Source organism: Dryobates pubescens, chromosome 2, assembly GCF_014839835.1.
Source record: "Dryobates pubescens isolate bDryPub1 chromosome 2, bDryPub1.pri, whole genome shotgun sequence".
Taxonomy (NCBI): domain Eukaryota; kingdom Metazoa; phylum Chordata; class Aves; order Piciformes; family Picidae; genus Dryobates; species Dryobates pubescens.
In genome coordinates, this window is record NC_071613.1 from 48,085,498 (window position 1) to 48,662,213 (window position 576,716).

Genomic DNA, 576,716 nt, shown 5'->3' on the forward strand with positions numbered 1-576,716 from the left:
TATTCACTCCATTCAATCATCATTTGTCCTAAGTAAAAGAAAGGCAAAGACACCTTGTAGTGAAGTATGCTGTAAAAATTAGGAAACTGATTCACTCTTCAGGTGTTTAGTTATCAAGCTGAGATCAGATTCTAATAGGCACTGTACGAGTTGATTTATCTAAATTATATATTATGCACAATTATTCAAATATTCAGACAATTGCAAGATAAATGCAGGAAGCCTAACTTGAGATAGCTGAAACAGTATCAGGTGTTCAGCTCAGTAGTTCTCCTTGGCCTAACAGATAGCAAGACATGGCCAGTCAGATGCATGTGTTACATTGACAGATCATCATAGTGAAGCGTGTCTTTAAAATTCACTGTAGAAAACAGCTCTAGGTAGATAAGGTGCAATAACAAAGTAATCAGGTGTGATATTGACTGATGTTGAAGGGCTTAGACGCATGGACTGTTTTGCCAAATTGAAATAAATGTTTCCTTGTATCTTAGTCCCATTTTCTCATCCTGGCTGATTGTTGCTGCTTTGTTCCTGGAGATGTCAGGCAGCAAGCTCTGCCACACTAGGCAGTCTAGAAAATTTGGGAGGGTGCAGGATCCTAACAGCTGTGCTCAGCTCCCAGGTTTAAAGATCAGAGAGAGAGGAGTGAGTGAGAAGCTGCAGTTCACTGCCAGCAACATGTATGGATGAAGAGGCTTCTGGGTGTTCAAAACCACTGTTTTAAGTTCTTCATGTGAACAATGAATTTTCCCCATGGAAAGCCAGAGGTGGCTCAATGCAGCACAGGGCGGATGATGTGGGCTGAATTATGGCTGATTGCCAGGTGTCTACGCAGCTGCCCTCTCCCCTCCTCAACAGGACCCAAGAACAAACATGAATGACAAGCTTGTGGGTCAAGGTAAGGACAGAAATCATTTACCAGTTACCCTCATGGGCAAAATTTATTCAATTTATTGCTTGGACAATGAGATCACCTCCTCCTGCTCCTCTTTCCCAGCCCTGGGCACTCATGGGGCTGTTTCTCCCATGTTTTTTTCTTGCTCCTCACTGCCCCTGGGCCCTTTCGCTCTTTCCTAATACTTTTTGCAGTGGTGCCACCTGTGCTTTGTGATGAGTTCAGCTGTGCCTTGTGATGGGTTCAGCTGTGCCTCGTGATGGGTTCAGCTGTGCCTTGTGATGGGTTCAGCTGTGTCTTGTGATAGGTCTGTGGCAGAGACAGCTGGAACCGGTTCTGTCTGGCAAGGGGCAGTCCTACCCTCAGCTCACAGAGGTGCAGCAGGATTTCTGAGCTGTGCTCCTGAGTCTGGTGCACTTCTGGAGGATTTTGGTGCTGACGGCTGTGGAGAAGGAGGCCCAGCGGCTGCGCCTCAGCTTCCTGACACCGTGAGGGCCAGGTGGACACCAGAAGCTCCTGCCTCAGACACATGTGTGTGAGTATGAGGGTTTATAGCAGTTCAGAAACTGGCTAAGCTTCTGTTTGTTTATTCTTTCTCCATGAAGAAACACCTTTCACTGTGTCTTCCCATAACCTTGTCCTTCAGTGGCCTTGTAGTCACAACTGCACACCCATGAGATTTTGTGGACAAAGTGTTTTGCCTGTTGCCTCAATGACATGCAATGGTTTTCAAAGACCTGCCAAAATATGGCCTTGAAATCATAATCTTATTAACATAAGCTCCTACTGGTGCTGTTTCATTTTGACCTGCTTATGTGGTCTCTAGAGACATGCTTTCGTGTTGCCTTTGTTTCATCGGGACAGGACAGTGCAGCCTACGTAAGGGCTGACTAAATTCATTTCACCCCTGGCGTTAGTGCAATCCCATCCCACACAGCTGGTGTGCTGTGCTCATCATTGTGATCACATAAATAAGCTCAGAAAAACAAATTACAGTTTTGTTTACTTAGTACATGTCTGCTCTCGTAGGCTGGGGACTCCATTGCTCCCACAGGCCTTGACGTGGTTGTGGTGCTGTGGGGAGGTTGCAGGTACGTGCTTGCTTTGTGAAATAGGAGAGTTCATCCCCAGCACCTATTGTTCTGGTGATGGCAGCATGACTTTGCTTGGCTTGGTCAGGTGTTTGGTGGGCAGCAGGTTGCTGGCAGAGATTTTAAGGAAAGATTTTAAGTTCCAGGCTGAAAGTTGCAGAAAGAGAGATTGCCTCTGGTCTGTATCTGGGTCCAGTCAATAGCACCTCACTGGATTAACCTCCTGCAAGAGGATATAAGAGGAAAGGTGCTCCCTGGATGAGGTATGTCCTCTCTGAGTGGACAATCCAGCCTGAGGATCACAGAGCATAGGAAAATGAATGGCAGATCACTCTCTGCCCTGCAGTGTTGCTCTGCCTGAGTAGATCTCAGTATCCCAAAGCATGCCATTTCTAGCAGCAAGCAATGTGTTTTTGTCTGTTGCTCTCTGATTTGAAATGTAATGTACAAATATGTACAAAATGTTAAAATTCAAACCCTCTTTGTCATCCTTTCTTGTAGGACAGTGCCTTGTCTTTCAAGCCAGGCCTGAATGTAATAGCATTTATAATTTTCATTTGAATGTGTAGACTTTGAAAGCAAACCAGACCAAATGGCTCCAGTTTAAGTAGTCCATGATTTTCTGAGGAAGAGACCTTGGCTTCTTTGTCTGAATACAGAAACTTTTAACTTGAGTAAAAATGCTTGAAGATACAAAGGGGGGAGCTAAAGGACTTTCAAAATAGAGCATTAAACACAAAATAATTTAGCAATAGCATACATCTTTGTGTGGGTTGGGTTGGGTTTGGGTTTTTTTTAAGAAAGAACATGTCCATCACAAAGTGATGCTCTTTCAGGTAGTATTGGCAACACTGCTCTTCTGCATAAGAAAGGAAGTTAATTCAAATGGACACAGTTGCTGTTGCTCCAGAAATTACCTTTCTTGAAAACTAAATAAAACACACAGAACATCACTGCAAAATAAAAATTTCTTGTCTAGAGGTAATTCTCATTTGCAGCCTCACAGCTGAAGAGTTACAGAGACAGCAGACGGTCTTAGCCACCCAGAGACTGCAAGTTTGCATGACAGCCAGGCTGCATTAAGTTGTTGCTTTTCAAAGCTTCTCTCCTGGTCCCCAGTTACCAAAGATAGGCTTAAGCTGCCTAAGCCAGATTCTCATTAGAGAAAAGGGAAAACATTAAGAAGAGTAGTTTAGAGTAGAAAAAGGTTATATATCAGGGAGAAGACAATATCAGGAATTAAAATTCCATTTCCCTGATGGTATGTGGGTTGCTCAAGCTGATAAAGATACTATTTCAGGTTATTTCATCTCTATTTCTGTGTCTGGTCAGGACTTCAAATATCATGTTGACGAGATCTGGATAGTGTCATACTATCTAAGGAGCTCTTGAAGAACACAAGTCAGGAGAAGCAGCAAATTCTTTTGAGTTTGTCTATAGAATAGAATAGACCAGACCAGGTTGGAAAAGACCTTCGAGATCATCAAGTCCAACCCATCAACCAACACCATCTAATCAACTAAACCATGGCACCAAATGCCTCATCCATTCTCCTCCTAAACACCTCCAGTGATGGTGACTCCACCACCTCCCTGGGCAGCACATTCCAATGGCCAATCACTCTTTGTGAAGAACTTCTTCCTAACATCCAGCCTAAACATCCCCATGCACAGCTTGAGACAGTGTCCTCTTGTTCTGGTGCTGGTTGCCTGGGAGAAGAGACCAACCCCCACCTGGCTACAACCTCCCTTCAGGTAGTTGTAGAGAGCAAGAAGGTCTGCTCTGAGCCTCCTCTTCTCCAGGCTAAGCAACCCCAGCTCCCTCAGCCTCTCCTCATAGGGCTTGTGCTCCAGACCTCTCCCCAGCTTTGTTGCCCTTCTCTGGACACGTTCCAGCAACTCAACATCTTTCCTAAACTGAGGGGCCCAGAAATGGACACGGTGGGTGCCTAACAAAAAATCTTTAATAGCTACCACAAAGGGACTGGTAAATTACAACAATCACTATATTTTTTCAAAAATCTATTTTTTGCCTATTTCCACTGTTTTTCTGGTTCATCCTCTTCTTGCTTTCTACTCACCAGAATACAGATCTTGGTAATGTTTGGATAAATATTTGGATAAATTTAGATCTAACAATTTTTTTTGTACCAAAAGTTGTACAGTATTCATGATCACTGGTAACTGACCCTTTATGAGCTTTTATCCATGCAAGAGTGGTGATGTTCTGGATACCTTGGCCCCAGTTGTGCAAACATACAAAGAATGAATTTATAACCTTAGTGAAGCCTCCTTCAAGGACAGATATGAGAGACACTATTTTGGGAAGTACAAGTACATATATATTAAGGGCCGTGAGGATGATCAGAGGGCTGGAGCACCTCTCCTGTGAGGACAGACTGAAGGAGTTGGGGCTGTTCAGTCTGGAGAAGAGAAGGCTCCGAGGTAACCTAGTTGTGGCCTTCCGTATCTGAAGGGGGCCTACAAGAAGGCTGGGGAGGGACTTCTCAGGATATCAGGTAATGCTAGGACTAGGGGGAAAGGAATGAAATGAAGCTGGAGGTGGGGAGATTCAGGCTGGATGTGAGGAGGAAGTTCTTCCCCATGAGAGTGGTGAAGCCCTGGAATGGGTTGTCCAGGGAGGTGGTTGAGGCCCCGTCCCTGGAGGTGTTTAAGCCCAGGCTGGATGAGGCTCTGGCCAGCCTGATCTAGTGTGAGGTGTCCCTGCCCATGGCAGGGGGATTGGAACTAGATGATCCTTGTGGTCCCTTCCAACCCTGACTGATACTATGATACTTATATATATATATTTTTAATACATCACCTTGATATCTATGATGCTGTCCAGTAAAAGAGGCTACAATACCTGTTATGTTCTGATGGGATTCCTCCTCTTCCAGCTCCCATCACAGTGGCTTTTGGTAAGTTTTGGAATCTGTAAATCTCTGACTCTCACAAGTACCTTTACTGTTACTTTAAGACTTAGAAGTATGACTTTTTTTTTAAATTCTAAGATTAATTTTAATTTCTTAATTTTAAAACTTAGGAGTCTTACATGTCTTACTCTTTGCATTGTATTCTGCAAAGGAACTATATTCAATTGACCTCTATAGAATAGTTCCTCCAAGTAAGTGTATGGGCTAAACGAATTGTCAGGCATCAAATAACAAACATAAGCATGCACTTAAACACTGTGGTTTTCATACAAAACACCATTCATTCCCAGACAGTGTGAACAAAGCTTTCCTGTATTTCAAAGATCCCTTACAAATTGTCCTGATGGCCTTAATTATTCAGTACCTCTTATGAGCCTCCAAGAGTGGAACACGAGGAGTGCATTTCCTAGAAATGAAACATTGATGTGTTTTCTGAGCTATTTTAATGCTAATTCTTTCTTGTTCACTTTGTCAGAGCTTGAGCTTTAAACACAACTGTGAAAAGATCAGGCCAAACTGAGAAATGTATTTTGGCCCTAGAGGTGAAATGGTGGAGTGGCATTTAATCAGGGGAAGCCACGCTGTAGCAGGGCGGCTAAGATTTTTCAACTGGTGTGAGTCAGTGAGCTTTTATGCTAACAAAATTGCACAGTAGGCTTTAATTGTGCATAATTATTGCACTGCATGGTGCACAGTACTATATTCTAGGAGTTTGACTGCATTCTGCTAAATTTTTGTATTGAACTCTGGGAAGAAGTTTACCTGATGGCGTTTGATATATGCCTGTTGAATCTGCTTTTGCTTTGGTTTTTTTGTCTTGGGGACGTGAAAACAATCATCATAGAATATTTTTTCTTTTTGTTTCTCCTATTTCCAGATGACTAACTATACTCCATGGGCTACCTATGGGCATCTGCTAAAATTAACTGGAGTCTTATTTCTGATTTCAGCTACAAGAATTTCATAAGGAAGGTCTTTGGCTTTAGGAATGTCACTGTAAATAGTCATAGGCTCACAGAATGTTAAGAGTTGGGAGGTACCTCTCAAGACAGGTTGGACTTGATGATCTCTGAGGTCTTTTCCAACCTTATTGATTCTATGATTCTATCATCAGGATCACCTAGGGCAGGCCACACAGGAATGCATCCAGATGGGTTTTGAAAGTCTCCACAGAGGGAGACTCCACAAGCTCTCTTGGCAGGCTGTTCCAGTTCCCCGTCACCCTCACCATAAAGAAGTGTCTCCTGCTGTTGAGGTGGAACCTCCTCTGTTCTAGCTTGTACCTGTCGTTTCTTATCCTACCACTAGGCACCAGCACCACCAAAAAGAGACCTTTATCTTGACACCCACCCTGCAGATATTTATAGATGTTGATAAGATCCCCTATCAGCCTTCTCTTCTTGAGACTAAACAGCCCCAGGCCCCTCACTCTTTCTTCAGGTTCAAGTCTTGCAATCATTCCTGTAGCTCTCCATTGGACTTTCTCCAGCAGATACAGGGGTTGGGTTTTCTTACTTTTATCTGTGCATTCTTAAGTATCTGAGTGATACTTACTGGACTTTCATCTTGTTACTTCAGTAATCTGTAACTGTTTCAATTTGATTATTTTTCTTTCCTGAGTACTTTCATGTTTGCCGGATCTGGCTAGTGCATCCAGCTAGAACCCAGCCTGTGATTCAGGATCAGGAAAAATTTATTTTCTTCTCTAGAAGTAAGTAAAACTTTTTTATCACTGTGAACCTGTGAGTTGTGAAAATCCATTGTACTTCGTTTTTTCTCTTGCTAAGCTTTCAAGTTGTCAGCAGTGATCTGACTGTTTCCCATCTTTTCACCAATAATGGAACCCAGGCCAGCACTCTGTTGCTGTCATGGATTCAGTATCACAGCTCTCAGTCATTAAAAAGTCTTTATGATGTTTCTGGGAAATGACATTTCTGTGGAAAAATAGCAGTGGGTTCAGGGCTTGGATTTTTGGGGGGGGATGTAAAAATAAAGTCAGATATTATTATAATTACTCTGCCACAAGGTTCTGTAGTTCTCTTTCCCTGCCAGGGATGAAAGTAATGCATAACAAACAGCTGTAGCAGATCTTTTTCCTGTCTGTATTGATGAACTTGCCATTGTTATGATGTAGGTAGCAAACCTTATAATAGTCCTCTCTTGCTAGAATCTTCCAGCATAGAAACTTCTATAGTTGTCCTCAAAACCAAACCCCAGGAGGAGTGAATTTTGATTGCAGCACTGCAAAGCCTTTTTTGTTCTTCTCATTTGTACAGTAAAAATGGAGTAGTAGAAAGAAGCTTCATTTATAAAATCATCTGTTCTATATTATTCCAAGACACTAAAGGATACTGTTGCAGGTGGGGTTAAGCCTGGCAGGGAGTTTTTCCCTCCTTCCAGCCTATTTACCTGTGCTTTTACCTGGTGATCTATACACCTCAAAAGAAACACATGAAAATGTCTCTAATGGCTTTACAGTTCATTCCATAAGAACATATGGATTTGGGAACAATGTGGGATTGCTGGCATCCCACCCTACTCTGACCTGCTGAATTTGCCAGGCAGGTGAGTGTCATCTCTGCCTTTTATCTTTTCTGCCTCACTGCTTATAGCAATGGGAAGTAACTGTATGAACACAAAGTCCTGTCTGATGCCTGGCATCCTACAGTGCACTCAGCCAAGAGTGCAGAGAGAACTGACACCTCTATGGGAGGGTGAGGGGTTAACTGTTGATAGGCACTGTGATAAGAAACATTTAAATATGTTTCAAGACCCTTCTCTTCTTTATAGGCACTAGCTGTTAAGTGGGGTCTGACCCACAGTTAAATAAGGTCATTTTACAGTATGGCAGGTTAAAATGTTTATTAACTTCAAAAGCCATCGCACGACTAGAGATAATCAAGTCTTTGATGATGTGCCATGGAACTGCATCAACTGTGATGCTTCAATCTGTTGTTCTATTTTTTAAGAAAAGGTTGTTCTTAAGAAAAGGGTTGTTAGGGTGGTGGGTTTTTTTTTCCTTTCCCTCCTTCATTTTTCTTTCTTTAGTTTTTAAGGGACAGAAGGAGGAATGAGCAGCCATAAAAAGGAAGAAATTCTTACTGATTATCTTATGCCTTAGAAGGCAATTTGGATGCAGTCCTAGATTTTTACCTCAGCCCTTCTAGTGTACATCTGAAATAATATTAATAACAAATCAGTGTGCTAGGTACGTTCAGCTGCTTGCAAGTGTGCTGCTACTGCACCTGCAGAGAACAGCTTGAGCTTCCTCCTGTGTTTAGCAAGGAATGGCAAGAGGAAAGAGCAGCCTTCATTCTTGGGCTCACCACCCAGATCAGAAAGGTCTGTTTGCCATTTTACTCTTTCATTTTTGTCTTGTTTTCTCTAATGCTAATAATGTTCTTTAGCTCACATCTAGAGTAAATTTATGCTTCAAAATTACAGGAGCAATTAAAAATGTTTTCTCAGTGTATTGCTACTGGACAGATGCCAGGTTCTGATGGGAAGCCAAGGCAGTCTTTCAATGAAGGGCTGAAGCCTAAAACAGAGAAAATTGTAATGGCCTAGCTGCACCAGTTACTCACTTATACTTCTCTAACTGTTCTTAGCCAGTATAATTAAATTAATTAAACATTTGCAGCCTTTCAAAGAGATCTGGGATTATTTTGCAGCTCAGGTAAAGTTGCAGGTGGGTCAGGATAGTGAAAAGGTTTACTATCTTTATTTATTCATATAAAGATATTTATATTTGTGTATTTTGATAATATTCCTAACTATAAACTAGTCCCAGAATGGAAAGACCCATTTATATTTGAAATCTTTTGTGGGAGAGCTTCATTTACAATGTAGAAATAAGACTTTTATTCAGTAGGACCCTCCTTTCAGATTCTTCTTCCAAAGACTTCATTTATAGGTTGCCAGGTAACCAGAAGTCTTTGACTTTTAAATAATGCTTTATACAGTCACAAAAAGTGAGATTTTTCCAGGGCTGAAATGGCAAGAACTATCTGAAATGAACAGTAGTCTTAGCAAATGCTGATGGAGCTGACCACTGATACACACACGCTCAAATGTGGAAGAAGCAATTTGCTAAACTCTTCAGAGGCTGTGTGGATCCAATTTCAAGTACAGACAATGTGTATTTTCCTAGCAGGTTATTAAATTAAGTCTTCATACTCTTACTTAAGGTTTTATTGCTGTTCTATAGGAAAACTGGATGTGTGTTGCCCCCAGTCTCCTTTTGCTTTTCTGTGGAGTTGCCCAGGGTTTCTGCAGTATGGAAGAGAAGGGTAAAATAAATAAGGATAATGACCAGCCAGATGTCCCTAGAGGACAGCAGTAGCTCTTCCCTCCTCTTTCTACTTTATCTTAGAAGTAAGAGCTCCGTGCTGTGGACTACTCAGATTGACTCATGGAGATGAAAAAAAAAAAAAGCAGAACAAACTTAGTCATAAATCTACCAGTTTTTCGGTCATCCACAAAGCTATGGCTCAGTTGTGTAGCTACTTTCCGGATTTCATCCAATATAAGTCAAAGCCAAATGCGTGCTTATTACTGCCCTGTCCTATCTGGCATCAGTGAAAGAATGCAGTTACTTCACTTGTAATTCCATGTGGCTAAAGCATCCCAATCCTGACTGTGGGTAGTGACAGGGGAGACCAAGCTGAGACTCAAGCCTGGGAAACAGGATCTTTATGGATGTCAAATGCTGGTGTGCCCAATGGTGGAACAGACTTTTACAGCAGTTAAAGGGAGTTGTGAGAGAGTAAAGCTAGCCTTAACAGTAAGAAGCTTGTGCAATAGATTTTTAGACTGATGTAGCTGACATTGTGGTGAATCTTGCACAAGAGCAGCTTTTGTTCTGCATCCCTAAAAGTTTTTAAGGCCAGGCTGGACGTGGCTCTGGGCAACCTGATCTAGTGGAAAGTGTCCCTGCCTATGTCAGGGGGGTTAGAACTAGGTGATCCTTGAGGTCCCTTCCAACTCTGACAGTTCTGTGATCTTGCTGCTGTGAGTCCAAGGGACAGTATGCCTGCCTCAGAGTGATTGCCTCTAGTTCTTGCTCACATGTTTAGCAACAGGGCAGGAGTTGCAGCACAGTCTTTTTGTCAAGGAGCTGCTCTGACACCACTATCTTGTTTCATTCAGTTTCCTCACAGTGAGGCAATAAATTTCACTTCTTACTTGACCAGCTTTGAGCTCAAGCTTTCCAATCAAAACCATCTTTTGTTTCCCTTTAAATTCTGGGGTTTGAAAGTTTTCTTTTTCAGTGTATTTTTTACTGTGGAGATACTTCTGAAGTCATTGTGAAATATCTTACTCAAGCCAAATCAATTCTGTTTCCAGAGCTTCAGCACAGCAGCAATGTATTGCAACAACTTAATGAAAAGTTTCTATCAATGTCCGAAGTTCACAGTGATCTGAGAGTGTACAATGATATCTGTAGGATAAGTTATACAGCTCAGCACTGAAACATGACCACAGTACAAAGTATATTGTTTGGAAGTCTGCTGCTGGACATGAAATCCAGCATAGCAATTTTTGCTTCAGAATTTACACTGACAACTTCTTTATCATAAATGACAGACGCTTGCACACCATCCTCTGGCCATTACTGTCCAATATGAGTATTCAGGACCAAAATGCAGCCTGCGCACCATTAAAACATTAAAAACAGACAGAGATTTCCTAGCAGCATGCTTGTGTTAGCTGTTCAAACAAGGTAAAATTGAGAACATTGTTATGTGCTTTGCTACATCTGTCCTTCTGAAATCATAGCATAAAGACTGAATGTTTGTTTCAGCAGAACCCAAAAGTCTTAATTCTTTATTGATGCAGAAGTAAACAACTGTCCTTGTAAGTGCCCTGAACCAAACAGAGAAGGCTCTTTCCACACAGAGTCAGCGCAGTTCTCAGGTGGAGGCTGCCCGTTTGTACCTCAGTATGGGTTTTGATATATGTCAAACTAGGAGCAGATTAGTAACAAAAGAAAACATTTGACACCCATGACCTGCATTCTCTGCATTCCTACCAGAACCCAGTAAAACCCCACAAGAAGCCTACATCAAAGCTAATACATCAGTTTGCTAAAACTGCAAAAGGAAGTGATTCATCTCCTCCAGTTACCGCCTTCCTACTTCTAGTTCAGGAATAGTAAGGAGATGTGGGGGAGCTGGAAAGCTCATAACATCTTTTTTAATTCATAATTCAGTTGGGGTTGGACTCAAACCTGTCAAAGAATTATTGCAGTTGATTGTAGTAGGATTTACTCTGCAGGTAGAGAAAAGAAGAGCTTAGAAACTACATACAGCCATGCGATGCAATGGAATATTCCAGTCAAATCACAGCCAATTTTTTCAGACTCCACCCAAGTGTTAGGTTGTTTCCAGGTAAAGACAGCAAAATCGTTTGTAATTGTTTGTACTCAGCACTGGTGAGGCCACATCCTAAGTACCATGTTCATTTCTGTGCCACCCACTACAAGAGGGACATTGGGGTGCTGGAGAATGTTCAGAACACAGCAATGAGGTTCATTAAGAGCTTGGAACACATGACCTATGAGGAGTGTCTGAGGGAGCTGGGGTTGTTCAGTCTGGGGAAGAGGAAGCTGAGGGGAGACCTCATGGCTCTCTACAACTACCTGAAGGGAGGTTGGAGCGAAGAGTGGGCAGCCTCTTCTCCTTGGTGTCAAGCAACAGGACTAAAGGGAATGGCTTCAGGCTGTGCTGGGGGACGTTCAGGCTACATATTAGGAAATATTTCTTCACTGAAAGGGTTATCAAACATTGGAATGATCTGCTCAGGACAGTGGTAGGGTCACCATCCCTGAAGGTGTTTAAGCAGTGTGTGGGCCTGGTGCTTAGGGACATGGTTTAGTGTTGACCCTTCAGTGCTGAGCCAAGGGTTGGACTGGATGATCTTTGAGGTCTCCTCCAATTGGACGTATTCTGTGATTCTGTAATTCGGAGATGTTCAATGAAGTTTCCTAGTCAGTATCACAGAAGGAGTGAAACAAGTTAAACCAGCAGACTTGGATGTCTTGCTCTCTACAAAACTGAAAAGAGGATTTTTAAAAGGGCATCCCTGGCCTTGTGATGCTTTTTTTAAAGTCATGAAATGTGGGGTAAAATAGCTCATCTAATAACATATTCCAAAAGCATAAAAAATCTTGACATGGGGATGAAACTATAATCTCAGCCTTATGTCAGTCCTGGGCAAAATAATGGAAAAGTTAATAAGGGATTTAAATGATAGAGATTCAAAGGACAGAAGTATAATAAATGTTCATCAGAGCAGTTTTTCTCAAAAAATATAGCTTATGCAGCAAACCTGATTTTGAATGAGATTATAAATGTGTTGATAATGGGGGCTGTGTGGACTTTGATAATATTTTTCCTTATATTCTGATGAAAAGTTTTGCATTCTACAGCTCCAGTGAAAGATGCATTAAAAATTAGTTAATGGATAGATCTCCGAAAGGAGATATTGGCAGTTCTTACAGCACTCTGAAAGTGCTTCAGGGTGGCTGGCTCAGGGAACCTTAAACAAAATGTGGCAGGTCAGCCAAGCAGCTAGGGCTAATCACAGGTTGGAGCCAGGCATCCCTTCTGGGAATCAGAAAAACTTGGATGTATTTCAAACAGCAGCTGAAACTACTGGACATTTTCATCAATGATCCAGCTGCAAGTGCATGAATTAAAGCCTGGGGCCGTGTTGCAGGATGAGGGTAGAGAACCCCAGCTTACTGTATATGATTATATGATAATCTGGGCCCATGCACAAAAAGTGATCAATGCAAAAAGACAAACTACAAAGGACACATCTGTAGAAGAGATAATTTCCTGGAAAACAGCAACTTCAAAGATGTTTTAGGAGACCAAGTGAAATTCAATGCAACTTGCCAAAGTGATGCTGTAGCAGAAGGAGGAAGAAAGAAGCACAAGCTGAGGAACAGCTGATAGGACTAAGAAAGTATCTCCCAGATGTACCATCCTGGTGAGACTAAATGCACTAATGCCTTTTGATGTGAAACCCAAAAAAGATGTAAAAGCTAGGTTTCATGTAAACAACAAACAAATATGACTACAAGGTCAGTGGTAGCACCTTTCTATAAGGAAGAAATCATCAGAAAGATCACAGATAGGTGACAATGTGCAGGTACTGGATAGACTTTAAGTACTTTTTCAAGGGCCATTTAACTTAAAGTCACAGTAAGAACTAGTGTCTGGAGGTGAGAATCAAATGAGTACAAATGAGAAGCTGTACTTGTGTTTTTAAGGAACTGCAAAAAGAAATGGTGGTGCCCTCATCTACTGAGGTTCACAGAATAGTAGAATGTTAGGGGCTGAAAGGGACCTTGAAAGATCTCCTAGTGCAACCCCCCTGCCAGAGCAGGATCACCTGTATCAGATCACACAGGAACTCATCCAGGTGGGTCTTGAATATCTGTTGTGGGCTACCCCACAACTCCCCTGGGCAGCCTGTTCCAGTGTTCTGTCACCCTCATAGTGAAATAATTCTTCCTCCTGTTTCCATGAAACTTCCTATGCCTCAGCTTCCACCCATTGCCCCTTGTCCTGTCATTGGGCATTGCTGAGCAGAGCCTGGCTCCATCCTCTTGGTACTCACCCTTTACATATTTATAAGCATGAATGAGGTCACCCCTTAGGCTCCTCTTCTCCAAGCTAAAGAGACCCAGCTCCCTCAGTCTCTCCTCATAAGGATGATATTCCACTCCCTTAATTTTTGTGGCTCTGCACTGGACTCTGTCAAGCAGTTCCCTGTCCTTCTTGAACTGAAGGGCCCAGAATGGACACAATATTCCAGATGTGGCCTCATCAGGGCAGAGCAGAGAGAGGGGAGAACCTCTCTCAACCTACTAACCACACCCCTTCTAATACACGCCAGAATGGCATTAAGAAGGGTATAGAACTTTTAGCCAAACAAAAGCTAATGTACTCACTGCAGGGGGACTGGGTGATTGTCATGGGATCCAACTGGCCTGTTCACTTCTGATCTTCAGTGTGATGGACCTATGAATGAAAGAGCAGAGCTTCCACTGAAGACAGTTCACTTTTGCCTAGAGAACTACTGCAGCACAGTCCTAGGTTTTTGAAACCTGAACAAAGTTCTTGTTTCTGAATACAAACCCTGCCTTACAGTGCTGCTGTTTGCACACATCACAGAATTCTTGAGCTATTTAATCCTCATTAGTGAAGCATTATTAATCCACAACACTGAAGGACAGGAGGTATAATTTAGGGAAATCCTTATGGGAAGGATCTCATAGGAGATAAAAAGGAATTACAGTGTTTCCATAGGCTGGTAACAAAAATCATGGTGTTCCAATCAATTTTTATTTTTTTCAATGTTGCATTTCAAAAATTCTGCAGAAGAATTTTGGTTTCCTGTGGGGCCTATAGGGCTAGGGAGTAATTTTCATTTTTAACCTGTGTCACATCTAACCTTGGTCTATGGGATTCCTGTCTCTTGTGTTTCACAAGGCTTTCCAGTACTGTAATGTGCTAGAGAATCACTGAACTGTTCAGCTCACTACCTTGGGATTATTTTCTTTTATACTCACTGGCAGTTTAACCTGTCAAAAACAATTATTAAGTAATTTGTAACATGGTAGAGACATAAATGGTCTCAAAAAGCTTATGACTGAAAAAGAGAGTAGTGATTTGCTAGAGCTCCCATATATTTAGAAATTCATAATAACTTATTCCCCAAAGGTTAGAATACACAAAAAATAATCTGGATGGTTAGAACATTTGGAAATTATCCTTCTGGATCTTTCAGAACCTCTCTAGTCAGATAAACATTGCCATCTTGTACAACAGCTACCTCTTTCCTGTGGAGCACATGCAATGTTTCTTGAAAAGAAGGTCTTGCAAAGACAGTGTGCCTTCAGCTGTGGGAACTGATATCAATGGAGATGTCACTCTTGTTCACCTCATGACTGTATTAGACAGGAGAGTTCCTAACAGTAACCCTCAGCTTTGCACTTGAGTAGCAGGGCATTTTCCCCCCACTTATTCTCAGTAATTAAAACCAGAGATGATTCCTTCATCCACCACACAGCGCATCACAGAAGGAGAACTTTGCAGCTACCCTGTTAGGGAGAAAGAGAAATCCCTCTGCATTTGAGCATCACCTCCTACATTTCTGGTAGGCACATAGAGAGGAGCATTTCTCAGGGAGATATCCCAAGCTGCCAGGGAAGGGCATGCTGCAGTTTGAGAAGCTGCATCTGTCATTTCTCACAGCTTAAAAGTAAGAGATGCAATGCCTTGGAAACAGCAGTCTCCATGAGCGATGTCGCAATCTAAGTGGGAATGAAACAATGGTGCTTTACACAGCGCAGTCACAGGAAGGGTAACAGGCATGATACTATATTCCAAAACGTTTCAGTGTGGGAGGCAAATTATCTCGGTCAATAACAGCAAAGTGAGCAAATAAAAGAGCTTGTATTTCCACTTAACAAAAGGGAATGGCTGTTTTGACCACATTTAGTGCTTCTTCAGCTCCTTCTCACTGGATTCATCGTATGGTGGTGTTAGAGGCATAGAGTACGTACATGAAATACTGACATTTATTTTTACTGCAGTACTACATAACCTCCAGAGCTGCTACCTTCATGCTGGGGCTTCCTACAACTCCGGCAGTTAGGCTTGACCTTAGTGTTTGTAGTATGAGGCTTTGCCACTTTAGGACCAAAACAGGAGAGAAACCTCCGCATACAGGAGTCTTTTACTGCAAGTCTGTCGAGCCTGATCTAAAGGGAAGGTAACAATTATTCTCAAGGCTGTCTCTTGATTTGCTCACTTATATTTCCTTTCCTTCACCAAACACTGTGTACATATACCTCACCTAGGAGAGAAGAATGTTCATGAAACTGTGCCATCCTACCTGCTTGAGGTTTTCTGTGTGAAAAAGTGATCTTTGTCTCTGTCTCTCCAAGCATTTCATTTGGAGATGGGTGCTGAAAATTGGAATGTGGTTTCTTTTGCAGCTGCGGAGTCCCTGAATCAATCATTTATTTGGAGACTTCTGTACAAGTCTTATGCAGATTTTGCAAATATGTTTTTAAACTTAACTCACATGTAGACAAAATCCAAGACTGAATCTACAACTTAAAACTACCTACATACAAAATATTTCCTAGGACACCTTCCTGTCCTTAGCTTCCACGTTTCTCTCTCCTTAGACAGTCTTTTCTCCTTGTAGGTAGTACAAAAGTCTGAGGGAAAACTTTGTAGTGTTACAAATTTCAGTTCCTTCTTTCCAGGTAGTATCTGAAGATATTATCTGGAGAGACTACCCTTCTAGCATAGTGTCTCCAGATAAGTTCTATTCCTTATCAAATGTTTATTTAGGAGCAAACCAGGCAAAGTCCATCCTGAAAGAATTATTTCTTTTGGCCTAGAGCCAAGACTTTTATCTATTTGAATGGCTGTCCAGCAAAATTAATGACTCTTGAGCACTCTGTGTTGCTAGCTCTTTTCTGTGCGCAATGATTCTTCCTGATAGCTCTGAAGTCAAAGAGGAGTTAGGGCTGGAAGCTACAATAACAAAGAAAAGTCACCCAACAGTTGGACAATCAAAGTAACATTCACAAAACATGTGGGATACATCAGCTGATATAGATACAAAGATTGGATTTGTCTCACTCCCCTTTACATACTGTCTCCACACTGTAGATATTACAGCTGTTATTTGTGCTAGGAGCCCTTTTTGTCAACAGAGAAACATCAGTTCTCTGGGGGCTGCAGGCATATTTTATACATCTTCTTTAAGATGGTATCAGTCAGGTCTTGGTTCCACTGAGGAAGATCTTCACTGACATCAGGCAATCGTAGGGTGACAGTGTCAGATGTCAGAGTGAGCCTTGTGTCAGCAGGTTGGCACGTATTTTTAGTAGGAATGGTATGCCACAGAACAAAGATAGACACTATTGTCGAGAGGAGAATGAGGGGGAGAGAACTGGAGTTTCAGAAAGCAAAGGGAAAAAAAGTGGTAACTAAAACATTTTCAGATGAACTTTGAGATAATTCATGCTTCAAAAATTATATAATAGCAGTTGGTTTGCTCCAGAGAAAGAAGTTTGTGCTTTTCCAAAACAGAGGAGCTCTGCTTACCTGGCATTGGAAGTTGTAACAATTTATTGATCATATATAAGTACTGATAGGTAGTCCTGTTTGTACTTTGACAACCACTTGGACAGAATATGGTACCTCATAAACACAGGTGAAAACACCATTGAAAAAGCAGTTTGGGATCTCATTTCCTATTTATTTTATGTTCAGTTTCAGGATTTGGATCTGTAGGACAGTGAGCAGCCACTTCCTATGTCCGTGTTTAGTAGGAGAATTTCAGAAGGCAGTTGCACAGATAAAGTAAGCCCAACTGCATACCCAAAGCAAATGAGGAACACATACTGTCCAGGGACTTCATTCACCTAGTATTTTCCCTGAGAACAAGAACTGAAGCCCTGAATTCTGGGGACATTTCAAATCTGATAAATTTTACCATTTTACTTAGAAACCAGATGTGTCCTCCCCTATACCCACAAGCTACTATGTAATGGTAATTGTCCTGCACTACCCATAGGCAGCTGTACCATTGCAGTAACAGGTGAAGCACTCTGCCTTTTTTTACAAGCTATTTAACATCAAATTTGTTGAAGTTCCTGCAAAGGAAGGAACTACATAATGGTAATGTAAAAGTTCCTTAAAATATTCTGAGCCTTCACACCAGGTATGTGCTGCAAATGAGAAAGAACTGGGTGACAAGTGCCCTTGCTGTGGTGACATGCTGCTAGGACTCCAGAAGCAGGTCAAAACACTGTCATTAGCTTGCTTTAGTCTAAACCTCCATCAGCTGGGTTTCAAAGAAAGGCAAAATGATTTTCAGCTGGGCACATGAGTGCATGGTGATGAGATGGCAAGCAAAAGAAGGAAGTAGAGAAATATTGTTTTGCTTCTCCTTGCAAGAGTAAAGCTTACTTTTGCTATTAAGAGACTTTTTTCATGAGACAAAGAGTGAAACACAAACTTTTTTTAGATTCTCCATTGGCTTGTTAGGAAAAGAAAAAAGAGTGTGTATTCTGAACTGCAGTGTTTTGGTACCTGCATGTGGCAGCCATTTCCATAGCTTATTGACTTTGCAGATTCATAACAAAAAGTTATGGAGAATTCAGGTTATGAGATGATGCATTTTTACAGGTGGTCTTTCTGGTTGGTAACTTCAAGCAACATTCAGAGAAAGAAATCTGAAAATCTTTCTAGGGTAGTAGCATAACAGCAGCCAAAAGTATGAATCTCTGTTAAAAGACGAGTTGGAAAACGACACTGCATAGAAGGGTTTTACTTGACAGCTTAAAACTATGGCATAAGAGTTAGTGTGCTCTTAAACGGGAGCTTTGAATTGTGTCTTGAAGCCATTAACAGCTCTTTGGACAAAGCAGTTTTAGTTACAGCAAGAAAAATGAGATTTGATTCAGTGTGCTGGGGATTGTTTCCCGAGGCTCACAGTGTGATTTCTTGAGCCAGATGTTGTGGTTTGGTGCCATTGTGCTTTAGACAAAGGCCAGCCTGGGTGGATATTTCAGGAAATGCATTCAATTCAGTCGATTTGTGATGGCTGAGACCTAGGTCATTTTGGTTTTAAGTTAAAGTTCCTTTGTCAGGCCTGGGATATGAATAAACTCATTTCCCTTGGTGCCTTATTCCCAAAGGATGGAGGAAAAAAAGGGACCACCTCATTTCAGGAGGAGACTTGCTCTACTTGTGTTTCCCAGTCTCTCTAATCATCTTCTTTCCATGTGGGGCCACAGATGCCTGCCTTTTTCTGGCTTCCTAACAGCTACTGCAGTGGCAAGGGACAGAGAGAAACGTGTCTGTCTTTACTCCAAGAATGGAAAATTAACCCTTTCACCTTCTTACCAGACAAAGTGCACTCCCACCTAATCACAGAATCCACAGATCTCCTAGAGCATTAGGGTTACTTCAGACAGTGCTGTAATGGAGTGAAGGCTTTGAACAGCTTTGATGTGATCAGAGAACAGGTAGTGTATTGTTCAGCAATTTCCGATATGACTAAGTACAATAATGATGTGTGTTGGTGCTGAAGATGTGTGTTAATTATTATTAATATAAGTTAAAAGTGCCAGAGCAACTAGTGAACAGCTGTGCAAATGCGTTTCTTGCTCTGTAGTATGCTGCAGCTTATGTGAGGAAGTTAGCTGGAATCTAGCATATCAGTGAGAAGGCTCAGGTGTTGCACAGATTTCCTCTATCACAGATAAACCATTTAGTCTCACTGTCCACAGCTTCTCTTCAAGTTGCTTGCCAATTTGTAAAATGCCCTGGAATAGTGAAGTGCTTTGATCTCTTTATTTAGACAGAATGGTTTGGAGTACTGTGTATCCTGGAAGCATATTTGAAACCCTTCTTTCTATTCTCCAGATAAGCACTCACAATATGATATTCCAAGAGGACACCATTACAGCAGGTATCTCACTGCACACTGTTAAATAAAAGATGGCAGCTTTCCATATGTCACCTTTCTAGAAGTAATCTAATTAGATTTCATTATGGATATGTAGGTTACACAGCACATCCATTGCCCAGATTGCATAACCTGGTCTCTCATGTTGCTGGAAGAAAAGAAGCCACGAAGTTAACAGAACAGTGGTTGTTAGACTATATTGCCCCAAACCAAACTCATAAGGAAATTAAGAAGAAATAAATGTCACAAATTACTTGTACTTATTTATAGTATTAACAACCATCATACTCTTCCAAAAGAAGAGAAATACAATTCAAGACTAACTCACCAGAAGAATACAAAGGAGCCTTAACGGTAAAGAAGAGGCTTGTTAGAGTTCAGAAAACAGAAAGAAACCTTAAGTTGCCTGAATGCAGTCTTTAATTATTTAAACTTTTAATGAAAAATAATTTTAAAAGCCAACAGGAGCTGTCTCACACAAATTGATTTCTTAAAACATTTTAAATCGTTTGGAGGCTTCGCTTTTGCCTGCGTTGTTTCTTCCTTTCATTCCCACAGCACTTTCCCCTCTGCCTGTGCAGAACAGAGTAGCTGCCTTCTGCAGCACAGCAATCTCAATTTTGTTTACCTTGTGTTTCAAAGAGAATTGAACAAGCCCAGGATTCGCTTTCTCTAAATAAATACTGGCAAGACAAAGGTATCACAGCTATTCTAGGGACAAGAGGTTTGTTGAGATGGAGGACAGTAAGGACTAGCAAGAAGAAAAAGTCAGTGTGTTTTTATCTGAAAAAAAACCCAATTTAATCCTTTGCACAGCCTCATTTTCTTTGGTTTGGAGATAGCTCTCCTTTTTTTTCAGTTAAGTTTTAGAGTTTCTCAGCTAAAAGAAGCAAGAAACCAAGTTATTTTCTTTGTTCCTGTCAAGTAGCTTGAACAATTTGAGAACAGAAACCAGTCAGAGCGGTGTGATTAGCGTAGCCAATTAGGGTGGATTTGCATATTCACAACGCGGCTATCGAGAAATAATTCTGCAGAGATAATGCAAGTGTGGTAATGCTGCTCTGCCAATCACAGCACCCTGGCTCCCGTCCTATATGGTAATTGAGAAATAACCACAGAATGATTCTGCAGACTGGGCACCCCAAGCCAATCCACATGCTGGCACTGCACAGCTGGGGAAGAAAGTCCATTTGTGAGGCGGTAGGAATACGATACCCCTGCACGCTGGAAAAGGTTCATCTGCAATCTGCTTACCTAAAATGCTACAACATCTGTCAAATGGGTTTGTCCTTCCAAGACTCATTCCAGCTACAACTTGTGCTAAATGCCACTTCCAGGGCCCCAACCTCATCAGGAGTTTGGGGGACTTGGCTTTTAATGAGATGGCAACTGGCCAAGGACTGAGTGCCTTGCAGCCCATCCCACCCTGCAGCTCAGCCAGCAGTCCATAGGCATGGTGTGCTGGACGCTGTACTACACAAGGTGTAGCAGGTGAGTTTTGTGTAATAGCCTAGGAGATGGATGATAAAGCTCCACTTTCTTCTGTCTCAAAAGACCTTTTACCAGGGTATTATCCAAGGACCATGCATAAAACCAAGCGGCCCCTCAGGAAACCTTGTAGACTGTTGGAGAACAAACTGGGGCAGATGATCACAGCAGCTTTCATACCTCTGAAAGTGAAAAATCACCTTATGTACTGCAGTGACAACAATGCATACTCCACATCAATCTTTTTCTGGTTCTCACCACTTGTCATCTCTTACCAACAACTGCACCACTGCAAGCATTTAGGTAAGCATGACTATGGCTTCAGCAAGTGGTGTGCAGAGCCAACTCCCACTCGCTGCCCAAGTAGTCTGTGATTCCAGGATGATCTGTTTTCTCACCAAGGGGCTGACAAATGATTGGCTGCACTGTGCAGCATCCATGTGGGCTGACTTCAGAAAGCAATGCAGTGATCTCAATCCCTAACACTCTTGACTCTATTCGGTGCTGGGGGCTGAAGCCATGGTGTGCAACTTCAACAGACTGGGTCAGAAGGGACTTCCTGGAGCATTGTCCCAGATACAATTGCACAGGCCACATCCACTTTCCAAACTTCTCAGGGAAAGACAGTACCACAAAAATTAACTCAATGGTACAAGGTATCAAGGAAAACTTAGCAAATACCTTTAAAGTAGACCATTACACAAATCATAAGTTTATAAATTGCTATCGAATTCACTAGGATAAAGACTGTGAGCTCTTAACTTCCATGCCACAGAGTGGGATTAAGCACATTTAGTTGGGGAGAATGTCTCCCTCCAGGAAGATCTACTTTTTTTACAATCATCCATTGTAGTATTTTATACCTATCTCTGGAATACTCACTAGTGGTTTATCTAGTCCAGTAACCTATGTATGATTTTTTTTTTAATGGTCTCAGTCTATGAGTATCCACATTTTTCTTTTCCCTTCCTATCTCCTTTGTGGCACCAGCTCTTTATTAGAAAGTTAATAAACTTAGTGTATGTTCTGAAGATAATATTGAAAACTGCAAAATTCTGTTCTGCATTTTATAATTGGTGTGGAAAAAGGGGGAGATCTAATCCTATTGGGTCTTCTCTCTCTTTTGCTCTCTCCCTTTTCCCCTTTTGATGGTAAGCAGCAAATTTTAATTAGCTTCATTTCCACAATTCAGTCATGCATATGTAATCTTTGTTCACACTTTTATAAAGTAAAATTAAGTGAAAGAAATTGGGTAATAATAGAATGCTTGTCTGAGCAGAACAAATGTGAATTATCAAACATAAGGAAAGATGACTGGGACTACCAGGCTTGAAGTTGTGCAAGGTTTGAGGTGATTTTTCTGAAACAGGGATGCATAAATAATGCATAGAAACAGGTGCTGATTATCCTGTTTGGGGCATCTTTTGTTCAGTATATACTTGGGCTGCTGAGATACAGTGATAGCCTCTGAATGTGAGGAGACTGCTTAATAACAGCTTTCTAATGTTTCTCTTTTATCATGAACTGGAAGTGTCACATGAGCTTGTCTAGTTAATAAAAATCACTTTGTGAACCCAGTGTTCTCAGAGTTGGTATTGGAGGAGATCACTGTACTGGGGCTTCTCTCTTGATTATAGCTGCAAAAGCTGTTCAGCCGTTTATGCATTGTAATTTAAAGGTTTCCTAATCCATATACACACCCTCTAATTAAATGTTTCCAGGGGTTACCTTGGGAGCCTTCAGTGCTATGGTTTGAAACTAAAACTAAAGAGTGCATTAAATTCATCCCCCCTGGGGTGAGATACAGGAGGGGGAAGTACATTTTCATCCCCTGCTACTTTGGATTATTTGAAAGCATGAGCATGATTTGGATTGCTACATTCATTATTTTTCTTATCTAACATGAGATGATGGCAATTTAAAGGGAGAAAACTGATGTGCCCAAATGTAGAGTTCAGCTTATTATTATATAACTTCTGTTTAGACTCTAAAGACTAGACTCTAAAGTTATTTTAGGAAGCTACTAGTTCCATCAGCAGCAACTAAAAAACAGAACCTCATGTTGATGTAAATCAGTTTGTGGCTGCAGAAGCTGTGTAAGAAACTGCTGTGGTACATACTGAGGTCTTCTTTAAGGGAAATGTAAAGCAGCAAAGCATGTTGGCATTAACACATATAGAAGTGAATTCTGAAGCCCGGTTAATGTTAAACTCATGAGCAGATACTTTCCCTTCAGTGCCTGTTCACACATTCAGCCTGACCCCGCCAGCCTAACTAAGTGAACGTCAACACATGAGTAGCTTGCCTTTTTTCTTTCCTTTTTTCCTCCTTTTCCCCCCACCTCCCAGAAACCTGCCTGACTGCCAATGACTAGGGGTAGCCAAGATTCAGGTTAATGGTTAACAGCAGCTATAACCACACAGAAACTCTGACTTCCGCCTTCTGGGGCACAGACCAAAAGCTGCCTTTGCTTGCACAGGAAAGCATTGGAAAGAGTGTAGTTCGCAGTGCAAAGGGCTGGAGAACGTCAGCTTCACTCAGGAGAGAAAGGAGAAGGAAAATCCAAAAGGAGCAAGAGCTGTTTACCATAAAGATAGGTAAGAGCTGAAACACTTTTCCCCTTGGCTTATTGACTTAGTGGCTGCTGCTAATAAAACCCACAGGTGTGGCCGACTGAGACACATTAGCTGTAGCTGACTTCTCTGACCTGTGTGTCTCGGTGAGAGGGCAAAGTGAGAAAGGATCTATTTGCTCTGAATTTGAAGATCAGAGAGGGCAGGAAGGCTCTTCACTCCTCCTCCCCTCAGGGGCTGCTCATGGCAGGACAGACATCTCCTTCAGACTGTTCTCACCTCATTGATCACAGCCACATCCGTGAATTTGAGGTGGCTATTTGGATCAAGATCACTTTGGCCTCACTGTATATCTTCATCTTTGTTGCGGGCATCTTGGGAAACAGTATCACCATCAAGGCCACCAGGATCCTGCAGAAGAAAGGGTACCTGCAGAAGGAGGTCACAGACCACATGGTGAGCCTGGCCTGCTCTGATCTGCTGGTCATCCTGCTGGGCATGCCCGTGGAGTTCTTCAGTGCCATCTGGAGCCCCTTTTCCACCCCTAATGGCAACATGGCTTGCAAGCTCTACTACTTTCTCTTTGAAGCTTGCAGTTATGCCACTGTGCTGCATGTGGCCACTCTCAGCTTTGAAAGGTATGTGGCTATCTGCCACCCCTTCAAGTTCAAGTCTTTCTCTGGACCCCGTACAGTGAAGCTGCTCATTGCCTTTGTCTGGGTGACATCTCTCATAGTGGCTCTGCCTCTTCCTTTTGCCATGGGAACAGAATATCCCCTGGAAACCATCGAGGGATACCAAGGTACAACTGCTTGTGTCAAGCCTACACCCAGGCACCACCTCCCTGACTTGAAGTACAACACAACCATCTGTACCAATCTCTCCTCCAAGTGGTCTGTCTTTCAGGCCAGCGTCTTCAGTGCCTTTGCTGTGTACATCATAGTGCTGGCATCTGTCACTTTCATGTGTCACAGCATGTTGAAAACCCTGACAATCCACAAGGAAGGAACTGTGACAGTGAAAGGTGGACTAAAACTCCAGGAGCAATACCTAAGAAAAAGTGAGAGCTCAGAGGGCAAGAGCTCCAGGAGACAGATCACTTTATTCCTGGGTAAGACACTTGTGCACTTTTCCTTCTCTTCCTTGCCCCTTTATCTCATGAGAAGGAAACCCAGAAGCTTCCATTTTATCTCACTAATTTTGAAACTGATGCAAAAGGAAGAAGAGGGATGCTTTTGGTTGTGATGGTATATTTTAAGAAACCCGACCTCCCTGCATGTTTTTGACTTTCTGGTTTTGTTATTAGAACAGGTGGGAGGAAAGAAGAAGGAGAAACTAATTTTCTGTCTGATATTTATGTTGTTTCATTGTACTGCATGCCTACGTGCTGCAATGTGGGTAACAGGGTGTTGCTGCTTGACCTTTGGGGTAGCACAAGGCAACAGCTGCCTGGATGTAAAGTAGCTCTACTTCCATGCTTTCCAATTAAATTTTATTTATATATAAAAGTACATATTAGTAAAGGTCTTGATGAGGAGGGTCTGACTGTCTTGCTTGTCCCACTCTAAAGGCATGTTCCTGTTATTTAAGGATGCTTCCTAGAGGATATTTATTTAGGCTCAGTAGTTGTGGCAGTGTTGCATTTTAGCCTTAAAAAAGTTGGGCTGGAGGCTTTGCAAGTTGCTGTTGCCCTCTTTGATTATTGTTTTCCCCCTGGTTTTATTTGGAGGCCTATAACCTTGGAATTATGTTTGGTTCTGATATCTGTTGCCGCATTTGTCAGACAAAACCTAATCAAGCTGTCATTTCACCATCTTGGAATCATTCTGAGCTGTGATCCATGCAGTCACCATGTTAGTTGATGCTCTTAGAGGCATCCTTAATCACTCCATTGCAGTATTACTACCAGTTCTTGTTTTGTTGGGCTACTTAATACGATACTGGAAAAATGAACAATCTAGAGTAGGCATGCACAGTAGACATAGTATTTCCTGTGTTGATTTTTGGTGCTCTGCTGGATATTACAGAGGGGAAATAGAAACTTGTAGGTCTTTCTGCTTCTTCAACTTTCAGTGTACTTTATATACACATATATATACATAAAACATATATATTTCTTTTCTTCTTTCCCTGAACGTTCTTTACCTCTTTGTCTAGTCCTGCTTTTTCCATGGTCTATGGCTGGGAGGTGAAGCAGCAGGTAAGGAGCCCAGGCTGCACCCGGCTCCTTCTCTGCTCCACTGGTGTTAGAGTTGGGAACATGTTAGAGACCTGTCATACAGACAAGGCATTTGACTTAAAGGTTTGGAGAAAGGGTGGAGCTGCACACTGTACCAGCAGAGAGAGTGACAAGGGCTTCAGATGGAGATGTGACACTTCAGGCTACACAGAGAGCTTCCTTGTGCCCAGAATGTACATCAACAAAGAAATCATCTCCTGGTGCAAGACGTGTTAGTCTGGGATGAGGGACCACATATCTGGGTGATTAAAAGGGCTCTTGGTATCCATGCTCCATTGAAATAGTGATTCCTGGGCTAGAGGTGTAGCAGCTAATGCTAAATACAGCATGTTGAACAAAGCAGTCAAGAGATAAGGCTCTGCTCTTTAAGTTAAATGCTACTGTGGGATCTTCAAATGTCCATGGATCTCTCTACCCTTAAATTATCATCCACAGCTACATTAAAGTCCAGTCTAAGATCCAAGTCCTGTAGCAAATTCTAGCTAGGTTGAGACGTAAATTGCTGTGGCCTTTTCCCCCCTCCTTGATTATTGTTCTTGCTTGATAATGCTCTAGCATGGAACAGGGCAGGCCTACTGCTGCTTTCAGAAGTGTTAAAAGCTAAATGAAAGTGATTGGCTTGTCCTTTATCTTAAGGGAATTTGCTGCCCATATCTGACGCTTCCTCTGTGCTCTCAGGAGCCAGGAGATATATCCATGGATTTCCCAAAGTTACTTTAGTGGCAAGACTCTTACTACGAGCCTTGCCAATTTACTTGGGTAGGAAAATAAATAAACTGAAGAGGAAGAAACAGTGGCCTTCCTCCCTGAGAACAGCACAAAGCAATTTAATTTGCAGATTTCATAAGAGTGATGCTTTAGGGCAGTTTTTAACCCAGAGGAAATGAACATATAAATTGTTTACAAATCTCTCAATTTAAACATAGTGATTTAGATTTGTTTTTCATTTAGCAGATGGGTCAAATTAAAACAAATACTTGTGCATTCCCAACATATTTCACTTTTAATGTGAAATGTAAATGACAGTATATAGCATGGTGTCTTGGAACATCTAAGGGCGATAAAAACAATTTAGCATTTTCTTCTTCTAGTTGTTAAAAGTGATAAGTTCTATAAAATGGAAATTGCACTCATAAATCTCTTGAGGATGAGAAAAAGCTAAGTAGAAGGAGATACAAGAAGGAACTGGTGCTTTCTTGGTGTCACTCTATCCTGTAACATCAGAGAAAATTCATGAAAATGAATTGTAAATGTTGAAAGACTGCTTGCCATAGGTAAGAATGATGCTTGCAGGATGGGCTCCAGATGGGACACCACCACTGGCATGGTAGAGGAAAAAGGTGACCAGGGGCCAAGCAAAGACAGTGCCACTGTGCTGGGCAGGCTGGGCTCCTGTGGGGAAAAGCTTTTGACCAACAAAGTTGGCAGCAAGGCTTGAAACTTGTGGTTTAAAGCCAAGACAATCAGATTGGGGATATGAAGTCCTTAACGCAGAGATGTCAGTTTCTTCTGTTTCTGGCTACCTTGCTGTGCTCATGATGGAGAGGAGACTGGCCCAGTGGCTGCCATAACAACTCTAAACCTGGTGTTGGGGAGAGGGTGCTTCCAGGGGTTCAAATTTTGGTAGGTTTCCCCCAGTGGAGAAGTGCAAAATTGTCCTAGTGTTTTGGAGATAATAGGTTCTGTTTTTATGAATTAGACTGGGCACTTCTAAAGCAGCTTTGCTTATGCTGGGACACCAAACCTCTCTTCTAACAAAATTATCCATAGTGTATCGCCTGTGACGAGTAGCAGGGAAAAATGCAGTCAAAGTGGCTCAGAGAAGCATTTGTTAATAAAAGTTTCCCTGCCAGCAGCAGAAACTTTATAGCTGTAGCATTTATGAAAAGACTTGGCTAATGGCACGTTGATGAAACACAAGCTTTTAGCAGTATTTAAAACCTCCTAATGCTCGACCCACCCTGACAGGGATTGATTCAGCCTTTGGGGTTACTTGATCTTGTCTTTATTCTGTGGTTTTGTCATCTTCCTTTGGTTGTAGAGGGCAGGGCAATCATCAGAGGGCTTCCTAAATGGTCACATGGTGCTGTTGGGACTGTCTTGCTGCTCCAATAGCTGATCTGAGGCTCCTGCCACTGTAGCAGCGAGATCTTAGGAAGGAATGAGTAAAGAGGCTTATATATACTATATGTATTATAACCATTGCAGCAAGCAAAGCAGGGGAATGTAATGGGATAATCCTGTAAAAGAGACATCCAGCTAGTGCAATAATTACAAATGTTACAAACAGAAGGCACCTTCACAGCTGAAACTATGCTAGTTAAAAATCTTTAGGGAATGTTAATTGGGAAAGGCCACTGGGAAAGGGGAGCAGTATGGGACAAGCCACCATGTAAGCTGCTGGTGGGATGGGTGTTGGTTGTCCCAGATGAAAAATGTATTGCTTCTAAAGTTTCTGTGATGTTTCCCTTGGCGGCTTTGGTTTTGTGCTTCTGTTAAAAGCCTTAATTATTTTGTGTGAAGCAGCTCCAAGCCTACCACAGTAAATACATGGAAATAAAAAAAGTACTTTAGTGTTGCTACATCCTCTGGTTTTCTTGTATACGCTTCCAGTTCGTCCTTTGAAACAATCCACAGCAGAGGGGTCCCACTGCATGGGGCTGCCAGGCACTGTGGGTGATTTGCTGTTTGCCAACCAGCATCTGGGCAGCATTTTTCTGTCTCATGGCCATGATGTAATGACCAGTCACCTCAAGCTCTTCCTCCCAGAAAACAGAGGTATCAGAGTAATCTGGCTGACATGAAAGTGGGTGCATTGAAGCACTGCTGTAACTGCAGCAGCTGGCAAAAGCCAGAGCTGCAGCTGGACCTACCTAAACTGGAAGCCCTGCTGGTACCAGACCCATGTCAAGCAGGGCAGATAATTCTCTCTGTCAGCTCCTTCCCATCATTAGAAAGCTGCAGCTTTTCTGCTTTTGGACCTTCTGATGCAAAATGAATTTTACATACGTGGCTGGACAGCAAATATTCTACAGCATCTTTTAACAGGCAGGGGAGGGAATTGGTTATCATGATCTATGGCAGTGCTCTGATAAAAGCAGTGTGGTTTTATATTTTTCATTGGTCTAACACTTAAGTAGGTAAAGTACACCGAGTGTCAAATTGAAGACAGCAGCAGTGGTGGTTTTTTGTGATGTGGTATGGTACAGTTGGCTTCAGATTTTTATAGAGAAGTAGTAGCTAGAGGCTTTACTGTGACTCCAGTAAGTGCTGTAGAAGCAAAGAGAGACCTTACCACTAAATCCATATAAAATGAGCAAAAGGGCTGAAAAAGCTAGACAGAAAGAGGTCAGTGATCTGACCAAGGCCACAAATTAGAGAGTCATAAATGCATCTGATAAACCTTGTGCTGGTGCCCTGTCTAGTGGGGTGCCTGGCCTCTCTCCTGCCACTTTTTGATGACAAGGGCTACAACGATGCCAGGTTATTGTATAAGAGTTCCAATGAGAGACCTGGAGGTGTTCAGTCTGGAAAAGAGAAGACTGAGAAGAGATCTTAATAATGTTCACAAATATCTGAAGGGTGCATGTCAAGAAGGAACTAGTCTCTTTTCAGGGGTGTTCTGTGACAGGACAAGGGGCACCAGATACAAACTGAAACACAGCAAGTTCCACCTCAACATGAGGAAAAACTTCTGTACTGCAAGGGTGGCAGAGCACTGAAACAGGCTGCCCAGAGAGATCATGGAGTCTCCTTTGGAGACTTTCAAGACCCACCTAGATGGGTTCCTGTGTGACCTGCCCTAAGTGATCCTGCTTTGGCAGGCGAGGTTAGACTTGATGATGTGCAGAGGTCCCTTCCAACCCCTACCTCTCTATGATTCTGTGGTAAATAAAAACTAGATAAAATTCTGAGTGAGAAATGAAAAAGACCTTTCAGAGCTTAAGATGGAGTGCCATTTCCCCCCCATAGACTTGTGCTGGCAGATAATTTTTTTTTGCTCAGAATAAAAGCATTGTCTGTAGAAATAGCCTTTCCAATGATCACTATAGCAATGTGTTTTGTAATATGCTTGGCAATAGGGTTTTCAGGAGGTAGATTATTTCAAGCAGTTGTGAAAAATACATGGCTGTCATCTAGAGATGACTCAGGCACAGTATAACCTGATGGTGGTAGGACTTCAGTTACAGGAAAATTAGATGTTTCTCCCTAGGCTGGAAATTGGCTGGGGTTTTTCCCTTGCTGAAAAAGGTAAAGATTAGGGATAGAACAACAATTGAAAGACTAACCTAACTGATTAGATTCCAGACCACAGCTCTAGCCCATGTTCTTTAAATTCAGCTTCATTGACTCCTCTTGGTTCATTTCTCTAATCGTTCCACTCAGCTGCCTTTCTTCAAAGACTTTGTTGGAGAGGTGCCCAAAGATGAGTACGTTGTATGCTGGATATGATATTCATCTCTGGTGTCTCCATCTATATGTTTCCCTGAGCAGGGCTTCAAATTACAGAAGACAAATAGAAGACTGAATGCACTGAAATGAGTAGCAGAGGGCTGAGCAGGAAACATGAAGCACTTAGAACAGCAGACTGAGGTCTGGTCATTCAACTGAATAGGACACCCACCCTCTGCCACTAGTAAGATTTTTCTTTTAGGTGATGCCTCCTGGAAAAGAGATAACAGCAAAGGATTTACTGTCTGGTGTTCAGTAAAATTTGCTTTCCTCTTCTCTACAGAAGTACTAACCTGGTGTCAAAGGCAAAACTGATCAATGCTGCTGGATGCTGGTAGCACAAAACTCAAGCTCAGCTATTCAAGAGATAACAATAGAAAGGCTGCATTCAGGGAGCATGGCTTCTCAGGGTAATTGTGTACAAATAACCTCCTCTGAAGAGCTGTAGGACTTCTGTTGGTTTAAGAAAGAATATACAGCCACAGTAAAATAGACTCAAGGCAAACTTCCAAAATCCAGGTATCTCCATGTTCAGTTTTCCTGTAGTGCAATTTAAAAATTAACATAAGCAGAAACCAGGAGAGTTTTCCTGCCTATTGTATAGAAAGCAATTTATCTGGCCCTGCTTTTGACTGGACTCATGTCATAGAAGACTGTGCTTTCAGTTTAAGCAGACAGTCTTCCTTTCCCACCATGCCAAGGGATGGCAAAATGGTATATAGGGAAAATGAATGGAAGAATAGGGATTAATTGAGGCCAGCATTCCTGAGGTATTTAAGACCTTTATATTTTTAATGGAAAAATCAATGTGTGATTATACTTTGCATTAGAGTAGTTAAAAATTGCTTCAATGTGAAAAGTCTTCAGCTTTAAAAAAAAAAAAAAAAAAAAAAAGAAGAGAAAGAACCCAACCCATCAAGCACTGTACTCAGAGAACCAGATTCAGCAGTAGTGCAATCCACATAATTCTCTGTATATGATACCCAGGCAGATGTGGTCTTTGTTGACGTGTGACTGCTATCTTTGCTTCTGTGCATGAGAGGACCATGAGGGCTTTACTGCTGTTTAGTGAAAAATGTGGCCACACTTGTATTTACCTTTACATGGAAACTGTCTGTTAGTGAGCCACAGGGGAGGTTCAGACTGGATGCTAGGAAGAAATTCTTCACAGAGAGAGTGATTGCCCATTGGAATGTGCTGCCCGGGGAGGTGGTGGAGTCACCATCACTGGAGGTGTTTAGGAGGAGACTTGATAGGGTGCTTGGTGCCATGGTTTAGTTGATTAGGTAGTGTTAGATGATGGGTCGGAGGTGATGATCTTGAAGGTCTCTTCCAACCTGGTTTATCCTATCCTATCCTATCCTATCCTATCCTATCCTATCCTATCCTATCCTATCCTATCCTATCCGTGTTGGTGTGGGTGTGCTGCTTTGGCCTAGCTGATCCTGTGACACATGCTGCACAAGTATCTTTAAACTTCTTTATGCTCTACCATCTGTGTTGTCCAGAGACTAAGTAGACAACTGAGATTTCTTAAGTACTTCTCCCTTTACTTGCATCTGCCCAAAGTCTTTAAGCCTCATTACAGATCTTTACCAGTGTTGGCCTTAACACTTATTATGAATACCTCTCTCTCTTTCACACAAGGTGTAGATAATAAACCTATTGACCCTTGCATCTTCTGGTGTCCCTAAATATACGCTAAGAGAGGGAAGTAGGGAAGAGCAGCAAACCTTCCTCACTATGGCAGTGTGGGCTAAGAAACAGGCAGGGGACTGCTGTCTTTGGGCTGTGTAATCTCAGCTTCTGAAAAGCACACTGTATCATGACACACCCTCTCTAGGACATGCTTTCTTACAAATAGAGGCCTTGGAAATGGCCTTTTTCTTCTAAGAGGGGATAAGAAAGAAAGGAAGATTTATTCTCCTCAAAGCAGAGAAATGTAGATATTGCTTCAGGTATAAAATCAATTGAGAGTGACATCTTTCAGTTAGGGTACAGAAGCCCTACATTGAGTAACCCTGTCCCATCAACATCAGTCTAGTTCCCTCATTCTTTGGTCAAGAGACTATTGTCTTTAGCTTTAATTTTCCAGTTCCTCTGTTTTCTTGCTATCTTTCCTGAGCCAGATACCATCTCACATGCAGACTGCTCTTGCAACTCCCCGGTTTCAGTAGATAGGACTAATTTGTGACAAGTTCACAGATGATTTATTGAAGTCTTCACCTGTGAAAACTAGATGTGTTATCTATTTCTCTATTGTTTCATATTCCAATTATGCCACATTTCTCAAAATTAAATCTTTTGTTTTCCTAGCTGATGTTTAGACCATTATCTTTAAATAATGATTGCTACTCTGTGAATTTTAATGGAAGAGAACATTAACATCTGAGCATTTATTAGTAATGTGATGCTTTCAATTTTATCCTACTTAAATTCTTGGTTTCCTAAAGGCAATTATTTGTGTTAGAAAGTGAGACCCAACCAGCTGCCAACCAACAGCTTAAAGGTTATTTTCTTCCCTTTCATTGTTTCAAGCAAGTTCCTAATCCTACAATGTCAGTGAAGCCATTCAATGAGATCTGGACAGGCTGGAGAGCTGGGTGCAGGCAAACCTCATGAAGTTCAACAAGGACAGGTGCAGGGTCCTGCATCTGGGAAGGAATAATAACATGTACCAGTACAGGTTAGGGGCTGCCCTGCTGGATAGCAGCTCCTTGGAGAAAGACCTTGGAGTCCTAGTGGACAGCCAGTTCTCCACAGGACAACAATGTGCCCTTGTGGCCAAGAGGGCCAATGGTATACTGGGGTGCATCAAGAAGGGAGTGTCCAGCAGGCATAGGCAGGTTCTTCTACCCCTCTACTCTGCCCTGGTGAGATCACACCTTGAATACTGTGTCCAGTTTTGGGCTCCCCAGTTCAAGAGAGACAGAGACCTGGTGGAGAGAATCCAACAGAGAGCCACAGGGATGATCAGGGAAATTGAGCATCTCCCCTATGAAGAGAGACTGAGATCCCTGGAGCTGTTTAGTCTTGAAAAGACTGAGAGTGTATAAACATCTGAGGGGTGGGTGTCAAGTAGATGGGGCTGATCTCTTCTCAGTGGTGCTCGCTAATAAGACAAGGAACAATGGGTTCAAGCTTGAACATAGAAGGTTTCACCTCAACATGAGGAGAAACTTGTTCATAGTGAGGGCAATGGACCACTGGAACAGGCTGCCCATAGAGGTTGTGGAGACTTTCAAAACCTACCTGGATGCATTCTTGTGTGGACCACCCTATGTGATCCTGCTTTGGCAGGGGGGTTGGACCTGATGATCTCTTGAGGTCCCTTCCAACCTCTAATGTACTGTGATACTGTGAGTGGACAGGTAGTACAGTTAAAAATGTAGTAAGAAGGTGTTTTGAAATTATGTTTTCCACTGAAGATAAACAGTTAAGATTTCAGCTTTGGCACAAGGTGCTGTATTCTTTTTTGAGGGCACTGTAAACATGTTTATACTGCTAGATGTTAACCCTATACTTAAGTGGGGAAAACCCCAATGCTAAAGTGAGGAAAGCAGTTATAATTCTGATCTCTGTTCTGGATGCATGAGTAATATCAAGGACAAAATCTTATGGATTAAATGAGTCTGCCAAGGACCTCTTAACTGTATACTTAGTGACTTACAAGGAAAGGTGAAATTGATAAAGAGGTCTGGTATTGTTATGAGCTAACTTTTCCTCATCTTCCCTTAGGCTGCTTTTAGGTCTCAGGTTGTTGCATTTAATTCTCTCTCAAAAGCACTTACTGTGTGTGTTCTTATGACTTTTTAAAAGAAGGCATTTAAGTTGAAAGTGCAGCTTATGGGGCTAGGGTTGGGGATCTCTCTGACAGCAAGTATATGCTTGATATGGAAACATGTAGAGAGAGTTCTGTGAGCACTCAAAAAACACTTGACATCCACCTGCAAACAGGTGCACATATGAAATAATTACCAGGAAATGAAAATTTATTCATGGCTATAAAGAAACCCAGGCACACAGAGGTGCATTAGAGAAGATAACATTGCTTAGCTATCCATCCTTGTCCTCACTCATGGTAAATGGCTTTCTTTTATCATGTTTTATTAGGTAGTGTCTGCACAGATATTCCAGAAGCTGTTCTGTTCCAATCCCTACCTGTACCCTGCAAAAGAACTCAGGCACAGCCCCTTTCAGAGAGTAGTCAAAATATTTTGTCCCTGTTCATGTAGCATTGCTGCACATAGACCTTGATGTGCTCCTCCATATAATATCAGCAGCTGGTGTTTGTTGAATGCCATGATTGTCTTGTGTAGCTTAAAGAGGGCTCACCTTATGCTCAGTCTTTTGCTTTAGTGGTATATCTCACATAGTGCTGCTGAAGGTGATTTTGATTTGAAGAAATATCAGGAGACTGCCTTGATTGCTCCTTCCCAGAGAAATCCCTGGGGTTCAGCATATGCATACCCCTTCTGTTAAACTGCAAACCCCACAATTATTCTACCACTTTTCCCACAAAGTGCAAAGTTCAAATCGTGGAACTTATTGTCATGGGGCCCAAATGTGAAAGAGGTCTCCAAAAGAGGTTAAATGTAACCTTGAAGGATAGTGCTGTCAAGAACAAGCTATAACCTCGGTATTAGAAAGTCCTGATATTGTTGAGTGCCAAAATGTCGGTATGAATTCTCTATGCTTATTTCTCCTGCTGCAGATGTCTATGTAGGATCATCACAGATAGATATGAATGGATAGATGAGTTCTAGGTCTGTTCCAATAGGCTGCTCTTAATCTGAGATTTTCTGTATGTGCCAAAATAGGCAAGTAATCAGTTTGCCTTTAGCCAGGTACAGGAGCACGAGCTTTTTAAGATGGCAGAACAAAAAGTTTGACTGGAAAAGAAAAAGACAATTAAAATTCTTTCCCTCAAGATTTGGTTCCCTTTTTCCTACATCTCTCTGCTCCCTCAGACACAAACTATTCAAGAAAGAATTGTACCCCTTACCATGCACGGGTTTTGCATCATAGTATCAGTCAGGGTTGGAAGGGAGCACAAGGATTATCTAGTTCCAACCCCCCTGCCATGGGCAGGGACACCCCACACTAGGTCAGGCTGGCCAGAGCCTCATCCAGCCTGGTCTTAAACACCTCCAGGGATGGGGCCTCAACCACCTCCCTGGACAACTCATTCCAGGGCTTCACCACTCTCATGGTGAAGAACTTCCTCCTCACATCCAGCCTGAATCTCCCCACCTCCAGCTTCATTCCATTCCCCCTAGTCCTAGCACTACCTGGTATCCTGAGAAGTCCCTCCCCAGCCTTCTTGTAGCCCCCTTCAGATACTGGAAGGCCACAATGAGGTCACCTCGGAGCTTTCTCTTCTCCGAACTGAACAGCCCAAACTCTTTCAGTCTGTCCTCATAGGAGAGGAACTCCAGCCCTTATCTCTGTGTATGTGTGCCATAAATGTGTCTTGTTTGATAAGTTCTGGCGTTTGTTGATTTTTTTAAATTCCTGTGCCTCACATTCTGTCTTTCCAATAAGCACAATCTTTGAGCTCCCTGAAAACTGAACTTACATTTGTCCATTAAAAGCAACAAGAATGAGCATCCTCAGAACTGAGACCCTTAGTAATGCTGAAGAATATTTATAGGACAGTTCTTCAAACTGCTATAACTGAACCAACAACCAGAATTCAACTTCTAAGGTAACTGAAGACTGCAGTACCTCAGCAATATCATGCACAGAGTTTCAAAGAACCTTTATTGTGGGCACAACTTTAACATGTCAGGTTTTTAACCGCTAGATAAGAACTAACGTGGTACAGTGAAGGACAAACAGAAGTCAAAAGCCAGCACTCTGGTCAAGTTTGCTTTTTGCCCTTCAGACAGTAAAATTGCTAAAAGCCTTCTGACTTTCTGACAAGTTTATTTAATGGATCCTTCTGATCGGTTGAAAGAAAATGCAGGTCTGAAATGGATGGAATGGTTTGTGTCACAGGTGTTCCAAAGAGGGTGTTTAAGTGATATTTTTGTCTGGAAAGCTGAAATACCTAAGTTCTCGTGGCAGTAATGACGACATCAGCTCCTGCCAAGATGTGTAAAAGCATCTGCTGGTGTTTTCAGATGTACACATACCTTTGAAAATCTCGGACAATGATCTTAGGGGAGCAATTCAGCTACTGAAGTATATTGGGTTAAAAGAGGTTTTTCCCTAAACTTGAACTTTTGAAAAAAATGCAATGTCTAACTCCCCATGTAGAGGTTGAAGAAAAGGGCTACTGAGATGACTGGAGAGTGGAGAGACAAACCTTTAACAGAAGCATATGGCTGGCTTTGAGTTATTTGTATGTACACTGGTGTAGTGAGTACCAAGGAATGAGGAAGGTCTGGTTTGTACCCTGGATTGAACATCTTGTAAAACTGATTGTACCCAGAGCCACTCTGCATATAGCTGTTACCCAACGACTCTGATCTCCTTGTGCAATGGGTTAAGTTTAGCAGTCTTGCTTTGCATCTTCAGACACTGCCCAGGGAGCCCACCCTGTTTAAGTTAGGCTTTATGTCAACGAGATCGCAGTTGCCTTTGTTTCATTTGCAGGGCCAAGGACCTTTCCTCCAGCATTCACAAATCTTCCTCTTCAGTTTAAAGACTTGAGTCAGAAAGTTGCAGTACCCTTGATAAAATTTGCAGAGATTTAAGGCCATGCTGAATATGGATTTGTTAATTTGGTCTATTAAAAAAACCCAACCACAAACCAAACGGCTACAGAAGAGCAAAATGAGAGAGTTCTCCTGAAACTGCTGGTCTGGTAGCTATGAGAGGCCATCACCCCGCAACTGGAGAAGTCTCTGAACAAAGCCAGAGCAGAACTGATCTCTCTGTGCCTGTGGAGGTTTGTGAACATGTACCTCTTCTCTCTTTCAGTGCTTCTCTTGTGACCTTTCTTAAAAGTTTTTCCTCACCTAGTGTACTTGGAAGCAGCCTTGAGAGTTCATGGTTAAAAGTTTATGTCTGGAGAGTGAAACTTTCCATGGTCTTGATTCCCTTCCCTTTTCCTATTCCTGCTCATATACACATCTGCTGAATTCTAAAAAGCTTTTTGATAGTGACTTGGAATTCAAATGTTCCCTTTCTATTTGTCTTCTGGTCCAAGCCAACATTTTAATGCATTCTTTTCTATTCTAAAGAGCATATTGACAATTTAGGAAACAATGTCCTGCAGTGCAAACACTCTGCTATTACAAAATATTGCTATGTTCTCTGCATTGATCTAAATGATGGCATTGGCATGAGAACTAATAGGTCTAGAGGGGACATGAATGCATACAGACAGAAATGAGAAAATTTCTCATCATGAGAAGGACGTGTTCAGGGACATCCTTCCACGTGGAGAGCTGCACTAAACAAGATCAGTTTCTTGGGTAGAGAATGTGATCATTTCTGCGAGCCCATGATGTAGTGCAGCAGAGACATGACTCGGGTCATAAAGCCCAAGCCTTTGCTGGGTTGGAAGGAAGAAGTTGTTTATTGCTCTTTGGTGTGACAATGTGTGACTTCATATCCTCCTTTGGGAAGATGCTGCACTTGCAAAGAAGGTCCAGCATCATTATGCAGGATGAACATTTTCTTGGCAAATATCCATGCCAAAAGGAGACTTTCAGAAAGCTGATCTGGTACAGCTTGGTGCAAATGTGAGTCCCCTGCTGTAAGTAAAGAATCCATATCCTATATGTTTTGGTCTCTGAATCAAGATCAAGGTATTTCCTGTGCTGCTCCTCCTCTTTCTGCCACAGATCCACTCTGATAACCCACTTCACAACCTGCATGGCCATCAGTCATCCTGTGCTCAATGACTACCATTCAAAAGCCTGCCTCTGAGTCCCTATCTCCAAGAGAGAATTGCTTTAACCTTATCAAATAGAGGTGAAATATAAAATGACTTAATGTTTATTTGCTGACAGGCAGGAATGTCCTCTAAATTGACTGTCACAGCTCAAATGAAATGCTTTAGAACCAAATCATAACCTCTTGTTGGCTTTCAATGAAACAATGTTAAGTTTGGGGAGTGGGAAGGTTGTTGTGGCCTCCCTGGAGGTATGAATAGCATTTTCATTTTTAAGTTGTATACGAGGAAGTTATATTTGATATTTGCATAATGCAAATAGACAAAATTCTCAAACAGGTAGGGAAGACTTGATTTCATTAACTGGGGATGCAGCCATTCCCATCTCTCACACAAATGGTAAATACCTTTCCTGTAAGTATACTTTAAAGATTCATTTCTTTCTCTAATCAAGTGGTGAAATCCTACCCTCGGGAACCAGAATTGATTTCTGTTCCCTTCAGACTGAATAGCATAGACCTTATTTGGGTTAACATCTGCCATGAAATGTAAGGTTAACCCTTCTGTGTGCTGCGAATCAGCTAAATGTGTTCCTGCTTGCTTTTCCAACGCATTGGAAATGTACACAGTGTAGCTGTCTTGCAAAAGCAGCTGTCAGCTCAGGGAAACTCTGCCTATTGTCAACAAGGATCTATTTCCACTAAAACCCTGACCTTGAAAGCTTGTTTTTAAATTTCCTCCTGGGCCTTGAATGCCATAATTGATTATGGTTATTTTGGTTTTAGTCTTTAGCAATCAAGGTGAAGAGTTACTCCCAAATTTGTTAACATGTCAGGAGGAAGGCTCCTACAGTGCATGGACAGTGTCAAGGAGCCACAGTAGGCTCTCACAGGCCTTTCACAAAGCACTGACATATCTGTGGAAATGGAATGAGACAGAAGTGTTCCTTTCTTTGAGCTGGCACCTGTGCTTTGCTCTTTGTGGGGAACCCCACGAGGCGTGAGAGAGCTGTACCACATTAATGCAATTTAAGAGACATCAGTGGAGAATTAAAGATATCTGATATTGCTCCAGGTAGACTTAGGGGTAGACAATATGCAGTCTTAGACCATGGCCAGGACTCCAGTCCACAGCAGTGCTAAGGTGAATTTTCCCTCCTCTCTTTACTACTGAATTGTTCACGAAGCTTTGTATGCTATTTTATGGTTCATTTTCTTGGTAATAAAGCTCTGCATTTTGCTTCCTCTTTCTCAAATATATCACTTTTCACTTCAGTTGTCTTATATTAGTTGAAACGGATAGCCTGACCCCTTGGCCACCGTGCTTCTCTGAAACATTTCCCAGTGCTTTCATTGAGAGCAGGATGCTCTGCTACATTCTAATGAAAAGCTTCTTTAAAAACAGCAGGGGAAAAACAAAGTGGGGGGGAAGAGGAATTCTTGGTAATTTGGGATGCATAGTTTTTTGGTTTTCTTTGTCTTGGAGCACAAAGTAGCCATTGGGGAAGGCTTCTTTCTTTCCACTGAAAGTGAATTTATGGTCCGCTCTCTACCTTTCCTGCTCTGTAGAAGAAAGGAGGTCAGCTCCCTGAACAGGCCAAGAGTAGCCATTTTCCCTCTTGTAAAAAAGGAAGATTTTAGTCTACAATTGGCACTAATTAGTAAACCCTACCTTGAGTGTATACACATTGTGGTATTTGACCTCTGAAATTCCTGGTGTGGGCATATGCACTGCATAGCAAGCACCGAGCTTGCTCTTCTGTTTCAGTTCCTGCATCAGACGTCATCTGCCTTTCACAAATTAGTTTAAAAGTTCAGCACTGTGGCTCCCAAGAGCTTTTGATCAGTCAGCCTTTACTCTTTCATTTAGTTAAACTTTGCCCTGCTCCCTCAGACCTCTGAGATGCCTGCACTGCTGAGGCATGTAAGACCCAGTAGCTGATATCAGCTCAAAGAAAGGAAACAGTAGACTTGAGAGCTACTCTCTTTCTGCTTTTCTAGGGGTTTGTGTGACACCAAAAAATGAAAGGAAAAAAAGGAGTGTGTTTCTGAGCACAGGGAATGCTGAAACAGTCTTTATTTATACACCCACAGGTGTGTGTGTGTGTACATACATGCATAGGAGTACTGAGTAATTAGGAGTAGCCATTCTCATCAAATCATTTGTGATACCTTGAGACACGTTCCCTATGCTGAACAGCTTCCTCACTCTTCCGAATTAATAGCAGCCCAGAGCCTTCTTGCGACATGTTGCATTTTACAAGTAAAGCAGGCAAAAAGCGTGAAACAATTGCTTCCTCTTGGTGTATCTGGAACTTTTGGGGATTTCTTTTCAGTTTTGGGGTAGTTTTTTGATTTGATGGTTGGTTTGATTTAGTCTTCAAGCAGACTCGGCTCAAGGGGGCCCAGACGCCATCCTGAGCAGCTGTGCTTTGGAAAAAGTCTTGTTCAGAAAAAGCCTGAAGAGCCTAGAGAGTGAGGCAAGTGCCTTGTTTGTCGGGGTGCGCTGCAGATCAAGGCACTGAATTCTGTATGAGCTAGAAGCGTTTTAGAGTTTTGATGACAAAAGTGTTGTTGACTGAACTCTACTGAACTCTGCTTTCAAGTCATTGCAGGTCAGGAATACTTGCCATCCTTACAGCACCATTTTAAAATTCTTTATTCCTTGGAGAAACACTGAGAAAGTCAGGGTCCCTGAGGTCCAAGTCTGCTTTATCTTTTTCCTTCTTTTTCTATTTTAATATATTGATGTTTCTGATCATTTTTGCTGAATGTGGTTTCGAGGAGAAAATTCTGAAGGGTGGGAAAAAAATATCTGTTTAAAGTGAAACATCATGCTTTTGATCCAAGCACTGATGTTCTATAGGAGGAACAGAAACAAAAATCTCATGATAAACCCCTCTGCTTGCCTAAAATAGAAACCCTACAGAGTTAATGAATACAAATGAATGTACATTCACTTCCTTTTTTTGAGGTTACTAAAGCTCATTAACATTAGGTACCACAATTTATTTAAAGCAGTTGAATAATTATTCTGCTTCCTATCCCGTGGACATGCAACTTATTCATTACTGAGGTTTTGGTGGGGTTTTTTGTTGTTGTTTTGTTTTGTTTTTTAAGTGTATCCTTGAAATCACATTGGAGACATGTTTTTATCATCATTGGAGTTTTAAAATCAGTATTTTACAATGAGTAACTCTGGTATACAAGCAAAGAAGAAAAATTGGGCAATGCTATAGAAATTCAATAAACTGTGATGCATTGTCTTACAGGAAGGGACCTGAAATTCTTTGGAGCAAAATAATGTATTGACAAATTGGGGTTACACAAGTAGAATTCAATATTCAGCATAATTAAATTAGGAATTGATAGCTTCAGGAAAACAAAACAGTTTTTCATATAAAATTTTTAATGGGTGAAGTGACTTTGTTTCGTTGTGACACCAGGTGGATCAAGGTACTTTTGCTGAGTTACTTTCCAGGAGGTCATCATAAAATGACTTGTCTGTGTGGGCCTTGCCTGTTATGCTAGTCTAATGAGAATTTATTCTCTGCTTGCTGGTAGAGAATGCCATAGCTTCTGCTGTATTGTTAGTTATGCCAAGCAGGTTAAGTTAGCTCTGCCAAGGTCCATCTTTGCTAAAATTGCATCTTCCCTTCCTTCCAACCATTCATCCTCTGGACTGAGAAAGAAAGAAAGAGAGAAGTGAGCAGATACTGGCTGGAGTGAGAGGTGACCAGGAGCCATGCAGTTGTGGAGATTTTGCGGGCTTGTTCCTGGTTGTCCTTTTGTTAACTTTAAAAGCTGGCTGTTAAACAGAAGTCCCTTTAGCCTAGTTAAAACTTGTTCTCTGTGTTTGCACTGAGATATGGTCAGAGTCGTCTTTGGGTTGGGAGCACATTCATACCTATGGTAGGTAATAGCCTGTAAAGGCATGTGAAATTGTGTGTGAAGGGAAAGAAACACTGAGATTCTTAAACACAGTATTATTGTTTTAAATGTAGTAACACTGCTTTACATTAACTATCACTTCAGTATGGAATTTTTTTTTCAAGATTAATGACTAAATCATAGGCACCTCTAGGCAAAGTAAACGAAACTGAGATGAGCACCATAACAGAGCAGAAAGTTTCAGTATTAGGTCTGCCTTCCCACAGGAATGCATGAGTAGCTCTCGTTAGTATTTGTAAGCTCTGTCTATGTACCCGTAGAGGAACATACACCATTTCAAAGCTGGGGGAAGATAAAAAAGGATCTGCTTTGGAAGTTTCCCTGCCAAAGCACTTGAACCTCGTCTAAGGAGTATTATGGGACAGGAAAAAGTTCTGCAGCTGGTGAACTTTATGGCAAAGTTGCATTTCATCCTCAGACCAGTTGTAAAAAGACAAGTTAAAATAAATCTTGCACATTCTGCAGATGTGCAGACAATTCATGAATAAAATGTTTCTGCAAGCAACCTATTATGGCTATAATAACAAGTTAAAAAAAATTCAAAGCAGCTGGATGCTGATCATTTAGCATCACCAACTTCTGAAAACAATGATGTCTGGTAGCCTAGCCTGAGTTAGCAGAAGCAGTGCTGATTTATACAAATGTAGGTACTTCAGTGACATGCCTTGTCATTTATCTATTACATGGCAGTATTTTGGAGCCCAGTTTGAGACCGGGGGACCACTTTATATGCACTGTTCAGACAAGGAGAAAGAACCTCTATGTCAAAACATACACACTCTACATAGTTAGAGCCAGTAAGAATGGTAAAATGGAAATGTGACACATACAGTTGATCTTCTCTAGCTTTTATTAACACAGCTGTTGCATATTAAGTGCACACACCAAATGTTTTGAAACTAAGTAAGAAATGTTTGTAAGTAAGAAATATTTATTTATTGAAGTGGCCCAGCTACTTGTGAGCACTACAGGCTACATGACAACTATGTAGCATGTTTTAGGTAATTCAGTTTTGCATTGGCTGAAAATGCACATGCAAGAATCTTCATTATAAAAACAATTCTTTCTCTTTGAAGAGCTCATCATTACCAGGAGCTCCAACGTGTTGCATTTTTAAGATATTCATCATAGGTTAGCAGATTAAAGTGAACTGCAGTCAGCTGTCAAGGAGAGATTGAACTGACTAGCAAGAAATGCTGCTAGTAGACTTTCATTGTCAGCCACCTCTGATGCTGGTGTTGGAAGATGAAGAGGATTATTTGCACCAGCTTGTAGCTGCTCGAAGGAAAAACAACTTCTGCGTGTTTGCAGATTAGGCTAGACATAGGCTCTGTTTCTCTGAAGAAAACTCCTTAATGTAACTTGCATTGAGGCTCTGAAATGCAGGCTGTTTGTATTTCTCCCTTGGCAGCATTAGAAAACCTCATCTCTCCCTGATCTGCATTTGAATAGTCTTCATTTTTATCTGTTTTAGATAAGGGACTTCTCTTGCTTTAAATACTTCCTCTCTTTCTCATTTGAGCTTGGAGGTGTTGGGATGCTGGGGGGATTTTTGTTTTGTTTGTTGTGGTTTCCCCCTCCCCCAATCTTGAGCTTGTGCAATAGTCTATTTGCTTTACAGTGTCTCTGTTTTGTCATTGATGAGCAGTTGTATTTCCAAATGGACTGACTACAGCTCTCCTGAGTGAGTCTGTTCTGTCTGATTCTGTCTTGGAGTAACACAGGGACATCCTGCAGGCTTGTTTGTTCACAGTCCTGTGCATTCAGACACATTGGTGTATTAAATGTCTGCTTCATGCATTTGTGATGGCAGGCTTCCTGGGACACGTAGGGTGCAGGCTTAGCATTTCTAATATGCAGCTTCGTGTGCAAAAGAACTATATGGAGTGTAGAAAAATTAACTGAGCAATGAAACTGTACAGTTTAATGCAGGCACACATCACTCTACAGGAATAGACATTTGTATGAGTGATGTGGGTGTCACTTTAATGTACAACTAAAATATTTTGGACTTTTCAAAAGATGTGATGCTAATATTGCAGAATTTTTTAACCCATGATATCAAGACATGAGGAAAGGAAGCTGAAACCTATCCTCCTTTTCCCCTTCTTCCTCTATATCTTCCACCAATATGCCAGTTCTAACAATGAACAAACATGTGGGATCTCTAAATGTGATGAATGTGTGCAATTTACTACTGCCACTTGATCTGAGACCTAACATGAGTAATTAACCAGTTTTTGGAGACTGATCTTCCTTTTCGTCCTCCCTGCAATCCCTTTCTCTTCAGCTGATTGAACAGCAGTCTGTGAGTATGTACCTGCAGATATACAATAAATTGCTTTGGAGTCCTCTCTCCTTGAGTATCTTCCCTGACTTTAATTAGGTATTTTATATGTGGAAAATATGATTATATAGGCTGTGACTTGGCAGAGGGTGATTTCCCCTTAAATGCCCATAAAACAAAAAGTGATTGCAAAGTAGCCACCACTTTATGCCTCAAAGAAAACATCCTTTCTGTAGCTGATAAAATCCTAAAGCCAGGAATGTCCCATGCTCTTAAAATCTATGGTTCCCTCTTACATTATACCCCATAATAGTTTTTTTATGACTCTTGTGCTCTTCCTCAAGAGGGCCTGGCAGTTGCCTGAAAACGAGTGCCAAATCTGATAACCAGAGATACAAGCATAGTCTGACTGAAGAAGAGCTAATACTGTCTGCTCTCTTATTTTGGAGCCTAGCCTAAGAAGACTTTCTAATTCCGTGGTTGGAGAAAGAGTTGGCAGCTTCATAAAGCCATATTATTGTTAAGTTACAGATGAAGATAATCTGAAACACAGGAACTACTAATAACAGAAAGCACTGGACAGAAGAAGATTTTCTATATGGGAAATTGCCCATCCACAGCATACTAAAGATTTTATTCCTTTCATAAGTCAGGATTCTGACTTCAGCTAAAGCTTTTACAACTTCAAAATTTTATCCTACTGTCCAGCTGTCTCTTTGTTTCTTTTGGAGGATCAGTAAAGACTTTTCTTTATAAAACACCCCTTTCCATGCCCTAGCACCATACACTAAAGAATATCCATACAGTTTGCTTACAGTGTGGCCAGGTTTGTTTGTTGTTTAACCTGCTTGCAACTAGGGTTCTAAAACAAAACCTCCTTCGCTATTTTGGAGCAAAGAGCAATTTTTTAAATGCTCAGTAGTAGCAAATTTTCTCTCTCATTCTCCCCTTCTTCCCCCCAAACCAAAAGTAAATAGGATTTCATTTCTTTCCCTCAGCCCCTACCTTAAGTTGTTCTGTCTCAATGGCACCATCACCATGATTTTATTTAAAAGGTCTCATTCTTTACACCTCTGAAGTAAATATGTTTACTAGCAATAACTGCTAAATTTGTAACCCTTACACTCAGGGACTATGCCTTCAGGTCCTCTGGTTTTACTGTAGAAATATTGGACAAGAACTTAAGATCCTGTAGCTGGAAGAAGAACCCTCCTGGATTCTTTTTTGCCCCCCATCTTTTAGAAAGCAGCAGAAATTATTTCAATGATGCACAAAAAGGTTTGTGTTGCAGAAGAGCTGGAAAGAGGGTTTCCCTCCATTTGTATTCATGACAGCTTCTACATACCCAAATATCAGAACCTATTATGAAGGGCTGTATTGTAGTCTAGATAGATTTTATGCTTGTCATAATAGAGATCTATAGGTAAATTTGTCAATGATACATGCACTGTCACGTTGCCATATTTCTTTTAGAAAGTATTCTTAACGATAACTGCCAACTTAAATATCTGTAGTGTGTAAGTCTGAGGATTTTTGGTTGCTTGGTTTTAAGAGGAATGTTTTAAATTACCAGGATTTTTTTCAGTTTGAAGCAAATTTAGAAACACAACATTTAAACCAAAAGTAATTTACTGGGCTAGTTACTTTTTACATCCTCTCTTAATAAGGTGTGCACGGTCCAACAAGCTTCCTTCTGCAACTTCCAGTGCTAGATTTTTCCTTATTCCCTTTCATACGTGACTTGTCTAGCCCATGTTAGCAGCTTATTCTGGAATTAATTTTGACAGGTTGATGAAAAATCAACCTTCTTTGATTCATACTTTGAAGCTAGGGTTTGTTTGAGCTCTAAAGCTGTCTTAAAACTAAAAAAGAAGAATCTTCTGTGTGCTTTTGTGAGAAAATGTCTGAATGAAAGCAGTAACCCTCCATTTCTTCAGTGTTTTAGTTCTCATCCTGTCCTCCCACCTGTGTTTATTAGCTGAAATGGGCCCAAGGGTGAGATGACCATGCAGTTACAGGGAGGGAGAGGGGTAATGGGGGAAAAAGGTCACCCATTTGTTTCAGAACTGAAGCTCAGGGTTTTTTCCTCACCAAACTGGAGCTATTTGGAACAGCAGTTTTGTTGGGGTTTTGGTGGTGGTGTTTTGTTTGTTTGTTTGTTTGGGGGGAGGTGGTCTTTGTTTATTTTCCTTCTCCTCAAAAAGCTTGAAATAAATGTTCCTGGTCTCTTTATCTCAGCACTAAGGAATAAGAGAATAGGAAACCCCTACTGTATTAAGAAGATAAAGCCAAAAGGCATTGTTGTGATAGTTTGGTCTTATCTGCAAAATCAGCACTTGAGGTGTTCCCTGTTCCTATAACCTCATAAATAGCAAACCCATCTGAGGCAGTGGAGAAGGAAGAACTGAGGGCACATCCTGGTTTTGGGGCTCTCCAGGTTGTATCACATCTGCACTGGCACCTCCTACTGATACACATTAATGTCACTTCTCGCATGAACAAGCCCAAAGGCATACACCTGCTGCAACACCAGAAATTAATGCTGTTGTCCTTGTGCTCTAATTTCCTTTCCAAACATAAAAATTATATCAGCCACTGACTGAAAACCAAACTATGTGATGCCAAGAGGGAAAAAGAAGTCTGAGTTAAAAGATGCCCCTCCCTAGTGAAGTCTGGGAGAGTCCTGGGAGTGCTGAGTGTGCTTTGTCACTGGTACTCTGGGTTGGTGACAAGGCCCAGTGACAGCAGGCATACTTGGTGTGTGTGAATGGGTTGGCTCAGACAGTGCATCATGACTTGTTCCTCGGATGGTTGGGGAGCCACCCAAAACGTGTCTCTGTATGAGGTGTGAGACAAAGGACAATGGCTATTCCCCTCACATGATGGTCTCCTAGAGTCAAGAGCCAAACAGTGTGACCTTTCTCCACAGTGATCTGCAAGGGCTTGTTTTCAAACTGGTGCACATTTGTCCGGATGAAACCAAAGCTGATGTATGGGCACTGCATGTTGCACATACAAACAGCCAGTGGGGTACCTAAGCTTTGGCAGTACTGAGCTGGATCTGTCCACACCTATAAGCCTGATGCACTGGAGATAGCTGTTAGATCTTGGCATCTGTTTCTGGGCTTATTCTCCTCTCCCAGTCACTCCCTGTCTTTGCAGGCACCATCATAGCTTCTGGTTTGTGTTGTGAGCACACTCAAAAATCTGCATACTAGCTAATTTTGGAGATGCAGTGCATAGTTTCCTGGCCAAAGGGCTTGTGTTCTGACAGGGAAAAAAAAGTATAAATGTAGTCAGAGGAGCCTATCTGACTCCATTTTGCAGGGATTTTTCATGTTTCTTTTGCCAAGTTGCCCTGCAGGTTAAACTACTACTCTGTTCCTTGTCATTCAGCCCCAAGTACATGGCAATGGCAATCAAGATGAACCCAAATTAGGTCTGTGTTTACAAGGGAGGCAAAATAAAAAGAGCAAACTAGTTTAATTATTCCCCATTCAGATGTAATTCAGTTGCATTGCACTAAGAAAAAAAAAATGCTGCTGGGATGTTATGAGACAATTAGTAAGATAATGGAAAATAGTTAATACCCCTCACATGTGTGAAAGAATGCTCTGCCCTCTCTTTCAGAGTATTCTTGAAAGGGGTTTTCTGAATTGTATTTCCAGGCAAGAATATCCTTTCCCTACAGAAATATAATAAAATCCTGTCACAGTCCAAACTGATTTATGGTATGGTAATCATACAGTTCAAAGAAATCACCTTGGTCCTGAGCCTGCCACAGGGCACAGATCCAGACACTGTGGAGTGAGTACTTGTCCTTTGGGAATAAGGAGTGATAGGTACACTCTCTCACCTGGCAGTTTTGATTGTGCCCTGTTTCCTAGCAGGCACATCTAAATGCATCCTTGGACCTTCCACCGTAGCCATTTGAAACATTTCACCAGTATCTCAGACATCCAAAATGTATTACAAGTACCTTCCTTTATTATGTTCAAGATGGGGGACTTTTTTTCCCTCTTCCAATGTGAAAGAAAAGTTAGAATAGCAAATTTGCCAATAACTTGTCAGTGTGTCTTCCCAGTACTCATCAGCCATAAAAGTGTTTGCCCCTTGGATATGAGCTCTGAGGCTCTGATCTCAGCTCCTTTGTGGTCCCTCTGAGTGACCTTGTTCAAGTGGTACTTTCTCCCTGTGCCTTGGACACTTCTGCACCATAGGGAGAATAATTCTTGTAAACATGTTTTATTTGCTACAGTAGAGTCCAATTATCCTGGATTTTGCCACTGCATGAATTATCAGCTACTAGCACCTATGGGCACGGCAGGGTGAGCTTGAGCACGTGGGGACATTAATGCAGATTTCTCCTCTTCCTGTTTTGAAGTTCTTCCTTGGGGTAAGGAGTTGGAGGTTTTATTCCCTGTATGTTAGTCTCTCAGCTGTGCAATTCCCATTAAAAGTCAACCTCCCTGTGCAACTTGATTGAAAAAAAAAAAACAACCTGTTTAATGTGAGATTAGTTTAGGCTTTTGTACTTGGTTTCCTTGGGACTCTAATGGCAGTCTGAAAAAGAAAATCACCCCTGAGAACGTCTAGCACTTTGGGTTTCACATAAATGTAATCCAATTACCCCAGTCTAGGCCATGCAGAACTATTTGGTCTGAGGTATACATCAATCTAGACAAAGTACAATATACTGAGCTGAAAAGAAGGCAGATTGGGCATATTTCTTAATAGCATAACACAATGAAATTGCCAAAGGAAAGGCATATGCTTCTGTCCTGCATTACGCAGTGCCTGGACTGAGTAATTTGTGGGGGGAGAGGGAATGAAGGGATTTTAGAGGTATCTTCCCTGGAGGACAGTTTTGTAAAGGCATACCATCTGGTGCATTCAAAATGCAAAAAGATTTGTTCTTCAGAAGTCTGAGCCAGGGATAAAAGTCCATCCCTGCCAGGGATGGCTTAGCAGTATCCAGAGAGAGGGATGAGTTTTATCATAAACAGTGAAATTCTCCTTTTCCTCCGCCCTTAACCTCTAATTCAAACATCAAATAGACTGATCTTACTGTAGCTGCTGGTTTCTGTAATGAAAGTTTCTGATGTCCTTGCTTACTGTGAACTGAGCAATGAACTGTTTCATTACTATTTCTGCTTTGCTTCCCGGCACCTTCATTTTACACAGAGGTCAGAGAGGGGTTAAACACAAATGCTGACATTATCCCAAGCAAAGCCTGTACTGGGACTCAAACTGTCTGCACCTCCCTCACATGCTTTCAGCTGCTGTCAGATGACTGCTGTGGTGTAGAAGATTACGGCTGCTCTCAGTATCAGCCTCAATATTGGCACCTCTCAGGCCTGAGCTCTAATGTCTGAGTGTCTTTGCAGAATTAAGCATTTTTGCCCCATGCCTCGCAGGGTAGATTTTGAATTGCCTTTTGACGGAACAATTGGGCATTCAGCTTGCCTTGGAGACACCGCTGGCTCTGGTAATGGAAGGCCTTAGTGTATCACCGTCACAACTAAAGCTCTCTGCAGAGGCTGGAGGCCTGCAGGAGGCAACCACTGGCACATACTTTATCTAAGCACAAGCTATTTGGGGCTTACAGTATGCTTAATGCTCCTATCAGGTGGGCTCAGACTATTCACAAAACAGACTATGAGGTCTAAGTATAAGTTAAGATTTTACAATAAAAGATTGTGCAACCACTGAGTAAGAAGACATTATAGCATTGTGCCTGAATACTGAGGAATGTGATCACAGCCACCACAGCTCCTGGCACAGCTCACGGCTGCAGGGTGAGTTTCTCTCTGGAATTTGGGTCTGAGAGCCATAAGACAGGAATCTTGAAATACTGAGAAATTATGCTAATCTCTAGCTAAGCACTAGATCCACAGTTAATGCTGTGGATATCTGCACCTGCACAAAAGCAGCAAGACAAGCACTGTGGGCAGAGCCTTCTTTTAGCTCAGTGGACCATAACACTCCTGTGATTCCCCAGGTCTCAGGTATGCTGCATATACAGTGATGTGGTCCCCATGGACTACTTTCCCCTAGCTGATGTCTGTCCTGACAATCCTACTCCTTGCTGTCCATGTCCACAGAGCTTCAAACTTGTCTTTATGTTGTTTACTTGAACTTCTCTTTAACATGCAGCAAATCGATGCGCTGATCTGAGCACTAAGATCTGAGCAGTGTTGTCCTTCTCTCGGATGTGGCTTTTTGGTATAATAAGACATAAAAGAAAAGCTCACCTTAATAAATTCCTTTAAATAAAAACATGTCTTACACTGGCTTTTTTCACACTAGTAAAAAAACAAACCCAAACATCTTGTTTGCCAAGCAGAAGTCTATCATCTTCCACAGGTACTTCTGCAAATGAGAAACTTGTCAAAAAGAACTTCTGTTCTATTCCTTTTCATTTCTTCTGCTCTTCCTTCAGATTTGTGGATAGACTTCTGTGTGTCTTTGAAGCTTGATAGCTTTAATCTTATTCTAGACTTCCTTCAATTTGGGCACCTAATGTGTAGTATTTTGGATCTCAGAAGATAGTAACTCACTGCAAAGTTATTGGGCATCTTCAGATGCCCTATAACTAATGGATGCTTCAGCCTTGAGGAAGTAAGCTGAGTCCTGGTGGTGATGCTTTATTTTGTGTTCCTTTTATTTGTTTCTTATTGATGTCTGAAATCCATTTACTGCAATATTATTGAGTTCTGACAACTCCCACATGAAATATATTGTTGTCATTAATTTTGTGATGTTTCCTTGGTTAAGCCCTTGCCTGGGTATAACTACACCATTTAGCATTAGCCACAGCTTCTGCCCTGCTCTTCTTATTCCTGTCAGTTGAAGGAGAGAGTGCACAAGAGCAAAATCTGTTTTCTTACTATGATAACTTACGTGATTGTGCAAATTAATGCAAAATAAACCTATTACAGAGGAGCCATGGTAGGGCTGACTATTATGAATAAATCAAGTTATTTAAACTGGGACTTTTTCCTGGTAACTCTTCTTTTCCTACCTTCTTTGGCTGACCTTTCCCTTGCTTGGAGGATCTTTATGGACCTGACAGAGCTTGAGAGCTGAGGAAAGCTTATTCAAATGTAACTTATATGGCAGGGCTGAACACTACTCTTTGCTTTCCCCATGTATATGTTCCCCTCCACAGCTGCCTCAATTGACAGAGCACCATGTCAGTGAGGCCAAAGGAGCATAGTCACCATCAAACTTGGGAGAATATATTAAAGCCCTATTAAAGGTCAAGCTATAAGCAGTGTTATTCTTCGCCTGCCTATTCCTTTTAAGCTCTTTTGTAGCCATCCATGTTGTAAATATCTCTGACCCAGAAGCATGTTTCAGGTGGAAGCCAGCACAAAACAAAAGAAAGAGTGGCTTAATTTAAAAGTCTTCCTGGGAAAAAATGTGTTGGCCATTGCAGCAAAATGCCAAAGCACCATTGAGTGCTGTAAATACCCTATTAATAAAACATGGTTATTTAGAGTGGTTAGCCCTAATTTGCAATGCTGTGCAAAGAACATGTGAGGACCTTGTGCATTAATGGTGAGATGGTGAAAGGGAGAACTGGGGAGGGGATGTTGCTAGAATAATTACCCTGGACTTCCCACTTTAAAAGGCAGTACTGCTGCTCTTCACCTTCCTTTCATGGCTCCCTTTCCTCCTTAGCACTAAGAAACCCCCCAGAGACTCATTGAGGGCTCAGCTGGAAGGATAAGCTGCTTTTTGCTTTTTGTTCCCTGGGCTCCTTTTGTGTGATGTGGGGCCTTGAGTCACTTCAGCTGTGAGGGTCAGATTTATCACCTGCCTCTGAGGGTGTAACACTTCTAGAAGTCACTGAACTCTTCTTGGCAATGAGCAGGAAAGGTGTATGATGTTGATGTGAGCAAATGCCAAGAGTGTAATGGTACAGCTTTCCTTCTGTCTCATTCCTCTCTGGAAATGCTCGAGACAGGAAAGCCATTTCTTGTGTCAGCAATTGAAGGCATCAAGGTTTTACTTGGCTCTGCTTAAATTGCTGGTCTCACACATATAGTCCACTGCAATTATATGTTGCTCCATGCTTGATTTTATGGTTCTACCCACATAAACTTCTGCTGGAGCTTTTCAGGCATAAGTAAATCTGAAATGTACAGATCATTAGAGGAAGTATTGAACCATTTACTTGTAGAATAGACATAGATTAACTGGGAATGGATCAGTGCTCTTTTATCACATAGCATCAATTTCTTTGGGATGCTATGAAAATTTCTTCAGGATAAAAGAGAAAATATAATTGTTAGCAGTTACAAGGAGATGGGGGACAGCTTGAGACAGTGGGGTGTGAGATGCAGGGCAAAGTTGCATCTCCAGAATACAAGTAAATATTTGTAAGCAGACTTCAGTCCTAGTTTAAGTAAAATTTTGCAAATAAGAAACAAACCAACAAACCACTGAGGGGGTACACAGGGAAAAGATATTGGTACTGAGCTCTGCTTTCTCCCATCACCTGGCTTCTGGTAACTTTCTCTGTGTCACTGAGTCTCTGTGCTCTCCCCTCCTTTCTCCATGCTGCAATGGCAGCAGGGATCGATTCAGAGGGAGAGTCCTATGGCCAGTGTTTATTGAGTGGGTCAGACTAGGAGATTATAGTGCTTCATTCTGCCTTTCAACATGCTTTTATCCAGTTACCCTCTGGACTTTAATTTGAGCTACCATTTGATCAGACCACAAACAAATGATAGAAACCTTCAATGACAGCATGCCAGAGACAATGCTACAAACCCAGAATGAATTGAAAAGATATATTCCAAGAGTGAGATGTGGAACCTTTTTCTAATAGACTTAGACTTGGATATTATTACTGATATACTGGCAAATTCACACATCATTGTAAATTGTCTTGCTGCATCTGTCAACAGGCACCTAAAGCAGTAATAAAGGCAGAATAGCTCCTCATAAATATCCAATACCCTAATTATCAGAGCTTGACTTAACCAATGGCAGGGTAATAAAAAATGAGATTTTTCTGATCTTTTGCCATGAAAAATGTATACCTTATTCTTTGAAGACTGACTGCAGTGTCACAACTTCTGTGGCAAATAGAGCATGAAGCATATTGTCAAAAATATGGTTAGGGAATACGAAGCCACTAAATATTTTATCTTCCTGGCAATGTACTAGGAGAAAAGTATAAACCTTAAATCTATCAGGTTCCCCCTCCCACCTCCCAAACTCTTTTAATAATATAGAAATTCAAGTTCCTGAGAGAAAAGCAACACATCCATTTCCAAGTGTGCTTTGATATAGTGAGTATCATGAATTATGTAGTGTTTGCACTGGGGTTTAAAATGTCATCAGTCTGTATCTCTGAGAATTGGTTAGCAGTTGCATGTTATGAATGTCCATTTTCCCCCCTTTTTACTGGTAAATCAAGATGTGCTCTTTGGTTGGATGAAAACCTCTTCTGACTGGGTGTCCCAGAGGTGGTGGGAGATGGAGGGACAGGAGTGACCTCAGGGAAGGGCAGGTGGTCACATCTGCCATCAGAAAGTGTTGTTCCCCCTGGCAGGGTGAGATCTCTGCGTGCCATCCTTCTCACACAGTTCCTGATAGCTGCTGTGATACTGAACTTCCTTTCTGAAAACCTGGCAGGGCTTTCTGCCTGCTTGGCTGTGGCAGAGCCAGCACTGGCCCAGTGGGACAGATGCCCTGGCTCTGCAGAATGCTGGAATGCAAGTCAGGCAACCCTATCTTATGATATTGGCTTGCAGTGTTCCTCTTGGGTTTGTATTGTGCTCCCCTATGCCCCAAGTTCAGTTTCATTCATGAAATTAACTCTATGGCAAGGAGCAAGCCACATTCTTCTCTGTAACTTGCATCTCTCAAAGAGTAAGTGTGGCTAAATTAGCTTTTCCCTTTCCTTACCACTATTATGAAAATCAGAGCTCTGTGACGTATTGTTTTGTTGGCTTTGTGGCATGGTGCAAGACTTAAGAGACTGTCTTGGATTGCCAGCATGGCTGTTGAATTTGCATAAGCAAGGGGATGATCTGATCTGCCTCATCCCTCATTAGTAACTCTGTATTACCTTGTCCTGACACCTGATTTTGTTATTAATGGGTATGTGTCTCCAGGTGGTATTAGGGAAAGAGTAGGAACCGTGACACTGGTGGAATCAGTCTCCCCCAGGATCCCTCCAGCAAAACAGCTGGATAAAGAGAGTTATACTTTGGAGATGGATGGAGAGGCTTCAGGTATAACAGGATCTATTCCTTTTGTTTTTCTCCTGTGGCTGTTGCTGTGGTTGGGAAAGCATGACCTGCTCAGTGAATTGGGAAAAATCAGTACTAATCCCATGAGCCTCTACTGATCACCTGGATATATGCTGTAGTTCACATTTTAATTTATTAAAACAAAGCACCTTTCCACAGTGTAATTAAGACTTTATTGCCTACATGGCAACATTTGAGCTAGAGATTAGGGACAATCAGGTTGAATGCTTGTGGGCAAGAATTAGAGGGAAGACCGGTAGGGCAGACATCCTGGTTGGAGTCTGTTATAGACCACCCAACCAGGAGGATGATGTCGACGAAGCATTCTATAGACAGCTTAAGGCTGTCTCAAGATCTCCTGACCTTGTCCTTATGGGCGACTTCAACCTGCCTGACATCTGCTGGGATCTCAACACAGCAGAGAGGAGGCAGTCTAGGAGGTTCTTAGACTGCATGGAGGACAGCTTCTTATCCCAGGTACTGCGTGAGCCTACCAGGGGCAAGGCTATGCTTGACCTCCTCTTCACCAACAGGGAAGGGCTGGTGGGTGATGTGGTGGTCGGAGGCTGTTTAGGGGCCAGTGACCATGAAATAATAGAATTTTCAGTATTCAGTCAAGCTAAGAGGGGCAGCAAGAAGACCTCCACTCTGGACTTCCGGAGGGCGGACTTCAGGTTGCTCAAGGAAATAATTCAGAGGGTTCCTTGGGAGAAAGCCCTTAAAAATAAAGGGGTCCAGGAGGGCTGGACCTGCTTCAAGAAAGAGCTGATGAAGGCTCAGGAGCAGGCTGTGCCAATGTGCCGGAAGAGGAGCCGCCGGGGCAGACGGCCAGCCTGGCTGTGTAATGAACTTTTAATTGAACTAAGGGAAAAAAAGAGGGTGTATAATCTGTGGAAGAAAGGTAAGGCAACCCATGGAATGTTTAAAGAGGTTGCTAGGGCATGTAGGAGGAAAATTAGGGAGGCAAAAGCATATTTGGAACTTAAACTGGCCTCTGATGTGAAGGACAACAAAAAGTCCTTCTATAAATATATTAATAGCAAGAGGAAGGGCAGGGACAACCTCCACTCCTTGGTTGACATGGAAGGAAATGTTGTAACACAGGATGAGGAAAAGGCAGAGGTACTTAACACCTTCTTTACCTCAGTTTTTACTAGCTGGAAAGAACGTCTACCAGACAGCTGGCCTGCAGAACTGGCAGAGGGAGCCAAGGAGCTGCATGGTTTCCCTGTGTTCCATGAGCAAGTGATAGGAGCTCTCCTCAGCAGCTTGGACCCCCACAAGTCCATGGGACCAGATGGGATCCATCCTAGGGTGCTGAGAGAGCTGGCAGATGAGCTGGCCAAGCCACTCTCCATTATTTTTCATCAGTCCTGGCTCACTGGAGAGATCCCACATGACTGGAAGCTGGCCAACGTGGTACCCATCCACAAGAAGGGCCGGTTGGATGAGCCAGGGAATTACAGGCCTGTCAGCCTGACCTCAGTGCCAGGAAAGATTATGGAGCAGGTCATCCTGAGTGCAATCACACAACACTTAGAGGATGGCCAAGGGATCAGGCCCAGCCAGCATGGGTTTAGGAAGGGCAGGTCCTGCCTGACCAACCTGATCTCCTTCTATGATCAGGTGACCCGCCTGGTGGATGTGGGGAGGCCTGTGGATGTAGTCTACCTGGACCTCAGCAAGGCCTTTGACACCGTTCCCCATAGCAAACTCCTGGCCAAGCTGTCAGCCCATGGCTTGGATGGGAGCACACTGAGATGGGTTAGGAACTGGCTGGAGGGCCGAGCCCAGAGAGTGGTAGTGAATGGTGCCACATCCAGCTGGCAGCCAGTCACCAGTGGTGTGCCCCAGGGATCAGTACTGGGCCCCTTGCTCTTTAACATCTTTATTGATGATCTGGACGAGGGCATCGAGTCCATCATCAGTAAATTTGCTGATGACACCAAGCTGGGCGCAGGAGTTGATCTGCTGGAGGGTAGAGAGGCTCTGCAGAGGGACCTCGACAGGCTGGGCAGATGGGCAGAGTCCAACGGCATGAGATTTAACACATCCAAGTGCCGGGTTCTGCACATTGGCCACAGCAACCCCATGCAGAGCTACAGGCTGGGGTCAGAGTGGCTGGAGAGCAGTCAGGCTGAGAGGGACCTGGGGGTGCTGGTCGATGGTAGACTGAACATGAGCCTGCAGTGTGCCCAGGCAGCTAAGAGGGCCAATGGCATCCTGGCCTGCATCAGGAACAGTGTGGCCAGCAGGAGCAGGGAGGTCATTCTGCCCCTGTACGCTGCACTGGTTAGGCCGCACCTCGAGTACTGTGTCCAGTTCTGGGCCCCTCAGTTTAGGAAGGATGTTGACTTGCTGGAACGAGTCCAGAGAAGAGCAACAAAGTTGGTGAGGGGTTTGGAACATAAGCCCTACGAGGAGAGGCTGAGGGAGCTGGGGTTGCTTAGCCTGGAGAAGAGGAGACTGAGGGGTGACCTTATTACTCTCTACAACTACCTGAAGGGAGGTTGTAGACAGACGGATGTTGGTCTCTTCTCCCAGGCAAGCAGTACCAGAACAAGAGGACACAGTCTCAGGCTGCGCCAGGGGAGATACAGGCTGGATGTTAGAAAAAAGTTCTATACAGAAAGAGTGATTGCACATTGGAATGGGCTGCCTGGGGAGGTGGTGGAGTCACCATCACTGGAGGTTTTTAGGAGAAGACTTGACGGGGTACTTGGTGCTGTGGGTTAGTTGCTTGGGCGGAGTTGGATTGGTTGATGGGTTGGACGCGATGATCTTGAAGGTCTCTTCCAACCTGGTTTATTCTATGTATTCTATGTATTCTATATGTATTACATACAAACCTTGTTGGTGAATCCTGCTCTTCTGGTGTAGGAATTCAAGTGCTTTGTACAATGCTGCTGGCACAAAAAGGTTGCATTCACGGCACTACACATGCTTCGAAATGAAAAGATTCTGAGCGTATATTAATATTTTGACAACAGGGCTTTTTGGGAGGCTTCATAACAGGGGCTGCTCCTTTTTTGATGACAATAGCTTACAGATGAATGTGCATAAAGCAGAAGAGTCCAATTTTTCACAACCTGGCCAAAAAAAAAAGCTCCTCATAACCCATCACTCATGCTCCAAGCATGTTCACCTCTCTATTTTAAAGCATGAGAATGCATAACAGCCAGGACAGAACTGAGAGTACATCCTTCAGAAAGGATAGTCTATCATCTTGTCTCCAGCTTTATACTCCCCATTGAACAAATCTGCCAACATGACACTGGATACTGATGAGCAATTTGTATGGTTATAAAAATATTGGCAGAATTCCATTGTTTTGCTATTTAATTCTTAATTTACATTTTTAATGTCCTGTGTCCTCATTCATATTACAGGTTTTATTCTTCTGTGTACATCTATAATAGAATGATTTTTTTTTTCCCCCTAAAAAATAATTATGAATACTAAAAAGCTGTTACAATTGCACTGTGTTTGAATTGAGGACTGTACCTGCCTTTTAAGATATGTTTCCTTAGGAAGGGAGTACATTTGCAAAGGACAGGGGAAAACAGAGTTGGTATATGGTGTAGAATAAGTGTATTTTTAAGTGTTGTGCCTGAGCTACAGATTGCTTTACAGAAATCAAACTGGCAAAAAAAAAAAGTAATAAATGATGAGAACTGAAGACTCAACCTCTGAATGGCCTGTCTCAATGTATTTATTAGTCTTCCCTCCCTCCTTCCCTCCTCCTGAACTCTCAGTTTTTGATGAGAAGGATGACATGTTTTTTGCCAGCCAAAGGAAATAAGGGCTTAGCAACAATGTCTTCACTCTTTATATCCAAGCTGTGTTTTTAAATTGCTGTGACCAGTAAAAGGTTTTTACTGGACTAGGATTTGAGCTAGAACTAAACTCCTGGTAATTGGTTTGGTTTTCACCTCCAGAACAACTCACACTCAGCAAGCATCCTAATATGAGTGTATTTTTGCGCTCTATTCACACAATGATTGAGCTCTTAGGGGAGCAATGCCACACGCACTGTCTGAAACGGGCTGAGAAGCAGGAGTGAGCTGCAGCCATCTAGGTCCTGTTTGGCCTGCCTGCCTTGCATGGGGAGCTGGGAGTGAGTAGCCCTGAGCTGCAACAGCTACCACCTCCTGCACAGAAAATACAGAGGCATCCGCTGCTGTAGAGACAAGTGTCTCTGAGCATTTTATTCCGTTAAACAGACCGTCATTCCCAGTGATTAATGACTTCTGGAATGGCAATAGAGTGAAAGCATTGACAGTAGGTTTAAATTATAGTTTAAGGACTCAGAACTCAGAGAAGTAACAGCAAGCAACTTTACTTGACACAGGCTTAGAAACTTGCTGCTGTGAGAAACTAGTGCAAACCCAGGAAGAGAAAATGGATGTGCTCCTGAGAGCAGTGTACATGCAGGAACATCTCAGTGCTCCCATAGCAATGCATGATTCCTGTGTCCTGCAATTGCACTGGGGAAGACTTATTTCCAACGCTTTGCTCCAGCAGGGAGCGTTAAAGTTGCCACTAAACCTGGCAACTCTGGGGCCCTTCATTAGTGCACACTTTTCCCCAGTGAGGACCATGTGTGCATGCCCATGCTGCGAGTGGGTGGCAGCAGAATAGGTTTTTGTTGTCTAATCACAGAGGGACTTGTAGGAAGTAGGAATTAGACTGGAAACAAGGTTTTACATACACATGCAGACCCATGCATTTTTATGAGGCCTCATTAAGTTGTGGTTGAGATAAAAGGGCTATGGGGAATGGGAACCAAGTTGTTCAATGGGAAAAATAGGATATTGATTTGATTTGAGTCATATAATGAACAGCATTGAACCAACCAACTCCTCTTTGGGAAGTGTTTCTGGGATAACTTTTTTTTTTTCTTGATTGTTTAAAGCATGGTTTTTGTTCAGAGAAAATGGAAAATACAAAACTACTTTTAGTGACATTCCCTACTATGCTGCTGGGGAGCTGGAGACCCACAAGGCACAAGTGGAAGAAAGAGAGAGGGTGAGCAGAAGGGGATCATTATGAGAGAAGCCTGTAGCCCTGCAGTCTGGCTCAGCTCTCCCTAAATGCCAGGATTACTTGTTCATGTGTATCCTTCTCCACCCCTTAAAATCTTTTAAAATCTCTGTGTGCAGATCACAGGGTCTGTGGGGCTGTGAGAGTGGTGGGAGCTGGGAAAAGAAGCCTTTGCAGGAGTGAGAGGAGTAGAAGCAAACTGGCCATGAGGTGGGTATCATTTGCCCATGCACTGGTAGGAGACAGATGACACAAAGGGGTGCTTTGGGGCAGGGTTGAAAGGAGGCACAGGTACCCAAACAGGCCCCGGGGCTTTTGCTCTTGTTGCTGCCAAAGTACAATTCCCAGGGCACACTGAGCACTTTCAAGTACTCAAGACAAATGCTTGATGAAGTTTGTACACCGTGGGAAATAAGAGAAATCTGATCGACCGAGTCCTCTTGTTGGCACATCCACTCCAAAGTTAGATTAAGCCTTGCAGTGTAGGAGAGACACACAGATGCCCATTTAAAATGAAATAAAGGCATTCAGGAGAGCTCTATTGTGAACATTGTGACACATTTGTGCAGTCAACAAAGCAACAAAGCACGCTCTCTACATTGATGTATCTCTCACTGAGTTTTCGCGGCAGAAAAATGTCTGTGGAAACCTGTTTGGCCCCTGGATTATTCTGCATTTGAACATAGTCTTTTATGGACACAAAATCTGTGATGAGCCAGTGTGCTCTGCAGGGTTGTTTCTTGAACCTTTTTCTCAAGCACAGGAAAGTTTGGAAGAAAGGGCTGCTGTGTCATTTGGGGGCATTTTGCTGCTAAATGTTGTGTATGTGGGAACTGTAAAGTCTCTTGTTCTGAATGAATATTAAAAGCTGAAGTTTGATTTAGGAGCCCAGGCACACTGGTTTCTTTTACTGCAAGGTATTGATGCAGGGTATTTGCAAACTGGAATAATGCTTGCTCCAGTGAGTAATCCTGCTGGCTACTTAGTCAGAAGGTCTTTGTGGAGCACTAAACATTTTCTAGGATGAAGAGCTTACCAAGCAGCTCTTTGAAAGGAGACTGCTGTCTTTAGATCTGTTTTTAACCTGATGTGTTTACCTAAGAGACATGTTAAAAAAATCAATTAATCTGCTCAGTTTTGAATTCATAAGACTCTGTTGCTTGGATCACTGGAGATCTGTGATATGCATCTTAAAGCCTAGATGCTCATTGCACAGATTTATATTCTTAACTAATCATTTAATGCTTTATTTTCTTTCACAATGAATGCTCATAATACTGCTAAAAATAAATATGTAGGGGGTTTATAGCCAGATTTGGACATCTCATGAATCTACCAGCCTTTCAAATGCATTGGTGGGGAAAGAATTGGGGGATTCTCTAACTCACAAGTAAGAGGAGTTTGCTGTCTTGGTGGTAGTTTATGGTTTAGTTCTACACGTGAAATATGAAAGGCTGAACATGAACCAGCAGTGTGCCCAGGTGGCCAAGAAGGCCAATGGCATCCTGGCCTGGATCAAGTATAATATGGCCAGCAGGAGCAAGGAAGTCATTCTGCCCAGAACTGTGCCCAGTTCTGGGCCCTTCAGTTTAGGAAAGATGTTGAGTTGCTGGAACATGTGCAGAGAAGGGCAACAAAGCTGGGGAGGGGTTTGGAGCACAAGCCCTATGAGGAGAGGCTGAGAGAGTTGGGATTGCTTAGCCTGGAGAGGAGGAGGAGGCTCACGGGAGATCTTCTTGCTGTCTACAACTACCTGAAGGGAGGTTGTAGCCAGTTGGGGGTTGGTCTCTTCTCCCAGGCAACCAGCACCAGAACAAGAGGACACAGTCTCAAGCTGTGCCAGGGGAGGTTTAGGCTGGATGTTAGGAAGTTCTGCACAGAAAGAGCGATTGGCCATTGGAATGGGCTGCCCAGGGAGGTGGTGGAGTCACTGTCACTGGAGGTGTTTAGGAAGAGACTGGATGGAGTGCTTGGTGCCATGGTTTAGTTGATTAGATGGTGTTGGGTGATAGGTTGGAATCGATGATCTCCAAGGTCTTTTTCAACCGGGTTCATTCTATTCTATTCTAAAAGAAAAACATTCCCCAAGAGAAATTACACAAGCCCCAATGACAGCCTCTTCTCAGTGATTTACTGTAGCCATACTTTCTTCAGAAACACTAATAGATAGGGATTTTTTTTTAATTTTTCTTTGGAAGTGTCTCCTGCATTGGCTTTCCTCTCGAAAGCAGTGTCACAGCAGTGCCTGTGAGAACCGCCAGCGAGGCACTGCAGGACACCGCTCTGCAAACCTCCTCGTTTAGAGCCATCCTCGGGACTGCTGGCGGGTCTGGAAGGGGACACTTCCACCCCGGCAGTGTGCCGCCTCTCCCGTCTTTTCCCGGCACAAGAGTTTCTAAACCGTGGAGTAGGTAAGAAAGCACAGCCAGCACCGTGTGTACGGCCCCTGCAAAGGGCGCTAGTGCTGCCGTCACAGTTCCGCCGACCGAGGCCCCGGGCAGGGAGAGGAGGTCAGCCGCAGCGGCAGGAGAGGGCAGCGCTGCTCAGCAATGCTCGGCACCTCTCGGCGCCACACAGTGCACCGCGGTACTTCATCAAACATCTGCTTGGAAGGCGCCCAGGGCGGGAGTGGGATGTTCTGGGACGGGTTCGTATCTGCTGCTTGTGCCTATTCCAGGGAAATATATTGGAAATTACACCCTCGGACAAACGCTCTTTGGCTTCCTTAGCGCCGCATAAGGTGCAATAAACTGCTACTGCAGGGCGTCTGCTGAGCATTTTAGTTTTAATTCAAAAGATGTCTTTAATCTTCCTGTTGCTTTGTGTAAGTTGTAAATTGCGTAACCCTGCAGAAAATTATATGTAAAGTAGATTATGCCTCTCATTTTTATAATGAAAGTGGCTTTGCATGGTAGAAACTGATTCTCACAGTCACTTAATTTTTCATTTACTCTCTGATTTGCATTTCATGTATTAAATACCTTAAAATCTGGACGGATTATTGTAATTTGGATATTCCAAATTTATTTATAAACAAAGTAGCTAAACAGATGCTGTAGACATCAACTACAAATGGCCATAAATACTTGGAGCTGACAGGTAGATGTACAGCCTCGGTGTGCCTGAGGCTTTTCATGTGCATGTGGCTGTACAGAGTAAGAGCTGCTGTGGAGCAGGAGGCGTTCTTGGCGCTACAGCCAGACCACAGCAAATAGCATCCCCACAGCACCTGATGCTGTGAAGCCAGGGCAGGCTTCAGGGAAGGTTAGAAGTCAGATTTTGAAGCAGTGCTGCAGACTGTTATGGGAAGGCTCTGCTGAGAGTGAAGAGGGCACAACAACAGAGGTAGCATCTCAGAAGCTTGAAACTGGCTGTTAACACCAGCTGGTGGTGGCAGTGCTGGTGTAGGCAGTGGCTTGATAATTTTATCTCTTTTTGACTTCTTACTGAGTTTTGCATGTCTCTGCATCCTCAGCACTTACTGCTTTGGAGTTTACCATAGCTCTGATGGGGAAGGGAGGCACAGTCGGTGAACTGAGAGGCAGAGAGCTTTCCTGAGGGGTGAACTTGAGGTAGGGGTGGGAGTGGGAACAGAACAGGAAAGGGAGGAGAAGGAAAATTAACAATCCTGGCAGGACTTTTCCTCTCTCCCTGATGTTCCAGATCCCTGCAGGTGGCAACACATGTTTTGGGTGACACAGATGCTGCACTGGTCAGTACACACTTCCTTCCAGGAGGTTCAGCCTCTCCTCACAGTTGCTTATCAGTTAGCATTGGATTTATGGCATTAATTGAATGTGTGGTTTAAAAGGAGAGTAAAACAATCACCTTCAGGTACTATGCAATGTCATTCAATTGCCAGCTTTGTGTGAATGCAAACTGGGTGTCATGGTGCTGCCCTGCATGTAGTCCATGCTGGGGCTGGCTGCACAGCATCCCTGTAATTTTTCCCTTGCACAGTGTGTTTTCTCACTAGTCCTTCCTGTTACCTGTCCTGTATTGTAACCCCCTCTCCTGTGCCCCATGGTTTACAGTTTCTGCCTCTGAAAAGCAGAGAAAGGAACTGTAGCTGTAAATCTTAAGCAATGGTGAAGTCTTTGTCGGTCTCTGAGTCACAGGGTTCTAAAATGACACCTGAAGAATTTTCCAGAGACCATTCCTGTGGTGGTGATGGACGAGGCTGTATCTGCCTCAAATGGTGGGGGGAGATCCAGCATGTACACTTTTGTCCCAAGAAAATGTTGTTCTAGGAATGGCAAGGAGGAATGGAGGAGCTAGAGAGGAGAGGCTCAGTAGAATGGGAGAGGAAGTGGGGGAAATGAAATAACTAAAGGGGAGAATAGGAGAAGATTTACTATAGCACCTTGGGCACTAGCTTAAGTAATGTGAAGATCTTTAGTAAGTTTCTGAGATTTTAATCCTTAAAAGAATATAAAGTAGTGCATTATTTTCAGTGCCAATGTTGAGTGTGCCTTGAGTGTTTTCTATTAGCGAGTTGGGTTTTTTTAACCCATAAGGCTGAAGCTTTTCTATTAGTGAGTTGGGTTTTTTTTACCCATAAGGTTGAAACTTTTTATTTCCCTCCTTTCCTCCTCCTCCTTCCTTCCTTTTTCTTTCTTTCTAATTTAAGCAGAATTGGTTCAGCTGGTTTTGATTTATGCAAGCATGGGGAAAATTTGTTTTTCCCATATCTTCAGAATAAAATATGTGCACACTCATAAGTCTAAGCTGACTGGAACTAGCGATGTCAAATTAGCTTGTTTATAGCCCTCACTGGGGAGTTCCAAGTTCTGGAGAAAATTGGTTCCATGTTTTTAAGTTCTGAATGCTCTGGATGTCAGCATTTTCATGCACACACATTAGGTGGGGTATGTTTGTGTTTTTTCTCCTTCCCCTAATGTTTTTAACCTGAATCAGCTTCAAGCCTTTAAGGCTGCATTACTAGGAGTCTCTTACATTCTATTCAAGCTGTCTTGCTAAAGCACTTTTGTCACACATGGGTGCAGAAAGTAGCACACTTTCCATCCTTCTAAATAAACATATTTGGGACCCAAAATGCAGTGGGGAATTCTGAATAATGCAAGTCTAGTGTTTCTAATGCAGTGTTGACCACGGGAAATACTTCATTTTCAGAATGACTGGATTTGTTTCAAAGACCTCTATCACAATATTTACAGCATCTGCTGACTGATATGCTCTGTAGAACAGAGGATCAAACAGGTGTACAGTAATCTATAAGTGTTCCAAATGCACTGATGCGTACCACCCTGTTGTGCCTGCATGTTCCTGCAGAAGCCCTGTGAGGACCAGCTTCATACCTCTCTCTGGGGCTGAATTTGTCCCTGTGGTCCGAGTCGTGGCTTTAGCAGCCTGGGCCAGAGTTCAGAGCCTGCTACTTAACTCTGCTTCAAGATTTAGACTCACTGTTAATACAGATCCTGCTTTAGACAAGTATTGGCTTATGGGAATAGAGTGCTAAGAGCCGAGGGCTGAAAATAACAAGCAAATTAACCTAACCTCGAAGTTCTTACCCACCTTTTAGCAGTTCCTGGCCTATCTGCTTAGAAATTGCTTTGCTGAGTGAAGGCTCTGCTTCCTGCCTTGGCTGTACTGCCAGCATTGCAAATGCTGCTGCTCCTCCCAGCCAGGACTGCTTCTCTCCAGACAGGGTGCTGGGCTTCAGGACTCCAACATTTTCAGTGTTAGCATTTTCTTACTTTAGAGTGTACATATTTTATTTTTTCCTCTTCTTTTTAAGACGATCTCAGTCTGCCTTCAAGTGCAAGCAGGTGGTAGTACAAAATTTAACAGGGACACCTATTTGCACAAGATGATTTGCATCTTGGAGCTGTTTTCTCTGGAGAGAAGGAAAGAAAAGGAATTGGTGGCTCTCTGTCTTTCTCACCTCACTGCTTCTCTCTAGCCATTGAGTGGAGCTCCTGATGCCTGCTCTCCCCACAGCCATGCCGGAGAGATGAGGACAGTGGGGAGTATCACTACTGTCACAGGAAAGAAAATGCCAGGCTTGAGACACCTGCTGAAAACCTCTGTAAAAACAAATACAAGTCCCAGGAAGGATGGGGTTTGGAATTTGAGGGGTACAGAGGGCATGCAGTGGGTGCTGTGCAGCACAGAATGTCCCCATCCACACACTTCTATGCCTGCTTTTAAAGCCTTGAGGAAACAGCTTTATGCTGCAGCATTTAACCCAAATGGCTGCATATGCGTGTCAGGAAAGTGATCCAATTTTGTGCTATATTAATGTACCACATCTCTAATGTAAAATCTGAGCATTAAATGTGGCTTGGAAAGACAGTTCTTTAAGTCCTGGTGGATGTATTTGACTTTTGTACATAACAGCAGTTACTGGTAGCCCTTCAGAATAACCTGCTTCTGTGCAAATGTATCCAAAAATCTCTCTCTACCATCGTTAACATTTATCATAGTTAATGAAATCACTTACTTAATCATCTTAACCTTGATGCTACCCTGGATAAAAGACCTGTGATATATCTGTAAAGGAATAACTACACATTTGACACAGTTGATAAGATAGCACTAATTTATTTCAGTCTGATTTATGATGAGTACTGCACAGCATGAAGCACTCCGTGCTGCTCTGTGCATCACTTAGAGTCCATAGGGTAAAGAATTGCTGTACTCACCATCCCAGAAGCTGCGTGTGTGGTGGTGTGATTTCAGTTTCCAAAAAATATGGGTGTGTTTCAGCAATAAAAAGGCAGCTGCAGATGTTTGTGTTATGGCCCTTGTGGTCTTGTGTGCGCAATACCTGCCGTGAGTATTGGCATGATCCCACCACAGGGAGATGCTGAGCCAAGACTGGTCTGAGAATGCATGCAGCAAGGGTGGGAGAAGAGACCGAGGGGCTTCTGGAGGACTGGCTATCAACTGCATCAGAATTACAAAAACCATTTAATCAGGATTTTACACTTTCTTTTCTTTTCAGAGAAGTTGCTTCCAAAAGCTTTCCCCTTCATCCAACAGAATGACTGCTCAGGGCCCAGACTCCCCCAGTAAAGGTGCCCAGATTTAAAAGCTGCCTTTGTAACCGTGTTGGGTGGTCTGACAGTGAAGCAAGATATGCTGTATTATTTTTGGTTCTTCATTTTAATTTAAGATGACTTTTCCAACCATACCTTAATCACGTAGTGCATCTTCAATTTACAGAGAGGTCTGGATCATTAGGATAATTAGAAGCCATTAGGAGTATAGGATGATAACACTAGAAATCAGTACAGATGTTCTATATTTTTCAGGTCTTTATCAAAGGAGGAAATTTAACATATGTCAAGTCCTATCTATGATGACTACTTCATTCCTGTAGTATATAGGAAGCTTGGAGGGATTAATTATGTCTATATTTTTTCCTTCCTCATTTTCCAGTAAAAAAGTGCTTTCTTCTTCAAATCAGTAAAGATACTTTTCTCTTACTCCATTACCCTTTCCCAGAATTTGGACTCAGAGGTATAAAACCAAGAGCTCCTGTTGGTTATTTCTCTCTGAATTCCAACTTGAGTTTTTGTCTCTAGCATTTACTCAGCCTGTGATCATCAATTCTGCATTACATGAACCTGCCTAGCTTGTCATATTTTACTCCAGTAAATGGAAGGGATGGCTCTGTGTAACTGTTCCCATCTGTGATAGCTATGGCACTGAGACTAGACCTTGTATGCCCGGGTTAGGACAACTGTCCCCACAATATCGCCACACTTTCAGTGAGACTTATACCCCTGCTACTGCTGTGGGTAAATCTAGGTCTTAGTGATTGTATGCACCATTTTCAGTGAAATTGTTTATTGCTATTATTTCAGAGAAATGTGGTTGCTTTGTCATGTTGCAACAGAATTTTACAGTGCACTTTTCAGATTTTTGCCGCCTTTCAAATGTATATTTCAAGATTGTTATCCTTTTAGATAGCATCTCTGGGATAGATTTCCAGATGGTTAGACTGGATACCAAAAAGTATTTTAAGCCTCAATGTTAGATTTAGTTCATATCTTTCACTCTCTCTTGCTTGAAAGATGTTTTCAAAATGCAGAGCTCTGGTCCTATATCTGAATGACTGGCACAGAGATTTAATAATCTCTTTTGTCTTTATGGCAGTTCCATCTGTAGCAATTTAAGCATCAGTCTCCAGTGAGTCTGAGTCAAAAACTTTATTTAATATGAGCCAGCTAAATATAATTTCCCATTTCTTTGATCTCCTCTATTTTAATTTGCTTCTTATCAGGCACCTGTAGGGCTAATAGATACAGTTGATGGTTTATGGAAAGATCTCCTTTAAGCTGCATGGATTATTGTTGGTGAGATATTGCTGTGTTCTCATTACAGATGTGTTAGTGTAGGTTAAAGATGTTGTTGCTAACAAACACCCTTCAGCTGTTGTGGGTAAGGGTTTTGCTTCTGAATCTCCTTCCACAAACTTCCATAAAATAAAGGGAAGGGATCTGATTCTCCCTCTCTACTCCACTCTGTTGAGACTGCACCCGGAGTACTGTGTCCAGTTCTGGAGTCCCTGTTACAGGAAGGTTCTGGAGGTGCTGGAACATGTACAGAGAAGGGCCAGAAGGATGATCAGAGGGCTGGAGCACCTCTCCTATGAGGACAGACTGAGGGAGTTGGGGCTTTTCAATCTGGAGAAGAGAAGGCTCTGAGAAGCCCTAATTGTGGCCTTCCAGTATCTGGAGGGGGCCTACAAGAAGGCTGGGGGGGTACTTTTTAGGGTGTTAGGTAGTGATAGGACTAGGGAGAATGGAAAAAAAAGTAGAAATGGGTAGATTCAGATTGGATGTTAGGAAGAAGTTTTTCACCTGGAACAGGTTGCCCAGGGAGGTGGTAGAAGCCCCATCCCTAGAGGTTTTTAAGGCCAGGCTGGATGCGGCTCTGGGCAAACTCATCTAGTGTGAGGAGTCCCTGGCCATGACAGGAGGGGTTGGAACTAGATGATCCTTGAGGTTCCTTCCAACCCTAACAATTCTATGATTCTATGATTAACAACTTCTAAACTAAGTGCCTGGCGGTTAACACTGGGGTTCCTACCTTACGCAACTTAATGTGGTCCTGGGTGGATGTAGAGTAACCAGAGACATGCCAAATCATCCAGATGATTAGAAAGATGTGAACACAGGTGTAACATTTGTCTTTTGCTTTGTGGCAGTAGTTGGAATCGCTGGGTCAGGATCAGACCTCTTAGGTTTCCATGCCTTTTGCCCAGTTGTTCTGCGGGGCAGACTGATGCCCCCAGCCTTATGCTCTGGAGACATTTGTGGTATGTAGTCTCAGCTGTGAACTTGTAGAGAAAGTAATCCTTCTTGAATAGTGTCAAATTCGTGTGTGAGCAAGGCAAGGATGAAAGAAATAGAAAGGAGAGCTGAGTGTGGCCATGGGATGTCCCAGCTGCCTGCACTCACCTGTGTGTCTCCTCAGCCAGGGCCACCTTTCGCAAGCAAATTGCATCCTAAAATGACTTTTGTGCAGGCAGCTGAGGAAGAGAATAACATCTAAGGCTCTGGTTTTTCTTTTGCTGCATCAGTTGTTACTCAGAGTAGCAAGAGGCAAATGGTGCTTCAAAATCCCTTAAGGAAAGCATCTTGGGAACAAGTGTTAAATGCATCAAGGACAAGCCTGGCTCAATTGATGTTTTGTGCTATTGCTTGGACCCACTGGAGATTTAACCTGTTGTTTGCATTTCCCTTTGCCTGAAGATGGGCGTTAAGAATTGATGAGGGCAGCTGAGTTCCTGTGCTCTCCTGACCTGAGGAGACCACCTGAGCACACATTTGTAGAAGAAAAAAGCAGCCAGTCTTTCATGTTGTAGATTTTGGTGCTTCTGTTCAGTAGTCTGATAAGGACCTTGGTGCTTGTGAAGTAGCAATCAGGTGTGCGCATGCACACACAAGGACATTATACTAATTAGAGGCAATTTAAAAACCAAACTCTTTTGCACTATTTAAAACACAATAAACAGCTTTGCTCCCTAAGTGTTAATCATCTCCTGCTGTTCAGGCTCTGAAGCTAAAACCCTCTACTCACTTCAAAACACTCTCTCAGTAACTGAGTGTGACATCGCAAAAAGGATTTTGAGGACTTCAGTCTGGGAAAAAGCAGATGTGTTTAGGAGAATAAAATCAGCAATGTCTTTGGATCTACAAAGAAACTCCAGGCAAGAGAAGGATAAGAAATAAATAAAAAAAGAGACCCTAGTCAGTGGAAGTGCTCTGAAATGAGGCTTCTCAAGTCTCCCTGGATGACGGCCCAGGCATTGTGTGGGTGCCCTCACACCCAGGAGGAGTGCAGAAGAGGAGGGAGAGTATATTTCGAGGAGCCCCAGGCATGTGCACTAGAGGAAGGAGTTAGTAAGGGGATAGCTGTCACTTTTCTCAGAGGCCTGATGTGAGAGCAGTCACATCCTGCTCTAGGGCAGCTGTGTGAAAGCTGTAGACTCCCAGAATGTTCATCATTGTGAGGAAATTAATCCATTACATGTACCCATGGCCCTGCAGAGAGGAGTCATGCAGCTGGGAGTGTGGGGTACTGCCTTGAACCTGCTGTGGGGTGAGATTTGCAGATGAGCTCTAGCCAGGCAGAGGCAGCTGGTCCCTCCCAGTCTGGCGCCTGTCATCTCCCGCTTTCTCAACCACTCCGAAGATCAGATCCTGCCACACCATCACCACTGTGAGATGAAGTGTGCTATTAAGAAATAAAGAAATTGCTACGATCACTGACCCATGCATTTATTATAATTGAGTCCATTAGCCTTAATTTTATAATTTCTAAATTAACTTTGCACATTTACAAATGGCCTTAATTGCTTCGTGGAGGAAGTCGGCTTTAACAAAGCTAAATGCATAAAAACTGTTATCAGTTACATCAGTATCAGTGGGTTCATTTGTAACAGAATGCTGCCAATTTAGATCAAGAAAATTGTTTAGAAGGCGCATTGTTGAAGCATCAAAGTGACTTTTAAGTCTTTCTAGCTAGTAAGAAAAAAAACCAAGCCTCAGCTAGATGTTTCCACATGCAGGTTCCTCCCTGTGGGAATGCCAGCGACGAGCAGTGGGAGCAATCTGGCAGTGCAGGCCTAGAGCCTGACATGGTGGTAGGCCATGCTCAGCATAAGTGCAGAGCCAGCTATCAGTATGCCAAAAGAGTGCTGTCTTGCAGCACTGTAACTAAAACAAGGCACTGGTAGCTATAAACACAGCAAGTTATCTTGGGACAACAGGACATGCACCTGCACCAACAAACCTCGCGTGTCATCAGTAGTTGGACCAATAATCTGTAATAGTGTGATGTGTGGTCACTCATAGGGAACCAATGAGTCCATGCCAACAAGGCACCCTGAGTTTATATAAGTTGTGGAACTTCCCTTGCTACGCACTTCTGCCTGTCCTATCTCGTCTCCTTCCATGCTTTACTTTACTGTCACCTTAGCCTGCACCATAGGCCTGCAATACTGGAACAATAAAGGATCAGTACCCGATCACATTGGTCAGCCATATTGATTCCAATAATCACCTCCGTCGTCGCTAAATCTGACTAAACCTCCCTATATTGAAGCCTTTGTGTGTGCTATAAACCTATTTTAAGCACTATTTTAGTGCTTGATAAAGGTGAGAGTTTGCAAACATAGAATCTGGAATCAGCTCTCTTGACTAAAAATAGCTTCTCTGTATCAATGTCCTTATCTGGAATTTGTCATCATTCTCTGGAAGTTTTAGGCCAATCTATGAAGAAAGTGCAATTTTAATGTTATAATCTTCAATGGGGCTTCCTTTTGGACCTGCTGGAAGGATGTTCAAGTTTCTAGTCCCACAGCCTGGTGGGGAAGCATGTACAGATGGCAGCTATTTAATCTACAGATGCATGTTAGAGGTTCTGGAAATCATGTTCTTAGGGGACAGTGCTGGAGAGTAACCAAATCCCTAATCTTTCTTTATTTGTAGCAAATCTTGTGAATAGAAGAAGGTTCTTTCAGTTCATTAGGAGATGTGAAGTGACAAGTGGTTTCAGAGGGCTTATGTACTCTGCCTACTGGAGACAGCTGTAAGGAAGTAAATGATTAAAAAACCAACAAAACCAAAAACAACAAGAAAAAAACCCACCAACCCAACAAAAACCAAACAGTTGCCTTTCAGCTTGTGTACTTTTTCATTTTATTTTATTCACATAAATGCAAAACCCCCTCCACCCCTCTTAAAGATCTTACTTTCCTCTTAAGTATGATACTGAAATTTGAATTCAGTCCAGCTGGCACATTATCCCAAACTACTGTTGCTGCTGTCCATCGCCTGACATGAATCTTTCCAAGTAATTTTCCTCATTATTGAAAAATGACAAACCCCATTACTGAAATGCCTTTGTGTCAGTGACTGCAAGGTGAATATTTTACTGTTTTCCCTGAAACTTTGGGGTTTGGCCTTCTTCACAGGTAGCATTTCCTGAAGGCAACCAGTTACCATGGCCACAAAGTTGCTGCTGTATTAAACTTCTTTCAGCAAGATGTTAAAGCTGGAATTTTACTTACATAGAATACATAGAATACATAGAATAAACCAGGTTGGAAGAGACCTTCAAGATCATCGCGTCCAACCCATCAACCAATCCAACACCGCCCAAGCAACTAACCCACAGCACCAAGTACCCCGTCAAGTCTTCTCCTAAAAACCTCCAGTGATGGCGACTTCACCACCTCCCCAGGCAGCCCATTCCAATGTGCAATCACTCTTTCTGTATAGAACTTTTTTCTAACATCCAGCCTGAACCTCCCCTGGTGCAGCCTGAGACTGTGTCCTCTCAAAGTAAGGAGATGGTAGCTTTCTCATCTCTATCAGTTTAGGAAAGATGTTGAGATGCTGGAACATGTGCAGAGAAGGGTAACAAAGCTGGTGAGGGGTTTGGAGCACAAGCCCTATGAGGAGAGACTGAGGGAGCTGGGGTTGCTTAGCCTGGAGAAAAGGAGGCTCAGGGGAGACCTTATTGCTCTCTACAGCTACCTGAAGGGAGGTTGTAGCCAGGTGGAGGCTGAGGCTGGTCTCTTCTCCCAGGCAACCAGCACCAGAACAAGAGGACACAGTCTCAAGCTGCACCAGGGGAGGTTTAGGCTGGATGTTAGGAAGAAATTCTTCACAGAAAGAGTGATTTGCCATTGGAATGGGCTGCCCAGGGAAGTGGTGATCTCACTATCACTGGAGGTGTTTAAGAAGAGACTTGATGGGGTGCTTGGTGCCATGGTTTAGTTGATTAGATAGTGTTGGGTGATAGGTTGGACTCAATGATCTCAAAGGTCTTTTTCAACCTGCTCTATTCTATTCTATTCTATCTAGAGGAAGTAAATTTGGAGCAGCAGAAAAACAAGGTCTGGAAAGTGATTTAGTCAAAAGAAAAGATAATTTTATATATTTAGGGTTATTAATATGCATCAGTTGCATCTGTGCAGAGGCTTCAGCAGACAGCTCTGATACAACATGTGATGTTGTAGTATGTTGGATTGTCAGTAGTACACTGCAAGTGACATCAAATTGGGGCAGGCAGGACCAATTTACACATGTTTTCATTTGAAGATATCAAATGTCTCTTTGCAGATATGGATACTTTGAAGCTTGGAAACTGAAGACTTTTAATAAAGAAGGCAGCAACAAGAAATACAGGCAGATTGAATACTTTTCCGCCCTTCTCTCTTCTATTTAAAAATATTAGTGCTTTCCTTTTCTTCTGCACTAGAATGAACTCTCACCACCTTTCTTTCCCTTACTCCATCAGAAGAAAGCATTCCCTACCAGTAATTGGATGGTAAGGTGTCATGGATTGAGCCCACCCACTTCGCAACAAAGTACCATGCAGCCGCTCATTCAATCCTACCCTCCTCCGCAGGGTCGAGACAAAGAACAGGGAAGGTTCACTCACCAATTATGGTCACAGGCAAAAGACAGACATGACTTGGGGAAACAAAATCAATTTAAACTACAAAATCATCACTGCTTCACAAATTGAATCAGAGTAGGACAATAATAAACACAACCACATCTTTAAAACACCTTTCCCTCACCCCTACCCTCAACTCTGCTCCCTGTTCTCTCTCCCCAGCTCAGCAGCACAGGGAAACAGGGAATGAGAATTGCTCAGTCCATCAAGCTTGTTATAGAATCATAGAATTGTTCCATTTGGAAAAGACCTCTAAGATCACTGAATCAAACCATCAATTTAAGACCATCATGGCCATTAAACCATGTCCCATAGTGCCACGTCCACACATTTCTTGAACACCTCCATGGACAGTGACCCCACCACCTCCCTGGGCAACCTATTCCAATGCCTGACCACTCTTTCAGGAAAGAGATATTTTTTTCTTAATCTCCAATCTAAACCTCACCTGGCCTGTAGGAGGAGGACTGTTTTCAGATAGCTTTGGAACAGCTATATTTTGCCCTTGAGTTAGGAATGCACACCTTATCAGTAATTGACAGGAAGAGGGAAATGTAGGGGAAGATTTGCCCTTGCTTGAGTTAGAGAAGGCCATGTTTAATCTTTGACTTAGAAAAGAATGTAAGCATCTTGTAACTGAGGAGAAAGACTTGGCAGAATTTGGTTGGATGTTTTGAAATAATTGTTTTGTTAATTTAACCTACTGTGTGCCTTAATTACACACATGCAGACAGAAAATAACCAGTTAAGATGTGACACATATGCTCTTTAAAATAGTATATAACTTTGCTGTGTAGTGTAATAAATGTCTTCACCTGGTAACATCTTGGCCTGGAAGCTGTGCTTGTAGTGACTCTAGGGTGATCGAACACCTACACCCATATTACTACGCTGGCACAGTTTCAGACCATTGTTTTATCACCTGATGCTAGGGAGAAGAGATTGCTGCCCACCTCACTCCAACCTCCTCCCAGGTAGTTGTAGAGAGCAATGGAGTCACCCCTCAGCCTTTGCTTCTCCAGACTAAACAAACCCAGTTGCCTCTGCCACTGCTTGTTAAGACTTGCTCTCTAGACCTCTCACCAGCTTTGTTGCCCTTCCTGGATATGCTCCAGCAACTTAAATCTTCCTTGCAGCAAGGGGCCCAAAATTGAAGACAATATTCTGCCACTCCTTAGGGGGAAAACTCTTCACAGTCTTCCCCTGCTGATGGCTGCAAGCCTCCCACTGATGGACCACTTCAACAGGGTCACAGCTTCCTTTGGATGCAGCCTCTTGCTCCAGCATGGAGGCTTCCACCAGCCACAGATGAGTTTCTTATCCCCCATTGATGTCTGAGGGCTGCAGGGGCTTAGTCTGCCAACTGACCACAGGCCAAAGGGGAATGGCTCCTCCAGAGTGTCTACCCCTGTTCCTTTCTTACTGACCTAGGTATCAGCATGGGGTTATCTCATGTCCCATTCTTCTCCAAAACAAAAGAACTTGTCCAACAGGTTTTTCCCCCTCTTAAATATGTCACAGCAGTACTGATTGGCTTGACCTTGGCAAAAGGCAGGTCTGACTGGAAGCTGGGTGAGCTTCCAGAAGTTTCTTAAAGGAGCCATGACCATTAGTCCACATCCCTGCTACCAAAGCCCTGCTAGACACAAACTCAGCACAACAGAGTATCGTTCAAGGTAAATGGCAGAGCCATGATTATAACCTAGTCTGATTTTCTGGGTTATTGGCTATTTTGAGGTTGGGTCTCTCTGACTGGATGAGAAATTTTCTCTGTGACTGGATGATCTTTTCCTGGAGAAAGTTTTGTTTGAAAATATGCATATATTTCTGTAACAACTTTGGTTTAATACATATATTTTCTAAAACTGGGAGTGGAGAAAATAAACCCAAGATAGAGAATCCTCTGGAGTTCTGGTCCCAGAGGGACAGAGGTTATTTTCAGAAAATATGGACCTGTTTAATGTGATTTTTTTTATTATTATACTTTGAAAAACCTGTTGTGGTGCTTACTTGATTGGTTATGAATTTGAAATACCTCTGAGAAAAGGGAGGGGGGAAAAACCCCAACCAACCTCAAAGAACCAGTGTATAGGAAACAAATAATACTTCTGATGGTGGTGATTTTAAAGGTATTACCCATGAATTGCAGCATTCAGGTGCCCATGAGCTCTGGTGTGCTTCACATGTGTGGTGCTGCTTTACTAATAACAAGAGCCAGAGAAAAAGTTGAGGAAGTCCAAACAAGTAGCTCACTCTGCTGTCACTGTGCCAATCTTTGACCTTCGTGGCTTCCAGTAAGGTCCCCTTAAGTGCAGAATAGCAAACATTCCCCTGTGTGCAAGGATGAGTCCAAACTCATTAATTCTTTCTGCTCAATTCTTGTACTACAGTGCCTGGCCTGGAGGTTATAACAGTTTTTTTTTTTCTGGGGCCACTGAAGGCCTCTTCAGTTACAAGTACTGGAAGGAGTCTTAGAGTTCATTTAAATTCTGTATGACCCTTTTAACTGGAGCCCTGTCTGACTTCATTTGGCTTGGAGTTTCCTTTATTTTTTTTTAAAGAATGCAATGTTAAAGGCTACAAGTATTAAATGTTTAGAGAAAAGAGAAAGAACAGGATGCAGGGGGTGTCACTAAGGATCTGTAAAATCCAGAAAAACAGTTTCTTCCCTTTTATTTCTCCTCTTATTTGCTTAGAGGTAAAAGAGCATTAAGAGATGAATTAGATGGATTCCTTGAAGTTTTATCAGATTTCATCATTGAGTAAAAAGCAAGTTACAGGAGTCTGGCTCACTGAACAAGGTCTCTGGAGAGCCGTGAAGATGAAGTAAGAATGAATAGAGGTGGTAGTCATGACCTAACTGAAAACTACCTTTATGATTTCCAGGAGATTGCAACGCAGATGCTAATGTTCAGATTGGAGGCTTTAATGGATGATATCTCTTGCATCCTTTGATGTTGATAGCAATCAACATCCTTTTATGTTTAATAATAATGATGAAACAGTAGCCACAAGATGTGACTTGCTGATGAGGCCTGAGCCATAGGGCTATGCCAATCCTCCTCCTCTCAGCTGTCCTGCCCTACATGAATCTCATTTTAGTGATGACTGGCTCCTGCAGAGGCTTGTTAGCTCAGAAGAGCCCATAGGAATGAAAGTTTGGTGTCCTCAGGTAAGGGATGTGAGCTGCAAACTCCACAATTAAATGAGGGAAATTTGTTCTTCAGCCAGTCTAGTGCCACTGCCCTACCATATAGAGAAGAAATACCCTTCTCTTCAGGGGGGCTTGGAAAGAGCTGGCACTATATTTTGTGAGGCACTGGAGATGAGGAGCTTTTTAGAATTCACCTCTTTAGAGGACTTTTTCAAAAGGAAGAACCCTGTCTTGGGTCTCCAAGGGAATGAGTCTATGGATATGACCCCATTGTATTTCAGACTAGGGAGCCACGATAATCCCATGGTGCCCCTTGTGCTCCCACGTCCATGACATGATCCCTCATGCTAGAGTTGGGCACTGAGATTATACTGTGATACTGTGATACATGAGCCTGCAGGGGCTTTGCAGGTGTTGCATGGCACTGCCATTGAGTATTACAGGCTTGAGAGGCCTTCATAATTTTCACCTATCCCAGGTCTCTTTGAATAAGGGTCTGCCAACCATAATTTGGGATTAAAACCACTTGATTCTCACACCAAGAAAACAGGGGCATCCATGACAAGTATGTTCAGTGTAAGCTCATGAATTTTACAGGGCAGAACTGCAGATGAAAGACTTGGCTAGAAGGACTTCCTTCAGGCTTCTTAGCAATGAGTCAAATGTGATCCATGATGAGAAGTTAGGGAAATAAATACTTTTTATGTCAGTGGGGTTTCCACTGGAACAAAAGCTTTTTATGGCAGTGAGCTCTCCTCTGGAACATGGTAGGGACTGTGGGGGACTGAAAGGAAATCCAGTGGAAATAGTGTCAGGATGAACACAGGGACTGTGTGGTTTGGTTGCATGAGGGTATCAGAATAGTCTCCTTATTTATCCCAGCATAATGGAAGTGGGAGATGTGAATTGCTGTCTATAAATACAGCAGAGATGTAAACACCAGGGAGAGAAAGGAGCTAGTTCAGTTAGAGGACAGTGCTGGCACAAGAACAAATTGGTACTAAACTGGCTGTGAATAAATTTCAGATGGAAATTAGGAGCAGCTTTTTAATCAGTAAAAAGGTGAGGCTCTAGAAAAGCCTTTCACTGGGATTTAGGGGGTGAAAACCTAACTAGTTTTCAGATGGATCTTAATCAGTTTATTAAAGGGGTTGTGTGATGTGGTTGTCTCCAATGTTGAGGGACTGGGCCCCTTGAGCTATACGTCCCTTTAGTGACATGTTCCTACTTATTATATTTAGTAATTCTCTCTGAATTGCTGGAGTGCACTGGGGACAGAGAAATGCTGTATTCTTCTGATACAATGTTGTTTTTCAAGAAGCATATCAAACTGTAAATGTGCAGGGATAAGGATTGTGCTGGGCACCTCTTTATTTAACCAAGTTTAAAAGGAAACCTGGGGACTAAATGGCTTTAGTCACTCAGAGGACACTGGCCATATCTCTCCCCACTCCATAACTAATTTCATTTCTGAAACTTGTGCTTCTGAAAAATATTGGCTACTTAGGATTGGAAGTGTTAGAGGATATGTAATATTCAAGGTTACTGTATGATTAAGGACAGCAAGCTGCCATCGCATATACTAGGTGTTAGCACAGCCTTGTCCACAGAAAGACCAGAAACTAATCATTACTGCTTACTACTTGCTGTAGTGGTAAACACTTCAGGCAACTGAGAAAGTAATTTCTTACTTAGAAATTGTGTTACCCTTTTTCTTTTGAAAACCTAGAACCATCACTTTCAGGTCCCTCCCTTCTTTTTGGCTGATTGACAGTTGCAATGGAAAAAGCAGTTGACTGCTAAAAAAGCACCATGGCACTCTTTAGTTTTGTTCTTGGGAGCATGAGTTTTAAAATGAGTCTTGTGAGACTAGTTGAATGTGATTGGCATCTGCCACTGATACACTGAGGAGAGGAAAGACCTCCATTCCCAGCTGGGAGAAAACCAACACCTTGCACAAAGTGATTATTTTTCCTTCATTCATCCTCTCTCAGGTCACAACAGCAGCTAAATATGAGAAAAACAAATCCTGGGTTTTGAGTCTGATTTTTGAAATGCTGAAAAGTACATCAACAGCCTTGCTTTTCCTAGGATAAGAGAACTCAGAAATTAAGCCAAACTATGATGAATGTACTCTAATGCTGAAATTCCAGCAATTACTACTGTGTAAGCATTATAAACAACTAGTCTGAGAGAACAATTTGTTTTGCATTGAACAGAGTGCCCTAGTAGTGATTGTCAGCAGACTCTGATCCTGGTCCCCAAACTCATTTTTATTTTAGAAAAGGTGTAATAAGCAGATCAAAGATTGTGAGAGAAGAAAGAAATCTAAATACAACCACATATAAGCTCAGAAAACATCCTCTGCATGAAGGATGCACAATCATACAATGCAATTTATCTAGGTTTTAAAAGATCTGTGCATTTTATTGGCAGTTGTGTGTCACAAAGCTTTGAGCACTGGGTTCTGCTTCACACTCTGGTGCAGTGGGAAGCACAGTGTGGCACAGAGCTGCTTGTGTTGGCAGGTATAAAAGTGAAGGTCTCGTTCATGCAAGGTGGACTTATTTTGTGTCTCCAGTTGATAAGTGCCTCAAATGTTGAGGCATCACATTTGTGACACGTCTGCCAATTGCCTCTGCAGCACATACAGTGCAGCTGCTCTGCACATGTGGAAAGGTTGCTGTTTTGGGACTGTATCTGCAGTACATTCGTGCTTTGAGCACTATGAATTAGCAGTCCCATCACCAGGAAGAAAAAGGTATTCTGCTGTTGAAGTACCTTGAATTAGTAGGTCTCCTGCAATGACTGGAGATTAGCCCCAGATTTCCCTATGTTATAGTCCTTTTAGCCAAGTTAGTATTTACTGATGTTGGAGTCTGTTTTCCTCCTAGCCAAGGGAGAAGTGTTAGGAGGGAAAATCCTAATTAAATGATGTTTTGCAGAACTTGACATCTGGAGTGCTTTTCCATCTGATACTCTTAGTCTCTGAACTGAATGGCCAACTTCTCCTTCAAATTTAGTTTGTTGCAAATGATATGCAAATAAGGAATGAAATATTTTTTCTTTTCTTTTTCAAATCTCTGTTTTTTCCAAGGGAAGAAAGGAAATGTAGCTTGAGGCATGCTTTGGACTCAGACTGGAAAGTAATCTCTCAAACTGTAAACACTTTTTAAAAACATGAGTGCAACCTATTTCATCCCCTACCAGACCAAATTAATGCATTTTGAGCATTTCTGTTTGGTGATGCCAGTAACACTCTTGGGTCATTCAGTATCTACTCTGTGCCCTTTACAGCAAGTATAAACTGAGCTGTGTAAGAGCCCAGCTGAGGGATTTTGACACAAGAAGTTATTTCTGAAAAACATGATGTTGGACTAATGTACCATGGTGCTTTCTCCTGCAGCAGTGGATTTTCCCTGTCCCCTGTCAGAGGCTTGTTAGGAAAGGACAGTGAGTGGGTTTCAAAGCATTGCTGTAAGAGTGCTGTGGGGCAGTCGCTGCTGCAGGAGAGGATGTAAAGAAGGTACCACAGGGACCACAGTTCCCACCACATGCTCCAGGTGTAAATTCCCAGGTCAGGAGTTCACCCTGGGGAGTAGTGAATAATGGTTGAGGCTTTATTGGAATTTTGATTTTCAGACTGAGAAGGAGCAGGGAGGAACAGAGATTCCACCTGGGCACAGGTCTCTGGAAATGAGTGCTTGAGGATGTTCAGCAAATGTTGTGAAGCTCACTGCCCTTGAAGGGTTGGTATTGCTGCAGTTAAACTCCAGTTCCTTTAAGTTTGTTTGCTCTGTTTTCATTTCAGTGGTAAAGAGCAGCACTGCAGCTTATAGCAGCCCTGGTCATGTAACCAGGTGTCATGCTGTAGGTACACAGAAGAATTTTAAAAAGGAATGTTAGCAACTAAATTCTGCAGAAACTTCTATAGGGATTTGAAAGGTTTCTAGAGTAAGCTCACTTCAGTTTTGCAGATGTTCACAGAGTGAGGAGGCTCCTGGGACATAGCATGAATTACTAATTAAAACCAAGAAGAGTACAAGAAAACTGATGTCTCATCTGCTAGTGGGGAGTCAGTGCTGGGTCAGAACACACTGCAAACTAGGTCCCATCTTGGCATCCCTTCTCTTATTTGGCATAAGGTTGAAGTGGGAGGGAGAAGAGTGAGATGTTCCTCTCAGCAGCCTGGAAAAAAGGTCCCTTGAGCACTTTGGATGGATGCAAACAAAGCAGAGCAACATTTGCCAAGTCTGAAGAAGAAACAAGCACAGTGAGTGCTGCATACTGAGAGCTCAGGTCTGTCCCAGGCGTTCAGTGAGGACAAAGTCCAGGCTGGAGGCAGGACAGAAGGCTGAGCTGTGGGCAGGGAGGTTACCAGCGAGGCAACAGCATCTGAAAAAGATCAGGAAAAGAGGATGTGGTGAAAGCAGGACTTCAATTTTTACTCTAGCTAAACTAGTGACAAGCTGACAGCTGGACATCCAGGGGAATGTCAGGGAGACAGGCTGAGCCTCTTGCTGGGACACGTTGAGACAGGTCTGCAATGGAGAGGCAGATCTAAGTTGTCAGCATGGAAGTGGCAGCTGAATTTATGCTGGCAGCAGAAGGGACACCCAGCACTGATCTGTGTAATCCTACAGGAAGGAGAGTGAGGAATTAATTGTTCCAGTGATTAAATAAAGAAGAATAAAAAAACAACTATCAAAGAGGCTGAGCTACTTGGGGATGTGGAATATTTGCCATTTAGCATGTCTGTGAGGTTGTTAATATTACTTTTGCATTTTAAAACTTCTTTTTTTTCCCCCTGAAAATGCATGCTCCAGATAACCAACAGCCTTACACTTGCTAGAATGATTTAACATCCAAAAGGCATGTCCTAACCTGAAAATCCTCTCTGCAACCAAAAAGTATCGTTTCCCCATCATCATTAAACCCAAAATGGGACTGTTAGAACAGTCAGAACAGAGTGAATGTTTACAACACACTGATTTGTGGGGACCAGCTCTGATGATCGTTTATCTTTGGCTCAGTTGTGTGAGGGTGCCCACATCAAGCTTGGTGCCTGGCTGTGCTCTTGCAGTAGTGGAGATTTTCTTTTCATATAGTGGGAACTAGAGAAGTGGAGAAGAATAACGTGGTTGGTAAAACACTCAGCCGTCACTCTGCTACAAGTAGCGTAGTCAAACATCGAAGCCTACAGATGTATTAACGGGGAGGCAAAGATCAAGGAGTGCTAGCAGAGAAAATCTTGTGGTGGCAGCTGTACACAAGCAGGCAAGCTGCTCCTCTCAAAGCTGTAATCTAGAAATGGGAGAAATGCCCCTGCACTGACAGGAGGTATATTTGTCACCATTCAGTAACGTGACGTGGCTTTTAGCAGTGGCATGTTGTGTTTGCAGCTCTTCAAAATCCTATGCCTTGCCTTAGGTGATCTTTCCCTGCGCCTGTACTCACAGATCCCTGTTGTTTGTCAAGTGGAACAGTGTACAGGAGCTGGTGTGTGCTGAGCTTCTTCATCCTCTAGCTGAGTGCTAAACCCCATGCTTGACTTCCACAACAGCTGTCAGACTCATACACAGTAAAGAACCAATGCACACAACAAGGAGAGGAAGTGCTGTGGTGTCTGTGAGAAGTCCTTCCAGGGCACCAAAATTCCTGGGCAAAGAAGTGGCCAGATGTGCTGAGCCTGTTCACAGGCAGGATTCCTTGCTGAGCTGTGGCTTCCTGATGCTGGGGTTGGAAATTTGCCTCATAAACATCTTGTTGTGCCGCTTTGCTTTGGATTTTTAAAAACTTTTGGAGTGACCTGTGATAGCTGTGTGTTATTGAAGCCAGTTAATGCAGAGGGCTTGCTGGTGAGAAGGAAGCGTGGTGCTTTGCTTTGAAGATGCATGTGTCTGGCAGTAGCCTTGGTGAGTTCACCAGCCATGGCCAATGGGAGGTGAGTGGTGGCAGTGATGTAGTAAGAGATTAAATGGATGCTGCTGTTTTCGGCACTAAGAGGTGCCTTTGGCTTCAGTATCTCAGTGCGCAACAAACCGCAGAGGAAGGGATGCTGAGCTGAGTGCAATCTGTCCTCCAAGCCTCTGCTGGGTAGGAAACTCCATCAAAGGCAAATCAATGGAGACCAAGAGCAGCCAGAGACTGCAAATGAGTTTTAAGGCCAAATCCTTTGACTTTGGGAGCACCATTATCTTTTCAAAGCTATTTCTAAGAAGAAGAATTTCACGGAAACCCAGATGTTTGCATGTGGATCAGTCTGCCAGAGGAAGTCATCAGGAAAGAAAAGACTTGGTCAGCATTTTCCCCTCTGACCCTGTTCTTCTGTCCTGGCATGATTGTTTGGACTGGCTGCACAGTGTTTAAGTCTCCCTTGCCACAAAACCCAGCACAGCTGCCATGTAATCAAACAGAAGTGCAGCAAAAGGTTGCCAGATTACCTTGCAATCGTTCAGTTTATTGGGGAGGGAGCAGAGATTAAAGCAGCTTCTTCAGCGTGGCAAGAATTGTGCATAGAGGAAAGGGACAGAACTGTCATTATTAAGCTAATGTCTGCTTTGCTAGAAGATGGCAGGGCTCTTTCCTATAGCAGTGCCAACTCCTGGTTTTATTTACACTATCTTATTTTTTTATTTTTACCTCTAGTTATGTCCTCTTTTATAAAGACACACATGAGGCTCCCAGCAGCATTAACTCAGGGCCTGTGTTTTTATATTTCCCATATGCAGCTGCAGAGTGCCATGGAAACAATTCCTGGTCCAATTGGAAGACCTTTTTTATTGGTTGAAAAAAAAGGTAAATTTCTCCTGGGTCCTCAGTTATTTTTATTTTAAAGCATTTTGATACGTGGGAGAAATCTTTATAAAAACTAGCAACAGTTGACTTATGGAATGCAGTTTTAATTAAATTGCAGAAACAATATCTGCTACAGGACTAACAAACTATGTTATTAAAGTAATAAAAGTGAAAGAAACAATTTATTGAGGACAAAATAGAGGAAAGTTTGAGCAGAAAGATAGCTAATAAAAGGCAAGTAAGGGTTTGGCAGCCCTCTACAGGGCAGAGTGGAGCTGGCAAAAGTCCAGCTGGAATATGTTCCCTAATTAACTTTAATTCTCCACTTTCAAATTCAGACTGGGTTGCAATATTGTCATTTCTCTGTCATGTGCCTTCCTCCTGCTGAACTCTTCTCCTGAGCAGGAATTTTACACTGAACATTGAAGCGAGTAAATAAATAAATAAATAAACCCAATTGCCACGAACCATTTCAGTTTTCAAGACTACAGGATATGCTTTTAATGCCCCTCTTGGAGCTCGGCGTTCAACTGCAGGAACTTCATTAACACGCTCATTAGAGCTATCTGATTCACTGCCGCAGCCGCTCACTGGGAGCTGTGAGCAGCAGCTGGGACAGCGGATCAGCTTGAGCTAATGCATATGTTAATAACACTAATGCTGTAGCATTTGGTGTTGCTGAAAGAGAAAGACAGTAAAATATCTCTGCTGTCTTCTGCTACACTTAAAAAAAAACCCAACCCAAAACAACAAAAACCCAACCAACCCAATGGAACATAAAATAAAGCTATCTGCTAGGAATGTTTATAGTCGGTATTTATAGATTAGTGCAGTATGTTGGAAAATCAAACACTGCAATGCACACATGAAGACCCATTCAATGAATTATTCAGGAAGATCTATTGTAAAGTGCTCCACTGACAGAGAAAGCAAACTAATGTTTCAGCAAGTTGAACTGAATCCACCACCTCTGACCTGCTGTCAATAGACCTCCGCTAGCATAAACTCAGTTTTCCATCTGCTCTCTGCGCAGTGCTGCTGGTGGCATGAAGGAGGTGTAGCTGCACCTTGGGGTCACGCTGCAGGTCCTGTGAGGTGTCAGACAAATTAACCAGTGGGGAAGTGAGCCAAGTTGCTCTGCTCCAAAACACACCTGTGTAGCTCCATACTTGAGCATTTAAGAAGAATTAGTTCTAGTCCTGTGTACTAGTTGTGCTGAGTGAAATGACCAAAGCAGGCAGAAAAAGTGACCTGTTCCTACTTCACCAGCGTTGTAAAGCTTTCCAGATTTGTGGATGTGAGCCGGCACGTTTGAGATCAGTTTGCTGTGAATTTTCATGATTCCACCATGAAAAGTGAAACTGGGACCTAAGGTGATGGGGTTTTTTTTGCTAGGCTGCTTCACTTGTGTCCTTTTCCTGTGGCCATAGGAGATCAATATGTGAGTCAATGATCAGTGTCTGGTGTCAGAAGAGTTTCTCTGCTCCTGTTTCCCACTCGCTAAAATCATGTAAATGTCACACTAGCAAATTGTGCCTTGGGACAGCATGGGAGAGCTCTGCTGACAGTGAATGCTTATGAAAGGGACAGGATTAACTGTGATGAATGGTTTAAAGGTGAGTTGACTTTTTGATAAAAAGCTCTTGTACATGCTGCCTAATAGTTGCAATTTAATTCTGGTATAAAAGGTGATCTCAGTGCCTCTGGACACTCACGAGGGCTGAGACGCTGTGTAATGTGCACTTTTCAACTCATAAATAAGTGAAACATTAATTTCACATGATCTGCTTGAAGCTAAAATAGGTTTTCACTCCTCTTTGCCTGATTGTAGTATTGCCACCTGATTCTTCTTGTTCACGTGGGATAAATCTCCACTTCTGGCTTTAGTGTGTGCTTGAACTTGCGGATTTGTCATGCTGTTTACTGTGGTTTTGTTTTCCTCCACATAGTCTCTGTTAAATACTGATACATTTTCAATTATTTTTTTAATCTGATAAAGCTTTCAGCTAATTTTATTTGAGCTAATAAGCAATTCACCCTTCCAAACTGTGCTTTCAGATCTTTTATCTGGAATGCCAATCTCCATTGCAGACGCTGCTTTCGGCTCACCCGCTGAGGCTTTGCACACTGCGATGATATACAGCACACTTGAGTGACTCTGTGATTGTAGACTTGAAAAGTATTTGGTCCAGCACTGAGTGGTTTTTATCCCCTCCCTATCTTTGCATTCCACATTTGAATGTATCATCGTGCTGTATTGAGATATATATACATGGTGATACTGCCTTTGTACCCACAAAATCCTTTCTTGCTGTAAACAAAAGATGCCCTTCAAGTTGCAATGTGGTGGCAAAATCCATGATACTCTGTCGAGTTGCAGTGTGTGAGAACTGAAGTGAGAGGGATGTGGAAAGCCTCAGCTCTTCATTTCTAGTAAATTCATGCCTGGTTTGAGCATCATTTTGGTAATAATCCATCAGGAGAAGGCTTAGCCAGCAGCAACTCTGACTGAGTCAACAGCAAACTCCCCAGTGACTGGGATATGCTTTTAACAGTACAGTGTGAATGAGTTGTGTTTAATGAAATTTATGTGGGCTTTCCTATTTACCTTGCAAAGTAAAGTGCTCTGATCATCCTCATCAGCCCTGTGTGGACTCATGCTGTAACTGCAAGCTTCATTTGTGTGCCACACAGGTGGGATGTCTCTCTGACACACAGATCATATTTTCCATTTTGGTTTTTGTGCTCTGCAATTACCAGGTTAAAGTAAGGGCCAGGCCCTCCCGCTGCACCTGGAGTAGTAAGCATATTTATGGCACAGGGGTGTTTGTTGTATGAGTGACCTTTACTGTTTTGAGGAACTGTATGGCAGGTTGGGGTTGCAAAGCCAGGCACAGCCATTCCCATCCATCAGAAAGTCACTGTAGTGCCTGCTGTGAGCCTCGTGCCCCAGCTGCCGAGCTGGCCTTGGCTCTCTGGGGCTTTCCTTATGCCACACACTGCACTGACAGCAGTGCTATTAAAGTCAGCATGATTGTAGCATGTTAGGAATGACCTACTGTTCCTGACACGTATGGGGACCTTGCGTACAAAGGATCATCATGGAGCCAATTTTCACTGTTGAATCAAATCCCTTAAAAACTACTTTCTAATGGAAATGATAATGAAACTTTAATTATAACTGTGCTACTTGGTTCCCTGAGCGTACACATCCCATTAGATGGTTTCTGCTAAGATAGTGACATCTTTCAAGTTCATTTCCAAGCATGTTATATACACACACACACACACACACACATATCTGATGTTTTACCTGTGGCATATTAGAACTGTTGGTATTTTTTCCAGGCTCATCAAAACCTCATTAGCATTAGTTAGAGATGTGACCAGAGAGTGATATATTTCCTTGGGTTACAGACTGAACAGAAATATTTGCATGAACCAGAAACTTGCTTTTTTTAATGAAGTTTCAGATTTAATATCTTTATTGATGATCTGGATGAGGGGATTGAGTCCATCATCAGTAAATTTGCAGACAACACCAAGTTGGGGGCAGATGTTGATCTGTTAGAGGGTAGAAGGGCTCTCCAGAGGGACCTTGACAGGCTGGACTGATGGGCAGAGTCCAACATAATGTCATTTAACAAGTTCAAGTGCTGGGTGCTGCACTTTGGTCACAACAACCCCATGCAGTGCTACAGGCTGGGGTCAGAGCGGCTGGAGAGCAGCCAGGCAGAAAGGGACCTGGGGGTGCTGGTTGACAGCTGGCTGAACATGAGCCAGCAGTGTGCCAAGGTGGCCAAGAAGGCCAATGGCATCCTGGCCTGCATCAGGAATAGTGTGGCCAGTAGAAACAGGGAAGTCATTCTGCCCCTGTACTCAGCACTGGTTAGGCCACACCTTGAGTACTGTGTCCAGTTCTGTGCCCCTCAGTTTAGGAAAGATGTTGACTTGTTGGAACGTGTCCAGAAAGGCTGGTGAGAGGCCTCGACCACAAGCCCTGTGAGAGGCTGAGGGAGCTGGGGTTGTTTAGCCTGCAGAAGAGGAGGCTCGGGGGAGACCTTATTGCTGTCTACAGCTACCTGAAGAGAGGTTGTAGCCAAGTGGGGGTTGGTCTCTTCTCCCAGACAACCAGCACCAGAACAAGAGGACACAGTCTTAAACTACACTAGGGGAAGTTTAGGCTCAAGGTGAGGAGAAAGTTCTTCACAGAAAGAGTGATTGGCCATTGGAATGTGCTGCCCAGGGAGGTGGTGGAGTCACTGTCCCTGGAGGGGTTCAAGAGGGGATCGGATGTGGCACTTGGTGCCATGGTTTAGTAGTCATGAGATCTTCAGTGATAGGTTGGACTTGATGATCTTTGAGGTCTTTTCCAAGCTTATTAATTCTATGAGTCTATGAAAAGAAATTTTCAGTACAGCAGAAGGGTTTGTACAGAGAGAGAGTTGTTTGGGCGGTGTGCAATACAGGTTTTATTCAGGTGATTAAGCATATTGTTCCCATGTGACCTGTAAAGGGAGAATACAGTGTACTCATTCCTCACTTATATCTGTGAGGCAATAACTTTGCAAAAAGGGATATTTAATTTATTTTTTAATTATTTTTTTAACATGAGCTATTCCATTAACTTCAGTTGCAAGATCTGTGGATAGGGCTAACCACGACTGCAATTCAGAAATGTGCAGCTGGAGCAAGACTACATTAACCTGGTTATTAATGAGATTATTTGTAAAGTAGCTACAACCCCCCTGATCCATTTTGCATGGGAAACGTTGGGCAGTTTGTGGGTTAAATGCAGATCTCTGTGTGTGTCTGATAAAACATAATCCAGGATTATTTCAGGTGTTGGAATCAGGCCCTTCCTCCCATGAATGGCTCATTCTTGGCTGAAGTGTCTCTTTGGTGGCTTGGCATATTGACGGGCTGTGCACAAGAGGCAAGAGCTGACAGAGACATAAACAGGTCTTGAAAGGGATTAATCTCTCCAGCCTCAACAGTCAGAAGAGTAACCAACTCATGTAGCAGCAGCAGCAGCAGTAAGTAGCTCTAGACAGGCACCTCTATACGCATTGGCCACAATAACCCCATGCAGCGCTACAGACTGGGGTCAGGGTGGCTGGAGAGTGGCCAGGCAGAAAAGGACCTGGAGGTACTGGTTGATAGTAGGCTGAACATGAGCCAGCAGTGTGCCCAGGTGGCCAAGAAGGCCAGTGGCATCCTGGCCTGTATCAGCAACAGTGTGGCCAGCAGGAGCAGGGAGGGCATTCTGCCCTTGTACACTGCACTGGTTAGGCCACACCTTGAGTCCTGTGTCCAGTTCTGGAGCCCTCAGTTTAGGAAAGATGTTGAGTTGCTGGAATGTGTCCAGAGAAGGGCAACAAAGCTGGGGAGGGGTTTGAAGCACAGCCCTGTGAGGAGACGCTGAGGGAGCTGGGGTTGCTTAGCCTGGAGAAGAGGAGGCTCAGGGGAGACCTTCTTGCTCTCTACGACTACCTGAAGGGAGGTTGTAGCCAGGTGGGAGTTGGTCTCTTCTCCCAGGCAACCAGCACCAGAACAAGAGGACACAGTCTCAAGCTGTGCCAGGGGAGGTTTAGGCTAGATGTTAGGAAGAAGTTCTTCATAGAAAGAGTGACTGGCCGTTGGAATGTGCTGCCCAGGGAGGTGGTGGAGTCACCATCCCTGGAGGTGTTTAAGAGGACATTGGACGTGGCACTTGGTGCCATGGTCTAGTCATGAGGTCTGTGGTGACAGGTTGGACTTGATGATCTTTCAGGTCTTTTCCAACCTTGGTGATACTGTGGTGGAGTCACCATCACTGGAGGTGTTTAGGAAGAGACTGGATGAGGTGCTTGTTGCCATGGTTTAGTTGATTAGATAGTGTTGGGTGATAGGCTGGACTCAGTGATCTCAAAGGTCTTTTTCAACCTGGTTTATTCTATTCTATTCTATTCTATTCTATTCTATTCTATTCTATTCTATTCTATTCTATTCTATTCTATTCTATGCACTGGTGCTGGGCTGCAAGCAAACAGGTTACTAGGGCTCATCTGTCTAGGATGGTGCATGGCAGAGTCCAGGCTTTAAAACCCAAGCCTTTGTCCTTTTCTGTGTGGACTTGAAAAGTATGAAGAAAAACCAAAGAAACAAAAAAGAGTGGTGCAATCTTTCTGGTGCTGCTTTTGCAGCATTACAACACTGGAAAGTTAGGAGAGATTTTTCATTGGTTATTTTTGAAATGGAGAAGCAAAAAGGCAGCTCTGCAGTGCAGGAGAATAGCCCCAGAAAGCAATTACTTTTCTTGTGGGAAGTACAGGATTCCTGGGTACTTCTTAAGTCTGTCCTGCAGGTACAACTGTGCCTTTTAAAGTTTAACCTGCCCTATGAATCCTGCTGGGAACTCTGTTTTCTCTCCTTGGCTTTGTGGCTGTATCTCCAGCTTGTCTGTGTGAGCAATGCCAGATTGCAGAAGAGAAGTTGACATTACAACTCGGAATAAAGCCTTCCCTTTGCGACGCAAGGGGCTTGCTTTTTAGAGATAAGGTTAGCACCTGTGGATTCAGCAGTACCCTTGAGTCAGTGATTATCATATCCCAAATGCAGAACTAGGGGAGTGAGGGTGGTGCTGGTAAAAGGAAAAACTCTGGAGGGATGTGGTGCCTTTGACGTGACAGCACATATCAGCTGTGAGCTGAGGGCCTTATCTGTTATTTAGTGCCTACAGAAACCTCAGAGTTGCTCTGAGTGCTTTCCCTCCACTTTCAATTCAGCTTTGTATTCCAGATACTAATTTATGTAAGCTTCTGGGATCAGGAGAAGCAAAGGAAGATAATTCAGCCCAGATACCTCACTATGGGGTCAGGCTTTTGCTCCTTGCTACTTAGCAGAGACAGAGGACTTAACACATGAGCTATGGGACAAGGTAGATGCAGTGTTTCTGTGTGTTTATTGCCTGTTCTGTGCATACTAACCCCAGCCAATGAACAGTCCAGTCTTTCTGTATTTGGAGGGGAAAAATGAAAGAAAAGAGAGAAAAAGAGAGAGAAAAATCTTGTATATGCTGCTCAGGTGAATATTTTAACATCTGTAATAGCCAACCTGTGTAGATCCAGTTCATCATTTTCCTAATAGGCACTTTCTTTAATGAGCTTATTGGTTCAATGCAAAGTGGCTATGTGAGATTGGTGTAGCAGGCTGCTGCACAGTGGCTGAACAAAAATCATGGCTGTAACTGCTTAAATCCTCTCACTTCACGATGGTGCATCTTCTTGCAGTTTCAGAATCTGTAGTCCACTCCTTGTCCATTGTAATTTGTCCCCTCCCAGCTCTGTGAAGGCTTCTCTCTCCTGAAAAGTGCACAAGGCAGCACTGTGGCCTTGTTCTTCACTGCCCGAGGCCTGGAGGCAAACAGCTGCCTCCCATCAATGCCTCTCATTTGGACAGCAAGCTACTTGTCTATGTACTGTTCTACACAGGTGAAAAACACCTCTGTGCCTGACAGTCTGTGCACAATGGAGTTTATGTCTGCGCTTTCTCAGGAGTATGGGGCTCAATTATCTCCACTGTTCCTCTGTGCACAGGGAGATCTGTGTACCAAGGCCAGGAATTCAGTGAAAAGGAGCAGCTAGGGGCTCACACTAGGATGCAGGAGAAGCCGGGGAGGGAGAAAGCAGGTTTGCACACACCAGGTTCATTCTTGTATTGCTTGTGCAGGACCAAATCAGGAGAGAAATTATATGTAAATGATACCAGGTGGGTTCAGAAAGGAGAGACACACAATCAGTGGACAGGATCAGAAGAGAAGAGGTACAAATTCCCCTGCCTGCGCCCAACTACCCACCGGGGCTGAGTGCGGCACAGCATGTGCCCAGCACAGCATGCACCTAGGGCAGCCTACACCACATACAACATGCTTTAGGAGAACTGGTGACCAGCTCTGTGAGCTTTCAGGCCCTTGAGCCTCCTTGGCCACTGTTTATGGTGATGCCCCTTCACCCATGGAGCAGTGGTCCATTGTGAAGGGGATCTTCTGCAATGCAGGAATTGGTATGGAGCCTGTCCTGTTCTCTGCCACTGCAGAGTTCCCTCTGGGAATAGAGACTGATCCCAAATGGAAGTGCTTTGTGGTTTTCAATGTATTGGAGAATTTGCCATTTTGTATTTTTGGTCCTTGACATGATACTGTTTACTTCATGATCTCTTAATTTCAAGTGAACACACCCTGTGGAGCATCAATTTGCATGGAAATCCTTACAGAGCTGGGGGAAAGCGCTCTTTGGGTCTGCAATTTGCTTTCTAACACAGAAACTTCCTTCAAACATAAATCTGTACTGTTCCAATTGGAAAAAAAATAATACCTTTGACACATTAATTTTGTTTTAAATTAGACTCTAAGGCCCAAGCTTTGGAATTGAGTCAGACCAAGATCTTTAAGGTCTCAGTATCTGATGTTATGAGCCTAAAGCCGTATTACAGATTTACCCTTCCAAGCTTCTCTCCATGTCCCTTCCTGCTCCATATGCAGGCATCAGCAGCCGAAAAGCCTCTGCACCAGCAGCCTCCCTCCTCTTCAGGGAATAGTCTGGAATACAGAAAGTCCCTGCAAATCAAAGTACACATTTTATTATACAACCTCCAAACGGTGATTTAGAAAACAAAGTGAAGTCCAGCTTCTTTCCTGGCTCCCTAAAGCTACTGTGAAGAGAAATACACATTGTCTTCCTAAAATGCCTAATCTTATCTACAGTGTCCCTGTTTTTAATTGCTATGACAATATGGGAATACAGAGAAGAATACCAACCTGTAGGTTAGGGAGCAATCAGAGCAAACCCACCCAGCTTTCCAGGGAGGCTGCAGGAGCTGATTTCAGAAGTGAAACTTTTGAAAGTGAAACTTGATGAACTGGAAGGACAACCAGATTACAATGCAGGCAGGACCAAGGTTTTGAATTAAGAGAAAAGTGTGTATTGGTGCACATGCAGATACAAATAACCAAAGCCTCTTAATTTAAGGGCATGCAGAGGAATATCTTTCTAAGGTACGCTTTTATACGCATTAAACAGGTTTTGGCACTCGTAATAATCACAAAGTCCAAAAAACCGAAGGTAGAAAATTGCCTTTTTCTGGGAAAGAGCACTGTTAATATTGAAATCATTAAAGCAGCCAAACTGTGTGAAGGGCATCTTTATTCCCCTTTGGCACATCATGACTATGCTTCGATCAATGCAAGCTACGTCTCCACGGTTTTCTTTGTCTAAACCAGCTTTGATCAACTCAATTGCACAATTTTCTTCAGGCTGGCTCATAGTTAAGATCTGTGTGCTGGGCTGGTCGCTGGTGACCTGTCCTTATCTACACAACCCTTATGATGAAGAAGTAAGATTTAGAAATGAGATTTTCAGATGAAGAAATTAACATTTAGATCTCAGGGGATTCAGTGAAAGGACACGGTTGTGAATTGCTGCCTGTCACTGGTGCCGCTGGGGTTTATTTGAGCCAGCAGGGTGGGTTACCTGCTCCTTCATGTGACCCCTTTTCAAGAGGAGAGCCATAAACAAAAGACTGATGGTTAAATGGAACTGCCTCCTGTGGTCCTAGGCCGAGCAGGCTGGGTCTAGGTAGGCTTGGAAGCCCAGGGTGGGAGGGGAGTCTTCAGGAGCTGCTGGTTTGGCAGGAGCAGCAGGTCCCAGCAGCATTAGGAAAGTGAACGAGGGGTTTGTAGAGCTGGGGAGAAGAGGAGGATTCAATGGGCAGAGAAAAACACCTGCTTTTAAGAGGTGGGAAGAGAGGTGGTTCATCTGATAAAATGCTTTTATGTTTAATCTCGTGCTTGAACTGGTCACTTCTCTCTCTCATTGCTCTCCCCAGTGGGAGTAGGATTCCCCATGGCCCTTCCCCTCTCAGCTGCCCCAGGCAGAGGAGAGAAGCAGGGGAGGACACGGGAGACGTACAAACCTCCGGCATGCAGGGAGAGTAAATCAGGGTGTTAAACAAAACCTCTGCTCTCAGCTGGCTAATGTTTCAAAGGAAAACATTTCAAACGTTGTGAGAGATTGTGCAGTTAGCTGGTGATGCAATTACATGGCTGTAAGCTGTAGAAACTCTTTCAATGTGGCACATATTAAACCTTTCAGAGGTAGTGCTTTGATTTTTAATTTTACGCTGTTGGCAGGCAATCAGGGTCTTTAATAGTATGGGGGCCAGAGGGAAAATGTTTCAAAACAGCAAGGATCTTATCATAGTGTGCAATTAATGAATAATTATTAAAAACCAGAAATAGCTGGAAGAGCAGGCAAGAGCTGGCAATGCAATTCTCTAGTTTCAGGCCTATAATGAAATCTCAGGAGTGGGAAGTATGATATGCAGCTTCTTGCAATTAAAGCTGGGATTCTTCCCCCCCCCCACCCCCCCAGTTGAAAGATCAGTGATCTTGAAAAAAATGTACCTGTCACTTGGTTTTTGTTTTCACATAATTTAATTGTTGTGGCAAAGCATTTAACAAGCATGGAGAAGTTCTTCTGTAAACTATGGAATCTGGGGCTGCTGATATTTTAAACAGTAATATTTTGATTTGTTTGTTGTTCGTTTGGTTTGGTTTTATTTATAAGATGCTTGAAAATAATTCTGCTAACCATGGCAAGGGGCTGTAGAAAAGCTTTCCTATTGCTCTGAATGCTAAGGATGTCCAGGAAGATATCAGAGCTGAGAAGGAAAGGCTTCCTATGGATGTCCATGTCTGTTAGATGCACTGCCACAGGACAGCGCCTTCTTGGTGATGTTGGAGAAATTTCCTAACACCTCTGCAGTCTTCCTGTTTCCAATCTATTAACAAAAGAGCAAAAACCATACTTGTTGCATTCTTTCATGCAGGCCTTTACAGTTTACTTGCACATTCACCTGTTCCACCTCTTCCCCTGTGTTCAGGCAGGAACTGTCTTTCTGCCTCGAGTTTGGATTGTACCCAGCATGGTACAGCTGTGAGCTCACTGAAAGTAGCTTGTTATCCTTGATACCACTACCAGGGAGCCCTGATTGTACATGTTTGGATGTGAGACACTTGTTCACTTGAGGAGACCTGCAATCAGCAGCCTGGTGCAATGTCTTGGTCCCATCAATTCAAATTTTATGTGAATTAGGGAGCAAGAACCGGTGCTTTAAAGTGGAGCCTTGGTGCTCCAATGACTGCTGACAAGTTGTGCTCAGCTTCAGCATGATGTAAGAGCCCTTTAATCCAAGAACTAGCTCATGGCCTAACCAAGCTAACAACAGATGTTGAACTCCTCCACCAAGGAGGCCTTGAGAAGGAACAGCTATGACCTTCAGATTCAAAACTTTACATTTTATCCTTTTTTTTTTTTTTCCCCCTTCTGAAGTGCAGCTGTGGCTGTGTGTTATCACTGGTCTTCACAGTATCACCAAGGTTGGAAGAGACCTCAAAGATCATCAAGTCCAACCTGTCACCACAGACCTCATGACTAGACCATGGCACCAAGTGCCACGTCCAATCCCCTCTTGAACCCCTCCAGGGATGGTGACTCCACCACCTCCCTGGGCAGCCCATTCCAATGGTGAATGACTCTCAGTGAAGAACTTTCTCCTCACCTCAAGCCTAAATTTCCCCTGGTGCAGTCTTGTTTTTCTAATCAAAAGTGAATTTATGGCTTGCATTTTCAGTTGAAGGGAATAGAACCTTCCATTCTTGGAAATGGAAACAACCAATTTGCCTTTAAAGCTGCATAGCAAATCTAATAATTAAAGATATAACACCCATGTTTTGTCATTGGAATCCATTAGTCTGAGGCACCATGAGAGTGGCTCTGGCATGCAGGCTTGAGGAAGCATTTGCCTGAGCAGCCTCTTCTTTTGAGTGATGAACCACATTTGCCCACTGCTGTTTCATGATATAAGATCTAAACACAGAGAGTGTATTTACAACTATCGGGCATTTCTACATGCAACATTAAGGGAGATATCCCACTAGCTTCAAGATAGAACAAGTTAAATCATGTGTGTGTATTTCTTGGCTGTATTCATGTATTCTTGTATTCATGTCCCTGGTGTTAATCCTGTTGTACTGGTACACAGCAAAAGTGTAAGGCGTTGCGCCCTCCTGTACTGGTACAAGAGCTCTGGTGCATGACTGGTATTGAGAAAAACAGGCTGAACTATTTGGATCTGTATTGAACAGGGGAAGAAACCTCTCTCAGTTCCTTGAAGTGCTTTCTGGCTTGAGCACACTTTTGCACATTTGTTTAGACACTTTGCCACAGAGCATGGCAGCTCTAAAGAACTTCATGAGCTAGAAAGTGCTTCTTGAAACAATTAGATTTCCTAGACACATTACACTGAAACCCAGTTGCATGCTGTTGAGGAAGATGCCAAATTGGCTGGTGCAGGCAAGAAAACCCAGAGTAGATCAGCATAAATGAAGTGTGATGTTTTCCTGAAACTGTTCCTAGGAGACAGAAGTCAGTCTTCACCATTATGCCTGGTTTCTTTGTGCGGTTGTTTTGTTTTCTGGCCTAAGGGGGTTTTATGTCTTTCTTCACTCCCAACTCCCATGCCCCATCTTTGCTCCTGGGTGTTGGTAACATGGCATAAATGTCTGCTGGATTTCAAGAGAAGTTCCTCAACTCCTGCCGTGGCTAGGGAACAGACAATTCCCAAGGAGATGTGAGAGAGGGGAGCCTTGCTGAGCTTCACCAGCCAGCGGAGCAGGGAAGCTGCTACTCTGAATGGACAGCTGCAGACATTAGGAAATGGATCTCTTTTCTTGGCAGGGCTCTTGCTGTCTGTGACCCTATTCCCTAGGAGGGCAGGTTGGTTGCAGTGGTGCTCCAAATAGTATGCCTCTGAAGTGCTATGGTTCAGAACAGGAGCTCTGTGTGCTCCTCTCTGTGCATCACAGTGATTTCAGGGGCAGCTTCACAGTGTTTGGCTGCTGCACTGACCCAGCAGCCCATCATCCTGGGGAAATGTTTTGAGTCTTGCTTCCACTTCTCACCAGGCTGCAAGGGTTGAGGCCATTCCCCTTCCCTGGGGATTTGTCTGAGATCTCAGAGGTACCTGCAGCTCTTGGGCTCCCAGGAAATTTTCTTTATCTCTGGATGTACTTAGTGCTCATGAAAAGCTGGTTGCTGATGTTCAATTGCTCCTCAAACACCTTCTGAAGGCAGGAGCTTTTTTCTTTCTTCTATAAATATCGAGGTTTAGTGTGCACCAAGAGTTTGTTACAGTGTTTTAACTGGCCTCAGTTCCTGTCATTAGCTGATAATCCTGCCAGATCTGCTATAATGCAGTGCCAGCTCAGCAAGCTCCAAGGAGCTCTTGGGTAAAGTGCTCTCCATTTTGAGACCATCGTCGGGAGCTTACAACTTGATTTATCTTCTCTTTCCAGGTGTGGAACTAAAAGTAAACTGTCATTGTAAATCACTAATTCAAGCAGAGTGAGAGAAGAGAGCACAGTCTGCATATTTCAATGCCACTTAATTAGAAAAAAAGAAAAAATCCTTTGTTTCATACAAATGTATAATGCAAATCCTTCCTCTTAGTGCTTCAGATGGGGAAAATGTCCTTCTGAGTCCCACATATCTAGCACTGCTGCTCATCTTGTTACAACACACTTTAAACCTTGCCCCTGGGAGCAGACTGGGGAGTAACTTTCTTTAGAGCTCAATCCAGTGTGTGACTCAATTTGGGAAAGGGTCCCTGCCTACTGCTGGTACATGCACCAGCACTGACACCTTTTAACCCAGCCTTGAGCCTCCTGACCTTACTTAGTAATTAATTAATTTAAAAAGCCTTTTGTGCTTGCTGATTGTGTAACCGTCCTTTAACATCCTAGAAGAAGTTGAGCTGCGTCTTCCCTAAAGGTGCTCTTGTCTGGCTCTTGATTGAAATCAGCTTCCAACTCTAAATTGTGCTTTTGCATGACTAGACCTTCTTCTCTACCAGCCTCTTATTTCCTTGGAAAATAGAATCATTAACTGGATCAGTGGGAATAACATTTTTCTTGTGGCACAACGCTTTGGAAGAATAAGTGATTCTTGATGTGATCACTGCCTTCAACCCTCCTCTCTTACTGTCCCCCCTCCTCTTCTTCCATTACCCTTTACACTCCTGCTGTGCTGCTGGACGACTGCACCTCCAGCATTTGCATCTTGTCCCTCCCTCTGCTCTTCATCTCAGCAGTATAAATTGCTACAGCAACCTCATAATTTTGATCTGCAATCATTTTGCTCCACTAGCTTATGGCAGTGCACAAAACAAACACTCTCTTGCTTTTCTAGACAGGGCTGACTGCTGGGGTACTGATCACAGAGTAAGTTTGGAGCTGAGGAATTTGTGAGGTGCCAGGTGCACCAAAATGTGGATGAAAAATTAAAGCCAGAAGAGAGAACATCCGTTTTAAGAAAACATCCAACTTTTCAGTTCCTGCTTGGTTTGGGTTTTTTTCCTTTCAGCACTTAGTATCATAGTAGTAGTATCAGTCAGGGTTGGAAGGGACCACAAGGATCATCTAGTTCCAACCCCCCTGCCACGGGCAGGGACACCCCACACTAGATCAGGCTGGCCAGAGCCTCATCCAGCCTGGTCTTAAACACCTCCAAGGATGGGGCCTCAACCACCTCCCCGGACAACCCATTCCAGGGCTTCACCACTCTCATGGGGAAGAACTTCCTCCTCACGTCCAGCCTGAATCTCCCCACCTCCAGCTTCATTCCATTCCCCCTAGTCCTATCATTACCTGATATCCTAAGAAGTCCCTCCCCAGCCTTCTTGTAGGCCCCATTCAGATACTGGAAGGCCACAATTAGGTCACCTCGGAGCCTTCTCTTCTCCAGACTGAACAGCCCCAACTCCCTCAGTCTGTTGCCAGTTGCTATTTAAACACAAACTTACAAACCCACTCTCCTGCTAGAAAATGAAATCCCCTGCTTTAGAAAAGTGAGCAAACAAACAATAACACCATCTTTTGATTTATTGGTGTGATATTTTTTTCTCCCCCCTTTCTTTCTTTCAAAGGCAGCCTCCTACAGGCTTTTCTGTTGCGGTTGGAGACATTGAATTGTACACAAGGTTTTCTTGTTCGGATCAATTTGCTAAATTTTCATTTAGTTTCAAAGTGCTTCATTTTGTTGAGGCTTCATTTTGTTCAGGCCAGCAACTTGAGAGGTATCCTGTAGCTTGGAGAGATTGCTTTTGAATTGGTACATTATTCAGTCATGAATTGTTTCTTTAATATATGAGCAGCTGAGTGGGGTTTTTATTACAAATAGGGGTTTGAGAGCGGAGCAGCTACTATTTTGGCCAAATAAAGGACGCAAAATTAAGCACGAGTCCTCATGGTATGCTGCGATGCTCTTCTGCATGGTGTGCATAGGGGTTTTCTTTTAAGTACTTAGCAAAAGCCTCCTGCAGGGCATGGTGAAATGATTGACTGCACACAGAACTTAAAAAATAATACAGAATGTGGTAGAAATATGGCTGCCCTAGCAAGAGCTGAAACCCTTGTCCTGTTATCGGAAGGTACAAGTGAGTAAATTCTGGTCTTTGTGACCAGCGACTAATTAAATGGGGCTTCAACCCACCACAAGCTGCATTCATCTGATCCTACTGCAGTGCTCACAGGAAGAGGATTCCTGCAGTCACTGAGGTGATGAGGTGGTGCAGGGTAGCAGAGCAAGTGCAATCTCAGTGTGATGCACCCACCTTTAAAATATGGGTTTCCTCCGCGTTGTTTCTTGTTGATTACCAGAGGATGCAATTGCTTTTACCTTCCCTGAATTAGTTTCTACACCTGCAGGATTTTCTTATCTACTAAAGTTAACTTGGGTAAATGGAAAACAGTAGGAAAGAAATGTCAGGCTTTTGAAGATGCTGTCTCTGGATTTAGGGGCATGCTGTAGATGGAAGATTCTTGCAGCAAAGCAGGTGACATGATTTGCTCAGTATCTGGTAGCAAATTAGAGGTCCTCGTGTGTATCGGCTGCATTAATAAAGAGATCCAGGAGCCTGTCAGTGCCCCAGAGCAGATCTCCAGGTGGGTTTTGCTGTAACAGGCTTTACTGGTGTAGCCAACACAATTTTCCCTGACTTCAGAGGTGGGAGGGGAGCCTGCTGCTCACAACACACCTGCCCGGGGTTCACTGTAGCACCGAGTTCTGGCCCTGGGCTCTCTGCCTTCAAAGAGATGAGTCTGGTTTTGCTCTGCTGTCTTAGGGGAGAGATGCTTGTCATTTGCTGTGCAACCTAGCAGTTAAAGAAATGTATTGCCATATGAGATGATATAGATTTTTTTGGTTTAATCTCTTTATTTTGAATATTTTAAGAAAAAAAATAGTTCTGTTAGCTCTAGGGAGTTAGAGTTGCACTCAATTAGTAGGTGGAAAACTTGCAAAGCTCAAGAAGAAGGTATCTAAAAATCTCCCTTCCTAAACTGTTTGAGTCAGTAGGTCTGGGCAGGAATATTTGTTTCAAAGTAAGAGGCCATTCTGGAATGAGAAGGGGAAATGGAAGTCTAGTGGCTATAGCTATGTTAATGGGGGCAGAGCAGCTACTTAATTACACAGCAATGTCAGAAGCAATAGGATTATCTATTTCTGTCATGGTATGGGTCAAACTGAAGACCAGCAATTGAACTTAAGGTGCTATATAAATGCATAGGAAAGTTCCCAAATGCTTGTAATTGCCCTCTCTGTTGCTGTGAATACTGATACTCGGTGATCTTCTTTCTCTCCTTCCTAGTCATATATTTATTATATGTGAAAAGGTTATTGTAAGGGTCTTTGTGATATCACCCTGATCCTGTGTGCTCAAAGTTGGAGCCAGCTGCATAAGGCTGGAAAAAGAAATGTGTGGAGTAGGGCCCTTGCTAAAATTCCCTGCATCTTCACCATGCTCCAGAAAACACCATATTTATCACCAGACACCAGGATTTACAGTAAAAATGGCATAACTGAATCAACTGCATTGACCCATCTTGATTCCTCCTCTCTGTTTAAAGGATTTCCTCCAGGAAGCACTGTCTTGTGCCTGTATTTTCTAGGAGAGCAGGAAAGAGCAAGCTGTCGGGTAGCTGGAGCTCTGGCTTAATTAGTTTTCTCAGGTCTGCAGTAATATCTCACAGTTCTTAGTGTTTCTTGGAAAGGTGCTACAAAAGATAGAGTGAGCTGCATGCTCCAATTCCACCTGGAATACTCTAGTTAGCTGTGGATTCACCTCAAGGAAATAAAAAGGAGTTAAAAGGCCAGCAAAAATGTACCCTGTGTGGCTTGGATAAAGACAGGAACATGCACTGTTTTTTCCTGAAGTTGAAAATCATTATAAGGGGGCTTACTTCAAATAAATTGCCTATAACAAAGTGAGCTGACATCTTTGCTAATGCTGAGACACAAGACTGAGACTGCACTTCTAGAGAAGAGGAGGAAATGCTGTGTGATGTTTACTGGGAGCTGTTGCTGTGTGCTGGCTAGCTGAGACAGTTTGGAAGTGCCCAGCAGCTATCTGAGAGTGAAGTGCAAATATCACAGCACAGACACAAGGCTCCCAAACCAAATGGCGCCTCCCTGCTTGGCAAGTCCGTGTTCAGGTGTTCACTTGAATGCCATTTTGCACACCACATTTGCCTTCTCACCTGATATGGGGACTCTGAATCCCAGAGACTTTGAATTAGGCTGCTGCCAAGGTTGTGGTGAGGAGGAGGAGTACCCTTTATCTTGTATTTATATTCCTGGAAAAGGCTTGAAAAAGAAGATTTTGAGATGTTTGCATTCATTATGAGTCTCTGAACAGCTCTGAAATGTAAATAAAAGGAGATTCAGGTATTACCAGTGAAGAGACTTTGCTGCAATGGAGATATTACTGCTCCCTGACTAGCCTTCTTGGATGGAAACTGCAAACAAGCACTGTTTGGTCAGGAAGTATTCTTAATGCAGTTTTGATTGTCTTTACCACTACTCAAGGCTTTGATCCAAGTTATCAAAGGTTGGGCTTAATTTAAAGAATAAAACTAATAGTCACTTTATGTTTCCCTCATTAACATAATAGCCAGGACATGCTTCAAGATGCCAGACTAGAATTTCGTCTCCATTCATCTGTGGTGTTGGAATTGCCACTGTGGCTGTACTGGAGATGACTGTTTTGGAGCATGTCCAAAGAAGGGCCGTGAGGATGATCAGAGAGCTAGAGCTCCTCTCCTCTGGAGACAGACTGAGAGAGTTGGGGATATTCAGTCTGGAGAAGAGGAGGAGGAGATCTCTGAGGAGAGCTTTTTGTAATCTTCCACTATTATGAAGGGGCCTACAAGAAAGCTGGTGAGGGACTTTTTAGGGTGATGGGTAGTGATAGGACTAGGGGGAATGGAACAAAACTAGAAATGGGTAGATTCAGATTGGATGTTAGGAAGAAATGCTTCACCATGAGAGTAGTGAGACACTGGAACAGGTTGCCCAGGGAGGTGGTAGAAGCCTCATCCCTGGAAGTTTTTAAGGACAGACTGGATGGGGCTCTGAGCAGTGCAAGGTGTCTTTGCCCATGGCAGGGGGTTGGAACTGGATGATCTTTGATGTCCCTTCCAAGCCTGACAGTTCTGTGATTGTGTGATTCAGAGATTCCCCCTCTCCCAAGCCTTTCCAGAAGACAAGCTGTTTGCCACGCTAAAATGCCTCATTTTATTTCTCACGCCACTGTTTCCAGGGAAGAAAGTCTGCCTTACTCTCCTGTGGATTATGGTTTTCCTAAAACCTTAAACCAACTTGGTTTTGAAGATGTGTGAAACTTCACTTTTCATTCTGACTCCATTTGTTTATTGTTTTCCATCCAAAAGGAAGAGAAATCTGTTGAGAGCAGAAGGCTCACTGTTGTCAGAATGAGCAGGCTGTCAGTATGTTTAGGGGAATGTGAGAGTCCTTCAGGCAGCCCTTTCACCTGCCTGTGCCAGATTTGTAGTGGATAAACCAAAATATTTGGGCTGTCTAGATGCTTTCCTAGGATTTGCTCCCCTGGAGTAGGTGCTCCCACGTGCTGATACGGAGTGGGACCTGTTTGTACCCACAGATTGATGCAACAGTCCCAGTCCACCTCACTGCCCCCTTACACCACACGGCACCCCTGCCCTGCAACATCCACCTGTCTTTTCTTTGGCAGAAACACACCTTCTGATGGAGAGAGACAGCCTCACCCACACCAAGAAATTCATGGAATACATTATGTTATGATAATGTAGGCAGTAGGAGTTAGCTCCAGAAACTATTTGGGTGGTGTCCCTAACTGTGGTGGCCAGGCTGTAAATCTGAGTGAAGAAATGGGAGGTTGGATCCAGTGCAGCACTCTTAACTCATTTTCCTCCCATCAAGGGAGACTGCAGTACCAGTAGCATATAGGACTGACACAGTCACCTTCCTCAGGGACAGAGGAAAACCATAAATTTGCCTTCAGTCCCAAAGTTCAGCCACTGGGCTGTCAGCCTTTGTGCTGCTGGTGTCACATCTGCCTTGGTGTATTTCTGCTCCTCCGCTCCCTGGCTCCTGCTTTCTGCTGCAGGTTTTGGTGTACAGTTTGGATAACCGCACACAATTTTGATGACAATTTGCTTTGTTTTCTCTTCTCACTTAGGCTGCTGAACACAAACTCCAACTGCATTTGTTTTTTAAGGCAGCTGGCAAGCATAGTTGTGTTACCATTTGTGCATCAATAATTCCATTTCCATTTCACTTGCTACAAAGCAGCAAGTTTTCTTGCTTTGGTACAGAAAGCTGACTTGGCGATCGGCAATACCTCTCTCGTTTAGGAAGACCTTTGCTGATTGCCCCGTGATGATCAGTTCCACACGACCTATAGCTCCAACTTGTCTTTCTGGTGGAGCTCACAATCATCCTGTGTCTGCTGAGCTAATGTATTGTCTTTCTGTATTTGTATTCTGCAGTTGATTGTTCAATGGTTTCTCCTGCTGAATTGCAATGGAGGAGCTGTTTAATGTTGCAACGGCTGATTTTGTAACGTAAGACCACAAAACCCCTCAATTCCAAATTGTGTTTGCTAGTTAGAAGGCAGAATTTAAATGAGAGGTATATGGAAGATGCATTTTTCCCATTGTTTTGCCAGTGCAGACAGAAAGCAAGCCCTCACTCTTTCTAAAGCAGAATCAAAGCAACCATAGGAAGAATTTGTTTTGCAAGACAGCAGCACCGATAAAAACGGAACCTGTTCCCTTCTGCATATTTGTGACCCTATTATTGGTTTTTAAGAACACTTTCTCGGTGCAGAGATAACTGTTTCCAATAAGCATGTCTTTCCTGATAGCTGGAATGTTCACACTGCTGAAAATGAGCAGTTTAAAATACATTTATTTTACCATGGTATGTCTGCCGGTGCTGGCATCCATTTCACACCTATTAATGTATATTACTTTTGTATTTGAACAGTGTTGCCATTCTGAAACGACAAAAAAGGGAGGATCAGTGATTTGAACAAGGAAAGTTATCCCAACTTGTACGCTGTAAGGTTTCTGTAACAGCTTCACAGATTGTGAGTCTACATTTGTCTGATTCTTATTGTGATTCCAAACTTAGAACAACTCCATATTCCTGGATGTTTCCCCCCCACCCTGTAAGTCTCACATACAGTGTGCAGTCCAGCTAAGTGGATATTGTGTGTGATAAAGTCAGTCTTGATACCAAATCATCTTCTTTTTCACCGTGGTGGAATGAAACCAAACTGGAGAAGGGTAATTTGTTGCATTTTAGGAGGTGTTGGACTGGTTGATGGGTTGGATGTGATGATCTTGAAGGTCTCTTCCAACCTGGTTTATTCTATGTATTCTATGTATAACATCTTTCTGTGATAGGACGTACTGCAAACTGTTGCAAAACTGTACTGGTTCACATAAAAGCTAGACTGACTTGTTCTGTTGCATGGGTCAGGACTGCTGACATAAACATGACCACCATGTAAACCTCCTCAAATGACTGGCTAACTCTAATGGATTCCTGTCTTAACTAATGGGCTTAGAAATGCCTTTCCTGGAAGGAGAGGTCCAAATCTTCCACCTGAACATGAGGAGGAACTTCTTTACCCTGAGGGTCACAGAGCACTGGAACAGGCTCCCCAGAAGGGTTGTGTCGTCTCCTTCTCCAGAGACTTTCAAGACCCATCTGGATGCATTCCTGTATGATCTGTGGTAAATTGTATGGTCCTGCTCTGGCAGGGGGGTTGGACTTGATGATCTTCAGAGGTCCCTTCCAACCCCTAACATCCTGTGAGCCTGTGTGAGCCTGACTCTATGAATATTTCTGCATTACTCTTGAGCTTCTTTTCACCAGGTGAGCCCCCATTTAAAACAGCTTTTGTGTTTTTACTGGATAATTGCTGTAGTGAGTGGAAATGAATGAGTCAAAACGAGATGCTGGATTTTGTAGTTTCTGTTTACAAACTGAATGAGATGGGCACCTGAATGGTCAACTGTTGCTTCAAATGCCAGGTTGGCAGCTACTGTAAGGCTCAGGGGAGACCTCATTGCTGTCTACAACTACCTGAAGGGGGTTTGTAGCCATGAGGGAGTTGGTCTCGTCTCTCAAGCAACCAGCAGCAGAACAAGAGGACACAGTCGCAAGCTGCGCCAGGGGAAGTATAGGCTCGAGGTGAGGAGAAAGTTCCTCACTGAGAGAGTTGTTAGCCATTGGACTGTGCTGCCCAGGGAGGTGGTGGAGTCACCATCTCTGGAGGTGTTTAAGAGGGGATTGGACGTGGCACTTGGTGCCATGGTCTAGTCATGAGGTCTGTGGTGACAGGTTGGACTTGATGATCTTTGAGGTCTCTTCCAATCTTGGTGACACTGATACTGATACCACAGAGGACAAGGACTATGACATTCTTCTTTAAGCTTTTATGTTTCACAGCAGCTTTGGCTGTGCAGTGACCAATTTGCTTTGTCCATGTAGTTGAAGTCCCAGAACACCAGGGAGTGTTGGCATAGTGACCTGAAAGGCTAACCTGGCATGGGGGGGCGGGGCTTGCCATGCTGCAGGGGAGCTGCTTCAGCTCTCCACTCTGAAAATGAATTATCCCATTACAGTACCAGAGACTAAACCAGCACTTCTGGCTAACACTGTGCATTTTTAAGACTGCATTATAGCTGATGAGGAGCACTAAGATGAAGTTTAAAATCAGAGGATTGCAGCTGGAGAGCAAAGTAAACTTGTATTTGAAGTATAGTTTGTAACATAATGAACAGAAGAAATGATCATTAAAGGTGGGAGCTTGTGAGGGGAAGATTTTTAAAGGTGTATTTGTTGCTGTGTAACAGTGCCTATAAATGTTACCATCTCCATAATGATTTGCCCACCAAAGGCACTTTATGACTCCCCTCCTCAACTGGACAGGGGAGAGAAAATATAATGAAAGGCTCGAGGGTCAAGGTAAGGACAGGGGGAGATCACTCACCTATTACTGTCATGGGCAAAAGAGACTCAACTTAGGGAAATGAGATTAATTTATTACTGATCTAATCAAAATAGGATAATGAGAAATAAAATGTAAACCTTGAAACACCTCCTCCCCCACCTCTCCCTTCTTCCTGGGCTTAACTTTACTCCTGATTTTCTCTACCTCTGTCCCCTCAGCAGCACAGAGGGGTGGGGGAGTTGTGGTCCGTTCATCATGCATTGTCTCTGCAGCTCCTTCCTCCTCATTGGGAGGACTCCTCATACTCTTCTCACTCCTCCACTTCTTAAATATTTATTTTATCACAGAGGTGCTAGCACCATCACTGCTGGGCTTGGCCAGCAGGAGGGGGGGTTAGGGATGGGGAGAGGTCCATCTGGGTTGCCATCGGCTCTGTTGAACACAGAGGAAGCTTCTAGCAGCTTCTCACAGAAACCACTTACCAAAACCTAGCCACACAAACCCAGTACAAAGTAGGTAAACCCAAATGATTTCCTCTGGTAATGTATGAGTGTGTATGGCTTTCAAAAGGGGATCATGACTTTAATCACTGTTCTGCAAAATGGCTGCTCACGTTCTCTGATGATACTCAGCACTGGTTAGGCCACACCTTGAGTACTGTGTCCAGTTCTAGGCCCCTCGGTTTAGGAAAGATGTTGAGTTGCTGGAACATGTCCAGAGAAGGGCAACGAAGTTGGTGAGGGGTTTAGAGCACAGCCCTGTGAGGAAAGGCTGAGGGAGCTGGGGCTGTTTATCCTGGAGGAGGCTCAGGGGAGACCTTCTTGCTGTCTACAACTACCTGAAGGGAGGTTGTAGCCAGGTGAGGGTTGGTCTCTTCTTCCAGGCAGCCAGCACCAAGCTCAAGCTGCACCAGGGGAGGTTTAGGCTGGATGTTAGGAAGAAATTATTCACAGAGTGATTGGAATACACCGCCCAGGGAGGTGGTGGAGTAACCATCACTGGAGGTGTTTAGGAAGAGACTGGATGGGGTGCTTGGTGCCATGGTTTAGCTGATTAGATAGCATTGGATGATAGGTTGAACGCAATGATCTTGAAGGTCTTTTCCAACCTGGTCTGGTCTATTCTAATTCTATTTCTAATTCTATTTCTATTTCTATTTCTTATTCTATTCTATTCTATTCTATTCTATTCTATTCTATTCTATTCTATTCTACTTCTGTCATGAAACTTTCCTGAGTATTTGTAGCTTTTTTTGGTAGTGTTTGTACCCTGAAATGGCAGTATTTAAAAACATTTGAGAAGCAAAACTTGACCCTGCGAAGGACTGAAAATGACTGTCAGATATTTTAAATTGCTAAGAAGTAGAACTGTTAATACTTGTGTCCTCACTAATTATATTCTGCATATCTACATGTCCCTGACAATGTCAGACTTCTGGTATCACCCTGCCTAATGGCTGAGGGCTGTGAAGTGACAGAGCAAAGCAAACCCAGCTAATTCCTCTGCAGAGCTCTCTGTGCTACTGCTAGTGCATTTGATGGGATCCACAGAAGCTGTTATGTTCTAGTGCTGCAGAGTCAAAAGGTTTTACTGCAGTGCCCTGTAAGTCCCAGCTGGATGGATCAATGATACACAGACTTGAAACTTTGGTTTGGCTCTATCTAAGTCTCTTTGTTATCTTCTCCTTTTTTAACGGGAATGTTTGTATTGCTCAACCCGGTGTGCAGTTTACCAGCTGTAGAGGATGGAAGTGCAACAGAGACTGAAGCATCACCCTGCAAGAAGCAGGTAATCCTCTGAGCAGGTTCCTTTAGTGCTGGTTTCTGTTAGAGATCAAGTTGTTGGCCTCACCTTTTGCCACTGAGTAGCTGATGTGATACTGCTGTGCCATGTCCAGGCTAGAGCAGCTCTTTACTGCCTGTCAGGAAGAACTGCCTGCAGCAGAGCAAAGAGGTCCTGAACTGAGCAAACTATTGGGTGATGCAGGATTTTCAACCTGAGAGAGGAGTTGTTCTGTTGTGTCATTGATTTGACCCAATGACACAACATCAGGCCAAAACCTCAGACAAGCCAATTTGGGCTCAATGATCCCTTGATACCCTTGAGGGTATTTGAAGAGGGGAAAATGTATTGCCCAATCCAAGTGAGAAAACAGAAACTTCAGACTGCTAGTATCTCCTGGGCCTTAGTGATGATTTACTTTAGCATATAGTCCCCTGTGAAGTATCAAAAGCAGCTGCAGGTGATTCTCTGATATGGCAGATCTTTGTGGCAGATATTTGTGTGAAATTTTCCCTATGTGCCTGACAACCCCAGTGATCTATGGAAGCTTTTAATAAGGAAAACAAATAAATTGTCCATGTTGTCACTGCCCCACACTTGAACATGTTGCTGTTTTGAGGAAAGAATGGCTGTATGCAGGAGGAACCATGCATTGCTGTAGCATTTGTGGTTTAGTAAGACCATTAATAGTGTCTTTAGTTGGAAGAATGGCAACTTTATGTGCAACAGAACAGCAACATACTTACTAGAACCTTGCAGGTTTGGTTCATCTGTTGCACCAAGAGGCAGGCTGGTTCTTCGCAGTGCTTTTCACTTTGTGGGACGGCACTGTCCTATCACCCAGCTGTGCTCACTGAGATGTGGCCTCCTTGCACAGCATCATTGAGGCCAGGAGGAGCCCAATGAACACTAGAGGGACCCAGGTCCCTTTGAAGGCTATAGAAACTGCTAGTCCATTTGTTTTGTTTTGCTGGAAACAAGATCAGATGCACACATAGCTGGTTTTCAACTGTCTGTCTCAGGCCCCATGCATAATCCTTCCAGCAGTATTTGTAAAGAGAACCAGTTTGTTCCTGGCTTCTCTTCAGTTTAAACCCATTCTGAGAAGGGCTGTGGTGTGTTTGCCAGAGCCTCTCTCTGCGTGCTTGGAGATTTGCCTGCTTATGCTGGTGACAAAAATGTTGTCTTGCTGTCTCCTTTGTCCTTGTTATCCTGGCAGTATCATTGCAGGCAAGAGCAGGGGCTGGATTTATCTGTTTTGCTTTGCCGGTGGAGCCTTGTGTATGCAATGGATACGTGAGGTGGTTCCACAGCAAAGGCAGCAAGTCACTGGTGTGCAGCGATGAGGAAACTCTGAGGAGGCTGCATGCTCAGCAGCCAGCCCAGATCCAGTGTCAGATCTCAAATGGAGCCTGTGGATCTTCCTGGCAGTTAGAATACCTCTGATGGGGAAACCACTGAGGGGTATACACTGCCCATGTCTTCCTTCTCTTCTCCCTGTAGTTACTGAGTAGGGATAGTTTACTTGTTGCATCCTTGCCTTCCAGAGAGGTATCTCAGTAAGGCAGATCTGTGATTCTGCAAGCTGAGGGTAAAAGGAACAGAGCTGCTGAATAATTAGAGCTTATACAAAATGTACATAGCAATGTACATTGATGTGTTCCAGTGAATATCAGAATTTATTGTCCCTTGAACTAAATATTGACACAGACAAAGCAGTATCAATATTTATCTCTCAGGTTAATACATTTGTATATTCACCTCAGCATATATCAATATGTGCTTATTATTATTATAATGTTTGTCCTTCAGCAGAAGAGCCTTGCATGTGGTTCAGAGAGAAAAGGGAGGTTTGTCTTAACATTCTTTTCTCATTTTGAACTTCATCAGCTGCTTTACCCTGCACATGGGGCACACTGTGGCCCTCATTCAAGCCAAACCCTTAAGAGATGGTTGCGACTCTGCACTGAATACAGGACTGAGCAATTGATTTTTGGGAAATGTGAAGTTAATTGGCATTAGGGAAGGGGCAGCAAAACCTCCTCTTCTGTTTAGTGTGCTTTTTGTAGCAGTTGTAGCCATAAAATTGCTGCTTCACAGCTCACAGAAAGGCAGGTGCACTGCAGAGTGCAGGGCTCAAGTTGGTTCTGAGATCCAGCTGTGAATCACTGCCTGCAGAATGATGCAGTGAACGCTGAGCAGGGGGACACCTACAGATCTGTTAGGAACCTTGTGGTAAGCTTTTCTCACACCAGTGCACGTGTGGTACCCTGCATCTGTGTGCCAGCAGGAATGTTATTTATGGGTACTCTAATACCACAGAGAACACAGAGGCCTCCTACTGGGGCCCACTGCATTTGTTCCAAAAAGCAGCAGTGGGCAGTAGGAGTGTGGCCACTTCACTGGCTCTGAAGGATTATCCTTCTGAGCTGTCCTGTTGCCCTTTTAGCCTAATTCTCGATCTCGGAAAACAAGACAAAAGCTTCCCAGCTAGCAGATGCAGGCATGAAGGCACTGAATGTCATGAGCCTTATTTGGTATCTACAAAGGCCTTTTAGCAGATGATTTATGCTATAGGGACCCTTTTATGTGGAGATATCAATACTGGCAATTAGGCAGAACCATTATAAGGTCCACTGGAGTACTGAAGAAATGCTGCTGCTCCTCTCTGCATCTTGCTTTTAAACCTCCTGTGCTGAAACACAAGGGAGCTGAAGGGGTAGACAATAACCAGACTGGGAGCAGTTAGTCAGAGGTGTGTTCCAGTCTCCCACCCACCGTGCAGCCCTCTGTCCACCAACAGGTAGTTGCTGTTGTTTAGCAACAGAGGGGCGTTTGAATCACGTGTTAATTTGTATAGGTCACTGGCCACCAGATAATCACCTGCAGCTGTTAAAAGCTGAAAGTTTGGATCTGAAACTCCACCTGGCTGCTGACCAGAGGAACTTCTCCAAACTCTTACCTGTGAAGCAGAAACGGTAGGAAAGCCTTGAAGCTGGAGAGATGATGATTCCCCCTTCGAGGTGTTCCAGTCTTCCTCAGTTTAACACCACTGAGGAAGTGCAGTCTGCATTGCTCCTGCTGCTGACAGCTCTGGCTGAGCAGTGCCAACAGCCCTTCAGAAACATCCTGGCTGGTTCCTTCACTGCATCTGCAAGTCAGGCTCGCAGCAATGGAAAGAGCAGCTGTTGGTAAACTGACATTTAAATGACAATTGTCAGCAGACAATAAGCATATGGTAGCTGACTTCTCGCATGCAGGCAACTGCAGCAGCAGAGGCACGGAGCAGATGCAGCTGCTGGAAGACAGCACTGCATTGATCCGCAGTTGGGAAGGTCATCTCAGTGACTGAAGACTGCTTTTTGAGGCTTTTTTCTTAGAAGCTAGAGAGACAAGAAACTGATGTCTTATGTTCCTGTTTCTAATGAAAACCAAGATCTTTTTTGTTCCCCCCATTAAAAAAATGAACATAAATATATGCTAAACCCCCAGCTCTAGAAATTAATACTGGCGCCATTGTTTTCCCCTTCTTCTGGCTTATTAGTTACTGATACTATGATCAGGGAGAAGTTGAGGAGTGAGAAGGTTGGTTTGCTTGTTTTCAAACTCATTGGTAGCAGAATCAAAGAGGGCCCAAGCACTTTCCTCATGCTCAGTACTGCTTTGTGACAATAAGCTTAATAAGGAGGGGTGGTCTCAGTGCTTTGTTCTTTCAGGAACCAATGCTTCCTGATGCATGGAAGTAAGACTTTGTGACTAAGGCGTAGGGCATTAATGTCACATTAGGCCTTTTGAGGATAGCCAGGTTGGCCCAAGCATGCAAATGTGAAATGAATGCTTTATTAAAGAAAAAAAAGAAGGGGGTGGGGTGGTCTCTGAACCAACTGCATCACTGCCTGCACTTGACTCTTAACTCAGTAACCATATGTTTATATTCCACTGACAATTGCCATTTAAATGTCAGTTTACAAGCAGATGTTGAGAACCTGTCTTTGCACCATTAATTAGATTGCAGAAATCAAAGTTTGAGGCTTAATGCTGCTTAGGCTGACTGTGAGGAGCAGCAGGGGCCAACAGATCAGGGTGAGCAGGGTTAGGTGGCATGGGCAAAGGAACATGTACATGAGGTCACCACAGCAGCCTTGGTTAATGGGCTATGGCAGCCAAATAAAGCACGGGGTTGGTATTTCCCTGTGACAGCATTTTGTAGGCAGTGCCAAGTTGTGGGGAATGGCTGGCAGGGGCCAGGACAGAGAGGAAATGTTGGACTATAAAAGGAGGCAGATTTAAGGGCTCAGGTAGCAAGAAGATGACAAGAATCTATTCAACAGAAGAACAAGCAAAATCTGGAAGGGTGGAGAAGGAAGCCCTCTCTACCAGACGTTTCCATCAATTTAAAATCCTTCCCAATAAAGTTCATAATGAATTTAATTCAGTCCCCTATGGCCCAGAGGAATGTTCTAATAAAGCAGCACTGCTGAGGGACAGACGGCTGCCAACTGCCCGTTATGTGCCAGCAATGCATATTTAGATTATTGGCACTTAAATGCTGAGGTTATTTTGCTACACAAATGATCCTTTGTCAGACTCTATGAATTAATAGTGCAAGATCCACTTTTGGGAAGTCACAATAGCGATTCCCAAATTCGAATCCCTGATACATTTGTATGCTTTAAGGAGATTTTGGGCAGGCTAAAATAGTAGTGGAATGGAGCCATTCCTATTTTGGGTAAACTGTTTTGTGGCTGGGTTAGGACTTCGGCTTGTAAAGTGGTTTTTAGCCAAGGAGCTTTTAATGGGTGGTGTTTTTTTTGGTGTTTTTCTGTTTTCCCTGTTACTTTGAAATACCTACATCAATATTAAATGAATTGTAAGCTCTAACAGTTACTTAAAGGTTGAGATGTATTCACTTACACATAGGCTGTTAGATAACACAAGGGCTCCTGGCTTCTGCTGGCATGGTCTAATGCACTTTTGATGATTAAACCGAGTTTCAAATGTGTGTTGGAAATTTCAAGCACCAGTGATGGAGGTCACTGGACCATAGCATTACTTTGTTTATAAACATCATTATTCCATGGAAGATAAATCTCTGCTCTCATCTTGTGTGTCACTTCAGCACAGTAGTCAAGAAAATGGAAGAAAAAAAATAACAGAGCTACTAATTTTTTCACTTTAATAAGAAGCAGTGGAAGGGAAAGCTATATACAAGATAAAGGAGTTGAACTCCTAGCAGGCAGCAGGCTCTAAGGAGAAATGCATCAGTACCGGGTAAGATGCTATTTGGTTTACAGTCAAGCTGACAGAAGATTGTTTAAGCACCTTCTGCACATTATAACAAAACACAAACTTCTACAGCCTGTGTACGAGTTCCAATTGATAGCAGCAGCAATTAAGGCAAAATATTTAGTATGTTAAGATCTGAACATAAAGCTTTGTGCCTCCACCTCAAGTGTGAACGGCTGGGAGAAGTGCTGTGACTTTGTCAGCATGTCTGTTTATGTGGTGCACCACCCTTGAATCAACAAGCATTTTTTTCCAAGTGTAAAACTGAACAATTCCTCATCCTAGAAAGCAACAAAGTTTTACAGACATCTCCTCCCAGCCATCCACACGACTAACCTCACCCCACTGCGCAAGGGCACAAGCAGCTCATTTCTCACTTGCTGTACACACATGAAGTACTTGGTTCCCCAGAAACGTCTAAAGAATATAAGGGGGAATCGGAAGCATTTGGCAGTTTGACCTAAAAATAAAGGTCAGTGGCAAGGAATTTAGCTATGAGCTAAAATCAGACATCTCAGAGCACTGCATGTGAGCTTTAGAACTGAATGCATGCATTGCTTCCTCAGCTTTTCACAGCAGCATTCATCATTTAGCAAACTATTAACCAGCATGATGAAGGATCGTGTTTGTAATTAACAACCAAAAAATTACACTATGGAGCTTATTTTCCCTTGGAAAGAATCACCTGGTAAAATCTAACAAGAATTCTGCAGCCTTGGGTCTGTGGGCTTTAAGCTGCACGGGAGGAAAAGCCAGGAGCAGCAGTAGCATCCTTCTGCTGTCTGTTTTATAAGGCCTGTCACAAGCCACTGCTCAGGGCTCCTTAGTTTCTGTTGGTCTGTGCCAGGACCACTACCCCTGTATCTGTTATGCTGACAGCAGAGGAAAAAAAAGCACTGAAGGGTAGAAAATTTGCAGGACTAATACAAAATTCAGATCAGCTTTTGACAGAGACACAAGAAAAGTGAGGCAAGAAGGCAATGGAAGAGTAGGGCAGCCAAGCAGAGGGGCAGGGGATTGCATAGGAATGGGAATGAGAAGAGCCTGTGCCTGAGGAGTTAGGGGGTGCTTAAGAATGGAAAACAACAAATGTCCTTGTATGGGCATTTACAGGGCTCTTAAACCAGTGCTGCAAGTTCAGGATCCTTCCCCCACCTACCAAAATGATGTTGACATTAAGTGATTACAGAAGCAAATTATCAAACACAACTTTTATTTGGTAGCTCATTATTCAGTGAGATCATAAATTCGTGAAAGTAATTAGAGCTTTCATTAAAAAATGAACTAATTTTAAAAACAACCAGCAGACACTTCATACCTTTTCCCTGTTGGGGATGTGGGGGGTGGTAGAGAGAACTTGGGCATACTCGGTTCAAGCCCTGGCAGTTTCAAAGCTATGACAAATTGTTTTCTTTTCTTCCCCCCCCCTTCCCTGTTACATTCAAGTCTTCCCACTACTGAAGTGGCATTTTCCCGGCTGGAAACACACTATTACAGAGCCTCAGTGATCTGTGGTGCCATCTGATTTAGTCTAGACACGTAAAACTTACTCTCTTGAGAAACGAGGACCTTGGAAGAGGCTACTGAAACAGAAATCTACTGGAAGTGAAACCTGTGCATCACTGGGGATGCTCTCCACTCTTCTGTGCTTCTGTAGCAGGGAAGCCAACCTGCAGCTTCTGCTCCAATCTGTGTTCTTATAAGGAGTGTTTCCTGCAAACATAGAAACAAAGTGGAAACAGTGATCTGGGGGGGTTGTGTTTCAGCATGTGTTTAATGCTCAGGGTTGGGGGGAGCACTACTGAGAATTATCTTATGTACCTGGTATTTCATGCACGATGTCAGGACTTCCAGTGCCTTACATGCACTAGAGAGAGCCCTTCCCCTGCTCCAAGTCCCGTCCAGAGCACAGCCACAGGTTTCTGCAGGGCTGCTCTTCTGAAGATGGTATCAGCACTGAAACCCTAGTGAGCACTGGTCCACAGAGCCAGAATGGTCAGACATCCATCACTTAAGTCACCCCGTTTTTAATGCCATTAGTGATGCAGCAACATGTATTTATATTTACATATAAATACCAAATGGTCAGATACCACATTTTAAAGCATAATTTATAATCTGAAACTGCTTACACTTTCATGATGAGGCTTGGGTTTTGCTCGTTTACATTCATAATTTAATTCCACTGGAATCTGATTTTTAAGAAAACTCAACATATCTTAATTACCATAAAAAGTTCCATACATATTTTACTTAAAAATATCTTCTGTTAAGAGGAAATTTACCAAAAATAACATGAAATATATTATTATGCATACATTTTCTTTTTTTGTAAAGTACAAACAAGAATCTGATCTCTTCTGGGTATTGCCTGATCTAATATGGCTATAGGTTCTATTTATTGTGTTTGTTTTTCAAAGTAAAGGGAAATACATAAATCACAGAACGGTAGGGATTGGAAGGGACCTCTGGAGACAATCTAGTCCAACCCCCTTGCTAAAGTGGGGTCACCCAGAGCAGGTTGCCCAGGATCACTATCTCCAGGTGAGCTTGGAAGCTCTCCAGAGGAGACTCAACATCATCTCTGGGCAGCCTGTTCCAGTGCTCTGGCACACTCACAGTAAAGTTTTTCCTCATGTTCAGATGGTACCTTCTGGGTTTCATTCTCTGCCTACTGCCTCTTGTCTAGCACTGAGCAGCACTGAAAAGAGTCTGACCCTATCCTCTTGCCCCCCACCCTTTAGATATTGATAAGCATTGATAAGATCCCCTCGGTCTTCTCTTCTCCAGGCTAAACAGCCCCAGGTTTACTCAGCCTTTCCTCGTAAGAGGTCCAGTCCCATCATTATCTTTGTAGCCCTGCATTGAGTGTAAGAACACTGACCAAACAAAAAACACATTCTAAGGATACAGAGAGCAGTGAAAGGACACTTTGAAAACTAATAAAAGACAACAGGTACAAAGAAACAACATCCGAGCACTCTGCAGTCTTTTGTCAGAGCATGTGCTGCAGTGACCTTGTAACAGTTATTAAAAACAACAACCAAAAAACAGTACCCACAGAAAAATCTGTCAAGGAAAACACTGAAAAGCTGGTACTATTTCCTAACAAGTAAGTGCAGAATGGATACTAAATATTTTATGTTGGTTTTTTCCCCCCCCATGTATGAACATCTTTCTTCCTCTTTCTGTTCACAGGACTGATTGTTGCAACTCTGGCAATATGCTGGATGCCAAACCAGGTTAGAAGGATCATGGCTGCTGCTAAACCAAAGCAGGACTGGACTATCCCTTACTTCAGGGCGTACATCACTCTTCTTCCCATCGCTGACATCTTCTTCTACCTCAGCTCGGTGGTGAACCCCCTCCTGTACAACATCTCCTCCCAGCAGTTCCGCAGCGTGTTCCTGCAGGTGCTCCGCTGCCACCTGACAATAGAGCATGCCAACAAGGAGAAGTTTCTCAGAGCCAACCTGAGCTCCAGAGCAAGGTCTCTACGCCCACTGCTCTCCTTCTCGGCCAGGCGTAAGTCTTCTACAAGGCGCAATACCAAAGTGTTCTTGAGTACCTTCCAGCATGAGAGCAAGCCTGACTGCAGCCCACAGAAACCAGGTCTTGAACCACCAGCACCCAGCTTGGAAATAGTGTCACTGGAGACTAGCTCAGAGCCCACTCCAGACACACAAAACGGCCTTTGTGAACTTCGAGTATGACTTCATAAGGCAGAGGTAACGATTAGCAACAGACTTGGAAACATGGAAATGAAAATGACTGAGGAACTGACTACATCTTAAAAGGAATAACACAGACAAATTTCTTTCCAGTTGTACAGAGAGAAGGAGTCCTGCATCCTGCTGTTGGGATTTTTTTAGTGCACACTAGAAATTCAACCTGCTAACTGAATTCATTAGCTGCCAAAACTATCAGCCCATCTCTCCCCACAATCTCTGAGCTTCACTTGCTGTTGACAGGGATTTGGGAACAAACAGACAATAACTGCAGTGTCTTTGAAGAAAGGAGGAGCCAGAACAAATTGTGCCAGGGCAAAAAAAATGTGCTTGAAGTTTAGCAATACAAAACCAACAGAGCCAATTTAACGAGCAGAACGGTGGTTATCAGGTGCGCCCTCGGCACCATGCCAGAATTCCCTCTCTTCTTGGGCCGGGGTCCGTTGCAGAGCGGAGTGTTGCAACAGCTGATGCAGACAGAGTTCACCTTCCCCGGAGAACAAAAGGACTGGTACCCAGCAGAAGCTATCAGGCAGGCTGCCGAAGATGCGCAGGATTTACGATACATGATGCCTGTGACACAGAGCAAAGGTTACTTAGTTTAACGGCAAGAGGGGTTTGCTTTACAACATGGCTCATGCTTGAAAACTGTTGCAAACCCAGTTTACATTTCCACAGCAAAGCAGCGTGGGTGATTAAGCCAGACACCTCATCCGTGACATGGCTAACAGCTCTGTGCTGCATGAGCAGCAGTCACTCTGCTTTGGAGTTTTCTTTTATTTGATTCTCATTGGAACCAAAAATATTACAAATTTGATTTACATAATGTATATTAAATGGTGCATTTTATAACCAGATTGTCTTACTTTGGAATAAGCTGTTTGAATAGCTGTAACTGAAATTCAGTTAGTTTGAAGGTGGCTTTTGTTTCTGTTGCTGAACATGTCCAAGTTGTTTCAGGTATCTAAGTAATTACAGTTTCCTGTGCTGTGAATTTGTCTTTTGAGCACTTTTTTCCTCCTTGTTGCTTTGCCACACAGAGACAAGACACAGAACAGTAAAAGGAGAATGACTATCAGCAAAACTTTCAATCCTCCCTGTGCCCCTTTTATGTTTCTTAAAGACAAACCAGAAGCACTTTCCCAGGTAATCTTGGGTTTTGCTGTCTTTGAAGCTTAGTATCCTCAACAACAAAAACTTCCATTTGTACAGAAATGGCTTTTCTGACTGCAAAGTCTTTTAACATGTCATGTAAATTAATCTTGGTTTAATTAATAATCTAATTACGTTTATAATCTTTCAAATTGTTTTTAACCTGAAAAAGACACATTCTGATGTACCCAACTTGTAGTTTTGAAATGGTTTATAAAAGGTTTAGAATACATAGTTGCATTTTCCCGTCACAGTCAAAAATGGTTGTGGCAGTTCCACCTCTTTACAATTTTCCTGCAAGTGATGCAGTTGAAATTGCGTATTGGAAAAACACACACATAACACATAAATGGATAATGGAGGCTAGTTTGTATTGCCTTGTGGTTACTAAAGGAGGTTAATATTTCTAAGGATAATAAAATTACTATTCCTTTGGAATAGGAGATTCTCAAAAGGTTTTTTGTTTGCTTGTTGGTTGTTTTTTGTCTGAAGGGTGTGGTAACAGGATTCCCTTGGGCCATGGAGCCTCTGCATCGTGCAGCACAGTCCCAGAATGTTTGTTAAATACACAGCAATCGAGACTTGTTTATGGAATGGGTGAGGCAGGAATGTGACCTGTAGGTACTGAATTTACAGAACCTGCAGATACTTATTCATGTCCCAGGGACATGGAAAATAAGTACTATGGCACCTACACATTCCAGGCGATGCCTCTGCAGAACCAACTGCCACTGCACTACCAAGTGCTGCGCATAGCAGCAGAGCACTTTGCTTGGGTGATGCTCAGAAAGAAGGATTTCCTGTCTTTGGAGAATTTTAATTAAAGCAATTCTTTTATACTGTCACAACACTGCTGCCATCCTGACAATGCAGGGGTTTCCCAGTTTTGTGTGCTCGCTCTACACATCTAAACTCTGAAATGTGTTTTAAGGCTATCTATCTACTTAAACTTATGAAGAGGAGCCCTCAAGTCAGTGTTAAATCTTCCTCTGTCTCTAGAGAGCTTCAATCAATCAGCACAGCAGGTTGAGCCTCTTCTCAAGAAGGAAGAGGAGCTACAGGCTGTTCTAGCTGCAACAGCAAAGGCACACAGATCAAGAAGCACAATCTTTATTACTATAGCTTGCAAAAAGAAGGGAGCTCTGTCTCTGTTGACAAACCACTGCTGTCAAGCACCCCAACTGTGCTGTCACTTACCAGCTTACAAGACTGAAAGCTCAACTGATATTTCCCACAAAGACCTGGTGCTCTGTACATGTTCCTGTTCAAAGAGCTGCAGGAGACACGACCCCTCCCATAGTTTTGATTAACTTTTTTTCTTTCCCCTTCCCTCTTGAGAAAGGAATCCTGTATTCCATGGAGGCAGGCACAAAAATTATTCTCCTCTCCATTCCTGCATTTCTCCATCACATATTCCTTCCCTGCAGCTACAGATACCCACCAGACTCATCCATTCCTCAGTCTTCCATATGAACAGCAGGGAATCTTGACTTTCCCCTCAAAGCCTCCAAAACCCTTTTGATTTCCTGTTCCCATTGTTTTATAGATCATTTGCTTTTCACTGAAAAGCCCTGTTTGCCATTGGAACTGTTAAGTGATTTATTAGTTTAGGTCCCTAAAATATCATATACTTCACCTGAAGACTAGGAGACTAGACTTGTTCAGTACTGTGATCAGTTAGATGATGCCCTCTGAGGCATGGTTTACACCAGGCAACTCTGAGAGACCTCTCCTGTAAAAAAAGTCAAAATCCTGCAACTTAATTCCACATATTTACAACAGCTCTGTTCTCTAGGATGAATTCCACAGAATAATCCTGAGCTCCTCTTGAAGTCAAAACAGTTATTCCTGTACAGACTGAAAATCCACAACTGGAACCACATTCACACCCAAACAGAGAGAATAATCTAACTAGCAGTAAAATCCCATTGTAAGGCTTCTCCTGTGCTGTTTCTGACTTACAGGCATTTCTGACTCACTCTCCCAAATAATTGCTTATTCCCATTCCCAGGTCTAGTAATCTGAATTGTAACAAGGTTATTTACATAATTCAAAAAGCTGTGACCACTACCAGGCTAAAGACATGCCCTTCACCTCCAAGGTTTTTAATATTTTCAGTAATGATAGATTCTTTTGAGCTTGCAGGTAAGTTCCCATCACACAGTAATTGTGCTCTTAATGACACATCAGGTATGAGCTACACTGATCAGGGTACAAAGGCTGTGCCTCTTCTCTAATACTGCAGTATTCTTAGAGAAAGAAACAGTGAAAACAGGCATAGAAGACTGATAGAAAAAGAATGCTAGCACTACAGGAGGGACTTTTTTTAAACACTAGCCATCACCTTTTTGTTTTTAAATGTATTTTTACCATGAGTGTGAAAAAACAGTGACACTTTAAATAGTGTGAGTTAAAGAAAGGCAGGAAAAGTACTCTTAAGCCTATTGTGATTCCAGCTTAATTGTGGCAGGAAATAAAGTAGGGAAACTGACTTCTATGATTTGATGCCAGGTACACTACTCCAGTTCCTCCAGCACACAGGTCAGTGCACCCTAGTTACTGCAGTTCACCTGCTGAGTTCAGAAAGGCCAGCAGCCACCCATCCATTTGGGATTCTCTCTAGAGGGTTTTCCTCAGACTCCTCTCTTGCAGTGGGTGTATTGTACTGTTGAGCCCATTCTGAACCTATTTCTGAGATCTTCCTGAATCATTTGCCATGAGCAGACTGCAAAGTGGTTATCTGCCTTGTAAGTTCATACCACAGACATAATGGCTAATTACTGGATACTCTTGCTTGAGCAATCAGGTTGGTGCATTCACTAGCACATCACCTAGAAATATAACAGCAAACCTTTCTGGGAGCTTTTCTTCTGCCTCAGACTGTTTTAAGTTGCTGGCTAGGCAATAAGACTACACCCTACTTTTACTGAGTGGCTAAGCTGTTCACCTGCAGTAGTTTACACCAGTGCTCAATCAGTGTATTTACTAATATAAAATTAATATACTTACTGCTTAGTCTCTTGATGGATGAGTATCAAATAATTTTCCTTTATTGTGTGTTCAGCAGCCTCCAACTGCAGTGTGGGTTAGGCCTGTGGGTAGGTACTATAATGTTTCACTCTGAAGTACCTGCTACAAACTAATTAAATACTTTGCCTTCATTCTGACTTCAAGGTTCACGGGGTTGGCTGGGGATGCAGTTCAGACACAAGCACTTTTATGGAGAGGGGAGTACACAAGTCTAGAATATCTGTGTGATAAAGCAGTAGTATTGCACACCCTCTCCTTCCACATACACCTGCTACATTTTTTAAACAAAAACCAGAATAAGCAAGAGAGCAAAAAAAGCTGAGCAACTTTCCCATCATTGCACACTCTGCCCCACACATGGGCTGAAAGTATGACCAATATACTATTTCTGCAGGATTTCTGCCTTACCCCATGCAATGAAGCAATGGTGTAAATCTGAAAGCTTTTCTACAGTTCCTGCTTGTAATGCTGATTGTCTCACCTAGACCCTATGCACATGCCCCCCACAACTGCCAAGCTCAACCCACCATGCCTAGCTGCAGTCTAGTCCTGTGCAGCCACACCTTAGCACTGGTTTGGCCACATTCGGTCTTAACAGCAACAAACAATTCATGCTACAATTAATTCAAATCCAAAGATGAGAATTCTTCCACCTACCCTGTCTGCAAGGCCCTGTACACATTCTCTTGAAACGCAGCCTAATGCGTTTTAGGCCAACCAAAACAAGGTGACATCACTTCTACATCTCACACTGTGGATACCAGAAGAACGAAACTTTTTCTTTTCCTGCTTGAGAAGTATCTTATTAGGCATCTCTAATTCTGCTGCTATAGCAGGTAGAGGCAAAAAAGAGCAACTGTAAGCATTACTCCCCAACTGAAGAGCCACCATAATCCAAGCAGTATGAAATTGTAGTTTGCACCTGTACTCTCAAGACTGTCCTTCAGCAAAATACAGAGAGAATCTCTGAAGCCAAACCAGGCAACTAGAATAGCACCTCTGAGATCAGTGACCTCATTTCTAAAAAAGTCACCTTCCAACTTCATGACCAAACTGCTCTGAAGCTGCTTTCTGCAGTGCCACACCTCAGCAGGAATTCACAGCCTTCTGCTTCACCCCAGAACAGTCTACAGCCTCATGGCCACAAAACTCTTAGCTCTGTCTTCCATGAGGAGATGCCACTTTGCCCAATGCTCACTTTTCCAAGCCAAAGCTTTTGCTACAGTGTTTTGTACATACCAAATGTTGTAGGCATGCACAAGGTCACGTTAGTCTTCTGCAACTCATTCCACTGCACAATCTTCTGCACATACTCTGAGTATGCCTGCTGCATCAAATCTTATGGAGCTTTAGAAAGCAGTCTATGCACTAGTAGGCCCACCAGCAAGACATTCTTGAGCAGTCACAAAACCACCTTTTCAAGACTGGACCAGGAGCTGAGGTCATACACAGAAAAGTTTTAGTATCTCAAGATAAGTAACTCAGAAAGTTAGTAGGCAGATAAGACAAGTTTTGAGGACAGTTTCTCAACTCTTTTAGATTTGGTGCTTAATCTTGCCCATCTCCTCCAAGCAAAGGCAGAAAACTGGCCAACAGTTGACATCTCATACTGTGGCAAACATAACTCATGAGACACCCCGACAGTTGTCCTAGCTCTAGTGTTAGCATGCTTTCATGATATGTATGTGATTTGGTTTAGGTGTTCTCTAATGTTGCTGTTAATAAAATAAAGCCCAAGGAGTGGTTATGAACTGATACTCTCCCTTTGTTTTAATATCCTGAATAGTTTCAGCTATGCTATCCAGCCTTCTAGTCCTGGAGACATTCAGTACCCAGTAGGAGTTCAAAAAGCTCTTTTGTGATACCTACTGAAATCTGAAGTGAGAACAGACACTAGTGCAAGAACACCACCTAAACATTTAATATTCCTTCCTGAGGAGCATAAAATATACATGTAACTATTTCTGGATTTTACTACATTAGTAATGTTCAAGACTGAGTATAGGCTACAGAAAAATAGGTTTCTAAATTATGTTTTGTAGTTCCTATATTAGGTTTTACACCAACCTTTTTCTGGCTTCTGTGGTTTGGCTGTAATAATTGTGTCTTGCTTAGCCAGCTCCTGTTTGCATACATCATGAGGTGACAGACTGCAAAAGGTCCTACAGTGATTTTCTCCATTTTCTGGAAAAAGTGATTATGAGTATTTGATCTAATAAGCTCCTAAATATCTTAGAAGGTAACCAAGTGTTGAAAAGCAATTGTTCTTCTGACATTGTGTTTCCCCAAACCATTGTTTAATCAGATCATGTTTTTATTGGTTTAAAACATTAATTAAGCCTCCCCAATAGAAATCCTTTTATCTATGATTGTAAATGCACTGTTAAAAAAAAAACCAAACCACAGTTTAAGCCAGTCCAAAGTATAACCACATCCAACCATGTCCCATGTCTTTCATTTTACATTTATTTTTCCTGTCCTCCTCTCAACTTTCTCTCTGAAGCTCGAGTGGTTTAAACAATTTGCACCGTGCCAGGAAGTTTATTGTGAAGTTTACTAATTGTCTTATAAACAGCTAATTAAATACTGTAAGCAACCATGATCAGCGTTTTCCAGGTGAAAAATCCGAGGCACTGAAGTTAAGTAACTTGAGGTCTGCCGCAAAGTCGTGTCACACGCCTCCTGATTTTTAATCCTGTGGTTTGGGACTGCGGCTATTTCATCCTGACCCCTCCCTTTCATGCATTCAGTAGACAAGATGAAAGTGTATTCATGCCATTAGGCTCTTACAGAGCATACAGTTCTATAAAAACCCCACAACATACAACACAATACAGCCAAAACCAAAGGCAAGAACAACCAACAACTCCACAAGCCAAAATACCCCCACTCCCCACCAAACCCTACAAGGTTGGTTTATTTTCATCATAATTTTCTATTAACTCTCACTCAGTATCATCACAACCCTTCCATACACTGGGCACTTTTTAAAAGTTCCTCTTTTCCTCAGAAACTAATGTGATAGCCTACTAGGAGGGGTTTTATAATGCAAGATTGGCCTACTCACACTCCTGACCTTAACTGACCTGATATCATGCAGAAATTAAATCATCTCAAAAGAAACCAGGACATCTCTTTGTAAGACATGCCTTCTAATTCTGGTGCTGGAAATATGACTCAAAACTGAATTATCAATAACAAAAATGACAGTACAAAGCAGTCTTTGTCGCTGCTTGCAGCATCACACAGCAGAAACAAGGCATTGAATACATAGACTGAGAAAGTTAAGTACCCTTGCTAGTGGTGGTATTATCAAGTTTGGGGTTTTTTTAGGCCACAGGAGGCTACAAACCAGAGGTCAAATCTGAACTTTCACCTGCATATCTAACTATTTTGTTTTCTACTGTTTATTAATTTCTCTGCTAATATGGACTTACAGTCGGGCACTAAAACATACACGCTTTCAAACAAAGCCAGCTCACAGCCTTCCATCAATCTGTTCTCCCCTGATACAAAGGTATCAAGATCTAAATGGCCTTGGATATCACAATCTAAATATATCTCATCTTACAGCAAGAGAGATGAATTTAGACTTGATTTTCAGAATTCTCTAAGAGCATTTTTCTCAATCCTCATCTGCTGAACCAAACTGGAAAGACACTGTCCTTATGCCTCTGCAAATGTTCAGATGCTGCACCCTTGTAATAACGAAGTCCTTGTGCTGCTTTTGGCTGGATAATTTCCCTCACTGTAGCTGCTGTGGGACTGTGGTTTGGATTTGCGTTGTAAAGTGTTGATAACATAGGGACATTTTCCTCAACACTGAGCAGTACTTACAGAGTCAATGCCTTTTCTGACTCTCACCCCACCCCACCAGTGAGCTGAGGGTGCACAAGAAGTTGGGAGGGGACACAGCTGGGACAGGCGACACCAACAAACCAAAGGGATATTCCATACCATATCATGTCATGCTCAGCATATAAAGCTAGGGAATGAACAAGGAAGGAGCAGACACTCGAAGAGATGTTTTTTTGTCTTCTAAAGTAACTGCAACAGAGCCCTGCTTTCCTGGAGATGGCTGAATATCAGCCTACTGATGGGAACTGGTGAATGAATTCCTTGCTTTGCCTGCACACACAGCTTTTTGTGTCTTTATCTCAACCCACAACTGTTCTCACTTTTAACTCTGCCAATACTCTCCCTCATCACATGGGGCAGAGGAGTGAGTGAGAGGCTGAGTTGCTGGCTGCAGTTAAAACCTTGACAGTCCCATAAATAAATTTACACATGAACAGTTTTGTTGCATCCTATGGCACCCTATCCATGACAATACCCTTGGTTGTCCAGACCACTTTTAACGGAATGGCTCACATGTTTACACTTGCATGCCAGTACCTTTGAAATCCATTTAGCTTTTCTATCTTTAGATGTTTTCATGCTTACAGTTTCACAGAATCATAGAACTGTTAGGGTTGGAAGGGACCTCAAGGATCACCTAGGTTCAACCCCCCTGCCATGGGCAGCCTGCTTGACTTGAGAAGGACCTGCCTGGATTTTGTACCATGTTTTCCACTTTCAAAGACTCATTGGTAATTTGGCAAAATAGGTTGTATCAAGTTTTAACAAAACAAACCAACCAAACAAAACCAGACTACAAAGTGGAAACAAACCCAGGTTGGATTAATTAAAATACACTTGTGAATGTTGTGATAAGCTCCCTGAGAGCTGAAACAAGTGATAGGGTCATAAAGAAGTGTTTAGAAATACAGACTTATTTGTGTGTGAAGTGCAATAGGAAACTGTTAAAGGAGGTTTAAGAGGCACCAGGCTATGGGCACTGTATCATCACAAAATTTATCTGTATACCTTTCATACAAGTTGAAGAAATAAACTAACATAAAAAGCTACTGTCCATGGCCTATGAAAAATGAAATTCACTGAACCAGATACCACAACTTCTTAAAATAATACATCCCTTCACCACTTGGATCTTTGTCATGACTTCGAGGTCATAAACCACTTGAACTAACTCCACTTGCTTTTCTATACTTGAAAGGCCATCAGAACAACAATCTACTACATACTGTCTGTAACTTCTCCCTAGCTGACACTAGTTCAGTTCATTCCAGATGTGGCTGGAAGTTTCCCGAGCAACCCAAAGATTGGAAGGAATTTACTAGTAAGAAAACAGCTTTGGCATCTGGAGAAGCATTTCTTAAGGGAAATGTAACTACAGCTCCAAGTTTTCACCATACAGTAGACAATAACTACGTGTACTGTAAATCTTTTAGTCAGCATGAAAAAATAACTGCATGTTATTATGTTATAACTGGTTATTATGTCTTCATTTCATGGGCTGCCTGGCATCAAAAGACGTGATGTCATAAGTCACGATGGTCACAGGCCATGTTTTAATTTTCACTGATAATCTAGGAGGAAAAAAAACCAACACTATGCTTTAATTAAAAAATAGTAATTAAAAGTCCTTTTGTGTTGTGTTGATATTGCTTTAGCCACAAGTGACGGTGTAGAATAAAAAAGACTAAATCCTCACCGCCAGCTCCGTGGATGTTTCTTAACTATTTCCAAATGGATACTGGGGCTGCAGCTCTTACTGATAAAACTTTAATGCCTACAGTGATTCTGGAGATGTTAAACTTTGTTTGCTGTTTTAATCATTTTTTCAATAAATGTACACCAGAGTGTAATTTCCCCTTGATACAACCATGCAATTAGTATTAGTTCTAATGGAAGCTATACATGAAAACAGAAAAAAAAGTATGTGTTTCTGTAATCCTTAACAGTCATACAGAAAGCAATTTAATCATGGCAGCAACACAGTAAGATTAAAGAAAGTAGCAAAGTCAGGTGAAGAATTTACTGCAGGCCAACTCATCACACAACTTAGGTTTCCTCTGCCTGATAATCAAATGAGAGGGAATGCAATACTGAGAAGAGTTAAATAAACAACTTACGATTGATTCAACAGCGAGATGATGATGTTGTTCATGATGTTTCCATGCACTACTTTTAAGCACACCCTTAAAGCAATTGATTCAGTTACACTGCAGGATTATATTCTATGTAAACACATTAAAAGGACCATTGTAAACCAAACAAGTAAGAGAAGTTTCACATTGCAGATTAATAGAAATAATGAGATTGTTTATGAATTTTCCTTTGCAAGCAAATCAGGAAACACCTTTATATAGACAAGCCACTTTAATCAGTCCTGCTACACCAGCTATTTTTTTTCCCTTGCAAAAGTATGTTCACAACTACACTAGAGCACAAGGGATATTGTTCAAAACATACACATGGGTGTGGGAGACTTCAGAGAAATGTAGGCTTTCTGGACTGTCTCATCCTTCCTATTTTCCTTCTTTCTTATCTATTCACATTGCAAGTTTCATTTTGCCTCAAGAAGGTGTTAGATCAGCCCTTACTCAGATAGTTCTTGCCTTCAGTAAATGGTAACCTCCATTATCAGTATGTTTTATATAGTATGTTTAAAAGTATATATATACACACACACACATTATATATTCATCTACTTATGAGGATGTTTCATCTGATTCCAGCATTCTGTGGGGTTTCTTTGTTCCTACATATACTCTCAAACCAAAGGAGTCCTGACATTTCCAATCAAAGTTCATAGACAGGAAAGAGAGGCAAGTGGGAGAGGAGGATCTGCCATGGGTATTTCCACAAAGTATCTGCAAGTGGAATTATTGTAAGCAAGGACTTTGATCCTCTATCAAACATTACATTTACATGGTTTTTAAACACCTGCTAATTCAGTTGAAAACTGCACTAGAAATTAATCTTTTATGTTAATTTCTGTGGGACAAAAGTTACTTGTTATACTCTTCAGTGTCCCTTTCCTTTCTCAGCATTCTTCCCTCTAAAGAAAGCAAGCACTGGCTTTTATGTTTTTAGGTTTTGCATGGCAGGAAAAGAACTCTCTTAGAATATACATAGAATAAACCAGGTTGGAAGAGACCTTCAAGATCATCGCGTCCAACCCATCAACCAATCCAACACCACCCAAACAACTAACCCACGGCACCAAGCACCCCATCAAGTCTTCTCCTGAAAACCTCCAATGATGGCGACTCCACCACCTCCCCAGGCAGCCCATTCCAATGTGCAATCACTCTTTCTGTATAGAACTTTTTCCTAACATCTAGCCTGAACCTCCCCTGGCGCAGCCTGAGACTGTGTCCTCTTACCCTTCTGTATCTCCCACTGGAATAGAATGTTAACATAACTGCATAAAACTTGTTCTAGCCAAAGTTTTAAACACAACCCTGCTTGAAGTGAAAAAGGACATTTGTCACTTGACAAAGTGTCCAGTTCTGTGCAGTGACAGATCCCCAAAGTGCAACTGAAATATAAACTGCCACTGCAAAGGGCTGTTTGCAGGGGAGACAGAATTATACTAGTTACACATAATCATTTAATCAGGTACATGCTGACATGCTGCTCAACTAATTTTAAATTAGTTGTGCAATGGAGCAAACTTCTGCCTGATACTACAAACAGCTGAGGCAACGTGCCTGCTGATTTACTTCACAATGTTAGTGACCAGTACCGCATCCTTACTACTTTCATCAGAGGCTGTCACACTAACAGCCACTTTTTAAGCTCTCAGTTAGGAACCTTCCCGTCCAATGGTCCTCTTTCACTGGAAGCCTGAAAGCACCAGCCAAGATTGGCTCTCTAAACACTGAAATAATATTCTGAGAGAACACTGTGGCATCTAAAGCAGTAATTGAAGAGGAGTGGTTGGTCTAACTATCTCAGGCATAAGTAACCACAACATAAATGAAACAAACTGCAGAGATTTGTAGTCCTCTGCTGCATTATTTACATAAAGCTTAACGCAGAAATGAAAAGGAACCACAGAGCTGTCATTCCACAGCTCAACAAAACACTAACAAAAAAAAGAAGTCAGAAAAAAAAAAGTCACTGCTACAGGCTGAGGACTGTATTGGAGGCACACCACAGAACGTAAGTCAGCAACCCCCTTGATGGCAAAGCAAATACTCAGATCAATGCATGCTGCAAAGGAAGGGTGGCCACATCGATAGGTTACCGATTCACACCATGAACTTTATCTCAAAATATCGCATTTAACTTTTAAATAAGGGCTTAGGAGAACTTGTAACATTTTGCCCACTGACACTGCTATATTTTATTAAGGACAAAAATGGGTTAGTCTAACAAAAATTAAATTATATTCCTTTGACTGTATCTAGTCAAGAGGAAAAACTCCAATTACAAGATTGTGCTGTCAAATAAATGCAAATTCACATCTTTCATATTCTGGGTTAAAAATTCAAACTCGAGCCTATTATAAATTAAAATCAATATTTGAAACATTTCAGCTTTCGGCGATAAGCAACAACGGAAAGAATCAAGTTAGGAAATACATTGGTGGAAGTGGAATGAATTATTAAATAAAACTTTGGAAAATAAGGCATTTATATTACACACATTTAAATATCAATTAGGAAAAAAAAAGAAACAATAAAGGATGATGAACTGAATCATTTCTGTTTTACAACCAATACTCTCCAGAATTGACTGAGGATAACAGAGAAACTAAGCTTGCAATTTGAATTGCGCTCAATTTGAAATAGCTGGGTTAAAAATGTAAATTTATTCACCAGCTGAAATTTACAGTCTTTAAGCTTAAAGTGAATAAAAACTGCATTTGTAGAAGTCAATGCAATAAAACAAAGCAGTGGTACCTGCTTTGCGCAGCTTGTTAGTTACCTCCTAATGGGGGAATCCAAGGATCTGCTCAGTAAAAAAAACCAACACCACACCTGGAAGTTTAGGAAGTCCTTATTTACTACATTGCAAACCAAGTTCTTCACAGGATTACATTATGTCTATATATGTGTATGTACATAAATATGTCTAAAATCTATTAAAATAGTCCAAATCTGCATGTCAGTGTGCTACTGCCAACTGGCCAGACTGCAGTCTTGCCTGCTGGTCTGGGAAGATGCAAGACTCGTCCCACCCTCCACAAGGAGCACACCCAAGGCTGTCTCCTAGCACACCTGTGGGGTGTGCACACATGCAAACCCATGTACCCTAAAGGCTTGAACTTTAATTTGTGAGGGGCGTACTTGACTGGAAACTCTTTTCTAACAGTCACCTGGAGGGAAGATTACAGGTATATTGCTGGAAGGCTGAGACAGTCTGAGGCTGAACTGAACTGATGTTATGGGTTGAGCTGAATGTGATGATGATATTCCATACAATGCTGTCATCATGCCAGCCTCAAAATCAAAGTGCTGGCTGGAGCAAAATATCATGGGGCTTGAAGCTTAGATTGTAACGTGAGAGGCTTCCTGTTCTGGTTGCTGCTTCCAGTTTCCGCTTTTTGGGGTGTTGGCGTTTTCCACTGGGTAGGCTGAGGATTGAAGGTGGGGAGAGAGGGGAGGTCTCTGGCTGCTGCTTCTGCATTTTGCTGTGCTTTTCTACAAATAGGCTAAAGTCATTGTGCATTGTATCATTTCCAGTAAAACACACTCTCCATCTACCCGGGAGTTGGGGGGTTGTGTTACTTTCCCTCCCAGCTGTGTGGGGACAAGGGGGCTTGCAAGATCGAGCTGTGTTAACCCTTGACAAAATGAAAACACAAAGAAATCCGGGAAGATATTAAAAAAAACACAACCAACCAAAAATCCCAACAAAAACACAAACCAAGTGAACAAACTCCCCCCATCCAAAACCAAACAACTTAAGAATGAAATGCAAACGGGCTTTTTTATCTGTATCTACATACCATGTTTACAGCCCTTCAGATCACCATAGCATCCATTTAAACCTATTAGAAGTACTGTTGAAGCTGTGGTGTGCAGATAGCAAAGCTTTCAAACAGTTATTTAGTGGTACTTGGGACTTCAAAGGCACCTTCTAAGCCCTAACTATCTCCCATCCCCACCACCTTTTCAAAGTAAACTTGAAATAAACATGACAACACTCCAATAAGGTAGAGCTTGGAAGCGACTAACCTACCATTAAACACAGATTTTGTCTCTGCACTGGAGCTTCTCAGTATTTTACAGAAATACAGTCACTGGGGATAGTGTTATCCAGGATGAAAGGAAGTACCAGCAGTTCAGCTACTTTTGATAGGTAACAACAATTGTTACTATTTATCTATGATTCATAAGGTAGTGATCTGAAACTACCACCACAAGCAGCACTAGCTGATTGATAAGCAATTCAAAGACACTGATGAATAGCTTCCTACTGCAAAGAACCAATGTTACTGTTCAAGACGGATGGCTGCACTCATTTGCTAGGTAGAGAGCCTCCTGTTACTGAAGGACTCCCCGAGAAAGGACAGGCTACAACTTGATTTACATTCATAGGGTAACAGACCACTAGATCAGACAACTCCATGCTCTAAAGCACTGCCCTCAGTTACCAGATGTACAGCTCCAGACAGCAGCTTCCCCTTCAGCCAGAGTTCTCAAGACCCAACCTGCCCTCCACTCCTTATGCCCACTGCCTGGTGCAGAGGTCATAGCTACTGGAGCCTGGTGTCTCAGCAGTTGTCTGTAGCAAGGGCAGGATGCTGCATGAACTCCAACTCCCACAAACACATTCCCTGGCCATGCTACCCAGCCCTGAAGACTTATCCTCAAGTAGAAGTCTAAAAAATGAGACAGTTCCTACTCCACTTTGAATGCCTTCCACAATGCTGAATTAAAACGCCCTCAATTTATAACACAGCTTCAAAGACAATAGAGGTGAGATGCCGAACCACAGCTAGCGTCCTCTTGAACACATTTATCTCCAAATATGCTAAATTAATTACAGTAAGAATAACGCCCACTTAGACTTAAAAAGTAAGTATGGCACATATATCCATTTGTGCCATTGTCTCCCTGCCAGACTACTCAAAATGTTCACATCCCTCTCCCTTCTTTACTTGTATTTTCCTCCATGGATGAAAGCAAAGATGACTACACTTCCCTTAAGATGAACCTTCAGAGTATATAAATTACTAGAGTAAATAAAAGAAAGGAGGGAATTACTAATTTAATGCTCTTCCATCTCTGGGGGGAAAAGCCCATGTAATTAACTGTAATGAGATTAAACTAACTTGTTGTTATTAATTTCCCAGTGCTGAGAAACTAACTTTGAGACTGTAAGACTGTGTATTAACAGCTTTATCAACATTTGGCTAGCATCCTTCAGTTTTTACACCAGTTTTAAAGGAAAATGATTAACTTCATTGAGTTGCAAAGTCACTTAGAAGTATAAGTAATTGATTCTGGTCCGCTTAGGTAGAAATGCCATTCCATTTGTAGCTGAAGACTCTAAATGAGTGCAGCCAAAAGCAACAAATGCTACCCAGAATATACAGAAGTATTATAAAATTCTTACCAAAACTTTTTTCCATGACTTCTTTCTGACACATATCTTGAACATTCACTGTACAATTCACAATGAACTCCGGTGCAGAGCAGTCATTATTTAGCTGGAACTCCTCACACTGGTAGCACTGTATTTGCAAACCCAACCCTAGGACAGACAGAATTTTGCTCACAATAATAGCAATTAAAAGAAACCCTAACAATACGCGCCAGAAATCTTTCTTCGCGTTGCTGTTCCTCACTATTCAACAGCTCAGCAGACGTAGGGCTTTGACAATAACGTAAAAGAAACGAGTCGCCCACTCAGCTGAGGCTATGCCTTGAGTGCTTAGCACCTGCCTGAGCAGCGGGCTCCTTTCCGCGGGGACTCCGCTGTTCAGCCGCTCCGGCCCTGCCTCCCCGACGCGGCGCGGAGGAGGCTGCCGCCAGCAGGCGGCGGGCACCGGCACCAACAACGGATGGGCATGGGCATGGGCACGGGCACCGCACCACAGTCTGCCCGGCCCCGGGGCTACCCGCAGCACAGCGGTCTACAACTACCGGCGCTCCAGAGAGAGAGCAACCCAGCTAACAGTTACGCTGCGGCTCTTACCCGTGCCGACGGGTTTACTTAACTACTAATTAATTACAAATTATTTAATTGCAATTTTGTCACGCACAATTACAGCTGCAGAGCATCCTTCACCTCCCTCCTTTATCAGGCAAACGAGGTGCTCCCTAGGAGCCGCTCCTCTCAGTCCTCCGCTGGGCCCCCGCATCGCGGCTATTCACGGACACCAGTCGGAGAGTCCCGGCCCGCGTCTCCCCTCCGCGGACCGAGCCGGCTCCTCGTGGGAAGGGACCGCCAACCCACCGCCCAGGGCAGGAGTGAGCGGCGCTGGTGGTCAGCAGAGAGCACCCTCCGAGTCCGGTGCCGGCCGCTGCGTGCGGAGCGGTTCTCGCCTCGTCCGGAGGCCGGCCAGCTCCGGAGACCACAGGCCGGCACTGCCCCACTGCCGGCGGGGGAGAACTCTCCGACCACTGTCAGGCCGGCAGGCTCCGCTGCCCGGTTCCCGCTGAGCGCTCGGCGCCAGCTCCGTCGAGGGGCTGTGAGGGGACGAAGCGTCCCCGAGGCTGCTGTGGCCAACCCCGGCTCTCATTGGCCTCTCCGGAGAAGCGGCGCGGAGCCCCTTACCTGGAGCCAGGCACAATCCCCAGAAAGTTGCAGCGAGGAGGAAGAGCCGCATCCTCCCGGAGCCGCCACCGCCGGGCTGGCGGGCAGTCGCGAAGGGGCATCAGAAGGAGAGAGGCAGCGAGGGCGCCGTGCACTTGTGCCGCTTCCACGCCGCCTCCGCTGCGGAGAGGCGCCTCGGGAGCAGGCGGCGGAGCCCGCCCGGCTCCCGCCCTGCCCAGCCCCGCGCCGCGCTCCAGCCTCGCCGGAGTTGAGCACTGAGACTGGAAGAAACTGTAGGAGAAGCGAGAGCTGGGGGGCGGCTCCCCCCTCCCTCCCCAGCACCATGTGATGCCGGCGGAGCGGGGCGGGGATCCCCGCCAGCCGCCCCGCACCTTGCCTCACCCAGCGCGCCTCAGCGACAGGGAAAGTTCAGCGAGGGAGAAGACAGCCCCGCACGTAGCTCGTAGCTCTGCCTGCACCGCCGAGTACAACTCGGCACCCAACTCACACAGTCCCTGCCGCGACCCTCTGCCTAGAGGCGGCTCGCGCACCCCTCTGCGTCTGCTCCCCGGGGTCGGCTGCGAGCCACGCGCACCCGTGCCCCTACTGCAGCTCGAGGCAGCTCCCTTTTCCCGCCCGCCCGAAGCCCACAGGTGGCTGCAGGCGCGCAGCTGTGAGGGAGTTACAGGCCCGGCCTCGCTGCGAGGCGTCGCTCTTCTCCTATCAACATCCCGCCAAGCTCACCTTTCCCGGAGGGAAGGCGCAGCCACACATGTGACACCACCCCCCTCGCTTCGACAGAGACTGTCCCTTCCCTTCTGCTCCCTGAAAACGAATCAAGCTGGGGGCGGGGAGCGAACGGGCGGGGTGGCCGTGTACGTGTCGGTGCGGCGATCCCTTGCCTCCTCCGCGAACACTAACAGGGCGGCACCTCGTTACCGGCGGCCGGGGTGGGGCGGAGGCTCCGCAGCCGGTGGTCCCGGAGCTGGTTGCGGCTGCCTCGGCCCGGAGCGCGTGGGCGCCTCGGGGCTGGCGAGGCGGGCTGAGCCGCGGCAGCCGCTGGCGGGGGAAAGCGGGCTGAAGCGGCGCGAGCGGCCGCAGCCCTTCTTGGCTCCCCATGGGAGGCCCGGGGTGAGGGGAGGACAGGGGAGCGAGGCAGGCCGGGTACTGCGGGCAAGTCGCAGGTCCCGGAACAGCTGTTTTTATTGCCCTGATGTAACCCAGGCCGAGGGGCTGTTATCTCGCCTCCCCCCACCGCCCCCCGGACAACCACGTATTTGTCGTTGATCGTTTCACAGGCTGATTTGCAAGAGAAGAGTCTGAATTAAGCTTGAACTGCTGCTTAGTCTCCGTGTCACGATTCCTCCAACCGACTGATGGTGTATGGCAGGCCGGCTGAGTTGCACGCATCCCGACCGTCTCGGGTGTCACACCAACCCCTTCCAAAAAGCCTTCTTCAGACGTGTTTGCAAGAAAGGTTTTATTTACGAAAGAGAGTTCGAAGAAAATGTCTTAAAAGTCGAAAAAGACAATGCAAGTTTACGGCTGAAGTGACTGAAAAGATAACAAATTGCACAAAATATGAACACTGATCGTACGATATTTCAAAAGTTAACAGGCATGTGCTAAAGAAACTGTAGAGTCTAGAAATATCCCAAATATATCTAGTTTACAGATCGCTGTACAAAAAGCAGTTATAAATACTTCACATCTAGAAAAAATACACAGAACCTTTTGAAATAGACTTTACATATAAACAGCCTTTGTAGAAAAAAACCAAAAAACACCCAATACAGGCCACGTTCCCTGCTCCTAGATATGTTTGAACTAGTACTGGCTAGCACCAACATCTTCGTGTCACAAACAGGAGTTGAGTTTCTTTTTTTCAAAACACAATTTCAGTGTTTATGTTCTGATGAAGACCAAATGGGCGCTACAAAAGGTAACACAACAGGGTACATTCATAGTATGACAGGAAATGAGTACAGAGGAGCTGGGAGCAGAGAAGCGATGCTACAGTCACAAGTTGAGGGTGGTTTGTGCAGTTCTCACTCGTACGAGACTCAGTTTGTGTCAGCAGTGAATTGCTTCAACCCTGATCTTTCAAACCATTATGCACAGGATTGATGAAGTCAGCACCAGCAGTATCAGGCCCTTTAATCTATGCATTTTCTTGCCATGTCAAAAGTCAAAACCCTTTTGAAATAAGACACCTGTTGTGAGGCTGTAATAACTGAAATGAACATTTCCCTAGAACAGCGGTATGGAATTGCACTAAAAAGTAAAAACAGGTTTTGCAAAAAAGGGAGTCCAAGAAGGTTTATTACAAACAATTTGGCAGGCTCAGGTTTATGGTAATGCAGTGTTTCTACACACAGTTTTAAGACTAGAACAATTATAAATCTCTTTTAAAAAATCTAACTTTTCTTGTTAATATTAACATCAATTTCTTTAAGTTAGTAATCTGCCATTACAGAGCATAGCACCAATTTAATTTTTATTGCTGTCATTTATCCCTACAAATATATTTTCCCAAGATATTTACAACTGTACACATATTCACAAAAGTGCAAAATTAAGACTTTCTCTTTGTAACCGTTCGCTGTGTTCAGTGATGAGCCTCAAGCGTCATTGATGATTGCTGTCCTGCCTTTCTTATTGCTATGTAGTGAAAAGTCAGCACGCTCTGCTGCCAGTACAGTGGTCTGGAAAGAGGATTTTCAACAACCACCTCTTCTCCCCTCCTGTCCCCCGCTCAGCTTCAGCTCTGTTCCATGGCCATGGACCACTGGAAAGTGTCTCTAGACATCATTGGAGCCTTGGCTGGCACAAGAGGAGAAGCTATCGTATAGAGAATCACTCAAGGATTCTAAATTGTCCACGGTGTGCCTACCCGAGCTATTTAAGGAAGCTCCTTCTTTCTTTCCATTTTCTTCCTTTTGTCCTTCAACCTTATTCAGACAGTTCTTCTCTTTTTCTAGCAAAAGTACATTATTGCTGTTAAATTTATTGAGAGACTCCAGGGAAATTGTAGATAATCTGTTCTGGGAATCTTCTTTTGTTTCTCCAGTTTGCTTCGATTTCTGCAATAAGTGAGGGAAATATTAGGAACACATTTTTTATAAAGTTATCCTACTGTACCCCATTAATTACCATCTTTCCAAAGTTCACAGGGTTAAAGGAAATAGAGTGTTAGGTCCTTAAATGGCTGCTATAATTAAAGAGAGCATTAATGCCCATTTTAGGATAAATCATAACTTCAGTGATTCTGCTGAGATAAGTAGGACTCCATTTACCAAACAGGTAAGTGCTATTAATGTCTGGACTAGTGGATCCTGTATCTGGATGTGTTAAGCATCTCTAGTATCTTCACAGCAATTTACATCTTCTCTTTTACCAATACTTTGCAGGGGAATATTTAAATAGAGGTTTGAGGGGATCAGAGTTTGGAGTCTGTGTGAAAAACTGGTGCATAGACATGTTCAGAGAAGAAAACAGCATTTTCCATACATGGAAATAAATGATGCAAATAAAACTTGCCAGAGAATAACCTCACCTGTAAGCTTATTGATTTCCCCGGACCCAAACTCTCTCTTAACAGACAAGAGAGTAACAAGACAGGAAATTATACTGAACTGGGCCAATCCCAATAGACCAGAATCAATCAGATACTGGCCAGGCCTGTTTGGAGAGGTGTTGTAATTCTGCAGGAACACCGGACAGTGCATTAGCACATTATATTAAAAACGCACAGCAGGATTATACAGGAGTAATTTTAGCCCTTTGTTAGCTACAGGTATTTTCAATCAGAGATCTGACCAAGGAATAGTTAGGGAACTGCATGGGGAGCAGACCTGCCATTCATGCACGGGGCATTTCAAAATCTGTGTAACTAACTCTTTTTACAGATACCATTATCACAGACATATGAGATAACATTCAACACTCAACACTCTCTCAGAGAGGTAAGACACAGGAGTTCTGAGATACGCTGTCAGAGCACAAGCCATTCCTCATTTTTGGTATTACCATCAGATAGCGAAGACTGAACCAGTAAATTACTGTCAATCCAAGACATTAATATTTTGCTTGGGATAGAAAATGAAATTGTATTTTAAGCAGACTGAAAATAGAGCATGGCCAGATGTATGGATGATGTGGGTCATTACACATGCAGTTGTACAGGGTCATTAGATTTTTTTTAAGAATTCAGGGTTTGAGTCAGTCAAATGTTGTTCATGCTGTGCTGCTCATCCTTGGAGATCTTGGGCAAGAGGAAGACAAATTGTTACATAGTTTGATTGCTTGTTTTTATGGCTAGTTAGATAGAAATCGAGATGCCAGTCCAATGACTGTGTATGCTGTGATCCTGTCATGTTTCATAAGCTGACAATGGCCTGGCTTAGCTTCATATTTTAATCAAATGTTTCAAACAAACTTAGGCAAAGCAAAAGGAGATGCTAAAGTCTTAGCAAATGAAAATGTTCTGTTTGGTTCATTAATTAATTTCACTTTAAAAGGTGAAAATATTCAGTTTGGTTCATTAATTAATCTTCAGTCTAAAAGGTTTTAGGGGATGTTCTGTTAGATTCTGATTTTAGATGGCAGTTAAAATGAAGGTCTTCAATATCTGTATTTACAGTGTTATCCGAAAGAGAGGAATATAACCCTTGGTAATGGGAACAAACACAAAATTAGGACCCTTCTATAGAAATTCCACAGTTTCAGCTTAAAATGTTTTTTCCTTTGCCCCCATTTAAAATATTATACACTATTAGCAAAACAGTTGTTTTGCTTTTATGTAGGCCACATGAGAAAATTCACAGACATGGCATCAATAATATACACATTTGCACTTTCTGCTCTCCAGAGGAGCAAACCTAAAATACTTTATTATATGACAAACTAAATGAGTTTTCTTTGTGTATATTTTTCCCACTTCACAGTTTCTCTGCAGATAAATTTAATGTGGCTACTTATCACAGACTTGGGTCTGCCAGAAGACAATATTGGTGTTAGTAAGGTCTGTGGTAAAACTTTTATTGATTCCAGTTTCAACTCTTGGGTAGGAGTGGCAGGGACACCTGGAGTATTTGGTGCACAGAGCAGTCCAGATGAAGAATCGTGGTAGGAGTAGGATCTTAGTTTGAACGACACATTTTAACCACAGGAAGGACTGCAGTGAGCTCAGTGCTATATTCTGCATATATGTAGTATCAATCATTTATTATACCCTACAAGCACAACCTAGGCTACAATCTTTCTTTTATCACACCCTATTTCCTCTTTTAATGTAAGGCTAGCACAGATCAAAAGTATCCTCTACAAATTTTAAGCATAAACATTGCAAACGAATGAAACTGAAGTGAACTGAAGTGAAACCATCAGTGAAACCCACTGACTAAAGACATGTGGAACAGTGAACTGTACATCCACAATACACCAGAAATAAAATAGAAACCTGATTCTGAATGTTGTAGCAAAAATTATTACTGAAATAGGATTCTGAAGTAAATTTTGGCCAATTTTTGGACATGCCGGTCTCCTATTTTAGATGTTTTAATGCCCAGTTACATCCTTTTGTAAAAGCAATCTTTTCCCTTCTTCAGCACATTACTGCAATAGTAAGCAAGTATGGAAAGGAAATGCTCATGGCTGGGGAAAGTAATACTTAAGGTGTTTTCATGTGATGCAGGTATATGCTATGTCTACAACATGGTGTTTCAGGCTAAGCGTTGCTCATTTTATAATCAGGTACGAATATGGGGTCATCTGGATGGCACTTCTGGTAGGAAATATTCTAGACATATACTATGTGCTATCAGATGTACAATACATGTAATATGAGCCTACACCACAATTTTATTAGTACAGCTGCACTTAAGGCTGTTTTCTGTTAAGTAATATATGGAATAAAAGCATATTTGCAGTTAGAAAGTTAAAATACGACAGTCTAGTCCTTGGCATGTAGAAGGAAACTCATTCACAGCCTGAGCTCCATGAACAAAAAATAAAGAAAACTTTAAGCAGAGATATTAATGTAAGAATCTGCATAATCAGTTTCTCTCACAGTAACAAAACTATGTACAGTCCTTGAGAAGTCACTGATCATTTCTTTAAACTTTATGTGCCAGAAAAAATGCTACCCCCCAAGTACTTCAAGAGTGTTTTCCCTTGTCACTATAGATACAATCAAGAAACAATTACCAAACAGTATTTATTTAGAATTGTCCTTAATCAAGTTTCTTATTTTTCATGGCAGTCACAACAGCTGCTAGATATTTTGCAAAAGGCAAAACCAAAGCAACCTATTATTAGAATTTGTTTGATAAATTGTGCGCGTCGTCAGTTTTGGCCACATAGATTTGTTACTGACTTCAGCAATCACAGATATAACAAAGAACAAGGGTTAGCCCAAAGACATTAGCAGTGTGCATTTTAAAGTAATTAATTCATTAATGCATTTGAGAGTCACACTAATGTGCATCAGCAGCTTTTCCTGAAGACAGGATCATTTGGCAGTAGATCAGATGCGTTCTGTATCCATGAGAACTGGGTGAGATTTGGTAGCGTTGTAGAAAGCACCGAACCTCTAAATCACGGGTTCCAGTCAAATCTTTCCTGTAGTAGAAGTGACTCTCTGCATAATGAACAGGTGGTTTTATCACCATAGGGAAAAAGGGGACTTGGTGGGTGATTTTTTTCCAGTGTTGAAAGAAGAGCTAAGATGGGACCAATATTACGTGCTTGCTCTCAGGCGGGGTTCTTCTCAGAAGTAACGCTTAAAGCCATTTCAGCCTGAAGGCGTTGACTTTGCGGCTGACTATTCTGCATCTGTTCTGTGAATAAATAAAGTGCCTGCTGCATTTGGTGTGGTCACTATATGTTTTCCTAAGTACTATCTGAGGAGAAAAGATAAAAACATGTAGTCATAGAGTTTGATCTAAGAAAAAAGAAAAGAAAAAAACAGAGAGAAAAAGGAAAAAAGAAGGCTTAGTCTAGAAAAGGACTGATTTTCACAGTGCCTCTAAAAGCATTGGCCTATCATCTTAAAGCAGATCAAGGGAGAGCTTGTTTTACTTATACTAACTATATTTTGTATAGAAAATCTGCCCTAGGGTATGGGGAGCATTTGTTCTACTCTGTGTAAGTGGACAGCTTCCCATCACTGGAGCTTCTTAGTCAGTATGGGGTGCTTTATGCCACCTGAGAGCAGTGGCTACATGTCAGAAGATGAGAAACTCAATCTGACACAATACAGACATTCATCACAAGTCACATCACTTTGAAATAAACTCATGAGTCATGAATCAGAATAATGTTTCCTTGTTGGCAACATCCTAAAGGGAATAACTAAAACCCATTAGTGATATAATAAAAGCTGGCATGTCACTTCAAGCACAGCAAATTAGGAAAACAAAACTAGCCTGCAGTTACACTGATACATTATAAATAGGTGTTATTTCTACATTAATACATCAAATGGGATTTTTTTTTAAACTTTCAAAATGAGAGGTTACATGTGGGTAGAATGCATTTTCAGTACTGTGTGATCAAGGAGCAGTCACAACTGCAGCTGTTTGGAATGGCACAAAGACTCTGCAGATCTAATAGGAAGGAGCAGGGAAGGATGGGCTGGTTGATAGGTACAAAGGACCCCACAGCTGGCGTGCAGAAAGGAGTGCAACAGCAAGCCCCTTTCTTCTCTATGCTAACATGCAGGAACTATGGTTGTCTGGAGGTCAGGCTATGCTGGTAAGGCATGCCAGAGCCCAGAATTAGCAATGAACCATTCTGTAGGATAAATGTATTTTCCAGCTGTCTAAGTTTAGTTAACCAGCACTTTAAAGGGCTCAGAATCAGTTACACACAAGAATAAAATGAACTTTATTTATGTCTCTCATGCACTGGGCAATTTAGTTTTTAGATTAACACAAAAGCAAGAAGGGCATTGCTTCAAGTGAAGTATAACTGCAAAACACTATTGGGTAAAAACAACTAAATTGCTATGAGAATTAAATATAGATCAACAAAATCAATACTTAATTGTGTAACTCAAGGTTTTTCATTTCAGATCTGATCTCTAATAGGAGATACAAAATATGTTCACTTTTTTTTTCCTTAGTTATTATTTAAAACTTTATTGTGAAAGAAAACAGTTTCCTACATTTTTACAATCTAAAAAATTGTTACTTACTTTGTCTGCATATGTTCAGGGTAAACTTGATCTCGCAATGCCACCGCTTCTTATTTTGAATTAAGAGTTTGACCAATTCAGGTTTCCTCCAGCCCTATCATTGCTTTGCATTTATGACAGAAAGGGTCTAAGTGGGATACGCAGCTGCAGCATTACATGGGTTGCTCATACATAACCTGTTTAGTAGGACATTTAAAATATGTTCACATCTTCTCATAAAATAGGTGTACAGAGATACAGAGCTGTATGCTGATCAGAGATGTACTGGTGTGATCAGAAGCACCTTCTCACTGCATTCAGTGGTGTTTCATGACCTGCTTGCTGTAGAAAGGTGCAATGTGAAAAGGGTTGGTCTTGATCTCCTGGGTAGTAGCTTTCTATTAACTAGCCAGGAGAGAATGCAATGGTAGACTCTGTGGAAAATGAACAACCCCCAGATCTCGTTTAACATCAGGTGGATGTTACCTTGCCAGGTAACACTCTGCAGTGAATATAGTTGTACAGTCACTTTCAGGAAACTACAAAGGTAAAAGCTGTGACTGCATGACCTCTTCTGTACTACAGCTGAGCTAAAAATGTGATGTTTGAACTTCTTTCTCCTTAAAGCATAACCTTAAATAATAAGCTAAGCCTTGTTCTCCCTTGTATACTGTCAGAAGCTTTCATCTATTTTCTGGCATGACAGTAAAATAATTTTTGAAATAATGAACTGCTTTTCTTTTTTCTACTTGAGCAGAAATAGCACAATTATTTTGCTGTAGCAGACAATGAGATTCTCAAAGACACACCCTCAGAGGTTCAACCTAAACAATAAGTGCCAGTTTCATTTCTTGGGGAAAAAAATAGATTTGATATGAAGCATATTTAAGTTCATTAGTCTGTTCAGCAGTGTCTAGGGAAGCCATATATACATAGGTGCATATCTGGCATTATGGGTAATGTAACAAGAAGAACAGAACTAACACTTTTCCGCTGTCTTTAAGAGCGCAACAACCTACAAATCTATTTTAGTATCACAAGAACAGCGTTTCTGATGATCCTAAATTGTAAGTAAATTACCTTAGAGGAAATAAAGCTGATTAGCATGAACTGGATGTGATTCATAACTGCAGACCTGGACAAAACACCTATTACTTAATGAATGGGTGACTGAGGAGCTGAGACCTACAGAGTTTGAATTCTTGCATGGTCCAGGAGATAAAAGCCAGTTTAGTGAATTGAACCTTAGGCTTTCAAAAGCATAATTTTCATAGAAGGATGAGATGACTAGGTACATTCAGCATTTGAGTGCCAAAGATATCATCCTCATAATTTACAAACTATATGATTATTTTAGTGATATGACAAGACCTCTTGACCTGATTAGGTATATACCAACCCTCTTTGGACTTCTGCATAGTTTAATAAGCAAGGGTTTTCAGCTCCCAGTTTCCAGGTTGGGTAAATCAAGCTTTTAGAATAGAATAGAATAGAATAGAATAGAATAGAATAGAATAGAATAGAATAGACCAGGTTGGAAGAGACCTTCGAGATCATCATGTCCAACCTATCTTTTTTACCTTCCATTCAGTTACAAACCGAATGACACAAATGTGGTTGTTTTCTCATAGTGCCTCAGAACGGCCACAGGCTGCATCAGCTGTGCATGGACAAAACTTATTTTAAATAGAATAAAATACAAGTCTAGGTGGCATTACCTTGGAAAATTGTCACATCGTGGGTGCTCAGTCAAGTGTGCTGAAGGGATATATTAAAAAGAAAAGCCATTGAACACCAGTACTTTGCGCAGAAGGTGAAGCAGGGCCTCACTCTCTTTACATTGGTGGAATCACTGATTTTGCTTCTCACAAAGGGAACCTATACACTAAAAGCAATGCTTACTGCAATCAGAAGCTACTCAAAAGGCATTAAGGAAGAAATATCCATAGTAAGAAAGGAAGCCATTACTCAGTTTTTGGAACCTGATAGACTGAAAATGAACAAGACATGCATAGCATACACTTTACTTTTCAGAGATCCTTTTAGCTTAACTTGTAGAGAGAATTAAATGACAAAATTGTTCTGATTTCTAGTGATGGGAAAAAAATCTTAGTGGGAAAAAAAAATCATACTGAAAGATAAGACTGCTGACAAAGTTACTGAACTCAACCATTTGAAGTTCTGTACTATTCCTTGACAGAACTGTGTTGAGGATTGAGTTGCCAGTGATAACCTCCTGAATGCTACTGGAACTATGCAGTCCTAAGTTCCTTCATCATTTCAGTCTTCATGAGACTGTATTAGCCACTCAGCATTTAAGTATACAGAGGTTTGTCCTGCTGAATGGAAGCAGTTGTCCATACCTTGATGAAAGTATGGCTGATTGTTTCAATAAAGGGACTACAAAAAAGGCACTACAATTTTATTCTAGAGTAGAGGTTTGCAGGATTCTGTATTTTTTTTAAACTGAGACACTCACTCAGAACTGAACCAAGAAGGGGAAAAAGTATATTTCAAGAAATACTCTTTATATCTAACCGAAAATGCCCTTCTGAAAGGGAAAGATTCTGTCCCACATTTGATTGTAGCAAGAAACTCCTCTCAAACTCATTAAATGTAGGGTTGTACTCATACAAACTATAATCTCATGGACATTTTCAGTAACAGAGGTAATTTTTCTGTCTGGCTGAACTATTCTCAGACTGCTCTTCCTGAGTATTAGATGTGTTCTTACACATCTTCCACCTTTTGCTTTTTTGAACAAGACTGCTTATTTTGGTAATTGCAAAGACGCCTATCCTCTCACTATCTGGTGATGTCTGAGCTCCTGGTCTGTAACATCTAAGTCAGTCACCCAGCATACTGACGGAAAACAGAATTGCCCTTTGAGACTGTATCACAAATGGTAATTGGTACTAGGTAATGTTTTTCCCCCACTAGTAATCAATCCTCTTTTGCGTACTGGATTGGATTAACTGAGTTAGCTTGTGCCTATCCAAGGTACATCAGCTGACACAAAGGCAAAAAGACAGAAGCAGCAGATAGAGAAGGTGAAATATTACATCGCAGCACCAAGAGCAAATCAGCAGTAAGAAGAAACTATGCAGAAATACTCTCTCAGCTATGAAAACTGGCTTGTTATATGTACTAAGAGGGCTGCACTGTCTGCAGAGGAGTTCAGAGAGTATGAATGCCCTGATGAAGCCACATTTCTGAGTTCCATTGTCCAGCTCTGGACTCAGTTCAAGGGAGACAAGGAACTGCTGGAGAGAGTCCAGTGGAGGGCTGTGAAGATGGTGAGGAGACTGGGGCATCTGCCTTATGAGGAAAGGATGAGAGACTTGGGGCTGTTCAGCCTGGAGAAGGCTGAGAGGGGATCTTATCAATGCTTAAAGACTGTGTGTCAAGAGGATGGGGCCAAGCTCTTTTCAGTGGCACCCAGTGATAGGACAAGGGGCAAGGGGCACAAACTAGAACATTGAAGTTCTATCTGAACATGAGGGAAAACTTCTTTGAGAGTGACACGAGAACTGGAACAGGCTGCCCAAAAAGGTTGTGGAATCTTAAAACCTGCCTGGGTATGTTTCCTGTGCAGCCTGCTCTAGGTGAATCTGCTTTAACAGGGAAGTTGGGCTAGATGATCTCCAGAGGTTGATTCCTACCCCTACCATTCTGTGACTCTGTCCTTACAAGTTTTAAAGATGATTCATAGAGGTCAATTAAACAAAGGAGTGAGCGCCACAGCAAATAGTTTTCTCATACTTAGCCTTTGAGAAGGACAGTTGGGAAGAAATAAATAATCTTTCCAGATCCATCAGTCCATCTCTGCATGACTGCACATGTAGGTGCCTTGGAGGGAGCCTCCATGTTCCTATGCACAGTGCACACATGTCAGAAGGATGCCTTTCCTAAGCTCTCACCAAGCAGAAATAGAAAGGTGATAATTTTCACATTTGGAGCAGTATCTTCTTTATGCTTAAAACCAATCTGGATTAGCATGCTTAAACTTCACCCCAACAAAATAGTTTATTTTAGTAGCCTAAAGTCTTTTACACTCCAGATTTTAGGCAACTCTCTACATGTCAGAGTTTGTTTACCTCTAATGAATCTAACCAAAACCCATTGCCCTTTAAGTGTGCCCGCCTCTAAAAGGATCTGGATACCACCTTCCCTTAGTGAGGGCTGCGGGCTGTGTCCTGGCACTTATGCCACATGTTGCACTGCTAAGTGCTCCTGGAGGCAGCAGAGCAATAGGCTGTAGCCTGGGCTGCCTCCCCAGGAAACCTGTTGCAGCCTAAACAATGTGCATATCTTTTTCTGACCCTTTGCAGAGAGACTACAAATGTTCCTTTGCAATCAGAGAAAACCGGGACAGGACTGATGCAAATACTGATGCTGGTTACATGACTGCTCTTGCCACCTCTTCAGATGACATTACAATCATCACAACTTTTAATACTGATTCAAGCAAAGCAAGAATTGCAGAATGGAAGCCTATGTTTAAGTTCATCTACCACCAAATCCTATGTAACATGCACTTTCTAAATTCATGAAAACAATTTATCAGTGCTGTAGGGCAGAAAACTTGGAGGGAGAGAGGCATGACATGCACCAAAATCTGAGCAATAGTTTCAGATATAGACTGCAGAACTAAATTAAAAGATAAATTCTCTCTTGCAATTTTTAGTTCATTTCAGTACACCAAGTTGTATCAATAAAGAGCCCATTGTATAAGTCAGCTAGAAAATAAATGCTATGAAGGATGTTCCATTTTATGTTGTTTGATTAGTGATTAGTCTTGGTGGTTAAACCACATGGGGACAGTAATCAAGGTTTCTCTGCTGTGGTTCTGTAACAACTGGAAAACAGTGTTGGCTCATGTCCTGTATCATGATGGGATATTAACCTAAAATCTAATTAATCTATGAATGAATTACGGTTCTAGAAACACACTACATTATAATCAATTTTGAGTGAGTTCCTAACAGAAGATAAGATGAAGAAAAAGCTGTAAAATTACCAGAGGTTGATAAATTCTGTTTACTATGACTGATGATTTTTATGGAGGATAATTTTACAATCCATCAAACTTTTGTCAGTTCAAGAATCACACTGCCAAACATATGCAGTAAATTAATTTTTAAATTTACATATTTATTAAAAATCTTATTGAAACCAGCAGGAAGTAAGCTGTGTTTGAATAATAAAATAACTTGTTATTCTAGTGGAAAGAAAACAAAAAACCCCCCAACCAACCTTCTATTAAGATGATTCTATAGCAAGGAAATAATTATAAGCAGCTACATGAATTCATTAACCAAACAACGTATTAAATAGCCATCCCCAAATTAATCAAGAATTAAACAAAAATAGTGGAAGAGAATCAAGTAAAAAATGTTAATTTAAAAGCTAAGAAATTCATGGCTTAGTTTCAGATGTGCTTGAGGACACGTGTATTGAGTCAGGCCCATTGGCAGGAGTTCCCAGATTCCCTGTGAAAGCATGGGGAGACGCAGGTGTGTGCTTGTGTGGCTGCACCACTCAGGGTGCTGAAGAGGAAAGGAATGTGCCCGGTGTGAGGTGCTGATGGCTCAGGAAATCTTTCTGTGACCCAAGCCTATGTTTACTCTTGCAGAACAGTAGTCCACTGTAAGAAGGCATTATGGCTGCACCCTGGGTGTCTCCTGCTGAATGCTAAACAAGAACCATAGAAACATTTGCTGAACAAGGGAAGAAACAGAGACAACAATGGAGCAAGGACCATGGCACATGGTACTATATGGCATAACTTACAAGGAAAGCAAGAAGTACTTCCCCATCATTTATACAAGGAAGGGTGAAGAAGAGTGCCCAAATAGTGAACTGGGAAGCATGGTAAGGCACCTCAGAGACCAGCCAAGCAGAGCTCTTGGCCGTGTATGCTTTCAAGACCTCATTTCAGTGTTACCCATCAGTTATGTTACAAAGATTTTCTGCTTCATCTTTGATGTATTACTTCACTGCAGTGATTCCTGTGCTGTCCATATCCCACAGACAGGTTCCTGGCATCCAAACAGCACTGGAGCTAGGTCTTAGATGCCCTTTGTTTCGTTCCCTAGCCTCACCTCCATAATTGCTGCAGTTTTCTTTGACCACTACCACTGTCAGGATTACTCATTCACACTCTTAAATACTGACTTTGTGTATACAAAACACATCAGCCCTCCTGCCTGCATCCATCTGGAGCACGACTTGTGGAATGATAACAACTGTGCTTCCTGGCTCAGTCTCTCACTTGTCTCATGAGAAAGTGGGGTCAAGGAACAGGCCTCCTCATTTGATTTATGGATTATGGAGCACCATACTCCATATGGAGTATGTTCAAATACTGCAATATGTCTGGTAGCTGAGAGAATCCATGTTGCTTGTGGTGTCCACCACCAGTACCAAGAGAAAGCACTCTGCTTGTGGTGACACCACCAAACACAGACACAGGCTAAGATTAGATTTAATAATGTAACGAGCAGACAAAAATATATGTTGAAAAAATATATGTTAAAAAAGTATAGATTGTAACTAATCTAATGTTTACCAGACAACTCCAAGAAGTAATTCTGGGCTGTGACTCAGTAACTGTGTGGATTAATCCAAAAGGAGATGAAAGTGCTGCCATAAATGCAGATGGCAGATGACATTCCTTTGCCCAGCTCTAAAGGATGATCAAAACCAAGTATTGTAAAAGTTAAACAGAGTAATGCTGGACATGCAGATGGAAATTCCTACAACCAGGATATTTATGACATTTATTCAAATTGTGTCCTCACAAAAAAGCAGTGATGTGTATTTTGATTAATGCACATATCCTCTGGTTGCAATTCAAGGGCAATCTTAGTTAATTTATGGGCTTAGATTTGTTTGTCTTATCTTTTAGACACAACTACATCTGTTTCTGGTCATGAAAAACTCTGTTCTACTTTGTGCTTCAGCCAGGCATACAAAATGCCTCTCACTTGCGTCAGGTAGAAGGTATCAGTGGTTGCAATTTCTCTGTGAGGGCCACAGTCTTGAAACAGAAGGGAGGCAAGGACTGGTGTGCTGGATAACCTTTGCCTTCACTGAATACCAGCAGGGTTCAGGTTATGCAGCTAATAGGATCTAAAAGGCTGGTAAACATTTGTGCTGAGTTCACCTTGGCTATAAAAGCCTGCTCTTAGAATCTGAGGTGTTATTGTGACAAAGCTTTGGAGACTTTTTCAGAGAAAGGAAGCACAGTGAAAATATATATTGGGAACTCCAGTTCTGTGGGTAAGTGTGAGGAGCCAGGACAGACTAGTGTTCCTACAGTGGGCTTCCTGCAGTGACAGAGTAATGCAGTATTTTTTTGTATTGATCTTGCTACAATAAATAAAGAAATGTGTACAGCCACATGAATGGATTTATTGGACAAATGCTTTAGAAGACTTATTGAATTTAGTGATAAAGAAATGTTACTGCAGTATTAACACTGTGTACTGTTGTGAGATACTGTTAATAAAGAACATGTTTCTATGCCTAAAATGCAGATTATAATATTGTTAATGTAATAGACCACTAGGAGGACTAAAATACAACTGGAATTCATGCAGACACACTATAGAGCTAATATGCATTCATTTTTTTGAATGATCAAAGATGATACCAATAGGAAATCTGGATAAAAACACAGACTAGAGCAGTTCCCACACCCTGCTAGTGAATGGATAATTTGAAAGGTGTGGCTGAAAATGAATGGACATTTGATATTTACTGGAATTAAAAAAAAATCTTTAAAGTGTTGATTTCTCATCAGATATTTCAGATTATTCAGGATTCCAATACTTGTAAGAATGGAATAAAAACTTCCTCTGTGTGCAGATGCTGTTAAGAGCCCTGTATGGGCAGCAGGACTGCTAAAGGTGCTACAGGTCTGCTCATGCAAAACTCTGCAGGATCAGGATGTGACTTTGCTTCTGACATTCTGAAAATTCCTCAGCAGAGAGGTGATGTGTTTGTGGTTCACCCTTGTAATGCAAGATCCCATCTTGAATAAGCATGCTTGATGAGAATATTAGCTGATAATGACTATTTGCTTAGCACTGCTATGGGACCTTCAAAGCCCTCAAAGCAGCCTGCCAACAGGACTGGATTAAATTCTAAATGCAGCTGAAGGGTATTATTTATATGCTTTATTTAAAAATGGGGAATTTAATAGCAAGAGAGGTTTAGCAATTTGGACAGCCAGCCAGAACATCATCCTGATCTCCACAGTCCTGCATTCTTAACTGGTAAGCTTTTTCTCACTATTTGAAAATTTAATTTTTCTTTCCAGGCAAAAAACTCTCCATGGAAAGAAAGAAGCCTGTATCGTTCTCACTAGAGAGCATCTGAAATGCTCTTCAACTTACAGGACCTGGCATTTTATCCAGTGTATGCGGTAGTTAATCAAATGTTTTGCACTGACTTCAGTAGACTTTGGATCAGACTCTTGATGCATTAGAGAGATAAATTATTTAACTTACTGAGTTCCCCTAGAAACAAAATATTGAGCTGCAAACAAAGCTAACAAACACCAAATGGGATACCATCTGCTGCAATGAACAGAACATGACCAGTTTCTCCCATGCTTGAGATTCTTCCAAAATACAATCTGAAATAGGTTTGTTAAACTCCCAACTGTCTCACAAAATTGGCTTAGCACAGGTTAGCAAATGCTAATGCCACCAGTAACAGCAAGACAGACTCTGATGTATCAGTTGGAGTTGTCTATGATTTGTTTTTTGTTGGACTGCCCTTTGTAAAAGCTCATGGGGTTTCTGCTATCCAGAGCCTATGGAGTCTGTGGAGAGGTTTTTGTTCATGTCCTGTGTCCTATGGTCTGGGGAGAGAGTAGCTTCTGCCCCTTAGTAAATCTGAATGGTAATTACCTCTATAACATATTCATAAATCTGGAGTCTTCTATTCTTTCACATTCAGACTCCATGCCCTACAACCTTCTGGAGGAACAGGATATGGCGGCAAAAGAAGCTCTCTCTCTCACAGGACTGGCAGGAGATACCTGAAATTCCAACTGCAGAGCATTCTCTACATAGTATTGACGTTTTTGGCTGTGGCAGAGAGCGTGTGGGTTCCCAAACACTTTCACAGGGACAGAAGGACACTGCTGAGCTAAATGCAGTGCATAATGATGCTAGTGGGTGCCATCTACATTAGCCCCCTTTCCATGTGAGAAACCTACTAACTGGGCAAGCAAGTAGTTTTTATGTAACAAAAAGAAAAATCCCCAACGTTATTTGCCTTGCAGAACAAGGTAAGAAGATAAATGTCTTTGTATGTAGATGTCCTACATACCCAGTGTCACCACTGCAAGTGAGGAAACTACCATGAGTAAACAGAATCTCCAGACTATTCAGTCATTAGCAGTTAATCAGAAAGGCTGCAGCTCTCTACACTATGACACTTTTTTAGACAATGACTGCTGCTCCTCGCCTTGCTCTGCTGCCTCTGTTTTGATCACTGTGCTACTAATGGTGTCAAAATACAGATTCCATGTTTTTACAATGGATTTTACTTCTAGAAATGTTATTTTATAGATGTTGAATTCTCTGGTACCCTGGGTTACAGGGGTTCTCAGAATATGAAAAGGAAGGATGATGTTCCAGTAATACTAACAACATTCTGTAAAAATTACACATATTAAACCTTTAGTATTTACCAGTTCAAACACTAATTATATGGAAAATGCAATGAAGAAATGGGTTTAAAAATACAAAGACCTTCATTATGGTATTATGGAGCACCTCTCCTATGAGGACAGACTGAAAGAGTTGGGGCTGTTCAGTCTGGAGAAGAGAAGGCTCTGAGGTGACCTAATTGTGGCCTTCCAGTATCTGAAGGGGGCCTACAAGAAGGCTGGGGAGGGACTTCTCAGGATATCAGGTAGTGCTAGGACTAGGGGGAATGGGATGAAGCCGGAGGTGGGGAGATTCAGGCTGGATGTGAGGAGGAAGTTCTTCACCATGAGAGTGGTGAAGCCCTGGAATGGGTTGTCCAGGGAGGTGGTTGGGGCCCCATCCCTGGAGGTGTTTAAGACCAGGCTGGATGAGGCTCTGGCCAGTCTGATCTAATGTGGGGTGTCCCTGCCTATGGCAGGGGGGTTGGAATTAGATGATCCTTGTGGTCCCTTCCAACCCTGACTGATACTATGATTACCTTAACTGTAATGTTGTAGGACCAGATTAAAAAATACACAGTATTTTGCCTTCCTTTTAACTTAAGGGGAAATGTCTGGTGATGTTCTGTGACACTGCCACAGAGCGTACATACAGAAACAGGATGCTACAGACCAAAATTCTGCCGGACAGAGGTAGAAATCGAAACCAATTTTCAAGCACCTATTTAAAACCTGATTATCACAGGATCCAGTTACATGAATCTGTCAGAGACATCAGCAAAAGCTGCAGATTTCTAGCACTTTTGAAAACTGGGCAGCTGAAGCGTCTAAATACGAATTTAGGCACAGCCATTAGGAAATGAAGCTTGAAAAAAGCTGGCCTGTATTTTAACTTGATTGGGGGCCACAAACAACACTCCCCAGTTAGGCTATGCATGGCAAAATCATTCTTGCAACAGCAATCAGGAAGTGTGTGCTGGCTGCTTAGCTACTTCTGTTCCTTGGTCTCAGGCATTGTCTGAAAAACTCTTACATTCCAAATCTGCTTTGCACCTTAGTCCGTGTGTTACCAACAGTTATCCCACTCCAGTAACTTTTCTGTGGATACAATGTCTTGGTAAAAATTAGATGCTCCTGTTATAAGAAATACCACTGCATGGTTAACATTTTAATTTTCTACTGTTCAGCAATATAATATATTCATATTTAATTCTTCATTCCCACCCACTTCTGCTCTACTCTTCATCCACCCAAATCCATCTGAGGTCTTGTCTCACAGTGTGCTTTGCTGAGCATTCAATAGCCCATAGGATATCTGCATATGTAATAGGATGGCAGAAAAAGCACTTTTAAATGTTTGGCAATGATTCAGACAGTTCTTCAAATAATCACTTGGGGTTTTATTTGCTGAGAATAACACTAGAGTAGTTAAGAGAAGTTCTTAAGGTCTACAGCTTTTTATAGGATGTAAAAGTTTTAGTGACCTCTATTAATGATCAGGCAAAGAATGGAGTAATCCAGAGAAGGCAGCACTAATGGGAGAGGAACTATCAGGATGTGCCTCAGTCACTGAAGGGCAGTTCAGGCTGGGAAGATTCTGCCATGTGCTGTGCAAACTTATATCACTCTTCTTGGCCTTTGTGAAAGATAATTAGACATCTTACAAACCTCCCAAACTTCCCCATGTCACTTATTGCTAGTAAGTCTGCTAAACCCATCATTTGTCTCACCTGCCACACACAAATATTACTGTCCATTAAAATAATATGGGTAGAATAGAATAGAATTAACCAGGTTGGAAGAGACCTTCGAGATCATCGTGTCCAACCTATCATCCAACAATACCCAATCAACTAAACCATGGAACCAAGCATCCTGTCAAGCCTCTCCCTGAACACCCCCAGTGACGGCGACCCCACCACCTCCTCAGGCAGCCCATTCCAATGGGCAATCACTCTCTCTGTGTAAAACTTCCTCCTAACCTCCAGCCTAAACCTCCCCTGACGCAGCTTGAGACTGTGCCCTCTTGCACAAGGTATAGAATTCATATATCAGGGCATGAAAATAAAGTAAGAAATAAAATATTTCACTTTAGGACTTGCTATAGAGTGTTTGAGTTCACCAAAAAAGATAAAAACAATATTATTTAACATTTTCCTTGACGATTTAGACAATTTGTGTGTCGTATTGCACAAAATCCAGTACAATGTCTCATTTGAGTAACAGGTGAATCACTTTGGGGGAGATGAAAACAGCTTGTGAAAAAAACTATAACCACCTGCAAATGATGTTAATATGATTTTTGCTGCTGTTTAACATACATACTCTTTTCAAGGAGTATGTTATTCAGGATGTTATTGCCTGTATATAGATGAAAAGAAAAAGCCTCCTCCTCAGTGTGCTGCCAGAGTTCCTGCTACCATCACCACCGTAACTGGTATTCTGCTCAGAATGGAGCTCTCATGTAAAAGATCAGCCATTTCCTACCCGTCCTTGCATGATGTTTGAGTGCTTTATGCAAAACATATCACTGTTATAGATGGGGGAAGGCAAGTTTCAGCTGGAAAAACAATTCACAAAAATATTACAGCATTATTCATCTCATTTAACTCTGCTAATCAAATGCTCTTCTTGGAGTAAAAATATTTTCCAGCCTCAGAAAACAAACAGCTCACTGAATACCTCTCTGCCCTACTGCTCCTATCTTGATTGAATCAATCCAATGTTTACTGTATCCAATTTATTTTTTAGCCTTTTCTTTTATTACTAATATAATTTCTGCCATTACAACACTTACCCTATCGCACAAGCTTACTAATATTTATCATTTGTTGCTGCTAATGTGCCCTGAATTCCATTTTGATCTACAGTATTATTAAAATAGTCCAATTCAACACAGAGAAAAATGAAACCTAAAGCTTTCTTTCCAAAGATGAAGGACCGAAGAGCTTCCAGTTACAAATGGCAGAAATGTTAGTGCACTTTGGGGCATGCTGCAAATCACAGCAGCTCCACCTGTCAAACCTGTGAAAACCAGCTCAGAACATTTTTCTCTCAGGGAAAGTACTAGCAAATGACACTTTTACTCAATATGTACTTTCGGTTCTTATTCGGCTAAAGGATCTACCTACTTAAATCTGAGAGCCAGGGCCTATTAAATCCTTATGTAATCTTCAGTTCTACAGGAAAATACCCATGATAGTGCTCAGGGTGTATCTGCAAGGCACAGCACAGTGTGATGCAAGGTATCAGTAAGCAAGCTGGGTGAGCTGCGACCAAATGCAATGGGGTCTCATCCACACTCTGCTTACTTCAGCTACTCAGCCCTGCTGAGAGATGGCCTGGAGTAACCAGGCCATAAGGAGCTGTGCTAGCTCTGTGCCCAAGCAGGCTCACTGTAAATTAGCTCTGCACAGTTCTGCATTGCTCTGGGCACTTGTACACAAGCGCTTTTGGACCATTCCTCCAGGGACTACAGCAAACAAGCTGCAGGACTTTTTGTGTCATCTGGGCCAATGTGTAAAGTGGCTGTGCAGCTGAAAAGACAAGGTTCTCACTGTAATTTGAAATTACTTGCTGAGATGGTGGGATATGGGGTTTCTGCTCCAGTGATCAAGTTTTTTCACTGAAAAAAGGCAAAGTTCCTCCCTCCTTACAGTGCCAAAGGGGTTATATTCAGTAAGCACATCACCTGTGGCCACGGGACAGCTCAGCGTGTTGCCTTAAATCAGGCAAGCCCACACATCTGCATCTGGCACTCCACAAACCCCACAGGCACACTTTACTGGGTGCTGTGAGTTATTTGGGGATTTAGTGTTAAATGACATAGGCACTAGAACTGCACCTACATGCCAGTAACGCTTCAAGTCCTTCACTTCCCTCCCATAGCTACAGCTTTTCACTTCCTCCGCGTCTTCTCTCAGACTCACATCCAAACTATTCTCCTGTTAGCCTTGCACACCATGTGTTTTAAATGCCACACAGCCTGCTGTACCATGCCAAAAACTTTCTATCCCCCACCAATATCCAAATATTCTTTTAAAACTCTGTGCTTAAAGATATTTGAATTAAAATGTTGCCGCCTACCCGTTGCCATAAATACACTAACCAAACATAAAATAGAGAGCTGGAGGGCTAGTTGCAACGGGATTTGGTGGCACAGCACTAGCACTACTGAGTCCATTATTGATAGAAGCAGAACTGTATCAGCAGATAACAGCTTCCTCTTCTTTTTTTTTTTTTTTTTTTTGTTTTAGGGTCTATTTTTCCTAAAAATATCCCTTGCATACCATCAAAAAAGTTATTCTTCCTGGTGGACCCTGCCTTCCAAATGTCATTTTGCCTTGCCAAACCCTTTAAAATACTTTTAAAAAGTTATGGAGAATGTTATCATCCTCCTTGCTGAGCCACTCTCCACTGCATGATTTTCCACTAACACTCTCAGCAGCACAAGAAGCCCCAGTTGTTTCACCTAGAAGGCACAGGGAGAGAAATGAGTCTCTATAACTGCAGCTTTTTATTGTTGCCAAGCCAGCTCCTCAGGCTAACTGTAAGAATGTTCTTCCACACTACTCAACGTTTCTTTTAAGTGATACACGTCAAGTGAGACTTTAGTCCCAAGAGACTGCCTGGCAGTCTTAAAATTGCTTGTTTTGCTGTCTCCTCACTTTACTTTTTGGAGGCAACTTTGACGGCGAGATACTAGAAACAGTAAGACCTGATTAGGAATATAAAGCTTGGTAGCAAATCTTAAAATGTGAACTTGCCCTGTGGAAGGGGAAAAAACATGCAGAGATGTGGGATTTATTGATGTCTCGAGACATTCTAGCCTATTTCTAATTTCACATTTCCCCACATGAGTTGAATCAGACTTGAGGCTAGAAGAAATATTTTTAATTCTACACTCCTCCCCTGGGTGGCCCGGCAAAAATCTGTTTTCTTATCAGATCATGCTCCTGTGGTTTTTGTCACTTATGTTGTCAAATACTCCTATAAAACTCCCCTGACAACAGATCTTACATCAACTTGTGTAATTACTCAGACAACCTCTGCTTTGACAGAACAAGTATTGCATCATTCATCTGAGCATCAAACCCCTTTGATTAAATGGAAAGGAAATCTCACAGTCTGAAGCCTGTCAGTGGGTGAATTCTGTTGAGAGAATTTTGACAAATGGAAGTGTGTGTAGCTTACAGACCCCTGTACTTGCCATGCTTATGGAACGGGGTGGTGGCTATTTCAGTGATGCAGTCCATGTCCAGTAAGGCCTATGTGAGAGCTCTGTGACTGCCCACGGTACTGGCAGACAGACACAACCTTGCACAGCAGCACCAGCTCCAGAGACAGAGGTCCAGGGTAGCTCCAAGCACCACACATGAGGTGAGTGAGCTTGGGAGCAGCCTAGCTCCTGCTGGGTCACTTCAGAGATGCTGTGACTGGACTGTACTGTGATCCCAGAGGGTACATCTGTGTGGCTTTATACCACTGTCAGACTTTGGGTTTGGGTCCTAGCCAGTTTGAGTGAGGTGCTCAGAACATGCTCCCTGTCTTTGGGCGAGGTAGTTCACTCTGCTTTCAAAACAGGTGCTCAGTCCCAGATTGATATATGAGTCTTCTGGAAGAGACTACTTTCCCTTTGTAATACTCCCCTTAATGAAACTATTGCTGGAACTTCTGTATACATCCTGTTTTAACATAATGTGAGTCTGAAGAGCTAATACAAAAGCCTAAATACAGTAAACATTATTTTCAGTTTTTGTCACAGGAGGATGAAAAGGATATCTGATTCTGGCCAAATTAGAATGTCTGCTTCTAGGCTAGCATCACCTAATGTTTACATTAACAGACCACCTCTCTAAACATATGCAATATACTAATTCCTTACATGAAAGAAAAGCATTTATCTTAAAACACAGAAGCCAGGTCAGTGAGTCTGCAGACTTATTCCCCATTGAAAAATTGTACATCTTAGGCTCATCAAATTGAGGAAAGGAAATATATCTGATTTTCTTCTCACCTCATCATCTTCTTGTCTTTAGCCTGGCAAAGACAATATCAAAGATGAGGTGAGGTTTCTGTGCTTGATACACAGTAAATTGAATTATACAATCAGCACACAGAAATACATAACCAACTAATCCCGGGATATGATCTAGCCCATCTAGATATTTCCTCCATTGACAAGGGGCCACTTCTATCTTTTATACTTTCTAGTGTAATAATTTGTAAGAGTTGTTTCAAATCCTATATTTGCAGTGACACATAGTTTGTACAAAACAAGCTAAGGCTTAGGTCACCTAAAGCACTTGCTGTTTTCTTTTTGGATGTAACATGAGATAGATGTTGCTGTCTCCAACTTAGAGTGAAACCAGGCAGCTAATTCAAGTATCACCTGGTGCTTCCCTAGATGCAGGAACTCTTGTTATTACGCAAGTAAAAGCAAGGTAATTGTTTAATGCTTACCTGAGGGTGCACTGAGATGAACATTCACTCTCTAAAAGACAAATGGTAGCCACAACAGCAACTTTTTACTAATTCCCCACAGAGGGAAGCCTGGGGCAATGTTCATCTTGCTATCTTTAGTTGAAAATTTGTTACTCAGTGTAGGATGGGCTCCCTTTCTCTGGTCAAGACAAGGAAGCAAGTGATTCTAAAGGTCAGTACCTCCTTTCCACATTAACCTCTTAGAATGCAGCTCTTCCTAATGGCTAATCGAACCCAAATCATTATCTTAGGCTTTTTCACATGTGATGAGCAGAATCCCTCCTTAAGTATGTCAGATCATATATATATATACATATATATACATATATATATGTATATATATACATATATACATATATATACATATACACACACAATGGTTCTCTGTGAGAGCAGAGTGCACACCATCTCCCTGAAACTACTTCAGGGACTTAAACACAGAGTCCCCATTTAAAAGCCTAAGAGCTTCTCTTAGAGCAAATAAGGCACCTTCAGGAAGTGACTCAGATAATGCAAATCAGGCACATAAACTTTGCTGGTACATTCTCCAAGAGCTGCCTAAATAGGTGGGTGAACAGTGCAAAGTGCTCAGTGTGCTGCTAATTCATACTCTAGCTCAAGACTGACTGATCTCTGTAGGAGACAAGACACAAGCAGAAGCAGCTCATGTTTTTCTATTCCCCTTACTCTTGTTTAGTGTAGCCTGCAGAGGTGTCTAGGCTGCTTTAACTATTGCTGTAATTCAGGAATGCTGGAACATCTTCTGCAGTAGCATTTTAATGCTCTGGGATCCTTGAGGACAGCAAGCCTTGTGCAATTACCAAACTTTCTTATTCTTGTTTCTAGTCCCTTCGTGGATATTTCCCCATGCTAATACGCTCCATTAGAAGGCTTGTGAGCACAGTGAGTCAATCATACGGCATTAACTCCCAATCAGCTTACTCAGCTGTAAAAACCCTTGCGTTTATCTGGGAATGCCGCCACATCAGTCCCATTTGTAAGTGCAGCCAAAACAGTGGCAAATTCTCTAATTTTTCCTTTTCCCCTGTTTGCCAGCAAGCTCTAATATCTACTTGAATTACAAGACACGGTGATTTGAGCACTTGATCTCCATCATGAATCATCTGTACAACACATACAGACTCTGCTGTGTTGAATAAGAACATGACTTCACATTGCACACACAAGCCACTTTCGTTAAATGAGCCCCTAGTTAACTGCTTATGTAGTTAACGTTGTAACTGTGCCAGAAATGTCAGATTTCTCATGTATGTCATCACAACTGAGGTAAAACAAGAGGATTTAGAAACCTGTGATGAGTAATCATCCCCTCCATGAAGGATCTTTTCTTTAAAGTGCTCAAGTCATGCCCTGAAATACAAGCTAGCCTTGATGGAGACTCAAATTGGGTAATACATAGGGACAAAAGAAAGCAAGAAGGGCTGTATTACAGAAAAAAAAGTATGTGATGGATGGCTAAGGACAGAGAATAAAACATACTCTTCAAGATGCTTTGAGATTTTAAGGATGATAAATAATAAAATCTTTGACCAATTCAGTTACTTCTGAAAAGGAATAACAAAGACAGTAAAATGGCTTGTGTCAGTTCTCATTTGATCATAAAATAAGTTAATAAACAATGGGCCTGGGTGAGGTAACTCTGTCTTGTTTTCCAAGTTCTTGTAAGAAAAAAAAATACATCATGGAGCTTTTAAAGTCTAAGCAGTAAATTAATTCACATATGAAATATTTTTTTCTTTGCAAAAATATGGTAGCAGTCATGACTTCAACAAACTCTTCAAGGCACAACTGCTAAAATGCAGAGGAGCAGCTTTTTAATGCAGGCCTCACAGAAGGTTCACTGAACTGGTGTATCCCATTGGGTGACTGCAGGGGACTTTGGCTCAGGTGCTGCATGTGTCTTATTAAATCAGAAAAGTTTCTGTTTAATGAAAATTAATTCAATTGATACTTATAAAACTTATAGTTTCTTGTTTTCAAAATCCTACATGAGAAGAATACACCATGGATGTTACTTCAAGTGAAAGTTTTATGTCCATGATTCAATGCATTTTATTCCTTTCTTTGACACTCTGATTTGTTTTTCTTGTCCAAAGTTCTGCAGTGTAGAAAAGGATGACATTATTTCAGAATCTGTTTCCCAGGTCAGAATAAATGTAACATCAAACTGATCTGAGGGCCACAAGAGTTCAACCAGAATGCAGTTTAAGGCTTGGCAGATAAGAAACTGGAACAATGTGTAAAAGCCTTTCTTGAGTCCTCAAACTGCCCATTCAGTGTTCCTTTATCATAGTAATTGCCTTTGGGTTGTTTCCCTTCTGGAACTCCTTCTGTGCAGTAACTTTGGTGATAGAACTTGTTGTGTATATAATTTGGGGGTAATGCTGGTGAACGTGTTTGGGGAGAAGATGACAATTCAAATGACAATAACTCTGGGTTAACAGAGCTTCTTGCCACAATGTCTCATTAGAGCACCCAGTGTGAAACCACTGCTGTACTGTTGCTCTATACTCCAATTTAATTGGGCTGAGGGACTGATACATCACACTGCTCTTTAGGAAAGCAGCACAAACTCATTCTGCCCATCATGACACTTTGTTGTTGGTTTGTTCCCCCCGCCCTGATTTTTTTTGGCCAGGCTTCACGCACACCATTTGGGAAAAAATTCAAAGCACATAGCATTTCCTTTACAAAAGGCCAAATATTCTGCATGAAAACTGCATTTCTTCCCCCACCCTACACAATTTATCTGGGCTTTTTTTAGAGTTGTTTGCCATCAGTGCTGCGATTTCTGGTGTCCCCCTTGTTTTTTTCTGGGTAATGTTCCAGATCACACAGTTCTAATTTAAACAGACTGTGTCTCTTCTTGGGTTAGATAAATTGCAACTCAGAAAAATTTGCCATGCTGGTTCAAACAAGTTCAGGGCAACCTGCTTTTCATGGATACTGCTTCTCATTTGTCATTCTGAAAAGTTTAATACTAATAGGCAAATCTCTGCTGCTTTATTGAGCTTTTGCTGTTCACTGAGAGGCAATGCTGTTTTGAGAGATATTTCAGATGCTCAAAAGGTAATCTCAAAAGCTCCCCATCCTAATGCATGAAGAATGCTAGTGCTGAGTTATACATGTTGCCTCCTAGTTTAATGATGGGTTTTTACAAGGATCCTCAGGCTATTTCAGTGAGTTTTGTTTAAGATTAGTTGCTGACTTGGCACATTTCAGAGATGTCATATACAAGAAATGCATGAGAAGAATGAATTAAAAGTAGATGCAGCTACTTTTCCACTTTCCTGTAGTGGAACCAAATCTAATTGCTCTGTTAATGGCAAAAGACAGCCTTTGGAAAGCAGAAATATTTGTTATATATGTTTTTACATATACACACACACACATACATACATACATAAGTCATCTCATCTGCATAATAAGCTATGAATTCCTAGATGTTCTAGATGAGGAATTGAGTAGATGCTCTAACTATTTTCCTTCATGTATCCTTTTTCATACTGTTCTTGATACCTTTTTTTTTTCCCTTCCCAGCTATGAAGACAAATTCTTTTTATTTGACTCAAATATTTTCAAGTTGAGACATATTTTGAGTACTAGTAAAATATAGTTGTTTGGGAAATGAAGCAGATACATATTTCAGGATTTTTCTTAGGAAGTTTGTGAGTCAATTTAATATTCAGTTAAGTGGGGCTTTCATGCCAGCAGAGTAGGAATAAACAGGGGCACTGCCAGCTTGTCCCACACATTCCTTCTGCACATTTGGCCCCAATTCCTGAAAGTTGTAAGACTCTTAACTTTGGTCACAGTTAATCACCTGTAAGGTTATAACACACAGGGATTTCCCAAAGACAAAAAAACAGCGTCTGGGAAGAGCTAAAAATTCTTTTTTACTTATGAACAACACCAGTATGCTAAAAAAGCATGCATTATTTTCTGCTACCACCTTTGTTTATACTGTAACATATCCAGAAAGTGCTGCGTGCTACATACAGACACAACAGAGCTTGTATTTAAAAAGAAGAGCTGGGAAAAGAGACTGAAAGTGGAGGCAAAATTATTACAATAGATCACGGCTGGCTGGCTTTGTTTTCAAACAAACAGGCTAGAGCAAAGGAGAGAACTGAAAGTGTGAAGGGTGAGAGAAGAAGGCATGAGAAAAGAGGAGGAAAAGAGCAGACTGAGAAGTTGCTTTCCAGGGTTCTTGAGAATGCATGATGTTTGGGTCAACATTTTCAGAGAAAGAAACAGCAAGTGGATTCACATGAAGTAGAGAAAAACTTATCATTAAGATCCACCAAACAGATCAGGACTAATCTTCATCAAAATAACGTTTAAAACCCTCAAATTAGGAGTTATTTCAAGAGAGCAGAAGATAGCTGTTTCACAGCATTCCTTCATTTGACTTTTCAGGAATACTACACTTCAGATGTTTCAGTCATTTACTACATGTTGTGATATACATATTACCTAACTATATGTGAAGAAGCAGCCTTAGAAGATATTTATATAGTTTACTGCTAGCTCCTCTCTAATGGTAGAGTGTTAGCGCTAGCCTGTCTCTACTTGTCAGTTTCGGACATCTAATTCTATGACAGGTGAGCATCAGAATGTAACACTCTTCTAAACATATTTTGATCTTTTCTCTTCTCCAGGTTGTGCTGTTCTATTCAGTTCTGCCTGACTTTTGTAAACAGACAACACACTGAGGAATAAATACAAGATAAATAAAAATAATAATGATGAAAATGATACAGAAATCACAGTAACTCACCCTTGAGCTCTCCTTGCCCTTGCTGTCTTTACTGGAAGCTCCACTCAGCTGCTCAATTAAACTGTAATGTGTTAATTGTTCAGGTCCATCCTCTCCAAAATGGCCATAGAGACTGTGTTGGTATAAATCCAAAATTGACATGGGATTCCCCAGAAATGACTTTCTCTGATTTTGTTTTTCCTGATCAGCTGTAAGTGATGTTAAAAAGAACAGCATTATGGCATGCTTAATTGATGAAATGCACTCTACATAGATTGTAATGTAAGTTGACAACTTTAAAATGTATTTCAGATGGTTTAAGGTATCTGGAATTGAATGCAATATAAACATTAAAATACTAATTGCTAACACTCCAATCAATGCATATACAGGGGTCTCTTCATACTTCATATTCAAGGTGAAGGAGATGGCATGAGACAGTCAGAATTTTCCTTTTTTATTTAATTATAGACAAGATTATTTGGGAGGATCATTTTACTTATTTGCTCTAAGGTTTTCTTCTCTCTCGTGGTAGAAAGAGCATTCCTTTAGCATGTCTTTCAGTTTATCTATATTTGATCATTCCTCCCTTTTCAGGACATTTTCAGCTAGTGAATACAACAGCATAAAAAATACATCAGTAAGGTAAGAAACAGGTCCTACCTATTTGTTATAAATCCTTCTGCAATAGAAGAACATGAGGAATAAAACCTGTTTCCAAAGACCAAGGCTGGAAACACACTCAGAAGGTGAAAATAAAACCAAAGAAATTTTTTCAGCTTTATGAAAATGCACAAGGCAGAGGCTTACATGAACATTAACTTCTTTTCTCACACATCCTGTTACACAAACTTCAACTCTGTGTTATAACACATAGCTTCTGCTTTCAGTGCTTCCAAGAGAATTGCCTCAGGATAAAACTTTCATGAAATGGGGAATCAAAATATTTTCATGGCTGGAATGGAAGAACCTGGAATATTTGGCTTATTCCCTGCTATTCTATTGACCTTCTCCATAACATTGGGCAGTGCAATGAAGTATCATTGACTTTTAATAGCTTTTGCATTGTGCACTCAATTTCTCTGTTCCCTGCTCGTAACTGGAAAATGAACATCACACCAGCATCATAATTGTGCAAGCAGTGAAAGTTCATTAATGTTTTGAGGACTCATCTAATATATGTAATTGTGTATACATACAATAATATTCTCTATGGATTAGTTTGCTGCAGCCCCTGTCTTAGCATCATGAGCTTAGATCACTTGTGGTTATAAAGAAGCTAAGATCTTTGAATGCAAATGTGGTGGGCTGAAGTTCCCCCCCCAACATTAAACATAAAACCACCACAGCAGAGTGGAATAAAATAGGGTTATTAATACCATGTGAGAGCTGCATTTATAGAGAACAGGACAGAAATCCTGACCATAAGAAATGAACACAGCAGAAACAGTTATGCAGTAACACTTTGTAACTTTCTTTTCTATTTGTCTCAGTCACAATTATGAATTTGAGTTCTGTTACCAGCCCAAAAGTTAGGCATAGACACAAAAGTAATGATTTGCTATGTAAAATGGTGACTTCAAGTCATGCCTAGGTATCATTAAACTTGGGAGTATGCTGCCATCAAATGCAAATGTTTACATACAGTAAAATCCTTTCCTTGCAAATTGTGACCTATACAATCAAAAATGCTTATCTACCTCTTTAACAAAACACATCTTCCCTGGTTTAGAACATGATTTGTAAAAAGCAAAATCCATAAGATTAATTGTTTATGTGCTGATTTAAAGGACTCAAAACATTTCATACAGAGTCAAAATATAAACTTACAGAGGTAATGTAAATAAAGGGTCCTACTCTGATCTCTCTGGTGGAATCACAAAAAAATGGATTAGCTCTGAAAATGTCAAATGTTTAAGTCCAACTCCCAGCAGACACTGAAGAGCACAGTATGTCTGTCAACAGGATCTAGCCATCCATGGCATTTTTAATGCATTCATCACTGCGGCATCTACTGTAGGTGCTAATCTCCGCTAGGTCAAGCTCACTGCTGTGTAGAGGGTCAGCACAAATCCTATGAATCACTGAAGTACTGCTTAAGCTCTCAGGGCTTCAGTGGTGCTGAGACCTTGCACTGGCCTTTGCACTCGCCAGAATTTATCTCCTGCAGGGAAGCTGTTGGCAAGGATATGAGCCACGCTCTCCTCCCTCTCCCAGAGGGCACACGTCTGCAATGAAAGGTGGCTTGCTGCACAGCAAGCTGGTGGTCAAAACAAGACAGCAATTTCTTGGGTTATTAAACACAGAGAAAACTATTATCTCAAGAACTTAATGTGTTTTTACCTACTGGAATTCAGTAAATTCCAAATTGCCACCAGTTCTCACAGAAAGGGTTGATATTTCAAAATGGCAATACACAGTGGACAATGGGAGAGGCACCAAAACCAATAGCACTTTGATAGAGAGGCTGGGAAACTATGGCCTTGATCATTGCATATTTCAAGTGGCTAACATGATTAAAAAGAAAAAAAGGGAAGCTGTCTTTATAGTCACCTTTTAAATTTTATAATAATGCAACAGAAGGCTTCTTTTTACTTACACAGCAGGGATGTATGCATAAAAATCTATAAGCTGAGCCCTTGCCAGCAAAAACTGTGGAAGAGAGGAGAAAAAGATCCACACGTAGAACAAAAGGCAAAAATTAATACAAAGTTAATGGAAAATATGAAGTAAAATCTGGAGGTTAGAAAGTGAAAACTAGACAGAAAGTTCAATGAAGGACACTATCTGCTGCTGAGTCAGAGTGGAGATGAGGGATATACATGGTTATGTACGAATTTTCAATTACCTTGTTTGTTGTTCTTTGTAAACTCTACAAAAGTCTCCTCTGCAGTTCTAAAATAATTTGATTCATACTCTGGCTCCAGCTCAGTGTCACTGCTGCTCGCAGAGTAAGTACACACTCTCAGAGCTCTGTCCTGTAATAATAAGGGTAATGTAATTATTCAGGTGATGCATATATATCAAAATAATGCCAAAGATGGAATTAGCAGTGGAACATTTTATGTTCATCACACAGCAAAAATGGACAGTTCAGCTGGAAAAACCTTCTGCATTGCCAGTTCTACTAACCATCCCTCCTTCAAGCAGTAACAATCAGTCTAACATAGGGGGGAAATAATACATTTTGGCCCTAGGAAGCCTGCTGATTTAGTTTGGCAGAAACATTTCAGATTTTACTTCCCCCCCCTTTTCTTCTGTTCCTCACTGTAATACTGTTTCCAAATCTACCAAGTTCATCCACCATGTTCAGCTTTAAAACACCTCAAGTATGTTTAATCCAGCATATTTGTAACATGCAGGGCTGTCAGAAAACAAACGGTTTGCTGCAAGCAGCTCTGGAGACTGTTAGGATGGCTAGTAGACAATTCTTAAGCTTTCTACACCAGTAAGGCCTAAATTATTCCTGAATTCATGTCCCTTGTCCTGCCACTTATATTACAGTACTGGAGAGCCCTTGGTTTCCAGCTAATTCCTATCCCATCTCTTTTCAGTAAGCAACACTAAGGATTTTCTTTTGGGAATAAAGAGGTGAATGTTGACAGCTCTGGAGAGCTTCTAACCATGGAAGACATAAAGGTGTAAACCTTTCAGGAGCAGCAGCCCTGAATAAAACCCACAAAATGAGTATGGAGAAGCTAAGCCTCATACTGCTCAGTTAATGGCATCTACAGGTAAAAATACCACCTGCTACCACACTGACCTCCTGACTGTTAGGCAGACTAATTAGCAGTAACACATGTAATGTGTTAAGATGGTTTTGGGGCTGGAGGTCATTAGTCATCACTGGCTCAAGGTGAAGACCACACTGGTGCCATTGGTACTTGGAAGCCAGCATTATTGCACTGCAGAGGATTCACTACCAGTTTGCCAGTGACACACAAGTACATTTATCTTTCTGTTTCTGCTATGTGCCAGGTAAAAATGTGAGCTATCTCAGTTGGGAAAATCATCGATAAAGCAGACATACAAACAAATTATGCAACAAAATGTTTTTAGCCTCTTGTAGTGAAGGCCTATCAGCTAGTAGTGTCTGACAATTTCCTTGCTTAACACTCTTTTTTTTTTTGATGAAGTTTTTTTCTCTCTTTGCTAACCTGCTGACCCTGCAGTTCTTGTGGGACTTGCCAGCCTGGCATTCCTGAATCTGTAACTTGACAACATCAGCAGGAGCTTTTACACAGGTCTGTGAATTTACCTGTTTGTTCTTTTTGCAGTTCTCATGAAAAGACTGAAGAACAAACAGATCATTGCAGGGATTAACCCAATCCCACACAGAAACATGTAAGAATATTTCCCTTTCACAATACTTTCACAGCACATCTGCTCAAATGCTCATACTACAGAGCCAGCCAGACAAGGAAACCTAGCCCTGAGGGAAAAAAAGAGATCCAAATCTACTGGAAAGCAAACAAACAAGATCAAGTTTCTTACAGAGAGAAACAGGGTAGGAGGTCTCCATTTCCTTGTCTATAAAATGCCTGTGAGGATTGTAATTAAAATATGTTTGTAAACGATGGGGACAAAATACCTTTGGGTGCTGTATTGTAATTATAAATAATGAGATTGCAAATGTAGGGCATGGAAATAGATGTAGCTGCCAGATTGCTAGTTATTCTTCCTGCTGTATTAAAAACACTCAACATTTCTAATTCTGTACACCACGGTATATATCTCATTTGACAGATGACACTAACTTTACCTTTGCTTTAGTAGTTTTCTTGGTTGTCCACTCTGGAAGAACTTTTCTATTTTCCACAATTTCTTCAGTATGCTCTAATGAGGCAGAGGTCACGGAGCTTGGTACTTGTTCCCTTTGCTTTGCAAGGTTAAGTATTCCTGAATTAAGAGAGACATTATTTAAATTGGAGGTCTCATCAGCATCCTTGTGGCAGTGTTTCAATTATAACTCAGTAAAAATGGGGACAAGTCATGACACTTTCATGATGTCAAATAATACCTTACTACTCAAAGGCACAACTTACTAACTTACTGGAATAATTCTAACTACTACAGTGGCAGAATTTGATCCAAAGCTTTTTCCAGTTAACAAAAGAAGAGGAAGGAATAGATTTAAATCCCTCTAATAGTTTTAAAATATATACTCTTTCACATAAGAAACAGAATTCAATAACTACTTTTCTACTTTTAGGCATTCTAGGATCTGCTTTGCTCTTTTATGTTCTTGGAGAAAGAACAGGCTGTTAACATAAATATAATTGCAAGTACCTTTCTAGCAGAAATTCTCAGCTAGCCTTTTTATTTGCTATATATGCACTATGCAAAATCATAACACCAAAGAATATATGTGGTGCATTTGATATAAATTGATTGTAATTTGGATGAGAAAGTGAGAGAGAGTGAAGAATGGAATGAAAATACTCTAGTCAGGAAGGAGTTGACCCCACCATCTGATGTATACTACTTTTTTAACATCTCTTCATGACAATTTAATTAAGATACAAACCTTACAAGGTTGGTGCAGTGAATATTAGCATTAAAAGCAGGACAATCTTACTGCTACTGACTTCTTATGAAGCAACTCAATGCTTGCTGTTTCTGTTCAATTTGTTATAATGACAGTGTTTAATCATGGACTCGACTCTATAGCACACTGCTGAATTGAGGTCACACATGTGCCTGTTCAAGCATGTAGCATATAATCTATAACTAAGATTTTTCTTCTGAATCCTTCTTAGCTGTACCATTAATTAACAGTATTTCTATTAAAAAACCCCAAACAACTAAGCATTAAAATATCTTTTATTTAGCTTTGATCTGAAATGAGTAGAGGAGTCTGCAATGAAGCATACAATGTGTGTTTGCAGTCTATTTTACCATTACAATACTGCACTGTGAATATTGGTAAATCAACTAAGTTCTAAGATGTTTAATTAGAATTCTTCTGTTATGTACCTTCTGAACAGAGAGGCTTCTTTCCTCCTAGGCTCAATTTTAAGTTGGGTCTCTCACTACAAAAAAGGTGTTGGAGTGTGCCCAAAGAAGCATGAAAAAGCTGGTGAAGGGTCTTATAAGGACCACCTGAGGGAAGTGAGATTGTTCAGCCTGGTGAAAAGGAGGCTCAAGGGAGACCTTCTCACTCCACAACTACTTGAAAAGAGGCTGTAGTAAGGTGGGGGTTGTCTCTCAAGTAACACACAGACTAGAGGAAATGGCCTCAAGTTGTATCAGAGAGGTTTAGGCAGACATTTGGAAACATTTCTTCACTGAAAAGGCTGTCAAGTGGTGAAGTCACCATCCCTGGAGGTATTTAGAAGATGTGGTGCTGTGGTGCTTAGGGACATGGTTTAGTGGTGGCCTTGTCAATGCTGCATTAAGGACTGGAATCGATGATCTTAAAAAGTCTCTCCCAACATACAGGATTCTATGACTCTATGATAATTCACATCAGCTCATTAGGAGAACACATATTCAATAGCCTTAAACTAAGCTTAAAACGTTGTATTTAACCATACATGTTAATTATATGGAATATCTCTTACACAGTGATACAGATTTATGCAAGTTAAACACACAACATTTAAAAAGGCAGTAAATGCTTATGCTGACAAAGTGCTAAGAGCTGTAATCCCAATAAATGCATGACACTGCCTCTGGTCACGATAAAACAATACTCCTCTCCATTAAACCAATTACTTTTACTGTAAGCATTTTGTACCGTATCTATCATGCTGACTGTAAATAAAAGCTGTACATAAAGATTTCTAATGCTATTGACATATATATATCAATAACTCAAAAACCTTCATGAATGCCTGTAACTCATCAGTGTGCATTTATACAAAATTGCAGAGATTTCAGTGGGGCTGTTTATTAATAGAAAGGCATCTGTTGGTGCTTTGCTGGATTTCTAGCCCTTTCATTCCTTTGTCAGCATTTGTTTTACGGTTTAAACACACATGCTGAGTGAAAGTAAGGTGTTTTATGTTCGTACATAGAAATGTATTTGTATGATGCAGTGAAGTAATGAGAGTCTTGCTTGAGGTCAAGACCTATATTCATTGGGACAGAATTTATGCACTGAGGCTGAATCAGTCTTCAGTTTAAATCTGGTTTCAAAAGCAAATCTTTATGAATATATCTTTTCAGCGTCACAACATGGCTATGCTTTGTACTTTGCCACAAAGGCTGATGCTGAATATTGGTGAGCATCTGCATTCTTATTCAAGTCAAACTCTGAGCCTGGCATATGTTTTTTCTTCAAGTACTGTTCCTTGAGAAAAGGATTTAAGTGCTTAACACGTTTTATTTCCTCGGATAAGCATTATGTGCAACGAAATTTCCATATGGCTCAGGTCACAAACTTGTTAACCTTATACATTCATAAAAAGAGTATCTTCTGCTTTTCATTTAACATTTCTGTTATCAACTGTCATTATTACAGGACTTCTGCTAATCACAACAGATGCCAGGGCAGAAATAATGTGATTTTCAGTGCAATTGACATTTTACCTGAGGAAGCTGGTTTTGGAAGGCGACTTTGAAAAGGTCGTATACCTTTGGCAGTCATGGCTGGATCGGATGTTGAGTGACTAATTATGCTTTCTACAGACTCCTGGCTCTTCGCTGTTGAAGGCACTTCTCGCTCAAGAGTTTTGGCTTTTACTGAAGGAGCTGAAGGAAGGACTTGCTCAGATGGTGCAAGGACTTCTGTTTCCATGGCTGATTCTTGCTTAGAAGCATGTCGCCCTGTAGAGCGGTTTCCTGAGTCGGGGAGGGGGAAAGTTCCAATCCCACTGTCCAGTGTCCTCATCTGGCAGCAAGACTCTAAGATACAGGAAAACTGTGTGATGGGGTGGAGCTAAAGGTGTTGTTGGTATTACAGACAGTGAAAGGGTCTACGGGTAAAAAGGATATCTTTGAGGAAGGGATTCAAGGAAAGAAGAACATTTTGCATTTTGTGAGTGTGCTGTTACCTGTTGTTTGTATGCTTCCAACTCATCTGTCTAACTGAATACAACAGAAATACTATTTTGGGACGCAATTAGGCTAACAGATGCCATAACACTGAAACTGGCCTGCTTCAGAGTTAGTGTGAAAATGAGTGAGATGGGCTCGTGCTAGAAAGTGATTACAGCTGGAATTTTTACATTATTTAGTTTGAAGACTCACAAAGTTTGGAGAGTATCAATGTCAGGGACCTAGTAGTGTAATATATTTCTTTCTACATAAGCCCGTGCTCCACAAAAGCCTCTGCTTTCTTAACTGTTTCTCTTACAAAAAGTTATTAATCAAAATGTACCATTTATTCTTACAAAAAGCTAAAATCTGGAGCGTTTACCAGAGATACCCACCTCTCAGAGCATCCTGGGAGACTTGGATAGCAACACACGTGCCTTTGTTCACTGTGTTATGCTCTGGTTCTGTATATCTCATTATGGGTAAATGCACACTTTCCAACACAATGTCAGACAGGGATACCTTAAGTAATTGGTTTGAATGTAGTATGGTTACACATAGTGCTCCAGCTTATCCATCCTACTGGAAAGATGCTCTGCTAACCACGGAACAGAGAAAGATGCAAGTGTAGATATGTGCACATTTCTATTCTTGCAACCGGGATGTGACAGCACCACTCCACTCTGTTGTTTTCTATTGATTTCCAGAGATGTCAATTCTGTTTGTACAATGAGGAAACAATTTCAAAGGGACAATGATGGCAAGGTATAAATACCAGGGAGGGAACTTTAGCACTAATGAATGGAAAATGAACATAATTTAGGTTAAACGTCTGGAAACATCCCTTGACAATGACATCTTCAGTCTGTGGCAGACACTCCCAGAGGAAGTAAAGGAATTTCCTTGGCTTTGAACAATTTAAGGCTACACTGGGTAAAAGATATACTGCAGTGAACAATTGTACTTTAGAAGGAGATGCAGAATATGACCCAATATTTCTTTTCCATCTCTATTTTCTGTGTTCCTGAGTATTGATTTTTTTTTTTTTATGATATACCCATCTCTTATTTAAGTCTGTTGTAGTTAGCAGTCCCCTGCCAATTCACTTTCATGACTTTTGCCACTGCAGTGTTTCTAAGACTCTCAGAAATTCAGAAATACTTCTCCTCTATGGGCTTGCCTATTTGCTTTTGAAATAAGAATACTAACATGGTAATTTTCTCTTAAAATCTTAATCTCAATGGACTTTGTTTGATAACATGTAAGAAACCATTTACAGGTAAATGAAATGTCTATTTATATTCCTTGGTTCTCGTGAAAATGAAGATAATTGTATTTGGTTTTGATGAATCAAAGGGAGGTATCCCAGCCACTTAACTCTCTTACTCTAGTTCTCCTTTCCCTAAGATATTATTTATTTTGTTTTGGAATAGTGAAATCCTAGGTAGAAGTGGGTGAACTGTTCCTCTCAGCATATAACAGAGCGCAGAAAAGTAAGTTAAAATGCTAGGTGTCCGCCCTTGCTGTTTTCACTGTAGATAATCAAGCCTAAACAGTGTGTTTGCTGATGGACAGGCAATGTTCCAACTAATGACTAGCACTGACAAGAATCAGTAAATAAAGGAAAATATTGAAGAAGAAAGGACTTCAATTAGTTGCCTCTTGACCAGAAGAAAGATTTGTACAACACTGGTTATGCTGGAGAGGCAGAAGTCTTCAGCAGAGACATGGAGTAAAATGGAAGTACCACAGAAAGAACATGCTGGAAACAAAAATCGGAAGAATTTTCCCTCTATCTGTAGTGTTAATGATGGAAATGATTTTGCAATCCAGTTCCACAGGGACTCTGAATGATTTTATAGCATTGTTTCCTTTCTGAGCATTCTCTAAGAAACTACAAAGTCATTCCCTCCTAATTACAGGAAAATTAAGTAAATCCAAAATGTATACCAAACAGCAAAGCTACATCCTTTGATCAAGATGAATTGGAAGAGGAATACTATTTTATCTCCTAAGGCCATGTTTCTTAGAACTGCGTAAGGATTTGTCTTGTTCATTGTTACCTTGTGTACATCTAGGTCTGGAACATGAAAGCAATGGCATAAAGTCAAGAGACAAAGAAAATACTATCTCCTGCTGTTCCCAAAATAATTGGGAGAGCGATGGAGAAGCACACCAGCAGTGCCACATTTCATTATAAGGAAAAGTAGTTTTAATCGATGGTAGTCTTCCTTCACAGAGGCTTTATCCATGATAATGGAAATGCAGGTGGGAACTTAGTTTGTAAAACAGCTAGTTTTTAATTCTGAACAACCACAAAAGGGCCTGGCTTTCAAATGACTCAAAGCTCAGCAGCTCCTGTTGTGACTCTTAAAAAGATTCTTGAAAAATGCTGTGACTCAGCTCTGTTGAGCAACCCTCAAAACCCCTAGTCCTCAAATACAGAGTACACCACAAATCTTATTTTAATCGATGATAGTCTTCCTTCATAGAGACTTTATCCACAATAATGGAAATACAGGTTTGTAAACCAGCTAATTGTTAATTCTGAGCAGCCACAAAAGGGTCTGGCTTTCAAATGACTCAAAGCTCAGCAGCTCCTGTTGTGACACTTAGAAAGATTCTTGAAAAATGCTGTAACTCAACTACGTTGATCAACCCTCAAAACTCCTAGTCCTAAACCACAGAGTACAACACAAAAATTTTTAATGGATGTTAATTTTTCTATAATAAAATTAAGCAACTGATCCCTAAAACTGTATTATACAAGTAAGAAAGTATCTCTCAGAACAATTTGTATTACTGAAGGAATGAATATACATTATCTTGTGCTGTTTTCAAACTTTTATGAGGTAACTGCAAAATAAAAGAGTATGTTATATATCTCAGTGACAGCTTTCAAGCCGAACTGTTCATGGCCCATCTGATTTCATCAGTTGCACACTGACACTTCAAATGACTGTTATCAGCCGGAGCTGCACAAGACTACAAAATGAAAATATGTAAAAGTTAAATCTCTGATGCTGCAACAGTACTACTCAATGGATGAAAAACGATTCTGCACAACACTGATATCTGAAAAGAGTTATGTATGAGCTTAATTGCCTTTGCTTCCAAATGTTTCCTGGCATAAAAGCCAAAGCTTTTGCCTGATTCTGTTGGGGTGTTTTGGTTGGTTGGTTGGGGCTTTTAGCTCTTTCCTTGCTCATGCACTGATACTAATTTTTACAGTGGACACAGGTAGACTCACCATCTGCTTTTTCACTGAATAAACAGAACAGAATCAAAAACCTGAAATAGCCTCTTCCTTCCCTCCCATCATATCTTACCTTAGAGTAACAATTCTCAAAACTGAAAACAGAAGCAAGGAAGAATTTAGAGAAATTTCATGGAGAACAAGAAACTCCTGACTGCATGGGAATCTTTTGACAACAGGGTTCTGTAAGAGATTGTGGACAATCTGAAGTATACCTTTGTGATGGGTTAAGGCCCATCCTGGAAGCAGGGGGGGAGGGCTTGTAAGAGCATTCCCCTCCCTGCAGGGCAATGTTGAGATGCTGCTCAGGCACTAAATTAAAGGAGTTAACACTGTATAGGAAGTTTTCTGGGAGTTTGCTCAACTCCCTGCTTCTCACTAATTTTCATGTTTAATATTTTCACATGTAAGATGATCAGGCAGTTCATGTCCTACATCAGCTGGACATCTTGGTAACTTGTACAGTGGGCTTTGGCATATTGCAGCATCACTGGTGTCTTACCAGAGCTTACTGGTATCAGTAGACCTCCAAGATCTGTAACATGGAGTCAACATCCAAATTAGATGGAATAAACATTGTGAAAGTATGGACAAGAGAGTAATAGAAAAGGGACATATATTCAGGCTGGTAGGTACCAGGAATTCTAAGAATGAGATCATCACTAGGAAAAATTACAATAGGAGCTCTTTCTGTGTTTTTTTTTTTTTTCCCCATCTTCCTCTAAACTGTAAAAATTAAAGAGTTAGAAGTAAACATAGCCCACTGACAAGAACTGACAACCTAGAATTCATTGAAGTCTTTTAGGACATTCTCCTGACCATAGATATGAGACATTAAACCCAATTATTTGTCAACTTTCTAAAAAATTTCCACTGAAACACACAAAGATACTACAAACTCACCAGCTCTAGTTCAGAAACTACCCTTGGTACAAATCATTGGAGACTGGAAGACAATACCCAGGGACTGCTGACTTTGCTTTTGTGTTTCTTCAGAGGCAATGGTATTGGACACTAAGAGTGAGGGGAGCTCTCAGTCTGAGCTGGTTTATGCTGTTGTATAGCACACTTCTCTGCTCCTCTTTTTATACAATCCATGTGAAAGGAAAATCAATTTGGGCTGAAAAAAGAAAAGAAAACACAGAGCACCTACTATGAAGGGAATTGCCTCCAGCACAACACAGGAAATGTGCGTCCAGCTTCCCTCAGGCTAAGTTCTGCACTGATGGTTGTAAAATAGGGTATTACTCAAGATAAGCAATGGAGTAAAATGTGTCCTACTTTAGACTTGGTATATGTTAGTCTTTTTAATGTTGAACTTCTGTAAACCTATGTTGAGTCCTAGCACATATCCAAGATTTTCCACAAATATTAGACAAAAGAAGACATAAGGTGATGACACACCGCTTTTAAACACAGCTGCTGATACACATTTGTTCAATAATGTGAAAAGATACTTTTACTAAGAGGGATATAATGCCACAGCTTGATGTAAACAAATCTTGAACTGGGTAACTGGAGAGCAAAGCAAAGCAAAGCAAAGCTTCACATTCTAATAGAGACTTTTTATCTTGTAGCTTAAAATTAGTTTCACGGACGCATATTCTCTTCACAAATCATAGACAGTCTTTCTTTACATAGAGACTGCTACAGTTTTAGGAAGTCCATATATTCACTTGCTGGCTTTTTGACCATCCAGTTAAAACAATATGTGGTGGGTGTTTTTTTTATACTGTTTATAAATAATCTATAATAATCTTTATGTAACCCACAACATCCAAAATCTTACCCACAGAGCAAAACTAAATTAAGGCATCAGACAGCAATCTATTAAGCAGGTATTCTGTGCATATACAATGCCAATTGAAAATGGTCAGACAGTGCACTCACTTTGAATTAAACATAACAAAAGGAGATATTTCTGGGTGTTAGCATACAGGGAAGGACCTGCATGCTGTGAGAGAAAATAATCATACGTCCTATCATGCTGTAAGTAAAGTCTGGCCACTCTATTAACTTGTGCCATGCCTGACAGAATTCAGCAGTCTCCCAGTGCTGCTTGAGGGGGTCAAGTTTTCCAGAAGCAGCTCAATAACCTCATCCACTCCCCATCAGGTAGAACCTGCAGTGTAACTACTGAAACATATTGATGGATACCAGATGCAGTTACTGTAAACAGACATTTTCTCTGCTTCAAATGACTGAAATTGATAGTTTCCATTTGGAGGTGGCAAAGTTAGAGAAGTGTGTATGTTACTTAACTTTGATGGACAATCTATCTATCATTAAAAATAAACACCAACAAAGAGGACAACTGTATTTTTCATCAAAAAGATCACAGGTAGTTCTACTTTCATCAGGCCTTCTCTAATGCCAGTAGCACAGGCACATATTTTCTTTCAAAGAAGCATCCCACTCATGAAAAATGTGGAATTCTCCCGTGTGCACACCACTACAGCTTGTTTGAGATCTTCCTCACATAAATTTTCAAGTTTCGGCCTAAAAAACTCTGCATGATTGACATAAATTTTAGCTGAAACCTTTGAGTAACCACCAGAATTTTCCATAGAAAGCAGACATCTTCAGGAAAAAAAATTATCAGTCAAAAATAGCTCTATATCAGGAACAGTTTCACTGGGAAATTTCCAGCAAGCTGTTTTCAGAAGTACAGGCAGTTCTTGAAAGGAGGTTTTGAAGGACATGTAACACAGAACGGGCTTTGTTCAGAGTATTTAGACACTAAAAATAAGAGGGCATAATTCCCATCAGTAAAAGAATACACAAATTCTAACAAATTACCTTTCTTTGCACTAGAAAGTTCAAGACTTTCTACTAAACTGACACAGAAAACCACAGAACACATAGCTGTTCTCTGCTGAAACAGAAAGGGAGAATAATATTTCTAGTATTTTGAAACATGCCAATTTATTAATTAAAACTTTTTTTTTTTTCAGAATAATATTTCAAATCGTAAATAGGTCTCTAAAAATTTGCTTTATCAGTTAATAAACATCTTTAAGCTACATGTGGCATTGGCATGAAGAGCTTAAACTACAGATGGCAAACCAGATCTCTTTATTTGCACATCCTTCTCTTCATCTGCAATGCTAAAGCAACCACAAAAAAAAAGGCAATGTATTTCTGCCAAATCAATGTCAATTTAAAATAGATTATTCCTTCTGGGTTTACACCATAATTTAATCCAATTAGTCAAAGATGAATGCATTATTGTTTTCTATCTAGATCTGAATTATAACCAGTATGCAAACCCAAAACCTCCCAAAGGCTATCCTAGGTAAAACCAGAAAAGACACAAGTTTTCACAGCCCTGATGCTCCCATAGGTACTGTACTGTTGAAATGCAATTATTTCTAATATATAAGGAAAGGTAAAGGGGTGAAGGGCTGTGCAGTGTATTTCCAAATGACGGATCTACAAATGAACTTCATTTGTGGCTGCTTCAGTGTAGGATTTAATTTATGTTTATTTAGAATAATGATAATAATAACATACAAGATAAATACAGACTATACTGACTCACTCCATGTTCCTTCTATTGCTTCTTCCTAATCAAGCAAAACTTACCAATTTCAATATGTCATTTGCCCACTGGTTTGACAGCTGTCTTCAGAGTTTTCCACAACCACAATCCCATTGTTCTGCATTGAAACAGACAATTGCTGCCTCATTTTAATTCCAATCCCACCATAAAATACAATTCTACTAGTAAGTTAAAAGATTAGTTTTAATAATTAGCAAGTACTAATAACTGTGCTCCTACTTGGCAGTTAGCTGTGCATTTTTTCACTTGCTTGTTTTCTTCTTTCAGTAAGTGCTCCCCATCCCCCTCCAGACATGTAGATAGCTTCCTTACACGCTTGGAAGGAATGGTGGAAAGCTACTTGAAACAGGGTTGTTACAAAGAACATAACTTTAAATGAGCTGGGAAAAGACCTTGGCTATTTCTTGGAGTTTTCTATTCCATATCTCTCAGTGCCTATTAAATACAAAGGTCTACATGCAGCTTCCATTTGGAAAAGTCCTACAACTGATGACATCTAGGGTGACCTCTCTGCATTACACTGTTATACTTCCTAAAAAATCTACTCACTGTTCCCAGGACATTAGAAATAGACACAATTTTGGTCCTACTAGAAAAACTAAGACTTAAAATTCATGTGAAGAGCAACTTTCAGCTCTGTGTAAAATGTAATTAGATGCAGTTCAGCTTCATCCTGGCTGTCATTGAGGCTAGCCTCAAAACACTTTGGGCAGCTATCCCTCTTCTTTTTTTGGCTGTATGTCCTCCTCTGGTTTTACCTCTGCATTTGCCAATCAGCCTTACAGATTTGCAACAATCTTTAAGAAATCCTTATAGATGAGTAGTAGGTGAGAAGTCCTCACATCTGATGCAAGGTGTGAATCCAAGGTATGCAACAGGCCTGATGCAGTGCAGAAATGTGGCTTATCCCGGCTCTTTCACTGAGAATGGCCTTCTGTTTCCCTTAGTAGCTTGAAATGTAAAGTTTGGGAGCCAAGAATTGCAAACTTTCTAAGGAACATCGTACTAGGGATTGCTCATTCAAGTACTGGATATGGATGGATATGTCCCTTCATTTGCTGTTTTTTGAGAAGACATATCCCAACTTTCAGGAATTGTACCTATCAGTATAAGAGTCCAAGAAAATACAAATTATTATTTACCTAGGTGTTATCTAAGGGCTGCTTCAGCCATACTTTTTCCTTGTAACCATGGACCTACCTCTTTCTTTATATCTCAGTTCTTCATATTGAAACGTAAGAGCTAATCACATCTCCCCATTACACAGTCATATGAGGATAAATAACCTAGGAGTTTGGCAATCAGATTATAACCAACCTTGAATAATATTCAGTTTGTGCTGAAATTTCAGCTCTGGCTTTTTTGAAGGCTGTTCAGGAATCAATAGCAAGCTTCAAAATACTTGAAAGAAGCATTGAAGTTGTTACTTTTGCTTTAGTTTGGGAATAACTGTAGTAGACTGCAATTACAAAAGAGAAGAGGACACATTTAGCATCTCAGATACATGGGCGGCACTCAGTGCCCAAGGGAGTATTTGCCACCAGCATTTGGCTGTTTCATTGAGGATTTCTGTTTGCTGACTAGTGTGTCTGAAGCATTTAAGGATAATGGGATGGAACCACTGGTTTACCTGCTTTCAAGCTCAAGCAACTCTCTTATAAATTGGAGTTTGGTTTCACTCACACTGAGACAATTTCTTTGGCTTTCTGTTCTCAACAGACAGGGTTAGTGGTAATGCTTTAAGCATAAATTCTGTCTCTGGTAAGCACTGACCAGTGCCTGAGTGCATAGGAAGGTCTGGGTTTTCCAAAGGCACAGGAGAACACACTGTATTTATTTTAGCAACAACACTGGCTTTTGTGTATTAGTACAAAAGGAAAAAAAAAGACTGAAATTAAAGCCACATGAATATTAAATGAAGCTTTAAATAATTTTGTTACTAGTTCTGCCCTGCAGATGGCTTTGCTTAAGGATACTACTAATGAACAGTCAGAAATACACATGCACACCTGAAACAGATTTTATTTCTTAATTAACGAAGCGAAAACTCATTAACAGAGTGAGCAGAGAGAGCTTTGAGTAACTTTGAGGTGAACCATTTCCATTTTGGTACTTGAGTTCAGCTTCTCTAAATCTGCTGAATCACAGTGAAACTAACTGCATGGAAGCAGAAGTAAGAAGTAAGAAAACATCACGATTTAAAGCCAGAAGAATGAACAGCAATTTTTTTTTCTGGAAGCTTTTTTTCTTTCTTTCTTTCTTTTTTTTTTTTGGAGGGTGGGGGGGTGTGTGTATGTGTGCCAGGAGGGTAAGTATACAATGCTCCATGATGCTACAAAAACACCATTAGAATGATCATTTTGAAACAACCTACTGGACTTTGCTTGTTCAAGATAGGAAGTAGGAATGTCATTCATAGTAAATATGTTTTCCTAGCAGTGTCCAAAATTGTCCAAACACTACGAATTTCTCATGTTCATCTAGGATTACAAACAATGCACTCACTGTGTATTATTATTTCTCTATTACACCAGAAAAAAAAAAGTTTTGTTTTTCTGTGATCAGCTATGATGGCTAATTGCATAATCTAATGTCAACAGTTCAGGTCTCTGACTGAAGACATGAGTCAAAGCTCCTCAAATTCAATTAAAAATGCCACAGATGACAACAAAGCAGCCCACCCTGAGAGTGAGAAGCTGGAAAGGCATATGCTGATAGAGCTCAAATACAATTGATAATTCAGGTGAAAATGTATTTTTCAGAAAAATTCCACTAGAAATCACTGCAGAAAAGGAGAAGCAAGTCCACTTAAGCACAGATCAAACATACGTTCCAAGTAACTCTACACATCCTCATTCAAAATGCTTTTCAGTGTGCTCAGGTGTACTTCAGGTATATGAGTTAGGATTAATAGGAAATGCACGACTGAAGCTCCATACACACATCTACAGATGGCCCTAGCTAGAAGCAAAAATCATGTAAAGTAAGAAGAGTTTCAAATAGAGAGACTTGTACTGTAACAGAGAATAGTTGCATGTACTATCCTGTAATAAGTATGATAATCAGGCACAGTCCTGTTTTGAGTGATAAAAATGCATACAGGCAGGCTATAAAGTTGTGTAAATCAACATAGCACCATTAACTTCAGAGTTGAAGAACCTGGCCATCCCATTTAATTGACATTTTAAGCCTGAATGAGACCAGCAGATTCTCAATATCTTGCATGATAATTAGACTGTACCCTATATATAATGTATGAAGAACCAGACTTCTTCTTATTCTAGTGATAAAATTTGGTATTTCTGGATGAATAAATGTAATGACAAAGAGGAAATTAACAGCAAATCATTGTGGTTAATAAGGAAGTGTTGATCCAAAATATTAATTCTCCTCACAGAAGGAAGACAAGCTAGACAGTAGGCTGCAGCAGTGCTGCAGAAGAATTGGCAATTAGACAATTGCTATGTGTACTGTCTTTTAAAGTACAAAGAGATGATTTGTCTTTGCCAGACTGTGAAGAAGGTAAGCTGACATAAATTAGAAGACACTAATAGATGTTAGTTTCTTATTATTCACATTGGCAAGGTTCTCCATCATCTTCATAGAACACAAGTAATGACTAGAAAAATATACAGAAAGTTTTACTCTATTATTATAGGCTCCTTCAGACAGGCACTTCAAAAGTAATCCCTGCAGAAATATCCAAATGCCAAACAAGCATCAAGAACACAGCAGAGCAGACACTATTCATCCCATTTCTAGTGCCCCAAATCTACATAATGCTTTTCCTCTCACAGATCCCTCCATTCTGCACAACAGCCTGGTTCAGCTTCTCACCCATAGGAAAAACACACAATAATAAAATTCCACTGGAAAAATACAGAGCACCAGAGCAGAAGGAGAGGCTATTTAATCATCTTTATGTACCAGTGTGACCTGTTTCTGATGAGCAAGTCCTGGCATGGTAAATGCTGAATGCTGCTCCACACAGCCCTGGAAGGCCACTCAACAGCATGATCCTACCAAATCTTTAGTATCGTGAGCGTTGCAACATAAAAACACAGGACTGCTCAATGTTGTGTAAAGGCTCCCAAAGAAATGTGCATTGGTCATAGACAGATTTAGAACAATATCCTTGAAGATATTAAAAATTCAACCGATGAAGTGCCAGAGACAGAGGACTTCTAACCTATGTGCTTCTAGGGTGCGTTTCTACACACAAAACTGTCAGTTCTTCTTGCAAGGCCTATTGGTTATCAAGGAAGTTCTTCCCTCAGCAATGCCTCATTTTAGCTACTCTGGTTAAGAAAAGTAAGTAAACCACAGGCAAAGGTAGTTTCAATGGTACTGAAGGATAAGAAAATTAAGATCTTGAAGTACAAAAGGGGTAGAACATTGCTTGATAATTACATTAAAATGTAAATGCTCTGAGGATATTAGGTGAAGATGTGAAATGGCATTAACTCTGAAGACCTAACAAATTAATTTAGGTGAGTGAAAGTACAAATGTAAATGGTTTGTACCCAGCTGAGCTCAGTTTTGTTTGTGCACTTTCACACATCTCTCCTGGCTGAAGTACTCTGAGGACGGTGGGCCCAGATAGATAAGGAGGTTGTGAAAGTCTCTCCCATATCTTTCAGGCTCCTTATACCACTGGGTTTTGAAGTTTTTGCTATTTTTTGTTTATTTGCTTTGTGGGGTTATTTTATGAAAAAGTTTGATCCTGATGTTGCTAGATGTGAACAGCTTTTTTAGTATTAAATAATTCATAATTATTTTAGCAATTCAGAACCTACACTTTTAGATTAACATCCAAGCTGGTCAGACATAGCAGGTGAGCATGCTGTTAAATCACATACTACTCTGAAGTCCCATTTCAAAGCTCCAGCCCTGGAATCACTCTTTCTAAAGCAATGTGGTCAGCACCTGCAGATTTAACACCTACCTCTGAGCTTCCACATGCACACAGGGCTTTAGAGAATGGCTTTGGTACTGACGTACAAATCAATGCAGGCATATTTGTACCACTGCTCATGAATAGGGGATTCAACTTGTATCAAAACAAAAGTTTTCTGAGCATGCAGACTCAAAAAACGAACAGACTTAAGCTGGAAACAGCTTCAGTGATAACTGGTTTTGTTTGATGGCTTATACATACAGCAATCTCACATGTAGAGACTTCTAGGTATTCCACAGCTTTACTGGGTGGTGATGGGGAAGATAAAACAAATATTTTTCCTTTATCTGATCATGTGTAAATGAATGATTCAACTGCTCCATCAGTGATAAGATGATTGCTAAATGGTTCTTCTCAACTTCTATCAATGGCCTGATGAAAGAAATTAACACTGACAGTGATAAGGTGTTTTCTCAGGCATTGAGACTTCATGGCAAGGGAGGATTTCTGTTGAGGTCACAATACATGTTATCAGTTGAATATTTTCTTCATTAAAAGCATTAGAGGTGTCCAAGAATTTGCCTGATATTTAAGCAACTTCTGGATTATGCTTTTGTCTTTCCAGTGCTGTTGCTCACCCCTACTGAATGCACAGGCTGTAATATAAATCAATTTGTTCACCATCTTTCCTCCGTCACTTATTCTGTTACAGTTCTCTCGGTAATTCATTACAGGGCCTCACCTAATCCGTCTCCAGATTTGGGGGACTCTGTAATGTAAATGTATTTGCTTGAATATGTCAGGCTTAATGGACATGTTTTAGGAAGATGCATGTCAGACTTTATGTATTTACCACATTAATCAGGCTTGTTTCTTTCACATCTATTTCCATTCCCTGAGAATAAGAAAGCATGAATTCAATAGTGGTTTACTGAGTACACCAGAAGAAACACCCAAACTTTTAGCAGTTTACGTAATGGTTGATAAAACAAAGTCTTTTGTTCAGCAGAGGAGGGTGTCCAGTAGTTTTAATCCTCTTACTGGAACCTTGGTGCCTTGCTTATTAAACAAGCAGATGAACTGCAATAGTTTTCATCAAGTTTTGAAACAGACCATTGGATAACACAATTAAGTGTTTTGAGTCTTTCTGACAGAAAAGTCTGCTTATGATGTGTGGGGTTTTATTATCATATATATAGTTTCATAGTATGGCTACTGGGAGCTGAATAAAACAGTATCAGAATACAAAGATAAGGCTATAATCTTCAGCATTTGATACTTCAATACAAATAATTAGAATGCTGACATATCATTTTAAGGCAAACCCACTTACATCTACGTTATGCATCCTGTGTTTGCTACCAGAACATCCGTAAAATTGCTATCAAGTTACTAGCAACTTATGTATAAAACTTGCTGTGAAGGACATTCCTGGTTTCTACTGAAAATGTAGTTTGATCACTTCTGTTTGCTCCATATAAAAGTTAAAGGGGTGGACTTTAAAAAACAAGGCAACATATAAAATAGTAACAACATTTCCTTTCTGGACCATTAGGCATCTAAGGGATTCAGCCAAATGTTCCCTAAAGAAGGCAAATCTCCAAAAAGTTGCTTAGAAGACAGAGCTTCCCTTTTCTGACCAGACTGCCTTTAAATTAAACTGCAAACCCCTTGTGCAAGGTTGCTCTTGGAAAGCAGGAAAAAATGATGATAAAGCCTGCTATAAGGGAGACGATTATCTAGAACTTTAATGGAATTGAGCACTGGGCTACAGCAGAGCTACAAAAGAATCCCTTGACCTCAGTGTGTGTTTTTATTCTAGCACAAAGCAGCAGTCTACAATGCACTTTCAATGCTGTTTTGCTAGCACAGAAGCCCAACCCTCTATCTAGCTAGAAACTTTTCAAAACCCTTTCAAGGATCTACAGACATCTTCTTTGTATTATAGAAATGTCGGTATCTACAAAGTTCCCATTTATTGTTGGGCAAATCAATTCTGAGTGACTGTCCTGGACCTCTAATGAAAATCTGACAAAAATTAGAACCAAGTCTTTCTTCAAAGTTTCACAAAATCTGACTACCTTTATCTTTATAATCTTCTGAGTCTCTTTTTCACCTAAAATACTCCAAACTAAAAATAGGACTGAATGCCACAGATATTTCATTCCAAGAACTGTGAATCTTTCTACTGTGGGTACCAACCCCAGCCTGCCTCGGGGAATAAACTCCCCATGTGACTCCAATAAGTAGTATCCAGTGCTTCCAGGGGAGCAGATAGTACCAGTTAACACTCAGACATATTTTGGATTGCTACTACCACTTCTTTCACTAGTAAGTATTTGCTCTCTAGAGTACCCACAACACTCAAGCAAACTGCAGGTCTACTCTTATTTATTTGTTTAGTTTTTACCAATGATGTTATTCTGAGGGCAAAACCTACCTCCATTGATGTTCCTGATGTCAAAGCTCAACAAGTTTTGTTATCAGAGACTTAATTTGGCCTTTTAGTTCAACCAGTGGCATATTAAAGATAACATTTGAGAGCAAAAACTTTCCACTTCAAGAAAACACTTCCTTTAGATGAACTAATTATGTTTTAGTGTACTCCCTGAAATTCAGTGCTTTAGATCAGAGGTACTTTGATTAATTTAGGAATCACTAAGCCTTTGCACCTCAAGGTGCCTGTATTTTAGCCATAACAGATGAGTATTATAATCAAGGAAACTGTCTTTGGCATGACTGTTATTGTATACCATAGTACTCTCATGTGAAGTTGTCTGCAAGAATGAATTTTTCAGTAATTAACATTTGTTTGCTTGTGCTGTGGAATTTTGCCTTTTCCCTTGGGGCTGTTTATGAATGAAAACTCTTAATAGGTTATAATTAATACAATCACACTTCTCCAAGAGTGGGTGCTAATTTGAAGCAGTACTTGAAATATGAAGCAATAAACTTTCTCACAAATAATTCTTTCTTCTCCAGATGTCCAATTATTAACTTCTCTATGTAAAGGTGTCCTGTGTTACTGCCTTGTCATTTTTTTTGCTATTGTGACAATGGGGAAATTCAAAAGAAACACTGACACTTTTGCTCCCTTGGGGGAAGTAGAATGCTTTTTCTTTGTAAAATCAAGGTGTGGAGGGGGCAGTATGCTTACACCACAGCAGTACTGTCAGGAGCTTGACATATCATATTACAAGAGGGATATGGACGTGCTGGAATGTGTCCAGAGAAGGACCACAAGGATGATCAGAGGGCTGGAGTACCTCTCCTATGAGGACAGACTGAAAGAGTTGGGGCTGTTCAGTCTGCAGAAGAGAAGGCTCCGAGGTGACCTAATTGTGCCCTTCCAGTATCTGAAGGGGGCCTACAAGAAGGCTGGGGAGGGACTTCTCAGGATTATCAGGTAGTGATAGGACTAGGGGGAATGGAATGAAGCTGGAGGTGGGGAGATTCAGGCTGGACGTGAGGAGGAAGTTCTTCCCCATGAGAGTGGTGAAGCCCTGGAATGGGTTGTCCAGGGAAGTGGTTGAGGCCCTGTCCCTGGAGGTGTTTAAGACCAGGCTGGATGAGGCTCTGGCCAGCCTGATCTAATGTGGGGTGTCCCTGCCCATGGCAGGGGGTTGGAACTAGATGATTCTTGTGGTCCCTTCCAACCCTCACTGATACTATGATTTGTATTCAACAGAAGAATTTTATTTATAGGAATATTTGGAGACCCTGCTGTACTTGTCTGAGCTGGGGAATCTCTCATGGCATGAAGGGAGAATTGACCTTTTTATCATGTCCTTCCTCATACTAGGTTCTTCAGCACTTCCCATTTCATCACCCTATCAAAACCCTACGACTTTACTGCAAAGGGCTTGAAGAAGAAGTTCTGAAGATGTCTGGACCTGTCTGTGAGAAGTGGGAGCACAGGTAACATCTGTGCTGCCAGGGCCACATTTGGCATCCTCACTAACAGTACAGCAGAAGCATCCAAGGTATGACATATTCTTGTTTAAAATATTTTGAAAATGTTTTGAATAAAAGTTTAAATACAGCAGAGCATAATGCAAATGATCACTTCATATGGCAGTGACCATGTGTTCCAGAGACACAGGTATATAAGAAGGGCAATTTTCTGTTACTGTGCATTAAGCATTCTTGCATTGTTTCAATCTAGCAAATCCAAAGAGTCAGCAAAATACTTAAAGTTGTTTAGATTAACAACTGACAATAAATTAAAAACACAGCAACTGACATTTTACACATTTTTAATACACCCAGGAGTATCTCATTATTAGAAAGTGATGAACCAGCATTGTCTTACATGATACCAACCTTGAAGACTGTTCAGCTACATGTATCTGGCTTATTAGCTAACTGGGCAGACCTGAGGTCAGTTTAGGTATTTCACAGTGACAACAACAGCAGTACCTGTTCTTCCTATTACACAGAAAACATCTTACCTGCTTCATCATAGCCTTTCTACATTTTATGAATGTTCTGCTCCATTTTTTTAGCAGTTTAGATAAAAAACAGTAGAATGAACTCATTAAAGTACAGCTACAAAACCACAGTGATCTTTGTTCTCTTAAAACAACTGCTTATGATGGTGAAAAACACAGTAAGAGATGAACTAACAGCCCAGTGAAATTCTTAAGATTTCAAAGATGTTCATGTTCTGGAACACTATGGAACAGTTCCATGAAAAGAACAGACCAAAAGCCACAACCATGACATGAACTGCCGTCTTTGGACTAAGGACCTGGCTCACTATCATGTGCTTGATGGCAGCAAGGCATAGCATTTATAGAGGCAACCTTCCTGCACTATTCCCTTCTGCTTCTGACAACCAGAAGCTTATTAGTTAATGACAAGGACAAAATTGGCTTTCTCACATCTCAGATAATTCTCCTCAGCAACAATTTCTTTATAACCTTCACAAGTTCTTTGTTGTGTATGATTCTGACTAAAAATTGCAAGCTGATGTGGGAAGCGTTCCAAATGAATGTTTCTTAAAGCTGCTGAGAGTTTTGGTCTTGAAAACAATCAGCATTGCTTCTCGCGCTGTGAAAACCTTTGTATCAGAAAAATGCCAGAAGCCCTAGCAAGGAATTTGGTAAAAGAATCTGAACAAGACCTAGGAAAGCTTGCTATCCTCAAAGAGCAATGTGGACATACATTAGGAAAAATAACAAGGTAAGATAAAGCATAGCCTGATGAGAATGGAATAAAACACAGTATGATACTGATTTAAGACTCGCCGTGCAAATGTTAACAAATTTGATTAGACTTCTATTATTTTTATGGTGCCATTGCTACCTCTTGCACATAATGTCTCCCACCATCAAAGTTTCTCAATATTAACACCTAGATCCTCTGAGCAAACTCCTTGAGTTAGTCTAGGTGGTTTCACAAGGCACTAGAGGGCTATCTGTGTTGAGCCTTTAAGAGATGGCACTGTCTAGGGAAAAGAAGATGCTTTTGCAATTGGTATAACTCAGATCACAGAAAGTTCTTTGCACAAATTTCCCAAGGGCAGTGCTGCCTGGTGTAGCTCTACAAACTGTGGACTTGCATAGACCTGGGCCACAGGCCTGCCTGTCATTTTACCCGTGTCATCAGCCCTGAAAAAGGTGAAGAAAAAGGTCTTTTCTTTACAAAAAATGACTTTGGTGCATAGGAAGGCCGTACCCACAGTGATGAACTCTCTTAGCTAACTGAGGGCCTCATGAACCTAAGGCACAACTCCAGTCTGACTTTGTGAAGTTCCATCCAACCTTTTCTATAACTACTATCTCTTGTCAGAGACTCATATTTGGTGCCTGTGGGAGGAGTGAAATATTAACACTCTCGAAAGCCACCTGCATGACATATTGCAGGACCCAATAACAAAGTAATATATCAAAATATATAGCACTTAGGTATGGGCCACAACCACCAACTACACTGATGAACACCAAGGAAGCACTGGTTATTCTTGTTCAGTATCTGGACTAAAAAAATCCAACCCAAACATTTAACATCAATTCAAAGTAAGTTTTGAGAATCTTGAGGCAGACACACAACATTCTGAAGAACCTTAAGTGAACAATTTTTCATAATAGGAAGTTAGTCCTTTATTCACAGAGCTCTTTTCAGGGCTAGTGCCTACCCACTCACTGAATCTCCTCAGAGTCTTACTTTGAACATCAGTCAAAATTCCTGTTATTGAGTTGCTGTAATGGACCCCCATTATAGCTGGGTTCTTAGAGAGGGAAGAGTTTAGGTATTTTTTTGTGCAAGTAAGATGGCTAAATGTGGGACTGAAAAGGATGTACACATCAGTACACATCAGTAAAGCGTGCAAAGCCATTCAAAGAGAAATGTGTTTCAGTGTCATACCTCTGTTCAGACCCGCTTGGTGGGTTCATAGTATTAGTGAAATGTAAGAGCTTCTGGATTGCAAAATCACTTACAGTGTCCTTAAAATTCTGAATCAGATTTTAACTATTGCCACAGTCTCTGCTTGCAAAGGGAACTTGCTAAAGGAGAATCTCATTCCAAGTCAGTTCCTTATACTGGTGACATACTGCTCTAATACAGATCCTAAGTAGAATTCTGTTTTGCCCTCCATTGCCTCTTAGGTATTTTAACATGTTCTGAGGCTAAAAATTAGTACATGCCAATCAAAAAGCAGGGTGGATTGTGCAGGGTGGATGGTCCTACCCTCCTAAAAAGCATAGAGCAAAGGCAACTTTATTTTCAACAACAGTTTCAAGGTCTTCTGAACAGATGCCTGGTTTGTTACTCCTTCTGGAATAACTCCTTCTAGTTTATTACAACAATTATTTTGCTATTCAGAATATTATTCTGAATTTTACTAATTCAAGGCCAGATGACAGTTAAGTGTATCACTATATGCATTCCACTAGCTTTAGAGGCTAAAATGATCTTTCAGAACCAGATTCCAAAGCTTGCATCACACTGATCTGCAATTGGTAATGGTATGTACTGATCTTTTATTATAGTTGGATTAATTTGTCTATCCATTAACATGAATGCTAAAGCTGACATTAGGTGGGCAAACAAAGTAACGAGAATTAAACATTGGTTTGTTTTTTTTTCCCCCAGGAACTGTGACAGCAATAAAATCCAGTGTAAAATATAATTTTGTACCTATCACATGACTCTGACATGTAGTCCTTGTCATGGTGTCCTCCTCTTCTTCTTGCAGGTTTTCTGTGACTACTTTAGCCTGTGCATAGTACAACAAAAGTGAAGAACATCTGTGACTCTGTTTATGTTGTTTCATGGTAACTATAGAATACCTTTACAGAAATAAACCAGAATAAACTTATAGGGCAGCCAAGAGTAGAAGTATACAGTCTGCCTTATTCTATGATTGATATTTGAGAATAACAACCTAATTCACAATCACAATATACAGCAGTCAAAAATTACCCTTGGAAGACACAATTCCTCAAAAAGAAAAGTTTCCTTTCTGCATTAAAATAAAAAAATAAAGAAAAAAAGAATTATGCTCAGCTCTCCTTACCTCTTATTTGTTGCTGCCTAGAAATACCATGTTACACTCTCTATGCTAAAAAACAAGTGAGCTTAATACATGGTGTGGTACCCCTCTAGTTCAGTTTCCAAACACTGGACTTTGGTGGCTTTGTTTCCACTTCTGTTTGAAGGCATTTATTAGGTAAACAGAGAGAAAAATGCTATTTGAAAAAGCAGGGCACTCTAAGGGTCTCTGTGTGTTATCCAAGTGTTTGTTATTCAAATCCCCTAGCCAGTCTATTTTTCAGATGAAGGCGGGTTTTTGCTTTGTTCTTCTGCACTCCTATTTCCCAAGTGTATAGAAAATCTGAGAATTTTCCTAGCACACAGTGAGAACCCCTTCTCATACATGCCATCAGCAGCCATAATTCAGATCCAGGGACATATTTTCCTGCCATGCTGTATAAATCAGTCAGGAATGAAAGGTGATGAGAGTAGGAAAGCCAGCACTGCAGAAAAAAATTACTTTCAACATCTGAGAGATCTTAAATTATTTGTTAATCACTCTCTGGTGTTTTAAACTACTTACAGCACATTTACAATAACATTAAATACGTTCTGTAATCTAAACCAGTAGAATTTATCATCACTTGCATGACATATGCTCCATTATTGCATATTTTCTACCTGCTTGGTTTACACAAGTAGCCCTCTTGACCTCTTGTGACTACGCCTCTGCGAGACATGAAAGGCTCACTCTCCACATTTATAAAGGTGCATTTATAATTTCTTAATCCCAGAGATTTGATTATGGCTCTTTTTTTCTTCTGAAATGATGCTCCTCAGGCAGAGAAAAACTAAGAGGAGAGTATATGATCGTTTGGCATCGAATTATGGGTAGAATAATTTCTCACATTTGCAGACTGCATGGCGGTCTGTGGCTTGCTGCTGCTATGACATTTCACAATATTAGGATAGATCTCTGGGTATTCCCCAAACACACAGACTGCAGGCAGACAGTGCTATACAAAACTTCTGGTGACTTGATTTTGGTGCCACACTTCCACCTCACAAAGAAAAGCCTGTGGCTTTTCTAAATTACACCAGGCTGTAATAAAATCACAAAGATGAAATGAAGCAGTGCAGCACAGAAATGATTGTATCTCACCTTAAGCTCCAGCCAAGGACACAAAAAAGTATTGGAGAATGTGGAATATCCTTGGTGTAGGCTAAAGGATTATGTATTTCTGTTGGCTGGCCTTTAGAGCAAAGTGCTTTTTTGATGAACACTAACGGGAAGTGTATGCCTCTGAAGGTGAATGCACAAGGCTGCCATTGGTGCAACTTTGCTTTTGCCATAAATTCAGTGGCAGTCAAGCAATAACATTCTTTGCATGAACAGAAATCAGAGGTAATTGGTGCATATGTTATGGCATAATAGTGCCCCAAGTCTTCACCTGGCACATCGTAAGAAAAGAGATTTAATAATAAAAAATTCAATAGGCTTTAAAGAAAAAGCTTGTTAGAAAATTAATGTATGGCCAGGATTTAAAGAAGCAATGTATATATGATATGCAGTTTTGAAATGCACACCGAACCCATAAGACTGAATGCACTTCACATTGTTCAAAAAGAAAAAGAAATCTTCTTAGTTTAGGGCTTTTCAAAGGATTTAGGTTGTTTTCTGACAAAGCATTCATTTTGCCTTTTACAAGCAAAGAAAAAAATGCATGACAGCCCATTCTACTACATGAAACTGTTTTCAGTCACAGCTATCTCCTAGTCCTTTGCAATCTCCTTCAAAGTAAGTGGATACCAAAGAATAACTGGAAATGACATTAATAAGATGCATGAGCTTTGAATTTAAAGATTTTCCATTGTTTTTATTGAAGAAGTTTGGAGGCCAAGATGAAATATCACACACTGTGCAATCTTACAGTATGTCTCTTTCACAAGTTAGCATTCAGAACTGGAAGGATGTTTTTAATCTTGTTATTCTAGATGTCCTCAGTCTTTGGGTACTGGATTTAAAAAGGGTTTGGGTTGGGTTTTTTTTAGGAATTAAGTACCACAAAACCCCCACAATATGAAACTTCAAAAAATGAAGCACACAATGTAACTTAATCTTCAAAAACAGTTATAAACCCCTGGCTTTGATTTCCAGCAGCCAAAGTCTATTGTATAGGACAGGTAATGCCTCTTCCCCATGACTAAAATGTTCTTAAAAAATAAATAGTGTAATTAGCATTTCTCCACTATTTATGTATATTAAAGGCAATTTTTATAGTTCTCTGATAAAATGAAGTGTGTTTCTTGTAGATATATTAAAGGCCTGATTATTATTGCTGCATTGAGAAAAGCTTCACAAAATGACCAACAAAAAAAAAGAGAGGCACAGTAAATTACTGAAGCATTAGAAAACAGTAAGTTAGAAACTGTAGAAGCAACATGTAGAGGTTTTTGTATTTCTGTACAGTGAAGATATATCCAAAGCTGTCAGGACAATATTAAATGGAGCATAGTTAAACTGAGTGGCTCTGATAAGGGGCTCTGCTTTGCTATCAAAGTTCTAGATCAGTGGGATTGAATTTCCTGCATATTGCACATTTCCAGACTTTCATTCTCTCTCTTTCCTTTCAGTGACACTACAAGGACAGCCTTAGATATGCTTATAATTTGTGGTTTTATAATGCAGAAGACATCTACATTTTCAGTGAAGAGATGATACCACAAGAGTCAGGAGGAAAAAGTTTTCTAACACATTTATTCTGCATATGTCCCCCTTAAGTTTTTAAAAATGACCTTGCAGATGTTCTAAGGAGAGACATCCGCATTAAAGTGAAAAAACAATTGCCTGAAGTAGAAACCATGTGTGGGATACTTTAACCTTAAGCACTCTAAGCTAAGCTAAGAGACTTTCCAGTTCCCATTATGAAATTTGACATTTCCCATTTTAAAAATTTATTTTACCCTTGAAACACATCCCAAAGAATTTCTGTGTAAGTTTCAGATGAAATAGTTGCCTGTGCTGTACTTCAGTAACTCAGTTTTATCAGAACATCAAAAGTAATAGCTTCAACTTCATGTTCAGTAATATTTTTGGCACAAGTTTTCATAGTATTTTGTGAAAACTGTGTGTTTATTGTCAATAATCATCATCATAATATGGTGAAGGAAGCTATCAGGAATGTGAAAAGAATGCTCATTGAGTTAAAGCATCTGTGTTCTCCTAGTGCTTGGACTTCCAAATATCACAGGACAAGCCCTTGCTGGGCAAGAAACTGCTCACTACATTCTAAGGTTAATTATTTGAAGCTTTACACAGAAGGGCATCCATTCAGTCTGACTTTAGGCCACAATCCCAGACTCTCGATGCAGAAAAGCTAGCCACTCACCTAACCTTTAAAGAACCAGAATCTAGCAGTTAACAGAAATAAACTGATTTTTTTCTGAACTGCAACATTCCTACTCTCTGGGTAAATTAAACTACCAGGTATAGTTAGTAACTTATTGAAGCATAAAACTAACTACAGGACATTAATGGGGATATTTTTGTGGTACAAAGAGAGACATGGGTCAAATGTATGGTTTTGCTTTTGAAAGACTCTCTCTTAAGTGACAAATATTCCCAAATGTGGTCAAATACTTTGCCTTTTCCACATCAGCAGTGCACATTTTAGACTTAATGACTTCTATAATGTTCAACACTGGCATGCAATTTTCAGGGAAATGGGGAAAAAAAGGAGAAGAAAAGAAAATGGTCCTATTATTTCACTCTACTACAGTATGATTATAGCATCGTTCTGCATATATCTCCACTGGAATTGAATTGCCAGCAGAAGCAGTAGGATCTTCATGACTAGCTGTATAATCTGGCCCACAGTCAAGCTACCAACTTTTGTATTAATTCACAATTCTCCAGCTACACACAATCTTTCTGTCATATATAAACAGTTATTATCCTTTTCATCTGTACTGGCAATAAGGAGCACAACCAGAAGTTTAAAAGAACGTAAGAATGTTTTCATGTACTAAGCACTTACCAGGGTCTGATTCTGCATTTCCATATCAGCTTTTGTGTTGCTGTTTTTCTTGTGGTTTCCTGGAGAGCTGATAGAGTTGCCGTGAAGAGAGGAGCCCTGGGAGCTGCCCTTTGACACACTCCTGTAGGAAACATTATTTGATCCACTTTCTGTCTGCCGAGCTGCTTTCTTATCAACTCTGCAGGTAGAGAGTGATTCCTCTGATAAATTACATTGCCCTTCTTCAATCACTCTACTTTTCCATTCCTTTAATGTTTAAAGTAACCTCTCTGTATCTTTCTGTCTCTAGACCTTTGAGTGATAAATGTTTCTAACTAGCCTTGATCAAATCTGTCACTTGCAATGTCAGGCAGTATATCAATTTAGTCTTTCACATATAATGATTTATATTATATTTGGGACTGCTGTGGGGCAAACATGAAAACACAGGACAGCAACTGTCAAGTTGTTCTGTGACCAAAGGTTGTGGGAGCTAGAAATATAATTAATTCTCGTTTCTCTCCAGATTAGCCAAGATCATGCTTAATTCAAGACAGTTAAGGCAAAAAGCAAAGTAATTTATCTACAAATTTCAAAATATCAAAATCACAGATGATGAAACTGGAGCAAGGTAGATTTAGGTATCACAGTATCACTAAGGTTGGAAGAGACCTCAAAGATCATCGAGTCCAACCTGTCACCACAGACCTCATGACTAGACCATGGCACGAAGTGCCACGTCCAATCCCCTCTTGAACACCTCCAGGGATGGTGACTCCACCACCTCCCTGGGCAGCACATTCCAATGACGAACGACTCGCTCAGTGAAGAACTTTCTCCTCACCTTGAGCCTAAGCCTCCCCTGGTGCAGCTTGAGACCGTGTCCCCTTGTTCTGGTTCTGGTTGCCTGGGAGAAGAGATCAACCCCTTCCTGGCTACAACCACCTTTCAGGTAGTTGTAGAGGGCAGTGAGGTCACCCCTGAGCCTCCTCTTCTCCAGGCTAAACAATCCCAGCTCCCTCAGCCTCTCCTCACAGGGCTTGTGCTCAAGGCCTCTCACCAGCCTTGTTGCCCTTCTCTGGACACGTTCAAGTGTCTCAATGTCCTTCTTAAACTGAGGGGCCCGGAACTGGACACAGTACTCAAGGTGTGGCCTAACCAATGCAGAGTACATGGACACAATGACTTCCCTGCTCCTGGTGGCCACACCATTCCTAATGCAAGCCAGGATGCCATTGGCCTTCTTGGCCACCTGGGCACACTGCTGGCTCATGTTTAGGCAGCTGTCAATCAGGTTGGACATAAGGAAGAAGTTCTTTACAATGAGAGTGGTAAATACTGGAACAGGTTGCCCAGGAAAGTGGCTGAGGCCCCATCCCTGAAGACAGTCTATACCAGGCCTGATTTGGCCCTGGGCAGCCTGGTCTAGTTGAAGGTATCTCTAGTTACTGCAGGGAGGTTGGACAAGATGACCTTTGAGGGTCCCTTCCAACCCAATGCAATCTGTGAATCTGTAATTCTGACTAGTTACCAAATGTACGTATGCTGGTTACAATACATGAAGATGGAATACATTAAAACATGTACCTAATTATCCTCTATCTTTGCACACCATCTGCCTAGATTCTTGATTTCTGGAATCATTTGCATTTCTATCAACTTGGATGTAACGTCTCATTCCTTAATTTCAAAGGCTGGTTTCAAAGGTTTTGTTAACAAAGTAACAAGAACAAAATTATCATCTCATTATTAATGTGTTTTCCTGTAGAGATGAGACTCCTGATTATGACTGTGCCTTCTTACTCTAAAAGGAATGTACACTGAACCCAGCATGTGAGCATCTGCAAAGCTATGGTATACAACACACCCCAAACTGTGTTCCAGAGTTTTACCTGTTTAGAAGCTCCTTCATAAAACTGTCCTTGGGCGAGTATGTGGCTGTGGTGGAGCCTCTGATTTTCTCACCAGCCATGTCTTGTGAAGGTTTCAGAATCTTGCTTTCCATGACACCAGCTAAAATGTCACCATTGTCTGCTTTCCTGTTAATTTCGTTTTCTGTTTCACAGTGTTGTTCAGTCTTCTTTTTTTCTTTTCTTCTCTCTAATTTTGCCTGCTTAATTCCAAATCCTGAAACTTTTACATCCTTTTTTTCTACCTTGGTTTTAGGAATGTCAGTTTTCCTGCTATTCAGTGCTGGGAGCTTACTCTTCCGAAAGCCAAACCAGCTAGCTATAGAGGGCCCAGTCTTTTGCTTAGTCTCTGCAGTGGGAGATTTGGTTTGTCCCTGACCCTTTTGCACATTTTCTTGGATGCATAGCATGACTTTCTCCTCTATTGTAGGTTGTAGAGCTGGTGAATTCAAAACATCAGCAACCTTCTCAGAGGCTTCTGATAATTTTAAAGACATTTGCTGTCTTTCTGACTTTGTTGCTTCCAGTTTATGAGGACATTTTATTCCTTCTGAGATTTGAAATGATGACATTTGATTGGAAGATACTGTAGCTGATGCTTCTAACTCCAGTTCTGCTGGCAGGACACTTTTTTTACTTAGAGCTTCATGTTTAAAACTTTCGGTGCTTTTCTCACTCTGGACAGACAGACTGCATGCATGCTTCTGAGAAAATGGCTTATTTCCTTCACACTTTGAAGTGTTGTGAAACAAGTCTACTTTGGAAGATGATCTGAAGGGCAGCTTGCTTGGGCTTCCATGCTGGCTATTGCAGCTACTCATATTTCCAAGCGAACTTTGTCTAGAATAAGAATTTTCTGTGGTTTTAGGAGTAAATGGAAGAGTCTCTGGTGTCACTGCTGATCCAGGAATGGCCTTGATTTGAAGACCTTCCATGGCTGAGTTCTGTCTTGTCAGAGAGTTTCCTCTATCAGAAGTGTTGGTAATAATCTGAGTCCGTACCTTCCCGAGGCCTTCAGTCACAGCGGCGGATGGCTTTTCTCCTGTGTGAACACTAAAACTCTGACTACGAGCTTTTGCTCCATTCATGCCCAGAGCTGGTTTCAAGTGTGACTTGTTGCTAGAAGAAACAGATCTCTTAACTAATTTGTTTTCTAATCCATCTACTCTGTCAGCCACCAAGTTGCAGCTTTCATGTGAATGAGGTGATGCTGCATCCATACTAAGTCCCACAGTAAACTTATTTTTTACTTCAGTATCAGATGTAGTCTCTTTTAATTCAGCATCTGTGGTGCCTCTAGTGGTTACACTTACAGATTCATTTTGCTTGTGCTTGCTTGAACTCACATTACTTTTGGAAGCTGCATTTATACTGTCTTTTTCCTGCTTCCCTGGTACAGTAGAGCTCTTTCGGAGAAGTTGGGGAGATTTGACAAACAATTTCAGTCCTACAGGGAGATGGGTTTTCATTCCTTTCTCATCAGAGTTACGGGCAGCACACGCAGCGTCACTACCACAAGCCTGTGTTGACATCAGGGAACTATTTACCTGAGAGAGTAAAGGCTCACCTGTGCTTGCTGCATGACATGGAGGAGCTGTGGAGAGCGCATTTGGCATCTTTTGTGCCTGATCCACTCCACTGTCACTGGAAATATCTTTTCCCCTAGAATATGTGTTTTGTGAAGAAGATGTTTCCATTGATGGACAACCTACAGAAAAGGACCTGGCTATTTGAAAATCAGTGTTGGAAAATTCACGATTCCTGTGGAGACCCAGCTGATTAGGGCTTTTTGGGCAGACTTGCTTTGTGGAAACTTTGGAAAGTCCTTGGTGTGCACTATGGGGTTGCTGAGATACGCATTTATTTTGCATAATTGCTTCTGCATTTTCCTGAAGGTAAGATAATTCAATTTTGGCCCCAGAAGATACAGTTTTTGCTTGCATTTCCTGACGAGATTGATTATGAAAGCCAGAGTTCACACTTCCTTTTAATGGTGATGATTTCAGTAGATTTTTTGCTATTTCACTGGGACCAGCTCCTCCTAATTTGACTGCTACAGGTGGTGAAGGAGCATAATTAGGCCGAATCAACAGGGATGTTGACCTGCCTGGAGGAAGGGGTGGGGATGGTGATTGGGTATTTACAGTTGCTAAATCACAGTTAAAGTCTCTTGTTGGAGGCTCTCCATAGTCACTGGACTCTACAAGGCGCTGAGGCAACAGTGGTGATGCTGAACTCTTTGGATACTTTGACCCATCACCTCTGCCTGGACGTTTCAAGCCAGGAAGGAGGTGGGCAGGGGGCTTTGGAACCTGGAAGCTGACTTTTGAGTCAAAATTATGAGGTGGACTTTGTGCTTTTTTGAATCTTGAAAGCTTTACAGGTGGCAGAGCAGGTGATTTTTCAAGGGCTGCAGGGCCCACTGATTGAGTTGCAGGTGTCTCCTCATTCTCTGTTATTGCAGTTTTTTGTGGAGAAGATTTACCTCTGCTGGGTATTTTAGTCATGTTTGGCTTTTGAATGATTCCCACATGCACAGTGGAGCTTGAATTGGTCTTATACGATACATCATACACTGGCTTCACTAGTTTTTGTTGTGGAGTATTTTGCAGGGTTGCCCTTCCACAGCGTGAAGATTCACTGCAGGTCGTGGGAACAACTGTATTTTTATTTCCTGTATTATCTTCAGAAGTTTGTTTCTCAGTTTCATTTTCAGGTCTTTCTAACACAGTGTAGTTTCTAGCACTGGTTCCTGTCTGCAAATCAGTTATTCCCTGAGGTAGAAGTTCAGTGTATTCTGAACTGGACCTAGTTTGCAGTTGGTTGATTGAAATTTCATTTCTTGTTACGGTGACAACTCCAGTTTGATGTGAGCTGAATTCAATAGGCTCACCATCCTCAGCATCAAATATTACGGTAATGCACTCCTCAGAAGAGGTCTTCTTAATAACCTTTTGTTGTTTAATGAAAGTACCTGTCTTTGGCCTAATGTCTGAGTGAGCAGATAGCCGTTTTTCCTCCTGAGAATTCTCTGCGACTTTGAGCACATCAGTGGCCTTTGTGTACTTCTCAGTAAAAGGAGATGCTAATAAATCTGATGGACTTTTCTCATCACTGCTTTCTATATGCAGTTCATCCAAGACTTCATTGTCATCAGTATCTGAAAGCTGAAAATTAAGATCCTTCCAGCCTGTATTAACATGGCTTTGATTTAATTGTATCTCAGGCAGCTTTGCTCTGGTGCACGATTTTACTTCTGCCTGAAATCCACTGACAAAACTAGTCAATTTTTCAGGTCTTTCCTTTGAATTAAAATACAAACTTCTTTCTGGCAAATGTTTCCTATCAGGATCCCAGTCAAAGAGACTGTCAGAAATGCTGTGAGTTAATTTGTTAGAGTAGGTTCTGCAGTCTTTGCTTGGTACTTCCTGCAGCAAGAGTAAGGATGAAGAGTCATCGTCTGCATCATCATGTGAATCTGAATCATAAGAGAAAGTTTTGTTATGTTCAATGCACATACTTCCTATTTCCATTGGCTTGCAAAGAGTCTGTTCATTATGGCTGCCACATTTAACTCCTGGGGAATATATTCCCTCATTAGAGTTCATGCAATCTTTGTAACCCCATTTTGATATTACTGAAGGAGATTCAAGTAATATCTTTTGCTTCTGTAATTTTTTCAGCCCTTCTAAGATATGGTTTTCCTTGATACGAGTTGGAGGTAGATCATCTGCAGGACTTGAGAGGTTGCTTGGGAGCGAAGAACCAATGCTTATTCTTTTATCCCAGCACACAGATGACTGTTGAAACAAAATAAAACTCACATATTACTCACAAGTGCTGTTAATAAAAAGTGCTACCATTTTAGGAGTTGCATAGGGCATTTCATTTGATCCATTGCTATTAACAGCAATGTTCTTTTTTAATAAAGGATTTCACAGTGGTGTGAAGGCTGCGCTGCATTTAAAACCTGTAGGAAGAACAATATTAATGGAAGGATTAAGATAAAGAAGAAGAACAATTTGGATTGTGAAAGGCAGAGTAAATGTCAGAATAAATGAGGAAACTGAGCAAATTGGGGTGATAAAGGAATTGTTAAAAAAAATTAAAAGCAGGGAGAGTAAGAGGGAGGGAGACATTGAGGAGAAAACCTTTACTGCATTTACTGATAACTGTTTTAAACACAAAAGAAAAAAGAAAGTAAAAAAAAATATTTCTGAAACAGGCAGCTTTTCAGTTATTCTTATTTCAGATGAGTTTAAGCTACAAACAAAGAAAATGAATATGATTTACCCTTTTGCTGCATGTCTTTCCATCATTCCAAGTGTAGGAGGAACCACTGGAATATTCACTGCAAGCACTTGAGAGGGAGAGCTCACTGCTACTGCAGCTGCTCCGGGGATACAGGCGGCTTGGACCTGTCATATTTAATTGACTCTGGCATTTCAAAGCAGGTATACTGGATTTCACATTCTGCTGGCATTCCTAAAATGTTAGAAGAAATAGAAATATCTTATGAGAAAGATCATTTACTCTTCCCCTGATTAAGAAAGACAAAGAAAATGCAAGTAAGCTACTTAAACCTCCCTGTTATGTCATTAGTGTCTGGTGCATTTAATATAGAGAACCAAATAAAAACCGCTAACGGTTTTATTCGTTGGGGGAAAATCCACAATTCTCCATCTTTGCTTCTTTATTCTTCAAGCAGCATTCTGCTCTTCTTTTGCTAAAGATTATTCTGAGTCTATTTGAATTATGCTTTGTATATAAGCAGCGTGCACCGGTAAGATACAGAAAACAAAGTTATAAGAATACAAGTACATCTTGACAAGTGCATTATAGCCCCACAATGTAACAGATGAGGCTGTACTCCCTGGACAAGGTAAATTAATTTAGTATCCCAACCAGAATGTCCACTGAGAATGGAATCTCTCCATTACAGTCTAATTTTGGTTTCCTATCTAGTTCAAAGCTTTGTCTAAGAAACTCTCTGACGTAGGACAATCCATCTTTGTGTCGCTCGCAGACAGCTGAAGCCTCTTGCTTATGCAATTTATTGACACTTTATGGTTGCCTTTAGTACTTGTGTAGTTATCGCCCCTCTCCAAATGCAATTTCAGCTGACTGTGACTAAGTGCCAGCTTTGAGTAAGAGAGTAATGAAGAGCAGATAGCACTTTAGGTTAAATATTAAACCTCTGCAGGACTATCTAGGATGCCTTTAATTTGTTTTCAAACTAATACTCTTGTGCCTAACAGTGTTAGAGTTTCTTTAATGTTAAGTGCCTGCACCATTCTGTTATGCTATTTTCCACTTTCCTTACAGAATCAGATATCTTTTTAATTACCAGGAACACCAGACAGAGTGACATGACTCTGTTGCATAAAACTTTGTTTGGGATTTCATTAAGACAAGCTCAAATAATATACCCCAAGTTAATTTTGCTGAGATGGAAATTTAACCTTTATATTCAGGAAGACATAAGAAATCCAGCTATTGAACCCACAAAACAATTATCAAAACTGTCTTGGTCGTAGATGCAGTTTCTTCATGCAAATCTCTGGAACAGTGCTCAGTTTGTAGGCACTTTTTTTGTTGTTGGCCTGCTAATTTCTCCCATTTATTCCCCTCTGTCCTCCCATTTATTACTACTAGGGTTGAACCTTTTTTCAGTTAAATGGGAGAGAGCAGAATTTTTACTGCTGAGGAGTTCATCAGTATAGCTGTTCATTGCTCAACTGACATAATAATGTTCTGGTTTTGACAAACCTAACTACAGGGCAAATCATTATTCTCTGTCACAGGCAAAACCTATGAATGGGAAAATCATTTAGAGGTAGCAAGAGCACATTTCACCTCTGGGAGTTATTGGTACATGCTCTCCTAGGAAGTCAAATGGATGCAGGAGGAATAGCCTTTAAATGCACTGGCTCTGGGAAGAATACATCTTTCAACACCAGAGGCAGGCTGATGCCTGTGTTTTTGGCTCTGAAGCAGACTTTCTCACTTTGTTGAGACAAATTACTCTTTATTTCTAACATCGTGGTTCCCATGGGAGACCCTCTCTCATCAGCTTCCTCAGCTATGACACCGTCATTCCCCTGTAAGGTTGACTGTGTAAAGGCTAATGGCAGCATCTGCTTGTTCTGGCTATTTCGCTGCCTTTCAGCTGCGGCATTGGGAAAACATGTCATGTCAAATTTCTGCCCTTTACACTAGGCTGTGTCATAGTTATCATGGTGTTTAAGGGAAGGATGCCTGCAAAATCTTTTCCTATAAGGATCCCTGTAGGAGAAAAGAGGAGATCACAGCACACTAATGAGTACTGCCTTCCCTTCCTGTCATCTTCAGCTAATCTGAGAGCCTTTCCAACCCCTCACTTTGTTTCCTTTGCACCTAAAGAGCAGAGAAAGGCATTTGGTCCTAGAGTTGCAGCAATGGGGAAAATGGAGACATCTAAGCAAAGCAAAAGAACAGCATGTTACACTAGTAATTTTTCTTGTTTGAGAGGTGAGGAAATGTGCAAAACCAGATTCTGAAGCAGGCTATCTATCCAATTCATGGACTGCATTCAGATAACTAAAGAGAGAGCAAACTTTTCTCCTGCAATTTTCCTTTATTCTCTAAATTTTCCAAGGAACTACTCTAAACAGTATGTTTATGATGCACTAAGTATATTTAACTTGTGTCTGAGTCTAATAACTAACACAGGGAAATGTTAATTTTTCTGTAATAATGACTCTTAAGTAATTACTTTTAATTAAAATTAGAGTAAAAAAGGCCTGAATTCAGTATTGTAATTTAAATACATATTTCTCCCTAGAAATAACAGAAAATTGAAAGAATCAGCCTATTAAAGACACAAATTCCTGTATCAGAAAAACCTAACCTAAAGGCTTAATTACATATCATGCAAAGGGTTGTAAGCAGTTTGGTGACTATTTGAAACAAGGCCATTTCATTAAAGTATGTATTACAAAGGAGATTACATTTTTGTTGACACTATGACACTTCAAGATCAAAGGCATGCACAGGTTCAATGTTCTGCTCTTGTCCTCTTTGTTTTCCTCTATCTTTACGTGCCTTTTGTCTTTTAAGCTGCTTTTCTCTTTGACAATGAAACATGAAAGCCACACTGGCTAACGTTTTGCCAAATAAGCACAAAGCTAACCCCATCTGAAAAAAAAATGCAGAGCCCATGAATTTTTAAAAGTTCATACATAATATATCATAAAAGTAGGATGAATAATACGTTGCATTGGCTTTAATAAAAAGCTCCTTGACCATTTCTCAGAGATTCTGAGATGTAATCAATACCCAAAAAGGTATATTGGGGACATTGCTAAGATTTAGGCCTTTTTTGCACAGAGTGACACTATCTGCTTACTATATCAACTGAGGACACAATATTGAATTTCAGAGAACAGAAGGAAGAAGAAGTGTTATTATCTGCCTCAACAGTGTTTCAATTCAGAAATCAGCTTTATGGCTCATCCCTGACTTTAAAGGCAAAAAGGAAGGTTCCGAAGAGGGGTACAAGTACAGCACAAAAAACTCACATGAATCTGAGCATCAGCAGTTCGAGATTGCATCAGGCTTCTGTTTCGTTCTACTTCTGAAAGCAAATCCCCAGATGAGAGGTCTAAGATGCGTGAATGGAGTTTCTGAGGGGGCAGAAAGGAATAAGCAAAGCATAAGCATTTGTCAAATATGTAGCAGATCAGCATTTTTAAAATTCCAAACTCTGCTGTTAAATTTCAAGGGAAATGAAGACCCTGAGGTAAAAGAGGATTTGCTCTAATTTGAAATGCTTCTCTTTGTGCTTACTTTGTCCAAGACTTCCTGTCTGCAGAACAGATCATTCTTCATCCAAAGCCAACTCTACTACTTTTTTTTTTCTAGTCACTGTTTTCCAACTTATCATTACTTCATATCCAACAGTGACAAATAAACACGAGTTCCACCATTATCCACAGAGTCTGACAGGTTTCAGGAAAAAAGCATAAAAATGCACTACAAAATTAACATTTATAAATCAATCAACATGTTAATGTTGTTTTATTTACGAGCTGCTACACCTTGAGTGAATGATTGTAAAAGTGACCCTATTTTAAAGCAGCATTGATCTGCTGAAGGCCTCCTTTGCACGCATTTTCACTCAAAGTCATTAATGTCATCTGTTAGGAACAATTAATGTGAATAGAAAATAATTGCATCAGGGAACTAGGGACTCTGAGGATTTTGTGCATTAATATTCACATGCTGTTCGATTATATACACAGTGGGTTTTTTAGCTTTGCTTGGAAGGATGGCTAAGCTTGTGCCTTTTCCTCCATGTTTACCTGTATTCTAATTACTAAGGCTTTCAGTTTGCATTAAGCCTGATTTGTTTTAATTAGAGTTTCAATAAAATCCATGATTTATGTGAATGCCTTGGCGGATGGCTTCAGAAGAAGAAATACCTGCACTCTTGTCAGTCACCGGACCAACATAACATGTAACAGGCAGTATGGATCTGACTTACAATCCATTGAAATCAATGAAGAAGGATTTTAAAAAACCCAACAAACAAACATAAGGACTTTGAATCATTTTCCCATTAATTCTCCATGCTTGGAGAGAGAGACCACATCTATGCCCCTTTCAGCACTAGGGAGCTCAGCTTGGAGAAACAAATAGTACAGATCCTGCTGGGATGCTTCCCAAGGAGACCCGGGGAAGGATGCAAACCGTGAAGATTTATCAAGGCTGCATGAGTGGCAAACCACCATGTCCATCTAGAAAGCCTGGTCAAAGAGGGGAAAAAGAATTTGTAGCCACAAAACCCCATCCACACTGGCAAGACAGCTCGCGGGGCCCTGAAATGTCAGTCACACAGTATCTTATATCCAGTTATTCCTCAGCCCACTCTCTTGGTACCCACTGCAGAAATGAATCTGTTAGATAACAAAGCAGGAAGCCATTCCTACAGCCTTTGTTATCTGCATGCTGTGCTTTAGGTATCTATTCCAGATAACCTTGCTTTTTAAAAACAAAACAAAGCAACAAATAGTAATTATCAATTTGGGAGTAATTTTGTAAGAGTTGCACATTCACCCAGGTTTCTTCGGGAGGTTATTATCTGTTGCAGACAGATTATGGAAAATATTTTCAGTTTTCAATATGGAAAATATTTGAGATGATCAATATTCTGTACAAACATGCCCAGTATATTGTTGAATAGATTTAAAATGCTACAAGCACTCTGTATCCCTGATACTTCTAATTATTAACTACATCCAGGCTACATGTTTTTTAACATCAGTGATGCCTATTGCCTAGTTATTCATCATGCATCTTTCAAAGTATTACTACTAGAGTTACTGTCAGGTGTTTGTTCGAGACTTAAATTCAAGCTGAACTGCCTTCCAAGACTCACAGCTTTACTGATTTAGTACATGTGTTATTCCTCACAATAATTCCAATGGCACTATTGAACCACCTGAGAACTGCACTGTTTTCAGAATCAGGAGTCACCCATGTTAGGAACAAGTGGTGTATTTGTTCTTTGCAGAGGAATTAACTACTTTCTCCAGTTAAACCAGCCACCTGATTTTTCCTTCCACAGATAATGTAGGGGAAATTACTATAGCCAGATCTGTGCATTAGAGGTCACGACTGAGGACACTCAAGATGGATGATCATTTACAGTTGTACATTTATTTTCTCAGAAAAAAAAATAGTCTAGAAATAGTGCTGTAGTAGTTTTACAGCTGCAAAACTGCCTTCCCATTCTTCCAGCAAGGCATTTTAGATATTTCATTACCTAAATGGCAAAATATATGCATCACAATATGGGAAACTAACTATTCTCAATTAATGTCACCCCACGGAATTTAGCCTGCTGCTATTGTCCACATCAGACAGAAGAGCAGAAATCAGCCAAATTGGAACAGGCAGTAAACAGAAACAATTTTTGGCCAGTGATAAGAAGCCCAGCAGAGCATGCTGTAAATGGCTCAGAGTTACAGGGGTCCCTCCACACTGACTCAATGTCCAGGAGATCTGGGCTGCATATGGGTCATGCTGTGTTTGAATCATCTTGGCCAGGATTAAACACTTTGACTCTATAAAACTCATATAACAAAGGTGAATCAGCAGACTAAAATGATTAACTGTTGTAGTTTGAGCTGGGTGCCCCCCTGGTGCATTCACTTCCTGTGTCCAGAAGTCCAGCCCAGAGGGATGGACACAGGAAATTGTGTATTCCCTACCATAATTCTTTGCACCACTATAAGATCCAGTGCGGAGTCTGGCACTTCCTCTTTCCTTCCCTCTCCGAGACTTGGTAACTGGGGGAGAGATCTCCCGGCCATGGGCCTGATTAGGCCCAAGGCCACAGGGGGATGGGCAGTCTCAGGCCTGGCCAGCTGAGACTAGCCCAGCAGAGGGAGGGGGAAGAAGGAGCCCTGGGGGTTTTGCATGCACCCTCAGGTGGGGATGGGATCTTTCTTTGTCACTGCGCTTTGGGTTTTCTGTAACATTCACTGCTTTCTATTTAAACTTTCATCACTTTTGCAATCCGTTTGCCTGAGTCGTTATTTCTGCCTGTGGTGGGGAGGGGACCTGCCCCAACCCATTACAATTTTTGGCGCACCAACGTGGGGCCAACTGCAGCTCGGATTGCAAAAGATGGAGAGTTTAAATTTAGTTCTGGGCGTCGGTCTGGGTTTGGAAAGTTGGGGCTCAGGTTTTGTGTTACCGGGGCGACTGTGTGAACTCCTGTGGGCTGCAGAAGGATAGCTGGTGCGTAGCTGATGGCATGGAAGCCCCTCCTGTTGCTTGGGAACAGCGAGGGGTGGTTCTTTCTGTGACTTTCTGCCCAGGGTAGCTTAAGAGTGCTCTAGTAGCCTAAGAAGGCGAGACCTGCCTTCTCCTCGTTCTCTGCGGAGCGGCAGGGAGCGGAGGAGGGGCAGCGGCAAGCAGAGCGTGGTCGGCCCGCGGCCGCTGCGGGGAGCGGACACCCGCGGCGAGCGGGCAAGCGACTGCTGGAGGTGACTTGGACTCTGCATCGCGGCGACAGAGACGGCGGGGGCCGAACCGGGCCGCGTTCAAGCGGCGGCGGCGGCACCGCCCGAGCCGGGCTGCGTTCAGGCGGCGGCGGCAGCTGTAAATCTTTCCCTGGTGTTTTCGGACGTGTTCCGAAAATGGCGCCGAGCACCTGGCTCCGCCTCCATGCTTCTTCAGCGGGCTGTGGCGCAGCTCCTCCCTCTTCCGGGGGTGGAGGTTGTGCAGCCGGATGCTGTCCTGCCTCGGTACGCGAGCGCCCAGCCGGGGGGTGCGGAGTGCCTCTGACATGCATCCGTGTAGCTTTGGGCCGCGTGAAAGCGGTTGGCTGCGGCACCCTGGATGGATTGAAAAAGGCAGTCGTGGAGCCGGATTGTTCCGACTGGCCTGCCCCAGGGGTGGAGAATTTGCCGCTGAATAGGAGAGTAAAGGCTTGGCTGAGAAGTTGTGAGGTATTTCCAGGTGACCAGGATGTCCCAAGGAGCCCACAAGGAATTCACACTGCAGGAGAAGGACTGCGTCGCTGGGAGGTTCCATCACATGAGGAAGAACAACTGGAATGGACTGATGCTTGAGCCTGAATGAGAGACTGTTTGAGTGGACGCCCAGATGAAGATATGGACTCTGCCGGACATGTCATCAGAAGTTTTCTGATCTGATGATGTGTTTGGGTGCAAGGATTATGGTATGAAATACAGGGGTGGCATGTTGTAGTTTGAGCTGGGTGCCCCCCTGGTGCATTCACTTCCTGTGTCCAGGAGTCCAGCCCAGGGGGATGGACACAGGAAATTGTGTATTCCCTACCATAATTCTTTGCACCACTGTAAGATCCAGTGCGGAGTCTGGCACTTCCTCTTTCCTTCCCTCTCCGAGACTTGGTAACTGGGGGAGAGATCTCCCGGCCATGGGCCTGATTAGGCCCAAGGCCACAGGGGGATGGGCAGTCTCAGGCCTGGCCAGCTGAGACTAGCCCAGCAGAGGGAGGGGGAAGAAGGAGCCCTGGGGGTTTTGCATGCACCCTCAGGTGGGGATGGGATCTTTCTTTGTCACTGCGCTTTGGGTTTTCTGTAACATTCACTGCTTTCTATTTAAACTTTCATCACTTTTGCAATCCGTTTGCCTGAGTCGTTATTTCTGCCTGTGGTGGGGAGGGGACCTGCCCCAACCCATTACATTAACAAAGGGGGAAAGTGTGTTCTCAAGATGTATAATGTGATTATATTTCTGTATCAAACAAAAGATCATCACGTTGGGAATATTCCTCCCCACACATATGCAAATAAACAGACACACAGCCAGCATAATGACTAGCATTAAACAGCATAACAAAGTTTGAGATCATTAATTAAATATAGTTGCACGGCACTGAAGCAAGTCATCCAATTACAAAAGAAAAATGATAAGAAATTTGATGTTTTTCTTATTCCTTCTCCATTTTCTAATTAAAAAAGTGGGAAAAACTAGTATTTGTTAAAAAACCCCAAACAACCTCATTAATAATCCACTTAAAACCAAGTAAGCAGACGGTCCTATCTGTATATCTTGATTGCGATTTCTTCACAGATACACAAAATGTACTGTGTCCTTTATGGTTATTTTCAGATGACAGTCACATAACCAGATCAGGGACTTACTGCTGCCTTGAAAACTGTACAATATTAAAACCACTGTTGATGTTATCATGATGCGATGCAACAAAAGGTAGACCACAACACACAATGACTTCCACAGAAAAGATCTCAAGCAGTTTAAATGAATATTTGAACATGAAACTGAGGAGTTACAACTATAAATCCAAGCCAACCACCCCATTTCCTGGTGCTCTATATAATGAGAAGGGGAAACTGGGCAATATTTGTACATGGTGGGGAACGTCTGGGCCCCTCTGAATGCAGGAAGCCATCAAGAGCACTGGACTGGAGAACGGAAAACCCGAATAGAATAGAATAGAATAGAATAGAATAGACCAGGTTGGAAGAGACCTTCAAGATCATCGCGTCCAACCCATCAACCAATCCAACCCACCTAAACAACTAACCCATGACACCAAGCACCCCATCAAATATCCTCCTGAAAACCTCCAATGATGGCGACTCCACCACCTCCCTAGGCAGCCCATTCCAATGGGCAATCACTCTCTCTGTGTAGAACTTCTTCCTAACATCCAACCTAAACCTCCCCTGGTGCAGCCTGAGACTGTGTCCTCTAACGTGGAAGTGAATGCAGCATGGGCTGGGCCAAATTGTTTGGAAACTACCCCTTACTGAGTTCTGCAGGGGCAGGTGCAGACTGAAAACAATGTTGATAGCGTCTTAGCTAGACTGGAGCCATGCCTCTACAGAAAGTGGGTGCTCAAAGGCACGGAGGCTAGGGCAGAGCAGAAAGGGCCTCTCTGTGGCTGCTTGTGGCCAGCAGCAGCAAAGCTCCTCTTTCATCTGTGAGACTGATACAGAAAAGGTCGTGCTCTTTGTGGCTCAATGTCAAGATTAACTGTGTAACCCACATAAAAAATAAAAACAGAGTAATTGATAATTTAGGTGGAAGCCTATTATATCAAGTGCAATTGGAAATACAATTATCTGGCAGGTAGATAACCAATCCATCAAAAAGGAGGCCAGTTCCCTCTCCCCCAGCAGCATCCTTATTAAGGCTTTCTAGGAAGATAAAAGAAGGCCGGCATGAGGCAATATTAGAGAGACTCCCTTAACTATTGTGTCCATTGACTGTATCTGTGAAGAATATCTATCAGTTCCCATCTCCCTTTTAAAACATCTAATGGCCTGCAGCATTGCCAGAACAATTGTCAATGAATTATGCCAAAGTGTACACAGCTCTCCAATACTGGATGAGTTAATTGCTATTAAATCAATTGGCTTTGCTTTTCTCACACGAGCCAAAGTTTATCACTCACATGAAAGAAATTCTCCCTCTCTCTAGATTCTAAGGCCTCGTTTTCAACCTGGTGCTTCACGCTAGAGCTATAAATGTTTGTTTGGTGTGTGTGGCTTCATCCCATCTTTGCCATTATCTAGGATATCACAGACCCAAACAGGCTTACTCTGGACTACTCTCCTATATAACCTGACTGTTGTAACTAGACTGGCAGGGAATAAATCTTCTGAAGCCTTCACACCACTCATTTTTAATAACTCTCTTCAAGAAGAAGATTATCCTCAAGTCAGCAATACCACAGCTCCAACTTTTCCTCTGTTGAACTAAATGAGTTACATCTTAGTAACAACCAAAAACATGGAAGAAAGAAGAAAAACAGAAAAGGCAACAGAAGAGTGCTAATGTGATGATCTTTTCATAAGCGTAATAGAGGCTGATGAAAGACAAGAGCTCTTTCTAGGTGACTTTTTTCACAATCAGCTGACCTGTCTCACTTTCCCTGTTCCCTTGTTCATCTCTGTCATAGCCATCAGAAGCAGAGCACAGCTATGAATTAATCACATCAAGTATCAGCTTTAATTTCAAAGGACTTACAGAAACAGTACTCTATACTACATTTCCACTATACCACAGAAGACAGCATACCAAAGAAAGGGAAAAAAAAATCTATTACATATGAAATTTATGTAGTTTTAGTTTATGTAGAAATATAACCTTTCATGAAACTAAATTTTCATTTTAGTCCTTGGAATCATTGCAGAGGGAGTGTTCAGCTGGAGATGGGAGAACATCTCTCACCCAGTCCATCAAAAGTTGGCTAGATTAAGAACACACACTACACAAAGTATGATGTGTGAACTTCTCATACACTAAACACTCTGAAATAAAAGTAAACATTAAGTATAGTTAATGAAAAAAAACAAAACCCCAACACTTCTGAGAATTGAAACAGATTTTGCCTTTAGACAAATCTGAGCTTGTAATACATATACTGTTGACATATAGTAATTCTTCTTTCTAAAGAGAGCAGAACAAGTGGTTGTCATCAGAAAACAGCTAAATATTAGAAAGTGAAAGCTGCAAAAAGATGCTTCCATTTTATTTAATTCTCATAATCACTAACATAGGAAATGTACTTGCAACCGTACACTCTGTTTTATTGGATATAATTGATGCCATGAAAATAAAATTATAATAATACTTTCAGCCCTTGGAAGTTCTATATTTAATAGAAAATTCAGAATTATGTCCTACTTTCATACTACTCACTTCCTGTGAACAGAACTTCATGGCCATTACTGTTTAACTTTGTAGCGAAAGAAAATTATTCTTCCCATTTTCACAGTTTATAACAGCAACAGCAATTATCATAGTGAGCACTTTCCACTAGTTAACCAGCTTGCTTAGGAACTTGCCTTCATCTTTCCAGCTGCTTATTGCATGTGAAGAAAGGCAGCTTCCCAGCAGAGTTCCTTGATCACGGTATGCGCCATCCCAGATTCCTTTTTAAACCTATAGCCTTCAGGATAATTTCAAGGACATTTCACTGTGGAAATAGCTGTGCATTTTTCCTTCTAATTCTCCAATAATTTGCTTTGCAGTCATCAATTATTTTAACAGCATGAGGTCACTTGTGTCTGTGGCTACTTCTTATAAATATTTTATATTCACATGTAGTCCAGCATTATGGTGGTTCAGCTAGGGAATACAGCATGTCTTTCAGAACCATTCCTGCACTTTCAGCAGCGCCTTTACCGGAAATAAAGTCCCCTATGCACAATCCTATTTCTGTATCTCTGTCCAGAACTAAACAGTCAACAACATGATTTTTTTTTTAATTATTTTTTGGGGGGTGCCAGTTCTGGGAATAAAACATGACCTTATCTTAGACTAAGCTACAAAGGAACATCCACATAGGTGTACCTCTCTCTAGATTTTCACAAGTGTATTAAAAAGAGACAAAGCTTTAAAGCATGAGGAAGTAAGAAAACAACTGTTATTCCTAGGGGGAAAAAAATCCCAAAGTACAGCATTTTCAATGGAAGAAACACTAGGTTCAGATACTAACTTTTCCTGCTCCCAGCATTAAGGCAGTGTTCTGAGTCCATGTTCATGTTCACTGACAGCAATGTGATAGCTCAACAATTCTTCCGAGTTTCTATTTTTCTGTTTGTAAAATCTGTTACATGTTTATATGTTTGACTCTAAGATTAGACTATTTTGCATCAAATATTTAGACTCACATTTTCCCTTGTACAATAGTAACCATGACCAATCAATCTGTACTTGCGCATTTCCTTAAGCAACAACATTTTACATCAAGCAGTCAGGAAAAAGAAAATGACAAAGTATCAGCAAAGCATAGTAGCAAACACAGGTTCACCATGGCTCTCTTCTGGCTCTCCTCCTTTTCTGCAGAACACACAATAGATTAAGTGAATAAAGCTGTGCAATATGGGTAACAGAAGTGAGTCACAGGAGACATCTAGGAGAACATGTGATATGCAGTCAACTTGTCAAGTTACTCATTTCTCCTACTGTGTTCAAGGGGAGATTGGATGTGTCACTTGGTGCCACGGTCTAGTCGTGAGGTCTGTTGGGACAGGTTGGACTTGATGATCCTTGGGGTCTCTTCCAACCTTAGTTATACTGTGATACTGTGATACTGTTGGGTCATTTTTAACCATATACAAGGTTATGGCTAAAATCAGAGTGAGAAACTAACAATCTCTGACCATTTAAAATTATTCTTCTTTACCCAAAATAATTATACACTCATCACTTCTTAGACCTCTAGAAGCTAGTAATAAACCTCTGTGCAAGCAAAACCATGCACCTGCTGACTGTAAAGCTAATGCATCATATCAGGCTATTCTTTCTGTTTCTTTGTTACTGTAGGCACAACTTCCAGCAGACCAAGCTGTTACTGAAGATTCTTACTATTTGCAAAAACATACAATGAAACATCAGACACCTCAGTATGGAATGGGAAAAACAACTCAGAAGTCTTATACTGCATAGTATTTGGTGCAAAGATGAATGTTGTCTTCCTATTCAATAGTCTACTCTTAAGGTCTGCTTGAAAGGTTAACTAAAAGGGATTTGCCCCTCTATGCTCTATGTTGCTGCCAGGTATCTCAACAGCTGTATCACAGAAGATTTACCCCTGTAACTCCTTTTTTTTTTGGTGGGAGTTAATATAAGCAAGTGAACCCCAGGATAACTCTCACAGTGCTATGAGGAAGTCAATGGAGACTGTTATTTATTGGTCTTACCTATAGCTGTGAAAAATACAGGAAACAATCACAAACATGCAGTATCGCTCAGTGGTACCAGGAAGAAAAGTTGTACAAAAGATAAATATTAAAGGATTAACAGTAAAATACATTTCAGTGAGCTAAACTACACCTTACTACAAAAAATAGGAAGTTTCAAGCTAATACAGAAATTTCAAGTCAAGTGGATTTGAGCTTTCTATTAATCTTAAAAAAACAAAAAACAAAACCCTGCCATGAAAGTTCTAATTTGATATTTTTCATTTGGTTTTGTTGGGTTTTGCCTCCTACTTGGCTGACTTTCTAAAATACCTAGAAGCCTGATGACACAGATGCTGGATTTTGAATTCAAACCCAGTATTAATTGTGGTTTGTCAGTTTTGCTGGCAAATCTTCCAGGTGAGTTTACCGAGATTTAACTGACAACATCCAAGACAAAATAGAAGGGTACGATATTACAAACATTTGCAGAGAAGATTAGGGTGCTAAAACGACATCAGAAACCCCTGCATAGGGGGGAAAAAAAGAAAAAGGTTAAAAAAAAAAAGCTAAGAAAGGTTTCATTTGTGCTTGCTTCAGATTTTCCAGGCTTGGTACTCTACATTATTACCAAACCATCCAGAAAAGGCAAAAAAAAAGAGAATTAGACTCCAAAATAACTCAGAAAGATGGAAACTTATATCCTAGGGCACAAATTGGGAGATATTAAGCAGATGGTTGATGCACAAACATAAATAACATAATCTTTCTATATTCTTTGGAGAGCTGACAACATTAATGTAAGCCTGCAATTACTGTTCCAAATCCCTTAGTTTTATTAATTTTTATAAAATGCTTTAAATAAAAGTTACATTTGAAAGACACAAAGTAATCCTCTCTGATCCTAGCTTTCATTTTATAACTCTATCAGTGTTTTCAAGCTCTGAGACTCCAAAGTATTAGTTCTCATTTTAATAAGACTATGGTAGGAGTCTGTAAATATTGCAGCAATAATAAACTGAGCTGATTTAATGTCCTAGGAAAATGTATGTATAAAGTTCCCTGTGGTTTGTAATTACTGTAAAGTCAACAGTTTACATCAATGACCCGGTAATCAGCTCGTCAGAATGTAAATAATTAATGAAATAAATGTTTTTAATGAGCTGGCTCATGGAAAACTCCTTGGAGTATGGTAAAAGAGCAGTTTTGTGAGAGTAACATTGTAGAAGAGTCGAGCTCCTTCCTAGGCACGTATTTGCATTTTGTTTCTTAGTAATTTGGTACAATCCAGTAAATGCTTTTTGTAAATACATCTCTACTAATCTAGTACTAATTAATATGTTAATTCAACTTCACATAGGTGTTATGAATAATGGGAACATCAAAGAGTGAAAGGCAGAATCCTGCACAGCCTGACACCTTCTCTTACTACATTGCTCACAAACAGACCCTTTTTTTCTTAACATTTCAGCATGGTCACAACCAGCCTAGGAAACACCTTTTTACTGAACTCCTGTGAGAAAGAACAACTGTACCATTAATCTTTTATGGCACGCTCTACACAGGCTATTGGATGCATTAGCAGCAAAAAGATGAGCTTGTTTTTATTGTTTCAGTGTATGTAAGAAATGCTTCAACACGAAAACAGATGAAAAGTACTGGTGTTTCAGTCACACAATAGGCACTGCATTATCGGTCATTATCTGTTTAAATGCTACCCACTAATTTTCAACACCCCACTAAATTGCTAGTATTACAATAGTCAGGGATATTCCTGGTAGCACAACATAATTTTGGTCTTTGTCTTTAGGATTCCTACAGTTTAAAATTAATTTTCACATTCACTTTCTGACTATGCCCCAAAATCATCTAAAGGAATTAGGGAGACCTCAGTACGATCTTGTTATTGACATTTACCTTGATCGATGTTGGCTCTTACAGAATTGGAATCTACAGATCAATTCCCTTATTAGATTCGTTCTCAGCGCTGCCATGATCATTTTATCACAGAAGCTGCTGCCATCAAATGCTGCTTTATCACTTTATAATGGGATAAGCTGAAGCTTTCCTCTAGCATATAGTTGGAAATGAACACTGTGAGCCCTAAATATTTTTTTCACAGATTTTCCAAAACTATCCTTATTAACTGTCTATGTCTATTTTAAAGGCTATTCTAAACTCAGTTTACCCAATCAGTAATAATTCTTGCCTACAAGACAATTCCAGTTCTCAGCATGTGAAAAACAAGGCTGGAGACTGCCCTGGATCTCTTAATCACTTTCTTCCAGCTGAGTCTGAGTCAGATGATAGAAAAAAATAAGGCTAAGAATGAAAATATAACAGAAAAACCAAAATGGTCTCAGGAACAGTTAGGTACTTTAAGCGAACAGAACACACAAACAGACATGCAAACAGTCAAAAAGCACCCCAAACAAATATGCTTGTTGCAAGTGTTTTATCAGGTTTTGAACATGAGCAAGGCCATGGCATTTTTTGTAAGAGTGGTGTTACAGCTCCTGTTGAGAGAGGAGTTCATCACATTAATTTAAATCCCCGATAAAATAAATTAGCTTTTTTTATTGCCAGGTTGAACTGTGGGTCTATGATTGTTATGTATTGCTACAATCTAAGCCTTAATGGCATTTTAGCCCTGTGGTGGTCAAACAGATACCATTTCAAACCTTCTAAAGGCTATTAAAACATGTGCAGATGTCTGGAAAATTAATACTATTATCTAACTCTAACCTTTTGCCTGTAGGAGGAAAACAGAGAGAAGGCTCAGGGAAGATGCTTTAGATCAATATATGGTAACCAAGGAGGGTAAGCACTGTCTCACATACAAGTTCATTGGCTGTGAACAGGTGATTCAAGTGAGCAGATTCATCCTCATTTGGGATTCAGTGAAATAATTCATTTACACAGAAAAATAATTTCAGAGAGAATAATGGGAACATCAAAGAGTGAAAGGCAGAATCCTGCACAGCCTGACACCTTCTCTTACTACATTGCTCACAAACAGACCCTTTTTTTCTTAACATTTCAGCATGCTGAAATTTCAGAGAGATGAGCAACATTTTCACAGTCCTTCCTCACTGCTATTTCCCAAGGTCCAGTAAGCTTGACACTGGAAATGTTCATTCATTCAAATGACAAGAGCACGAATTTGTCAAGGTTAACATTGAACAAGCCATATTTTCCTTGCCTCAGTACTATACATTTAAAAGGTTTCTCCAACCCTCCAATTTTTTTTAACATTGTAATATTGTTGAAATGTCAGATGGACATAGTAATAGGAGTTCAAGAAACACTTTTCTTGTGAGTTTAAGGCTTTTACATACATATTTTCTTTCCAGTTCTAATGCATTCTTTTTGGCTCTGGCAGAGTAATTTCTAGTAAGGAAAGAGTTTTTAAGAAGGTTTCCTTCAACACTTGGATACAAGGTACATTATTCTATCCTTTTTCCTCAGAGCAGTTACTTGAGGTATGGCTTAAGAAAGAGTAAGTGGGCAGATTCCCAGCTGGTAAGAATTATTGGCTCCACTTGTACTGAAATCAGAAGGATTTCTGCCATGTCAGGAATTGTCTTTGTAGACTTCCTAAACTTTTCCTGCTTTTCAGAAATAGAGCTGCTAGAGTGTCACAGTGTGAATGCGTTTTGGTATTTCACTCTTGAAAGCCTCAGATCTGACCACAAGATTTCCAGATGGCAGTTCAAGCTCTGAAACATTTATTCTTATACAATAAAACTATAGAGCTTGTGCGCAGGAGAGACTACAGCTCTGTAGATCTGATGATATGAACAGGCACCTCAAATCCTGGCTTCAGACCGCTGGAATTCCACTGACCTACTCCAGAGTGGTGAGAAACCACAGAGGGATGTCACAATCAGCCTGTCCATGCAAGCCACCTTAACAAGGCTGAAACACAAGTGAGGTGTGAGAGCCAGTGCTGATACCAGCAATGAGGGTGTGCCATACAGGATGACATGAGAATACACACATGCACTGACCATGCTCATCTGCACCTCACTCCTATTGCTGCAGCCAGGAGGAATACCAGGAAATGAGAAATATCAGTCATTGCTCCTGCCCCAAACTGTGCTCTAAGAACTATTTAGGACCTACACAGGCCTTTGGAGTGCTAGGCTCTGACATAAACCAAAGAGACACTGAAGAGCGACACCAAAGACAGTCTCTTCTTCCACTCTGCAGCCAGTACCAGAGGCAGCCTGCCCTGAGGCTCGAGGCAGCTGTGAGCATAGATGGCAAATAGCTGCAAACCTTTTTGGCAGCTGTCTGTGCTCAGAAGTGGTGCCAACATCTGATTAGGAATCTGCACCCTTGTGAATTGATTGTTTTTTCATGGTAGATAAAAGCAGGTCTTAGGAGGTATTATCTAGGAATTTCAAAAGGGGTCATCCCTCAGTTTGGCACCAAATAATGAGCCAGATTTTAAGAGTAGCTCAACACAATGCATGAACACCTGAAAGTCTGATCCCATGTGCATGAAGGACCTAAAGATCTAAATTCAATAGAGTAGAATAGAATAGAATTAACCAGGTTGGAAAAGACCTTGGAGATCATTGAGTCCAACCTATCATCCAACACTATCTAATCAACTAAACCATGGCACTAATGCCCCATCCAGTCTCTTCTTAAACACCTCCAGTGATGGTGACTCCACCACCTCCCTGGGCAGCCCATTCCAACAGCCAATCACTCTTTCTATGAAGAACTTCTTCCTAACATCCAGCCTAAACCTCCCCTGGCACAGCTTGAGACTGTGTCCTCTTGTTCTGGTGCTGGTTGCCTGAGAGAAGAGAGCAACCCCCACCTGGCTACAACCTCCCTTCAGGAGTTGTAGACAGCAAGAAGGTCTCCCCTGAGCCTGCTCTTCTCCAGGCTAAGCAACCCCAGCTCCCTCAGCCTCTCCTCATAGGGCTTGTGCTCCAAACCCCTTCCCAGCTTTGTTGCCCTTCTCTGGACACATTCCAGCAAGTCAACATCTAAACAGAGGACCCCAGAACTAGACACAGGACTCAAGGTGTGGCCTAACCAGTGCTGAGTACAAGGGCAGAATGACTTCCCTGCTCCTGCTGGCCACACTATTCCTGATACAGGCCAGGATGCCAGTGGCCTTCAAACTGGTGAAGTCTGGTACAGAGCAGAGAGTACTCATATTTCTAATTAGTGTCAAGATCTCCTAAGGACCATTTCATAGAATAAATTTAAGCAAGCCTCTAAAATACAGTGGCTAATCTCTGATTCATGTTCACACTTACAGTTTGTATAATCCATAACAATTGTGCCTACATCTCTGCCTGTATCTACTGTACAGGAAAAATACACATGGCTTGTTTAGAGAAAAAAAACAAAGTTAATAGTAGTAAGAAAGTTTAGGGGAAAAAACCAAACAACAGATAGAGCATCCCTGCTTTTAAAATATGACTGAATATAAAAATTAAGGATCAAAACACTACAAAATGAAGTAGTTCATCAATGAAACTACGTACCAGAAAGATGAACTGAAGAGTGGGTGTATATTTGAGATTTTTAAAGCACTGGTATTAATTCAAGGTACCATTACTTTGGCAGTCTGGTTTCCATGCTTCTAATGCAGTAAAATGGAGTTTAATTCATTATGTTGGAAATGCCCTTGTAATGTGCACAGGACACAGACAAATCACTGCTCCTCCCTGCACCCAGACATCAGCTAGTGACTAATGAAACATGGCTTGCTCACATCCAGAGGAAGAAATGAGCATGAATGCGATCTAAAAATGCTAAAAATACAGAAATACTCAAGTCTGTCAATATTACATTATTAAAGATTTAATGACAAAGGAAACTTTTCCTTTTAGTTTGTCCTTATCAAGAGAGATACTCAGATGGTAATTTAGGAGTTAAGGCACTAATGGACTCTTCAGTTTCACTGAGCACCTACGTGCTGATTTTATCTTGCAATACAGTATTTCACATTCTCAGCGAAGTCAACAGAGATTTAGTCAATAGTGTCATGGCCTTTGGATGAGGATTTGAATCTTACCAGTATCCAAACCATCATTAAAGAAGATAGGTCATTTGGGAAACAAAGGAGAGCATTAGTAAAATTCAATACTATAAGATGAAGCTGGTTCAGTAGGTGTTTTATGATTCATTATGAATAATCACTTATTCTAATTACCACCCCTTTCTTCTATGTGCAGTAGGAGTATACAAAACATACAAAGTATATCACAGGAAAATGTATTTTTTTCTTAGCAGATGGCAACAGAAAGTATCCTTTGAATAAAGAATGTGTAGTTTAAAATTATTAGCAAATTACACTGTCCTGATCTAATCCAAACACCTTAAATGTTGCCAAGTGGAGTACTTATTGCACAACTATTTTTAAGTAAAATAGACATAATTCCATATTAGTTCATCTCTACTACACTTAAATAATAGTAGCAAAACCACAGTTAAAAACATAAATCAGGTTTTATATATATTGAATGTAATAATTGGTTAAATTAATCCTTTTTCCATTCTTGTTTCCTACGCACACAGTTTTTCATAGCTATCCTTTGTTTCTAAGTCTGTATTTGTTTCTAAGTCTTAAGAAAACAAAAATGAACTGCATACTTAGCTCCATTAGTGCAGCAAGAACATTACATATCTGTAATAATGATAGTTATATTTCTACAGTGCTTTAGAATTTCAGTGGAATCCTACCAAAACACAAAGCAGCCCTCTAAATCTTTGAATCATTTAATTTTATGCATTCTTATGGTATTTCGTTTGGGAGTTATGGAGTGTGAAATATGTACCATGATGAGAAAATTATGTAGCACACCTGTTGTTAGTGCATATTGTATTTAAGCAGAGCTTGCAGTGGCTACTGTTGTATTCCACTGTGAAATCCAAACTGGGGAGGCTTTAAAAGCTGACTTGATGATATGAACTTGTACTTTCATATGTAACATGTGGCTTGTCCTTAACATACCCCATGCTGTGGCGATGTTAGAAAAATTCCATGCTAATTTTTACTATCATAACATCAATGAATTTTCCATTTAGAAAGGGAACTTGAATGAAGGGCTCTTGACTTACATACACTAAATATAGATAGAAAAAATAACTAACTTTTTAAAACTTCAAAGCCAGAAATATGTCAGGCAAACATCAGTAACTCAGAGTTTTCACAAAGTTCACAATCTAGAATAAAAGCTGCCTCTAACCAGTCTCTGTACTTGACCATATATGTTAAGCTGCTAGTACATCTTGCTAATACATTTAGCAAACAGAGCAGGCTAAAATGGCATCCAACAGGTTAAGCAGTGTCATAGGTTAAATGTAACTGCATGGAATAAACAAGCCTATCTTTTTAGAAGCTTGAAGCACAGAGCAAGTTTGGAAATTAATGTACCAATGCTATTTTGTATTGTGGAACTCCTTCCTTTTTACTTAAGCTTATTCCCACTCTGAATGCACACAATAATAGGAAAAAAAAAACATGAAAAAACATTCTTGTACTTAATGAGTCTGCCCACATACTTGCTTAGGGTTTCAAATGCCATATTGGATTCCTGCCACCACAAGTATCATCACTGATAATAGAAATCTATGCATAAAATAAAGAGAAATCCACGGTTCACCCAGTGTCAGCTGCATATTTTTGTCTACAAAATAAGCAGTAAAATCTTGCTTTTGTTGTTAAGGCCTGTCACAGCAGCATGGTCTCCTGGTTTTCCTGACACATGCTTATTCTGAAATTCTGTCTTTGCTCTTCAGAACAATGCTTATATATTTCTTAAAAACTTAGAATATATTGCTCTCTGCAGACAAAATCATACATAAATACTTCACCAAAGATCACTTGTGGCTTTCCTAAAGATTATTTCTCATTTGATTTACTGGTTTTGGTATTGCTGAGGCAATTTATTATCATTATAATAACGGAGAAAGATCACTTTTATGTTTGGTATCTGAAAGATTGTATATTGAAAAGTGTGTCACAAAACAATGTTTGTGTAGATACAGAAAGCCTTTCAGTGCTTTTCTTTGGAACCTCTCAAGGCTAGTTAACATACTTGGATATATGAAATTCCAGCAGCAGGGGGTAATTTTACCCTAAAAACATTCTCATTTGCATCAGACCTAGAAGCCTATTGAGCTTCAGTTAATGTTTTCTTTTTGTATGAGAGCAAATTGGTAAGAATTTAGGTGTTGAAATAAGGGACTACAGTTTGACAAGAAGGGAGATCACCAAAACACAAATTACAGATGGAGAAAGTCTAACTCCTTGATAAAATACTGTTCTCCACTGAACCTCTAGATGTGCTTTGGTTGCTTTATTTGTAAATGTGGTGAGGGATACTGCCCTATCTGCTCTCATACAGCATGCCACAAGCTATAACAATTTTGTGTGATGTTCCTTTATCAGTCTGAGTTAGATTTAGATCAGCAAATCATTTTGGCAAATGTTTTCTTTTCAAACTGCAAGTTTTATAGTTTACCCTAATCAGAAAAGAGCACGTCAGGGTTCCCCTGTGTTACAGACTGGTGTTCTTGAGGGCTAAGAAAAGCTCCTTCAGACATTTTGCTCAAGGGATAACACAAAGCATCTTGGAGGTCTACACATTGCATCTGTGATTTACACACCTACAAATTTAAGTCCCTGTGACTAGAAATGGCTTGCAGAGAGCCACTGCTGTGGATGACATCCCATCCAATGATTCTCAGCACTCTCCCAAACATCTGCTTATCTGAAAGCCTCCTTCCAGAGCTGGCTGGCTATCAGATATTTAGTCTAATTCTTTCAGGTATTATGTTGCTGCTAATCACTCAAAACTGTAAGCCATACACCTTAGGGAGGTTACATGGAGTTTCTTCAGAGGAGGGTTGTTTCCTTTTCTTCTCTTATCACTGACTTAGGTCAACAGTAGGCTCTCATGAATGCCTTGTATCTGTAATGTTTCTTCAACATATATTTGGAGGTGCAAACAAGGCAGGTAAGAAATATGGTTTATAATGTATTATTATTACATGCTGATGATTTAATGTTGTCTTTCTGTCTTCTCAGATGTTAGTGGTGAGGGAGGACATAACAGAAGTAGACAGCAGGTACCAGTTTACTGAGACAATGCAAGACAGGAAATAATAACATCAGCATTTGTTCTTGAAAGTATCAAAAATTTTGTGTTCCTTACTAGATCTCTATCTTGATTCCTGAGACACAGAAGCATTGTTGCAATCTCTCACTGCTACAAGACTGGATGCTCTTTCTTGGGACAGGTTCTTATTGAAAGCAATTATGCACCTTTGGTAGCCTTGACCTGGAGAAAGCACTCCAGCAGGGCTACCGCCTGAAATCTTCTTGGAATGGCAAATGGTGTAAAATCCACCATCTCACTTCTTAGTAGGTGCTCTACTAAGAACACAACACATGGATAAAGTTTAATGTAATACTTTAAACTTACTAGATCTCAAACATGTTTTCAATTTATGTGATTACCTTTTTATCTGTTCACAGAGCCCTTGATATTGTCATAACTTTTACGGCAGTTTCCATTACAGCTGAAATAATTAGCAGATCTCCCTCAAGCCACCAGTCCCAATTCCTGAGTAAGTAAATATCACTACAGATAATGTGACACCTGGTTTATATTTATCTGCTTACTGAGAAGAAAAAGACAGACTTTGATCTGGAGCTGGAACTTTCCAGATTTGCAGATCAAGAGTACCCTGACAATCAGATGGATACAAAGGAAAAAATGCTAAGTAAGAAAATAAGCAGGTCAGCTGCAGGAGTTTCAAAACTTCACCTACAATTTGCTGATCTTGGTCTTGAGTCTGCCTGCTTTCTGAAGAACCTGGGGGCACAAGGCAGGACTAGTAGCTGGCTTCTGTCAGGTGGGAATTATGCTGCTGCTCAGCATATAACAACCCAGTTATTTAATTATATTTTGGACTGCTGACAAACTGATTCCTAACTGTGTGAGATGACTTTTAGCTTTCATTTCAAACCCTCAAATACTCACTTTCTGAAATACTTTAATATTTTGTATATCTGATTGTTCCAAAGCAATGCAACTTCACTTTTAACCTTCTGCATTCTGACATCACCATGTCTAACAACGACTGAACTACAGGTCAGACTCTAATGCCAGATATTCCATCTCCTTTTGTCAGGTGCTAGGGCAATTAATTGTTCTCTTTTTCTTCCCATATATAATAATGTCGTTGGTGCAATTTACCCCTTCCTGCTAAGCTGCACAACTGTTTCCATCTGAGCGTGTTCAGCTACACTCTATCCCTTATGCCAGGGCAGAGCTGTCAGGTTACTGGAAGAGCTAATATCAATGCAACTATAACAAAGTAGTTATTATTTAAATTGACCTTCTGAGAATTCAGTGGATTGTGTTGCAGCATTCAAGACAAAATTTTTGACATAAAATTAAACAATGTGGATGGTCCAGAAGCAACAAATAAAACTAATCTAGCCAGAGAAATACAAGGAGAAAATAGGTGCCTCAAGCATCCTCCATGATTTGTTCCGGGGTTGATAAAGTAGAATTTTTATGATGGAAATAAAATGGCAATGAAAATATAGTTTAAGATCAGAGATACTATAAATCTTATTATAAGAAATACTATTTTATACTTTCCTAACTATGAAAATTTTATTACTTATTTAATCAAATAAATCCACTCAATAAATGTTGCTACTTGCCACTTTTAAAGAGTTTTCACTGAAGATTCTCTGAATGCTTCATAAAGAAACTGCAACAGCAACTTTCTGGGTGAAAAGTGAAAGCAAGGCTTCATCCATGGGAACAATGCAGCTAACAAACATGCTGAATTTATGTAAACAGAGCTACATAATATGAAAAAATTATGGTGAAATCTGTCAGAAGGCAAAGTCTGACCCTGTGTCATCCTCAGTAACTTTACACAAGTCATCATTTTGGTAAAAGGATGACATGCATCAGAATCAGGCCCAATGTCATTAGCTATATTTTCAGGTATGAGTGGAAAAAGAGGGCTAACTAGAATAAAAAGATCTCTGAAAATATCCATGTCCTAAAACTGAGAAGTCTATACCCACTAATAAGGTCAAAACAAGCCTATGAGATGCTATACCTGAGAAAGAAGTGGAAAACCACTGTTATTTGGTGATTTTAGTAGTTTAAAGTTTCTCTGATAAAAAAACTGCATAATTTAGGAAAGATAAAGCTAAGACAGAAGTAGAGTGGTATAGACATCCACATTCAAAATATTTCATCGCTGCTATACAAGGCCATGGGCAAAGCAGAAGTGCTAAGTTTCATCTAAGGCTCTTTATGCCTACTCTTGTATCCTCTCTACAGATCTGTCTTATCCTTTCAGCAACCTTTTGTATATCAGCTCCACAGATTTTGCTGTTCATTTACAATCAGTTTTGCTCTACTAATTTTTAAACCTTAGTCTATTATTCCAAAGTACTTGTCTCACTTGCAAATGAAATATGAGGTGGCTCACCAAAACAGAGTTCCTGGTTTTCTTTCCCAAACCTCTCTTGCTATGAGAGGCAAAATTTAATCTTGTTTTATCAACTACATTAACTGAGGAAAATGAAGGCTGCTTGGGCAGAACCTGCTCTTCTGTGCTAGGTTTTAACTAAAACTATTGCTCTTCTTCAGATGGTGCTGAGACAGAGACACTTTTCCAGTGCTTTATCATCTAAAAAAAGCTATTTCAGAGCTGAATGAAATATTCTTTAAAATAAAGTGATCAAGCTTCTCCTTATTTGTCTACCCTAATAGTGGCTCTGTAAATTGCCACTATTCAGCAAGAAAGTAAGTACACAGTAAGATAAGGTAGCCCTAAAAATCACCTACAATATCAAAGAGGTACACAAAACCACCCAACTTCAGTTATCTGTTTCTCCTCCTTACATTTTGCATTAAAGAGTGCATTGCTTAATCTTTTCAAGATAGGAGTGACACATCCTCTGTTTCACTCCCTACACACAGCAAGCATGTCAATATTCCTAGTAGCAAAGAACTAACAGGGCAGTATAGACAACCACATGCCCTAAGAAAACATGGTTCTTTCTTTTAAAATATTATTAGGCCCTTTGATTTCCTAAGTACTTACGCTGACTGTAAATGCATGAAATAGTATTTTCACACTGAAGGATTCCTGAAGTGGTCATGAAAACAGTATCACAGTATCACTAAGGTTGGAAGAGACCTCACAGATTATCAAGTCCAACCTGTCACCACAGACCTCATGACTAGACCATGGCACCAAGTGCCACGTCCAATCCCCTCTTGAACACCTCCAGGGACGGTGACTCCACCACCTCCCGGGGCAGCACATTCCAGCAGCTAACAACTCTCTCTGTGAAGAACTTTCTCCTCACCTCGAGCCTAAACTTCCCCTGGCGCAGCTTGAGACTGTGTCCCCTTGTTCTGGTGCTGGTTGTGTGGGAGAAGAGACCAACCCCTTCCTGGCTACAACCACCTTTCAGGTAGTTGTAGTGAGCAATGAGGTCACCCCCGAGCCTCCTCTTCTCCAGGCAAAACAATCCTAGCTGCCTCAGCCTCTCCTCATAGGGCTGTGCTCAAGGCCTCTCCCCAGCCTTGTTGCCCTTCTCTGGACATGTTCAAGTGTCTCGATGTCCTTCTTAAACTGAGGGGCCCAGAACTGGACACAGGACTCAAGGTGCGGCCTAACCAACGCAGAGTACAGGGGCACAATGACCTCCCTGCTCCTGCTGGCCACACTATTCCTAATGCAGGCCAGGATGCCGTTGGCCTTCTTGGCCACCTGGGCACACTGCTGGCTCATGTTTAGGCCACATGACTTTTTTTACAACTGGTAGAGATCAGTTTTCGTTCTGAATTGTCTGAGAAGCATGAGGAAAAAAACCACAGTGCAACCAGTATAGTATCTGGTTCATTACTCTGCAGTCAAATTAAAAACACTTGTATCAATCTCTCCATTGAAACAAAAGTGTGAATCATCTGATTTCTAAGAAGACACACAAATCAGGTATTATTTGCTTAAACCCACATATAGAAAAACAAATACAGTATTATTTGCTTAAACCCAAATACAGAAAAAAAATACAGTCGTGGTGAATGTCATTGTTAAAATTGTTTATAAATAGATCTATGTTTCTGTTGAAATCTGAGATGTCAAGAATGTTTATGGCTTAAAAACAAGCTTACTTTTTAATATAAGAATCTTCTAATGTCAATTACAGAATAACATTAAGATAACAGAAGTTGATATGCAGCAAAAAAGTCACAAATATTATTTATATTTAGCTTATATCCTCTTCTGCAGCAATCTTCAAAATTTATAGTTGTAGTGAGTGTGAATACTCCTAGGATGAGATCAGCATTCAATAGAATTGAACTGTATTTTATCAGACAGCACAGGAAAGGTGAAATTAACACCATGTTGTCCTTGTTCCTCTCCCCTGTCAGCAGTTCTTGCCCATTCACTTTGATTAGGGTAATGATTTAACCAGAATGTCCTCAGCCACGTATTTAGTACTCTGCTGTAGAATGACAGATTTAAATAAATATTTAGCTCCTGCCCTAAGTCTGGGATGTGTGCATTTCCAAGAAGACATAATCCAAATTGTGCTTCAATTCTATGCAGGCACACAGCACTATTTGCTTAATTTCAGTCCAAGGAAAACACCTTTCTTCAGGTTTTACATCTCAGATTGCAAGATCACAGACTACACACCCTTCACTCAAGTCTGGAGAAACAGTTAGAGGATAAAGAAATTTCTGGAAAGTCATAAATCTAATGGATTGATGGGTTTTGTTGGTAAAACATGGCACAGAAGTTTCTAATTTTTTGATATATATGACAACTTGCTCCCTGCCCTTTTTTCCCTGGGAGGGGTTAAAATCTGTTCATAGCAAAAGCAGGGATATAACAGCAAATTTTGTTCTTGTCTGGGAGATGTGCACTTTGCAAATATCTAAATTCTCTTTTTTCCTCAGCCAATAAAGACAAAGAAAGTGAAAAGGGGATAAAAAAATCTATACACATTAGTTCCTGCCAAACTGTGCAGGAATAATGATGTAGAACAGTTCAAATCCTTCAGGAAAACCTGCGAGATCATTAGGTTCTTTCTTCCACTTGATGTAGGTTCATCTCTTTCAACTTCTTTCATGATGATGACATAATCCAGTTTCAAGGAACTTGCTAAAGCACTGATCCCATTTTTCAGATGGTATCTAACACATCTACCACATTTGCAGAATAACCAGGGTTTTTTGTTGGCATGCAAGGAATTGGCAAAAAAAGCTCTATCTGTAATAATAAGCAATGAACGACTTCGAGAAAGGAAGGAAGAAGGGGGAAAGGAGGGAAGGAATAAAGGAGGGAAGGAAGGGAGGAAGGAAGGAAAGAAAAGAAAAACCAAAACCAAAACAGGAAGAGATCAGTCCTATGCAGGAGTCTATCAAGGAAGAACAAATAGGAAAAAGCAGAGGGTAAGGGAGAAGAAATCAGAAAGGATAAGGTTCTCACCTAACAATAGCTAAATGGGCACAAGAGACAGAACAAGAACTTGAGGATAAGAACCCAAATCCCTCTGCCTGTGCTTCAGAGCTTCGTAGTAAGTAAGTATAGCTATTTGCTCTCACTGTGGAGATTCCTTGCCTTTAAGCACCAGCTGGTGAGTTTTCTCAATCAATGGCCCAAACAGACAAGAGCTAGCAGTCCTCAGATGCCAAGCAATAGTGTAAGGGGCAAATTTTACTTTGAGATACAGATGCACCGTATCAGAGGATTTAAATAAGACACATTTAATACCATTTACCTAGCTGACATGACCCAAAGTTTTCCTCCAAAATGAATGCATTTTTCTCTAATACAAAATAACATACATTGCTAAAAACAGAATTGGCCCTATTGTTAGCAACCTGCACAGTTGTGGTTATTTCTCATTTATTGTTTCTCTAGCTCATGGTCAGATTTGTCAGAACATTTGCAATGCAATTCTACTTCTATAAGAAAATGACAAAGCAATTGGTTCATTCACAATTATGGACTATGCCAAATGAAAAGGGACACTGAAACACCTCTTATTATTCCAGAAGGCAAAGGAGTGGGAGATGGGTCAATTGGTTTCTCAGCTGCATCCTCCCATTAAAAAAAAAAAAGAAAAAAAAAATCACTCTAAGCCTGTGAAGATGTACTTAAGTCCTTGTAACACATATGGCAAAAGTTAAATAAATGGGCTGTCTTCTCACAGGAAATTACACTGTTCACCATCAAGCAGAATGCTAAGGAACCTGAGCTTCACCCCTGCAGAGGGATAATGAACCCATATCATTCCATTTATCATAGTGAAGAAGCACCTAAAAAGTAAGCTGCTCTGCAGGTGTGCTGCTCTCTCCACATTTGCACATAATAGGTAGTCATAGTTCATTGGCATACACTTTCACTTTCAATATTATCAGATTATAGATAACAGAAATTCTTCTAAATCTATCAGCTGTCATTTCCTGCTTATTGACAGAACTTTAAAAAGAAGAACATGGTTTTATAATACTGAGAATAAAAAGCTCATAGTTCTCCTTCTGCAAAGGCCTTTTCCTACCTGAAGAAGCAGATCAGAAGCTGGTTTGACTTTCTGCTGGAAGAGTACACTTAATGTTCGATTCTGCTGTTCCAAATCAAAAACTCTTGTCTTCAGCTTGATACATTCCTCCCTCAGATCCTGCAGCACATGGAAAATAGGAAGATTAGAAAGCAAGTAATAGAAGCACTTAAAAAGCTCTAAGTAATGTTGGATACTAAGACAAAATACATACACAACGTTCAAAATAGTACACCTCAGAGAAATGCACTACTTAATTTTCCCTGGTTGTTTGATCATTGCAAAACAACATTTAAAACACTCCTGTACTGAGAAACAGCAGCTACCTGACATACCCTTCTGGAGCTTTCTGTTAGTGTAAAAAGTGACTTTGCTAGCTATGTATTTCATTTTGTAGCCGACGCAAAGCAGACAGCAGCAATTAAGATTTTAATATTGTAGTAAGCATAAGCTAAGGAGAAAGTATAAGCTATACCAAACCAGGAAGGAGTTCAAGTGGTACTGTGCCTTCAAGGTACTCTTCAGATGACTGATTCACTTCCTGCTTTTTCTGAAATAACCAAGTCAGCATTGCTGGCTGGCATATTGTGGATGGTCTATATCTTCCCCACTGCAACTTGCCACTGTAGAACTGGCTAGACTATGGTATGGGGCTGGTGCACCAGACATGTGGTAGCATGATCTTGTCTGAGACTTCCAACTTGAGGTACCAAGAAGCCTTAAAACAGGCTATTAGAAGCGTAAGTGGAATGTAAACCAGGATATTACTGTTAAAACTGAAAGATGCAGGTCTTCTAGCCAAGGCCGAATCAGGTTCATGGTGAACAATCCCTTAATGGCTTTCACACGCAGCAAACTGTATCTATCTATCTATCTATCTATCTATCTATCTATCTAACTTCAAATTAAGATGCACTTTTCTTTACCACAGGATTCTATCAAAAAGAAGACTTTGGAGATAGAAAAGGATGTGACACCCAGTCTTTCAATATAATTGGTGTAGTTGTCCGTTGTGAGGTGTGAGAGCTTCAGAGGTTAGGAATAGTAGTCTCCTAATAAAGACCAAATATAATAAGCTGTAGACATATTTAGCTTTATTTAAAATCAAATATTTAAATCTCAAAAATACTTTCCCATATTCCTTCAAATTTAGGACAGTTGCTGCCCTGTGGTATTGCCTAGCTGATATTATTTTCTACCATATGAAGGAGGAGAAACAGGCCTCTGGATCCCCATATGCTGTCCTGTCAATATCATTATCAGCATGATGACTTTGGCTTTATGAGAAAACAACTCAGAGGAGGATGCAGCTTAAATTCTTGCATAGAGTTGCTCTAGAGCAACTCCATTATAACCAGCACTGAGTTACAATAGGTGAACACACAAGTAAGCTCATCTTGAGACTTTCAGAAAATTGTAAACATCTTTTTATACATATAGTATGTATCAAACTTTGTGATACCGCAGGCTATTTTTCTCTTGATAGTTTCTTTCTATTTGTTTCAGGTGCTTGTTCAAGTAAAATTGCTGGAGCCTTCCAACATGTCTCCCCAAAAAATCTTGAGTTTGATGTTTTGTAAAGCCCTAAAGCTTTGATTCCTATCAGTGAGATCTCTTATCTCTGGTCTTGCAGAAGGCAATCTCTATTAGGAAACCGCAAGCATCAATACCTATCTGCCTTTCAGAAATAATCAGAGAACTTAGAGTCTGTTATAAGAGTGTTTAACATTTCAACACTACTAAGTGCACTGAAAGGGGAAAATGATTCACAGAAACTAACAACATAGAAAAAAAATTAAATCTTAGCAATACCGCTGCTCAAAACCTTCCTAACCTACAGTTTTAAACCTGCAAGATTTATGTTTCCAACTTTAGACTTTCTGTAAAAAGTGAAATATAAGACAGTAGATTACTTGCCCAGATGCTATAAACTGTGCCAGTGGTAATACCACACGCAGCCCAGAGGACAAATGAGGCACATAAAGGTAGCAGTAGTATGGTAAAATAAAGTTTGAGTGTAGAAAACTGAAGCTCTAGAATTACCAATTAATACAACTACCAAATATCTGAAGCATATAATTCCTCTCCCATGGGCAAAATGACCAGCTATTAGGTTAGTAATATCCCATACACCTACGGTACTCCTTTGGCCTCATCCTGTGATACCTGAGCATCTCTATTACTTTTTCTCTTCAGTATGAGACTCGCTTTCCCCAAAATGGGATTAAATGCTTTTATTAGAGGTGCCAGAAATACACTGCTCTTCCTCTGAAGATGCTTCATCTGTTTTAACTTTTAATTAACTTCTTTATTTCATTGATGAAAATGAAATTACCTTCATATAGAATCCAGAGTGAAAACCCCCAAACTCTTCTGAATACACTGCTGTGGAGAAGGGTAATATGCAAAGAGCAGATACTCAAACCATAAAATCATTTCATCAAGTGGTGTAACTCAAATTTCAAACTGCTGATCCAGGTTTCACATGGAAAAAAAAAATCCAGTACCCAGAACTCATATCTTCTCATGCAATACGAGAAGTCTTTGGGTGGGGGGAGAAAGGATGGATGGTTCCAGTAAACATCACAGCATATAGGTTTGTCACATATAATTTTGTTGGCTTTCTGACTTACATTTCCCAGAGGTAAAATTTTCTATTAGTAAGGCTAGAAAATCCATATAATTTTGCTACATAGAATTGTGAAATTTTGCTGTGTGGCTAATTCAGCACAAATCTCAATTTAATACAGTTTCTCCGTAGTCAGAGTTGGTTTTTTTTTTCCAAGAAAAAAAGCCTTTCATATTAGAGAAATTCTATATGTATAGTAACAAATTTTATACTTGAAAAGTGCACATTTAAGACTGCAATTCCATATCAAGGTTTCAGTGACATTGATAAATCACTCAAGCTTTGCTCACTCAATTTGTGTCACCAGAATCTCTCTGCGGAATCACAGCCTTTCCACATACTGGCAAGTACACAGTGCTTTATTCGTTACATTACAGCATGTACTTAATTTAACCAAAAATTAGTCCTTGAGGGACAATTTCAAATTCACAGCGAAGCCTACGCGGTGTGCGTTGCTGTGCAAAATCACTCTTCTCCGTTTTCTGAAAGCTCTCTGCTTTTCTTCCTCTCACTATGCCCCAGAGGTGTGTTATCTCTCTGTGGCATGACTGGCTCTGTCTTACTGCTTAGCTGCCCGATGGTAGATTTATCTGTTTACTGCTTACTATTAGGATTCCAGTATCTACCTACTTGGGACTGGTGTGAGGAGTCCAATTTCCTCTTTATTGTATGCTATTGTGCTCCTGTCTTTTCTTATAAAAAGACTTCTATGAATGGTGTCAGGAGCACTCTTACAGTTAATATTCATTAGCATTTAGAAGAGTACCCTCTTTCCTCTTTCTATGGATATTAAATTACCTATTATTACTCAGTAATAGGTAAGCAGCTGTTAAATCCCATCAATGCTACGTAAATTACTTTATTAAATGTATTCAACTCTGGGTGTATTGTATCCATATGAACTCCTTGGTTCCTATGGGTTTGGGAGGATTCATTATTGAGAAAGTATGTAGTCATCAAAATATGTGACACCTTTGCAAAGGGGCTCAGGAAGATCCTCTCTTAATTTGGGAAACAACCATAATATTCCCAAACTAGAGATTAATATATTGAGATTAAACCCTCTGGTAAATATTTAATCACATATGGGTTTATATTACAAAATGTGGATGAGGTTTTTATAGATGTTAAACAGAGAAAATGCCTCCATTTCCATTTAAGCTGTATTCAAACACAGATTTGGGATTTTTTTTTTAAAGATAGCTGAAGTTATGATTCTAAAAGGTGTTGCAGTAACAGCTCTGCAGAGAGCAGTCCCCTGATGATGCACAGACCATATAGCACATCTGTATACAGAGTACAGGAAGAGTAATTCAGCGCATTGTAAAGCAAAATCCCTCTTCTAGAGTAAAAGCCTTTGTTGAGAATCAAAAAATCACAGGATTGAACAATGATACTTTCAACCTTCACCTGTGGTAACAGCTGCATGGATGTTCATGGATTCACCCTGCCGTCAGGTGAATGTTATTACTTCTAAATTATTGATACTATCTGGGGCCACAGAAGTGTGTTACCTATGAATGGTCAGCTGCACCCTCCAGAGTCTTGCATTACTCATCTACCACTTACCTGGACATCTCCATCTTCAGGGCAGGATACCAAGAAGAGACTTGCTGGGGTCAGAACATTTTCCTGTGCAGCTTTTAATCTATCCAGAATGTCAAAAAATCGATCCAGAAAAGGTCTGCCCAGTAAGGAGCTGAGAAGGGTATCTGGCCTTCTCCTTGATAGCCAAATGCAACCTTCTGCACTTATTTATCATTTACTTAGGTGCAGATGTTAATGGATGTAGACACTTGTCTATCCTGCTGTCAAGGCACAATCCCCACTTGTAGGAGTTTAGTCAGCAGACATGGAGGTCATCTTGTTCATGTGTGAGCTCTGCAGCAGCCACTTTGTAGCCATGCCTGCATCCAGCCTCCTTCCTCCTTGATCCTGAGCTGAGTCCTGACCCTTTCGCTTGGCTTTGCTTGGACCTGACTCCTCCACATGGACTTATCCAGTGAACTCACCAAGGCTGCCAATGATCACTGTCTCCAGACCTGACACTGACACTCGGTAGCCACCATTCTACCTGCCCTGACACCACCCTCAGTCCCTGCTTGCCCCATTTGTAGATGGCACTCTGAATCATAGGTTGGAAAAGACCTCAAGGATCATCAAGTCCAACCCGTCACCCAAGACCTCATGACTAATAAACCATGGCACCAAGTGCCACGTCCAATCCCCTCTTGAACACCTCCAGGGATGATGACTCCACCACCTCCCTGGGCAGCACATTCCAACATATTCTGCTGTTCGTTATGGATGATGTCCATAATGAAGGCTTTGGAGTCAGACTTCAAAAATCTATTCCAGTATTTCTCTAGAAAACATATGGGTGTGTGGCAAAGATTTCTGATTATCTTGACTTGGTGTTTCTTGATGCATTTAAAGAATATTATTTCTTGTCCTGTCATTCAGTGTAGACAAAAGAGTTTATATTCTTCTTTGCACTATCTGCTCTAAAAGACTGTATTTATGTCTCTTTCACGCTTGTCTTTTTAAAGCTAAATGATCCAAAGCATTTTAATAATGTCACATTCATCAAGTGGTCTAGATCTCACAAAGGATCATTTCATGAATATTGAAGGGTTCATTGCTTATTGTTACAGATCTTTATATATCGTCTTCTCCCCACCTCCTCCCTGCCAAATGACAATATGGAATCACATTCAACTCAAAGAGCACATTTTGGTGGAATTGTCCTACCAGTTATTCCCAACCCTCTCTGGGCAGCTGATTATTTTTGCTTATATGTATTACCTTGTTTTGTTCTCTGTTTAATTTCATCTTACTTCTTTTTTTCCAGATACTTATTCATTTGAACAATTTTTAGTTTTACTTCTCCCACTAGGTTCTGCCAGAAACAACCACACTTCATGTCCAGCCATTTGCAATGTGAACAGCAACTTCGGACATGGCTTGATCCAGAACAGACCTTTACAGAAGCCATAGTGAATCTTTCCATCCTACCAGGCCACACCTTGAGTACTGTGTCCAGTTCTGGGCCCCTCAGTTTAAGAAGGATGTTGACTTGCTGGAACGAGTCCAGAGAAGAGCAACAAAGTTGGTGAGGGGTTTGGAGCATAAGCCCTACGAGGAGAGGCTGAGGGAGCTGGGGTTGCTTAGCCTGGAGAAAAGGAGACTCAGGGGTGACCTTATTACTCTCTACAACTACCTGAAGGGAGGTTGTAGACAGACGGATGTTGGTCTCTTCTCCCAGGCAGCCAGTACCAGGACAAGAGGACACAGTCTCAGGCTGCGCCAGGGGAGGTTCAGGCTAGATGTTAGGAAAAAGTTCTATACAGAAAGAGTGATTGCCCATTGGAATGGGCTGCCTGGGGAGGTGGTGGAGTCACCATCATTGGAGGTTTTCAGGAGAAGACTTGATGGGGTGCTTGGTGCCGTGGGTTAGATGTTTGGGTGGTGTTGGATTGGTTGATGGGTTGGACACGATGATCTTGAAGGTCTCTTCCAACCTGGTTTATTCTATGTATTCTATGTACAAGAATTTTGCCTGTGCAGTACTTCCCAGGAAGCACATCAAAAGGTTGAGACAAAATACGAGTTCCCTGTTGCTGGTCCTGAGCCCACAAGTAGAGCAGCTGAATCCTAATTCTATACATGGAGCCTTCTCTTTTACCGAGGAAAGCACAAGCCCACATCAAGAAGTCTTTCCATCCACTGAATATGAATGGGCATGCCAGCGATTGGCATGCATTGTTATTTATCTCTTTTATGTTCCATGGGAATGGACTGGGAGAGCATTACGGATGGGGAATGGAAAAACATCACCATCTGGAGGAAGGATTTTCAGATGTTGTCTCAACATAGTTACACAATAAAACCTAGATATGGGTGCTATATGATCAAGCCTTGAAGATGTACAGTCTCACTGGACCAGAAAAAATTTAATTTTGGGCCTGATATGTGGCAGCCTTGATATCTAAATGAACATCATTTAAGAAAGGTATACTACAGATCTCTCAATGAACAATGAACATCTGCAAGCTTTAAGTTATACCACAGTGCCCAAATCACAACTTACCTTTTGAGTAAGTAGAGCCTGAACAACTTGATTAGCTACCTGAAATAAATAAATAAAATAGTTTAAGTATGTTCATGCAATCATGTGTGTTTATGCATATCTATACCTTCTTGGCATATCTATACCAATTCTAATATTTTCATTACTTACTAGTATTTCCATCAGATAATACTGGTAAGAACATATGAAATGCATGTTAACTACTTCTGTGCTAGTCCTCATTATAAACCAATGTGTATTATATGAATTCCAGTATGACATGATAGGAATGTGGGAAACTTTTGTTATCTCTTCTTTGGACTAGATTAAACTTTTGCAGTTCCATATGCAGCTTCTGTGCATCAGCATGGATTGCCTGCATTCACTAGCACTCATTTTTACCAGCTGAGGATGGAATCCTGAATGTTTTCATGAAGTTTAATTGTTTCTTGATTCAATATTGACAAAACGGTACATCTATCATGGCAGGCAGAAAACATAAAGTGCCACAGAAAATTAAAGTACCTGCTGTCATCAGAGTGTGGTTGGAAGGCATTCACACCACACAGCATAATTGACTTGAATGAGATTACACACCATTGATTAGTAGAACTATATATTCAACAGGGAATTTTTGAAGTTATTTATTTTATACATCCCTTCTAATTTATATTTACCGGCAGGTACAGGGGCAGGGAAGGGGAAGAAGGAAGGATGGAATGAGGGACTGAGATAAGATTTTCTGTGGATGATTTTTTAGCTTTTATGTTTCTAATGTAATTTAAAACTATATAAGCATATATCATCCATCATACAATGTGTTTGCCTATTTCTCTACTCTTGCATTTAGGCAGATAAACTAAAGATCTCACTCTGTGGAAAAAGACAGGAGCTATGATTTCTTGTTTGGTTTTGGCTTTCAGAAATTACAGTAAAAGCACAGGCAGATACCACCAAATCTGCATTGATTCTTTTTAGCTCTTGGCAAATTAAAGAAAAAAACTCCACACCATTGATGTGAAATGAGTTGTGAGGAAAGTCAAAGCTAATTTATTTCTGTGAATAATTCAGTTCAGCTAGATCCAAAAGTTGCATTTGATTCATACTCTTATAAAATTGCCTAGTATCATTTTTCCCTCCAAACTGGTCCCTAACTTAAGGCAGCCCCTGGAACAATGGTGCCATAAAATGGCTCCATACATGATTTAACACAAGACATGGACTAATATTAGAATAGCAATAACCAACAGAAGTAAATATGTTACATTTTTGAAAAATCATGTGCATTGCCCTACAGGTTTTCAGGATCTACATCTGACTGTGTTCCTTCTGGCATGTACTTTTAAAGTCTGTTTGCTCTACCTGAAAATTGAACAAACCATACTGAATACATTATTTCTTTACTTTCTGACACAGAGTTACTTTACCAAGGGAGAACTTAAAGGTTCTTTGAAGGGTGTACTAGTCACTCACAACAGCATAGCCTACAAAATTATTCCTATAGCCTCACACATTGCATGGAGGAGTGTAAATGGCATAATCTTCCAAATGGGAAAAAACAACTTGACAATGCATATGTGACAGATTTTCCAGTTTTGAGTGTATGAAGTTAGGTATCTAAAAGGAAAGTACCTGTGAGTTATCCATACAGAGATATACAACTAATTTCTTTACAGAATGTGGTTATTTTATTCTAGTATCTAGCAACTTGGCAAACTGTGTTGCTATTACAATTCAAAGATTTTCAGTAGGAACAGAGGTGGGAAGCCTTTCATGAAGTGTACCACAGTTACTAGAATTAATTTAGCAGTCAGTAAGTGAAATCATATCCAAACTTTTGCATTTCAAATAAGGTTGCAATTCCACTCCTACAGCAGATGGAAATAAATTGCTAAGCTAACAAATCTACTTCATTTTCAATTACAGGTATGAAGAGAAACCATGGATCTGAATGAACAGCATAACACAGCACTGTGAAACTAATTGTCACAACTACCAAAAACTGAGGAAACTGAGAACAGAAGGCTGAAGAACTGACTCCTGAGAAGCAGAATATATGAAAATCCCACTGATATGAGGCAGACCTGCAGCTCAGTCCCAGGAAAAAGCAGGTTGTAAAATGGCAGTTAACCAAGGTGAAACAAGAAATAGAATAGAGACGGCGGGTTCCGTAGTCTATTAGGTAGCAGGTGATACTGCTTGTCTTTACACTGCCTGTCTTTCCTTTCAACTTCATAGCCAAGATATTTGATGAGGTTTCTTTTCATGTATTGCCATAAAAGAGATTCAGCTTAACTTCTTCCTTACACAGTTATGTTTACATATACATGTTATAAAGTGGTCTTCATATAAAAAGTACAAAGAAAAAAGAATGAATCAAAGAGAAGTCTCTATTGTAACATCTATGACACCTTTCACAAATACTGAGATGTTACACAGCTGCCTTTAATGTATGAATTCATACACAGAGAAACATTTCAAGCATACTAAAAATGCCTTACATTCTACTCAAATCTTAAAAATATGATGCCTTTTAAAGATAACTTCGTATTTTTGATTAGCTAATTCTCAGAACGTCGGCATAACTATAACCTACCCTAAGTTGCACATTTTCTGCATGTAAGTATGGTGAAGCTTGACAGAAATCTCAGCTGGCACAGTGATGTGAATAAACATGACATTACCACTTACCAGTAAACTGACAGCTGAATTCCAGGATAGGAAACAAGGATTAACCATGTTAACCTCAAACCCCAAAGGTACAAGAAGACAATCCTGGTTTTTACATTATATTTTACAGAGACAGAAGGATACACCTATGGAGTACTTCTGAAATTAAATGAGCTCTTTTCTTATTTTTCAAGTACTGGAAGATTTCAATGACACTTTCTTCCAAATACTCTTCTGAAGTTGTTTGTATGTACTCTTCAGAGATGAGCAATTACTTTAAAAAACAGTGAATACTTATTAAAATTCATAAAGGGCTCAATTCAGCTTTGACCCATAATCTTTATGAACATTTCGTTGTCATTGAATTTACCCACAGAAATGACTACAGAATATGCAGTTTTAAGTCACAGGTACAACCAGTCATGTACCATTAAATGTGGGACATTATATGAATGAAAACAACTGTGTAAAATAATTGCTTGGGGAAAAAAAAAAGAAAAAAGAAGAGAAAATAATGGCAGGCATAGCTTTAAAAACTCAGCTCCTGTTTGTTTCTGTCAACTTCTTTCATCTGCAGCTTAATGGCCACCAACACCTCAGCAGAAAGTATACTATGCATAGCAAGTGTCCTTATGTTGCTGTAGAGGCCTGAGGGACCAAGCGGGGACACTATTGGCAGAGGGGCCAGATTAAATGATGCTTGAGTGTGCTGAGCAGTTTGCCTTTGCCGAGGGGAGAGAAGCTGCACTCTGAGGATGCTCAATGATGAGTGAAAGATGGCAGCATTCTCCCAATAGTTATCAAATGATGTTCCCAACATTCATTACCTCAAGGGCCTGTCAAGCATTCTAAATATGTAACTACCCAGTATGGCTAGGTATTAGCTTTGGAGGAAAGCACTCCTCCTCGTGCATCAGCCCAGAAGTTCAATACACTCATGACTAATTGGACTCCAGAGGCAAAATTAAAATAAAGGTCATAGTAGGCACTCAAATATTTGGTGGCAGGCCTAGCTGTCTTGGGCTTGGGTGTGATCACAGCCTTCTGCTATCAAGAATGTCTCTTTAAGCCCAACACATCTCTTTGGGGCAAAATGGTGCTGCAGCACAGATACCTAGCTGTACATGTTATATGTGTTTCCAAAAGCTGCTGAAGGAGTCCTGAAGCTGAAACTAGGGATGGTCTGAAGAGATTTTCACCTTCAGAAAGTGGGGTTAGTGTGAGTTGTAAGCAGAGGAAGCATCAGATTACAAGGAAGAAATTTTCAAGTGCAAGACTTTTTTTTTTTTTTTTTTAAATAAAAATATTTATGGAAAGCATTTTATTTGCTTAAGCTCTCCAGTAAGAATCTAAAAATCCCTGTTTGGAAAAGACTGCCACAACACATCACCAGATGACTCTGTTTGGAAGCAAAAGTTCTCACAATCATTGATTGTGTTACGCACTAATTACGTTTATGTCTCATCTCATGTTCTCTTTATTGTTACTACAACAAGACAGTGAGAATGTGTGATTACATAGGAAGCTCCACCATGAGAATGTGCTCAGGAAGATGCCAACCTGTAGAAATGGCAGTTCTTGAATATGGCTTTGTTGCTTGAGTCACTGGCAAGAACTTCTTCACCTCAGTGATCAGAATGATTAGGTCCAAGTTTGTGTCAGCTAAAACAAGTATGGTTACAGAACCACTATCAAAACATTGTGGGGGCTGAAAGGGGAGGAAGAAGAAAAAAAATGATACTGTGCCATGGGGAAGGAAAAGAGAGATCGCTGCACACAAAAGGAAGATAAGCAAACAAAAAAATAAAGCTGGGGAGCACAAAACCACTTATGATGAGAAGCAGTATCTCCTGAAAAAGTTGACACAGTAGGAGAAGAGGGGCACAGCTGTGATAATATGGAAGAACAGAAAAACAGCTAACAAAATGTTAAAGATAATAATGTTCAGCGTATAGTTTGATATAATTATTTGTTCTCTAAACAAAAACAGCATGTAAGAAACACATCCCTGGCTCAGAAACCCATCATGTTACTACAAGCACAATAAAAACCTATCTTCTGTCCTTATAATCTGTGTGGAGTGTTTTTGTGGAAGGGGCAGTTATGGTGCTTTACTCATTTCCAAAATTAATTATGTGGGCAGATTCTGTCCTAGACAAACAGAAAATAATTTTAAGCTAAGCTCTGTAATTTAAACTAAAGTTAGTAATTATATGGTAATTTAATCCCTATGACTAAAGTATCCAAATATCTTTCAAGTGTGCACTGAATGCAGTAACTCAGGCCAATGCAGAACAAGGCTCTGCTGGTATCTCAGAGCCACAGAACAGGCAGAACATAAGTGAACGGGAAAGTGTATCTGCAAGCATTTTATTCAAGCTCCCCAATAAAAACATGCTACAATGGCAAATGTACAATTTGCTGATTAAAATCTGCAGTAAACTGGAGGCTTCTTGTACTAGAGCTGCATTGCTCATGCCAGTAACACTTTAGCAAATGCTGATTTAAAATTTAAAAATCTGGTATGAATTGCCATCTGCTCTCTGTGGTTTGCACACTGAAGCATTCTTTTCTCAATGGTACACCTTAGAAGCCGGTGTAGTTTTTGTTCTGTTTGCATGTTAGCTGTGCATTCTTATTATGGAATGGCTAAATGATTTAGACTAAGTAACTCTTCAAGCTACTAAAAGTCTTAAAACTATTTTAAAGCTCTTGTGTATGCTGAACAGCTTTATTTCAGGAGAAAGGGGAGGAAGAAGTAAGGATCAGGATAGGTAAATAGAAAGTTGCATGCAATAGGAGATTGCATGGCTGGAGTGCTCAGAGAGGAACTGATGGGTGAATTACATTGTAAGGTCTGATCAGAAGCTGAGCTGTGTAGCAGGAGTTAGCCAAGGGCTAGGAAAAACACAGCATAAAAAGCTGTGTATGTAACCCTAAGGGGAAGCTGAGAGACTCAAATCCCTTGTTACAGAAAACACTGCACAAGGAAGTTGAGGATCTTTGGATGGAAGAAGCCACAGCCACCTGTGTTCCACTCTACAGGAAAGAAAGAATACACAGCACCTAATAGGCAAATTATAATTTTCTCCTCCTAATGAAAGCAAATCAGTTTCAAATCTTGGTCCCAGGGATAATACCAACTTTTCAGTGAAGAAGTGTGGTCAAAACAGGATTTACAGTAGAGGTCATGAAGAACAGTTATCTATGACTGCCAGGTACATTGTGTCAGAATTAATTAGAATGAGGTAATACTAGGAATTACAGAACAATTTCAATCTTGTGACATATTCACTTCTATTCATTATAGTACCAGGTAAGAACAACCTTTTTATCTACCTTACCTCATCAAGACATCTTTCATACTGTTCTCTCTGATTTTCATTTTCCAGAGCCAGGGCTGAATTCTCTGCCTACAGTAAAATACAATAGATAAATAAATAAATACACAAATGAATCTAAGAGTATCTTGTTCTACATGACAACTTACAAACATTCTCAGAGTGCTTACTTTGTGTACTTCAAGATTCAGAATAGAAAGCACCATGGTATTTATTTTGCTGCAAGTTGGTATGTTAAGTATAACCAGAAGCTACAGTAATTTATGCCATTATTCACACCCTGCATTATAATTTAGAACAATATCAAAGCAGGTACTCCAAGTATTTCCATGACCTCATCTTGTCAGGTGCAATAGAGTTGGCAATGAAACATTATAAAAGACACTGGTGTATCTTTTCTTCCTCCCACTTTTTGGTTTAGAGTGAACTTGCTATGTCAGAAAGTCACCTGAAAGCAAACTGAGGCAGCTATTACCAAACGGAAACAAAAGGCAATCATGTAAACTGTGGCAGCTCTTCCTAAGCCTGGTTTCTGCAGTGGATAAGTGGTCATGATACAACTAACTGGTGAACTACAGTGAAAGAAGTATTTTACTAAATCTAAATGCAAACTAAAACATCAGAATTTTTTTCTCCCACATCTGTCTGTTTAAACACGATACATTTTCCTGTATAGTAGTGCCTTTCATCTATCTTTAGTTTCCATTACACTCGTATTTTTACACAGTGCAGACTTGAAAATGGCACAATCTGGTATGTAAATTACAGTAAATTAATGTATTTTTCTATATGTTCTTACAGAATTGGAAAAGAAAAATCTCTTAAGAGTGCTGTATACACCTGCTTTAGAGCTAGTTTCAACTAGTCTTTTAGGTCTGAGAAATTAAACTGATACATAAAAATCTACAAGTTAAAACTGGCTCAGGAAATCTCTCTGCCTCCCATGCGTAGCTTCAGATTACATAACCATAACACCACAATCAATGAATTCACATTATTACAATTATTATACAATTTACATGATTTGCTTCACTTAAACCTTCTGTTCACCTATAAAAGTTTAACAAATGCTGTTTCAAAAGAATTGTGTTATACAAAACTACAGTCATAAATATTACATACATAAACATATACAAATAAACATTTGTAATTTTAGAGGGGAAAAAAAAAAAGTAATGTATTGTATGGAAAGAAGCTATGGAAAGAAATGTGGTTCTCTCTTCATTGTTAAGAAAATGATTCAACAAAATGAAAATCCCAAAGCCCAATAAACTGATTCATTAACAATAACTTCAAATTCAGTTGGATTCTAAACACATTAGGAAGAAAAAGTTAACATATATAATTACCCAGCACATTGAAAGAGAGTAAAGAATAAAAGGGTGGTAAGAAACAAGGGCATACAGAGTTTACTTATTTATAGGTCTAAGTAAACAACTGTACAGCATCAGTGCTTTATCTTGAGGGTACAATCAAAGCCAGCAAAGGTGGTAAAATGCTCTGCATCATATTTTCACAATGTCACCTACCAATGGATTCAACATATGGCTATAAAAAGTCTATGGGTGATCCTGCAGAGAGGCTGCAAGAAGTGCAGATGCAGAAGTAAGTAACAAAGTAGAAGCAGAATCTGAGAAAGTAAAATCAGCAGTAAGAAATCAGAAGCTGGAGGTTAAATAGTCCTCTGAACTAAAAAGGCTATCATATACAGTTATCAGTCTGCTTTTACAGACACATTCTGCTGGGTTGATTGATAACAATAAAGAGATAATTGCTACATAAAAATGCATTTCTGAGCTAAAGATTTTCAGATATTTTCTTTACAAATATCAGCCTAAAATGCCATCCAAAATAAATTCTTGTTATTGCTTTGAAGCAACTATTAAAGGATTAGCCTGCCCAGCCTTTATCTCATGCATGTTGGTATACCTACAGGTTTGGTTTGGGTTTTTTTTTTTCATTTTGACCATTTTCATTGATCCCCCACAGAATACATAGAATACATAGAATAAACCAGGTTGGAAGAGACCTTCAAGATCATCGCGTCCAACCCATCAACCAATCCAACACCACCCAAACAACTAACCCACAGCACCAAGCACCCCATCAAGTCTTCTCCTGAAAACCTCCAGTGATGGCGACTCCACCACCTCCCCAGAAGTGTCTAAAAGAACTACAAAACATAGTTGCACTACACAAAATTCAGAGAGCTCCCCTCATTTCTTTAACTTCATTTTCTTGGAATGCTGTAAGGATGTAAAATGGAAGCTAAGTCTGCTTGTATTTGTTAGCTGAATCTCTGATTTCAGTGAGCTATTCCTTTACAAATAGCTTACCCAAATTAGGAAATCTGAACTTGACAGCATTATAAATAAATACTACATTTGCCCTCTTATCAAGCCACAGTGGAAACATCTGTATAATATAATCTTTTTTCACACCACTGCCTTTGAAAGTGTAGTGAAAGGATGTAATGTAGTCAATGTTAGCTTGACTTTTGTGCTTCTTGATTGCCAAGCAAATCATGCCTACTTATATGGCATTTTTGTAATGAGGACTGGACTGGAAGGGAACACATGACTGACTTTGCTTAAGATCCTGTGCTAGTTCCCACAGCATGGGAAAAACCGTACTTGATATACTAAACCACTCTATATTGCAACTGAATACTGGCTAATAACCCTCATTCCCCCCAAAAGTATTCATTTAGAAAATTTGTAATAGCACTTGTGGTCTCAAACCCCTGGTCTTTTAATCAAAACCTTTCTCTTTTTAACAGTAACTGCTGGGTTTTGATGATATTTTAAGTCTGGTCAATTTTTGCTCAGAGGGATCTGCCTACTGCATATTCTAGGCATCTTCTGCCAGTTAAGCAAAGTAGGTCTCCTTGGAGGAAACCACTATTAAATTTTATTTTCATTTTTATTTTCAGGTCATACTTACACTAGGTTAAGTCTCAATAAGAAGCCCACACTTCTCATGGCTTGAAAGCTATTGCACACTTGCAGGCACCCAGAGGCAGTGGGGGAGAAGCGATGACCCCTAATGTACTTACTCCTCCCATACCTAACCTAGCAAGGGACTGCACAAGAAGAAAAACAGCTCACTGGGAGCAGTACTCCCTTAGATATCAACTGATTTCTGTAATGAATTCTAGTTGTAAGTATAGCTGTCCTCTAGGAATTTATGTATATTTTATGTTACACCATCTCTATCCCTCAGCCTCATAAACACTAAAAGTGACACAGCCCTGCAAACTGCTGCAGTGAAGTGGCATTCAGCACCTGCCATCAGTGCCTGCAGGCAAGCCTGTCTTTTGTTGTGGGGTCAGCTCTCAAAGCACAGTATCATTCAGTCTACTGAAAGTAACTGTGGTGTAACTAAACATTAAATGGAACATTACATGTTGCTTTCAGATCATTATAGATTCAAGGATGCTAAAATGTCAACACAGAAGTACTTCCTAGTTCCAATTTGGAAGAAAGTACTTTGACAAAGTTTCTCCAAACACTGGAAAATTTAAAGATTTCATTCATGGTTTGGATAATGCTAAACAGCCTGCAATTGCCTAAATTAGAGACAATTGTTCTGAATTGTGAGATTGGATTTATGGAAAATCCATTTGAATGTGAAAACTTCAGACCGCTATGTATAACAACAGAGGTTGCCTTGGACTGATGCTAAGGTACAGCCATTACAAGAGACTTTGTCAACTCTTACTTTAATCCCTTTCTCAGGATGGAAAACAGCCCTTCTACCTTCAGATCAACTAAGATCTTTCTGTTTTTTCACAGATGTTGAAGAACACAGTGAACTACCCCAAGGAGGAGTGGTTTTGTTCAAGGCTAGCAACAGAGAGACTACACGCTTGGTGCACTAAGGTCTCATCCTGTTCCTGGTCAAGTCCAGAAGCTGCCAAGAAGGTAGACATCAGCAGGAATGAAATAAATTGTATGCCTTTCACAATATACAATGTTTTCTTAAAGACTAGACTAGATGATCTCCAGAGGTCCCTTCCAAGCCCTATCATTTTGTAAAACATCTTTAGGGCAAGCGGAAGATCCTTGGCTCACAACAATTTGTTGTTCATTAAGCTATGGAAGAAACAAGCAGGCTTAGCCCTTTACATGCTGTTACACATCTGCTAAATACTGCATCAATAAAGGAAAGCCACTTAGTTACAGATCTTAAAAACTTCCTAAAATGGTCATGATAACTAACTTCAGTGTACCCACAACAGCAAAACACAGGAAGCATCCAGTCAGGGAGTAAAACCACCTGAACTTTAAATTCTTGTGAAAATGTATCATTACCTGAAGTCTAAAATGCATCTCAAAGATATCCTTAGCGATAGGAAAAAGATCAAACACAAGCCCCCCTAACCTGCCTCAAAACAGAGGGAAATGTCTCCCAAAAAGCACCAGACTACACACAGCTGAAATAAAGTTAAATATATTCTTACAGTAACACTGACATTTGGGATGATTTCAGGGTAAGGATCGTCTACTAACTATACTTTGTTCAACATTTACCTGCGTTTAGTAGAAGTGGCAGACACAATCTCATGAGAAATTCCTGTGTCCTTCAGATTTGCATCTCTAAGTGGCATTTGAGAAGACAGCTTTCACTTAACATCCTGCAAAAGCCATTTCTGTGTGCTTCTTGAAAGAGCGAACTGAAGTGCTTAAATCAGTCTTGAAAATAAGATTTGCATTGATGTCCCTAAAGTGTTTTTCAAAAAGTTTAAACTTTACCTTTTTGTGCCTTGATTGTTTAAGTCGAGAGAACAGGAGTGACAATATTTTATTACATAACTAGCCTGTTTCGGTGATTAAATTGGGACGCATTTGGTGCACTGGGGCCTTTAAATGAAGAAGCATTTCCTGTAACTATTAGAAAGTCCTCGAAAGACAATCCTCTGCACTTTAATAACCACAATGAAATGAATTTAAACACTCCATTTTCTACTAGAGGGAATGAATAAGAGAAGTACATAGGAGACAGTTCTCCTCACTCAACCATTGTAGAGATGTGACAAAAAGAAAGGATGAGAGGAGGAAAAGAGAAGAAAGCAAAGAGTGGGATGTATTTTGCACTAAAGGAAATGATAGAATCATAGAATGGTTTGTATCAGAAAAGACCTTTAAAGATCATCTAGTCCACCCACCCTGCTTTGGCAGGAGATGATGGTCTAAAGGTTGTACGTCAAGTTAGCAGCTTAACATGCTTTGAAGGTATCATCAATAAAGGTCAAGAGAAACAAAGTTATGACAGTGAACTTTAAAATCCCCAACAGAATGCTCCAACACAGGTTACCATGTGCAATTCTTTGTTATTCATACTAAACCATTTGTCCATTTATAGAAAGCTGTATTGATTTACACAGACACTCATTTGTCATGCCCTGTACAGTGTATTAATAGCTGTCCAAGAACTTCAAATGTGCCCAGCCATTTTTTCTGCTTTCAGCCTCTGACTTTTGTATATTCTTGTGGTCACAGCTTCACAGAGTGCACGAAAGCTCAAACCCTAGGTCAAAGCCTGTTGTTTGTAAAGTAAGAAGAAAGGTCCTTATGGTGTTTTCTTGGTACATTGCTGTTCTAGGAAGACTTAACCACTTGAACCATGTCCGTATCTTCGGTCACTGGAAACTCTTTGTATTATTCTATCCATGTCACACAGGAAACTCTTCCTTTGAAAGACTAATTCAACACATTGTCAGAGAAAAGTTTAACAGCATAGTTGTGCTGGTTAGAAGTACTGAAAATTATAGTTGTGTTTTTAAATCAACATAATTATAGTAACAAAAGCCTTAATGTAACTCTAGCACTACAAAAATATCTCCATCAGTCACATTTCAGTGCTTTTTCTACCAGCTACAGACAGCTCTTTGCTATAAGTAAAATGGGAACTGCATAGTATCATAGTATCAGTCAGGGTTGGAAGGGACCACAAGGATCATCTAGTTCCAACCCCCCTGCCATAGGCAGGGACACCTCACACTAGATCAGGCTGGCCAGAGCCTCATCCAGCCTGCTCTTAAACACCTCCAGGGATGGGGCCTCAACCACTTCCCTGGACAACCCATTCCAGGGTTTCACCACTCTCATGGTGAAGAACTTCTTTTTCACATCCAGCCTGAATCTCCCCACCTCCAGCTTCATTCTGTTCCCCCTAGTCCTATCACTACCTGCATCTTATGGCCTGCCTGTCAACTTGTGGATGTTTCCATCTTGCTTCAAAACACAGGGGCCTTTAGCCTTCCCAGTTGCATCTTTTTCCAATTTCTTTCAGCATGATAAAATAGTATATTCCATTTAGCCCCACTTAAACATTTGATACATTTTATCTGTAAAACTCTGCCACTGTTCAATTCACAGTCCAGTAAAATATGGCATGAAAGCAACATATCTGAGGTTAAATAACAAAATACAGAACCATAAATGTGTTAATTGTAATTCTGTCTTTCAAAAGGTCACATTAAACCTTACTGGGCCATACTGGTAGGGATCAGTATTGCAACTCAAACTTTCAGTAACACATTTTTTTAATTCTTTACTGACACAAAAACATAGTGACATTAGAAAAAGCCACCAACAGATCTCAAAGGCAGTCTATCTCACAGGCCATGCTATAACAGTGCTACCAGTGAAAGGGGTTTGTAGTCTCATAGGGAGCAGTAAAACCTTCTTCTCCTACAGTGTGATAGAAATCAGAAGACATTTTTTCAACATCAGAGAGTTAACCTTTTAAAATTACATAAAAACTTGTGTTTCAAGATTCCTAACAAAAAGCAACCCAAGGCCTGTGAAGATGCACGTGATGTTTTTACTGATGAGCTGACTCATGTATTTAAACAAGAATTTGCACTGGAAACTACCTAACAGCATTAATTGTGTGGATTCATGCTGCCAGAGATCAGAAGACAGAACTTGCTTGTTTATCTGCAAACATGCAGCAGACTGCAGGGAAAGACTATCATCCAGGGTCATAACCACAGACCTCTTTTCATGTTTGCTAAGTGTTTCCCAGTTCTCACAAGAAGAAACAATGTGTTTGACCTAAATGATAAAGCCTCCTTCTTGAAAGAAAGGGATAACTAAAGGTGAATTCTTTGTGCCTACTTATATTGGATATAGGTGATCCTGCTCTGGCAGGGGGGGTTGGACTAGATGATCTTTTGAGGTCCCTTCCAAACCCTAACATTCTGTGATTCTGTGATAAACACCTGAATGTCCGTAGCTGAATCAAACCAAAACCAAATGAGATCCATATACAGTTCATGGGGAAGTCTTATTAAAAAAATGGCTAAAAGTAAAGCTCATGTTCCTCTGTGGTGTTGGGTTGTTTTTTCATTTGAGAAGCTGGAGCTGAAAATTTTAGTCTAGTTCTAGAATGGAGATATTTGCCTTTTTGATTTTGATTAACTCTGAAGTAGTTAAGAATGACAAGCCTTTAAAACCTTCAACATTTTCCCTTCTGACACCATAGAAATGTCTGGAGCTGACATTTTAAAGAGGTTAGGAACAGATCTAGCAAAACAGACTGCATTATAATCCTAGGTTTATCTTCCAGCAAATAAATATCAAGGCTACTAACAAATATATCAATAATAGCTTTTTATGTTTACTTGCATGCAAACTGTAGAAATCAGCAAATATATAAACAGACTTGCAGTATGTTCACAGGTAAAGAAGTGTCAATAAAAAACTTTGAACAAATAGGTTAAAATTATGAAAGATGCCCTTTCCCCCTCCCCCCCCCAAAGAAAGTATTAATTTCAAATAATCATATGCTAAGCATTTTGTGAGGATGTGCACCAGGGCAAAACATCAAAGACCACGAAGCCATCACACAAATAAAAGACCTAAGACTGATTTTTTACCAAGGAACAGGGGGTGTGTAGCATGAAATTAGTTTAGTTTCTGATTTTCTAATATTTACTATTGGTGATCCTTCCTCTTAGAAACTAAACCAGAAGCAGCTGTTCCATCTCTTTCCTTTCTCTTGTTTTAAGTGATTTGTTCTGTTATGATGTTCTCCATTAAGAACTGAGAGCATTTCACTCCGACTGACTTACTGTGCTTCCCCATGTAATATTAACAGGCAGTTATTTTCTCTATCAAAGAACTAAAAATAAAATCCATGGTCCATGCAAGAAGTATGAGATCCCAAAATTCTCTGTAAGTGAAACTAGAATTCTTCTAACTGCTACCAGTGGATAAAGGCAAGCAATGTGGACCTGATTAATCTGAAAGGGCATTTTGTGTTTAGTATCAACATGTATTTAAAATGTACATAAATCTCTTTGTGTTATAAACTCTTACATGAATTAATCACATCATAATTGGTCGCTTACATTTTGTTCAATTTTTCCTGCCAAAAGACCAAACTCTGCAGGGGAAATTCTAATTCTTTGAAATCCTAATTCTTTGAAATCACTATGACTATCTATGCATTCAACACTCCAGTGAAAAACTTCCAGTGCAGCCATTTTCAAAGAAAATACATGCTTTGATTTGAAAGCAAAAAAATCTGGACAAGACTTGGATCAAATTTAAAAGTGATACTGAAACCAGCACAAATATTTCCAGGGTTTTGTGTCCTTCCAAACTGATATATATGGCAACCACTTTTTAAAAAGTTCCCTTGCTTAATCATAGAGCAGAAGGGGGGTTGGCTTTTTAAAGATTCAGATCTTGAGGAAAAAAGAATATGCTTTCAAGACAGGTTTTCAAGCATTAAAAAAGGCAACTCTGTAATTTACTTTGAATGAGTTATCCTTCAAACCTGTACAGTTTTGACCATGAGGTTACAGACACGGTGACAGTTTTCTACTTTCTGTGATTCCATTATCCACACCTTCCTGAGTAGCATACTCGGATTCAAGGTTAAACTAATGTAGAGTTCGAAAAGAATAGGATGTTTCAGTTCTATGGCTGAAAATTAATCTTTGGGCAACTTTAACAGAACTCATTGCTTATTCTTCCCTGTCTAGTTGAGATGTTCATGGCAAATACAGGCAATGCTGCTACTGATTCATTGCACTGGGAGGCAACTCGGTATCTAAGCACAGGAATAAGCTACAAAGGCCTTAGGCTCATTTTCTTCAAATGCTGAGATTCAAGAATTTAGCTATTCCTTTCAGCAAATTTAATTTACCTTTTGGAGTGTTGGTGGTCACATTAAACTATTCAATTCAGGAAGAGGATGCAATTTTAGAATCAAATTAATGAAAAAAACCCCAAAATTTTTCTCAAATGATTAATTAAAAATTACAATCAATTGAATTAAATGGGAAACCTTGAAATCAAGTACCAGGAATCCAGGAATTACATACATGTATGTATATACAGGACTTCTTTTTCCACTTTAATTTGAGGAAATAGATAAGTATCTGTCAATAGCTGTTCCTCTTTAAAATGGCTTTTAAATTTCTTGTCTAATATCATTAGAAAGAATATGAAACACAATTTCACAGGTCACTGCAAAACAAGGCCTTCATGCCGTAACTGATACTTCTAGGCTGCTTCATGCACCTGAGCTGAAAGGCTGTTACTAAATGATACCAAACAGCTCAAATTTAGAGCTAACTTTGGCACTACAAGGAACACCAACACCAACCTCCTCCCCACTCACCCACCACCATCCCACAGGAGACTAGCAATTGAGTGTTCTTGGGGTTGATAATAGAAAGAGAAGATTCAAAACTTTGATGCATTCCTTTTTTTCCCCCTGTGTGTCTCTTAATGTATGATCAACAACACTATCAACTGTCTCCCATAACCAGTTATTTTGGCTCTCAGTGGAAGGTGAAACAACAGATGTTTTGCTCAGTCGTCAGAGAAAGCGGACAGAGAATTTTTATCAAGAAATATCTTTTTCCAATTATTTATCCTAAGTTTCATCATTTAGTTTAAACAAAAATAATTATGAAATAAAGTTATTTAAACTGACAGCCTGGAAAACACTGATCCCATATGCTTAAATGTCACATTCACTGGCTGTGTGACAGGAAACTCTCATCAGTTCCCTGTTACCCAGTGAGTCTTTAAGAGGGAACTTGCTTTTTTTTCTTCTCCAAAGAAACATGGGGAATGGCTTTTATGAAATGGGGGGAAAAAGTGTATCAGTGGTTTTCCTTTATAAAAATATCCCTTGTGCTTGTTTTTATTTGAATTTTGAGGAAAAGAATCACAGAATCATAGAAGGTTGGAAAAGACTTCAGAGATCAAGTCCAACTTGTCACCCAACACCTCGTGACTAACTAACCCATGGCTTCAAGTGACACGTCCAATCCTTTTTTTGAACACATCCAGGGACAATGACTCCACCACCGCCTTGGGCAGCCCATTTCAATGGCCAATCATTCTTTCTGTGAACTTTCTCCTCACCTTGAGCCTAAACTTCCCCTGGTGCAGGTTCAGACCATGTCCTCTTGTTCTGGTGCTGGTTGCCTGGGAGGAGAGACCAATCTCTGCCTGTCAACAACCTCCTTTCAGGTAGTTGTAGACAGCAGTAAGGTCTCCTCTGAGCCTCCTCTTCTTCAGGCTAAGCAACCCCAGCTCCCTCAGCCTCTCCTCATAGGGCTTGTGCTCAAGACTTCTCACCAGTCTCATTGCCCTTCTCTGGACATGTTCAAGTATCTCAATATCCTTCTGGACACAGTACTCAAGGTGTGGCCTAACCAGCGCTGAGTACAGGGGCACAAAGACCTCCCTGCTCCTGCTGGTCACACTATTCCTGATGCAGGCCAGGCCTGGCCCTCTTGGCCACCTGGGCACACTGCTGGCTCATGTTCAGCTGGCTGTCAACCAGTACCCCCAGGTCCTTTCTGCCTGGCTGCTCTCCAGCCACTCTGACCCCAGCTTGTAGCACTGCATGGGGTTGTTATGGCCAATCTGTAGAACCCAGCACTTAGATGTGTTAAATCTATCTCATGCCGTTGGACTCCGCCTATCTGTCCAGCCTGTCAAGGTCCCTCTGCAAAGCTCTCCTACCCTCTAACAGATCAACTCCTGCCCCCAGCTTGGTGTTGTCTGCAAACTTACTGATGATGGACTCAATCCCCTCATCCAGATCATCAATAAAGATATTGAACACGATGGGGCCCAGCACTGATCCCTGGGGGACACCACTAGTGACTGGCTGCCAGCTGGATGTGGCACCATTCACCACCACTCTCTGAGCTTGGCCCTCCAGCCAGTTCCTAACCCAGCACAGAGTGCTGCTGTCCAAGCCAGGGGCTGACAGCTTGGCCAGGAGTTTGCTACAGGGGACGGTGTCAAAAGGCCTTGGCTGAAGTCCAGACAGACTACATCCACAGCCTGCCCCACATCCACCAGGCAGTCACCTGATCATAGAAGGAGATCAGGTTGGTCAGGCAGGACCTGCCCTTCCTAAATCCATGCTGGTTGGGCCTGATCCCTTGGCCATCCTGCAGGTGTGCTGTGATCGCCCCCAAGATGATCTGCTCCATAATCTTTCCCAGCACTGAGGTCAGGCTGACAGGCCTGTAGTTTGCAGGTTCATCCATCCGGCCCTTCCTGTGGATGGGCACCACATTGGCCAGCTTCCAGTCATCTGGGACCTCTCTGGTGAGCCAGGACTGGTGGTAATGATACTTTTTGCTTTTTGCTAGGCCATGCAACATATTCAAAGTATTACATAACGCCGTAACTCCTATTTTCACAAAATAATTCTAAACATAATAAAATACAAGATACACTATTTCCCTTGTCCTATGATGAATCATTTTACTCTGTTTCTTTAAAGACGTGGAGTTAAAAGGTTTCCACCACAAGAAGCTATTAATGTAAACTGTTTCACAATTCATATCATAAATTCAAAACAACTTTCTCTGGTTTTAACTACACGGGAGCAGCGTGTTATTTCTGAAGGCAATGTTTCCTGCAATTTCACTTTCTTTATCAGAAGTCACCCATAAGTCAACTGCCCCAGGTATTTCAAAATGAACTTCATTTGATGGCTTCAGTTATTTCTCTCCCTTCCAGCTAAGGAGTTGTGAAGTAAAGCGAAGCAGAACAGGTATTGGTGCACTGTATTATGAACAGGATCAAATGCCACATAACGGGCAGCAATTGTTTTGTAGCCAATAGCTAACTTCTAATAACTGAATCACAAAAATACTGTTCATTTCCTGCTAACTGAAATAAAAGACTATTTGCAAACATCACCTTTCTTCTCCTGACAGCTTTGAACATTGTTCCCATTTGCTATTATAGACACAGTTAAGTAGCAAACAAAACCCCTCACTCCACACAGCAATACACAGTAGGTTCATTTCTGCACTGACATTTGTTAAATTAAAAGTTCTGTTCCATTTAATTTTTAATCTTTTACAGTGGAATAGTGAATTCACAGAGTAATTGTATTTTGCTCAAAAGAACAACAACCCAGACCAAACCCCTGTCTCTTCTAAAAGCTTCAGTAGTCTGGTGTTGTATTTATTTTTTCTGCGTTGCAGACTATGCTCACTTCAGAGAAGAAGGATGGAGGGATGAAGATCCCTTAGAAATTAATGTGGCAGTACTCAAATGTTGTCCTAATGAGTCACATGAAATTTCTCCTATTGTGCTGTGCACCTGCATTGGCTTTTTGGCTTTCACTGCTGTGTGGCCTTGGACCCAGCACCCTGGGTTTCTTCTACTTGAAATGGGAAGATGAAATCCAGTCTCTGCTGGATATAGAGCTTAATCAGTGTCAATTCACCATAATGTAAACAATGTGGGTAATCAGGTCCCTAGCACAAACAGCTTGGCTCTGAGGGTCTGATCCTGTTATGCTGTGCTGCTTGCTAAGGTAGACCTATTAATAGACTATCTTCAGATCCTAAATTAACAGTGATAGACATAAGGAAGTCAACTGCCAGGAGACGAACATATCCCATAACAAGACAGTAAAAGACAGGCTTATTGGGAAAGCTTTTTTCCTACATACACCCAAGATGTGCCTGAAGCAAGTTTTCACTTGGATAATTGTACAGCTTTGCGATTCATAAAAATGTAAAATATGAAACTGTACAGAAATATATACATTAAAGTCAGCTATGTGGAAAGTAAATTCTATTTTAATCATATATTATTACATGTTACTGTGCTATAATAAATAGTTTCCAATTATTTACTTAACCTTGCTCTGCAGGATATAAAACTTATCTCAGATTTTGCTCTTTGTGCTTGTATTTGTTGGTAAATCACATCCCTAGGAGGTCACTGAAGTCTTAGACTAGACACTTCGGGATAATGTAGCAAACTGTAGAAGTTCTTTAAAAAACAAGCTTTGGATGCATTAAGACAAAGTTGATGAGATTCAGCAGTGCTCCAGTAAGAAGCTCAGGCATGAAAAAGGCAGCAGTAGCAGCAGCCCAACAGCCCGGCTCTGCGCTGCGTAATGAGCCAAATTCACATCACACATAAGAAAGTGCAACTCAAGTGCATCCACCAGAACTTAACCCCCTTAACCCATGGACAAATCTGATAGCAAAATACACTAAACTAGTATCAAACATGAGGAAATGTTGCTGGTATCTTATTCTGAGCTGCTGTTCAAAAGTAGTATCACTGATTAATTGATTGGCCTAAAGGGAAAATGCAGTGAAAAGAACAAAAATAAATCAATATATAAAATACTGTGTAATGTAAGAAGTACCCAGAATCGATGACATTACTGCTCTGTCAGAATGGTCTGCAATTGGGACACATTCCTGCCTGGCAGAGGTCACTAACAGGACAAATCAGTTGCATAAAAGCAGTAGAAGTTCTCATCTCTTATTCCTATTGAATCCTTCCCTGAAAAATACAGCTTTTGCCTAATACTAATCAGTTCCTGTTTGAAGTTGCTTAAGAGTATCAGGGTTTATCCAGCTAATTAGGTAAAAATTTGAATAGTTAACCCTCAGGTCACTGTGAAGGACAAAATATTAGTTAAAAAGAGTAGAAAGAAGATCACCACTGGAATGTGAGAAAAAAAATACTCTGCCACACCAAGCAGAGCCAAGAGGAAAACACAAGCTGTTTCCTTGGCAGGGAAGTTATGTCAACACTACACCAAGCAGCTCTGCTAAGATATGCTAAAGCTGGCTGAGGCTGCTAACGCACTGTTCTGCTGGGGGTAATACTCTGGTTTTCACAAGAGTTAATTAGTTCAGACTAAAATTATGCCATCCAGCTACACTGCTTCTGCTACGTGAACTATCTTGCATGGCAGGGTACTATGTAAAAGATTATACTTTTAATAAAGCTTGTAACATGGCCTCCTTCTCTCTTTCACTCACCCTAACCTAATCTAATCAAATTAATGTAGGTATGCATGGAACAGCTATCTGCATGGCACTGGGGAGACACTACGTCTCACAAAATTGTTTGGGTAAAGACACGGATCAGATTTTGGGTTACAGAAAGAACCTTCATTGATTATGGGAAAGAATATTACAACTGTCACAGCAGTTGAAACTTAATGACATCAAATGTAATATAAGACTGACAGAAATTATCAAAGAAGCAACAGGCTTTTCCCTAGCGCGTGTCTAACGTGTAAATAAGCAAACTCCACGAGAAGAAAAGGAAGGAGCTATTGGGAGGCAAGTAAGGAGAAATGTTAGCTGTTTCAGCCATATGACCTCTTCACTGAAAAGCCTGTCCTCTCATTTTCAGTTTACTGTAAACTGTTAACAGAATTGCTAACCACTTACTTCATAGAAAGAGAATTAATGTAAGAAAAGAATTTAGCTTCTTCTGTCCAAACAAGAGTTATGCAATGCACAACCCTCATACCAATTTCTTCAGCTGACTTGAAACTTGTGGCAATAACTTTGCAGAGGTCTTTGTCTAGAAAAGTAATTAATTTGCAAGCACTATTTTTTTTAGCAGTTTACCAAAAAGCTGAATGACAAACCTAGGTCTTACTTATTTCCTCTTTATAAAATATCTTTTTCCTAAAGAACTGAAACACTAAGATCCAGAGAATTTAAGATCAGATTATTCTAGGGGAACAAACCATTTGACTGATGAAGACAACAAAGAAGCCTACAGGCTTACCAAAGGGAAACAGTTGTAACCACTAATTGCTTTTCTTCTCTTAAATAATTTCCAAGTCTTGGCCTTGTATGAGTCATAGTAAACAGAAAAGGAACTGGAAAATGCATGAATCAAAATGATGAATGAGGACCATCACCATGTGTTGGAAGGCCAGCAGTTATCAGAGGTATTCCTGTGGGACAGGAAGAAACTCTGCCCTCTAGATGGCATTATGCACCTGTAAATCCCAGATGGACCTGGGGAGCCCTGCCAGGCCATCTAATCTTTTCTCCACCTGCAAAGGAAGCCTGAGCACATACGTCAAAAAGATCTGATGGCAGTTCTTGGTCTCAATGGGAAGGTGACAGCTGCACATTGTTAAACAGCAGAACAGATGCTATCCTGAAACCCTGTTTCAGCTGTTTGATGTGGGAAGCAAAAAAAGTGCTGAGCCTGAGATGAAACAGAATGGAGGCTCTTCCTGACCCCATATGGGGAAAGGCAGTTTAAATGTGGCAGTGATGAGCAATATGTGAAAACACATAATAGCAAAACCAATAATAATCAAGCAGAAAAAAAGACTGTACTCATGAAAAAACAAAACCTCTTCCAATAACTGGCTTTTAACAGCACTGCAGACCTAAAAATGTATGTATACATGTACATGCATGTAGATTTACACACCCATGCATCTAAGGCTATGTCATACCCATGTATAGCTGTTTTGATGACACACTGGAACTGAATAGTTGTTTAGTAAGTAAGCAAGTACCTAGGGAACCACCATCAAAAATCAGAGTAACATATAATGGACCAAAGTCAGGCTACTCCACAACTGATTTATCTATTCCGTTTATCTATTCTCTTCATATTTTTATACATAATATTAAAATCTGAGATTAAGTAGATTTAGACATGTTTATTTTCTGCTGTGGGCTATTAAAAGTGGCTGCATAATAAAGCCAGTGAATATTGAATTTCATTAAGTATGTTAATCATACAGATTTCACATGTGTAGTTAAACATATGGCCAACATAGGACCCTTTTATGCTAGAAGTTAGCAGAACTCCAGTAATTCTAGTAACATGAGTGCAACTATACCTGCCCAGAACTCCAGCTATAATCTCCAATTCTGCATTGCTACAAGATGAACAAAAAGGAAATCACTATCAAATTAGCTGTAAGTGCCTCACCATGCAGACCTCATTACTGTTTCTTCATTTTCCAAGGCTAGTAATGAGAAACAAAAAGAGAGAAATTATTTCATTATGTAAGAGTTGCAAGAAACTCAGCTCTAACAACAGAGGTAAATTAATTGGGATTTCCCAAGCAGCCAGTGGGAGAATGTCCACAGAACACTGGGATTTTCTTAATGATGTTAGTTTGACACGCAGCTGATTATTTCATTTATGAACTACATACAGCTGTCATCACTGTCAGCCAAATCACATGCATTAGTATGTAGCTTAAAAATACAAGGTCTGATTCTAAAATCTGTGTTGCACAGAATCTTTCCTCTAAGAGATGTGCCACTGTGAGCAATGAGAGGCTTCAGAGAAAGTCCTTGTGTAAAACCAGGCCTGGAGTGCATGCCTGGTGGAAACTACTTAAAAAAACTACTGAGTCTCACTCTGAAATGATAGATGTGTTGGGATAAACACAGTCACCGAGATCTATAACACAGAGTTGAGAAATCTCATTTCATTCAGAGGGGAGAATGAATTTTCAGGCGCACCACATGCCTGATTGCTAAAAAAGGTAAGTTACATTATCTACTGATTATGTGCAAGAAGGCACTACACATGGAGAGAAGGGCACTGGAAAACTATCATTATTTAAATTATAAAAGTCAGACTGAAATATCAGACTCCTTCACTGCAGCCTAGCAAGGACTCTTTCCAGAACACTGTTAACATTTATTTCAGTAGAGAAAATCTGACAGGTTTAATAAAACCAAGACGATTTTCCTTGACTTCTGTGGCTTTACCTTTCCTTCACTGACTACACCTATTTCTCAGACCTTCTGGCACCAAATCATTATTCCTGTAGCCCTATTCAATACTTTGAACTATTTAAAGAGCGTTTGTTACATCAGCCAGGTAAGTACCACGGAGCTTTATCTGTGGTACAGAACTGTAAGAAAAGAGTCACTGTACTGGAATTTGGAATGTCATAGAAAAAAAAATAATCTTAACCTGCTTTTACAATAAGTATATGCAACTACATTTGGTTGGGCTGAAAATGACATTAAATTCTTATCTATAGTCTCCATTTTTTTTGGTAAAAATTACAGAGGTCAATACACTGTCCTGAGGGTACTGTATTTTACCGATTATTTTCACAACTACATGCTTCATAATTTATGGGGAAAATCAACACAAGTAAACTAAATGATCTTCTGAACAGTAGATCCTAGACTAGTAGATTCTGACTAAAATATTAATGGGAATTAAAAACTTCATGTAAGAAATGATTCTTCCAGCTCGGACATGTATCCACTGCCTTGGAAAAGGATATTTTATGTCAGTCTATCCTGAGAAGGCAGAAATCAGGAACAACATAAATTACTCACACTGCTTTTCCAATGTGCCCTGTACCCTACTTGAACAGACTGATGTGTGTGATAAAAGCACTGAAATATCTGGTGCTAGAAAGCTAGTAACTTTTAGTAAAATCTAAATTGACCTTGAGTAGGCTAAAGGAGAAAAATTCTGTTCTGATACACAGCAAAATTCCCTTCATAGTTGATGGGGTATGACATGATGTCACACTTAGAACAATTAAATAGGTTTAAAACTTGGAATGGGACCACTAGTGGGAGCACAGGGTGTTGAGCACTTTACTGAATGAGCAAATTGTGACAGATTACTGCATCATATGTATCTCATAGTAGAAAAAGTCTATCTGAAAGTTTTAACCTTTTCAACATGTTCCCCAAAAAAGTTAGAAGCTCCACACATTGTGACCCATAACATTTAACTCCTGAGCCACTGCTGTGGTGCATCATAGGAGATGCAACTCTATAGTCTTCTTTTTTTCCCTTAGACTGAGGGAGAAAATAGTATCATCTGATACTCAGTCTAAAATTCCCAGGAGGCACCACAGTTGTTTAGAAACTAAGTATTTTAAGCTTTCATTGAGCTGAACAGTCAGGAACATACAGATACGCATGGCCTCCTCCATGCCTCTTCCAATAGTCATGGAGGCAATGGCCTCATGTACAGACTTATTAAGGCACTCTCCCATTTCAGGAGATGGAAGTTTTTGATGGAACAGTAGATCAGCGGTCTCTCTCTAACGATAGCAGTAAATGCTTACAGCAATGAAAAACAGAGCAAATCTGAACAGCTTTTCCTACATACAGTGGGCAGAGCTATTTTCAACATTCCTGTGTAATTCATATCCCTGCTAGATCATCTTGATCTTTGCATGCCAGAAAAGAAATTCCTATAAATTTCAACTGGCTTAGGAAAAAAAGTGTAAAAGGAGAGAGATAAAAAGAAAGTCCTTTTAGATCCTAAATATTTTACATGTCTGCAAGAAGTACATTCGTTTCTGTTAAATACTCATCACATATTAACCAAATTTAACTCTGTCCAGAACAGGTTTCTATTAGTCTTCACCTTCTATATGAATATATTATTTCTATTAACACCCCAACTGATGGGGTGTATTGACCACTGAAAGCAATTCATTCTTTGTGCTAACTATGGAGAATGCAGCTTCATGTGCCTGCGAGCAGCATGTAGGATGGACGGAAGAGCCACAGTGCAAGATCTGAAAAGCAGGAGGGCATGAACAGGCAGGAGGAAAGGTACAAGTATCTGGGAAGAGGTGCATTTAAAGACTGCATCATGAGTGGGTGAGGACAAATGGCAAAGAGGAAAAGTACCCCAAGGCACAACAGCAAGGAGAAACAGGTAGGAGCCATGAGATTTGCTTCTCAAAGACTAGGAATAACTGAGCCACCGCAAACCTACAGTAGAAAAGTTCAAGCATCAACAGATTATAGAATACATTCAGCTTGATAGCACTTCGCTTTTAATTTAAAATTTACTCAAGTTATTGGAAAGCTAAAACAGTTTGCCAATATTATTACCAGCAGAGAGATGGAATAAACTGGGCTGTTTTTGAAACCAGTGATGCAAGTCACTGCTGATTCATTATCGGCCACTGGCTAAGTTTGGAAATAAGACTTTCACTGCCTCATCGTCTGATCCCTGGCTATACAAAAAGAGTTCTTAGGCACAGTTCAGAAAACTAATTACAAAAGTCTCATACAGAAAAGACTTAGAAGTAAAATAATCCAACAATTAGGATTAAGTAGGTTGGCCTTTGGTGACTGATCAGCATAATGGACGGCCAAGGCATTGGGCTAAGAAGAGGCTTCTGGCTGAATCAGATTAAATGCACTGGCTGGAACAAGACTGGCTGCTCCAAAACATTTAGAACACTACTAAAAAAATAATTTAAAGTTTCAGAATTCTTCAATGCATCTAGGTAAACTGAATAAATTTCCTATAATTACAATATATGGAAAATAAGAAAAAAGAGAAGGGAGAACAATGTAAGAGCAGAAAGAGAAAAGCAAAAATGAGCAGCAGGCCATTCAAAGTTATTTTCTCAAGTCACTCAAAGGAAATTGTACTCTTCTCATATTTCTTTTTTATAGCTCATTGATAACATGTCTTTCTCCCTCCAAAGGGTAGCAAAAACATAATATGGGAAATACTTGACATACTTCCTCATTTGTTTAATGGTGATGATACAAGGGAAATTACCCCTCTAATATATTTGAACATTTAGCTTATTATCCTGAGTAGGTTTTCTCCCAAAGCTCAATTTATTAAAACAAAACACATCTTTCTATGATGAACTGCAAAGGGCAAGAGGGCAACATTCTATAATTAAAATTAGAGTGATTTTGTGGTTCTTCCCCAGCAGATACTGCTTCTGCTGCAGCTTAGTTTACTGAAACTTTCATTGAATCTCAGTCACCCGCAAGCAATGAGATTTTCACACATGAATTAGGCTTTTCATTTGATAACTCAAGGTTACAATTTAATGCTGTCCTAGTGGCTTGCTATTTGGTGAAAAATGCAAGGTTGTGAGCAGCCTTCAATCATTATTTTTTGAGGCTAATGGAATTTGAACTTCTGGGAGGGTAGGGGTACAGTCAGCAAACCAGTGGAACCACTTCCTTGTTGGCAATGTTCATTTCAATTGGAACATAAATGCTGCATTTTTAGCAAGGCATTAGTTATGAACCACCATAGGCTAAGTTGAGTAAATCATCTCTTCTGAAGAGTGGACACTGGCCCCCAAATAATCAAAACATTAATTCCCTGTAAGAAGGTGATGGTACATTGCTCATCTAACAGAGGGGAGTGGATTCGGACCGTGTGTGGTCAAATGTGCATGCTCCTACAGAACAGCTACTAGCAAAAATATGATGTCCTATCCTGAACACCGGCACTGCTCACCTCGTAAGAGGTGCATATCTTGTCACAAAACAAGTGCAGTACACCATATGATGCAATGCACATGCCAACTCCTGCCTTTCAGTTCAACTTACAAGCCTCATCAGAAAGAGTACACTTGCACTCTGCTCAGGTGAAAAACTTCCAGTAATTTCTGGGAAGAAGGGCTGGTGGCTCTTCAGAAATGCAGATGGTAAGTCAATCCTGTGCCTGCCTTCACAGGGGAACAAGCACAGTGAGAGGGTTGGAATGAGTAGGGGCAATTCATACTCATTTTTCCTGTAGAGTGGCTCTAGAATCTATAGTTTAGGTGTTCCTTATATGTGGTTACTCACAGTATCTACAAGCTGGATAGACACATCTAGACTCAAGCCCTTAATTCTGCCTTTTCTGTAATCTGTTTCCCTCTTTGTTTCCTATGTAAAACATGTTCCCAATGTATCTTACTGCACGCCACATTCTAGCTCTTGAGCTCTCTACAGATGTGGTACCAAGACACAATTAGATGAACCAGACAGTACAGAATGCAGAACATCTGCAACTGAAATGGGAACTGAGACTTCATCCAGTTTCTTTTTGACAAACCAAGAGGACATGCAGCATGTGAGAGGACATTATACCATGACCAAAATTTGTGGGTTTTACAGCTTTGCTTGGCAAAGCAGAGCATCATGAAGAACAATTTCCATGAACATGGAAGGGGAGTTTACTTGGGAGCAATCCAGTCAGTTTACTGTCTTCATAATCAGCCAAAGGCAAATACTTTCTAAGAAAGTTGCACTACTGCAGTTGCAAAGAAGAAAGTCCAGATGAGCTGGAACATTTCATATATTAGACACAGTTAATTCATACTGAATTATTCTCATTGCATAAATGTCTGTGCAAATGATAGACTTTAATAAGCCTTCAAAGTTGACACAGTATTTATCACTGATTAAATTTTTAAAATCAAAGTAACTGTGGCTTTTACAGACATGTTTGGATTAATGCTGACAGTAACTCACTCTATCAGTTTAATTCACTTGCAATTATGCAGGTGCTTGGGCAGGCTGTGTTTTAGGCTAAATTGGGATAGAGAGTTCATAGCTCCATATTGGCTAACAAAGCTCTAGGACATTCTGAAGGCCTTTAAGTACACTGCTTTTCAGATACAGGATATTCTCAAAGCTCTCCTCTGAGCACCGGGACTGTGTAAACTGTTCTTAATGGAAACAAGAAATAACATACAGTCTTGCAACAAGAGTCTGTATACCTAACATACCCAGAAGGACAAATTAAGGTTTTGTGGAAAATTTCCAACGTATATGCATATGATTTTGGAACTATAACATTATTGTTATAACTGTGTATATACCTACATGTATCTGAATGGGGGTTGATCCATGTCCAGAATAAACTATATTTTTTGTACATTTCTGGCTACTATTTAAAAATAAATTCATGATTCTTCTGGTGATGCAAGTAGATCAAAAAACATGAAATTCCACCAAGGAGTTGATATGTTATTCACTGTACTTCATTAATATTTCATGTTTTTGCAGCACTCCAAATACACAGAGAACTTATCAGAGAATTTTTTTTTCCTTTGTAAGAGTTAGAAGGCATTTGATCATAACTGCTGAAGTAAATTAAGTGGCATTTCAAGAGCAGCCAACTAAAAACGCTCAAGGCACAAAGGAGTTTTGATATCCAGGAAATCACAATTAATTTCAGCTACATTAAATGGGATACAAGATGGTATGAAGCATTTGTTATTTGTCATCTTGTTCATTTGATTAGAAACGTATGGTATTTATCAGTCAGCAGAGTGGAAATAGAATTTGCTGTAAATGATAAAGGATGTAAAAGCATTATAGGTAAAAGAAGCAATGGGAGAATATGCATATATATATATTTCTTATCAAAGTATATGACAGTTTGCACTTAGGCTGACTACAAAGACACTTTATTGTACTGACAAAATTTCTAGGTTAAAGTTATTAAAACCTAAAAGGTATTAGAGAAATTTATTTGACGATACATTTGACAGAAGCCAATTACAAGGGGAAAAAAAAGTTAAATACAACTCTACTGATAAGCCATTTAAGGAAAGTTTTCTGTGAAAATGAAGCCTCACCTCTTTTTTCACATTTAGATTTGATAGCTTCCTGGTCTATAACCAACAGTCCAATATGACTACAGTTTCCATCACATTGCCAGAAATTCCTCAAGGAAACAACCATTCACCTCACATTTACCATGCCAGTACTCCAGGAATTCCCAGAAACTATTTATTTCATCTGTGGAAGAGGAACTCTTGTCCCATATAGATATTCAAAATAGAAGAAACTAAGCAATGTATTATATTGTATATGTACTGGATAACCTAGCCATTTAGAATAGAATAGAATAGAATAGAATAGACTAGACTAGACTAGAATAGAATAGAATAGAATAGAATAGATTTATCTCAGTGTTGCTGGATAGCTTTTCTCTTTTGATATTTCCTTCACTTAAAACTTAGTTCAGACTTGCCCAACATATTTTGGTTTAATGTGTACACCTAGGGAACAGCTTGAGTGCTGTAATACTTTTTATTATATGAAGCTTTCAGGTGTGCACCGTCACATACATTTGTATACACACATACAACAAACATAGGAGTCCCTCATTTCAACAGAAGCTCATCTTATCAACAGGATAATGAATATAGGTATGGAGGAGGATGGAGTGATTTTACTGTGCTCTAAGAGATTAGACTACATTTTGTCATGAGTCGCACTTGACTAAGAAACTAATATGGATAGATATTAAAAGATTTCTTCAAATTGCTGATATAAATGAAATTATAGTAATAGGCATTAATGGATTAAGTACCCCAATTTGACTATTACTAGGTTCTGTTTAAAGGCAGTCTGTCAGATTCTACAATGCAATATTAAGTACTTTATTAGCTTTGCTGATTTTATTAATCATGCATGATAGAGTAACATCTAATCATGTAAAGTAAGATTAAAGATTCTGACACAGCACAGGAACTAACAAACAGTAATTTTTCATTCTTTTCTGTATAGACTGAAAAATTACTCTGCAAATATCACAGGATTAAAATTGCTAACTGTATGTAACTTTAAAAAAGTATCTCTCTTAATTACTAAGCCTCAGAGTCCCAGACATTACAATTTATATTGTTCAAGAGAAAAATCAAGTGCGAGAATATATAACATTAAACAACACACAATTAACAACACTTTGTTTTAATTACCTTGGATCACAATTAGTGTTGGCCTTGCAGTTCATCTTTCTACTTCGATAGCTCTTTAGACTATTTATGTGTATTAATTCTTGACATATTTGCTTTCACTAATATATGTCATTGAACAAGCCACTGCACAATGCTGACATCAGTGAGGAGACCTAGTCACTGACCTTTGAGAACTAGATTCTGTCTGTCCGTAACGTTATCTTTTGTATCTGGGCAATTTGCCACAACTGATAAAGGTTGTGACATTATTGAACAACTTCCTATCACCTGAAGATATAAAGAACTGTCACTGTCATGCAGACTGATAAAGAACAAGGTGAAGCAAACATAAATCATGCATATTTGGAAATAAAATACAACAAGGAGCCTACAGTCATTCCCCATTGAAAAAGCAAGACCACAGTAAACTGTACATCGATCAAGATTTTATGTGCTGTAAAAATGTGATTTTTTTTTCTCAGGACAAAATAAGAATTAATATTAAATGTGTTTATTTTACAAAAAGCCTACAAATTTAAAGGAAAGAAAAACTGCAGAGACTGCAGAATCTAAATATAGAATCTGTATTTAGATCCAAACATGAGCATAACTGTTCATGTTTTACTTTTGCACAAAGCCCTCAGGAACAAAAATTCAGAGTTTTCAACAACTCAGAATAAAAGTTATGATGCAAAAGGCCTTCACACTTAACTAAAATTGTATGGGCCTAGCGATGAGATCTCTATTTGCCAAGACCCTACTGAGGCAAAACGTGACTACAGTTTTCTAAGATAACCATACATCCATACAGACAACGCTACATAGATACCCGAGAATGGAGAAAACACTTAAAGAGTTAAAAATGTGCCTCTGTATTAGTTCAAAATGCTACTTAAACAGACACAGCCTTATTTTTTGTACATATTGAAGCCCATGCTTTTATCAAGAAGCACAAAGTTCAAATAGAGGTTACAATCTTACCTGCACCTTGTTCATGGTTGCCTAATGAAACATTAAAACTTCTCCTTAAGAGTTACTACAAGATGCACTATTTTGCACATCCTAACTTTCTAGAAATGCACTCAAAATGTGGAGTGTGCAGTTCTCCATGTGGCTTACAGGAAAACAGATTTTCCACAATCTAGCAGTAAAAAGACCTGAGCTCTCCCAAGCATGCAGTCCAGCAGTTAAAAGCTGAGCAGTAAACTACCACGAAGCAACACTGGTTTTATGGCAGTTGTTATACCACCTGTATTAGTCTTACTATATTACTAATTGAATCAAAATCAGGATTTTTTTTTTTGTTCTTATGAAATTATCTCACCTGAATTAAAACAAACTATGAAATTATTTTACAAACTATCTGCTGCTCAAGATTGGAGAAGGATACGCTCAGTGGTTCCAAGACAAAGCTTCTTGTTCATCCTCGGTAAATGAATCACAGAAAAAATATCCCGTAACATGAGCACAGGTGAACTGTGAAAGATTAGATTTATACTACAGGCTGATTCAGCGCCAATAAATGAATGAGGCAGCGAGCAGGGTGGTCTTTTATGTGTGAAACCGTTGTACTTCTTACCTCCAGAGCTTTCAAACGCTCCAACAGCAATTTTGTCTTTTCTTTCTCTTCTTCAGTGCTGCTGCTTTCACTTCTTGAATCTTCATCTGCTGGTGTGTGAATCCTTTCCATGCCTTCTTCACATTTTCTACTGTCTTCTGACAGCTTTTCCTGAAATGATTTTTTAAAATGTCATTATTCACAGGTGGAAATGAAGTGAACTGTGCAAAAATCTTGAAATCTGCCTTGTATATGACTGAAAAAAAGACAGAACGAGTTGCTAGTTACATGTTCTAAAATAAGTGGAGTTATGAAGGGCCTGTGAAAGATGCTGCTATGCCATTCTGCAGAATTGTATTCAACATTTAATTGCTTCATCTACTCCAGATTTTCTTAAAGTGTAATTTGTCATCATTTTAATAAGAGAATTTACAATTTTTGCTTCAAAAGTTGCAAAGAAAATTGAGCACACCAGCTTTCACAGAATCACAGAGAATCACAGAAGGGACCTCTGGAAGTCACCAGTTCAAGCCCCCCACGAAAGCAGACTTCCCTAGATCGGGTTGCACAGAAACACATCCATGGAGGTTTTGAGAGTTTCCAGAGGAGACTCCCCAGCCTCACTGGGCAACCTGTTCCAGTGCTGTCACCCTCAAAGTAAAGGGCTTTTTCCTCACTTTTACGTGGAACTTCCCTTGTTTCTGTTTCTGCTTTTAATGGAAGCATTTTGCTATTGAGATATAAAACAGTTTACTGAGAAAAAGTTAACATATGTTCATGCCTAACTTACTTAACCTCTCTTCATCTAGAGCTAATATTTCAATAACTAAATAATTGGCTGAGAACCAAGCTACCACCTGAATAATGATTTAAGTTCCTCACTAATATATAACTGGAGAGAATCAAATTGACAGCAACATTTTCTGAAGTGCCCCGCTCTGACAAGTCAGTGGGACTGGGTTATTATTAGCTGCTGCTGCTGAGCGGACTATAGCTGCTGAGCTTTTTATGAGGTCTATAAAAATCACAGGATTGAACATTGAATCCTACTAACTCCATTAATCATGTGTCCAAGTTCTGTGTTGAGAGAGAGAATGAGATAGAGCAAGAAAACATCAAAACTACAAGCAGGTAATGTAAAAGAACTACACAGATGTACAGGTTGAATATTCATCTGAGAGTGGCACAAAGTGGCAGTCTCTACCTTGTAATTCCTATTCTCTAACTATATAAACAGATGCAGTGTGACAGAAAATGAGAAGACTAAGAATGGAAACTGTGAAGTAAATTGAAGTAAATAATGGGTGTCAAGAGAAACTAGAGAAGTCCTTTATTGAGCATTTAAGTTTTCTTTGTGTGCCTTTATGTTAATTTCTATATACAAAGGTACACACATTCATGATTTTTGGGTTAATCTACAAGTGAATTGTATTTCCCATAACTACAACAGAACACACTCTAAGCATAAAAGTATGTATTTTTGTGAAGAAATGATCCTGCTTGAATAACTGTGCAAATATAACTCTTCAACAGTTAACAGCAAGACATTATCTTAATTAAAACCCATAAACACAAGTGAATTAAAAATCAGTACTGTGAATCACATTTCTAACGATGTCTTTTTTAAATATTAACTAGCTTATAAATTGACTATTACTGTGTTAAAACTTTAATCAAGAATCAATGTTATAAGCTATGGGCTAAATCACTGAATACTCTTGCACAATCCATGATCAGAGAGCTCATTCTGAACCTCAAAACATAGATGCCAAAGAGCCATTCCATCATTAGTCCCATCCTCACAACCATAAATGCAGTAGTTAGGTGTTGTATTTTTTCTTGCTTGCTACTCACTGGTAAAATGATCAAGCATCTGTAAAAGAGCTATTAAATCATTTTCCCTCCAAGTTGCCCTGATGAGTGCACAGACATAAAACACTTTGATGAAGTCAGAGGGGAAAAAAATGACAAAGGTACCTCTTTGATGTAATTCAAACACAAACAATCATTTTTTAGGAGAGAATGTGACATGAATTAGATGTGGCTAACAATGGAAGAAAATACAAACATTTGCACAAGGACACCTTTCCTGCTCAAACTAGAGGGCAGCAATTTCAAGGGACAGGTAGAAAATGCAATTACAGAAAGGGGAGTAATGCAACTTCTCACAGAGTAGATCCCAGTCACCTAACGAAGTAACCCATTCATCTTTTAATTAAAAAATTGGATGAACTTTGCACACTAGTGGCATAATCAAGAATATGCATCCTCTTTTACCAGGATGTATGCCAGAATACCTCAAGATACTTACTACTGTTACCCCTGCTCTAGTGTTTAAGTAGAGCTCACATGTTTTAAAAATTAGTTTATTACTGAATAATGATAAAAGGTCCCTGATATGTTACTCCCTTACCTGGAAAAGCTGCAGAATACAGAAAATCATTACTAACTATAGAAATTATGCTTAGTCATGCAATTTCCTGAGGGAGCTGCCCCACCATTTTAAGCAGCTCCACCTGGGTGATACACAGGTAAAGTGGAAAATCCTCACTGAAGAAAGAAAACAGGTGCTTCTTAACACACACACACACACGCCCCCCACCCCTTTGTGCTAAAAGGCATGTCAAATAAGAGGGAGGATGACAAAGGCTTTTGGAATGACAGGATCCTCTTAAGAGGGAAAAATCTGCTAATACCAGAGGCAGCCGACTGCTGAGGTGAGTCAGGAAGGGGCAGAGAGATTCGCAAGAGGAAATGTGTATCTTCTTCATGATGTTGATCAAATCCTACAGAAAGCTCTGGAGTGAGCATGCTGAAGGCAGCAAACAATGGCACAGAGCAGCTTTTTTCCCTCTAGATGCCACATAGTCTCTGCTGTATGCCTCACACATTTCACAATTAAAGGCAGGCTGGGTTTTCCAGCTGAATAGCAAAACACTCTCCAGGTTGGAAGTCCAGCAAAGGCAGAGTAAGTGCTATCCTGCTGATCAATGCACTTTCATTTCTGTGAAAAGATAACTCACAGAAATGGTGCTCTGGAAGTAAGCTGGACAGGTTAAAGAAAAAATACAATAAAAAAGAAAAAAGGAAAAATAAAAGCAACAACAGAGCTCTTGGTGTCCCCTGACTGCTGAGAGTTTAAGACACATGCCTGTACCACAAGAGGATGCAAACATAGCAGCCTGATGAGAATTCTACAGTAAAGGCTCATCTACATCATTAATGCTCTGTGACAACAAAGAGACAATAAAAATATTAAATATTCAAATCTTACTAAAAAGAAACTATCACTGTAGACCTGTTCTCACAGAAATTAGTGACAAACTTACCATCAAGTCCCACATTATGCAGACTAGAATAGAATAGAATAGAATAGAATAAAATAGAATAGAATAGAATAGAATAGAATAGAATAGACCAGACCAGGTTGGAAGAGACTTTCAAGATCAATGTAGGCTTGTCAAGTTGGTTTAAATTGTCATTGCTTTCCTGAAGCCAACAATACTTTGCAAATCTTAAATGACATTCTGCCATGACCATTATTTCTGAGTATTCAGTTTGTTCTATAAATCAAACAAACAGTACACTGATGATGAACCCTTTGATCAAACACTATAGGCCCTATAGCCAATAGAAAACAAGAGATGAAAACAGATGCTGCAGTCTGGAAATGGGGAGCTTTGTGGAATCAATAAGAAGATATAAATCACTGAGGACATTGATCTATGAAGCTGTACAATGCAGCGACCTGACTGAGACTTATCAGAAAGCTGGTTTTCAGCTATCTGAAGCAGGAAGAAACAGGATAATACTCCTTCTTTTCACTAATAAATAAAAGTAAGAATAAGACACAAAGAAAGCAGGAAATCCACCTGAAATTCTAAAGGATAATTTAGTGGAATTTGTAGAACATAAATAAATATGTAGAATACAAAGTAAGTCTTTTCCCCTTCACCTACCTTTCAGAACACTTACCAAGAAAGTGCTTTCACTGTTTATAAACAAAAGCAGTAACTATAGTGATAGAAAAGATCATATGGAAGCTTTCAAAAGATAAGAGACCAAACTGCCTATTTCAGAAATTGCCTCCTCCTTCACCCTAAGGAAAGGCAAGAGGCTGCTGTCCCTCTGCACTCAGACTTAGTCACTGGAATGCCTTCTAGGTCTTGTCACCTTTTCAAGGAACAGAAATGTCATAGGGACACTTAGCCTGGTATTTCTTAACCATTATTATTATGTAAGGTTTTATTGGTAGTAAGATCAGCTGACTGCTCTTTGCCCTTTCTTCCTTCTCAAGATGCTTTTTAGAAATTACACCACACACAAAGAAAAAAAATACTGAAAAAAAGGAGCTCATTTAAAAACATTTGTAACTATGACATTTCAAACCAAGAAGAGAAACACAAAGCTAACACAAAAGGGGGAAAAAAACCCAACATAGCTAGCAAAAATATATTCCAGATTTTCTTTCTTTACAGTGAAAACCATGATTAGGCACTAATTGCAGTAAGGGCAATTCTCTGGTAGTAACAACAAATAGATGACATTAACTGATTGTATAGCTCCCAAGTAACTCGTGTTCCAATTTTGATGATGCAGAACTACCTACTCAAGGAAGATGCTTTAAGAAAACAGAGATCATAAACACCATTAACAAGCACACATGCCTCCATAGGAGGAAGCCAGACAGAATCACCAGCAGCATAGCAACAGCCACAGCTCTCAACAAAGGGAAATACGAAGTTCTGCACCAGCAGGAGCTGGTATCCAAATGTATAGGTAGATACATGTGTCAGGGAAGAGAGTGGAGCCAGACTCTTCTGGGAAGTGGCACATGAAAAGACCACATACAATGGACACAGCTTGGAATATGAGCTATTACAATTAGATTTTGCAAATCTAATTGCAGGGTTTTTTCCAAATATGAGGGCAGTTGGTCACTAGAAAATGTTACCCAGGGAGGCTCCTGAATCACAAAGACATTGCAAAGTTCACTGGCAAGTGGCTATAATAATACATCATAACATAATCTAATCTTGATATAACTGGACCTGGACTCTACAGTAATGATTATGAGCAGCAATATTTCAACAGGACGTGTGACATAATTCTGATTGAACCAAGCAAGAATTACAAAAAGATCAAGATCTTTGAAATGCTGATTTTCCCAATAAAATGGATGACATGAATTGCTTGTCTGGAAACTGGCAAGTAATAAGTAGAGATGACATCTTTGCTTATAGAAGCTAAAGATCATTTTCATGTGATGAACACAAGTCCTTCAGAGAAGTGAAGTATGGTAAAGATCTCTCAGATACAAACAATCTCTATTTCGATTTTGAGTGTCAGATTGTGATGCCTGAGTGGGGTTTTCTTCTCTGAGTTCCTGTTAATTCTCCAGCTTCTGAAATGTATGGGAGCACTGGTTTTATAACTGTTACAAATTCTAATTCTTCTGAGAGTCATGCCTGCAATTTTCCAAAAACATACTTTAATCACACATTTAACCCAAGAATAAAATACATGTAGGATACATAATTAAATGGTGCTTGATTGCTCATAACCACTTATTTGAGAAAAAATACTCAAAATGATTCACAATGTAGTTATTAACAGATCATATAAAAAAGCAATGGTAGCAGGCATCCAAGAATCCAATCATTACGGAACCCAAGCAAAGTGGATAACTCACCATCTCAGAACATGGTGTCTTAGGAGCTTCCACAAGGCTTTCTATTTAAGCTATTTAATAAACAGTTATCTTAGCTTTCAGTGACTGAATTTGGTGAGCCAAGTATACTATACTGCATTTCTAACACTCTTTCCTGCTGTAATAAAGGCAAACTCTTAACTTCCAGATCCAAATTGCCATTTACAAATCAATATAGAGAATTGTTTATGTATGTCCTGGATTGGGCTGGGATGCAGCTAATTTTCTTTCTGGTAACAAGTTTTGGATGGATTTACTTTTCTTCACTGTAGCTGGCATGGAGTTGTGTTTTGAATTTGTGCTGGAGACAGTGTTGATAAATGCAGAAATGTTTTCATTGTTACTGAGAAGTACTTACACAGCATCAAGGCCTTTTCTGCTTCTCACTCTGTCTCACCAGTGAGTAGTCTGGGGGTGACATAAGATGTTTAGAGGGAAGACAGCTGGGACAGCTGACCCCATCTGACCAGAGGGATATTCTATACCACAGACATCATGCTTAGCAATAAACTAGGGGGAAAGTTGGCAGGGAGGCCACTGCCTGGGGATTGGCTGGGCATTGGTCAATTTGTGGTGAGCAATTTTTTCATTTACATCACTTGTCTTTCTTGTGTTTTATATCTCTCTCCTTGTTCTTTTCCTTTTCACAGTAACTTGGGTTTTTTTTGTTGCTATTACTATCATCATTATATTTGATTAAGTTTCAATTACTAAATTGTTCTTATCTCAAAATGTGAGTTTTCTCACTTGTATGCTTCCAATTCTCTTCTCCCCATTAGGGGAGTGAGTGAGCAGCTGTATGGTGCTTAATTGCCAGCTGAGGTTAAACCATGACAATGTTATAATAAACTGAATGGGTTTTTTTCTTGGCAAGGCCATTCTACAGTCTTGATATATTCTTAGAGATGTACTTTCAGTGTTATTTCCACTGCAGACCTCCTAGTATTCATCGCTATTCTTCACTGTGAGCAAGAAATATGAAATGAGAATTTTCAGACTGTTTATGTAGATAAAAACTGTAGATGAAGGTTTCTCTATACTTTCATGAAGAAAACAGCCCCAAGCTATGCACAAGTAGCTCAATCTAACTGCACAAGCTGGGGGAAAAAAAAAAGCAGCAATTGCTCCAAGGACTACTGACTTAAAATTCCAACAAGGTTAAAGTTGTTTTCCAGTTGCACCTTGCTTCTTTTCTCCCTCCACCATGACCTTTTTTCCCTGAATCATAATTAACTCTTGTTTACTGTGATTCAATCCCTCTTAAATATGCCCTTTGAAATTTAGCAGTATCTTCTGATATCCTTTAGAAGCTACTTCATTTGGCAAAACCTGAGATATAGAGAAGATGCTTAAATGTGAAGTGAGAGCAATGTGAATTAAGACTGACAAATTCATTAAGTGTTTTCTGCAAGATGTTTGGTGCAGTCATTGATACCACTGTGACTTGAACAAATTGCATCTGCAACATCTATTAAAAATTTTTCTCTGCTTGTTAATGGGAATCCCATTAAACACCATGACTCAGGTTTGGAAAAAAATCATAACTGAGCAAACAAGTTAACACGTTGAAACAAAAAATTACACCCAACTAGCCTGCATTATAAATGATCCCTCAGAACAAGGCTACAAATATGACTTCTGCTTTACCTTGCTTACTGCTCTCTATATATTCAGCTGTTTGCCCTTGCTTTATTTACTCCCAGTGGAAAGATAGAGTAAAATATAGCTTTGCATAGCACATCAGCAAGCGTAATAATAATATATTTTTGTTTAGCTAACAACTTTTGTTCTGAACAAGCTGACCAAAATTGAAGGGAAAAAAAAGGAATGAATTCACATACATCACAACATTTTACAGTAACATCCCAAACTGTTCCCAGTTTAACATTACCATTGTCAGGAAAAGCATAAAAATTCTTCTTTTTCATCTCTGGATTTCACTTAAAAATTGAACAGAGTGAGCAGTAACGTTCCCTAGATTAAATATGTGTGATGGATAAGAGAACAGAGTACCTTCTTTATGTTTCTGATATGAGCCTTCTACCATGCACATATCAATCTAAATGTACCACATACTATTCTTCACTCGAAACACTTCTCACTAGTACAAGCTATCATCCCTATTGAACAGTTCTGCAGTAACACCAATAAATTTCCTGATGACAGTTTTATTGGCTGGTTCCATGCATCAGAAGCATCTATTTCTTTTTAAAAGTTCAGTTTTAAAAAGGCTGTAAAAGTAAAAAACTTCACAGTGAAGTTCACTATTAAGTGTACTTAAGAGATCAGTGTAGATGGAGTTTCTTGTCTCCTGGTCCCCAGCTGAATGTCAGTCCTGGGTGTCAAAGTGAACTACTCTAATTTTGTGCCCAAATATTGCTCTTGACATCATCCTAGCTCAAAGGAATGGACATTCATGTTATCAACAGCACCCTCTCCTCCAGCACTTTGTCAGAAGAGAAATCAAAGACTGACCATTCTGGAGGTGACACTTCGAAGCCAGACACAGGGTTTCAGATGCAGTGGTGTCAGGGCAGCGTGGCAGAAGTGCATCATGTGTGTTGTACCTTTTCAAAATGGGGGCTTCAGCTGACTAGTAAGGTTATCAGCAGGAAAAAAACCCTAATTGTTCTATAAGCTAAGCTGTCCCTTCTTCATAAGTATGGACATGATACTGTGAGATGAATATGCAGCGAGATTTTTCATGCAATATTTTTCTTAGAGATTTGTTATAGTAGCACATTTAATCATTTTTCCTCCCAAGAAACTTATATGCAGCATTTAAACTTTCCTGAAGGAGTCTGCAAGTATTAAAGTGACTACACTTGACTGAACTGACAGTATTAAAATACCTACCTTTGACTGAAGTACAAACAAGCCACACTTTTCAGAAAATTAAATTCAGAACATTTTATGTAACAGCAATTAAGGCAAGAGAATTACTCTGGGTTTAAATTGCTAGAAATAAGACCATTTTCCTTCGTTTTGCAGTGATGCACTTTGGTGGTTGGTTTTTGGTTTTTTGGGTGTTTTTTTTAAAGTCTTTTCACTACTTGGATGAAGGCCAAATTACTCTTTTTTAATGAAATTGAAAACTTTGAGTGCAATTTTGTTTGGTTTTTTTTTTTGCCACCAGAAAGTCTTCTAGTACTTAAGACTTGTTGATCCGGTTTCCCATTGATGGTTTCCTCAGGCAATACCACAAAGAGACTCTAAAGGACATACGTGAAGATAAACAAGTATTTTGGAATCACAGCATTAGAGTAACCATTTATCACCATGAACACAATTGCAGAAGCTGATCTAAGGAGGTCAGGGATTAAGACAAAAAAAATAAATCAGTATTATGTCCATAGAATAGAATAGAATAAACCAGGTTGGAAGAGACCTTCGAGATCATCGTGTCCAACATCCAACACTACCCAATCAACTAAACCATGCAACCAAGCATCCTGTCAAGCCTTGCCCTGAACACCCCCAGCGAAGTGCCATGAAGAAGAGCAGAGAGCTGAAGCATCTCTCCTATGGAGACAGACTGAGAGAGTTGGGGATACTCAGTTTGGAGAGGGTTCCGAGGATATCTTACTGTGGCCTTCCAGTATCTTAAGGGGGCCTACAAGAAAGCTGGTGAGGGACTTTTTAGGGTGTTGGCTACTGATAGGACTAGGGGAAATGGAACAAAACTAGAAGTGGGTTACTTCACATTGGATGTTAAAGAAGTTGTTCACCATGAGGGTGGTGAGACACTGGAACAGGCTGCCCAGGAAGGTGGTTGGAGGGCCCCATCCCTGGAGGTTTTTAAGGCCAGGCTGGATGGGGCTCTGGGTGGCCTGGTCTGTTGTGGGGTGTCCCTGCCCATGGTGGTGGGGTTGGAGCTGGATGATCCTTGGGGTCCCTTCCAACTGTGACAATTCTGTGATTCTATGATTCTATGTTATTACGTAACCAGGTAATTTTTGGCAAATGTCAGGGACTAGTTGGTTTGTCTCACCAATCTAGAAGAGCCACCAGGGTAGAAGGCCAGCCTGGTTGGGCAATCAAGTTCTGGGTGAATTAAGGGAAAAAACAAGGGTGTATCATCTTTGGAAGAAAGGTGAGGTAACCCACGGAATGCTTAAGGACATTGCTAGGTCATGCAGGAAAAAAATTAGAGGCAAAAGCCCATTTAGAGCTTAGACTGGCCACTGCTGTGAAGGACAACAAAAAATCCTTCAACAAATATATTACTAGCAAGAGGAGGGGCAAGGACAACCTCCACTCCTTGGTGGACACGGAGGGGAACATAGTAACAACAGATGAGGAAAAGGCAGAGGTATTTAACACCTTCCTTGCCTCAAATTTTATTAGCAGGACAGATTGTCTTAAAGACAACTGGACTCCTGAGCTGGCAGATGGAGTCAGGGAGCAGTATAGCTCCCCTGTGATCCAGGAGGAAGTAGTTAGAGACCTCCTTAGCTGCTTGTATCCCCACAAGTCTATGGGACTGGATGGGATCCACCCTAGGTGCTGAGAGAGCTGGCAGATGAGCTGGCCAAGCCACTCTCCATCATTTTTCAACAGTCCTGGCTCACTGGAGAGGTCCCAGATGACTGGAAGCTGGCCAACGTGATGCCCATCCACAAGAAGGGGCAGTTGGACAAGCCAGAGGATTACAGACCTGTCAGCCTGACCTCAGTGCCAGGCAAGATTATGGAACAGGTCATCTTGAGTGCAATCACAGTACTTACAGGATGGCCAAGGGATCAGGCCCAGCCAGCATGGATTTAGGAAGGGCAGGTCCTGCCTGACCAACCTGATCTCCTTCTATGATCAGTTGCTGGAATGTGTCCAGAGAAGGGCAACAAAGCTGGGGAGGGGTTTGGAGCACAAGCCCTATGGGGAGAGGCTGAGAGAGCTGGGGTTGCTTAGCCTGGAGAAGAGGAGGCTCAGAGGAGACCTTATTGCTCTCTACAACTACCTGAAGGGAGGTCGTAGCCAGGTGGAGGTTGGTCTCTTCTCCCAGGCAACCAGCACCAGAACAAGAGGACACAGTCTCAAGCTGCACCAGGGGAGGTTTAGGCTGGATGTTAGGAAGAAGTTCTTCATAGAGAGAGTGATTGGCCATTGGAATGGGCTGCCCGGGGAGGTGGTGGAGTCACCATCCCTGGAGGTGTTCAAGAAGAGACTGGATGGGGTGCTTGGTGCCATGGTTTAGTTGATTAGTGTTGGATGATAGGTAGGACTCAAAGGTCCTTTCCAACCTGGTTAATTCTAAATTTAATTCTATTCAGGAAAACTTCTGAAAAGCTCAGAATGTATCTTCACACAAAAACAACATGTAGAAACAAGCATTCTGGGCTAGATCAAGACTTGAACTTTTCAAATGTGCTGTTATGGTTTAGAAGAAATATACTTAACAGAAACTAAAAAAAGTTTTCATGCTCTGTAGTGCATGTTCTTTCCAAAATAAATATATTGGTGTACTGGCAAGTGCATTATTCTGTTAAAATGATTTTCAAAGTGAGTATGTTTGTGACTATAGCAAAATAAACTCTTTATTTTTTTTTTTTTGTTCCTTAGAAAATTGGCAAAAATGTAGGGTTTTTTCCAACTTATTGAAACCTAAAAAAAAGCATTGCTTTCTGCTGATTTGCAAACACAAGTGAATTACAGTTCAAAATGCAGAATGAACAGTATCTTTCACGAAGATGTGGAAACAGGGAGCGAGCAAGTGACTTGGGTATATAATAGACCCAGCCTTGGAACATCAAAGAATACAAACTGTTTTTTCAAGTCTTCTGTCCAAACAATTCTGTCACTGGATAGCTGATTGCAGTAAATGGACTGTATTTATTACTCGTTATCCTTACTCGGAAAACACAAAGGATTCAAAAGATAAAAATGGTTCTCATTTACTTGCCAGACCCTCTTGCCCAACCTCTTCCATGCAAGTGCAGGATGGGCAATGCTCTGTCAGGTCAACAAAGCACATCTGGAACCACACAGGGATGTGGATAGGCTACAGATAGGTAAGATCCTCTTATTAAAATCTTGGTCAAGAGCCAGCAGACACATGACAGACCTGGGAGCTCTCAAAGCCGTTGCCAGATGGGAGATGACAACAACTCCCTAGGGATCTCATGGCTCTACTGAGAAACAAAGTAGGGCTGGAAGTGGCATCAGGTCCCATGGGAAGCGTGTCATGGCAGCCCTGCAGGCTTACATTCTCACACAGCCGAAGCGTGGGCTGCCCTCAGCCTGTGTGCCAGCACACCCCCACTGCTGGTAGCCACAGTCTGACCGGTATGAGGAATACATTCAGATAAAGAGCAACAAGTTGAGTTTTATGTACAAAGATGCTGGCTTCTCTCCAAGCAGCAAACAGATTATCTTAAAACTGGTATTTGCTATAAACTCCAGATGATTCCAGTCTCTCTTAAGACTTCCCAGCAGAGGTATGTTACAGCCATACTCTTTTCTCTCAGATACATCCCTGGAATTACAAGAAAAGGCAACCAGAGCACCATTGAGGACAAGACTAAGGCTGCAGACAACCTGCTGTGAATAAATGGGAAGTCCCTATATGTATTAGGATGACCCATGACACTCTAGGCTGTGAACCACATCATCACCTTGCTTTCCAAAGAGTGCCACTGAATTTCTGTTATGCCTGTTTCATATGTATAGGCTTCAGGGGTGTATAGGGGCTGATTTCTGTGCATTCATTCAAAAAGTAATAACTAGAAGGAAGAGACAGGAAAAGAAAAATCTAAATGTGGAGTTATGATCAGTACAATATATAATGGCACCATCAAATGAGTCAATCGTCACCTCTTGCTACTGTTTTTATGCAGAGGATTCTGGGAAGAAAAGAACATTGTGTTTTCTGAGAAACAGGCACACAGATGGCACATTCCAGCTAGGAGACTTTGTTGTCTTAAAGAGAACTCCATTGCTTTGTTACGAACAATCAACAAGGGAGAACTATTTGCACATATGTTCCTTGCAATGAAACTGTAATTATAAACAGTGTCTGAGACACACCATCACTCTCCTTTGGGGGCAAGAATCCAACCTCCATCTAGTTAAATATGGGAATAAAAAGTTATCAGAATCTTTGCACAGTGGTGGAAATGTACCAGGATAAAAGCCACAGAGAATTAGTTGTTATGAATCTGGCCTGAGATTTTTCTCTACAGAAAAGTTGTCCAACAGCAAATGCCTTTGTCCTTGACAGCCCAGGATTTCCAGCGGAGCTCCCAAGGGTGCAGGTGGCTTCCCTTCTGTTCTTCTCTGGGAGACACTAAACTGCTAAGTTTTGCCTAATAATACTCTCCTTAGAAGCTGAGGAGGCCTTGTTGATTCACTCTCCTGTGTGCACTTCCAATCCAGAGCTATAAGTTTAATTTTAAGGATATATTTCCTCTTTCTGCAATGGCAATTAGCATTAAAAATCCACTGCGGATTTCAGCTAGGGAATTTGACTAGTGTCTTTATTTCAATTCATGGCCATGCCCTATCTACAAAATGTTATAGATATCAATGGCCTGAACATTAAGCTTGTATAATTTTGTGTTAGAATAAAATTGTATTGCTGATAGATAGTTTTTCTTCTCATGAAAGAGCTGTTGACACCAACGGCTGTGCAAATTAGAAGTGACAGTCACAACAACTGTTCCACATTTGAGTCTCACAAAGCACGCAGACAAAAAGTTGGGTTGATCTGGCAACAACACCACCTGAAATGTGCTCATATCACTTATGCAGTCACACCTCTCTGATACGTGCTTCAGAAAGCAATTAGCGAAACACTCAAGACTTCATGACTGAGAACTAGAAGTCTTGCAGGTCTGAAACTATTTTATCTTTGTATTGAAGTTGTCAGTACTGAGTCTTTACAGATAAATCTTTTTTCTATATTTTTGGATACAGCAGGCACATATCCACGTATTTACATCCAGCAAGAAGGCAGGAAATGGAACTGAACATTCTTACATACAGAGTCACTCCTGTGAAGCTACGCTGCGAGCTGATGATTGCACTGGTGGTAGCGACTGGCAAATGGGACACATGTCCATCATAGAGCTGTGTTCCATTCTTACCATGATGCACACAGAAACCTTAGAAATCTCTTCTGCAGTCATTACATCTCAAAATGTTGTCACCTTTCAAGAGTGAGGAAAAAAACCCAACAGAGATGCACCACAGTCACAGCTCTTACTTGGTGAGAAGAGCCCATCCCTTATGAATCTGTGTAGTCAGTCTCTGAAGACCTGCACTGCCCAGCATGACAAAAATCCCTCCCGTAAAAAGTAGTCAGATCATGTCAGCTGGTGAGCAGAGACACTTTGCACTTACACAGATGCTGAGGCATGACTGGGCCTGTGACATTAGATGAGGTGGTCTTCAAGCTGTCTACAAACCAGGATTTCAGTTCCTGCTGATCAAAAGAATACGCTTGGTCTCCACAGCAGTATTCATTTGGCGTGCAAATCTCAAAGCAGCATGGTGGAGTTCTGGAAAGGTTACAAGTCCTGCAATCACAACTTATTTCCCTAAGTTTTTCATAGGAATTCATGTATCAAAATGCTCACGTTCCCAACTGTAAAACATCAGTTCCATATTTTTTAATACAAGAAAGGTCAGCCCTGCCTGAAGACCATGCAAGCTTCATTTTGAAATGGATTCCTTTTCTATTAAAAGTACTCCTATGTTAAATACTATCCTTAGGGAAGTGAGCATTTTTCCAAGTTTAGGACAAAATATGAAAAGCCTTTTTGATTTAGTAAAAATCTCTTCATTATCTGAATCAGCACTTACAAAAGTTCCTGTTACCACAGAAGCAGCAGCTCATACATATAATGACATTTCAAATATACTTGAGATGAAATGACATGTTGTTATCCTCTCTTTACAGACAAAAGCTAAAGATGGAAAGACAAAGTGAATTTGTCCATAGAAATAGAGAAATTCGTAGCAAATGCAAAAATCAAAATCCAGTCTGCCAAACACAATGCTTCTCACAGCAGATTGTCCTTTCTCCCCGATGTGACTGCACCGTGTCTGTCCAGAGCTTTATTGCACATATTGACAATTCCAGAATTATAACAAATTGTGAACTTACAACAAACTCTCTTCTTCATCTATTTTGATCACCGTACACTGACAGAAAGTCAAAAGATGTTAAAAAGAAAACGTGGAAGTCTTTGAGTGACCTGCAGTCAGGTAAGACTCTATCTAGACATGCAGTATTGTGTTCAAATGGAATAGAGACTCTTAGGTTTTGGTACCCAAAATAAGTACCAAACAAGTATCCAAGTAAGTACGAATGTAGGATGGGAAGTCTGTGGTATACTTGTTTTAATGCCTTGAGTTCAAGTACTTCACAAAATTATTTCAGGGGATCGCTGTCCTCATATAAAATTACTTGTGTCTTGAATGAGAGTAATATTAATATACAAGGTATTGGTATGTTCTTACTTCTAGGTGGACAGTGCTTGTTGGAAACATCATGAGCTCTTACATACTAAACCCTTTTAATCACATCAACTTTTAAGCAAGAAATAAAACGGTTTATAGCAATTCAAATCAAACATATTATAGTCCACATTTATGTGAGCATTCATTATCCATCTTCCCTCAGTTATTATTATGTAAAATGATAAAAGGATAATTTTATTTACAGTCCCATTTCATAATTCACTTACCCTAAAGAAATCACATCATCAGTTTGTAAATCCGGCAAATTAAATAGTCATCGGGCAGCAAGCGCTATGGAAAGGGTTAGAGTATTTTGTTTCAAGTAAGAATCCCCACAAGACATAACACAATATTGTAATAATACTGCACACTCTGGGCTCCATCTTATTATTATTCTTCCAACATGATCACTATGCAACATTTAATGTTAATTAGCAAGAATATATATTCTGGAGTCAGGCATATTGATAATATAATAAGATCTCAATTTCATACATCCCAGAACAATAATTAGATTTGCAGAAAACAAACATGTAGACAATGGTCAATAGATCAAAAGTGTTTATTGCACAGAGGTATCTTTTATGACTGCTCAGATATTAATTTGACCAGGCTTCACCCACTAAAACTAACCATACTGTCAGAGAATGTGGGATATATGCTGGCACCAGAGATCACCTAGGTCACTTGCTATGAAATACATGGTTATGAAACTGCACTAAAATCTCATCTTCTATTGCACTGGGTACTGATAATATTGTTCTGATCATACAACAGTAACCACAGAGCACAGGTATGATTCAGAATGTGCTCCATAAGGTAACTGATTGTGGAGGACAGCTTTCAAAACAATGTTAGCATTTACACATTCAATAATTTTTGTATATGCGTAAGAAAATATAGATACACCAATTGGAATTCAGAGCATAAAAATCTTTTTTCCATGCGTTACTTCACATCTATACTTCAGTTACAAACAGCAGATGATGATACAGTTATCATGTTCCCAAAACCCTGAATATACCATTGTTCTTAAGAAACATTACCCAGGCTGTGCATTCACTTTCTATTGCCAGTTGTGAATCACCCTTATAAATATATTAAGACAAACAAACAAAACTGTCTGAATACATTTGAAAGATACAAATGAAATGCTTCTATTGCAATATGGATGCCTCTTGCCAAACCTGGACACAGTCTCTGCAATGAAATTTATCCTATATGTAGACAAAGTGTTTGTAGTAACACATTAATAAGCTTTTCAATGTTAAAAACACTCGGTAAACATTTCACATCACAGATTCTTCGCCAGCTACTTGTTTAGAAGAGCTTTTCAGGTATTAGCCTTTATTATTGCATGCAGCTGTTGCCTAAATCACACTGCATAGTTTGTACCATGTGTCTGAATAACAAACACACCCAAGTGAACCATCTCTGACCTACATGGCAGATAGCCATACAAGGGCAGGAATGGACTGCTTTGCACATGAATAGAGCCATTCCTTGAAATTCCCAGAGAACAAACTATCTGAAGTTTGTCATAAAAGTGAACTAAAGAGATGTGAGGATGAATGAGTCAAAGAGACGTTCAGAAAAAGCACAATGCTCATGGAAACGTTTTGCATTTTTGACCTGTTTTACCAAAGACAGACTGGTATATGACACAGTAGCCTAACCATTCCACCAAGAAAGGGAAAACCACTGCTTCCAAGTCATGAATTAGGAAAAGAAATTCATAAGCAAAGAAAATTACACACTGGTAATAAGGAAAAAATGAAAATGGCTAAAACCCAGGATTACATTAATCATGAATGAAAGCGTTGCCAAGAACAAGGAAGAAGAGGAAGATAAGGAAGCTTCTATGTTTGTTTATTGGTCAGAAAGTAAACCAAAGAGATTTTACACAAAACAAACCACAGAAATTATTCTTCTGGCTGGCACAAAATATCACAGGCCTATGTTAGTATGGCCCCAAAGGAGAAAAGACAAAAAACCATAACCAAATTCTTTTCTCAAAAATTAATCACAAATAAAAGATGGAGGAAATACACAAGTACCAAAATTGGAATGACTGGTTTATCTCCCCTCCAGGAAAGTGGCATACAAAATTCCAAATTTCAAAAGCTAACTTTTTTCCTGTTTAGTGCCCAGTTTGATAGAAAGAAACTGAAGTAGTTTTCTGATTTTCTTGTTGACTGCATACCAAAACCCAAAGAAGCTAAAATCTAACTGTGGTGCCACCTTACCTTATGTATATGGAAAAGCAGATAACAAAAATCATTCTAGTTGTCTTAAACAGATAGACAAATAATCCACCTGAAGAAGAGACTGACATCAAACCCATTCAGAATACCCACTGGATAGTGGCAGGAGTGACAGGAAGTATGGACTTATATTCTAAACCAAGGGAAGGGAACTGAGTTTCATCTTTGCATCCCAGAAGGCAAGTGAGTAAAATACAGATGCTTTTATCACCATTTTCTAAAAGCACAATATTCTATTATAACTTCAACAAAATGTTTAATTTGTCCTGAAATTAAATTTTACAGGCTATCATTAGAACAGGAAAAATTTATTATTTTGGAAAGTTAATCTAAAAGATTTGTTTCCCTTCAATCCAAGCTTAAAATGAAAATTTAATTACAGTGATAAATGCTCCTTAATATACATTTTTGTTTAGCAAGATTGCTGAATTTTTGATCCATTAGTTGCGAGAATGGACTGATAGAACCACAATTTTTGAAAAGTGTTTTATCTAAAGGTTTACTATCTAGAATAGGCTTTATTATATTATTTCAGCATTTTATGTCTTTATAAGGAATTCTCATTCTATTTAAACAGATACAGGACAGGACTGACTTCATTAGGTGGGGCTTTCTTTTTAGGAATATGTGTGCAGAATATCTTATTAAATAGGATGTTTCTCATTCCTGTTTCAAGACACTTAGGAAGGCTTTCCACCACCTCAGGGTCACTGCTTCCAGAATACACCAGTCCATTAGGAAAATGTAAAACTCTCTGTCTTGTAAACAGCATAAACACCCCTGGTTCCTTTTGAAAAATGCCTAGCATCTTTGCTCTCCTAAATTCTGCCCTGAACACTCCCTCTCTCCGAAGTGAGGATGATGAAGTGCACCTGCCACATGGAGCAGTAAGAAATTCTGGAGCTTGATACGGATGCCTCACCCCCAATAAGAACATGAATGGATAAATTACCCATCACAATCTGAAGGTTGAGATGTCAGAAACATCTATGCTTTTTAGAGATGCTGAAATATACTACTTAAGATTTTAAGTGTTTTAATACAGCCTTCAAAACTTATTTTCCTGTCCCCTGTTAACTGTGAAGAACACCACAGGTAACACAATGACAATATTGAACAATTAAATGAAACCCCTTAAATTCTTGTGAAAGAACACCTAGGGGAAAAGTAGATGGCACCAATCTCCACTTACAAATATTCATAACTAATAAACAAAAAGAGGAAACAATGCCAGATACATTTCTCATAATAGTGTGATTTTTGCTTTAAAGAACTTTTCTACCACAAGAAAACAGGTAGTAAGTCAGCAATACCTGATAGACCTTCATGATATTGACAGTTCCCTCTCCGTGCTGGCCTGGGGATCCTTGGTTCTGCAGCAGATTTCTCACTGTCTCCTCCATTCTAGACAATAAAAATATTTATAAAAGTCAGCTGTATGGAAAAACAAAAATAAGAGTTGCATACAGAGTTTCTGTTCTTTCCAAGAGCCTAATGCATCCATGGCTACCCTGAAATTAATATTTAAAGACAATCCTGGCCTTGTAATGTTCTCATACTCCATGTTATGAATAACACATTAAGGGCATTCTTTTATCTTTGGAATATGCACAGTAATTAGTTGCATTGTTAAAACCCAACTGGAGCTCAGTTACAAAAATTAAAACCGAATGTGTGCAAAAGACATCACCTTGTCAACAGTATAACCAAACACCACCTTAAAATTACTGTCATTTAGGAACAAAATGAGTCAGACTAAAAAACCCCACAACCTGCTGTATTTCTAGCCAATTGTCAGGTTTGTGCAATTTAGACAGACTGTCAAACACATTACCAGTATGTACTCTCTACGTTATAGGTGCAGCAGTGTGTGCCAGTACATTTGTTTATAGAGGCATTGCTGCTGAGAACATTCACCCTTCTCTGCCCTTTCAACGGGATGTAAAAAGCAAGCGTAGGCTACAATCTGGTACTACTGGCTCATGAAATCATAATCAGCTTCAGTTCCATCAATGAAAGAAGAAAGCTTTGCACTTCCATTTCAGGTGTTAATAAACACTATCAAAAGTTGTCTTTGATCTACACACATTCATCAAGCATGTTAAAACTGATAAGGCTAACCCTCCTGAATGGAGGCTGAACAGAACAGAGTTCTGCTCCTTCAGATTGCTGCAAATTACAGAAGCCACCTACAAACACTGGTGCTATTGAAGATGGATCACAAATTAAATCCCATGGGATTAGGAGATGTCACTGAGGCTTAGGAGATGTCACCATGGCCAACCACAAATAAAGAGTCTGTGACTGTATCTGGTTTCAGTTCTGTGAGTCTGGATAAGAAAAGGAAAGGGATCAAAAGCCAGAGAAGCAGCAATAGACACAACAAAGATGCTGGGTTTCACCACAAAAAATGCTGTGACAACACCAGCCAAAGGTCCTCTCACTTCTCCTCACTCTCCACCTCCTCACCCTTGTACAGCTTCTGCAGCTGTGCAGATACACCAGTTTTTCTCCCCCATCGTCCCCCCTTTTCATGTTGTCCGTTCTTTTCCTTTTAAGCTGTCTCAGTCCCTTGACATAGTTGGAAAAACAGCCCAGCTGGAACAGGGGCTGGAGAAAGGAAAGCTGCTGTGGGTACAGATGTGTGGGTGACAGGGAGTCAGGAGAGGAAAAGTGAGTATCTTAAGCTATGTTGTTAGATACATTGTACATTAAAATTGTGACCTTGAATACAGAGCCACTATTCCTAGGCACATCAGACCAGAAACTGCTGTTGTTTATCTCCTCTGTGTTTAGGCAAACATGATTTTTGTGTCCCATTCTTTGGCAATGCAATTGAGCAGAAGAGTTATTCGCAGAGTGTATTTTTTTTTTATGTCTAAGGTAACAACCCAGTGAGACAGCAAATATTAGCTAACAGCTCTGGCCAAAGGCCAACATCATCTTTTACACAAGCCTCAGAGTCTTTCTGTTCTTTCAGTCTTATCAGAATGAATGGTATTGGCTAATTTAGCAATGATATGATGTTTTGTTATGTTTTCTCAAGTCAGCCAGCTACGCTGGTTTTCAGAGGCGGATGCTGGATGTTCATTCTACTCAGATGAACACTGACATTTTACTTATTTGTGTGATAGTGTTTGAGGATTTTTTCTCTTTTTGTCATTGATGTGCAGGCTTCTACATTGCCAGAATGCCCACAGAATAGTTGGACCATCTGTTGACCAAATGTGACTAAAACCAAGCCAGCCCTAATCTCTAGTGCAGACAGTGGTGTAGTTTTTCAGTTGCAGATTGGAACCATTTCTGCTCATAGGCTGACCTTAATCAGCCGTCTTTTACACAAAAGACCAAATGATTTTGGTTCATAACATACATTCCTGTGCAGTCTTCACCTCTTGCTCATCATTCCATTTTAAAATTAATGATATAATAGGAGTCTTAATTATTGTGGTTCCAACTCTAGTCCTACATAAAGTTCTTACAAATTAATAAACAAACAAATATCAGAGAAAGAATAGATTCATCTACCACTAAAATCAGAGGGTTTTTCCAATTTAGGCCTAATAGTATTAAGGAAAAGATAGTCTAGATGCATATTAGTATAAGCAATTTAACTTGCTCAGAAAAAAACCTGAACAGGTCATTTCATCTCCAGTCAAATTCAGACAGTAGGTTTTGGACAAGATGCCTATCTTGTTGAAAAGCCTCATAGGAACTTGGTGAGTATCCAGTGTCATGTGGCAATCAGAAACACCTCCCAGAAGCACTCAGGTTTCTATGGCACAGAAAAATCTTTGTAGGATGATGAAGAGCTCAGTTAAACATAGCTGAGACTTCCTGTTTTGTTGTTTGTAGCTACTATAAAGAGTTTGTAAGAGTTGACAGCCATAAAGCTAAACCGTGGGTGTGTGGTCACATCACTGTAAAGCCAGCACTGAGAGGATCTTATATGCTTTATGTACCCATGGAATATCTGAAAGGAAAGTTTCTGTCAAACAAGGAGGTGAAATATGCTTGCAGTCAAGTTTACTGCAAAGCTCTGATAGCTAGTAAGCTATAAGCTGCTGCTGCTTCACTAACATGCCAGTTACCCATTTTTAGGAAGGATTGCTTAACCAAACATGGCAATTGAGACTTGTTTCTTATAAATTAGAATTCTTGAACCATGAATTAATGGTACCTTAATGGAAAAGTTGATCTATAATACTCTCCACAATGACAGTACAAAAGGATTCAGTATAAATTCTTTTAAAGAATGGGAAAAAATGTTTAGCCTCTATAAACTTAACTTGAAACCCCACATTTTGCTCCCTGAACAAGGCTTCCAAATGATATGTAAATTTTGGAAGTGAAACAGAAAAATTAGGAGCTTTATGAATGGCTATTTCTACACATTGACCTGTATTTTTCCACCTTCTGGTAATCACAAAAGGTTGTCTTCTCTTGGTCATGATTCTAATATCCTAGATGGACCTGGAGAAGAGGAGGCTCAGGGGTTGACCTCATTGCTCTCTACAACTACCTGAAAGGTGGTTGTAGCCAGGAAGGGGTTGGTCTCTTCTCCCAGACAACCAGCACTAGAACAAGGGGACACAGTCTCAAGCAGCACCAAGGGAAGTTTAGGCTCGAGGTGAGGAGAAAGTTCTTCACCGAGAGAGTCATTTGTGATTGGAATGGGCTGCCCTGGGAGGTGGTGGAGTCACCGTCCCTGGAGGTGTTCAAGAGGGGACTGGACGTGGCACTCGGTGCCGTGGTCTAGTCATGATGTCTGTGGTGACAGGTTGGACTCGATGACCTTTGAGGTCTCTTCCAACCTTAGTGATACTGTGATATGGTGACCCACTTCAACATCACGCACTTGCTGATTACATCTAGACTAGCTATCCCCCCATGCATGTATTCTGCTAGCATGCTGGACTATGCGAAAAACATTGTTTTGTCAAGGATTCTGTGCATCTTGTGTAACTATCAAGCTGTTATAATCTGCAAAAACAGTCTTTAAAGCTCACCATTCCTGAGTCTGCATTCTTCAATTGCTATTTAAGAACACTTATTTTCCCCTTTCTTTAGTGCTCAATTTACTATCTCTTCATCTGAAGCATATCACTTAGTACCATTACATTTTCTGTTACATCTATTATTTGAATAGAAAATCAAAGTGTTCTTACAACTGATGTGTTCCTTTTAATTTTTTTTAAAAAATAATATTTTCTTTAAGGGAAAAATAAATCAAATCCATGTTTGAGAGAAGCCTTGCAAGTTTCTCGACAAAAAGTCACTTTAGAGTAGGGAAAAACAGTCCTCCACCAGTCCTAATTGAAGGATAAAATTTCTCAAGACAACAGTAGAATCGAGGCACTCTGAAACCAGAATCTGCTCATGGAATATGAGAGTTTAAGGAACATAAAATATTAATGCTACTGTGGAAAGCACTGTCAAGATTTCATCTGGAATATTATCTGCAATTACAATCATCAGTGTTCAGGAGGAGCTCATTCAGAGAGTATTCACTGAAGAGATAGGGCTGAGGTTGCTTACATTATCACAGTATCACTAAGGTTGGAAGAGACTTAGAGGAATTGAGAGTCTGTGTCATGAGAAAAGACTAAACCTATCTTGCTAAATTTCAGAGACCAAGAGCTTACATGGGTATGAATTCCACAAAGGAATGAGTGAGAAAAAATAAAATGGGAAAGAAAAGGGCAACAAGGTTGGTGAGGGGCTTGGAGCACAAGCCCTATGAGGAGAGACTGAGGGAGCTGGGGTTGCTTAGTCTGGAGAAGAGGAGACTCAGGGGTGACCTTATTGCTCTCTACAACTACCTGAGGGGGGGTTGTAGACAGGCAGAGGTTGGTCTCTTCTCCCAGGCAACCAGTACCAGAACAAGAGAACACAGTCTCAGGCTGCGTCAGGGGAGGTTTAGGCTGGAGGTTAGGAGGAAGTTTTACACAGAGAGAGTGATTGCCCATTGGAATGGGCTGCCTGAGGAGGTGGTGGGGTCGCCGACGCTGGGGGTGTTCAGGGCGAGGCTTGACAGGATGCTTGGTTGTATGATTTAGTTGATTAGGTGGTGTCGGATGATAGGTTGGACACGATGATCTCGAAGGTCTCTTCCAACCTGGTTAATTCTATTCTATTCTATTCTATTCTAAAAATACATCAACCTAAGGCAAAATTAGATGGGAATACAGTGACTACAAATGCATTTAGGCTGAAATTAGGATGTTTTTTAATATTTGAAAAAGTGAAACTCTGAACCAGCCTGCCAGGTAGAATAACAAGATGAGAAACTTCAGCAAGTTTAAACCAGAGCTGAGCAGTTAGTAGAATTAATTACACAGCAGAGTCAAGAGATGAGGACATGAATTTATGATCCACAGGTCCCTGCTGTTACTCCTCCTGTAATAAAATTAGTCATTCCTACATTTAAAAAAAGTGATTTGTCCTGTGCTGTTGAGAGAATACCAGGAAATCAATCCACATGGAAGGTACTGATATTTACATTGTCTTATTTGTGTATGTTTCTGGCCAAGGGGGGCAGAGGAACCTCTGGAATGGTGGAAACGTTGTTCCCTGTCCATAAGGCAAGTGCTTAAGGATTCAAGATGGCAGAAGAAAGATCCTTCTATACTTTTCCTGCAACTCAAATCTTGAAATATAGGGAAACTTTTTTGTAAGTTTCTTGCTATATTTCTGACAGCTGTGTTGCTCCATTTCCTTGCCTAGCCTTGCTGCTGCAACTCATGGCATATGCCAGAGCATGGTTTCAACAAGGCCAGGCATAGAGTACAGTAGAGTAGAGTAGACCAGACCAGACTAGACCAGGTTGGAAAAGACCTTTAAGATCATCAAGTCCACCATCTAATCAACTACACCATGGCACTGAGTGCCCCATCCAGACTCTTCCTGAACACTTACAGTGGTGGTGATTCCACTGCCTCCCCAGGCAGCCCATTCCAATGGCCAATCACTCATTTTATGAAGAACTTCTTCCTAACATCTAGCCTAAACCTCCCCTGGTGCAGCTTGAGACTGCGTCCTCTTGTTCTGGTGCTGGTTGCCTGGGAGAAGAGACCAACCCCCACCTGGCTACAACCTCCCTTCAGGTAGTTGCAGACAGCAATAAGGTCTCCCCTGAGCCTCCTCTTCTCCAGGCTAAGCAACCCCAGCTCTCTCAGCCTCTCCCCATAGGGCATGTGCTCCAGACTCCTCACCAGCTTTGTTGCCCTTCTCTGCACATGTCCCTGCTGGGGACTGTAGATAAATCCCTGCTAGGCAGTTAGGTTCCTGACTTTCCATTTTTTCAGGATCATCATCTTCATAAATGGTCACCTCCTTTGTGCTGTTGCCTAGCAATGCTGGGACATTGTCAGAAAACCTGCCTGCTTTGTACCTCTCCCAGTTCTGTCATTTCAAGTGAACCAAAGCCACAGGCTATTATGTTAAGGTCTTCCCCAAGAACAGATTTTAACACCATACAGGAATTATCTTCCCTCGAATATAGTAATTCAAGGAGGCACAAGAGTTCTCTCAGCCCCCTAACTCTGCCATATATTGCTCAGTTCCCAAAAAGTTATTTCAGATCCCTTTCAGCCAGGTTTAATGATTCCATTCCTTGAGACAGGTGTCTTTCACAGTTTGCCACAGTAACTTCGGAGGTGAAAAGGATTTTCTCTGAGCAACCACTCCGCTGTGTAAGTCCTGTCTCACTGCAGAGGAAACCCCATTCTCTTCTCTGTTTTCTTTTTACTAAATATCCTTTGGAGAAGTTTGATCTCCCCACACTTTTTTTTTTCTTTTTGACAGAACTACTTTTCCTTGACAAAAATCCTGTTCTTTGATTCTCCTAGCACAGGCAATGAATACTCCCTTTAGCCCATGCTCTGTTCAGCCACATCCCACACAACCCTTTTTACGACAGTCCCTCCAGGGACAGGTAGCACATAGTTGCTCCCACTCTAGAAGGTATGTGACAGCTTCAATCCCTTCTCCTTTGACCTACTTCCTTCAAGATTTCCACAGGCTGGCAGCTACCTTTTGCTAGGTAGCTATCACCTTCCCTTTTCATCACCCTCAAGCTGAGGTGACAGTAGTGGGTGGTTATTTCAAACGCATGTGACAAGGATTCTGTCAACGTGATACTAACTTACAGGCTCACAGAGGTGTGTCCAGAAGTTTCTATAGAATCTTAGTGCAGTGGTTGAGGTTTGTATTTCAGCTTTTTCTTTCCTCTGATGCTGTACAGCAGGTGCAATACTCCACATTTTTAAAGTCTTGGAGAAAAATATAATGCACAGATATTTCTCCATTATTAGCTTAATTTAGGCCTGTGTAACCAAAATTCTCAGGTGAGTGTTTTCACCCAGCTGCTACCTGTGAGACAGCTGCTATCTGTGAGAGCTCTCTGCCTCTCTCTTGGGCAGTCTCTGCCTTATGTCTCTTGAATTCTATTTTTTCAGTCAGAGCTTCCTTGCAGAAGTGGTCTGCGTTTCAGCATCTTGAACTGTCCAACCCCTCCCTACTGCTTGATCACAAAGGAACCAAGGAACCAAGTTCCCACTTGGTTTCTCAGTTTCTTCAGCTCATGGTTCACCCAGGAACCAGCTGGTATATTCACCAGCTGGACTATGGTTGCTTCTTTGGAGACAGCAATCCATCTGGCTTTGGAGGCACACTTCTGCGCCTCTGTCCAAGCCTTCCAGGTCTTTCCATAAACCCACAATCCAACCAAACAAAAAGATTCTCTCTGACTCAGCTTCCAGATAAATTTGTTTGCTTACTCATACATAGTTTCAAACTTCAAGTTTGGGGTTACCTGCACCTCACTTCCCCCACCACTCCATTCAAAGCTCTGCAATGGGTCAGGTTAGACTCTCTCCCTATAGCAAATTCCTCAAACTACCAAAAGTCTTCAGAGCAAATACACACAATCCCATCTCCTGAAAAAGTGAAAAAATCAGATTTTAGATTAGGCACTCAACTTTTTTGAATAGGGAAAATACCACAGTGGCTTCACAAGACTTAAAAGAAACACAAAAATCTCATCAAACATGAGTTCCCATTTACTGCATGCTTGCAGGAGGTTTCTGTCCTTCTACCTGGTTTCAAACTAGTGGCGCTCTGAACCTCAGACTCTGCTTACTCCCCTCTGGTCCCAAGGGTTTCCCTTAACTCCAGACAGGTCTGCCTGCTTTCCTCAGCAATCCCACTGATCTGCAGGCTCATCTCCAGGCTGTGCAGTGACCTGCCAGCCACAGTGACAGCCTGGAGACCCTCTGCTCTCCTCAGTAAGCCATGGTGATCCCCAGGAAGAAGCATCCCCTTCTTCTTGGGGCTGTGTCTAAGCCTGCTGATCTCAGCGCACCTGCTGCAGAGACCCTGCAGCACACTGTTAGGCCATTGCTTTGAGTGGGTAGGCAGCCAGAGACAGGCAGAAGCTTCTCCAAAGAATTTAGACATTGGAAAAGGATTTAAAAAAGCAAAGAGAGATGTGAAAACACATATGTGATAAACTTAAAAGAGAACTGACAGATGGGAAGTGGTGGGGCTTTAAACCCTTGGGGGTTTTCTCCATATTTTCAGTTCTGCTTAAGATATGACATTGGTACATGCCTTTTAGCAGTGTGCTGGGCAAAGCTTACAGAATGCACAATATCCACCCTTAATGTTTCAGTTTGAAAAGAAAGTAATCATATCCTTTATAATAATAAAACCACAGATATATTTTATTTTTATTCTTTCTGTTCATCAGTATGAATGCTTATCAATCCAGAAATACTAAGGGAAATTCTCCTCTTCCAGCAAATTCTCCCTCCTTCTGCAGCACCAACAGGAATCTTCCTCAGTCACAGGCTCTGTGGCGCTAGTTCAACCCAGTGACACTCGCTCTTTTCACATACCCATGCTAAACTCCCCTTCCAAGAACATACTCAAAGTATACTCAAACTGTTGCCTGAAGGGCAAGCTATCTAAAGATGAGTAGCATATAAAATGAAGTAACTTATACATGATGTGGGCAGCTATTGCAAGGCTCTGCTGGAATGTAACAGGTCTCAAGTTCTACCTACAAGACTGAAGAAAGATTCTTCTTTTGAATAGATGACCTAACCAGGCGCTTTATCCATTAGACCATACCATCACCTTAAAATTACACAGAATTGAATGGCTGAGTACACTTACAGTATTTGAGCCACTGAGCACCAGCAATTTCCAAGGTGTAAGTGAGGTTTTGAAAGACCTCAGCACAGCTCCCAAACAAGTCTGAATTCTGTTATCATGCAATGGCAGACCTGACATTTCTCTGAAACTAACTGCCATCTGAGCCAGGAAACGTTGGAAATGTTCTTTCTGCCATACAGATTTCACTCATCAAGCTTACACCTACAGCAAAAAGTTTCTGAACTGCAACAGAAATCAGTACTAATGTTTATTCCTGTGTTGAATAGACAGACAAATGCCATATGGACTGCATGGGTGCTTTCCATCACCAGTCCCATAAACGAGTTTGCAATGTCTGTAAGTTACAGGCATGGAGAGCAAAAATGAAAAACAGTCCAAGACTAAGCCTCACAGAAAAGCTTCCCACAGGCAATTGAAAGGATTTTTCAAATGGAAAGACTGCTGCTCCTCCTACAACTTGCATGTTACACATTTGGGACCTTAGGACATGAGATATTTTCATTAACTATAACCAGACGTGTAGAGAAAGCTAATTCTCATGTCAGCATAAACTAAGCTCCTAAGTCCAAACTCTCTTCATGCTAGAAACACCAGAAACAGTTACAGTGATTCAGCATAACTAAAAGCATCAGAAAATCTGCAGATGACCACACAATCAGACTGAAAATATTTCTAATTTCAAATCATGCCATTTCCACATTTTTTTTTCTTGTTTTCAACATTGGAAACAGGTATTTGCTTTCCCATGTTTGCAAATACATACATATGCATATACATATCAATAGATATGTCTACCAGCTCCCTCAAATACACGTAATTAATTTTGTATATAAGCACTCTGATGCAAACTAACTGCTGTTGCTTTAATTTATTTACTGGAATGTAAAGCCACTCAACACTGAAAAGCTCTTGCTCAGTTCTGAGTCACAGCTTCAAGGTGGTACCAGGACCACCTTGACATAGCTACATAAATTTCTGTGTGTTTACACAAATAGCCAAGATTCTATATGGAGGGAGGCAGCTTTTGTGGAGTTAAAGTAGGTACAAGAGAAATGCAAGAGGAAAATGAAGTCTGTCATCAACGAGCATTTGCTGAACCCTGCACAATGTAAACAAGCTGTTCTTACGCATTTTCACGCTACACAGCCCATCAAAAAGGTTTCAGGCTCAGACTGCAAAGTGCAGTGGTCAACACCCACCTGAGCTGTCCAGAGTACAGACAGCAGCTAAGAGGAGAGACTTTTTTCCCCTTCTGCAGAAATTATCATGATTTGTTTTCAGCCTCTGACTCCCCAGTCAAACACTTATATGCAAAACACTTACAGTACATAATTCTTCTGATTAAGTGGCTCTTGAGCGTGCATATTTTGCCGTACAGAAAGGTTGATTTAGTGACTACTAAGCATACACACCATTGAAGTTGTTCAGAAAGTTTCATTATATCAAACACCACAAAACATGACCTGATGCCTTCAGAGGCACTAAATTCTTCAATTCTTTTTCCCTTAACATGTTATTTGCCTTTAAAAAAATACTAATGGAGCGAATGTGATTCTAAAATAAACATTGAAGAAACCACTTCCAATTTGGTTCAATAACCTAAATCTTACATCAAAAGTCGAATGCACATGACACCAACAGCCCTTTCCTGATAGTGTACAGCCAACAGCAAAGGCCAAAAGGCTAAACTCCTGCAAATGTTAACTACACAGGACTCAAGCATGACAGGAAAGTTTCCCACTTCAAACTTGGGTCCCCTTGAAATGGGTCACCTCAGAGAATCACAAAGAATAGCAAGAAATCATGATGCTCTTCCCAACTAAGATTCACTTAATAGTACTTCTAAAGACAACATGGATTCTTAGTAATGTCTTTTCAGTTTCCAAATTTCAGCTCAGAAAAGCTACAATAACAAAAGAAGGGCATGAGACTGTTCTTTGTCAGTCAGGTAGGATCAAGAGTTTCTCTTCATGATCAGCTATGATGCACTTTCAGTGTCACAAAGACCATCTCACATGACAAGGGTGACCAAACCACACACAACCAAATATTAGTCTCCAAATTATCAAGTTAGGGAATGAAAAATACAAAAATAAAAACGCTTCCATGTGGTTTTCCCCAAAGCAGACCAGGAATGAGTGCCAGGATAGTGAATACTCTTGAGCCTGAAGGATTGCTTCCTTCTATGCAGGTTTCCTGCAGCACTGCCCTGGAACAACACAGTCTCCTATTCTACTGGCGCACAGCTCAAAAGGACTTCACCCTTCTGGAGGACAGATTCAATAAACAGCACCAAAGAAACCTAGGATGTAGAAGTAATTACTATTCAGGCCTTAAATTTCAGTTGTTTAGAAAACAACCACAAAAACAAATCATGTCAGAGACATAAGAAGGAAAGCTTACTGATTGTAGATTTCCAGACCCTAGCAGCATAGCAAAATGGCCTAAACAAGTAATATATGGTCACAATAATGGTCTCCAAGGGCTTAATTACCTGTATCATTAGGTAGTGGTAGCCTCTCTACAATTATATTGACAGTCCTTCTACAACCAAGCAGTTGATAATGAGGCAATAAAAACACATGACAATGCACACAAAAGAGTGCTGGAATAGTGTCATATATAGCATCATCAGCTTTGATGGCAATGAGCAAGAAAGTCTGAATTAAACTATTTGTGAACTGGAAGCAAAAACAATCAAGAAAGGCCTAGATACATTTTGTCATTTATAACTTACATGTGCAAGCCCAGCAAAAGCCAAAGAGAAGAGAAAAGAAGGGAAGATTAGTGATGTGCAAATGAGATGCAAGATGAAAGGAAGAGGAGGAAGTGGAAGGGGAAGGAAAAAAAAGGAAAGGGGAAAGGGGAAAGGGGAAAGGGGAAAGGGGAAAGGGGAAAGGGGAAAGGGGAAAGGGGAAAGGGGAAAGGGGAAAGGGGAAAGGGGAAAGGGGAAAGGGGAAAGGGGAAAGGGGAAAGGGGAAAGGGGAAAGGGGAAAGGGGAAAGGGGAAAGGGGAAAGGGGAAAGGGGAAAGGGGAAAGGGGAAAGGGGAAAGGGGAAAGGGGAAAGGGGAAAAAGAAAAGGCAGTGACACTTTCATGCCTCTGTGTTATTGTATGAGCAATAGGAAAGAAATACATGAGAATACACATGTATGCCAAACTTGTCACTGGCACGGCAATAAAATAGGTTAGCATACAGTGAAGTGAAAGGATATCTCTAAGGTACAAATGTTTAATTATTTGTAACACATTGGTATTTCTTTTGAAGAAACAGGAGAGCTATTAGGACTCCAACAGAAGATCATTTAAGAAGGATATTTAGTCTAACTACAGCCCTAAATGGAGAATCACAACATCACTCCCTCGTCCCTGTTCAAGCACTCATTCTTTAATCATCTATCTTCAACACAGCACGGGATGCATTTTCAAACTGCTCTGCAGGACTTCAGCCATGCAGCTCCTATTGTGTTTAATGGGAATCCTGTGGACAGAGCTCTGTATGAGACTTTCAAAATGTACTCCAGAAATCTCTAAATAATGCACTAGTTGAACATTACTCTGTTTACTTCTCATGGGACATGACTAAAATGAAACAAAGGTTACGTCGTTCATAAAAGCAGTATTTATTGGAAAGCTCATCAGTCTTTTCTATAGGGATATTTTTCCTCTCTAAAAATATTTAATGTGACTATTTAGGATTTACTTTTCCACAGCACCTAAAAAGGAGAACAAAATCAACACAGATCATTGCTTTAGAAAATAAGATCCAGTGGTTGACATTATGGGTCTAGGACTTGATAAGGCCTTCTTCAAGGCTTCACACTGTTACAGACTACCTTTGTGGCTTTGTTTCAGACTTCCCTCTGAAAACTGATTTAACAGTTTCTGTTTCAACAGCTTTACGACAATAATAAATACTAGTGAAGCATTAATCAAACATTCATCAGACACAGAAAGAATGGACAAATATTAACTCTCTCTCTCTCTCCTTTCAAGATGAGGGGACACAGTCTCAAGCTGTGCCAGGGGAGGTTTAGACTCGAGGTGAGGAAAAAGTTCTTCACTGAGCGAGTCGTTCGTCATTGGAATGTGCTGCCCAGGGAGGTGGTGGAGTCGCCGTCCCTGGAGGTGTTCAAGGGGAGATTGGACGTGGCACTTGGTGCCATGGTCTAGTTGTGAGGTCTGTTGGGACAGGTTGGACTTGATGATCCTTGGGGTCTCTTCCAACCTTAGTTATACTGTGATACTGTGATGAGGGCTGCTTCTGTGATCAGGTCTAAGATAACAAGAAAGTTTAGAGAAATATAAATCCTTGCCATGAAGACTTTAGTTCCAGTGTTTTCACCTTTCAGAAGCAGTATTCAGAATAAATTCATGAAGGCACAATTTTAATTGGCTTTCATGCACCCAAACAGTAGATCCATTATCCTTTGGAATATGAACCAAATAGGCTCAGCTACATAAAAAGTTTCAGGGATTGCCATTTCAGGGAACAGATCCTCAACCTTTTCAACCTGTGAAAAGCATCACTGCAGAGAAAAACAAAAAGGTTGGTACATTCACTAGGCAAAAGTTCAGGCAAGAAACAGGAAACATAATATACAGAGCCTACATTTCTAGCTTCAGAAATGAACATTAGATGTAATACTGTTAGCTCATTTACTATAAACTGTTATTGTATCTATGCAATTTGTGCTGCTATGAAAGTGGAAGATGACCTTAGGAATATAGACATATTTTAATATCCCTGAAATTGGCAAGAACAACTCTTGTCATGAGCCAGTGAAGTACTTTTTTTCCTGGACTCACAGAACACATAAGGGACACAAAGGTCTACTATGAAAACCTTGGGAAATACCCATAACACAAGCTTAGCATTTTGCAAGATTCTGCATTTCTGCCAGTGGAATGCAAGAAAAGTACATTACTCTGAAAACTACTGTGTCTACTAGCATCAGACTGTATGGGCATGAATTCAAAACTGAGAAACTTGGGGCAGAAGGCATTCCACTGAACTTAACAGTTCACTTCTGAGAATCAGGGCCTTTGTGACTTAAGTGAACAGACAGCATGTATTTTAGCTAATCTGGTGGAAACAAAGCCTCACAAGCCTGCCTTAGTAAGAAATAATTTAGTAGTTCTCCTGAGGGACTTCTTCCCCCTCTAAGCAAGAATCAACACAAAGAAAAGATCCTTTTGAATCCTTAATTAAATATTATAAAAAGTTGAAAGAAAACAATCATTATCTTATAATGCACCATTACAATGTAGGAGACCAATTTCTGAAAAACCAATTTAGATATCCATGTCCAGGAGGGGAAAAGGGCAGGAAAAACAGCAAAGAAAGCCAGGATGATACATGAAAGAGAGGCTGAGTTGGACATGATGGGAATGCAGGGCAAGAGCTGAACAGCAGTATCTCACAGTACCAAAGCTTTAAAAATTCCATTTGTTCTTCAGAAAGAAAGAACAGTTTACCTTCATCATGAGCCAAAATGCTATATACAGCAGGAAATTATGTCCATGACAGGGGACTCTATTAATGTGAGAAGAAGCTACATCAGGTCCTTTTGTATCCACAGCTGTCCAGGCAGAAAGGCAGGACTCTCACCCAGGTGGACACAAGCAATATAACTGTGGGTATGGGAGACATGCAAGACTCCTGCTTGCTTGGTTACAAAGTTAAGCTATGCTTTATAATGTGATTATAAAAATTCACTCATATTTTGATGTTCTGCAGCTACAAGGGAAAAAGATGTTTATTGCAGATGTGACCACGAGAGCCCAAATCAGTGTTGTGTCCTCTTGCTGCCAGAACAGCTGGGCAAAGGCACACAGGATGCACTCTGGCTGACAGAAACTAGGGTAGGCCAAACCTCCCACCATGGGAGCTGTGAGTACTTTGCAAAACACAGTCATTGCTGGCTTAGTTAGCTTTAGATAGATGGCAGGCAATAGGAGGCAGAAAGAAGAATAAAGCAAGAGAGTAGAACTCATATCCCAGCTAGAAAATTGCATCCACTGCTGGTTTTGCACACCAGCACAGCGCTGATGGAGTAGATCTGGCATTTACCTTCACAGCAGAGGCATCCTACTTGACACAAATGCAAGTGATGTCATCTTGCAGAAAATCTAATATTGGCATTGACTGTAAAATGAAGCTAAAATGAAACAGAATCATTTTAGATCATCCACCTTCACTTTATTTTTAAAATAACTGCTATAATAGTAATTTTTAAACTATCTATATTTGCCTGGTTTGTTAGTGTCTTCCAAACAGCACCACCTTTATTTCAAGATTATTATAAAAATAAAGATGCTGACAGTCTCTTTACTAGCCAAGTGCTAGTACAGTATTTTTGTATCTTTTTAAACTCATTGCTAATGATTCATTTCAAAGTATTTTCAGATTACTAAAAGGAAGTGTAGTGTATTTCCTTAATCTCCATCATTTTTAACCCTCATTCACTCTTCGTGCCACTAAGTACATTGTACATTCTGAAAAACCACTTGGCCTGCAAATAGCATAAACTAAACCTGCTAGAATAACAAACTTACTGTTGGAAAATGTAAAACCTGTAAATCCATCCATACCTGGAATTGCTGAAGGAATATGGGAACTCGTTTTACAATAAAGGCCACATTCCTCTGTAAAACACAAGCTTTTCTATTTTGATATTTACACTGATGCATCTCCAAATGAAAAACAGTCCAGGGGGAAGAAGAGAGACAAATCTACACCTGGTGGTGTGATCACTTCCAGCATTTGACTCCTAACTGTTTGCTCAAGACAAATCTTTTAATATTTGAGAAAGTGCATCTTGATTTTATAGATAATATCCACATCTCTGAGCAAGTGGAAAGCTTCTGGATTTTGAACTCATTAGGGAGCAAATCTATCAAGGCATTACTGATGAAAATGAGAGAGAGAAAAAACTGTTGCTAACTTAAAATGTACACAATCACTTACTTATTTTATTAACTATTTATCAGAGGCTGCTGTTGTTAAGAGAGTTGTTTTAAAGGCCTGCTTACAAACAATACACAGACAAATACAAACTAGAGGACCTGAGTGTCAGGGAGCATTAAGGGCTGAAAAATAAGACCTAGTTATTCATTTGTCTTAGTACAACTACAGATACAATCACAGTATGGGAGAAATGTACATTAAAAATGTAAGGGAAGTTGATTTATAGAAAAGCAGATTTCTTACAAAGTTTGGATTATTTTTCTTTTACCCACTACATTTGCAAATGAGCCTGACAATCATCATAAACTCAGACGCATGCATGCATGACTGGCTGTTTACAAAGACGACCAAGTTGCAGCAACGAGCCAGACATTCCACAGAGGGAGGAAAAGCTATGGATGGATATGAGATGCACCAAGAGTTTTAGTTGCTAGAATACTTACAGACCTATTTATTATATGTGGGCATACTCAGCATTTTTGCTGGAGTATTACTCCTGAGAGTTTGTTTTCAGTTGAGAAATCACTCAGATTCCATGAAGAAAAACATAAAACCAGAACAGGAAGGTAGTTATCTATCAAAATATCCTGTAAGTGTGCCTGGTCTTTAGCACTGTCAGACAGAGGCATCCCTTATATTGTGTTATTCGTGGAATCTAACTTAAGATACAAATTCAGAGCACTCAAAACTCATGCATGTCTCTACATTTCTGCTAGATTACCGAAAACCATAGTTCAGTCATCAAAACTGGATGTCTAATTGGGGGCTGGGGGGTGTAAGCACCATCCTTCTTCACTCCCTAGGAATGCCAGATACTGGTGTAACTGAGCTTCACCTGCTTTAGGTATACTGGTGTGACTGGGCTTTACATGCTTTACATAAACCTGGGGCTGTCCCTACTACATACTACTGGATGAAGACTAGCAACTGGCATCATGAGTTCAGATTCCTTATCAAACAGAGATTTTTCAAAGGCTGTGTTATTTACAGCAGGTCAAAACCTCAAGGCAGGATCATGGATTATGGTCAGTGGAGAGTAAGACACCCCACTCTACCCAGTGAGGTATGAAACTGCCTGTTTCAGAGTTTTTTAAAAAAATCAACTCAAGCTAGTGAGGATATAAGGTGATAAATGGTGTAGATGGCACTTGGTAGGAAAAAAAACTTTGAATTGAGTTAAAATTTTACAGGATTACCAGTTACAAAGAGGCAATCTGAAAGGCTCTTCTGTTCAAAGAGTCAGACCCAGAGCTTACACATTCCTCTCCAACAGGAAATCTTGACTTGAAATTAGCTTTGATACTAGCAGCCTGCTGGGAGAGGATTTTCATATAAACTCCAGCACAATGCCAAGTACTTATATCCTTAACAGAAACACTTTAGGGAAGTAATGCAAACTTAGATTAATCACACTGAAATAAGATTTTGTGGAAATTTCAGATGTGGAAAGAAAACTGAAGCAGGTCACCTAACAAATTGTTGTGTGCAAGTCCCCTTTCTAGTAACGCTCAAGAGGAAAGTATCACATACAGTATCCATAGAAATTAATGCAGAAATACCAACATAAATAAACATTGGGAAAGCATACATAAAACCTAGTTTTAAAAAAAAATTACTATCCATGCTACATGAAAGCAGAGCAATATATAAATCTGAGAGTACTGTAAATGTGAAAGGCTGATTTTGAAGAAAACTGTTTTTAAAGCTGCAATCTATTCAGGTTATGGAAGTTGAACTTAAACCTTGCTAAGAAATGCCAGTTCCAACTGTTAATCTTTCTTTTTCAAATAGCATGGGAAAAGGTATATGGATTTTTTATTTGTGTTTACTTTGGGATGCAAAACTTTCCTTGAGGTTTTCAAGCCGTGTAGATTGCACAGATTAAACTGAATTACAACACTTATAAGTATATATACACTAATGAATGGTCAGCTCACATAAACTTTATGTATTTCTGCCCACACGTTGCATAAAATTAAGATAAAATGCCAGGTATATAAACAAATGAAAGCCAAACTTTTATGAACTATAAACACAAGGCCAGCAGCACTTCACTTCTCTAAGATGAATTTGACATTTGGACAGAACTGTGAATCACAACCAGCAATGCAATAACCTGGGAATAAAAGTGGCCTATTAAGAAAATAAACAAAAAAAAAATAGAACAAATCACTCTCAGATGATCTTCTCAGAAGATTGTACCACCAACAGCCAATGCTTCTTTCACCTACTGCTGAAATGGTACCATTCTCCAAGCATGATGAAATCAGCTTCTGAGCAATTTTCACTACCACTTGCATATAGACAGTAATATAAGCAAACAAGACTTTGCTTTAACTACTTTTGTCACTTTTCTGTTTTCAGGAGGTATCTGTGCCCAACAGAGTAAGAAAGCACACCTTCCCGTGGCGGGACACAATTCTGCCATCCACCCTATGTACAAATATTTACAGGAAAATGCAGTCAGAAGTAGTGCTTTACTTGAAATGAAAATCCATGCAGATTAAAAGTGGATTTAATTACACTAAACCAACTCTCTTTTTGTTATTTTTTTCTTTTCCTGGTGAGTGTGCCTGCATTTAGGTCATTGTATTTCATAGAAACACAGAATCACAGAATTAACCAGGTTGGAAAAGACCTTCAAGATCGTGAGGTCCAACCTATCATCCAACACCATCTAACCAACTAAACCATCGCACCAAGTGTTTTGTCCAGTCTTATTTTAAACACTTCCAGGGACAGTGACTTCACCACCCCCACAGACAGCCCATTCCAATGGCAAATCACTCTTCCAGTGAAGAATTTCTTCCTAACATCCAGCCTAAACCTCCCCTGGCACAGCTTGAGACTGTGTCCTCTTGTTCTGACACAGGTTGCCTGGGAGAACAGACCAACCCCCACCTGGCTACAACCTCCTCTCAGGTAGTTGTAGACAGCAGTAAGGTCTTCCCTGAGCCTCCTCTTCTCCAGGCTAAGCAATCCCAGCCTCTCCCCATAGGGCTTGTACTCCAGACCCCTCACCAGTTTGCTGCACTTCTCTAGACACCTTTCAGCAACTCAACATCCTTCCTAAACTGAGGGGCCCAGAACTGGACACAGAACTCAAGGTGTGGCCTAACCAGTGCTCAGCACAGGGGCACAATGACTTCCCTGCTCCTGCTGGCCACACTATTCCTGATACAGGCCAGGATACCACTGGCCTTCTTGGCCACCTGGGCACACTGCTGGCTCACACTCAGCTAGCTGTTGACCAGTTCCCTCAGATCCCTTTCTGTCTGGCCGCTCTCCAGCCACTCTGTTCCCACAATACAACAGGAATGACAGACAGAGCAAGCCACATGTCTGTGTTTAAAAAATAATTGCCTAATTGAGGCCACCTCTTAGAACACAAGTCTTAGTAGAGTTCAGAAACAAATCCTCCAATTTCTTCAGTGAGAAAATGTTCAAAGCTAGCGCAGGACAACTGAATAGCTAGATTCACACAAAGACTACTGAAAATACTAACTCCAAAATTCACCAATACACAGCATCTGCAGTGTTAAAGATGTGCCTAACTGTACTTTCAAAGAGGTGAGGAAAGACACTACAAGGTCCAAGTCTTGTGGCGTTTGAGCAGTCTTGGGAAATGTGTGGGGCTTTTTTTATTTTAAAAGAAGAATCTTTTGACTCTACCTTCACTACTGTAGAGCTTCACTGCTATTTTGATTGAATGTTTAGGTACAGCATTACAGGTGTACATTATCTATTTGGCTCCAGGGCTTCCTCTTTGGTGCCCTATTTTTAAATCTCTACAGAAGCTCAGTTCTTGTGCTAGATTATTGTCTAGTGCTGATACTGCCACAGACATGATAGGCAGATTTAATTTACTCAAACCCTGAGCTACCCTGAATTTTGAGATGAACATAATTTAATTAAAGGAAAAAAAATAGCAAAGAATTCCCATGAATATAATTAAAAGAATGCTGCTGGACAGTTTTGCTTAAATATTTGGACTGCTGTAAAATATTTCTGCAGTTAAGAAAATGGTATCTCAGAGAATTAGTGTTACTTTTACAAGAACTTATGATTGTATTTTCTTTTTATCTAAGTGTTACTGACTGAGTATATCCATCACTATGAAAAGCAATCTTCGTGATCTTAATGCAGTATTTTTTTTAACTTCTGAAATAGATAATAGATGCATACTTTACTTAGGAACACTTAACAAAAATCTGTTCATAAACTTCAGTTAGACGTTCTCCAGGAGACACTCTGACAGCCTATTCTGCATTATCCTAAAGATTTACTTTGAATATCACTTTGTTGAGCTATTTATTATTGTGGGTCCAGTCCAACAAACAGCAGAGGACAGATTTTCAAAGTTTACACATTCACACTAATTTAACCAGCAATTCACACTAGTTTAACAGCAATTAACAACTTCTTGTTTTTAAACAGAGAACCTTCTTTTATTGCTGGCTTATTTGGTTCTATACATTCCATTATGAACAGGAATGATTCTATTGTGGCCCTATGATTCTATTGTGGCCTTCCAGTATCTGAAGGCAGGGTACAAGAAGGCTGGGGAGGGACTTCTCAAGATTATCAGGTAGTGCTAGGACTAGGGGGAATGGAATGAAGCTGGAGGTAGGGAGATTCAGGCTGGACGTGAGGAGGAAGTTCTTCACCGTGAGAGTGGTGAAGCCCTGGAGGGAGGTGGTTGAGGCCCCATCCCTGGAGGTGTTTATGACCAGGCTGGATGAGGCTCTGGCCAGCCTGATCTAGTGTGGGGTGTCCCTGCCCGTGGCAGGGGGGTTGGAACTAGATGATCCTTGTGGTCCCTTCCAACCCTGACTGATTCTATTCTATGATTCTATAAGGAGCACCACAGAAATAATCACAAATACATAAATGGTCTAGGAGGCTGCTACATTTTCTTCTATGTTCAGCTTTCACTTTTATAAGCAAACAGTGATTTATTGAATGTCAAGGAAAATATTTACTGAAAATTCTTTTAAGGGCTTGAATGGAAGAGTCAAAACCTGCTCCACTTCTGGTCCATCCCCAGTCTATAGTCACAGGGTGCTAAGTTTCCACAAACCTGTTCACACAACCGTCCTTAGAAAAGGAAAAATGGGAGCTGCAATTAAGTGGATACTGCTGGAAACTATGATGAAAGATGACATAAGTGCTCCAGAAGTACTTCCGATGTCATTAACTCTTCAAACCTGACAATTAACAGAGACATAATATTTACAAACTGCAAGAAGCTTTAAAATTACTGAAACCTTTTGTATCTATCGTCCTTGGTAGGGAACGTAATCAAATAAATTCAGTTGTAATTACATGGGATTCAGATTCAATTTGATTTTAATTATTTGAAATGTGTACATATTCCAGGAAAACCTCATTAAATGGCTCAGCCAGTTTACTTCTCAAATAGGCCCAGTGAATCAACATCTACAATTATCCCTCACAACAGCCAACCTTTCACTCTAATGGTTCAGATTAATCAAGTTATTGCAGTTAATGCAAATCAGGAAGTAATAATGAATAAAATTGATCTCCAGTTGTGTAAGGAACACCTGATCTTCCAAACAAGAGACAAGATGGAAATGCGTGTTTCACTTGTTGCCTTCTACTTGTCATTTAGGATAGCACATTATGTTTTGGAGATGCCATCCACACTGCTTCCCTTAAACAAAAGGGACTTTAAGTTCTTTGGATTCCTATTAGAAGCAGAGTATTGCAATAATGAAAAAAAAACATTTTGACCTCAGCTTCAGTGGCATTAGGTTGATTTTAGCATACTGCCTGTCTGCAAGACATTAAACAGCAATGTCTTTCTTTTTGCCCTAAGCAAAAGTACAATCAAATGTTTTTCAGAAAAAAATCCTTTATGCATGGCTGTTATATTTTTCCTCTTCTCCCCTTTCACATGTCATTTTCCCTAGTCTCTCTCTGAGTTACTCTTGCAACAGAAGACTGAACTGCAGAATAAACAGCAAGTGTTTGTGATGTATTGCTATGATTAAGAGAAATTTTGGGGCAACAAAATATATTTTTCTTTCAGTCCTGGCATCTGAAGAACCAAAATATGCTTCTTTCCCTACTACCTGGGATATTTTTGTAACAACAAAATCATTAGCGTTTTAAGTCTGCTGGTGTGGTGACAACAAAAGTAGCAAGACCTCAGGCATGAACAGGAGCCCATTGTACAGAAGCACTTTCGTGAAGTCAGCTGAAGCTAAATCCTGGAGTTCAGCAGTGGGTCAAGTACACAGCTCTTTCCAGTCCAAGTAAACAATTGAGAAAGAAATCAGCAGTATCTGAAAACCTTCACTGTAATTCTCCTTTAAAGATACGGTTAGTAAATCAAATCCATTTTTCATGGGATGCCTCCCTCAAGAAGTATCACCAATCTTACTATGTGTTAGGCTTTCCCATACTAGTTGCATCAAATACTTGCAAAAAAAAATAATCATATATTAGTTTTCCCAATTATAATATCATTTAGTTTAAAAAATATTTTCTTTCAGACTAAAATTCACATAGCAGTAACATGAAACAATCATAGAGCACTTCACTCTTATTAGTTGGTCATTAGCTTCTCCAAATCATCAACATCCACTTCCTAGGTCTTAGTTTGGACAGTTCTTGTCTGGAAGCTCTCTGCTTAATTTTTCTTTCCTCAATTTTCACTTTTTATTAGTAGAATAATTGGCTGGGAACCATTACAAAAGTTCTTTTTTTGCCATTCCCTGGAAAGTGTCGGGAAGGTCATTTCGTTTCTGCAAGCATAGCTGTGCTGAATGGAAATGATGCTGATAACAGGTGAAGTAACTGTGAAGGGTCTGACTGAGTTCAGTGGAATGCAACCAGATGCAGGTTGATGTTTTGGGTAACAAGGCAAGTATCTTGCAATAGCAGTAACTTCTATTTAGAAGAAGAGGAAAGCAGGAAAGCATTATGAGTTCATGTCTTTCAACTTACAAGACTCAAAAAACCTATTTTAGAACGGCAAAATAGTTACATCCATTTTCCCACTACTTACACCTGTAAACTCAACACATCGTAAAGACACAGGGAGTTAGGACAAGCAATAACAGACCTTAAGTCCCAAGCATGTTCACACACCTTCACTGCTGCTACACATCAACATGCTGTAATACTTTTAGACAGCAACATACTGTAAACTAGGAACACAATAATTTTGTTCCATGACTAACGAGTGCCCAAGTAACGTTTTTATGAAGCATTAACATTACCCCACAGTAAGGAATCATTAGAAAATGAACACATGATAACTAAGTACTTGAATGAAACACACTGTAACATACATAGTTAGCAAGGTTCAGGGGCTAAGCAGGAGACTCATCTCTTCACTGCACCTCTTGTCTCTTGTTACCATTCATGTCATCACTTAGCCGTAGGTCACTCAGATTCATTTTCCCAGGGTAATATTATAACCTTGCAGGTAGTTGAAGCAGGTATAATAAAACTAAAACATTTAATTGTGCATTCTGTCAGGACCATGTGGCATGAGGCAATGACCATCATTTGCCTGGTAAATCTTATCTCAGTTTTCTTTGCCATTTAAACTCTCCCTGGCCAAATGATAATTTTTCATTGTCTAAGTTGCCTAAAGGGTCAGTTTTAAAATACAGTTTCAGGTTCTTTTGCTCACCTCTTGGTTTAACTTTCTAAAAATCCCTACTTTTGGCAATGCTTAGTATCATATACTTACAGTTTTCTCACCTCCCCCTCCCTCCCCCCCAATTATTCAATATTATCTGCTTTTGCTGTTTAACTGTATTATGAGAGTAGTCCCCTTAATGCATGGCTACAAGTGAATGCATAAACCAACTCAATAATATCTACTTAAAAAATTATATTCCTTGCTATCAGCAATCAAGAAAAAATATGGTTTGAGTACAATATCAAGAAGGTTGAAACATGAGCAAATTTTGACTCTTTTATCAAAATTCAATTAATACAGGAAAAAGCCCAGACAGAAAGTTGGACGTGAGCCAGCAATGTGCACTTGCCGCTCAGAAGGGCAATTGTATCCTGAGCTGCATCAAAAGAAGCACAGCCAGCAGGTTGAGAGAGGTGATTCTGTCATTCTGCTCTGCTCTGGTGAGATCTTACCTAGAGTACTGTGTCCAGCTCTCAAGCCCTCAACACAAGAAGGACATGGTCCTGCTGGAAAGAGTCCAGAGGAGTGCCACAACAATGATCAGAGGGCTAGAGCGCCTCTCCTACAAAGACAGCATGAGAGTTGGGGCTTTCCAGTCTGTAGAAGAGAAGATTCTGGGGAGACCTTATTAGTGGCCTTCTAGTACCTGAAGGGGGCCCATGCAAAATGAAATAATTCCAGGAGCCCAGCTTTAAAGGGAGAAAAGAGAGTATTTACATGAAGAGGCCATTCATGTGCCAGTTAAGGGACATCCTCCTGAAAGAGGACAAACTAGCCAGACGTAGAATACATAGAATAAGCCAGGTTGGAAGAGACCTTCAAGATCATCGCGTCCAACTCATCAACCAATCCAACACCACCCAAACAACTAACCCACGGCACCAAGCACCCCATCAAGTCTTCTTCTGAAAACCTCCAGTGATGGCGACTCCACCACCTCCCCAGGCAGCCCATTCCAATGGGCAATCACTCTTTCTGTATAGAACTTTTTCCTAACATCCAGCTTGAACCTCCTCTGGCGCAGCCTGAGACTGTGTCCTCTTGTTCTGGTACTGGCCGCCTGGGAGAAGAGACCAACATCCGTCTGTCTACAACCTCCCTTCAGGTAGTTGTAGAGAGTAATAAGGTCACCCCTGAGTCTCCTCTTCTCCAGGCTAAGCAATCCCAGCTCCCTCAGCCTCTCCTCATAGGGCTTGTGTTCCAAACCCCTCACCAGCTTTGTTGCTCTTCTCTGGACTCGTTCCAGCAAGTCAACATCCTTCCTAAACTGAGGGGCCCAGAACTGGACACAGTACTCGAGGTGCGGCCTAACCAGTGCAGTGTACAGGGGCAGAATGACCTCCCTGCTCCTGCTGGCCACACTGTTCCTGATGCAGGCCAGGATGCCAGACTCCCCCAGTCTAAGCAGTACAGAGATACTATGCTTTCCAATTCTGGCTCAGGTGCTGCATCATGAAGAGGTCAGAAGAGAGAACCCCCTCCACCATCATTTCATCTTCCAAACAGTTGAAAGACAAATTCTGAGCAGCTTGCCTGTAGCACTGATTTATGTGCACGAGCTCCATGAAGGGATATAGCCTTTCTGTCAGCTCTAGCTGGTTTGTCACTCAGCATGAAGGGTTCATGAATCACCCTTCAGCAGCACATTTCCCTGCACATTATAAAGGGAATCTGAGCACCTAATTTAGGCTTTCTTATTCCCTCTGCAGGTATGTTTTTATTTCACTTAAAAGTCCTTCACTTTTTCCTATTATATTCCAGCTACACAATAGACAGACAAAGCCCAGAGAAAGTGGAACTAATTCTGAGCCTGTGCTTCCTAAAGACAGCAAACACTTTCACAGATTCACAGATTACATTGGGTTGGAAGGGACCCTCAAAGGTCAACTAATGTGGGATATTTATATATATGGTGCAGTTCAAACCATTACACCTGGGCAGCCTGTTCCAGTATTTTACCACTCTCATCACAAAGAACTTCTTCTTTATGTCTAACCTAAACCTACTCTGCTCCAGTCTCAAACCATTCCCTCTTGTCCTATCACTACAAGCCCTCCTAAGCAGTCCTTACCCTGCCTTCCTGTAGGTCCCCACCAGATATTGAAATGCTATTATAAGGTCTCCCCAGAATCTTCACTTCTCCAGGCTGAACAGCCCCAAATTTTTCAAGCCTGTCTTCAGACAAGAGTATTATCACTCTGATCCAGTAATTAATAGCAACTTCCTTCATAGCTCTGATAAACTAGGAAACACATTTCGCTTCTTGTCCTTTCCTGCTTGTTTACATACTTATGTTCAAGACTCTTGCAATGACTTCATGTCAGGGCTGTAACTCCTTTAAATTAACCCAAAATGCAGCCCCATTATGGGTTTCCAGCAAGAAATGGTATGGGCCACCTACCAAAAATTTAGGGACCGTGCAGCAAAATGAAGCATTTCAATTTCTATGACACCGCATTACTAATGCCAATTATACCATGAAAGATGCTAATGCATACTGCAGAGACTAAGCAAAACATTGACCAATGCTGAGGATAAGGTTTACCTAAGTTACTGGTTTCCCCTCCCAAGCACAGATCTATCTGTTGAAGTTTTACAGCCTGCTTCATTCCGTCACTTTCAGAGGTACCTAGAGCTGTAGAAATGGAAAGGTAAGTACAAGCTTTCCTTTCCAGGAGAAAAAAAATAACTAATAAATAGGATAGAGACTTAATATTGTAGTCACATTTCCTGAGGTAACTTCCATAAGCTTTCCTCTCCTCCTCTTACTTTGTATGGAGGAGTGAAACACATACCTGTGCAGAGCTTGGAGGGCTGTGGAACAGACAAGACAGGCATTGCCCCTGTTACATTTCTTCAGTGAGTTATGCTTGGACACTGCTGACTGAAGAGACACTAATGCAGTTTCACAAACCAAAAAGACAGTATATGTTGAGAGCAAGGTATGACAGCAGAAGGCAAAAAACTGTATTTAGACCCTCACAATGCTTAGAGAAAAGAAATATACTTGTAAAATACTAGACCTTAAGATCCTCAGAAGACAGGGCATGAAATTCTGGTGTATTTTAAGTCAACGAAAAAGGAGATTTTTGTTTTATGCTTCCAGTGGGCTATTACTAAACAATGTCAGATGAATGATGTGTTCAAAATCAAAGCTCTCCTTGGAGTTTATTTTTAAGGTTTCTGTTTGCTTGTTTTATTTTATTTTAAAATATGTCACAAAGATATTGATCACCAGTATGCCAATCCAGGTAACTGGAAAGAGATTTTACTTGTCAGAGATATCTTGGTAATTCTAAGGAACATGAGATCAACAAGCTGCTGAGAACTATTTAAATGGTCAATAAAGTTTGAGTAAAATAGCTTTAAGTAATTTTAATTTTAACAGCATCCATATTATAAATGTAAGTAGCCCTGGGGAAGATACTTGCACCACAGAAGTATGCATGCAGCTCTGCAGAAATCAGTGGGAGGCTTTTCTCAATAGAATAAAAATTTAGTAAGAACATCAGAAATTTAGTATGGATATCAGGCTCATATGCAAAATCACAAGAAGTGTTCAAGACATGATTTTCTTGTACATAGCAAAGCCTTTGCTTAAGGACTTCTAACAAAGATGACAGTGGGCAGCAAATTAAATGCTAACCATGTATTAACATAACTTACTCCAACATCAGACACCACATTCATCCTCAGCTGGAAGACATTCTTTTTCCTCACTTGCAACTTCTTCTCTTTATCAATAGCCACAGGGATTGTTGCAATCTATATTCACATATATATTTCAGTACAAAGACAAGATTCTTAAGTATGAAAGGCTGGTTTATGTGCATGTTAATGTACGCCTATGAATTATGTAAGTTCAAGGAGAGCCAAAAAACTCATCACAGAATACCTACTTACCTCTATTCACATCTAACAATATGGCTTCACAGCAGACAGGTGACAGCCACAATTCACACATTTTAGGTTGTGACTGCTGTGAAGTAGCTCCACGTCTGTTTGTTTCTACATGCCTGTTGGCAGAAGAAGTCCCTACCCCACTATAGGGGGATTTTCAATCTAAATTAATTATATTTCAGAAGAGCCAAACACCAAAAATAAAGCTCCTATGTGAGAGAGCAGTATTTATCCTTTCTGGTTAAGCCTCTTGGAGTTTTCTTCTCCAGATGGCCACAGTGGTGCTCAATTTCTTTATCAATGAGTACCCTCCTTATGTGTTTCTCTGGCATCCACTCAGATAACTTCTCAAAGCTATGCATGAAAGTAATTCCATTTTTAGTTTCTCATAGTTTTAGTAACAGATGCAGGAATGTATCTGTCTTTGGACAAGTTGGTAATACTCCACACAATGGAATTATGTCAGGACTGCTCATCTATACTGCACTAAGCTACAACTCCACAATTTAGAATCACCACCAGAATATTTAACTCCAGAACACTGCAACAAATACTTTTTTTTTTCATTTTAATACTTGTGCTTGATATTTGACACAATCAACAAACTTTAATAGCAGTTTCATACAATATTTTTACTTTTTTCACTTGCAAGTGGAAGTTGGGAATTATATGAACAAATGATACTGTCACACTGTTCCCTTTTTTCTCATGTGCACATTTCAGCAATCACAACTTGCAGGTGTCACATACCAAGCTGTGGGCAACATATGTGATTTTTGTTGTTGTTTGTGAGGGTTTATTCTTTTGAGTAACATAGTTCTTTAAAACTTGCTATGCCCTTTACAAACATAGAAGTAGAAGCAGATTTTCTGATTAACTGGAAAAGATTTTGTATGACTAATTGCATAAATTTAGATTTCTCCTATACAGTGTCTTCATTTTTTAGAACCAAACACCACCAATTCTGTTTTGACAGAGGCTTATGGTCAATTAGGTATCTCCTGAGTATGGAACACTTAAACACCAGATTTTATACCAGGTAACTTCCCTGCAAGAACAAAGGGTATTCACAATATCTTAAGCACACAAGAATTCATCATTGATAAAATTTGGTTAAAAAGAATTAGTGCCTTTAACTCAGGTTTAAATTGTGATTCAGAAGTCAGATGAAAACTGAAGTACAAACTTACATCAATGACAGACAGACAATTCATAAACCAAACTTAGAATAGAGGTATCAAAACCAGTTCTATTTATAATTCTTTTGACTTGTAAATACAGGTAAGTTATTGCAAGCCCAGCATGTGAAAGCTTAACACATGAGAGCTCAAACTGAGGAAAACAAGCCTACCTAGTGATTCCTGTCAGAAACTATTAACTTCACCTGCCAAAAAAGCCATTGCTGTAGCTGAAACAATCCCCTGGAATACAGTTCACCAGTTCAAAAGAAAGGCTGCGCACTTATCGCAGAATTCCTCTGCTAGGACTTTCTGAGTGTTGAGAGATACAGAAAAGCCTACAGATAAATTTTCACATTTTACTGCTGCATTACACTAAGTGGGTGGAACATACCCATGTAAGCAGCACTGTTAGAGTTGCCATATGACCAAAATTGGCTTTTGTATAAATGTAAATGCAGTAGTTGAACTTAGAAAGACTAATAGGGAGGAACGTAATTCCTGGAATTGAAACATCTTATTATGTGTTCGTACTTCAGCAGGAACTATATACATCTACTGAAAGATAGATAGATAGATAGATAGCTTCAGTTGGCTGATCTAACCAGAAAGAAGTTTCATAGCTGAAGTATCACTGCAATTAAGCTGATCTATACCAAGCAAGCAGTCTACAAAATATTAGATTGGGCTAAAACTTAATTACACTCAGCAGGAAGAACTTGATTCATCCAGATTAGTTACTAAAACATCCACAGGGGGTAGATAAAATCTTTCCTTAGACAGGAAATAAAGATACAATTCCATGTGTTATGAACAGATAATCAATATCACCATTACTAAAATTTCTGCAGCAAATTTCCTTAACATAGTATCAGCCAGTATAATTTTGAGAGGTATGTGAAAGAGGAGTTGCCAAGAGGAAAAACTACTTGAAAATGTGAAAAAGCTATTTAGTTAACCTGGATGGGCATGGCTAATTTCATTACAGTATGCACGCATCTTTCAGTGACGTGTTGGGAGTTATGATTTCACTGCTTGATCCTGACTATGGTTTCAACTCACCTTCATATTTAACATTCCCAGCGTATTAGGGCTGGGAAATGAAGCTGCTGCTACTGGAAAAATAAACAAATTACGAAATGACAGATTTTCTGCATCTTACAAAGACTTCTTAGTACTGGATCATGAAGGTTTTATTAGTTTTTATTTTCCAGCAATCCTTCCACTCAATTTACAAGCCTGTGCACGGTCCATTCCTAGACAACAAGGGTCTCTCTTGGTATCAAAGCTTAAAATCTCTGGGACTTTACAGCATAGAAATAATCCTCCACACCCTATGTTTTTATTCGACATCTTTGATGATTAAGCTGAGCAACTTCTGACAGCAGAAGCAAGAAACGTTAAAAAAAAAGACGCCTAGAATTGGGCTTATTAGTGTGGATATTTTAAAGCTGTTTACAACTACACTCTGTCCTTGACCATTTTTCTAACTATGAGCTCTTCAAAGAGCAACATGTAAATGAGCAGCAAAAATTTAGAAAATACAAATGTTAACTGCAAGAGTGAAAACATCCACAAAATTCTAAACAGGATGGATGCTTAATGACAACTATAAATTCCTCTACAAAGGAGGCAATCCTGCTAAGGATCCACAGTCAGAGATGCAAATGAGAATGAGCTGGTCTATTTGCAGTCAGTTCTCAGAAGTCATTGTCATGACAAGGTTTTAAATAATAGGGATTTCAAAATTCAAACTAAAAATGGAGAGCAAGAAGACAGAAGAAGGATAAAATTTGGAAATTCACTTCTAAGTCAACACCACCATTATCAGAACTTGCAAATCAGATCAAGAAAGCCTTCTGAACATTTTTGCTGTAGTGGAACCAGCCCATAATAAATCTATGAAGCTATTACAAATACAAAAGCATCTAAACCATGGGTAAATGACACTTAAATTTGTGGCTCGCATAAATCACAGATTGCTACGCATTAAGAGTTATATGCTTTCCACGGCATGAAAAATGATGAGCCTTCACATAAAATACTGAAAGAAGAAACAGTTCCACAGACCAACATATAACTGCTGTAAGAGGTCTTAAGACCCCTTCAAATTGATTGCACACAAGTGTGAACTCTAACTATTAGTATATAATCAGCTTTATGAACTTCACTGTATCATTCATCTTAAATTCTTTCAGACTTAACACAATCAATAAGAAAAGTTTCTCCAGAAAGACGCAGTACCTGCAAACAGCCTCTCTTAGCATGAAATTAAAGTCAGGCTCCTGTGAATAGGCTCTCCCGGGGACACTCCTCTTGTGCATGTTCCACGACATTGACAGTTCCTTTTTTCTGACTTGGACAAATGACTTCTCACAAAAGGCTACTCAGGAAGTGAGCTGCTTTTTAAAAAAGCATTAGCATGGCCCCACACTGTGCAGTCAGAGATTCTTCTGCATAAAGCCTTCATTACTCATACATTTCATATCTGTTGCATAGTACATAGGACATCAAAACTAATCATTCTGTCTGGTCCTCTGGTCCACAGAGCTACAGTCTTTCCACTTGCTCCTGGGAAAAAACAGGCATTTTCTTCACCACATGTTTGCTAGTGTCTGACCTACATCATGAAGATGAATGAATCTTCCTCTAATCCACATCCTAATAACCAGACTTTCTTAAACCCCAAACAGGAAAGCCAGGCATGTGACAAGAAGAATTATTCCTGCCCCCCTACCTTTTATTTAATATTCCTGCTCCTCAACTTCTTTTTCATTTCCTTTTGTTCTCTTTGCAAAAATATACTGGAGTGAGTTAATGACGTTTATAACAATCTACTGTGTTCATAAATTACAAATATATGACCTGCCAGTACTCCACCTATGAGAAAGCTAGGTATCTCTTTCGTAGTTTTTAATACAATAAACCTTTTAAATCAGCTTTAATAGAACTCAATCAGAATGTGCTTACAGTAAGTAATATTCTGAACCGGACCTGCAACTTGCTTACTGAAATACCATCATCTATGTCACATCAAATTTTGAAACCCAAAATTATACAGTGGAGTTTTTTCTTTCCAAAGATTTTCTTCCTAAGCCGATTTGGCATCATACAGACTTAGAGCACCAGGTAACTGAAGCTTTCATCTTCTCAGCAAAGAAAAAAAAAAAAAAGGTGCTGACTGAGAACTTCATTATACTGGACAGGCATCTTTGGAAATGGCTATCAAGTATTTTTCAGTTTAAAGTTTTCCCCTCCCACTCATTTAGAAAATGCATCTGCAAAAAGGTCTTGTATTATCAACAGCATATGTGTGGCTAGACCTCACAGCTTGGAAATTCAGAGAGGAAAACAGTTTCCTGACATCCAACAACATTATCCTCTCCCACCTGCCCCATTTTCATTGTGCTATTTTTAGGGGTTTTGGTGGGTTGGTTGGCTTTAATTAAGTCAGTGCTGCTCAAAAGGCTTGATCAACATTTACCTAATGAAGACCCTATGAAGCTTATCCCAGAATCAAGAACAGGATTTGTAGTCTCAGGTATCATACTGTTTTACTGAATAAACAAGCATTTACTTTGCAAAACACTTAAGAACTCTAGAGAAGAGAAGTCCCATCTATAGAAATTTACATCTATGCTAAACAAACAACTCTGTTTTCTTTTCCGTAGCATTTTCTTCCACTGTCTCCATAGGATACGTGAAGATGGTGACTGCAATCCCCATCTCAGAGATCTAGATGGGTTATCCAGCTCCCACAGCTGCACTGCCCAGAACAGGTTCTCATGATGCCCCAAACCGACCTGTTCCATTTAGAAACCTGTGCAAGTGAGATCCATGTAATGAAATAAGGACTTTTCCCTCTCAACTCTTCACTCTATTGCTAAAAAAAAATGACGAAAGGAAGCCCTCTGCTCTCACATCACCACACTCCTGCCCACAACCTCAGAGAGATCTGTGGATTATGTATCTACAGGGCTCTTTTCAACAAAGCACAACATAGATTTATTTTTTTTATGAGCATACACAGACGATTACTTTGAAAGACATCAGCGCTGATGTCCTGCCACTCAGTGAAAGGTTAGAAACAATGGGGTCAGTAGCCACTTAAAACATTTATATGGCTTCCATTACATTCAGTCGGCCTGGGAAAGACTTGACATTCAGAGTTCATTTGTGTATTTTCATTTGCATGCATTTCTTTTTTCATCAGGTAGATAGATCAAATTTGTAGCTAGCAAAGTTTTCTTTCAGAGTTTAAATATTTCCCTGGTCTAGTTCTTAATGCTATGTATGATCTCACAGCAAAATTAGCTAGCAAATTGTTCAGAATTTCTCTGGTTGCTTAGCTGTAAAGCATCATTATTTTAATTTAGCAGCCAACAGAGATATGTATTTTAAGTAGCTTTCATAATTTTTTTAAAAGCAAACTGATTTAGATTCAGCAAAACAGTGCAATGTGTTTACACAAATTTTTCTTCAAGTCAGAAACAAAAATTCAAGGTAAGTAAAAACTGCATTATTATGGCGTGTTCACATTGTTTATTAGACTGGTGTCAGCTTCTGTACTAAAAGAAGATAACAATCTTTACAAATCTTCTCTATGTCCATGGACCAGGAAAGCAATGACATTATTACTACCATGAGATAATACTTCTTCCACTTTTAAAATTAATATATTTTTCAAATGCAGATTTTAAATTTCTGAAAGTGTGATTATTCCCCCTCTAAAGCACTGCTTATCTGCCTAACATAATTTGCTGAGCATCATTTCTGCAAGAGATACATGCTCTTCATCAAAACCATTGCTGCAGCTCAAATAACCAAGCAAACTCTAAATGAGGTGGCTTAGATCCTGACCAACAGCACTGCATCAAGCTCAGTGTAGGGCAGTCAATAGAATATTCATCTTGGGAACAGGAAGGCTTAGAAAGTGCACTGATAAAGACACTATTTCTGGTGCTGTGTTACTCACTGAATGCTAGCTCAGACACCTGCATGTTAGCTGCCATCATAATTTGGACTTATCTCTAAATATTCTGGCGGGAGGAGGCATGCTATTTTCCATTTTAATTTATCTCTGTAGCTTTACAGTTAACTGTAAAACCAGAAATTGTCTTGGAAAACATTAAAGAGAAAGTAAATCAAGTACACTTTCAGAATGCCTAAAATGTGCTCTTGTGCATTCTTATTAGCTTGCGCTATGTATGTATGTATGTACACACAACAAATGATGGCAGAGACATTAAGGGGGTTTACAGAAAAGGGTTAACACAAAACATAAAGAATAACAAAATGATACTCATCTTTATTATTTCCTCCCAATGCATTTATGAAACTGACAGCTATATCACTGAAAAATGTAGCAAAAATAAACATAATTAGCACAAGAATTGGCTAGCACTTTTTAAACGTTAATCTCAATACCGCAGACAAATTTCTGTTAGAAATAGATAAGAATATATGGGGAGCAAACAACATGCTTAAAATAAAACATATTCTCATCCACTATATTCACAGTATCACGAAATCAGCGGCCCACTTCAATTTAAGCATGATAGAATGAAATTACATCCTCAAAAGAATTAGTTAAACAGTCCTAATCCTTCATCTTCTAAATCCAACCCTACCTCTCAGCCTTCATATTGTTTAATCTGAAGAGTAAGAAGGACTGTCATCTAGTCTCTGAACTCCACAAAGATTAACCCTTCAAAATGAGAATGTAAGGCACAGACTGAAGATTCAAAGTGATTAAGATTCCACAACTGACTCAGACAGTATTTTAACTAGAAATGTGCCTAACCACATAAGCTTTGCTAAACACAGCAAATAACAATCTCTCCTGGATGCAAGAATTCTAATGCTGTCCATTCAGAAACTCAGTTTGGTGTTTTAAGTAAAAGAGAATCCAGATAAACAGAGACTGAAGGAAGAACAGGCAAGAGAAGAAGACAGACATAGAAGGGTTCAGGACAGCATCAAAAGAATCATAGAACCATAGAATTGTTTCAGTTACACATGACTTCTAAGATCATTGAGTCCAACCATCAACCTAACACCACCATGGCTATTAAATCATGTGCTAAAGAGCCATGTTGTGGCAATGCCAGCGACGAGCAGTGGGAGCAATCTGGCAGTGCAGGCCTAGAGCCTGACATGGTGGTAGGCCATGCTCAGCATAAGTGCAGAGCCAGCTATCAGTATGCCAAAAGAGTGCTGTCTTGCAGCACTGTAACTAAAACAAGGCACCGGTAGCTATAAACACAGCAAGTTATCTTGGGACAACAGGACATGCACCTGCACCAACAAACCTCACGTGTCATCAGTAGTTGGACCAATAATCTATAATAGTGTGATGTGTGGTCACTCATAGGGAACCAATGAGTCCATGCCAACAAGGCACTCTGAGTTTATATAAGTTGTGGAAGTTCCCTTGCTACGCACTTCTGCCTTTCCTATCCCCTCTTCTTCCATGCTTTACTGTGCTATACTCACACCTTAGGCCTGTGCCTAAGGCCTGCAATACTGGAACAATAAAGGATCGATACTTGATCATATTGGTCAGCCGTATTGATTCCAACCTCCGTCGTCACCATGTCCACACATTTCTTGAACACCATCAGAGACAGTGACTCCATCACAAGAATTTTTTACTAATACCCGGTCTAAACCTTCCTCGGCAATATTTCAGGCCATTTTCTCTCATTCTATCACCTGATACTAGGGAGACCAACACCCACCTCACTACAACCTCCTTTCAGGGGGTTGTAGAGAGCAACGAGGTCTCCCCTCAGCTTCCTCTTCACCAGACTAAACAATCCCAGTTTCCTCAGCAGCATCTTGGAAGACTTGTTCTCCAGACCCTTCACTGGCTTTGTTTAACCTGCTCTAGGAAGATGATAGTAGCAGATATGTGATACCTGTGAAATTGGTAATGCCCACCTGAAATGTATCTTCACACCTATCTTCAAGACATTTGCAACAGGCACAGGAAAGGGTCAGGCTGAAAGTGCTGGGCAAGTTTAGTCTAGTGATGCAAAGATCAGTATATATGCATAAAATGAGTCTGATATAAGAACAAACAGACACCAAGTAGCATTGTGTTTACTACAAATAAGAGCAGCTCAGTACAGAACAAGCATGCAACAGCAACAGTTGGACAACTATTCTACAGTGGGTATGATCAGATTATGGGAGGATTATGTGCCATGATTGCTTCTGACAGGGTGGGGGATGAAGCCTCTTGGCCTAATTTTAGACCCTAAAATTTGTGGGCCATAAATACCTGTCAAATAAGTAGAACAAACCAAGAAAACAGAAACTGACTGGGCTACAGTATGAATTACAAATTATTCTCCACCATATGCATGTTGCTTTGTAGTTATAACTAGATGAAAAACTGTATTAAAATGCCAGACTAATGTAAATAAAGACTCTGTGTCTTTTAGATTTAAAACACTATTAACTACTCAATAACCTTCATAAATTGGAGGGGAGGCTTTTGAAGAACATAGACAAAATAAGGAAGCGGTGAGTTTTGATCAGCATTTCATCTTATTAGAACTTTATCAATGCCAATACTGCTCCAGTAGCATGTGTCAACCTCTTGATAAAAGGTTATTTCACATTTTTATATACTCCAGATGGCAATGATTCAGAAAGAATTTCACTCCTTAATTCAGCAGGATTAGGAAACCTCTTACAACAACCTCATTTGACATTTCTCATCCTGCCAGCAGTACAATGGATCATGATGCTAGCGTTTCACATCACAGTTGCCAGTACAATTGTCCTATCACAAACACACTCATTGAGAAAATACATACAACACTGCAATGAACAGTAAATATGTCACAAAATATGGAACAGAGGGCTCACAGTGAAACACAGGCAAATCTGGAATGGGTAAATACTGTTCATTATTTTGCAATGCCTATAAATTTCAGCAATACAGTAAGACTACAAGAGCTGAGTGAAACCCAGAATGGTTAAAGTATTATTACAACCAGAATAGTCACTGAAGTATGAAACTAGTGAACCAGTGACCCATTATTCTTCCCTGTATAGACTAGAATTGTCTTCAATGAATGTTTCACAAATGGATTCAAATTGCTTATATTTTTTTAAAAGTATGTTTCCTTCATTCTTTCTTACAGGTTTTACAGCAAATTCACACCAATATAAATACTCTCCCACTATTCACTACTGCATAGACAAGCTCTTTTCTCTATGAAGAGAAGAACTAAATTTGATAAACATTTGCCCTTTTAAGAAAGACATTAACAGCTGGATTGGGTTTTGGTTTTTTTTTCTCTTCAGCTGGAGAATACAAGTGTAGTAGCAACAGACATTTACAGCACTTGAGAAGATTAAGAAATAAGTACTTGGTCTTGAACAGAATTCAAATTCTGAGATACACTTGTATTCAACAATCCAAAGGGAGAGATCTCCACTTTTAACACAGATCCACTTTGGTATACCATAATTGTAACTGTAATTTTGAAGTCAGTAAACTCCCTGCCTTTTCAATCTGCTGATTACCATGCTCGGCCTTATCTGCCTTTCAGAAAGTAGTACAGGTGGCCAGAATTCTCCAGTTTCGTACTGATTTTTCCAGTAAAAAGGAATATACACAAAGGCTTATTGTTACTTACTTATCATCTCTACAAGAACCACACCATTAGCTTTCTTATAGTTAGTAGATATAATCTGGAAGGTATCTGTCAACTGAAGACAAATGGAACACAGCAATAAAACCACAATCAAGTCAGTGCCTCTCAAAAGGCTTTATGATGAAGGATGAAACCTATAGCTAAAGACAGGGAAAGGTTACCTCCTGCTCAGGTGAGACATGAGACAACTCATGCCACATCCATTCAGGTAATCGTCTCTGCAGCTTTCAAACACTGATAAGAGCTCTGTAACTTAATGATCTGATATGTATTCTAGAGAATGAAAACTTTGCTCAAAACACAGTTTGCTTGGTTTTCTAATGCAGGCACAAGGCATGGCAGGATGTGCTTTTCTCTGCCGTGTACAGGCATGAAAAACTGGACAATTCAATCCCACAAATACAGAATAATAAAAAGGATTAAACATGCTTGCATAAAAGGTATATCAACTTCTAAAATGCAGCACAATCTTCTGTGCCAAAATGAGAGACTAAGACATCTCTGCTCCTTTGCAACACTAAGCCTCAGCATCTCACATTTCCTCCTAACCACTCTTCTCATGACAAACACAACTCTTCCTTGACATGTTGCTTATTCCTTCCTATCCAGAATGGTGGTGAGAACCGAGAAGAGTAAAATCTCTTATCTAGAAGACAGCAGTTGAACTCAAATTCAGCTATCATGAAGCAGAATGATGCAAAACAAAAATTTTCTTCAAGGTATATGTAAACTCGAAGTGTGTATCAACAAGAAGTGTTCTCTGTGGCTTGTTCTGATCAGGATTTGTAGTTTCTCTGCATCCTTTTGCAGCACATTCTTAGTCATCTGATTGTCACAAGAAGAGCTCATTGTTTTATGCAATACAAGATTCTGCTGTCCTTCAGACAATGTTTTCAGAATAATCTATACATAGTTATTATACTGCATGCTTGGAAGATAATGGACACTTTATGAAATACACATTTAATTAATGCTATTTAATACACAATTTGACTGAAGGGCAACAGTGCCAAATTTGAGATTACAAGGCAGGCACTACACATGGAATTAAAACCATGTCACACTGAAACAACCATTCAAATCTACCTACACTTTCTTGCAGTACCTGCAAACTGAAGGTTTGACCAAAGATAATCACATTAAGATTTTTTGCAATGCTTTACAACAAAAGCTATCTAAAATAGTCAACAGCAATTGTTACTGAATTGTAACAGAATCCTCATAGAGTTAGGGATTACAACCATGTAAGTTCAGTATGATTAATGGCACTACCAAAAAAAAAAAAAATCAAGATTTTAAGCAATAAATCCCTTATGGGCAAAGCCTACATTAATTACTTAGGTTCACTCCTGCCATAAACTAGGTATAGTCAGCTCTCATTGCATTTTTAGTGCAGTCATCTAGTACACTTCAGGAGCTGGAGAGGACCTGGCCTACCAGTTTTTCTTAATTTATTTCAATAGCTCAAATCACGTCAGATTACTTAGAACTGCAGCACTAATCCTTCAATGTTTTCTTCATGCTGAAGAAGGGAAATGCCACTTCCTTTCCCAGGGACATTTCCTCTGCTAGGTCTAGATACAAACTCAGTGAGAATCCTCAACTTTTCCTTCACATAGGAGTTAAGAAAGACCTCACAGCTGTTCTTAATGGTACTAATGGACTAAAACCAGGTACCTTTTTCTTTCCAATCCCATTTTTCCTTTAAGTAAGCTCCATTACATATATTAAGAAAACACACAAGCAACATCCATGCAGCTGAAATGAACTTCTTATGCCTTTAGGGTGTAAATCCCTGAAGATGCACCCATAGATCATCTAGTAAAATGCATGATCAGAGTAAGGGATGAATAATTACAAGAAATAGGTCTATAAGCCTATACAAAAAAACCAAATCCCATCCTGTTCTCTGAGTATTGATCATACATTTGAAAATCAAAACTCCAGAACAGTTTGCACCTAATATCATAGTTTTTCAGCTTTAAATAGAATCACTGCAACTTTTAATCTGCTCATACAGGGAAACACACACTCAAAATGTTTTAATGAAAGACTGAAACTACATTTTTTAGTTGCCCTGTCCAATTTAGAGCCCTAACAAACAAATGAACTGCTGCATGGCCTATTATATTAGAACAATACTGTGGAATAATTACAAGTTCTAAGATAAAATTAAAATTACCATAATAATTCTCCTGTGAATCAATCCAATCTGTGCAGACTACAAATTGCTACTAGGTTGAAAAAAAAAATATATTACCACCTCAAGTCAGGCAGATAAATTATTCTATTTCCATTAGTTAGTGTAGGTATTTAAGAGGTTATGCAGAGCAGGATGACAAACTGATTATATTTACAAATTATGTATTGGTCACATTTAAAGACCAGCTCTTTACTTGCACAACAACTATGCAAACTTTCACTAAAGAATTTTACAACAGTTGATAAGAGCCCATAGGTAGGGCCCACCTATGGATACAACAAGCAGTATCAAGCTGGGGACAGCTTTGTGCTTCTTTTCCTGTACTCTTGCCTGAACTATTTCCTTCAGAGTATTTCCAAGTAAACTCTTTTCTCTTCCCTGCCACATACACACATGAAAACCAGAAAATCTTGCTCTGAAATCTAGACAGGACAAAGGATTCCCCTAATACTCAGAGGGATAACGTTCAGGATTTCATGTTCTTATCCCACGTACCACAAATCAGTACAGCTGTACTAGTAAGCCACCAAACTCTTCAAAGGTACCTGAAGCACTCCTTTCCTTCTGCCCTTAATGACAACAGAAGGCACACCAGTATCTTAATAAGGCTGAGCACTTTTCTGGATCAGATTTATCTGATTGCAATTAAAGTGGGAGTGTAGGCTCCCTGTTTTAATTTGTTGTAAAACTGTAAACGTAGAACTTCAGACTCAGTCAACCAATGATCCTTTGAAGATTCCAATCATGCTCATAAAAGAGAATTATCACTATCAAGATCATTTGGTTTTATGTTAGCTTTTTAATCATAGTATTCCTTCATGGTTTAACTTGCTCTGTACCTACCACCATCAATCTGAATATACACCACTGCCCATTAATGATACATTTACAGTATATAGCACAAGTTTCATAGTACAGGGAAATTACTAACACAGGCCACCTCAGGCATCTACCAGAAAAACAACCACAAAAATCATGATTATAAACTCACATTTCTCTTTGATCCATTAGTAAAGAGAAACAGTCTGTAACCCATAAATTGTGTATCAGATATGGCTTTTAAGTATAGGTTTACAATCACAGGACAAAAGGAACACAAGTGTGTTGGGATCAGTAAACTGAAATTGAATAAACTGATATGATCCGGGTAGTGACAAAAATTTAATCATGGAATCAGAGGATCAATTTTAAACTAACATTATGCATACTCATTTTAAACTTGTGTGTGTTTTTGACTCCACACAAGAGGTGCTCGCCTTGAAGAAATTTGCCTCTAAGTGTGGGCAGCACCTGTATGCCTGGGCTGGATGATGATACACAAGACCACCAGTTGTGAAAGGCATACGCAATCAAAGTTGCAAAACTTTCCTGTCATTTCTATTTCATACCCTCTCCCTTCCCAGGAAGGGGAAATTTATCAAAGGTGCCAATGCACAACAAGGAAAGAAAAGACAAGACTTTGAAGTGACACTGAGCCACTGCGTTGGTGAAAAAACCAACTCTTGTAGACAAACCTGTAGCTCAAACCAGACCCATGCTTTCAGAAAGTCTTTACATTTCCCACAGTCATCCATGACAGACCCTAAGAACATCTGTTCTTTGCCAGCTTTCTTATTGCCTGTTCTCCTTACCCAGTTTAACTTCTCTACACATTTTACTGGGATATCATGTCCATGTACATTGATCTTTTTTAATTACTGGGTTCAAAATTGTACATGACAATGCTGTTTCAAAGGTGACTCCCTGTAGTATATTCTCCTGTAAGGTTTCAATGTCTTTACCACCACACCATCCTTCTGTCATTAGTACTTCCTCCCTTTTCAATACTTTTTTTTTTTATACAGGTATTATGAAATGAAGATAGTTTTTTCAAAAGACAAAGTTACACATACAATCTGAAGTATGGATTTTTTTCAGGTTCAGAAGGATGGATCTGGCTTTTACATGAATAGACTAAACTTGGAGTATTTCTATCCCTCCAGATTAAAAAGAACACTCCCTCTTGGTTTTTTTGGTAGGAAACACAGCATAAAGAATTACTGATATTTTTAAAAGCACCTGGTTATAAGTAAAGCCTTCTTTTCTGAAACATAAGAACGTTCAAATAATGTGTAGCCATTACTATATGGTTCTTCAATGTCACTCGAAATGTCCTTCAACAAGGAGAGAACGAGTCTATTGAGTGACAAAACTAAGTGGTTTTATAAGCAAAGGCAATCTCTAATTGGAATATTTTTAAAGCACGTGTGAACTTTCAACACGAGAAGTGATTTAGAGTTTTTACAATTGCAGTCTAGACTGAAGCATGTCACCTTTAAATACACAGCCATTTATCATCTTTTCTGCAGAGCACTGTAAAAATGATTCTAATACATTTGGTTGGAAGGAGTTCATAATGAGTCACGAAAGGGATTAACCTCTCATCACAGGACATGGGAATATTAATATTTTTTTTTCTTCCATCATGAAAATGTTTTCCCAAAGCAGATCATCTGTAGCTGCCACTAAGGATGTAGCATCCGATTCTAGCCATGCCCTAACTTCAACATCACTTGAGGAGAGATGCTATGGAGTATTGTTAACCACAGCTGTTCTTCTCTAAAGTATTTCACAAAAAACCTCTTCCTGGAAGAGTTTCTCAGGAACTGTTTATTAGAGCACAGGAAACTGAACTGAGCACTGGGACCACAATTGTTTAGTCTTCTTCATGAAGACTACTGTGGAATGATATCTAAATTGTATTAGCAACAAATCAGTTTAGTCTTCTGCACACAATTTCTTATTTAGATACAAGTAAATAGTGCTCCTTTATGACTTCACTCCTTCTTCAACTGCCGACACACTTAATCGTCAGTGTTTAACTACAGTTGATACCTGTGAGTATGATGAGGAAATCCTGGCTGAATCTACTTATCTTAATTCTTTAATTGATTACCTTTCACATTTTATCTTGTGATCTCAAATCACCCTTGCCAATCTTTATTGGTGTCTGTACACTATGATTTTTCCTTTAAGGAAGACTAAGAACAGCTGTTAAGCATTCTCCTATCTCATTTATTATATGTCCCTCCATCATTCTATATTCCACATGATTTTGTCTAAAACCAATTCTCATCCTTATCATCTTTATAAAAATGCCTTAGTTGTTGTGTGTGCATGCATATATAGTTTTACATATATATATATCATATTTCCAGTTAAAATGAAACAGTTTGGTCTTTCACGTACAGGGCATTATCATGGCAAGTTAGGGAGAAAAAGTGATGATGATCTTACACTGTAATGAGGGCAGGTTCTTTCCTGAAAAACTGCTCAGAATTAAGAATATAAGGTTAGAAAAAAATATTTTAAAATATGTTCTTTTATACCACAGCTAATTAATACCAAATGGTTTGACTTAAGGGTAAAAAATCTACTGATGCTTCTGCCTGGTCTTTGGAATTAAGGCATCTATCATGTCTAGCAAGGAATCTTTGTATTAAATATGTGAAGGAATGTGTTGGTTTTGAACAGTCTCTTTACCTTATATGGCATCAAGGAATTGCATGTGACACATTCGTGTCTTTCTTGATTTCCTGAGTTCCAAAGATACTAAATCATGGCAAGTTTGACAGGAAAGGAACAGTCAATCCTTTAACTTTGTGTGTTGTACTGCGATGCATCAGATTAGCAATAAGCAACAGGAAGACCTCCTGACAACCACAGGCCCTATCTACCTTGGAAACACTTTGGAAACACAGCTCTTAGGCAACAATACTACTCAGTAATAAAATTTACCTCCCATATCAGCACTGTACTTTCATAAATCTAAACATGCTTTACAATGGAGAGTTATCTGTAGCTAGAAATACCTGCAAAAATGTATTATTGTGCAAAATGAAATGCACAAAACTGTGAAGTTCAACAAGTACAGGATATCACAGTACATAAACAACAAACATAAAGCTCAGTTTTTTTGAACTGCATTAGGAATGGAGTCTGAAATCTCACCAAAATGGGACTTATATTGTCCTCCAACATAAAAGGGTCTGTAAACCCAATAAAAAATAGGAATCCTTGCTCTTAATCTCAAGCACAATACTATTTGGTACATGCTTCCAGTAGGTTCCTTCATCATCCGTGGGGATTTCTTGCTTTGGGAATGAAACAGCCGTATGACAAGACAGATGATGGATACATACCAGACATTACCTAATATAAATGGGTTCTGCTTGGTGAAGACCATGGTATGAGACTGCAGAGACTATTCAAACCATCTTTCTACTACAAAAAATTATGCATGGAGGGGATTATATGCCTCCTTACATAGGCATTGGTAATCTACTGTCAAATTTTGGAGAAAATGTTGATATACTATTCTCAAGTTAGGCTCTGGCCTGTATGCTTTAGGAGACAGGGTATGCCAAAAGACTGCACTGCAACACAGTGCTACCTTGGTACTAATCTAATACATTATGCAAAGGAAAACCCCCGCTATATCCTATTAATTTGTAGCGCCAGCTAGAATGGCTGAAGCAGAGTATCATTTCATGCTCTGATAAATCAGTAAAAAGCAATAGATGAACCTTCCAGAAATACAAGTATTTGTATACTGTCAACATATAAATAAATACAAACCAGACCCAGGATTTTCTAAGCACACAGCCATATTTTTGCATGTGGAAGATAAAAAATTACCAGTTTCCCTGGACCTTGTGAAAGAAGCTTTCAGCAAGTAAGAGCTGCCATGAAGTACCAGGACATGATTTACTAGTGCATTAGGGTACTGAAATAGGGCTGGCTCTTAATGTAGCTTCAGCACCTGAAGAGTCCACAGAAGATGGGGAACTGCACAAACCTCCATGTGCATCTTTAATAAGCAAAGTAATCCACTGCTCTCTTAAAGTGTTACCCAAGTCAATATACATCATGCAATATGGCCTGCTATAACTTCTGGTCCTTGCATGGCTTCTCTTTTTCAAGTTTACACTGGTTCTTCAGTCCTCTGCAGTCACCCTGACCTCACTGTTTTTGCTCTATCTCAACTTCTGTGTGAAAATACCTATTTCAACCTGATGGTTGCAATGAGAACTGCATGAGAATGAGAACTGCAGTTTCTGAAGAAAAAGGAGATAACGCTTTCTTTGAAGATATTTCTCATGCTCATATACTTTCCTAACCACCGTATTCATAGACAGATAGGAATAGTGGAAAAAATTAAGTCTGGTAGGAAAAATTATAAAGTTCTTTTTTTCCCCTTCATGTTGGTCAAACAACAGGAAACTAGCATATTTAGTTCAAAGCAACCCAGGAACTGAGTGGGGTCAAACTCCATACCACAACTTGGAGCAACCTCCTCTTTGGACTTAATTTCATGGGTTTAGTAAAGCCATGTGCTTAATTTCATGGGTTTAGCAAAAGCATTCCTTTATTTTCTGACAGATGAAAACTTCAACACAAAAGCTCCTTGATCTTACTTAAAATAGCAGTTGACAGTTCTGAGCAACATTAGAGATGAAATATGTACCTAAGTGGCATGCATGCACATAAATAAAACTACTAATATACTCACCCCATCAGTGTTAGTCTAAAAGAAACTTCATTCTTTTTTCACTCTGTCAATTCCAGTCAAAAGACAAGATCGATATCCTAAGCATTAGGTCACAACCCTGGTAAAACAGTAGTCACACCACATCCCGAGGCAAAAAGTCCACCCAAGAGCTAAGCAGCCCTTCAGTATATGCAGGGGAAAAGTGTGAGGAACAAGGATGGCACAGCAGAGACAAAGTGTTTGAACTGATTGCAACAGGTCCTCCCACCCCTCCCACCACGGTGCACAGGGAAGGAGGTAGAAGGGTTGGGAATAAAGAAATGAGGTTGAGCATGTAAAGAAGGTAGAGGTGGGAAAAGGCCCCATCTCTGGGAGAAGGTATTATGAGGTTTGTCTTGGTTTCTCATTGTCCTACGCTATTTTTAATCGGCAAAAAATCAAACTAAACTTCCACAAGTCAAGTCTGCTTTCAACTTGATGGTAATTGGTGAGTGATCTCTCTGTCCTTATCTCAACCTATATGGTTTTTTTCTTAATATTTTTTTTTCCCAGTCCTCTTGAGGAAAATGAGTGAGTGAGCAGCTGAGTGGGCACATGGCAGTCAGCCAAGGTCAACCTAGTGTAACATGCTTGAAGATGGATGTCTTGTCAGTACATAGCAGGAGGTAAGTGTACAAGTAAGATAAGCACCAGACATTTTCAAGTCAGCAAGTTGTGTTTTATACTTGTTCACTAGTTTTCATTGTAACATTTCACACAGTCACATCTAATAAAATCTAGTGGTATCTAAAAACGTAGGGTAGGATGACAAGGTCAGACTTTGATATAAACTCTATCTTTGTGACAATCTGCCTGCCCCAAAAACCCTACACACAGGCTATTCAAGAAGGAATTTAAGAGATTACTGCAGAGCTACACAAAAGAGAAGAGGAAAACTGTAGACAGCTCCTTCTGTAATCTTCTTCTGAGACAAGGAATGAATTCCCACATAGTATTTCACTCATTCCTGCTATGACAGAATCACAGTAATGATACCCAATGGCTTCCAGGAGAGCATTTTAATCTCCCCAGAAACTAGATTAAAATGTTATTAATGGTTTACATTGGCATTCAATGGACATTAGACAAACTGACCAACTGCAGGGGCTACTGAGGTGTCCTATAGCTTTATACTTTCCAGACACGGTCTCTTTTGTAAATAGATTACCAGTCATGGTAGTAAGGCCACTGAAGTGCAAGCAGGAGGTGACTTCTAGATCAAGCAGATGTTACATCACTAGAAAGTATAATGTCATGACACAACATTAACATGCTGATGCAATGCAAAAAATGTCTTTTTTTGCATTGGAAAACAGTTATCATTTCTGCTCACCTGCTGGCAAGCCAGAATGGAGCAAGGGGAAAACCAGGAGAAAACCAGGTAGGATGTGCTTAAACCAACAGTCATGCAATCCTTTTATGCAAAGTGTATCACATTTGTAGTACTTATTTTTCCCCTTCTCAGAAATGACAGGCTTAACCCTACAGTCAATACTGATGTGAGGGAAATGCTGAAATACAACCTAATGAGAATTGCAGTCATCCTATTCACAGGACCCTGGCAGATCAAGTAAGGGGTCCTACTTCTCCCATAGCATCCATTCTTAAAAGCCTGAGGCAGTCTTTCAGTCACAAACATTGATACCTATAAACAACAACATCTTAACCAAAACAACTTTTGAAATTTACCACCCAAAGGGGATTTTAAGTTTTTATACCAGGCTCTTCATTTACTGTTTACAGATACACTTGACAATAGTCTGTCTATTGAACTTGTTTCATTAAGACCAAAACAATAATCAAAATAAATTAAGTAAGTCTGCCTCTTTTACTGCTGTAACATTTAATCCTGCCTTGGAGTCACAGGTACTCTATGCACTCAACAAAGGATTTCTACTGCTCACTGATACACAGTAAAGAAATGAAATGAATGTATGTTGTGACTATTAGTGTGCTTTTTAGAGTGATACTGTAAATCACACCTACTGCTTTGGACAGAGTGGTTGCATTTCCATTCCTGCTTAAGATGATGAAATTAGAAAAAGCACAGCTGAAACCAAGAATGAGGAGGTACATGAGACAATGTATTTTCTCCCTTAATGTCCAAGATGTATGAAATTCAAGGGGTAACTAATGGTGAACAACAAAAGAACATCAGACATAAGCAAACAAACAAAACAAGCAAACAAAATAATAATTAACCCAATTTTCCCCAGGGCTGGATAAAGAAGCAGCAGGCATAATACTGCTCTAAATGGTGTCCCATCATGGCAGCTGCCAACAATCAAAACGGGGAAGTGAGACTGCATGACACTGCCTTGAAAGAAACCAGGCCAGCAATTATTTATACAGTTAGTCTTCATGCATTTGAGCAACATTCATCCACGCACTGTCATGCCAAAAATGGCTTCATAGAATTTAACAGAACAAGCTGCACCAAAGCAACAGGTCTCAGTAGTTTTGAGAAAGAAAACATTAAGGCTTTTACCTCAAGGTGAGATTACACTAAGGCAATACAAAAACAGCTGCATCCAACTTCAGTGTAAAATTCTAGCTTTAGCATTAACTGGTTTTCCTGCAGGATCTTCCCACACCTTAAATATCTTTGCCTCCAATAAAAATTAAAACTACAGAGATAAACCACTATACAATTTTGGAACGAAAATGTGATTTTAAAAGCAGCAGAGATACACCATTATACAAGTTCTGGGCAAAAAAACACGTTATTTTAAAAGCTCTTTCTCCTTTTACAGAAACTGTCACATATTTATCAAACTAAACACTGTGTCAGTTTAAGGCTCTAGTAGATTATACAGATGTTAAGAAAAAGAACTTTGATTTATTTTGAGCTTCTAGCCTGGAATATTGCTTACTAGGTAAGAATAGCAACATCAGTCAATAAAAGAAAACCCTTGCCTTTAGAAGTCCTCAGTCTCAAACTATGTGCTTGTATGCAAGCTTAAAGTTCTCACACAGTTTCTGGTAGGCATATGCAGGTTTCCTCCCCTGATTACAAGGGTCATCTTACAGCTTTCCACAAACTATTCAGTTTCATTCTTTCAAAGATGCAGAGAAACTATTTTGAGATGCAAAGAAACACCCTCCAAATCACAGTTTTACCTGCTGCTCCACACGTGTATGTAGGAATGCCTATATAAATCCACTTAGCTCAGGAATTACACATGTTTAAAAGTTTTATGCTATTATACATGATCTTGCTTTATAGTCTGCATCTTAGAGCCAGAACTTTTGGGCCCAAAGTATTACTCTCCACCCATTTTCTCCCTATTCACTTGATTTTAACATCTCTTCCCATCACCACCTGTCTTGTCCCATTTAATTGTTGTCAGCTGAGAAAAAAGTCTCAAACCCTTCAATCTCTATGCACCACAGGATTATCCAGTTGCCATTTTCATTATTTGCTCAAGCACAGACAGAAAAAATACACTGGCTTAGAGAAAAGGTTTGTTCGTGTAAGTAAATTTCTTAATATTCTGCTAAACACAAGAAAAAAATAACCTCTAATATTCATCAAAATAAATATAATGTTTTTAAAGCAAATTAAGTATTTAAGAAATGCATTCTTTTCCTAGCATCTAGTCTACATTAAAAGAAAATCACAACCCAGTGAAGCCAACAGCAGTTTTCGTCATTGGCAATGATGGTGAACCAGGGTGCCATTGATGAAAAGTGGTATTTAAGTTTGCTCTCAAATAGTGTAACAGTTGTGCAGATAGCCCCAAGAAGAACAGAATACAGATTTGGATGGCATCCACCTTTATCTAAATCAGAGGGATCAAACTGAAGAGATAAACAACTCTAATCCAAAGGACTTGCATCTCCCTGCAAGAAGAGAGCGAGCTAGACTGCAAACAGAAATGGAAGAAAACAAATGGGTTAAGATAGTAGACTTCAGGGATGCTATCTAATAATACAACTATTCTTTTTGGAAGCACTGTAGAAGTGAATCAGACTACTGCAGTTTCACAGGAATAATGAAGGGTTATCCTGAAAAGATCTGAATATACAACAGTTAAAATTTTGCCAAGTTATTGGGATCATGACTCTGGAGACCAGCTTCTCCTCACCTCTTCTTAATTATGGCTCCATCATCTGCAAAGGTTATTGCAAAGGCTTCCAGTTATCACAACAATAATACTGTACTAAAATCAGGACCTCAGGAAATTCTTCCATGAAGAAATGCTAATGTATAATAAGCAAAATACTGTAACCAAGAATATTCATACAGTGGATTTATTTAGTGTACATTACTCAGGGAGTCTCATCAGAATAAGTAAAGAACTAAACCAAATGTCATAGAGCGACAACAGAAAACTAAAGAAGAAATATCCTCAGCACTTACAGCAAAAGAATTTCAGACTTATCTGAACACAGTTTTTAAAATCTAAGGAGCACTAATGGAAATTTTCCAAAACCAAAATAACAGATCAGAAAAAATGTATTATTGCCTTTAATGGCTTTTGCAGTGTTGCTTAGAAACTCAGTTTCAGATCAGAGGAGCAGCATGGCAGACACAGAAGAAAAAGGTCCAACACAGTAAACTCTAAAAACCCCAACAAAAATGATCATAGAAAAAAACCCCAACAGATTGTTTTCACAATATTAAACTGAACTTGAACTTTTCAATGATTCAGGGGCCTGAGGGAAGAGTTACTAGGCAGTCTTGATGGAAAATATACAACATAAAATTCCATTGTCTCTTTTGATTTTGCCTTGATTGTTTTGTTTCTGTTCATGTGACAGAAACAATAAAAAATACCATTTGATGTACAAGATCTCATCATGCATCATAAAGACAATAAAAAACTCAAATCCTGACTGTTGTCATATGAATGGTTTGTCTTAAATTTTACTACTAGGATGGTTCCTTTGTAAATGAAGCCCCATTCTAAAACAAAGCCCTGGTCCAGTCAGTGCAAGAGGCTATTTGAGAGATGTCCAAGCAGGATAATTGCCAGCTGGTAAAAGGTATCACTTTTTAATTTCTGTTATGCAAATTGGTCAACCCCATTAATGTTGGCTACCAGAAAGAAACAACCAAATATTGACTTATTAAGGACAAGCATTTTTTAAGAAGTGAAGACTGATACTTTGGAAATCACTGGGCATTCTAACAAATGCAAAATCTCTAGAGATTAAAATTTCCACCATGACACAGAATGATGGTGTAAGCCTTTCATAACTAATAATCATTTAGCCAAAAGCCCATTACATCTTTGGAGAATTTCAGAGGGAGAGCAGTTTTTGTCTGAGACTTCACCCACTCGAGCCATCCACAGGCTTGGATGAACCTTTTTGCACCAAACTATGCACTTCCCGTATTCTGGACACAGTTCATGTAAGCACATACCTGGAAAATTGTTCTTGCAGCCCACGCATCTGAGCTCTGCTGCGCTCTGACTCAAGTGTCACCTCTCGTAATCTCTTTTCACTCTCAAGCCTTAAATGTCTTTCTTCCTCCAACTCATGTATCAGCTTCTCACGCTGCAAGACCACAAAAATGATTTCATTAATTGGGCACATAAAACATAACTTTTAGCAAAAATTTAAGATTTAATTTGGGAAAAATCAAACAATGAAAATAATTACCCTAACCATCCAGTCCAACCATTTTTTTGCATTGCAATGTTACATGGAATAACTAACCAGAGATGGAAAGCCTTTCAGATTATCTCCATCACATTGATCTACTCTTAACTTGGCTCTGACATATTTAAAAACAAACACCAATCCATTCCTTCAAAGCTCTTTTTCTTCACCTCCAGAGCTGTGATCATCTTCAGATCTGTGATCTATTGTGCTTGAATGCAGATATGGGGAAGCATGAGATACGTAACAAGAACAGCTTGTTTCAATCTCATGAATAGAGAAGAACTTGATTCTGCAGGCACTGGTTTTCTTGGTTTGGCTAAGATGAGGATCCCTATCAGCTGGACAGAGTATATTTGAATCTATTTAGCAATATACTGTGACAAAGAAAACGGTTTTAAAAACTGAGTACTAACCAATCAAGTATGAGAGAAATAAAAAAGTCATTACTAATAGTTATCAATAGGCAAATGGTTGCTAATTCCTAAAACACAGGATCCCCAACCCACAACATACAGTACTACCTGGATAAATCCACATATGTCATGGCCAAATCTTTCTCTGGTTTTTGTTGTCTCTTTTTTTAAAGAAAGAACATCATCTAAAAGGTTACTTAATGACTTCCAACATCTTCTAAAAGCAGCTAAACACAATTTGGGAGGAGCAGGGGAATGAACTGAAAAGTTATTAAAAATGCTACTGGAATTCAAAAATGTATATATGGCCTTTTCCATGTAACCCTCTTAAAGGGAAATGAAATTATTATTTTCCCCTTGTGCATTTAAATGAGATAATAAATCAATAAAAAAACTCCAAGCAATTTGCATGACACTACATTATCCTCTGTCAGCAAAGGGGTTCCAGTGGCAGTTGTCCAAGAAAAGGTTAAGTCGTTGTACAGCTACAGTGGGTTCACCACCTATATGCTTTGAAATATCTCGTGCCCATGGTGCAGTGTGATTTGTAGCCTGTCAAACAGTCTGACATAGTCCCACTGTTGACCTAAATTTTGATGACTTACGTGCAAAAATTTATCTAGAAAGTATACATACCACTTCATTAGAAAATAACAAAGGTATCTTAGTGCTAAGCCATTAAATGGGGGAGACAAATTATTTGTACAAGTCTCACAGCTATAAATCTTACTGCATAATAATTTACAATAGCACTAACCAAGGGACCAAAAATATGAACATTACCAAGTGGAAAAGGGATCTTAAAGACAGTGATAAATAAGCAGATGCCACAAAGGGAGGCTGCAAAGGATTAAATGAAATATCTATACGCTTGTAAAAAAATAGGGGAAATTACTCAGGGAACAAAGGGCTTCTGTAGTAGCTGAAAAATGGAATAAAAAAGAAACAAGTTACTGTAAAATAAATACATTGTCCTAAATTAATTATCTAATTAGTGTCCTTACTGTTACATAATCATGTTCTGCCAGGTCCTGAACAATCCCTGGTTTTTGCCTAACTCAGAAGAGCAGAGAGTGCTGAGCACCAGACAGAAGATATACAGCAGAGAGTACAGCTCATGAAAGATAACTCAAGCTAATAATATGGGAAGAATATCCAAAGCAGTTAGTATTTTTCCAGCTTATACCCTGTCAACACCAGCTTCAAAATTATACTGTTTCAAGGTCCCTTGCTGAATGCTGTCAGCATCTTCTCACAGCATTTCACTGCTGCTAAGGAGACATCTAGAGCTTCCAGAGAGTCAGAGAGTAGCAGGGCAAATAGCATACAAGAAATATACAGCTACCACGTAGGGCTTAAGACAAGCTTTCAGAAAATGGGCTTAAAAACAAATATGTAGCTGCTTCTACAATAATTGATAAGCCATGTTGGAGGAAAATCAGGTACTTCTATGAACACTTCAGTCCCCAACTTTCCTCAAAACACCAGGCTGTGCCTGAGCTATCCAATGCAGGAACAGCTTAACTACAATAACAAACTGAAGACCATAGATTCAGCCATGCCTTCAGTGCCCATTCAGCATCACTACTGTCACAACAGTCTTACTCTGATAGAGCAACTACCTCTGTATGTCTGCTATGCTGGCCATGCTCTGGTCTTCAAATAAATCTTCTTTCTACATTAAGTACAAATCCAGATCTCTACAGAGGGGGATAGACAAAACAAGACATTTCAGAAAGCAGATGACTGTCCTGTCCTCCAACCTTGCTGTCCTGATGTTTTGCAGATTGCATGCTGCCTGTCCTGCAGAATGAGTAAGCGGTGCCTATGTAGCCATTTGTGCTGCTACTGCTAATCACAAAACCACATTTTGTAGTAAGGCATTAAATATACAGTGAAGACTGACAAATCTGAACTTGCCTCTACAGGTCAAAGAGCTATATAAGCTATTTCTAGGTTTCATTTACCTCTTGCTGATAGGTCAGATAACACTTGCTACCATTTGTTCCTTATGTTCACGTGAGAAAGTCTGTATTACTGTCCTACACAAAAAGATCAGCACATCGATGTGGTTTGGATTCTTTTTTCCAAGAAAAAGAAAGGACCCAGGAATTACTTTAGTAAAAGGATCCATAAGCCAACAACAAATTCACATTACAAGACAAGTAACGTTACAAGTGTCTAAAAACTAGGAACCTCATGGGCAAGCATTACGACACAGTATCAGTTACATGAGCACATACTGTTGCTGTACAAAGCTTATAGAATAGAATAGAATAGAATTAACCAGGTTGGAAGAGACCTTCGAGATCATCATGTCCAACCTATCATCCGACACCACCTAATCAACTAAACCATACAACCAAGCATCCTGTCAAGCCTCGCCCTGAACACCCCCAGTGACGGCGACCCCACCACCTCCTCAGGCAGCCCATTCCAGTGGGCAATCACTCTCTCTGTGTAAAACTTCCTCCTAACCTCCAGCCTAAACCTCCCCTGACGCAGCCTGAGACTGTGTCCTCTTGTTCTGGTACTGGTTGCCTGGGAGAAGAGACCAACCTCCGCCTCACTACAACCTCCCTTCAGGTAGTTGTAGAGAGCAATAAGGTCACCCCTGAGTCTCCTCTTCTCCAGACTAAGCAACCCCAGCTCCCTCAATCTCTCCTCATAGGGCTTGTGCTCCAAGCCCCTCACCAACCTTGTTGCCCTTTTCTGGACACGCTCCAGCAAGTCAACATCCTTCCTAAACTGAGGGGCCCAGAACTGGACACAGTACTCAAGGTGCAGCCTAACCAGTGCAGTGTACAGGGGCAGAATGACCTCCCTGCTCCTGCTGGCCACACTGTTCCTGATGCAGGCCAGGATGCCACTGGCCCTCCTGGCTGCCTGGGTGCACTGCAGGCTCATGTTCAGTCTACCATCAACCAGCACCCCCAGGTCTCTCTCAGCCTGACTGCTCTCTAGCCACTCTGACCCCAGCTTGTAGCACTGCATGGGGTTGCTGTGGCCAATGTGCAGAACCCGGCACTTGGATGTGTTAAATCTCATGCCGTTGGATTCTGCCCATCTGTCCAGCCTGTCGAGGTCCCTCTGCAGAGCCTCTCTACCCTCCAGCAGATCAACTCCTGCCCCCAGCTTGGTATCATCAGCAAATTTACTGATGATGGACTCGATGCCCTCATCCAGATCATCAATAAAGAGCATGGGGCCCAGCACTGATCCTTGGGGCACACCACTGGTGACTGGCTGCCAGCTGGATGTGGCACCATTCACCACCACTCTCTGGGCTCGGCCCTCCAGCCGAGCTCCTTTCAGGGTAAGGGGTAAAAAACCAAACAAGTCACAAGGCTACAAGATCAGAAATGAAAGCATTAACCTATGTCCCTGAAATTCCCACCTAGCACAAATTTCCTGTCTGAATCAGAAGACTGCCCACAAGATAGTTGCACAGCAATAACACCATCCGCCTTATTTTTATGCTTCTTCACAAGAATTTATTGGCAACCTTGAGGCACTTCTGCCATTTTCCTGAAGGCAGAAAGCAGATCTGCTTTCAGCCAGATCAGACATTATATACTGTAGAGAGGAGGATAAAAAGGAGTAAGAGACCACCCACATTTGGAAAGTTTTCAGTCTCCAGGACACAAAACACTCATGTATACTACACACAGAAAAGTAGCTCCCAGCAATACTGATCTTATCTGCAAGAAGAGAGAGCTATTTTTCATTCAAACTCAGAAAAGCCTTAACAAAGTGTCAGAAGAGGGAAGGGAGCCTAACATACAGAAAGGCCAGGATTAAAGATATTGTGTTTTTTTTCTTTTGCCTCCTGAAAGCAGATAATGTATTCCTGAATTCTCCAGAAATTGTGCATCATTGTAACTGCCTTTATTAGATGCTCTGTGCTATCCCCACTTATTCCTGTGTGAAATAAAGGTGTGTGAAAGGAAGGGAACTAGCCTTAAATTGTTTATTTTATAGTGGATATAAGCTGACTGGAAAAGGATAGAGTTAGCATAATATATGAAGAAAATGTAACACATAAAAAGAAAGTATCATGTGAACTGCATATGTTTTAATACCAGGAAAATCCCTGCCATCTTCTAAGAGGTTATATGTGTTCCTACTTGCCAATTCCTCTTTAATTGCAGCTTCTTCTCTCCATGAAATCTGATCAAAATATTCTTCTCTGCTCCCTCTCCTTGTCTTCTGCAGCACAGCTACAACCTCCTCTTCTTCAAAGCATAACCCTTACTTCATTCTGGCTTCTCTTTCTTCACTCTTGCATCCCTTTTTAAGCCCCTCCAGATAGCCTGACTTTCACCACACCACCCTGTCAAATTTCTGATAACTCTCCAAATATGCCAACATTTTATGTGAATAAACTAGAGTGAAAGACAGTGTAAGCAAACTCCACCAATACTTTTGTGCAAGGACCAGAATACTTCAACGGCTGAACAAACAGAGTTTGCAATTACTTTTTCATGAACATTTCAGCAATCATGTTTCACTAGCTGCTCATTATGCCTGTGAGCCGGCGCCTGCACTTCACCGAGTTCCTTTTTTGTGTAGCCGTAGCAATGTTCACGTCAAAATGTTTCATTTCTTAGCCAGTCAGGGACATGTACAACACATTAACTTGTCTTCTCAAAGTTAAGGAAGGAATCCAATCTGAGATACTGATGATCAAAACAAAATGCATGGAAACTATTTATGGCGAGACTGAAAATAGCATCTGCATTTGACAAGAAGAATCTAAATCGCTCCTCAGCACTCCATGAAGAGATCAAGAGCCACTTCTTTTCAGAGTTACTGGTTAATAGCCTTCCTCTTGGTCTAAGGACTGACACAGTGCAGCCATGCAACAAGAGTTTCCTAAGAGGTGCTCAACAATTTATGTCTCCTTTAATTCCCCTGGGGTTGTGTTGCAAACATCAGCATCTGGTTCTTTCACATTCTACCAAACTGCAAATGTCTCTTAAATGACCCCTGATGCGGCAACAGCCAGCAGAAAATGCAGAAGTGACAAAACATGGAAGCAGATGTGGCAGATGGCAGTCATGGAAAACAACTGGCAGAGCGTGGTGCTGCGGGGCCAGGAGCCACACATCAGGCCCGTCATTTCTGGCCAGAGTTTGACAGCTAGCATGCAGGGTGAACACGTAGCACCTTATGGTTCTGTACAGAAAGGCTGCCTTCTTACCTCTTCTTCCTTTCTGGGCTATTTTGCTGTCAACTTTAAACTTAGACATGGATGACACTCAAGCCTTTCAAGTCAGGGACTTGCAGTTCAACTCCTCTACCTGTCATTGTAACTAAAATCAGCAAATGTCTGGTTTGAATGATGCAACTGACTCCATGTCACTACCTTCTCAGACAAGTATTCAGGCACTCTCCAAGAGGGCCAAGCATTTGACTAACTCAAGCAGATTTCTTATTCCAAAACCTCCTAGTGTCCTCCCACCCCTTTGGCGGGATCTGCTTTCTCTCCCTTCCTCAGTGCTGCTGATCTTGTGCCCCCCATGTTAAAACTGCTTAGCTGAGAGCTCAACCTCCTCACCTCTCTACCTAAAGACATTTTCCCCTGCTCCTTCAAAATGTGCTGTCCTAATAATCTTATTTTTTTCTTACCATCAGTGGATCAGATGTACTGTGTGTTTGCGGCCGGCTGCTGGCAGCGGAGGGCTGTGGAGGCTCCTCCGTGAGGCCGCGGCTGCCCTGTACCAGACACAGCTGGTTCCAGCCAGTTCCGCCACAGGTGCCACGGGGCACAGCGAGCCCGTCAGCAGCACAAATGGCGCTTCAGAAGGAGCAAAATACCACAGAGGTGGTGAGGAGTGAGCAAAAAAATTGACAGAAACAGCCCAGGGCAGGGGAGGAGGAGCGAAGAGGCATTCCCAGCGATGGGGCAGGCATTTCTCTGCTGCCCGTGGAGGAACCACCAGCGGTATTTCCTGTGGAGAGCCCCATTAGAGACACTTGTGAGGACAAAGGTGCTGCAGAAAGGGACTGTCACAGACTAAGCTCAGCCTGCAACTCCATCCCCCTGCACTGCTCAGCGACGGAAGCTAAGGAATCAAACCCCACTTCACAGGATCACAGCGTATTAGGGGTTGGAAGGGACCGCCCAAGATCATTAACCCCCCTGCGACAGCAGGACCATAGAAGCTAGCACAGGTAGCACAGGAATGCATCCAGATGGGTATTGAAAGTCTCCAGAGGAGATTTCACAAACTCTCTGGGGAGCCTGTTCCAGTGCTCTGTGGCCCCTACAGTGAAGAAGTTCCTCATGTTGAGGTGGAACGTCCCGTGCTGTAGTTTATGTCCATTGCCCCTTGTCCTATCACACGGTGCACTTTGGAAAGTGTTGTTTAAAGTAATTTTTTCACATTGTCCAAATCTGGACTTTGGGAATAAATTAAGTTAGCCTTCCCCAAGGTGAGGTGGTTTTGCTTCTGAGGGTAAGTGGTAAGCAACCTCCATGTCTTTATCTTGACCCAGCAGCTTTTTAATCTCACTTTCTCCCCTGGTCCTGTTGGGAAGAGCAGTGTGAGAGTGGATGGGTGGCACCTGGCAGCCAGCCCAGGTCAGCCCACCACACCAGAATATTTTATTTTTCACTTCTTAGTTTATCTTTCAGATGAAAAACATACTATTGCTTTGATCAATAATGTTATCTATATGTTAAACAAAAATATAGCTGTGCATCAAAATTTACAATTACAGATAATTACAAGCAAAAAAATTAAAGGGATTCAGTACACACATGCCATGCAAACTACACTGGGTACTGCTACTCGTAAGGGAGCAGCCCAACATAGGGCTTGAAAGGGTGCTTGGTTGCATGGTTTAGTTGATTAGGTGGTGTTGGATGATAGGTTGGACACGATGATCTTGAAGGTCTCTTCCAACCTGGTCTGGTCTGGTCTATTCTATTCTATTCTATTCTATTCTAACATCTCAACACAGGAACTGCTCTCACCTTACTCTGTTCATCTTATACTTGAATCTTATCATGAGCAATTCTTAAGAACAGCTAGGTGTAACCATACTGATAAAATAAAATACAGTCTCATCTTCAAGGGTATCTAGCAAGTAGTGAAAAGCACTACTGTTTAAACAGAAATAAGGTTCTTCTGTATTCTTGAATTTGTTCTTTGCTTCCCCAATACATTGCAAGAAGAGTTTTACTATTGTTACTAATTATGCTAATATAGGAGCACTATTCTGTCAAAAAAAAAAAGTCTACATGAGATTAATTTAACACAGGGTTAATGTTGCTCAAAATCAGGCTAATAACCTTCACATTAATTTTTTAACAAGTATTTTAAAGCATTTGCTAAAGAGGGTCACAATTTCTGTGTAATTAATATTGATTTCAAACAGATACTTCACAAGGAATTTAAATGAGGGGAAGAAAAGAATACGATATTTTTTTGTTTACAGTTTTAACTACCATTAAGTCATTGGTAACCCAAGCTGAGTATTTCTTTAAGTTTTAGTGTATCTTCTGATGCTATGTATCTGGTACCTCAGTATAAAAGTAGTAATTTAATAGAATCATAGACTCATCTGCAGCATAAGATACCATGAGCAAGAGAGAATTAACTGTCCACCAAAGCAGACACCACCACCACAAATGTGGAGAACAACACAATTAAGCAAAAGGCAGTTACTAGAAGTATAGTTTTTCTTGCAAGTCAACATGTCACACTGTTATGAATACATATGCATATTCAAGGTACTCAAAATCACTTTTTTATCTCCCTCTTTCATGCCACTTTTGAAAGACTGCTGCAGACAGGAGCCACAGAACAGCCTGGGATATGAGACGAGAGAAGGATGGTGAAACAGTTTCATTTTTCAATAATTAATGATGAAATAATAATTGAAATAGAAACTGGAATTTGCAACTGGGGTCTCCCAGTTGATTACTTTAACAAAGTAACTCATTTTTTCCAATGCAATGAATATTTAATTCACTCAACATAATACATTGTGATCAAATGGTATTTGGCCAAGTGCCACAGAGTGTACCTGAGCCCCAGCTGCCCAAGGTATTAGTTAAAGAGAAGTAAAGGTGTTCTCCCTGCTACAGTCTGTGAAAGCTTATGTTTAGGTTCTGTGAATAAAACAACACAACAGGTCAAGAAGCTCAAAATGGTTCACCCTCACCTGTCTCACATAGAAGGCGGATCAAATCTCTTTGGTGTGGTCACCTCTAGAGCAGATGGACCTGCTCATCACCCTCCTGCAAAGCCCTGGAGCTCCCACATGAGGTAGGAGTCCTTCCTCCAAACACTCCTTGAGCAACCTGGTCCCAAAGGCAGCACACAGCACAGCATGTTACCTGCCTAAACTTCACTCACAGATGACAGGAAAGAAATGTGATTACAAGTACAGAGAGCAGATAGTTTTTATTTCATCATACACTGTAGCAGGTACTATATTGTCGTTCAAATTAAAATGAGTCAGGTATCAGAGTGTCCTTTGTTTGCACCTCATTGATTGCTGCTAAACCAAATGTTTCTCATTCTGTAATCAATACTTCTCTGCAAAAATAAACCAAGGCCCTGACAAACAACTTTGCAGCACATCGCAGAATTCCTTGCAGTGGACTTTGACAGCATGAAAAAATACTACTCCAAAGACTGGAAAAAAGAAGTGCGTTGCTTATTGTGCTTATTATCATTTTTACAGGCTGCTTACAGCTGAATCATTTTACTGTAACAAGACTTTATTAAATTAGCTAGCTATTGAAACCAGAGCTTTCTGCCAGTGGCAGTTAATATGCCTTTGTCTCCTGTTTCCAGCAATACTGGGAATACTGACAAACAGCCTTAAACACTTGAAGCTTTCCCAGGGATGAAGTTACAGGTGTTTTTAAAGCACACTGAAGCATTAAGGTATAAACAGGAATAACACAAGCACTTGGAAGGTCCATGAAGGGAGAAGTATTTTTATTTCCACATCTCTACAAAATAAGAAAGTTAAGGGTGAAGTTGTGTGGCTGCTTAGTAATCAAAATTAATTACCCTTTCACTTGATAAAGATTCGTACCACAGAGGCTGAAGAAGACATTTCCTTGATTTATAGTAGACTTCTATTTTTTTTTCTAATTATTTTATGATGTAATCATTTTTCCTAAATGTATTCCCACTAAAGCTCTGCAACTGCAAGATATAATTAGCCTAAAAAGCAGTATCCTAATTTTAGGCTGGTATCTTCTAGCTTTTCATTTCAGTAAGAAAAAATGATGGTTCTTTAGAAGAGGATTCTGCTCCTAAAATGACAAGCTGCCTGAATAAACCAGGGAAATCTAATGGGCATTAAATAATTTGCATTACCATTTTCTAAAACTACCCTGAAAACAGTTAAAGTCAATAATTTGAAGCAAATAACTGATTTTCTACGATGAAATTTCAATATTCTAATAGATCTCTCTTTTTGGATTCATGTAACACTAGCACATGTATCCCTTGACTACCAGATCTAAACATCAGGCTTTGCTTGGCTCTAAGATGAATAGCAAGATAGGAAAGGATTATTATTATTAGTGATATTTTAGTGACAGTACTTTACACACTTTATATTCTTGGGTGATAATGCTGCTCCAAAAGCAATTCAAGTAAATTAGAAACTCTTTCTTGGTGTAGTTACTCCTCCTGAATAAAAGATGCTAGCTTTCATTGTGCACTAGCTCAAAATTGCCACCATGTGGCAGGACAGCAACTTAATTTAGCATTATTTATACCACATTGATATGGTTTTAATTGCATCTGTACAACAGAGTAACTGCTGTGCTGAAGCTCCTTTATCATTGCAAGCCTAGAATTAATCTGAATTAGGCAGGCTATTACACAAGCAGTACTGTGTATATAGTTGGAGTTGTGACAACATTTATTTTACAGAAAAAAAAAATGAATTAAATAGTTCAGAAGCCCTTTAAGCACAGAGCTACGTGGCCAGCAGTGCTGTCCTGCCCCTTGCTTTTAACAGTTATGGTGTGTGGCCAGTCCTCTGCAAGGCAGCTCTTACAGCTCTTTAATTCTGTGAATCAGAGTCACCTTCAAAAGAAATTAAATACCAAAAAGCCCACTCATAATCTTCCTGGAACTAATAAATTGAAGTCATCTATGTGGAGCTCTTTTAGCACCTTGCCTGGAGACACACCTATACACACAGTGGCTATATGCAATCCATGGCAGCGATATATGCACAGGCATGCTTCATGCAGGTAGCTGTCACTTTCTCAACTTCTTAAAGGTCATCTCTGTATCATATTTTCAATGTTGAATGAAGGCAAGCAAGACATATTTTTGATAATCATGTCTTCCTAATAAAACAAATGTTATTCATTCAAATTCACAGCAGCTAGCCTAGTTTCAAAGACTTGTATTGATCTTCAGTTGTTAGCAAAATTAATGCTTCCATTTTAGACCTTATTTCCTTATAGGGGGAAGGGTGTAGAGAAAATACTCTCAGTGAACTTTAAAGTCCCACATAGTCAGATCATGGATTTTTAAAGAATTATTAATCTTAAAACGATAGCACTTTTAAAAATATGAATTTGCAAACATAATTGAGCTTCTAAATAGTTTCTACAGAGAGTAATTAAAGAAATCTCATTTCTCTAAATTAAACACAATTAAATGTTTTTCAAGATCAAATAAAAACTTGTAAACAGTATTAAGACAGACCTAATTTATATGAATATCAAGTATTCAGAAGTGTGAGGAAAAAAACCTCTGTCAATACTACAAGAAGAAATAGTGGAATTAATAAATAGAATGTAAACAAAAAATAATTTCCTTGAGACAGATTCTAATGGCTAATTATCATTCCAAGCCCTTTGAAACACAGGGGTTTTTTAATAAGGTGACTTGCATTATATTAAGATGTCTAGCCAAGCATAAAGGTGTTTATTTGTTTCTTACAGGAGATACGTACGATCTTTTCTTATTAGAGACAAAATTTTATAGCCAACGTTAACTTCTTTACAAGCCTTTATTAATCCAGTTGTAAACAAGCAAAAATCCTCTCTGTGCCCAGTTGTTTCAGACTTGATTGAAGAAAAATGATAATAATTGAATTATTGTTTTGAGCAACAAAGCAGCAGAAAAGAGCATGTGTAGAAAACAATTTGCAAAAGTCAAACCACTCAGGCCAGCAGTGTCAACTGTTTGACTCATCTACAGTTTTTGACTACTCTTGAACACTTCCTAGAGGAATATTGACATGGCAATGGATGAAGCACAGAGGCCAAGTTGTCTGGTGAAACAAAAGCTCTGGGCACAGAAATACAACTGCAGTTTTGCAATTTGAGTTTTTCATCAGAACAAAACAATATATTTGAGTAAGTAAAACTGACACCAAAACATTAAGTAGTAACGGACTTATAGCCTGTATTTATATATCTAAAGACTTCACAGACTTGGAGAGCTATACCTGAACAGCTGAATGCTCTAGTGATGACAGGCTGCATGTCTCTCAGTCCTCTCCAGTAGATTTGTTTAAATAAACAGGCCAGGGGGCTGAACTCCCTCTTCACAGAACAAGACACAGAAATAAATGAACCCAGGTGATTTAGAAAAGGATCCAGACTCAAGAATGGGACTCACCCCCTATATTAGTAATCAGAAACTCCACCTTGGATCAGAAGCCCTGTGGTGAGGGCCAGAAGATTTCCCTGAAGTTCTCTCAAGCGCATTGCATGGTCTTTAGACGTTTTGTGACCGACAATGCCACCTTCAAGACAGCTGTACGATGGACAGGTGCATTAGATGTGCTCTCAGCAATACAATTTAGGGTGGCTTCCACTTTTGAACTTGCCGAGATCACATTTAATTCTTGATATGCCATGTTATGTTGTTTTGTGGTTCTGTAATAGGTATTTGCTGTCTGTTTGGATGAAATTCCAGTCTAGACATAGACTTGAAGAAGAAAGAGGGAAGAGATTCCTTGAGCTCTATAAACCAGTGTAGTCCCACAGCTGACATTCTAACAAAACTTAAGAAGTATTTTCAAAGGAAGTTTTACAAGGCAAGCAGTTTGCAGACCTTGTCTGCATTGTCTGGCGTGTCTATAAATGATAATCCCATGAATTACAGCAGCCAGTGGTCAGCTCAGACTCAGAAGATTTATTCAAGCTCCTTTTAACTACGTAACAGTATTTTGATATGCCACTATATAAACATTACCACAAACCAGCATTTTTGGCACACATGCAAGTGGCTATAAAGTCTAGACAGAGTCAGGAGAAAGAAGCCATGAATTTGTAGTCATGCTGGAGTTCAATTTCTGAAACATTGATGCCTGACCATTTCAGAGGACTCAGTACAGTTGAACAGTGCCCTTCCAGAAATAAAGCATAGTCTGTAGGAAGGGTAAAAGACAAGGAACAGGTAAAAAGACAGTGAAAGGTGAGATGTCACTCGAACTATACCATCAATGCCTGGTATTGATTTTAACCTATGGAATTCATATGAAGCAATACAGTACCTGCAGTATTCATTTCTATGATTTCTAAAGTGTGCACTGAGCACACAGGCCCAGAGCAGAAATAAAAAGGAGGGAGCAGCCACCAGGTTTCTTCTAGATGCAGCTGTAATGGTAGAAGAGGTCACTGTCCTACTCTGATCACTCCTGATTACTAGCTGGAGGTCACCAGCCTTCCAAATAAGAAAATTGCTTGAGGCTCAGGATGGGGTACGGAGCAGACGGTTTAACTGAACCCACCGCCAGATGTGCTTTGAACTAACCTGGTGGGTGTGCAATGAAGCAGAAGATGGAGCACTAGCATATTCCCCACCCACTCTGCTGTGGTGACAGTAACCCCCAGCAGGGAGACTGTGACATCCTAAATGACTCTTCCTTATCTGCAATGACTGTGTGCCTGCACTCAAAGTAAATGGGTTTCCTCCTCTGTAACTGACCAACATGTTCTTTAGATGATACAAATGGTTTCTTTTCTGAAGAACTGAATGCTCACAGAACAAATAAGCATGTGGCTGAATCAAGCTTTTCCTACTTCGATCTGTATTAGTGAGATAGGAGTCAGGCAGCAGGATACACATTGGATAACCATTAGGAAAAAACACTCTTCTAAGTGTTTTATTTCGCTTTAATGGAACGGCCAGGGGAACTCCACTTTGCTGCTTTGGGAAGCTGGAAGATTTACTCACAGCCTGGCATGTGTTTTTTGCCCTGATGCTGGGGGGAGTTAGGACTTCTTCACTTTCTGTAATCCTCATCAATCTGTTTGTATCTCCTGATAATAGACAGGATACCATTAAGTTAACTGAAATAGAAAAGAGAAACTGGGAAGATGGGAGAAGTAGAATTTAAGCATGCCAGTCATGAGAAGCGCCTCAGAACAATCTGCAGTACCACCAGACCCTCACAAATCCAGGATATGCCAATACTTAGTTTTTAGACTAGAACAGAATTAAACAGGTTGGAAAAGACCTTTTTGATCATCGAGTCCAACCTATCACCCAACACCGTCTAATCAACTAAACCATGGCACCAAGTGCCTCATCCAGTCTCCTCTTAAACACCTCCAGTGACAGTTACTCCACCACCTCCCTGGGCAGCCCATTCCAATGGCCAGCAACTCCTTCTGTGAAGAACTTCTTCCTAACACCCAGCCTAAACTTTCCTGTGCAGGTTGAGACTGTGTCCTCTCATTCTGTTGGTGGTCACCTGGGAGAAGAGACCAACCCCCACCTGGCTACAGCCTCCCTTCAGATAGTTGTAGACAGCAAGAAGGTTTTCCATGAGCCTCCTCTTCTCCAGGCTAAGCAACCCCAGCTCCCTCAGCCTCTCCTCATAGGGCTTGTGCTCCAAACCCCTCACCAGCTTTGTTGCCCTTCTCTGGACACCTTCCAGCAACTCAATATCTTTCCTAAACTTTTCACACACACACTCCTATTGGCCTTTCTCAGCTGACACACTCAACACCTCCTGGCATCACTACTTTTGCTGCTAGCTACCTTTCCATAAAACATTTCTTTTTCCCAGGCTCTTTACAGCATTGCTCATGAACATGTCAGATCTTATTACAATTTTTCTGTATTGGCTTGTAGAGTCCATTTATGGTAAGTGACTGACTGCAAAAAAAGATACCTTATTTACTCAGCTGTTCCTTGTATGTATTCCAGAGTCCTATCACTTTAGTTCTCTGACAAATGGACCTCTTCATCATATTCACTCCTTCAGTAATGCAGGCACCGCTACAGGCGATAGGGAAATGTGGTGGTTTTTTTCTTGGCCAGTGCATCTTCAATGGTATTTTTAACAGAGCTGTCACTGCAAAACCTTTATTAGTGCTGACAACGCACACATGCAGAAGAACTGACTCGACTTTCAGGGCCCAGACTCAGTTTGCAAGCCTGGTACATGGGAGATGTTGAAAAAATAAAGTAACAAGTTTTTGCGCGATTTTTAATCTGTTCACTGGTCAAAATGGAGTAATTAAAAGCCTGGGTCCTCACCCAGGACCACTTTGCAGTATTACTTCCCAGAAACAGGGTCACTGTTCATGTTTCTAAGGACCAAATGCAGCTCAACTCTATGTGCCAACCAGGCACTAATCCCTTACAGAACAGGTAGGCTAGACACTTCTAGAGCAGAAGATTGAAACCAGATATAAAAATCTGACACAGTTCTCTGGTCTTCATTTCCATGTTTACCCTTTTACACAGAATGTAACTGTTTTATTGTATCTAACCATGGTTTACTCTAATCTTTTAACTACACACAGTTATGTACACATTTCTCATTTAAGACATAACTAAAAAAAATCTGCTGTTTGGTGGGTGTTTTTCTAACTTAACAGCAAGTGTTGACAATTACAAATGCTGGTTTGGTTTTCTTGAAGAGAAAAAAGAAAATGTTTCTTTTTCTACAGAAAAGACCAACTATTAAAACTCAGGAGTGCAGCTCTCTTCTGCTTCTTCCATCTTCAGCACTAGTTGAAAAAAATCCAACAGAAGTAATTACAGCTATTAGGCTGAGCAGAAGTTTTGTTCCTGGACAATAAACCACATAATCACATAATTAACACTCGGGACTTCCTATGTGCATTCTCTACCACGTAGAGGACTAGAACAGGAGTCAGGAGAGTCATTCTAAATTGGTGGTGTGTTTTGGCCAGCACACCAAGGTTCCACATCACTTATGCACACTCTTCCTTCGCAGTGGCAGATGCTCTGTAAAAGCAATAGAGTAACCCTGCCTCCCTGTCTCAGACCAGGGCAGCTTAGCGATGCTTTACAGACTTCCTGAATCACCACCATACCAGATTGTCTGTACACTGGGTACAAGGAGCATGAAGAGTGGATTAGCAAACTCTTTGTAATTAGTCTTTGAAGCTTTGGCAAGAAAGAAATTTTGCCGTGCATCTGCAGAACAGGAAATCTGCTCTTCACCAGTGCTTCTGGGGACTACTGTAATGTATTACTACAGCAAACAACTTCCTGCCACTCACTCAAGACATCAAACTTAATAACAAATTCAGTAGAAAAGAAATATGAGCAATCTTTGTCTAAATGTGGCTGAAAAGAAACACCCTACCTGCACTGACCATGCAAACAGAGCCAAGCAGAGCGGGGTTCATGGGAACCAGGGTGTGAAAGTGTTCAATGTCGCAGCTGTTGTGGGATTAGGGGGACACACCCCACTGAGTGCCACTGGTCCTGCTCCTGCCTTGGCATCTAGATGTAGGTCACTAGCTACATGAAAAGAGTAAAGCTAAGACAAGTTTCTCCTTGCCTTCTCTGTCAGATTAAAAACATTTCCAGGAGCTAGTATTCTTGTGTCCTGGAGGTTCACAAGAGTTTTTCTGCTAACCTGTTCTTCCCAAAGCTCTGATTTTTTAAATGCGTTAGATTTCACATGTTCTTCACAGCTTGAATTCCACTTGCCCCCTCCTACATTTTTCAGTTTGTGAATAGGTTTCCATCAACTGATGGAAGATACAACCACCAGAAACCTGCCTTTAGACTATCACAGCTAACAACTTTCAAAGTCTATTTTAGTAAAAAAATACTTTTCAGCGTCTCATTTAAGGCATGTGTTTTCCTACCATACCTCCTACACAGCAAGTTTTCCCCTTTGAGGTGACCAGTGACATAGGGAAACAGTACATAATCCAAGATTTCCAACATCAACCTAGGAATTCTGACCTGCTCCTCTAGCAATGGCCATGGAAAACTCTGCCAGTCTCTGCCACAGAGCACTACCAGGAACAGAGTGTTCCCAAGAGATAATAATTTTTCTCCAGCACTCAGAAAAAATTTCTAAATAAGCAGTGTCACAATGGATGCCAATCACAAACGTGCAGCATAAAGCTGTAATGAGTCGTCTGGACTGTGCATAGTGAGCCAAATCCTCTCTTGGTATTCATCCCAAGTATCCAGGCTGTGATTATTCATGGCACATCAGCACCCCAAGCTCCAAACGGCTCTTGGCATTATTTAGATGCCCAGTAAGACCCTGTCTCTTCCCCAAAGAGTTCACTACCTACACAAGCAATTAGACAAACAGCAGAAGAGAATGAAACCTAGTTTACAAATGAGCAATTTAGATCAGGAATCAAATATTTTTTCAAAATAATAAAGAAATAAGGTTGCAGAAGTAGTGACAGGCCTTGCTGAACGTGACATTTAAAGGCACGACCCTTTATGAGAACAGTGAACAGAGATTTTAAGCAGCTGGTTATTCAAAGTCACACAACAGGGTATACAACTTATCAGTACAGTTTGGAGACAAGTGAAGTCACTTCACAGCCAGGTATGGTCCTGTATCAGGCCTGGCACTTTTATTAGTTTCCAGAATAGCTACAGAGAGCATCATGCCAAGCGGTATGGAAATAACACAATCCAAACATCACAGTCATTCCCACAGTCTAGACAGTCTCCTCTCGCAGGACATGCAAGTCTGATCGCCAGTTCCAGACTTGGAAAACGATGTCATGAGATCTTCGTTATGAAAAATCCCATAGAATATCAAAAGATGCCTTATCACAATGCATCAGACACAGAGCCAAAACAAACAGAGTATGTAAAAGCAAATTCCTGACAAAGCAAAAACTGAATTAAAGTTTATGAGACTGTAGTAGGGAGGGAAATAAAGAATCAAAATTGCTAGCTCAAGCTATATGAATCTATGCAAAGCTACAGAAGTTTAGTACAGGAAGCCATTATTTCCTTACTATGTTTTAGTATTTCTTTTAAATCCTGAACAGAAGTTGTGGCAAGGGGTGATTATACTCTGCCAAGAGAAAAAAAGCCCACAACAAGGCTAATGTGGCTTAATGGCACAACAAATACTGACAAGTTCAAATCTTGCTCAGATGAGCTGCAACTAGTTCTTGTATCTACCTGCAAAGCATTGAGTAGTTGGAAACGGCCCAGCAGTTTTCCCCAGTTTCTGCTCTCTTTCATTCATCTTCAGCAGACTACTTTCTCTCTGCCGTTTTTCTTTTCTTTCTCCTTTTTCCTGTTTCCCTCTTCCCTCACACACCCCACCCCCACCCTACCCCACCCTCTTTTTGTTTTACCCAGAGGGAACTGGATAAGACAACAGTACTTTACCATGCTATCTTGGTGCCATGGAGCAATCACAGATCAGGGCTCCACTGTACTAGATGCTGAACAAGAACTTGTTGCAGTAAAGGGTTTTCACTCTAACATGAGGCAATTTAAAGCACTGCTTGAGCTGACTCGTTCCAAGGGTCAGCACTGATTTCACACTGCATGTTCCAAGAGCTCTGTATTCATTTCAATAAATGGGCTTTTAATGGGAACAGCACAACCGAGCAATGCTCTTGGTACACAAATTATGTCCTTCTTTATACAGAAACTTTTTCTCCTTCCAATAGCCTTTTCTGTCCCACTGGGGAGGAAAAGGTTATTCTTCTGGACCCAGACGACAACTCCTTTGGTTTGTTCAGGGACTGGTAACACATATCACACATACACACACACACACACCCCAAAAAAATAATAAAACCAGCAATCACTAGAGGAATATTTAAGTCTAGCTCTAGATGACAACAATGAAGAAATTTAAGACCATATTCCCTGTCCAGACGTGAAAGTGCTCACCTACCCTGATAGGCTTGGTTAGATTAAGGCAAATTTGGCAAATCAGTATTTTTGAACCACTTCAGCTTCTCTGCCTTTACACTTTAAAGAGAAATCAGTAACAAATCCAAATTACAGATTTACAGATTCATGGATATTGGGTTGGAAAGGACCCTCAAAGGTCATCGTGTCCAACCTCCTGCAGTGAGCATGGACACTCCCAACTAGATCAGGATGCTGGGAAAGCAAGTATGGAAACAACAGGAAAAAGAAGGAGTTGCTGAAATGGATATTCCAACCAGATTTGATTTGAATAGAATAGAATAGAATAGAATAGAATTAACCAGGTTGGAAAAGACCTTTGAGATCATAGAGTCCAACCTATCATCCAACACCATCTAATCCACAAAACCATGGCACCAAGCACCCCATCCAGTCTCTTCCTAAACACCTCCAATGATGGTGACTCCACCACTTCCCTGTGCAGCCCATTCCAATGGCAAATCACTCTTTCTGTGAAGAACTTCTTCCTAACATCCAGCCTAAACCTCCCCTGGTGCAGCTTGAGACTTTGTCCTCTTGTTCCGGTGCTGGTTGCCTGGGAGAAGAGACCAGCCCCCGCCTGTCTACAACTCCCTTCAGGTAGTTGTAGAGAGCAATAAGGTGTTCTCTGAGCCTCCTCTTCTCCAGGAATCAGCTTACTTAAATCAGTAAGATAGGAGTTTTCATTCAGTTTTGCAAGCAGGACCACAAGGTTTAAGAAGAAAACCCTAAAACACTAGAAAACATTTTTTTAAAGTATGAACAGTCTTGTAAGATAAATCAATGGATTTTTTCTTTCTGTTCCCACAACTTACACTGTAAGTGGACCTTTTAGATGTTAGAGTTACTGAGAAGTATTATAAATTTTACACTAACAGTTTAATTACTGGCCAAAAACCCCACAAAAAACCCCAACAACAAAACACCACCCAAAACCAACCAACTAACCAAAAGTCCAGTGCTTTCTTTTTCTTGTAATAGGCCATTTCCCATGTTGCAAAGCCAAGTATGCCACAGCAGTCACTAATATTGATCTGTATTAAAGTACTCTTTTGGTTTGCATATAATTCAAATTATTGGCCTCAGATGTTGTGACTAATTCTGTGCTAGCTGAGATCCTTTTCTTGCTTTAGAGAACACCTAACGATAAATGTTCTGTCTCTTCAGCCTGCAGATCGGTGCCTCTATTCAGGTCATCCTTGCACAAATATTAATCCAGTGAGCATGTGGCTTCCTCTAGTCAACTCCTGCCATTGCCTGGAGGAGCTCAGGATTGCAGAGCTTAACCTTTGATATGAAAATGGCTGCAATTCACTGTTATTAGTGCATGGGCACATCACTCCTATTAGGCAGCGAGGTATTGCCTAGAGCAGGCTACATCTGTTTCTAGTCACAAAGCAGGATTTGCCAACTGCCACTGCAATACTGAATACACCCAGAGATGCTGCGAGGCTGCATGCGCCCTTTCTGTCTTCAGCATCCCCTGCCTTTGTTATCTAATGTATAAATGGCAATTTCTACTTGAGGGCAATTTAACTGATATGACATACTTTCTACAGATTGCCTGTGTTTTACTTACGGATCTTACATAAATGCATTTTTACGTTTGGGGGTTTTTTGTGTTCAGTGATTCTTACATGATATTATTTGACTCCTTTTCACGTCAACTAAATACTTGCAGAAACTTTTCGAAGAGACAGACCACTTCAGTGAGTTCCAGCTAAGAGGCAAAACTTATTTCTGCTCCTTTGGTCTTTGTGATACCTACAACATCATCCTTGGCAAGCAGAGCAAGAAAACACCAAAAATAAGGATGGAGTAACTGCTGCCTTTGCAAGGGAAAGTACCAAAAGCCCCTTCAAAGTCTTGTGTATATTAAAATACTGCGGCTGACACCTTGCATTTCCACCAAACTTAAATCCCAGTGAAGCCAGAACCGACTGCGCTCCAGCAAGCCGTCTGTCAGCTCTTCACCCGGGCTGTGGAGGTCGGCGCTGTTTGCAATGGCTGCAGCTCCCTCTCCTGGTGGAAAGCCAGAGCCAGGGAGGCCACCAGCCACGCAGGGCCCAGCATCTTCCCAGAGGCACTCACACCATTAGTGTTACACTTAAAACAACAATGGAACGAAAGGAAATTGATTTTAGTAATATATTGTGAAACGTGGTGAATAAACCAGACTCTGCAATTAATTAACCAGGAAGGAGGCACACAGGCTTTGAAAGGCAGACAACTCTGACCAGAGGCAATCGGGCTCTCATTACTTCTGGTTCAGGAAGAGGGAATAAGTAGGTTGATTTTTTTTTCATTGGAAAAAGATTTTTTTTAAAGTCTCAGCAATTTTAAGTCATAAAGAGTCACGAGATTCATAAAAGTCTTAAAATACCAAACCTGAAAACATCTACATATTCATAAGCTTGAATCAAACAACAACAAAAGAGTAATAGTTGGGAAACAAGAAGAAATTTTCATTTATTTAAAAAAAGAAAACAAACACAGAAGATAAAAGTGCAAAGTTGTGAATAAGGACATTTGGCCTAATGAAGTGTGAACAACTAATGAGGTCCAAGAGCATTAAACTAGGCTCGTAAAGAATTTCAATAATTATTATTGATGCTAACTACCACTAATGTCACTGAATTTCCGTGAGGGCTGTATGATGATGCTCCCAAGGAAAAGGAGCTAGACAGCTATGTATAAATACACAGCTTCACAGAGAAGGCAGCACAGGGGTCAGATTGCTTATTTCTGCTTTAGGATATTTACTATTGAAAGAGACATTTTAAATAGTGAGGTTGCCTCTCCCTCTCTGCTACTTTCTAACTGAAGCACAGAGAGACGTTTTCATAGATGTAAGGACCCAGAAGTTGGGAAAGACAGTTTAGCCTTTTGTATCTCATCTTTAACACTTCATTTATTACTAAATATCATCTATTTTTGAATGACCTGGGTCCTTCTGCAACAGCAGCCTTCCCAGCTGCTGGAGGCGATCACAGAGATGCATCACGTCAGTGACAGCAAGCACTTCCATGCTAGTGGCAGTACATTGTGTTGCCATCTGTAAGACCCCAGCTCAAGAGCAACCACAGGATTCCCCCTCCTCTCCCATAAAAACAAGGTACATAGTGCAGATGTTAGGAGCTGGGCCTCTGAACATGCTGACCTTGCTCCTTTTCAGAGGGCTCCCTGCTAGCTGATTAATGGGGCAGCATTAGTATCAGCTGTGGTGCTGACCACAGAGCCAGGATGGTGGTCTGAGACTGAGTACCCTGGCAGTGATGAGAGCCAGGAGAGGTAAATGCAGCTCCTGGGAGAGATGCAGCAAAAGCACAATTTCCTACGGTCATGGTTTGCTGCCATAACTGCATTTTCAGCATCCTACAAACAGAGATGGAGATTTGGATTCCTATTTTCAGCTTCATTTCAATCAGCTCAATAAAGCATCATCACCCCAAGGTCTGATCTCCTCTTTCTTCCCAACCAAAACCTAGCACCTACATTAAAAGTCTAAGTTTGAATGGAAGACCAAGCAGCTGAAATTACATACAAAACACCTGGAGTTTGTAAAAGCAGGTCAGAATTTTTCTGCTGATTTTAATACAATTTCAATCAAGATCATTTCTGCACTTCAGCACGTCCACCTCCACGTGAACACTCAAATTTGGTTACAGATGATGAGGAGAAGAGGCAGAGATCTTTTCAGAGCTGGTTACTTCAGAAGTTCAGTTTCAATCTGGGAAAAAGACTGGCTTGCACTTCCTGTGGTTTTGTGAGAGGCTGTTATGTACATCTAAACATGTGACATTTAAGAAAGTTGTAACAAGCAGAAGTGACTCAGTTCCTAGTAGCAATGGGATATCTTACTGATTCTGCAACTTTTTTTTCCCACCTTTCCTTTTTACCTCTTCCACTCTATTTTAAAACTTGCAGTCTCTACTCTTTTACAGGAAAAACTGTTTGTAAAGCAAGAATTGTGCTGATTGCATCAAAACTCATTAATATAACTTGTTTTTCCATTATTAGCACCATCTGAGCCTGTTGAAAGCCTTAACCAGGGCTTTAATTTTTCCACAGAGAGCTTTAAATTAATTAGTGGTTTACATGCTAACAAAGAATCTGATACATTCATAAATCAATCTGATGCAGAAGGATTACCAGAGGGTGGAAACCTATTCAGTGGGGACCTCACATTCACTTAACATGGTGGTTTTTTAACAAAAGGGTGCAGGTGTGGAATAGACGGGTACCAGGAAGAGCCCATGATAATCACTTTGCATCACTTAAAAACGCAGCAGGACACATGGTAAATCAGAGCCTAGGGCCCACCCTAAGTGAAACCCATGTAGATATAAAAGGCAGTATCATCCCACTTTAACCTTCACAGCTAAATTGTCACGAGTGCCACAATTGCTTTTGTGTAGGTTACAGGCCACTGAACTAATGGAAAATAGAGCAGAATTAAAGGACTTGGATGCAGAAGTACAAACTAAGCTCTAACCTATGTAAATAGAGGTGTCAAATACATAAAATATGCAACATTTTCCTGGGTAATTATTAAATTAATTCAAGTCATTAAAACATGACATAATTGCGTACACTTTTGATTCATTTTAGGTTTCTAATCTTGTTTCTGCTAACACAGCAAGTAAGCTGTCAAGAGAACTCCGCTCTGTCACTGTGTTCACTGGTAAGAAAATTTTGCAATAATGAACACTTTATCTTGCCCCATGTCCTAATGGTACAAAGTCACACACTCCCAGCTTAAAAGAAAATACAAAAACTTAAAAAGTTTAAAAAATTTGATGACTAAAGCAGTTTTCAGTCTTTGCCATGTTTTGGAACAAACTTGTCATCTGTTTTGAAAGCTGCTCATTTTAAGAATGGAATCTCTGTCACCACAGACACCTGCACAGTCTCCATCAAATGCTGTAAGAACTGTACACATATGAAGTAATCATCATTTTCTTTACAAAAAGGTAAGATATCTTTGATGAGTCAGACTCAACATGACTGAGAAAACTGCAAACATGCACATCATGAAATTAAAGGCCATAAGTGACAGGAAGAGCCACCTGGCAATCCAGTCTCAGTGCTGCTGAAACTTTCAATAGATGAATTGGCAGTAACTAATTGTGCATTCTGGTAATGAATAATCAATATTTACTAATGGTGGTTCCTGAAATAGACACCTGAGCAACTGTCAGATAGTTACAGTCTGAATTTAATCAGTTCTCCTAATTCAAGTAATTTATAAATACATACTCATTCCACCCTACCTGTGAGGTATCAGATTTTCCATATGATCATATGGGTAATAAATATTTATCTTGCAAGGTATTATCTTCTGTAGTACCTTCCAATAATTATCTACTCCCAATAATAACTCAGTCATGAAAAATGTCACTCTGGGACATATTAAAAAACACATTTCTTATGGGGAGCACTGTGAGACAGCTCAGAAAAATATCTCCTTATAAACACAAATTTCATCATCACTCACCCTACATTATTTGTACAGATGTACAAAGACATTTTTGAAGCAAAGACATTACAGAGCAAGTAGCTTCTATAGCACATGCTTCGTATTTATTTGTCATTATTGACTTCATGTACATGTCCACCTCACCGCAGCGGTCCCTGTGACACTGTGAACCTGAGCACCAGGAGGTTTTCCCACCCATCACTTCCAAGGCACAAATGCAAAAAGGCAACAGCTGGTTGAAGGTTATGGCAAAGGCTAACTGACAACCCCCCACACAGAGCAGCAAAGCCTAAAGAGCATATTCTCCCCTGGATTTGTGCTGGGAAGGCAACAGGAAAGAGTATCCACAGATTTCTCACACTGTGATCAAAAAGGTGCCAAATGGGAAGCAGGAAGGCCAAGGCAAACCCACAGCATCATGTGTCACTGTAGCATGGCAGCAGCAAGGCCACACAAACAGGGACAGAGCACACACTCCCTGCTGACTCTGCTCACCCTAAAAATGAGTGTGGGTTGACATAACATGGCCACCTTTTACCCTCACAACCTATCTGTGACTTCAAAACCCAAGTAAGATATACTTACCTAAAAGAAGCAAGAAATGCTCTCAGGTATTACATGAGGTGCCACTCTGCAAAAGGCTTGTGCAATGCTTCAAGCAGTTCCCGGGACACCAGGTAGCAGTGTGGCCACACAGCTCCTCATGCTCCCTGCCCAGCATCATGCCCACCACAAACACTGTTTTCCATGAGACTGAGCAAGCCATTAATGCTGGCATTAAAGGTGGCATGTGCTGTCACCTGTTCTCTTCCCAAATGAAGGAGGCAGTTCACTAAGAATCTTCATGCTAATCAACGAGTACAGCAAACAAAACAGAAAATGGGAGTAAGTAAAGGCGATTAGCTAATTAGTGATTAAATAAAGCCAAGGCCTGTCACTGCCGGGGGGCTGCGGGGGGTGCCATCCCTTTTATCCAGAGCTGCAGCCGGTGACAGCAGGGCAAAACCCCTCAGGCATCCTGCAGCCGGCTGGTACCACTGCCTGGCCTCCTGGTTGCCAGCCTCAGAGGACTCCATGCTGTCTCCAGGGGGATATCCATCACACCAAAAAGAGCAGCACATGGGATTCAGTACCCTGTGGGCACACTGCTGCCTGCCAGCACTTCTCTGGAGGAAGCTTCCCCATTTGCCAGAGGCTTGCTGGCTCAGAATCCTTCACCGAAATTTCACTGTGAATTTTTGTGAGGCATTTGCTCCGAAACTGGTATGTACTGTAAGCCTCTTGCTGCACAGCCCAGCCTAGGGAAGTTACTTCATCCCCGGCCTCCTCTGAGTTCAAATACTCTATCACCTGGACCCTTACTACTCTCGGACTGCTCACAGCCAAGCAAGTTTATTAATGTTAATTACTGACTGCTGTGTTTCATATTACACTCTCCATTTCTGAGCCCTGAGACACAAAGAAGTTTCCATACATCAACAGCTTCAAAGCAATTGTCCTTGGCTGCAGTTGCAGGATAATTCTAGAAATTACCCGTCGGGAAGGAGGGGAAAAACCACCTAGTATTTACCCTGGGGGAAGACTGCACCCCTAGAGAGCTACCTGCCAGCTCCTAATGTGTTACAACACTCGGCCTCTCAACAAATTATACGAAATTACACTCATAACAGGACGATGTGATTAACCCTGCAAGCCCATTTTAAACAGAGAAAGAAGTATCTGAGCCTCATGAGATGAGACCACAAGGTGGGTGCACATACAGAAAGCCTTACCAGCTCTAGAACGTTAATCAATATTGCTCATTTCATAATGTCTTGGATTATCTCACAAAGTATGTTTTACACTCAATAAATTATTGCTATGCCTCCAAGGGAAAGCTACTTACAAAAAACCATAAAGGAAACATTTAAAATAGAGTAGTAGCTCTTCTCAGATTTTGAAATTTGTTTATATTGAAAACTGAAATGCAATTGCACATCCAATGCCTCATCTCTGGCATTCTTCTGCAGGCAAAATTCCTCCAAGAGGCACTGGGAATTTTCTCTCTGTCACAGACTCTTGGAATGCAGCTTAACCCGAGAAAAGTTTCTTCCTCCAGGCCTTCTGCCCCAAACCACACAAAACATTACCCAGTGGCCAGTCTTTCCAACTGCTTAAACCCCATCTCAAAGACTTCTGGTGGTCAGCCTAGCTATTCTGCAGACCCAAGAGCAGACACACTAGGGCTAGTGTTGCAATAGGAGAGGGCAATAACTGTCATGGCGTACTGGGCAAGGAGTTAGGGCTTGGGGTAAATCAGCAGTGTCTGCCTGATCCCCTCTCCTTCCCTTCTCTACAAGGCATTCTGAGCCCAAAAGCTTGTATCCTAGCAGAGGCCCCCACATGGTATGCCCCAGTTCTGCTGGAGCCATGTGTAGCCACAGTGAGAGCTGTATATTCATGGGAGGTTTCTCCTACTGTCACTTAGGTCCCTACAAAACTCATTTCATTGCATTAGTCACTAACTATGATTTACAAAATGCACTCACTGGAGGAAGTTGGGATTTTAAAGACCGTTCCATTCCCCAGAGACCTTCTACAACTTCTCCCAACTAAGGTAAACAAACTTTGGACCAAATTCTTCCACAGCCAACTATGGAACTCACTCAAATCATGAGGAGTTTCACAAGTGTGTTTGAGAGTGGTTTGGGATTTAAGGTTTTTGAATGGGTCTACTTTATCCCATGGAAGCCTAAGACATTTCATCTGGAGACCAGGATGAACAAACTCCTTAACAGATGGGAAGAGTTCCTTAGATATTAAGTAATTAAGCACACTCAGCACATGTTGGCTCCTAAAGAAAACTGTTTTGAAGAGATAAGGCACTACATAAATTGAGATTTATGGTTAACCAAAAATCTGCCATTTCAAATTTTGCTCACAAGCCTAATCTCATAAATTGCTATATGGAAAATAAAGATAGAAGGAGCATTACATGATTTACAAAACTATCAGGCTGAGCGTTTTTCCAGCTTCCATGCTTCTGTTCTTCCATTTTTCTGCAGTTGGCTAAGATAAACAGGCAAGCCAGTCTACCACATTTTGATCTGAAATTGCCTGTGCTTGCCCTGCTTCCAATTCCAGTAAGCATCAGCAGCAGGAAAAAGGAAACAGCTTTTCTCTACCACAGTTTTCCCAAGGCAGCCAAGATAGAGGCTTGAGTTTCCTCCGATTTATGAATACATCGTTGGCAATCCATCATTATGTCCGAGGCAGTCTCAATGCTCCAGAGACCACCTTCAGCAAGACAAAATATACCTATGACCTGAAGTAGTAAGACAAAAATTGCAAAGCAGCAAGTTGCCACAGCTTACCATTGCTCCTTCACTCTTACTTTGTGCAACTTCTCGCTGCAGCCGAGCCACAGACAGCTTCTCCCTGTGGAAAGAAAAGCGTGTGAATAGCAGTTCATTTTTCACTGCTTCCCCATCAGGGTGGCATTCCTGCACAGCACTCGGGCAACCCTCCTGGCAGACTCTGCTCTCCTACCCACCTTCTTCTGCAATATTTAGTGGCTCCATTACTGTTTCATTTTGTGTTAGTCTGACAGAGCTGTCAATAAATCAACTGAATCTTAAAATCATTTGCTCCATTCAAACAACAAAGTAGCTCATCACGCTGGCAATATGGAAACAGACCGTGCAAATCAGATTGTGTTATTTATTTTCCTATGGCCTTGCACATCAGCTTTATTCCACACTACATTAACACAAGCTGGAAGGCTGTTAGATCATCAATAAATGTAGGCATAAAAATGAAACTAAAAAAATCTGTTCTATTCCTAGACATACTGTGCTTCATTTTGCAGGTCCTGAATTATCATTTTTCTTAATTAGCCTATTCTCATATAATATCCTTACCCAAATGCTTGGCTTGACTCAAGTAACAATTTGCTTAGCTAAGAATCTGGTGATCACAACATACTTTCACATGAAAAATGTTACAAAAGGAATTAAAGTAGAGTAGAAAAGTAAAGAGGTTTTCGGAATGTATGGACCGGCAACACACAGTTAGGTACAAAGTATGTGAATCACAAAACCGAGACAGTGGAAGGTGCTGCAGGAATCAACCACTGCAGAAGGAATATGGGAAGAGAGGAATTTGCTCTGTAAGCTCAGCAAAGAAGAAAATACTTCACAGAACAAGTGAGACTTAAGCAATCTACTGTAATTTAAAAATGAAGGATACCTTTCCAAGCAGACTACTTTTAAAGAGGAGTATCTATTTTTGAAACAAAAGCACTCTGCCGGAATGTCAAAGCAATTTATCAGTATAAGCAGATCAGAAGAATTTCACACCAAAACATAAAACTTTCAGATAAGTAAGTTATTTACAACGATCAACTTTGGAAATTTCCAGAAAAAAAAGTATTTTAAAGTCAGAACATATCCTTCATCAAGTTTGAATTTTCCCATTTACTCGTGTTTTGCCTGGAAATTCTGCAGTCTAATTGGCAAGAAAGACCTGAATCATCCCAGTGCAGCATCCTAGCACTGTTCAAGGACCAGCAGGATCAGCCTTGTGCCACTTGCCTAGGGGTCCAGCTACAAGCCCACCAGCCACACTGTGATAGCCCAATCCTCTGTTGTCTCAAGAGGGTTGGATGGGATGATCTCCAAGGTCTCTTCCAACCAGACACATTCTGTGATTCTGTAGAATAATGCATGTGGCAAGACCGGGAGTTAGTCCATAATGGCTCTCATCTCAAAACAATGTGTGTGGCAGGGGAAGGCTGATACCCCTTATGGACTCCATAGTCTCAAACAAGGTGTGATATACCTGGTCTTGAACACACAGGGTGATGGCCTTAACAGCTCTGTAGGAGAGCTGCTGACTTAACAGTGGGAAGAGATAATTCCTACAGAGGCAGGAACTCCTTCTCTAAAACCACACTTAACAACACCAGGTGACAGACACTTCATTGCAGGGGCCTGGTGCACACCTCCCTTTGTGATTTGGACAGACCATGACACCCTCACCCTCCCCACCCCCTTCCAGAAAGGTGTAAAAGGACCACAACTTCTGGGATCCACCATGTTGCATCTACCGTAGAAGATCCTGGTGGGATGTATACCCACCACTGAAGGACGTGGCTAATCCTGTGAAAACATCACTGGATCCAAGAGTGGTGGTATCTTCTTTTTTTTCTCATACTTCATAACTTTTTTTATCACTGTCCTCTTTCTCCCCATTCTCCCTCTGCTCTGGTCCAATCTAATAAACCTAATTCATCAGCCACTTGGTGTTGTTTCACTTTAATCTACTCCAAGGGAATTTTTGAATCTTTGTGCAACCTCTCCCATTGCCCAGGGCTGGCTCAGGATACTAGGTTGTGACATTTTAGTTGGCATAGTCAGCAGGAACCCCTTCCTGTCTAAGTGCTGTTGAGACTAGGCCTTAAGAGGTTTTTCTCAGGGGAAAGCATTACTGGAGGAGAGGGAAGAGAGCCCCCTGCACCCTTAATTCTTACTTGCAGCCCCACAGACCAAGGTTCAGCAAAGTTGGCTTGTGATCCCCATGGAGGGGGGTTGGCAGCTTTGGCTGTGTCCCTGATGAAGGGGGCTCACCAGTTTTATTTTCAGCTCCACTGTGAGGGCCTCAAGAAAAAGAAGAGTTTAATCAGCTGAGTGTGAGTTCCCTGGCAAATGATCAGGATTGCTCATGTCCAGCTTGATTTTAACTCTCCTTCCTGTTAGAAATGTTGACAGCAGTAATCTTTGCTGGTTTAGGGATAGTGCTGATGGCAGCACAGAAAAATAGATGCACTGTAAATCAAATGGAAAGAAAAAAGAAGAGGGCATTATGGGAATTGGTTGAGGACTTGCAGGCGCTGCTTGAAACTGAGTGGGTAAAACACCTGCAAGACGGGATGCTTGCAGATGTCTACAGAGCCAGCTGAGCAGTGCTTTCATTAGGGAGCAAGAGCTGTGGTTAAAACTGGCCAAGTTGCAGCAGGGGTCCTTGAGAATGATTGTGGATTCAATGTCACGGATAAAAAGCATGATTTAGTTGCTAGGGAAGTGGCTTGTCATCATCCCTGGGCTGGAATGGAAGAAGCAAAACCTTTGGAGGCCCCTTCCAACCCAAACTATTCTATGATTCTATGATCATCCTTCACCAGTTAAGACCACATTCTTCCTTGTGAATACGCAACTTTATCATTTGTTCAATGTGATCCTTATGCTTATCGCTTGCTCAACAGCTTTGTTTTGTTAGTGGAAATGTACATGTCATCGTTTTAATTGCTGGTTTGGAAGACACACGCCATCCACCTTCCTTCAGTCATACTGAACTCAGGAAAGAAAACCTTCCTCCTGTACACTGCAGAAAAGCAGACAAAATCTTGAAAACAGACCTGTCTCCTAGCCCTCTTGCTGCAGAGAAAAGCTGAGGCTGGAAACTCTTGCTCCCCAAAAAAACCTGCAAAGTGCCTAGTCAAGGGTGAGGGAGGACCCACTGGCTGATGATCTCCCCAGGCTCTGTAGTTGTTCTTGTTTCTCTCATCCAGCAGGAAAAGCTAAACACTCTATGACATTTTATCCCAATTCTCAGAACTCTCATCTGCTGAGGAAGGAAGATATGCCCACACTTGCCTACTCACTGCAAGAATGACAGAAGTCATGTCATGTAGCCATAGCTCAATATATGCTTTGATCACTAAACTGGACCTCCCCTCCCCTTGTAGCAGAAAATGTTGTATTTAGATTAAGCGTCCCTAACAGTCACCTGCCCACATGTGCTTACAGCACTGCCACAACACTCCAGGCACAGCTGGCTAGTGGAATTACCAGATTAATAAAAGGCATTGCCAATGTTGTGATTTATAAACATGTATGCTATTGAAACCACCATATATTGGCAAAACGAGAGACGACGATAGCACGGTACCAAGGTCCTCTTTACTAACCCCTGAGACTGGTGACGCCACAGCACTGACAGCCTTAATGAAGGTCCCCTAAAAACAGCTACCAAAAGATGTGTATTGCCCTCCTTCTTCAGTGCTGATGCTATCAGAGGCAAATTACAAAACTGGTTAATCCTATTTTAAGGATTTAGTTCAGTTGCTGGAAATAGCCCATTGCCTTTTTCATCGCTTCAGTGCCCTAATATGTCTCAGTGGAAAAAGCTAGGATACCCTTTGAGGAGGGTTTGACTTTTTAATTGAAAAACAAATGCCTAAAGAATTTTATGAGAAAAGATAAAGAGGGGGAAAAAACAAAACAAAACCCTAAACTATCCACAAATCACTTCTTCCATGCCCTTACTGCCAGTGGTCTGCAGAGATTTCAGTTAATCCTATGTAAGGAATACTCCTACTTCCCGCTCTGTGTTATTTACAACATGGTATCAGTCCCACATTTCTGGAATCATGTAATTTTATCAGAGTAAACTCCATTTAAGCTCCATCCACAAAGAAGGCTCCTCCTAACTAACCTCTCTGGGTGAGGATCCCAAAGGTTCTGAAAGGACTTCCTTAATGATTTCCTCAATGAAGGAGAGCAAAGACTGCTATTCTCATACTGTGTTTGCAACACTGCTGGTATTAGGAGCAGAATTATTTTTCAAGAGAAGATGAAAAAGAAACATGAGTATCATGTATGAGGAAAAAACATTCAATAGTGGATACAGAGGAGCCACCTGTTCCAATGGTATCTGAAAATAAGTCAACTTTGAAGCAAGCAAACTCTGTGCTCCCACTTCAGAGAGGTCCCAGAGCATCTTCTCCCTCTTGACTTGATTCCCCAGGCAAAGGAGACACAGCACTTGTAGCCAGACCTTTGCAGATAGTTAACTTCATCAAGGTGGGATGTGCGGCAGAGGCTCAGAATGCCTCTGGACCACAGACATTCCCAAGATCCTTCCGCAGAGCTTTATTTGTGATGTACTTGGCTCATCACCTGCAGTGAGCCATTTCTCACCACCTCTGCTCAAATGTATGCTGGTACAACGGTTGAGAAACGTGGTCAGAATCCTGTTAGGAGCCAACAGCATTTAACACCAGTTGGAAGTTTTCATAAAAGACACAGGACAAGAGAGAACAAGGAATTTCATGTCTAAGCATGAACAAATAAACCTATTTGTTACTACCCACCACCTCAGACCATTTTGATTAAGACAGAACCTTGAGCAACTATTTTGAGCCTTCATTTTTTAACGCAGTGTTACAATTGGATAAGCATTTTACTGTAACTGAGCTGTGAAAGTAATGAGCTTTTAGCTGCTTTAGTATTACAGATGTTTCAAATGCAAAGAGTATTTGACATGCAGCTTCAAAGTTAATCTTGAGGTTTTTTTAATCTTTGGTTTCTACAGAAAAAAATCAGTAGCATTACTTTGTTGCTATACAGTTTTATTTATTTTTAATCAAGCATGTTTCATCCCTTATAGCATGATTAATTAACAAAGTTAATTAACAACCTGCAAGAAAACAAAATCTTCTGAGGATTAAAAAAATTAAACAATGTTCATTGAGAAGTTCTCATGTTCGCTTTTGAAAAGCCACCACATGATAAAAGGTTTACAGAAACGCTCTTTGAAAGCACAGTTTATGCTCTTAAGTTTGAATATTTGCATTGTAAGTGGCAAAATTCCCAGCCAAGGACTTAGCAAAGAGATAATTAAAGGAGCCAAACAAGGATTCAATTATATCCCTTTCAGATGAAACCAAGCACACAAGTAGTCACTGTGTGGATGGAAGCAAGATACATTTCACGTCTCAGTATCTCTAGTAGATATTGCAGTAGCTTGCTCTACAAAACAATAGCATGAGGAAAACCCATTTAGTCCAAGAAAAAAACAAATGAGCAAAATAATCCTACAAGTTCCAAACTCTCCTTAAAACAAAATTTCTCCTTCACCCTCCCTTCCCATAGATTCAACTCATTCAACTAGCAGAAAATCCACCCCTGTATCATATGCCAGCGACATCTAACACAGCTTAGGGCTTCACTACAAAACTATGTTCCTTGAACTCCTCCCAGTCCACAGGAATAAAGGCAGAGTAGGCAATGCAATCACACGCCCCCACCTGTGACACAGTTTTGAAGATATGCTAATACTGTTCCTGATCTGGTAACAGATATCCTTAGATCAAACAACACAGTGAAAGCTACACTGGATGTGTGAAAGATTCCCTTTTTCTTCATTTCCCTTCCTGATAGCGCTATTTTACATCAATACAACAAAACCAAAGAACTCCAGCAGAGAACTTCAGCTTCACAAATTTTGAAATAAAATGTTAATCATCTTTGTGGGTGCCATGGACAGTGGCACTGAGTGCACCCTCAGCAAGTTTGCTGATGACACCAAGCTGTGTGGTGCAGCAGACACGCTGGAGGGAAGGGATGCCATCCAGAGGGACCTGGACAGGCTGGAGAGGTGGGCACAAGCCAACCTCAGGAGGTTCAACAAGACCAAGTGCAGGGTCCTGCATCTGGGTTGAGGCAATCCCAGGCACAAATCCAGGCTGGGCAGTGACTGGCTGGAAAGCAGCCCTGAGGAGAGGGACTTGGGGGTGCTGGTGGATGAGAAGCTCAACATGAGCTCTCAGTGTGCACTTGCAGCCCAGAAAGCCAATCAGATCCTGGGCTGCATCAAGAGAAGTGTGGCCAGCAGGTCAAGGGAGGTGATTCTCCCCCTCTACTCAGCTCTGGTGAGACCCCACCTGGAGTACTGCATCCAGTTCTGGAGCCCCTATTACAAGAGGGATATGGACATGCTGGAACGTGTCCAGAGAAGGGCCACAAGGATGATCAGAGGGCTGGAGCACCTCTCCTATGAGGACAGACTGAAAGAGTTGGGGCTGTTCAGTCTGGAGAAGAGAAGGCTCTGAGGTGACCTAACTGTGGCCTTCCAGTATCTGAAGGGGGCCTACAAGAAGGCTGGGGAGGGACTTCTCAGGATATGAGGAAGTGATAGGACTAGGGGGAATGGAATGAAGCTGGAGGTGGGGAGATTCAGGCTGGATGTGAGGAGGGAGTTCTTCACCAGGAGAGTGGTGAAGCCCTGGAATGGGTTGTCCAGAGAGGTGGTTGAGGCCCTGTCCCTGGAGGTGTTTAAGCCCAGGCTGGATGAGGCTCTGGCCAGCCTGATCTAGTGTGGGGTGTCCCTGCCCATGGCAGTGGGGTTGGAACTGGATGGTCCTTGTGGTCCCTTCCAACCCTCACTGATACTATTAAACCTCAGATTCAGAAGATCTTAGATGCAGGGTTTTGCTTCTCCATCTAACACAGAAAGATATTACTTAAAATAGCTTCTGGATGAAGTATGAAATAAAAGATGCCTCTAAAATGTGCTGATTTAGCCATTTGCCAAGATCTCAGTGGTACAGAATCCATGTCTGTTTCAAATAGTAAACAACAATTTTACAGTTTTAACAAAGAAAAACAATGTTATGGTTTTAATGAGGAACACAATCAAAAATCAAACATCATTAGTCTGTGCAGAGAGACACAAGCCTGGCTTCTGTTGGCTCCTGGTTTTCCAAGGAGGTTTCCCAGCCAAATGCTAACCAGGCTTGACCTCATTGAGTCTACAAGATCTGACAAGGGAACAGCCGAAGGTGGAAAAGCTGCAGTGAACTAGTGCACCTCTTTCAGCTCCTATTGCAGTCGCAGTGAGTAGCGATGCTGCAACCTTCCTTCCTACTGAAGATCATGGACAGCAGAGGCATTTGGTGCTTTGTAAATATCAGTGTCGCGTTTTGAAAGTGTAGTTTAGAGTTGCAGGGGTTAAACTAGAACTGGCAATAAAAGAGCCAGCTTGCAAAGAAATATTTATTGCAAACTTAAAGCAAAATACAAGCTTTATTTAATTATTTTTACAATAACTACAAAGAGTGGAGTTACAGTAACTGAAGTACTAATGCTGTCAAGAAAGCAGCAGGATAGGATGAGCCACCAGCAAGGCACAGACTCGTATTTATTGCTCAGGTATTTGGAATAAAAGATAAGCATACAGAAAACATAATTTACATTAAACTTCTCTTCTACAAGACATGATACTGCCAAATCCAGACAAACAAAACAGGTAGTAACTTATTTAAACTGTATTTTCATTGAGTGAATTTAACATAAAAGAAAAAAAAACCCACAGCATTATGACTCTGATCTAAAACAAGTATCAGCAATTCCCAGGGGCTCCTCCCCAATTTTAATGTATGTGAAATCTGAAGCAGAAGTGCAAAGAAGACCATGTAGTTACCTTCCAGAAGCACACAAATGATGCCAAATACAAAAACACATACCATGGAAGAAGTCATGGCATGACACAGGGCTGCATCACGTACCCTGGTCAGAAAGGAGAAGGCAAAGAGTGGGGGCAGAGCCTTCATCATAAAAGCTTTTGGCAAAAGAAGAGGGGCAGAGCCATGGCAAAGAAATTACAAAAGGAAAGGTTATCAGGAGTCCATGGAAGATTATCAAGGAGCTGTTTTCATGACAAATGACTCTCTCGGCACTGGCACAGCAGCCGGGGTCAGATGGACACTCAAGCATGGTAATCTCCTGTCCTAAGCATGTGCATGGGGACAGACAGCAATGCATTTTCAACAGAAGCATCTTCTCTCACTGGTATTTCTGACTGTTTCAAATATATATATTTTTTAATGTTGGGGTGTCTCCTTCCCGTAATAGAGCTGACTCCATGACACAGCCCATCTCCCAAATTCTGTACATGTTTGGGCCTATAGTATCAGACATAGGTGGGGAGGTCTGTACCCAAAGTTGGGTATTTTTACTCTTGAGATTTAAGATTGTTTATAGCCTTAGAAATCTAGCAAAGCCAAAAGCTTTTTAAATTAAACCTTTAAATAACATTCATTAGTAACTGCTAAATAACCAGAATGAGAATCAATTGAGCCACCAACCCACCCTTTGAACTCCTTGACAAGACATGGAGATGACACCAACCATCACAACCAATGCAGTCTCTTGATTAAGCAAAATACAAGCAAAAGGAGTGATTCCTTCCCAACTACATACACATTCAGTTGTAGGATAAAAGATTAATGCCTGTATGACACAATGCCAAATCACCAGGATAATTATGAATTATACCAAGCAATCATTGCACAAATCTCCTGGAACATCTCACTTATGACCATTATTCATAAGATAATACATTCAGCTGCATTTTTTTTCCCCCAGATATAAAGGCTCTGAAGCCTTTTTTTGGGGGGGGAGGGCTGAGATTCCAAGTGGCAGAAGAAAATGGTGGGGAGGGGGGAAGCTGAACTTTTTCTGAAACACAATGGAGGAAAAAAACCTAACTTTTCCTACTAAATTCTAAAGTCTGTAGATAGTAGTGAGACAGATTTACAAATGTTATTTCAAAGTAAGTCCAAACAGTAAACAGCAACAGACAAGGGAGTTTTACACCTGACTGTGGCCTTTAATGCAGTATCAAGGGTGCAACATCAAACACCTAAGAGTAAACAGCACAACAGCACTGAACTCTGAAACAGCTTAGAAGTATAAGTTTTGACATTATAAAGTACATCACCTATGCGTTATGTAAACCTTGGATTTATTGAAAAGCACAGTTAAGGTTTTGGCAAGGAGAAATTCTGCACAGATTTGATCCCTGTATGAACCTTTTGAATCAATACATCCTATGAACTACTAAAACATTATTATTATAAGTGGTACATTAACCATAAACCTTATTGTATCCGTTCTGCAATCCACACCACAATATACCTAGCAAAAGCAGTTTGACAAATTCACACTGTTGCAGTTTGGAATTTCTTTACCTAAGTGACTGATTTATCTGTTTAAATGTTACATTAACTGGAATATTTGTACTTAATGCTGTATTATTTCTGCCAATAAGCTGCAATACAAAAAGCATACAGTGGGAATTTGTACAATTAGGCAAGCTGCCAAGTTCTCAAACAATTGCCATCATGGAAAACCTCAGTGTTCAAACAGGAAAAAAACCACAAAAGAATAAAATAAAAGGCAATTTGGAATAGTAATTCAGCAAAAGAAACTTTAAATTATAATACAGGCAGTAGTTGCACACAGATCCCTATCCTGTACTCCAAGAATGACTGCTTGCTTCTGAGATGCTGCTTTAAAATACCTGAAAGCATCTATTTAATGAAAGCCCTAAAATGCTCTAAAATAGTATAAAATTTCTTTCTTTCACAGCATTTTTCTAATTAGAACAAAATAGTAGTCTGTATCTTCTTTTTTCACTGCAGCATTTTTATGGCCTTTTCCAGTACAGGGCAATGTGACAAGCAAATTTTACACTACCGCCTTTCCCTTCTGCTACACTACTAACTCACCTGTGGTATATGGTCCAGTAGGTCTACTTCTTTAAATGGGACAGCAAGACAGAGAGAGAGGATGCTAAAAACCTCCCAATTTATCTTGATAGTGCAGCTGGGTTCAAAGTGGAGTAGTGAAAGAGGCACAGCGTCATTGCTACGTAACAGCTTGGCCCATGGGAGAAAGACAATAGTTTGAGGCACCACCTTTCACCCCTCCTCATTTCCAATGCACACAACTGCCATTCTTCATTTCAGATGCACACAAGATGGGTCCTCCTCCCCACATACACCTGTTCTCATTGCTGGAAGTATTGAAGGCCAGGCCATTTTGACCGTTCAGCCTAGCTGGCAGAGGCCTGGCAACACATCAGTCACCAGCACAAGAAAGATACTGCTAAAGCAGATGTCACTTTCAAAAGAGTTAGATTTTGCTTTCTGTGACTTAGTGAAATTGAAAGCAACAGCAGAGATGTGAACACAGACTTCCTCTCAACATAGCCATTGAAACACTGTTTTAATGAACATTCAAGAAAGGAGAGCGCAAAGCCTAGAAAGAAACTGCTCTGCATAAGGGTACTTTTCACGTCTTGCCTTCCTTTGGCCCATCATTCAGCACTTCCACTCTAGACTTAAAACCAGCAACTGTTGTAGCTTGTGCACTGCATCACTATTGGAGATCATGTAGCTGTTTCTTCATGATTTAACCACTCCTAGCAGCATATCTAATATCTAGGCTCTTAGTTTGTGTTTTGCTGTTCATGTCTAAGCTCAGTCAAGCTGCTCTCTAGAATAGATGGAGTCTCAGTTGTGTTTCTGGTAGGGATCTTATGTATGGCTTGAAGGAAAGGATCCTTACAGCACACAGATTTACACTTTACACTATTTTTCATTATGCTGCTTATTTGTTCTGTGTCTTTAAAAAAAAATAAAATATTATTTGGAATCCAGAAGATAGTATGTGATGAATCCTCTGATTGCAATCCAAACACAATTAGCTGTGAATTCTTTTTTTTCACTAAAGCTGGACTTAAGAAGACCTTGGAAAATGAAAAACAAAAGAAGAAACAAGCAAAGAGGGTTTTCTTTATGCAGTGGACTTGGAAGTTGAGCTAACAAATCCTCTAATCACTGGTTGCTCACATACATTATTTCTCTGGGGATTTGTCACATGGAGATGATGTGCTGTGGAAGTTCTTTTGAAAGAATATGCATTTCCCCAAAGGATTTTTAATGAGAATTTATTGCTCATGAAAGATTCAGGATTGGCAGCACTTCAGTCTTCAGTTAATGATCTTTGTTTATTAACATAAAATGCATCACACTTAACAGGAGTGTTGCTTTCCCAACCAACGCATCAAAGCACAAAAGAATTCTCACTTCTTCAGTCTTATCCCCTGAGGCTGTCTAAGAGGGTGCTAGCTGAAATTTATAGGGTTGTCCTCTACAAAAATTAAGTCAGAACTCTTGTTTCAGATAAGCCTGAAAATTGTGGACACATTTTTTTTTAACCAAAAATACTCAGACATAAACTAACAGCAAGCAATGGCAGCAGACTGCTGCCAGGCTGATAGTATTTCTCATAGTGTCTAGTCCTTCCACACAGACCTTTTAGGGGTATCAGAAGATCTTTGCTTACTCCTAATCCTAACTGCTCTTAAATTCCATGGCTAGCATTCATGCAACGTGCTGATTCCACATCCTGTCAGAAAATTAGCACCTTTTAAAACTTGATGAATTTCCAACAGAGTGATGATGGGTATAGGCAACTGGGTCTGTACACCAGAGATCCCAGAAACACAGCACTAAGCCAGAAGAAGGTTGAAGGGTATTTCCTCATGGGAAAAATAAAAAAAAAAGGAAGAATAAACAAATGCACAACTGAAGAAAAATGGGATGTAAGGAACAGAATTCAAACACATTGTTTTAGACACTAAGCCAAACACAATTTGGACACTAGGCTCAACCAATCTCCAATCTTGCTGTTCTCTTCATAACTAGCTTTCCTTCTGCTGTGTCCAAGTGATACATCCAGTTCCTGTTTGTTTGGGAGAATGTTTGGAAAGATTTTTCTCCCTTTCTCTACAAAGCTTTTAAGTTTTGCTCCTAAAATTCAAAGAAGACTCTGATTTTGCCTCATTACTGGTTGGCCTCTTACCTCCGTCTTCCACTCCTTTGTTCCCGGATCATCACAACACATTTCTGGTATTCTTTGTGGTCTTCTGTTTTTTGGTGTTTTTTTTTTGTTGGGGGGAGGTGTTAGACAGCATGAGAGGTTTTATCCATCCAGAAAGGATGCATTTTTATCCATTCAGCATGAAGACTTCTGGGTTTTTTCCTAGGTTGGCACTTACTGTTCTTTCTCTCTCTGAGCAACATTTATTGCACATTCTGTAACCATCCAGTCATCATTCATGTCCTGTTCCAACTGAACATTAAAACACCTTGGGAAAAAAATACTTTTGTTTGTTTGGGGTAGGTTGTGGTTGCTTTTACTTTTGTTTTGGTTTGCAGTGTTTTGTTTGGTTGGCTGGGATTTTTTTTTTTAATGGTTTTGTTTTGTTTTGTTTGTTTGTGGACAAGAAGCAAAATCAAAGCAATTTTATTCTGTTTCATTCATTGGACTTCTCTCTCAACCTTTTTTCTTTACACAATTGTTCAATACCAAACATATTCTGGTACAAATTGCTAGCAATCTGCAACAACCTTCCACTCAAGGAGAAAATACAAAAAAGAATCAAAGTTGTTCAGAAAGAATACTTTTCTTTGCTGCTTAAATTGCTTTTTTTGTTGTTGTTTCTTGTAATTTCATTTTGTACTCTCAAGAATAAGAATACTACTCTATTAAAACCTAGCAATGCTGCTCAGTCAGGGGAACACATTTCTGCTGGGGACAGTCTTCATTTTAAGGCTAGAGGCAGATGAAACTTGGATCAGGCCCCCAGACTGCTGGTTTTTGCTGCAACCCATCCTTGTTTTCCTCTACCAGCTCACCCAAGAGATAAGAGAATTTCTCCTTACATCAATTTATGGAAAATCAAATAAATTGAACAGTGAGATGCCACATATACCTTTGGGTACAGCAGAACAATGGGCATTACCTTCACACCTCTGGGCTGAGTATTGGGCACTAGGATTACAGAGCAGTAACACACAGTACTTCGTAGGCAGAAAATCATCAGAATGCATCATTATATGACAAACAGTCTACCATATATATACATTTTAAAAATATATAGGTAGTCTCTATACAAGGGAAACCACATAGCTCTTCTATTAGCATCTCTAAATTTCCAGTGGCTGATGCAGCCTATAGAAACCACACAGAGGAGCCAGCAGGTGCTCAATGAGAAAATGTAGCAGAGGGAGTGGCGTTAAAAATTCATAGAATCACAGAATGGTTTAGATTGGAAGGGACCTTTAAAGGTCATCTAGTCCGATCCCTCTGCAGTAAGCAGGGACATCTGTAACTAGATCAGGTGTGAATGAATGCATACTAGACCAAAAAAAAGTACTTTTCTTTTTTTTCTTTCATATACTTTGAGGGAACAACCAACAAGTGTGGGGGAAAAAAGGTTACTGATCAATATGGAGAATGTATGCTGAAAGACATGAAGTATATGCCATATTTACAGCACTGCTGTGAAATCAGCTATTCAATTTTACATGTGTCTATCCATGATCCCCTTTTGGTAAAACATAAAATGGATGATTTGTACTTCAAGAGCGACAGGTCAGTCAATGATGTGCAACAGTTGGCCCTTGGGCCACATGCAAACAGCCACCGGCACGAACACATCACTCACAGCATGCTCTTACTGTCAATATAGACCCTGGAGGCACCTTCCAATAGGAGTCCCAGCCAGTGACACAAGCAAAATTGGTATTTTCTGAGAGCATTCATCAAATGCCTAGATAAAATGTATTTTGGATGTACCATTAGGCAATAATTGCCACTTACTTTTTAGATTCAGGAGTGCAGTCCTATTTATTGACTGCAAATACTTGAAAAGAGAAGGTAATTCAGACTTTTATACAAATCTCTGTGAACTTCAAACCACCCTACTAGTTTTGAGGAAAGGGGTGGGGGGGGGGTTAAGAAAGTTAATAACAAGGATTTTTTTTAGAGTGATACCATAACAACCTCCCTTGGAAAAAGTTATAAACTGCAGGGCTTCCCTCAGTTCTCTCCCCATCTAGGAAATGTGCTTCAGAATCCCTTTAACAATATAACCTCCTCTAAACCATGTTTCACCATGCCAGAAAGAATAAAAAAAGCAGCACATTGAATATCACTTTGAAGTATCCTTCAGTAATCCAACACACAATTTCATATTCATGCAGTCTTGCAGCAGTAAAATCAGTTCCATGCTAAGGATAAAATTGTTTCTTCTATCACTCTGTCTACAAAAGAAAACTAGATAAAGGCAGTGGCCTCTGGCTGATTATATGTTTTGACAAATTAGATGATTAACTGAAACCTCAAACTCAAGCTTCATTATCTCAGTAGACCTAAAAGAGGAGAAGAAAAGACTTGGTTTTGAAAGGATGCAGATCTACAGGGACCCCAGCCCAGACTGAGCTACTCAAAGAGCATTATTTGTACTGAATCAAACAGCAGCTCGCATGCACATGGGCTAATTTTAATATAGAAATTACAGTTGTCACTTTAAATAATGGGCATAGCATATGGTAATATATGCAAAATGTTTTCCAACATGTTCAAGTAGAGATAGAGAAATTAAGTTATCAATGACAGCTTTACCATGTAATATAGCAGTCTAGCATTTAACAACACTGCAAATGAAATCCAGAGCACATCAGACATATCAGTGGTGCAGTGACAGTATTTCTTTGTGTATTTATGAAGCCATTTAAATTCACGTATAGTCAAATCACAGCCTCAGTGGTTGGCTAGGAATGCAACAGGGAAGACTGAATAGCAACAGGCATGAGATCCAACTGTTTTGATCATGTTGTTTTACTGAGCTTGGTTAAAGAACTCATACATGATGGCCTAAACCTGGTTCAGTAAAACATCCTTAAAACCTGCTCTCTGGAATAGTAAACAAAAAAATGTTATCAGATGAAACTTGGGTGCCTATCCTTAGAGCTAGTACAGTTCAAAGTTAGGCCAGAACCATCACTAGAATTGTCTCCAATTACTACAAGAGTGTACTGCCCTCACTTGACAAGGCAATCTAGAAAAATAGCTCTCTGTTTAAAACCTGAATCAGGGAAACAAACACCTTCAAGAAACTCCAGAAGAAACAACAACAAACCAACAACAAACCCTCTTGGGGACTTCTAAATTATTATCCCCAAAGACATCAGCCAGGCCTATTTCATCACCAGCTTCTCAAAGCTCAAATAGCATCAACTTCAATGAAGTCCAACTTCAGCAAACAAAACAAGTCATTCAAAAGGCAGCGGATTAAGATGAGTTAGCATTCAGGCATTTACAAACAAATGCATATTAAGAAATACCTCAAATGTTAACTGTCTGAAGTATCAAAACATTTTCAGCAGTTCAGATGTCAAATAGATACTTAGGCAAATCTGTGTTTCTCCAGTTTCCACATCAAATAGCATGTTTTGAAACCAATTTGATGTTTCAATAAAGCTCCTTGCTATTTTTTACTGCAGAAAGATTCCAGTATTGTATCTGGGTAATGAACTGTGCTCTGAAATGACTTGCTATAGTCATCACTACAGGCATCACTACATCACCTTTGGAAGGAAGTAAAATAAAAATCACACACAGTACTCACGTAGCATCACCACAAGTATTACTTCATTTACAGAACCTGGAAAGAGTCCATTCCAAATCAAGGTATTGATTATTTCAAAATTTAATTCCCCAGACAAAAGCTCCAACAAGAAAATAAATCCAGTAAAGGGCAATTGCCAATTAAGTAAGTGAGTCTAATCTTGATTTTAAGTTACTTTGATATTAGAGATCATAAAACTAGAACCCTGTTAATAGAGTAGGAAGAAAAACAGCCATACATAAAGTTGGAGATAAACTCTGTGGATAAATCTCCCGCATCATTACGTGGCCATGCCTTTAGTTTATGTAAGATCAAAACCAGCTGACAGAAAACACATACGTGGGCATTTTTACTTTTTGCTGTTTAAACCTAAGGTACGCTTTTACCTTAAATTTGAAGGATCAGAATGAGGCTGCAGTAAGCACCTACTTTAACAGCCACCACCAATAATTCGCAGGTCTCTTAGAGAAAGCCAACAGAAGCATTCACCTCCTTACCCAGGGTTCATTAGCAGAATTATAGCTGTGGCTCTTAACAGTGTTTTACAAAACAAAACAAAAAACAACAACACCTGAAAGTACTTTTCTATACAGAAAATATTATTGTTATAATATAAATGTCATTAGTGGTCTGAGTTGCTACCGAGGTGTTCTGTACCGAGCTGTTCTGTACTCAGGGGATCAATATCTAAGAGAGGTTAGCATTCACCTTCCTTTCTGAATGTCCCCAAAGCAGAACAGAAGAGCTTCTCCTTTTCTGTCATTCTGCAAGAACAAGCATATTTTGATACACTAAGATACTTCCATGTTGACATATTTTCCTTAACGAGATTTTGTCTTAATTAGTTTCATCCATCTCTCTAGAGGTTATCTAGAAGACATCTTCAGGATTTTAGTGAAGCAGAAAAAACACGTATGTTTTTAGATTGCATATTATTCCTTACCATAAAACCAGTACCTGCTCATTACTGCATATCAGATGAAAACAGGTTTCACAGTTGATACTGAAAGCTATTATCATCTAATTTTGCATGGAAATGAAATGCTAGGCTTTTAGTCTGCACAAAACACCCACATATCCATCCCTTCATTAAACATTGTCAGTGAGAACACAAAATTGAGGCACAAAAGGTCTTGGTTTGCCCTGCTGCTGGCTCTGTCCATGAAGGTTTACACCAGCAGCTCATCCACTGACCTCTACAAAGTCCTAGCGAGTTAGATGATTATGCAGCTACTTGCTAAAGTCAAAATTACTTTAGTTTGCATTCTTGTGCTTTTCTTCCTATGCCAGATGTAGGCAAAGAGAAGTTCTCAAGGTACATGAGGTTTATCAACAGGCACTTTCCCCCAGTATTACCTTATGAATTATTATGGAAAAACTATGTATTTATATATGGTACTTCTGTATGCACTCACAAAAACCATAGCTTTACTTAATAATCAAAAAAGTTCAGTCTTGCAGAACTGCAAGTGACAGAAAGACAAAACTATTTATTCTCTAGACAGGCATTAAATAATTTCCATTTTTTCCCTATGTACAGGTCATGGATTACAAGTCTTCTCAGAGATGTATTTTCTTTAAGAAAAGTGATGTATCTTAGTGCATTCCTTGCAACATCAACCAGCTTTCCTTCCATGAAGAAAACATTTCTCAGTAAACAGACACATATATCTCACAGTGTTGAAGGTATTAATGAAGAAGAGTATTTAAAAATGCTAGAAAATGATGCCCATCATACCAAGCAGCATTTAATACTTTAAACAGGCAGCCAGATGGCCGGATTCAGTCAGGCTATTTCCACTGACATGTATTTAATCAGCTGAGTTACCCCAGACAAATAACTAGCCCGGATTTTTCAGAGACAGACAATGATGGAGCGAGATAGCTAGAGCTGGAGATCAGCAGGGTTTAGAAATTACTTAAGGCTGGGGTTCGACAGCCCTTGGCAAGCCAGAGCCAGCAGGATAACTTGGGCACCTGCTGGAAGCCCCAGCAGCTCAGCAGGACCTGCGGGACATTCCTGCAGCCTCAGCTGCAATCCTCCAGCTGGGCTTTTAATTACTGCCCCGATGCTCTGCCATGTCCTGAAAGCCACAATCCCTGCAGCTAGAACACCAGTAGCCTCAGACAGGTAACAGCTCTTTTGCTAGTGCCTAGCTGGCTAGCCAAAACCCAGGCAACTAGAGTTTTGTTAGAAAAGAACGTGTTCTCACTGCCACAAAGCAAAATGCCCTTATGGCCCTTCAGACTTTGAGTTTATTTTATCTCCTCTTTGGTAGAGGCCTTCAGTCATCATCATGCTGGACGGAGTTTTTAATCTTTAAGTTATAAATCTGCTCCTTCTGCAATGCTCAGAGGATTCTCCTAGCAGCTCACTGGCCAACTATCAAATGGCCACAGTGACAGGCTGAGCCATGCTTTCACCTACTTGACTGTGCCCCTTATGCCTATCTTCTCTGTGCCAGTATTTTATTCCCTTCACATCCTCTTTCTCCAGTTCTCCAAAGCATGCTGCTTTTTTCACTAGTATTTTTACTTAGTGAAGCCAACAAGTTATCACCAATTGCAATTCCCAACCTTCAGTGATGGTTCACCTAATCAAACCTGGTTTGACCCTCGAGTCAATGATTATGGCTAACACCATTTAGTAACGTCTGCATACCGTCCCTTGACATCACAAAAGATGACAAACTTGGGGAGTGAGAGCTGACATTAAAATCTCTGAAGAGGTTGGTTAGTATGGAAAAGGTTAGCGCGGAGGCTGCCTGGAAGCACAGTTACAGCAGATGGATCCATAACGACAGTGAGCAGACAGAGCCACTTCAATCATTTAAATAGAATGAGAAAAGGTGTCATAAATTTACACAAATTGCTCAAATATTATGATCTGAGTACTCAAATACTTATTTCTGCCTCAGCGATCTACAGGAAATGTGCAGTCTGAGCTGGTAATACAACCACACATTAATGACTCCCAGAACCAGCCCCAACTTCACAACGACATGCCCTGAAGCCTCATTGCAGAGTGAAATGGAGACTTTACCCATGCTAACCTCAAGAAATAATCTCATACTCAAAGCTTGATTTTACACAGCATACTGCCATAACATTTACTGCCCTTTTTATGCTCTTCTATACACAACAGGCACAAAAAAAGACAGTTTTGTTTTAAACCAGTGAAAGTTTGAGAGATTTTTTTGATGGGTAAGGGTTACTTTTTTTTTTTTTCATTTCATTTTTAAAAATAATTAAAAATCTAGATCAAAAGATCCAACAAGAAGCGACAGTGAAAGTCGGTGCCAGGTTTGCTTATTCTCAGAAATGAAGCTGAGCAGTTTCAGAACCTTCTCTTTTGAGCAGAGATTGCATTCTAGCATATCAGATGCTGCAGTAATGGGATTTCATAAATCTGAAATGTATTCATATTGTGTACATAAAGAAATCTCTTGATGTTTTACTTAATTTAATGCTCTTTTTCATCATATGTACCCACCCATGCCCCCCTGCTTTCAACAGCTAATAACCAATACATTTGATGAAAATTAATTGTCTTGACAGCTTGCATAAAAACCATAAAGGTCCAAAGGAAAAATGCAGCAGCAGCATTTTCTTCCTCTGTAGGACAGTAGCTATGGAAACTATCTTTAGAGGCCAACTGGCCTTCATCCCAGCGCAACACACAAAAAATCATAATGCTACTTTCACTGGGTTAGTCAATGGCACCAGCCTTAATTGTCAACTTCTACAACATTGCTGCATCTTTGCTTCATCAAAATATTCCTTGGGTTTTGCTGGGAGCAAAGCTGATAAGACATTAAAGTACTATAGCAGGCTTAGATAATACAGAGCCTTATGAACTGTGATCACATTGGTCATCATTATACTTGTTACAAAGAACATACAGACCCTGTAAAACTAGACAGGTATCAAAAATACCCATGTGGGAGTTATCCATTTTCTCAATAAAATATGTTTTGCTAATTATTCTGATAGAAATAATTTTGCCTTATCCTCAGGTAGATACTTGTAGCCAACAAAGAAATCTCTGATCTTCTTTAACTGTCATGTTTCACTAACAGAAACTCCTGTCTTTTTGCAAAGGTTTTAGCCCCTATGGCTAGCTGGCACAAAAGCTGTGATTTCTAATACAGCATGACAAAATAATGATTTGTTCTGATTGCTGAAAGATTATGAAGGGTTTTTCCCTCACAATGCAGGACATGAATGAGCCAGAGAATCACTACTACAAATTCACGTGGCAACTTCCATTGCCAACCACAGAAGATCTCCAGTAGACCAGCAATCATTAATGAGGCGCTCAAACTTTGCAAGAAGTATGTCTTTCGTATAGAATAGAATAGAATAGAATAGAATAGAATAGACCAGGTTGGAAGAGACCTTCAAGATCATCCTGTCCAACCTATCAACTGATCCAACCCAGAATGGTATTCAAAGAGTAGTGAAAGATTTTGGTCATTGAGAAACTTACCTAAAAGGAAGGAAGCCAGAGTTTACATATATCTCACGGACAAACTTCCAGCTTTGTTGGTGTTTCACTCAACCCTATGATTCAGCAACACTCTGGTATTCTGACACCTTTCTGGAAAAATTCTGCCCATACTAATAATTATTATTTAAATGTCTTATACAGAATTATGCAGATCAGAAGGACGGATTCTATCCTGTGCCACATGGCATCAGCTGGGTGGAGGTCCACTGGGAGCTATGGAAAGAAGTATCTTGAAGCATGTGGTTTGAAACATTGGTGCTTCAAAGTGCGTTACAAAACCCAAATGTGATCCACAGGCTACCGTACCAAAGAGGCACTGGACTGCTGCTAGCTAATTATCCAGGTAACCACAGAGCATCCACCAATCAGTTACATCTGCATTCAAAACATCCTATGCCTATTGGCAGAAGATAATTAAAACAAGGCATGTGCCTGAAATACAGGATACCTACCACATTTTAAAAGTTAATTTATCTCACAGATTGCAACTACCATTATTTGTGGATGTCTAGATCTCCATTCTGCTGCTTTCACAGAGAAGTTATGTTTCATCTTCTCCTCAGCTCAAGAAGTTCTGCCTGTAAGAGCTTAGACATAAGTAGGAAAGCTTCACTGGCAGGAGGCTTGTGTTAGTGTGGCTCCCCACTACCTCCTGGAGATACACTTCTCTAAACCAACTATGAACCTTGCCAACCTATTTTAAATTGAAGTCAAGCATGCTAATATCAGGGCATTAAAACAATGTGGGTTATTATAAATATCAAGCAGGTCAAGACCACATTCTCCATTGCATTTTTTCTTGCTCACAACTAACCCATGTGGGTCCCTCATCAGGGTGGTACAGCCATCCCTTTGGGATGGACAGAGAGAGGGTACCACAGCTTCCCAGGAGCAGCCTCACACAGTATTTTCTGGACACATCAGTCTGTCTCCTTGTGACCTTAGGCATGACCTTCAGCAATCTTCCAGCTGCTGTATTATTTTCCAGAGATGAAAGCTTCTTTCTCCTACTAGAGGAAAGATCTTTGAGCTGTAGAGATTAAGGATCTAGCAATTAATGTTCATTCCTTCTTTTTAATAAGTTAGCTTTCTCTACAAAGCAGAGAATGAAGTCTCTCAGAAATATGTATCTAGTTGTACTGTATGTTGGACAGTCAAATAAAGACCTTCAATGCTGTCTTAATCCAAATTGTTTCCCTGGCTGACTGCTCGCTTCACCATATGGGAGAGGAGCTTTCACATTTCCTACCCAGAACTCACTGATGGCATATCTTGTAGTATCACTGTAAAACAAAACAAAAAACAAAATCAAAAAGAGACAAATTTTCTGAAGGCACAAAAAAATTCACTACTGATCCAAACAGGAAGAGGGCACAGACACCTGCTGTTGACCTGTCCTGCCATGTAGGAGCTCTGCGTCTGAAATTGATTGGGGGGACTGGAGGAAAGAAGGCCATGCCATGCTTAGATCCCCTCAGTGCATCAATAAATCCATGCCTGACTGGAACTATGGGTTGTATTTTAGATCTAACAACAGTTCTCATTAATTCACCTGTTACCTTTACTTAGATTTATCAGTGCAAGGTTGCAGCAAAACACACCAGAACTTTTTATTATGTGCCTCATGCTGAGGTTTGAACCAGCTACTACTAAAGAAAGAAAGTTATGTTTCAGCTAACTTGGATCTGACTCAAAAAATATGTGGTTCATGCTGCCAACATAAAAAAGAGATTAACAGAACTAAAAGGACAGACAGTAGGGTTTACTTGCCAAAGCCAGACTTCTTTTCTCACGTTAATCTCCTAAGAGACACCCGCGACTGAAAACCTCGTCTTGCTTACCATCCTTAAGTTTACCGCAGCTACACCACTGCCAAGTGAAGATGTTAAGGAGATTACTCTAGACTCTATTAAATATTTATCTGAATATTGCCATAAACACCTTTCTTCAAAAGCCCTTAATGATGACAAAGGAGAAATAAACTCACATATTGATACATCCCAACCTATCCAACCTTCACTCTAGCACAAAACCCCAAATCAAACAAAATGCACAATACTCAAGCCATGTTCTCATTACCCTATGAAGTAAATCCATCAGAGGCCACTACCATCATCTGCTTTATGTTAAGAGCATGCCACAGCAATGAGCTGCAACATTAGCTTTTATGAAAAATATTTTTAACTAGTTATGAAAAATTTGATCTATTCTTTGATGCAGTTATCTCCACCCCAGAAAACAAGTCCCAGTATAATAAAAGATTTCTAACATCTGTTAATACTGCACTTGCTCTCCTCCAGTTTTACAACTTGTTTTCTCTCCCTGACTGAAATACATGCTGTGGCAGATCCTATTATCTTCACTCCTGCTTTCACACTTCATAACACCTGTATCAAGAATCTCAAGATCTGATAGCCTGTTCCACTGCAATTGGGTTTTTATTCCTTTATTTCTGACACTTTTCTATGACAGCTTTTCAAACTTTATAGAATATCCCTTTGCAATTAAGAATTTTCTACCTTTGATTAATTCCAGCAAACCTGCACACAACTGAACTTCACCATTTACCTCCAAGAATTAAATCAAAATCCAACAATGCTATCTTCTTCCCACTCACCTGCCAAGAAGGTATTGATCTCTCAGTCACTCCTCTTACCCATTCATATTGCCTTTCTTAGGGTTCTGCTGCCTGTGATTCCTTTTCCTTACCACACAGGTCTATTATAGGCATTCCTGGCATCAGAAAACAAGTCATCCCTAGTCCTGGTTCATTCTCTAGTATGATTGAACATGGCCTAGAGTACCACTCATCCTTGTCTTCTGTCACACATGTATTTCCTAGCAAAATCCCAGAACCACTGTTCAACTTTCTGTGAGGCTGGACTCTTCAGGACCCAACTCTTGGCTCCTTATTAGGGAACTATGAAGCCCCAGAAATCCTAGTTCAAACCAGGAACTCCTGGACAGTGTCAGCAGTTTTGAAATAACTTACCTCATGTTGTGAGAACATCAGACTTAGAGAATAAATAGAAGTCTTGATTTCAAAAGAAATCTATTCCTGCTCTCAGACCAATGTTTCCTCTTTCTTCCTTTTACTCTGTAGTCTGCTTCTCTGATCATTTACTGACCTTTCTTTTTTCACATACATTGTCAGAGTTTTGGGCCAAACATTCTTTCTGATCATAGGTGAATTTGCACTGGTAATTTAACATGCTAAGAGACACCTTTAGGTGGAAACTTGTCCTGTATCAACATTTAAGGTCTTGAGCACATCATTCATCATCCTGTAGATGCCATTCTGTAGCAGTGCACCAGGATGACAACCAGAGTAACCCAGATAAAATGCAGATGCAAGGTGCATTTTGTGCATGTGTAGGACCAGCAGCTGATGCAACCCCTTGGGCCAAGTGGGAGACAAAGCAGAGGTATAGTCCTGGACCCACAGAGGACTGAAGCAAATAATCAAGTTCTTTTTTGCGCAGTGTCAGTTGATAATACCTACTAAGTCCTCAGTTAGGCCTCTACTACAGTGCCAATGCAAATGTAAAATAAACATACTTTTTTTAACACAAGCATTTAAAAAGATAAAAATCAAACCACAGCACCATACTACAATAGAGTAATTATATGTTTACATCAGGTAAAAAATGATGACTGGATACCGATACGTTCTTACTCATCCAAAAGATACAATCTCCAGCGGTAGCAGTAAATCCAGTATTACATGGGAGAGAACCCTGCAGTAAAACAGCAAATTGCTCCTACTTCATGGACTACAAATGTTCCTCTAGAGCTTAAACACCAGAGGCATTCCCAGCAGTCCCCTGTCTACCACATGTGCTATGTATATGAAAGCATATATTTATATGCTTGTAAGTTGGCATGTCAGATTCCTGTTAACATCAACAGAAATGATTATGATTCAATCTCTTTTTTGGTAGTCACCAAGAATCACTTCAGTGCAGATCTCAAGAAGGCAACGATGGACCACATGCTGAGTTTGGCTTTACCCAAACTCAACAGAAAGATGTGTTTATTGCACTGGCTTTGGCTTCCATTCTCACTGCATTATACACAGCTACGTTCTACTCAGAACACAGCTACCCTTCAGGCTGCAGAAAGTCACTCATCATTTTACAAACTGCATGTTGGCTTTTATACCTGACACTACGAACATACACTGAAAAACACAGTGGGCATGGAGAAGAGGTACACTGGCAGTTAATTCAAAGAAGGAGAAAGGGAAAGAAATAGCAGGAAAGTTCTGTAAAGGCCAGTGTCTATTGCCACAGAAATGACTGCAGTTATTTGCAACAAAACCTGAAAATCTCATTCTATCAGCTTCAACATACAGCTCATCTTTAGGAAACAAGAACCACTCAGAATAAGGAAGTAGTGTACTCTGTCACAAGTAACTTTATTATCATCAAATACACAATGGGATAAGGATTTTAGTTTCCTGCAGTGCTTAGACCAACAAGAGGGGCAAAATCTTGGCACGGAGAAGAACTGAAAAGTCCAAAGGATTCAAGTGAACATAATGAGAGAGCAGCTGCATTGTCTGTTTAGAACGACAAGAGCCACCAGGAGCCAAGAGTCTATTTAAATGGGTTTATACACAATGCAAGGAAAGTTATTATAAGATGGAACAAAGATGTATGTGGAAAGCAACTGGTAAATGTTTGGCTCAGATACACAGAACCACATGGATTTAAGAGAAATCCCAAGAAGAGAGACAGAGAAAAGAAGAATGTTTCTTTTTGCTCTTTCACAGCATTATAGCTGTGTTGAAAACTTTCTGTGATATAATGAACTTTCTTCCCCCACATCTCATTTTTTTTTGCTACTGATCTTACTTGCATTCTGATTATTTTCAGGAATAATTTATGTTTTATATGTGAACTGTCAGTGCACACATGACAGCAAGAGGTATAAGTACTTGATTCTCCTTTATGAGCTGTTAATTTCTGCATTTTAAAGATTCTCTCCTGAAAAAAAAGGAACAACTTTCCATTTTAATTTTAAGGGATAAGCATAGAAGAAAAATAAATTCTCAAAGAACCAGGCTCTTTAACAGTCTCTTTTAGAAGAATTTTGCATATGTGAGTCTTGCTGGCAGAACATAAGTCATTCTCTTAATGTTTATATAATTCAAAATATTAACAAAATCAAAGTTGGTTTGTTGGTTTGTTTTCATTTTAATTCCATCCACCTCATCCTGGAACAGTATCCATCACCTAATATCCTAATACTATCAAATTCTCTGGTCATTCCTAGGAGTTTCCATTAGGAAATGTAAATGAGATCTAAATATCAAAGAGTCAGAATCACTAAACAGAATTTTGCTGTGGTAATTGCTCCAGGCCTTCTTCAGAAGGCAAGCATAAATGCAAAACCTACCAAGCTTCTGGTTGATGTTCTTACATGAGTGTTATGAAAACTACCTTTTCATCACCTGGTTCTTGAGCAGTGGCGATCTTGTGTTAGTACTCTGATAGCCTCAACTTCACCACAGTGCAGCTTCAGGTGGAAAAAGAGGTCTCAAGCCTCCATGGAAACACAAGCCAAAAGCAGAAACACAACCCCTGTATCTTAAATACCAGTTCCAAGACAGGTCCATCACACTATTCAATTAAATTTTACCAAAATAATGAAGCTAATAGCAGCTACCTACCATAATTCCTGAGGAGTAGAGTGAAAGGAGTTTTGTTTTTTCCTCACAGCACCTCTTTGAAAGCTTTAATCCTGTGAACAGCTACACACGTTTCACACAAGTAGCCTATCTATTTCAATGCTGTAACTCCAAGGTTAAGCAGGTGTCTAACTGGTTGCAAAATCAGGGTCTTAAATGAAAAATTAATCAGTGTAATAAGCGGATTTACGCACCACACCTGGCTGCTGCTGCTGAGCTTATCTGAGTAGGGATTTATCTGGCAGAGTCAAGCGGCGGTGTAGCAGTAACGCTCTACAACAGTTGTAACTAACACCACATAGCAGATAAGTGGAGAAGTTATCCTTAATAATTATTACAGAAAGGGAGGTTCTTTCCTTAAGAAAGAGGGTGACACCAAGTCCCTACAAGGCATGCAATTATACATCACTCCAGCAAGAAAATATGTCAGTCTGTGCCACATGCAATTAACAGCAAAAATGCAGATGAGAGAAAGCTGAAGCAGGAATAACTTTCTCAGGAAACTAAAACAAGGAAGGTACAAAGATACCAGAATGAAAAATCCAAAGAGTACAACATATTTCTGAGCTAAAGGATATAATATGTCCCTGCCCACAGTGCTCTTAATGAAAGATGAAACTATAGGAGAGATGCTGAAACCATCCTGAAGTTCTGATCTTTTTCATTTATCTGATCTTTCTCATTTATCCATCAGAGCAAGAGCTTTGCACTGAATTTCCAATCCATCCTTAACGATCAGCACAGCCCCGCGCTGGGGGGGACACACCATATGGCTCACTTAACCGCGTAAATTGTACGCTGTGACATGAATGGAACTGCTCCATGTACACATTCAATCACCAGTTCCAGGGATTTGGCAGAACAGGGATTACACCGCACGCGGCAGCCACTCCAGGAAGAAGCCAGGCTCCAGACAGGGGTAGCACAAAGTCAGGCTCAGGCTTCTGTTCCACACGCCTGAAATCCACTGGGTCACAAGTTTTGGGAGCACCTTAACCTAGATAATTCAAAAGTGTATTATTTTTAATGCAAGGGCAATCTAATAATGTACTTTTTCATATTATTTTCCTGCACTGCACAGCAAACTGCAAGTTTTAAAAGAAACATGTAAATTTACAGCAGCAGCAAGCTGATGACATTTTCCTTCTTGCTACTGGCAAGCCTGATCTCGTGCCAGTGGCATTAATCCCAGTGTTCCCTGGCAAAAGGAATGAAGTCTTGATGAATTCAGCTAAGGGAACTCGTGGCTTTATCCTGAAAGGGAATACTGTATTTAGCTTCTATGACTTGTTTCCCCTTTTAACAAGAGGTAGAAAAACATCTGTGGTATTCAAAATTTAAAATATATATATATTTTTGGTTTGTCACCAATGACCAGCATCAACATTCACTGAAAAAATGTTTCTGAGCATTTTGATGACTGCTCAATTATTCCCCAAACACATTTAAAGATCCAGTCTGCCCTTTCCAGCATTTCAGTGCAATTTTTATTGACCTACTAACCTGTGACTCTGGAAATCTGTAGCTAAGAATGCTAGTGGCGAGTAAATACAAGTCTCCAAACAGAGTGTAATAACCTTAAGTAAACTACTGCCAAGCAAAAGTCCCGCAGATCAAACAGTTCCCACGAAGCCTTATGCTATTAACTAACAAAAAAAGTCCCATGATATCTCCATAGACATGCACAATAATAGAGCATTGCACTTCTGTTTACTTACATAGCTTATCTGCAATCCAGTAATGTATACAGCCACCCCTCAGATGTAAATCACTTGACTACTTAATGTTACCTCACTTGTTAAAAACTTTGCAAGCCATCCAGCGATAAACAAGGCGTTTATCTGGAATATCGATTTTTAAGGCATGTACACTTTACATTTATAAACCATTTCAAATAGAGACTTAATTTTACAGTGTTATGTGGAGAAAAATACTTGCAAATGTATAAAATGAAGTAAGAAACATGGTATTTATGTGGTTCTGATTTTCTCCTGTAGAAAACTGCAAGGCCCACTCTCGCTTATTCTACTTTATTTCATTCCTTTCCTGGTTAAATCCACCTCGGAAGATGGATGGTGGATCTAACACCTTACTAAAGCCAAAAGAATTAACCACTGACGGTTCATCGGACAGCAGCGGGTAGCTCAGCACTCTGCATTTACTTCACACCCTTAGCGCACTGTGCAACTTAAACTCATTTCAAAAATCTATTTTTCGCTGCCCGATACACTTCTTCCACCGGAACAACCTCTTTCCAGTGATTTGTGCAACGTGCAGGAGGCAATCTTTAAACAAACAGGAATAAAACCAATAAAGGAAAAGAAGCCCGTTAGGATGCTCCTGTCAGTCACAACATACGGAGCAAATCCACTGTCCCTGAAGCAACAGGGCTCAGCTGCAAACACCGCCGCCGCTCCCCCTCCCTGCAGCTCTAGGAGCGGGGAAGAAAAAATAAAAAAGCCTATTGCACTTTTTCCCCCGGCTAAGGCGGGGCAGAGCCCCCGGACGGCCGCGCACAGGCGCGGTGCGGGTCCCCAGGCGACCGGGCATGGCCCACGGGGGGGCGCGGCGCTGCGCTGCCTGCCGGGCGGCCCGCGAAGCGTCTCTCCGCGGCCGCGGGCTTGCGGGGCTTCTTCGAGCCGTGGACAGCTCCGCCGGTCGGCGCCGCACGGACCTCAAGCCTGCCGAGCTGCCTGGCTGGCGGGGCGGGAAGGAGGCCGGGCCGGCGGCAGGTGTCTCCTTCCGCCCGAGGGCCGCACCCGGCCCCACGCAGCCACGCAGCCCCGCGGCCCCCGGGCGAGGGAGCGGCGGACGTCGCCGAGCCGGCGAGGGGGAGCCGGGGAAGGGGAGGAGACGGCGGCGGGGCGGGCAGGTGAGGGAGGGGAGGCGCGGGCAGTTCCTTACCTGCTTGGCGGTGGGGCATGCTGCGGCGGGCGGGGGCAGCGCGTCCGGGCGGGCCGGAGAGCCCGCCGCCGCCGCCCCCCACTTGGGCAGAGCGACTGCCGCCCCACGGGCCGGCCGCCCCGCCGCTCGCCTCTTCCGCTTTGTTCCGCCGCGGTGGCTTCTCCTCCCGCCGCAGCCGCGGGACGCGTAACATGTGCCTGGGGAGGGCGGGCGGGCGCCCGGGGTGGCACTTTCGGCGGGGCGGGGAGCGCGGCGGCCGGGCCCCTCCGCCCCCGGCCCCGCGGAGGAGCGGGGCTGTCAGATCCAGCCCATCTGCTGCGATCGCAATCGGTCGCAACTGAATGGCTCCGGCAAATCTGCGCCGGCAGCAGGGGCTCGCCGCGGCGGGGGGAGCGCCGGGCGAGGGCGGCCATTGTCTGCGGGGCCGGGGCCATCGGGCTCCCCGTGGCTGGGGGCGGTGTGCAGGAGCTGCCCGTGGATGGCGACTCTGGGCACAGCATCGTCCCGACGGCATAGGGGCAGCTGCGCTCAGGCCGCCTCTCGGCAGGGTTTAGGCAGCCCTGCCCCGCCGGCCAGCAGCCCGACCCCGGGTTCCGCACGGCCAGAAATGAAATTCTAAGATCGAGGTGACAGCGTTCCGGCTGGCTTCGAAAGTTAGGAGAGCAGGCACTCGGCATGGCAGAGCCGCCTAGTCCATGAGACAGGTTGAATTGCACCTTTGAGTGCTGGGTTAACTGTTGGGCTTAATGGTCCTTTCCAACCTAAACATTCTATGACTTGGGAAGCACTCAGTTTGGGAAACTCTCTTTGCCCAGGAAGGTCCCTGCCAAGCAGGCTGCTGGGGGCCTGGTTGGATGACATGAGGGTGTAAGACTTCAGGTGGATGGAGGTTCGCAAGCATGCATGGCATGCTTTGAAAGCCTCATCTTTTGTGGAAAAATAATTCCTAAAGAATTGCCAAATGCTTTTGTCATCTGGTAGTGAAAGTTTCTCAGAGTGGGTCACACATACGTAAGGTTGTAGACACAATGTATTCAAGAGAAAGTGTAGAGCGAGCAAGAGCTCAGGCAAGATTTTCTAGTTTAATTAGAGAAGGTGTGAGAGAGGTGTGTTGGAAACTAAGTGAAAAAAGCTGAGATGGTACAGTGAGAGATAGCTGGGTATGCTGGAGTATAGAGACTGCCGGAAACACAGGCTGTAAAATAAGGCCTCAAAATGCTGAGACAAGGATTAAAGAGCAGAGCTGTACTTGAGAATCAGAGACACGAGAAGTACCAATGAAATAAAGCTTCAAAAATGAAGGTGGCGGGAGTTTTTCTGGGGTTTGAATTTGGAGGTTTCTGAGCAGAGGGATGAGACACCCTCAAGAATGAGTAAGTCATTAGCACTAAATATACCACCAGAAACAATGCTCAGATTAACAGATTGCACTAGCTGAAGACAGTGCATTTTTGCAGCAAGAACCCTTTCCTGTGGCAGTTCAGAGAGGAGTCGTTGTAGCCAAATGCATGACTTGGTTGTCTTAGATAAAGGGATAGCCAGGTCAGTTAATGCAGATTTTCTCCCCAGTTGGGAATGCCTTTTTCCAGTGTGGAATGGGAAGCTCCAAATTTACTTGAGTCTGTCAAAATGTTCTTTATAGGACAGCAGCTTACCCAGGCACCTTGGTCTCTCCTGATGAGACACAGGCGTTCAGTTTGTGAGGGCTGATCTAGAGTCCTAGTCAAAGTCCTTAGGTTTAATTCAGTGTAACTTGAAGTATAAAGGCTATAGTACACTGCAAATCAGAACAGAATAGAATAGACCAGGTTGGAAGAGACCTTCACGATCATTGTGTCCAACTTAGCATCCAACCCACCTAATCACTAAACCATGCAACCAAGCACTCTATCAAGTCTCCTCCTGAACACCTCCAATGATGATAACAATGACCTTGAAGTACTATGAAACTCTTAAAACAAAGAGCTGCAAAGAAGCAGAAGGGAGCTAGGTGGAATGGAAACTAAGGGGTCAGAGTCTCCACTAAAATTTAGGGGCTTCAAATAGATTGTTACTCTCTATGTAAACACGGTTTCATCATTTAAACCAGGATCCTGTAGCAATTGCATAGTATTGAAGTAATGTCTACTGACTTGCTTAATTGCTTTGTTGCACAGGGTAACACCTTGAGCCAACTCTCTTAAGAGCCAATTTTGATTACTGAGCTCAAAATGTGTTCATTTTCTGTTTAAATAGAAATAATAAACATGCCAATAAAATGTAATCACATTATAATGCCTGTTAATGCACAGTCAACTTAAACTGCCTATCCAGATTCCTTCATAATTAGTGATTGAAAGTGCAAAGACTACATGGTTTTTGAGATAGAGATAACATACAAGGGCTGCACTGGATCTGCACAGAATGTCTCAGTAGAATTTAGTGGCAAAACCAAATTTTCCAGGGAAAGACACACCACTTTTGAACTCTTCATCTACCTGGGAGCTCAGAGATGTCCCAAGCCAAGCTTCCTATCTGCATTTACTGCATCTTGCTAGATTTCTTCCATGGCTTTTTCCATCTCCAACTGAACACTTTTAAATATACACTTTCAAGATCTATCATACCCTGCTGGAGATGTTCTCAATCTTGCTTACATGAAGAATACCTTCCTTTCATTTGTTTTTAGATGTCCTACCTGATGGTTTCACTTGATACCCTGAATTTCTTGCACAGAAAGCAGCAGTAGACAATCTGCTCCTTTCCATGCTACTTGTGGTTTTAGCTCTTTTTTTCACTTTCCTAAGTTAGTGCTTTTTCAGACTTGGGACTCATAGTCATCATTGCATGAGTGAAAATCACCTCACACTTCTGATTACCCTTTTCTGTTCTACCCTAAACTTCTGCAGTTCTGTTGCACCTTTTTTAAAGTGGGGGACCAGAACTGCAAGAGGCAGTAAATTATGATCCCTTCCTAGGTGTGGTACTGCAGAGCTGAAAATAACTGCTTAGTCAAAAAAGCTTAACAGATCTTTCTATCGATCTGTAAATTACTGCATAGAAAGCCTTTATGTAAAGACCATGTCTATTTTTCCACAATTCTCCTTTCCTGACTTTCTATGGAAATCATCAAATTATTTCACCAGATATGCCAGATTAACCATGGCTACAGGAATGGAAAAAATAAATATTGCCAGTTCTTTATTTATTTTCAGGCCTGAGCTTACACCCACCTAAATCAAGAGCAATAGAATTGGTCTCCTACTCTGCAACTAGAAGTGATTTGGAATTAAAAAGAACCAGTATTTATCTACAATTTAAAGGTGTAATTAAAATTTGAAAGTATTTTTTATCCACGTGGAGCTGTGCTGCTCCTGATAGCTGAGATACTGTTGTACTGTGTCTCTTTAAGATTACTAGAATCTCAGTTTGCTACACAGCAATAAGTATGTTCCAAATCATTAATTATTTCTTGTCCCTAGGCTTGTGTAATTTTGTCTAGCATAGACATTTACAAGATAATACACAAGATAATGTTTGTCTTCAAAGAAAATTCATTGCTCACCATTGCTTTGGAGTGATGCTAAAAATGTAATGCTCATACTTCAGAACACTGAAATGAAGTGGATGACAGCATTAGCTCAATACGTTAATGGTAGCCATAGTTTTAAATATAGAAAGCTAACAGCTGGCACTGACAAATGCAGTAATTGCCCAGTGTAGGAATTTTGTCATTTTCTCAGAGACACCAAGCTACTGGTGAAGGGACAGATACTTGTCTTCTAACTCTCAGCTGGCATGAGGTACATGAGGGGGTGATTACATCTGCTGACTGTTGCATTCTGCATCTCTTTCAAATGGGACATACTTGGGAAGGAATGGGTACAGTGACAGGCTGGAACTGATGGATTTGCACAATAATCAGTGCCAAAAAAGCCATGTAATCTTCAAGGGCATCTGTGCTTCATGGAGAAATCTCATACTAAAAAGCGTGAGCAGAAGAAGCCTAAATTTGCTAAATTTGGCTCACTTCTTGTCCTTTTTAAATAGTGATATATTTGCTATCATAGGACTAAAGCTCTGTATAGGTGATGCAATACTTGTTTTTCAGATATTCTGCCTAAAGGTTATTAGCACTTAACACCAGCTGTGTTCCAAAACTCCTTTAACATGAGTAGGGTAGAAGTTGTGTGCACTGATGTCATTTATAGAAACTTGCTCTTTCAGCATGACACAGGATGCTGTTCACTGGGACCCCTTTTGAGGACTTCAAGTATCAGGATGGTGATGGTTTTAAACTAAATGAACTTTCACAGTGAGGGTGGTGATACACTGGAAAAGGGTACCCAGAGAGGGGGTAGAAGTCCCATCCCTGGAAATACTCCAGGTCAGGTTGGATAGGGCTTTGAGCAACGTGATTTAGTTACAGATGTCCCTGCTCACTGCCGGGGAGTTGGACTATATGACCTTTAAAGGGTCCTTCCAATCCAAAACATTCTATGATTATATGAGTACTCACTGCTGGATTCCCTCAAAGTTTTCTCTTGATCCCAGTGGAAATTCTGAATTCAGATCCTTCATGGGAATTCTGAGTATGACGTGAATTTGCTGAATGGGTCACTACTGCCATGTGCGCATTTCGACACTTCAGAATAGAAGTGAAAAGAAATCTTGACATTCCTGTCACAGACAAGGGCAGCGTCTGGCCAGTTTTTTCAAGCATTTCTAACAGTGGTATTAGAGGAAAGGAGAAGAGGGATTGAGAGTGCTTACAACTTTTGACCCATGTTTCTGGACTGATCTCTCCCAGGGCTCTGCAGGAAGATAGGTACTTCCTTTGCATTTGATCTCTCTTCCCCAACTGGGAAGAGTGGAAGATCATAAAAATACAGGAAGCCTTACAGGAACCATGCTGTACGTACTTGTTTCTCTCAAAAAGGCTTAAGAGGCTGTTTACTTGCCTGGTAGAGGACTAAGAAGCTGCGGAATGGAAAACAATATTGGATTTAATACAGCATTAATACAGGAACTGGACTGGAAAGAATTTGAGGTAGCATCAAACCTCCTGAAGTACTGGGCAGTACAAGCATGTGCTGATTCTGGTAGCATGTGGAAGCAGACAGGCTTCTCCCTCTGCTGTCTTGAAAGGTCCTGTATAAATTACAACAAACTAAATATCCTGCAAACCTGTTATCTCCTTACTGCTATGCATTTGCTGGAGATTAAACTATGTTTTCTACTTATATAAGTAACACTTTCTAGACTGATTAGCTAAACAGGTAGGAATAAAACTAAGAGGTCTGTGCTTTTTTTTTAATCTCAGGGGAATATCTACATAAGCAAGACTTTGCAAATTCTGAGCTATGCTGACTTAAGTAGGGAAAAAACTATGCTCAGGTCTTTAATATCTGATGAATGCCGCCTTATATTTGAAGCCTTGTCCCTAGTGGAACCCATTACAATCATGTTTATACAGAAATGCATGATCTTTTCCCTACAGCAGAAAATGCTGGAATTTATTCCTGATTAAAAATAATAATAATGTGCAAGTCCTAGAATGTGGGTTGCTATGGACATAACTGTGACCTTTTATTAACAAATAAAGCAATGGAAAATACTATTTGTTAACATGAAAAGAGCTTCATACAGCAGGCAGAACTGATAGGAAGTGCACACTGGATCTCCTGCAATGGGTGTAAACAGGAAGCCAGCCAAATCCTACTGAATTAAAGGAAACTTTCAGAAAGCTGTGAAGTACCTCCCAAAGCTCTTCCAGCCTTTATATACTTTAAAATAAGATGCCTTAGGAAAACAGAGTAGAGCCCTTGTCTCCTCTTGCCACTACCCATCCCCTGATGGAGGAGGTCATTTATACAGACTTTTACACTGTGGAGTGACAAGGGACAGGGACAGGAGCTGGTGAGGGCACTTACAAAGATAGGTCTCTTCTGCCACACCTCATCATACTGTGAACTGTAGACACTAGAAAACAGTCTCCCAACAGAGAGCACAGGTTAAGATTGTCGCCAAGCTTGCTTTAAACCATAAAACCTTTCAAAGATTCAAGCAGTCATGTGGGAACTTCATCCTCTAGACTGGAGCGAAAAGGCTGACAACACGGTGCTGTGACATGAGAAATACAACCTTATTATTGATACACTGAACTGGAACACAGAAAAACCCTGGCTTAGACACAGATCTCTTGTATAAGCTCCATTACTTAGTATTATTCACAACTTAATTTTTCTCTGTAAAAAGGGAATTATGTTATTTCTTATTTCATCCTTGGGGCTGAGGAGATGAAAACCATTTCTCACTTTCCATAGAATAATAAGGCTCTGTTCTTACTTGGGAGTCTTAAAGTCTTTAGTGTAATTTAGAAAAAATAAAAATGGTTGAGCATTACAGAACCAAATAGAAATGCTAAACTTGATTATTTATCTTCTCTTTCATGAATGAAACATTTACAGGGAAAGGTGCTAACCCAACTTGCATGAATTCATGTACATTTTCTCACTGTCCTCTTCTACATCTGCCATCAGCACTGCTCGGTGGATTTTACTGAAACGGATCAGTGACGTACCATTCTTTAAAGCAGAACAAACTCATAAATTCTCCATTTCTCCTTTTTTAAACCCACCATCCCTTCTAAAAACCCATTTCACAGCCGGTGTCAGTGCACTACTCATGTCTATAATACATTTTGACATCCTACTTTTGCAAGATCCCAAATTCTCATTTGTTGCCTTAATGTAAATCCATGGATTTTCCTCTGACAAATAGGAAACAGAGGCTCTGTGTAAAGATATGGTTGTTCAGTCTTAGAGAAGACTCCAGGGCAATGTCACTGTTACTCACAGGAATTATTCTTTACTCTCTGAATAATTCCAATAAAATAATTGCAGTCTTCTGAGGAGTGAAATATGATTCAACATGAGTAAGAGTGGCTGTGTCTAAACATTAGTGAAAGGCTAAACTCGGCATCAAATAATAAAAAGAGACTACAGGCATTTTCCATTTGGAAATGTTTGGGGTTTGGGTTTTTCTTGTTTGGTTTGTTTTTTAAAGGAACTAGATAAACTCTGAGCACCAAACCAGATAACTACATGCTCATGGATTGCTGTGTTGACCTGTCCATTTGGTTTCCTATCTGAAGGCTGGGTACTGTTTCAGATGAGTAGGTGGTCTGACGTTTCCCTACATGGCCCATGTTTCTCTCAGGCAGTGATGCAGCAGTTGTGCGGAGCATCTGTGGCATGCTGGGTGCCTGCTACCTGAATCAAAGTCTGCACTTCAGGAGACACGGACAAAAAACCAGCCACTTACATTTAGCTTCAGATAAAATCGTCTGAAAGCATGTTTTTTTCCCCCCATCCCTAAGTAGGCAGCACAATAATGTATATCTGCATACACAAAAGAGTTTGTTCTTACAACAAATCCAAAACAAACGGAGAGCCACACCAAGATTATACATTTCATTTCCCAGCATACAAATGAGGATCTAATTTACTCTGAGCTTTTGCTTTTAACAAACATCCATATGTCAAATAGACCTTCCACATACTTCCCTACTGGAGTTTTTTTCCTTTCAACTTGGTAGGGAACATTTGTGATCCTTATTCCACCAAATATATCTGAAGAATATATTTTGCTAGAGGCCTTCTATTTTTTATTTTAATTTAAAAGAAACAAATCAATCTGTGGCTCAGGCAGTCTCGCTATTATGACAAGCATACATCTGTGCAAAAATACCCCAATCCCTAATTAATTACAGTATGTTATTAACATTTTTTAATTTAACATTGGCTAATGTATTCAATTTTGTAAACAAGACCATATGAAGTTACTTTTTAAAGAAGACTTTTCCATCTTTTGCCCACAGTTTTAAAATCTGCGTACTTTAGCACAGATACAAAGAGATTGGCTTGTATCTAAATTATTTTCTATCCAGATGGTTCCAAATCCTTTATGTAATAACTTCAATAACTGAGGCTTGACACTCCTGACTTGTGCAGCAATGATGGACAGTGTTAATGGGAGTTTTCTCTGACTAAAGGGAATGGGCTGAGATTCATATTCTTTAATACTTGTTGTGAATGTATGATGTCAAAATCAACCCAGGCCAGATTTCTCATGTACCACAGCACACTGAGCTGAGCTTACTTTCAAGTCAGTTTAGTAAATACTCCACAAAAGTATGGCCTATCAGGGTTTAAATGGCTTACTGTGGAAGGAGATTTATGTATGATCAGGTAAAAAGTTGAAGAGAATTACTGTAGATGACTGATCAGTGGATACAATAAAAAATGTGGGGTAAACTTCTGTAAGGCATTTATTTTTCTTGTTTTAAAAGACAGTGATCGGTACCGATTTGAACACTGAGATAAGTTACTCAGTTATGCAGTACTTTCACTACAGCTGCAACAAGTGTTCCAACAGCTACCCAGTCTTTTCTCTTGGTTACAAGTTTAGTATTTATAGTGGGTTTGCATAGTCCATAAGGCTAATTTGTAATCTTTAACCTATTTTCTCTTCGTTTTCTGTGATCCTGTTAAGAATATGATTTATAAGGCAAACAGTAAAATACTTGTTCTTTGTATAGTCTTTATTCACATTACGCTCGCCCAGTTCAGTCATGAAAAAGTATCTTTAACAACTGTGGTGTGAGATAGGCATTGTTCTGGGGAGTCAGAGGAAGTGAGCCGTTCTCATGTACAGATAATACAATGACCATGCTTTTTGTGGTCTGTAACTACATCTGCACTGCTCACTGAACCGTCCAAATTTATACTCAGCTAAAGAAAAGCACATTTGGTCAGAAATCTGATACATTTTTAATTGGTCTCCTAATGTGCATATTCAAATACTAATCCTTAGTAGAAATGCATATCTGCAGCAGCATTGTGAACTCGCTTACACAACCTGGTAACCTTAGGTGGATTTTCCCTACATTTTTTGTATGATTCCACCCCCCCACCCCACCCCCCAAAGTCAGGAATCAGAAGGCTCAGCTTTATAGAGACATAACTGATGTTATAATGTTAGTTGTAAACATCAGAGTACTTGTGGTGACTGAATGACTCCTAATTGCCAAGCTCGGTTCTGCTGTGCCTCATCTCCAAGCACTAAGGAAACTGAAAGGAATACATCAGTGTTTTCATAGATCTTTCAATTTTATCATGAATATCCACTACCATATCTAGCAGTGGTGTAGAGATATAGCAAAAAACCTGAACACCACCACCACCCCAAAAACAACCCACCAAACAAAAGACTGAGAAAGAGATGAGACAGTTGTTCTTGACTAATAGCACTGAACACCTTATTTTCCTGGCTTTGTCCATTGCCAAGACAGGTGAGTCAGGAAATAAATAAGAAGGGACCCTCATGCTCTTCCACACTGCACTTCACTCTGCTGATCATGGGCTACAACAGCAGTTTTGGAAGATGGCTCATTCCAAATGTAGTCTATAACTCATGTTAGCATTATAGACCAGAGGCAACTTTTGTTATCAGAAATTTCCAGAAGGGGTTAAAATGGCTGCTTTGACCTTAATTCCGCTCAGGCTAAATTTACCAAGCCCCTGACAAGAAAAAGATATTTGTGCAGAACATGACCTTATTTAGCTGGGGGAGCATTTGTTGTGTTTTTTTTTTTCACAGCCTTCATTACACTAATATACATAGGGTTTTTCATTTATTTGCCATGCAACTTATTCCCCTAAGGTAAGTCCTTTTCTAGTCAAGCAGTTTAAAGCTAATCACAGTTGTTATTTTAATCTGTGCTCACCATTAAGAATTCTTGTAAAGCTATTTAGTAATTATGGTCTCCCAATGAAGTTCATGATTACAGGCAAAAGCAACCTGCTTAATACTTGGCACCTCTGTAGTATACAAGCATGAAACCCAGGAGCATAGAAGCATGCTAATGCTTGTGATGAAAGTATGGCAAATCTACTTAATGAATGATGTTTTTTAAATACATAGTTGGAAAAAGGCCATGTGGTCCCCATGCACATTTGTGGGCCTCTCCCTCTGTGTTTTTGATTACTGTAACAAGGTGCTGTTGAATCTTCATTCGGTCATGTGCGAAGCATAGCCTATCTTCATGCTTTCACCAAGACAGATTGAAGGTCTGGTCCTGGTTCCAGTAGTACTACTAATAAAATTCCCTTGAAATTTCTTCAGTACGGTGTCTGACCCTTGCATACTTAGGCCAGTATCCCATGCTGAAATATGAATCCTTTCTTCTGTTAAGGGAACTAGTAACCACTGTCACTAATCTATGTGTCAAGAGCTAAAAATTATGATCTAGTGTCAAGGTCAATTATCAAAGTCTGCAGATGCAAATTTCTGCTTGTCCATATGAGTCTGCCATAAAAATTACACATACATATTAGCTTGATTAGAGCATTAAAACTATGTGAGAAACAACACTGCAGGGAGATCCCCTACCCCTGACCCAATTCTGTCCTTTTTAAAGTTATTTCTGGGTGGGATAGGGAAAATAAACGAGTATTCTTGTTCAAGCTGATACACTGAGATGCACAATCACTATTTGGCATCATTTCCAATGATTAATGTCAGTGATTTACATTGACTGGGGTCAAATTTGTCTCATGTTGGATAAATTTATTTTGTTCAAATTTGAGAAATGGTGGGAACCACTGACAAGTCCAATATGCTATCTTTTTCATCATGCTTCATGTGAGAATAATTACTGCAATATATTCAGTGTAAGAAAAGCTACAAAGAAAAAGTCTGCCTCTTCAAGTACTAGTGAAGTAGCTTCACTCGTTGCAGAGGTTTAAAGAAGAAAACATCTGAAGCTGGGCTAGAAGTCTGTTATAGTAGAAAGCTATATAAAAGTGACCTAAACATAGTTAGTTCTCTTGGGACAGCAATTACAGCAATAAATGTTCCCCAGCAGATGCTAATGCCATGTATAAACAGTCATTCTCTAAAATGAAAAGAATTTTTTTTGTCCCCACATGTCTTTTAGGGTCCCATTGTACGTGTGGAAATGTAAAGGAAATGTAAAATTGATATGCACACCATGACATTGGCTTTACTCTCCTCTGCCTTGGCCTGGCTGCTATAAATCTGTCCTGGCTGTAAGTAATGCTGAAGGAGCTAAATGGTCACAATTTGTGTCTGTCTCTTTTATTAGCTCGCCTAGAGTAAAGTAGAGGTTATCGGTCAATGTCAGGTTCAGTGCCCAGTGACCTACTGGGTTAAAATCATGGTAGTCACAAATCAAGAGCATAATGAAGTCAGAGAAGAGGGCTATGCTGATTTATTAGGACATCTGTCTGGCTGTAGACAGCCTAGTACTGCCCCTGCGTTGTGTGAGCTATTAGCATAATCCTCACCATGAACCATCTTAGAGATGTAAAAGAGGGAAATAAAGTGTTCAGAGAAGACTGGCAAAACCAGAAGGGATTTTCTTCTAGTGCTTGTTGCAAGTCTTAATTTTTTATGCCAATACCCCATTAAATGAACATTTAAAATAAATTAATAGTAAAAATAAATTGCTGTCTTCAGTTTTCCAAACTTACTGAATTTTCAGAACACATTTGAGGCACTACCCCTGCACCTTTCCAAAGACTTTTTAAGGCTTTTCTTACTCATTTATACTTAACCCTGGTAGTATCACCCACTTATAATGTTATCATCTTCATTCTTACAAATAGAATCTCCTGAATTGTGTGATCTTACATATACATTTCATTTTTTGTGCCAATTATTCTGACTCCTTTTAAAAGAAAACAGGATTTAAACACAAACTTTCTGAGTTTTGCCTATAAATAAGATTATAACATAAATGCTGTATGCTGTAAATGCTGTATGCTGTAAATGCTGTAATACTACTTTAGATCCTGTAGGTCAAGAAATTGGAGAGATTTATAGCAACTATAGTACCCCCATATGCAAAGCTGCTTTTTTTTTGTACATGAGAGGCATTCAACTGAAAAATCAGGACAGATCATTATTTCTTCCTTGATCAGAACTAAGGTGAAATAGGTTTCAGTCCATGAAGATTAAATTATTCCCTGAAGATTACTTTATATTTGACTTTGTATTAATAAAGATTGTCACTGCTCGTATGCCTTCAGGAAAAAAAAAAAAGTATTCCATTGAAAAAAAGAAACAACTATATGGCTGTGAATGTTGAATGCGTTTCATTACTGGTATCATTCCATTTTCTCTCTATGAGATGTTATCCCAGATTAGAATTTAGCAGGTAATTATTAAAAAAGGAATCAGAGAGTCGTACAATTGTTAGGTTGGAAAAGACCTTTAAGATCATTGAGTCCAACTGTTAACCGAGCACTGCCAAGTCTACCACTAAGTGATATCCCTCAGCACCACTTCTGCAGGTATTTTAAATCCCTCCAGGGATGGTGAATCCACCACTTCCCTAGGCAGCCTGTTCCCAGGTGTGACAACCCTTTCAGTGAAAAAAAAATTCCTAATATCCAATCTAAACCTTCCCTAGCACAACGTAGAATCATAGAATGGTCTGCGTTGGAACGGACCGCCAAAGGTCATCTAGTCCAACCCCCTCTGCAGTAAGCAGGGGCATCCTCAACTAGATCAGGATGCCCAGAGCCCTGTCAAGCCTCACCTTGCATATTTTCAGGGATTGGGAGGCCATAATCTCTCATCCTATCACTTGTTACTTGGGAAAGATAGTGAGTAGTTAATAAACAGGTACTGAATACTTGGACAATACAAAGTACAAGCAAATACAGCAAAGCACTGTCATGCTGATCTTTTTAGACCAGCTGTGATAATAACAGTTCTATACAAATGGAAAGTCTGGATGAATTAATTTTAAAATGATCAAGAGATAATTAATTCATTAAAGATGTGAGACTTCTGAGGCTTCTGAAGATGAGGTAATTTCTTCACTATCTTTACTGTTCGTATCAGAGTAGCCCTGAGACAACAGTTACAGAAGAGTACTGCTGAAATACAATACAATACAATGCAATACAATCTATAGATTTAGATATTTTTGCCATCACATCACTGTTCTGAGTTCAACTTTGGAAAAATGCAAACTGCACAACCTCTTATCCTTCCTAATGAAGGCATCAACAGTAACACAGCAGCAAAGCCACTCTAATAAAATTGCTGCTGTAAAGAGGAAACTATGTCTGGAATGAAGTGAGCAACTTTTTGCAAGAGCTGACAACTACCCTCTGTGAGTAGATGACATTTACTAAATCACATGAATGTATGGAGGTTTGCAAAGTCCTATAGCCATCTTTCCAGGAGATCTTCAGAAATGCTTGTACAGTTATAACATTTGCTGGAGGACAGAGTAAAAATGTCCACTAGATGCACACAAGCATGTGGAAATCCCTGCTTTGCTTAAAGCAGTTAAGTCTGGGCAGCCTACACTGAGCAACATGAACAGAAAAGAAATAAAAACTCTGTACTGTTGAGAGTACTGCAAAATTCCAAAGCCACGTTTACTTTTGATTCAAAACTCCCAATCTCTCATGCTGCCATGCTGGGGTTTTGGCTATAATTTCTGTGCCATTCAGCACAGAATGAAGAATATTCAAGAATATTAAAGAATATAAACCTATTTCTTAAATTCAGTCCAATTAAAGAATCTGAAGTTGAGTTCGGATCCACTGCTTAGAAAACTGAACATGAGCAAACCTGTGCATGTGTGTAACTGCCCTGATTAGCAAAGGCAAGATTCAACTCGTGTGCGATGCCCTACTTAATTCACTTAGGTAAAATTTGCTAGCCCACAAAGCATGAAAAAGTGGAGAAACTAAATACCCAATCATTTATTTGAACTCAGGAATGAACATTATGGAGTGCAGTATTTTTTTCCAAAATAGCAACATAAATACATGTGTGCATGCATAGTACTTGCCTCCATAAATTCCAGCGTTGTTCTTCCAGCTGAGTCACTAAGTGCTCTATGTACTTGTTTGAATCCATGTATTCCTAAGAAAAAAATGATTAAAAGGTCAGTTTTCGAATGCTCAAGGTATTTCTAACGTTTTGACTAAAAGACAGTCCGTTTGTGGAGTCCCCCTTCATTTTGTACCCAAGTTTATCCCAAGTGCACAGGAATCACAATGGTGTAAACACCTAGATTGAAACCAAATTTGGATTCAGAGCAAGTGAACAGAGCAGTAGCCTGATACACTTGTCAAGAGATTACCTGAGGGGATGGCCAAGGGATCAGGCCCAGCCAGCATGGTTTTAGGAAGGGCAGGTCCTGCCTGACCAACCTGATCTCCATCTATGATCAGGTGACTTGCCTGGTGGATGTGGGGAGGCCTGTGGATGTTGTCTACCTGGACCTCAGCAAGGCCTTTGACACTGTCCCCCATAGCAAACTCCTGGCCAAGCTGTCAGCCCATGGCTTGGATGGGAGCACACTGCAATGGGTTAGGAACTGGCTGGAGGGCCGAGCCCAGAGAGTGGTAGTGAATGGTGCCACATCCAGCTGGCAGCCAGTCACTAGTGGTGTGCCCCAGGGATCAGCGCTGGGCTCTGTGCTCTTTAACATCTTTATTGATGATTATTGAGGTTGGATGTTAGGAAGAAGTTCTATACAGAGAGAGTGATTGCCTATTGGAATGGGCTGCCCAGGGAGGTGGTGGAGTCACAATCATTGGAGGTGTTCAGGAGGAGACTTGATGGAGTGCTTGGTGCCATGGCTTAGTTGTTTGGGTGGGTTGGATTGGTTGAGGGGTTGGATGCAATGATCTTGAAGGTTTCTTCCAACCTGGTCTTCTATTATTATTATTGTTGTTGTTATTATTGTTATTATTGTTGTTGTTATTGTTGTTGTTATTATTATTATTACATGAGGCCATAAGGATATGACAGAAGCTCAAGTAAATTAAAGTACATACAAACACATATCCATATTCTAAACCCAGAATTATCTTCCCTGGATCCAGACTGAAAAATCACTTCTCAACACTGCAGCCACTGTTGTGGTGCACATTTTGTTTGCTTTAAGCATAAATCAAAGTGAACTGAATATTTGACTGAAATACTTATTTCATGGATGGTATGAAAAATATTATAGCATGTACCCTATTTGAGAATGGAGCTGTAACTCGGCTCCTATGTAATTTTCTAGTTCAATTTTTGCAGATGCTATAACTTGCTATATCAGCTACATGAAAGCTGCTGCATTTTTGTCTAGACAGAATTTCTGGTAAATAATCATTATTGGATGAACAATTTAGATTTATTTATTTTTTATTGAACCCTATTCTTTAAACTTAATGCAATGAGATGATGCTTATTCTCAGCAGAGAAATACATCAGCAATAGAAGTACAGCACTTCATTTCCAGGAGGAAGGCAACTTCAGTGTTATTTATATAAAATATTGCAGGATGAAGCCACAGACTAACATGATATAATATGATATATCTGTATGACAGCAGTACCGACACAGCCACATTACTTTTACTCTGAAAGCCTATCAGTAATAATATAACTCTCTTGAAATATCTTGTCAAAGCAAAAATATGTTTCAAACCTCATCCTTCAGGAAATAAGTATTGGAGTAGTATATGGAAAAGAATCCCTGTTCACTTTCTGGAGACCAAAGCACCATTTTTATAGCTCCACTGTTTTAGCTTTGGACTCATCACAAAAACACTCTGTGGGGTTCTTGTTTGTATTAGGAGTTGTTTCTTTACTCTTATTATTTATTTATTTTGTGTACAATTATGGGATTTTGTTGCAAAGTAGCTGTTTCTTCTAAGCTATTTATCTTCATGACCAGGAATATGAGATAGCTACCACAGAGACAGTACATCATGATGTCTTCTCAAGGTGAAGATAGATGTTAGCTGATTTTAATGATCAGGAACGCACATATAAATGTACATCTTTATTTTTCCTGACTGGAATTGTTCTAAGCAATTCTACATCTCTGCCCACAGCAATAATTTTCTTGTTCTGACTGAGAGAGCGAGATGGTGTTTTCTCTAAGGCTATTGTGACACAAAGAAATGTTCCCTGGCATGGATGGGAAGTAAGAGTAAAGATGCTGCTCCTCAGAAGCCTGTGCAAATGCATCTCAGACGTATCCTGTTCAAACTTCATTGCTTGAAAACCTTTGGGTATTGTGAAACTTTCCATTAAACTCTGCAGTTGCCCCAAGCTTAAATTTTAATCTAACTGCTGTAGATAGATGCATCTTCTAGATGTTACTTGCAGAAAACACTAAATAATGTAAATCCTGAGAAATGCCATGAACTTCGGGGACATTAATATAGTTGGTGTTTTTTTCACCAGGACTGTTTAGATTAGACTCTAGTGTCAGCATTGGCTCCTACTCTCCCTGTTACTTGGCTGAACTGAGTTTTACTTGAAGTACACCGTATCAATTAAGTAGCAAACTTCTTCTAAGCCAATACAAGTAATTTTTTTAATGTACATATACTACAGTTCAGAAAAAATATCGTGTACAAATGTATAAGGAGGATTAGTTGCAGTACCAAGTTCTTTAAAACAAGTTGCCTTTTTTTACTTACTTTTCTTTTTTCCTACAATGACCCAAGTATAAATTAGTATTATTACCTTTACATCTTTTTCATGTAATATTAAACAATATTCCTGATTTATTCATCAGTGCACTTTGCCCTACAGGCAAGGATAGGATCAGCAGGGTTTTTTTTCCTGCATAATTCTACCACAACAATATAAAAAAACTCATTCTGAAGCAATTTTCTCAAAAATATTGTCTGGAAATAAAGGCAGCGAGGAAAAAGAAAGCAATGTGTTTATCTTGTATGACTGCTGTCTTACTGTAAAGCTTTTCCTGTGGCAAATCAGCAATGTTATTCTATTTCTCCTTGAAAATCTGCAACTCATGGGTGTGCAATCTGTCAGTCTGCAAAAGTGATGTAAAAAAAATTTAAAAAGCAACCATGATTTGATAGAAATATTGTGATTAGAAGTACCTCCTTTCTTCTAAGCTGCTATGGCACTTTCATGTGCCAGCCATCTCCAAAGCAAGCCATCTGCTTCAGACAAGGTCTCTATTCCCAAGCACAGGTTTCTACTCTTTTTTTTTTTGTTATCAGCTGTCCCAACAAGCCGAATTCTGCAAACCCTGGATCAGTGTTATCATTTTATCAATATGAACTAAACAGCAGTCATTTGAGATTTAAAACAACTTGGCATGTTCAGGGAAAGTATAAAATGTAAAAAAAAAAAAACCATAATAATCACACTTGTCTATATTTGGACTCGATGGTCTTAAAAGGTCTTTTCCGGCCTAAATGGTTCTATAATATTGTGTTCACAAGAACTATGTACACGATTCAGTAAAGATCTGACATTTCTCAGTATCCAGTACAAAACACAAAGAAGAATAACAGAAATATTTTGTAGCTTTGTTATATGAATGCTTGTACCATGAAGGCTTTGAGTAGTTAAGTGTCTAGTCTGAGAAATTACATGGAGTGTCATTTTGTGATGCAGGAGTACAATTTCAGGAGTTTGCATTATTGGAAGAAGGATGCAAGTGACCCACACCCATGTAAGAAAAACACCTTTTCCTTATGAAAACAGAGACAAGATCCAGTAACTGCCTAGGGATAATAATCATTTAGGGACAAGACTGGTACTTATATGAGAAACTAATAAGACAGATCAATCAAATAGGAGAGAAAGCAGAGCACAGTGGCCCCAGGGTTTCAGAAGCAGCTCACCGTCCTGCCTGTTCCCACTAGCAGGCTAAACATTGAGCACCTTCAAGGCAGGAGGAGGTAAGGCTGTGTAAGGCCAAGGCAACATTTCCAGAAGGATGCTGCATATTTAATCTACATCTGGAGACTCCACATTAGTGTATTTTCATAAACCTGATGACATTATATAGCAATGGCACTGGTTGTGGAATTGCTACCCATGTTGTTACTTAGAACTGGACTAGACCTCAGCAGCCTGAGCTGCACTGGCTCTGCTTCAAGTTCCCCTCTGGCAATTGCTCACAACTTGCAGGATTACTGAGGAGTCCATGATTTAAAAAAATATTTTACTGTTATAAAATCCTTTTCAGAATAATAGGTGAAGCTGTCCTTTTTCTTCTCAATTAGTTAGCTTCCAGCCAGAAGGGTTTCATTCCTCCATCTATCCTCCTGTGATGGCATATAGCTGACCTGTTTTAAGGGGAAAACCTTCTGTAATATGTTTAAATGCAGCAGAAAATGTTTCTAACAGCTGTGTAGATTCTGGCATCCAGGAGAGTTGATATGCAAATGTCACATACCAGCTCATCAAATTTAGAGAGCATTAGAGAATTGCTTTACTAAAATTGTCACTGTTTTGAGCTGAAGCACAAGTCCACAAATCTACCTAAGTATGTTTTTTGACAGGACTAAGTATCTGGCTTTGCAATGTTTAATTGTTTTGCCTTTTTTTTCTTTTCTTTAAGCTGGACAGCTGTCAGGAAAAAAGGGGCAGAGAAAGGAAATGAAGTGCCTCCACTGAGGGCCCAGGATCCACTGCTCAGTATTTTGGTTGGTTATGTGGGTATTTGTTCTGGCATATCCATGTTGTGCTGGGCAGGGTATCAAAACTTAGACAGCACACAGAACATTTTCCCATCCATTGTTACAGAGGAAACCCTTAGGGCAACCTCAGGCTTGTAACACAGGAGTCCCTCGCTGGAAGCTGGAGGTGATAAATTTAAGCTAAAGAAATAGCACGTAGTCTCTGCCTCTCCTAAGGAACTTGCACAGCTTGGTATCAAAGAGAGTTTAATGAGCTTAGTGATATGTGAAAAGGATTAGGGATACAGTCGTTGATCCAGCAAATCACTTGATTACATACTTAATTCAATAGGGCTACTCATGTGCTCACAGTTAAGCATGTGCTTGGGCGCCTTTACTGGACAGTGGGCACTGGGAGGCGAGTGGTGGTGTGGTGGTACACAGACATTCTGCAGCAGGAACACTCCAGCTCTCCTAAACCCCCATGCCTCAGCTGGGCATGTAGGGACACAGCAGCTGCCCTGCCTGCTGCTCAACTCCCTGTCCTGAACAAACTTCCAGCACAGGACCCAGGTGCCCAGCTGAGATGCATGAGCAGAAAACAGGGAAATCGGGATGCATACTAGGCTGGCACTCATCTTTGTGCAGACTGGCTTTGAAGCGGAGATAGGTGGTAAAACTAATTCCTGTTCAGTCCTGCAGAGGCCAAAGTGTCTCGTTGGAATATCAAACTCCTGGTTCAGCCGGTATGGACACTCCGCAGACAACCCTAACACAGCCTTCCACAACACTGCCCCTTAACTCCACTAATATTTGTATTTGAAACCAGACAGGAAAGCAGCAGCATGGATTCAGGCTCTTGTGCTTCACAGTGGAGGATGTTTGTCATTGGGGAGTAGAGAAAAACACCAAATGAACAACCTGATAAATGCACAGACAAGTTCCTGCAAGTATCTGGAGCCGTCCAGCCCTGGAGACAGGGAACTCCACAGAGAGCCCCCAGTCATCTGTTACAATGCAGAAAAGTCATGTTTTCACAGGGAAAGGTTATTAGAAATCAAACAACAAAGCTGTCTGTAGCCAAACAGCAGACTGCTGCAATTAGGAAATGATGTTAGCAAAGCAATGAGGGGAACATCTAAGCTGTTATGCTAAGTGTGGAGACACAAGTCATCTTTGAAGGATCTTGGAAGAGTGCCCTGGGGTAAAGCTTTAGATCTAGAAGGATGCATTCAGAGAATATTGTAACTTTTGCAAAATATTTGTTTTTGTTATCATCCTGCTGCATAAACCTCTGAGAGAATATAGGCTTTTGTCCAGCAGCCCAAGATATGTGTATATATATATGTACGTATTCTTGTCTGGACTGTATTTTTCACATGTCTGAAAGCATTGAGGATTTGAGCTGTCTGTTAGACAGCATTAGTCAGCTGCAGGCTAAAAATAAATCAGGTATAACAAAAAATGAAATCTCTTTGGATTAGATATTTTTGTCACTCCCTTCAATACCACACCTGGCTCGACTGTTCACTTTTGGTGCTAAACAGCAATAGAAGCTACACTGTGTAGCTTAAGAAAAGATCCTTTTAAACTGCCATCACTGCTGATTTATTCACGTTTTACCTGATTTCAGCACGTTGCTTTAATTGTCAGTTTTATTAACAAATGGAATGAAAGTGTACATTTAGAGCCTCTTCAGTGGAGCGGAAGGCTGGCAAGAGCCCACGTGCACATAGTGTGGAATTACACCATTATGATAAAAACAGCACTGATTATTTTAATAAATATGTTGAGCAAATTTCTTAATTGTTCAAAATCACTTAAGCCTCAGTGAACAGCTCATATTACATCTCAGCTGCAGTGATTAAAACTGATTTACCAACCCATCTGAAGCCAGTTGTTTTTGTAAAAAAATCAGCTGGGTTCTCCTCCTCCTGCTGCTTGGCTTCTGCTTTGCACCCCATTAAATGGCACTACCCACGGATGACAGCAGTTTAATAAAGCCTGATACAGCACCAGCTCATTAGCTAAGGGACAGACTCTACACCCTGTGCACTCTGAATGAGGGCAGCAGGGACAGTTTGCAGAGAAACGTTGTCCCAGTTTGCAGCTGGCATCCAGAGCCCTGCTGCATTTGAAATCCTGCCAGTTTGTCCTCAAAGTAGTGCAAGCTCTGGGATAGCAGCGTGGGTACTCTGCTGCTCAGTGACACCTCATGCTTGGTATTCCCACAGGGGGCTAGGGAGAATGCCTGAGTGTTACATTATCTTTCACCAGCTATAAAACCTCTTTTCCAGTAAGACATTTTCTAAGCAGATCTCATGGCTCAGGTGGACATGTACATGAGAGATACAGACACCAATATTCTGTGAGGTCTCTTCCTGGGCTGAGTAGACCAGAGCTAGAAGGTGAAGAACAGGTTTGGCAAGAAGCACCACCACCATTCAGACTTCCAGATGCCTGCTTGGAGTTGCTCACCCTTTGTTGTTACAGTGGTTGAACATGTGAGTTATACAGCCTACATGAGCCCTGACATTGCTAGCAGGTAGGAAAATAACAATGGTGCTAGACTTAAATTCTGGAAGAAGAACATCTGAAAAATTCACTAAATTGAGGTAATTACATTGAATTAGATGAAGTATTTTGGTACTGGAAATGAAGGAAAGAATCCCAGAGCTTCCCAGCTGCTACACTGTGATGCTAAGGAGTGAAACTAAAAAGACAAAAATGCATGTTTCAGCAAAAGCTGAAAGGGGAAGGGAAGCTTGATGACAGCTTCAGGCAGTAAGATAGCAGAGCAGTTTTGAGCTGGACTAAATCTGATGAATTCTGCCTTTTTCAATACAAGCCAGTGCTGTAGTCTGGTAGGATGCTGCAAAGTTCAGAGTGATACAGTACTGTATCTCCCTTGTAAAACCTTTCCTTCTAAGGAATGGCTGCTGTCCTCTAGCAAGAACACACAGCTTCACTTCAAAGGGACATGATTTCTCAGTGTTCTGATTCCTCACCACAACTGGATGACTAAACAGAGGCCACAGCAATCCTTGTAACGTCACTTAGAGGTTGCACATCTGTAACCCATGCCATTAGAATCAAGGTAAAAGTAATGGAGAAGATCCAGCAGATGCCCATGTTTTCCATGGCCCTAGAAAATCTCTGGCAGTGGAAACCCACCATACTGGATGTCATGTCAGAGCAGCCCCTAACTTTCAAAGCAGTGAATGGTTTAAGCAACATTTGACTTAAAGGACAAATGTCAGTTTATAAAACACGATAATGTGTGTCCTCTTTCAGGGCAATGAAACAGAGCCCAAGATAAATTAGGTAAGTGTGTAAATTCCTAAGATCAAACACATAGATGAAAACTATCTTTTACAGGAAATAGGTCCTTGGACGGATGATTTCAAACTGGAGTCCATTAAAAAAATTAAGTCCTGATTTGGTAGACTGGCATGTTTGTCAGAATAAGATAGACTATAAAGCAACAGAGTGGGAAATAAACTCAGAAACCAGGAAGATGGATGAAATGCAAGAGGAAGGAAGGAAAGGAAGGAAAACCAGAAAGAACTGCAGGAGTGGCTAAGTACAGTGCACGTGTCTAGAACATGACAGTTTTATATACAAATATCTTTTACTCCAAAAATTTATGATTCCTTGAGTCTAAAAGTTTCTATGCAAAAAACAATCTATGGAAGTTTTGTCATTTCTACTAAATACTGAGGAAATTATTCTGTCTTCTGTCCAGACAGGCAAATCCATGCTGTATTTAGCTTATTTTCTTTCCCTGAAAGAAGCATAAATCAGTAAAACAAATACAAAGCATTACAAGGAATTCACTAGAATTGTCTTGAAAGGGATAGGATGACATCGTACCAGCAAAGTCTGAATTTATTAGACACCCTCTAAGTTGTGGGATTTTTAACATCACTTAACAGCCTCACTGAACAATACATGAGGAACACACTGCAGGAACAAACCCCAGGATTGTATAAAAGTGTGTCCTACAGCATCAACAGGTGGATGCCCTTGATTTGTATTTGGGGTCAAACCAGGAGATCCTTTTGGTAACCAGTCTGCACAAAGCCAAATGTCCATGGATGACCATGTATCCTGAGCATAGCTCACTGTGAATGAAATTTAAGAAGGCTGGGTAGGATCTGATCCTGAGTAGCAGGCAGGGAGTCCCAGAGGAAGGAAAAGCCTCAATAACTCTTTGAGCTTCTAAACTTAATAAAAAAGAAAATAAAATCAACAAGGCTATTGCAGCAGCCAAGGATTTCATCTGGAAATGGGAAAACCCTGCATTTTTACCATGGAGAAGAATGGATATGGACAAGCAGGTTGCACCACAGTGTCTGACCACGTCTCCTGGGGCTGCTCTCCAATTTACCTGAGCATATGGGAAGTTCTTGTCCTCGGTCAGTATAAAACCTGTCTATGTAGTGAAATATAAACTGAACATACAAAGTAAAGCTTGGCATAGTGGTACATGTGACAGTTCCTAGTTGTTCAAAGTTCTTGATGACTCTGTAAGCTAAGGAGGTGTCAGAGTGACAGAATTGTTTATATTCCAGCAATCTGACAAAGGAAAAGGCATCGGTGTTATTTAGGGCAATAGGAATTTCCTCCACAGCTAAAACAGACGTTCAGAGTGGAAAAAAAAAAAGGAAAAAAAGACTGCAAGATGTGCAAATTTTATAAGTTTGCTGTTACCCAGAGTGTATATTTACATGAAATAATTAGCTGTAGTCTTGTTTATGTCAAATCAAATTTACATTAATAAACTTCACCCAGCAAATAAACTGATGCTGTAAAAAAAATGCCCGGGAATGTTAGCAGCCATAGAGATGCAGAGTAAACACTGGAGCACTTAATTAATCTATTTCTGACATTACCAGGTAATTACAATTTCTGAATCATTTCTGGGATGTTTTTAATGAATATAAATCAACATCACGCGGAGAAGATCTACTGGCTGGAGGCATTTGACTTATGCAAACATATGGCACTTGCACGTGACTCACAATGACTAAAGATGAGAAGTTGTAACGAGGATAGAAAAACATTCCTGGGATCTATTGCAGAGTTTAGGAAATCTAATTCTAGGCTTACTAAAGACATTTGGGATTCACAGATAAAGATGCTTCATTCTCAGAATGTATCAGACTTGTTAACTCTCTCAGAATACCTGCTATCATCCATCCTAACAGCAAACACCTTGGGACCTAAAGACTACTATCTTTTTTTTTTTTTTTACTGGTTCATTATCACTTCTCACATTTATTCTGGCAACTTCTGATAAGGGACAAGGTACATACACCCAAATCAAGTGTATCTTCCTATGGTTTTAATTAAACCAAAGTAAAGAACTAATTAAAACACAATTGAAGAGAAAAAAACAGTAGATGATCATTTGTCAAATCATTTTCTTAGTAGAAGTGCATAGTAAAAATTATCAGATATAATATGTCTGCATGTATCTAGACTATATAAATGTGAGATAAAAACCCAACACAATGCTATAGATGTATCAATCTGCTGATCCCAAAAGGTGCGCAAGCATTAGCAGGCAGAACCCAGCAAGAAAAAATTGTGAGGATTTCAAGCTCCCATCCCCTGCTCTAAGTATGAGGGCAACCTGGGGCTTAGCAAGACTCTTATTAGCAACCCTTTAGGGATGGATGGAAACCAGAAACTGGAGATGAGGAGAGCAAAAGCAATGCACAGCACCAGCATCTGAGACCTCCCTTCCAAACAGTTCTTTAATCTTTCCCCTGCCATCCCTTTTTTGCCTGCCTGGCGCTCTGCTCTAGCCACATTTTTTTTTAAACAGAGGGACTTTGCACATTTTGAAAAGTACTCTCCATGCCAACAGCTCTGCTTGCAAGGCCTTGCACATGCATATTTATAGCCCAGAAAAAATTATCTCAGCCTTAAAAATGTAGCAATGCTCAGGAAATCACAGAAACTGCTTCCAGCACTATGCCTCTTCCTGGAACACTGAATTCAGTGGAACCACTCTGAGAAGTGCAGAATCATTTAGGTTGGAAAAGACCTCTAAGATCAAGTTCACCTGTTAACCAATTCCATGACTAAAATATGTCCCTAAGCACCACATCAGCATGTCTTTAAAATACCTCCAGGGATGGTGACACCACCACTTCTCAGGACAGCCTGTTCTAGGACTTGACAGCTGTTCTGGTGATGAAATTTTTTCCTTGACATCCAAAATTCCTCCCATCCATCCATCCATCCCATCTACATAATACACAAACATACAGGCACAGAAAAATGACAGAACATGCAAATAAATATGCACCTCAATGCCCCCTGTTCTTTTGTTTACTTTTCCACACTGTATGTGGGTAACAAATGAGGAGCTGGAAGCCTTATTACAGCAGGAGTTATGATGTAGTTGCCATCACAGAAACGTGGTGGGATGACTCGCATAGCTGGAACACTGTAATTGATGGCTACAGGCTCTTCAGGAGAGACAGGTGAGGGAGAAGGGGTGGAGGGGTGGCCCTGTACATCAGGCAGGCTCTAGATGCCATGGAACTAGAGATTAAGGATGATCAAGTTGAGTGCCTGTGGGCGAGAATTAGAAGGAAGGCCAATAAGGCTGACATCCTGGTTGAAGTCTGTTATAGACCACCCAACCAGGATGAAGAGGTTGAATTATTTTATAGGCAGGTAGAGGCTGTCTCAAGATCACCATACCTTGTTCTTATGGGTGACTTTAACCTGCCAGACATCTGCTGGGAACTTAACACAGCAGAGAGGAGGCAGTCTAGAAGGTTCTTAGAGTGTATGGAGGATAGCTTTTTATCACAGCTGCTGTGTGAGCTTACCAGGGGTAAGGCTTTGCTTGACCTTCTTCTTACAAACAGAGAAGGGCTGGTGGGAGATGTGGTAGTTGGAGGCTGTCTGGGATCCATGAAATAACTGAGTTTTCAATATGCAGTCAAGATAAGGGGGGCAGCAACAAAACCTCCACTTTGGACTTTCGGAGGGCAGACTTCAGGTTGCTTAAGGAACTAACTCAGAAGGTACAAGCACAAGTCCAATGAGGAGAGGCTGAGGGAGCTGGGGTTGCTTAGCCTGGAGAAGAGGAGGCTCAAGGGCAACCTTATTGCTGTCTACAACTACCTAAAGGGAGGTTGTAGCCAGGTGGGGGTTGGTCTCTTCTCCCAGGCAACCTGTGTCAGAACGAGAGGACACAGTCTCAAGCTGCACCAGGGGAGGTTTAGGCTGGATGTTAGGAAGAAATTCTTCACAGAGAGAGTGATTGGCCATTGGAATGTGCTGCCCAGGGAGGTGTTGGAGTCACCATCAGTGGAAATGTTTAAAAAGAGACTGGATGAGGCACTCGGTGCCATGGTTTAGTGGTTTAGATGGTGTTGGGTGATAGGTTGGACTTGAACATCTCAAACATCTTTTCCAACCTGGTTATTCTGTATTCTGTGAAAAAAAGAAACAAATCAGAAGCTAACACAGAAGCACAGCTATGCATTTTTGTAGTTTTATCCTAAACAACCCACAGTTGTGCTCACAGGGAGTCCTGGCAGCTCATGTTCAACCCGAAGCACATTTATTGTCAACTGTCATCACCAGGGCTTGCAGATATTTCAACTCAAGGTATTGTAGGACACAAAGTTTAAGGCCTAAAATGATTATATACTGTTGCCCGAATCACACTCTTGCTTTAGCCAAAATTCCCACTAATTTCCAAGGGATGTTCAAAAAGATAAAAACATTCATACAGGCAAGAGGCTTGGCCCTGCTTGTATGTGGAAAAAAAAAAACCCTCTCAAATTTTCAATATATTTTGCTGTAGGTAACAATTCAGTTCCATGTGTGTGAGGAAGCCAACCATCCCTAAAGTCTGTAAATCAGATTTCCCATAAGAAGATCTGATCCCAACTTCTGCAGCTCTCTGACAGCCACAGGCTGTCGCTGCTTACAAGACGAGCTTGCAGTCCCAGCACAGGACAGGCAAGAGCACTGTGTAACCTGACTTTCTTGGGGTCAGGGATTAATCATAAGAAGTTTGGCATTTTCTAAGTGGTGTATAGGCCAGACAGCATCATGTGATACTGGTTGGAGATAAACTTTAAGTATATTGGGGATTTAGTGAAAGTGGATTTAGTGGAAGGAAAATGTTTAATGGTAAGCTATAAGCAGAAGGTTCAGTAAAGTCCCAGAAAGGGAGTAATAAATGGAATATTTGTGTCAGCAAACTGTATACAAGCATGCATTTATGTTGTGTAGGGCTGTTAAATACTTAAGCCCCAAAGCAGGGCCTTTAGTTATATCCACTAATTCTCAGCAAATTCTGGGTGTAACAGAAAGCACAAAAGCACAATTTCTTGCTGGGCTGGAACTCCAACCCTGTCACCCCTCCCAAAGCCATAAACACTTCCAGATAGACCTATCATACTGAGACAGTAGTGGCAGTGGGCAAGCTCAGAGCATGCATGAACTAAATGGGATACAAAATGACACCACAGAGTGCTGCTTGGGTGCAGATCCTGCAGGCATGGGTTCTGGTATAAGTGCAATGCTCCAGTTCTTCCCTTGGCCTCAGTGACAGGCGTGGTGTTTGTGGCCTTGCAGCAGTTCTCCATGTCCTTTGGAAAGCCAGAGTAAGCTGTGCACCAGCTGAGGTGGGCGAGTAAAAGGATGCTTTGGTGGAAAGCTGAAATTTAGAGCCATGCTCTCAAAGCAGCTGCAGTGGAGAGGACATCCTGGGAGAGCCCTTTACTGACCCATAGTCAGAAATGGAGCAGGAAAATGCTGCACTTGAGTGAATATGGATGCAAAGCATTGAGATTAATGTGTAGGAGCAACTGAGCCTAATGGAAGGTTTTCATAAAATAGAAATGGGTAGTTTCTCCTCCTCACTTATGTTCCAAACAAAGCAAAGAACACCCCCTTCAATTCCTGCATATAACAACTGCATTAATAGTCATTATTATCTTCTGCATTTGAAAGAGGTCTAATACATTACCAAATTCAGTTTTCTGAACACTTGTAACTTCAGTATGCCATCCACAGCAGATGCTAAACAAATGTAATGACACTATTCAATTTAAAGATGATTTATTTCCTTCTCAGAAAAATTAAAGTGGGCCTTTAATTTCATTCAGCCTTTAAGAATTCCCAGGTACAATGCAATGCCACTGATTTCCAAGCTGCAATTTAGCTCCTGGTTAAGGCTAATAATTTCTCTGCAGTTGAATATTGCCACACAAAATTGCAGCTCCATCTCAAATGTTATGCGCCTAGAGACAGTAGTTGCTGTTATGGCAAAACATTACATTCGTTCAAATAAGAGTGAAAAAACCAAACTGCAACATGAAAGACTTGAAAGTACTTGTTTAGATAAATACTCATTGTCAACTGCCACGCAGGATATACAGTGAGAACTCAGATTACAGGATAGCTTTTTGGTTTATATGATATCTTGTCAGTTAGCATTCAAAAAATACAACTTTATAAATGCCCTTAATTTTATGTGTGAAATATCAAGTGATACACTTGGCTGTCTGCATTTCTTAAACATGAATCTTTCAATCCACAGGGAATTTAGTGTGAATTAACAGTGAGAGCAGAAGCATAAACCTCTGTATTTCTGCTAATCTCATTTTTGTCACTAACTGCATCTTACTGGAGGTTCTTTACAATATTTAACTGAATTACATTTTAAAGATCTTTATCACCATCAGCTGGAAAATCTGTGGCACCAAGTGCTGAGTCAGGTCAGTGTACCTGCTGCTCGGCTGCTGACTGTGTTATGTTTAGATCCTGTGTCTCTCTCTTGGGAAACAGACATAGACACAATTTCCTGTAGAAGCCTTGGATCTCACTCATCTGAGACATAGAGGATAAATCAAAACAAAATACCTATCAATCCTGTACCCAAAAGTGTTTTGTTTTATACAAAGGTGATGTCCTATTTCCTGTGTGTAAGGGTGTTATGTGTCAGCTGCAGCTGGAATCACGCTGACCTTGATGGAATTAACTGAGAGCATCTCAGTCCAAAATGCAGACAAGAGGCACTCCAGGTAATCACCTTTTCCTCTCCCCTGCTAATGGGTGTTTTATGGAATAATTGGACAAAAAGATTTTTAAACACTGGGGGAGGGGTTGGGGGGGAAAAAAAAGTCATTTGGGGACACTAATTATTTTACATAAACACTCTGACACATACTGACTTCTTGATGTCATCTAGCATTTGTGAAGCTGAGTGTTCTGGTATATTTCTCAGTGTTCAAAACTAGTGGCAATAATTTACAGTAACAGAAGGGCAGAAATACTGCATCTGAACTGTGTAGCTGCTCCATGTATGAATCAGACAATTTAATGTTTGATGATTGCAAGGGCTGGGAATTTAGATACATTTCCATAAGCCTCAAGATGTTTGCATGCCTACTCTAGATTGGAAATACTGAGCTCGTATTAAGTCACAGGAGGAAGAATAAAAACAAACACAACTTTAAGAAACTCTTAAAGTTAAGACAGACTCCAGCCCAGAAAGTGCTAAAGAATAAGGTATATATTCCCTTTCAAATCTTGACCACCTACACAAACTTGCATTTCATAATTATTTTTATTTAAAAAGTAGAGGAGTCCTGAAGGCTCTGCCTTGTCTCAGGGCTTAGGCAGTGGCAGAGCCCCCAGCAGTATCACACATGCAGAGGTGGTGGGGCAGCTCGTGTGGGTGTCCAGCTCTCATGGGATGTCTGCAGAACTGATAAGAACTGCTCAGATCTCACATCTCCAATAAGGAGAAGCCTACCAAAGAAGTACAGTTTTAAGGTGTTACAGACACCAAGATAGTCATAAAACTGAACCATTGTACCCACTCAGCCATACTCATGTAATCTTGCATGGCTTCATTGTGAAAAGTGCTGAGCATCTGCAAGTCACATTGATACTGCAGAATTAAACTTATTCAGGGGAGGAAAAGCAATTTTCAAACTTTAGATACAGTCTTTAATCATTCATTTAAAAAGCACTTCCACAGCCATCAACTTGACAGCATTTAAATTAAAAGACTCTGAAAATCTCTTGTTTTCAACAGGAAATGTTTTCAGGGACTGGCATTTCACGTGTACAGAGAAATTTACAGTAATCATATCCTGATGACAAGTCTTGGAGAGGATTTACATCTATCAGGAATGATCTAATTTATCTGCATGCAGTAATACCCAGTGGCTATTGTGCACATTTCATTATCAAGGAAATTAAAGACAACACAAGAAAATTAATGTTTTAAGGGAAAGTCATATGGTCCATTTAACTCTTCTTTTGACTGTCCACATAATGTAATAAGATAATTTGCTTCTTTTCATATGGTTGAGTAATAGAAATAACACTTTTCATAAATCATCTACAAAAGCTTTAAGAACAAAAGCAAGATAGTCAGTTTAAAGCTTTCAAATTACTTCTATGTAAAAGCATATCATGTGTACTTCAGCAGCTCTCCTCTCAAGGTAAAAAGCCCTTACACTGGATACTAACCTTCCTCCTCTTTACCAGCTGTTTCTGTTTGGGTATCAAACATCCTCACTGCACAACAGTACTACCCTCTGGTCAGGTGGGACTCAATGGAAATTTTGTCACAAACTTAAGTGTCACAAACTCACTATTTGGATGTGGAGACGGTGACCGGCTGTGATAGCATGGCAAACACTCCTAGCAGGAAAATGACTCAACACTTCACAGTTGGAGACTTGTAGGAAAGCACTCAAAAGTTTTGCTGGTGAGCAGAGCCATTTCTCGTCTCACCTCCCTTTCTTCCATGCACCCTTCATAATTTTGAGTCTTGCCAAACCAAAGTGTTTGACAAAAAGGTTTTTGCAGCAGAAGCGAAGGAATAGGGCCTTAAAAGAGAATACCTCCAACACATACCTGGGACACAGCTAAAAGAGCCTCCCTGCAGAAAAGGCCCTAAACCTGGCATCCCAATGAGTTCTCCTGCTGTAGTCTCTCCTGATGAAGATGCTCAGGGTAGAAATTCAGATTACAGCCAACCCTGTAGTGCTTACTTAAACCAGCATATCTCAGAACTTGGTATGGTGTGGGTCTATCTGTCCAGCCACTCTTACCTGTGTTGCCCCAGTTGCTGAAGGAAGAAGCACAAGTCACAAAGGAATCAAAACAGCATGGGGTAGATGGGGCATTTAACCATCTAAAGATGCACATAGGCACCTAACAAGATTTTAATGAGAATGTGATCATTCAGCTCCCTGGGAGACTTCTGAAATGCCTCTAGACTTCTGGTAAGTTTTCACATATGTTTCCCTATTCCTTCCTATATATCCAACAGCTTTGCTTTTCTCTTTCTGAGAGGGGGAGGGCAAGAAAGCCCAGGATATAAATTCTTTTCCTTTGATACTTGCATTCATAGTGCATAAAGTAAAAAAACCCATCCTCTGTACGTATTTGGAAGACACGATCATTTCTGTGGATAGCTGAATTCCCTCTTATATTACTTTGCATTCACGCATGAGATGCCTGGGGCCAGAAGGACGTGCTGAATATGAGAGTGTCTGTCTAGCCACAAAGTAAATATGGTGAAGGAAGGATTAGACCAGGCAATTTGACTCTGCCATTTCAGACAGAAAAACATTGCACGCTCTCCTGCAATGCCAAAAGAGTGAAGAATTTCTTGGAGATGATTGGACTGATCTCCGTGTTGGGGGAAACTGAGTCACTGAACAAGTCCTGTTCTCCAAGTCATTCTGTCAAGACTGTGGTTGAAAGCAAGATGTCTTCAGCCCTTCCAGTTCTTCAGTTTGATTACATCCATCTCCCTAACATGACATCGGAAAGTATGTATGTGCATTATACATACTCACATGCACACATACAAAAAGAATCTAGTTGAAAAAGCATGTATTTAGTTAGGATCCTGTGATTTAATCTTAAGGTCTTTGAAACTGAAGACTTTCCATTTTTTTGAGACAAAAGAGAGCTACACAGTCAGCTCTAGCAACATCTCAGGGACAAGTGATTTTTTGCTGCTTTGACAGCTTGTACTGCCTATGCTGATATGTATCAGCTGATGGCTCTCAAGCCATTGAATTGTTTTATCTTTTAAATCCTATGAACAAGACCTTTAAATTATTTTTCTCCTATCTATATGGAAACACTAATTATTTCCACAATTATTATTTGCATCCCCCCAAAGCTTTGGGAAAGCCTGCAAAACAGGCTGCAATTCCACCGGCACAGGAGCAAAATACCAGACTAGATTTCACCATTTCCACCACCAATTTACATTATTACTTTAATCATAGAATCATTAAGATTGGAAAAGATCTCCAAAATCATCAAGTCCAACCATTAACCCAACACTACCACGACCACAGCCAGAGAGACAGTCAGACATGGAGCCAAGCTATACTGATGTAAGAAGGCACCAGTCCTGCCTTTGCCACCTCAAGGACAGAGGAGAAACTTCAGCCTAACCAAGAATGAGCTCTGAAATTAACTCCAGGTTCAGGGGCTACATGAATAATGACAGAGAAAGGGATGCAGTGAGATACTGATACCAGATATTCAATAAGAGAGGTGAAATATTACTGCTATCAACTAAAATGATAGAACAGAATGTGTCTGCATTGCTAAATGGGAAGAGCAGTGTCACAGCCCCTCTCTGTGTTGATCCTCTCTGGACCAGGCTGTGGAGCTGCTGTCCGTCTTCACACTGTTCAGGGTGCACACATTCACCCTGCTCAGTTTAAGTGTGCTACCCATGGCAAAAAGAGCAAGAAAAGGGAACAATAAAGAGTTCACACTGTTCTCTGAACTTGGAAAGTTTCAGTTAATTGTTTACTATCATCTGGAGTCTTGCAGCTCATACACAATAAGCTTAAATCTGTCAATTAATGTTTTAATTTTGTGCACTTAGAGGCTCACTCATGCCTGCAAACAGCTTTTCCAAGACACAACTGGTGACATTTCTCACTTCCTTGTCTATTTTTCTCCTGTTGCTTCTGTTATGATTAAAAGCAGCAGGATTATATTTTTCTCAGTGGGAAACGTGTTACCTGCTGTTGAAAGGAAAGCAATTATTGTGTCCTCGCTACATCTTGGGCCTATTTGTGTAGAGCTTTTGAGCTTAAAAATATAAACATCCTGCTCTGTGCCACTGTAAGTGGTTAGGCACTTTGGAAGCCCAGCTGGGATCTTGCTGGATGTCACCTTCAGCTCCTGTTAAGCACAGGGAAAGACGCCAAACCCAAGTGCCTTTCCCGTAACTGTGTCTAATCAATGGAAACTAAAAGTGAATTATGTGCTCTTAGTCCCTGCTCAGGACACTTCAAAACATTATGTTCTCCCTCTCCCTCCTTATTCCAGGAGTTAGTTTATGCTTTTCAGCTTTACTCAAGATTTATCTGCCCTCCATTTGTGCAGTTGTTTTCACTCCTTTTCTGTGTTTTTATGTAACTGTAAACCTGACAAAAGGACAGGTATTTTATTTGCACACTGTCAGATGCTATTTCTCTGTACAATCTCCTGTTATCAAACAGAAAAAGACTTCTAATCAAAAAGGGAAATAAAACAACTGGACATTTGCAGCTGGCCAAAAGTAATAAAAGAACCAAACTTACAAAATGTTGTTATTTGTGTGTATATGTGCACCCATACATGAAAGGAAGTACATGTGCATGCTAAGAAATGTAGCTTTTAATACACTAAGTTTGCTTCTCATTAGCCTGTTGCTACTTAAGTAATGGATTTTTTTCCATAGAGATGAAAAAAATGCATATAAATACTTGGAAAAAAGCATAAGTATGATTAAGAAAAACTGATCTTACACTGATTATGGAAGGAAATTTCTGACACTACTGACCACTGTCCTAGGAACCAGGGAAGTGGATCTGGAAACACTTTTAGGGAAGGATCAGCCGCCTCAGTACTCAGCATCATTTCAGGTAATAAAAGCATCCTCAGTTTTCACTACCCTACGATCCCAGCCAAAACAGAACAGAACTTGTTACTTAATATTTAATATAGGGGTCATGGACAAACACACCTAGGTGGTATTTTGGAAGAAAATACCCCTTTACACAAACTCTTATTTCTTACAAAGCCTATAAATGTAAGCTGGAAAGCCATTTTTATATGAAGCACTACATGCAGTGACCATATCTCACAGATTTATAGACAGATGTCTATTTATAGGCATTTAAAAAATACCTATGTTAGCCACACTGAATGGACCGGCAAGGTCTAGTAGCGTTGCACCTCTAAGTAGAGACTAGCTCCATCTTGCCAATTACCCTTTCCTTAAGCAGTTGTAGACAATGAGATGCCTCCTCAGCCTTCTCTTCATACTCCTGACCAAACATACTCCATCTGCTGTCCCAGGCCCATCTTGGTGGGCAGCTTTGGGTCATGTCCAGCTTAGCCAGAATGGACAAGTAAGGAACTACTCTGCAAGACTCCTCTGGCTTCCCATTAGCTAGGCAGCTCTTGCTCTGAAGCACACAGTTCCATATTTATTCTTCAAATTGCCTACTTTACATTAAGTAGCTGTGGATATACTGAGAGACATACGAATGTCTAAATCCTAAATCTACATAGCTTCTGGAATCTGTGGTAAGTAATGTCACAGATGAACTATATATTAAAATCTATAGCATTTATAATTTTCTATCACATTTCTCTAAGTCTTGGGTAGAGCCAGCCAACACCAAGTGACACAAACACAAACTAGGGAAATGTTACTCCCGTGCAAGCTAGTGCTGAGTAGAGAGATTCAGAGAACAGTACTCACATAATAAATTAAACATCTTCCCCAGTTCATATACAGTGGGCACGCTGCTCCTTCAACAGTTACTGAGAACCAGTCACCTATTAACTTAGCTGCTGAAATGCTAGTAACTATGGAGATACAACACTGTTCACTTGCTGATAGTGTTTTCAGAATGAGCCTGAAGTGCTACAATTCTTTTCCAGCTCTGAAGGCTGCAGGTGACATGTATTATTCTACTAGAGTGTACAGCATACAACGTATGCTGTAACTTAACTTAGCATTTAAATCTAAATATGTAACATGAAATTATGCAAGAAAAACTGCATGAAGAACACTGGATTTGTGGTGTTTGTTTAAAAAAAAAATCCCAGAGTTTTGTATTAGTAACAGGTTTTTCCTCTGTGTGTTTCACCACAAATATACGTGGTGCCCCAGTATATACTTTCCCAAAGATACCAATTCTTGCTGGCCAAGAATTGCATTGAGGTGAAGAAGGGAGTATTGTATAACAGAGCATATAAAATACTGCCTTAGCTTTCTGACTTTCCATACCACAAAATACTTTTCTAGGATAATTCTTTCATCACAAAATTAAATATTGTGCTTTAGTACAGTTTATTACTAGGAAAGACAGAGGAAAATTGCCATGCTGAAGAGCAACTTTCTGCTCACCTAACTTGAATGATCCTCATTTGTTTTACTATAGAATTTCTGGTCATAAGCCCAGAAACAGATCAATACAAAGCAGAGGGTGAGCATCACAGATTATGTTTTCTTTTACATGATCTGCTCGAAATAAGAGCTTTAGCATTTGGCCAAATTCAAACACTCTGGCATATGCATAGGTAACTGTTCAAAACTGCAGCCCATGAACTCAAGTGATATTTAACAACTTGACCTGTAAAATCCTACGCTGTGACTTTGAAAATAAATACAACATATGGTCTTTGCTGAGACATACCAGAAGATTCAATGTTAATATAAACACAACAAGACTGGGTGCTTCCTTTCCAACTCATTTTGTATATGAGTTGCCAAAATCCATAGAAGATGTGTTTTATTTTATATTAATTTTTATTTTAGTATTTTATTCCATCGTTTAATTTCATTTCATTTCCCTTATGTTTCTTTTTTCTTAAAACACTGGAAAACCGGACTTTTAATTCAAGATTCATTATTACACTGGCTTTGATCAGGGAATCACAGCTGCCTTAGTATGCCTGTGAAAGTTCATGAGGTTCACTATGGCTCTTGAAAGAAGACTTTGTACCCTCTGCTTTCTAACTTCGCATGACCTCCTAATGTTGAGTCACAGCTAGTATCACAGTCATATCTACAACAGATTTGTACTGCAGACTACAGAAGAGAAACAATCTATTTCTCTTCTTTTCTCAGCTGTGGATAAAAATGGTACCCGACCACTAATCCTTTCTATATGGACAGATGGCTGTTTGATGTATGTACTCATCTACAAACAAAACTCAGAAATCCATTTGGCTTTATCTACATTCATTATTTATTATTGGTCTCTCTTCATTTAACATCAAAAGTGCAAGAGGACTGCCATCCTTTATGCTAATTGTTCAGCTGATTACTCATGAATAATAACACTTAGCATTTAGATAGTTCTTTACATCTCTAAATTACTTTATACATTTTCATTCATCAAAAAGTCTTAGACTTCTTACTAGAACTTAACTTCTAGGAATAATGTCACACCAAAAGGAAAAAAACCTGAGTGACATGGTGTTATTTGTTCAGTATTTAGTGGTTTGAGGTACCAGAGCAGCTGAGTGCATGAGCTTTGACAAGGTTTTGCGTTTCGGTCTCATGTCATAACTTCTCTTTGGTGTACATGAAAACAAGCAGGATGAAAAGGGGATGAGAGAAAAAGGAGGGAAGCATTATGCCACTGAAGATTAATTTATTGAAAGATTTTACACCACACCTTCTGTTACCTGATTGCCCAGGACAGGTCAAATATCAGAACAAAGTTTGCCTGCACTGCGGTCCTCTTCATGGCTAGCTAGTCATGGATAAATTGCATCTCTGGGGCTCTCCATACTTCTTGCTAAGAACATGCTGCTGATTTTGTCAGAGTTTTGTTAACAGATTCAGAGTAATAATCTTCCAAATCAATGCCCTCTGCCTCTCCAACTTACAGATCTAGTTTTCTTTGTATATGGCTGCTAAAGTACCCAACCTAATGGCATTATGTAATAAGATGAGGCACTCGAATGCACTCACCAAGTTATAGATGTTAACAGAATGTCCTTGCAAAAAGAAGGGGAAAAAAAACTACACAGAACACTGATGTCATGTAACTCAGGGGCCATGTAATTCAACACAAGCGTTCCCTGGGGGATGCAGACATGCAGCTGGCAGCCTGGGTGTGTGTTATGCCTGACACAGGGTGTCAAGAACTTTAGGTTTGCATTATTTCAGGAAAATGAAAAAGTTTATAGCACTTCAGTCTATTTTATAGAAAGTTTCAAGCATTAAGTTTATCCAAGATGTTGCAAAACCCATTTTCTGTCTAAAGCAATCTATTCTCCTCACAGAGCAAAATAAATACAGGTGGTGTGTCTAAATGGAAGACAGCTTACAGATAGATTTGCATGATAATAGATTTTGCTGAAGGGGAAAAAAAAAGGACTATCCTGGAAGTGGTCACTAGATCATAGAGCAGTGCATGGAAATGCATTCCTTAAAGAATCCTAGTCCTTTCTGTAGGGAATTAAACATATCTTCAGCCAAGAACAGCGGCACAAACAGACACATAAAGGAGTCAGTGCCATTTTCAGTTGTTGATCACAGTCACTGGGACTGCCATAGGTGGATGCTGCTGGGTCTATGTGTTGTGACATATGTCAGGAGCAGCTGTGCTCCTGCCAGTGTGCATTAAATACTAGATGACTGCAACTATTCACTACCTCTGTGCTGTATAAGAAAACTAATAAAATTTGCCTTGCACGGGACAGCTCACTTGAATGTTGCTTATTGTTCAAACATTTACCTTGCTGAAAATTCAAGAAGAGTAAAAAATAAGAAATAATTTCTGGATATTAGCTGTACAATATATGCTTTAACAATTGTAAAAACCATTTCAGACTTCCAAATGTGCTGTTAAGTGAGGCAATGAAAAGCAATGGTCCAGTCTCAAGGATAGCTTCTACAAGTTAAACAAAATAAATAAACCTCTTAGAAGAAGTGGGTGCTTAACCTTAAATCATCAGAAGATATTGGTTATTGTTTAGAAAATTTCTGGTGGTTTGTAAGTGGCAATATCATTTCAGTTTAATTTTTGTCATTAACTGTCCAGAAGTCAAGAAGAGTCCAGCAATGTATGTCAAAATGCAGCCTCATACCTGCTGTAAGAGTAGTCAGCCCAGGCTGTAGTTAGATTATATGATACAACCTTTCAACCCAGTGAATCTAGTCAGAATTTGAATTAAATACAGATGCTACAATGTCATCACACTACAATTTTCACATGGTGACAAGGATAGGTATAGTATGTTATTACTTAGAGTCGAAAGCAAACTGGAGGAGCAAATATAGACACTTTCATAACTAACACTATCCTGTGTTTGTTTGCTTAAGACCAGCTTGATAGGAAACCTGTTGGAAACTGCTACAGCAAACAGCCAGCCTCACAGCAAACAGCAATATGTCCTTGGGGAACAGCTGTGAGATCATTTATATTACTGAAATATGTAATTCAAGACAAATGATAAGGCTTTGTTTGTTTGTTTGTTTCACTTGGGCAACAAATTTGCCTGAGTATCCAACTGCTTTTGGAAATCCTTACATTATAACAGGTAATCCTGTTATTTTGTGATACAGTTAAGTGTGTGCAAATACATTAATTTGTTTCCATCTGTAGATTTTATTCATAGAAACACAGGATTTTTACAATACCCCCAAAACTGTGCAGGAAAAAGGCCACCACTGAATTTTGCATAAGCAGAAAAATATACTGAAGTTTTCCATCTGGGAATGGCAACTTGGAACATTTTAAATCAATGTGATTTTCTGTTTCCTCTATGTTAGAAAAGTCAGGGCTCATAAAGGCATCTATAGCCAGATACTAAAACTTTGGAATTATGGAATGGCCTCTTCCTTGAGATTAAAACCTAATTTCTTTCACAGCAATGATTCTATAAGGAGGAAGGAGTTAGAGAGTCACAGCAGTTGGAGGTGCATGAAATTTTAGGGCAGTTTTTAGTTTGTGCAGATTCTTGTCCCATGTTGATGGGAAACTGCAGGAACAGAAATACAAGTTTGTGCAATCATTTGTAAGATGAAGACTCAGTACAGTCTTCTAAAGGGATACTGGATTTCCTAAAAGTTTGTCTTTCAGTTTTGGGTATATTTCTGATCTTTGTTTTAAGGACATTTTGTTACTGCAGTAGTTAGAAACGTAATCTTCTTGTGGGGTTCTGAAGCACAGAAGCCAAGTGCTGAGTACTTTGAATGGTTCATTTCATCCCAATGGCTGTTAGTGGCAGGTGAAATATTAACATGCAATAAACCCCTAGGTTTAAAACAAATAGTAATTTAATTGACAAGAAAGAATTCAAGTATCTAATTTCTGGTTTGCTTGACAGAATATTTGGTCATTGCCTCTACTAACAGTAAAATGATTGAAACAGCAAGAACAGTAGCAATAGTCATGCAATCCTCCTGGCCATAAACACCTCAAAAATCTACTTTACCAAAAATATTTTGATTAAATAAAAGTGGTTTCCTTTTAAAAATAACCATGTTTTTCATCCTTACTATAGCTAAAGTGAATGCATCAGACCCTTGGCAAGGAAGGATATCAATGAATTAAAAGCCCATTTCAGCCATCTTGAAATGATTCATTTGTAGCATAAATTGTGCAATGTATCAATTGCATGATGACTTTCTGAAATCGTGTACATTACAGAAATTACAGATATTTGAGCTTCCATGCATTTTTTAGTTTCATTCTCAAACTGGTCTCATGGTATTTTGCTTAATAAAAACACAAATACATTGCTCTAGATATAAGTCATAAATAAGCCTGGGCTTGGGACATTGCTAGCAGAGGGATCTTGGGATTCCAGAGGCAATGAAGAAATGCCAAAGACATTTGACATCCTGCAGTTTTTGTGCATGACTTCATGGGGATGGGCAGGTGGGTTGGTGTGATTGCAAACAGTTGAACAGATTTCACTGGGAGCTTCACAGGAGGTAATAAAGTACAGGCATTCAGAAAGAAACACCGAGGGCAGATCATTAAGATCTCAGGAGGAACTTTAAATACTCAAGAGAATCCCATTACAAGTGATCACACCCTTCAAACGTGACCTCTTCTGAAAGGCTATTAACCTCAGGGATGTCTCCAGAGTTGGAAGCCTGACAGCTTTCCATCTTCTTATATTCCCTAAATCATAAAATCATAGATAAATATGCCAGCCGATTTCTTCCAATTCTTTGAAATAGAATGCATAAATGACAAAAGAGAAGACAGAGCTGGAGAAGTCCAGGTCCTCTGTTTTCTGTAGAACTTAGTACAGGTCTCTGAGAAGAAAAAGTAAATTTCAATGCAGGAGTAGGAAATCCCAGAGTGCCTTAAACAGCCATTCAGTGCCTTGCAAGACTTGCAATAATTAAAAGGTAGCACCAAACCCAGCTGAATTTTACCTTTTATATAAGCGTGTCAAAAATTTCTGCTCATTATGTCACCAGTATATAGTGCACTGCTCTCTCCTTCCACCAGAAGAGCAGTGAACAGTAGTACTAGGGCTACAGGAACTGGATCTGCCTGTGGTGGTGTCATCAAGGGAGGGGAACTGGAGCTAGCAAAGAATGGTAGTTCATTCCTACAAGCTCCCATTTCTGTAAGCTGTGCTGCTGGCAATGGTGTGAGGTAGGTTTAGACTTTAGGCAGGAGGTGTCTGCCCTCCCCTGCACTGGTTCAGCAGTGCTTTCATTGAAGGCTCAAGACTTCAAGAAGCTTGAAAAGGCCTCCAGTTTCAGTTAAGAAATACAACCCTTCATAAAACAGGAGGGAGAAATGCAGGGACAAGCATTTGCCAGAGGATTTCCTCAATCCCATGCCATCAGGCCCAGAGGCAAACTCCATTATTACACCTCTGATGCTGCTTTGAACAAGTTTCCACAGTGTAAATGAAACACTTATTATTATCTGCCCATGATGATGATTGATAAGTTTACACTTTACAGGAACAGCTGACTGTTCTGAATTGCTTCATCACTGCTTTTCTCCAGGCCATGACTCTCCTGTCTTATCTGGAGAGAAAGACTCCTTCTATGAGGTTAGTCCAGATGCAGTGACTCTTTCTATTGCTGAACCTGCTGAAATCCTGTTACCTTCTCCTTGCCAGCTCTGCCTTTTGCTTCCTGCAATGCACCCCACTGTGTTCCCACCGAGGGCTTGATTTTTTAAATCAGGAAAGTAAAAACCCATTACAGAGGACAAAGCAGAGAGAGGATGAGAGAGTGCCTATGGCTCCATTGACAGAAGATTGGCCATATCGAAACCATGCAGCTGCTTGGTCAGAGGTGCTGAGTGTGCGCTGTCCTGCATCTTACAAGGTAGGTGTATGGGTGTCACTAGGAAATTAAGAGTGAGAGAACCTGAGGAGCTCACAGGAAAAATATTACATTTTTAAAAGCGTCTAAAACTCAAAAGCCTGAAAAAAAAAAAAAAAAAAATATATATATATACCCCTATTTCACTCCATGCCACCTAAGCTCAGAATTTCTCTCTCACTGATACGCCAAAATTAGAAACGCATTTTCAGGGAAGACCTAGGTCCCAAATGGATGTGTGGCCTTCAGAAAGGTAGCTCTGTCCCTACAGCCTTCTCATTTTCCTCTAAGCAGCCATCTGTCTGGCCAATTAGATTCTGAATATTAAAAACCCAATCCCAAGAAAAATGGTATGATTCACATGCAGTAGCTATATACTTGTTCTCCCTTGCACAGTGCCAAATGCTAACACCAATGCATCCACCCTACAACAGACACACAGCCATCAGTTCCTCTATCAACCTCCAGACAAACTCCATTTCCCTCTGAGTAGAAGTGCAGTGATGATAAGAGCATTACAAATTGATCTTCTGCTGTGGCAAGTCCTTTGACACTGCTCTAAGAGCAGTCTGGATGTGTTGGGAACATGAGATTAAGGCAAACCTGTAGTCTGAAGATCAGATTGAACTGCTTACTGCAATAACTAAGTGGTTCCTAACTGCTAAATATGGGCAGTTGTTTTCTTCAGCTACATCCACAAAACACATGAAATAGATTTTAAAGATGATAAACTCACATAATTAGTTACAGTTAATCAACATATAAAAGGTTTGCATTGTACTGCGATCAGTAATTACCAGTTGTTTCAGATTCACTCTTGTGAGTGCTACTTGTCTGTGACTTATCTATGTGTGATAAGTCAATTTATCATAGGGTAATAACAGTGCCTCACAGCCTACTCACTTCCTAGGTTTAAATATTATCTGTTGGACCTTTTATGCCTAAGAAAATAAAATCAATATATTTTGAAAAATTGAAGTACAAATTGTTGGTGGTTTTTTTTCACAAGGCTGCACACACCTTGCAGCGGCATTAAAGGGAACTGAGTGCACAGACCCCAGGCTGTTCCACAGCAATGTAGTGGTTTAAGCAAATGCTGTGTTCACTATGGACTTCTGTGACTACTCATCATTATTTTCCTTTATTTTTCTCTATTTTATTTTTAATATTATGTCAAAATAGGTACATATGAAAACTCAAGGAGCTTTGACTCTCTTCCCCATGTTTTCTCACCCACCTTCTGCATGTTTACCCATCTATCACCTCCTGTTACTAAGCTGTGCACCCCTTGGCACAAGAGCATTACCTCTTGGGGAGTGAATAGCACACATTTTGGAAGCTTCAACAGCAGCAGAACTGAACTGAAGTTATTTTTCTGTAAAATTCTCAAAGATCATGCATAGTGAGTGGCAGCAGATTGTACTGAACCTTTGGAGACCTCCTTGCAAAAGCACGTGGTTTGGGCCCTTGTTCTCAAGTCTGCAAGAAACTAAAAGCAGAAGAGAGAGGATGTGCTCAGCCTGCAAAGGGGGAGAGAACTGTCTTCCAGTTCAGAAAGCGAGTGCTCTGGGTGAATTGCAGATGCTCTGACCCTTCCTCCTGGAATATGAATTAGTTTACAACTATAAACTATGGGGCTGGAGTTACGGAAATGGGCCAGAAGGTTTGAATCAGATCTCAGTGCAAAACACTTCACTCAGGACCAAATATAGTAACTGAATATGGGGGGAAAAAAACTCCAGATCTTATTTATGCCCATACAAATCTAGCTCTTTGTACTGATTATCGCTCTACAGAATTTGTAATCACTATGAGCCATCCTTGCAGCTTAGGTTGACAGGCACGGTAAAGAGGACAGGAGCATCCTTCACAGTACTACAAGGCAGTGGAATACCACAGCAGACTGGAGTGCTTGTTCCCTTACACTCTGCCCAATCTCCATTTCTCTTTCTCCTCTTCAATCTATGTAAATATTTTTTTTAAAATACAGAGACAGCTAAAGATTACACAATTATATGTCAATACCCTCAAGATGAAATAGCACAAAAATGTCTTCCAAAAATGCCTCCTCTTTTGGCAGACCTGTTGAAAGCCTTTTATTCTAATCAGAACTAATAAGTAGCTTTATAAATAGTTTCCATATAAGGCAGTCATAACATTTGAAAAAGCAAAATTTCTGTATGCTTTTTTTGCGCTCTGATACGAAAAGCTGGGAAACTAAATACCTATCTTATTTAAGCACATAATGGAACAGCATGCAGCATCAACAGAAAGCCAACTAGGAAAAATACAGAGGAATTTTCTGTTAAGATAATTCTCAAAATGCTGCAGAAAACAAACACAAATATTTCCTTGGAGTTAAATGACATTTTGTGTATCCTCAGCTTTGCCAGCTCATTCTAAAGTATTTTAGTAATGTACATGAATGATTATGAAGGTTGTCTTAGATGGTTGCCCATTGCCCTGAAGAAAATGTTTATGACCTGAATAGATTAATTATGTTCTCCTCTTAAATATCATTCCTTCAGGACTAGTTATTGTTGAGTGTAAATGTGCCACTTTATATGCAAATAAAATGAACTGAGAGTGGAATAAAAAGTTCGGCATATATCTACTGACAAATCATCTTATTATGTTTTATATTAGCAGACAGAACATCTTGTGGTATGAAATGTTAATAGAGTTCAACAGGATGCATTTCTTGCTTCCTTGTTTCTAGAAAATCTTAGTCAAATTTGCAGTTATTTTCTGTTAGCCACCTTTGCTTCATTTGGAAGCAAATCCTTTCATTTGGAACGGATTTTAACCGAACAAAAGGATACATCAAATGCAGGAAAAATACCTAAACTCCCTTAATACTCAACCTTAGCACACCTATTTAATAGAAGTGACATAAATTAAAAATAGAAGATAATGTAGTCTTTAATACTCTATAAAAGAGGATTCAAAACAATTAATTCATACTAGTGCAAGTCAATAGAATCAAGCCCCTGAGAATCCTGGGATAAACCTTGCTATGGTTAGCATGCCCCATTGTTAGACAGGCAAGGCTATTCCACTTCAGCACCACACACTGCAGTCAGCTGAATGTTCAGATATTGATGAGAAGAAGGAATCACAAGACATAGACTTTAAAATCTTGTCCTTACTCTTAGCTGCATGACTGAATGTTGACCACCTATGGAAACAGGCAGTTGGTGATAATTTCCAGATATTGCTAGCAAAAAGAGCAAGTTGCTTGCATCTGCATTTGTGGTTCATCAGTAGTCCAAGCAACTCTTTTACTACTACTTATCTGTAATACTTGTTTAGCTTGTTAATAATTTGGATTGAAAAAGATGCTTTGGAGTTTGCCACGTCATGACATTTTTTTCTGAGATGCCCAAAGAGACAGCCCATCACCTGCCATCATCCATAAGGAAAGTGAAGATATTTACCAGCTCTTGGAAGACAAGATCTTTAGTCTTAACATAAAGATTCAGGATACCTAAAGAGGAAAAATGATGTCTCTAGAAAACTGGAAAGTAGAAGGGCAAAAAAATGTCCTGGTTTGATTTTCACTGAGAGCTTCACATAGGATTAAAAATTATTCAAATTAAAAATTATTAATTGGGCAGGGACAAGAGCAACATGGTTTAGGAATCATAATCAGTTCTTGATTTAACTTTTCTCAGCTGTGAACAAATCTGAGCATATTCAATGAGACAAATGAGCTATAATGACCTTTGAGTGTCCCTTCCAAGCCAATGCATTCTATGATTCTGCTATCTCTGTAATCTGCCGTTTGAGGAAGACAAGTTTGGAGAGAAGCTGCGTTTTTGTCTAAAATATTAAATGTAAGCAGCTATCCATTTCTATGGATTAAATTTGCTCTGAATTGAAATATTCTTTGAATTTAAATAAAGCATTTAACATCAGTTGAATGGAAACAGTTGACTGACATTTTTATGGATCAGTTCAGTAGACATACTCCTGTATTTTTAGCCAAACTTAACATGATTATACTATTTTCTTTATATGGCATTAATGCAAATCAGCTGTAGTTGAAGTACCTGCCTGAGTTCAGAAGAGCCAGGGTAGATGTGGAGCTCTGTATTGGGCCATGATAAATAAAAGAAAATCACCATCAGGATGATTTAATCATAGATATGTGTTGACACAGGATTATTGCCCTTGAAGCACGAACTTATTTATTGAATTTGCTGCTGGGAATCCTCAAATACTGTTGAAACTGAAAGTACTTAAGGCCTCTGAGATGCTCCCACTTCTGAGATGGACCTGCTCCAACAACAGGATCATTGAGCTCATCAGCACAGGAATACACAGGCAGAATATATAATCTATGTGTTGAATTTATGCTGCTAATGTGTTTGCTAATGATACAGAACAACTACACATTCACAAGTGGGTGGTCAGCTAATCTAGGATGCTGTGAAAATACTATGAGCATAGCAAGAAAGAAAGAACAATACAGTGTGCATATGATTTCTCTTGTTCCCCCCATCTTCTCCCTACATCCATGTGCAGTTTTGAAAACAAAAAGGGCCCTTCTTTCACTAGCAATCTGCTTGTTTGGAAGGTATCAGCAGTCTTGAATTCCAAACAGATAAATTAACAGAGACAGAGAGAGAGATAGGAAGATAGGTAGATGATGATTGATTGATAGATAAATGATAGACAGATCAATAGATACACAGAAAGAAATAAGGATGAATCTAAAACTCCCCATATTTTTAAGCTCCTGTTAACCAAACTGTTCAAATAGTCTGAAAAAAAAAGAAACAAAAAAAGCCAAACCACAAGCAAACAACAACTATCCAAACCCTGCATTTAGATCTTGCATGCCAAGTTACAGCTCAGAGATCATTTTTTATAGCTGTAATAATCCTATGAAAATGGGGTAAAACTGCTGCTGGCGCTCCTCAAACTGCTGTGGCACTGTCAGGAAGCTCTATGTTATGAGGTACTTGAGCCCATCATCTCCAATTTCCAGCTAGTGTCCTGACTTAATCACTGCTCTCCACAACAAAAACCAGGCAATCTTTCTGTCTTTATTCACTTTTTTTTTTTGCATCTTAGAAGAGTTGTGTTTCAAACTTCCACACACCATCTACTCACACATCTGTCTCACACTATATAGCTATTCTTTACAACTCCTGCCATGCTTATTTCTGTTGCTACATTGAAATCTTCTGCATAATTATGTGAGGTTGCTATGGAGATTATGTGTGATTTGTCACGAGGAAAATCTATTGTGTTTGAGATAATTCGGCACACTAATGACCACCAAATCTTTATTCTCCTCCACCCCAGGGTTTCGAAGAAGCTACCTGTCTGGGTGTTCACAGCTACAAACTGAAAAGATTTTCATAAACAGAAAAGTTTGTGCTCCACACAGAGAAGAGTTTTTCTCCTTTTCACCAGACAGACCTGAACTGCTACAAGGTGATGGTTTCACAAAATGAAGAATGCATCAGAGGCAGTTTTTAAGTGTCTATAAAGTTAATTTTTCCCTTTGGTGAAAATGTCTGTAGTCAATATTCATGATTTCCCATGAAAAAGATATGCTGCAGTATAAATTCAAACTAGATACAACTGAGTGGACAGAACTTTGAAAATTATGTAGACAACTACTTTGAAACATTAACTTCTCTCTCCATGGCTCTGTATGCTTTTCAGAGCTGGGAAAGCTTACAATGTGATTGATTACTGCACATCAGTCACAAGCAATTCACACCATTCAGTCTGGGCTGAACAATAGCTAGAGGCTTACACACAGCTTTCAGCCAAGGTCATGGGTTAGTCCTTCCTCACCCCAGCTAGCAACTTCCCTCCTTCCTCAGGCTGGGAGTAGCTTAGAAAGCATATGCATTAGCATAGCAAGTGGACAGGAAAACACAGAAACATGAGAAACATTTCCACCATGGAATATCCAACTAAGGAAATCATCGAGATTAGGCGGGAAAATCCCTCCATTTTCAGGTAGAGCACAAAGACAGCAGGTTTCTGGGAGTGGAGAAACAGGGCTTTCATAAGGGAAGTGCAATTCAAGGACCTGTTTTTTAAAAAGATACAACTAGTCCTGTGAGACTTCCGAAGTAAAATCTAATGCCTGGGACAGCCACAGACTCTGCAGTTCAGGTCATCATCATGTAGCTGCCACAAAGTTTGCAGGTGTGATATCCTTTACTACCCTGGTAATGCTGGATGGAAGGGGCAAAAATAGAGATGCATGAAAATAATGAGATCTTTAAAAATTTCAAAACACTCATCACATTCTGCCATTCTTTCATTCCCCATAAGTGATCCTCATCATTTTTACTGCCTTCCAGCAGATCATCTTCCAATTTTTACTTTTATGCAATTAGTGATGAATGTTTGCTGGTGTAAGCATTTCTCAAATCTCCAGCAACAGAAAAACAACAACATTAAGATGCAGATTGTAACTGAAGGACAAACACACCCTGAGGTGTATGTATCTTTACGCAGAGCAACTGCTGTCTTCCCCACATAATCTTATATTAATCTACTGCTCGGAGCTGCTATGAGCACAGGAATACATCTGCAATAGAAGTATTCCTTAATTAAAACCTGACTTTTGATAAAAAACCATAACTAATACAGCCAAGTCTTTGTAGAAAACAAATCTGTTTCATACACTGGTTTAGACTTTGGAAGCAACAAGACTTGGAATGATTCTTTTGTATCTTCCATCCCCTACACTGCACACTTACGATACAGCTTGCCTGATGTTTGCAATATTTGATTGCTGTCCTGCCATGCTTTGAATGGGTAGTCCTCTTCAAAAGCTGCATAAATTTATTGGCCTGACTTTGGTGACATTGAAAAAGAAGTGGAGTTTGGTGGTTCATAATGTTGCCAGAACCCTCAAAGGAATGTACAACCTCATTACGCACAACAGGAATACATTATTCTATATATTGCTAATAGTACACTAGTGGCAAATAATAGAGGTTTGTGATATTTGAAAGCTCCTCTACAGCACCTTTTGAAGGTAGATCATAAAATAGAGTCAGATGAAGTCAATTGTTGATTCTAAGAGAGCTGTTCCCCTCCTATAGGCATTTTCAAGCACCTTTTTTGTTCTTGTGGTAAAAATTAACACAGAAGTCTGAAAGAGCTCTTTTAAAATAAAAACAAGCAAGAGGAAGGGGAGGAATGGTGGTTAAACACTCAGCTGTGTGCCTGCATTATACAGCTCAGGCACACAGGTTTCCTAATGCTGCATATGAGAAAACTGTGCAATTCATTGCGTCCCAGATATATGCCAAAGATGCTCTCCAAAACAACGGGTGAGTAGAGGTGATCTGGAAAGGGCTTTTCATTTGTGTGATAAATTGCCAAATGCCATTACATCTAATGAGTCCCATCAATGAAGTGCTGGAATAGCAGAAATAAATTAATAAACACATAAAACCCTATCAGAAAATGAGCATAAACAATTACATGAATTAATAATAAGAATCCCGTTAATGCCTGCATAATTTAGAGAAGTTAATGAAGCCAATTTTAAGTTTTAGTAATGTATATTTGGTGCTCTGAAGTCTAATTTCCTTAAGAGGCCCTAATGCTCCTTTGCCCTATTTATTCCCCCTGCCTATCCCCCACTTAAGGAATGAGCTCTTCTGGAAAAAAAGCATGAAATTCAATGGAAAATTGTATTTTCTGCAGGATTTTAGAACTGTATTGTAAATCTCTCTCTCCTGTAGAATACACAGTGGCTTAAGCCTATGAGAAGCACAGAGCCATCATTTACATCTCCAACAATGGGCAAAAACGTCCATATGACCCTTGGACGCCTGGTAGAAGACTCTATTGTTTCCAGTATTCAGATCCTATTACTGTCATTTTATTGAAATAAAAAACCCTTCAGGAAAAGCTTCATATCTGGCCAATTGTCAAACAAATATTCAAAGGAAAACCATCATATATGTGTGTGTATGTATATACACACATATTTTCAGAAGCTTTTTACACCTTAGCACTTTCACATCAAAAAAAAAGATCCATCCTGACCTGCAATGAGGAAATGAGGTTATGAGTTAAAATTCTCCTGCACTTCCTTCTCTGCAGCAGACACCATTCATGCCTTTCCAAGAAGTAATTCCTGCTCACTTGATGGTTAAAAAAAATAAGAGAGTAAGTTGTGAGTAGAAAATCAGTCAAGAACAGGAGGCATCTCTACATCACTAGAAATAGCGAGACCCAAGTAATGGGTACTTCTGTAGCAGTTGTTTGGCATCACCATCCATCTGCAGAAAATATTTGTTGGAATTTTCAGGTACTGGCTGTGGCAAATCCATTTTGCCCCAGCTCCAGAAATTAGTTTTGTAGTCAGCCATTGTGAGTTACTGGGATGGGATGAAATCTTGATCCTCACGTAGATCAGCGTTTAAAGCTCACACTGGCCTCAGCCAGGTCACAATGTTGTACCTTACCCTCACCTCCCACAAACAGGGTTTATTTGTCTGGGCACAAGTCTCCCTTAAAAATTTGTTTAGTGAAGTAGTTCCCAGATTACAGGGAAAATGACACTGTCACTCTTTGCCTTATCTGCCTAAGCTGAGATCCAGGCACTAAAGTGTGTTCCACTTCTGGTGAGGACTGAAAGACATATACCTCCTGGCTAAACCAGAAATCTGCAGGTAAATAATGTGCAGTTAGGTAGTGTGAATACCTTTCAGGATACCATTTGCTCTGTGGCTCAGTGAAATGTTTACCCACTGTCTATAAATAATTCTTTAAAACTGGTTGTTTACAGCTGACACCCAGGCTGTCAGAAAGCAGACATTTGACTTCAGCTCCAGTAACAAGCAGGCTTTTTTTTAAAGGGTCTATACTGTGGCAGTGTTGAGTCAATCTGGGAAATATTCTGGTACATCACCTTTAATCATCCTGGTGTGTATGGTATATTTATAAACTCTTTTTTTCCGACCCCCTTATCTCCAAATAGGGGGTTTAATGTTTTCCGGGCCATCCTCTTGGCACATCTCACCAAGAAACACATTTGCAGGAGATCACCTTTGTTTTGCCCAGTGAATAGAATAGAATAAACCAGGTTGGAAAAGACCTTCAAGATCATTGAGTCCAACCTATCATCCAACACTATCTAATCAACTAAACCATGGCAACAAGCACCCCATCCAGTCTCTTCTTAAACACCTCCAGTGATGGTGACTCCACCACCTCCCCAGGCAGCCCATTCCAAGGGCCAACAACTCTTTCTGTTAAGAACTTCCTCCCAGTGTCCAGCCTAAACCTCCCCTGGTACAGCTGGAGACTGTGTCCTCTTGTTCTGCTGCTGGCCGCCTGGGAGAAGATACCGACTGCCACCTGTCTACCTGTCTACAATCTCCCTTCAGGTAGTTGTAGACAGCAATAAGGTCTCCTCTGAGCCTCCTCTTCTCCAGGCTAAGCAACCCTCATTTTCAGCTGAGAAAATTCTTGCATATGGCATAAATTTTTTTTATTTACCTTTTCTTAAGAAAACCATGGTCTGGGAAAAAAAAGTAAAATAATTGAACTGCCAAAGATTTACAATAGCTACACTGGGAGAGAGCCAGAAATGAATGAAGAGGGCAACATATCATCCTGTAAGGCACAGAGCTTCATGATATGACTCCACAGAAACAAAATGACATTTAAAAGCTCCTGGTGATGTTTGGCTTAAGTTGCAGTGCTACTGACAGTGATGTTACCAGCTGACATCAATCACAGACCTACACTTTAACAAGGAAAGGATTCACAGACAGGTATTCTCTATAAAGCACAAAGCAGTGATACTGTTTGTTGCTCTTTTCTCCTCAAGTGGCATACTCAGTTATGCTTTGAAATTCTTATCTTCCGTTCAGTAAGCATATTAGATCCCTTCTGTTTAGCTGTGCAGCAAATGGTGATTATCTGTCATGAAAATGTATTTAAGAAAATGTAAGTTACAAGAAATTGCTGATGAGCATCTGTGGTGAGGGCTCTATATTTACATCTGCATTTACACCTCAAAGCAAACTTATAAAAATAACTAAATGTAAGTGAGGCAGTACCTGGTTTCTGTGCGCAGAACACCGAATGCAACAATGCTCAAACTCACCTAAAAAGCTATGTATCATGTCAATCTGACCTCAGTGCCTGGGAAGGTCATGGAGCAGATTATCTTGAGTGCCATCATGCAGCATGTGTGGGGCAACCAGCTGACCAGGCCCAACCATCATGCCTTCATGAAGGGCAGATCCTGCTTGACAAAAACGATCTCCTTTCTACCACAAAGTTACCCACAGTGAATTATGATGATCTTAAAGGTATTTTCCAGCTGAAATGATTCTATGATTCTATGTTCAGTCCAATCACTCAAGAGAGTAAATGTTTGAAGTTTAAGTGACTTTCATCAAAGATGGTAAATACTACAGAGAAATATCTCAGTTAAACTTACTTTTCAGTGAGATATTTTAATTTGCTATTCTGTGAAGCCAGCAGAGAGGAAGTCTGACCATGAAAGCCGGTGTAAGAGAGTAGTGAGCAGCAAGTGTTTTGAGATGTTAAACCTTAGTTCAGCTGGCTACTGGTCAGCCTTTGCATTTCTGGTTGGAGTCAGGAAATTAAAGTCTCTCTGTCTTCCAGTGTCTAGTATTTCCAATTAGCTACATTCATGGTGATGTTCAGTCAGAACAGAAGAATTTAGGTTGCACTTATGGCTGTATACTTATCTCGGTCTGAGCCAGGAACCAGCACTCTGGTATTGTTTCAAGTCTCTAAAAAAATTCAACCCTGTTTCCCTAAAAACTGAATATAACTTTCCAAAGAGTCACAACCCGATTTACCTCTTTCATTTGCAACCCAGGTGCTAGAGCTCTATATATCCTCTCAGGTTATCAAGTTTAATTCAAAAGGGTTCAAACTAATCTCAGCTCTCCTCCTTCATTTCAGCAATATTTTTGTCACCCAGTTGCTTGTGGAAGCATAAGCTCATTACGCACTGTCCAACACTCATCAGAAGATTATCATGTATTAATTTTCAAATCTAATATTGCATTTCTTCTTTGTGATAAAGTTTCCCAGAACAGAGAGCCAGAAATTACTTTAGAGTGGCAATTTGTAAAGAAGATTAGTCTAGCAGAGTGGATCTGAAGAGTTTGTTTCTAATTATTTCCATAAATGAGCTTTGCAGAAAGTTCTAATAGGAATTCCCAATAACCAAGCAATTTATGCCAAAATAAGCTCTAGTATTCTCCACTTTCAGATACTGCATTTATTCCATTAAGATTTATAGACATTTGTGAATAACACTAGGGTCCTAAAGTAACAATGAACATTTATTTTATTACCCAATTTATAAAGTACACACATCTTGTGCTTGCATTTGGATTCTGTGTAATTGTGCCTTATACCAAAAGAAGTTTTATCACATTAGGTGGACTGTGTTATGCATCTGTGATCAATTCTAAGCATTATTTCACAGCTCAGTGCTTTGAGCGCAATAAGGAGAAGCTAAAGGCTTTGGCTATCATTTTGCATATGCATTAAAGTTGAGCTGGAAAAGAGCAGAGCTTTTAATAACGTCTTGCAACTTTTAGGTTGCTCACAACAGAACAATCATTCTGGGATGCACCACCTCCATTCATTATCAGCTTTCCAAACTTCAGAATGTCAAGTGACAGTACAGAAAACTTTTTCAGGTCACACAGGCTCAGCCTGGTCCCTGGAATACATGTACTCTATTGCCATTTGGGTCTGAATTATGCAAAGCTCTAACATAGTAAACCAAAAATGAACACCACTGAACCCACCACATGGTTTTGTATTCCTACCTGACACAGCTATAAATATACTGAATAGGAGAATCTCTGTGAACAGCCATGCTACCAGGCTTTGACTAGCCCTTATCCCAAAGCATACATTTCTGAAGCAAGGTTCATGCTAAAATGCCAGCAGCAATGTGGCACTAAGCACCTGGTGATGGATGGTAGTTATCCTGGAGATAACAACCCTGTTTATTCCTGCCTGGCACTTCCCAGACATGAGGATATCAGGAGACTCATCTCATTGAGGATAGCACCATGTTTTATAACTAAACATGAGATTTTTTTGCCACTCAGGATCTTAGATCCATGTTATGGTCTTAGATCAATGTCACTAGGAAAGTAGAATAGAATAGAATAGACCAGGTTGGAAGAGACCTTTGAGATCATTGAGTCCAACCCATCATCCAACACTATCTAATCAACTAAACCATGGCACCAAGCACCCCATCCAGCCTCTTCCTAAACACCTCCAGTGACGGTGACTCCACCATCTCCCTGGGCAGCCCATTCCAATGGCCAATCACTCTTTCTATGAAGAACTACTTTGTAACATCCAGCCTATACATCCCCTGGTGCGGCTTGAGACTGTGTCCTCTTGTTCTGGTGCTGGCAGTACAGTCTTATGGGTTAATTAATAGATTACATCTATTGTTCACTTGCAAGGCTGAGTATTTTTGTCTTCAGTGATGCAGCCCAGATAGCTCCGAATGGTGCAAGCAAGCAAGAAAAAGAAAAGAAAATAAGAAGACTGCTGAGACTTGTTCTTAGCCCCAGTTCACATCCAATACATGCACATATGCTCACTGACAGGTAGGAATTAGAAATTATGGAAGACCACCCAACTGCAACTCTTTTTGCCCTATTTCATACATCTTCCCTAAGCTGCAATCTATATGGTTTCCTCACCAGCTTATCCAAGAAACTCAGGTCATCCAAAAGAAGAAATAATAAACCATCCACTTTATCTTTCCCTTCTCATTCTCCAGGAGAAATAGTTTCATTTACTGTGTCCATTTGTGTACTCAGCTGAGCAGGTTATATGTGGGATGAAATTACTGATGTAAATCTAAAACTGAAGGAACAAATTTGACCTTTAATTCTGGGAAGAGTTGATTTTATCTTTATTTTATGTGGCTTGTGGAAAAAATTCTATTTCCTACAGTCTCAAACTTCCCACAATAAAAAAGTAGCTTCTCTGCAATTTGTGATGCAGCTGTTTGGAAGGTGTTAGTCACAAAAGAAGTGATCTCAAAGCCAGCAGAGTCCAGTCACCAGACAGCTTTTAAAGATGAGGGGTTGAGGCCTTGGACTGATCTGTCTACTCAACGAAGAGCATAGAGAATGAAGGTGATGGCCATAATGACACATGCTGCTACATGGACTGGCACTCCATGTGTAGATTTTCCAAGCTATTTGGCTTCATTCCTATATATAATGCTCTGTAATGATCAATATTATGAACTGTAAATGTGTTTGGTTGGCTGGCTGTATGTCCAATAGCTTGGATTGCAACCTATTAACTGGCTGCAGATTAAGTTTAAAAATTAGCTGCCACAGAACACTTTCCACAAGTGCACAAGCAGCTCTATGCCATGGAGCACAATTAAAAGAAGAGGCTGTCATGCTGTTGTAGAAAACATCAATTGTGCATTCATAAATCCTCCAGCAGAGTCTCTTCATTCCTGCCAAGGCTCCCTCTGTGCCTCTCTGTCTGCTTGGGTTGCTGTGCAGGAATGTAAGTCAGCTAACAAACAACGAATTTAAGGGCTAACGAGTAGTGCTTTGTTGAATGCTCTTTTTGATATAGGTTCAACCATGGTCAAATCTGCTCACAAACAAAGCTGAAGGGCTGGTAAATACACTGGAGAGAAGAAAATTGCAGTGACCTATAATATCAGGACACATCGGAACTTGCAATTATCTCACGCTTTGAAGTGAATTAACAGAGAGAAAATTAGTGTAAAAGGGTACCTAAGAAATTTTGATTGATTACACAGACGTCTGGTGGTGTTCTGATAATTCACAGACGTGTGACATAACTGTGGTGTCACTGCCAGGAAGTGCTTCATGGGATTTTAGGACAACAAGAATTTCAGTAGGACATGTCAGCTTCTGTTGTTTGTAGACTGGCACCTGATCTTTGAGATGTTATTCTGTTTTAATTTCATATGGCAATCACCAGCACAACTGGTAAGTCCAAGCACCTTTCAAAACAATGAAAGGAGTTGAAATACAGAAGTTTGTCCAGCACCTCTTGAAGGTAGACAGGAACTTTTAAGAACTTGAGGAACAGAAAATCTCCATTTTCTGTAGTTCAGAGAAATGTTTTGGGAGTTTTATCATTAAGTTCTCTTATAATAAATTCAACCTCACACTACTGAAAGGGTGCTAAACCTTGGCTTTCAGCAGCAATTCAGGAACTAGCTACTGACCTCTTATTTTTCTTAACCTTCATAGGAAGAGGTGTAGGGCTGGAGCCATGGCAGACACGTCTCCAAAGGTAGATCATTCATGAGCTTTCTGTGTCTGACACTGGTACAAAGTGCACAGAGTATCATGGATTTTAGAGACACTGCGAGAAAGACTGATCTGATTTTAAATTTCTCTCTCTCCATTCCATCATAGAGACTGAATAATCATTTTCTTTTCCTTTCACATACTGAAAATAAGTTTTCATAAAAGTTTTAAGCAGCTAATCCACATTTTATTACTCTCTTCAATAACTCTGAGGAAATAAATAGTTTGTTTTAGTGAAAATTCACTGTAGATTATGGTAGCTTGAAAGTTATGTGATGAAACTCAAAACCAGACTCGGTTGTGGAGATTTTCCACTTCATTTCAAATGAAAGGTGTGCCAAGCTCACAAATACTCTTATGAAGGCAGCCAAGCAAGTGCAGGATAATGTAGCATCTGAGTTTTGGTTGTCCCAAATAACTAAAGCCCCAAGCCAAGCAAACTTTTGTTCACATTAAAATCCAAACAGCACTTGGAAAAAATCCTCACAAAATCTCTGTTACACTTCTGATTTGATTACCTACTTTCCCAGAACATCTTTCAGGGTACAAAAAACAACTAAAGTAATGTACCTCCTCTGTCCTTCACTGAAATGAGTTGGATGAAATGTGGTCACATCTTTTTAAAAAGAATTAAATGCATATTCAGTGTAACTGCACACTTGGTCACAGTCATTCAAATTAAGTAAGAAATATGTCAAGTAATAAAGCTACTGTGCTCCTCTGGAGATTACATCTTTTGTGTAGCCTGCCACACACTTTGGAAGACATTCATTGTAGTTTTTGCCTAAGACTGGCCCCACTGTGACAATTCTTCTGCAGAGCAGTGTAGTTGATTTTATTTAGTCTAGAAAATAATCTACCCAATCTGACTCAGTAATACAGATTATAGCCATTTACACATGTTGGAAAAAAGGTGAAGAGATAACTTTGTCTCTCCCCCTCCTGCTCCTCCCCACCACCCTATTTCATCTTACTAAAGCAGCTCCTGCTCCCTCTGTGCCATACTCCACCCTGCCAAAACAGCTTCTGCTTCATCATCACCACTTTTGCACCCACCCCAGAGCCAGGGACAAGACCTTCAAACAGCCAAGCTGCCACACAGAGGAGCTGGGCCTCAGTAAGGAGGCCCAGAGAGCACCCATGGATGATATTGGAGAAGTCATCAATCCTATTCCTACCTAGCCGGGGGGCCACCAGGCCCCCCGGCCTTTGTTGTCACCACCACCATCACCCAGTGTGCACCATGAGGACTCACCAGTGATGAGAGGAGGATCCTCAGCCCAGATGGGCTCAGCTTAGGGCTTCTCCCTTACCTGGGGGGGGATTAAAAAGGGGAGTGGGTGGAGAGGGCAAAGTGGCTCACACCTGGGGTGGGAGGAGACTCCAACAGAGCCCAGGTGCTCTGGGATTTGAGGGGAAAATGGGGCAGGTGGGGTGGAAAAGGGGCAGGTGGGGTGGGAAAAGGGAGGTGGTGGGAGGGGATTTTAAAATAACTTTATTTTCCATAAATCTTTCACAGTGTACAACTGCAGTTCATGGTTTGCTTTGCCTCCATGCAAAAAGAGCAAACCCACCAATACTTCATAAAATAAAGCACAATGGTGGCTATTACAATGAAATCTTTCCATCATTATCATTGTGCTTGGCAGGAAAATCTGTGCTTTTCAGATGAAGATAACAAGTTTTAAGCAAAAAAAAAAAAAAAAGAAGTTCTGCAAGAGTGAATTTTTCCCCTGGATACCAGCAGACAACACCAGGATGATTAAGGGACTGGAGCATGTGCCTTACAAGGAGAGGCTGAGAGCCTTGGGGCTTTTTAGTCTGGAGGGGAGAAGACTGAGAGGGGATTTAATAAATGTTTATAAGTATCTGAGGGCAGGACAAGGGGCAATGGATATAAACTACAGCACAGGAAGTTCCACCTCAAACTGAGGAGGAACTTCTTCACTGGGAGGGTCGCAGAGCACTGGAACAGGCTGCCCAGAGAGGTTGTGGAGTCTCCTCTGGAGGCTTTCAGGACCCATCTGGATGTATTCCTATGTGACCTGTGCAGGATTCTATGGTCCTGCTCTGGCACGGGGGTTGGACTTGATGATCTTTGAAGGTCCCTTCCAACCCCTAACATCATATGATCCTAAGATAGAGATGAGGATCGAAACTAATAGTTGTAGCTAATCAGTATAGTATGTACCAATAAAGATACCCTGCAGATACTCTGCAGATACTCTGCCGATACTCATAACCTGCAGTATGAGGAGAGAGAATCCATTCATCATGGGCCAGATTATTTGTTATATAAAAGAGTCTAATTCTGCAACCTCTCTCTATCCAAGTTAGAACAGATCAGTGAACCAATAAATGTGGCTGGGGAACCCAGATGTATTTTTCTTTACCAGAGCACAGCCTGCCTGCTCTGTGCCCTCAGATATACATTTAAGCCTCTTCTTGAACAAAGACAAGTTCAATAGCTGTAGGGATGCCACTGTCCATGTGTTAGGGTCTTTGGTAGTATTTAAAGGTGCAGACTTTTAAAGTTTGACTGACAGATTCCTTGCTATAAATAAAAAAGGTGTTATAATGACTGTATATAATTGTCGAGTAAATGCACATTCCAAAACAGTCTGTGGTACAGAAGAGTTCCTTCATCATTATCTTACTGTTTTAACAAATGAAGATTTTTACATTTAATGTGAATCCCATGGCATGTATTATTTATCATTACATTCACATACTGCTTGGTATTTAATTCCTTCACTGTGTGACTGAAGCACTGTCAGTGAGTGTCAGTAATGCACTGAGGCTTTATGACCACTCAGCCAAAGCAACACGTTCTACTGATGAGACGATTGAAAGACATGACAGTAACTGTGAGGGTACCCAAACCCTCTGGTCTAAATAATTTGAAGCTGTAGTCTGTGCTGAAGTAAAGGGCAGAATCCCAGGAGGGAGACCCAGTCTCCAGGACACAGACAGGACATTTACTTGTTTGGAAACGTCTAAGTTATAGCTTGTCTTATTTTTGTTCTTCAGACAGAAAAACTGCAACTGCAGGCTAAAAATATATCCAAGCATTACGAAGTACTTAAGAAGTGTAATACAAGCTATGAAGAGAAATAAGACAAGCACTGATCATTTTCCTGTGGGGCATATCTTTTACTTCTGAGAATATGTTTGCATCACGGCACACTACTACAATTTTGTTAGCTAAAACTTAGGTGATGGCCATACTGCATCTCTGTATATGAAGAAAAGTACATACAGGTCCTTAGTGAGGTCTTTGACCTTTGCAAAGGTACAACTGTTCCCTAAACTGCAAGGCTGATGGCTTCCAAACCAAGGAACAGCACACTGAAAACAGAAATAGTTTTTAAGTCGCAATTTTAGTCTGGTGTCCTTTGTGAGCTTGATACCACTTCAAATCACATGCTTTTAGAAGGTAAGAGTTCTCTTGGTAAGAAACAAAACAAAACAAAACAAACAAACAAATCAACCACACACAAAAAAATCCAAACAAACAACAAAAAGAGGGTTCTCTAAAGAATAAAAGGATGAAGACTTCCAGGAAGAATGCAGACTTCCAGGATTGTTCCATATCCACAGCTTCTCCCTGTGGTGGGCAGAGAAGAAGGGTCAGACTCAGGGCTCCCATCCCACCCTCAGACTTTCTCCATGGGAATCCATGTCTACTGACACATTGCACTCATCTGCACCATCTTTGTGCTTTTCCTGTCTCAATACTCTTTATAAATATTGTCATTTCCTGGTAACTCGCCATGCTACTTTTGCTGGTTTCACTATTTTGCTTACATTTAAACTTCCTCTTCTTTATAACTCCCTGAACATATTTATATTCACATAAAAGAGTAAACCTTCTGGGTGCAGAGGAGCACACTGAGAAGTCCTGGCGGGGGGGATGTTCTGGAGAGCTTCCTGACCAGGGCAAGGTGAGCAGCTTGTTCTATTTTAAACTCAATGTTATTCAATGTTTGTTAGTTATCTCCAAGATAACATCAGACACTGACTTACATGGATCAAGGAAAAAACCTAGTACTCCTTCATTAAAAATGTTTGCCCTATTCTGCCTGAAGCCACTATACAGTAGCCATAAATTTCAGAGCTAATGAATGGCATCCTAAGGAGCTGAGCTTTAGCAGGGAGCATTACAAGAGTTCTGTCATGAAAGTCATTTCTGTCCTTGCTGAATCCTGGATAAACAGAGGTTTTAAATGCTAGAACAGTGTCAAGGGGTTTATAAAGCTGCCACCATTTATTCACTTGTGCAGCAGAGTTTGAAAGACTCTAAAATAGTGTATGCTTGTAAATTATTCCACAGAGTGGGGGACCAGAAGATGTGTGAGTAGTTTGTGCAATTATGAGGGAATCAAGGAAACTAACAGTAACATGAGACCTGTCTTATTAATACTCCATGTTATTTCTGATGTTAAACAGCCAGTATCTTCAAATTCACATTTCCAGCTCCATAGAGTCATTTGTGGCCTTAGCTATGCTCTATAAAGATACCTGAACAGATCACACAGCTTTGTGCATAGCTCAGAATGAGTAACCAGTGCATCTGTCTGCCAGAATGAATTCTGGTTCTTAAGCATGGTTTGTCACATTTAATTCCAAGTTGGGAGCACAAAAAGTAACTGAGAACTGATAATCAGAGTGTAAAGAAAGTGCAGATTAATGTCAGGCAAAACCAGAAAAACCCTAGTGATGCTTGCCAGATTTTCTGTTCCTGGTCTGTCTTCATACAGCATATAACTATGTAAGATGTTTAAAACAAAGAAATTTGGCAAACAAAATACTTTCCAGATATAATTTTCCCACTCTTCCTTCTCCTTGTAGTTACATACCCTATAAAAGTAAGATTTTTTTGATGCATGCTCCAGTAAATGCTGTCCTTACCATGTCAATCCCTAAAGCCCTGTACTTCACACAAATTTTGATTACATGAGCCCATCTCCACAGTTCTTACACTAATTGTTCCCTCACTGCAATCCAAGAAGTGTTTGCCAAGGTTAAAACTTACAGGTGAACCCGCAAATGTCTGCAGGAGCTTCAGTCAGACAATAGATAGAAAGCTTGCTTTGCAACATGGTCCTCTTGGCAGGACTCCAGCTAAAGGACTCTCTGCTACAAAGGATGAGCCAGAGTCTTTGCTTTCAATAACCTCCAAATTAAAACAAAACAAAACAAAACAAAACAAAACAAAACTCTAAAGCAGAACTAGAATGAACCAATCTCTTATCTACTGGCAGTGATTTTTAAGTATTTTGCCAAACATCTTTCTTTGATTATTATTGCAGGGGGAATACCTTGCCCAGAGACAGCTCTGATTGTAAGTGTCTGCATGGTGCTTGCCTACAGCCTCTGAATCAGCCACCAATACACACTAAGTAGAGCAAGGCACCTCCACACACAGCATGTTGGCTGCTGTGCAGTCCCATTTGAGACATCTCCATATTTTGTGAAGGCTCTAAATGCACCAGAATTGAGATGTCCCACCCTTCATACCGGGCTGTGGGCTCCATAGCTACAGGACTCGGGCACTCCAACAGCCCAGGCTTTTGCAGACCCTGGTCTTAAATGCTTTCTTGGAGAACAGAGCAGAATTCATCCAGCAGAGCTTCCCCTTTCCCTTGTGAAGCTCAGTGTGTGCCAATTCTCATTGTAAATTTGGCTCAGGAGCTCAGTGAGGTAATTTCCTACCTAAGATGTGAGCTTTTACGGAGTCTTTCTTGAAGGTCATGATTTGAGCCCAGCTGCTCACACTTAGGAACAGAAGGAGCATCCACACATCATTCCTGTGCTGGTCCCAGAAAGGTGGCACGTAGTACTGAGAGCCAACTGAAAGGTATAGCTCTAGCTCAGCCTTGGATTTATCCTGGCCAGAAGCACTGGGGAGCACTGCACAGCATAGCAAGAGACTTCTTATCTTAACTTTTGTCACAGGCTGGTGAGTTTAGAAAATTTAAGAGAAAAAACCAGCTACCTGATAGATTTTCCTCAGGATTGTAAAATTCTAATTAAGATTTTCAATGAAGTTATTAAAAGTATGGGTTAAGCTGAAGTCCTTGTCACCAAACATGACAGAGTATTAAAACATTACACAATGAAGCATAAACAACAATGTGCTTCATTTGTCCATTTACTTTAGTCAGCTGAAAGAGTATTTAGGTCATTACATTTAAAATGCCATTGCATTAACTCATCTCTCAAACAACACAACATCCAGACATTAGCAGATCTGCTGGGCTTCCTAGTGCCTCCCTGCAAACATAAAGTTCTATTTACTATGACAAAATATTTCATAGAAAAGTTGTTCATAGATATTTTGGTGGCATTAAAGGAAATGTCTGATGTCAAGACACAGCTGAACTCTGTGCAAAGTAGAGAATTGATGTAAATGGATAAAAGTTAAGGAAGAGATGGACTGACACTGGGAGCTGTCTCTCTTGGGGACTGGTAGTGAGAACAGCGATGAGGGACAGACACTTGGCTAATCTCAGAAATGTGATTTCAGGATGTCAGATTTGAAACACAATCCTGCAGGAAACAACAGCCAAGACCTGATCTAGTGGAAAGTGTCCCTGCCCATGGCAGTGAGGTTGGAATTAGATGACCTCCTTTAAAGTCCCTTCCAACCCAAACTATTCTATGATTCTGAGAGAACAAAGCTTCCAGAGGAACATGAGATAACAAATGCCAAGCATGGAAGAGAGAGATGCTTGCACAGAGCCTCTCCAGCATGAGCTGGCAGTGCAGGGCAGTCCTGGGAGATACATGCAGGAATCCAATATTTGTTTGCAATTTAGACTCCACAGAGGGGAAAACAAAACAAAACAAAACCAAAAAACCCAACCAAATGACAAAACAACTAAGCAAACAAAAACCCATAAAAATAATAAAATTCTTAAAAACACATTTTATAAACCAGAGACAAATCCAGGATTTAATGTATGTCAGGACTGGAGTGGAAAATAATTCAGAAGAGATTTCCCTGTCTGTATTACGTTTGTCTCGTTTTCAGTACCACTCCATCGAACGTGCCAGCAAGAACTCTTACTCTTACCACAGAAATGTTTTAAAGTGGAGGATTTCTTTGCCTAGATGAGGTCTCTCTACCTGACCTGTTTCCTCCAGTTTTCAAAGCTTCTGCAGAACAGACTTGTGTCTTACCTTACTGCAGTTTACAACATACACAAGTGATAGACACTGCTTTTTAGTAAATGGCTGAGCAAATTAATAATATCAGTACCAATGTCCATAAATATATGTGTACATCCAGGATGTGAAGCTAAAGTTCAGTTTGGGGATTAAAAATATAACATGAATAAATGCAGCTAAAGCTGCATGCATGCAGGGCATGGACCACCACTGCCTTGGAGGTAACAAGGACACCTGCTCCTGCTGCATCATACAGTCCAGTCCACTGGCAGTCCAGCGAACCCCTGAATGGAATGTGTGATAGCTACCAAAACACCTTTAAAATCATGTCCCAAACCATTGGGAGCAGTTATAGAGACTATCCACCTTTTAGCAGTTGCATTCAATGAGTGTCTTTTTTGTCCTGTTTTTCCTTTGCTTCCTTCAATCAGTGTTTCCGTATGTGCCTTATTAGGGACTGGCATTGACTAGTAAATATTTTGCCAAACAGATGTTTGTTTTATTAAGATTATGGAGGAACTAGATTGATTTGTGTGCCTGTGCCTGCGCACTGAAAATAGCTTCTCTGCTTTTGAATACCTATGAATTAAAAATAGATATGCAGTAATAAATCAATAAGGCTAAAAAAGTCTGCAGTGACTCACCTCACAACTGGCACGTTCAAATGTGATACAAACAAACCCTTTGAGCCAACTGGACCTTACTGCAGAATATCTGAAGGCTTTATCTGGCCTGTCATCATATGTGCAGTCCAAGCTTTTCTTTTTCCATATGTCTGGCAGTCTGTAGATAGACCATATGGGATCACAGCAAACTGTGGTAACAGAGGGACCATCACTATTTAGGATGATACATACTGAAGGGTCAGACAGGCTTTGCCTGTTATTTGTGAAAGCAGTTTTACCTGTAAGGTGCCACTTGATTGTATTCCACAAAAAAACCCAAACAATAATTCACAAAGCTATTCATTACTCATATAGAACATAAAGAGTCCACAGTACAAGATTTATCTAAAAATGAATAAATAAAATCTTCTATTATTTTTATAAGTAAATTTCTTTTACTATACACTGCTGACACTCTGCATTTCTGTTCTTGCTTCTAAAAACACATAGCTGTTCCCATAGTTTATTTTCCTATTAAGCTTTGAAAATATTCATCATATTCCAGATACTACATCTTAAAAAATATCATTTTATGTCATATTTTGGAGCCTGAAGAGTGAATTACGTAGGAGAAATGAACACGGTAGACAATGTTTGAGAAGGATTCAAGTGACATTTCAAAACTAAAGCCCCAAATTGGATTTTAAATCCCCAGTCTCAGGGAAGAGCTGCCATGCAATTTTATTTCTGTCCTAGGCAGGTCCAAGGATTGGAACACAATCCTAGGAAACTCCAAGCTGCAAAGACTTTTTCCTCAAAACCCAGCCTGAGTTGAAACTATATCCTATACAGTGATATTATGACCAGGGAGAGCTACACAGGGCTGGTATACCAAGAGGGTGCAGCAACTGGAGCAGTGTCACACCACTGGCACAAAATCAGTTTGTTTAAGGCAAGGTGGCTGGTTCTACATGAGGATAACATGCTGCATTAATGAGCAAATCCATGTTTACTTCCAGGGCAAAACTCTTCTCCATGCTGAAGGGAACTTTACCAGGAACACAAGATGTAACTAACAAAAACTGTTTTCTGCAGCTTTTGCAGGGGGAGCCTGATGAAACCCCTCGTGTCTTACCCAGGTGTGATTACATTATATTGCCTGCTTATGTTGAGTGGTTATTAATCACTTTTAAAGCCAATTTGTGAACTTGGCTTAGAAATCCGTTCTTACAACATCTTTGCTGTTCTCCTTGGCTTTGTTTAAATTGATACAAAAAAACAATGAAAAACATTACCAAGACAGATGTTGCATTCTTTTACAAACTAGCATGAACACTCAAACTAACTTGCTTCATATAGGAAACTTTACATGCAACTTTATTTTCACTCATTCAATCATAGAGTAAAATTTTGTTCCTCTCAAGCTTCTCTTTCCATAGTTAAAAACCAAACACCAAAAGAAGCATCTTCTGATTTTCAAAATCCCCATTCGCCTGCCAAACAGTTGGTTTAGCTCAATCATACAGAATAGCTGCAGAGTTTTCACTGCATAAATAGGAGTGTGGTATTAGAATACATAGAATACATAGAATAAACCAGGTTGGAAGAGACCTTCAAGATCATCGCGTCCAACCCATCACCAATCCAACACCGCCCAAGCAACTAACCCACAGCACCAAGCACCCTGTCAAGTCTTCTCCTAAAAACCTCCAGTGATGGCGACTCCACCACCTCCCCAGGCAGCCCATTCCAATGTGCAATCACTCTTTCTGTATAGAACTTTTTTCTAACATCCAGCCTGAACCTCCCCTGGTGCAGCCTGAGACTGTGTCCTCTTGTTCTGGTACTGCTTGCCTGGGAGAAGAGACCAACATCCGTCTGTCTACAACCTCCCTTCAGGTAGTTGTAGAGAGTAATAAGGTCACCCCTGAGTCTCCTCTTCTCCAGGCTAAGCAACCCCAGCTCCCTCAGCCTCTCCTCGTAGGGCTTATGTTCCAAACCCCTCACCAACTTTGTTGCTCTTCTCTGGACTCGTTCCAGCAAGTCAACATCCTTCCTAAACTGAGGGGCCCAGAACTGGACACAGTACTCGAGGTGCGGCCTAACCAGTGCAGTGTACAGGGGCAGAATGACCTCCCTGCTCCTGCTGGCCACACTGTTCCTGATGCAGGCCAGGATGCCATTGGCCCTCTTAGCTGCCTGGGCACACTGCAGGCTCATGTTCAGTCTACCGTCGACCAGCACCCCCAGGTCCCTCTCAGCCTGACTGCTCTCCAGCCACTCTGACCCCAGCCTGTAGCTCTGCATGGGGTTGCTGTGGCCAATGTGCAGAACCCGGCACTTGGATGTGTTAAATCTCATGCCGTTGGACTCTGCCCAACTGCCCAGCCTGTCGAGGTCCCTCTGCAGAGCCTCTCTACCCTCCAGCAGACAACTGACTAAGTGACAACTGACTAAAAACTAATATGTTGAGTCTGATTATTTAATAGTTTTCCCCAAACTACAATGCTTTTTCACAAGCTTCTGAGATGCAGAGTAGAAGTACTTCTGGATTCCTTCAAAATCTTTGATATGCCTCCATAAGCACACACTTTCTCTGACTAGAGTGAAACAAGCAGGAGAATCAAATCAACTTCATTGTATTTATTTTATTTTGTAACCTCTGGGCCAGATTCAATAACAGCTCTATCTGATTTTAATCTGTGTGACAGAGCATTAAAAAGACATGGTATTTATTTAATCTAGCACTCACTACTTTTTAAGCAACATATAATAACTTCCTGCTGACTCTTGTTTACTATGACTTATTCATGGGAATTGTGCTTTAAATAGCTGAAGTCCATAGGATGTCAAAATCTGGAGCTTGGACTGGAATGTACACAGATCTTATTAATTAACGAAGCCTGGGAAAATAAATGGGATAGAGAAAATATATTTAGGCTCTGGATGCAGCATGAGAACGGAGTCAGCATTCAGATTCAAAGCCAAATCAGAGCTAACATTCAAGTATGCATGGAATGAAGTCTCTAGCAGTGGTTATTGTTAAGATTGCTACTCTAACAGAAATCTCTGGATATTTGCTTCATTTCAAGCCAACTCAGAGCAACTTTCTCGATTTGTCTCTTTTTTAACCTGGTTTTAGATACAGGGATCTGAAAAATATGAGCTATTCACCTAAAATGATCAAGTTCTCTTTGGAAAGAAAGTTACCAAGGAGAAGATGTGCTATGCTAAGTTGCCTGCACATCACTAAGTGCTGTCCTTCTTCTGGAGCTAGGCATGAAACAAGAAGTTTGTCTCATGGTAAAATAGCTCTCTGCTACTTGAGGCCTTTTTTTTCATATGAGAGGAAAACTGAGTTCACTCTGTCCACTTGCAGCAATGAAAAAAGAAAAAGTCTTGAATCTTATCCCAACTTCATCTTAAACTACATTTTGTCCACCTGCATATGTACTTCCTCCTGGCTAACAGTGCAACGCTTTGCAAGAACAGCCAAACAAATGAATAGAGGATATTTTACACTCACAAGACAGCTGGGCTTTGTTTGCTAAAGAAATTCTTCTTCCTTCAATGAAAGCCAAAAGGAAATGTAGCTGCTTATTGTACTGACTGTCCTGCATGGCCTTCATGACACTTCCCTGGAGAACGTGCTGATAATCTCTGGGTTTTTTAATCAGATTTCCAAAGTATTTGCACAGCTTTGATGCCTGGGAACATCTGTGGGAGCTCTGTGCATCCCTCCCCACAGACAGTACTCTATGTCCACATTTCCCCCTCTAATTTACCTTTGTGTGTTTTATCTTACGCTCTGGCAAAGGACATGCCTGAGAACGTGCATTTCTGCTTCAATCTCCCTCTACAGATTTTCTTTCTTAGTTTTGCCTATATCCAAAAGATGTGGGATATTTCTGGGCCTTTCTTTTCTGCATTTAGATTTTGTTTAAAGAAAATCACTGTCCTTTTGAAAGCCTGAGGGCACAAGAAAACAGTCCCTCTATTTTAAGAATCCCTGGTGGGAAATCCATAGTTGCATTCTCTTCTGCATCGGCATCAGGAATGCAGGAACATGAGGTCACCACCATCAGCATAGAGTAGAAATAACCCACGGTTAGACATTTGCCCCAAGAGGGTCAAATCCAACACAACAAAAAGCTCTGAATACAAAACTTTAAATTTAGATTTCTGTAGTATCTCAGAATACTTTCCTTAAATCATGTCTGCCCTTCTCCATGGATATATATACATATGTGTGTGTGTGTGTGTATATAGTTTCATCTTTTGGGTTTAGTACTCTTTTATATTCTTACGCAGTCTTTGAAGTAGGTTGTTGGAATTGTATCACTAAATTATAGAAAAGATGCCATTCCATTGTTTTTTGTACATAATAGCATCAGTTCCTCATGTTGGATTGGATTCCCATCCCCATTTTTCCATTCTGAAAAACTACATTCAGTTTGGAAACCTTTCCATGTGCAGAATTCCCTCCTGGATTAACAAGGCTGATGTCATCACTGTGCAATTCTGGGTTAAGCCACAGCAACTCCCCTGATCTCAATAAAGCTGCAACAGCACAAAACTCCAGTAACACAACAGGGAGTCACACCCAGGCAGCTCAACATGTGGAAGGGTTCTGGATGTGTCCAAAGAGTAATCAATGAATGCTTTTCATTTTTACCAAATGCTGGCTGCTTTACACTGTGAAATATGGACTCAATATGCCATTGTACATTTAGAAAATTTACTCAGGACAGAAAAAGAGAGCTGATTTTGATGTTGGTGCCATACACATCAGTGACCTGAAGCTCTTCAAGATACCAAATGTTATGTTATAAGGCAGCAAAATTGCTTAAGTTTTCCTAATGACATGAAGTTGCGGCATATTAATCCTTAATCAAATAGTCTCACGTATGGCTTTCTTCTCAGTTTGGTACCTTAGCTACAGCGCCATGGGACAGGCTCCAAGTTTTTTATCAAGAACGTGCTTGTGATTGCAGCCTGAGAACAGAACAGGCATTCAGTGTTGCACCCAGTGTTTGCAGAACCAGGCGATACCGACTGTACATCAGTATTCATATATACATTAGACTTGCCTCTGTCCATAGCCCTCTTCTTTTCCTGAAACAATTCATACCGAGGGACTGCTAACAGAAAAGACCACAAAGGAGTGCAGGGAATTTCCCAGCTTTAGAAGCAACAAATATCAAATTTAATGTGCCCAGCATCATTCTATTTAAAGCACTGGTAAATGAGCCAGCAAACTACTGTCCATGAGCATTACATCACATGTTGCCATGTTTCTCTGAGGCTATATAAAGCTGTAATATGTTCACTAATGAATTGCATGGTATGTTCAGGCCATATGGCACACTGGAATTGTACAGGGCAATGCTCTAGTTATGGGGGTACATAAAAATCAATATCTGACATCTGTATCATCACATGTTTATGGAATGTCTCCCAAGGAGACTACATGTTAAAATAAACACTGAATACTTTATAGCTTGCTCTCCTGCGTGCTTGTTACAGTTTGGTTTATATATTATTTGGTTTAAAATAATTTGTGCTAATAACCCAAAATGCCAACATTCTTTATTTTTTTTTATTTTCCTCTGTGTCCTAATTTCACTGCCACTGTGGGAGTAGAGAGAAGGTGATTGGTTCCTGTTATTTGGTTTTAAAAGTTCCAGCTGCTGACTAATTACCCTGTTGGAAAAGCAAACATGGCTGTTTCCCATATCTACACTACATTTTTTTATTTCAAAATATGAAACTACAGGAATCCAAAGCAGTTAATATGTCAGATTTTATTTACATAGCTCTTCAGTTATCATGTGGAGCAGCATCTCTGCCTGACCTTATAGATTATGAAAGGATTATGTTGAAAGATAAAATGCTAGGGAATGGGTTAAAGTATGTAAATAAATTTAAACAAACACATAAACAGAAAGCAGACCACTTGGACTATCTCTGTGCATTATGGCAAATGAATCTGTAATCTCCTAATACCCCTGACAATGAGGTCTCTCCATTAGCTAATAGCTGGTTTTAAGCACAGACTTAAAATAATTCTACCAACTAAAAAACATTTTAAAACAAACACACACATGCATATGTGCATAATCGCTCTGAGTTACAAGGTAGGAAATGTACCACATTACGTTTCATTGCCTATTTTTTAATTCATTAAATTTTGAACAGTATAAGCCTGATTGTAACTGCATGACTCATGATAAAAATATCCCCTTGAAGTTAAACCAGTTTCGAGTTGTCCACCCAGCTTCCTCATAAGGTGCTGCTCCTCAGGAGCTGCCCTTCTGGGAGAGCAGACCTACCTTCAACAACTGAAGAAATGATAAGTCACACAGGTCATTATACTGGGCTGGATCACTGGGGTTTCTGCAGCCACTCATTCTGGATCTGAAAATCCTGGATGTGCTCAATGAGAAAAAGCAAGGGTGTGCTTTACTCTCCAGCCCCAGCACTGCTGCTCTTCCGCTTCTTGTCAATATTTAACTAGTTTGTCAAGCTGGATTATATCGCCTGTCCTTAATTCTACTCTTTTAATTTCAGCTAAGTGGGTGTGCTTCCAACAGCCTCTTAGTCAAATATTGATAGCTTATCAAAGTCATTTGTTTGACTCAAAAGATTTCTCCCTGAGTGCATTATCATATACAGGTGATATAGTTGCCAAACCAATGCACCAGAGAAACCAGCATGGTAAGCAAACAGCCATGCTGTCTGTGTTCCATAGCAGTACATGCTGAAAACAAAGACTGTGTTGGATTTTTAGCATTTCTCAATGATTATTTGCCACAGAGTAAATGCTATATAAAGACATCATTCACATCAATAGGAAGAATTCCAAGATATACATATTTTTTCAACAGACTAGTATAAAATAACATGACTTTTCAGACTCCTTTTTTAAAAGGAGACTGAAGGAAGCACTTCTGCAGGGCTGATGCCACCCACTGAAGCACTCAGAGGAGGCCCACAACGGCCCTCTCCCTGCAACTACCCCACCACAACCAGAGCTATTTCTGCTGATTGCAAACAAGCCATTTCTGTTTGACTTGCTGAAGATGCAACTGCACACTACTATGAACAGGCTCACATGAATTATTTTTTTGTTCTACTTAGGTACATTTATTTGCAGGCTAAGTGTGTCTCGGGCACAGGCAATTTGCCAACACCCTCCTCAACGGAACAAAAGTTTGCTCTCCAAATTTAAAGGCACTAATAATATCCAGCAGCCAAACTCCATATGCTGTTTCAAGCTAGAGTAGTTAGCACTAAAAAGTCAATTATTACCAGCTTGATGCAATATTTTGTCTTAGAAGATAGAGTTTTTTAAAGAAAATTTACAATGTCTCAAGTTATTGGTTTGAGGGGAAATGCTGACTTAACAAGCTTTGCTTATTCCAAAAAGGGACAGGGTATAAAAAGGATGAGCAATTCGGAATAATATGTACACATATTCCTCACAGAAGTTTTCTTCCCTGTCCTCTCTCTAAGCTTTTTCACACACACACAAGAAAGGAATATTTAGAACCAAAGAGCTTAGTTCAATCAAATAATGGGAGAAATGAGGTTCACACTTCTTGCAAGGAGAAGTGAAGGTACAAGATGGTGCAGTATGCCTGTTTTATGATTCATACTCTTCACTGGCTGTTAGGCAGTGTTCCCATGTCTTTGACAATAGGCTGTTCCCATGTCTTTGACAATATGGAATGTTTACATCCCTGCAAAGTTATTTAAAGTCCTCTAGTAATTATTAATAACGAAGTTGCGTCTGCAAATATTTGTCTGCACGTGGATGTAAATGTCGTGTTCTTATAATTTATCAGGTCATGATTATTGTTTACTTCCATTCCCATAACTCTGGGAACCAAGAGAACAAACTGCATCACAAGATGGCTCAGAGTTGATGCATAAGGTCTTGTCTGGCATCACGTGATTTCAGATCACAAAATCTGGTAGAAGCTCACATCCTGCCATTCAGATAGATGGCCCCTTTGCTTCAGATTACAGTTATCAGCCAGTGAAATCATATATGCAATACAAATGGTTATTCTAGATATAAAGGGATTCTTAACCTATATACAGCCTCTTGAGCAATTTAATTCCCCACCCCCCTCCCTGGTGCTTCTCTGAAACCCATGGCCTGCACTGAAATAGATGCTAAGCCTCAAACAGTCAAAAGTAATTTTGTAATTCTAAATCCAAACCATGCACAACTGGTTTCAAACTAGTGGAACAAATGCTGCTCTCTTGCAGCAAGATATTTTTGTCTTTGATAAATATTAACTGACATGCAATGGTCATAGCCCAAGCAGCTGACCCATATTTCATAACTAGTGGAGCTCTGCAGCGGGAAGTTTTCTTTGACACTATCATTAGAAGCGCTCAGCTGCTGGGGGCTGTGAGCCGGTCTCAGTGTAAAACTCCTTCTCAGATCACTGAGTACGAGATCATCACACATGGTCTAGACCCAGGGAAATGCACTGGAGCTCCCTGGACAGAACACTTCAATGTGCTTCTCTACATCTTTTCAATTGCTTAAAAAAAAAAAGAAAAAAAGTGGAGACATTCCAATTATGTCTTATTAAGTGTTATTTTTCACCGGGGACACTCACAATCACAGGGAGGAAGCAGATAACTGGGGCAAGGAGTTTTGTCACAAGGATATTGTGTGATAGAGCTCACCTAGCTGCTGCAATTACAACATAACATATATCCATTTGTCAGGAGGTCATCTTCAGCGTAATTGAATTGCTGTTTAAAAAAACCCCACACACTATAATTGAATGTAACTTCAGTGAAAATTACTTAGTACCTGAAATGGGCAGATTAGGACAAGGATGCTAGATATGAAAACGCATTTAGAAAAGACTACACTCTTCTAGTAGCCTAGAATCTAGGTATTTTTTACGATGATGTTGAAACACTGCTAAATGCTGGCATGATTGTGTTGAAATTTGGCTGTTTTCTGCTTTTCTGCAAATAAATATTTAAATTCAAAACTTGCAAACAAAGAGAGGAGTGTAGAAAGCAGTAAAAATCTGCCAATATCCTAAGTAATATAAAATACCATGGACCTCATAAGAAAATACTATAAATCTGGTACAGGAAAATCTTTATTCACTTAATGCAATTCTGATTCCTTGTTTATTTATTTATTTTATTTAAGTATTGCATGAAGTTCCCCAGCCAAGCTGTTCAGGTTGCCAACTTGAATAGCTTTCCACATCTGCTGCCAACTGATGTCTCCCCTGACAGTATTCAAAGCTGAAGACCAAAAATTTCACATAGAGCAGAATTAGCTCTTAAATAAATGGCTCTGTGGAGCAGTTCAGCCTAGTATAAAGCATCTGTTTCACTGGTCATGTGGCTTCTGGCTATTGTCTCCCAAAACTGCCTTTACCAAAGCATCCATGTCAAGGAGTTACCTGGTGCTTGCATTCCAAGTCCCCCATTTTTGCATTCTTAAAAAAATATTTTTTAAGTGAAATGGGGACCTTGAAGGCTCTGTTTATGTTTCTCAATATTCTGTGTTGTCTGTGGAACAAGAGTAAATTCTGACCTTTAGATCTCCCTGAAGATTTTTCATCCTTTTCCTGAAACTCATTTGTGCATGGTAATGGTTTCACTTGTGCATAGAGGCAACACTTCCTGGTACACATCACAGCAAATCTAACTCACCGATACTCTTGTGCATCTTAGACATATCAGTTGAAATCTTACTGTCTTACAGTGACTTCTGAGCTAATTCTGTCAAACTCCCATTGCCCTCCATGGAAATTTGTCCAAAATGAAATGAAAAAAACCTGGACCATGCTCTCTGTTTGACAGAAAAATTCACTGTCTTGGTAGCAGCCACATTTGTGTGCTAGAAATTGTTGTGTGGGATTTTAAAAGGTGCTTACTTTTGGCCTCTGTTCCCAGGAAAACAATCAGTGATTAAACTTACATTGACCTCAATGGGAACAGACTTACATTAAGCAATTTAAGATGCAGGTATGCAGGTTTTACCTCTTGGACAGCATAACTTTCTGAGTGCTATTACAAACCTGTTCCTCCCACCAAATCTATTGGCAATGCATCTTTTGGAGCAGATGTTGGAAGAGACTGACTAAGTGAAACCGTTTCTCAATGTCACTTAGATAAATTGCATACAGTGCCACAGGCTGAATAAGAGGAGACAAAGTTTGATAAGCTCATAATGTTTTTCTTCATCTTAGAATGTGCTCATTAAACTTTGAACAGTGTACACCACGCAACAGACGGCGTAACCACCGTCCTAACACTTCCATGTCTGCCCCATCACACAACAAACTGAACATGACTTTTTCATGAGAAACAATAAAAAATGTTCATCAATTATTAATGTTTTCTTTTCAATATGCATGCTTCAAAAAATAGAGAAATGAAAATAAAGTATCTCTTCCTGTATGTCACTTAAGTGCACACCAAATACTTAGGTTTCATTATAGTAGGCCCAGCCACCCCAATACTGTGATTAGAGCATTTTCTGATACCTCCTTTTGTAGGCATGGAGGAATTTAAGACCTTCACTGCTGTCCCACCCCCAGCTAGGGCCTTGGACTGAAAATTAAGTATCTACCTTTCACAGAATGCAGTATACAGTTTAGCATTTCCAGAAAGAAAATAGTACTTTCCCCATAACCTGCATTTTGTTCTTTTTTAGAAAGAATTGATTAGGAAAAAATATCTCTGAAACATTTGAGTATTTTTGAATGCAGTAATGCTGATAAAAAAGATGGCACACACAGTGTGGAGAAGGTATTTAGTCCTGCCGTCCAGTGCTCCTTGCACAAGTGGGAACACTGCCTGTGCAGCTTTCAGTGATCATTCTTCTGTATAAGGACATTTGCTATAAGGAGGTCACTAAGCTTTTTTTAAACTGACAGAGAAAACAAGGAAACTGCTTTCCTCCTCTGCCAACTTCTCTGCAGAGTATCACCACATTCCTTCTAAACTTCGTCTCCCTTCTGCTCCATACTATAAGCTGGTCAGTGGATACTTTCTTTGTTCTTTGCTTTTCATTGTCTTTCATCAAGAAAGCATCATTACTTTCTCAAGGTTGCAAAGACCCTCCTTTGACCTCACTCTTCCTAGTTTTTCAGTCTTCATGGATGCCAAGGGAGAATGATGAGGAAATTGTTCCCTTCCTCCTTCCATTCCCACTCATGCTTCCCTGTCTCCCAAGAGCAGTTGCAGTAGTGCTTGTAAAAGCTTACCCCTTCAGTGCCTCACCCTATACATCCTCTACTTCACTTATCAAAAAGATAGTACCTCAGCTAGTATAGTAGCATGAGCATTAACTCATTCTGGTGTTCTGTAGTGGATTTGAGCTGAGTGTGTCACCCAAGAGCTACAAACACCATTTCCCATGATATCCATTTACTGAAAGGCTGGAAAATCCAGCATCCAAATATTGGCCAGCCAAACTTGGCTTAATGTGAGACTGAAGGAGATCACAGCCCAGGGAAGAGTGGCTGCAGGCCATAAATTCAAATAGCTGTGCGATTAACAACATGTTATAGCCATAAAATTTAAATCAAATGTTGGTCAGCTGAAGGTCATTAAAGAAAGAAAGTCCCTCAGTTCTCCTTTACTCTGCTCTGAATGGCTGATATTCACCAGCAGGAGGTACAGTGGACTAAGAGGAAAACCACACAAATTTAAAAAAATATTTTGTTTCAAAAAAAAAGAAAATGGATTATCTGAATAGTATGGAGAGCTTAATCTGTACAAGGAAAGCAGTAATAAACTATAACTCAGCAGGAACAAAAAAAATCCCTTCATTTGAGGGACTACTGTCGATACATATCACTTAGCTAGCACCCAGAGAGCACTTGCAGCACAAACACTATAAAAACGCCAAACTTTCTAGAGTGCTCTGGATATTTTGCCAGCTTTTGTAAGCAGAGTTCAAGAAATGTGAATACTACTACTGGCTGCCTGCTGACTGTGAATAGTCACCTTTTACAAAAGCTAGAGGGGATTGAAATGTTATTTCTACAATACTTTAGCTCAGGGCTCCTTGAGGTAGCAGAGGAGTCTTTGCATACTAAGTGCAGGTACAGTCAGCTGTGCAACACATCAGGTCACCACAGCATCAAATAATTTCTGAATAAACAGAATCTGCCTAATTTGACCAGTGTCTTCTATGTGAATCAAACCATGCTGGCTTGCACTACAAATGCCAGCCTTTTTTTGTTTTTAAATCTCCACTGATAGACTGAGTACAAATTTGCTGGATTTAGATCAAGAGTAGAAAAAGACAATCCTTGAAGATTAAGGTATGGTCAAGGTATGGCATTTGTATCTATAGTAAGATAAAAGATTACAACACTTAACTAGTACATTTAAGAATTACAAGCTAGAGAAAGAAAACTCAGGGAAGTTGAACCTTTTGATCAGAGTTGCACATCACCATCATAGCTATAGAAAGCTGATGTGCACTTGAATAGCTGGAGGACAAACTAGTTCCTTTGGATGGAGTTTGAGCTTGTAACACTTTTCAAATTTTATCAAGGGATTAATTTTCTGCAGCAGCTAACAATAGGAAAGATCAGTAAAAGTCAAAAACTGGCCAGCTGAGAAGCACCTATTACACCTGGCCCAGGATATGATGGCAGAATGTGTGAAAAGGTCTGAGGAGCAATGAGCAGCTACACTGAAATGATGTAATTCAGTACATTCACATAAGCACTGAATTAAGTGAGTTTATAGCAGTATATATTTATGAACTTGCAACCATTGGATTCTTTTTCTTGGCTTCTTTGTAAAGGCAAACAAAATCATTCTGGTCTTTGTCTGGGAAGTTTTTCTGATAGTGACTTTATTTATTTGTTTATAGCCAAGTAGAAACCTTAAGGAAGTGTAAAGCATCTGTTGTCACACACAATGCTTTCTTACTAGATCAAATCTAGGTCTCCACAGACAGCAGATAACAGCACAAAAGGGGAAGTGTGAGATGAACTAGCACTAGAATTAGAAAAAGAAAGGATTTAAAGCTGAAGGATTTCAGGGAAAACATCCATTACGATACACTTCACATTCACCATTAGGCTGCCCTTGGGAAGGAGAGAATCAAGAAGCTGTGAAACAGGCTTTAATATGAGGTTCCTGGGACTTGAGGAATCAGCAGACCTCCATTAGATTTTTGACAGGTCTCTAAGTTAGGATATTTTCAATATAAAAATAAATACAACTCTAGATGACAGATTGTTGTTTCTATGGCAGCATAAATCAAGACCAGTCAGAACCCTCTGAATCCAAACTATTTTATAAAAATCACAGTAAGCACACGGTGCAGACAGTGCACTAGTTGTAGCTTGGAGCTGGTCAGTGGCAGCTGCCTCCTTTCTTAAAGCCAGCACTCCCAGGGCTGGGCAGCAAGCGCAGGCTACTCTTTGTTTGCTTTCCTGGGGAGGCATGTGAATATCTGGGACCCTTAGTACTCAGCAAACATGAAACTATCCATACACAGACCAAAAGGTCTGAGTCAACAAGGCAAACATGACAAATCTTAAATACATGTTTTCATTTTCCTATTTTGTGAATCGGTTTTATCATTTCTGGCATGGTAATGCTAATTATTGCTTTTCCTCATTTGGATCATACATTCAGGGTTCACTCCAACCCCTACCATTCTGTCATGCTGTGATGCAATATATTATCTTACCCAAACCAAAGGTCATTGTTCAGGCTCTCTTGTTGCTTTAACAGATTACAAAGGATTTTACCAATGGGAAACAAAAGCAGAAGGGGCAGGCTGAGCTCAGAGCAGTGGTTTTAAATGAAGCTGTATTCTCTTAATCTCTTGTTTCAAGAAGAATATCCAGCAAAAGGGAGATAAATATGTGCATTATAACAGTATTGGTAGAGCATATAGTTATTTTGGAATGCCCTTAGCAAGCTTGATATGAACTGACTGAATTTAATAAAGGAAATACTTGCTTTCTTGGTGATCATGTACAGGTCTTCATCCTTTGCTTTCCACATTTCAGTGTCAGAAATGAAGCAGAAATGCTGACTTCTCTTCTGCATGTTTTTTAAACAGAAGGTTATTTTGCAACACCCAAATTAAACAGCAGAACACAGCCAGATAAAGCAAAGCTGTATAAAGAGTGATCTTCCCCAGTGGGCCCTACCAGTAACTAATAAATATATAACAGCAAACATAGCACCTCAGGTCAGAAGCACACATTCAGTTCATGCAGCACCATGGTCTCTAGCAGGTAGTCCATAGAACTACATAGACTCAATATCTACTTTTATTATAGGTCACTGAACACCTACAATGGAATGAGGTTGTGTGAGGGAATGGGAATCAAGCAGAGCGTTTCAAGAGCAGTGAGAAGCAGGGATTCAGTTAACTGCCTCCTGGATTCTGAGTCATACAAATCTTAGCTTCAGGAGCATCCTCTGAGTTCAGCAAAAACATTTCAGTACATTCACAATTTGTCAGGGTTGTAACACAGGGTTCAAATTGGAAGATTTGTTTGTAAGTAAATTTTTCTCCCACTACTACAGCTGTGTCAAGGCTTGTGCCAACTGGCACTTGAAGCCGTTCTACTGCCAAAATTTGCTGTCTCCAAAGCAAATGGGAATGAGCCAACATCCTGTGGATCTCAACTGTAAGTAGCCATCTAAGACAGAATATAAGATTAGCTTCCAGAAGAGACTGGTGATCTCCATAGGAACAGTCAACTCAAAGACACAGAAGAGTGAGAAAGAGAGAGGGAGGTTATATTTATTGGATAAACAGAGTTCATTTTTGTCTCTTGACTAATCTTTAGGATCAGATTCCCCACTTGGATAAATTAGAGCATCTTTAGCCCTATGTTTGCAAGAATCTTGACATCACAGTATAAACCATATTATTTGAGATGATAAATCTGGGGTCTGTTTTCTTTGCCTTATTGTCTAAGTGCCTCTAGGCTATTGTTTTCAAGACACTTTCCAACATCAAACACACAAGACAATTACTCACACTTCATCTTACTAACACTCATGTAGTTCCCTGAGCATGAGTTTCAAAGAGTGAAAGACACACCTGGAATCAAACACCATAAGGCAAATAGAAAAATCATGAACGCTAGTGGCTGCAAAATCGGTACACTCCAGCTCACATCAGTGGAAGTATGTGATTTTGTGCCAGCTGAGGACCCAGCCCTTAGTCTAAATATTGACTCAGTGTTTGGTCTCTTGAACTAAACAAGAAGTTTCACAAGGCATTTCCCAACCCAGTTGAGTTTGTAGAGCCTGAAAGCCTCTACTTCATCCTTTATGTGATCAGAGTTGTGAGTTTGCTCCTAAATACAGTCAAAAGAGTTTTCATCTACTTCAAGATTTGTTTTTCATATGTGCTTGCAACAGCACCTACAATATAATGAGTATTCTCCACCAATAAAAGTGAAACATAATCCCGCCCCTCTAATCATACCGAAACCTGGACAAAGCATTTAAGAATTAATTTCCTCCTCAAAACCCAAGTGATTTATTTTATTCAGGAAACAGAAATGATGGTCTAACAGAGAGCTACAAGCATGACTGCAGGAGTGGAACATCTGTCCTACGATGAGAAAACTGGGGCCATTTAGTCTTGAAAAGAGAAGGCTGAAATGGGATCTTATCAACACTATAAATATCTGAGGGGTAAGTGTCAAGATGAAGATGCTATCTGCTTTTTGGTGGTGACCAGTGATAGGACAAAGAACAACGGGTCCAAGCTAGAACACAGGAGGTTCCACTTCAACACGAGGAGACACTTCTTTATGGTAAGGGTGATAGAGCACTGGAACAGGCTGCAAAAAGATATTGTGGAGTCTCCTCTGGAGACTTTCAAGACCTGCCTGAATGCATTCCTGTACAGTCTGCCCTAGGTGATCCTGCTTTGGCAGGGTGGTTGGACTTGATGATGTCTAGAGGTCCCTTCCAAACCCTAACGTTCTGTGATTCTGTGAACATGTACTGCTATGCCTGAAGTAAAAATTATCTTCCACTCTCCTTAGAGCTTTTTGTTTTATTTGGCCAACTATGTCCTATAGGAACCTATTAAAAGTGCAAATTACAAGCATTTGAATGTTTATCAAGTTCTTTCAGAAATAAAGCAATATTTGCAAGATTTATATTCTTAAAACATTAAAATGGTAAAAGGATTTTTCTGTAACTAAGAAGTCAGCATCAAATATCATCTTCCACATTACATGAATAAGATCTTACCCCAGGACCATCAACACAGCAGAGTACACATCTTTGTTTAATAATTTAACTCCTTCAAGCTATTTTCATCTCTCTAGCCAGTAAAAATTTAGATTTTCTTTGGTATTTGCTCTCTCTTGAGCCTGATCATCCATTCTCAGCATACGGACCGTACAGCAAATTTGGGGAAAATAACAAATCCTTTTCCTGAGCAATTGCCCATTTTTCTCTGATACTGAGTTTGTTGGCTCTGAATTTCTACAAACTGCTTTTTGAGATTGGACTCTGGTCCTTTATAGGCTCTGTCTGTAATATGGACCCACATCACTGACGGACATCTCATCAATGTACCATCCTTTGTTCTCATTATGTTTTAATAACTGCAATAATCAAAGATTAATTATTTGCTTTCTTAAAGAGTTACTGGAAGATTATAGAAAGAATTCAGTAAATTATTGTTAGCTATAACAGCACTGCCTCACTAAAGACCATCAAAAGCTCCCTCAGATCAAAGTTCCCTACTGAGAATTTACACTGTGCCATATCCTAACGAGTACAGACTGGGGTCATGAGTCCTTGGGGCTCAGAAAATAAAATCAGCTCTTTGTATCTGTAACCTTTTGTTGATGCTGTTGTCCTTGACTACTTAACTCTGGCCCTAAGTGCTCTTGTGCACTGGATTCCAGCCTCCATTGACAGAGGCATTACCCCACCAAAGGGACAAAAGCTACATTACTCCCAGCAGCCACATATGTTGGGAATTTTTTCCAACAGAACATGTAAATGCTCATGTTTTCAATTTGTCACATCTGCCTAAGATGGGGACCTTTCTGTTCACTTAGCAATGACAACAGTGAAAGCCGGAGAGTGTCCACTGCCCATTCATTGCCTGGCTTCCTGACACAGCATAATGGACATTGCCTGTGGGGACACACCCGGGTAAGTGCCATCTGTGCTGTATACAAATGGATGGGCCAAAATCCATGTCATGGAGAGGAGAAGAAAATGTTACTTGTTTTGAAAGGCTACCAAGGATTTCAATAAAGGGCAATAGATGCCTTTGATTGGCTTATAAACCCCTGCATTGCCATTCTGATGAAATAAACCTCCACTTCACAGTCTCTGCAGCTTCTCATAGAGACAGGTGGCATTTATCTCCAGTTGCTCTTCACTGATAACAAGACATCATTTACATCCCAAGAAATACAAGGATAACAAAGCCTGCCAAACGCACTGCAGATATTTCCTCCAATTTCTTTTTGGAAGCCTATTAAATATCAGCAGTTTTTGAAAGATTTGTTAATCAGGACAGAATCTGCTAAATAACCTATGAATGTGTGATAATGCTCCTTATTTTCAGAGTTTGGAAAAACATGGCCATTCCTACCTAAAAGCCCAGGCAATTCTATCACCACAGCATTAGACTTGTTCAGCCTCTTTGATGAGTGAGGATCCTCAGTCTGCAAATATAAGACACTTTCCCTGTATTTCCTATTAAATGGGACAAAGCATCTGTAACTGCTTATCATGGATTCAGCTGAAGGTCTTTATTTTCTAATAATCCCTGTCCTCTTAAGACACTTGTTTGCATTTGTCTTAGGAGATGTGGTACCCTTTGAGAAAAATGCACAATGGCAAGAGACACCTGGAGAAGACCCACACCACAAGCAAAGGCTGATGTATGCTTAGGAAAAGCGATCAGACAGGCTCACCCTTAAAATAAACAGAAAAAAAATCTGCATATTGGGCCTGATGCTTTCCACTCCTGCCGCTCCTCCTGCTGAAGAGCCCCTGCTTCAGCCACCAAAGGGGAAAAAGTAGCTCCTTAGGGCCATTGCCACCTTTGCCTCTTCACCCAAATCCAGCTAGGGACAAAGTTCATGACATAGGGGAACAGAGATGAAATTCATAGACTTGTGAACCAGTTTGAAACAACAGAGCTCAATAATTGCACGGGGTTGGAGAAGGCCCACAGGGCTTATTCACTTAGGGGGAAAAAAAGAGCAGGCCCATCCCCTGCAACACAAGTGTTTACACAGGCAGATCACAACCCCATTGGGTTTAGCTGATCAGTCAAGGGGAATGACTTCGTAAGGCCAGAACAAAAACCAACACTTGGGAAGAGCTTAATTTCATTGTCCTAAGATTTCTCTGCTGAGTTTAACCAGCCCTGCCCTCCGCTTGCTTAGGCAGCTTTTCTTAATAACAAAAGACTTTCACACTCCAGCATGCACAAGAGATACAATTTTCAGACGTGCTGACATGACGCAGGCTTGGCGCTGGCCTCGCTTTGCGCAGACTGAATGTAATTAGGTTCTGGTCACTGGTCTGTGGGCAAATACCAGCTTCCAGTCCACTGATTAATTCATCAGTAGCCAGCGCAGCGACATCCCAAATCGACACACTTCACACGGGGGAATGGGGATATTTGGTGGTTAGAAAATGATACGTTACGATTTTTAGAAAGTCCTGTGGTACAACATTGGGCGCCACAAATATCCAGAGTGGGTGTCCCAAGCCAAAGTGCCACAGAAAAACACAGTTCTCCTTTCTGTACGGTACCAACAAGTGTATAAAGAATAACTCACCCTATTTTTAGGCTTGTCAGACATTCATCTCTCACTTCCCTCTATCCCTATCACTGCTGGCACCACTTCCTGAGCTTTGCTAATTAGTGCAATGAGCCATACACATGGATATATAAATATAGATTAGATATAAAGACCTTGTGTTTCTGAGTTTTAAGAATACCCCTAAAAATAGATGGTAATTGTGTCCAATATGGAACACTGGTCTCCGTATTTCCTTCCTTGCCTCCATTTTGTGAGTACAGTATAAACAATGATGTTACCATCATAAATAATTCAAGTCATTGCACAAGATATCAGCAATGTCAATTAGACATATTTCTTCCCATCAATGAGAATTTCCTGTTTTCTGCCACACTTTGGGGAAAACACTCTTAGCCCTGATGCATAAGGAATTGGAAAAAAATGTCTTTTGTTTCTCATTCACCATTCAGAGTTCACCTTTTATACTGTGAGCCCATATTCATAGCTTTGTGCTTCCTGAAGTTTGTATCCTTGGACAACTTACAGTACCAGTTATGAAAGCACTATAATGCGAATTGATTGGACCCGCAAGTGACATACGTCCTCACGTCATCAACCATGACAAATAAGTAATCCATGCAAATAAAACCCTGAGCCATTTTCAGTAATGTTTGTTCAGTTTTAAAAGGTCATCAGAAGGTGAGCAAAGCTTGAGGGAGCGCTTTATGCAATGGATAAGGATAACATAGCACAGATGTAAGGTTTCTGGTTGATGATCCACCAGATCTTTACAAAGATTAATTAAGTCTCACATTTTCTGTATGAGAGAGGTAAACACTGTCACTCCCTTGGTCTTAGATCTGTAAAATAAGGCCAGTAAAAGACTTGTGACTCATAAGACACCAGAAGAGCCAAGAGCAAAATTAAAAAAGTCTTAGCAGCCAGCTCACATTCTAGCAACGTGAATTAACTGAGTTAGCGATGGGATCCCGTGCTCTACTCATGCAGGGTCAGGCCCCATTTCCCTTGCCAATGACAGCAGATTCCTGGCTGTTATTTGACTTACAGTTCTGCATAACTATAAATCATCTGCTACACCTCATTCTTCCAGAATCCAGTCATCTATAATTTCCAACATGACTTCTTTCCTCCTCCTCCTCTACTCCACTGCTTTGATGCTTAACCCTTCAATTCTTTTCTTTGCAGCATTATGAGAAAACTCTGTAGAAAGGGAAGCTGTGAACCAAATGATGAACATGCTCAGCATAGATTCCATAGCTGTGAGAAATTCAATGCTAACAAAAGCCAGCAGGAAAGTGTTTAAATTCTCCCTTCTGTCCTCAGACCTGAAAATCATCAGGGTGTAAGAGGTTCACAGACATTGTACCTCTCATCTTCACCACGGGATAAGTTTTACTTAAACACCACAGTCTCTCCTCACAGCTTCGGTCTCCATTCCTACCCATTTTCAGTACTGAGACATATGCAACAGAAGCTGTATCTAATAATAAACTAAAAACCAAACTTATGCTAACTTTCAAACACAGCTGTGTACCTGTAAATCCTAAGGGCTGCACCAGGCATGTGGAATCAGAGATGCCATAAGATGAATACATCAGCAAAGGAAGAAGGAAGTTCATATGCTGCTACTCTGAATTTTTCACACTGCTGGACTTTACATATTATATACAATTGATAAACCAAACTTTCTCTTTCTGTAGTTGGTCAGAGATGCTAACAACTTTGTCCTCAAGAGGACTTCTAAAATAAATGCACTAACAAGCTGCTAAGAACAGTTTTAACTAAAAAGTCCAGGTGCATAACCAGAATAACTGTGAGGGTAACTGCACATCCTGTTACTAAATCTGATGTCACATTTGCCTAAGTCAGTGAGAAAAATGTATTTAATTATGTTTATTTCTTTGAGCCAACAATCCTGCTGGAAAGAACTCCACTCTGTTCCATTTCAAACACTAACAAAACAACTGCTGGAGAATTTTTATCTGTAGCATTTGATCCTGGTGCAAACATATATATTTGTCAGCTCTGAAATTAGATTAATTATGCTAGTAGTCAAAAGAATCAAAATGATGGTCACAAATGGTAGTGAAATAGATATGAATCCTTTACCTGAGTATCAGGGCACAGCGAGCTCTAGACGTGCCGCTGCCTTCTTTTCACAACCAGATGCATTGAAATTAGCAGCATTTGTGTATTTACATTTCAGCACGGAGTTCCTGTTTGATTTTACACAAATTCAGTGTGCACTGCAGAGGGCAAAAGGGGGTCAGGCCACTTCCAGACCTGTGCATGAAAGTCCTGCATCATTAATGAGATGGAAAAGGAAGGACCACATTTAGACAGGTGATCCAGCAGAATAAGTCTCTTGAGCTGGAACCACGTAGTTAATTCCACTGCATCAATATTTCAAATGCATCGGGTTCAGAGGCAAATACACTTGCCAAAACCAACAACAGTTTGGCTTAAAATCAAAACCTGTAACCCACAGTGTAATAAGTGCCAACGTTCTTGAAACGCTTCCTGTTTTTATGAATACAACCTGCAATTCAAGTGCTATCAGGTAACCAGGATAAGGAGACTTCTTAAAAATAAAGGGATAAAATGCATCATGCCAGACAGACTGTGGTTTAAACACACAAATATAGAGTCAAGCCCTTGCTCACAAAGTGTTATTTCAATAATCTGAGTCAATGACCTAGACAAAGAGATAACTTCTATGTGGTGGTAAATATGCTGCTATTTTAAAAGCTTACAAGTTTCATTAAAACTGACAGTGCTGGAAATCTTGAGCTATAATAATTGAGTGCTCAATTTATTCAGGTATAACATATTCTGGGATCTGAAGAGGTGTTTTCAGTCTTCTAGTGCAGTGTTGAACACATGTAACTTGCTTTTTCAGTTGAATATTCACTGAATATTGCATTTTACTCATGTTCTTGGGCTGGTGTGACAGTGCCTTGCAGCTGCCTACCACTGTCAGAATCCCATTTCTCCAGACAGTGAGGCCAGAAATTCATCTCAACATCCTGAGACAAAGAACCGAAAGCTAAGATCCAGAATGCTGGAGACATCCCAAGCTTTGGACCAAAGTGGTTTGGACCAAAAGCCTGAGAGAAGTGATTCTTGAATGGATCTCTCCCTCCCTTTGTGTTTAAGCTTCCCCACTTTGCACAGAATACTTAATCAGCCGGAAAGATTTTCTTGTTGTGTAGTGGGAGATTTAGATTCTTATTCCTGTACCAGTGGAAAGTCAATTATTTATATAAAATAGAAGAGAGACAACAGAAGCAACTGCAAATGCCCCATGCAACATAATGACCTATTGCTCAGAGACTATGATGCTCTTGAGGTGGAGGAGAGAACTGAACCTTATAAAAGCATGACAAAATCATCTCTTTCTCCTTGGATAATGGAGCTCTTTTGATGGTTTGCCTTTTTTTTTTTTTATTTTCCTGAAATGAGAAGGAAAATTTGACCCAAATTCACAAGCAGTTTCCAGGCAACTGAACTTTGCCAGAACATGTAACGAAGCTCTGAAATGTTATTTGCCATCCTGCTGTAAAAACTTAATGGACTGCAGTCGTACCATGAGGTAAAATAAGGACAGCTAGCTACTTCTGAAAGGCAGGGAGAAGAATTTTCTTGCACTTAGAGAATACTAAATACTTGTCACAAGGATGTACTTCAAAACATAATGATCCAGATCTTGAATGTGATAGGAATCCCTCCTCCCCACCATCAAGAGCCTTATTTCCATTTGTGCTGTATGAAATTACTATTAAATCCTTGCTCTCAGGATCTAGAAGACCCACTTATTATCCAGAACCCTCACACTTGGATGCTGTTCCAACCCTAGTTTTTGCACAGGGATTTCCAAATTTGAGCCACCTGAAGCAGTGTTTTCAATACATGGGGCAGTAAAGGTGTGTTTTAAAGGCTTCTAAGGGGGAACAGGGAAGTATCCTTTGGCTATCGATGGAGCATTTTTCTGAAGAGTAAAGAAAACCTGGGAAGTAGTATGACTGCCTTCCAATACCTCTCCAAGCAGAGTGGGGAGTTGAGCTTTACACTAATGGTGGGTCAGAGAGTCAACTCTTCATGAGAGGCCTCAAGAGGAATATTTTCTTAACAGGCATTTAGGGAAAGGCAAGCTAATGAAGCACCCCAAAAAGAAAGACAATCTGAGTGAGCAGATAGGAAAGTTAGTCTTTCCCTTTGACAGACTTAAAATATGTTTTTACCTATAACCTGGCTAATAGATTTCATGATTCTAGGATAACAGATAACTGAAGAAAACCTAAACTGACCTCAGCTGCGTTCTAGTCAAGTTCACACATTTTGCTCTCTTGTATTGGGTGACCATCATCATACATGCTGGTAATCTGCTGCAATGACTCAGCCTTGTGTAGTGCTGAAGATCCGCAGGGCTTCCAGCAAGACTGCTCCTGTTGGAAGGGAGATTCCCAGGCTGCTGACAAGTTAATGGTGATATTGTCATCTGGAGACAAGCTGTGCAGTTTAGCACAAGGCTGAATGTCACAGCAGGAAGTAAAAGCCTGAAATATTTTAATATCTTAACATTTAACCAATTTATTTAGCAACAGACTTCTATCCATTTTTGCTTCTGGATAAAGCTACATTAGTTAACCCTTGAATTAAATTATATACTAAGTACTGCCATCTGTCTTTTCCCCACTCTTCCTAGATATATGTATACATAGGTGCAAAACCGAGACATTTAAGAGGATAATTGCACTCTAGCTCTTTGTTCACAGAAGAAACCCTCTGTTAGAACTTGTGCTTCCTTCTTGCATTGAGAAACCCAAAATAGCAGCTCATTGCAGAACTGGGTAGGAACATAAATAATCTGCATAATTTATTTTGTTTGCCTCCTTGTGGTTTTAATTATTGCTTGTAGTCCAATCCCTAAACTATATTCTTTGTCTTGGAGAAGCATACATTTAGAGAGATGCTCTAATCACTATTTATCTACTGTGCAACTGTGCACTCCGACAAGATATTTTAATAAGTAATGCAACCTACCATACTATTCCAATCATAAATCAAATCAAGGAGGAAAAAACTTACCGAGATGTATATGCTGATCAAAGTCAGTCAAAAGAATGATACTTTCTAAATCTGGCCAACAAATACAGATTACATTATTGAATAAAATACTTCTGAAAAAAATCATGATATACTGTTTTGGATAAAAAAACACTTCAGAAGAAAAAATCTGTAACAATTTTTTTACTTTGTGGCTTCAATGGTCATATTCCACATTAATATAATTTTACACCCTCATTCATTTTAGCTGTTCTACTGACACTGGGAAAGTGCATCACTGAATATCAGCTAACACTATGTCAGTTTGGTATTTTTATTGCTCCCTGCCATCCAGCTTGGAGGGCACAGGAGAGGAGGAGATCTTTTCTCAATTAAATATACGGATATTTATTTCTTCCACAGTCGGTATTTTCTTTATGGTGTCTCAAGTAAAGATGTGGGAAACAGTCTGTGTCCAGATTTGCAAGGCAAAACAAAACACAGTATGACTACTGCCGAGTATTACATTCTTCTGCATGTCACAGTGAGTGAACTTAATTACGGTTCATTAGCCCCAAATCCAGTTTCTCATTCATGTACCCAACAGAGTGGTATCGAGTCATCTCTCATAACTTCAGCACAATGTTCTTAAATCAATGTGGACTTTTTTTTGACTCAGCACATCCTATAGTCCTTGCATTTTTCATGGCATTTTTAAATGGAAACACAGCACATTATAATTAATGGTTTCAGAAGCTGGTTTGGAAGAGAAATAAACTGGGATTATCAGATCTCCTCCCTGAGGACAGAGACAGACTGATTAAGTGCTTCGAAAAGTTCCTTTAAGATATCTTTTGCAGAAAATGCCCCTGCTGTGTCTGCCCTCTGGTTATGAGTTTCACCTGTAAACAGTTCACTGCCACTGCTGACTCCACTAAACATCTTCTTTGTACTTCAATCTGCATTTTATGTGATCTCTGGAGCTATTAGCCACTAATATCAACAGCATTGCACAGTCTAGGAACATTTATTGCTCCCCTGCTTAGTTTAATGTTTCTGCCTTAGTACCATAATATTATTAATAGTCACCAAGTACAATAAAAGAAAATTAAGTGTTTATTTTGTTTAGGCTTTCGCCACTTTACCTGCAGCCTTTTTCCATTACATTTGCACATAAATGAGCATACACTACATTTTTTAGTGCATCTAAAAATCAGGGTTTAACTCCCCTAATCATATTGTTCTATTTTGAGTCATCATCCAGGCCACTTTATTTGTTATTGCAAGTGCTAGTAGATTATGGTACATTCATACATATATATTTTATATAAATGCATAGCGTGCATTTGGTAACTCTTCACCTGGCTAGCAAACTTCATTTGTGTATTTTTCCTTCTTTTAAAACAAGTATTTTCTGAAAAGATGGCCTTCAGTAGAGGCATGACATAGTTTGCATAATAAGCTCACACCACATGCATGCCAAAATAGCCTGTTTCCTTCTTGTGGTGCTGCTTTCTTTTTCCCCTCAGTTTCATACATATAAAACTAAAATTAAGGCTTTGATGCCCATTAAGATAGGCATTGATTCAGACACATTTCAAACTATGTGCATGAGATCTGGCCACAGTCAACTTCAAATAGACAATGAAATTCTGAAGTGTCCACTTTCTAGAGAAACATTGGCCTCCATAAACAATGTGCCAGTAAAGAGCAAGCCAAGTCACACCTAGCCACAAGAGTACAAACTAAAGTGCTTCCCATGGATATATGCAATTATGTGTAGGAACAGCATTAACTGCATTCTTTCCAAAGACCAGCTCAAGTACATATTCCTATGAAAGAAACTTGATGGTGGATAAAATTAAAGGTTATGTGGTTAAGGATTATGTAAAACTGCAGCTGGAAAAAGCCTCTTTCTGTACAGCACTGGCTTTGTGGGGCATCTAATAGAATAGAATTGAATTAACCAGGTTGGAAAAGACCTCCGAGATCACCGAGTCCAACCCATTATGGGCACAGACTGCTAGCACCTGAACAGCCAGTCTGTGGGGAAATGGGATGTAAAAATAACACTTTCCAGGGCCTGCATACTAACAGAGTTAAAACGTAACCAGGCTCACGATCTCTTTGGTACAGGGAAGTTAGTAATTTTTCCCATCTAGATAATTTAGCTACACAAGCATCCCAGCCAGCTCTGCAGAACCTGCGCGACCTTGTGCAGCAGGAACTACCTAAACCACACGCAATTTTTGTTGTGAAAGTGCAGGTCCAGTGAAGCCTGATGGGCCCTGATTTCCCAAATGGTCCTTGAAGTGGCCTCCTGCCAGCCTGGCACAAGCGTCCAGTATTGTTAGACTCTGCATCTCAGATTCAGCTCTCCATGGTTAAAGTTTCACACTTCTAAGCGGCTTAATGAAAGACAGTAGGTGGTTTGCATTTTTCCTGAACTGTCTCCAAATTGACAGTAGTTTTCCAGTATTCAGCAGCTTAGATTATATGCCAGGAGTCCTGGCACTGTAGGAAGAGTATTAGGTTCTCTAGTCTTTCACTATGAATCTAGATTAATAGCCTCAAATTTCTGCTCCCAGTGTACTGAAAAGAGATGCTTTGAAATGTATGCACTTGTTGGCCTATATTCATTTCCACACATAACTAATTATAAAGTAATTAGTATTATCTCAATATATCTAAACAGGCAAGCAAGGGAAGACAGAACCATTTATTATAGTGACAAAGGGAATCAGCATTTTCTTATCATAAAAATCCAAGTTATCTTGTTTTCTTGTATGTCAGTGTAATTAATCACTGTATTTAGCATTCATAGTTAATAACACCCAGTATCTGCTCTGATGAGATACAAACAAGTGTATTATGAATCACTTCACATCCAGACCATCCTAATTGCGAAAATTACTGTCTTCATGTCTGCTGCTTCTGTGACAGCAGGTAACAATGCAACGCCTGAAACACCCACGTGCTCCGGCAATCAGTTTAGCTACCCAACTAATATGGCATTTGTCATTCTTATTTTGAAGCCACATTCTTCCTTCATTTACAATTGAATCAAGCCAGAAAAGTCCAGGGAGTGATGCAGGGCATAAACAAGGGCGTAATCAGACTTCCTATGGTGGATGACTGAGGGAGTGAGGAACGTTGTCAAATTCACTAATTCACTAATCCCATCTAAATAAACGTCTTAACTGGATGGAACACAAAGAGAAATCTTACTTTTATCTTTAACTGTGTAATACAATAAAATTAAAAAATAAAAGAACCCTTATCAGTTAATTGAGATTGTCTTCAATTATATAAATACGAATGACTAACCTTTAGGGCTTTTCATTAACGAAGGTTCATCAGTTCTAATCATCTGACACTCAAATACTCTAATGGCCATGCCAATGTAATTAAAGTTGCCAGTTCTGCTGACAAAGTTCTTAGGTTACCAGCACAGTTATCAATGTAAGATAAGTAATCTTGTAGCACACTGATTTCACAGATACTGTCCTATCCCATTAATGTCTTAACTGGTGACAGATTTTATTAATGAAATTAATCTTCCAGCACATATTCACTTGTTACTTTCTGTTCAGAACCGGAAGTAGCTGCCGCTGCATAATCCTGCGTGCTATTTTATCACAGTTAATAAACACAATAGGAGTCCTGGTAGAATTAATCATTATCTTTAATCAAAATAATTAAGGTTTTAATCTTCTAAGGGTAATTTGTTTGACCCCATCCTACCAAATACATTCTCAAACATTCTGCTGTACAGATTGTGGCTGCAGGCAAGATGAGAGTCAGGGTGTAAGAAACCAGTTCAGCAGCTGATTTAGAGTGTCTTTTATATTGTACCAATATCCACATGCAAGATATAAAGAGTTTTCATCACTGCATGATGATTTTCCAGTTAAATCATATATTTGTTTCCTACAAAATGTGCATAAATGCATTTAAACAGCACATAATACTACCTATTAGAGTAATTGAAAAGCATTCTCCTCTGCCCTGGTGAGGCCTCACCAGGAGTATTGTGTCCAGTTTGGGACTCCCCAGTTCAAGAGTGTACAGGCTGGGGTCAGAGTGGCTGGAGAGCAGCCAGGCAGAAAGGGACCTGGAGGTACTGGTTGATAGTAGGCTGAACATGAGCCAGCAGTGTGCACAGGCAGCCAAGAAGGCCAATGGCATCCTGGCCTGCATCAGGAATAGTGTGGCCAGCAGGGGCAGGGAAGTCCTTCTGCCCTGCACTCAGCACTGGTTAGGCCACACCTTGAATCTTGTGTCCAGTTCTGGGACCCTCAGTTTAGGAAAGATGTTGACTTGCTGGAACGTGTCCAGAGAAGGGTGAAAAGCTGGGGATGGGTTTGGAACACAAGCCCTATGAGGAAAGGCTGAGGGAGCTAGGGTTGCTTAGCCTGGAGAAGAGGAGGCTCAGGGGAGACCTTATTGCTCTCTACAACTCCCTGAAGGGAGTTGTAGACAGGCGGGGGCTGGTGTCTTCTGCCAGGCAACCAGCACCGGAACAAGAGGACACAGTCTCAAGCTGCACCAGAGGAGGTTTAGGCTGGATATTAGGAAGAAATTCTTCACAGAAAGAGTGACTGGCCATTGTAATGGGCTGCCCAGGGAGGTGGTGGAGTCATCATCACTGGAGGTATTTGAGAAGAGACTGGATAGGGCACTTAGTGACATGGGTTAGTTGATTAGATGGTGCTGGGTGATAGGTTGGACTCAATGATCTTGAAGGTCTTTCCTAACCTGGTTAATTCTATTCTATTCCATTCTATTCCATTCTATTCTATTCTATTCTATTCTATTCTATTCTATTCTATTCTATTCTATTCTAGTTCTAAAGAGGAACAGGGATCTACTCAAGAGAGTCCAACAGAGAGCTACCAGGATGATTAAGGAATTGGAGCACTGCCCTATGAGGAGAGGCTGAGAGCCCTGGGGCTTTTTAGTCTGGAGAAGACTGAGAGGGGATTTAATAAATGTTATAAATATCTAAGGGCTGGCTGTTACGAGGGAGGGGACAGCTCTTCTCAGTTGCACCCTGTAAAAGGACAAGGGGCAATGGATATAATCTACAGCAAATACCTCAACATGAGGAGGAACTTCTTCACTGTGAGCATCACAGAGCACTGGAACAGGCTCCAAAGAGAGGTGGTGTAGTCTCCTTCTCTGGAGACTTTCAAAAGCCATCCAGATGCATTCCTGTGATACCTGAAATAAATTCTATGTTCCTGCTCTGCCAAGGGGGTTGGACTCGATGATCTCTGGAGGTCCCTTCCAACTCCTAACATCCTGTGATCCACAAATTATTACTATGCAGTAGCAGACATCCAGACATTACACACTCGAAAACTCTCATTGACTTCCATCGGCCTGATCACAATGAGTAAAATCACCTTCTAGTTTAGATGTGTCCTTCCTTTTCATTAATCACTACAGGATATTTATGAATAAGTTCTCAACAAGATGCATACTCTTTCTTCCTTACATTCAGCACTGTTTATATTTTGGGTTTTTTCCAATAGATCAAGAAGAAAAGAATCAGAGGAAATCTTACACCATATGATAAAAGCCGCTTACAGCAGTGTGATTGATGACCAAACAATGTCTGAGTTTCAAGTATCAGAAAAGGAAAGGACAGCCAAACCAGGTCAGATCAAGGGTTCTGAAAGTGGCCAGAAGAAAATGGCAAAGGGAGAATGTAAGGATGGACATTCATGGGATACAGTGCTGGCCTCAAACTCTTCTCTAATAATTCCTAAATGAAATTTTCTTTCTTGGCTACTAATGAATATTGAGCTCATATTTTCATTAAACTCTCTATAGTAACTATTATGCCTCATTTGTGAACATTAGTACTTAGTTCACATGTGAATATACTGCATACTTTTATCTAATCACCCATCCCTATAGCAATCACAATTTTTAAAAGCTAAAATACAGTTATGGAATATACCTGAGCAATAAATACATCAAATGATCTCTTAACTGCTTTCAGCACTCCAAAAGCAGAACAAATGTCACGTTCTAAGAATTTTGAGAGTTTGGGTTTGGGTTCCTGAATTGTTGCTTTTGTTCATCAAAATCACAGAGTGGGCACTAGAATTATTGACTCATATGTAGGTCCTGATATTCTCAATCAAGCAATCCCTGGCTTTTTCACTGTATCTCAATAGTAGTTACAAGATACATACATACATAGAATACATACATAGAATAAACCAGGTTGGAAGAGACCTTCAAGATCATCGCGTCCAACCCATCAACCAATCCAACACCGCCCAAACAACTAACCCACAGCACCAAGCACCCCATCAAGTCTTCTCCTGAAAACCTCCAGTGATGGCGACTCCACCACCTCCCCCGGCAGCCCATTCCAATGGGCAATCACTCCCTCTGTATAGAACTTTTTCCTAACATCCAACCTAAACCTCCCCTGGTGCAGCCTAAGACTGTGTCCTCTTGTTCTGGTACTGGCTGCCTGGGAGAAGAGACCAACATCCATCTGTCTACAACCTCCCTTCAGGTAGTTGTAGAGGGTAATAAGGTCACCCCTGAGTCTCCTCTTCTCCAGGCTAGGCAACCCCAGCTCCCTCAGCCTCTCCTCGTAGGGCTTGTGTTCCAAACCCCTCACCAACCTTGTTGCTCTTCTCTGGACTCATTCCAGCAAGTCAACATCCTTCCTAAACTTGAGGGGCCCAGAACTGGACACAGTTACTCGAGGCACAGCCTAACCAGTGCAGTGTACAGGGGCAGAATGACCTCCCTGCTCCTGCTGGCCACACTGTTCCTGATGAAGGCCAGGATGCCATTGGCCCTCTTGGCTGCCTGGGCACACTGCAGGCTCATGTTCAGTCTACCGTCGACCAACACCCCCAGGTCCCTCTCTGCCTGGCTGCTCTCCAGCCACTCTGACCCCAGCCTGTAGCTCTGCATGGGGTTGTTGTGGCCAATGTGCAGAACCTGGCACTTGGATGTGTTAAATCTCATGCTGTTGGACTCTGCCCATCTGTCCAGCCTGTCGAGGTCCCTCTGCAGAGCCTCTCTACCCTCCAGCAGATCAACTCCTGCCCCCAGCTTGGTGTCGTCAGCAAATTTACTGATAAACAAAAGTAAATCAAAACAAAACAAAATGAAGCATTGCTTGCTAAATATTGTTGATAATGGGCCCTTGAAAGCTACAGGTGATTGTCTCTCTGCTCTGCTTGCAGAATTTCTAATAGTACTACAGGATTATGCCCATATTAAAAAGAAGAATACTAATTTACTTATGCCTTGTAAGGGTTGCTAAGCAAACTCATGCTGGAAATTTCCACCAGCACTTGAGCTAGCTAAGAGGAAATATAAAGCTGAAAGTAGGCAATGGTTTGGTTTTTGATTTGGTTTGGGGATTTTTTACTTTCACAAATAAATTACTTAAGTAACTACATAGGCATCTACCTATGCTAGTTTTGGGCTGCATCAGCTTAGGTCTTAGCTTACAATAAATTACTTTGTGTATTCTTGGAACTAGAGCCAATCCTGTTCAGAATATCTGTACAACTAAGCTGCAGTCAGTAAAGCCTTGAACTTGCAGACTGAAGCACATGCTTTTTCATATACTGCAAATAGGCTGGCTGAGGTAATGAGAAAAGGCACAATGAATAAGAAGTGAAACATATATAAGGGTTTGTAGGAGGAGAGCCTACAGAACTAGCATTCAACTCATAGATTTTTGGCATTTGCTATAAATGTACATTCCCACATGCATTTCAAGAACATTTGACACTTTGTAAGCAACATTGCTCAGAAAGAAAGTGTAAAAGCTATGTTGACAGCTTAGCATAAGTTCATGGTACTACTGCACAGCTAGTCAGTTATTATGCAACTGTCCTCACACACTATGTATGGCTTTAAGCCATGCACACACATGAGGTTCCATGAAAGAGCTGCTTCTGAGCAGTGGGACAAGATGTGGCAGTGAGGTGCAGCACTGTCTCAGAGAAATAACTAATAACTTCAAGAAGCTACCTGAAGAAGTATATGGCAAATTCAGGAATGCAAACCTGCTCTCAAAATACAGCCTTACTTTTTTCCACATGACCACCAAGTTGATGCACATGTCAAATACAGTGAAACAGACAGTCATATTATTTCCTTGGCACTCCGTTGTTCTCAGTTGGGCTGTCAGAAAATGCACAGTAGCAACATTAGGCACTGAATTTGTCAGCAGAGGAAAGAAAATCAGAAGCAATTAGAATGCAATATTGGTTACAATTATCTCAATTCTTCCCATTTACTCCCACAAACCATAAATTCTGGAAACAATACCCAGTTCTTATTCATCTTAACTAGCACTCACCCTCTGAAGTGCCTGGGAATTGTTTTCAAATGGGGCTGAACAACAATGTCAACATTTGGCCCAAAGTCAGATGGAAATGAGCCACAACCTAGACATAGTTGGCCCTCAGGATATGCTTCCAGAGACATTCACAAACTTAAAATTAAATTTTAATTGTCTCTCTTCAGTTTGATTTATAATAATTGTCAATATCTGTGGTTTGAAATAACACATTTTACAACATGATCAGTCAGAGGAAATATTTTCCTAATGACTAAAGGGAGGAAGAGTCTGCACTGAGTCCAAGAATTATATTATCAATCTTATTTATTATTTTTTTAAACCATAACACACAAACATTTAGGAGACACTGATCTGAAATTGGGGGTGAAAGGCTGAACACTATGTTTTCCTGGGTTTGCAGCAGCCAGATTTAGGAGTCTAACCCTGCCGACAGGAGACCAGCTGAGGTCCCAGGAGTTCACAGAGATAATTAACGTGTTTGAAATGCTCACAAATTCTGAAGAGTCCATAGAACCATAAAAACTCTACTGGACAATTTTATTTTATTTTTTTAAAATAATTATGATGTGCCAAGAGTTGATAGTTTATTCCTTTGGACAAATATTCCTATGAAGTTCTTCAGAGCAAGTAAACCCACAGCCATTTTGTACCCGTGACAGGTCCCATTAAAATATTCAGCTCTTTTCATTTCTACAGAGTTGCACAGGAAAGGTCACTTTTAACACCTACCCACTTCTGGGCAATATTTCTGAAATAAACTGCTATGTCTTAAAGGATACCAAGCCAAACAACAAAGAAACGCTTTCTCAACTGGTGTCATGTTTCTTGCCTTTGAGCAATGGCCACTCACAGAACCACAGGCTCGAGCTGTGGTTGCGCTAGGAATTTTCTAAATCAGTACTTCAAAGTTGTTCAGAAATCATCTGCTTTCTGCTTTGAATCTATTTACAAAGAAATTATTGCATGTGGTTTTAAATGAGGGGAATAAAAGGGGAGATTAAAAATATAAGAGCAACTAAATTTGTGTGAAATAAGAACTGCTAATCTACAGTGAAAAATAGTTCCCAGTGTCAGCAGGAGCGTGCAGAGGGCATCAACCACAGAAATACTGCAGTTATTGTCCCTGTTCTGAGTAAAAGGCTCACCAGAAACAAACCCCATCCTCTGCAACTATTGTATTGGCAGGTCAGTGTGTCAGATGATGTACATAACCTCATTTCCCTCTGTAAAATGGATAAAACGAATATACATTTCCTCTTTAATTTTTTTTTTGCTACTTGACTCTGAAATTGCTTCTGCCATGGGTCTGTGAATTCCTGGCCATTGCTTGATTCATTCTAAAAGGCAATTGCTTCAGATGAGAAGATATTACAAGCTTCTGCAATATCATTTTCTTCTTAAAAGTAGCCTCCTGTAACAACTTCTTCCAAATAAGCTATTTGTTTTTCATAATACCAGTCGAATGAAACATTTTGTTTCTTGCCTCAAAACTTGCCTCATTTACAACATTCATACATTTGGGCTATAAATAAAGCTACCGTCACCTTTCCTTCAAATAACTAATGTGGCTAAAACTTGCTGATCTTGAGTCTCATACACAACAGGGAAAAAGAGAGGACTTTCCAGCTTTTCTGCATTTTACCCCTCAGACATACAATTCGTGAACCAATAGGCTTCCCCACACAAGTTCTTTGCTTATTTACAAACACAAGGAAACCATGTATCATCTGGAAACTGTATGTCAAACATCTTCTATCTTGTCCTAAAGCAAAATCTCTCCTTTAAGAATTACAGCACATTACTTTATAACAGTATTTTTTCCACTCCTCTCACCCAGGCACCAGAAACATTAGAAGGTGATGAAAACTTCAGAGGGAGTTCACTGAAAGCCACAGGAGGGCTCAGCCCAGCTCCAGATTTCTATCTGAAGTCTGGTTCTCTGTCTTGGAGAGTAAAACAGCTTAAAAATGTTTTCTGAGAGCCTCTCTAAAGTTAGAACATCAGTTACTGTCCATATATATGTAAGACTGGCAGCTGTGATGGGCTGTGCAGAGGCCTAGGCAGAACCTGTACTTCTAGAGAACAGGAAGGAATTATGTCCCAGATTACTAATTTTGAGCACAGACTTTTCCACAGCATCACAAACCATGAAAATCCTCCTGGTTTCCAGGCTGCTAGCCAAATCAATGTTTAGGAGGATGAGCAGGCAAGACTAAAACAGCAGTTCAAGGAAACAGCAACACCAGTTGCTCCAGAGGAGGAAGTCTTTAGTAGCAAAAGTATAAAAATACTAGTGAATATTGAAATTCCATCAGGTGTCTGGGAGGAGAGGATCTGGGGTTTTAGAGGACTGTAGGCAGGGGATCTTATGCTAGGATAGCAAGGCAGAGTCCTACACCTGATTAAATTTTCCATGTGCTGAAAGTCACAGTATTTGCTGCTTCTTCAATCACTTGTAGGAAAGGCTTCTTCATAGCCTTTTTCCAAAACTGACAGCACTATGCCTTGGTGCAGTGCTGGGATGGAACAAGAGAGGAAAGTTCTCCCCCAGTTTTGGGGACAAGGTTACCTGTGTAGGTCTGGATTACCAGGTCTGCAAACCTGGCAATGCAGATAACACAATACCATGGCAGTATTAACACTTAATACTTTTTCTATCATTTGATACTGCCTATTTCTACAACTGTGGTAATACCATGAAACCTGCATGTCACCCATTATTACAAGGAAGCTTTGTGACAATTATTTTTTAAAGTAGGGGGTTTCCATAGAACTGTGTCTTTAACTTTATCTTCTCGGAGTCCAAGGTTCATTAATTCAATAGTCGATTTATTCTTCTGTAAAATGATATTCCAGAAGCTGCTATTTGAATAGAAATAACATTTCCTAAGAAGCAAGCTCCACAGGAAAGAGAGTAACTAGCAGATAGTTTGTATTCATTTGATGAAATCAGGATAAAATTGTTTTTATCTAAGAGATAAAAATCTGGTTTGTATTCTTAAATCTATTTATCAACACCAACAAGACAGAGACACCAACAACATAGAGTCTAAATCTTCAGCTGCTTCACAATTTCCAAGCAAAGATGATTTTGTAATGCAGCAACTGTCTTAGGACCTGTATCCAGAGTTGAGAATAAATTATAAAAACCTAAGGGGTTTTCAAGTATAAGTTAAATTGAAAAGTTTTAAATGACAGCTTGAAAGCATCTTGCCAACAGAATCATTATTCCTCTTCATGGGCAATAATGACCTTTTTCGAAAGTAATTTCCAAATGACATAAGAAGAAGTAGATTTACTGCATTTATCTTTCAATTCTGTACCAGAAAACAAAGGAACAAACAAAAAATTATAAAAGTCCACAGCACAGCAGCCTTCTTCAGGAGCAGTGGGGGGATCTTCAGTGAAAAACTTGGACCAAAGATCACACAGATTAGTTCTGAAATGCAGAATATTTCAATTGAACAGAACAAAAAATTCCTCAAATTGTTTTATTTCATAAAGAAAGTTATAAGAAAAGTCAAATCTAGAAGAGAGGAATGACTTTAGATCATTCCAATGGTGAAGGTGAGATGCGTCTTGTAGCAGTCAATGTAATGTGTGCTGTGCTGACACCGTATTCATTAATACAGAGCATAAATCCCATAGGAACTGGGGTTCCAAGGAAAGCTTCACCCTAACATACAGCACCCTTGCTCCATTCATTTTCTTTTCAACCTCATGTAAGGGCTCTACAGGGTTTTGGTGGGGACAGAGTTTATCAGTCAGAGAACAAGTCAATATCATGACTCCTGTCCTGAGCCCATGAATCACTCAGCTTCTTAGCACAGAAGAAGGCAGCATGCCATTGCAACAGCATGTACATAACACACACATGCATGAACAAGATTTCTTTTGGCCTCTAAGTATCTAGTCCAGATTTAAACTCCCAGGCTATTGGCTTGGCATCAGGCTGCCAGTTGTACAGCCTCAGATGGCAGCCTACATTTTTCTGCTAACTCAGTGCCTTCTGTTCCCAAGCAATGGACTATGGAGTCCCATAACTCTTTACAGGAGTTATGAATTATTGGATGCACATTAGGAAGCTTTTTAAAGGACCTTCTGAAGACAGGTGGGAGGTAATTACAAAGAATAAAAAAGATTGATTTAAGATTGATTCAAAACTCATCTCTCTTAATTAGACTGCTATTTTTTATAGACTTATACCCTATAAATACACCAAATGCATCTGCAGACATTTCCTGCACAAATATGAAGTGATTTAAGTAATGTTAAAGTAAGCAATGTTAAACTGGTTTCTAAAGTTCTGTTAAATAAATAGGGCAGGTCAAAACAAACACATAAGATTCCATACTCCCTGCAAGGGCCACAGCAATAACTTGTCATCATTATGTGGGCTTTGTTCCTCTCTCTCACAAAGCTACATTGATAGATTCCACAGGTGAAGAGAGCAAATAATATAACCAGGAGAAGCATGCAGAGAACAGCATCGAGTCCCTAGCATCCCCATCAGCTTTGAGCTCTATCTGACTTGAAAAACCAGGATTACCTAGTCCCAGCAGCTCTTTACCCACTGCCTGCACCACTGTAAAAGGTAGCACACCCAAACATAGATATGGTTCTGTACACTATACTGGGACTAGAACAGGTTAATGACAGCTGAATCTATGCAGTCTCAGATAGACCAAGATTTCCTTTGGTTTGTTTCCCTTTCCTTCATCCTGTATCTTTTCCCTCCTAGCAGCTGAGGGTGGGAAATCAACAGAAATGTGAGGAACCCAGCATCCACACATACACATGCCCATGGTATTGGGATGCCATGACTACAAGAGCTTAGAGATTGTAGAACGCAATAAAATTTTCCAGTCTATCACTTCTAAGACCTTTTACTACGCAATGTAACACATGGTGCATGGAGGATACCAGAAATGATACTGCTGCATATTTTCCTCAGTGTGTGGAGAATCACACTTACACACAGGAACAGATCCATAGTGTGGGGATTTTCATTTCACTCTTAGATATTCAATATTTAGTCATTACCAGTTTAACTCATAAGCTTTTTGAGCAATGGTATATCTCCAAATGAAGCAGTGTCAAGGATTTGGTGATAAAACTATGTGTGCCAGTAAAATGAAATCCTTTGACACTTTCATGCATGCCTTGTATGTATGCAAAATCTTTAACCAAAAGTATACCTCTTCTCTGTGGACTGATTTGTTTTGTCAACAGTGCATGCATGGATTGGTGAGTGGAGGATAATCTGAAATTTTTAACTTCAGCATTTGTTTTTTCTATCCTTACACAATCACTGCAGTCATGTCTCACTTGATATCAGTTGACTACAAATGTTTTTGCTCACCTAGAGGGCAAGAAATATTATAGCCATTAAGTTCCACAAACACACTGTAATTAATTCTGCCCCACCAAAATTATGCATCACTTATAATTTTGTGTATTTGTGTACATACAGAAGGTGAAGGGGGCTTACAGAATATGAGAGGACTGTCTAGTCCCTACATTTTATAAAGAAACCTCTGCCTTAGGTGTCTGAATGTTGTGGTCTTGACTTGGTTTAAAACTTAGAGAGTATTGCAAATGGAGTTCACCAAAAGAATGAATTAATTATTTTACAGGAAAAAGTTAGAGTTTAATTTTGCACTGAGTTTTAATTTTAATTTAGAATGCTTCTACCAGCTCTAGCTGTCAACATTGGTTAAAATTAAACAGGGAAGCAGGAGATCTGGACAAATTTTATCATACTTTATATGATAAAAAATGTATAACTTCAAAACAGCTAATAGGAATCTGGCACAATATTCATACATTGCCATTTCATTTGAACATGATTCACAAATCCTTGTGGGTTAAGTATTACTATTTCTGTGATATGGAAAAACTAGTTAGAAAGGCAGTGTCAGAATAAGCTCTTAGCTTCTGTTTCTCTGCTCACCCCACTCATGTCCTATAGCTCCTCTTCTCAGAAATCTCCCGTTTCAGCATATGTTCACACCGTTTAAGCCAGTTTTTCTAGGAAGAGGTAATTTCCATGTGATGTGTTAAAGGCACAACCTAAGATAGCCTACAGTGGATGCAAATACTGCAAATAGAGTTTGGCAAGAAATGTCTCAGCGCACAATCATTTAGAATTTTCCTCTGCTGAACTGGGAAATGACAGAGAGTATTACAAATAAAAATCTGATACATTTCAGCAAGAAATTTCCTGATTTTTAAATCAGTATTTTACAACAAAAAGAAATAAAGGAATGATATTTCTTTTATTGTACTGGAGGCAAAACAAAGTGATGAACTCATCACATGGTCTTCACTGATTGGGACAGTTCTCAAAAACAGTTCCCCAGGTCTTGTTTGGAACGCTTCTCTGTCTCAGAAAATCCATAGTTAAATATCAAACTCTGGATTTTCCTCATCTTCCTCTCCTAATGTGAAGAAAATGGTGCAACAAGTTGATGTGTTTCAAACAGCCCACTTTTCTTCTTCCTCCTTTCTTTTATTCATACCAGACCAACTTGGTCTTTGACAGATCAGTTTTAAAATTCTGTTGGAATTCTAAGAGCACATGCAACATGGAACAAAATAAATAGCTCTAGAAATTGCTAGAGGATCGGCGCAGTGCTGACAGAGCTGGGAAGCAGAGGACACACATTCTTTAAGGTTTCATTGTGACAGTCCTGCACCGAAGGCACGAGAAAAGTCAGATGAGTCACACTGTGTTACAACTTTTATCATAAACCAATGCTATTAATAGAAGCAGACAAGACAAGTCACAATCTGGTGCGTTAGTCCAGAGAGAACAGGAACCGATAGATTTTCCACAAACCAGCTTAAAATAAAATAAATATAAAAGCATCTTTGTAGTTTCAAACTGCCCTCTCATTGACCAAATAAAATCATCCACTATTCAAAGTTTTTTTTTTAGAAATTCTTGGATTTAAATTAATGTTTTGAGTACAGCGTTTTCCTCTGGCCAAAAGGTCAAGGGAATTTTTAAAGCTGGTACATGTCTATTAAAAGTACAGTGGCTCTTTCCCCTGTCCCCAAAGTCAGGGAAAAGAGAGCAGCTCAAGGCTGTTGCATTAGATGGGGAAACAATTCTGCCTGTGTTTTTTCCCTCAGCTACCTTTGTCTCTCCTCACACAGCTTCCCTTGCTATTTTTCATAGGGTGCTTCCAGCTACTCTTCACGCACTGCTTCCACAGGGGGTGAGGAAAGTTTGTCCATGTGTCAAATTATTGGCAGTGACTTCTACCCATAAAATAAAAGTGACACATACTATAATGACATCCTGTCTTCCAGAGCACTTTCACAAGATTGCAGTGCACTTCAGAAAAGGTATGAACTCTCAGCCTCAAGTTACCAGGGATGTGGCATTAACCACAGTAAAAGGACAGCCATTACTGGAAGCAGCCACTAAATACTGGTTTCTCTTTTCCACAATTTTGAACATCACCTTTGGAAAGTTATGCCACATCTTGGTTTTCCTGGTTGCTAGCTTACAAAGACTAATAATCTGCTGCAAAACTCCTTTCTCTCTGAGAATCACGCTAGTGATATTGTGGCTTCACAGCATGAGAGAGCTGAATAACAAAGACAAGTTATACCAGGGCATGACATAGAAATCCAGCTCCTGATCCCAATCCCTCTAGAACTGCAGAAGTACTAGACTTCATAGGCAGCAGGACTATTATTATATTCAAGTCTGACTTCCTGTATAATGAAGGCCACAGACTTTTCAGGCAGTAATTCAGCCAGGAAACTAACAAGGGATGCTTGATTGTGCCTTCTAAAGCATCTCTTGACACTACCGAGGTAGTAGTAAGGTTAAAAAAGGAGTAAGGTTATCATTCCAGACAGTAAAAGCCAGGTTAAGTCTATACTGTCCAAACATAAAAATTGGCAGCCTGTTTATAACCCTTTATCCTCATTTATTTGCTCATTTATCATCTCTTCTAGGCAGTATCTACATGGATAGAGCCATCAGCTTGAAGCCCTGAGCTGTTGGCCAAATAGATTTAAGCCATCAGATTGGCTTAAACTTAACCACAGCCCATTCCTAGAGCCTTCACCAATGAGATGAGTCAATCCTTTTCACTATCTCCCCTCTAATACACACTTTTCTATGGCCTATTTTATATTTGCTTGCACAGACATATGCCACGAGCTCAGAAATTCTGTCAGCAATTCACAGATGGCTACAATCTCATAAGCAGCTTTGGTAGTGCTATGAGGTCTGACTAGAGGTGTTAGGCAACTCTAATATGACTTGGGGCATCTCAGTTTGGTATGGATGAATCAGGGTTAGCCTTCTGCAGAGATAAAGGCCAGCTGCCCTAAGAGTTTAGATTTATATTCTGAATTGCTTTAACTCCTGACAATGTTTGGGAATTTAGGTCTGATAGAATATGCAAGAATGGTGCCTGAAAGTTGCATTTGAATTCAATGTTGTTGCCATGTCTAATAGAAAATACAATTTAAAGGGGAGCATTGATCAGAGTTCTGAGGCTAGACCAAACACCTGTCTCTTTGCAAGGGGAGCACGTTGCCTGTTATCATGAACAAAAAGTAACCTGTGTGTTATTCACAGTTACAGAAAAAGCAAAATGTCAACACCTGTATGGGGATGCACCACACACTGCCTATTCTTACAGCTGTTTTCCAGTTCTGTACTGCCAAACAGAGAGGGACCTGGGGGTGCTGATTGACAGCTGCCTAAACATGAGCCAGCAGTGTGCCCAGGTGGCCAAGAGGGCCAATGGCATCCTGGCCTGCATTAGGAATAGTGTGGCCAGCAGGAGCAGGGAGGTCATTGTGCCCCTGTACTCTGCATTGGTTAGGCCACACCTTGAGTACTGTGTCCAGTTCTGGGCCCCTCAGTTTAGGAAGGACATCGAGACACTTGAACGTGTCCAGAGAAGGGCAACAAGGCTGGTGAGAGGCCTTGAGCACAAGCCCTATGAGGAGAGGCTGAGGGAGGGAGCTGGGATTGTTTAGCCTGGAGAAGAGAAGGATCAGGGGTGACCTCATTGCTCTCTACAACAACCTGAAAGGTGGTTGTAGCCAGGAAGGGCTTGTTCTCTTCTCCCAGGCAACCAGCACCAGAAAAAGGGGACACAGTCTCAAGCTGCACCAGGGGAAGTTTAGACTTGAAGTGAGGAAAAAGTTCTTCACTGAGCGAGTCGTTCGTCACTGGAATGTGCTGCCCAGGGAGGTGGTGGAGTCGCCATCCCTGGAGGTGTTCAAGGGGAGATTGGACGTGGCACTTGGTGCCATGGTCTAGTCGTGAGGTCTGTTGGGACAGGTTGGACTTGATGATCTTTGGGGTCTCTTTCAACCTTAGTTATACTGTGATACTGCCTGGAATTCCACCTCATTAAGGAAGGGAAAGCAAATGGAGGAAAACAATCTTTGAAAAGAAGTTTGGCAAGGCTTTTGTATCTCAAATACTAGAAAAACATCATACTAGAAAAACATTGTATAAACCTTGCTTTGAGGATTGCTTTTACCCTGATTTTATGGGGATAAAATTATGATGCATATGCAGAATTAAAACCAAACCACTAATAGCATTAAATTTACAGTAGAGAAATCACAGTAAAAAAACCAGCAGTATCTCCTTCCTTCAATCAAGTGCAAAGGCAGAAGTGTCCATGCTAAACAGTCCAGAACACGGGGCAGTTTATCAAAGGAGAAGATTCACTATGAGCTGTAAACTGTCTGCATTTTTGAACAGTAGCCCACCCAAGGGATGTTACCCCCAGTGTGAACAGAGCTCTCCTAATTACCACTTGTGGAGCTTCTTTTGAATCACTTCACCCTGACCAGGCTGGGGAGATTTTTCTGGCTACAGAAAGAGCAGGAGATTCCTCTCCCCGAACACTGTGTTCCCCAAAGCTGCAATGGGGACATCTACAAGACAAGGCCCTCACAGAACTTCTGATGGAAGTTTCTTGTCAGGGAAGCAAAATCCTCAAAAACCCAAGCCTGTACCTGCACCAAGGCATCCCACAAACTCGATCTTCTTGCCTGTGATAACAGTGGTGTTTCCTTTGACAGCTCTACTTTTTCTGGGGCCTCCAGTAAATATCTAATTTCACATCTTTTCAGAGGCCTTGATGATAACTGATCATGCCCCAGGCCTCCTAATTTGAACAAATGTTTACCGTATCAAATGTGCCTCCTGTGTAACTCACAGGCTTGTACTTGTCCAGAAAATTGTAACTTAGTGATATTTAAAATACTGCAGTTACTTCTTCCTTTAGAAGTATGGCAACGCTGTAGTTTTACAAAGGTGACCTTCCTCTACAGTGACATGTTTGGTGAGCTCTGTGTATGGCCATTTGGCAGGAACTGGTTTGGGTCAGTGGTTTATTAGCCATTTGTTTGCTGTTTGAAAGCCCACACACAGATGCTGGATGGTTTGTTTTCTTTTCCTGATTGCTTTCACACATGAAGCTGTAAGGACATGTCAATTGATCAGATGAAACTATTGCACAGTTAAACTCACTGGAGCATGCCAGGTGAGGAGTCCATATCATTGCCTGCTTTGGTCAGTGGTGCTTACAGAATCTTAGAATATTTTTGGTTGGAAAAGACCTTTAAGATCAAGTTCAACCCTCATCTGACACTACCAGGTCTGGTGCGTGTGGCAACCTGTCATCTCCGTGGCTTCCTCCACTGCTGAAATACTTCAGGTGTTCTAAAGCTCCAGTCCCATTCCTCACCCTCCAAATAAACACTCCTGAATTTATATTTTGTAAAGTTTAAGACAGGCAAACTTTTCGGTATGCTATGGCTTCTCTCATGAAACTGCAGAGGAATTACTGGCAAATAAGCATCATTAGCTCTACCAGAAGAATTTAGAGCCAGTTTTGACCATTTTGCCCTCCAGTGGTTCTTCTTGACAACATGGCAAAAATCTCCATTCAACTCATCAGTTCTGGCTTAATTATAAATGCTTTGAATCCATTGTTTCAGCTATAACATGCTATTATGCTAAGTGAATACATTAAATGCATCAAAATGCAAAAGTTTCCGATTTTTAAATGATGCTCATTTACTTATCATTAGAGTAAAATTACTCTGAAATACTGTACTTGTTACATACACTTGGTCAAAACATTAGCTAAAATTACAAGTGCTTGTAGCATTGTATTATGAGTGCAAGTTCTCTTTCTGCAGCCTCCTCTTTTGTGAAGCTGAAGATACAGCTGTTGTAGCAAGGACAGTCATTATGTTTTTGAACAAGCAGAATTCATTCACTGACAGGTTGATTGCTTGTTTATCTGAGACATATTTGCTACAATGGTCATCATAGAAAATGGCAAGAAACTGAAATATTGAATGTGTTTTGAATTGCATTATACAGAATTCCACAGTTGGAGTGGTATTTGGCAAAACAATAGTCTCAGCTCATGTTGTCGCTTCCAAGAAGGAGGCTTGGGTTCATGAGACAAAGATGCTTGGGTTCACTAGAAAAAACTGCATCTTATTTGTTTTCTGTCAATATTTTTGGCTGTCTAAAGCGAGGCCTGAATCTTCTTGACATCATAATTTCATTAGATGCACAGAACTGAAGAACTGCTTGCTTAAACTGCCAGTATTATTGCTTTAAAGGTTTACAGAATCAGGGAGTGAACTGTAAATTTGACAATGCTGTAGGATACAGAAATGTCACTTTTAAAAATATCCCTCAGAATACTTTCTCAAGATGGCAGGTTTAGGGGCAAGGGTTACATTTTTGACATTATTTACAGTCAAGTTGCTCAGATTGCTTAGGGAAAAAGCAGCCATGAGACTTATTATACCCACAACCACCCATCATTGTGATATATGTTGTGGAGTAAAGGTAAGGCCAGTCCAGTGGTGAGAATGATTGAGATGAGAAATGCTGGGTACTACAAGTTCCAGCTGCAAACTCCCCAAACAGGATGAGTTAAGAGTCAGTCTAAGGTCTCTCCCTACATACTGTATTCTCCTCCCCACAGCAAGAGAAGAACTGCAGCCTGCAGGAACACTAAAGCATGAAAGAGGCAATAGCTGCTTTAAATGGACAAGAGATTTCAAGAGGTCTTAGAGAAGTTAATTCTGTTTCCTGCTAGAAAATGAAATTTCTTACCTGACTGGAATATGCAAAAGCAAACTCTGAATGGTCTGTCCTTGTACTTTGACTGAGTATTATTTACCTTATAATTTCTTTGGCATTCCTTAAAACTGATTCCAACAGGCGCCTAAGCAACACTGCTACATAACATCTCGAGAAGTATCAACAAAGCTTGCTAATGTCAAAGCTTCAGGCTCAAATTTAAACATACTTTCTCTGCCCTGGATCCTTCCTTTCTCCCCCTTCCCGATCAAAGATGAGCTTCAGTAAAGGAACCCGGTATGCGAATTCCTTAGATGATCACCTGCGTGTAAAAGTTACAGATGAGCGAAATCTCTCCCCCATCCACTCTGCAGTCTTGTGGACAGCTGAACTTCTGTGGCAGCAAGTCACCTCCAAGAAAGGGCAGCACACTCAAAGGCAACACAGCAACATGTTTGAAGGCAGAGCTGAAGGCAATGCTTAGATGGGAAAAAAAAATGCGGCTGAGATGGGGAAGTTTAGGTGGGGTGAGTGAAACTCCATTCAACGTCTCAGAATAACAAATTGCAACAGTATCTGACTTGAAGGGATTTTTTTCTTTACATTATTTTGTTCTGGAACTTGTAATAACCTGACATTTCTTAAAATATAAAAATTGAAGTACAAAGAGCCCAATTAAGTAATCCTGAGACTATGAAACAAGCCAGGTGCGGCACGAAAATTCAAATTAACACTCATCTCAAGCCTAAAATCAAGTGTCAGTTTGTTCCTTTTTATTTTAATTTATTGTAGTCAACATTAGTTAAAGCTGGAGACATTTGTTCTCTTGCTAATGATATACACATAACTCCCACTTACATCCCCTTGCTCCTTCCAATTAAGAATTTCTTCTGAACATTTCAGCTAGAAGGCTTATCTGGCACAGATTATTCACTGTATCATATGGATCCAGGTTCTTATGTCTGCAAGCTCTTTAGAGCTGCAATTTGTTCTCTGTTTAGCATATTTTGCAGTGTATAATGCTAAACAAGCTTAGGGAGTGCTATTCACTGAGGCATGTTTGTGCTCAGTGGATTCAGCGTTGCCTCGTGCTTTGTTGTTTCAATCTGTGCAGAACCAATTTCATACATTGCTCTCCAATGCAGTGTATAAAATCCAGGCTGCACGTAAGACAATCTGCTTCTTAAGGAAATCTTCAGACTAAACACACAAAAGTGTGTGGGTCTGAGAAACACTGTAGTGGGTCTGAGAAACACTGTAGGTGGAAATGTAGCACATATTATACTGCCTTGCTATTTCCTAAATATATGAAATGAGCTTCTCTTCCCTGCACAACTAATTGCCTTCTCTGCCACATGCTTCTGACATGTCTTGCGTGCATGCTGGGGATATTTAACACCAGCTGAGCAGCTAAGTAACGCCAGTTCCTTAATTTGTTCAATTCAACACAGCTTGTCCAAGTTAACTCTGTCATTGTTGCATTATTTCTTTACTTTTCTGTCTTACTGAGATAAACTTTAGACAGTATAAAGACAGGGCATTACTCCTCTGAGAACCACAGAACAGGCATTCCCCATCAAAACAGAACACTTGGTACTTGACAGAAGCATCACGTCTGTTTAGCTCCCAGCTTCCATCTTGGGAACTCTCGGGCTCTCTGGACAAGCAAACAGATACGTGGTAGATGCTCCCTGCTGCTGCACAGTCCATGGGATGGTAGAGCACTACAAAGCTGCCTCTTTTTCCCTTCAGGAACCTGAGAAGGCCTTACCAGCAAATTCCACATGAACACAGCTTTGTCAGCTCAAGCTTATAGTCAAACAAAACAGCACCATCAAACATGCTGTCCTTCCAGCACAGACAAATTTCAGATAGGAACTAGCAAACACCATTGCACTTAGCACCATTAATACTGACACCTTTTACTTTCTACCATGCCAAGCTAGGGTGCTGCACTATGACTCTGGACTGGATGGTGCACAGACACTGAGGGATGTCCAAGCTATTGGCTGCATCACACTGTCTTGGAATTAATTGCCTATAAAGAGTGGCAAAAATTTTGTTCTTTGTAAATTGTATGTCCTCCATGAGAAAGAAATGCTTTCCTCCATGAAAATAAAGGGAATCTCTTCAGTTTTATTTAACTAAAGCTTTCTAGTCATTACTGTTGTTAAGGGAATGGGTAATTAGTGACTTTCACTCTTTATAGGTTTTCCCTGAAGGAAAGGGAAATTTAACATAACACATTTTATATCTTGTGTGACACTTGTCCTCCTGACTCATACAACAGGGACTGAGCAAGATATTTTAGATAAGACACCATAAGTTGTTACAAGGACTGTATAGCCAAGGGGTGAAAATACTCATGCTCTCAGTTGACCGATACAGGAGAGGACTTGTAATACCTACAGGTTATAAGACATTTGAACCCAGATTGAATCCCTAAGATGACTGGAAGGATACTTACACTGAGCACTTGATTTCTGAAGTTGCTACACAAGCCAAGCAATCTGTTCCAAACACTGAAAAAGGCTTAAGTGCTTAAGCTATCGACACTTCTTTCCCTGAGATCCATGAACACCAGAGACAAGAGTATGCTGATGAGATTTTCAGTGAGGGAACAAAGCAATTACACAGAACTACAGGGCCAAGATCCTGCTTTCAATCAGATCAGCATCAAGCTGTAGAAACTTCACCAGCCTGCCCTTCGTGGCACAGCATCAAACCTGCTCTTAAATAGCTTTAGCAAAAGGAAATATTTCAGGTTTCTATTCTCTTGACCCAATTTTATTCACACTTATTTGACTGTTAATCTCTTAATTGCAGATGATTCTAACAGTATAAAGTGAAATAGCTTGATTATTGTCAGTGCTGATTCATATCACCCCAGAGCTTGGTCCACTGCCTTTCTTACAATGATTCTTCTTTTCCTCTGAAGCTTGTGGGAGTGAAATCAGCCTTTGTCTCTTCTTTACCTTGAAACTTCAGGCTGTAAGCCTAATTTTGAAAAGGAGATTGGCAAAAAAGGTTTTTTTGTTATATGTAGATTAGCAAGGCAGAATGTGTGCCAGTTAGCATTAAACTTAAATGGTCTCCTCTCCTTCTGCCTGTCTTAACCTACTATATCATTTAACCTGCTCTTTAAATAAGCAAGAAATGGTTCAGGTTGCACATTTTATCTCACAAGTGCTTCTAGTGCTACAAGATCACATCAAAAGTGATTTTAAACATGTGTAATATACAGAATCACAGAATCATAGAACTGTTTAGATTGGAAAAGACCTCAATGCCATCAAGTCTAACCATTAACCCAGCACAGACAACTCCACCACTAAACCATGTCCCTAAGTGCAACATTTGCACGTCCTTTAGAACAGAATAGAATAGAACAGACCAGACCAGGTTGGAAGAGACCTTCAAGATCATCGTGTCCAGCCTATCATCCAACACCACCCAATCAACTAAACCATGCAACCAAGCACCCTATCAAGTCTCCTCCTGAACACTTCCAGTGATGGTGACTCCACCACCTCCTCGGGCAGCCCATTCCAACAGGCAATCACTCTCTCTCTGTAGAACTTCCTCCTAACCTCCAGCCTAAACCTCCCCTGGTGCAGCTTGAGACTGTGTCCTCTTGTTCTGGTGCTGGTTGCCTGGGAGAAGAGACCAAATTACCTTCAAGGGATAGGGATTCTACCACTGCCCTGGGGAGCCTGTTCCAATGCTTGACAACACTTTCAGTAAAGAAAATTCATTCTAAATAGGCCAAAGTCTGCCTTTTGGAAGTCCAAGGTAACAGCTCTGCTGACCTCCCTCCTTAGTTCTCCAAGAATGTAAAGACAACTCTATCATGTCATGATCACTGTGCCACAGACAGACTCTAATCTTCACATCACCCACAAGCCCTTCCCTGTTCACATACAGCAGGTCTAGCTGGCTCAGGAAGTTAATTTCCATACACTCCACATCCTAGACCCTTGCCTCTCTGCTGTATTGTATTTGAAGCAGACATCTGGTTAAGTCAAAGTCCCCCATAGGAATCTTTCATCTACCTCTTCATCCTGGCTGAGTGGTCTATAAAAGACTCCCAGCATGATATCTGCCTTGTTAGCCTTCCCCTTGATTCTCACCCATAAACACTCAACCCTATCATCACCATCATTAAGCTCTAGACAATGCTGCCCGTGCTGAATCCATCGGTGTAGATGTACTTCAGCTGAGCTTTTGATCCCACTACCTTACTGGGAAGAGAAACCCTAGTTCCTATGTGGCCACTATCAGGCACTCCCATGGTCTCTAACACATCAATAACCACCATTATTTGCTGCCACATGGACCTCTATTCCCTACCCCCACTCAGATGGCAGACCAAAGGGCATCACTAGCATGCTGTCCCTCAAACTTTGGCATGCTGCTCCTAGTGTTATCTCTAAATTTATGCTTATATGCTGCCTATTTTGCCTGTCTGGATCGATAATTTCCTCAAATTTTACATAAGACTGTATAGGAATGAAAACAAGAGCAAGTTCAAAGCCCAAGGAGCACTCTTAGGACATTGTATTTTAATAAGCATAACAGGCAATAATAAAAATACTGTCAGTCTCCAATCCTAGAGGAAGAACTGAAATTACAAACTCAAATGATCAAAACAAAGTAAATAACAATTAAAAGGTTTCCCTGTACTTATTTGCAACAAAATTGGATACTTTTTTTCTGGCTCCTTTCAAAAATGGTACAGCTCTGTTTTGAAATTGGAACCTGCCTCTCTAAACCTCTGTGTAGTTTGATGTTTCCCAAAATATGTCCTAAGTCTTAACTTTAGTGAGAGAAAAAAAGATGGTAGTAATTGGTTATTGTATTAAACTTAGTTCTATTTCATACTTATTAAAACACTGAACTCTGTTTCTTCAGTGTTTATCTTTTAATCCTAAAGGAACCCACATGACAAAGCACAGATCAAACCAGCCACCTATTGAGCAAACTACTTGCAGCACCAGGATCTTAGCAAAAGGTAAACACCAGGAAAGGACAAACTCTCCTGACTTTACAGGAGACCATGTTATGGCCTGCAGCAAAAGATCCAATTACAGTTACCACCATTAGCCAAGGTCAGAAATTATTGAATACTATTAAAAGTTCATCCACAGTACTTACCTCAGCAACCACCAGTAATCTTGAATTCCACTGGGGGACAATATATTGGCTTAGTTACTGCCTCTTACTTAAGCTAAACATATTAAGAAATGTTTTGATGCAAGGATTTGGATCAGTGCAGGTTTAATTCACAATAGCTCTTTCATTCCAGAAAGTATCTTATTTCCTTCTCTTGGTAAAGCAGGAGGAGCACACCTGATTAAAAGCCCACCAAACAGTATCGGTAACCTCAGCTGTTAACAGTTAGTGCCTCAGGACTGCAGATCACTGCAGAAACAAATATCAGAGGCTGTGTTTTCTAAAGCATTGGACACACTTATGGTTGTTAATAATATATCTCTGTGACATAAGTTGAGGCTTACAGGTAAGAGTTTCAAATGCACCTCACTGAGTAAAATGCAAGCATGTTCATAGCAGTATGTTGACCTTGTGCCAGCTAATAGGCCGCCCCATCTCCATCCCTTCTGCAGAGCCTGTGTCAACTGAGCTCTCTCCTTGTGAGACAGACCTGATGACATGTCTGCACAGACCACAGAACTATACTAACTAAACTGTCAATGCAAAAGGGCTGAAACTAAAGTCGACACTATCAGCAGAGGGCTACCAGGCAAAAGTGTTGCAAGGATATACTCATTAGCTTGAAAAACAAGCATTACAAATTCAGAGGTAAACATTTAAGGAGAGATATGCATGTTAGGGTATAAAACTTGCAGGCACAGAGGTTAGCTCTAGCAATTAAAAGCTTTTGCTATACACAAGACAGGCCAACATGTAACACGTTATACCTTAGCTTTTTCTGCCCTTAAACTGCTGAGGATTCTAGGAGCGCCAGAACTGAGCTTCTGCCTTGCCCATGCTCTGCAGGCAGTAGAGACACAGTGCACATGGTAAACAGAGAGCATCTTTCCAGTCTTGTCCCATAACAGTGGGATGTAATGGTTATTCAGAATAGTGCATTTTTCCAGGCAAGAACCCATGCTCTCTGCTTTATGCAAATAGAAGAACATGGAGAATGTATTTGCCATTTGGAAGTGAGAAGAATATTGCACGTAAGAAGACATTTTTAGCTACAAAGACTAGTGTGAAAAAAAATGTAACTGTGCTCACTGTGAGCCTGATTTCTAAGTTTAAAGAGCTGCCACTGTTCTTCTATTAACATAATTTTCAAAATTATCTCACAGTCCTGAAATACTTAAAGGATTTAATTTTTTATTAATCCTAAAGTACAAATGAATTCACTAATATAATTGTTCATTTCAGAAAGTTAATTCCCTACTCAAAGGAGTAGGTGCTGTAATTTTGGTGCCTCATAAAGTATTCTTTATAGATAATAAAGTAGTTTTAATTGTCAAATCCGCATTAGCAGAGTTTTGGCAGATGAAGAATACTTTGATCTGTGCATAACTGCAAATCGTTACCTTGGCACGGTAGGCAAGGCTGGCATTTCTGCAGCTAGCAACTCCCTGTCAAACATGCCTTTGTAAATACAGTTTCTGGAAAGGTGAAGACTTGCTGCTTAAGACTTTCAAAGGCACTGGTGACTTAAGGTGTCTGAATGTTTCCAGTGTCCCACTTAATGGGACTTGTGTTTCAGGATTTCCAACATTTCTGTAAATGAAGTACCCACAGTCAAGTGCCCAGAGCGATGCACCTGCAGTCACTAGACAACTGACAGCAGAACGAAGCAATTCTAAATCAAAAAGTTTAATTTAGTTGCTAAACAGTAGTCATAAAACTGATGAATGCAAAAAAAAAAAAAAATTACTTTGAAACATACAGCCTCAATTGAAGGAGATTCCCAGGTCACTTAGGACTGACTCTGAAAGGAATCAGAGTTTCTGCACTAGAGGGGAACAGCAACATGACACCAGCAGTGTTTGACTCCCTCAAGGACAGTAAGTCAGTGAAGGCTGTGAGACAACCATCTCCAATGAACTATGTCATGCTCATAAAATTCTTTCATACATCATCCCAATACTGACATAGTCCAAGGCACAGGCGTGTGAAGGGGGAAGCATATCTAAAACTTCCTAGGTTTCAACAATGCCACATTCAAAACCAATTTGGTGCCTTATATAGGCGTGTTGTGCTGATTTCTGGACATGTTCATGTCCTTTAGCACATTCAGTGAATTTTGCACAAACTTCAGCATACCGTGTAGAAGCCAATCTGGGAGGCTGTGAGCCGGCTATAGCAATAATTCAATTGTGCTGTTATCCAGACATAAATCAAACCCCCTGCATCCTGCTGAGACAGCAAGACCTGAGCTTTTCCTGAATTCCTACAAGATAAAAAAAAAAAAAAAGCCTTGACAATGTAGTTGATGTGGTACTCAAAGGAAAGCTTGAAGTTGTAGATGAAATCAAGATTACAAGGGGATTGGAAAGTAAATAACAATCCCATCAAACAGAACCATGCATAGAAGCGGGTTAGGAGGAACCTGCTGCTTAGCCAGTGACAACCAGCATGATTCAGTACCACAGGATGATCCAATTTACACAGGCACAACATGAAAGAAAATTCCTATCCAACTCTCAGTAGCAGCAGGAGAAACAAGCATGAGCTACTAGTCAACAGCTAGAAACTGTTTGAGTGAAAACAGCTACAGAATAAAAAGAGAACATTTTTATCTTGATTCTTGCCTAATTTAGAATCACAGAATACATCCGGTTGGAAGAGACTCAAAGATCACCCAGTTCAACCCTCAACCCAGCAGTGAAGGGTCAATGCTAAACCATGTCCCCAAACACCAGGTCTACATGCTGCTTAAACAGCTCCAGGGACAGTGACTCCACCACTGCCCAGGGTAGACAATTCCAATATTTGATAACATTTCCTAACATCCAGCCTGAACCTCCCCTCTATTCCTGTCACTTGACACCAAGGAGAAGAAGCTGGACTCATCCTCACTCCAACCTCCCTTCAGGTAGTTGTAGAGTGCAATGAGGTCTCCCCTCAGCCTCCTCTTCTCCAGACTGAACAACCCCAGCTCCCTCAGGTGCTCCTCATAGGTCATGTGATCCAAGCTCTTCACGAGCCTCGCTGCCCTTCTCTGGACACACTCCAGCACCTCAATGTCCTTCTTGAAGTGAGGGGCCCAGAACTCAACACAATATTCGAGGTGTGGCCTCACCAGTGCTGAGCACCGGGAGACGATCACCTCCCTGTTCCTGCTGGCCACTGTGTTTCTACATGACAATGAAATAAAATACAAACACTTGCAATGTCAGAATCTGTCACCTTAACCTATACAGAGCATGTTCTTTTCTGCCTGAGATATCTATCCCATCAGTGCCACTGATGTTTCTAGTTAGAGGAAGGAAGCAATAGATAGATTTGGTATAGCTAAATGCAGCATCTACGTGACACCTTGTTGGTAGTTTGAGCTGGGTGCCCCGTGCTGTGTCCAGAAGTCCAGCCCAGAGGGGTGGACACAGGAAATTGTATTTCTTACCATAATTCTTTGCATCACTATAAGATCCATTGTGGGGTCTAGCACTTTCTCTTTCTTCCTCCTCCGCCAGCCGGTAACTGGGGGAGATGTCTGCTGGCTTTGGGCCTGGCTAGGCCCAAGGCCACGGGGGGATGGGCAGTCTCAGACCTGGCCAGCTGAGACTGCCTTAGCAGAGGGAGGGGGAAGAAGGAGCCCTGGGGGTCTTGGGTGTACCCTCAGGGAATGGGATGTCTCTGGGTTTGCTTTGGGATCTTTCTTTGTCACTGCGCTTCGGGTTTTCTGTAAACATTCACTGCTTTCTATTTAAACTTTCATCACTTTTGCAATCCCTTTGTTTGAGTGTTTATTTCTGCCCGGGGTGGGGGCTGCCTCAACCCAGCACATTCTTGGTAGCAGAGGATGGGTGTAGTGGAGAGGGGGTCTCCCTCTAACCCACCACACATCTCACAGGCTCACTTGACTCAAACACTTGACTCTCAGGAAAGCTCTTGAATAAACAGGTACATTTGAACCTCTTTACAATGCAATATAAACTAAAGACTTTTAATCAAGAGTAAAATCTTGCTCTTTTTGAGTAGAACTGAAATTTATGCCACAAAAACTTCAAAAGAAGTTGAGAAGTAAACAGCACTTCAAAAAAACTGTCTCAATATTTTATGCAGAGAGTAATACACCAGAGGAAAAAAAACAGATTGGCAGGACTTTGGAGAGCCTTGTCCCATACGTTTGCATCACCAAAGGCACATAGGAGCCTTCTGAACAGTTACACATTGGTTTGGGATTCAGTGCAAGAAACCACTACACTGAAACACGATCATATTGTGAGTTATCTTTGCCAAAACTCATAAATTCAAGCAAAGGAAAAACATATTGGGTGTCTGGAAACACTGGAGGTAATTTTTCCCTGCAGACCTGCTAGAGATTTTCACTATAATGAAAAACTCTGAGGCATTACTATAGAAATAAGTTGGGAAACTGTTTCCCAGCCAAAATTACTTGGATCCCCTTTATATGCTAGAAAAAACCAACCCATTGAAATCATAAAAACTCTCTGGATTTACACTGTTAGCTTCCCATAAAGCCAGCTGTTGATATCCAATTATTTTAAATGCTTCACCATGATCCCAGCTCACTTTCTATCTGGGTCAAACGAGGCCCTAAAAGCAAAAGCAGACAGGCAAGTTCACAGGCACAAGAAGAGAAACAAGCAGAAATGAACTGATAGAAGAACCATTCACGGCAATTAGAGTTCCACAAGCACTTACACACTCCCTAGACAAGAAAAATGTGTGCTATTGGAGTATCTACCCTTGAATGTCCCTGCCTCCAGGAGTGCTGAGCAGAAGACGCATTTACCCTGCAGTTTTGTGTAGCTATGTTTACACCATGAAGCAGAATATTTCCCATATGAAAGATTTAGCTAGTTCTTTGGCAGCTCGTTTTTTAATCAGAAAACACTTATTGCATAAAGGCAAAACATACAGACATTTAACTGGCATTTTCAGTGAGACTCGCTTTAACTAATGATCAAAACTGTAAACTTGTGGAGAAAAACAGTGCACAGTGCCTCTTCTAGCATACATCATCTATTATAGCCACGGAATTAAATAAGCAAGAGGGCCAAAAGCATACTTTTTTAGAACAAACCCAAGATTTTCCAACTGGGACTAGAGAAAATATAGAAAACTCAGAACTTTCAACATGGGCTGGAAATTCTGTTTTGTAGTTCAAAGCTGTATCTTTGATTTGAGGCTATCCCACATTCACTGTGAGTAAGTGACAAAATAAGCAACACTGAGGAACACCAAGGACCATAGCTATTTGTAAAATAAATCTCTCTGGATGTGCCTACATACTTTTTTGTAAAGATATTTTTTTCCCTTTGTATGTTTACATGCACATAAGTCCAGGAGAGAAATGTAGATTCTTCTAGGGATGCAACAATATACATAATAGGAGATTTGAAAGGACGCCATGACTGAACTAGCAGGAGGTAGATTCAATACTCATTCACGGTCTTGCAGGGTGGGGAACCATATCAACACTATAAAACAACATAGGATATAATTTCCCTCTCTTCTCCCCAGGATTGTATTCAAGCAGAAACAAGCAACTGGGAGAGACAGAGGAGACCTGTCCTTCTCAGGGTGTGTTTTATGTTTAATTGCCAAAGCCACAAAGCATTTTAAAAGGTTTGTCAATAAAATCCCTGTTTGGTTAACCCAAATCTCCAGATCTCTTGTTACAGGCAGCCTTCTGCTCTTAACATCTGGGCAGGCAAAGCCTCCAATTACACTGCTGCATTTGGTAGCTTAATAGACCTAGATAAGGGTCCCCAGTATTTTCATTTCTCTCAGTAGCTGCTTATCTCTGGCTAGTCTGATGATACGTAGCCTTTATGATACAGCGAGGCACACAATCATGTGGCTGACCACACAGTCTTCCTGCATATTCACATTAAATCCAAAGCTTGTCATGACCTTTCCTCTTCTGTGGCTGGACTTACATCTGTCACAGCTACACTTTGTACTTGATGGGGAAGGGGCAGGGGAGGGGAGAAACATCAGCCTAAGGTCGCAGCCAAGAGCTCCTCAGCCCTGCATGTAGCCTGCTTCTTGCTGGCACCTTTGGGGCAGGGGGCAGGAGCGGGCAGGAGGCTGCTGAGCTGGCTGGGGACCAGACAACTGGCACCTGCCAGCTACTCCCAGCGGCCCTGGGCACAGAGCCTGGCATGCATGCTGCAAATCATCAAAACTCCAAATCATGACGTGAGGCTCCACCCAAAATAAAGACCTATTACTATCAGTCAAAATGCTCCAGGGCAAGGTCTCCTTCATATGACCCTAACTGGATGCTACCGAAGAAAACCTGTAAAAACCATCTCTCAGCACACATTTGTCTCCTCTGCATGCTGTTTTCTTCTAAGCCATGCTATCTACAACTGTAAATTACCACAAAATTCTCATAGTTCAATATCTGGAGTCTGACTTGAACATTTGACACTGACTTCCTTCTTATTGCACCCAAATATCACATTGTGCCATGCTGGTTTCCTACCCCTATAACTCTCAAAATACATGCAGGCATTTGTCTTGCTTTCTCTTTTATTTTCATTTTCAGTTCCCACTCTGCAACCAAATCAGTGCCTTTAAGAAACCGTTCAAGATTTAGTGGTTTTATGTTGAAAGTATGAGAGGGAATTTGCTGAGTTTCTGTAGCAACATGGACTGAATTCTGGCTCTTCTTAAAGGCGACAGAGAATCACTGCCCTCTGCTTTTCTCAGTCCACCTGCCAGCTAATTACCAGGCACCAGTAAAATCTTTTCTCTGTGCTTCTTAGTTTTCCTCTGCTGTTGCATCAAGTTCTATGGCAATGAACAAGGATAGATCAGCTACAGAAACTTCTCTGCAAGCTTTTGTTCTAACTGTCAAGCCTCATGTTTGTTGCTTCACGTGCCAAAGACATGAGAAAGCAAAAGCCAGCAGTTTGTCAAAGCACGCTCACCAGGGATTTGAGTTCTGTTTCAGCTGTCGTCGTGTCACCATATACACCTATTGATGTAACTTCTGATGTGCAGCAACAAATGGTAAATAATTCTTCTCTCGGAGCACACTTCTGCCTGTGTTGGTGTCAGTGTTTTTGATCAATAAACCACTGAGGCATCTTCCACCAGGAATATTGCTACAACTGTTGCTCAGGAACAATACGATTTATGCCCTATTTCCTTGTTTTCAGTGCTACATATGAGCTTTTTACTTTCATTCTCTCTTCAAGCAATATCTTCTCTAGCTTCCTATGCAGCTACTGCTCACTGTTTATCCACATCTCCACTTCATGAAAAGGTTCACTGGTTTCTATTAGTATAAACTAGCTTTAATCAAAATAATAGGTCACTATCTGTATCACTCCAAGCAAATGTCAGTTCTTTCTGTGGCACTGGCACCTAATTGAGCCATTTCTTCACATTAAGCCTGACACTTACTTCTTCTAACGTAATTTCCTGGGTTCACTGTGTCCTTTTGAACTCGTAGCCTCTGTATTTTTTAGTTATGATATTAGGTTTTCTGCAGCTGCTCCAGAGTCCAAGAATGCACTTACAGTAACTGACATCTGCCAGGACATCCAGTGCTTTACACACTTCCTTGTTTCTGAATCTCTTCTGCAAACTAAATCCAAACCAGAGATCTCCACCACGGCTACATTGCCATTGTCCATTCTCCTTAGGGAAACCACTGACTTTATGCAGTTTTTATCCAAGCTGATGCCACTCCTAGTACCCTAGATGTACTGGTAAATGATGTCCATGCAGACCACAAGGTATAATCAGTAAAGCCTAAGCACTGCTGTCCCACACCAAGAGTTTCCCTTTTCTCCTGACTTCTCTCCAGCTTCTTCTGTGAACTGACCTTCTCACATGATTCTCTTCTTTGTCTGTTTTCTCAGGCTTGACATACCAAAGCTCTTGTTCTAATTTCCACTTTATTAAAAATGCAAATGCAGACAAGTGTGTGCTATTAGCAATGCATTTATAGACAGCTCTGGTTTTGCAAGGTCATGATGTTTAATGCCACTGGGTGTGGGAACAGACCTTTTAAATACTACCTTAGCAAATCAGTTTACTGAGTCCTTGTGTCAATTCTTTATTCAGGGTTTTCCCTACAAATGGGCAAATATTAACCTATTATGTTGGCAACATTATATGTACCATCCTTACTGTTCTTTCCTGTATTGTCTTCCACCTCAAAACAACTCACTTGTCATATTTATTAAATGTTCTCCTTGACTTTTGCTTCTGCTATATGCACTGAATGTTAAGGATACTTTAGCTTGCCTCTGCAAGACGCTGTGAAAACTGTTTGAGGGGCACAGTCCACAATCTTTTCTGGTGCCTCACCATGCTTTCACAGTGCCTGATTAGAGCCTTGGCACATGCTTTTCTTCTGATGGTGCATCCAGCTGAATAAAACTCTAAATTCAATTCACACACAAATAAAAATCAAAGTTTTGAGGGGACTGAAAATATTTGCACTTTCATATGCAGCAGTTTTAGGTGGAGAAAAAAATAATCAGGCTACAAACACTGGAACATAAGCAGTATTTTTAACACCACCTCTCATTTCAAAATGCTGCATTATGTTGTGTTACACAGTGATGTTGGACACATTGTGAATGTCACAGTCAACTAGCAAAAAGCCAGGGCTATTCCCTTCACTGAATTTAATTCCCACATACGAAGAGTTCCCCTCCCGCCTTGCTGGCACAGCACTCTTCACAGCTTTGCTGTAATGTCACTTTCTCAGTGGAACCTTTCATCTGAAGATATCAAAGCAAGCAACAGACACATGCTAATGACAGGCCATCCTTAGAATACTTATGAGTTAAGAAATTATTATAACATCCAATTTATTGATGAGAAAACTGAATTAGAAATTTATTACACAGAGTTGGAGTTTGATCAGAGGTCACAGATGTTGGACTTCAGCCCCAAAGGGCTGGCTCTCAGCCCCATGTGTTACTCACAGATAAGACATGCACACTTCCCAACAAAGGTCTCCGACTCAGCTCGGTGTTTTTGCACATGATGCCAGCACAGGCGCAGGTAGATGAGATGAAGGGATTAACTCCCACGCCCCAGTACAATTCATTATATTACACTGCTACCCTTATTACAACAAAGTAGTGTCATTAAAGCTAATCCTACAGAGCCCCACAGGAGTGTGTGACCAGAATGAAAGCAGCAGGGCATAGTTCATGAGCCACCAGAGAAGCACTTTACCGTAGCTTGCTTTCAGAATTAAAAGCCTCATTTTAAATAAAACAAAAAAAAAACTTTTGCTTTGATAAATGCTGCCTGCTTCAAAAAGATACTCTGTTCTCAAATCTCCCCAGCTAAATGCCACCACAGCTGTAAGGGCCAACCACGTGTGTAGCCAGCCCAGGAATTATCCACACAAATAAAGAGCACAGCTTGAAACATTGACTTTTTCGTGATCAAAAGGGTCTGGGAGACAACTGGACAGTTTGGATCAGGCAAAGGACAGGGCTTTTATTATTTTCAAAGAGCACCCCAGAGAATAGAGAAGCCCATGTGGCCCTGGTGGCAGTGATACGTTCTAACACTTTCCTCATCCCACACAAGTTACTCAAAAGCTTTGCTTGGGTCTTTTTAGGGTTTGTTTTCTTCCATTTTTCTTTTTGTTGAAGAACTTTAGCAGGAAAAAACCTGAAATACAATCAACCCTTTCATTAGCTTTTAAAATAGCATTCCCTGCCTCAGCCACCTCCCCCACATGCCAAATAATAAATTGCAATTGCCAAAGAAACAATGTCAAATCAAAAACATCTTCATTGTACCAGCACTAAAGCAATATGTGCTTTAATTACATCAAAATGCATTTTTCTGTGTGTTTCCATATTAATTCACTTCACATATTTCATTTCACTTTCTGAAGGGAAAAATAACACAGAAATATCCCTTTCCATCCTGTTTTACCTAATTTCATTCCCCAGTTACATTCAACTACATATGCTGAAATGAAAAAATATAACATGAGAAAATTATTCATGAAAAAAAATTTAAAGTGGTGAAATATTCACAGTATATCACTTTGTAAAGCTGATCTTCCCAACAAAATCAAAGGGATTTGAGGATTTAAGTTACATAAAGCAGCATGTTCTTCAGAAAGATCTCTAACAGCCCTATATCCTAGTCTAAACAGAAAACAATCCGACACAGAGGTATGTAACAGCTAAGCAATGGATTCCAAATAAATATACTCCAGCAACATTATGAATTTTGCAGTTTATTTTAATTCTAAACAGAAGCATTGTGGCAGTAATTGCAATTGCTTTGCTCTTGATTTCTGACACAGCAATCCAGAAGGACACAGAGTCCCACTTTGTTCTCCAGTTGTTACCTATCCTATCGTCTTATAACCACATATACCATGAAATATTTTTACCAACGTCACAATAACTGGTTCTTTAGAACCAAAAGAGATCTTCTTTAATCCTCCTATCTCAAACCACTTTGTTTTTCAGACATGTGGAATTTTGATTGCAATCAATTTGCTGAATAAAACTTTATAAAACCAAACTACTGTGGCCTCACTTGCACAATAGATGGAAGAATAGGGAGTGTAAAAATATATTGAAACTATAAAAAGTATATCCTTCTTGGCTGGTATGTTTTGGGTTTTAAGTATCAGGTAGAAATTACTTTACTGATCTCATAGGATTACCTGTAAAAATTATGGAGTTAATATTTCTTAGTTCTTCCACTTGAATATAAAGCCATATGACATCATTGTCATTGCAGGCTAACCTGCTTTGTCAGCAAATGTAAATAAATGTCTGGGTATATAAAAATCTCCAACTTGTTGCCAATATCGGAAACCTGCAGAGCAATTGCAGCCATTGACGACACTAGACATTGGTGCCATAATACCTGTGATGTTATGCTTAAAAGCAGACGAGGATCTAATTTCACTGAAGAAAACAGCAAGATTCCCCTTTGACCTGGGCAGCAGTTGTGTCAATTCCTCCGTGGCATTCTCTGGCATTTCTTAGCAGGATTCTGATTCTTGTTAAAACACATGGCTTCAAACTACATACTTCCAGCAATGCATTAGTTCAAATATACATGAGGCCTAAAAACACTCACTAAAAGTATGTCCCATGAAGCACATTCTATGAACATCTTCATGCATTTGCATTTTTTCTTTGAAAAAAACATTCATTTTCCTCATTGTAAAGCTTATTCCCACAAGACACTGGCTGGAAAGGGGTAGAGTAGTATATGAAACAACACAGAACTTGTCTCCTTTTTTGGAGGTGATAAAAAGGTAGTTACTGTGCCTGTGGTGTAAGGAAGAGTGTTCTAATGGCTATGAAACTTATTACTGCATGTCACTTGAAGGATGTTTCTGAAATACAATCTCCTTATCTGAAGCCTGAAACTCATTGTTTGATGGGATAAGCCTGAACAGAAAGCACTCTGATGAAATATGTGTTCATATTTTGAAGGTCTAGATCCATATTCTAAGGAGCCTGAAAACTTTTCATTTCCTGGAGCCTGTTTTGGTTTTATTCAGAAACAACTCTCTCCTTTTCTTGCTCTTCCATCAAATACCACCATAGCTTATATATTTAGAGTCTAAGCGATGAGGAAGGAAAAGGACATTTTTTTGTTGTTGTAAACATTGCTATGCAATACTTGTAGATTAAATCATGGGAAAAACATTCCAGAAGAAGATTACAATCTGATGCAGATGGGAAAAACAGCACAGCCAGGCAGGGTGAGGAATGTTATCAGAAACACCCACTTGTGTCTCATAGAGTACAAAAGTAGAAACATGTTTCCCTGAAATACACAAAAATCAGAATTATTTCTGAGATATAATAATGCTGAAAGACTCCACCAAAGAAGAAGAAGTTGGTTTTGAGCAAATCAGGGACAGATTTTCCAAGCAGAGTACCCATCCCTGAATGCTTGAGGTTAAACGCAAAACCTTTGGGAAGAGATACAAGAGGGTCATAAGGACTTGCACAGGCAAGGGACTGGACTAAAGCATAGCGCTCAGAAAGAATTTGGTGATGGAGTGGTAATGAAGACAGACCTATAATATATAATAACAATTAAGAGGAGGTATGATAAAACAGGAATTTGAGGAAAATGAGAGAATTAAAGTGCTTTGGTTTGCCTAGTTAAATTTCATGGAATCACAAGGCATTCAGTGTGATTTACTAACAGGCTGCTGAAGGCACTTGAATCTCAAAATGTCTCTCCGAATTTGTTATGAAATAATAGCTGGCAGCAAACAATGAACAGTGCTCACATGTTTCCAATTAAATGTATGGATGCCACTCTCAAATCCAGTTATGCATATGCTACTCGATGCAAAGCTTCCACAGACACTGACCTGTAACGCACAAGTACAGAAAGCAGATGTGTGCACTGAAAAACTGCAGGCAAGCATGACCTGTAAACACCATGCACAGTAAAAGGCATTGCTTTAAAACTGGGTGTGTCAGCCTGATGTTACGATGGGTTTAGATGCTCCAAATATTGAAGTACTGCAGTATTTCTTTGCCTCCTAAGTTTCCTCCAGCACTTCCACACCAATATGGGCTAATAAGCCACAGATCTTCAGATGGCACATACTGGCATAAATTCATTGACTTCAACCCAGCGCCTGAAATCTGGTTTTCATCCCTGTACAATTTCCCACTCTACTTACCACTTGCTGAAGAACAAGGAGAAAGAATCACCTTCTCATACAGCCACAGTTTCTGTTTCTCCTCTAATTAAGTCCTTATGGACTTTTTGATATGCAGGTAAAACTGATTATTGCACAGAACTTTTTTCAAGATGTCATACACACCTAATATTCCCCATGACACTGGCAAATATATCTCTCTGCTTCCCCCTTACTAAAAGGTAAGAATTAAGCATAGGCCACTCTCTTGGCTATAAATTAAGACCACACTAGCAGTAGGTGAGACTGGAAGCCAAAAATACCTACTTCCTTGCTCCCATTCACACATCAGAGCACATTATCACCTCAGGGAAAGGAAAATTTCTGTCTTAATGCATTAAGTAAAGGCTGAATCTAGTCCATTACATCAGGGAAAACATTTAGAAGAAAGAGTACTGATTTGCCATACTAAGAACTATCTTTATGCAAAAAAATCACAATTGCTAGCATTTCCCTTAGCTTTCAGTATCCAGTTGCTATGAGTGTACTTTTCTCCAGATAAATATTGATAGTTTGTGGCTGTTTGTTTGGATCACAGCAGTACATTTTAGATGCAGGATTTAGGCTGGAGTCTGCTTCGGGTGTGTGCATGCCTAGAGCTAACAACAGAGATTGGCCCTGGGAATAAACACACTTCTGAGCATACAAAACCTGCCAGATTTTGTTTGACTCTAAGTGTATTAGATAAAAATGTGAGTTCATATTAAACTACCTTTTCTGCCCACAAGCTAGAAGACAACTGAAATTGTTTCAGTAGTTTTGAAAGCATGATTTGGCCTGCTGAGTGTGTGCAAGCTGAGCAGGGAGGTTTTGTTGTAGGCTGATGTGACAGTTTAGGCTGTGCCTTTAAGCTATGGTTGGTGTAAAAAGGAAGACAAAAAGATAATTCTGAGCAAATTTCATTGGTCAGATGAGAGGGATGTAGTTTTACGATCTTACATTCTGCTCTCACTCTGTCTCTTTCTGCTCTCAAGGTTCTCGAAGACCTTGAGATAACCACTACTGACTTACTAACAAGGCTTTGAGCTAACTGAAATTCCCCTAACATTTTCTCCTTTTCACTTTTCTTCTAATTAACAGAGGAAAAAGGGACGGGAGAGAGGTTGTGGGGGTGGCGAGGTGGAATCCTCCTGCCTAAGGAAGAATTCTGTGTTGTTTTCTTTTTGTAAATACTTGTATAAAATTGTAAATACTTGTATAAAATTGTAAATACTGTGTATTTTGTACATATTCATTGCATTCCACTATTGCTTGTAAAATACAGCTCCATTCGCTTCCCTGACTGGGCTGAGATGAGTTTGTGTTGAAGTCAGTGGGTTAAACCATCACATCTGAACAACCTGAAAATCGCTACCTATCACCATCAGAGCACTGTGCTGCAAGACCTGAGCAGCTTAAACAGATTCTCGCTAGAATTCTCAGCTCAGGTCAGAGTCTTTGGGAGGACTCACTATTCTTTACTACTTTTCTTTCTATTTTTGTTTTTCAAAATAAAGGGCTGCAATTCATTATCATAAGAAACAGTGCAATTTCAAAGCTAAGGAAAAGGACAGCCCCCTTTTGTAACATGCTCTGCACATTTGTCACTGGGCAGTTGACACTACCTGAGAAGTGTGGACCTTCTAGCTAAGGATAAGAGCAGAGTCATTGAAGGCTTGCAAAGCAGTGAGAACCAGGGAGGGAGAGACTGCTCTGTTGACCCCTGCTAAAGAGCACAGCAGATGAATAAGAGCCTTTAGTGGGTAGACTGGAACCATTGGATAGACATCAGTGGACAGAGTAAACGCTGTTCAGTCCATATTTACTGCTTCTGGCACAACAGTAGGCTTTTTATTTTGAAAAAAACACCTCCAAACACAAGTATAGCATAAGATAATAATGTTTAAAATTCAAGATGGAATAATCGTCTTAAATTTGCATCAGGCCAAGGAATCAGGCCTAGCCAATATGGATTTAGGAAGGGCAGGTCCTGCCTCACCAACCTGATCTCTTTCTGATCAAGTGACCTGCCTGGTGGATGTGGGGAAGGCTGTGGATGTAGTCTACCTGGACTTCAGCAAGGCCTTTGACACCATCCCCCATAGTAAACTCCTGGCCAAGCTGTCAGCCTCTGGCTTAGACAGCAGCACTCTGTGCTGGGTTAGGAACTGGCTGGAGGGCCGAGCCCAGAGAGTGGTGGTGAATGGTGCCACATCCAGCTGGCAGCCAGTCACTAGTGGTGTGCCCCAGGGATCAGTGTTGGACCCAATCCTATTCTAGTATCCAATCCTAGTATCTTTATTGATGACCTGGATGAGTGTATTGAGTCCATCATCAGTAAATCTGCATATGACACTAAGTGGGGGTTGGTGTTGATCTGTTAGAGGGTAGAGAGGCTCTGCAGAGGGACCTCGACAGGCTGGGCAGATGGGCGGAGTCCAAGGGCATGAGATTTAACACATCCAAGTGCCGGGTTCTACACATTGGCCACAGCAACCCCATGCAGTGCTACAGGCTGGGGTCAGAGTAGCTGGAGAGCAGCCAGGTAGAAAGGGACCTCATTGGGCTGGTTGATAGTAGGCTGAACATGAGCAAGCTGTGTGCCCAGGTGGCCAAGAAAGCCAATGACATCCTGGCTTGTATAAGGAATAGTGTGGCCAGCAGGAGCAGGGAGGTCATTGTGCCCCTGTACTCAGCACTGGTTAGGCCATACCTTGAGTACTGCGTCCAGTTCTGGGCCCCTCAGTTTAGGAAAGATGTTGAGTTGCTGGAAGGTGTCCAGAAAAGGGCAACAATGCTGGGGAAGGGTTTGGAGCACAAGTCCTATGAGGAGAGACTGACGGAGCTGGGGTTGCTTAACCTGGAGAAGAGGAGGCTCAGAGGAGACCTTATTGCTGTCTACAACTACCTGAAGGGAGGTTGTAGCCAGGCGGGGGCTGGTCTCTTCTCCCAGGCAACCACCAATAGAACAAGAGGACACGGTCACAAGCTGTTCCAGGGGAGGTTTAGGCTAGATGTTAGGAAGAGTGATTTGCCATTGGAGTGGGCTGCCCAGGGAGGTGGTGGAGTCACCATCACTGGAAATGTTTAGGAAGAGACTGGATGAGGCACTTAGCGCCATGGTTTAGTTGATTAGATGGTGTTGGATGATGATCTCATAGGTCTATTCCAACCTGGTTAGTTCTGTGTTCTATTCTATTCTGTCACTACAAATTAGGGCAACACATTAAAGCATGGGAATACTGAAGGCAGACCAAAGTGATGGCACAGAAGTGTCTCTGTTTTCTAGGAGGCCTCCGTAGCCTCTGTTGCAGATAAAATCTCACCAGCAAGCTACAGTGTGGGTGACTCAGGAGTAGCTGGCCAGGCTGTGGGCAGCTCAGGTAATGGGGTTCTCACAGGCATGAATGAGGCCTTGCAACACACCCCAGAGGCAACAGGGCTCTGGGGTCCCACAGTACTTACCTGTAAGGAGATGTTACAAGAAATGATTTCTTGAGCTGATATTTCTCATCAGAGATGAAAACTTCAAATTGCTATTGGTACATTCCAGGAAGGCAGTGCTTGATTATTTTGTAGTGTTCTGTTACCTTGCTGCTATCCTTTTCTCCTCTAATCAAGTACTGTTTGTGAATCATGACATATTACTTATGAACGTCATTGGCTAAAGTCTAATATTGTATTGTTTTCATGTGAGGAACCAAACTAGTGTTCATTAGTGATACTAGGAACCTGAACCCTTCCTTATGGTTACCAATGACACATCCACCTGCTTTCAGCACTTCTCAGCATCTGTTCCCAAAAGGGGCACATCCATTATCAATACCCAGGAAAAAGACTTCTTCCTCAAAAGACAACTTGTATGAACATCAAAGGGATGGCATGGGGTTTCTTGACTATCTCAGCTTTGCTTGTTACAGTATTTGTTGGGCTAGCATGATGAGTGCTTGACATCAGTGTGTTTATCCTCATACACAACAGTTCAATACCTATGAGCATTTTCCAGCTGTGCATCCATACTACAGCTATAAAAACTCCTTGTTAATCTGAGTCATCATTTGAAAACATTAACTAAAAATAAATCCAGGATCCAATCTCACTTAATTGAACTCTTAGGTATAGCAAACCCAGTTCTTTCACAGCATGGGGCATTTATGTTTCTCTTTCAGTTGATATTGGAGTAGTTTATATGGTGAACAATTTTTTTCCTAGTATCCTCAACTGTAAAACAAGCATTCTGATTAGATGACCTCAGCTACCTACAGCTCTCAAACACTGAATGTAAAGCAATATAGAGTGATCCCACAGAGGCTGAGCATGAGTTTAATTGCAAGTTCTGTGTATTTGTCTGGATTCCTTTCTTGTGTAAATACAATTAATTCAGGGACATGCTTCTAAATGATGACAAGTTCTATTTAGGATGCTGTAAAACTCCTCCAGCACTTTTGCTCTGGAGAATCTTAAAAATCACAGAAGGTTAAGATATTGTGATGAATAAACAAGCACCTTTAAAATGTACATCATTACAAGTATTGCTTCTTAATGACTGTATTTTTATGAAGGAAGATATAGTCAGTAAAGGCAGTAAATATTTATTCTTACCACAAGGCTGCTGTCCAGAGATAGTCTTTTCCCAAATTCCCTTTTTTGTAGCTGTCTTTTTCTCTCCATAGTGAAGGTTATTTGTTTTCCTCTTGATCAACTAAAGATGTCAGATGGTTTCCAGCATAGCTGAAAAAAAAAAATGAAAAAAAAAAATTAAATGCACATTTCAATAGCCTACTTAACAGTTCCTGTCTTTCATCATTAACTTTGTAATAACCCAGCAGCTAATGACTTTGTGTCTGTAGTAGGCTCTGTTCCAGGAATGAATGTTCTGTGCTAAAAAAGCTAAACTCTCCAGACAGAAATATTACCAACATGTTTGGGTCACTTCTCAAAGAAAGACAAAAATCTGCTACCCCTGTCTTTATCAATACACCTCATGTTTTCATAGCCTCTTTTGAACTGGGCTGGGAGCTGGATTTGCAGAGCCAATGAACTACCTGGGGCTGGAGGGGACGGGGCGGGGGGAGGGAAACAGTTCGCTTCACATTAATTGCACTCCTCAGTAAGCCCTGCTTGTTGGCACATCTGTGCTGCTACTATGATGTACAAATATTGGACCTCATCCTGAAGACTTCTAAAACTTTCAGCTCCCATTATCTTTAATGAGACAAATGCCCTCAGCGGTTTCCTTACATTTTTAAGGTCAAAGATTCTGCTGTGATAATCGGAGTCCCAACTGCCTGTACAGAATGACTGGGGAACTTCACCCCATAAAGCTATCACAGAGGAAATTAGCCTTCCCACTGTTGTAGTGTTTGGTTATTCCTGGCTCATGGTTTCTACTAAAACCAAACCACAGCCTACAAGTAACAACTACCAGCTCTCTCTTTACTTAGATGTTCATGACATATGTATTGGAAAATTTTAGCTTGTATTTTAAAGTAATATTTATTACATGTGATTTGAGAACATGGGCAAAGCTAATGAATAATAACATAAACCAGAATCTAAACTATGTTCAGGGAGGCAGATATGCTCATAAACACAGAACCAAATACAGGAATTTCCTCCTGCATCTCACAAGAACTGCCTTTACTATTCCAGGTAGCAACATCTTATGTCTCTTAATCTGGGCAAACTCCTATTAAGGACAAACAGCTTTCACTGAAAAAATTTGTCCACATTTTTTAGTCAAGATTTGATACTATTTTTAAATCATAATTCTAGTAAGGTGGTGATATTCCTACAGGAGTATTTCATGCTAAGCCTAGAGAAATTCATTGCCTTTGATTGGTAAACAAAGACTAAGCAGAAGACAATTTTGTGTGTTTCTGATACTTTTTACTTACTGGGAGAGCACCTGCAGTGACAAACAGCCAGGTGATGTACGAATACTACAGGGGTTGGCTGTAGGGTGAGGCACCTGGCATTCCCTAAAGAAGCCTTTCATGCACCCTCGAGATACATTTGCCTATGGATACATTTGAGTTTCTCATGCACCTGTGAACAATCCCATCTGTCACTGGCAGTATGAGGCAGATAAAATCACCACAACTCCTTCCTTAGGTTGTCCTCAACACTGTGCCACGAGGACACACATGAATCTGAATGTGGACCAAGCAAAAACTGTCTGCAGCAAGGGCAGGATGCACCAGGCTAAACCTCCAAAGCCAGCTGGAACTTAGAGGGCTCTCAGAGACAAGCAAATTGGGATCATCAGGTACAGTGTGGGCATCACAACTGGGACTGCTCTTGTAAAACACTTCCCATGGGGAAACCATAATTTGTCCAGCTACCAAGCCGCCCTGTGGTAAATTCAGCCATCTACTAAACAGCATCTGCCGTCTCATACATTTGTTTTGTACTTCTGTCCTAGATTTGTGCAATATCAGAATTCAGGCTATTCTCTCCAAAAATGGATAAAAATTAGCCTTCTGTATGCATTCATCTGAAGAACACGTAATGGGAACACATACACACAATGGCAGGAAAACCTTAGTTCTTGCACTGTCCTGTGGGGTTTTTTTTAGCTTTACCTATAAGCCTTCCTTGTTTTAGTACCAATCCTAAAGCAACACACGCTATTATTTCCGCTAATAAGGAATCTCAGTGGTGTGCTATTACATAATTACCTTTGTTTCCTGATTAGCTATCATGTCTCAAAAGAAATACCACAATAGGCCTGAACAAACACAGAAGCAGTGTATTACACTGTTCTTGTGATTATGCCAGAAATAAGCAAGAGAAAGACTTTACGTAATCTTTAGATTATTCTTCTGGAGATTATTCGCCTGGAGAGTTTGACTTCCACCAAGGGAGTCTTTGTTGATCAGTGAGCACAGAACTACTTAGGAGTGAGCTAGGGAGAGCTACAGTTGGAGCCAATTATCCCTGTGGAAGATCAAGTATCCAATATAAGTGCCTGAAGTTTCTATCTACAGGTATTTGGTGGAACCACCATAAATTCTAGTTTAGAAGTAAAAGGAGAATGGATTACTATTAATTATTCCTATTGTTTATATGCTATGCTGCCTTAGGTGTCTGAAGGAGTGGATTTACTGTAGCCCTACCTAGCACAGCACATGGACCTACTCATGTACTGGTGAAGCAGCCTCAGACCTGCAGACTCTGTACCTTCCCCTCACACACATACCATAGAGGCTCCTCTGGACATGTTAGCCCATCAGCAGGCTGTCACAGTTGTCTCCTGAAGAGTTAACAACCCAAGGGTAAACCCACTTAAACTTTTGAATCAAAGGTAATTATCAGACAAGATAATACAACACATCACCTGTACCAGCATATGCTGGTGCCCCAAAGTACTCAGCTCAGGAGGCCTTTAAAGAAAACTGATCATAACAGAGAAGTACTTAACAAAAACAGAGTAAGTTTCCATCTTGGAATGGTCGTTTTTGTGAATCATACTGCTTCTCACAGAGGAAAAAAATGACCCTCCCAGGTAAATCTCTCTTCCTCTGAGGCCAACCAAGAGACTAACAACAGTTCCAAATGAGAGCTAATGCATCCACCAGGAAGCTCAGCAGGGCAGCATGGTCGTCCAGGTGGAACAGTTTTGAAATATAAAAGCACTGAGAATCCATTTGCCCAATCATCAGAAACACTATTTTTGTGTTACCAAGAGAACAGGCTGTAGAAATTTATCAGTCTTCCCTGACCAATTTGCTTGTCAACATCTTTATAGCAGAGACCCCAGCAATCAGGATTCAGACCCTGACTGTCCCATTTAGCTTGGCTGAACTGTGAACTATTGCAAAGTCACTTCTGATTTACGGTGTTTTCACTGATACTGCACTCACATGTGTACATTGCCAAATCTTGGGGGGTACATCTTACAGTTGTTTTTTGTAGCAGGAAATGTTTCCACTGTAGGACTCTTCACTGACATACTATAGAGTTCACCTACACTGAGCACACCGCGGAAGACACTGCAGCTAGGAGCACTCACTGATTAATCCTGCATCCTCAAGAAGTGTACAGGGATCAGTCTAAGATAATGCAGGTTCCAGATGTTTTTCTGCTGTCTTAGTTTTACATCGAGCTGAGAGACGATGGTTTTGTGCGGACACAGAAAAAACTCTCAGGGGAAGACCTAAGTAGGATCTTGCTTCAGTGTGGTATATCGTCACTGTTCATAAAACCAGCAAGCCAGAGGCATCAGCTTTATTATATATCCTAAAGTGCAGTATTTTTAGTACTCAATACAAGAATGTTCATTACTTCAGGAGATGGCTCCAAAACTATGCCCTGGAGAAATGGTGTGATTAACAGAGAAAAGCACTCTCTCTAAAATCTGTGCAAGAAACTTCTTGGATTGTAATACCTCTTACATTTCTAGTAGTAACAAAGGATGATTGATGTATATTGCTCTAGCTGATGAAAATGTACAACATTATATTCCTCCAATAAGCATCCAAGATATTTTCAGACAGTTTGAAACCACAGTTACATTTCAACAGAGCTAAGCCAACATATGCCAGCTGGGAACTAGCACACAGTATATCTCTTTGGAAACTGGAAATGGACTGTATTTATTTTTCTGTCTCTTACCAATTAGTATACATTTAGCAGTAATGACACATGAAAAAAATAACACTTCTTTGAACTAGCACCTTTTGTTTAAATTCAGGATAGAAACCCTCACACACCTGCTGCTTTGCTCACCTTAATGCTGCCAGAAGACCAAACATACGAAGGGCAGCAAGGTGCTCCCTCTCAGCAGTCTGCTTGCCTTTCTGAGGTGCTAAAAAGAGGGCAGGTTTTGTGATGTGGATGTCAAATTGTTGGGGAACAGAATGAGGACAAAATTTTACAGGGATTGCCTTTAACACTTTTTTCTACTCTGATAGTGCTATGTGTTCAATAGCTATACTTGAAGACCGAAAGGCAGTAAGTAGAGCTGGTACTACCTGTCAGCAATGAAAGGAGAAGGAAAATAATATCACTAGCACCAGTCAGGAAGCAGCTATGAGAAAGTAAAGATTGTCATCAATGCAAATGTTAGTTAGAATGAACAGGTGACCTAAAGGTGAAAGATTTTATATCTCATTACCAATCTCTGGAGTGATTCAGTTTCCTAAGAACCGAATTGAATTGAATTGAATCTGTCATTGTCTGGCTGTGTTTCTTTTGCCAGCAATAGTGATAACACCTATGTGCAGATGCTTGCTTTTCTTTTGGTCTTGGTAGGAAAAGGGGTATATGAGGGCCTTCTCAGAACTGAGGAAAATAGATTTTAGAATTAAGGAGTCACTGTGTATTCAACAGATCAAAGATTGCTCAGTTCTATGAGAACACTAGATTTATCTCACCAGCCACAGGCCACTAAAAAGTAAGTTTAGTACAAACTTTTTGAGTGGTTTCTCTTGGGTTTTGTTTTTAAATGGTAGAGCATTCAAACCATCAGAACAGGAACAGCAGAAAACCTCATCTGCACAAAAGATGCCTGGTGACTAAAAGTGAGCCATGAAAATGGTTTCATTACCACACCTCTGTCTCACCCCATCATGGTATTTAGCCTGGTCATGATTAAGTGATAAAGTGGGAAAATAATTCCAAAATTCTCTTTTGAGCTGATGTTTCAAACTATCAAACCTGCAAAATGGAAAACTACAGCAACATCAGCATTTCTGCAACCTGAAACATAGCTGAATGGTTTTTGTTTCACCCACAGTGTATTTCACAGAACTGTCATGAGCAGGGCTTGCCTTCCTAATACCAAATACTCCTAGGTATTTGCTCAGGCTGGTCAGCAGTTTGTTAGTGCTCATGTATACATTGTACATTCACACCCACTGGATTAGGTTGCTATTTAGATAAGCAAGCTGCATTTTTTGCAGAAAGGGAAAGAGAATGTGCCATGTGCCAGCATTAATGAGTTAATTAAATTAGAAAAATTCCAAGGCAAGAATCTAAAATGCTTAGATAAGTGGAATACTATGAGAATACTATGAGAATTACAAGGCAGCAAACACAGCACTGCTGTACCACTCTGCTTATATACCCAGATAATGTGACTGGTTTGGACAATTATACTTCTAAAAAAAAGTCAAAATGGAAAAAGGTTCTGTCCTAGTTCTCAACATTTGTTTCCCTTTTTTTTTTTTTTTCCTGTGAGATCATTAGTTTTTACACACCCCACATTTCTTACAATTTAGTTCCAAAATACATTGAAACTGGACAGGCAATGCACAGAGCCAGCCATGCTCTGCAAGTTGAAACACTCCCATGTCCAGTGGTTCTCTAGTTCTGGTTGAAAACTGCACAATGGCCATCCACAGGGCCATGATAAAATAGCTCCAAGGAAGTGTGAGAAGGGCTTGAGCTACACAAGAATCCTTCTCATTTTTGCTGTGATTGTAATTATGGTGACATTGCCACACTGCAGTCTACAAAGGAATGGAAAGTTGACTAACGTCGGAGCCAAATGTAGTGGATCTCTCCTGCCCTTACCCCGCCCTTTGAAAGAGAATCAGAAGAGCACTAGGATGGCCTCATGAAATTTTAGACTGGTGATATCTTGACACCAAAGAACAGAGTTTTAGTACAGTGTTCTGGAAACACAGCAATTAAAATAAAGTGCCTCAGCTACTAAATTCCACCCTCTTTCAACCGCAGCTTGCAAAATACATTTATGCTTCTTCCATGCAAGATAATCTTCCATTTATTCAGCGCACTAAACAAACAATAAAGCTTCCTATAGCATTGCTTCCAGAATTTAAACAAGTTAAGATTAAGGGCTTAAATCTAGAAAACTTATCAGTGTGCTCAAAATAATACCAGGAATTTCAATAAATCAGAAAATAAAGAATATGGCATTAAAGATGTTATTACTATGACAGCTGTCAAGATGAATTGCATGAGAAGCATTTAAAAGATTTATATCTCAGTATCTCACCAGGTTAATTAAACGGATGCATGCATTCACTTAAGAGGATAAGGTGGGTTGCAGTGACATAAAATGAGAGGGCATAAGATTAGGTTCTTTCAGCATTAACAAGAACAGGTTGAACTGATATCATTTCCGTATTCTGTAATAAGCATGATTCATCCATTGCCATTTTCAGCTCTCATTTTCTTTCTGGGAGGAAAAAAAAAAAGGAGAAAAAAAAAAGGAAAGACAAGGAACATTTATAGACTAACATAATCAAAGCTTTAACCTTTTCAGCATTTTCTGTTTGGATTGGCTGTCCATTTTTATCATGGGGCTCCAGGGCCACGCCGCAGGGAGGAGAAGAATCGCCAGTAAATAACACCAAAGAATGCTGGAAAGGTCAAAGGATTACCCTCCCCTGTTTGCTTTTATGAGACATATGAAGCATTCATATCATGCAATAAAATTATTGAGACAAAAATGATGAAAGATAAGCAGACAGAAAGCATGAATCTGTTGTCAGGACAGCATGGAAGAAAAGGATATATTACAGTGTTATCATCCATAAAAAACAGATTATGACAATGGTGTTTGTGTATCCTCTGTTTCTGCACTGAAATGAAACCCTCCTTCTGAACACTGGAAGATCTGTGTCCAAGAAAAGGATATCCAAGCAAGACTGGGGCTATTCATACTGAAGAAAACATTAGATCCAAAGCTCCAATTTCTTGGGTGAGTTTCTAACCACTCATTATTGCATATTATTTGTTACTATATATTATTAGTTTCTATATACTATTAGAAATAAAGGAGTTAGGCTCGATGATCTCCAGAGGTCCCTTCCAACCCCTACCATTCTATGATTCTATGTGATATAGGTTATTACATGGTAAAGATGGATTCCTGTAGTCATGGAGTAATGTTTTGCAGTCTAGGCTGTTAATTTGTAAAGGCATGCTTCTGAACATGGCAACAGCATCAGATACCTCTGTGGGCTTCAACACACATTTATCTTCTTTGGGAACCACAGATGAGCTTAGGTCAGAAATGGGAAGTTCCAGGCACCCGGAGAAGATGACCTCCAGGACCTAAGGAAATTTCACTGTTTCTATTCACAGGTCTAAAGGGTTATGGGGAGATTTTTGAGGTTCACAACCAAATGTCCCATTTATGTCCCAATAAAGATGTTCCTGGTATCAAACTGGGTGCAGCTCCTGTAATCCAGTGCATTGTTATCAGAGCTTGTTGTTCCTCAGAGTAAAATGGAGAGAATTGATAGTAGAGACCCAAACAGAAACATCATTAAGTTACAAACACTGAATTACAAATCTTCATCAAAGGCAGTGACACCTGGTTTAGGCAATAAATGTAATGTACTAAATGTATATATATTAATCTAATATGCTGCAATGTTCAAAATGTGTAATTGCATGCAATTAAATCCAACATCTGAGTCTGTCTGACAGGCAACAAACTGGAGGGAAGAATTTCAAACATACAGTCAAGTATCCTACATTTTGCTCAGCTGGATTTGTGTTTTCTTCTCATTTTTCTTTCATTGGAGTAAATCAAGACAGTAGTCAAGAAAATCCAAGAATCTTAACCCCATATGTGAGACCTGTGGACGGCCAAGTCAGTTTTTGAAACTAGAACTGGGAGCTTGTGAAATGTGCCTGAAGATCTCATCTTCTGAGACAGACGCATTTCAGTCAGCATCTCTGCTGCCTGCCCATCTGTCCTAATCATAGTCCCCAGGGACCACTAAAAATCATCAGTTCTTTGTGCATGCACCACCCCTTCCACCTGCACTGCTAAAAGGGATGATGGCTGAAATGGTCACAGGATGGCCCTGTGATCTGAATACAAGCCAGTCAGACACCACAGACTGAACAGACTTCAGAGCTTTTTGCCTCTGTTGTTTCCCATTCACTCATTTTGCAGTCTGTGCACAATCATGTATTTTGATACAAACATTTTCTAACAGTACATTTTGATGAATGGAAGCAGTTTTGTGAGGTGAAGTGTCCCCTAACAAATGCTACTTGGTTTGGTCTTCCCTGGCAGCAGAGATTAAAGGAATGAAAGGTCCTTCATTTACTGATGTATTCAGCTCCTGGATATGAGGAATTACTAAAAATCTTAACTCAGTGACAGTGTTCAGATATCTGGGTTTACTCTACAAAGCACACTGGATAACACACTGAAACTTTCATGTGGCTCAAAATAAAATCCCCAGCATAAAATAAGTATTGTAGAAATACTTCCACAGTTTGCAACATCTTCAGCACCCAGCTGCACATCCTCCTCAGATAACCACTTATTTGCATCAGAGGGAGTATTTCAACGTCTAGACTACAGAATTTGTTTCTAATGAATCTGGAGCTTTGTGGATTGTAACACTGTGGCTCACATTTCACCTTGCTGTACAAGACACTCCCAGCAGGCCAGGGCACATCCTTACATTACCGGCAATAACTTTATAATGAAGGCATTAGTTCAATAACATCCCAAAAAAGAGGCTGAATCAAGCTCATAAGGGAAGATAAGGTACAGTGAAATATATGTCATCTTTCTATGACCTCAGAAGAAGGTAAGGGAGAAAGTGCTCAACTTGTCTATCTCCATAATCTGAAAATAGCTCCTCCACCTCACCATGACTAAAGTCCAGCCTGGGGAAGAACAAAAGGAGAAAGCCAGGGCAACTTCAGTACCAGCCAAACCAGGGCTGAGCCTCCAGTATAAAAGAATAAGCTGTAGCATGGGAACAAAGCATAAAACCATGCAGCTTCATTAAGATGAGCAGCTCTGGGTGCTTCCTGCACTGGACATCGTGCATATTTATGAGACAAATTCTTCATACTCTTCTTGATGTACAATACCTTCACTAAGTCCTACAGAACTGTACACCTAGGCCAGCTAGAACTGCAGCTGCAGTTCCTTAGCCCCTGTGGTCACCTCTATCCACTGCTACAAACAAGACAAATAAAACACATGTGTACCAGAGCTGAAGTTGGATGGGCCAAAACTAACTTAGCTTCTATAAGGATGACCACTAAAATCCTTCAGCTGGTTCTTTGGATGTGCAGTTTTTGCAGAAGTTAGAAGTCTGCTCTCATTTCAGCTAACCTAACAGCATGCAAGGATCAGACCCAAAGAAAATCAGCTCCAGTATTTCCAGTCTCCTTCATACTCATGCTCACCGCTGAAAGGCACCTGGATACCACCTTCAGTTTTGTTGTGGGTTGTGTTCCCTATTCATCGATGAGTATACATTAAGAAAAACTCCAGGAAGATTTTCCTAGTCAATTCAAATTCACTTTGCTCTTACACAACAGAGCACATAGGACTGTGGGATAGCAAGATCATAAAATTGAAAGGAACAGATACACACTGACTGAACTCCATTTTCACCTTATGGCCAAGAAAGCCATTATGAAAATGTTAAAAGTAAAAGATGTTCCATCTTCATCCATATTTGTTTAGGCAGTGACAGAACTGGAACAGCGTTGGCATACCCAGCAGCCCTTCACCTCTTTTCAGTCTGCGATGCTAGAGCAACCTCATCTCAAATGCTGAATTCAGTTCTGGGCCAAACGAATAGAGACAAACTTGATGGAATTCAGACAAAAGCAGCAAAGACAATTAAAGTATTGACTTGGTGGGATATGATTAACAAGTCCCTCCACACTAGTTTCAAACAATGACAAAAAAGAGACCAAAAGGGAAAGGAATGACTATGTAAGTTTGCGGGATGTACACTAACACTAGAGAAAGTGAGAAATTGATTAGGTTCTTGACAATAGATATAAAAGAAATAAAGAGAAGAAATGATGCTGAGTATCTGAAGAAATTACATAAAGTGAAATCCAATACAGATTGATTCCCTGAGAATCAAAGGAACACTTGTCATATAAAAAAAGGCAGGATGAAGTACAATAAAATATACTGAAAATGAGGATGCTGCCAGGAATGTGTTGTCTGAAGATCCCGATGGGGAAGAAAAGAGTCCTCTATCCCTTTCTTCTCAGAGTCACTCTTTATACATTGCAGTGGTTGATCCACATTAGAGGCAATTAGAGTGAAAGGCTTTTGTTTGGGACGGGGGAAAGAGCCACTGCATTCTTCCCCCCGTGCAGTCAGCTGCTGGCAGTGCTTACTCCAGTTTCTCAGTGTAAAGACTGGCTGTCTCACACTGATTTCTAATTTTTCCATCTGCCAGAAACTTAATAAAAATGTAAATTATAAAACATCCATGAATTTCCTACTTAAAAGGTTCATAACTCTCCTATGTTTTATATCATTCTACCAGCCGTCAACTCATCTGCAGTCAGTTCTACCAAGTGAAAATAGAAGAGCATATAGTCTGCCATCACAGATAATAATCAGGCACATTGGGATTATAGATACAGTAACATCCAGAAAATATTAGAAAGAGAAGAGGAATACTATTAAAATTCTCCAGCCTCTCTCTCTCAAGCATCTGACCATTTAGAATGCAAAGTAAAATCATTACATTCTCAGAAACTGACATAAAAGAATGACTACTGACATTTCAGAAGTTTGCCATTCACTAAAATCTGAAAGGTATTTTTGCTTGCAGCAGCAAGAGTTGGGTTGGCACAGGATTCTTCTGCCACTTTTTCTTATAGGATTTGTGTTAATGTCTCAAATGGGATTTTTTTTCCCCCTAGACTATTTCTTGGAAATAATGCTGCTCAGATTTAGATAAAGCTTTTAAGATTACAGGTTAGGCACATTCAGTCTTGCAGTAAGTTATCCAATGTTACTGTCTAGCTTGAGTTCAGCTGTGAAAAAGCAAAAAAAAGGGAAGTATTTTCAGTGGTGAAGAGGAAGGCATTAATATACTTGTGTGTTTGAAATGATCCACTTTGAAATTTAAAGTGCATCTTGAGACTAAATGTAAGCTTTGAAGTATTTTGCTCTGCATAAGGTTTATTAATTTGGGGAAGTGAGGAGAACGATGAACAGTTTTGGACAAAAGCAGGTAAGAAAGTATACTTGGTTCATTTCAGGTAAGTCCTAAGTGTTTGCTCATATTTTGAGATGGATCTCTGCTCTGGGGTGGGTGGTTTAGGTTGATTCACTAACTTCTGCTGCCTCAGTTTCTCTTTTGTACTGTGAAGGTAGCAATATATAGCATGAACCATTTATAGAGTAATTCCTCTTTGTCAAAGACTTTATTAGTGAAACTTTCTATTAATGCTGCTGCTCTCTATCATTACTTTTCTTGGTCTGCTAGATGTGTACAGCACTACACACCCAAACAGAGGCATGATTCTTTGTCCAAATTCTGCATGATGCAGCAGAAGAGACTCAGTTCTCATTCACCTCTTGGCTACTCTGTCAAAATTAATCTGATTGAAATGCAGCTAGGACAGAAGTAAATTCAACAAAAATGCAGAAAAGTGTACATGACCAACCAACTAATAGCAGCTACACAGGCAACAAGCCAGAAATCTGCACTCCATCCATAGATTTAAACCCAGCTCCCCTGCAAGGGGAAAAGCTGATGGGGTCTTTGTGGGACTTGTTGCCCAATAATGCGTCCTAAACCCACAAGAAGGTGTCATATATTTTCTGTCTTCCTGGATGACGATCCTTTGAGTTAGATGTTAACCTCCACTTTGCTCACACTGGAGCACTCCAGGGGAGGTTTAGACTGGAAGTGAGGAGAAAGTTCTTCACCGAGCGAGTCGTTCGTCATTGGAATGTGCTGCCCAGGGAGGTGGTGGAGTCACCGTCCCTGGAGGTGTTCAAGAGGAGATTGGACATGGCACTTGGTGCCATGGTCTAGTCGTGAGGTCTACCGAGACAGGTTGGACTCGATCCTTGGGGTCTCTTCCAACCTTAGTTATACTGTGATACTGTGATCTCAGCTGAGTATAATAGGAGCTAACGGGATCTAGTCTCCAATACAAAAGAGGAGCTCAGATGCTTCAAAATCTTCAAAAGTTTCAAAATCTTGAACAATGCACCCAAGCTCCAAATCCCCACGTAATGCACAGGATCCAAACATGGAGTTCAGGTAGAGTAGAGTAGAGTAGAGTAGAGTAGAATAAAGTAGAATAGAGTAGAGTAGAGTAGAGTAGAATAGAAGAGAATAGACTGGACCAGACCAGACCAGGTTGGAAGAGACCTTCAAGATCATCGCATCCAACCCATCAACCAATCCAGTTCACCTAAACACCTAAACCATGGCACCAAGCATCCCATCAAGTCTCTTCCTAAACACCTCCAATGATGGTGACTTCACCACCTCCCCAGGCAGCCCATTGCAATGGGCAATCACTCTCTCTATGAAGAATTTCTTCCTAACATCCAGCCTAAACCTCCCCTGGTGCAGCTTGAGACTGTGTCCTCTTGTTCTGGTGCTGGTTGCCTGGGAGAAGAGACCAGCCCCCGCCTGTCTACAACCTCCCTTCAGGGAGTTGTAGAGAGCAACAAGGTCTCCCCTGAGCCTCCTCTTCTCCAGGCTAAGCAACCCCAGCTCCCTCAGCCTCTCCTCACAGGGCTTGCGCTCCAAACCCCTCACCAACTTTGTTGCCCTTCTCTGGACACGTTCCAGCAAGTCAACATCCTTCCTAAACTGAGGGGCCCAGAACTGAACACAGGACTCAAGGTGCGGCCTAACCAGTGCAGTGTACAGGGACAGAATGACCTCCCTGCTCCTGCTGGCCACACTGTTCCTGATAGAGAGGGGTAAGTAAAATAAGTGCAGAATAACTTGTTTCCACAACAGAGAACAGCCAGTGGGTGAAAAGGAGACATTAGTGCTTCAACAGAGAGACTGAATTATTTCCTCCTAGCCAAGAGCAAGGAAAACATTGCCTAGGGTTTAGAATCATAAAATGGTCTGGTTTGGAAGGGACCTTCAAAGGTCATCTAGTCCAACCCCATCTGCAGCAAGCAGGGGCATCCTCAACTAGATCAGGCTGCCCAGAGCCTGCATCTGCACTGTCAGGCAGCCCATGGCTGTGTACTTTACAAACCTTTTCTTTTTCAGGGCTGTGCTGAAAACTATCATCTAGTCAATAAATTCTTATCAATGTCTGTTTAAAGCTTTTTCTTGCGACAAAAGATTTTTGTGGTAATCGAGAAGAAAAGCAATTCACTTGATTAAAGATTGGTAAACATAAATGACAGAAACAGTTTCTTATGAACATCGTGATGTATTCCCAATCAATAACGCTGTGACAGAATCACAGCTTAAGGGAAGGAAGTTATTAGTTTTAGGAAAGGCACATAATTAAATACAAGACAAGTCCACGGATTCTCAAGCAGAGAGACAAGGAGAATGGCCAGTCTGAGACTTTGTAGACTGTGATACTATTGTCTCTTCAGATCATTTGGTGCTGTCTTTCACTTGTGCAACCATCTAATAAAGATGAAGATATCTAATGTAGGTCTAACAGCCAGTGACATAACAGAGAGCTGTTTATTAAGATATTAAACTAGGTTTCACTTTAATACTTTCCTTCAGTAGCAGCTACTACCAGATGTTAAAAATCATTAATGACTCAGTGACTTCTCAATGTTTCTCATGTGTAACTGCAAAGAACACCTAGACCTTTTACTGGCAGCATAATATGGGGAATGAATAGACCTTATTATTGGTAATTTGGATTTTAGCCTTTCACCTCTGGATGAGTGTTTCAAACTCAGACCAGGTTGATGAATAAAAGCCACTTCCATCAGCTGGTTGTTCAGTGACCTCTATGAAATATTACAAGTAGGTAGTGGACAGGTGTCTATATAATTAAAATACACTTCCCAAGCACAGTTGGCACTCTGGAATGCTCTTATTACAAATCTATAATGTGTCCCTCCAGCTCATAAATAGAAAGTATTCAGAAGCATCAAGATGTCATTTAAAAACAAGGAGCATACAGTGTTCTTTGTTAATCCCCCAAACAAAGTACCTCTGTTTCTGGAACAGTTTTGAGTCCCTGGACAAATGGTTTTGTGCACTGAAAAGATTACTATTCAGGCTAATAAAACTCATTAATTATAAGTAAAAGATTGGTCTTTAAAAACTGATAAAAATCCAGAGCCCTGTAGTTACACTGCAACATCTCACAGCCAGCACTATGTATGGTATTCACTGTAAACAGAATAAATTTCCACACACTATCAACATAGCAGAATCATCCTTTAGGATTGAAGGTCTCTTCCAACCTGGTTTATTCTCTGTATTCTATGTATGTATTCTATGTATTCTATGCCCATGAATCTGCATTAACTGAGTCAGTAATCCCAGGCATCCAAACAGAACTCCAGTACTTTTGGTAGCCAAAAATTTTGATAGAAGAAGGTACACCAAATCCCAACGTGAGATGGATTCTCAGACTAGAAATCAAGACAACAGTTTTATGCTTGCATAGGACTTGGGGGATTGGCAGGAAAAACAGCACAATATTTTATGGCTTTTGAATAACCAAGCCCATAATTCAAGCCTCAAGTGTTTAATCTATTTCTCTTAATCAATACATTCAAAGACTTTATCAGAGAATATGTGAGAAAATGCCCTTAATTGACTCTACTTTCTTACACTAATTCTTAAATAAGCAAGACAGAACACTTCAGGCTGAGGCCCTGTGACAGATACAGTTTCATAGAACTGTGGGACCTTCAAAGACAGTCATGGAAATCTTTGTGGACTTGCCAATGACTCGTATCTGTATCAAAAAAAGATGCAATAACATGATATGGAATCCAAAGAAGAGAAAGAACATTTAAGTACAAGTAAATCCCCAGGGGTGAAAATACACATGCAAGATGTTTCACCTCTCTGAAAAGAAATACGGCTTGGTGTGACTGAGCTCAAGATGCTAAAAGATTTATACAAATATAAACCAACAGTTGCTAAGCTTGGCATTGCTGTGATGCAGGAGAAGGATTGTGGATTTACCTGAGAAAAAAGCCCTCATCCCAATGTGGGAACACAACAGAGAAGAGACTAGGTAGGTAGCTCAAGAACTGAGTAACCTTTATTGTTTGAGTGGGTGAAAAGAGAAAAGAACCATACAAAAATACCCCCAAAACCCAACACACCACAAGCAAATCCAAAGTTTTCTAATGGTCCCACTAGAGGCCTACTAGGTTCTATCAGGAAAGTCCTCTTAGAAATTGTCTCCTCTTCTTGAACTGTTTTTTTCAGCCACTAATTTAGTCTGCAAGTGAAACATGGGGGCAAAATAACTGCTAAGAAAATCTCATCCCTGACCCCTCCAGTCTCCATTTTATATGCATTAAAATTAGTATGTTTTCCTCATACATTTCAGATGGAATGTCTTAAAAGGAAGAGGACAGACAGGAATGTGTGGAATCAAGGCAAATATTCACACACCCATTTTTAACAAGCTTCTGTCACATCGTCCAGAAGAAATCTATAACCTGAACAGACTGAACCACAAATCTGAAAAGTTAAGAACTGAAGACAGCCTCTGTTAACAAATTGCAGATGCATGAGACTCATCCAGAAAGGCCTCACAAATCAGCAATGAGAGGAAGAGAGAGCAAATCATGCAGAAACTATTTAATCAATGAGTAAAGACAATTATAACATCTGCTAATCTTTTGTGTAGGTTATAATTAGATGCTACAGAGGAGTAGCCTTTAAGGGGGGAGGCAGGGAATCCTTTAACATCTGCTAGAAGGGCAAACAGTGTGCAATAAATGACTTTAAATGCAATCAGCAAAATGAGAGCTGTGCAGAGTTCACAGAAGGCCTGTATAGAAGATTGAGGATAACAAAATATTTTGCCAAAGGTCAACGCCTGCAGCACTAGAGCCTGAATAATGACTGCTAGTTTAGAGGCCACATCAAAAACAAACATGGTTGTACCTCTGAAAAACAATTCTTTTCTCATTTGTGTCATTATAGGAAAAGCACATGCTGCTGCTGTATATCACGTCAGCTTAATGCCTTATTAGGGCTGTATCTATCAACCTTGAACAGTTTTGAATAAACAGGTAGGTATGATGTTTATGAAAGACCAGAATTCAAGCCTAATTAGACCAACACAGAACTATGTTGTACTGTAAAAGTTATGTGATTCTGACTGAAAATAATTAATCATTCAGTAGCTTCTAAAACCTCCAATTATTTACTCATTTTGCCCTTGAAAACGATGATATGTTTTAAGCTGTTACTCACTGAAAATGTGAGACCTAGAGGGAGTTATTTTATCCAGTTTAACACAGCCCTCTACTGGCAAAATAACCCCCCAAAATCTTATCACTACGAACCATTTTGTCAGATCATTTCAGAGCAGCTGGAAAGATCCTGCATTTTACAGCAAAGTTATACTAAATCTTACCAGTAGATCAGGGCTTTAGGAATTTGCATAAATTAAGTCATTGCTTAATCTCTCTAGAGCTTCTGCGCCAACAGCACTACTTCTTTTTACCCAGCAGATGAAGCACTGGATATCTTCACAGCACTGAAGAAAAAAGCCAAGTGCTCATATCTAGTGGAGGAAGTCATTTTAGAAGCAAATGTAATCCTTCAGCTCATGTCAAGTTGTGCTGTATTCCTCAAGGAGTGCCACTGATTCCCACTGGATCAGCGAACACATGTGATTTCCGTTTGCACAATTAGGTAATACTTAGTACAGGCGAAGCAAGCATGATCCAGCCCAGCTGTGAGAATACCATTCAAGATACAAATGCTAACTACCACCAAAAAGCAACTTCACTGCGAAAGAATTCCTGCTTCCTTCTTTTCTCCACCATTCCTGAAAATTCATAGTGATGATTCAACATGGCTTCAAAGTGAAGGAGACAATGAAATTTGCCTCTGTTGTTGCATGCAGTAATTAGCTCTTCCTGTCTTATGTCTTACAACAAAGAAACAAAAGGATATGGCAAACTGTTGAATTTAACAATTTAGATAATGATGAATTATAATAATCAATTAGCTCTGTCAAAGAAAATAATTTGTGACACGCATTTGAGTCTCCACAGACCTATTGTGTGTGCACACTATCCAAGGCTGGTTTGGCTCTGGAAAACAAATAGTGTTGTCCTGTGGAAAGCTTAGCAAACATGCAATTTAACACCAGCATTTGTTCCAGCTGCATGTCAGTACTAACAGACCATTTTCCAGCAACATAATTTTTATCCACTGCTTTATAATCCAACCTGCTTTTCAGGTTCTGCACCATTCATAGCCCATGGACAATGCTCCTGCCAGTTTCCAGAAGCCACTGCTGCTGTACAAACCGCATTTATGTGATTCACCTGAATGCCAGTCAATGGAATCATAAAAGATTTCCAAGTATTTTCTCACGTAATAGCTATCTAAATTTTCATCCCAAAACAGCATGACTAATTTATGCAACCATCAGAGAACACCTAATGTAATTCAGGTTTCTGCATGCTACATGAGCAGTATCAGTAGACGGTGTTAATGGTTCATGTTCTATTTACATTGTACATTTATCCTGGTTTAGTAATAAACCTGCACATTGGATGCTATACTTTTGAAGGTGTTCTGGCAGCTTTGGCACGGATTGTTTTTAAGCCTTAATCCAATCCTGCCAGGAGCTGAACACGTGCAGAAGTGCACAGGAGCTGCCGAGCATCATGCCGCATTTGGCCCTGTCTGTGCTGTGCTAAGCTCCTCAGCCAACTTTGCTTCCCTTTGGCACCTTTGTTCTGTGGCTTTTATCCCAACCTCAGTCCCACTTGTCAGATGATGACAGGCTGGAGTCTGCACTTATTCTGTTTCTTTTCAGATGTCAAGAAAGCCCAAAGAATTGACATTCTGCTGGCAATTGTCCTCTTTAATGCCATCCCAGAATGTTATCAGATTATATGTGGTATCCTTCAGCAGGTTTCTCAGACCCAGGGAAAATGAATCCAGGAATCCTTCTGCTGAAAAGCGAGTTTCCTCCATATCCTTATTTGCTACATTGGAATATACCAATGAAAATGTAAATGGGAGAAAAGAAAATGGAAGAGAGGAAAATGAAAATTGAATGCCCTCAGGCTCGTCACGTTTTGATAGTCTGATTCTGATCTTACAGTAATTAGCTGAAGATTTGCTTTTGACTGTTGTGGAAGTGCAATTGCAGCCTATAACTTTCCATTTACTGGGGAGGGATTTCTACTTGTTTAAACCTAAGCCTCTAAACATTCATACACAACTCATGCACAAGAACAATAGCAGAGAAGTCCATGGAGTTCTCTTAAAATGCTGTAAAATTCACATATGTAAGATTTACACTTGAAATCAATTTAAGTGAAAAAGTTAAGTGGGACCTGAACATTTTTTTAATCTCACTTTGTTCTAATTATTTTGTATTTTTTAGGCAAAAATGATACCTGAATACTTTGCCAGTCTAAATACCCTTAGCAGTACACAGCAGTACATCATCATTATTGACCACAAGGTGACAGAGGGAAGGAAAGCGGCCCACACGATTCAGTGTGGTAGGAATCAAACCACCTAACCTTAAACCCATTCCTTTTTTCCCCAGGGAAAGGCTCTATCATGATTCCTCTGTTCTTCAGTCTTGTGTTCAGTGGAAGGATCCAAGCTAGAAAAAGGTCTTTTAAAGAAAATACAAACTTTTTGTTTATACTGTTTCTGAAGAAAGAGTGTGACGCCTAAAGAATAAATCTCTGCTCTTATTCAATGTGTATTTAAAACTCCAGAAGCTTTTACCATTTGCATGGCATCAATACAGAATTAAATTTAGGGTTTCCCCCCCCCATGAGAATTCCAAAGACAGAACAACAGCTCCTAAGTTACACAATATCTTGACATGCCAAGCCACATTATATCATCAAAAGAAGAGACAGGCAGGTTTTGATCTGCTGTAGAAACAGGGTCACTTGAGAAGGGCATCTGCAGTTGTAGCTACCCAAAACTCTGCTGCTGTGCAGGATTGAGAGGCCTTGTAAACAAAGGCAGTAGCAAGAAAAGGAAAACAAAACCTATAATGCTAATAATTCAGGAGGAATCCTCCAATTCCTATTTGATTGATTTGTACTAATTTTCCCTCATATACTTGTCAGTTACAGTTTTCTTATTTCATTCTTCAAAATGGGCTTTGTTTCCAAAGACAGATAATTAAACAGAGGTAAACAGTAATAAAAGATTTCCTCGTACACTGTGATCAGGTTACTCCCTGGAAAAGCCACTATAAGTGAAATTGCAGTAATTTAGAATAGGCTTCTGATGAAGGATTGAAATGAGAAGCAGGAGACCTAGGGCTTGTTACCAGCTTTAGAAGCAGGTAAACTAAGTTTTAATAAATCCCATCTATGAGTCAGTTTCCCTGTCTGTAAGATGAGAGTAATTCTATGACAATCAGAGCTAGTTGTTCTGAAAAATCAGTTAATCAGTGGTCAGAAACATAGTTCTGTCCCACAAAGAGCAGGCTGCATAGAAACATTTTTTTCACAGACATTGCCACTGTACTTGTGTTGCTGCTCTGATCTTTCACAATTTGTTGGATTTCTAACACAAACACTCAAAACAAACAAAACATTACTGTTTCTCACATAATTGACAACTCATTTTATCCCAAAGGTGTCAGATTTCAAAGCACTGTATGATTCTTTCTTTTAAACTCGCATATCTCCAGAAATTGAACAGGGGCTTAAAGTAAAAATAGTCAAGTTTTGCTATAAATCAATGCCTGCATAAAGAACCAAACCTGTTTTAAAGGGAACTGTACTAAAATCTATACAGAAATGATCTTTAAAATCCCAATTAATTTTGAGTATTCAAATAAATACCATGAAATGACAAAAGAACAATCTTAAGGCAGATTAGGTTTTGTTCAGTTAATGACAGTACTCACATGACTAAGAATCTTAAAGTTTCATCACTTAAATAAAGAGAGAGCCACTTCAGTGTAATCTCATGCAAACAAAAGCCAGAATCAAGTTTTCATTTGTCCTTTACACTGTTGCTGAGCCACACTCAGACACGGCTGTAATTACTCCTAACAACTACATACTCGCCACTCTCTTAATTACAGCGAAACTACAAATAGCAATGCTGACACACTCCTAGAGAAAATAAGCTTTACAGAGATGATAAAAACGCCAAAATAGCAAAAGTCTTACTTGCAGCAGTTCAGTCAAAACATGCCAGCCCTGGAGAACTCAGAACCGTAAGAAGTCTTTGCAGTCCAGAAATTCTCTTGAGTTTATCCAGTGTTTATTTATCAAGCTTTAAAAGTCTGTGGTTAGAAGAACAGAGTTAGCTTTCTACACCAGCCACAGCACTACTGAAGTCCTCCAGTAACAGCAGACATAAAGTTTGCTGATAGTTGGGTTTGCTGCTGCTATGTAGTTGCTCAGTACTTGTAAATACAAGCTCTGTGGACAAAGTCCCAAATGACATCACAGGCAGCTGCTTATTGTTGAGTCTTTATTAACCGACTGTCAAAAAAGAAAAGCAAAGAGGAAAGAAAAGCACAAACTATCCTCCCTGCAGCACAATTTGCATCTTAGTAGGAGTTGCAGTGCTACACACATAAATACTTCTGTTTACCCAACTGATGTTTTCTTAGAATGAATAAACTGTGCTGGCAAGGAAAGCAGAAAAGTAAGAACAACTTAAACAGCTTCAAGATGGAAAGAGTGCAGAGAGAAAAAGAAAAATTACAAATGTCAGCAGTGCTTCTAAAGGAATTTACCCCTGAATTCTCCCATTTTTTGTTTGTTTAAAAATATGTAACTAGAAGTGCAATCTGCATGGATTTTAAAGCACAGAGCAGAGGACTTGAATAAGATGGAACAGAAGTTTCAACTCATTCCTAATTTTGAAAATTACAGAACTATGATCTTTGCAAGACTCAAGGCAGCTCATTTTCAGTTAAAATGTGTATTGAAGAGAACTCTCATACTTGCCAAAGACGAAAATATGAGAAAACAAGAAACAGCATCAAGTATAGTTATTCACTACATGCTAAGGGCACAGATACTGACCTTTCTGTCTCCGAGATGGAGGTCCAAGACTAAGTAGTGCCACAGGGTACTCACTTGAGAACTAATTCAGCTACTAATCTGAAACTATCCTCTGTCATTGAGAGAGGCTGCTGAAAGAGAGGGGCTGGGAGTCTGTGCCTTGATTGCTCAGAAGTCAGTCCTTTCAAGTCAGAACTTCAAACGATGGATGAGCACCACTAAGGGCTGTGACAGATTAAGTTCTGTTACCTGTGCACGTTTCCACATGAAGAGCTTCAGTATTGGGAAACACCTGGCCACTTGCATCCAAACACCCTACACTGCACATTCCACAAACAAAAAAACAACCAAAACTCGAGCTCAGTGAGGAGCTGAAGCCAAGCTTTTACCATGTTTTGCAGGAGAGCATCAACCCAAATTTTATCTGTATTTACAGAGAGCAAATCAAACTGGGGTGAGATCCTCAGTTGATGTAAATCTAGATGCAATAATACACCTGAATAAGCGCAGTCAGCACCAGCAGAAGATCTCACATTTGCCTGCAAGAACATTGATAAAAAAAGTTGTGTGGCTTTAATGACAGACTACCTGACTCCTGTGGTGCTTGCCCTGAGCGGCAACAATACCTTGCTGACAAAGATCCTCTGAGCTCACTGGAGCTGCCCACATAGGCAATGGCCATCTCTGCCACTTGCTGCCTCTCAAATGCACATTTGTGCTTTTAAAGCACAAAATTATAAATCCTCTTTACTTAATTCTGTGGCTAATCATCCTGTAGTACCGTTGTGGCGGGTTGAAGTTTCCCCCCCAACGTTAACGTTGCCAGACCAACTCAGAAGCACATGAAGCTGTACTTACAAGCACTCTACAATGGAATGCAATCAATATGTACAAATTATACAGTATTTACAATATTATACAGATATTTACAATTAATAAACAGCACAAGAACACCCCTGGCCAAGGACCAGGGGAAGCTTCTCCCTCCCTGCCTTCCCCTTACCCGCTAAACCCACCACAACTGTGTAACTATCATTTATATTTACCACCCCAACTCAGAGTTGACCTCCTCTTCCATTGCAGTCAGCAAGGTTTCATGTCTTAAACTTACTAGTTTGATGGAGGAAGTCTTCAAAACACTTTGAAGATGAGGTGTGCGGTGGGAGTAATAAGTACTAACATACAATATTCAATAATACAAATTTCAAAGCATACTATTTCAGTCCCAGCTTCACAAGTGCCATAGTGCAGCTACTTCATTTAAGTAAAGGTGAGCAAGATGGTGCGCTCGCATGTACAGCTCCACACGGCTTTAGCTCATTCCAGCCGCAATAAGCCCACCCATAAGATTAGAAGAAGAGTTATATTTTGTTTAAATCTGATGCTGATTTACAGTGTGCTTTCCCAGACCAAAAAGGCTATTTTTCACCAACCATTAGAAGTATCTATAAACATTAAATAACTACAAAACACAGGTTGCACTCCAGGCCCTCCTGGTAACAAAACTGGTGCCATGACACTAATGCAGACACACACATGTAGAAGAAAGGAATAGATTCACAAAAGAAGGAAACCATTGCTTTAATTAAATATATATATATATATATATATATATAAATGAAATAGAAAAAGACAAGCCTAAGGGAAAACTGCAGCTACTTCCCAGGAAGAATTTGTATTATTTTAGCAAAATTTAGCAATTACTAAACTTTCTAGAGAATGGTAATGTGTTTCCAGGCTAAGAACACCCAGGTGAGCAGGATCAGGACATCAGACACACTGCTCACATCTCTGGGCACACAGCACTGCAGAGGTAGTGACTTCAATTGGCTGGAAGAAAGGTTTTGGAGACTTCCATCAAAGTAAGTTCTAACTCTATCCTTTTCAGAACTGGTGGATCTTGTAAAAATAAATGTGTGAGGAAACATGTAGTGAGATTTGTGGATTTAACCAGGAAGTTGTTATCCCCGAGAGGAGAATTCCCATGCGGGTGGACAAACAGATTCTGCATTCTTCAAATTACAGCCCTTATTAAGGGAGTGGTCTTTAGCTCACCCTGTCAGCATATTTATCCATCTAATGTCTATTCTAAGTCATCATAAGATATAGCTACTGCCTGTGCTGCAGATACAGCATATTTTTGGCAGGAATGCCACGGCTTTTGTTAGGAGAAAAGTCACAAGAAGATTCAGTCCTTGACTAGCCATGGATTGAATGAAAAGATAAAGAAGTTGAAGCCATGAGCTGCATTTGCTCCTGTACTGATACACAGCAGGCTGAAATGAGTGATGCATCTGAAGAAATAATTCAGCTTCATATGGCCTTATTTTTTATGGGCAAACAAGTATGATGAGACATAAGAACCTTATCTAAGTATACATAGATATTAGTAAAGCTTGTCAACTAACCTATGGCAGTAAAGTCAAGATCTGTTAAAGGCTTCATGTCTCATGCTAATAGAAAATCCATGCTATCTTCAGGTTCACTGTCTACGTTTGTTTATGTTTTATTAGTAACTTAGAAAGTTCCTTCTCATTGACAAAGCCAAAACAAAGGTGTGATCTCAGAAAATGTGGTAAGTGGATGGGATTGAGTCACCTAAACTGCACAACACTCTTCCTGAAGCACTGCAGAAGTCCTACAGTTGCACATGCCTGAAGTGTGTTTTTGCTTCTTACCAGCACAAGAGCAGAATATGGCTCAGACTCCAGGCCCTTGGGTCCACTTTCATTATAGATCCATAAAGCTGCAGCATAAGGTGATCAGACTCACAGCCTGACAAGCTAAAAGTGAAGTGGTAAGAGCAAAGGCTATTTCCCCTGAGAATGTCTAATTGTGCTGCAAGTCCTGTGTGGTTCAGTACAGCTTCAGATGGAGAGCCTGAAGGACAAATAAAAGCCTTGGTTTACCCTCTGATTATACTCCTGGGGCAAGGACAGATGAGCTCACAGACTGAAAAGCAGTTTAGCCCAGAAGGACTAAATTGCAGGACATTAAAATCCCAACAGATTGTATTTAATATAATATATAAATTAATGTAATATAATCCAGTTATAGTTACATCCCACAACAAATACTCAGATCGCAGGAGGGCAAACTTTTGAAAAACAGTTGAATTAATTGCAGGCTGCAGAATTTGCCCTCCTTGGAGTTGCACATGGCTGGAGGTCTTGAGCTCATTCCTAAAATATCATGGACATTTCTTCCAGATGACACCAGCGTACTGAAGAGCAAAATGCTCTTAGAAGATGACTCTTATTCTCACTTTTACCAGCACAGCTAAGTATGTCTCACAAATCAAACACCTACAAGCATGTTGGATCATCACAAGTTAACACAGTAAACACTTTTCTAAGCCTGGGGTAGCTGGCTGAGAGGATAAACAACAGAATCAAGTAAAAGTATGTGGAAAGAATAAAAGGAAGTGTGTGGGGGTGGTGTATGAATCTCCTCAGATACTCATTGTCAAAAAAGGGCCTTCAGTTGAAGTGGTTTGATCAGGCTGGTAAGCTTTTGATCACAAAGATAGTTTGGGTTTTAGCCTTTCTAGGTGATTTTTCAAAGCTTTTTACTTCCCCTGCATGTCAGGAATAGGGGAAAGGTCTTTAGCAAAGGCAGGTTTTACTGCTGGAACAAACAATACTTCTCTGCTCTGTCACACTTGTGAATTTAAGCGTCAGAGAATATAGCAAATAACATATAACAACAATAACTGCCTTCTGATTGGTCATTCTGCTCCACGCAGGGTCATGGGATAGGATAGTATCCATCAGTTGTGCTCAACGCCTGGCACCACTGCACTCCTCCCTCCCACAGTTCCCACACAGCTTTCTGTAATGATCTGCATGCTCCCCCATATCTGTCACTCCTAGAAGAGGACTTTCATACAGAAACATTTACTCTAATACATCCTATACTATGGGAAATTCTGTCCTTAAGTGTCAGGATGAAGCCTTGACATGCTGTTCTGATGTATGGGGGAAAAGAATGGCTAAAATGAAATGTTTTATCTAACCTTTTCAGATGACCTGAGAAATAAAATGAGCATGCACAATTTTCCCAGCCATAGCTGTGATTTGCAATCAATTTCTGAATCTTTTTCAGTTCCATAATTTTTCCTTCAGTAGAATTCTATGAAAATCAGTCACTGGGGAGAATTGATGTGGTATCTTTAAAGGACATTGCCTTTCACTATAAATTGCCTCATTGTAAAATATGATATTAAGCAAATCACACAAAGTCTGTTTTGAGTGCTGCCACTTGATACTGAATAAGTACATAGGACTTGCTCTCATTAATTCCATGAGTTAAGCCATTATTCCTTCTTTGTCTTTCCTGTTATTTCTGGAATCAAGCAATTGATTCAGCCACCAGTGACCTTATCCAGAGTTAATTGAAATCAATGGCATTAGTGGATTCTGGAGCAGGCCCAATGTGGTAGGTTGAGAGAGGGCTTAGCTCTCCCTCCTCCACAGAGTAAGAAACCACAGCTAACTCAGTCGAAGAGCAAAAGCTATATATTTACAAGCATATATGGAAAGCAGGTTATATATAACACAATATATACAGGTATTTACAATATATACACAGAAATACACAGCAAAGACAAATAACACAACAAAAATCCCTCCCTCAGGGAGGGATCCCCTCTTTGGAACCCCCTCTCTCCCCCCCTTACCTCCCTTTTTCCCCAAAAAGGGGTTAGAGAGAGAGAAAGGCAAGTTACTAAGGAAAAGAGCTGTTAGCAAGCTTCAAAAGCCCATGCAGGATTAGTGTTTGCTTATCTGAAGGCCAAGTCCAGCAGTTCGCAGAAGAAGCAGGCAGGGAGAACAGGCTGAAACACCCAACTCCCCCAACTCCCAAACCGAACTGAACTGAGGAAAAAATTTTCCAACCGCTTCACAATCTAAAGCTGAATTTTTGTTTATCAACCAATGAAATTCGTTTAGAATATCAGAATGTTTTGGTTCTAGTACCAAAAACATTAGCCAGTGTGTTCCAGCAGTGTTTGTTCTTAAAGGCACAGCCTCAAACGACCACAGTCCACCCCTTTCTAAACAATTTCATTGGCTGTTCATACTGTCCATCCAATCCAGAACAATATTTACAGTTCGTAAGTTAAGTTCATCGTCCATTCCGGCTATACTCAGATGTAGATGATTCAGAAGTCCAAGAAAATCCAAAATCAAGAAAATGGAAAACAGTTTGTCTCTCCGCAGACGAAGCGCAGAAAAAGGGAAACAGGGACTCAGGGACTCTCAGTTGACTCAGGGCTCTCAGGGTTCTCAGGGTTCGTGCACCGTAGATTCCTCAGGGACTCTTTCCTTTGGACGCGCTGTAGCTGTACAACATTCTGAAATTAAACTCTCTCAGCTAAAGTTAAATCTCTTTGTGGAATACACTGAATTTCACCATTCTCTTGCATTACCCAATAAGTGTGACCCGGACCTTCTGCTGAAACCACCCCTCGGACAGGTTTAGCCTCTCCTGAGGGCGAAAATACCCAAACAGTTTTACCTAACAGATTCTTTTCCCTAACAACAGGAACTCTATCACCTTCTACTTTCTGTAGCAGATCAGAATGTGCAGGTCCAGCTCGGTTCACTGAACCTCTACTGTTCACCAGCCAGGTTGCTTGTGCTAAATGTTTCTCCCAGTTTTTCAAAGATCCACCTCCCATGGCTTTGAGAGTGGTCTTCAACAAACCGTTGTAGCGTTCAATCTTCCCTGCAGCTGGTGCATAGTAAGGAATATGGAAAATCCACTCAATACCGTGCTCTTTTGCCCAGCTCTTTACAAGGTTGTTCTTGAAGTGAGTTCCGTTGTCTGACTCAATCCTCTCTGGAGTTCCGTGTCTCCACAGGATCTGTCTCTCCAGACCGAGAATGGTGTTGCGTGCAGTTGCATGTGGGACTGCGTAAGTTTCCAGCCATCCAGTGTTTGCCTCTACCATAGTAAGCACGTACTGCTTACCAGAACGAGAACGTGGTAGAGTGATGTAGTCAATCTGCCAAGCTTCACCATACCTGTATTTGGACCATCTGTCACCATACCACAAGGGCTTAATTCTCTTTGCCTGCTTAATAGCAGCACAAATGTCACAGTCATGGATGACTTGTGTGATGGCATCCATGGAAATGTCTATGGATCTGTCACGAGCCCATTGGTATGTTGCATCTCTGCCTTGATGTCCTGACGAATCGTGAGCCCACCGAGCTAAGAATATCTCACCTCGGTGTTTCCAGTCGAGATCAAGTTCAGAGTCCTTGTCTACTTGAGAAACTCTTGCAGCTAAATCTGCCTGATGGTTGTGCTGCTGTTCCTCAGTAGCTTTGCTCTTGGGAATGTGAGCATCAATGTGTCTCACTTTCACTGGAATTCTCTCGATTCGATCAGCAATGTCTTGCCACAGTTCAGCTGCCCAGATGGGTTTTCCTTTCCTCTGCCAGCCATTCTTTTTCCAGTTCTTTAGCCAACCCCATAGAGCATTGGCTACCATCCATGAGTCGGTGTAGAGATAAAGCTTTGGCCATCTCTCACGTTCAGCCACGTCGAGAGCTAGCTGGACAGCTTTTACCTCTGCAAACTGACTGGATTCTCCTTCTCCATCCTTCGCCTCTGCAACTCGGCGTGTTGGACTCCACACGGCAGACTTCCACCTTCGCTTGTTCCCGACGAGACGACAGGAACCGTCTGTGAACAAAGCATATTTCTTTTCATCATCAGAAAGGTCATTGTAAGGAGGAGCTTCCTCAGCACGAGTTACTCTCTCCTCTGGAGGTTTAGCACAGTTGGTATCTTCAGGCCAACTTGAGATCACCTCCACCAGACCAGGTCTTTCAAGATTTCCCATTCGAGCTCTCTGTGTTATCAGGGCCATCCACTTAGACCAGGTGGAATCTGTGGCATGATGTGGTGTGGAACCTTTGCCTTTGAACATCCAATTCAAAACTGGCAATCTGGGAGCTAAGAGAAGTTGTGACTCAGTTCCAATTACTTCAGAAGCTGCTTTCACTCCTTCATAGGCAGCTAGAATCTCTTTCTCTGTTGGAGTGTAATTAGCCTCTGAACCTCTGTAACCTCGACTCCAGAAACCAAGAGGTCGTCCACGTGTCTCACCTGGAGCTTTTTGCCACAAGCACCAGGTTGGACCATTGTCACCTGCAGCCGTGTACAAAATGTTCTTAATGTCTGGACCATCTCGCACAGGTCCCAGACCCACTGCTTGGACTACTTCTTGCTTTATCTGGTCAAAGGCTGCTTGTTGTTCAGGTCCCCAGTGGAAACTGTTCCTCTTTCGAGTCACATCATACAGAGGTTTCACAATCTGACTGTATCCAGGAATGTGTAGTCTCCAAAATCCCACTATCCCCAAGAAACGTAGAGTTTCTTGCTTGTTCGTGGGATTTGCCATGGTAGAGACTCTATTTACCACATCCACTGGAATGTGTCGGCGTCCATCCTGCCACTGCACTCCCAGAAACTGGATCTCTGTGGTAGGACCTTTCACTTTGTCTCTCTTGATGGCAAAACCTGCATTCAGGAGAATGTCCATGATTTTGTTACCTTTCTCGAAGACTTCCTCAGCAGTTTTACCCCAGACGATGATATCATCGATGAACTGGATGTGTTCTGGAGCACCACCTTCCTCCAGAGCATCATGGATTACTGCATGACAGATGCTGGAGCTGTGGATCCAGCCCATTGGCAGTCTGTTGAAAGTGTACTGGATTCCTCTCCAGGTGAAAGCAAACTGAGGCCTGCATTCCTCTGCTATGGGAATAGAGAAGAAGGCATTAGCAATGTCTATGGTAGCATACCATTTGGCCTCTTTGGATTCCAGCTCATACTGGAGTTCCATCATGTCTGGTACTGCTGCACTCATAGGCGGAGTTACTTCATTCAGGGCTCGGTAGTCCACTGTCAGACGCCAGTCTCCATTCGGCTTTCGCACAGGCCACACTGGACTGTTGAAAGGTGAATGAGTTTTGCTGATGACTTTCTGACTCTCCAACTGACGAATCAGATTCTGAATGGGCAACAAAGAGTCACGGTTGGTTCTGTATTGTCTGTGATGCACAGTCCGAGAAGCAACCGGCAACTTAATGTCCTGAATCTTGTGTTGTCCCACAACTGCAGATTCATCAGAAAGCTCGGGTCTAGCAGACAGCTTCAGTTTTTGTCCATCAATTTCTACAGAAGCTACTCCAAAAGCCCATTTGTAACCTTTAGGGTCTTTGAAACGCCCTTCTCTCAGAAAATCAATTCCCAAAATACAAGGTGCATCAGGTCCGGTCACAACTGTATGCTTTTTCCATTGTTTACCAGTTAAGCTTATATTAACCTCCACTTTACTTAACTCTTGAGATCCACCAGTGACTCCCAGAATAGTTATGGACTCTGATCCCTGATAATTTGATGGCAATATGGTGCACTGAGCTCCTGTGTCAACCAAGGCCCTGTACTTCTGAAAGTGTGAAGTGCCAGGCCACTGGATGTACACATCCCAATAGATTCTGTTATCTGTATTACCCCTCTCCTCCCCCTGGCGGGAGGCAGGGCACCCCTAGTTATGGGGAACATGTCCACAGGTGCAACGAGCACACTGTGCAGTGTTAGAACTGGAGCCACTGTTGGAGCTACTAGAGTTGTCCTGGGGAACTGCAGAAGTAACAGCTACCCTTCTGGTATTGCTACCTCGGGTTCTGCCACTTTGCAGTTCTCTCAGTCTCCTGAAAAGATTAGAAGTTGGTTGACCATCCCACCTGTTCATGTTCTCACCAAACTGATCACGCAGGGTAATCCAAATAGTCCTACGTGACTGCCTTGGTGGTCTGTTTTGGTTTGATCTGTTTTGGAATGACCTCCTTGGAGGATGTCTATTCCTCACAGATGAAACCTGTACCCACCTGGAGGAAGAATTGGAATCATCTCTTTGTGCCAATTGGGAGATGGTGTTTTTAAATTCATCCTTCAGCTCTTTCATGCAATTCTCCAGTTTTCCAGACAGAGTTTCAATGGCTGAAACCAAAGAAACACGTGTCATGCTATCATCCAATTGTCTCAATTGATCAGTGAATTGGCCAACCGTAAGAGGAGCTCCACCATAATTTCTTGCTACAATTCTGCTTGCCAGAATGTTTGCATAATTGGAAGGAGCAAGCTTGATGAGCTTTTTAGTAAGACCATTTCCTACAGGAACATCATCAGGATTCAGAGATTCATGTTCACCATAGAGTACCTCTCTAACAGCAAATTCTCTCAGACGCTTGATTCCCTCATCTATGGTAGTCCAGGGCTTAGGATTCCATGGAAGATCATCTCGGGAAGGGTATCTCATGAGAACCGCCATTAGAAGGCGTATCCACAGATTAACCTTACCGAGAGCCTTGCCTAGATGTCTATCTATTCCATTATCCTTTGAGAGAGTTCCTAGCTGGGCTGCTGACTTGTCTCCAACCATTAGAGCTGGAGCACCTGTATCATAGCATCTACCAAGCCAAGCGAGAACTGGCTCCTTATCTGCTCTGAGATAGTCCTTTCTTACATTTCTAAGCTCCTCCCGGGGTGAAGAGCAGTCGGTTATGTCATCTTGTTCTTGCTCCTCTGCCTCCTGTTCCTCAACTTGTGGTCCCAACAACCTCTCAAAGATCCCTTTAAGCTGAGAAGCACCACCACTAGCTGCTGTCCTACCAAGAGATGCATCTCGATCCTCTGATGATCTCAATAACTCAGCTATATTTTTAAGACAGATTTTCTCTTCCTCCCCAGCAGAAGAACCTTGCTGTGCATCCCCGTCAGCTCCTGAATCAGCTTTAGTCTTACCCTTCCTTGTTGTTAAAACTGCTACTTGCTTTACTGGAGCTGTGTTTGGGTTTCCAGCTGCCTTATTATCAGAAGCTGATAAGCTTTGAGACAGATTAGTTGCTTTGGAGGACGCTTCCGCTCCTGCCATGGAAGAAGGAGGAAATGACTTTGCCTCGTTAATGGTGGCTGCCTGGGACACAGGAGCCGCCATGTTTGGGGCTACTGTAGCCCCTGGCTGCTTGCCAGAATCATCACCATTGCTATTCAGAGCTGCCTTGCCGATTGACTTTTTAGCTTTATCTTTAACTGACACAGATTCTCCATTATCATCCTCACTGGATGTTCCTGAAACAGAGCTAGGGTGGCGTTTTCGTCTCTTAACCCTCCGTTTTATAACAAAACATGCCTTGGACACTTTTTTCTCCCGGTACAGTGCTACCAACAAATACACATTAATTATCATCATCAGCAGGACTACACACATCAAGAAAATCAGCTTTGGATCCCAGCCATCACTTAAAATTACCCTTTCACCGAGCGGAATCTTAAACTCTTTTATCTCAATAGGGAGTGTGCTAGATGTAACATTCCTGTACTTTTTAACATAAAAGAATTCCAGGCACTGATCATACAGAAGCCGAATCTTGTACTTAAACCACAAATATAATTTTTGCATTATATATTTACCTATCTTATCGATAATCATACCCAGGCAATACTTGTAGATCAATACACCAAAGACCGAGAAGAACAGACGCTCAAAAAGCCAAAACACCTTCATGTTTGCTCATTCGACTCAAGCAAGCAATAAATCAAACTAATTTGTCACCAAGCCCCACGTTGGGCGCCAATAAATGTGGTAGGTTGAGAGAGGGCTTAGCTCTCCCTCCTCCACAGAGTAAGAAACCACAGCTAACTCAGTCGAAGAGCAAAAGCTATATATTTACAAGCATATATGGAAAGCAGGTTATATATAACACAATATATACAGGTATTTACAATATATACACAGAAATACACAGCAAAGACAAATAACACAACAAAAATCCCTCCCTCAGGGAGGGATCCCCTCTTTGGAACCCCCTCTCTCCCCCCCTTACCTCCCTTTTTCCCCAAAAAGGGGTTAGAGAGAGAGAAAGGCAAGTTACTAAGGAAAAGAGCTGTTAGCAAGCTTCAAAAGCCCATGCAGGATTAGTGTTTGCTTATCTGAAGGCCAAGTCCAGCAGTTCGCAGAAGAAGCAGGCAGGGAGAACAGGCTGAAACACCCAACTCCCCCAACTCCCAAACCGAACTGAACTGAGGAAAAAATTTTCCAACCGCTTCACAATCTAAAGCTGAATTTTTGTTTATCAACCAATGAAATTCGTTTAGAATATCAGAATGTTTTGGTTCTAGTACCAAAAACATTAGCCAGTGTGTTCCAGCAGTGTTTGTTCTTAAAGGCACAGCCTCAAACGACCACACCCAAAAGCAATGCACATTCAGGGGCTTTGGTATACCCTTAATCACATGGGTAAGCCTCTGCAAATTTAGATTCCAATGGATCCAATCATTAAATCAGTAATGCAGTGTTTAACTTCACATATGGACAGTGGTCCCCCACTGGTTATTGAAACTGATCTTTATTAAAAGGAGAGGGTTATTTCCATAATCAATTTCTGATTAAAATGTGTATTTCTACAGGTGTCAGTGTTCCAGCAAGGCATGCACCTAATGGGAGGGCTGACTAATTTGTGCTCTCCTCCTGCCTTTTTGGACATGTCGCTCTGTGTCAGCAGAGGTATCAGCTTGTGAAACACACATTCCTCTGATGCAAGCATCTGGCTTCTTGGCAGCCAAGTTGTGACAGGTTCTGCAGCAGCTGTGATGGCTCCATGCTCTTTCAGATAGTTAAATAGTCTTGGGTTTTTGCCTAGCTGTTTGTTTTCTGCGGCACTCCTGAATGGAAGCCCATTTGCCCTTCTAATCAATGAACTGGCCATTGAATTGGAGTAATCAGTTACATTTTTGAACATGTCAGAGCAGGAATTTTTGCCCAGAGACTGCCAGCTATGCAGCTCTGTGCTCTCAGCTCGATGCTTAACCTCAACCTGCACCATCTTCACACCTTCATGCATGAAAGGAAGGGTTGTCTTCCCAAAGTGAGAGCAAGCACTAGAATAGCTTTCTTCATTCCTCAGTCACAGGATTTCATAGCTCCTACTTTGTTACAGGAGATGGTAATCAGATCAAACAGAGCAAATAAGGAATACAATTTATTTATTTCAGATGGCTTTATAAACTTTCCTCCCATGTGCAAGCACCAGATGGAGATAAGAATCTGGCTGGAAGCTCTAGGCTTACACTGTGTGGCACAGAGGTAACAGCACATCAACTTCTTAAGAGAAAAAAAATCATCAGAGAAGGTTACATAAATTGGAATTAAATTTTATTTAAATTGCCTTTAAACATATTATGCAAATCCACAATATAACAAGCAGTCCCAAGCAGTTCCCTCAAAACAATGAGCACGTGGCACTCCTAACACCAAATGTAATAACACAATATTAAAAAGAGTTCTCACAGGGATGCTACAAAGATCAAAGCTGCCATCTACCTCTCAGCCACTTGTAAACCCACCTCCATGTTTTCACTCCAAATGATAATCTGTGTTTCTCTGTGACAGATATCCTTCCTCCTTTTTCCTCATATATTGCCGCTTGTGAAGGAAAAGCAAGTGAACTGACTCAGGCAGGCTACCTTCTCCCTTGCCAGGCTACCTTCTCCCTTGCCCAGCTTCTTGCCACAAGAAGCTCTTTTTGTGATGTGCAATTGTTGTTATTTCTACCTTTATCAGACTAGGGAAACCACAAACAGGCCAATTCCTGCTCCTTCCCCTGCTATCTACCTTCACGTGTTTCACTGATTCCCTGATGAGGACCTAGTAACAACCTGATCAGTCCTATCATCCATGCTGTTTGCCAAAGCACATACACATGAAGTTAATCAGTACCCAGAAGTGGCTCTGATCACTGGCCAAAATGATGCCTGTGAAAACAATACACTGGTGTCACCATGGGTCCTAGCCACACTAGGTCATGTGTAGTCAAACAGAGTGACCCAAATCAGCACTCAGCACCACCTTTTCCCAAAGGATGTAAGAAAATAATGATCCTAAAACTGTTTGAGATAAATTAGTATCATTTAAAGTTCTCTTTGGGTCTTTCAATTCTATCTTCAAAGACAACAGGGAGGAACCACTACCAGTATATGACTTACTAAGTAAGAGCTGCAACAACATGCCTAGTTTTAATACCATATAATTCCATATTGTGACATACAATATAAGTTGAAAAAAAAGCATTCCATTTTACTGAGGGACTATAATCAACAAGAGTCTATCTGAATATGCCAGTGTTCTGGTCTCTTAACACCCCTAAGATCCACAGAGAGTTAACCCATGTCAAAGGTGAAACTCTCAGGAGGTAAGCTACTTGCTTAAAGCTGAAGTAGAGCCATCAAGAAATTAAAGTCTAGGAATTACTGCTCCAAATAATGTCAACAGAGCCCTGGACAATACCTTGAAGTCTTACCCAAAAGTACCTTAATGCAATTCCTCAAGCCTCTCTGCTGTCCTACTGAAAACTCCTGGTTGTAGTAGAAAGCAGTAGTAAACACAAACACTAGGATTTCAACAATATGCTAGGGTTACTTTAAATCTGTGAAATACAACAACTTGTAACAGCTATCTGGTCTCTTTCCAGTGAATGAGACCAAAGTGTGTCTTTGCAAAAAGAATGATGAAACAGCCCAAGAATATTTTTGTGAGGAGATAGTTTCTTAGTCTTTCTACAAGAAAAAAGCCCTCCATTCTGTTTCTCTGGATAGAAAAGAGCAGGTATTTCAAATGAAGGCTGTTCTGGTTTATCACACTGCCTTCTCTGCCATAGTACTGAAGATTTTATTGCATGCTATAAAAAGAGGAAAAGCTCATCTTGTAATCATATAAACACAGTGAACAACACAGAATAAGTATCAATTACTTTTGCAAGTTTCAGTGATAGCCTCAACCCCTGAGGACAGTTTCAAATGGTATGATAAAGACTTCAGTTAGATTAAAAGCATCAAAAGCAAACTAGCATTCAAAACCAAACAATTTCATCTCTGCTATGTAAGCCACAATAAATTTTCTGAACTGGCAGATTTCCCTCCTAGCTGTTCAGCTGTTCCTTCCCCACAGGTAAAAAAATGTCAGTCATTTTGAGAAGACAACTTGCCACCCAACTTACTTAATGCCACACATTAAAATATAAGGACTGAATAATTGTGATGTCAAAGAGCTGGTTTAATTGGAATCCATGGTTAAAAGAAACAGTTGCAAAAGAGAAATGCTATCAGATGCTGCTGGCTTCCATGTGCATTAGATCAAAATTTGTAACTGTCCAACTTTTGGTCTCATTCAACATGGAAATCTTCTAAAATCCTTCAGTGTGTCCCTACATATATGTTATTCACTGTTTATTTTAATCTCATGATCCAAATTTTGCTCAGTGACATTAGTATAAACACAAACATGATTAATAGACAACAGTAGATCGGTGATAAATTTTTAGTCATTTGGAATTAAAGATGATGAAGTCCTGTAGCACAGTAGCAAATTAATGAAGCTGCATTTTCCATTCCCTTTGTGCCAACATATGTGACTATGGAAAGTGCAGAGGAGCACAGAAGACTGACGCTAGGTGATGCTCACACAGTGTGATGCAATGACTTGTAGAAATGTTTGAAGTTGCTTTGAATAAGTTGCTTTGGTTCTGGAAAGGAACTTGGCCATTAGCTCTCCTGCCTGGAGCACAATGCAAGCACCCCCTGGCAGAGCCTGTGCAAGCATGGTTACAAATCCTGCCCCAGCCCACTGAGTAGGTTCAGAGCCAGCTCAGTTATCTCTGCATGACACTACTGTATGACCACCAGAAGCATCCAAAGTCTCCCTTCAGCTTTTGGAAAGAGAAAGTAGGAAAAGGTTTTATCTTCACAATGTAAGTCACAACCTCAAAAGGCTTTTCTAGTCATGGTGTGTGCTCATTTGATTCACCATTGTTAGCTGAAAGAATATAAGCAGCTCTGATGCTGACCAACTTTAAAATGGTCTGTGATCACAGAAAGCAGACTCACTCTTACTTTGTGTTCAAAGGAAGGGCTAGGGAGGGCTCAGGCCAGTTAGGTGTCTCATTAAACCTCCTAAAGATCAGGAGACTTTAGTGCACGCTGACCATTGCTAATGACTATTCCATAGAATCACAGAATCTCAGAAAGGTAGTGGTTGGAAAGGACCTCAGGAGATCACAGAGTCCAACCCTGCTGCCAAAGGAGATTCACACAGGAACACATCCAGGTGGATTTTGAATGTCTGCAGAGATAGAGACACCACAACCTCTCTGGGCAGCAGGCTTCAGGGCTCTGTCACCCTTAGAGCACTTCCTCCTCATGTTTAGATGGAACTTCTTATGCCCATTGCCCCTTGTCCTGTCACTGGGCATTGCTGAAAAAAGACTGGTCCCATCCTCCTGACACCCACCCTTTCAGTATTTATAAGAACTTATGAGATCCCCCCTCATCTTCTCTTTTCCAGTCTAAAAAGACCCAATTCTCTGTCTTTCCTCATGCTCCCTTGATTTCATATATAACCTTAGCAGTTCAGATGAGCAACTCCCACTGGCTTCTAAAAGTTTGGTGCCTAATAATAATAATAATCAACCAGGTTGGAAGATACCTTCAAGATCATCGTGTCCAACCCATCAACCAATCCAACCCACCTAATCAACAAAATTATGGCACCAAGCACCCCATCAAGTCTCCTCCTGAACACCTCCAATGATGATGACTCCACCACCTCCCTGGGCAGCCCATTACAATGGCCAGTCACTCTCTCTGTATAGAACTTCTTCCTAACAGCCAACCTAAACCTTCCCTGGCACAGCCTGAGACTGTGTTCTCTTGTTCTGGTGCTGGCTGCCTGGGAGAAGAGACCAACCTCTGCCTGTCTACAACCTCCCTTCAGGTAGTTGTAGAGAGCAATAAGGTCACCCCTGAGTCTCCTCTTCTCCAGGCTAAGCTACTCCAGCTCCCATATGATGCTTTTACAGTTCTAATCCAGATATTCTTGCTCTACTTTGTGTTCTAGACTGCTTTGCTGAACAACTTGCATCAAGTCTTCCATGTTGACCAAAAGATCAGCCATCGCAGACATCTGGAACAGCGTCTCTGACATCTCCCTGTTCTGCTTCATTCCTCCTCCAACATTACAGATAAGCAGTTCCCAGGGTGCAGAAGTGTATCTTACACCAAATGAGTGTGTATCATCAATTAGTATTGCTTGTATGATGCCACAGGTAAATTGTCAAGGTCTAAGAATTTTAAATAAAATCCATTCTGCTCATTATCCCCAATATCAAAAATTTCTCTCTGAGCTCTTCCAAACATCCCAGAAGCTTGGACATGAATAATTTCTACAGTGCTCTGTCTTTGGCACATGTCTTTAAACAGATGGAAATTACTGTTATGCAGCCTTAGGACATATCGAGATCTCTTTTTGCTCCTGTAATGAGGCCCAATTAATACCCAGGACATTCTGCCACTCAAAAGATTTCAGACTATCAGGATTTCAGCCAGCACTGTAATGCTGCTGTGTGCTTTCATGATATAATCTAACTATAATTACCTGAACCAATATCAACATAAGTAATGCTAGTCATTCTTACTCTATGGGAAACATAACTATTCCACTATATTAAAATAATATCTACTATAAAACACTTTTCTCTTTCCCATTACAGGCTCAGCTCACTTGAGTGTGGTTTCAAATTAGAGTAATTTCACTGAGCTTGACAGTCTTCAGGCCAGTCTCCATTGAAGTTTTACTGCAAAATAAGACAAGACAGGACACTGCAGTTGCCACTCTGCAGTCTCACCACTCGTTAGACATTTCTGCACATTGAATTAGTGTGGAGTAGCTATTTGTTGTAATTTATTAATGATTTTTCAGTAACTTTACACTTCAGCTTTGTTTTTTTTCCCTTCACCTGAAGCACTAGGAACCCCCTGAATTCACTCTCAGCACCTTTGCTGAATCCAGTAGGACTGTTCAGTAACTGTGGTTTCCACCTGCTACCTAACATACCTGAAAATTTTCACCAAACTCAGAATCTCAAACATCAGACTCTGAACAGATTGAGAGGGGATTAGAATACCGAAATGCACTAAAAACCAGAAACTTCAAACCAGGACCAAGCTGAAACAATGTCAATACAATATAGTGGAAAATAAAGCAAGTAAGTTTGGTATGTTTTTTCCTTCCCTCTCCTCAGAAAGGCTCAATGATCAGGTAGCTGGCAAGATAAACAGTAAATGTCACTGTAACTTCATGGGAACTATGTACCAGAAATGGCAAATATAATGACAGGAGTTGGTTTAATATTACATGTTAAGATTTAAAAATATGTATTTGATCACTACTGTCAGAAACTGTGCTAAAAATAGGTTATTGAGTTGCATTCTTTCTAAATGACAGACAACTTCAGCATTCACAAGGCACTGTTTGTACTAGGCACTGTATTTCCTCTCCACCAAGAATAACTTCCAGAACATCATCATATGAATTTTGCAATTATATCAAGAAGAGAATAGACACCAAGGGCTGTAAAAACTAGAAGATGCAAGTATATGCAGGTACTACAAGCAAACTGCGTTTTCTGCTTGCCAAAAAGGCCTCTCTAATCTCCAGGTTAGTGAGAATGTCCTCATTGCTCCAATATTTTCCCTACAGCCAAAACAAAATTTTAAACACATATGCAGCCATTTGATTTTTCTACCTGGAATACCAAACTTATCAAGTGACAGTGTCCATCAAGTCCCTTGAAGGTTAAATATATTTTATATATGCCTGACAAATTAGTCTACATACTTGGGCTCTCTGTACAATTGTTACAATATTGTTATCAGTTTTCAAGAAAGAGAAGGGAGAATTTTTATTTTAGCTATTCCTATAGCCCTAATCTAGGCATTGAACTGAAGAGTCAAACATTATGGGGAGATTAAATTACTTCAGCTCACTGCTCCACTAGATCATCCCTACAGATATGATTTTGTTTGAAATGTTTAGTGTCAGAGCTGCAATAATAATTGCTTATTATCCAAGCAGCTTCCTGGGATGAGATGCCCCACACTGCACAAGGCTGTGGGTACAGTTCTGGGCCCCTCAGTTTAGGAAGGATGTTGACTTGCTGGAACGAGTCCAGAGAAGGGCAACGAAGTCGGTGAAGGGTTTGGAACACAAGCCCTATGAGGAGAGGCTGAGGGACCGGGGGTTGATTAGCCTGGAGAAGAGGAGACTCAGGGGTGACCTTATTGCTCTCTACAACTACCTGAAGGGAGGTTGTAGACAGGCGGGGGCTGGTCTCTTCTCCCAGGCAACCAGCACCAGAACAAGAGGACACAGTCTCAGGCTGTGCCAGGGGAGGTTTAGGCTGGATGTTAGGAAGAAGTTCTATACAGAGAGAGTGATTGCCCATTGGAATGGGCTGCCTGGGCAGGTGGTGGAGTCACCATCATTGAAGGTGTTTAGGAAGAGACTTGATGGGGTGCTTGGTGCCATGGTTTAGTTGTTTAGGTGGGTTGGATTGGTTGATGCATTGGACGTGATGATCTTGAAGGTCTCTTCCAATCTGGTTTATTCTATTCTACAGCAGGGCAGCATGCTAGAGTGGGCCTGCCTGACACCAGGCACTTGTGACACCCTCATAAGGGAGACCTGTCTATTAAATCAGCACAACTTTAATTATCTCAAAATAAGGGTATGCCTTATGAACTTTTAGGAATGTCCCTGCTTCCATTGAGAAGGGCAGTCTTGTCTTGGCGATCTTAAAGGTATTTTCTAACTAAATGGATTCTCCAGAAAATGTTGAAGGCACCTCACTGTCTAGCTACAAAGTATTTATTTCCTATAGCATATTCTGCAAGCAGTTTTGATGGAAACAATGCAAGTGTTGGGAAGGAGGAAGCAGCAGAAACACTTCTCAGAGACAGATGTTCACCTGGAATATCTTCCACCTGAGTACACGTGAGCACTCCAGCAGCACTCTAACCCACGGCCTCAGCTGCATACTTACTTTACAGTGATCTTTTCTGTCTGCTTGGGAATTACACAACGACCAAGTGTCTGCGCCTTAACACAACACTTATCCTTTGCTCAGAATTTAAGCTTTAATTAAAAGTTTCTACAACTTATGTCTGCAAGGAAGATTTATCAAAACACGAGCAGAACATAAGCCTTCAACCTATATAAAGCTTGAGACAACAGCTCGGAAATTCTGTTATTCATCTTAGCATGCTTCTGAAGTGAAATACCAGCAGCTTCACTGAGAACACCAGCTGTTTAATAAAGTGCAGATCTTGGAGGGTGTTGCCACCCTTCCCAAAGCAGTCTAACAAATTTTGCCTTCAGCCTACTGAAGCTCTACTGCTTCATCCTCCACAATCCCAAATGGAAACCAGTACTTTGGTTCCTATCTAAAGCATATTTCAAAACAAGATAAGCCTCAATAAACTGCAGAACAGTATAATGGATTTATTTAGGAGAGTTTTCCTAAAGATGTGTATTTACACATTTGCTGAGGTGAAATCTCCTTTCAAAAAACTGCAGCCAAAAATTTCAGAAAACACTGGGAGATGCCAAGGTCAAGGCCAGGCCCTTCCAGTCACTGTTCCTTAGAAACTGCCCCTTGCCTGTATATTTCACACCAGGATTAAAAGCCTGACCCCAAAGCCTATTGATGTCAATAGGAATCCATTACCTTCCAGAGGATTTGGGTAAGCATACTGTGAGCTGCACCATGCCAGGCACCACCAAAGGAGGAGAACTCCACAAAGAGTATTCCCAAACAAGACCCAAAACCACAGGGGCAAGTCACACCCTGCTTGTGGCTGATCCCTATCATGCAGTCCTGTCTCAGACAGCAAATCTCCCAGCCTCCGGGGAGCAGCAGACAAACACTTTAGTCATGGCACACTGCAAGGGCATACAAAACCAGTTCTGTTTCAGGACAAAACCAGAGAAAAAGTGAGGCACAGCAGCAGTTTCATAAATCCAGTCACTCATGTTACAGCTTTATGCACCACACCAGGCCTGGTGCTGCACAAGGCACTGCCAGAAGCCTGGTCCCTCTCCTCACATCAGGAATGCCTTTGTACCTACTCTCCTATTCCTTGTCACACAGCTGAAGGGTGCCTCAGCTCATCTCCCAGATGGAAGTCACCCTTGCTCTTCATGCATATGAAATCTACCTGTCCATGCACTTGAGCTGAGTGGAAGCACCCTGCACCATGCCATCAAGAGACACTGTGAAAAGAAGGGGAAGAAGAGAAACTGTGAAGAATGGTGAAATGGAGATGGAGAGGCATGCACAGCCACAGTTATCCTCAGTAAAATGAAGTTACAGTCAGGTGGGTTTCCAGGAAAAAGACCGCTATGTGATCTTCCATTTCACAGTGAGGTATGCTGTGCTAACACAAAATACCCTCAAACTCTTGGATATTGACTTTACTTTATTTCCTGCTGTAATGAAAGAGATAAAGCTCCTAAACTTTCGTCATACAAACACCAAATTTATCATCTATACTGACCCAAGGGTACAGGCATTAAAATCCCACCAATGTCCACTGAAGAGCGTTACAGTAGGCAATTCTTCTGCATAGACTGGCTTTAAAGTCTCTTACATCTGTGTCAGAAATCTATCTGGCATTTACAGTTTCAGTCATCTAATTACTATACAAGTGCCTTGATGGTATTATATGAGGGGAAAAAGGAAAACAAGAGGGAACCAAACATATCAACCCTCTACTACCTTAAATGGATGCCAGAATCACTCTCTTTTCCTATTCCTCTTTCTTCATTGCTGCTCAAGTATGAATGATAGCACCCAGCAGACATAGTGCTGGGAAGAATGGGACTTCCTTCATTGTAGAAATGCTGCTCTTCTAAACTGCTTGAAGATCCTAGGTGTCCTTAAACCACACAGGTTCAACGGGTAGGTGTTTTGCCTCCATAACACTCAGCAACCATACTGTTGCTAGAAAGATGAACTGAGCTCTACAAAAGACATAAATAGCCAGTGGTCCTAACTCCTTTTAAATATGTTTTCTAACCTCAAATTCCCTATCACACACTTAGGGGCTGGTTGTATGCAGGGCCTGGTAAGTACTGAGCCAGTTCCAAGATTTACATACACTTCTGGAAGATCAGTCTACAGGAAGTGAGAGGTTTGGACGAGAGGGAGAAGAGGGAACAAACTTCAGTTTGTTCTCAGAGCAGTGCTGTGTTGCACTGTATGGACCTGGACAGCTCCGGGTCCAGGGCTGACACAAAGTTGGGAAACAGGAGGAAGCTGTTCCCACTGCTACTGGTGCTTATTCGTGTAGCTGTAATCAAAGAATCACCTCACCTACATTTTCCCAAGACAGAAAAATAAATTCCTATAATGGACAACATTTCTAAGTTTCTTGCTGAATAAGAACACAGGCAAAAATTTTACCAACAGCTTTGCGCAACACAATTTCCAAACTGCTGCCAAAGAACCAAATTATGAAACCCCACAGGCCCAGGCGACACTGGATGGCAGAGAAACGGTTTTGGTTTGACCTTTATCAGTCCCCTTCAGCACAATATACTAGCATAAGCACGGAGCACCTCAGGGGACTGAAGAGTTAATAAAAGCATAACAAAATGTACAATTACATAAAACACAATCTGTCAGTCAGGTATTGGAAACATACTATGAGGTTGCCAGTATAAGTGCACATACTTATACCCAGAGAACACTTTGAAGAGTTAGCCATGATTTATCCACACTGCAGCTGTCACACACCCTGTTTCTGACGTTCAAGAGCCTATGCATACTGTCAGTTGAAGAAATTTCTAGTTATTTGCTATTTTGTAGATCTGTAAATCACAGAAATGGTCATATTATTACCATGTGTTCTGACAGTTTGCATCAACAGACCATCTTGGAGGAACTACAGTGATGAATTATAGATAGTATCTTGCATAGCTGGCAAACATTTATTTGAAATGCTGTGATACAGAACCTTCCTCTTTCCAGTCTTAAGATCGACCCCAATGTAAACTATAGCATACAACAGATCAAAAAATACATAGCCTAGCTCTCAATTCATGATCTCATTTTTATAATTTGATGGTTCCCATAAAGATTGTTTATTATTGATGTGAAGTGCTGGAACCAAAATATCCTGTAGCTGGAAGCTGGAAGTCTCAGCAACTGAGTCAGTATGTCTCTTTTGGCCTCCTCTCAAGATGCTTTATTTCTTCTATTGAATAAACAAACAGTCCCATTCTGTAATGACAAACAAGCCAGGATTTTCCCATAGTGTTTTGACAGATGTTGTCAGGGACTGATTACAAAAAGCTGTATACCTAAGTAGATATTTACTGCTGCCATTTTCCATATTGTAACTGAACTACGTGCAGAATAAACTAATGTCATTGGAAGCTGTGCTAATGAAAAGCCTCTGACTATGGAAATTAAACTGCAAAATAACTTTTCCAACTGCAGCAAAATCTATTTTTACAGGCAGTGGAGGAAAAAAATATGTTATTTGTTACATTACACCAACACATTATAATAGAGATGAAAGGAGCAATTATCCAAACACCTCAATATCTAGTTCAGGCACCTTGCAGGAAAAGACCAGCTCTTTTTCCAGAGGTCCTATTGTTCAAAATCTCTCAGCATGAACAACCAGACCAACATTCAGCTGACTGCTACTCAGCTCAGTACCTTCAGTCAGAATTTAGTCTATTACTAATGGTTTTCTGCTCTGTTTTCACAGGTAGCTATGCATCAAAACTGGTGAGGTTCAACTAAAATAAGAAAAAAAATAAATTAAAGGGTTTTCTGGGGTTTATGTTACAGATAGGTTGGGAGAGGATGCTGTTTAAGTGACCACAAGCACACATTATTAAAAATTTTTAAAAGTAATAAAATTAGAGTGATGCTCCATTAAAATTATATGGAGAATTATGAAACAGAATAATTTTCTATTACCAGGTGTCAGTGTGCCCTTTGTCACTGCTAAACAGAAGACACTAGACACTGCAGCATCACGGGGCTTCCTTTCGAGTATTCTTTTTCATATATGAAAGTGCATTTCCCCAATATTTCTCTAGATTCTGCACTGCCACAGCAATAGATCTGCAGGCAAGTGCACATCCACACTACAGGCAAGGTTGAAAGAACAAATGTAAATAAAAGGTCACCAACAACACATTACATGTTTATAACAAGTAAATCCTTACATGGCTGGAGTAAGAGCTTAACATGATGTGAGCCAAAAGATCTAAAACATTTCAGTGATCAAAAGTATTCACTACCTTCTCTAATTTTAAAAAAAATTAAAAAAAAAAACAAAAACAAAAAACCAGGCAAACAAACAAACAAACAACCCAATAACTTCCTTTGGTGAAAAAGGAGGTTTTTTATTTTCTGTCAAAATGCATCGGTTGATAGCTCTTCTTCTGTTGTTTGCCCTAAGGTGTATTAAACAAGCCCAAACCTGAGAATTTTGCAATTTTTCAGTTTAGAAGTAACTTTAAATGAAACTTACACCTTAAAAAAAAAAATTAAAAAGAGAGAGAGGAAAAAAAGGCTTACTTCTTCAACAGTGTGGAGGAAAGTCGCCGTCGCTGGGGGTGTTCAGGGCGAGGCTTGACAGGATGCTTGGCTGTATGGTTTAGTTGATTGGGTAGTGTTGGATGATAGGTTGGACATGATGATCTCGAAGGTCTCTTCCAACCTGGTTTATTCTATTCTATTCTATTCTATGCTATATTAATGCAATCTTGTGCAGTTAGCGTCCAGGAGGTAAAGATACCTTAGTCCTTCCAAAGACATGGGCCTAAGTGATTTAGGCTTTCCTGGATATCAAGGGTAAGATCCAAAGCTCATTTTAAAATCTGGAACTTTTTCCACCATTTGCATTACCATTGGACTACAGGCCTGATTTGATATAAACCTGAAAAAAAGTGGAAATGGCCTTCTTATTTATTATGTCTATTTTCCTAAAACTAACTTTCTTTACACTACATGCATTGGTTAAACAAACACAATAGCACCATGTCAAAAACCACACACCTGCCTGTTCAAGCCAGACTCGTGTCTGCTGCTGTGCTCTCAGAAGGATTATAAACTGCCTGTCACTGAATCACAGAATGGTAAGGGTCAGAATAGACCTCTGGAGATCATCTAAACCTTCTTAAGCAAGTTCACCTAGATCAGGTTGCACAGGAGCACGTCCAGGCAGGTTTTGAACACTCCCAGAGCAAGACACTCCACAATCACTCTGGGCAGCCTGTTTCAGGTCTCCAACACCTTCACAGGAAAGTTTTTCCTTATGTTTAGGTGGAACTTGTGTTCCAGGGTGCTTCCATTGCCCCTCATCCTATCACTGGGTACCACTGAAAAAAGCCCAGACCCATCCTCTTACCATACATCCTTTAGATATTGGCAAGATCCACTCTCAGTCTTCTCTTCTTCAGACAAAAGAGCCTCAGCCTTTCCTCTTAAGAGAGACACCCTGTCATCCCTCTGTGCCATAAGCAAAGTCAATATGTCATTCTTTCTATGCAAAATATTATGTAAGAAATTGAAAAGGGGCCCTATTTAGATTTCATTCTTTTTATTTCATATTCTAATCCTGGGAATGACAGAGTGAAAAAGAACATGCTGTCCCAGTGGAAATTTTAGGAACAGCACTGAACGAGATGCGCATACAGTAACACTTTCTACATGCACTCTGACCTCTTTTGACACTACAGATCCTTTTCCAATTTCCAAAAGTTTCCAAGAGGGAAAGGGAGTCATCTCTATCTGTCTGATGTCTCAGTGACATTTCATTGAGATGATAGTTCACTGGGATTTGCACATCTAAAACTGCCTCCAGGGAAGTTTGTGAAAAATATCAGTATAACCTACTTTCAGGGCTCAGTTCAGTAATTCTGCTTCAAGCGCCAACAGCCACTGATGTTGATGGGAAGATGTGAGGGAGTGCAAAAGGATTTGGTTCATCTCAGCCCCATGGGACCTGGCAAGGCCCAAAAGCCACTCATAGAAATGAAACCTCCCCGTGTAGTTATTTAAAATAAAAATCTCACTTAAGAAAAAATTCTTTGGGGGGACAACATTATTGAACTAACACAAACCCAGGAACTATGGCAAATACACCTACAGATGAGAAGCTAACAAAACCTTTATTACAAAGAACACCAACAACTAAACTTGAAAGAACACATCCATCTTCCAATAACTTCGATATCAGTTATGTTTCCAGCTCAAAAAGTGAGACATACGTGAAGACACTCATAATATTTCTAGCTACAGGTTGCAGCAAATATTTGGAAAACCAGAGTCAGGCTAAATCTATCTTGCTTTCCATTACTTGAATTCCATATCTGAAGCAGGTGTGGCCAAGAAGAGGGCTCTCCTGACACATTCTTTAATGATGCCTCCCCAGACAGCACAAGTTGAGTGTGTTTTTATCTCCCTTGTACTTCTTTTCCTTGTCTCATACCAGAGCCCCCAGGACTATCTAGTACACTACTTTTTGAAGCCATCATCTTTCTTCATCATGCCTCCTGAACCCAACTTAAACTCCAAATTTTATTCCATCGAAGGAGGATGATACTCAGTATCTCTGTGAAAATGAAGATAGTTAAATCCACCAGCAAGTGACTCAACTTTCAGATTAAAAGAGCACCAGTAGAAAATAGTGGACTACAACAGACCCCAAAAAACAAAACAGGCAGGCATGACCTTTAATTTAAATACCATCAATGTTGTAGTCACCTTTCAATGATTATTATTTACTGCATGCAATGACAGCAATGTAAAGCCCAACCAGTGTGTGAAGGCAAGATGCCAGGGAAACAAAGCAAATCAAAACTGAAGGAGAATTTCAGCTAGACCGACATGCTGAAGTACTTTGCTTGAGCAATACGTGACTAGAGTGAGAGACGGGATGAGTTCTGATTGATTTCCTTGCAATTAAAAGAGCCCAGACAAGAGGGCATTACTCATTATACCACCAGCTTCCAGTGGGCTATATACAAATGAGGACTAGCAAAGCTAACTTGAAGCATCCTTGTAAAAGCACTTACAGCAGATAAACACAAACTGGGTCACATGTGCTTCACCCAAAGGCTGGTTGTGTAAGTACTGGTTCCAACTCAAAAGCCATCACCCTTGCCTTCAGCTTGATGTCACCCAGCACAATATATTTTACACAGTAAGCCAAGTTCTCCCTCCCTTTCCCACGCTTCCCCAACAATAAGAGAGGAACAGTCCCCTCAAACTCAGTTCCACTACACCTTAATTAATAGGGCTGACCATAGGGCTGCAAGAAAATGCCATTTCCCTCCTGCTCTGGCAGCTCCTACAGCCAGCACCGCCCACCAGCTATGCCTGGTATGCAGCTGAGGAACTGCACAGAGGCCACACTCATGTATAACCACAAGCTGCATCACCAAAAGATGTGAAAGTCCATGAATAAAGAGGAAAGTTTCACACAGCTGCTGTTCTTATGGTCTCCCTAGATAAGTGTGAGGCAGCATGCCCTGCTGCATCTTCTTGGATGGTAAATTAAGGTGTGGGTTTTGCCTCACAGCAGTCTGGGAAGACTTTCAGACCAGATATTTGAATCCTCATTCTCTGGGAAGAGAAACTCTTGAGGCATTACAAACATAAAGCAAAAAAGAAGTGCTGTTGGCCACAGCTACTGCAGTCTAATCATTTCAAATAAGAAATACTTGTAACTATCCAAGGCTGCCATTAAGTCGAGAAAAAGCTTTGCTTAGTTGAATCTACACTTCTGGCACCTCTTCTATGAAAATTTCCTGCACTTTATACACAGAGCTCTACGGATTTATTTTATATCCATGCTATCTTACTCATGCATATTTGTCATTTCAAATTATTTTAGACATAACATTTACAAAATTAATTCAGTAAGATAGCTTATTGCAGAGAGATTCCAGTTCTGACTGCTGAAGTCACTTGGTCTAGTCATTTATGGTAGTAAATAAATGTTATGAAACCTCATGGAGAAACTATTATTCAAATTACTGCACAACAACAGAAAAGCCTTTATAACGTTCCAGGAATGCATTTCTGGCAGAGAAAATAACATTTATATACAATGTCTTTTTATAGATTAGCTGGGGGAAAAATGACTGCATTGATGTCCTGCAAACTGCAGAGATTTTTTTCTTTCCTGAGGAATTACAAGTGACATCAGTTTTCATAATATCTGAGAAGAAGAGAATATACTTTGTTGAAAGAATTCCAGATTTTATTCTGCTAAGTTGTGTTACTGAGACAAACTTTCCCATTGTTTATTGTTTGCCAAGCCATGGCTCTGGTGTACATAAGAAAAAGTGTTTCAAGGTCTCAAATATTTTTCCTGAATAATTATTTTATTGTTTTCTCTCAAGCAAAGCAGCAAAATGACTCTACTGAGATCTGTGACAGCATTTTGCCAAGGGCTTGAAGCCTCCAGCTCCAGTGCATGAAATCAAATTGTTTGTGAGGCCTCAGCAGGCTATTCTCAGGGTCGTTATTTCTGGATCATGGTGGTTCAAGCAATCATTTTCAATGGTCAAAAATGTTGTTTTTCAAAACCTAAGCAGTAAGTACTGGAGTTCTGCAGAGTAAAGTAGTTTACAAGATTTTCCCCAAGCTGGTAAGCAAAAGTAGAGGGGGGGAAAAAAAGAGCCAAGATGGTGAGATTTTATTGTAAATAAGGAAGTCCACTTGTTCTCCCCTTCATCACTGTGTAACAGGCAGAGCTTTGGGCCACACAACTGAAGTTCTGTCAAACAAGTCTTTTCTTTGAAATAAACCTGAAGATCTGTCAGACACACAGAAGGCATTTTCTATCCCAGAGCAAGACTCTCTATGTAACATTTCTTCCCATGTAAAAATAAAGATGAACTTCCACTCCCCAAGTTATACTTTTCATATCAATGATTCATTACACCATATTTTTGTTAGGAAGGGAATCAACAGGCTGGCTGTGCTGCTGACAAACTTCAGCAGTTAATTCTTTTGGCTATTTCAAGAAGGAAAGGATAAAAATTATCTGTGACATTGGTAAGCTACTGCAAACTGCTACATTGCCCCCAGTTACTGCAGTCATCCATGTCTGCATCACAGAAACTTCTTAATACAAACAGAGGCAGTACAATAGACAGAACAATGGACAGTTTTTCCAGTCCTGTACTTATACTGCTCACTTCACATGAAGGAAGTTACACTTTGCAGATAAGTCAAATGTTTTTCATATGTCACTGTATGACATTTGATAATTGCAGACCCAAAGAGCTTCTTAGCCTACACACTTCATAGGGTTATAAAAAAAAACAACAAAATCCACAACCTTAATTCTTAAATTACATTTATCTATTACATGTATTGATTTGTCTTGAGCATACACCTTTTTAAACAAACAAACAAAAAAACAACCAAAAAACCCCAAACCAACCAACAAAACCCCCAAACTAACAAACAAAACAAACCCAGTGACAACAACAAAAAGAAAACAACCAAAACCAAACAAAAACTCAGATATAGAGGTTCCAGCTCCTTTCTGATCTAAATTGGCTCCCCTGACACAAGTGGACTGCAAAAGCCTATGCCCTCTATTTTTTAACTGCATCCAGATATCTCCTTCAGGAGTACTCCCCTGCCTTTTTTTTTCCTACTGATAATATCTTTTTCCCCCTGAATTAATTTGTGCATGGCATATTAAACCTTATAATGAGTGATCCTAAAAGATTTGTTGTGTCTATTATTTCTATGTTTTGGCATCTCTGTTTTGCAAAAGACATACATAATGTGCTTTAGTGTCTGTCCCATATGTTGAAAGCAACAGTTCTTGCACTGGTTCAGAGCTAGGGGGAGAAATTGGGCCAAATATCTGAGCACATGTGGTTTTGTGCACTCATCCTTTCAGATTTCTATTGGTCTTTCCTTTGTAGTGGAATCCTAATTTCCCAGAACTCAGTGGAAGCCTGGACATCCTTACTGTCACCATGTAAAAGCAAAACCACTAAAACCTTTGATGAACTTAGTAGCACTGCAGAAGGTCATTTTCAGACCCCTAAGACCAAATGCACAACCTAAGTACTCACCGTGGAGTATCAGCAGGATTTCACAGCAGAATGTGATATGCAGCTGTCTGCCTAGTGAGCGATGTCACACAAAATGACTTCTTATTCCTTTTTCCTTATTAAGAGGAACACTTGACAAAAGACAAACTGTGCTGTTGACTCAAACTTCAGCAGGTGCTCTACAAGCCGCTGCTCTACGGGAGGCACAGACCAGCAGCTCCATACAATCAGCATTCATTTCTGGAAGTTCTTCTTTTGCAAAGCAGAGATTAGAGTAGTTCGAAGAAAAGAACCTGTGTGGATGTCAAAAGGCAAGACTGTACCCATCTTTTAAAGATTATCTATGAGCAGACTGTCACTGTGATGAAAGTCCAATCAGAGGAAGGTTGACGTTGTGGTTGTAAACACAAGCGCTTAATACGAAATGATTTGTGCCTGCTTTTTTTTCAACTTTGCCACTGTCACCTCTGACTTTTGTCGCTTGTCTGCATTTCCACCCCAGTTTGTTTCTCTCTCACTTTGAAATAGCCTTTTTTCCCGACTTTGTTGATTCTGACTTACAAAATCTTAATGCAGGAAGCAGCAGGAGCAGCAGTGAGGCTAGGATGGATGAATTAAATGCCCTGGGGAGTAAGACATTAATCAAGCACCTGGAGTACCATCACAGGGGTTCTTGTGCTGTTCAGCACCTGCTGCATAAAGCTGCATCCTCTCAGAATTAACTAAGTCTAAATGAAGCTGCACCTAGATTATGATGTCTTAAATCATACACAACAATAAGTTACTCTCTAAAACCACCTTCATCTGTCAATACAGCATATTCTTGGATGATGCCAATTGTCACAGCTGTACTGAGGCTCAGCAAGCAAGTTCAATATAGCAGTGACCAAAAAAATTCCATCTTGGGATCCATTCCAATGACAAAACCCAAAGCATTTACTGATGTTTGTTCTACTTTATTCTCTCCTCTCACTCTCCCTCCACCCCTGCCCCCACTTTTTTTGTGTGTGTTTGAAGGAAATAGCTTTGTACAGGGCAGTTAAATGTCCTGCCACATAGATCAGCCTGCTGCCTTGCAGAAAGATCTACAGGTCTACCATTAAAGAAAGAGTCTTTGCTCACAGTAAAACTTGTGTGAAACTCTTAGCAATCAATGAAAGAAACACCTCATTACCAGATCCTCCATAATGGAGGTGAGCGTTAGCTCAGAATAAGAGATGGAAGGCAATCTCAAAGAGCTAATACAAACTTCAGAGCTATAAACTGGTTGCAGAGAACCTGTAGTGCATGTCTCACATTGCTGAAAAAGATCTTGTTAGAAGTACCCCGCATCTTGATTCAAACACAGTCTTTGTATTGCACAACAAAGCCATGACATTCCCCAGAGAAGCCTCCATACTCTTCCCTCTGTCTCCTTTAAATGAACAAAGAATCCATTTACAGACATTTAGTTTCAGAATTACTCAGTTTTGGCACTCCATCACAGTCTCCTGAGAGGACCAATGTAGTACGAGAGACTTGCTTTCTGCTCTCATAAAACTCTGTCATTGAGAGATAGTCAATAAAATATTCTTTCAGTTTTTACTGTCAATAGTGATACATCATGTTTGCATCAGACAGGCCAAGGCAGACAATCACAAAGCATGTTATAATACAATGCTCTCGTTTCACAGAGCAGCTGTAAATGCACATCCCACCTGCACAGAGCTAACTCAGCTTGTGTGGGGTGTCTGATCACCGTGCCTGCTACCTGCAAAGCCTGGGTATAATCCTTCCAACCTCCCAGTCAAATACTTACCCAGCCCAAATGGATGTGGAACAAAAAAATTTAGAATGGGGGGAGGGGAAGGAGAAAGAAAGAGAGGGAGAAAGAGAGGGAGAAAGAGAGGGAGAAAGAGAGGGAGAAAGAGAGGGAGAAAGAGAGGGAGAAAGAGAGGGAGAAAGAGAGGGAGAAAGAGAGGGAGAAAGAGAGGGAGAAAGAGAGGGAGAAAGAGAGGGAGAAAGAGAGGGAGAAAGAGAGGGAGAAAGAGAGGGAGAAAGAGAGGGAGAAAGAGAGGGAGAAAGAGAGGGAGAAAGAGAGGGAGAGAATAAAACCAGATTTACATTATTCTCTGCAGGATTTTGTAAACCATGACATTTTATACTTAGATATTTCTTTAACATGTATTCATGTGTTACAAGAGTGCATAACAATTTAGGCATTTCTGAAAAGGTAAACATACATCACAGTATTGAAAGTGAGGTGTTAACAACAAAACCAAACAAAAAAAATCAGTTTGTGTTTTTCAAAAAAAGCACCAAGTTTTTTTAACTGCCCTGCACCAGTTGTCCTTGCACCTTGCAGTGTCACAGAGTGTTGCCAAAGTGTTACTTGGAATGTGAACATGGCTCCAGGAAAAAAAAAAAAGACTGTACCACATGCAAGCTTTTGCAGTGGTCAGTTGCTTTTTTTTAGCTGTACACAGTCTTTCTAGACTGGGGAAAAAAAAAAAAAGGGAGTATAAATAAGGGTATTATTTTGATAGCTATCTCTGCATATATCCACTATGGGCATAGAGGGGATGGAGAAGAAAAGAATAGGAACTACACAGCTACTGTTATGCTCTCTGGAAGGATGATTTGGAAAGCATGAAAAAAATGGCTTTTCCTTTAGGACCAGTCACAAAACTGAGCCAGTGTGGGTGAGAGGCTGGAAAAATAGAAGTGAATTACTTTTCTTCTAACAAATGAAGGAAATAAAGGCAGTTTCTTCCTTGGAGCAATCACATTTGTACAAAGTGGCGCCTAGAGACAGGGCCTAACTTCACAGGAACAAAACTCCCAGTAATGAGTCTGGCTGCCTACCCAGGCAAAGTTCTCCTGTGACAAAGACAACATTCATGTGGGATACCAGAGAAAAAGTCATATAAAAATCACATAAAGATCACTCTGAATTCCTGTATAGTGGCTTCTACCAGAGAAGACAGTAAAAGAACAGCTCCTTGGCTTTGGATAGGAAAACTACTTTAGTTCTGTAAGCAAGGTGTACAACTGAAACAATAATTTCATTAAGGCCCAGAATCCATTTTTTGAATGACAGCTACCCACACTGATGACCAAGGCCCTAAAATCTCATTAAAGTGTGATGTCCAGAACTTCTGAACGAATTAAGGGGAAAAAAGAGGGTGTATCATCTTTGAAAGGAAGGAGAGGTTACCCATGAAATGTTTAAGGATGTTGCTAGGTCATGTAGGAAAAAAGGCAAAAGCCCATTTAGAGCTCAGACTGGCCTCTGCTGTGAAGGACAACAAAAAATGCTTTTATAAATACATTAATGGCAAAAGGAGGGGCAAGGACAACCTCCACTCCTTAGTGGACATGGAGCAGAATATTGTAACTAAAGATGAAGAAAAGGCAGAGGTACTTAACACCTTCTTTGCCTCAATTTTTAATAGCAATGTAGGTTGTCTTCAGGACAACTGGCCTGCTAAGCTGGCAGATGGAGTCAAGGAGCAGTATAGTTCACCTGTGATCCAGGAGGAGGTAGTGGGGATCCAAGTGGCTGAGCAGGTCTCTAACAAGTCCATGGGACTGGATGGGATCCATCCTAGAGCACTGAGAGAGCTGGTAGATGAGCTGGCAAAGCCATTCTCCATCATTTTTCACCAGTCCTGGCTCACTGGAGAGGTCCCAGATGACTGGAAGCTGGCCAACGTGGTGCCCATCCACAAGAAGGGTTGGAAGGAGGAGCCAGGGAATTACAGACCTGTCAGCCTGACCTCAGTGCCAGGCAAGATTATGGAACAGGTCATCATGAGTGAAATCACACAGCACTTACAGGATGGCCAAGGGATCAGGCCCAGCCAGCATGGATTTAGGAAGGGCAGGTCCTGCCTGACCAACCTGATCTCCTTCTATGATCAGGTGACCTGCCTGGTGGATGTGGGCAGGCCTGTGGATGTAGTCTGTCTGGACTTCAGCAAGGCCTTTGACACTGTCCCCCACAGCAAACTCCTGGCCAAGCTGTCAGCCCATGGCTTGGATGGGAGCACACTGTGCTGGGTTAGGCACTGGCTGGAGGGCCAAGCCCAGAGAGTGGTGGTGAATGGTGCCACATCCAGCTGGCAGCCAGTCAGTAGTGGTGTCCCCCAGGGATCAGTGCTGGGCCCCATCCTGTTCAATGTCTTTATCGATGATCTGGATGAGGGCATTGAGTCCATCATCTGTAAATTTGCAGATGACACCAAGCTGGGGGTGGGTGTTGATCTGTTAGAGGGTAGGAGAGCTCTGCAGAGGGACTTTGACAGGCTGGACAGATGGGCAGAGTCCAACGGCATGAGATTTAAGTGCCAGGTTCTACACATTGGCCACAACAACCCCATGCAGTGCTACAGGCTGGGGTCAGAGTGGCTGGAGAGCGGCCAGGCAGAAAGGTACCTGGGGTTGCTAGTTGACAGTAGGCTGAACATGAGCCTGCAGTGTGCCCAGGTGGCCAAGAGGGCCAATGGCATCCTGGCCTGTATTAGGAATAGTGTGGCCAGCAGGAGCAGGGAAGTCATTGTGCCCCTGTCCTCTGCATTGGTTAGGCCACACCTTGAGTCCTGTGTCCAGTTCTGGGCCCCTCAGTTTAGGAAAGACATCAAGACACTTGAACGTGTCCAGAGAAGGGCAACAAGGCTGGTGAGAGGCCTTGAGCACA

At 40.6% G+C, this 576,716-nt stretch overlaps 3 protein-coding genes across 12 annotated transcripts; 1 reads left to right on the forward strand and 2 right to left on the reverse strand.

The window, feature by feature from the left end:
* The first annotated feature begins 23,736 nt into the window (after positions 1-23,736).
* On the forward strand, positions 23,737-116,671 carry GPR39 (G protein-coupled receptor 39). Its single transcript, XM_009899038.2, has 2 exons — positions 23,737-24,604; positions 116,142-116,671. The coding sequence occupies exons 1-2, from the start codon at positions 23,737-23,739 to the stop codon at positions 116,654-116,656; spliced, it is 1,383 nt and encodes a 460-aa protein (XP_009897340.1). The 3' UTR covers positions 116,657-116,671.
* Positions 116,672-117,008: 337 nt separating this feature from the next.
* LYPD1 (LY6/PLAUR domain containing 1) lies at positions 117,009-133,749 on the reverse strand. Its single transcript, XM_054176963.1, has 3 exons — positions 133,436-133,749; positions 132,272-132,409; positions 117,009-117,244 (listed from the first exon to the last, which is right to left on the reverse strand). Exons 1-3 carry the CDS (start codon positions 133,485-133,487, stop codon positions 117,009-117,011), a joined length of 426 nt encoding a protein of 141 aa, XP_054032938.1. The 5' UTR covers positions 133,488-133,749.
* Positions 133,750-135,714: 1,965 nt separating this feature from the next.
* NCKAP5 (NCK associated protein 5) lies at positions 135,715-392,820 on the reverse strand. 10 transcript variants are annotated; one of them, XM_054176887.1, is made up of 18 exons: positions 392,026-392,820; positions 363,190-363,253; positions 335,572-335,705; positions 285,175-285,256; positions 266,441-266,590; positions 241,123-241,191; positions 235,130-235,168; positions 228,411-228,530; positions 203,180-203,284; positions 199,914-200,105; positions 195,603-199,420; positions 193,732-193,909; positions 189,359-189,437; positions 170,054-170,368; positions 167,283-167,419; positions 165,369-165,498; positions 162,542-162,729; positions 135,715-136,497 (listed from the first exon to the last, which is right to left on the reverse strand). In XM_054176887.1, exons 1-18 carry the CDS (start codon positions 392,700-392,702, stop codon positions 136,216-136,218), a joined length of 6,759 nt encoding a protein of 2,252 aa, XP_054032862.1. In that variant the 5' UTR covers positions 392,703-392,820; the 3' UTR covers positions 135,715-136,215. The 10 variants fall into 10 exon arrangements, with proteins under 10 accessions (XP_054032862.1, XP_054032865.1, XP_054032859.1 ...); XM_054176890.1 differs by having other exon boundaries at positions 193,732-193,852; positions 285,166-285,256; XM_054176884.1 differs by having other exon boundaries at positions 285,166-285,256.
* Positions 392,821-576,716: the final 183,896 nt, after the last annotated feature.

Excerpts from the sequence above, each read along its gene's own strand:
- GPR39 (XM_009899038.2), top strand. The coding sequence starts at position 23,737 with ATGGCAGGACAGACATCTCCTTCAGACTGTTCTCACCTCATTGATCAC. Across the intron at positions 24,605-116,141 it reads ACAGATCACTTTATTCCTGG|GACTGATTGTTGCAACTCTG; the intron begins GTAAGACACTTG and ends TTCTGTTCACAG.
- LYPD1 (XM_054176963.1), bottom strand. The coding sequence starts at position 133,487 with ATGCGGCTCTTCCTCCTCGCTGCAACTTTCTGGGGATTGTGCCTGGCT. Across the intron at positions 132,410-133,435 it reads GGGATTGTGCCTGGCTCCAG|GGTTGGGTTTGCAAATACAG; the intron begins GTAAGGGGCTCC and ends TGTCTGTCCTAG. Across the intron at positions 117,245-132,271 it reads AGTCATGGAAAAAAGTTTTG|GCATCATGTATCGTAAATCC; the intron begins GTAAGAATTTTA and ends TCTGTGTCACAG.
- NCKAP5 (XM_054176884.1), bottom strand. The coding sequence starts at position 392,702 with ATGCCGAGTGCCTGCTCTCCTAACTTTCGAAGCCAGCCGGAACGCTGT. Across the intron at positions 363,254-392,025 it reads CATGCCCCACCGCCAAGCAG|GGAGAAGCTGTCTGTGGCTC; the intron begins GTAAGGAACTGC and ends TTCTTTCCACAG. Across the intron at positions 203,285-228,410 it reads CTTCTGATCTGCTTCTTCAG|AAACTCCATTCACGCATCTT; the intron begins GTAGGAAAAGGC and ends CTGCCCCCTCAG.